Source organism: Pongo abelii, chromosome 3, assembly GCF_028885655.2.
Source record: "Pongo abelii isolate AG06213 chromosome 3, NHGRI_mPonAbe1-v2.0_pri, whole genome shotgun sequence".
In the NCBI taxonomy this organism is placed as follows: Eukaryota; Metazoa; Chordata; class Mammalia; order Primates; family Hominidae; genus Pongo; species Pongo abelii.
The window spans coordinates 8121845-8651253 of record NC_071988.2 but is presented as its reverse complement, the minus strand read 5'-3'; the positions used below and the strand labels follow the sequence as shown (position 1 = coordinate 8651253).

The following is a 529409-nucleotide window of genomic DNA, read 5'->3' as shown; positions in this document are numbered from 1 at the left end:
AATACCTACTTTGTCGGAGTTCAAAAGTCAGTCATCCCTCAGGTCTTTGCTCCATAGTCTCAAAGCTACGAAAGTGGTGGAGCTAGGATACTAACCCAAGCTTTCGGCTGCCAGGCTAAACTGCGTCTCATGACTCAAAGCACCTCAGGACATAAGCTATAGAAAGTCAGTGTCAGAAGCCAGGCGCGATGGCTCACACCTGTTATCACGGCACTTTGGGAGGCCGCGCTGGGCAGATCACCTGAGGTCAGGAGTTTGAGACCAGCCTGGCCAACATGGTGAAACCCCATCTCTACTAAAAATACAAAAATTAGCCAGGTGTGCTGGTGCGCACCTGTAGTCCCAGCTACTCTGGAGGCTGAGGCAGGAGAATCACTTGAACCCGGGAGGCAGAGGTTGCAGTGAGCCAAGATCGCACCACTGCACTCCAGCCTGGGCAAGAGAGCAAGACTCCACCTCAAAGAAAAGAAAGAAAGTCAGTGTCAGGTTCCAGCCCAAGCTGGGGTCCGAGGGGAGTAGGTGGACGGGTGGCGGGTAGCTGAAAGAACACTCGAGGGATCTTATGCAGGTGGGATATGGCTTTATTCTCTGTGTCAGCCTTTGTCTTGGCTGCCTGCTCAGCAGCCCCACTCAGTGCCAGCTCCACAGTCTGCAGCTGCACTCCCCAGTGTGCTCACCACTTCCTGGCTCCACCCACCAACCCACCCCTCCCCTGCAAGGCAGCCAGCTCCATTATGCATACCCTCTCGCAGTGTTCGTGATACGTTTATGCACCTCATAGACAATAGCGGCTCAGAGCCAGGGGATGAGCCCACTCATAACATGGTTACATAACTGAGTATATGATACACAGGATTGTGCGCCTGCACTCCAATCCCACTGTGTCCTGCTGCACTGGATATTTACCATGGCCGACTCTTGATGGCAGCGCAGCCATTGCCTTTTCCCTTCCCTGGGGTCATTCTTGCTGAATGCTGGCTCCATGGTGCTGACCGTCTTCATAGATGAGAAGCCAGGAGGGAAGATGTGGCAACCTGGGTGCCCCTTTCTGCCCAGACCCGTGGCAGATGTTGCTGATCAAATGCAGCATTTATTTCCCTTTGACAGCCAGGTGGAAGCCTCAAAATCCTGCAGAGCACTGGAAAATCACTGCCAATTGACTAGAGTTAGTCGTAGTGTCAGATAGAGTCTATTTGCCATCCCTTGCTTGAGGGCTTAGGACATGCCCAATAATAGTATAGAAATTCAATCAGGTATTCGCCAACTGAGGGTCACTTTTATGCCAGTAAGAATCTGCATGTCATCCCCTTGAGAGACTCAACACCTCCTCATCAAGAAGTAGTGAAAATCACATCCAGGTGTGATTTCTCACAAAAGAGAAAGGAATGAAAGAAATTTTTTTTTAAATGTAAAAAGGAAAATCATACCATTTGACCCAGCAATCCCATTACTGGATATATACTCACGAATATAAATCATTCTATTATAAAGATACATGCACACATATGTTCATTGCAGCACTATTCAAAATAGCAAAGAAATGGAACCAACCCAAATGCCCATCAATGATAGACTGGATAAAGACAATGTGGTACATATACACCATGGAATACTATGCAGCCATCAAAAGGAACAAGAGAATGTCATTTGCAGGGACATGGATGAAGCTGAAAGCCATTATCCTCAGCAAACTAATGCAGAAACAGAAAACCAAACACCACATGTTCTCACTTATAAGTGGGAGCTGAACAATGAGAACACAAGGACACAGAGAGGGGAACAGCACACACTGGGGCCTATTGGAGGGCGGTGGTGGGATGGGGGAGAACATTAGGGAAAGGAGCTAATGCATGCTGGGCTTCATACTTAGGTGATGGGATGATCTGTGCAGCAAACCACACGGCACATGTTTACCTATGTAACAAACCTGCACATCCTGCACATGTACCCCAGAACTTATAAAAATAATAATAAAAAAAAGAAAATCACAAACGTCAATGTGCAAACATATGTTTGAACAGAGCGTATGAGGAAATCCCTCTGCCAACCTTAGAAAAATCAAAGTGTTGCCCGGAGCAGTGGCTCACGCCTGTAATCCCAGCACTTTGGGAGGCCGAGGCAGGTGGATCACCTGAGGTCAGGAGTTCGAGACCAGCCTGACCAACATGGAGAAACACCATCTCTACTAAAAATACAAAATTAGCTGGGCATGGTGGTGCATGCCTGTAATCCCAGCTACTCAGGAGCCTGAGGTAGAAGAACTGCTTGAACCCGGGAGGCGGGGGTTGGGGCGAGCCGAGACTACGCCATTGCACTCCAGCTTGGGCAACAAGAGGGAAACTCTTTCTCAAAAAAAAAAAAAGAAAGAAAAGAAAAGACAAAGGAGAGAAGCTGTCAGCCTTTCAAGACTGGCAACAGTGAGCAGAATGCCCAGCTGTGAGGGAAAGGACAACCATGAATCCCAGCCTTGGTGCTGTGATGTGGCAAGAAGCAGACCTGACATTCAGGAACCGACACAGTACCTGGCACAAAGAGCCCCCAAGATACAGTAGCTAGGCCGGGCGTGGTGGCTCATGCCTGTAATCCCAGCAATTTGGGAGGCCGACGCGGGCAGATCACCTGAGGTCAGGAGTTCAAGACCAGCCTGGCCAACATGGCAAAACCCCGTCTCTACAAAACATACAAAAATTAGCCGGGCGTGGTGGTGTGCCCCTGTAGTCCCAGCTACTAGGGAGTCTGAGTCACAAGAATCACTTGAACCTGGGAGGCAGAGGTTGCAGTGAGCTGATATCGTGCCACTGTACTCCAGCCTGGGCAACAGTGAGACTCTGTCTCAAAAAAAAAAAAAAAAAAAAAGATACAGTAGCTGTGTAGCTGCCATCATTACAATTGTCTTGCAATTACTGCCTCTCCCTATAGACCCACAACTCTCAAACTCATTCACACAGTAGAGTGCCAGGCACACTTTTGTGGAACATCATGAAATCTGGATAAATTAAGCAAAAAATAGCCAAGTGCTATAAATGTTTATGCCAGCTCGCCTAGCATCTAAAGTAGAATCTCATGGCCACAAATGCCAAAAGGCTTAAGAGATGTTATGCAGGGACACTAAAACTGAGAAATTCTACGACCTTAACTTTTTTCTGAAACCTGCAAGAGAGACTGCCATTTCAAGTTCAGCTGTATAATACCTCCCTGTTCAGTATAAAATCAGTCTGAGCGGGGCTATCCTATGACAGCCTGATAGTATCCTGATTCAAACTTGATGCCAAATCCCCAAAGCCATGCTGTTAGCAACTGCTCAGTGGAACCGAATCTTTACCTACCTTTGATCTACAATGGACAGAAGTCGGCCGGAGGTCACTGGGAAGGGAGGAGGGCGGCAAAGGTGGTATTTCAGCAGCTCACAATACCCGCTCTGTGGCCAAACAAAGGCCTAACCTCCTGAGCGATGTCTGACCTTTAAACTCTGACAAACATATGTATTTACTCAGCAATTACAATTTAAACTACCCAAGGGGCAGTTTAATCACTTGTATCAAAGGGAATAAATTAAAGCTTCCCTAGATCCCATAACAGCAACAACAAGAAACGAAAGTAGCATTTGCACTCAAAAGAAAACAAAGAGACTTCTCTTTTCACCAGTACATACCATTTTTCTTTTTCTCAGAAATCGTCTGTGTTGTAATCGAGACAGACAGTGAGAAGCAGCGTCCAACCCCAAATTACAGAAGCTGTTAAATCTAATGATAAGTGAGCCAAGAGCGAGATCTCAAGTTTCTTAAATGTGAAAAGGACAGGGGAAGTCAGATGCTATTCTTTAAGCTGGAAGAAATTACTATTCCGTCTTATTTTTAACATCATCCAAGACTGAAATCTGCTGGGAAAATGGAGTCACCGTTTTCCACAGTTTTATAATCTAGTGGTAACCAGTGACTTTGATTGACAGCATCCAATAACAGAGCTATTTTGAAAAGATAAACACAGAGATAGAAATTAGAGTAATACTAAATTTTGGTGCGTTTTTGGGCAAAATAAATGCATATACCCTCAAATACTGAGGGTGGCAGTGTAAACTGCTAAAAAGCCCTCTCAAAACTGGCCGCATCTGTTAAAGCTGAAATATACCCTATGACTTAGTCCTGCCACCTGTGGGCATGCACTCAGCAGCAATGAGAAAGTGTATGTACACACCAGGAGATGAGGAGAAGATGTCATCGATTTTGTGAGAAACCTAGCCACCCTGAAACAGCTGAACATTTTATTGATTGATTGATGGATTGATTGAGACAGAGTCTTGCTCTGTTGCCCAGACTGGAGTACAGTGGCGCAATCTCTGCTCACTGCAACCTCTGCCTCCCTGATTCAAGCGATTCTCCAGCCTCAGCCTCCCAAGTAGCTGGGATTACAGGTGCGTGCCACCACATCCGGCTAATTTTTGTAATTTTAGTAGAGATAGGGTTTCATTATGTTGGCCAGGCTGGTCTTGAATTCCTGACCTCAAGTGATCCGCCCGCCTCGACCTTCCAAAGTGCTGGGATTACAGGCGTGAGCCACCGAGCCCTGCCTTTATTTTTATTTTTTGAGACAGGGTCTCACTCTCTCGTTTAGGCTGGAATGCAGTGACATGATTAATGCTCACTGCAACCTCCAACTCCTGGGCTGAAATAATCCTCCTGCCTCAGCCTCTGGAGTAGCTGGGACTACAGGTGCTTACAGGCATGTGCCACCACACCTGGCTAATTTTTTTATTTTTCATTTTTTGTAGAGATGGGGTCTCGCTATGTTGCCCAGATTGCTTTTGAACTCCTGGGCTCAAGTGATTCTCCCGCCTCTGCCTCCCATAGCACTGGGATTACAGGCATGGGCCACCACACCGGGCTGTACAATCAAACATTTCATCAAGAGATGAATCTCATGGAATGTTGGGTGAAAGAAGCAAGACACAAACAGATACATGCTGTGCGGTTTCATTTACATCAAGTTCAAAACCAGGCAAAACCAACCCATGCAGACAGAAGTAAGGTGGGCCAAATAGTCTATTTCTTGATTTAGGTGTGGGCACTCTGTGAAACTCACGGAGCAGTACATTTACATTTTACATGTCTCAATATGTATGTCATACTTCAATAGAAACCTGCATTAAAATATCAACTCATATAGGTTTGGCAGTTGTAGGATTGTGTCTTTGTTCAGAAAAATGGTTACACATTAACTGTAAACTAGAGTGTTACTTCAAAAATTGAAGTAGATTTCTTCATTTAAATGCTGTATGGTTTGGCCACACTGATTCTTCTTTGCTTCAGTCCAGTCACTTGGAGAGCTTTGTGCATGAAAAAGCAAGGCGTCAGAGCCTCTCTGTTGGGCCAGTGCCTCGGACAACCAATGGTAGACACTGCTCGGTCTGTGTACTTCCTGTACTTTAAGAGGAGATATTTTCAGACACCTACTATGTGCTACTTTGTGTACAGTATATCAATTTCACTCTATCTACCATAGAAAGTTGGTGTAAGAGAAAAACCCCTGAGGTTTAGAGATGCTAAGTAACCTGCCCACGCAGGAACCTTTGGTGAGTAAGATACAAAGCTCAGATTCAACCTCGAGTCTCATTCTGGCACATGGACCCTGTTTAGAACATGTCACCTCATACAGCCTGGGTGAAAATAGAGTGGCAGGAATATGGAAAAAGTGTCTTAAAACATCAAGCAGGTAATAGATAACCATTTACCTTCCAAAAATCAATCCAGGGGCCTTTAATAACCTGGTGTCCTCCGTCCCCACCCAGGCAAAATTAACCAGTCCTTCTCAGGCCCATGTTCTAACCAGCACACCTCATAACATTCCTTGTGTTGGCCTCAATATTGTCTCTTCCTTCCTGAAGACCTCAGTGCCCGAGCACCCAGCCTAGATCTCAGCCCGGGTGGGCAATGTGGAATGATTTTATTAGTCCTTGTGACTTAGAATGGGTTCAATGACACAAGGGCTTGGTGCAGAATTGCAGGCACCAAGGGTACTAGAGGACTGAGGTCTCAACATGTTTGTGAGGGAAGCAAAACTCAAGACACGTAAGACAAGTTCCCAACACAATTCTTTATTTTATTTATTTATTTTATTTTTTAGGACAGAGTCTCACTCTGCTGCCCAGGCTGGAGTGCAGTGGCATCATCTTGGGTCACTGCAGCCTCTGCCTCCCAGGCTCAAGTGATCCTCCCAAGTAGCTGGGAGGACTACAGGTGTGAGCCACCACACCAGGCAGATTTTTGTATTTTTTTGTAGAGTCGGGGTCTTGCTACATTGCCCAGGCTGGTCTTGAACTCCTGGGCTCAAGCGATCCACCCGCCTTAGCCTTCCAAAGTGTTGAGATTATAGTAATAGGTGTGAGCCACTGCCAGCCTACCATGTGAAATCCCACCACATGCTTATGACCAGTACTTCCTCTTACAAAGTTGAAAAGGCCAGGCGGGTGCAGTGGCTCATGCCTGTAATCCCAGCACTTTGGAAGGCCGAGGCAGGTGGATCACGAGGTCAGGAGATGGAGACCATCCTGGCTAACACAGTGAAACCCCGTCTCTACTAAAAATACAAAAAAATTAGCAGGGCATGGTGCTGAGCACCTGTAGTCTCAGCTACTCGGGAGGCTGAGGCAGGAGAATGGCATGAACCTGGGAGACGGACCTTGCAGTGAGCTGAGATAGCGCCACTGCACTCCAGCCTGGGCGACAGAGCGAGACTCCGTCTCAAAAACAAACAAACAAACAAAAAGAAAGAAAGAAATTGAAAAAGGCAAGCTTTCTCCTACCTTCCAACTCTTTTGCAAAAATCCAGTTTACTGGAATGAGAACAAGGATTAACTACACAAACAACCTCCTGCCCACATGTAATTCAGGAATCACTGTAAGGTAACACTTTCTGTACTTAGGTAAATGAGAAACATAATATGCTCCCTGAGTAGAAAAGAAATTTAGAAAGCCTATTTTAGCCATTTCTTGAAAGCTTAATTTGGAGAAGGGATAAAGGCTGAATATATTCTGAGATCAACCACAAAGAATGGGTAAATATATAGGATATGCCTTTCTCTTATCTTGGATGAGGATAATAATTGATCTCTAATTTTCTTCCACAAGGGAAGGAGTTACAATCTTGAGTGCTATGGTGTCCTGGTTCTAAATCCAGGCAAAAGTCAACAACACACAATTATCTGCTTTATGCTGGAGTCCTGGTTCATCATTGAGCCAAAAAAAGAATAACACCAGCTAGGAGGATCAGTTTTCAATGGTGGAATAAAGAACTATGATATACTCTCAATAGCTTTCACTAATGGAGGTGAATTGGATAAAACCACTTGATCTCTTAAAACTTTCTTTATTCGACTGCAAAAGTGCTATCTAAAAGACAGCAATCTATACCAAAGACTGCTTTTTTAAAAAACAATGTTTTATTCCTAGAAATCTCTTTTGGACAAGAGAGGCAATTCCAGGGTAGTGAGATTACCAAAGTATATTGTTTAAGAGAACCTGGTCAGCTCAAGTTTTTAACTTTCTTTCTTTCTTCCTTTTTTTTTTTTGAGACAGAATTTCACTCTGGTTGCCCAGGCTGGAGTGCAATGGTGCGATCTTGGCTCAGCACAACCTCTGCCTCCCGGGTTCAAGAGATACTTCTGCCTCAGCCTCCTGAGTAGCTGGGATTACAGGCATGCACCACCAAGCCCAGCTAATTTTGTATTTTTAGTAGAGATGGGGTTTCTCCATGTTGGTCAGGCTGGTCTCAAACTCCCAACCTCAGGTGATCCGCCCACCTCAGCCTCCCGAAGTGTTGGGATTACAGGCGTGAGCCACCACGCCCAGCCCAAGTTTTAACTTTCAAAGAAAATTTAGATGCTTAGAAGGATAATGTGAGAGCTTTTCACAGATATTCACAAAAACCTACAGACCTGTAAAAATGCTGTTGATTAATCTTGACTTTTATTTTTTCATTGTTCTCCTAACCACCCTGAGGTGGGTTTGAACAGAGAACTAGAAATGGGGTTCTGGAAAAGCCTGAGTTCCTCAGAGCAGAGGGGTCATCTTACTTCACCAAGGGAAAACTTGAGTGATTTTGCAATTTTTAAGCCTTCTCCATATAAATGCCTCTCTGCCATCAACCCTTTTTTTTTTTTTTTTTGACAGAGTCTCACTCACTCTGTCACCCAGGCTGAAGTGCAGTGGTGCGATCTCGCTCACTGCCACCTCCGCCTCCTGGGCTCAAGTGATTCTCTTGCCTCAGCCTCCCGAGTAGCTGGGATTACAGGCACGTACCACCATGGATGGCTAATGTTTGTATTTTTAATAGAGATGGAGTTTCACCATGTTGGCCAGGCTGGTCACAAACTCCTGACTTCTAGTGATCCAACCTCCTCAGTCTCCCAAAGTGCCGGGATTACAGGTGTGAGCCACCACACCCAGCCTCATTTGCATTCTTTTGACTTCTTCTGCATCAGTCTGGGTCTAGCTGCCTCGTCCAGGTGCAAAAAGAAGGGAAACCTTGGTTCACTTCCTGACTTCCCACTCGTTCTGAGCCTGTTTCCTTGCTGGAGTGCTAAGCACCTACTGTGTCCCACATTAAGAGCATGCAACAGTCCCACAGTTTAAGTTTTGGGAGGTTGACAGAGTCCGTCTTCTCCCAAATCCTGCTTGTTCAGCAGCATCACAGGAAATGGCTCGTACACACAGTTGACAAACACCAGGAATCTCCAGAAAATAGAACATCAAGGTAAGACAACCACAGTATGTCATAATGCACGCGTGGCAGGCTTGGAGATACCCAAGTGTCAGGCTCATCAGACCAGCCTGAGGACAGGCAGAACGTGGTACAATTCAACCATATACCCAACTTAGACAAAATGAAGCTGAAAAGCCTTACAGGAATATGATTAGATCACTTTCTAAAGTCCCTAGGAACTTCAATATCATGCGTGTTTTGAGTCCAAGTCAGGCAGGCAGCTGCCCAGACTGAAAAGGGTGGTCTCTGCAAGGACATTGGGAATGACCCCTGGACCATGCTTTGCAGCCATACCCCTGGGGCAACAGCACTTACAGCTAGTCCTTCCTGCCACTGACTGCAGACCCTTCCATGACACGGACCATCAGAGTCACCATCATTAGCTTTGCTTTTTTGTCCTTGTAGAGTTGAGGGAGCTAAAGCCACCTCCAGTCTCCGTGGGATGGATGCTCTGCTGGAATTCCTGAGCAGCACAGCCAGCCCCGGAAGTTCTAACTCTCGAGAACCTTGGGTAATGGATGGCAAGAACAGAAATGAAGACTCTGCTGCAGTGCTAAGGACACCTTTTAATTGCATCACATTTGCAAAACTTTGCCTTAAATGTATCATGGTAACTGACAGTTTTGATTGAAAAATAAACACTGATATGGTTTGGCTGTGTCCCCACCCAAATCTCATCTTGAATTGTAGCTCCCACAATTCCCACATGTTGTGGGAGGGACCCGGCGGGAGGTAATTGAATCATGGGTACAGGTCTTTCCTGCGCTGCTCTTGTGATAGTGAATAGGTCTCACAAGACCTGATGGTTTTATAAAGGGGAGTTTCTCTGCACAAATCCTGTCTCTTGTCTGCTGCCATGGAAGACATGACTTTTGCCTTCCGCCATGATTGTGAGGCCTCCCCAGCCACGTGGAACTGTGAGTCCATTAAACTTCTTTTTCTTTATAAATTACCCCATCTCAGGTATATCTTTATCAGCAGAGTGAAAACAAACTAATACAATCACAAACTGAAATACCATGGTGCTTGTAGAGCATCATGTGACTCTCGCAGGGTGGCCCTGCATCTCTCCTGTGCCCGGGTGATAACTGCAGAGCATACCTCCCTCTGCTCCCTGGAGCGCTGGCATAGGAAGACTTCGGGACTGGACTGGGGAGTCACAGCTCTGTTCTGCTTTTGTCCCTAATTAGGTATGTGGTCTGGGTTGTTTCACTTTCTCAGTTTTCTTTTGCTTTCCAGAATGTCTAAAGCTTCTCATGGCCCAAAAATAGTTACTGGTAACGCTAAGAGTGGTGACAGCACCCACTGAGAGGATCTATTGTGTTTAATAAAGAAACATGCTGTGTCCTTTACATGAATTAATTCATTCACTCACTACCTTTACTATCCCCATTGTTCAGCTGAGAAAAGTGAGGTTCAGATGTTAGCCAATAAGGGACAGAGTCAGGACCTGACTCTGGGCCCGATTCTGAAGCCTGCGTCCTACTCATTCTGACAGTGCCACTCAATGCCATCACTACACTTATATGTGGCACATCCCCTAATAAGCACTGAACTCAAGATGCTGCTTGGCTTGGCAGGCAAGTCCCAGAGTGAAGCTGCTCCATGGGCTTCTGGGCACTCAGAGGCTCAGACAGGGCCTCTGTCCTCCCTCTCACCCCTCCTCTCCCTCCTAACCCTTTAAACCACTTGTTCCATGTCCCAGACTTGCTTTTGTGGGGAACTGATGAGATATTAATGAAACTGGCTAAGGGGTGATCTGTACCAGAGGACCAGCTTTTAAGGGTCTTGTGGGCAAAACCTACTGAACCATCCAAGAGGTGGCAAAAAGGCTGTCCTACAGCACAATTAACCAGGACTTCAAACACTGTTTCTGAAAGCATTCAGTCCAATCAGAGCACTGGAGCAGCCACACAGCTGCACAACAGATTCAGTCTCCAATGAGCTATCTCCCTGTGCCTCTCACTTCCAGTCACAGGCCACGCTCCTGAATCCAGCCACTGACAAACTCATCTCTTTGGGTGAAGGTAGATGGGGCCAGTGTGGATGGGTGAACCTGTTACAGAGAAGCCTCCTCTACAGCACCATACTTCTGGCTACAGAAGGATTAACACATACAAGACTCTTGTCATGACCATTCCCGCAGCTCACATACACATTCTAACAACACAAAAAACAAATGCACAAAACATCTCTAATCAAAAATGTGTAGAAATAGCTGGGCACAGTGGCTCATGCCTGTAATCCCAGAACTTTGGGTGGCCGAGGCAGGCAGATCACTTGAGGTCAGTTTGGGACTAGCCTGGCCAACATGGTGAAACCCTGGCTCTACTAAAAGTATAAAAATTAGCCAGGTGTGGTGGCGGGTGCCTGTAATCCCAGCTACTCAGGAGGCTGAGGCAGGAGAATTGCTTGAACCTGGGAGGTGGAGGTTGCCGTGAGCTGAGATTGTGCCACTGCACTCCAGGCTGGGCGACAGAGACCCTTTCTCAAACAACAACAACAACAAAGTGTAGAAATGATGTGGTTAAAATGAATACTTTTTAGTCTGATCAAAAGAGGAATTACTTTTTTACTTGTTGCTGCACTACACTGAAAAAAATTTTTCACACAAAACTATTTTGTAAAGTTCAATAATTTTTGCCACAACAAATTTAGAAGTTTGGGCCAGAATATATTTTATTTTTCTCATAAAAGTTATACCAAAAATATATTTTTTCTTAACTTAAAAATACAGCTTCAAAAAGCAAAATTTGAGTTGTTAGAATTCATTACACATTTTATAAACAGCAGTGAAAGGAAGAAGTCAGCAAAATGGATTCAATTTTTAAATACACAAATGTTCATTTCACAAGCTTGACTTTGTCCTTTAATAACTTAAAGGTAGGGTTCTTGCTGATTTTCTTGTTAAAGATGACCAGGAGTTCCTCTTCGGATCTGTGATGCTCATCTGTCACTGTGTAGTACTGAGCTAAAACCTTCACAAAGAAAAACATCAAATGAGTGTATTTGACCTGGAAAATTATCTTAAAATGTTCTGTCTTTAACCCAGAAACAGAACAACAGTAAAAAGTAAAAGAAACCCAGGAGCAAGTGACACCGGCGTGCTCTGCTTGGAAAACCCAGGCAGCAGCCACGTGCGGGGGTTTGGCCATGTGTGAGTCATCCTGAGAAACAAAGTGAAATAAAGGAGAAGAAACCACCGCTCTGGGATAGGCAAAAGAGAGCAAACATCTAGAACAATAATTTCCAAACAATAACAATTAAATAAATGGAGCCTCTCTTCAAAGTCTTATAAACAAGCCCAAAATCTAGGCACCACCCTGGCTGAGGCTGTGTGGGGCTTTGGAGCAGCTTGAAAATCACTGAGACACACACACAGATTTTCAGTGTTTTAGGTGAAAAAAGAAAAAAACAAACAATTGTACATTTAGAAATCAGTTCTCCCCAGCCGTTAGACATGTGGGTTTGTTCATATGCCATACCTTTTTCCTTAGCTTTTTGATTGTTATTTCATTGTCTGGGGCCTGTTTCAGAATTGCTTTCATAGTTCCCTTCCAGTTGAATTTACCTACAATATAAATAATAATATTTAAGACATTTCGTTTTGTTGTACTACGAGAAGGGTAAAGAAACAACTTCTGCAACACCTATTTGCTTCCCAGGAAATGAGCTAACTCTCTAATGAACCGGACTCCATAGCACCAAGCATCTGTTCAATTCCAGTGTCCTAGAAGCACTCACTACCCTTCAAAGGACTGGCTCTCAGAGTGAGCAGGTGCCCATGTGCTATCGGCACGACAAACTCCTAGATAGAGTTGTATTTAATGAACTCAACACAGATTTCCTAAGCATCCACTAAGATCATGGGGCTGTCCACGCACAGTAGGGAGGACAAAGATGAGCAAAAGCAGCTTGACCTGAAATGAGAGAGAAGACAACCACAAACTGTTATAGAGGGACTTCTGCTTCTGGGAAGATGGAGCGGACACACTTTCCCCATTCCTCCTGCCCACTACAACTGAGAACCCTGCAACTATATACACAAGAAACATAAGAAGACTCTGAAAGGTAGAGACCAGCTGGGACCTCAGGGCCTGCAGAGCAACACGGGGGGAGCTTCTTGCTGCCTGTACCCCAGATCTGGAGCTGAAGAAGGCAGCAACCTGAACACCAACAGCACAGACAAAACAGTCCCAACAGAAGCCTGCTCTCTTGGCAAAGGACCGGGAAAGGGCAGCCTAGCAAGACAGAAAACTTTTGTATAACAACAACCCTACTGCAGCCACACAACACAGAAAAAACGGTGGCTCCACCCCCACCCGCACCAGCAAAAGCCGAGTGGGGAGCCTGAGCTGTCTACCCTCGCAAGGCTGTAATGAGGGACGGTGTCACAGAAGGCCAAGCAGGAATTCAGGGTTCTCATCCACACAGGCCGGTCATGAGGCTGCCCCTGCTGTGATGTCAGTGGAGCCTGCACCAGGAGCCCTGCCCGGCAGGAGCAAGAAGTGGCCATCCTCAGGTGTGGATGGAGGCTGAGGAGAGAGCCTGGACTTCCGCCCCCACCTGACAGCAACAAGGCCGTGCCCCTCTACAACCACCAAAGTCGTGTGAGAGAAAGCCAGTTAAAACAGAAAGCGTAAACAAGATCTCACACCTTACAAAAACAACTAACTCAAAATGGATCATGGACTTCAATAAAAAATGTAAGATTAGGAGGTATTTCACATAGACCTGAAATTTGCTGTAAGGATATATCTTAAGTGTTCTCAACACACACAAACACACACGTAAACTATGTGAGGTGATAAATGTGTTAATTAGCTGGATTGTAGTGACTATTTCACAATGTACACGTATAATAAAACATTAAGTTGAGCTGGGCATGGTGGCTCATGCTTGTAATCCAGGCACTTTGAGAGGCTGAGGCGGAAGGATTGCTTGAGCCCAGGAGTTCAAGACAGGCCTGGACAACACTGCAAGACCTCCGTCACAAAATTTTAAAACTTCGCTGGGTGTGGTGGTGTGTACCTGTAGTCCTAACTACTCAGGAAGATTGCTTGAGCTCAGGAAGTTGAGGCTGCAGTGAGTCATGATCACACCAATGCACTCCACCCTGGGCAACAGTGAGACCCTGTCTCGAAAAATAAAAATAAAATACAGTAACACATTAAATTGTACACCTGAACTACATAAAATGTTGATTTGTAAAAAAAAAAAAAAAAGTTATCCATTAAGATAATTTAGAAAACAAAAAAATCTTTAGGCTCTAGGGCTAGGTAGAGTTGTTAGCACAATCCATAAGATAAATTGATAAACTGAACTTTACCAAAATGAAAACCATTTGCCCTAAAAAGACCCTGTTATGATGAAAAAACAAGCAAAAGACTGAAAAAAAAAAAATCACAAACCATATGTCCCACAAAGGAGTACTATTTAGAATAAATTTAAAAACTAAAATCTCAACAGTTAAAAAAAAAAAAAACCCACAAAAACAACAATCAAAAACACCCCAAACAACTCAAATTAAAAAATAGGGAAAAAAAATTTTAAAAAAGAGAGCAGACATTTCAATAAAAACATATACAGATAGCAAATATGCACAGAAGAAGATGCTCAACATTAGCCATTAGGGCCACACAAATTCAAACCACAATGAGTGGTTACCACACATCTATCAGAATGGCGAAAATACAACACAGTGGCAACGCCTAATATTGACCATGATGTGGAGAAACTGGATCCCTTACACACTGCTACTGGGAATATAAAATGTGTACAGAGACTCCTGAAACAGCTGGCAGTTTTTTCCTTTTTAAATTTTTGTGGGTACATAGCAGGTGTATATGGGGTACGTGAGATATTTTGATACAGACATGCAATGTATAATACTTACATCAGAGTAAATGGGGTATCCATCACCTCAAGCATTTATCCTTTTGTGTTACAAACAATCCAATTATACTCTTTAGTTATTTTAAAACGTACAATTAAATTATTACTGACTACAGCCACCCTGTTGTGCTATCAAATACTAGGTCTTATTCATTCTTTCTATTTTCTTGATACCCATTAACCATCCCCACCTCTTCCACAGCCTCCTGGCACCCTTTCCAGTCTCTGGTAACCATCCTTTTACTCTCTATTTCCATGAGTTGGCAACTGTTTTGATTTTTAGATCCCCCAAATAAGTGAAAACATGCTATGCTTGTCTTCCTGTGCTTGGCTTATTTCACTTAGCGTAATGACTTCCAGTTCCATCCACGTTGCTGCAAACAACAGGATCTCATTCTTTTTATGGCTGAATAGTACTCCGCTGTGTACATGCACCACATTTTCTTTACCCATTCATCTGCTGCTGGACACATAGGTTGCTCCAATCTTGGTTATTGTAAATAGCGCTGCAACAAACGGGAGGGCAGGTATCTCTTCAACACAGGGATTTCCTTTCTTCTGAATATATACCCAAACAGTGGGGCTGCTGGATCATACAGGAGCTCTATTTTCAGGTTTCTGAGGAAACTCCAAGCAGTTCTCCATAGTGGTTGTACTAATTTACATTCCCACCAACAGTGCACCAGAGTTCCTTTTTCTCCACAGCCTTGCCAGCATTAGTTATTGAGCTGGCGGTTTCTTAAAAAGAATATGCAACTACTGTATGACACAGCATTGAACATTCACTTCAGAAAAACTGACTTACTTCACACAGAAACCTGCATATCAATGCTTACTGCAGCTTTCATTAATAACCAGAGATTAGAAACCACCCAGGTGTCCCTCAACAGGTGAATGATGAAAGAACTGTGATGCATGCATAGCATGGGATACTCCTCACCAATAAAATGAGTATTGATCAGTTCAGCAGCCTGGGTGAATCTCCAGAGAAAAATGCTGAGTGAAGAGTCAATCTCAAAAGGTTACATACTGTATGATTCCATTCATAGAACATTCTGAGATTACAGAAATGAAGAACAGATTAGTGATTGCCAGAGGCTAAGGAGGGGGTAGGGGTGAGAGGGAAGTGGCTGTGACTACAAGAGGGGCAGCAGGAGGCAGCCTTGCACGATGGCGATGGAAATGGAAGCGTATCAATGTCAACATCCCAGCTGAGCTGCTGTACCAGTTGTGTAAAGTGTTATCCTGGGTGGCAACAAGGCAAAGGGTACGCGGATACATAAGGACGCCTGAGTCTCCATTATTTCTTACAACTGCATGTGAGTCTACAAGGATCTCAAAACAAAAAATGTAACAACAACAACAAAAATAACCATTCCAGTTGTCCCCCTTGATCTGCAGAGGACAGTTCCCAGACCCCCAGTGGATGCCTGAAATCACGATGGTACTGAACCCCTATATATACTGTCTTTTCCTAAATATTCATGCCTATGACAATGCTCCATTTATAAATTAGGCACAGTAAAAGATTAACAATAACTAATAATAAAATAGAACAATTTTACAATACACTATAATAAAAGTTATGTGAATGTAGTCTCTCTCTGTCTCTCTAAATACCTTATTGTCCTATCCTCACCCTTCTTGTGGTGAAGAAGGCATAGAGCAGGACAGCAAGAGATCTCGCCATGCTGCTCAGAACACCACGCAATGGAAAACTTATCAATTGTTTATTTCTGGAATTTTCCACTCCACAGATATGGGGACACTACTGTTTACTAAGTTGAGAAGGGGGTTTTAAGCTTAGAGATCTAACCCAATGCTGGCAGTCACTGAACTCTGCTAATAAGGCTGCAGGCCCATTTGAGTCCTTGGACCTGTTCTGAACTGCAGGCTCCTGGGGGTTGGGGGAGGTGGCAGAGAGATGATGACTTGCCACCTCCCGACAGGTGTGAGTGCTTCAGGCCTGAAGAAGCAGGAGAGAAGTTTTGTGTAAGAGACAGCATTTCAGAGGGCCCGTGAAGGCCAGGGACTGGATTCTGAGGTTGAGGATACAAGCAAGGAGACCCCAGAAACAGGCCCAGAGATGGGCAGGGGCACAGTTCAGGGGACTTCTAAGAGAACAATGAAAGGCAGGGGCAAGAGAGCTGGGGAGGAGTGAAAGGGAACAGGGTCTCAGAAAGCTATATTGGGCTTATTTAAATTTCAAAGATAACATACATTTCCAAACCAGACTGCTTTACTTTTCTCCTTAAAGACAGTGGGTGAGAGGCACTGTAAGACTGACTCACACACCCTAGAGAACTGATTTTACTTTCAAATTCTTATACATGCCTCTGGAGGGTAAGACCCTACTAGAAGTGCCCGGGTTACACCTTCCTTCCCCAGAAGGGCGCATCTCTTGGCCCCTCTCCCAACCTACAAGGGACCGTGTATTTCTTTCTTTTCTTTTCTCTCTCTCTCTTTTTGAAAGTGGTACGCCCATGGCTCACTACAGCCTCAAACTCCTGGGCTCAAGTGACCCTCCTGCCCCTGCCTCTCAAGTAGCTGGGACTATCAACGAGAGCCGCTGTGCCCAGCTGTGCTCTTCAAATGACAGCAGTGATATACCTTTTGCAGGAGCCTCATCGTCTTCTGGTTCTCCACCCTCAGGATGCTCTGGGAGCTTCATCTTTTTCTTCTTAGAATCTGTTTCAACTAAGTATTTGGAAAGATTTTTTTTAAAGAAGATTTTGCATTTATGCTAGCAGCTACCATTTAACGAGATCTTATGCGAGCTAGGCAAACTCCATGTATCATCTCATTTCTTCTCCAAGCTGCCCAGCCCCGGGTTTATAAAACCCCAGGAGGGTTTTATCCTTCTCCATGCTGGAGATGGGATGAAGGGAGTTGAGAAGTGAGGTCATTTGCCTGGGCAGGGCCCAGCTCTGCCTGGCCACAAAGCTTATGCTCATTCCCTTACTTGGTTCAAAACACAAGGTCTAGCTGGGTACGGTAGTTCATGCCTGTAATCCCAGCACTTTGGGAGGCCAAGGAGGGTGGATCACCAGAGGTCAGGAGTCCGAGACCAGCCAGGCTAACATGGTGAAACCCCATCTCTACTAAAAATACAAAAATTAGCTGGGCCTAGTGACACACGCCTGTAATCTCAGCTACTCAGGAGGCTGAGACAGAAGAATCACTTGAACCTGGGAGGTGGAGGTTGCAGTGAGCTGAGATCGTGCCACTGCACTCCAGCCTGGGCAACAGAGCAAGACTCTGTCTCAAACACACACACACACAAAACACTAGGTCTAACAGGCTTAAATATCCCAAATTCACAGCTTTCCCAGTTTTTAGACGAATCCTAGAGCGTGAGCTAGCCACTTACCTTCCGAGTGCCTCCGCTTCCTCTTCCCTGCGCCCACGTGTGCCTCTTCCTCACTGGTGCTGTCCTTGCGCTGCTTCTTCTTCTTGCTCCTCTTCCCTGCAGAGCTGTTGGCCTCAGGGACTTCCTCCCCACCAGCCTCAAGGTCAGCCTCCTGTCCCTTTTTGCGCTTCTTAGGCTTCTGATTCCTTGAGTTTTCCTGGTGGTTTTCTAATTTCAGTTCTTTCTTTTCTCTTTTCCTTTTCTTCTGCCGTTCTTCCTTTCTTTCTCTTTTATTCTTCTTCACCTCCCCTTGCTGTTCCACGGCATCTTTCACTTTGGAGGCTGGAACCTTGGTGGAGATTTCTGCATGTGGATTTGCCACTGGGTGGAGTGGCTGTTGATCCTGTTCCTTATTGACTGGCTCCTTATCATTAAGCAAAAGCAAGAAACACATATTCATTTTAAATGTGTAAATAGAGTTGTCACATTATTGCCTGGGCCTACTACATAAACTGTTCAAGAAAAATGGTTGGTTTAATCCCTTACCATTTTATAACTGTGACCCCCACCAACAGCTAAAATGTAGCAGTAAATATACAAAATGGGAAACCACTTCCCCCAGTCCACACCCCTCTGTCTGCACAGAACAGACATTTTCATTTCACTGGAAAAGTGAAGAACCCTTATGTCGCTGAAGATAAGACCTTTCATTCCAGCTCACTATCCACCTTTTAGATGAGAAGAGTACTTAGGGGTGGGAGAGAACACTGGACGTTATGTGTCTGCAGACCTGGGTTCAAGTTCCAGTTCTGTTAATTCCTAGTCAGGTGACTAAGGGCAAGTTATTTATCTGTTCCAAACCTATTTCTTCATCTGTAAAATGAAAGGTAGTAATACCTACCTCACACACGGACGGATGAAACGAGGAAAGATCCGTCATGTGCTTATTAGCATAACACATGCCCCAATAAACCAGCTCATTGTGTGTGAAGAGTTTTGTGAATTATCAGCATTAGAAAATGGTACTGTTATTATCATCATTATTCAGACTGGAAAGTTACCATTAGAAGAATGGTCACCATTCTCACCATTCTTTTTTTTTTTTTAATGGAGACAGTGGTCTTGCTCTGTTCTGTTGCACAGGCTGAAATGTAGTGGCACAATCTCAGCTCACTGAAACCTCCAACTGCCAGACTCAAGCAATACTCCTGCCTCAGACTCCCAAGTAGCTGGGACCACAGGCGCAAGCTACCATAACCGGAAAATTTTTCTATTTTCTGTAGAGACGGGGTCACCATTCTTTACTTATGGAGGTATCTCTCTAATGGTTACCCCTGTTAAATGCATTAGCTTATTTATGTATTTCTTTTGAGACAGAGTCTCACTCTGTTGCCCAGGCTGGAGTACAGTGCTGCAAAATCAGCTCACTGCAACCTCCACCTCCCAGATTCAAGCGATTTTCCTATCTCAGCCTTCTGAGTAGCTGGGATTACAGGCATGCACCACCACACCTGGCTAATTTTTGTATTTTTAGTAGAGACAGGGTTTCACCATGTTGGCCAGGCTGGTCTTGAACTCCCAACCTCAGGTGATCCGCCCAACCTGGCCTCCCAAAGTGGTGGGATTACAGGTGTGTGCCACAGCGCCCGGCCTTGCATTACCTTATTAAAATCAGCACATAGAGCCTACTTTAAACAGTGACATCAGCAATTTTGGTCCCATTCCTTCCTGAACTCCCTCCCTGAGCCCCTTTCTCAAGAGATGACCTGGAGTAATTTATTGAACTGCTCCATGTTCCCTGATGCCTCCGGAGAGAAACAGAGTGGCCAGTGGCTGCTTCCAGGTGTGAGAAACCACTGAGCTGATGCACCTGCAGGCGAGGGTTCAAATTCCATCTCTGTTAGTCTAGCCAAAGGACAGGGTAAGTTACCTACAGTCTTCCTCCTTTGGGAGATTGTGGGTAGCAAGGACTATGCCCTCAAAACTGGACAAATAAAAAAGGACAAGCTTTCACTAGAGTGCAAGGACTCAGGACTCAGACCTTAAGGCTCGATCCTTGGCTACAAGAGCAGCATTAGAAAATGGATACTGGGGAGGCTGAGGCAGGAGAATCACTTGAACCCGGAAGGCGGAGGTTGCAGTGAGCCAAGATCACGTCATTGCACTCCAGCCTGGGTGACAAGAATGAAACTCTGTCTCAAAAAAAAAAAAAAAAGAAAACAGATACTGTAGGCCTGGCACGGTGGCTCACGCTTGTAATCCCAGCACTTTGGGAGGCCGAGGTAAGGAGATCACCTGAGGTCAGGAGTTTGAGACCAGCCTGGCCAACGCAGTGAAACCCAGCCTGGCCAATGCGGTGAAACCCTGTCTCTACTAAAAATACAACAATTAGCCGGGCGTGGTGGCGAGCGCCTGTAATCCTAGCTACTTGGGGGGCTGGGACAGGAGAATCGCTTGAACCCAGGAGGCAGAGGTTGCTGTGAGCCGAGATCGTGCCACTGTACTCCAGCCTGGGTGACAAAGTGAGACTCCATCTCAAAAGAAAAGAAAAGAAAAAAAGAAGATGGATACTGATCTAACCAACTGAAGTTTTCTCAGTAGCAGTGGTTTAGCAGCACCAAGTTGTCAAGGCTCATGAGGTAAAGGGCAGAGGATGATTTCAGAAATAGACTTAGGAAGAAGGGGACAAAGAAACTTCACATCTGTCTTACAATTCTGTCGATATCTTCTAGTAAAATATTATTATTATTATCATTATTATTTTTTGAGACTGAGTCTCGCTCTATCACCCAGGCTGGAGTGCAGTGGCACAATATCAGCTCACCGCAACCTCCGCCCCCCAGGTTCAAATGATTCTTGTGCCTCAGCCTCCCGAGTAGCTGGGATTCCAGGCGCCTGCCACCACACCCAGCTAATTTTTGTATTTTTAGTAAAGACAGGGTTTCACTATGTTGGTCAGGCTGGTCTCGAACTGCTGACCTCAACTGATCTGCCTGCCTCAGCCTCCCAAAGTGCTGAGATTATAGGCATGAGCCACCGTGCCCGCCATAAAATATTATTTTAACCATTGAGAGCCTGAGACCCTGGCTTCCCTTCTACACAATCCAGACCAGATTTTCAGCTAGTGCCTTGCCTCTTTGTCTAAACCAACTCCTCAGCCACCTGGAGAAAGGGAGGGAGGCTCACATTTACCCATCTGGCAGCTGCTCAATAAATAGGTGAACCAATTCTTCCCCATCTTCTTTTTACCTCATTACACACTCTCCTCAAATGTGGTCTCCTCTGTGATGCCCTGACTCTTTCCTAACCGAGCATCTGCTTCAGTCCTGGCCTCCCAATGCCTCTGGCTTCTTCCCAGTGCTGATCAGGACCTGACATTACATCATAGACCCGCATGTGGTGTCTATCTCCCCCACTAAAACATAGCTCCAAGCAGCCAGGACCTTGGCCTAATTACGGTTGCATCCACAGTGATCAGGTGAACTGTGATGGGGTAGAGGACAGAAAAGCATCCAACCCGACATCTGGCAGAGTTACAGGAGGATAAACAACCAAGGTACGGAGGACAAGGTCTCAGGACCCTCTGCTCTGCACTACAAACACGGGGTATGCTGGGAGGGCCCCAGTGCAAAGGCAGAGGTAAGGGATGACAAGCTGCGTTTTGTAGAGCTCAGGGTTTACCAGGGGCTGTTTACTCCTTATTTTATTTAATGTTTAACATGTTCATACTTCAGAAGGGAAACTGGAAAAAACTTTCTAAAACCCTGCATTTGAAGCAATTTCAAATCTTTGATTCTTAGTTAAAACAGAAATAACCTTAAAAAATAGGTGCCACATAAAGGCCAATCTAATGATCAGTTATACGGTTTCAAAGGGCCAATTTGTACATTCTGAAAGAGACAAACGCTAGGTGTACTACCGAGATAAATTTGCATTTTGATGCCCACTTGTTGCCGAAAGTATTGTCTCTACATAAGTGAATCAACTCCCGATAATTTGACAAGAATGAAAGACCAGTGGGGTTCCTACTCCACTGTTTTTTGAAATTGATATTTACACAAAAATAAACAATGTAATCAACAATGTGGCTAAAAGATACCAAACCAAGATTTTCTACATATATAGTCCACATTTAGGGTCTCTATTAAACCATTTTGACTAACAGGTGGCTGATTTAATTACTCGAAGGGAACTCTCCTTCTACCAGAAGGAAGGCGCTTCAAGCAGACTGCTCATCTACCTTAACTGTAACCTTCAGAGGCCGCTGTGACCCCTCACCCCTTATCCAGAGGAACACCTAGTCACTACGTCCTCACCCTGTTTTATTTTCCCTCATGCACCACCACCTGGGATGCTTTAGATTTTTTTGTTCAGGCACTCAGTTAAGTATTAAATAAATTAATGAATATTACTATCCACATTTTTTTTAGATAAGGAAACTGAGGCTCAGAGGCTAAATAATGTGCCTAAGATCAAACGTCAGGCAAACTGCACAGCAGGGATTTGAAGCAGGTCTGTCAAAAATCCAAAGCTGTTCTTTCCCATGTATCTATCTCCTGGCCTGATTACTAAGCAAATCATTACATGCTGGGCTGGCACCAGTATCAAACACTGGGATGAAACACCTTGCTCTTCACAACAAGGAAGTCTCAGCAGTGCATTCAGTTTCTTCCTTTCCATAAATGAAGGCACTAAGAGGTTCTCTAAAAAAGAAGGCTGGGCCAGGTGCGGTGGCTCATGCCTGTAATTCCAGCACTTTGGGAGGCCAAGGCAGGCAGGTCATCTGAGGTCAGGAGTTTGAGACCAGCCTGCTTAACACGGTGAAACTCTGTCTCTGCTAAAAAAAAAAAAATACAAAAAATTAGCTGGGCATGATGGCTCGTGCCTACGGTCCCAGCTACTTGGGAGGCTGAGACACGAGAATTGCTTGAACCCGGAGGCAGAGGTTGCAGTAAGCCAAAATTGCACCACTGCACTGCAGCTTGGGCAACAGAGTGAGACTCTGTCTCAAAAAAATAAAAATAAAAAAGAAGGCTGCCTTGACTTCCAAAAATAAGAAATTCCCATTTCATTATTACTAATTATTTTTGCCACACTGCAAATCTAAAATCAGATCTGACTTACACTGTTGGAAGCTTCAGAAAAGATATTCCACACCTGGTCCAGAATGGATTCATTATGAACTTTTAAACTGTTCTTCATCCAATTCTGTAAGAAACAGAAAGAAAAAGAACTATTGATCCCACTTGGACAGGTACACACAAGCTCAGTTACTGATGGGCCACACGGCCCCCTCCATTCAAGAAAGTCAATTCGTACCTGCAGTTTCGCCTTTTTCCTGGGAACGTTGTCAAAAGCACTAATTTGCTCTAAAAGTTCTCTCACTTTGGGGCTGACGTTGGGTCTCTTTATTAATTCAGTAATTTTCTACAAAAAGGGAAGAAAAAAGAAAAACTATTAATAAACAACCAACATGCGTTTCATGAAAGCCAGTTGAAAAGTCCTTGCCATGACTAAAGGGTTCACGTTTTAAACCCAGATTCTGTACTTATGTCTATGCTTAAAAACATATAGATTAACTTCTATTAACATAGTACTGGAGTCCTAGCCAGAGCAGTTAGGCAAGAAAACAAAATAAAAGGCATCCTAATTGCAAAGGATGAAGTAAAATTATCTCTGTTCACAGATGATGTGGTCTTATATGTCAAAAGTCCTAAAGAGTCCACACAAAAATTGTTAGAATAAACAAATCCAGCAAAGTTTCAGGATACAAAATCCACATCCAAAAATCAAGTTGCATTTTATGTAACAACAAGAAACAATCAGAAAGAGAAATTAAGAAAACAATTCCATTTGCAACAGCATCAAAAAGAATAATCAGGAATAAACTTAACGGAAGAGGCAAAAGACTTGTTTACTGAAAACCAAAAAACACTGCTGAAAGAAATTAAAGCAGACACAAATAAATGAAAAACATTCCGTACTCATGGACTGGAAGACTTAAAGTTGTTAAGATGTTAATGCTACCCAAGCAATCTACAGATTCAATACAATTCCTATCAAAATCCAATGTGTGTGTATATATACGTTTTTGCAGAAACAGAAAAATCCATCCTAAAACTCACAGGGAATCTCAAAAGATACCAAATAGCCAAAACAATCTTGAAAAGAAGAACAAAAATGCAGATCTCATATTTTCTGATTTCAAAACTTATTACAAAGCTGTAATAAGTTTCTGTAGTTTGCTGACCCCTGCTTCAGAGGATTTCATTGAGTGTGACAACAGCAGAGACAGAACTCACAGGCCCATGCACCTCAACCTTAGGGTCTAGGAATGTCATCTGGTTTTTAGAGAATTACAGAGAGTGCCCAAATTGTGGCTGCTGGTCACCAGTGCAAACAGGATTTCATCAGCTTCACAATCTGTTCTTGTAAGTCCTTTGTGAACAGAAATACCCTCCTAGTAGTATGCTCATTCAGTAAACTAGTTAATGTCTGAAAAATTCACGTTTCAACTCTATTATCAAATGGAGCGATTACTTTTTATTGGTTTTTAGAAAAACAGAATTTTCAATAGATGACATCTGTCTTTTCATTATCCCACCTTCCTTTCTGAATCCTTCCTCCTGCTACCTGTTCTGTAAATGATCAGTAGCATTCTGAGAGTTATACTTCTCAGTGAATTAGGGAGTCAGTGCTTCTGCCATTTCTATTGTGCATGTTTTCATGCTATTTCAGTTAAGTAGAAAATTCTCTACATTGATGAAAGTATCTTTATTTTGCCTAATTCTAATGACTGGCAGATGTGACAGATTAACATGGCTTGAGTTATAAAAGCTGCATTATCACTAGAAGCAGGGAGAGATTAGAAGCTTCCATTTAGTTTTACAGCCAAGGGAAAGCTAATGAGAATCCTAAAATTTTTTTTTCAAGAAATCAACAAAACACATGGATTAAAGGTATAATGCACCGCAACTGTTTTAACAGCTAGAAGAATAAAGAACTTTTTTTCTTTCTTTTCTTTTTTTTTTTGAGACGGAGTCTCATTCTGTCGCCCAGTGCAATCTCGGCTCACTGCAACCTCCACCTCCTGGGTTCAAGCGATTCTCCTGCCTCAGCCTCCTAAGTAGCTGGGATTACAGGCACCCGCCACTATGCCCGGCTAATTTTTTGTATTTTTAGTAGAGATGGGGTTTCACTACGTTGGCTAGGCTGGTCTTGAACTCCTGACCTCGTGACTTGCCTGCCTTGGCCTCCCAAAGTGCTGGGATTACAGGCGTGAGCCACCACGCCCAGCCAAAGAATTCTTTTTCAAGAGGTTTTAGTTCAACCTGTCTATCCTAGGACATGAGGTTTCCAGGGCTTGTCTGCAGGGATGACACATTTACTCTTAGTCTGTTGGGCTTCCAAAGAAAGAGGAAGCTGTCAGAGGAAGCTACTCAATGAGTTAGAAAGATGTTACCTGAATCCACGCCTGCTGTTTAATGTCGCCTTTGTGGGTTTTACCTTCATAGCCTTTGCCACCATACTTCTGATCTTCACTTATGCATTTCACGTGATTTTTATAGTCATCGCCCCTTTAAAGTGATCAAAAATTCCGCCATTAGACTGATACCCAAGTTGGAGGCGCTAATACCAGCATGCCGCCACTACCTTCTGTGGTCTACACTGTCTATTTTCACATGTGTCCACCACACAAGCACCCCATCTATTTCACTTATTATGTTTACAACCTCCTGGTCAGAACCACCTCCCCCTTCCTCCAAAGTCTTCAATATAAAACCCACCACCCAACTTTTCCCCATTTTTATAAACACCTTAAGCTAAATTGATAGGCAGTATTTTTTTTTAAGTCATAAGTGTATATATACTGAATAAACAAGAAAATAGTTCTATGCAATAGGGTAGTTTTCTTAAATTACAAAAATCTCAATGTCTAATAGACAGTCAATAATTAGTTGTAGAATAAATCAAAAACAGATATAAAATGGTAGCATGAGGTTACCAACAGTTCTGGATCCCTTAGGGTCCTGGGAAAAAAGAAAACTAAATTCTCTCTCATATAATCTTTGTAAAGCTCTATGGGGTTCTCCAGGGAAATGTTGGGGACAAGGTCCAGGGCAAAGTCCCCTAATTAAAACTCAATTTTAACCTACTTTATATATCAAGCTTCCTCCTAGGATTACGTCTGAACAGAGGTTAGCAGTTTCCAAAAAATCACTGCTCTAGAATGAATTAAAAGAGTATTAGCCAGTACCATCTGAATGCCTCAGAGGACACTGGGGCAGATGCAGCCAGAAGCCAGCTTCTTGCCTGGACCTTCTGAGGCCGAAGGGGAATCAACATGAAATTCAAGAGGGGAGCCCTCTGCAAACGACCCACCTGAAGAAACGGTGTCTAACGCAGGATCTGTCCTGTCCCTCCCCGCTAACTCCTCACATTCACAGAGGCCTCCTCAGTGGAAGCGTCTCCTGACACACCCGTGGGGCCAGGAAGAGCCTCACTTCCACCAGCACCTCTGATTTTCTAGGGAGGACATAGTTTCCTCTGCTACCAGTCATCTCCCCCACTGTGAGCTCATAAATTCACTTTCTGGTTCATAAGTCCATCTCCCCACTGTGATGGGCACGTGATACCCATGGTCTAACAAAACTGGCTCTAAACCCCTGGAGCCGTCTTCCATGCAGTTAGTTCCCTGGGTCTGATAACAGTGGCAATGCAATAGCAACCAGTGTAACCAACTGACTGAACGCTCTAATCATCATAATTCCCCTTCCCCTAGTCTTCTCTTTAACATATCCTCAAAAAGCAAATTGTTTCGTAAAGCACATTTTCCCCCCGAGACAGGGTTACTTGCTCTGTTGCCCAGGCTGGAGTGCAGTGATGAAATCTCGGCTCACCGCAACCTCTGCCTCCCGAGTTCAAGCGATTCTCCTGCCTCAGCCTCCCGAGTAGCTGGGATTACAGGCACCCAACACCACGCCTAGCTAATTTTTGTATTTTTAGTAGAGACGGGGTTTCACCATGTTGGCCAGGCTGGTCTTGAACTCCTGACCTCATGATCCACCCACCTTGGCCTCCCAAAGCGCTGGGATTACAGGCCTGAGCCACTGTGCCCAGCCTAGTAAAGCACATTTTAAAGAATCACACCAGTTTTAATCAATGGACCATACCAGTTTTTAGTCTTAATTTCGTTCTTCAAATTTGCCACTATTTTTCCAAGCTTTGTGGGGCCGAGGCTTCCAAAACTGATGTGGATTTACTATGGATCTACATGAATTCTGTGAAGCTTACCAGAAATCTTTACCGCAGTCAATGCAAGAAAGGCATTCACAGTTTCTGCAAACAGACACATGCTTTTCCACTTGTATTTTCTTCACTGATTCACCACATGCATTGCATGTAAAAAATACCATTTTTAGGTAAATGGCTAAATATTCTCTATCCAAGACAGGTTTTAAGTCTTGTCCTAAGGAAAAAAAGACAATTATCATTATAAACTGAAACTTCTCATTTCAATAAATGGCTCATGCAGCTAACTTTTCAACCATAATTTCACATGAAAATAACAGAGTCAAAGTTGATTAGCAATCCACATAAAATTCCACCATTCATATAAGTAAAACTAACGTTAACAATGAGAATGGCTAACATTTATTGTGTCCTTACCATGTGCCAGGCACTATTCTAGAGGCTTTACATGTATTCACTTATTCAATCCCCACAGTAACCCTATGAGGGAAGGACTATTATTGTTCAGAATTTATATGAGGTAACTGAGACACAGAGATTACATAACTTGCCCAAGGATGCACGGTTAACAGAACCAGGATTTAAACCTGGCAGATTGGCTCTCAAGATGAAGAGCTTTGAGGGTGTTAAATCTTACTTTCCGTAATACCTTAAACTCTCTCTCTGTATATGAAACTTATAGAAGGCATTGCAATTTAGGTGTACACTACAAACTATTTCAGGTCCTCAAATATACTAAGAACACAGCAAGAGGAAAACTGAGTGAAGTTTAGAAAGTGAAGAAGAGGCAATTCTATGTGCACAATTTCTATGGCATTAAAAGCATTCATATCAATATTACTATATATCTACAAAGGTTAAAATGAGGACATGCGCCTCAGCTGTAATGAACAGGGGCCTCCTTCATGTGGCAGCTTGTCAGACAAGTCAGAAAGAAATGGAACCATGTCCAGGTGTCCCAACTGCTGGGTGCTGAATTACTGGAGTTCACAAACCCAGGTGTCCCGAGCACTGCCCCAACAAGAAGTATGTCTGCACACGCACATAAACATCATTGTAAAATTTCACAGAAATGCTACTGTGCTCAGGAAAACACAAATTCGTCTAGAAGTGTTAGAGAAATCACAGTAATTTTCCATACTTACATAATGTTTAATCACTAGATTTTCAAACAGCATTGTTGTTTTACATTATAAGTTTTACAGCAAAAATACTGAGAACTGTTTAACCCAGTGCTTTCTTTCTCATTATGTAAATAAAGGTGAGGGTCAAGTAAACCGATGCAATTTACTTCAGGGTAGGACTTCATCCAACAAGCTTTCAGTACAAATGATCTACCCTTGGTTTGCAGAGAATTCCCATGCATGAAATCACCGTTGCTTCTCCACCAGCATGTTTTGGATCACTGCCGGTGAGGCCACACCCAAGCAACGACCAGGGTTATTCATGTCCATTCAGCCTTGAATGGAAATGTACATCCCGGCTGCATCTCCAGGGTTCACAAAGACCCAGCTGGTCTCTTGTGGAGGCCTCTTGCCCTGTGGGACACTATCAGACACCAGCTCAGCTTCTACGCTACATACAAATCACAGACCCCTGACTCCGCGGTCCCAGGCCCCACTCCTCTGCTCACTATCAGTGTATGTTAGTAAGCGGACAGCGTGGTCAGCTACAACCTAGCACCAAATCCTCAGGAAGGAAAACATGACTACCCTCGATGTGCTGCAGCAACCGTCATCTTCTCATCTGGTTACTATAAAGATGTCTGATACTGTCAAACTCCTGGGAGCTGGAATCACGTTTCCCACGACCCAGCTCCCTCAAAGCTTACCATTCTAAAAAAGGCAGAGGGATGATCAACATGTCAGGCAACAAGAGCAGCTATCCTGCCTGACAAGGGAGAACAAAGGCTGGAGCAAGAGCCAACATCACATTCTCAAAGAGCATGGAGGTGCACTTTGGTGTAAGAGCAGGAATAACTTATTAGTCACCAAGAAATAGACTGTCATCACAGGCACAAGGTGAAAGCAGCCATGATACGCCAAATTATCTGCTGAAAAACTTTAAAGCACTTTTCTAATAAGATACAACAACAAAAAACAGTCTCTGAAACTTAGATATGGCTTAGAGCTTGCCAACCTCTGTTGCTGAGGACAATTCTATTTCTTGATAGAGTGGGAGATGGGAGGAAGAAAGGTTTCGACAAGGCTTAAGAGTCAATTGAGAGATTCCTGTCCCAGCAGGTCAGGAATTAAAGGACTAGGAAGGAAGCTGGAAACAAAATATATCGACTGAAAGAAGCAGTGAAAGCAGTGATGTTGACAAAAAGATACTCAAGAGTAACTGTGCCAAACATTCTATCTGTCTGGAGATTGGCTACACACTACAGTGTAATTAAATATCAATTCAGAAGGTGATTAGAATCTGATTACATGTCCAGCTAAAAAATAACTCTCACATCATTTTCATTTGGTCTTTATTTGTTTAAGGCCGAATGGGTGGATTGCACAGGAAGTCAGAACTGTCTCTTCCTGCCTTCCTCCAGATTTTTACACTTGCCATGAAATGACAACAGCTCTGTGTCCACTTGCTTGGCTAATGAGCTCATGTCTGTAAGGAGCTTACCTCTCCCTTACTCAGAGCCTGGAGGACAGTCCAGCACCTTGATTACACCTCAAACCCAACCTAGCCCCAGGCGAAAATACCTGTAATTTATGCCATAAACACTTGCTTGGGCTTCAAAGAAAAGCTCAAAACCATCAGAAGCTTCAAAGTCAGCCTAACTGCACAGCAGACAGGGTGTCCCAGGTCTTAGCGGAGGCTTAATATTCATAAGTGTAAATGCTACAAACTTACAAAAAGCCGTCATGTGGAAATTCAGTCCCTCTAATGGAAGACAGCAAACACTGCCTAAAACAAAAATGTAAATGCTACAAACTTACAAAAAGCCGTCATGTGGAAATTCAGTCCCTCCAATGGAAGACAGCAAACATTGCCTAAAACAAAAAAGTAAAACGGTATTGTTCAAATTCCACAAGACTAGATAAGCATGAAGGAAATTTAATTAAACTTTTAAATGATGTTTTGGCAAGTCTGGAACATTCATGCTTCTGAAATCATGAAAGCTTAAAACTGCATTAAGATTTTGAGGACACCCAGTCTGCCGGGCTCAGATGTGACAGATTTCAACATTTAGCCCTAAGTGTAAAAAGATGGCAGTTTTTTTATGGGGCTGGATCTAATTAGAGTCCTCTTTTCCTTCCCTGGCTCCCCAACTCCCTCTGCCCAATGTCCAGTCCCCGGTGCAGCCAGAGAGATTCTACATGCTTTCCTTCTGGCCATAAGCGCATGTTAAAAGAGAAAGGCAGGCAGAAGGCAGTGTTCTTGGACTGGTTGAGAGCATACTTCAGTTCTTGCTCAGTCACTTTAACTCAATTCAGCAGACATTTCCTGAACGCTGACGCTATCCTATCCACCCAGATACACCAGGGGCCCTCACGCAGGTCCTCTGCGTGTGCTCCTCGCTGCGTCTTCGTCTGTCTGTATGGTCAGTTTACTGAGCTCTCATCACATGCCATACCCACGAAAAAGACGACTGGGTCTGCACCATAGAACACATGATCATTAGCTCTCTACAAAGCCGTGTCCCATTTATGAACACAACTGCACCCAACACAACTAAGACTGCTATGATCATACTACCTCCATCTGGAGAGAAAACCCAAGGCTCAGGAGGGTAAGTGAACTGCCCGAAGTCACAGTAAGTGGCAGAGGTGGCCTGAAAGACCAGGCAGCAAACCCAGGCTCCCACCCTGCCTCCATCTAGACCTGCCATGTCCTAAGCCGTTTGCTTGGTGGTTACTCAGCACTTGGGACCTTGAGGTCCTCATCCAAAGGGAAGAAAAATTAAAGTCTCTACAAGATGACTTTCCATGTATAAATATTAGAACCCTAAGTCTTAATTATAAAACCTCTGTGCAGTGGGCAAGGAGACCACCCATGTCACAGGAGAGGCTGTCGGGGCTGGACAGCAAAGCTAGCTGAGTGGCAGCAGCCAGTGGTCAGTAAGGGGCTGGGAACTTGTTAGTCTTCTCTTAACAAGATGGTTGCCAGCTTTTGTTGGACAGGGCCCTGACTCAGGGGTAGAGGATCTGAGCTGGAGCCTACATCTGCTAATGTCAAAAAAGTCATTAAAAACTAAATGACCTCAAGGCACCTTAACTTCCCAGAATCTGTTTATCTGTAAAATGGATCTAATACCTAACTCAAAGCATTGGGTGGAAAGTTAAATAAGACACCAGATATGAAAGCTTCATCCCTGCCCAATTGTAGAAAGGTTTCTCTGTGACCTACTAATTTGCACATCAATGCCATTACAACCAGCCCCCTCCTAAACCCATGCTCCTTTAAATATGACCATCAACCCACCCATTTATGTTCATAAATTCACTCCAACCTTCTCTGGCTCTTCACCCCATGGGTGCCTACTATCACGTTCCCTGATAACATGCCCTTAGGTTTGGTTCTCAGATTGGAATGATTTTTTTTAATCTTCCTCCCTCTATATTTTTGTATTACTTATTAATTGTTTTTTTTTCTTTTTTGAGATGGAGTCTCGCTCTGTCGCCCAGGCTGGAGTACAATGGCGCGATCTCAGCTCACTGCAACCTTTGCCTCCCAGGTTCAAGCGATTCTCCGGCCTCAGCCTCCCCAGTAGCTGGGATTACAGGCACACGCCACCACGCCCGGCTAATTTTTGTATTTTTAGTAGAGACGGAGTTTCACCATGTTGGCCAGGCTGGTTGTGAACTCTTGACCTCAGGGGATCCACCCTCCTCGGCCTCCAAAGTGCTGGGATGACAGGCATGGGCCACTGCGCTTGGCCTTGACTATTCTTAAAATATTCTTGCATGCACATACAGACACTGACCTACACATTACCACCGCTACCACTGAAACAGCCCACCTGAGGGGCCTGGCTGGCAACCCCAGGACATCCCCCACTGAACACTGTGAGCATGCCACTGCCTCTTTAAACTTCAAGTTCTCTCATCTGTGAAACAAGAAGTCAGGCCAACTTGACAAGACTCAAGCCCCTTCCACGGGTAGCATTCTGAGAAACCATGGGTATGGTGCAAGAGAAGAACAGACAAACATACTCCGTCCACCATCCTGCCTAAACCTTTGTGTGTGAGGCTGACAAGGGTTACAATGGGTGACATTCACAAGGAGAGAATCTCTCCCTTGTTCCTTGCAAAAGCCCTGGGAAGTAGGTGCACCTATCTCCACTAAACAGATGAGAAACTGAGGCACAGAAGCCATGTCTCTCTGCCTCCTACCCCACCCACGGCATCACCAGCACTGTTTTAAACACCATCCCTTCACTCGAGTAACTACCATGTGTCAGGCACTATGCTAGACCCTGGTAGCCTGGGGTACAGTGTGAATAAGTCCCAAGTGGGCCCTCTCTGCTAGAAATCAGGGTTGCAAATACAGACCCCACTTCATCCCCCTCCCTCTCTCCTCAGAGGTAGGTGCTGCAGAGAATCCTAACATTCATGGAGCACCCAAGCCCTCTCATAGGAGGTTAACACATTTCTATGCATGTAATCCTCATCACAGTCCTCCGAGTTAGCTTCTATATGTTATGACAGATGAGGAAACTGAGGCACAAAGAGGTTAAAAAACTTACACCAGGTCATCCCACATCCAGGTAGTGGCAACCCAGATTCACACGCAGTAGTTATTCTGGTCCTAAGTATGTGCTCTGGACCGCTATATCCTAAGGCCTCCTCTTTAGGGACTGATCTCCCAAGGCTCAGAGAAGAGCCCTGTCTTCAACATGCAGCAAGCCTGAAGCCCACTCGGGCGGTGACTAACCGTCCTGGTTTGGCCAGGCCCGAGGGAGTTCCCAGGACGCGGAACTTTAAGTTTTAAAACTAAAACGAGTTGGTCACCCTAAGTCCAGGACTTCTGCCTCTTCCCCAGAGCAGGAGTGAGATCTGAATGGAACTCCTTCCTCCATGCGTAACCCAGAGGGGCTGACGGTGGAAATCCCGTCACTCCCCTACTCACTCTCTGAGCCCCAGCCTCCTAGGTCGGACCTCTGGGCCACCACCCCTCACCTCTCAGCCAGCGTCCGCCAACGGTTTCAACCGGCCGCGGGGAGCACGTGGACTCGCCGCCACCAGCCCAGCGCCGCAGCTACCTGCCTCTCAGGCTTCGCGGTGCAGAATTCACTTCTGAACTACCCAGCGCGCCTGCGCACCGCGGCCACGCCCCCCCCCCCCCGTGGAAGTGACGCCAACGGAAGCGGGAGGGTGGTTCCGGCAAGCCAAGGGGGCGTTGTCGGAATGGTTCCGCGGCCAGCGGATCGCTGCGAGTGGCCTTGAAGGCAGCTGCTGCAGGTGAAGAGTAGGCGGCGGGGCAGAGAGCGGCCTCCGAGGGTAAGGTGGCCGGCCTTGCGAAGGCGTGCGGGGCTGGCGCTGGTGGGAATGGCCCGGAAGGGAAGGGGGGCCGGGCGCCCGAAGGTGGCCCAGAAGGACATGGACCCACCGCTCCTTCCCATCTGTGGGCACTCGAGGATACCCGGGGGGTTGGCGGCTCCTGCGAGAGTCAGCGAGCATCTGCCCTGTGCCGGGCATCACAGGGGACGCGGACTGAGACCCAGAAGGCCAGATTCCGGGCCTGGGAGCCGGGCCTTCTCCCTGGCGCAGCTCCCTCGGCCTGGAAGCCCCACCTGCGCCCTCTCATCTCCAGGCTTTGCCCGCTGGAAGCCAGCCCGGCCCGCCTCCGCTCCGCGCTGCCCATCTCTCGGCTTCTGTTTCCTTCCACGCTGTAGTTGAGAGTAGCGCTTAAGACGACAGAGCCCACAGCCTAGTTCAGTTTCATTACGGTGTGGCCTCTTTGTGCCTCAGCCCCGCATCTGTAAAGCGGCTGTCATAGCGGCACCTGCGTCGCTGGAACCTTGTCGTATTTCATGGGTTGGTGCATGTAAATCGCTTAGACTAGTGGCTGCCACTTAGTAAGTACGCAATAAACGTTAGCTGTTCTCAGCCCTTAAAACAGGGTCTGGCACACAGTGGTGGTCACTAGGTGTTTGTTGCTTAAATGAATGAATGAAAGTTGAATGGAGGATGCACAGAGTATTGTGAGAAACCTTCACTCCCAAGGTGTGTGTATGTGGGTGATGAGGTTTCACTCTGAAAGTGAGCAGTGTTGGGCCTGGAATAGAAGGTGCATTAGTTTGCTAGGATTGCAAACAAAATACTGGGTGGCTTAAACAACAGAAATTTATTATTTTCTCACAGTTCTGGAGGTTAAAAGTCCAAGATCAAGGTGTCTTCAGGTTTGGTTTCTTCTGAGACGTTTCTCCTTGGCTTGCACGTGGCTGCTTTCTTGCTGTGCCCTCCCATGGTCTTTCCTCTGTGTTTTCACATCTCTGGTGTCTCTCTTTGTATCCAAATTTCCTCTTTATAAGAACATCAGTCAGGTTGTATTAGGGCCCATCTTAATGGCATCATTTTAACTTAATTACCTTCTTGCCATTTTAACTTAATTACCTTCTTGCAAGCCTGATTTCCAAATACAATCACATTCTGGGGTGCTGGGGGAACAGTTTACCCATAACAAAAGGAATTCACAGAAATGGACAAGGAGGGAAATATTTTCCAACAGAAGTGACAGAATGGCCAAGAGGCTTAAAAGCAGGGTGCTCAAGATGTTTTTTGTGTTCAGGGCACATATGTGTACTTCAGTCTTGTTTGTGCTTTCCTACTGTTTTTGGGTTTTGTTGTTGTTGTTTGTTTGTTTGTTTTTTTGTCCTCCTGAAAACTCAAAGAAAGTGAGCCCTCTCATTTTTTTAGTCTGGAAAACTTAACTCACATTTCAGCATAGATGTGTCTTCCAGGAAGTTTTCCCTGACCCTCCCTCCCAAATTAATTTCTGCTTCCTCCATTTAATAACTCTGATACAGGACTGGGTGCGGTGGCTCACGCCTGTAATCCCAGCACTTTGGGAGGCCGAGGCAGGCAGATCCTGAGGTCAAGAGATAGAGACCAGCCTGGCCAACATGGTGAAATCCCGTAAACCCCATCTCTACTAAGAATACAAAAATTAGGCGGGTGTGGTGGTGCATTCCTGTAATCCCAGCACTTTGGGAGGCTGAGGCGGATGGATCATTTGAGGTCAGGAGTTTGCACCAGCCTGGCCAACATGGTGAGACCCCCGCCCCTCGTCCCTACTAAAAATGCAAAAATTAGCTGAGCGTGGTGGTGCCTGCCTGTAATCCCAGCTACTCGGGAGGCTGAGGCAGAAGAATCACTTGAACCCAGGAGGTGGAAGTTGCAGTGAGCCGAAAGCACACCATTCCACTCCAGCCTGGTCGACTGAGCAAGACTGTGTCTCGGGAAAAAAATAAAAAATAACTCTGGTACAGTGCGACGATACTTGTTTTTCCCACTAGACTGATGCTTCATGAAGACATGGATGACCATATCTGATGTGTTTGTCATCGTACCTTCAGTGCCTAGCGCATAATGGGCACTCTATAAAGTTAAGTGCATGATGGAAAACTGAGACACAGAGCCTGTGGAGGGCAGGGAACACATCTGTTCCGTTTGTCAGCATTCCATCCTTGTGACAATCTGTTGCACATGTTAGACACACAGTGTCTGTTTAACTGAGTTGGCCTTCCCAGTATGATAAGAGTCAGCATAAAGCTAAGACAAGATTCCAGGTTTGTTTGCTTCAAGCCAGTGCTTTTATGAGTAGGGTGGAGGTGAGGAGCTACGAGTAAGCCATTTGGAAAGTATGATGATGGGCAGACTCCTTAGGAGCCCTCTGAGGTAAGCTTGATATTAAAGTGTGTGAACTGTGGGCCCTTGGAGAAGTAATCTATTAATGGCTGTGCTGAAAAAACATCCACAAATTCTATCCAGTAGTATTTGACCTGGTGGTAGAATTGAGGGGCCTTTACTCTAGGAGTCCTCTCTGCAGGTTGAAATTCCATTCTGGTTGTTGTTTTCTTTAGAAGCATTTCTTCATTCACATTGATCTAAACTTTTTCTTGTTTCTTTTCCCCTCATATTTTCATTTTTTGACGCCATTCATACCATCTTTCCACCATCACATTCCTTGTATAGATTTGTAGCTTTTAGAACAAGAAAAAAACCTCTAAAAGAGATCATCTAGTCCAGTAGGGGACCTCTCCATTTTTATAGATGAAAAACTGAGGCCCAGAGTTACATCCATCCAGAAATATGTATTGAGTGCCTACTATGTCGAAGACACTCTGCTAGGCACCAGAGATACATTGTTCAATAAGACAGATGGAGTCCATGTCTTCACCACAGAAAATTTTTACTGCTTGTCACCAGGTGAGTTAGTCGCAAAGATGGAAGAGAACCTTGTGCTCCTTCTGTCGCACTACAACACCTTGTGTAGCACATGTTAGTCCTGAATTGTGCAGTTCCTTAATGCAAAGCTTGTCTGTGGGATTACCTGGACAATCAGGCATAGGCACTAGACTGAAGAGGCAGCTGATTCTGATCAAAGGAAACAGTGGTTATGAATGCGGCTTTGGTGTCAGATTCCCTGGCTCTGAATCCCACCTCTGTCCCTTATTGCTTACCTATTTTTAGCTGTGTGACCATCTTCTCTGTACATGGTCAGGTGTTCTGTTACTGTGTAACACACTACCCCCAAATTTAGTGACTTAAAAACTATTTTATCTCATAATTCTGCGGGTTAGGTATTCAGGCAGGTGTCAGCTGAGAAATTCTTCAATTCTATGTGGTGTCAACTGGGATCACTCATTGGCATTCAGTTGGAGAAGGGGCCAGCCTGGAGAGGTCAGGATGGCTTTTCTGGGAGCCAGCTGAACCCTTCTCTGTCTCCATGTGTTCTCTCTAGCTGGGCATCTTACAGGTGGCTCAGGCCTTCCATAGCCACTGTTCTGAAAGATGGAAAGTGGAAGCTGTTAGCTCTTAAGGCCTGGGCCTGGGAAATGAGCACAGCTTTGTAAGCACACAATCTGATTAAGGCAGAGCCTGCACAGGAGGGAAGGAGACCTAGACTCCACTACCCCATGGGAGAATCATCAGAGAATTTGTGGCCATCTTAAATCTGCCAAATTCCTCATTGTCCTCACCCGTAAAATGTGGATAATAGTAGCACCTATCTTACAGTAAATGAGTTAATCAGTGTAAAGGGCTTAGAATAGTGCCTGGCATCTAGGAAACATAAGTATTTGTCATAATCATTACTACTATTAGGTATAAGATACATATTTGTTTATAGTTACAATTTACAGAACACATAAGAAATGTAAGATACAATTTTTTTCTAGACCTCTTTATAACCTTATTGGGGAGGTACAGGATTGACATCATTAAGTAATTTAGAGAACTATACGAAATGATATGGAATAATAATAATTATTATTATTATTATTTTGAGACAGAGTCTCGTTCTGTTTCCCAGGCTGGAGTGCAGTGGTGCAATCTTGGCTCACTGGAATCTCGGCCTCCTGGGTTCGAGCGATTCTTCTGCCTCAGCCTCCAGAGTAGCTGGGATTATGGGCATGCGTCACCACGCCTGGCTAATTTTTGTATTTTTAGTGGAGATGGTTTCATCGTGTTGGCCAGACTGGTCTCGAACTCCTGGCCTTAAGTTATCCACCTGCCTCGGCCTCCCAAAGTGGTGGGATTACAAGCATGAGCCACCACACCCAGCCTATAATTCTTATAGTAAAAGTAAATTGTGTAACAGTTAATAACGGCATAGCATCATAACTCAGGGTCATTCCAAATAACTTTTTCCTTTATCACTTCTATAGAGCTAGAAAATGTCTAATTTTCTAATTAGACATCTACCTAATATACCTAGACATTTACATTTGTATAATTAGACAATTTTACCTAATTTTAACAGTTAGGTCCGTGTGTGTGTGTGTGTGTGTGTGTGTTTAATGTCTTTTTTCCCATGGGTGATAGCATAGCATAAAAGCATAGACTCCAGTGTTTGGGGGCCAGGATTCAAATCCTGCCTTTGGCACATAATAGTTGTATGATCTTGGATAAGTGACTTAAAGTCTCCGTATCTCAATTGTTTCTCTTGTAAATGGTGGTAATTGGGTTCTTAGAGACTGTTTCAGTTAATGAATGTTGTATTAATCCATTCTCACACTGCTGTAAAAATACTACCTGAGACTGAGTAATTTATAAAGGAAAGAGGTTTAATTGACTCACAGTTCCACATTGCTGAGGAGGCCTCAGGAAACTTAAAATCATGGCAGAAGGCGAAGGGGAAGCAAGGCACGTTTTACATGGCAGCAGGGGAGAGAGAACCGGGTTGGGGGAGCAGGGACTGCCAAACATTTTTAAACCATCAGATCTACTGAGAACTCAATCACTATCACAAGAACAGCATGGGGGAAACTGCTCCCATGATCCAGTCACCTCCCACCAGGTCCCTCCCCTGACATGTGGGGATTATAATTTGGATGAGAACACAGAGCCAAACCATATCAGATACGATATGCTTAGCACAGGTCTGTGGTAAGTAGTTAGTAAATGATAGCTAAAAAGAAAGATAAACTTAGAAGCCTTTTCAGGCAACCAGCTTGGCAGGGGTGGGTAACTGATTACTCACTTGGCTGTTACTACCCTTGAGGATTCAGCACTGGGAACAGTGTTCGCCACCTACCATCATGCCTTTCTTTCTATACTCTTGTTTGGGGCAGTACCTCAGTGTTGCTCTTTATTCCAGTTTTCTCTGAGTCTCACTCAGAGAACCAGGAGATCATGCCAATACCCCAAACTCTACACATTAGAAACAAAGCTTTCCATAAAGAGATGAGGGGAATCAGAATAAGGTCTAGATTTGATAGGTGAGGTGATGGGGGATGAAATTTAGAGATTCTACATTGAAGGGGCATGCCATTGAAGAAGTTTAGCAGAGAGTTGGAGATTGGAACTGGTAGCTGAAGCTAAAGTTTCAAATTTAGGAGTTGTGTTAGAACATGTGAAAGCCAAGAATGAAAGTGATTGTCAAGGGAAAGAGGAGAGGGCTATGGTGCTGTACCTTAAGGACCATCAACGTTTGCAAGGCTTGAGGGAGACAGGTACAGCATAGGGATGGGACAGATCAGGGACATAGGAAGAGAACCTGAAGAGTTCTGGGAAAGGAGGGGTTTCAGGATGGGAGTTGGCAGACCACATTGCCATGTGTGGCAGGAAAGCTGGAGAGGATAGTTGAGGACTGAGGAAAGGTCACTGTTGGGAAAGTCTGTTTCAGTGGAGTGAGTGGCAGCAAGGTTGCAAGGTGATATGGTTTGGCTGTGTCCCCACCCAAATCTCATTTTGAATTGTAACTCCCACAATCCCTATGTGTCGTGGGAGGAACCTGGTGGGAGGTGATTGAATTATGGAGGTGGGTCTTTCCCGCACTGTTCTCATGATAGTGAATGAGATCTGATGGTTTTAAAAACGGGAGTTTCCCTGCACAAGTGCTCTCTTTGCCTGCTGCCATCCATGTACGACATGACTTGCTCCTCCTTGCCTTTCACCTTCTGCCAAGATTGTGAGGCCTCTCCAGCCATGTGGAACAGTAAGTCTAATAAACCTCTTTCTTTTATAAATTGCCCAGTCTTGGGTATGTCCTTATCAGCAGATGAAAATGGACTAATACACAAGGTGAAAAAGGAGTCATGAGAAAGTAAAGTGGGGCATGTAGATAGCTATTTTGAAAAGTGTGAAAGAGAGGCCTGTGATGACTAGAGGAACCTAAGGGGAGGGCTTTGTTGTTATCCTGTTTTGCTTTGTTTTCGACATGGGGCAATGTTGGTGTGTTTGTTTGGAGGAGCCACCCAAGGACGGGGTGAAGCAATGAAAGCTTCACTGATGGAACCAGGTTCTAGGGGAGGCAGGAAGGCTCAAGGGGAGAGGGAAGGTTCATCTTGGGAAGGAGGAGGCACGTTTCATCCTGTGAAGCCTAAGGGAATGAGGGAGGGGTGAGTGGGAAATTTGGAACTGAGAAAAATTTAAGGCACTATGGTTATCAAGTTATACATCGGTTCAACCTTCTTTTATTTTATTTTATTTATTTTTATTTTTTGAGACAGAGTCTCGCTTTGTCACCTAGGCTAGAGTGCAATGGCACGATCTCAGCTCACTGCAACCTCCCCCGCCTGGGTTCAAGTGAATCGCCCGCCTCAGCCTCCCCAGTAGCTGGGATTATAGGCACTTGCCATCATGCCTGGCTAATTTTTGTATTTTTGTAGAAACAGGGTTTCACCATGTTGGCCAGGCTGGTCTCAAACTCCTGACCTCAGGTGATCCGCCCACCTCAGCCTCCTAAAATGCTGGGATTACAGGAGTGAGCCACTGTGCCAGACTGGGTTCAGCCTTCTTAGTGAAGTTAAAGTCACAGTCATTTTTATGAGTGAGGGAAAGAGATGTGATGGGAATGAAGACACTGGGAAGATCACAGAGGAGCAACCCCAAACCCAGAGCGGGTTAAGTATCGTGGGGCTGGGCACAGTGGCTCATGCCTTTAATCCCAGCACTTTGGGAGGCCGAGGTAGGCAGATTGCTTAAGCCCAGGAGTTCAGGGCCAGCCTGGGCAACATAGCAAAACCCCATCTCTGCAAAAAATTTTTTGAATTAGCCAGGTATGGTGGCACATGCCTGTAGTCACAGCTGCGGCAGGAGGATCGCCTGAGCCCAGGAGGTTAAGACTGCAGTGGGCTCTAATTGCACCACTGCACTGTAGCCTGGGTGGCAGAGCTAGATCCTGTCTCAAAAAAAAAAAAAAAAAAAAAAAGAATAGTGGGAAAGTAGGCGACAGCTCAGCTGAGCCCTGATCTGGAAGGTGGGAGGGTCAGGTGTGAGTAAAGTATTCCCAGGACAGAACCAAAGGCTTTCGGAGGAGAGCACAGGCAGAGATCTGCAGTCCGCCTGCTCAGAATCACTGGAATGCCTGTGATGCAGTTACCAGGTTCCACTGTAGACTGACAGAACAAAACCCTGGGATGTACCCAGGAATCTGCATTTTTAACAAGCTCCCCAGGTGATCCTTACAGATTATTACAGAATCTTTCCATATGCCAGATACTAGTCTAAATGTTTACACAGGTAACCGCAATAACCTGTGAGATAGGGTAAGGACAGTGGGTCACAGAGAAGTCATTTGCCCAGTCATATAGCCAGTGAGTGGTGGAACTAGGTCTCCAACCCACTGGCCAAGAACATAGCTGGTTTGGGGAGCTACCAGTTCATTTTGGCTGCCACATACTTGGAGTAATGGGAGATAAGTCTAAGTAAGAAGTAAGGGGTGTGTTGAAAAGCTTAGATTTGGGCTTAGTGATGTAGTGAGTTTTTCAGCAATGCTTAAGTACTGAGAATGAAGGCAAAGAAAGCAGATGATGCCTTTTTAGATTTTTAGTACCATACTGCCTTTTTTTTTTTTTTTTTTTTTTTTTGAGATGGGGGTCTCTCTCTGTCACCCAGGCTAGAGGGCAGTGGTGCAATCATGGCTTACTACAGCCTCAACCTCCTGGATCAAGCAGTCCTGCTACCTCTGCCTCTCAAGTAGCTGGGACTAGAGGCATGTGCCACCATGCCCAGCTAATTTTTGTTTTTATTTTTCATAGAGACAGAGTCTCACTATGTTGCCAGACTGATCTCAAACTCCTGGACTCAAGTGATCCTCCTGCCTCAACCTCCCAAAGTGTTAGGATTACAGGTGTGAACCACCACGCCTAGTGCAGACTGCCTAACCTTCATAGTCTTGTCCCAATCTGGTTCCATTTCTTCCAACTATTTCTCTTCCATAAATCATCCCCTACTAGACTGCGCCCCTAGACGTCCAAGACCATGGCTTACTGGCCTGTGTATTCCAGCGTCTAGCTCTTAACTGTTTTGTTTAGTCATGCGTCATGCACTTCGTGTGTGCGTTTCCCTCACTAGAATTTCAGCTGCATGAGAGTGGCGACCTGGCGTGTTTTGTTCATTGTTGTGACCCTACAGCCTGCCACACAGTAGTCAGTTGGTGAACAGAGGCTGAAGGATGAAACTTGCAGTGTCTACACAATGGCTTCCCATCTCATTTGGAATCGGAGTCAGGGTTCGTAACAGGTCCCGCAGGCCTGGGCATGACCTCACCCTCTGTCCCCTCTAGGATGTCATCTCCTGCCACTCACTCAGCCACACCTGAGCCCAGCAAGCTCCTGCCTTAGAGACTTGGTGCTTGCTGTTCTTTCTGGCCCAGGTTCCTGCACAGCTCTTTCCCTTCCTTCAGGCGTCTGCCCAAGTAGCCTCTTAGAGAGGCACAAAGGCACGAGTAAGGGGATCTGCTGCTTTGCGATGTCTCTTATATCATTGTCTGTCTGATGATGTTAGGTATTTTGACCTGTACCTTATCTCCCAAAATAGGCTCCTAATTTCCCCAACTTCTAATTCAGTGACCTGTGTACAGGTGTTCGATAAATATGGATTTGATCTTAGCCAGCTGGCTTTTCTTTCACCTTATACATCTTTATATATGTGTATATTATTTTATTTTTCATTTGACATATTCCTAAGTAAACACAGAGAAGTACATACAGTATTAACATGGTCATATTCTAGATTTGTACTGTTTAAATTCTGTGGCTTTTAAAATATAAATTACAATTTCAATCTCTCAGCCACATTTCAAGTGCTCAGTGACTATGTGTGGCCAGTGGCTACTGTATTGAGCAGTGCAGATAGCATTTCCATCATGACAGATAATTCTGTTGAACAGCAGCGGTCTAGATGCCTCAGAAACAGTTATGTCTGTGTGTGTGTGTGTGTGTGTGTGTGTGTGTGTGTGTGTGTGTGAGAAACTGTGATGGGAGAGTGAAGCACAGATCAGTCAGTAAGTTTCAATCCCATTTAGTTTCCAGTGAGGTCCTTAAGAATATCTGTCGTATCTGTGATTTTTTGCTGTAGGTCACTTGAATGGTTAAGCATGGACCCTGTTGCTACCCACAGCTGCCATCTCCTCCAGCAACTGCATGAGCAGCGAATCCAAGGCCTGCTTTGTGACTGTATGTTGGTGGTAAAAGGAGTCTGCTTTAAAGCGCATAAGAATGTCCTGGCAGCATTCAGCCAGTATTTTAGGTAGGTATTTTAGACTTCATTCTCCTAGCTGTGAATTAAGGGTAAAGCTCTTTTAGTATGGAAGTATTCATATTTTGTTCTCCTTGGATTTCACTATCTTTATCTTTATATAGCACATTGGATTTTGTAGGAGTTGTTTTAATTTTTAAGTTTGTTAATCATTTTTATTATTTTTGCTTTTGTGTTTAGAGTAACCTGAAAAGAAAAGAGTCTCTTAAGTAAAATGAATTTGGGATGATTGAAAGTATTTTGGTGGTTTGTCTTTCATTTTAATAATTCTGGTTAATGTCAGTCTTCTACATATATTTCTCATCCTTTCAAGATAAAATGATGCAGGAATTAAGTTCCCGGTCAGAATTTTTCTGTGATAAGAAATCAGGGGAAAAACACGTTTGGTGTTGGATTTTTCTTTTCTTTTTTTCTTAATTAAAGCATTTTAGTTTTTGTTTCTGATTTGAATATTCTAAGAAAACCTTATAATCATTTTGGCTTATATGAAATATTTATTTATTAATAATGAATAATACTAAGAAGTTGTGTTTCAGCTTATTTAAACATTATTCTGTATTCCCAGCTACTCAGGAGGCTGAGGTGGAAGGATCCCTTGAGCACAGGAGGTGGAGGCTGCAGTGAGCCGTGGTCATGCCACTGTACTCCAGCCTGAGCAACAGAGCGAGACTCTGTCTCTTAAAAAAAAAAAAAAAAAAATTGTTAGAGTTAAGTGATTCTGCATAAGTTCATTTTGTTGTTAGCAGGTTTCTGTCTCTTTAAATACAAAGTCTCTCTTTTTAAAGTACTTTTTGTTTCCAAAATGCATACCATTTTACTGCTCTAGTAGGCAACGTGGGACGTGATTTGCTCTTTCCTTGATAATCCTGAATCATCAAATTGAGTCTCAGTTATTGTATAGGCCACATTACACATTGTAATGAATCAGCTTCTTAAGGTAGGTAGCAGGTTTTGTTCCTATGAAAAATGGTCGCAAACTCTTGGGTTTGCTATCACCTGTTTTTTCTGTCTTCTCAGGACAATTAAATTTTGATATTGTGATACACAGGCTGTTTTGCGCTTAAAAACAGAACTGAAGGCTGTTTGGGGGAAATAGGTGACTGTATTTGACAAAATGTCTTCAACTTACTTACCTGAGCTTATTATTTCATACATAATACAAATCTGTTCACCTGTGACCTTGGCTTGTACCCAGAATAAAGTGCCTGGGCTTTAGAGTGCATTTTGGTCTTCATTAACTCTTAGGGTTTTTCTCACTGTTGGTTTTTGAACCACTGGGTGGCTGAAAAACCTAACAGCCAAATAAATTACTGGTTACAAAGGAATGTATGTGGAGGGTTTGGTTTATTCTAGCTATTTTTTTTTTTTAAGTTTTCTAGGCACTTAGATGTGGAAATATTTGTGTATATGGTTTATGGCCTAAAATATAATACTTGTCAGACTAAATATGAAATAGTGAAAAGTATATATTATTTAATTTTGTGTACTCCGTTAGTATGTATTTAATATATATGGATAATTGCCTTTTGAAAAAATATTTAGAGCAATCTTTTATTTCTTAGATCATATTGGGAATTAGAAATTTCTTGATTTGTGGTTTATCAGTCATATTACTGTATGTAATCTTTTAATGTGTAAATTTGAGTATATTTCAAAAATTTACTTTGAGGTACATTTTGAAGTCTGCATACCCAATCCACTAATTTAATTCATCTGAATTATTTAGTTGGATGGTTTGCCAGATTGTTTTAAAGGATTAAAATGTACTTATGTTAAAAGTTTTGACATTCACGGAAGGATAGTATTTTTTAATATTAATATATGAATGTTATTTATAAGAAAAAGACAGTGTGAATTTTTGACACTGTAAACAGATATTCTTTCTTTTACCAGGAGCCTCTTTCAGAATTCTTCAAGCCAGAAGAATGATGTTTTTCACTTGGATGTTAAAAATGTCAGTGGCATAGGGCAGATCCTGGACTTCATGTACACTTCTCATCTAGATCTTAACCAGGACAATATACAAGTAATGCTGGATACAGCACAGTGTTTGCAAGTTCAAAACGTTCTGAGTCTGTGTCACACATTTTTAAAATCAGCCACTATAGTACAGCCACCTGGCATGCCTTGTAATAGTACGTTGTCTCTACAAAGCACCCTGACCCCAGATGCCACTTGTGTTATCAGTGAAAACAGCTACCCCCCTCATTTCCTGCAGGAATGTTCGGCAGATGCACAGCAGGATAAAACGTTGGATGAATCGCATCCGCGTGCTTCACCATCAGTTAGTCGTCATCACTCCGCAGGTGAAATCTCAAAACAAGCCCCTGATACTTCAGACGGCAGCTGCACAGAACTGCCTTTCAAACAGCCAAATTACTATTACAAACTCAGAAACTTTTACAGTAAGCAGTACCATAAACACACAGCTGGTCCCAGTCAGGAGCGAGTCATTGAGCAGCCTTTTGCTTTCAGCACCTCTACAGACATTACCACGGTAGAGAGCCAGCCTTGTGCTGTCAGTCATTCCGAATGCATCCTGGAGTCTCCCGAGCACTTACCTTCCAACTTCCTGGCCCAGCCTGTGAATGAGTCTGCCCCACACCCTGAGTCAGAGGCCACATGCCAACAACCTGCCAAGCAGATGAGGCTCAAAAAAGCCATTCATCTGAAGAAGCTCAATTTCCTGAAGTCACAGAAATCCGCAGAGCAAGTATCTGAACCCAAGTCAGATGATGGTTTGACAAAGAGGATGGAATCTGCTAGTGAAAATACCCTAGAGAAAGCTAGCAGCGGAAGTGCTGAAGAAAAAGAAAGTGAAGAAGTCGTCAGTTGTGAGAATTTTAATTGCATTAGTGAGACGGAGAGGCCTGAAGACCCGGCTGCCCTGGAAGACCAGTCCCAGACACTTCAGTCCCAGAGACAATACGCGTGTGAATTATGCGGGAAACCTTTTAAACACCCAAGCAACCTGGAGCTTCACAAACGGTCTCATACAGGTAACTGATTGAGTACCCACAGGCAGAAGGGAAGGACGTAATGCGGATGCTCAGACACCACTGGCTCTTCTTGTTTTTGTAAGAAGTTTTGCTATTGTTTGATGTCATTATGATTTTAAACAAAATAAGGGGGATTAGCTACTTTTTGTTTTTGTTTTTTTGGTTGGTGATGCATCTGACTTAAAGTTTTGTAAATGGTTTTATAAAGCCACTTTAAAAAGGTGCATACTTTTAATTTGTATTTCAACTATATTTTTATATGACAAGCCATCCGTCTCTAAAGAAGTATAGTAATTTTGGTGCACTCAGAATTTCAAATTAATTATAAAATGGGTAAGCTGTATTTAGTTGTCTTTTTTAGAATTAGATTAAGCTTATTTTTTGAAAGCATCATATAGGTTAATTTAGACTAAGATAATTTACTTTGAATAATTCTACAAGTTCTCTTGGAAGGAATTTGAGTATCTAATTTTTAAAATTCTAATTTGGGAGTCAGGAAGTAAACTTTTTAATAAGAATCAGCTTTAACCATTTAATATTCTCAAAAGAAAATTCTTCCAATTTAAACATTGAATTTTCTAAGTTTTGTTATCTTAATTCATGCCTCTTTCTCTTTCCCAAAAGATTTTTTTAAGGTATTTTCTCTCTCTCTCTCTCTATATATATACATACACACACACACACATTGTGTTACACAATACATATATATTATTTTTCTTCCTATAACTAAACATGAGTTTAATAGCACATTACAGATGAACAACAATTACCTTATAAGGGCATGAGAAATAACATGCAACAGGACGCTTCCACAACAGCTGCTTCTAAGGTGTTTGTGTAATTGTGTTTGTTGATGTGACCTTCTGTTATCACTATGGATTCCCAGTTTGCATTTTACTACCTTGTATTATTGGGAGATTTCTTTGATAATTGTGAAAGCCCTTTATACATTTTAGTGCATTTGAATATAAAGTACTGTTATTATCACTAGTAGTTCAAAATTATTCCACGTGAAGGCAATATCACAGACTTAGTTTTGCCCTGAAAAAACTTTAGATCATTCTGTTTGCCTAAATTTCCTACAGCCTAATGATTACTGCAATTTTTTTTTTTTTTTTTTTTTTTTTTTGAGATGGAGTTTCGCTCTGTTGCCCAGGCTGGAGTGCAGTGGCACAATCTCGGCTCACTGCAACCTCTGCCTCCTGGGTTCAGGTGATTCTCCTGCCGAGTAGCTGGGACTACAGGCATGCGCCACCAATTTTTTTGTATTTTTAGTAGAGACAGGGTTTCACCATGTTGGTCAGGCTGCTCTCAAACTCCTAACCTCAAGTGATCTGCCCACCTCGGCCTCCCAAAGTGCTGGGATTACAGGCATGAGCTACAACGCTTGGCCCGATGGATGTAATTTTTTATTTGTGAAACTTACCTGCTTAGCTTTTAAAGGAATCAAAAATTGTTTATTCTGGGAGAACCTCTTTGAATGACAGATACAGTCATGGCAAAGATGCTTACTGGCACATAAATATTCTACCGAGAAGGGCAGCAATTCTCAAAGTATGGTCTGGGGAACCCTTTTTGGGGGTCTGTGAGGCCAATACTATTTTCAAAATCATCTAAGATGTTACTTGTTTTATCTTCCTCTCATGAGTGTACAGTTAGTCTGCCCAAAGCTACATGATGTGTGATGAAGTCCTCACCCTGGTGGCCTGTGAAGTGTGTGTTTACCTGTTCTAAAGATCACTCTGTTTTCATTTCTAATACGGTAGATATCAATAGCTATAGCCCATATTAACAAAAGTTCTTTAGGACCTCAATTTTAAGAGTGTGAAGGGGTCCTGAGGCCAAAAAGTCTGAGGCCTACTGGAGTAGGACTGTTAACCTTGGTCATTTATTAGTCTTAGTAACTGGTGACCTCTCTCTCTTTTCAAATGCTTATATTTCTTATGGGGGCTTTAACTTATTATCTGTCACCCCCAATAATTGCAGACATAAATGCAGTTTCATTTATTGCAATACAGAATTAATATAATTATTAATTAATAGAAATATAATTATTCAGGGTCAAGGAAGCCATTAGACATTTTCAGAATAAAATAAAATAAAAATATCCTAGAATGAGCCCAGAAAGCTAGCAAGCTGCTTTCTTCAAGGTAGCAAGCCCCAACAATATAGTAGGAAGGGAAAACATTTTTACTTTTTGAAGATCTTAATGAAACCATTTGATTTCAGGGAAATGGAGAAAATGAGAGGTTCTTAATGTTCAAAGTCTATTCGTTAGTGTTATATAGATTCAAGGCAGTACCATGGAGTGTGCTTTTAAATTCAGATCATGTTCTGTAGGCCACATTTCAGAACAGCTGTGTTGTTTTTTTTTTGTAGTAGAGTACCATTCTTACAATCTGTTCTGTCCCCAAGTGCAGTTACTTAGTTATTGAAATTAGAGGTGATAAAGAAGTCCGCAGAGGAGCACATCTCCCGAAATGAAACCTTACTTTTTCCTGTGACCAACCAAGGCAGGAAGACTGTGGCGAGGGGCTCTTTGCCTTTCACACTCATGCTTCAGGAGGTCCCACTGTGTTTGGGGCTCTCTGTGCTCATATCTTGTGTGGTGTGAACAAGTGACCCTGTGTCTGTTAGGATTGGTGGTTGGGTGGCATCAGGCTGAAGAATAGGTGAGTGGGATCATGCTGTTCAGCAGGAAAACTCAACCACAGGAAAAGACCACTTCCAGAACATGGGTCTGCTCTGGATGCAAATAAATACATTGATTTTAACATAGGTTTTGCTTGGAGAACAGTTTAATTTTTTAGAGGAAAATATTTTATCATCTCTGTGTAGAAATAAAGGCAAGAGAGAAGTATAAGGTAGTAGACACTCCTTATTTTCATACTGTTAGGATGCAGAATGTAATGCCATTTTGAAACTACATAGGAGGTCATTTAAACAAAAAATTATTGAACAAATACTAGTAATGATTTTACAAGTTGTTGTTTTGTTTTGTTTTAGGTGAGAAACCTTTTGAATGTAACATTTGTGGGAAACATTTCTCTCAGGTGGGAATACTCTTATTTATTGTTAATAATTGGAAACCTGCAACACAGTGTTTTTTTATTGGAAATAAGACATACTTTTGTACTTGTGAGAGAAGCCTCTAATGATAGCTGTAACTTAAAGACTTCAGAATAAATTAGGAGAAATCCTTTTCAAGAAAACAGATTTCTAGTTCTTTGAGAGAAAAATAGCATTTTCATGTGTGAATTCTTACAATACTTTTTTCCGCTTGCTAAGGATGAGTCCAAACTTAGCATATGTCTTCCGTTTCGTGAATGAAGTTCACAGTAAACCACCTTGAGCTTGGTGTACCTGGAGGCTGCACATTGTGCCGGGCTAGGCTGAAGACAAGTAGTGTCCTTATTCTTGTTGGGACTGCAGATTGCAGAATGTTGGAAAAAAGATGAAACAAGTTTTGTTCCTCGTTTTGACTGCTACCTTTAGCTGACCTCCATTAAGGTCATTTGGACACAAAGTCATTCAGTCCTTGAGGAAACATTTGTTTTACCCTCCCATGGGCCAGGTGCTGTGCTGGGCATGGGACACAAAGAAACCTAGAGACCTAATGTTTTCTAGAAAATGGCTTGTGGGAACCTACTGTCTCTGAAACAGAAGGTAACTATTCACCGCCATGTGCAGTGCCCTGGGCTTCCGGAGGTAGATCAGATGGAAGCTGCTCCAGGGCGTGAGGGTGCAGCTCTTCAGGGCACAGTCACTGGCACAACTGTCTCACACACAGCATGGTAGATCCTGTGGCAGCAGTGCGTGCCTCTGGAGCTGGGAGGCAGGCCCCACAGAGCTTGGAAATGGCAAGCACCGTGTTTGCTCGCATTCCCCCTAGAGCACACTCTTCCAGTTTCTCTTCATCCGTTGAGGGTGTCAGTTCCATTTGTTCACGTACCCAAACCTGCCATCTTAATGTTTCTTCACCCTCCCACTCTCTCACTCCCTGCCTGCTGGGATTCACCAAGTCCTCGCGGTCTCCCATCGCATACTCGGTTGGGTCATGTCCTCCTGGGCGCTTAGTTTCTCTGGGCCTGGGGCCATGTCTTCTCTCCCATCCAGGAGAACGCCCAGCAGCCAGCAGGTGTTCAGGAAGGATTTGATAAACTGAGCTGAGTGCTCATCCCTCCAGCTGCCATTCTTGATGAGCCCCCACTTTTTCCTGCCAGCCTGGCCTGGGGTTCAGAGCTGGGCCTCTGGGGCTGGACAGTCTGGAACTGAGCTCTGCCTCTGTCAGGGCGTCACTACCCTGTGACTTTGGGCAGTCTCACCTTTTGCCCCTTCAGTTTCCTTATCTGTGAAACACGGATAACAAGATTAGTTAACCCCATAGAGTATGAGAAGTAAATGAGGTAATAACGGAAAGTCCTTAGAGCAGGGCCTGGCACATAGTAAGCACTCAAGAAACGCCAGCATTCCCTACCTTGTTGCCATCCGCTTTCTCCTGTCCTGTCCATCCTGGTGACCCCCAGATGCCGGTCTTTCTGAGGCACCTCCCCGCCCCCACCATTTTCATCTCAGCAGCTGTGGTTTGATGGGAAAAGCATGAGACTCAGACTAATGACCATGAATAATTAGCAATTGCGACTTCTTTGGGCCTCATTTTTCTAATTCCTAAAATAGGGATAATACTACTTCATGGAACTAGTGGGAAAATGAAATGAAAAACTAGAGCTGAAAGCCCTTTATACATTTAAATTACGTTGAGAGTAGAAGTTCCATCCTTCTCATGCCTTCTCTGACTCTCCATAGCTCACCATATAAATTAAAACCAGACATTCAGTCAGGCTGCAGTCCACCTCCACTCCTGTCTCCTGGCACATATCCCTGGTGTCCATATCAGAGATTCTGATTCTGTGATTTGGAGTGGGGCTCAGGTATTGATGTTTTATTTATTTATTTATTTATTTTTTGGATGGAGTCTCACTCTGTCATCCAGGCTGGAGTACAGTGGCGCAATCTGGACTCACTGCAACCTCTGTCTCCCAGGTTCAAACGATTGTCTTGCCTCAGCCTCCCAAGTAGCTGGGACTACAGATGCGTGCCACCATGCCCGGCTCATTTTTTATATTTTTAGTAGAGATGGGGTTTCACCATGTTGGCCAGGATGGTCTCAAACTCCAGACCTCGTGATCCACCCGCCTCAGCCTCCCAAAGTGCTGGGATTACAGGCGTGAGCCACCGCCCCCAGCCAGGTATCAGTATTTTTAAAAATTCAGCAATTTTGGTGTGCAGCCAAGGTTGAGAACCACCGCTATGGCCCTTGACCTGCACTTGCTCTCTTAAATCCTACCAAGGGTAGCCATGCCCGATCCAGAAACCCTTCCCTTCTGTATTCGTTTGTGTACTTTTGTTAGGTTTCTATGATTGTAGAGTCGTATATAGTGATAGTTTTCAGATGTATATTGCTGCTTTATTTTCATAGTAAAGTATGAATTTCTGTGAACAAGGAACTGTTTTAATGTTTGTTGCAAGCCTACAGTGTCCATGTGCTGTCTGTGAGCTCTGCTGTGTGCTGGGAGGGGGGACAGAAATGGCCATGGCCTCCAGGAGCTTATTGTTTAGAGGAAGAAACAGACGTGTAAATGATTAAGTACAGTGAAATTTGGAATTGCTGATGGATATCTATGGGAACAGTGTGGGCAAAGAAAAGACAGTAGCCCTTTCTACCTGAAAGGTGTATTTGGGACAGCATGAGGCCATGAAATGCTTGAGAGACTGCTTAGGTGAGCCCTGCAGACAAGCAGGCACTGGGCAAGCCTGGCATCCCTGGCATGCTGGGGCAAGAAAGCAGTCAGATTGTCCGCATAGGAATGCGTGGTGAAGAATGCCCGCTGGCCCATCCTTCACCGTATGCCTAACATTATTTTCTTGTAATGAACTAGAATAAATGCTTGTGGTTACATGGAATTGGAATGCTGTTGTATAAAAACATTTGCAAAGAAGAACCTCTCATCCTGCTTACTGAGAATTTAGTATTTAGTGGGTTAGTCTTTTTAAAATAGTTAACCGCAGCCTTCATTATGAGGATGGTATGCCAGCATAAGGAAGTTAGCATCATCTTAGAGTGACCACAGAAGCTGCATCTGTCCGTGTGACTGGACACTGTATATGTCCAGATCTCTGCAAGGAGGAGTCATGTCATACTTTAGAGTATGACTGAGTCACTCAGAGGGAAGTGACTGCTCTTGGCATAGAACATGGACTGTTTGGAGGGCACTGGAGAGAACCAAAAGAGCGACAAGTTTTGAGTGCTTGTTTTGAGTGCTTGTCATGTGAGCAACGGGAAAGAAAATGCGGCGTAATTACCTGTCTTTGGGGAGAGGAGTAGGATTGCTTTTGTTCCTCCAAGTAGGCAGAAACAGAAACACTGGGCAGCTGGTACAGAGACATGGATTTTGAGAGGCAGTACTCTGCCAGCAGTGCTGTGTAGCCAGCTGTCTGCCCGAGTCCGGGGGTGCTAGTGCCTTCTGCAGGATTACCCTCTAGGAGGCGTTTCCAGGGTGCTGATGTGGACTCATGCCAGAGGTGACAGTGTCAGCCATCCATGGTGGAAACATGAAAATAAGGACACTTAATGAGCTTTGCCCAAGCTATTACATTTTCATCTCTGAGGTTATATTTACCACACCTTTACCGTGAAGTGTCCTTTTATCAAAATGGTAGTCATTGTTTAAGTGATATCTCTATGTTAAACCTTACATTTTTTTCTTTTTAATTTTATTGCTGTGTGAAATCCTAAAGTCTTGAAACTCCTGAGCTAGCTGACTTTTAAGATCTGGGATCTCTTTTATCTGTAAATGATTACGATTCCTGACTCTTTTTGATATAAACACTCAACTGCCATTAAGAGTGCTCATGATAGGGAATAGATGCTGGGTTTGTTCATGTTTAAATACTGAGGTTCAAGTACCTGTCAGAAGGAGTTTATTATAAAAATTGCTGGAGGCAGATGTTAATTCTTCTCTACAGCATAGTTTTTCTGTTAAAAATTCTAACTCCATCTGAAGTTAAAATGGTATTAGAAAGGATCAAAGTTCCTTTACTGCTAATATCTTTAACATAGGTTTAACAGTCCAAACTTTGGAGTCACTAGGCAAACCTGAATTAGTGAATTCAGTCCCCATTTTATGACCCAAGTCTGGTTACTTACCTCTCAGAGCCTCTGTTGACTTCTCTGTAAAACGTGGATAATACTGCTTTACAAGACATTATGATGACTAAGTTAAATACTCTTCGCAACAGTTTAGCAAAGAGCTTCATTCATAGTAAGTTCTTAATAAATGAGAGCTATTATTACCACTTGCTAGACTTTTTTTTTTTTTTTTTTTTTTGAGACGGAGTCTTGCCCCGTCGCCCAGGCTGGAGTGCAGTGGCATGATCTTGGCTCACTGCAAGCTCTGCCTCCTGGGTTCACGCCATTCTCCTGCCTCAGCCTCCTGAGTAGCTGGGACTACAGGCGCCCGCCACCACGCCCAGCTAATTCTTTTTTTTTTTTTTTGTATTTTTGGTAGAGATGGGGTTTCACCATGTTAGCCAGGATGGTCTCGATCTCCTGACCTCGTGATCCACCTGCCTCAGCCTCCCAAAGTGCTGGGATTACGGGCATGAGCCACTGCGCCCGGCCTACTTGCTAGAATTTTTATGGACACAACTATAGGTGATTTCTAAGACATGGTCTGTGCACCTAAGATATCCTTAGTACTCGAATATATCAAAAGTTTACCAAAAATAAAAATATTGACTAAAGCTCTAATAATCTGGGCCTGAGTTTGCTATGTAACCTGGAATAAATTATCTGAATGTACTATTGGATTTTTTGCATGGCCCATTCCATTAGTTTTATTTAATCTGCTTTTATATTATTTATCAGAAATATGCATTCCTGTATCAGGGAGAAAGATTATTTTCATTATCTGTTTCTAGTACAAAATAGGTAAAGAACATTTAAAGATTTTTCTACCACTTAAAATATTAAATGGAAGATCATTTGATTATATTTCTTTTGAAAACAAGTAATTGTTATGCCATTTTTAAAAAGGAAAAATGCAACATTGCTAAGAATTAACCCAGAATGCATTTCATTCAGAATACATAGTTTACAAAATAACTGAAAAAAGAGGGCTCTAATTTAACAGTTCAGCAGATGGTGCTATTCCGATTATTATGTAACTGATCAGCTTTTCTGAAATTTGCAAGTGACTAATTTAAAACACTGGTGTATTATTTTTAACTCTCCAGTATGTGTTTCCTGAGTGGCAAAGTTACTGTCATATTGAATATTCAAAACACACTATTTCATTCGTAGAAACTTGTGCATCCTCAAGGTTTCCCCACAAGTAGAGGAGTTTAGATTCACACCAACCAGTATTAATTTCTGGCCCCACCATGTAACTGAGACAACTACTTTATTTATCTGAATACGATGGTAATTGTACAGTTTATCTGAATACAGTGTTAGTTGTATTATTATCTCAAGAAAATAGATGGTAAAGGCTAATTTGAAGTTCAGCAAATGTATATTGCTGTTGATATTTGTTTTATTGTTATTAGTAGCCATTCTATTAAAAGCTGGACATTTTCCAAAGTTTCGTCAAACTCTTTCTCTTTGGTTGTTGAAAATAAACCTGAGTTTTTTCGAAGCCACATTTATCATATTCTTAAATGTAATGTCTAACTCTGTTTCCCAGAATTTGATAGACATGATGAATCTTTCACGTTATATAGTCCACAGATGGCATTTTTTAATACTTGTGAATTCTAGTTTTCATTCACAAGTCGGTATCAAACTCATCTTCAAATCTTAACCATGAATCTTAATCTTTGCATTTTATTTAAAATACAATTTGCAAATTAAAAAAAGCCCCGTGTGTTAGTTGGCTAGTATTCATTCTTGTTTTTTGCTTATCTTGTGCATGACACCTGCTCATTTTTACCGCTGGGTATGTTGCCTCATTTCAGTAGGTTTTCCTTTTTTTTCTTTTTCTTTTTTTTGCAACAGAACACTGTAGAAAATTAAAATGGGGAAAATAAAGGTTGAGACTATTAATTACAGCAATGGAAGACTTTCCAAACCTAATTTGAAGCATTAGCAATTAGCTTTTTAAATATCTGAGGCATTTGCAGTTTTAATTTCGCTGTACTTTAGGTAATTTAATATTGATTTCCTGTTGATTAGTACATAGAAATCCACCTGATGATCTCCATTTCAGTGTTATTCTTCACAAAGCCTTGCTAGTTTCAGAAATTAGGAACACAATGGCCCTGCACCTGAGAGGCTGCTGTGATTCTCCTGATTTGCCCTTTTGCACAAAGGTAAAATTGAGAAACCTGTCAGAAAGAAACAAATGTACTTGCCAGAGGAAGTACTTTTTGGAAATGTCTTCCCTTCTTTATGAACAGAAGTATGTTTTTTAGAAAGAAACAATACTGAAATAAGGATGTCTGGTGCTTTTGTTTGTTTGAAATGATGCTTTAAATACATGGCCCAAATAAAATACGTCAAGGCCTATTTAACGTCCAGGCTTGGCGACCACCAAAGCAGCCTCCACAGGGTGCTGTTTAAGAGGGAAGCACTGCATAGTGCGTGCCTGAGCTGGGACACAGCCAAGGGCTCACATGGAGGACTGGGTGGAGACACATCTCGTGTACAGCAGGTGGCCAGGCACTCTGGCTGCTCTTCATGCTCCTGCCCATGGTTTCTTTTGAGTTGTGTGTAGCTCATCTTCATCTGGAATTTGAATTGGAACCTGGCTAAATATGTCAGTTTTTCTTTTGAATTTATATAATTTAAAAAACCAAAAACTTTCATTATTGGTGTGTTTTTCTTTTCCTCTTTTTGCAGGCAGGTAACTTGCAGACTCACTTACGACGGCATTCTGGTGAAAAACCATACATCTGCGAGATCTGTGGAAAGAGGTCAGTGCTGGGCGTGTTCTTCCGTGTGGAAGGGAGCATGTCTAGTCTCAGTGTCTTTGGCAGTCAGTGTCCTCTGAAGTGGTGGCTCGCAGATGAGTCACATGTGGGTTCACCCTGCCACTGCAGAACACAGGTAAATTCAAACCTTCTGGCTTTGCACATGACACACGAGAGAATAATAAAAGAAAAGTTAATTCAAAGAAAGAAAATCTGGGACAGGAGTCCCAAAAAGGAAATAGGGTTTTAAATGCGACAAAATTATTTTATACTAATATTTTCATTCATTCTAAAAATGTCTCTGAAAATATAATAGATTAATGCCCCCAAGGAGGTGACTGTGTAGTAGGGGAAATGGGACTTGCCAGCTGAGTGACTAGATTTCAGGAGAGAAGGAGGTGGTGGAAGGTGCCACAAGCCGTGGGTCTGGAACAGCCTGTGAGAGCTCCGCCCCGGGGAGGAGGAAGCCAAGTCTTGATGTGTGGGTAGAATTTTGACCTGGCAAAAGAGAATCTGATGCTTGAGGTGGAATAAAGTGTGTGGCAGTTCGATTCCTCTGCAACGTGGTATAAATGAGGAGCTCTTCCCCTGCTGTGTGTGCAGGCTGGCACCCTCGACCCTCCTTCCTGTCCTTGGGCTGTACGTCAATCAGGCTATGTACTCCATCATCTGGTGGTTGTGCCAGAACAACAGGCATCAGCCAGGACTATACCAGTCATGAAGCTCTGTACGCACCTTGGTTACGTAGCTTTTATATTCATTTATTTAATCATTCATTGATTCAACATTTTTTAGACACCTGCTGTATGCCAAGTGCTATATGGGTCCATAAAAATAAACAGTACAGAGTCTCTGCCTGTCACAGATTCATACCGAAGCATCTTGAGGCAAGAGATAGTCATGGGGTCAATTAGAAGTCAATGTCCTCATATTCAGTCTCAGCACATGCTGGGGAAAGCCGAGGAGGAAGCGACTCTCCATTAAGTTTCAGGAAAACCATTTCTCTGCCAATGGTAGAAAACAAACGAAAGCTGCGGCGAGCGGCGCATCTCCCTTTCTGCTGTAGCTACCTGAACGCTGAAAGCCAAGTTCAGGGCCCAGTATCATCTGCCACTGCTTCCAGATGCCTGGGAGCATAGACCTCCTGCTGCCTCTGATGGCATCACTTCACTGTTGGCCCCTGCATGTCTTGTTTTGCATGGTGTTTGAAATCTGAACCTTCTGAATTCCATTTCAAAGTGAGGCATGTGTTTATTTTTTATTTATTTATTTTTTTGAGACAGAGTTTTTGCTCTTTTGCCCAGGCTGTAGTGAAGTGGCTCAATCTTGGCTCACTGCAACCTCCACTCCCTGGGTTCAAGCGATTCTCCTGCCTCTGCCTTCCAAGGAGCTGGGATTGTAGGCACGTGCCACCATACCTGGCTAAGTTTTGTATTTTTAATAGAGACAGGGTTTCGCCATGCTGGCCAGGCCCGTCTCGAACTCCTGACCTCAGGTGATCCACCCGCCTCTGCCTCCCAAAGTGCTAAGATTACAGATGTGAGCCACCGTGCCCTGCCAAGGCATGTGTTTGAAACCAGGCTATATGCAGCGTCTTCCTCAGAATATAACATACTCTGCTTTCAAGCGTAGTGGAAAGGAGAGAACATAGATTTCCACATCTGAGGGCCTGGGTTGGAATTACTGTCTAAGGCAGGTTGTAACCGCCTCAGAACTTGGTTTCCCCATCTGGAAAGTGGGGGTGAAAATGCCTGCCTGGCAGTGTTGTGGAACGACTAGATGGGATAATGGTTGTTAAACATGTAACCGATCACCTGCACACAGCATCTGCTCAGTGAATGCTGGTTCCCTTTCTTCCTTTAGTTCCCTTGTTTTCAATGTTAGGACTGATAGGTATAAGTCTCTGTTGTGACTCAGAAAGAGGAGAGCTTATTGTCTGGGGATATTCACAGTGGAGGGTGACAGCCATACCTCTTGGTCCCTGAGACTCTGAGCTCCTCTTTGCATTTTACTTTATAGCGAAAAGAGTGAGAGTCGCACCTGGCTAGACCAGGGCAGAACTCACTCGGCTTTCTCAAGGTCATCCTCCTTGGGTTGGCACCACCCAGCTAGGGTCTCTCCCATGAGACCCCAGGAACCTTGACAGGACTGCAAGGGTGGAAGAGGCATTTGGCTCTGAACTGGGGAGACTCCTTTTTCACTCTCTTCATAGCTCCTAAGGTAGTGATGCTAAACCGTAGAGTATCTGATCTTGTGCTCTTTTAAACTGAGGAAGAAAGTGTGATGAAATCAGGTAGAAAAAAATGCTTTAAAAACAAGACACTTGCATCATGTTCTGCTTTCCTTAAAAAAAATAGAAAAGGATTTTTTCCATGCACATTTCAGATGAAAGCAGTCCGGTTCACATTCCTTTCTGCAGCAGTGTCAGGAGCAGGTATCTCCTCCCTCAGAGAGTTGCAGTTATAAAGACCCACAGTAATGTGGAAAGGCTCTTAATTGAATTTTCAAATTACATTCTAGGTTTGCAGCCTCTGGCGACGTCCAGCGTCACATTATTATTCACTCAGGAGAAAAACCACACTTGTGTGACATCTGTGGTCGAGGTACTGCTGAGTGTTTTCCTATTCTTCTTGAAGATTTCTGATTAAAATGTTCTCTGTCCTTCAGCTTAACACCTGTTATGGTCTCTCTAGGGTTTAGTAACTTCAGTAATTTGAAGGAGCACAAAAAGACACACACGGCTGATAAAGTCTTCACCTGTGATGAGTGTGGAAAGTCTTTTAATATGCAAAGGAAGTTAGTAAAGCACAGAATTCGGCACACGGGGGAGCGGCCTTACAGCTGCTCTGCCTGCGGTGAGTTTGGGTTTCTGGCTGTCCCCTAGTTATCTGTGTGTGTGAAGGGCTTTGTCCCCCAGCCTTCATTAGCTGATTGCGTGTCTGGGATGAGCCCTTTGTTTTCTCCTGTTTTTTTTACTGCCTCACATGATCTCTTGTTCATTCCTGCATTTGTGTGTCAGGCATTTGCTGTTTGTCTTTGAGGTATTAGGAACTGTCCTAAACGCTCCCAATACAAAGATGACTAAGACAGAGTCCCAGGTGCTGAGGGCTCTTGGTCCAGATGGGAAGAGGGAGGGTGGCTGGGGAAGTAGGGGACAGCAGGATGTGTGGCCGCACATGAAGGAGAGCGGTGGACCCGCCAGAGCATTAGGAGCACATGCTGGGGTCGGAGGGTCGGCTTCTATAGATCACAAACTTACAGAGCAGATATTATTCTCGTGGGCACTTGATGCTTCGTTCTGAGCATCCGGGAAGGAGAGTGGAAAGCTGGCAGCCCTCGGTTTCAGGGCACCTGACTGCTCCGATGAGGACACGGAGGCTCAGGGTCAGGTAGCTCATGACCTGTGATCACAGCGTTGGAGCCAGTATTCCTATACACATGGCCTCTAAAGAGGGAGCGTGTGTACCCAGGACAAGTAATTGATGTGGTTATTGAATCAAGGGCAAAACTATGAGTGACAGCAACTTTTATGATGATCTATTTAGACCAAATAAGAAATGCGCAGAGTCCAGCTGTAGGGAGCCTGGATTCAGGGCACCATTCAGAGGGGTTCATTCTAAATGTAACTGGAATCTGAAACCGGCAGGACTTCTGCATATAACCAGAGGAAATTTGGTTTTTGTCCCTCCATTTAAATTGTACAGAGATCTTCCGGATACAGATTTAGGCAACTCCATGACCATTCTGATCACTCTTAGAAAGTGAAGTTTCATCACTTTAAATCACTAATGTAGGAGCCTACTGTGGTGGTGTGTGCCTGTAATCCTAGCTACTTGGGAGGTTGAAGCTGGAGGATCTCTTGAGCCCAGCAGGCTGAGGCTGCAGTGAGCCGAGATCGCACCACTGCCTGGGTGACAGCGAGAGCTTCATCTCGAAGCATCAGTAATGTAGTCTCAAATCACTAATTTAAAATGTCAGTTCCAAATAATTATCACAACTGTGAACTTGATTTAAAGGTAAATTTTGTCCTCATTCCCCCGCTAGGACTTGATGCTGCTCAGACCCTGCAGTGGAGGAATGGGGCCTTCCGTCCCCTCTGCCCTGCTTAGGGTTCTGCCCTTTCCCTGCCTCACTAACCCTGGTTTCCCACCCTGATGAGGTCAGCTTCTAGGGGATAGGGGAGAGCTGAAGAGAGCAGGAATGTTATGTGACAGGGTCAATTTTTTAACAGCTTTGAGACAATATTCCCATACCATAAAATTTACCAATTTAAAGTGAACAATTCAGTGGTTTTTGGTAGATTCACAAAGTTGTATAACTCTCAACACAATCTAATTTTAGAACATTTTCATCATCCCAGAAGGAAGCCTTATACCCATTAGCAACCCCCTTCCCAGCCCTGGCCCCTGGCTGTCACTCATCTAGGTTCTGTGTCTGTGGACTTGCCCGTTCTAGACATTTCCTACGCGTGGACTCATACAACACGGGGTATTTTGTAGTCGACTTCTTGCACTAAGCAAATCAGCTATGAACAAAGGCTTCTGTGGGGTGTGTTTCCATGTACAAAGGCTTCTGTGTACAAAGGCTTCTGTGGGGGTGTGTTTCCATTTTCTTGGATATGTAGACAGTTCTCTTAAGAGGGTTTCACATGCTGAGCTTCTCAGTGTTTCACACTGCTCACAGGCTCGTGTTCTCTCGCTGTCTCGTGTGTGCTGGGCTTCGTAGTTCTCAAGTCTGCCTTCCCTGTCTTCCCCCAGCATTTCACTGCGCTTTCCCAGATGCAGGCCTGCACTACACAGCCATGCATTTCTGTTCAGCTGGCATCTTTCCTGGCTCCCTGGGTTTAGTGGCGGCTTACTATAGGGAGGCTTCGTTGGGGTTTCACTGCTTTCCGGGCAGTGTCCCCTGCTGATTGAGAGCAGCTCCAGCATGCCTTTTGTCCAGTGGGTGGCAGCCCTCAAGCCTGTATTCAGGGGCCTGCAGGCCCACAGCAGTGTGGCGCCCACCCCCCTGTCCCCTACTAGACCTACTGTGCAGGAGGTGGGCGCCGTTCCCCTGTGCCCTCCTCGCAACAGGACACAGGTGGAGCCAAGCTCCTCTCGACTTGAAAGATGAAGGAGAGACACCCATACACCTCTTTCTTGGTGGAAACTCTGTCATGACTAAAAATTTTACATATTAAGGATGCTAAAAGTGGTTGTCCCATCTTGTTCAGTAATTCAACTATTGAGAATTTATCTTGAAGAAAAGATGTAAAGAAAGATAAAAACTTGGCCAGGTGTGGTGGCTCACGCCTGTAATCCCAACACTTTGGGAGGCCGAGGCAGGTGGATCACTTGACGTCAGGAGTTTGAGACCAGCCTGGCCAACATGGCGAAACCCTGTCTCTACTAAAAATACAAAAATTAGCTGGGCATGGTGGTGTGTTCCAGCTACTCAAGAGGCTGAGGCACAAGAATTAACTTGAACCCGGGAGACGGAGGTTGCAGTGAGCCAAGATCGTGCCACTGCATTCCACCCTGGGCGACAAAGTGAGACTCCATCTCAAAAACAAAACAAAACCAAAAAAAGATAAAAACTTTGTGCTAGAGCAGCAAACAGTTGGAAGCAGCCAGCATGTGCAGCAGTGAAGCTTCTAATTCACAAAATTCCGCATGTCTGAGTAAAGTGTGTGTTATAAGGAAAACGCAGAAACTAAATATGCTTTCACTGTAGTGTTCTGTGAAGGACCCGAGCCTTACATTGTGGGCAAAACACAGACGTGAAAGCACAAAGGCAAAGGTCACTGTGATGTGTTGTTGCAGTGTTTTGGTTTTTGGTTTTATAATCTTTTTTTTTTTTTTTTTTTTTTGAGACGGGTTCTTTGTTGCTCATGCTGGAGTGCAGTGGTGCGATCACTGCAGCCTTGACCTCCTGCGCACAGGCGATCCTCCCGCCTCAGTCTTCCCAGTACTGGGAGAACAGGCATGCACCACCACACCCAGCTAATTTTTATTTTAAATTTTGTAGAGACAGGGTCTCACTATGTTGCCTAGGCTGGTCTTGAACTCCTGAGCTCAAGCAGTCCTCCCTCCTCAGACTCCCAAAGTGCTGGAACTACAGGTGTGAGCCACCTCATCTGGCCTACAGTATTTTTTATATGGAAAATGTGCCCAAAGTTTAGGCATGTAAGCTCACATCCAGTTTAATTATTCAAAGGCTTTAAAAAAAAATATCCTAGCCATTGCTTGACTGGAGCTAGATAGTTGATAATTCAGATGTAACGTAAAAAGTTCTAAATGTTTGTCCGTGTGAGTTGTGCAGCTCATTCTTGGCTAGTCTGTGGCCTTTGTAAGGTTATGTGCTGAGTTCCTTCTCATCTTACCTATTCCAGTGGTGGAGCTAGATCCCTTACCTTTACCATACTCACAGAGAAAGGAAATAGAACCTGGACAGGAATGCATAAAATTTTGTTAAAAGCTGAATACAGGGCCAGGCACCATGGCTCATGCCTGTAACCCCAGCACTTTGGGAGGCTGAGATGAGCTGATCACTTAAGGCCAAGAGTTCAAGACCAGCCAGGCCAACATGGCAAAACCCCATCTCTACAAAAAATATAAAAATTAGCCTGGTGTGTTGGCACACGCTTGTAATCCCAGCTACTCGGGAGGCTGTGTCATGAGAATCGCTTGAACCCAGGAGGTGGAGGTTGCTGTGAGCCGAGATTGCACCTCACTCCAGCCTGGGCGCCTCACTCCCAGCACTTTGGGAGGCTGAGGTGGGCAGATCACTTGAGGTCAGGAGTTCAAGACCAGCCTGGCCAACACGGTGAAATGCCATTTCTAAAAATATTAATACAAAAATTAGCCGGGCGTGGTGTCAGGCGTCTGTAATCCCAGCTACTCAGGAGGCTGAGGCAGGAGAATCACTTGAACCTCGGAGGTAGAGGTTGCAGTGAGCCAAGACCATGCCGCTTCACTCCAGCCTGGGCAATTCTTTTCTTTTTTTCGAGACAAATACCTGTATACACAAACACCTTTAGAAAAGATGTGTCTAAATTATAAATGGGCTGTGTTAGATTTATGAACATGTAGTGGAACTGACAAGGAGAGCTGTGGTTTCTCAGCATGGGCTTGGCAGGTGCCCATGGCACCCATGTGCAGGGAGACTCAGTGAGAATCGAAGGACTGACGCTGAGATACTCAAAACCCAAAGGCCATCTGCTGGAGGGGTCCACAGCTGGAGAAGCACCTCCCACAGGAATAGAAAGCCTTCCAGAGTGAGCAGGAGCTGTGAGGTGACCCCTTCTCCTCAGATCAGGGTTGTTCAGTGTCTTGGGAGGGGAGGGGAGAATCCTTCCAGAATGGCCACTGTAAAAGCATCTTTTTCCAGCCTGGGCATCATAGCAAGACTCTGTCTTTACAAAACGTATGTGTTTATTAGCCAGGCGTGGTGTCATGCGCCTGTCGTCCCAGCTACTTGAGAGGCTGAGGAAGGAGGATTGTTTGAGGCTAGGAGTTCAAGACCAGCCAGGGCCACATAGTGAGACCCTGTTTAAGTAAATAAATAACTGTTTTTCTTTTTCCAGGGAAATGTTTTGGGGGATCAGGTGACCTCCGCAGGCATGTCCGCACTCACACTGGGGAGAAGCCGTACACGTGTGAGATCTGTAACAAGTGCTTTACCCGGTCCGCGGTGCTCCGGCGGCACAAGAAGATGCACTGCAAAGCTGGTGACGAGAGCCCAGATGTGCTGGAGGAGCTCAGCCAAGCCATCGAGACCTCCGACCTCGAGAAATCTCAGAGCTCAGACTCTTTCTCCCAAGACACGTCCGTGACACTGATGCCAGTGTCGGTTAAACTCCCTGTCCACCCAGTGGAAAATTCTGTGGCAGAATTTGATAGCCACTCTGGCGGCTCCTATTGTAAGTTACGGTCCATGATCCAACCTCATGGAGTTAGTGACCAGGAGAAGCTGAGTTTGGATCCTGGTAAACTTGCCAAGCCCCAGATGCAGCAGACACAGCCTCAGGCCTATGCTTACTCGGATGCGGACACCTCAGCCGGCGGCGAACCACTGCAGGCCGATGGCATGGCCATGATCCGCTCCTCTCTGGCTGCTTTGGACAACCACGGCGGTGACCCCCTGGGCAGTCGAGCATCTTCCACCACTTACAGGAACTCAGAGGGTCAGTTTTTCTCCAGCATGACTCTCTGGGGGCTAGCGATGAAGACGCTGCAGAATGAAAACGAGTTAGACCAGTGATGTACCGCGCTTCTCCACGGTGGAGGCTTGTTCTCAGTTTGGCAGGCTGGTGTTAAGGCTGTATAGGAGGACCCAGTTTCCCCATGACGGTTCCTCCTGATGATGGCTCATGATCTGAAGCATCTTGAGCCGGGGGTTTGAGGGGGAGGGCCTGCTGGCTCACCGTGAGGCAGCCGGGAGGGAGCGCTGACGTCACAGAAGCAAAGGCTTGATGCTGTCTCAGCAGCTTCAGCTGTTGGAGGGAAGCGCATGTGCATTATGTCAACTACTGTACATGTTGGTCATGTTAAAGGAATTATATATGTATAGTATTACAAGTATTTTTGTATTTTTGCAAGATGGAAATTTGTAGCATTTTGTATTATTTACACAGAATTTATTTGTATATGAAACTCATACCATAATTTAATTTGAATAAATGAACGTTTTCTATATATTATATGTTTCCTCTAGCATTTTTATTAATCTAAAGACTATAGAGGTATAAAAATAAATAGCAGCGAGGACTCACTCTGCAAGGATAAGAACCTCATTAGTCAGTCTCCCTCCTGGTACAGCGGGTTTCTCAGTGGTCAGAACTGCCTGACTCCTGGCTGCCACTTACTGGCAAGGTCATGGGTCAGCTGTTCACCCTCTCAGGATCTTCTCTGGGGTTTCTTTTTTGCAGTGTGAGAGGAACATCTTCCAGCATTTTTACAAGGCTTGACTGATCTGAGCACCCACTTGAAAATACCTGCACAGCGCCTGGCCCTTGACAGGGCTTTCTAAATATTTACTTCCCCTTCCCAGCGGGCTTGACAGCCTCTGCGGGAAGATGTGCCCGTGGCGCTGTCGCTGGAATATCAAGGTGAGACTGTGGTTGTGGCACGTCACAGGTGATCTGCTTATGGCACAGCCTGCACGGAGGACTGTGTGGAGAGCACCCTTGAATACCCATGAGCAGCTCTAACTCAGAAGTACAAGATACCCAACGAGAGACCAGAGAGGAGGAGAGGATTTTCATAGAAAAACAGCACAGTTGCAGAGTAGGGCACCAGCTCTGAAGTCCATTACAGGTGCAATTCCTGGTTTCTCAACCATCAGCTGCACTGCGCTCCTGCCAGGCTGGCTCAGCGAGCGTCTGTTGTCCCCATTGCACACATGGAGTGAACTTGGAACACAATGGCCACACGTGAATGCAGATCTTCCTCCTTCCTCCCTGTGTCCTCTCCTCTCATGGCCTCCTCTGGCTCTTCCCTCATCCCAACTCCTGTAGCTCTTCAGCCTCCCAGCACCTACAGCGCATCCATCCCCTTGGCTGTCCCTGTAGACCCTCCTCGGCCATGGTTCACCCACCAACCCCTTTATCCATTCCACCTGGTGAACCTCCAGCACTACACACAGGGAGCCCAGCCAGGCTGGTGACAAACAGCCATTCTCCAGTTTCTACAGCTCTCCTGAGCCCCCGCCCTATCCTACAATCCCTTCTCCTTGATCCAGGCCACGTGCTGCCCTAGGCACTTGTGTCACATCTTCTCAGACCTCTGCAGCTCACCTGTCCTCCTGCTTATGGCCTTGCTTCCTATTTCTCTCAGAACCTAGAAGCAAATAGGGGCCAGGTGTGGTGGCTCACACCTGTAATCCCAACACGTTGGGAGGCTGAGGCAGGCGGGTCACTTGAGGTCAGGTGTTCGAGACCAGCCTGGCCAACATGGTGAAACCTCATCTCTACTAAAAATACAAAAATCAGGCAAAAATTAGGTATAGTGCCACACGCCTGTAGTCCCAGCTACTCAGGAGGCTGAGGCACGAGAATCGCTTGAACCTGGGAAGCGGAGGTTGCAGTGAGATCACACCCCTGCACTCCAGCCTGGGCAACCGAGCAAGGCTGTCTCAAAAAAAAAAAAAAAAAAAAGGAAAAGAAAAACAAATAGAACATTCCTCAAGCTCCCATAACACCTCCCTACCTCCCCACATCTGTGCCTGTGGACTCTGCATTTTCCCATCTAAAACCGACCTGCCCCCAACCTCTTGATTTCCCACCTCTGCTTTTTCTCACTAAGTCTTATTATCACCATCTGATCTACTATATAATCTTCCCCCATTACGATGTAACCTCTTCTTTTTTTTTTTTTAAATAGAGACAGAGTCTCACTATGTTGCCCAGGCTGGTCTCAAACTCCTGAGCTCAAGTAATCCTCCCGCCTAGGCCTCCCAAAGTGCTAGGATTACGGGCATGAGCCACCGAGCCTGGCCAGGATGTAAACTCTTTGTGTCTCTTTTTTCACTGCTTTATCCTCAGTGCCCAGAACAGTGCCTGACCCTAAATGCTCAGTAACAAATAGTCAAATGAATGTCTTTGGAATACTTTTTAGTCAAAATACTGGACCTCCTAGATTGATTGATTTTTTTCTCCTGAACCTTGTTCATCAGACTCCACTGAAATACTTTTTGCCCAGGTGGCCCATGACCTCCCCATTGCTAAACCGAGTGAGAATTCTCAATCCCCATCCTAATGACTCTGAGGCAGTATATGACACTTCAGCAGCAAGTGCATTCCTTTTTTCTCCTTGAAACAACAACCAAGAGGACCACTCCTGCTAGGTTTCCCCTTCATGCACGGGTGGCTCTGTCTTGGACTCCTTCCCCTACCCCAACACACATCTTAAAGTTGGGGTGCCCCAACTTTAAGAGCACAGGCCCTGGACCTCCTCTCTGGCCTTGGCTCTGTCCCTAGGCCATCTCCTCAATGACAGAGCAGGAGCACCGTCATCTTGGACAAACAACTCCAAAAGTTCCTCTTGGACAAACAACTCCAAAAGTTCCAGCTCCCTTTCTAACCTCATACATTTCAAGGAAATCACTTCTAACAACAAGCAGCCAGGAAGAGCAGACAATGAAACACGGATAAGACAGCTTGAGCACAGAGGGAGGAGGGAAAGTCTCTTCGTAACCACCAAACTTCACCCTCGTACAATGGGCCCCAGTAAAACAGTGGGCCCTAATAAGCACACTCCTTTCCCTTTAGGCACACTGAGATAGGGAAGCTAAAAGCAAACTCGGGTGGTATGCCTGCAGCTGCAGGAAGATGTGTGGGAACAGACGCAAAAACTCTCCCTCCCAGATAAGCAAGACAAAGAGACACAGAAACATTCCGAGCCTGTGATAAGCTCTCCCACCCTGAACCCTTAAATACTCTTAGTTTGTAAGAGAGAGGGCCTCTGATCTAACTCAGCCAGAAGCCCCTCTCAGGTTTATTCTCCAAAATAACCTATCTTTGACTGTTGAGCGGCTTTTCATGTTTCTTTCCTCTTTATTTAACTCTTATACTCACATCTCTGACTTACACTCACTTACACTTTATTTAACTCTTACACTCACACTGTCTGCCTATGACTTCTCCCAAAACTCTGGATTCCTGTCCTGAGCTGCCTACCAGTGTCTTCACAGACACCCCAAACCAAGCTCCTTGTCTTCTCCTCAATTCATGGCCACCTTATTAAATGGCAATCCTGTTCCTCCAGGATTTTATTGAGTAAAAATCCTGAGGGTTTTACTCAGACTAAAAACCTTAAGAGTTATCTTACTTCATCAGTATAAGTATGGAGTTGCCTCCTGTATGCCAGGCGCTGGATTTGCCAAAGGCTCAGAAAACAAGACACCTAGGCCAAGTCACATTTTTTAATAAATCTGCTTGATGAGGACAATAATTTGCTCTTGCAGAATAAAACTTTAGGGAATAGCATTAAAACCAAAGCTCTCAGCTGGGCTCAGTGGCTCACGCCTGTAATTCCAGCACTTTGGGAGGCTGAGGTGGGTAGATGTCAAGAGTTCAAGACCAGCCTGGCCAACATGGTGAAACCCCATCTCTACTAAAAATACAAAAATCAGCCAGGTGTGGTGGCGGGCGCCTGTGATCCCAGCTACTCAGGAGGCTGAGACTGGAGAATCGCTTGAATCAGGAGGCAGAGGTTGCAGTGAGCTGAGATCGTGCCACTGCACCCCAGCCTGGGCAATAGAACGAGACTGTGTCTCCAAAAACAAACCAAAACCCCAAAGCTCTCTTCATTCACATTTCCTGTTTCTTCCTTTTCTGCCCCAAAGCCTTATCCTAAAGAAAGAAAATCTCAGAAGAGGTGAAAAGGCTTGCATATGTGTGAATGCAAACTTGGACAGCAAATTATCTGACAGTGGACCAGACCTTGACCTTGTGCTGTACACACAGCATGGGCCATCCACAGCAAGAATAACAGTGTGTGTGTGTGTGTGTGTGTGTGTGTTCCCGCATGTGTGCACTCACCTTTTATCCCAGTCAGGACACGAGGACTGTGTTCTTGGCTCCATCGCTAGCTGACTGTGTGACAAATGCCCTCTTCTCACTGGTCTTCAGTGTCCTGACATGCAATGGCTACAGAATTTCCATTTAGAGCTCTATGATTTTCTAAGAATGGCCTATGGCTAGGTTTCGGTAGAACCTTCCAGGGTCAAGACCTGGCTTCCATTACCAAGTTGGGAGTAGAGGCCAAGAGGCTGGGCAGTTCATCAGAAAACCCCCAGCATCTTAAAATGTCTGAGTGGAAAGGGACCTTAGCAATTGTATCCTATTCCATGGGCTTCAACCTTTTGTGACTCAGCTGGAAGACTTGTTGACAATGCAGATGTTTGGAAATGATTCTATAGGTTGGGGTAAGGTCTAGGAATCTGCATTTAACTGGTTTTCTAGATGATTCTGAGGCAGGGAGTGCAAGGACAGTACTTGAAGGCACGCTGATCTAGTGTGAATCCCACATTGTACAGACACCCTGAAATGTGAAGTGACTCGCTGGATAATAACAGTAGCAAGGACGTATTGTGTCTATCATGTGCCAGCTCAATGGTAAATGCTCTGCAAGTTGTCTCAAGCTTCATAAGAACCCTGTAAGGTGTATCTCATAATTGCCCCATGGACAGTTGGGGAAAGTGACTCCCTGAGAGGTCAAGGATCTTGCCCAATACCACCTAGCCAGGAAAGTTGGGTCCCAAAGTTCCAGGATGACCTGGTGGCAAAGCCCCAAGCCAGGATCAGATGCAGCCTGGAACGGAGCACAGGGCTCACCTGCCGGGTTGTGATGGATCTGGAGACACACCTACTACTATTGTAATCACGATACTCATCACCCATCCGGCTCCAGGAGGGTCTTGCATTCTTCCCCGTTATTTTAACTACTCTTTGAGACACGGTCTCACTTTGTTGCCCAGGCTGGAGTGCAGTGGTGATCACAGCTCATGGCAGCCTCAACCTCCCATGCTCATGTGATCTTCCCACCTCAGCCTCCCAAATAGTCTGGGACCACAGGCGAGTACCACCACGCCTGGCTAAATTTTTTTTTACTTTTTGTAGAGATGGAGTCTCACTATGTTGCCCAGGCTGGTCTGGAACTCCTGGCCTCAAGCAATCCTCCCACCTCAATCTCCCGAGTAGCTGGGACCACAGGCAGGCACCACCACACCCGGCTAATTAAAAAAATTTTTTTTGTAGAGATGAGGTCTCTCTGTGTTGCCCAGGCTGATCTCAAACTCCTCAACTCAAGAAATCCTCACACCTCGGCCTCCCAAAGTGCTGGGATTACAGGCATGAGCCACCGTGCCCAGCCACTTCTTTTTTCTTAGATTACTCAAGTAATAATACATGGACAACAGGAAAATATATCAGAAAATACAAAGAAGTAAAAAGGAAAAAAGGCCTTCATGCATCACATGCGTTCTCTCGTGAAATCCCTTGACAATCCGATATGGCGGCACACTGTTCACATCTCGGTTTATTTCCTGTCAGACATTTCCCTCTGCAATCAGACACAAAGAAATATAGACACTTGAAGGTTTTTTTTTTTTTTTCTTACTCTGTCGCCGAGGCTGGAGTGCAGTGGCGCCATCTCGGCTCACTGCAAACTCCGCCTCCCAGGTTCACCCCATTCTCCTGCCTCAGCCTCCGAAGTCGCTAGGACTACAGGCACCTGCCGCCACGCCTGGCTATTTTTCTTTTCTTTTTCTTTTTTTTCTTTTTTTTTTTTTTTGTATTTTTAGTAGAGACAGGGTTTCACTGTGTTAGCCAGGATGATCTCGATCTCCTGACCTCATGATCCGCCTGCCTCGGCCTCCAAAGTGCTGGGATTACAGGCGCGAGCCACCTCTCCCAGCGAACGCTTTTTAAAGTAGCTTATACCATATATCCTACTTTGTAATCTGCCTTTCATGTAGCAAATTGCCATAAACATCTTCCCTTGTCAGAAAACGTGTGTTTCGACACTGACTCTGAATCTCTGTGAAACTCCTGTCACTTCCCTTCAGCTCAGGACGTCTGTGAAGGCCCCGCATGGTTCTGAGCAGGCAGGAGGAGCTCGGTCCAAGCTCCCTCTTCCCTGAATTTCCAGGGCTACAGCGTTTCCTTCCAGCCACCAGATGGCAACATAGCCACTGGCAACAGGCAGAGACGTGGCCCGGCTGTTCGCTGTGTTAACGCCACCAGCAGAGGCAGCATTTCTGCAACCCTGGGCAGGTGACCAAGCACACTGGGAACCTTCCCCTTCGACCCCCAGGGGCCCGTTGGAGAGTGGCGCTCTCTTTTGCCCCAGTTTGGAGGCGCATGTCCTGAGAAGGGAAGTCGGTCAAGTATTTTTCACCCTGTTGAGCTGACTGTGGCCTGGACTTTAGCGTTCAGGCTGGGGCTGCCCTAGGAGCAACCCAGCCCGGGCCCCACCTCCCAGCTCCTAACAGGCGCCGCATCTGACAGCAGCGTGAACTTGGCCAAGCTCCCAGGGGGGCCTCGGTGACCACGCCCGGCCTATTATCCCATTTTTATGAAATGTCCAGAGCAGACAAATCCATAGAGACAGAAAGTAAGCTAGTGGTGACCAGGGTCTGGGGGAGAGGGAATGGGGAGTGACTGCTCACTGGGTTTCTGTGAGGGCTGATGAAAAAGTTCTGGAACTAGAGAGTGGTTGTTATGGACTGGACTGTTTCCCCCTCCCTAAAATTCACATGTTGAACCCCCTAATCCCGAAGGTGACTGTATTTGGAGCTGGGGCCGTTAAGGAAGTAATAAGGGTTAAATTAGGTCATAAGGATGGGGACCTGACTCCATAGGATTGGTGTCCTTATAAGAAAAGGAAGAGACACCAGATCCTCTGCCTCTCTCCGCACATGCGGAAAGACCATGTGGGAATACAGAGAGAAGGCTGGGCTGTCTGCAAGCCAGGAAGAGAGGCCTCACCAGAAATCAATTCTGCTGGCACCTTTTTTTCCTTTTTTTTTAAAAAAAAAAATAAAGAGACAAGGTCTTGCTCTGTCATCCAGGCTGGAGTACAGTGATGCACTCCTGGCTCACCATAGCCTCCCCCTAGGCTCAAGCAATCCTCCTGCCTCAGCCTCCTTGGTAAACTATAGGCACATGCCATCGTGTCTGGCTAATTTTTATTTTTTATAGAGATGGGGTCTCACTTTGTTGCCCTGGCTGATCTCAAACTCTTGTCCTCAAGCAATTCTCCCTTCTGGGCCTCCTAAAGTACTGGGGTTACCGGTGTGAGCCACTACAGCCAGCCTGCTGGCACCTTAAACCTTAGACTTCCAACCTCCAGAACTGTGAGAAAAAAAATGTATCCCCCCAGTGTGTGGTATCTTGTTATATCAGCCAGAGCAGACTAATACAGTGGGGGTGGTTGCACAACCTCGTACACACACTAAATGCCACTGACTTGTACACTTTAAAATGGTGAAAATAGTAAATTTCATGTTGTGTGTATTTTACCACAATGAATAATAGTAACAGCCAAGTAGCCCTATCCCACAGGACTGCTGTGAGGATGACATGAGTTTAGCTGGTGTCCAGGTGGCTGCTTCCAGAGTCCACACCCACCGGCTGAAGCTGAATCCAGCTGCCCGTGGAGCAGAGTTCAAAATGGAACTCACTCTCCTTCATGCCACTTCTTGCCGCAGAAGCGGGAGCAGCAACTACAGAGCCTGGTGTTCTGGGGCTGCTGCTTCAGTTCAGCTGCTGCTGCTTTTTTTTTTTTTTTTTTTTTGAGATGGAGTCTCACTCTGTCACCCAGGCTGGAGCGCAGTGGTGCAATCTCAGCTCACTGCAACCTCCACCTCCTGGGTTCAAGCAATTCTCTCGTCTCAGCCTCCCGAGTAGCTGGGATTACAGGCGCGTGCTCCCACGCCCAGCTAATGAGTTCAGCTGCTTCTTAAATATACTTATGCTGGGGGGCCTGATTTTTGTTTGGAAAATTCCGTCACCGTAAAATATCAACTTAAATCGAGGTCCAATATTGTTGACTGGCACCTGGAGGGATAAGAGAGGCAGCTCAGAGAAACTGGTCTGTGACCTTGGGCCTGCGACTCGGTTTTCCCCTCTGTGAAGTGGGAGAGTAATAACCATGCCCACCTTCTAGGGCTGCTGTGAGGAACAGAGGAAATGGCCCATTAAGGGCCAGATCACAGCCTGGGGTGGGGGTAAATCCACAATTCATGTGGGCCTTTGTGGTTGTTCTCTCTTGCAGTGCCAAGGGAACAGGATTCCCGTCCTTCTCATTCACTGCATCTCCTCCAATCACAGGCACTCAGCAATTATTTAATGAATGGATGGTGGAGGTGGAGTTTGTATTAGACAAAATAATTTCATTATGCTTGTGTCAAAATGACCACTAATAATTTTACCTAAAATCCAAGCAAGTTAGTTACTGTTATGGGTTGCATTGCACCTCCTCCCAAATTCACATCTTGGAGTCCAAACCTCCAGAACCTCAGAATGTGACCTTATTTAGAAATAGAGTCAGTGCAGATGTAATTAGTTCAGATAAGGTCCTGCTAGAGTGGGGAAGGCCCCTGATGTGACAGGTGTCCTTGTGAAAAGGAGAAATCGGGACATAGACATGCACTCGGGGGAGCACCCTGTGAACACGAAGGCAGAGGTCAGGGTGAGGCCCCCACAAGCCAGGGAGCACCAAAGATTTCATCAAAGCACCCGAACCCAGGAGAGGGCTTGGCGCAGATTCCCTCTCACAGCCTCAGAAGGAAGCAACCCTGCAGACACCTTGATCCTGGCCTTCCAGCCTCCAGAACTGTGAGAGCAGAAGTGTCCTTTTTTTTTTTTTTGAGACGGAGTCTCGCTCTGTCGCCCAAGTTGGAGTGAAGTGGCGTGATCTCGGCTCACTGCAAGCTCCGCCTCCTGGGTTCACACCATTCTACTGCCTCAGCCTCCTAAGTAGCTGGGACCACAGGCACCCACCACCATGCCTGGCTAATTTTTTGTATTTTTAGTAGAGACGGGGTTTCACCGTGTTAGCCAGAATGGTCTCGATCTCCTGACCTAGTGATCCGCCTGCCTTGGCCTCCCAAAGTGCTGGGATTACAGGCATGAGCCACCGCACCCAGCCAGAAACGTCTATTTTTAAGCCACTGAGCTCCTGATACTTTGCTACTGCAGCCGTAGCAAACTAATGAAGTTACTCAGGTTTGAAGGCTTTAAATGCAATATATCAAGATCATACAATTTAATTCACCCTATTCCTGGGTCTGCAGACAGAGCCAGACATAGGTGTGGCTGCAACTTGTTCTTCACTACCTCCTGCAGGCCTCAGAGCTGGCCATGCCCTCCACCACCCCCTGGCCTGTTGTAACCCTGCACACATACCCAACCTCTGTCGAACAGCGGACCCACCTGCCCAGGGGGCTCTCATCTCAGCACCCATGGGGCAGTGGCACTAGTGATCCCAATGCCTGGCACCAGTAGTGAGTGCTGAGTGGCCCAGTAAATGAAGCTGCCTGTAATTCTCAAATCCTAGAGTCCAGGGCAGTGAGGCCCATGACAGTCAGGTCCTATTGCTAATGAAAGCTGGTCATTTTATTTTTCATCTTCCAGATTCTCAAATTACAAGGTAGTTTTAGCAGGGCCCTTTGCTGTAGACAGCCTGACCACTGACTGTAAGAAAGAAGAGAAAGAGAGAGAGAGAGAGAGAGAGAGAACTCTCAGCCTTGAGGAGACACTTTTTCCTTCTGGCTGAGCTGGTGGTTCTGGCTGGGCTGCAGGCTTTTCAAACACGTATTCATGACATGTTACGTGGAAGCCCAGTCCACAGGACAGAAAAACTCAATGCTGTGGTTGATAGGAGGATGGGAACCCAGAGCCCTGTGTGCCTGGCCCCTCATCCTTTTATCTCCCTCCAGCCTTGAGCTCCAGGAGACCCCCAGAAACTTCGAAGGACAACAGTGAAACCACTGACCTCCGGGACAGAAGAGACTGCAGGAAATGACCAGTCAATCATGGGGGGTACTGTCCTTCCGGCTTCTATATATCAACTCCGGACAGTTCCACTATTTTGTGTTTATAAACATGTGCCTTGCTCCAAGAAGACTATGGAAATACCAAGGGAAAATAGAGGTGCAGGATGAGATGAAGCCAGGGGGTATGGTTCCTACATAGAAATGCATAACATGCTGTTATGAGCTGAATGCCTGTGTCCCCCAGAATTCATATGGTGAGGCTCTAGCTCCCAGTATGGCTGTATTTGGAGACAGGCCCTCTAAGGAAGTAATTAAAGTTAAATGAGGGCATAAGGGTGGGACCCTGATCCGGTAGGATTCATGCCTTTGTAGGAAGAGACACCAGAGACCTCACTCACTTGCCTTCCATGAGCACATACCAAGGAAAGGCCATATGAGGACATGGCGAGAAGGTGGCCATGTCCCACAAAAATTCATATGTTGAAGTCACAAACCCCAGGACCTCAGAATGTGACCCTGTTTGGAAATAGAGTCATCTATATATCATGAGTCACACTGGAATAGGATGACTCATGGAATAGGATGGAATAGGATGGAATAGGATGGAATAGGATGGAATACTCATGGAATAGGATGGAATAGGATGGAATAGGATGGAATAGGATGGAATACTCATGGAATAGGATGGAATAGGATGGAATAGGATGGAACACTCATGGAATAGGATGGAATAGGATGGAATACTCATGGAATAGGATGGAATAGGATGGAATAGGATGGAACACTCATGGAATAGGATGGAATAGGATGGAATACTCATGGAATAGGATGGAATAGGATGGAATACTCATGGAATAGGATGGAATAGGATGGAATAGGATGGAATAGGATGGAACACTCATGGAATAGGATGGAATAGGATGGAATACTCATGGAATAGGATGGAATAGGATGGAATAGGATGGAATACTCATGGAATAGGATGGAATAGGATGGAATAGGATGGAATACTCATGGAATAGGATGACTATATAAGATGAGGTCACACTGGAATAGGATGGACACCTAATCCAATATGGCTGGCATCCTTATTATTTTATTTATTTATTTATTGAGGCAGGATCTTGCTCTGTCATCCAGGTTGGAGTGCAGTGGTGCCATCATAGCTCACTGCAACTTTGGCTCAAGTGATCCTCCCGACTTGGCCTCTTAAGTAGCTACGACTACAGGCACATGCCACCACACCCTGCTAATTTTTAATTTTAGAAGAGATAGAGTCTCACTATCTTTCCCAGGCTGGTCTCAAACTCCTAGGCTCAAGTGATCCTCCTGCCTTGGCCTCCCTAAGCTCTGGGATTACAGGTATGAGACGCTGCTCCCAGCTTGGTGTCCTTATTAAATAAGGGGAAATTTGGGCACAGACGCACACAGAGAGAACACCACGTGAGGATTAGAACAGTGCTGCCACAAGCCGAGAAACTACCAGGAGCTAGAAGAGAGGTCCCTCCCAGCACCTTCAGAGGGAACCCTGTCAATATCTTAAGCTCATACTTCTGGCCTCTAGAACTGTAAGAATATCAATTTCTGTTGTTTAAGTTCCCCAGTTTGTGGTATGTTGTCGTGGCAACCCCATAAACTAATATACATACAGTCCTAACAATACCTGTGAGTTCCACCTTCGGCTATGAGATTCCCGGTGGGCAAGGCAAAGAAAGAAATCTGTTATTGGCATCTCAGCATTTCATGCAGGCTAAGCTGGCAACCTCATCAAAATGAACAGATCCAGGGTGATGAATGCAGTGTCTGGCACCCAGGTGGTACTTAAAAATAAATGTTACCTGGCATTTTTCTCATTTTAAAATTTTTATTATTTTTTAACCACTGACCCTTTTTCCCCATGAAATCAAGCACGTTAGAAAACAGTAGACTAGAGGCTGGACACAGTGGCTCACACCTGTAATTCCAGCACTTTGGGAGGCCGAGGCGAGTGGATTACCTGAAGTCAGGAGTTTGAGATCAGCCTGGCCAACATGGTGAAACCCCGTCTCTACTGAAAAGACAAAAATTAGCCAGGCATGATGGCGGACGCCTGTAGTCCCAGCTATTTGGGGGGCTAAGGTGGGAGAATCGCTTGAATCTAGGAGGCAGAGGTTGCACTGGGCCGAGATAGTGCCACTGCACTGCAGTCTTGGCAGGACTCCCTCTGGGGGAAAAAAAATGCAGTAGACTGGAAACTGTCTAAAGTTTCCCTTCAGCCGTGTGGTTTTAAGGTTTTACAATTAAAGCAGCTAGTGTTGGTTTTCATTCCAGAGAAGTAGCTGTTATGGGAATGCAGAGGATATGGGCTCCAGCCAAACCACAGGACTGGGGCCAGCCCTGTTTCCCAGACGTGTGCTACAGGGACTGTCCCTCGTGTTGGCAGATGTGGCTGGTAAGGGCAGCCACAAAGCAGGAAGAAGACACTTAGTGCTTCGTATTTATCTGCCCATTTGGCTGACAGAAGAGCCATAGGGCGATTTGTGTTCCACCCTTCCTGCTGTGCAAGCTTGGGGAAAGCACATGACCTCTCTGGGCCTTGCTTTTTTTTTTTTTCCTTTGTAAATACATTTCTGGCTTAGTGCAATGGCTCACACCTGTCATCCCAGCACTTTGGGAGGCTGAGGAGGGAAGATCACTTGAGCTCAGTAGTTCAAGACTAGCCTGGGCAACATGGCGAAACCCCATCTCTACAAAAATACAAAAATTAGCCAGGCATGGTGTTGTGCACCAGTAGTCCCAGCTACTTGGGACGCTGAGGTGGGAGGGTTGCATGAGCCCAGGAGGTCAAGGCTGCAGTGAGCCAAGATTGCCCCACTGCACTCCAGCCTAGGTGATGGGTGACAGAGGAGACCCCTTCTAAAAAACTAATAATAAATAAATAATAATGAAGACATTTCCTGCTCACCCACATCCCATGCCCCTGGCCTGCCTCGCTTGCTGATTGCAGCATTTTCTCACTGAGCTCAGGTTGACTCTAGAGTCCTCCTCAACACTGTGCTACCACAGATGTTTTCAGCCTGACCAACTACACCAACGAGGAAGGTCTCCAGCATTCCCAGACTCAATCATCTCAAAAGCCCCTTCAGGAGGGAGTGTTCTAGAATGCCTTTGTGCTGGGTCTTTGAGTTGGTCGCTGTGCCTCTGTGCCTCTCACTAGGTTGTGGTGCATGCGTGGTGGAAGTCCGAGCCTCTGACACCCGCACTCGCTCACTCACGCACCTGTTGCAGGGTTACGCCCACTGGGCCCCGGGGCTCTCAGGGCAGAGGCCCCAAGAAGGTGGCACCTTCCTGCCCTCACAGCAAAGCCCTGCGTAGCCTTCACCTTCTCATCCTGCCTGTCTGCACATCTGCTGTGGCTTTGCACTTAGTGCTCAGAAATACGTATTGATTTTGTCAAATAAAAAGGAAATATGACTTCACTCCTACTACAATGGCTACTATTAAAAAGATAAAAAGTAAAAATAGAAAATAACAAGTGTTGGTGAAAACGTGGAGAAATCGGGACCACTGTGCACCATTGGTGGGAATGGAAAGCGCTGCAGCCACTGCAGAAAATGGTTCGGAGGTTCCTCAAAATGTTTGACAAATTCTATAGGGTCCAGCCCTACGGGGTCTGTGGGTTTTTCTCCTCATGTGCAGAGATGAGAGAGCATAGAAATAAAGACACAAGACAAAGAGGCAGAAGAAAAGACAGCTGGGCCCAGGGGGCCACTACACCTAGACGTGGAGACCAGTAGTGGCCCCGAATGCCTGGCTGCACTGTTATTTATTGGATACAAGACAAGGGTGCAGGGTAAGGAGTGTGAGCTATCTCCAGTGATAGGTAAGGTCACGCGAGTCACATGTCCACTGGACGGGGGCCCTTCCCTGTTTGGCAGCCCAGGCGGAGAGAGAGAGAGGACAGCTTACTCCATTATTTCTTCTGTGCATTTCAAAGACTTTTAGTACTTTCACTAATTCTGCTACTGTTACCTAGAAGGCAGAGCCAGGTGTACAGGGTGGAACATGAAAGCGGACCAGGAGCGTGACCACTGAAGCACAGCATCACAGGGAGACGGTTAGGCCTCTGGATGGCTGCGGGTAGGCCTGACTGATGTCAGGCCTTTCACAAAAGGTGGTGGAGCAGAGTCTTCTCTAACTCACCCAGGGAAAGGGAGACTCCATTTCCTGGTCTGCTAAGTAATGGGTGCTTTCCCCAGGCACTGACGCTACCGCTAGACTGAGGTCTGCTAGGTAATGGTGACTTCCCAGGTGCTGGTGTTACCGCTAGAACAGGGAGCCCTCTAGTGGCCTTGTCCGGGCGTAACAGAGGGCTCACACTTGTCTTCTGGTCATTCCTCACCGTGTCCCTTCAACTCCTATCTCTGTATGGCCTGGTTTTTCCTAGGTTATAATTGTAGAAAAAAGATTATTATAGTATTGGAATAAAGAGTAATACTACAAACTAAAGATTAATGAGATTCATATATAATCATATCTATAATCTATTTCTAGTATAACTATTCTTATTCTATATATTTTCTTTATGCTGGAACACCTTGTGTCTCTCGGTCTCTTGCCTTGGCACCTGGGTGGCTTGCTGCCCACAAAATTTGGATTGAAAAACCATGTCAGGCCGGGTGCAGTGGCTCATGCCTGTAATTCCAGCACTTTGGGAGGCTGAGGTGGGTGGATCACCTGAGGTCAGGAGTTCAAGACCAGCCTGGCCAACATGGTGAAACCCCATCTCTACTAAAAATACAAAGATTAGCTGGGCATGGTGGCACATGCCTGTAGTCCCAGCTACTTGGGAGGCTGAGGCAGGAGAATCACTTGAACCCAGGAGGCAGAGGTTGCAGTGAGCCGAGATTGTGCCATTGCACTCTAGCCTGGGCAACAGAGTAAGAATCGGTCTCAAAAGAAAAAAAAAGGAAAGAGAAGAAAAAAAAACTATATTAAAAAATTGAAATGAAGGCCAGGTGCAGTGGCTCACTCCTGTAATCCCAGCACTTTGGGAGGCCGAGGTGGGAGGATCACTTGAGGTCAGGAGTTCGAGACCAGCCTGGCCAACATGATGAAACACCATCTCTACCAAAAATACAAAAATCAGCTGGGTGGTGGGTGCCTGTAATCTCAGCTACTTGGGAGGTTGAGGCAGGAAATCACTCCATCTCAAAAATAAATCAATAAACACTGAAATTAAAAATTAGAAACAGAACCAGCAATCCAAAAGAATTGACAGCAAGGTCTTTTTTTGTTTTTTTGAGATGGAGTCTTGCTCTGTTGTCCAGGCTAGAGTACAGTGTCTCGATCTTGGCTCACTGTAACCTCCACCTCCCAGGTTCAAGCAATTCTCCTGCCTCAGCCTCCCGAGTAGCTGGGATTACAGGCTCACACCACCATGTCCAGCTAATTTTTATATTTTTAGTAGAGACGGGGTTTTATCATGTTGGCCAGGCTGGTCTCAAACTCCTGACCTCGTGATCCACCCACCTTGGCCTCCCAAAGTGCTGGGATTACAGGCGTGTGTCACCGCGCCTGGCCAGACAGCAGGGTCTTGAAGAGAAGCTGCACTCCCGATTCACAGCAGTCTCATTCACAATAGCAAGGAGGTGGAAGCAACACGAGCGTCAATTTTCAGATGACTGAATCAGTGAACTCTGGTGCATACATGCAGGGGAATTTTATCCAGCCGAAAAAAAGAGGGAAATTTCAACACACGCTACAACAAGGAGGAACCTTGAAGATATCAGGTGAAGTGAAATATGTCGGTAGGAAGGGTCAAATACTGGGATTCCACTAGACAGAAAGTAGAATGGTGCGTGCCAGGGGCTGGGGCCCAGGGGCAGGGAGTGAGTGTTTACTGGGGACAGAGGAGAAAGCTCTGGAGATGGATGGTGGTGATGGCCACGCAACAAAGTGAATGTGCTTTCTTCAACTATACTTGAAAATGGTTCACATGGCTCATTCGATGTTATGTTTTTAACACAATTTTAGTAAAAAGAAAAACAAGCACATATATTAAAAACAACAACAACAAAACAGGCCAGGCGTGGTGGCTCATGCCTGTAATCCCAGCACTTTGGGAGGCTGAGGTGGCCGGATCACGAGGTCAGAAGTTCGAGATCAGCCTGACCAACATGGTGAAACCCTGTTTCTACTAAGAATACAAAAGTTAGACGGGCGTGGTGGTGAGCTCCTGTAATCCCAGCTACTCAGGAGGCTGAAGCAGGAGAATCGCTTGAACCCGGGAGTCAGAGGTTGCAGTGAGCTGAGATCACGCCATTGCACTCCAGCCTGGGCAACAAGAGCAAAACTCCATCTCAAGAAAAAAAAAATCAGGACTTGGGTAAGCAGAGACTTTATTAGAAAGAATTGTTGCAAGAGGAGGGAAGGGATGATTGAATAGGGAGAAGGTTATGCAATGCCACCTGCAAGCATCTTGAAGCCCAGGCACAGCTTTTCTTCTCCAGGGAGGGGCAGACAAGGCTTAGGCAGAACCAGGTGTGGGGAGTGGGATGCATGGGATTGGGGGAGTGATTAATCAGCAGATGAGAGAATGTCTTTCCTGTGGCCAGCCAAGGGTTTTGGGAGGTGCCACTAGGAGGGGGTATCCACTGGCCCAGGCAGAGGGTAGACGAAAGTTTGGGGACCTGGGGAGAAGAGAGAAGCTGAACTAAACTTGAGTCAATCAATCAGATGAATGAACAAGTCCAGATTGATGAGTGGGGACACACAGTTTAGCTAATCTTTGATGAGGCAAAGAATGAGAATTTGGAAGTTCTGTGCCTGGCCTTGTCTCAAACAAACAAGTGGTGGGTGGGCATCTGTGGGTCTTGCCCAAGTCCACTGCAAAAGGTTGGTTCTTTGCAGTAAGCTGCTTCCTGGAACACGAAAGGGGTGAGGGGATTTCCTAATCCTTGCTGTTTTCCGGGAGCACAGCATCAAGTCAAATTCAGCACTGTCCATTCAAATAGGATGGAACTGAGAGGTGTTATGGAGTATCTGATTTTTTTTTTTCTGGCACAAAGGGGGCCACTAATAAATATCCATTGAATAATGAATGAATGAATGAATGAGTTGGCAGAAGGGAGCAACCAGTAGGAGCCGGAGTGATCTGAGAAGGCTTCATGGAGGAAGGTGGTATTTGAGGTGGACCTTGAAGGAAGGGTACGTTCAATGAATAACACATTAAGGATCCCAATAAAACAGTTCCGAGGGTGGGAAGGAAGGAGAACGCTTATGTACTGGGTGCACATTACACAAAAGACGTTGACTGGGTCCTTCAGGAAAACAGAAACCACTCTAGTTTTTTCAAGCAGAAAGGGGTTAAGACAAAGAGAAATTCATTGCTGGCAGAGCTGTTGGAAGGTGGGGAGGAGCGAATGTCGGGTCCCGCTTTCATGTCTATTCTTCCGGAAACCTTTTCTCTCCTTTTCCCTCCTCTCTGTTTTTGCCACCCTTGGTCATGAACAGGTGAGCCTCTGAGACTCAACCTCCTCAAAAGCAAAGCCAGAGTCCTAGCCTCTGCCAGCCCGGGCCAAGATGCCCAGCAGGGGCCTTCTGTATTTGAGATGGATTGAAGCTCTCCAATCGCCATCTTGATGTATTCCCTGCCAATACCCCAGGGATGCAATTACGCAGCCGTACTTTTCCAACACACCTCCCAGCTGTGCAAGCAAAATCAAGGGGAGCAGGGCTCTGATCCAGCTCATCCTCACGGCCCCACTCCTCTCATCAGCCTGGCAACTTACAGGGCTCAGGAGGAGGAGGAGGTGACCTAGAGCTGGTCAGAAACACTAGGCCCTTCCTGGAGCCAGTGATAGGCCAGTGGGCAGGACAATGCCTCAGATTTCAGAACAATGCTCTGCTCTGAGCAGGTCAAGATGATGGGTGGGACATCAGAAGCAACTCAGGATGCCCACAGCTTGTTCCCAGGCTATCCCCAACGCCCAGGGTCAAGCAGCAGCAATGTGGCTGAACAGGAAGTAGAAGCTGGGTCCCTCAGACCCCACTACACCTGTGCTGAGCCCTGGACCCAGTTCCCAACACCCCTGCCTCCAGCCAGACAGAATCTGCAGATCCCACCATCCATGCATCTCCCATACCCCAACCACCATGTCTCTGCTCATGTCCCTCCTCCAGGGCATCCCTGCCTTCTTCCCATCCCCTCTACCTTTCTCGGCAGTTACTGTACAATAAGCCCTCCTCACCTCCACCCAGGGGACCGGGTCACATCTAGGCAGAACAGCATCATGGTCAACCTAAAAAAAGACACCAGAGAAAATGATCTCTAAATATGTGGAGCTTACTCGGGAGTAAGAAATAAGGATGGTAATCCGGAATGCATGCAAGCCATCAGTACATTCGGCGAGGGAAGGGTAAAGAGGCACTTTTACTGGGAAAAAGAGATTTACATAAGCTGCTTAGAAACAGAGTTCATTGGTTCCCGAGGCTCAAAGCCAGAGTTGTTGTCAGTGCTTTGGTGGAGATGCCAGTGCTGGGCGAATGTTCTTCCGAGAGCGCCTTATCTGCGTTGCTGCAGTCCTGCAGAATGTCGAGTGGTAAGTCTCATCAAAGCAGGAGCTGTGTGAAGGATGCGCAAGGGTTTCTGATGGGGTTTTAGAAAGTCCTTGGAAACAGTTCTTATCTCAGACATGGAAGTGTGAGCCTCTCCTTCACGCCTTCCCGGGCCTGTTTTGTCTAAGTCTGACAAAAGTGATTTTATCCTGGTATCTGCAACTTTCACAGTGTTTACGGGTGTGACTGACAGTTGCCCAGGTTCACATAGCCGCCCTCGCCATTGCCACGTGATGGGAGGTACGTTCCTCCCAGCCTCAGTTTTCTCCTCCGTGCACTGGGGGAGTCACACTCCTACCTCATAGGGTTAGTCTGGGGATGGGCGTGGGATGATCAAGCCCACGTTCCCCTGGGGCCTGGCTCAAGCATGTGCACTGGACTTGCCGGCATTGCCACCCCTCCCTGCACCCCTCCCTCCAGCAGGGACCTGACCTCCTTGGTTTCCTTGCTTGTCTCACCCACTGGACTGTGAGACCCCTCACTGCAGGGGCTGCATGTTGGACACCGTTATCCTCAGCCCCTTTAGCACCAAGCCTGGCATTGGGTCCCTGTTCATGCTTCCAGATACAAATGTACCAGGACAAAAGGCAGAAGAACAGCCACTCCGAGGGACACAGCCTCAGCCTCCCACAAATGGCCTGCATTCATGATAAGTGTGAACAGGATGGTGGGAGAAGCTGGAAAGATACCCGGCAGAGGCGCCCGGCCGCTGGCCAAGGTTCTGGTTTCAAAATACCTGAGAGAGGTTCCAGAAACTGACACAATGACCATGAGGCCCAGCTGTTGACAAACACGTTCACTCCTTCTTTGTATAAAAGCCTGGTTAGGCTGGACGCGGTGGCTCACACCTGTAATCCCAGCACTTTGGGAGGCTGAGGAGGGAGAATCACTTTAAGAAAAAGCTGAGGCCAGGCCCGGTGGCCCATGCCTATAATCCCAGCACTTTGAGAGGCTGAGGCAGGTGGATCACCTGAGGTCAGGAGTTTGAGACCAGCCTGGCCAACATGCTGAAACCCCATCTCTACTAAAAATACAAAAATCAGCTGGGTATGGTGGCGTGTGTCTGTAATCCCAGCTACTTGGGAGGCTGAGGCAGAAGAATTGCTTGAACTTGGGAGGCAGAGGTGGCAGTGAGCTGAGATTGCGCCACTGCACACTCCAGCCTGGATGACAGAGTGAAATTCGTCTCAAAAAAAAAAAAAAAAAAAAAAAATACTGGTTACGGTCAGGCTGGTGAGAATCCATGGCCATGTGGCTGCTGCTAACTAGGCCAGATTTCCCAGGCTCAGCTGGCACGTCATGCATGCCCAGGGAGAATCCTCTTGTAAAGGAAGGAATTGCTACTCTCCTACGGGGTGTGTGTAGTGGCGGGGGTGGGTGGTTGGTGTCATTATCAGCTTTTTTTTTTCTTTCTTTTTTTTTTTTTTTTGAGACGGAGTCTCACTCTGTCATCCAGGCTGGAGTGCCGTGGCACAATCTTGGCTCACTGCAACCTCCGCCTCCTGGATTTGAGTAATTCTCCTGCCTCAGCCTCCTGAGTAGCTGGGACTACAGGTGCCCGCCACCACACCCAGCTAATTTTTGTATTTTTAGTAGAGATGGGGTTTCAGCATGTTGGCCAGGCTGTTCTCAAACTCCTGGCCTCAGGTGATCCACCTGCCTCAGCCTCCCAAAGTGCTGGGATTATAGGCATGGGCCACCAGGCCTGGCCTCAGCTTTTTCTTAAAATGAGGACTACTCAAGCCCACCAGGAGAGAGGATGAGAGCAAAGTCAGTTTATTGAACAATGGCCACAGTGAAGGGTCATGGAAGCAAGTTCTTTCTCATCTCTGTCCCTTTCAACCCATCTCAGGATGAAATCCTGCAGATCCCTTAGCCTTTCCAGCCATGCTCCGGAGAGACAGTGTGAAATGTGCCATTATCTGGGGATTCAAAGTCAGGTCCAGTTGGCTCTCAAGCCTGAGAGCTCTCATCTGATTTAAAACTTCTCCCCTGCTCCAGGTCTTGGGCATGGAGGAGTGGGCTGGACTTTTCCTCTCTCCTGCTCACCCTGTGCAGGCCTCTTTCCTGCACTAGGCTCTTCCTGGCTCCCCCAGTGTGTTGGTGATTTAGAAGGGTGCTATGGTTTGAATATTTGTCCCCTCCAAAACTCATGTTGAAACTTAATCCTGTCCAAGTGTGGTGGTTCACACCTGTAATCCCAACACTTTGGGAAGCTGAGGCAGGAGGATGGCTTGAGGCCAGGAGTTTGAGGCCAGCCTGGGCAATATAGCAAGACCCCATCTCCAAGAAAATAAAAATAAAAAATAAAGAAAGGAAACATAATCCCTAATGTGGCAGTATTGAGAGGTAGGACTTTAAGAAGTGGGGTCATGAGGCTTCCGCCCTCATGAATGAATTACTGCATTCATGAGTTAATGGATGAATGGGTTGTCATGGGAGTGAGACTGGTGGTTTTACAAGAGGAAGAGAGACCTGAGCTAGCACTCTCAGCCCCCTCGCCGTGGGATGCCCTGTGCCACCTTGAGGCTCTGCAGAGTCCCCACCAGCAAGAAGTCCCTCACCAGATGCAGTGCCTTGACTGTGGAATTCTCAGCCTCCAGAACTGTAACAAATTAATTCTTTTCTTTATAGATTTCCCAGTTTCTGGCATTCTGTTATAAGGATCAGAAAATGGACGAAGACAGGGGTTGCTGTAAAGAAGGCAGAACAGTCTTCCATAGCTGGTGGTGCTGAAGTTCACTCCTAGCTGTACAATGGCCCTGGCCAGGCAGACACCTGGCCCTCCATCCTTCAGTGGGTTCCTTGCAGCCCGCTGCATCCCCACTGCCCGAGTCACCAGAGGCTCCCTTTTGCCGCTCCTTCGGCAGGCAATAGCTGCGGATAACACCCTTCAGGCTCTGGCTTCCAGCAGGCACCATGAAGGATGCCTTCTGTGAGGTCCTGTGTGGACATGCCTCTGGAGCTTTCCAGGACCTGATCCCTGGAACCCGTGAAGGGAACCTTGTATGGCAAGAGGGACTTTGTAGATGTGAAGGAGTAAGAGTCTTGAAATGGGGAGTTTATCCTGGATTATCTGGGTGGGTCCTAAATACAATCACAAAGGTCCTTATAAACGGGAGGCAGAGGAAGGTTTGACACAAAGAGGGCAGTGTGATGACGGATCAGAGAGATAGATGAAGATGCCAGAGCTACAGACCCAGCCGTGTCACCAGGACACTGATCTCACAGAGTTTAGGTTCTACTAGAGGAGACAAGGAGGCAAACAATGAATACGGTAATTTCAGAGAACAGCCTATGCTACAAAGGTAATAAACAGGGAGGCAGGAGGGTACCTCTTGTAGATGAGGATTATTTACCTCGGGGAGGGCTGGGTGGGGCTTAGGAGCTTGAATGCGATGACAGATGCCATGGTGTGTAGTTCAGAGCCTGGTGTGTGTTAGGTACTCACACGTCTATTAGCTAAATTTGGGCAGGAAATGCAGGCCCAGAGATGAAGCACAGGCTTTGGCTGTGCAGATACTCTTGCCCCAAGGGGCTAGGACACTCTTACAGGAATCCTGAGAGGTTTCCATCCTTTTCTAGGGTTCTGTTGCCATTTGATCATTGATTCATTCATTCATTCTTTACTCACTCGCTAATTCATTCATTCAGCGCATCTCTGGGGAACTCTTCCTCCCTCTGTGTGCTAGACATTTTGCCGCCGGATCTCTGTATCCCTCTCCCAGGCCACATGCCCTCCCAACTGGCCAGACGACCGTGATCAACAAAATGCCCACTGTGTGTGAGTGTGTGAGGCCAGCTGTACTGTATAATCCAGACAAAACAGGGAGTTTTTGCTTTTTTTTTTTTTTTTTTTTTTTTGAGACAGAGTCTCACTCTGTCACCCAGGCTGGAGTGCAGTGGCGTGATCTGGGCTCACTGCAACCTTTGCCTTCCAGGTTCCAGCAATTCTTGTGCCTCAGCCTCCCAAGTAGCTGGAATTACAGGTGTGCACCACCACACCCAGCTAATTTGTCATACGTTTTGTAGAGACGGGGTTTCACCAGGCTGACTCGAACGAGGCCTGGCACGAGGCCAGGCTGATCTCCAACTCCTGGCCTCAAGTGATGCACCTGCCTCAGCCTCCCAAAGTGCTGAGATTACAGGCATGAGCCACCGCACCAGGCCCTACTTTTGCTCTTGATTGGTTCACCTTCCTTCGTCCTTTCTTGAATTTCCCCTCCAGGACTTTCGCCCTCATCAGTGGCTCCTAGCTTCCTAGCTGTACTGTACTTTTTTTTTTTTTTTTGAGACAGAGTCCCGCTCTGTCATCCAGGCTGCAGCGCAGTGGCACGATTTCAGCTCACTGCAACCCCTGCTTTCTGGGTTCAAGCTATTCTCCTGTCTCAGCCTCCCTAGTAGCTGGGATTACAGGCGTGTGCCACCATGTCCAGCTAAATTTTTTTGTATTTTTAGTAGAGATGAGGTTCCACCATGTTGGCCAGGCTAGTTTCGAATTCCTGACCTCAGGCAATCCGCCCACCTCGGCCTCCCAAAGTGTTGGGATTACAGGCGTAAGCCACGGCACCCGGCCTTTTTATTTATTTATTTATTTTTTTGAGACAGGGTCTCACTCTGTTGTCCAGGCTAGAGTGCAGTGGTGCAATCGCAGCTCACTGCAGCCTTGATCTCCAGGGATCAACTGTCCTTATCTGGTCTCTTTAACCCTTCCCTAGGCCACATGCCCACCCAATTGGCCAGGCTACCACGATCAACAAAACTGGCCAGGCTATCCGGCCTCCCCCTGCTGGTCCATTGCTAGGTGTTTCCCAGGTGTCCAGGTGAGAAGAATCACCTCAGGAGCTTGTTGAGCATGCAGCTTCCCAGGCTCTGTCCCTAGTGAATCCACATTACCTCGTCCTAGGTGGAGGTCTGAGACTGTCATCAAAGCACATTTCATGGGTGAATCTGAGAGTGGTGAGAGGTTGGAAACACCGAATCACAGCTGAGCTTCCCACAACCTTCCTGTGCATACAGCTCACCTGGGGGTCTCATTACGGGCACACTCTGATTCATCTGCTCTAAGGTGGGCCAAGATTCTGTGTTTCTATCCAGGATCCAGGCAGTGCCCATGCCGTGGTTCATGGACCCTGTTTTGAAGGGCAAAGTGTTACAGGTCTATAGTCCTTCAACATATAGTAGTTTCAATGTGCTTAACCACTTTCTTTTTTTGTTTGTTTTTGGTTTTTTTGAGATGGAGTCTCGCTTTGTCACCCAGGCTGGAGTGAAGTGGCGTGATCTCGGCTCACTGCAACCTCAGCCTCTGGGGTTCAAGCGATTCTCCTGCCTCAGCTTCCTGAGTAGCTGGGGTTACAGGTGCGTGCCACCACGCCCAGCTAATTTTAGTAGCGACGGGGTTTCACCATGTTGATCAGGCTGGTCTCCAACTCCGGATCTCATGATCCGCCTGCCTTGGCCTCCCAAAGCAGGCGTGAGCCACCGCGCCCGGCCGCTTGCTTAACCACTTTCAAACGAGATCCGGCGCGTTCAGGGTGGTATGGCCATAGACTGCTTAACCACTTTCAGATGAGACCTTCCTATGAGCTGGGGAACAGGTGAAGGACTTTGTATGCAATGTCTCATTTGATCTCTTAACAGCGCACTTTTACAAATGAGGAAACTGAGGCTTTGAGAGGTTTGTGACTTGCCGAGTCATATAGCTGAGGTGGGCAGAGTTGGCCTTGAACCCAGGCTGTCTGAGGCTGGGGCCCAGGCAATGGAGAAGAAGAGGAATAACAATATCTTGGCAACTACTGTGTGTGAGGCCAGTGTTGCAGGCATTCATCATCTCCTCCCATTTTTTTTTCCTTCTTCTTTTTTATTATACTTTTTTATTATACTGGGGTACATGTGCAGAACATGCAGGTTTGTTACATAGGTTTACATGTGCCATGGTGGTTTGCTGCACCCATCAACTCATCTTCTACATTAGATATTTCTCCTAATGCTCTCCTTCCCCTAGACCCCCACCCCCAACAGGTCCCGGTGTGTGATGTTCCCCTCCCTGTGTCCACATGTTCTTGTTGTTCAACTCCCACTTATGAGTGAGAACATGCGGTGTTTGTTTTTCTGTTCCTGTGTTAGTTTGCTACATCATCTCCTTCAATTCTTATAGCAGCCTCATGGCGCACTTATTAGTATCCTCAACTTACAGAAAGGGAAACTGAGGCACAGAGAGGCTGCATAGCTGATCCAAAGCCAGTCAGGTCTGGGTGGCAGAGCTGGGGTTGAGTCCAGTCTCCCTGATGCCCACATGTACCCAGCTCTGCTGCATCTCAGTCACCTGGCCAACACTCTCCTGCCTGCCCTGCACAGCCATAAGCCCTCTGTCAGTGTCCTGGGGCTTCCAGAACAAATGACCCCAAGCTGGGTGGCCTTCAGCAACAGACATGTATTCTCTCCCGGTGCTGGAGGCCAGAAGTCCAAAGTCAAGGTGTTGGCAGGGCCATCCTCCCTCTGATGACTTTAAGGCAGGACCCTTCCTCTTCTCTTTCCACTTCTGGTGGTCCTGGCCCCCCTTGGCTTATAGCTGCATCACTCCAGTCTCTGCCTCCATTATCACGTGGCCTTCCTCCCTCTGTGTCTGTCTCTGCATCTCTTTTTTTTTCTTTTGAAAATTTTAATCTGTTTATTTATTTTGAGACCAGGTTATTAGACTGGCTAATTTTTGTATTTTGGTAGAGATGGGTTTTGCCATTTTGCCCAAACTGGTCTCGAACTCCTGGGCTCAAGCCATCCACCTGCCTCGGCCTCCCAAAGTGCTGAATTATAGGCATGAGCCACCGCACCCGGCCTCTGCATCTCTTTTCTTTCCTTTCTTTCTTTCTTTTTTTTTTTTTTTTTTTTTTTTTTTTGACAGAGTCTCACTCTGTTGCCCAGACTGGAGTGCAGTGGCACAATCTTTGCTCACTGCAACCTCTGCCTCCTGGGTTCAAGCGATTCTCGTGCCTCAGCCTCCCAAGCAGCTGGGATTACAGGCATGCACTACCATGCCCAGCTAATTTTTGTATTTTTAGTAGAGATGGGGTTTCACCATGTTGGCCAGGTTGGTCTCGAACTCCCGACCTCAGGTGATCCTCCTGCCTCAGCCTCCCAAAGTGCAGGGATTACAGGCATGAGCCACCACGCCAGGACTTTTGTTGTACTTTTAAGAAGTCAAAAGCTGGGGCAGGGATCAGGGGGAGGTTGGGAGGTGGGTGAGGGATAAAAGACAACATATTGGGTACAGTGTACACTGCTTGGGTGATGGGTGCAGTAAAATCTCAGAATTCACCACTGAAGAACTCACTGATATAACCAAAAACCACCTGTACTCCCCAAAACTATTGAAATAATAAAATAAAATAAATAAAAGGTCAGAAGCAAAGAAAATTAATAGGCAACCCACAGGAGAAAATGTTACTAGTTAACAAGCCTGCAAATGTTTTCACCGCCTGGTGATCAAATAAATACCAACTGATGTAAGATGCCATTTCTTGGCCTTCATTAGTGAAAGTTTGTGTAAATGGTAATTGTGAATGCCGGAAACTGTGTGTTGAACAGTCACTTTCCTACATTGCTGTGGCCTCTTTTTGGGAAACAATTGAATAGTGTTTCCCAGGGGCAGCCAAAAGATCCATTCCATTTGATTCCGTGATTCCACTTCTAAAACTCTCTCCCAAGGAAATAATCAGAGATGTGGTCACAATTTGTATACAAAGATGCTGTTACAACATCTGAAGAAAAAAAAAACAGTGGCAGAAACAAATTAAAACTAGCTTAAATGACTAACCATAGGCATTGATAAAATAAAACGGTTTTTGCTAACTTAGAAGAATGCTTATGCTAAGTGAGAAGGGATGCAAAATTGTATATCCAGTAGGACCACAAATGTGTACAAAATTGTGCAGAATAAAAGGACTTGAGATACTCATGACAAGAGTCATAAAGAGAAAAATTTCCAAGTATGACAAGGGCCTCTCTCTGGGACAGATATGGGGCCATGTCATATACTATTGTTGGAGCATAGAAAACAGTACCCCAAAATATGACACTTTCCATGCAGACCTGAAGAAGCAGCCTCAAGGTCTCTCCCATCCCTCTCCTCCTGCCTGTCAACCTTCTGTCTCTCTCAAAGCACAGGAGGAGGCTATTCTCTGAAGCTCCCCTATCTACCTAGACAACAGACCCCTAGTGAGGAACACAGTTGCCTCTGTTGACTTAAAAGGAAGAAGCTGAGGCAACATTCATTTAAGTACAAAGTTTATTTGGGCCAAGCTTGAGGATTGCAACCCAAGGAGCATAGATTCAAATTGCTCTGAATATACACTTCAATTAGCAGCAGTTAAAAGTAAATTTTTAAAGGAAAAGAAGAGGCAGTTCCTGAGTTGTTTATCAAGAACTTGTATTAAAATAACAAGTTTTGATTGGGTATAGGTTGTTCTTTTTATCACAAATTTCAGGAACATGAAGATAATGAGTGAGGCAGCTAGTCAGGAACAAAATAACTTTTTTTTTTCTTTTTTTTTTTTTTTTGAGACGGAGTCTTGTTCTGTGGCCCAGGCTGGAGTGCAATGGCGAAATCTCAGCTCGCCACAACCTCCACCTCCTGAGTTCAAGTGATTCTCCTGCCTCAGCCTCCTAAGTAGCTGGGATTACAGGCATGTGCCACCACGCCCGGCTAATTTTTGTATTTTTAGTAGAGATGGGGTTTCACCATGTTGGTCAGGCTGGTTTCGAACTCCCGACCTCATGATCTGCTGGTCTTGGCCTCCCAAAGTGCTGGTGTGTCCGGAATTGGTTCCTTCCGGTGAGTTCTTGGTCTCACTGACTTCAAGAATGAAGCCACGGACCCTCGGTGAGTGTTACAGTTCTCAAAGATGGTGTGTCCGGAGTTTGTTCCTTCAGATGTTCAGTTGTGCCCCGAGTTTCTTCTCCCGGTGGTTTCGTGGTCTTACTGACTTCAAGAGTGAAGCCACAGACCTTCGCAGTGAGTGTTATAACTCTTAAAGGTGGCGCCTCCAGAGTTGTTTGTTCCTCTCGAAGGGTTTGTGGTCTCTCTGACTTCAGGAGTGAAGCCACAGACCTTCACAGTGAGTGTTACAATAAAGCTAGTGGGGACCCAAAGGGTGAGCAGCAGCAAGATTTATTGTGAAGAGCAAAACTACCAAGCTCCCACACCCTGCAAGGGGACCCCAGCGGGTTGCAGCTGCTGGCTCGGATGGCCAGCTTTTATTCCCTTATTTGGCCCTGCCCACATCCTGCTGATTGGTCCATTTTATAGAGTGCTGATTGGTCCATTTTACAGAGTGCTAATTGGTCTGTTTTTACAGCGTGCTGACTGGTGCATTTACAAACCTTTAGCTAGACACAGAGCGCTGAGTGGTGCATTTTTACAGAGTGCTGACTGGTGCGTTTACAAACCTTTAGCCAGACACAGAGCACTGATTGGTGTGTTTTTACTGAGTGCTGATTGGTGCGTTTACAAACCTTTAGCTAGACACAGAGCGCTGATTGGTGTGTTTTCAATCTTTTAGATAGAAAAGTTCTCCAAGTCCCCACTCAACCCAGAAGCCCAGCCGGCTTCACCTCTCACTGGGATTACAGGCGTGAGCCACCATGCCCAACCAGTAGGAACAAAATAACTTTAAACAATTGTCTCCAGGTGTAGGCACCGGGTACAGGGGGCCAGGGAATGACTGGAGTTCCATACCCGTGTCTCTGTGGGTCTGCAGATCTCTCAGTGCTCAGCCTGCTCTGAGCTATTTTTCTTTTCTCATATCCCCCCTGTTGATCAAAACTATTCCCATGGCAGCACTGATGATCAGTCTCTGCGTAGGTGGCAGTGATAGATGTTCTTCATCCCTCAGTGCTGGGAAGGCTCATTCCTGGGTAGTCCTCAGTGAAGCCACTGATTTATATAAATGCTGTTGTTGCTTGTTGAATCATCTCCACTCTTCAGAATATCATTTTCTGGTTTTCTTGGAAGAAGCAAAACCATGAGAGATACATAGTAACAAAGCCTATTACATTGGGGATTCAGTTCAAATTGTAGAAAAATAATAAAAGAACTCAAAAACAATGGTCAGGGCTGGAATCTAATAACAGGTGTTCTATAGTTTTCTTCAGGAGCATAACTTTTTTCTCCATTTTTACCAAAGTTTAGTATTATACTTGGCCTGATTATTTGCATAAAGTGCAGCAAGAATAGTGATTGGCCATATAGACCCTTTTAAGTTGACTTTGCTGGAACGTTCAGAAGGAATTTCAGACTAGACTTTTAAAAGTCTCAAGGCTAGGAGATCAAACCAAGGATTCACCGCTAGACTGCACTTGTAATACTTGTACAAATTGGATGAATTTCTCTCTTCCCAAGGTCCCCAAAATATCTTTTGGTTCCTGGGCATATCAGAAAGAGACATTCTTTATTTACTGCAAGATTAGAAACCTTGAAAGGGAACCATGTAGACGAGATAGCAGGCCAGTTTTGCCAAGAAGCTTTTTATCGGCTCTATAAAGTCCATTTGAATTCCTCAAAGCAGTGTTATCATATCTAAAAATATGCCATTCCAGTCAGAATCTTGATTTCAAAAAAAAAGAAGTGTCTCAAATTGTATCCTGTGACAGAAAACAGATTCTTATTGAACTAATGCAAATAACTCAATTGCCGTAAAATAAGAATACTCATGAAGAGTTTCCAAGTTTTGGGGAAATCAGGTAGAGAAAAAGGCAAATGTTTCCATTTTGTTTACAAAGGTATATTTTATCCAGTTGCTATAAGCTACAAATAGCTCAAAAGAGAAAAGTTTTCTTGACTGTGGAAATCAAAATATAAAAAGAATCAGCAATGTTTCAGACAAAAAATCATAAAAGTCATTTCAGTCCTCTATCAGTTCAGTCCCATGTAATTAATTCTGGTCTTGCTTGATGTTGGGTTAGCAATCTTCATGAATGCATTAGTTTATTACAGTTCTGAATGTTTTTACTTGGTCCAATGATATGATCTTTGAAGTTATCAAAAACCTGTATTCAAGAGTACAGGGCCAGGGTCCTTTTCCATGAATCTTGTTGAAGAAAAAGCAAATTTGAACTGTAGCCAGTTGTAAATCACTTTTTGAGAAGAATCAAAATAAAGCAGTAATTGTCTATGAATGGCAAAAGACTTCGGGTAGCTATAGTTAAAGATGTAATTAACAAGGAAATTTGATTATTTCTGTGGCATACAACAATTTAACATAATAACTATAACTATGTGTGACAACATAGAAAGACGTATCAGAAGGTTAGGAATCTCATAACTTGAGAACACACATTCATAACGTATCTATACAAATATAACTCAAACAAATTTAAACACCATTTCTTATTTGACAAAGCTTTCTGTATGACTTTAACATACAAAGGTGGCTTAATATGTTTCTCTTGGGCCACAGGAGTTCCTTCTTAAAAAGGAAGATTTAGCACACTTAATTAAAATAGGATCACAGTTCACTGTAAAACAATAGTCATTTATTTTGCAAAAGTAATAATTTAAAGATTTCAAAAAGCACCACCCTTTACTCTTTGATAGAGAAGAGACTCATTTTTCCAATCAAAAGGCCTAATAAAGACAGCATGAAGAATGAGATGAACAGAATCTTTTTTTCTCTTTTTTTTTTTTTGCAGTTTACTCAAAAGGTAAACATGAGTCTTTTATTATCTCTTATTAATATTATATGAAACTCATGTTCAAAAGATAAAACCAAATTCTACCTTTGTATCAGCATATTATTAATGCTAAAGGTAATTTAATGAAACCTAATTATCAACAGATCCATCCAATCTCAATCAGCTTTGACCACATAAGATTGCCATAAACCTTTTATAAACTCATATAATTTTATATTAAAGAATAGGTGGATGCTTCAAGAAAACCCTGTTATTCCAACACTAGGGCCCAGACTCTGACCCTGCATCAATGTGCTTTTCATATTAATGCACAGTTTGCTCAGTTTTTGGAAAAACTAAATAATCCCTTTCTAATTGTAGCCAACTTGATCACACACAAAATTCCTTTCATGAGCTTAATCTTCCACAGATCTTTTTTTTTTTTTTCTGAAACAGAGTCTCGCTCTGTCACCCAGGCTGGAGTGCAGTGGCACAATCTCAGCTCACTGCAACCTCTGCCTCCCAGGTTCAAGCGATTCTCCTCCCTCAGCCTCCCCAGTAGCTGGGATTACAGGTGTGTGCCACCACACCCAGCTAATTTTTTGTATGTTTGGTAGAGATGGGGTTTCACCATATTGGCCAGGCTGGTCTCGAACTCCTGACCACAAGTGATCCACCAGCCTCAGCCTCCCAAAGTGCTGGGATTAAAGGCATGAGCCACCGTGACCGGCCTCCTCATTTATTTCTACCTTTTTGTGCTTCTCTCTTGGATCACCATGCCCGGCCGTATCTCCCACAAACCTTCTACAGTTCATTAACCTTCAGTTTTGGCCTATACTTCCTTTTTCCTATTGGCATTCCACCTTAGGACAAAAATTTATTTTCTCCTATATCATTTTGACCACACAAAATTCTCTCTCATGTAAAAGAAAACAAATTACTCTCTCTTTTCAGTTTTCTTTTATTTTCTGTATATAAAATTGTTTCTTTTGTAACTAGTAGTTTTAATTACATATATTAACTACCATTTTAATTTTCTTTTTTCTTTTTTTTTTTTTTTTGAGACAGAGTCTCCCACTGTTGCCCAGGCTGGAGTGCAGTGGCACGATCTTGGCTTACTGCAAACTCTGCCTCCCAGGTTCAAGCTATTCTCCTGCCTCAGCCTCCCAAGTAGCTGGGATTACAGGTGCCCGCCACCAAGCCCGGCTAATTTTTTATATTTTTAGTAGATGGGGTTTCCCTATGTTGGCTAGGCTGGTCTCAAACTCCTGACCTCAAGTGATCCATCCACCTCAGCCTCCCAAAGTGCTGGGATTACAGGCGTGAGCCACCGTGCCTGGCCTCTTTTTTTATTTTTTAAATTTAATTTTTCTTTTTTCATTTCCAGTGGGGTGAATTTTAACTCTTAGTAACCCCAATTTCCAGTGAAAAACTCAGGAAGTAAGTAATTTTGAATTTTTTTATACCAGTATTTGTAGGTGAAGCCATTTCAAAATTTCTAGAAAGATGGTTTTCCAATTTTCATTTATTAACACATCTAAATATATTTCGCTCTTTATACCGTATAAGTGACTTAAACATTTTATGATTATCTATTACATAATTTAGCATTAACTTGACTTTAAGTTACTGAGAATTATGTTTGAAACTATGAAAAGCTGGATTATAAACTTTTATCCCATTCACATTCATTTAATTTATTTGTTCTTAACAATTATGCTTGAATAGTTCACTAAACAGAGCTACCATTATCTCAAGGTATTTCTTTGTTAAGCATTTCTGCAGCCTGGGAAACCCTACAGTTATATACATGGGTATTTTGCTGGTTAGAAGCCACAGCTGCTTTCATTTAACCAACATACTAGTTTTATTTACAAGATTTACCCAAGGCATGTGAACTAAAATGCATTCAAGTTTCTATTTTCCTGATAAAATATTTAAGTGCGTACTTTTTCTTAGACCAACTAATTAGAGCTCTTTCGGCCAGCGTGGGGGCTCTTGCCTGTAATCCCAGCACTTTGGGAGGCTGAGGTGGGTGGATCATCTGAGGTCAGGAGTTCGAGACCATCCTGGCCACCATGGTGAAACCCCGTGTCTACTAAAAATACAAAAATTAACCAGGCATGGTGGTGCACGCCTGTAATTCCAGCTACTCAGGAGGCTGAAGCAGGAGAATCGCTTGAAGCCAGGAGGCGGAGATTGCAGTGAGCCAAGATCACGCCACTGCACTCCAGCCTGGGTGATAGAGCAAGTCTCGATCTCAAAAAAAAGAAAAAAGAAAAGAAAAAAATTTAAATCCACTAGAAGCTGGAAGCCTCCCTCACCCCGCCCCACTTCAAGTTGTCCGGCCTTTCTGAACCAGACCAATGTTTATCATCAATGTATTTTATTGATATCTCATGTCTCCCTAAAATGTATAAAACCAAGCTGTGACTCAACTGCCTCGGGCACATGTTCTCAGGGTCTCCTGAGGACTGTGTCACAGGCCATGGTCATTCATATTTGGCTCAAAATAAATCTCTTCAAATACTTTACAGAGTTTGACGATTTTTGTGGATAATAATTTGGCACCAAATGTAGGGACTGATTTCATCAGCAGCCATGATCATGCCACCGCACCCTAGCCTGGGCAGCAGAGCGAGACTCTTTCACAAACAAACAAACAAACAAACAAAGGAGGCTCCTCTCGATGTCTTCATGTGGTATCAAAAATGGCAAAAGGAAGGAGGAGCAGAAGTGAAAGGAAATTGAATAATTCTTAGAGGAGCCAATTTGGGGAGATGTTAAGCTTCCTAAAAGGCCAATAAAGTTTTACATTTTTCTCAGCAAAAATCACGCCAATGAAATGGAAAGCCAACAGAGGAATCAAACACATTTAAACAGGGATTTCAGTCAGCCAAAAAAATTTCCAGAAACAGGATCCAAAGGGAAAAAGCAGGAAAGCCTTTCTTTTCCAAATAAATACCACCTAAATATCAGCTTTTAATTAAGCTGACTTCTGACCATGGCACTCAGAAATAAACAACAATAACAACAACAACAACAAAAACCTTCAAATCTCTTCTGATCAGATTTCAGCCAGGACAAACATAAAGTAGGTTTCCCATTCAGTTTGTCTGGTTCTAAATTAGCCAGCTTTTTTTTTTTTTGACACAGGGTCTTGCTCTGTCACCCAGGCTGTAGTACAGAGGCACAATCTCTGCTCATTGCAGCCTCTGCCTCCCAGGTTCAAGCAATTCTCCTGCCTCAGCCTCCTGAGTAGCTGGGATTACAGGTGCACACCACCACACTCAACTAATTTTTGTATTTTTAGTAGAGACGGATTTCACCATGTTGGCCAGGCTGGTCTCGAACTCCTGATCTCAGGTGATCTGCCCGCCTTGGCCTCCCAAAGTGCTGGGATTACAGGCATGAGACACTAGCTTGGCCCTAAAGCCAGATTTTTTCTTCTCCAATTGTGCATGCAGATGAATTATTTTAGACATTTCAAAAGATTCCTATTTTGGCTATTGCTGCTTATGACTGTCCAGGTTAAGTGGGTTCACTTTCCTAGATATTTATAAGAAGTTGCCAGCTGAGCATGGTGGCTCACACCTATAATCCCAGCACCTTGGGAGGGCGAGGTGGGCGGATCATTTGAGGTCAGGGGTTCAAGACCAGCCTGACCAACATGGTGAAATGCCATCTCTACTAAAAATATAAAAATTAGCCAGGCATGGTGGCATATGCCTGTAATCCCAGCTACTTGAGAGTCTGAGGCAGGAGAATTGCTAGAACCTGGGAGGCAGAGGTTGCAGTGCGCCAAGATGGCACCACTGCACTCTAGCCTGGGTGACAGAAACTCCATCTCAAAAAAAAAAAAAAAGAAAGAAAATGTCCCATAAATGTTATACATAAATCCAGTTGGTGTTTCCAAAAAGCGCACTCAGATTTTGAAGCTTGATTTCTCATATTTTAGGAACTTTCCAAAAGTGACCAAGGCTAGGAGTGTGTTTAGGGTCGAAGTGTGATGCAGTTTGGACTGTTTCTAACCACCAGGTGGCAGCGGAGTGCTCAAGGTATGGGGGGAACCAGACACACCCACCTAGAAAAGCAAAAAATGGGCACACTTTTCAGTAAGAACAAACTGGAATTGGTCACAAATGAAAGGCTGAGTTCAATTTTCTATTGATAGAAAACAGCTACAGGGTTGGGTATGCCTGCTCCTGACTAATCCCAGTAGTTTGGGAGGCTGAGGCAGGAGGATTGCTTAAGCCTAGGAGTTTGAGACCAGCCCGGGCAATAAAGTGAGATCCTGTCTCTACAAAAGAAAAGAAGAAGAAGAAAGAAAACAGCTGCAATCTTTTTTTTCTTTTTTGAGACGGAGTTTCGCTCTTTGTTGCTCAGGCTGGAGTGCAGTGGTGCCATCTCGGCTCACTGCAACCTCCGCCTCCTGGGTTCAAGCGATTCTCCTGTTTCAGCCACCTGAGTAGCTGGGATTACTGGCGCCCACCACCACACCTGGCTAACTTTTGTATTTTTAGTAGAGACGGGGTTTCACCATGTTGGCCAGGCTGGTCTTGAACTCCTGACTTCAGGTGATCTGCCTGCCTCAGCCTCCCAAAGTGTTGGGATTACAGGTGTGAGCCACTGCACCCAGCCAACAGCTGCAATCTTAAAATCATACTAGACAAAATGAAGCCACTGGTGCCTAACTGCTAATCCTTTGACCCAAACCTCAGTCGTGAGACAGAGACACAGAAACCTTTAGATGAACCTCTGATCCTAAGACATAGGCAGAAGAAAGACAGTTCTCTGCAGAGCTCTCTACCTAAATCTCCTGTCCAAAGACAGAGACCAAAGCTCTCACTGTTAAAGGAAAGACAGGTGTCACGCACGTTTGTGTGAAGCGAGTCCACTAAACAGGCTTTGTGTGAGCAACCAGGCTGTTTATTTCACCTGGATGCAGGCGGGCTGAGTCCGAGAAATGAGTCAGCAAAGGGTGTGGGATTATCATTAGTTCTTATAGGTTTGGGATAGGCGGTGGCGTTAGGAGCAATTTTTTGCAGGCAGGGCATGGATCTTACAAAGTACATTCTCAAGGGTGGGGAGAATATTACAAAGTACCTTCTTAAGGGTGGGGGAGGATATTACAAAGTACCTTCTCAAGGGTCGAGGAGGGTGTATCATGCAAAGTACATTCACAAGGGCAGGTGAATATCACAAAGTACGTTATCGCGAGGGCGGGGAGGGTATATTGTCACAAAGTCAATTGATCAGTTAGGGTGAGGCAGGAATAAATCACAATGGTGGAATGTCATCAGTTAAGGCAGGAACTGGCTATTTTCACTTCTTTTGTGTATTTTCAGTTGCTTCAGGCCATCTGGTTGTATTTGTGCAGGTCACAGGGGATATGATGGCTTAGCGTGGGTTCAGAGGCCTGAAAACAGGGTTAAAGAAAAGCCCAAATAAAGTCTAGACCTTCCACCAAAGAGTGGGAGGTCCAAATTCAAGAGAACTCGCTTGAAATACCCAGTAAGACTTCTGAAAACAGAGTTCATGCTAGTACCAAGCATTGAAGCAAAGTTCATATAAGTGGAGAGTTCATTCGGGCCAAGCTGAAGGATTGCAACTGGGAGCATAGATTCAATTTGCCCTCAATGCACACTCTGCAGTTATCCACAGGTACAAGTGGAGTTTTAAAGGAAAAGAAGAGGGAGTTCCTGAGTCGTTTCCCAAGAATTTACATGAAAATAACACAAGCTATGGATTGGTATTGTTCTTTGCATCACAAATTTTAAGAACATGAAGATAATAGAAAAGGCAGCTCATCAGGAACAAAATGACTTTAAACAATTTCTTCCAGACATGGATGCAGGGGTGGGGAGGGGAGTGGCAGGGCATAGGAATCGACTGAAGTCTCACACTCATGTGTCTTTCTGGGCCTGCAGACCTCAAAGAGCTCAGATTGCTCTGAGCTATTTTTCTTTTCTCACCTTTGACCCCATCGCTAAAATTTCATTAACCAGAGAAGATTAAAACTCATATCACAGAGGAAGAGACAAAATTAAACACTGCACTGGAGCTCTGATGAATTTTGTCCCAAACCATTGTCTGTTCTTGTCCCATTCAATTTCCAAAGGGAATCATTCACAAAATAACGTTTGCCTCCTGGGTGCATTCATTCCCCCTAAAAACCATTTACTGTCCCTCCAAATTGCACACTTTCCTCATCTCCCTTTCCTCTGTGAAGAATGGTATCTATAAGCCTCTGGACTTCATTGGGTTATAGGGTAACCATTCTCCTGCAATTCCCCTGTTCTTATGCAGGTTAAATAAATGTGTAGATCTTTTTATCCTATTGATCTGCCTTTTGTCAGTTCATTTTCATGAACCTTCAGTGGGCCAAGGGGCAGCTTTCCCTTGGCCCCTACAATATGAAATATGTGTGTTTGGTTTTTGTTCCTGGTTTTTATCACAGAGCACCTAAACCCTTGCAATTTCCTTTTGTGTGTGTGTGTGTGTGTGTGTGTGTGTGATGGAGTTTCATTCTTGTTGCTGAGGCTGTAGTGCAATGGTGTGATCTTGGCTCACTGCAGCCTCTGCCTCCTGAGTTCAAGCGATCCTCCTGCCTCAGCCCTCCAAGAAGTTGGGATTACAGGCTCATGCTACCATGCCCGGCTAATTTTTAGCAGAGACAGTGTTTCATCATGTTGGCCAGGCTGGTCTCGAACTCCTGGCCTCAGGTGATCCACCTGCCTCAGCCTCCCAAAATGTTGGGATTATAGGCATAAGCCACAGCGCCCAGCCCTTTTTTTTTTTTTTTTTTTTTTTGAGATAGACTGTTGCCCAGGCTGGAGTGCAGTGGCACAATTGGCTCACTGCAACCTCTGTCTCCCGGGTACAAGCGATTCTCTTGCCTCAGCCTCCTGAGTAGCTGGGACTACAAGTGCCCACCACCACACCTGGCTAATTTTTGTATTTTTAGTCGAGAATGGGGCTTCACCATGTTGGCCAGGCTGGTCTTGAACTCCGACCTCAGGTGATTTGCCTGCCTCAGCCTCCGAAAGTGCTGGGATTACAGGCATGAGCCACATTTCCTGAGTGATAGCAGTGTCTTTTTATTCATAATGAGTGCCTTTCAACCTCACCCTTTAGTTTGTGCTAAAGGGGCAACTTAGGGTGGGGCCCCTAGATAACCTCAGTATGAGGATGGTCACCAAAAGACCAAGTGATTAGAGAGTGGCATCTTTCAGCCCTACCCACTGAGCTCTGGGAAGGGAGAGGTAGAGATTTGCTCTAGAAAACTCTTCAACCACAAATTCGATGAGCTTCCAGGGTGCTGAACTTGTGGAGGTGCTGGGAGGGTGGCAGGCCCTGAGAGGGCAATGGGAGTTCCTCGTCCCTCCAAACCTCCTCAGGCATCCAACTCTTCATCTGCCTGTTCATCTGTATCCTTTCTAATAAACCAGTAAAAATAAGTAAAGGGGTCCCTGAGTTCTGAACATTCTTAGTGTAAACTAAAAATAAAATTTTAAGACCCCACCAAATGAATGGACCCTCTCTTGACCAAGAGAATGGCCCCAATATCTTAAAAACTTAGTTTTCAGGCATGATGGGAAGGAAGGTTGGAAATGCCTCATTATATCCCCTCCCTTTTGCAGTTTAGACACAATTGACCAGCATCAATGGTAAACTATAGATCATAAAAGTGACAGAACAGATATTGTGGCAATAAGATACCCAATTATAAACAGGACCTAATGCCCTGCCAGGCAAGGATTAAGTCACAAACCCTTACACTTAAAGAAAAAACTGTATTCTTATTCAATGAAACATATTTACAGGATCTAGAAAATAGCCTCAAAAGGGCAAATCTAAGAGTTATTGGCCTTAAAGAGGAAGTAGAGAAAGAGATAGGGCTAGAAAATTTATTCAAAGGAATAATAACAAAGAACTTCCCAAACCTAGAATAAGGTGTCAATATTCAAGTACAGGAAGGTTATAAAACATCAAACAGATTTAACCCAAAGAAGACTACCTTAAGGCATTTAATAATCAGACTCCCAAACGTTGAGGATAAAGAAAGGATCCTAAAAGCAGCAAGAGAAAATAAAAACATAGCATACAATGAAGCTCTAATACATCTGGCAGCAGACTTTTCAGTGGAAACCTTACAGACCAGGAGAGAGTAGCATGACATATTTAAAGTGCTGAAGGAAAAACTTTTAGACTAGAATAATATATCTGGCAAAAATATCCTTCAAATGTAAAAAAGAAATAAAGACTTTACCAGACAAACAAAAGCTGAGGCATTTTATCAACACCAGATCTGTCCTACAAAAAATGCGACAGGAGTACTTAAATCAGAAAGAAAAGGATGTTAATGAGCAATAAGATCATCTGAAGGTACAAAACTCACTGGTAATAGTAAATACACAGAAAAACACAAAGCATTATAACACTGTAACTGTGGTGCGTAAACTACTCTACTTAGCTAGAAAGACTAAGAGACCCAATTAAAAATTATAACTACAACAACTTTTCAAGACATAGTACAATAAGATATAAATAGAAACAATGAATAGTTAAAGATTGTGGGGATGAAGTTCAGGCATAGTTTTTTTTAGTTTTCTTTTTGCTTGTTAATTTGTTGATGCAAACAGTTTTAAGTTGTTACCAGCTTAAAATAATGAGTTATAAGATAGTATTTGCAAGTCTTCCAGTAATCTAAAATAAAAATACATATAACAAATACATAAAAAATGAAACGCAAGAAATTATACCACCACAGAAAATTACCTTCACTAAAAGGAAGACAGGAAGGGAATAAAGAAGGAAGATAAGACTACAAAACAATGGGAAAACAAATAACACAATGACAGGAGGAAGTCCTTACTTATCAGTAATAACATTGAATGAAAATGGAATGAATTCTCCAGTAAAAAGACATAGAGTGGCTGAACGGGTGAAAACACAAGACCCAATGATCTGCTGCCTATAAGAAACACATATCACTTAACAAGACACGCATAGATTGAAAATAAAGGGATGGAAAAAGTAAAGATATTCCATCCCATCGGAAGCCAAAAATGAGCAGGAGTAACTATACTTATATCTGACAAAACACTTTTCAAGATAAAAACTATAAGAAGAAAAAAGGTCACTATATAATGATAAAGCTGTCAATTCAGCAACAGGACATAACAGTTGTAGATATATATTCACCCAACATGGAGCACCCACTTATATAAAACAAATATTAGAGCTAAAGTGAAAAACAGATCACAGTACAATAATAGCTGGAGACTTCAACACCTCACTTTCAGCACTGGACAGATCTTCCAGGTAGAAAATCAAGAAAGAAACATTGAATGTAATCTGCACTTTAGACCAAATGGATGTAATAGATATTTATAGAACATTTCATCCAATGGCTGCAGAATACACATTCTTTTCCTTAGCACACAAATCATTCTCAAAGATAGACCATATGTTAGGTTACAAAACAACTCTTAAAACATTTTAAAAATTGAAATAATATCAAGCATCTTTTCTGACCACAATGCAATAAAACTAGAAATCGGTAACAAAATAAATTTTAGAAACTATACAAACACATGAAAATTAAACCATATACTCCTGAATAACTAAGTGGGTCAATGAAGAGATTAAGAAGGAAATTGAAAATTTTTTTTGAAACAAATGATAATGGAAACACAACATACCAAAATCTATGAGACACAGCAAAAGTAGCACTAACAGGAAAGTTTATAGCAACAAATGTCTACATAAAAAAGTAGAGAATCTTCAAATAAATCACCTGACAATGAATCTTTAAGAACTAGTAAAGCAAGAACAAACCAAACTCAAAATTAGTAGAAGAAAAGAAATAATAAAGATCAGAGCAGAAATAAATAAAATTGAAATGAAAAACCCATACAGAAAATCGATGAAATAAAAAGTTGGTTTTTTGAAAAATTAAACAAAATTGACAAGCCTTTAGCCACACTAACTAAGAAACAAAGAGAGAAGACCCAAATCAATAAAATCAGAGATGAAAAAGAAGACATTATAACTGACACTGCAGAAATTCAAGGGATCATTAGTGGCTACTATGAGCAACTATACCCAATAAGTTGGAAAATATAGAAGAAATGGATAGATTCACAGGCACATACAACCTGTCAAGATTGAACCAGGAAGGAATCCGAAACCTGAACAGACCAATATCAAGTAATGAGATCAAAGCCGTAATATAAAGTTTCCCAGCAAAGAAAAGCCCAGGACCCAATGGCTTCACTGCTGAATTCTACCAAACATTTAAAGAATTAATACAAATTCTACTCAAACTATTCTGAAAAATAGAGGAGTAGGGAATACTTCCAAACTCATTTTATGAGGTCAGTATTACCTTGATACCAAAACCAGACACATTAAAAAAAAAGAAGAAATCTACAGGCCATGATCTGTGATAAATATTGATGTAAAAATCATCAACAAAATACTAACAAACAGGCCAGGCGCAGTGGCTCATGCCTGTAATCCCAACATTTTGGGAGGCCAAGGCAGGTGAATCACCTGAGGTCAGGAGTTCAAGACCAGCATGGCCAATGTGGTAAAACTCCATCTCTACTAAAAATACAAAAAAATTAGCCAGGCATGGTGGTGGGTGCCTGCAATCCCAGCTATTCAGAAGGCTGAGGCAGGAGAATCACTTGAACCCAGGAGGCAGAGGTTGCAATGAGCCAAGATCGCACCATTGCACTCCAGCCTGGGCAACAAAAGCGAAACTCCATCTCAAAACAAAAAACAAAAAACAAAAAACAAAACAAACAAAAAAAAACCTAGCAAACAAAATTCAACAATACATTAAAAAGATCATTCACCATAACCAAGAGGTATTTATCCCAGTGATAGAGGAAGGATGGTTTAACACGCAAAACTCAATCAATAAGATATATAAATAGACTGAAGGAAAAAAAACATATGATCATTACAATGGATGCTGAAATAATTTGATAAAATTCAGCATCGCTTCATGATAAAAACACTCAAAAAACTAGATATAGAAGGAACATACCTCAACATAATAAAAGTTATATATGACAGACCCACAGTTAGTATAGTGAATGGGAAAAACTGAAAGCCTTTCCTCTAAGAACTGGAACGTAACAAGAATGCCCACTTTCACTGCTGTTACTCAACATAGTACTGGAAGTCCTATATAAGGCAATCCTACAAGAGAAAGAAATAGGGGCATTTACACTGGAAAGGAAGAAGTCAAATTATTCTTGTTTGCAGCTGATATCTTACATTTGGAAAAACCTAAAGATGCCACCAAAAAACAATTAGAACAGATAAATTCAGCACAGTTGCAGGATACAAAATCAACATACACAAATCAGTAGCATTTCTATATACCAATAACAAAAAATCTTTGAAAGTAATCAAGAAAGCAATCCCATTTACAATTGCCACAAAAAAGTACCTAGGAATTAACCAAATAATTGAAAGAACTCTACAGTGAAAATTATAAAACAGTGGTGCGAGAAATTGAAGACAATACAAAAAATGAAAGGATATTCCATGTTCATGGATTGGAAGAATCACTATTGTTAAAATGTCCATACTACCCAAAGCAATCTATAGATTCAATGCAATCTGTATCAAAATACAATGACATTCTTCACAGAAATAGAAAAAACAATACTAAAATTTATATGGAGCCACAGAAGAACCAGAATACCCAAAGCTATCTAAGCAAAAAGAACAAAACTGGAGAAATCACATTACCTGACTTCAAATTGTACTATAGAGATATAGTAACCAAAATGGCATGATACTGGCATAAAAACAGACACATAGACCAGAAGTATAGAACAGAGAGCCCAGAAATAAATCCATACATCTACAGTGAACGGATTTTGACAAAGTTGCCAAGAACATACACTGGGGAAAAGACAGCCTCTTCAAAAAATGGTGCTGGGAAAACTGGATATCCATATGTAGAAGAATGAAACTAGACCTCTATCTCTCACCATATACAAACATCAAATCAAAATTGATTGAAGACTTAAATCTAAAACCTTAAACTATGAAATTACTAAAAGAAAACATTGGGGAAACGCTCCATGACATTGGAGCGGGTAAAGATTTCTCGAATAAAACCCCACAACTGGCCAGGTGCAGTGGTTCATGCCTGTAATTCCAGCACTTTGGGAGGCCCAGGCGGGTGGATCACGAGGTCAGGAGATCGAGACCATCCTGGCTAACATGGTGAAACCCCGTCTCTACTAAAAATACAAAAAAATTAGCTGGGCAAGGTGGCGGGCGCCTGTAGTCCCAGCTACTTGGGAAGCTAAGGCAGGAGAATGGCGTGAACCCAGGAGGCAGAGCTTGCAGTGAGCTGAGATCGCACCACTGCACTCCAGCCTGGGCGACAGAGCAAGACTCTGTCTAAAAAAAAAAAAAGAAACCCACAAGCACAGGCATCCAAAGCAAAAGTGGACAAATGAGATCGCTTAAGTTAGAAACTCCTGCACAGCAAGGGAATAATCAACAAAGTGAAGGGACAACCCACAGAGCGGGAGGAAACATTTGCAAACTACCTATGTCACAACGGATTAATAACCAGAATATATAAGGAGCTCAAACAACTCTATAGGAAAAATATCTAATAATCCCATTAAAAAATGGGCAAAAGATCTGAAAAGTCATTTCTCGAAAGAAGATATACAGATGGTAAATGGGTCTATGAAAAGGTGCTCAACATCACTGATCATCAGAGAAATGTAAATCAAAACTGCAATGAGATATTATCTCACCCCAGTTAAAATGGCTTTTATCCAAGAGAGATGGAATAACTCATGCTGGCAAGGATGTGGAAAAAAGGGAACCCTCGTACATTGCTGGTGAGAATGTAAATTAGTATAACCACTGTGGAGAACAGTTTAGAGGTTCCTCAAAAAACTAAAAATAAAGATACCATATGATCTAGCAATCCCGTTGCTGGGTATATACACAAAAGAAAGGCGATCAGTGTATCAAAGCGGTATCTGCACTCCGACGTCTGTTGTAGCACTATTCACAATAGCCAAGATTAGGAAGCAAGCTAAGTGTCCATTAACAGATGATGGGATGGGACTGGGCGCGGTGGTTCACGCCTGTAATCCCAGCACTTTAGGAGGCCGAGGTGGGTGGATCACCTGAGGTCGGAGTTCGAGACCAGCCTGGGAAACACGGGGAAACCCTGTCTCTACTAAAAGTACAAAAAAATTAGCCGGGCATGGTGGCAGGTTCCTGTAATCCAAGCTACTCAGGAGGCTGAGGCAGGAGAATTGCTTGAACCTGGGAGGTGGAGGTTGCAGTGAGCTGAGATCACGCCATTGCACTTCAGCCTAGGCAACAGGAGTGAAACTTCATCTCAAAAAAACAAAAACAAACAGATGAAAAGATAAAGAAAATGTGGTACATATACACAATGGTACAACATAGCCATAGAAAGAATGATGCTGCCATTTGCAACAACACAGATGGAACTGAAGGTCTTTATGTTAGGTGAAATAAGGCAGGCACAGAAAGGCAAACTTCATATGTTCTCACTCATTTGTAGGAGCTAAAAATAAAAACAGTTGAATTCATTGAGATAGAGAGTAGACAGATGGTTACTAGGGGCTGGGCTGGGTACCAGGGGTAGGGTGGAGGAAGTGGGGATGGTTAATGGGTACAAAAATGTTAGAAAGAATAAGACCTAGTATTAGTATTTGCTAGCAAATACTGGATGAGTAAAAAGTAATTTAACTGTGTATTTAAAAATAACAAAAATAGTGTAATTGGATTGTTTGTAACACAAAGGCTAAATGCTTGAGGTGAGGGATGCTCCATCACCCTGCTACAATTATTATGCTTTACATGCCTATATCAAAATATCACATGGACATCATCAATATATCCACTTACTCTGTACCCACAAAATTAAAAAAAAAAAATTGCCACCTTGCGTGAGATCAATAACAGCTACTGACCTGTTAATAAGGGCAACTGAAGAAATAGATGAGATCTCTCCTCTCTTTGTTTCACACTCAGTGAAAGTGCTCCTACATTCACACCACTCGCAACACTATCCAGTCAGTAAACTGGCTTCTTACGAAGTTCTTCCTTGCGCTCTCCATATTACAATTTCCTGATGTAATCATCTAAACTCCTGCTTCTGCCTTGAGATGAAATGCTGCATGATTGCACCATCTTAACTGATCAGCTTCTCTTGCCTGTAATGTACCTGCAAGAAACTTCCCTTATTTATGCTGATGTTAGCTGGTTTACAGATGGATCTTACTTGAAGGATGAATCTGGAATGTATCATGCAGGTTATGCTCCAGCATCTTTGACTAAAGAAACAGAAAGTGCTTATCTTCCAGGAGCCACCTCAGCTCAGCAAGCAGAGTTAACAGAATTAATTAGAGCCTGTCAGTTGGCAAAAGGAACAACTGCTAATATTTATACAGATAACAGAGATGCTTTTGGAGTAGCTCATGACTTTGGAATGCTATGAAAACAAAGAGAATTTTTAACCTTTTTTGGTCAGTCCATAAAAAGCAGGTGCTTTGTTTTAGAATTATTGGAAGCCATAGTATTACCAAAATAATTATCTATTATCCAGATTTTGGGCCGTTTGAAGTCAGACACTGCAGAAAGAAAGAGAACTCTATTAGCAGAGAGTATACCAAAAAAAGTCTGCCCTAAATGTATCTGAATGTGAAAATCAAATCATTTTAGCTTTTAAAGAAGTATTTGATTTTGATATAAAATTAGCTCAATCCAAAGCTCCAAAAGCAGAACTAGAAAATAAATGGGAAACAAATGGGAGACTGGATTCTCCTGAGCCTGGGCTCTGGCGTGGACCAAATAGTCTTGTTTGTTTGTTTTGGTTTTTTTTTTTTTTTTTTGAGACGGAGTCTTGCTCTGTCGCCAGGCTAGAATGCAGTGGCATGATCTCGGCTCACTGCAACCTCCACCTCCCTGGTTCAAGTGATTTTTCTGCCTCAGCCTCCCGAGTAACTGGGACCACAGGCGCATGCCACCACATCCAGCTAATTTTTGTATTTTCAGCAGAGACAGGGTTTCAGCATGTTGGCCAGGATGGTCTCGATCTCTTGACCTTGTGATCCACCCTCCTTGGCCTCCCAAAGTGCCAGGAGTACAGGCATGAGCCACTGGGCCCAGCCTTACAGTCATTTTTCTTAACTTATGCATGTGACTTAACTCACTGGAACCCCAATGAGATGATTGCTTGGGGAAAACAATATTATTGGGAACTTTCTCCAACTGTTACTCATAAGGTGTGAAATCACTGCCATACCTGCACATAAACCAAACCCATGGAAACCCTTACGTAGTTTTCAAGGTTATTCTTCTTTACTAGAAACCCCTTTTGAGCTATGGCAACTAGATTTGATTCAGCTGCCTCCATCCCAAGGACACAAACCCGTCCTAGTGACGGTGTGTGTTTCCTCATGGGGTAGAAGCATTTCCACACAGAAGAACAATGACCTTAGTACAATCCTTTCAGGGAAAATTATTCTGAGGCAAAAAAGAAAAAAAAAAAAAAGAAAAGAAAAAATTATTCTGACTTGGGGAGTCCCTCTAGAACTTCTCCAGGCAGTATGCAAAATCTGACCCATTCCTCAACATTCCCATTGTGCCCGTCTCCCCCAGTCGTCTGGGTTAGTGGAATGTACAAATGGAATAATCAAAACTCAATTGGCAAAATTAACTGAGGTTTTAAAATTTGGGCGGGGGCAGGCGTGTTGGCTCCCACCTGTAATCCCAGCACTTTGGAAGGAGGATAAAGAGCCAGTAGTTCGAGAGCAGCCTGGGCAAGACAGAGAGCGCTTGTCTCCACAAAAAATAAAATAATTAGCTAGGTATTGTGGCACATGTCTGTAGTCTCAGCTACTCAGGAAGCTGAGATGAGAGGATTGCTTGAATCTGGGAGGTCAAGGCTGCAGTAAGCCGTGATTGTAACACTGCACTACAGCCTGGGTGACAGAGCAAGACCCTATCTCAAATAAAAAATAAATAGATAAATAAAATTTAAAAGTAAATAAATAATAAATAAAATTTTGGGGGGACAAAAGCTTTTCCTTTGGTTTTCTTAAGATCAGATTCTCTTGGTAAACACCAACAGTCCTCATTTGAAATTATAACAGGCAGACCTATGAAATTGTCTCTAGGAAACTGTAAATCTAAGATATTAAAAGGGGATATGTTGTGTTATTGCAGCGGCCTTACAAGGCAGCTAACTAAAAACTAATTTAGCAAAAGACTTGTTCCAAAATGAGCTTTGAGAAGATAGAAAACTCAAGGACCATGGACTTCAACCAGGAGATTTTGTCTATTGGAAATGGCATTTTTATTTATTTATTTATTTTTTGAGATGGAATTTTGCTCTTGTTGCCCAGGCTTTTGAGTGCAATGGCACAATCTCGGCTCATTGCAACCTCCACGTCAAGAGTCCAAGCGATTCTCCTGCCTCAGCCTCCTGAATATCTGGGATTACAGGCGCCTGCCACCACACCCAGCTAATTTTTGTATTTTTAGTGGAGACAGGATCTTGCCATGTTGGCCAGGCTGATTTTGAACTCCTGACCTTGGGTGATCCCCTCGCCTCGGCCTCCCAAAGTGCTGGGATTACAGGCATGAGCCACTGCGCCTGGTCTAGGAAATGGCATCTTTTAAAGGACTCTCTCCAGCCAAGGTGGAAGGGACCTTATCAGGTGCTCATAACCAGACTTTGTGCCACTAAGCTAAAAGGAATCCATTTATGGACATGTTGGCCATTAAAAGAAAGCTGCTTCACCAAATTGGACTTCATCTCAAACTGGTGATCTAAGATTGCAATTCTCCAGAACCAATAAGAATGAGAAGATGACATCTGAAGCAGTCAACTTTCCCAAGATACCTCATCAGGCCTGCAACTAAAGGAATGCATAAGATTGAAACTCATTACATTAGGCCATTCTTGCATTGCTATAAAGGAATACCTGAGACTGGGTAATTTATAAAGAAGGACGGTTTAATTTGCTCATGGTTCTGCAGGCTATAGAAGCATGGCGCCAGCATCTGTTTGGCTTCTGGAGAGGCCTCAGGGAGCTTTCAGTCATGGCGGAAGGTGAAAGGCACGTCACATGGTGAAAGCAGGACTGAAAGACAGTGGGGGAGGTGCCACACCCTTTAAACAACCAGATCTCGTGTGAATTCAGAGTGAGAGCTCACTTGTCACCAAGGGGTGGACCGAACCATGAGGAATCTGCTCCCATGAGATCCAAACACCTCCTACCTGGCCCCACCTCCAATATTGGGGATTACATTTCAACATGAGATGTGGGTGGGGACAAATATCCAAACTATATCACTCAAGAATAGATGGGGATTGTCTTCCTTTGCAAGTTCTCAATAAATTTCTTATGCGTTGTCACTACTGTCACCAGCTGTTGCCTATGAAGCAAACCTCTTTTTGCAATGTGCTTAGGAGTATGCTGATAGATTACTAAGAACATTTGTTGGGTATGCGGCCTCATGCCTCTTTCTGGTGGTTCTGACCTACCGTGGTGGGCATCTGCTCTCCAAGGATAAGATTGGATACAATATCTGAAATATATCCTCTTATTTTATTTTATTTTTTATTTTTTTTAGATGGAGTCTCACTCTGTCAGCCAGGCTGGAGTGCAGTGGCGTGATCTCGACTCACTGCAACCTCTGCTTCCCGGGTTCAAGTGATTCTCCTGCCTCAGCCTCCCAGGTAGCTGGGATTGCAGGCACACACCACCACGCCCAGCTAATTTTTATATTTTAGTAGAGATGGGGTTTCACTATGTTGGCCAGGCTGGTCTCGAACTCCTGACCTCAGGTGATCTGCCCGCTTCGGCCTCCCAAAGTGCTGGGATTACAGGTTTGAGCCACTGCGCCTGGCTGATATCCATGTTTTTCAAAAACAGTCATCGGTGCTGAACACTAATGTAACTAAGGATGATGTTTATATTAATACTTTACAAAGCAAAGGGCATAGGAAGAGCTTTTTGGTAAAAGAACTCATTTGTTAGTTTTTTTGTTTGTTTGTTTGTTTTTCGTTTTTTTTGAGATGGAGTCTTGCTCTGTCGCCCGGGCTGGAGTGCAGTGCTGCAATCTCGGCTCACTGCAACCTCCGCCTCCTGGGTTCAAGCGATTCTCCTGCCTCAGCCTCCCGAGTAGCTGGGATTACAGGTGCCTGCCACCACACCCAGCTAATTTTTGTATTTTTAGTAGACAGGGTGTTTCACTGTGTTGGCCAGGCTGGTCTTGAACTTCTGACCTCGTGATCTACCCACCTTGGCCTCCCAAAATCCTGGGATTACAAGCGTGAGCCACCGGGCATGGCCCATTTGTTAGTTTTAACACTGGTGCTGCCCCGAAATGAGACAACTCAATTTTGAGATAGTATAACACAAATTTGGGTTGGTTTTATCTGGTGTACCCCCTCTTTTGGTCAGCTTAGCTTGCCCATTTATGTTGAGAACAAAAGAATCATACCAAAGATTCCTGCCCCAGTGGCACTAGAGATATGGGATGGATATCCAGATAAGAGTGTATCCACACCATTATATTACAGGCACTGACTGGCATCCCACTGAAAGGGCACAGTGACCAGGTATTTATTGGTGAGCTGCAAATGGAACATCTTTGCTGTGCAGCACCAACTATGGCCGTGGTTACCCATAGGATAGTTAAGACGGTATTTTTTGGGTTATGCCTGGGCACAAGGTTGAATAGTGTATACTCTTTCAAAGCCCACAAATCTTCCTCACTTATAATCATTGAGTTCATTGGGTTCATTCTGTATTCCATTGGTGTGATCATTTAGCTTCCATCTTTCTGCCACAACTAGGTATTAAGGATGTCATCTGGCATGCAGAGGCCCTAGCCATTTATACACAAAAGGCCCTAGATGATAGCCACATGGGCATCTCGTTATTAAACAACAAAGTTACTCTTATGAGAAAGGCTGTATCACAGAACTGTGTGTTGTGCCGAACCCCTATTAACCTCAATAGGGAAGGCACCAGATTCAAGAGGCTAAGAGACCCAAAGCCAGCAAACAAGACACGGGGTTTTATCAGGGTCTTACACACAGGGGAGAGAATTCAGTGGCTGTGGGCTAGACAAGAGAACCCCCTTATGTATAGAAACCATCTAGGCTGGGCGTGGTGGCTCACGCCTGTAATCCCAGCACTTTGGGAGGCCGAGGTGGGTGGATCACCTGAGGTCGGGAGTTCGAGACCAGCCTGACCAACATGGAGAAACCCCATCTCTACTAAAGATACAAAATTAGCCAGGCGTGGTGGTGGGCACCTATAATCCCAGCTACTCAGGAGGCTGAGACAGAAGAATCACTTGAATCCGGGAGGCAGAGGTTGTAGTGAGCCGAGATTATGCCATTGCACTCTAGCCTGGGCAACAAGAGCGAAACTCTGTCGGAAAAAAAAAAAGAAAAAAGAAACGGTCTAGTGGTGGCAGGCTGAGCAGGGCAACCATAAATGCTTGCAAACAGCATGCAGTTCATATAGCATTTTCACTTAATACTTTCTCCCCTTAACAACCTACACCTGGCAACCTTCATTTAACCCAAAACTCAGAACCTCAGTTCCCTGTATGGCCCATGTTCAATGGGATGGGATGGGAACTCAGATGTTTACCATAGATACGGAACGAATCTCCAGGTTGTCCACTCCCAGGTTCTCTAGCTGGGAACACACATTCAGGTGCATCTTCCACACAGGGTCAGTCTAAGGATATGCTTAAATGTTTGCTGTCAGGTGCATTTACCTGACACCATATGACTTTAGACATACTTACTGCAGCCCAAGGGGGAACCTATGCTATCATAAAAACTGGCTGCTGTATCTATATCCCAGGTAACATCACTAAATTGATGGCTGATATGAAAACCCAAATAATTGTTCTTTCAGATCCAATGCCCTCCCTAAACGATTGGCTAAGCAGCTGGTTGGGATCTTGGGAAACTTGGTGGCAAAAGCTATTACTTGTTCTAGAAATTATCATCATTGTTGGGTTTTGTCTTCTTCTTTTTTTTTTTTGAGATGGAGTCTCACTCTGTCACCCAGGCTGGAGTGTAATGGCACAATCTTGGCTCACTGCAATCTCCGCCTCCCAGGTTCAAGCGATTCTCCTGCCTCAGCCTCCCAAGTAGTTGGGATTACTGGTGCCCACCACCAAGCCTGGCTAATTTTTGTATTTTTAGTAAAGACAGGGTTTCACCATGTTGGCTAGGCTGGTCTCGAACTCCTGACCTCAAGTGATCCACCTGCCTCTGCCTCCCAAAGTGTTGGGATTACAGGCATGAGCCACCATGCCCAGCGGGTCTTGTCTTCTTTTTGTCTTCACTGCTGCTACAGAATGTATTTGCAATGGAGTCAACTCGCAACTGAAGAAACGAAATTAATGGTCACTTGAAGAACTGCATTAACTGAAGATTCAGCTGAGTAGCCTGACTCAGGTCACAAAGTCACTTCCCTCATATTGCTTTAAATTAGATTCCTACCTTATCAGGTTGATAGCCTGACATTCCCCCTACCGTGGACATGACACTCTAGGAATGAGCCTTCTAGCAATAAGGGACTAAGGTCCTGAACATAAAAGGAGCCAAAACCATTTGAGTTCATCTATGAAGCTTTCTTCCAAAGATCTTGATGAAAAGGGGGAAATGTGAAGTTAAATAATTCAAGCTTAAAGCTGTTGAAACCTCGAATTAACCTGAGCCTTGAGAGCAATGTGGCTATGCAATCTCGATCACATGGGTTGCAGCTGCAACTTCGGCCTTTATTTCTTCCTGTTAATAATTAACAAGACCCAAGCTGCAGCAGAGATAAGACCCCCTCAGATCATTGCCCCTCCTCATAGAGTAATAAAGTAATCTTCCTTGGTATGAAGCAATCTGTAACCAATCCAATTGCTGTGATGTATGCACCTGGCCTTGTAGGGTAGCTGATGTAATCTTGCTGGAACTTCTCTACCGATATCATTGAAACCTTAACTCCTCCACATTGGAAACTCTGAGCCCATTCCTTTGGAGTTGGTGCTTTCTCTGGTAGCCATCCTTAAGCTTTGCACTTGAATAAACTCTATACTCAATCACATTTTCCGAATCTCATTCTTTAAGGTTAACACTTCCTTCCAAAGGCTCTAGGTGACAACGCTTTGCCTCTTTTCAACCTCTGGCGGCTCTGGGCATTTCTTGGCTTGTAGCTGCCTCACTCCAATGTCTGCCTCCATTTCATGGGGGCTCCTCCTCTGTCTTTCTTCTATGTGTCTCTTACAAGGTCACTGTCATTAGATTTAGGGTTCAGGATCATCTGGGATGATCTCATCTTGAGATCCTCAATTTGGTTATATCTGCAAAGATCTTTATTCCAAATAAGGTGACATTCACAGTTTCCAAGGGTTAGGACATGGCCATCTCTTTTTGGAGGTCACCTTTCAACTCATTCAATACACCTGTAGTCAGTGTATTTATAATTCATTTCAATTCATTTCATTTCTGTTCAGTGTTTCATTTTAATCCAATTCACTTCAATCGATATTGATTTTACACCAGCCATGTAACAGGCCTGACAAGTTCCAGAGATAACTGACGTGGGTCCTCCCTTGGAAATGGTTCCCCCTCTAATGAGGCAATAGGAGAGACAGAGACAGACAGAGAAGTGAGGCGGCTAACTCTCCCTGCAGGCCTGGGGTGGTATTTCCAGAAAAGGTGACACAGGAGCACAGTGGTTGGATGAGGAGGAGGCTGTTCTTTAGGAAGCCAAGGGACCAGCCTGCTAACAGCACAGCACAGTAGATGGCTAGTCCTGCAGGGACCAACGAGCCTGCGGTGGAGGATGCTGGGAGAGAAGGGGAGACGTGGTCCAGGTCACGGCTCAGGGGGAGCAGGACCCCCAGGCCTGCTGGTGGACCAAGTATTCCCAGGGTCTCAGAACATCCACGGCCAAGCCCTCTCCACCCCCAGCACCCCTTGCCCACACGGGGCCATGGCTGTTGGATGCCGGGTCTGGGGCCTCTTTGGGACTATGAGGCTAGACCCTCTCTTTACAGTCAGGAAAAATGGCCACCTCGCCTGTAGCATCATATTCACCAGATTAAAGGCGGGCATTAAACGGCTACTCGCCAATGGCCTCCTTTATCCCGAGAGCTATTCCCCCTCCTCCCTCCTCCCTCCTCCCTGAGCATCTGTGATTCAGGAAAAGTCAATCTGAGGAGATAAGGCCAGACACATAAATATCTCTCCCTGCCTTTGTGGCAAAATCTTCTCCTGCTTGGAACACATTCCCTGAGTGTAAATTTGGGTTCTTCTCTGGAGAGTTCACCCCCACGGCCCCCACCATCACCCCCACACAGAGCTCTTGCGGTTCTGATGCACAGGCCACCCCTGCCCCTTTTTGCTCTGTCTGCTGTCTCCCCGCACAACCTCAGTCCTGGTTGTTCAGGGCTCTCCCCAGGCAGAGGCCTCTTTGTCCAGTTGGAGCTGCAGACATTTTCTGATGGAGACAAATGTGCTCTGCAGGGTGCTATTTGGCCTTGGGCGTGTTACCCCTTCCTGCCTCTCTGTGAGCACATCTGTAAAACGGAGACAATAACTGCTTTTACTCCACTGGGTTTTTTAAATCGAGGTAAATAATATATATAAAACATAAAATTTGACATTTTATGTTACCATTTTTTAATTTAATTTTATTTTGAGATAGAGTTTCGTTCTTTTTGCCCAGGCTGGAGTGCAATGGCACGATCTCGGCTCATTACAACCTCCGCCTCCCAGGTTCAACCAATTCTCCTGCCTCAGCCTCCCCAGTAGCTGTGATTACAGGCATGTGCCACCACACCTGGCTAATTTTGCATTTTTGTAGAGACGGGGTTTCTCCACGTTGGTCAGGCTGGTCTCGAATTCCTGACCTAAGGTGATTAGCCCACCTTGGCCTCCCAAAGTGCTGGGATTACTGGCGTGAGCCACCGCACCCGGCCTATGTTACCATTTTAAAATACCATTCATTGGTATTAATTTCATTCATAGTGTCGTATAACCATCATCACAATCTGTTTCCAAAACTTTTCCATCACCCCAAACAGACACTCTGTACCCATGAAGCAATAGCTCCCTATGGTCTCCCCGAGCCCCTGTAGCCTCTAATCTACTTTTTGCCTCTTTGAATTTGACTGCCAGTTACCTCACATGAGTGGAATCACACACTGTTTGTCCTTTTGTGACTGCTTTTTTTATTTGGACTAAGGGCTTCCAAATTCATCCCTGTTGGCACATGTGTCAGAATGTCCTTCCTTTTTAAGGCTGGACAATACTTTATTGTACAGATAGACCACATTTTATTTATCCATCCTTCCATGGATGGACACCTGGGTTGCTTCCACCTCATGGGTACTGTGAATAATGCTGCTATGCATGTGAGTGTTTGAGTCTCTGCTTTTAGCCCTTTCAGGAGCATACCTAGGAGTGGAGTGGCCGGATCACAGGGTAACTCTAAGCTTAATTTTTGTGCAGAACTGCCAGACTGCTGCCTACAATGGCTGCACCTTTTCACATTCAGTCATTTTAGCATCTAGAGGCTCTCATCACCCAGGGCGAAGCCAAGCTTCTAACCCCACATGAATTTGACCTTCTTTAGAGAAAGTCACAAAATGAAGAGGCCATTTAGCAATGGGGAAGAAGAGCCAGGATTCTGGAGCCAGGCCACCTGGATCACCCTGCTGCCACGCGCTGGCTACACGATCATGGGCAAAGGGCTTCTATGTGCCTGAGTTTCTTCTTAGTAAAATGGAGATGATAATGGTTCCTTCTCCCAGGGTGTCAGAGGATTAAATGAACTAATCTTTGTAAAGCACAGAACATGCCTGGCTTGAAGGTAGTCCTACCTAAATGTTGTTAAATAAATAAACTGTCAGGTCGCTGCCTCCTGAAATAACCCCACACCCCATGCTCTTTCTTCCCTGCTTTGGAATCATGCACCATCTCCCCAGCTGCCTGTGCCCCCTGCAAGGGGGAAGGACCTAATTTATTCATAACCAAGGACGCTTTGTTTCACAGCTCACAGAAGCGGGCTGAGCCCTTCGCACATGACTAGAGTCCAAATGCCAATTTTATGGTTTAAAGACCCTAATTTATTGTCTGTGAGGCAGTAATTCTGCAGGCTACTGCAGGGGACCTGCTTGTGAAACACAGGACTGGCAGCAGGGAAAAGCCCCCAGCCTCAGCCTAGCTGACCCACAGTGCAGAATCCACAACATCATCCTCCTGGGGTGTGGCTGCTCTGCAGCTTCAACATTTAACCTCTAAAGTGGGCTGCACCCCAGCCCACACCGCCCCCGCAGCAGCCTGAGCCTTCGAGCTCTGTACAGTTGTCACTTTCAGGACAGTCTTTCCAGATCTCAGTCTCCTCCCCTCTCAATCCCCCACCAAGTGTAGAGTTAAAGGGACAGGGGTTCGAAACCCACTTTCGCTGCTTGTGGCTGTATAACCTTGACCAAGTCACTTAGCCTTGAAGCCGTCCTCACAGGGTTAATAAGAATTCTGCACAGAAATCTAGTTATAATTAAGCATTCATCAGGCTACACTCTGGCCCAGTTCCCTGCTGTTAGAAGTCCCGTAGCACTAGACACTGACCATTTGCATGTAGCACTAGACACTACCTATCGTTCCTAGAGGTAGGATTTCTGACATTAGGGTCATAAGACTGTTTAAGAACTGGTTTGCATCCCCACTGTTCCTACAGAAATTCTATAGGATATAGTTTAGCTGTGTCACCACCCAAATCTCATCTTGAATTGTAGCTTCCATAATTCCCATGTGTTGTGGGAGGGACCCTGTGGGAGATAATTGAATAAGGGAGGCGGTTCCCCCAACCTGTTCTTGTGGCAGTGAATAAGTCTAATGTCAGCTGATGATTTTAATAAGGGGAAACCCCTTTCGCTTGGCTCTTATTCTCTCTTGCCTGCTGCCATGTAAGACATGCCTTTCACCTGTTTCCATGATTGTGAGGCCTCCCCAGCCTTGTGGAAATGTGAGTCCACTGAACCTCTTTTTTATTTTTTATTTTTATTTTTATTTTTTGAGACAGAGTTTCGCTCTCATTGCCAGGCTAGAGTGCAATGGTGCAATCTCAGCTCACTGCAACCTTCGCCTCCCAGGTTCAAGGGATTCTCCTGCTTCAGCCTCCAGAGTAGCTGAGATTACAGGTGCGCTCCACCATGCCCAGCTAATTTTTTGTATTTTAGTAGAGACGGGTTTTCACTATGTTGGCCAGGCTGGTCTCGAACTCCTGACCTCAGCGATCCACCCGCCTCAGCCTCCCAAAGTATTGGGATTACAGGCGCAAGCCACTGTGCCCAGCCCCATTTTTATTTTTATTTTGAGACGGAGTTTTGCTCTTGTTGCCCAGGCTGGAGTGCAATGGTGCAATCTCTGCTCACTGCAATCTCTGCCTCCTGGGTTCAAGCTATTATCCTGCCTCAGCCTCCTAAGTAGCTGGGATTACAGGTGCCGGCCACCATGCCCTGCTAATTTTTTGTGTTTTTAGTAGAGAAGGGGTTTCACCCTGTTGGCCAGGATGGTCTCGAACTCCTAACCTCAGGTGATCCACCCGCCTCAGCCTCCCAAAGTGCTGGGATTATGGGCGTGAGCCACTGTGCCTGACCTAAACCTCTTTTTATTCATAAATTACCCAGTCTTGGGTATGTCTTCATTAGCAGCATAAGAATAGACTAATATGCTACACTATCTCTGGCTTCCTAATAATCATTAGGCTTTTGTTTAAGAAACACTTAAGATGCTTTTCACACCTTGAATTCCAGCGAACAGTTTGAAGCCCCCTCCAGAAGAATGGGGAAGAATTGGGGGGCAGGCAGGAGAATGCAGCCAGTTCCTCTCCCTGGTCCAAGTTCCACGGCTTTACCCCGCACTCTTCGAGCAATCAACCGTCTCCACACGTCGGTGCACTCCAAAACCCTGAAAAACCTCAGCCCCAAACTCCCTGGGGAGATGAATTTGTCCTTCCATCTCCGCGTTTGGTGGCCCTACGATGGAACCTCTTCCTCTGCTGCAACCCCATGTCCTGGCGTGCTGGTTTGCCACATGCACCGGGCAACAAGCCTATTACAGTTACACTCTCTCTGAACCACTGCCTTCTTCCTTAAAGTGGGAATAATAATACTTTTGCGAAAGAGCACTGAGGGGGATTCAGTGAGGTCAGGAGGAAACAACGTCTTGGTTTCTGTCCTCGAAATGGTTTCCCCACTGAGCTCTCTCACTCTAGACAGCTGCTATGTGAAAGGGAAAGAAATCTTGGGGCTGCAAAATCACTAAGCTAAAGGGAAAGGTCAAGCTGGGAACTGCTTAGGGCAAACCTGCCTCCCATCCTATTCCAAGTCACCCCTCTGTTCACTGAGATAAATGCATATCTGACTGCCTCCTTTGGAGGGGCTAATCAGACACTCAAAACAATGCAACCAGGCCAGGTGCAGTGGCTCATGCCTGTAATCCCAGCACTTTAGGAGCCTGAGGCAGGTGGATCACCTGAGGTCAGGAGTTCAAGACCAGCCTGACCAATATGGAGAAATCCTGTCTCTACTAAAAATACAGTATTAGATGGGCATGGTGGTGCATGCCTGTAATCCCAGCTACTCGGGAGGCTGAGGCAGGAGAATCGTTTGTACCTGGGAGGCCGAGGTTTTGGTGAGCCGAGATTGTGCCATTGCACTCCAGCCTGGGCAGTAAGAGCAAAACTCCATCTCAAAGAAAAAACAAACAAAAAAAGAATGCAACTGCTTGTCTCTTATCTACCTAGGACCTGGAAACCCCCTCCCCGCTTCGAGTTGTCCCGTTTTTGCTTCCAGTTGTCCCACCTTTCCGGACCAAACCAATGTTCATCTTACATATGTTGATTGATGGCTCATGTCTCCCTAAAATGTATAAAACCAAACTGCTCTGACCAACTTGGGTACATGTCGTCAGGACCTCCTGAGGCTGTGTCACAGGCGTGTGTCCTCAACCTTGGCAAAATAAACTTTCTAAATTAACTGAAACCTGCCTCAGATTTTCAGGGTTCACAGCTAATTCTGTGTGGGCTGTGCACAGTGGCTCACGGGTAAGCTGCCCACGGCAAGATTCGGCCAGTGTCAGCTTTGTGTCCTGCACAGAACTCAGCACATGGAACTGCCCCATTTGACATCAGCCACCAGGATATTCATACCCTTGTCAACACAGGCCCTTCCTACACATGGTTTTCAGAATTTTTTTGACAAGAAGCAGTGAATGCTTATTTTTAGACTTGTTTTGTGCTGAGAAATTAAAGACATAAGAAAACCCTCCGAGTGTGTGTTGAACATGTGGGGAAACACTCGGGAGGGTAAGAAAGAGGCTTCCAGATGATTTAGGATCTGGAGCTTGGACATAACCAAAGCCAAGCCCATATGTGGGGGCTGGGCAGGTGTTACACAGACACAATGTCAGGTGGGGAAGTGGTGCAAAAGCAAGCCCTAACCACACACCAGCCTTGTGGCTGTAGACACCCTGGGCTCAGCTGATGATGCCACTTATGAGCTGTAGTGGGTTGAATGGTGGCCCCTAAACAGATGTGTCCATGCTCAAATCCCCAGAACCTGTGAGTGCCACTGTGTTAGTCTGTTCTCACGCTGCTGTGAAGGACTGCCTGAGACTGGGTAATTTATAAAGGAAAGAGGTTTAATGGACTCACAGTTCCGCATGGTGGGGGAGGCCTCGGGAAACTTATAATCATGGCAGAAGGGGAAACAAACACATCCTTCTTCACGTGGTGGCAGGAAGAAGAGTAAGAGCCTAGCAAAGGGGGAAGCCCTTTAAAAAACCATCAGATCTTAGGCCAGGTGCTGTGGCTCGTACCTGTAATCCCAGCACTTTGGGAGGCCAAGGCGGGCAGATCACCTGAGGTCAGGAGTTTGAGACCAGCCTGGTCAATATGGCGAAACCCCGTCTCTACTAAAACTATAAAAATTAGCCAGGTGTGTTGGCCCACGCCTGTAATCCCAGCTACTTGGGAGGCTGAGGCAGGAGAATTGCTTGAACCTGGGAGGCGGAGGTTGCAGTGAGCCAAGATTGTGCTACTGCACTCCAGCCTGGGCAACAGAGTGAGGCTCTGTCTCAAACAAACAAACAGAAAACAACCATCAGATCTCATGAGAACTCACTTGCTATCACGAGAACAGCATGAGAGAAACTGCCCCCATGATTCAATTATCCCCACCTGGTCCCACCCTTGATACACAGGGATTATTACAATTCAAGATGAGATTTGGGTGGGGACACAGAGCTTAACCATATTAGCTACCTTATTTGGCAATAGGGTTTTGCAGATGCAATTCAGTGAAGGATCTCCAGAGATCAGCCTGGATCATACAGGTGGATCCCAAATACATTGACAGGGTCCCTGCAAGAGAAAGGCGGAGGGAGATTTGACAGCCTGGATCATACAGGTGGATCCCAAATACAGTGACAGGGTCCCTGCAAGAGAAAGGCGGAGGGAGATTTGACAGCCTGGATCATACAGGTGGATCCCAAATACAGTGACAGGGTCCCTGCAAGAGAAAGGCGGAGGGAGATTTGAGACCAAAGAGAAGGCCTGGGAGAGGCCAGGATGGATTCTCTCCTAGAGTCGTTGGAGGCAGCAGCCCTGTTGCCACACTGATTTCAGACTTCTGGCCTTTAGAACTGTGGGAGAATAAATCTGCGTTGTTTTAACCCACCCAAGCCGTAGTATGTGTCATGGCAGCCACAGAAAATGAATGTGAGATTTGCGACTGAATTTCCAAATCATCTCGGTCTCAGTTTCCTCACTGGTATAAAGAGTCCCTAACTTACACAATTATTTTGAGGATTAACTGAAGGACTTAGGTCGAACCGTATTAAATTGCCACTTTTTGTAGGTCAAAAATGACTGGATGTTGGCAGTTGCATCAGAGCCAACCCAGTGATCGGTGAGAAGTGCCCAGCATGGCAGGGAGCACGTGGTGAATGCACGGGGAGCGCTGTGTATGCACAGCGGGTGCTGTCGGAGCTGATTTCTCCGGGAGAGAGTAGCATCCACACTGGCCCTGAGGGATGCGCAGGAGCTCATGTGGAAGGAAAGGGCTGCTGGGCGCTGGGGGGCACCCAATAGACAAGAGTGTGGGAAGAGCACAGACTTGGGCAGGGAGGGGAAAGGCAGCTCTGGGAGGGGCTGGGAGGGGACAGAGGGTGCAGGAGGGTTGATATATGCACCTACTGAATACACAGCCCTCTGTGCCTGCTCAGCCGCCAGGCGGGGTCTCTCCATCCTGCTACAATGGTGATTTTGCTGAGATATGCCTGAATGCATTACCCCTGGTGTCACCTGTGTTTCTAGCCTCTGTGAACTTGACACTTTGTTGACATCAATCCTCCATTCATGTACCAGAAAGGCCTTGTTCTGAACAACCTGACGATGTGTTTAAGTCACCCTGCCTGACCTCCTGCCTCCCTCATCACCTCCCCCACTCCTCAGAGGAGTCCTCTTCTGGGTAGAGGCATTTTTCAAATACAAACCAACCAACCCAGCCACCTGCTTTTTTAGGCTCTACTGCTCCAGCCACATCTACCTGTCCTCATCAGCCCAGGGCAGGTACCAGATTAGTAGGGACAGGCTTGCGCCCTAGAGCAGCTTCAATTATTCAAACTGGCCAATCCTAAGCCTGCCTACCTTTCTTGCCGGTTCTATCCCACAGCAACCACAGTCAAAGTCCCCACTCACGGCTCTCCCCTTTGCCTCCTCCTCCTGACTGCACCCATCTTCCTGTGTGGCCCCGGGCATGGCCTGCCACCTCCTCTTGGAAACTGTGAGTGACAAACTATCTTTTTATTGGCAGGCGTCTTCAGATCTGTGGGCCTTCAGGGACTTCAGATGTCTTATGAATACACTGTATTTTTAAACATCCCTGCTCAAAACTCTTCACTGGATTATGTATGCTTGGGAGAAAGTTAAAAATTCCCTAGTTTATTGGTCCATTTTCATGCTGCTGATAAAGACATACCCGAGACTGGGCAATTTACAGAAGGAAGAGGTTTATTGGACTTACAGTTCCACATGGCTGCGGAGGCCTCACAATCATGGCAGAAGGCAAAGAGGAGCAAGTCACATCTTACGTGGATGGCAGCGGGCAAAGAGAGAGAGAGAGCTTGTGCAGGGGAATGTCTCTATATAGAACTACGAGATCTTGTGAGACTCATGATCATGAGAACAGCACGGGAAAATCCCGCCCCCACGATTCAATTACCTCTCACCGGGTCCCTCCCAGAACATATGGGAATTCAAGACGAGATTTGGGTGGGGACACAGCCACACCATTTCACTTAACCTTGTGTATCAGTGTCCTGTGGCTATAATGTAACAGACTCATTAGCATGCATTCAGTGACTTAAAATGAGAGCAATGTATTCTCTTGCAGTTCTGGAGGGCAGAGACCTGAAATGAGTTTCATGGGGCTTAAGGCAAGGTGTTGGCAGGGCTGCACTCCTGAGGCCCTGGGAGAATCCATTTCCAGCTCCGGGAGCTGCTTTCTTCACATTCCTCGCATTCCTCAGGTGGCGACTCCTTCCTCCATCTTCAAAGGCAGCAGCGTCACATCTTGCTCCAGTTTTTCTTCTGCATCAAACCTCCCTCTTATAGGGACACCTGTGATTACATTCAGGGGTCATCTGATAACCTAGAATAAGCTTTACACCCAAAAACGTTTAGTTTGGTCTCAGCTGCAAAGTCCCTTTTGACGTATAAGGTAACAGCCATAGGTTCTGCAGATTTGGACGGGGATACCCTTGGGGGTCATGGTGCAGCCAAACATAGCCGCCATTAAAGGCTTCTGCTTCCCTTGCCAACATCAGCTCCTCAGCTTCCCACATGCCCCATCTAGCCCTGCTTAGATGTGCCAAGGGGCTGCTCCTTCTGGAATGTTCTCCCTGCCCTTCCTCAGGGCCGTTCTGTCTGGAGACCTCATGAATAACCTTCCTGTGGCGATTCTCAGGCACCCCCAGAGCATCGTGTCTACACACCTCACCTCTCATGTAGAATCTCAATCCTGGGCAAGTTCAAGACCCACACCAGAAGGGGCACATTGATGAACAAGCACATGTCTTACCTGGAGTGACCCTGAAGGTAAGAGGTTAGACAGGAAGGCACAGCTAGATAAGAACAGTTGGAGGTGCTGAGGATGCCTGGAGGAAAGAAATGCCAGGGGCACACTCTCTGATGGGTTAGCATGAGATTAAAACTCACAGCTGACACTGGGCTCTTACTATGTGCCAGCCACATGGATGATTCTAACTTCATCTTCCCAACATCCCTAAGTGAAACTAGTATTAGGTCCATTTGATAGGTGAGGAAACTGAGGCACAGAGTTTCAGTAACTTCCACAAGGTCACACAGCTGGCGACCCAGAGCAGAGCTGGGCTCTGATCAGGCAGCCTGGTTCCAGGGCTGGCACCATCCAGCATGATGCAACAGAGAATAAGGCATGGAGGTAAGCCTGGAGCCCAAGGGGCCAAAACTCAGTAGAGGGGAGTGCCCAGGGAGTGGCTATCAGAGTCACACATGAGGCTGTCACACAACTAGCTGTGTTGCCACTCTTGGTAAGTGGTATCAGTTATTGCCCTTGATGGGAAAATTGCCAGAAGTAGAAACAAATGACCTGATATAAGAACTCAGCTTCCAATGAGAGGCACATGGAGGCAGCCTGACCACCAGCCAGTCTTCCTAGAAGCATCCAGGAAGGAGCCTCTACCAGGGGTCACTGAAGGGCCCTCCCAACTCAAGGATCTCCAATTCCGTAGGACAGGAGTGAAGCCATCAAGTGCTGAGGCTCAGAGGAGAGTCATTGCTGGAGGAAGAGAAAGGAGGCTTGGAGCTGGAGCATCATTGCTAAGGGGGAGAGAGAGAAGCTTCTAGCAAGTCTGGCCAAGGAAAAAGAGAGAAGATATGTTACCAAGACCCAGAATGAAAGATGGGTAATCACTACAGGTCATACAGACATTAGTAGGATAAAATGAATATGTCTCCTATGGTATGGTTTCGCTGTGTCCCCACCCAAATCCAGAATTTTAGTTCCCATAATCCTCACGTGTTGTGGGAGGGACAAGGTGGTGATAACTGGATCTTGGGGCCGGTTTCCCCCTTCCTGTTCTGATGATAGTGAGTTAGTTCTTATGAGATTTGACGGTTTTATAAGGGGCTTCCCCCTTCACTGGGCACTCATTCTTCTCCTTCCTGCCACCATGTGAAGAAGGACGTGTTTGCTTCTCCTTCCACCATGATTGTAAGTTTCCTGAGGCCTCTCAGCACTGAGAAACTGTGAGTCAATTAAACCTCTTTCCTTTATAAATTACCCAGTCTTGGGTGTGTCCTTTTAGCAGCAGGAGAAGGAACTAATACACCAAAAATTTTACATGAACCAATTCCTTGAAATCTACAGACTACCAAAAGTCATGCATGAAGAACTAGACCATCTGAATAGTCTTATATTTATTCAAGAAATTAAGTTCAAAATTAAAGATATCTAATAATGACATTTCCAGGCCCAGATGGTTTTGTTGGCTAACTTTACCAAATATTTGAGGATGATAACTACTCTACAGAATCTCTTTGAGAAAATAGAAGAACACTTCCCAACTCATCTCATGAGGTTAGCATGACTCTGATACCAAAACTAGACGGAGACACAACAAGGAAACAAACCCCTACAAACCAACATTCTTCATGAACATAGGTGTGAAAATCAACAAAATATAGCCAACCAATTCCAGCGTGACCTGGGCAAGGCACCTAATCTCTCTGAAACAAAATTTTCTTTGGCTTAGATGAGGACTGAAGCCAGATGTGGTGGCACAGGCCCATAGTCCCAGCTACTTGAGAGACTGAGGCAAAAGGATTGCTTGAGCCCAGGAATTTGAGACTAGCCTGGGCAACATAGTGAAACTCTGTCTCAAAAAGGGAAAAAAAAGAAGGATGGTGACATCTTAGTGACATCATCATCAGATAATAATGCACCTTAGAATACTTAACACAGAATTGACGTAAGTGCCCAGGGAAGTTGTGTTGCCTTAGTCTGGCCCAGTCATCTTCCTCACACCACTCTGGTACTTGTCACATGTTGTGCTTGTGAACTTATTGGAACTAATTGTGAACTCATTGGGAGACAGAAGCTACTGCTACTGAAGTGGCTTTTGCTGTTGATGCAGGAGCCCTGTGGAGCTTCGGAGTATCCCTCTAGGTCACTTGGGGAGACCTGGGCTGGAGCCAGGTTCAGCACACTCCAGGAGTGGCACAGTTGTCAATTGTGTCATTGGGGCAGTCTCTGATCAGTGCTGTTTTATTAGCAAATACTGAATTCCACTCCAAAATATATGGCCTGAGCTCAGAATTTGTTATGGATAAAATCATTCTTCATGAGCAGTAAATATCTATCTCTGGGGGTGTTCAGCATCTTGAAGGGGCTGGCTTATGTCTCTCTGTGAATCGATTTGGGTCAGCCCTACTTCCTACCCCTCATTTCCGTGAGCCCACTATGCTCCTAGTTCCCAAAGCCCCCTGATAAATTATTGCACCTGCCTCTTTTCCCTGAGCCCACTACGCTCCTAGTTCCCAAAGCCCCCTGATAAATTATTGCACCTGCCCCTTTTCTTGATGGTTTGGGAATCAATAGCTTTGTTTTCGTTTCTTCCCCAATGGCTGAAACGGTTTGGCTGTGTCTCCATTCAAATCTCAACTTGAATTGTATCTCCCAGAATTCCCATGTGTTGTGGAAGGGACCCAGGGGGAAGTAATTGAATCATGGGGGCCGGTGTTTCCCGTGCTATTCTCATGATAGTGAATAAGTCTTAAGAGACCTGACGAGTCTATCAGGGGTTTCCACTTTTGCTTCTTTGTCATTTTTCACTTGCCACTGCCATGTAAGAAGTGCCTTTCACCTCCTGCCATGATTCTGAGGCCTCCCCAGCCATGTGGAACCGTAAGTCCAATTAAACCTCTTTTTCTTCCCAGTCTTGGGTATGTCTTTATCAGCAGCTTGAAAATGAACTAATACACTGGCTCAGAGTGCAACTGGGTGATGCCTCTTTTTAAAATCCCATAGCCTGAAAAACACTTCCTTAATGTAGGATCCAAACCCGCCTCCCCACTCCCAGGGCTGGGCTTTCGTTCACACATCCTGCTGCCCGCCTTTTCCCTCCAGCCTCTCTGGCCCAGAATCAAGCCATTTTCCACCACCGACCCCTGGGTTTGAAAAGGTCCATCCACCCTTACAGTCACTGAGGGCTGGCATGGAGCTGCAGGGGCCTCTCTGGACATGAGTGTTCTCAGCTATTAATTGGAGACACTAATACTCCTCACCTCCTAGGAGGAGCTGAGAGTCACGAGAGATCATCCAGACAATCACCAAGGACAGGGCCTGACCCATGATCGGTGCTCAAGGAAGGCTAAGACTTATTATTGTTATTGTTTGGGGAAAAAATAATGCGTCCTCTTGTGTCCATAGTGCTTGTGAGTTTGCAAAGTGCTGATTTGTTTTCTTTCCATTCCCGCTGGGAGGCAAGCCTGCAAGGGCGGGTCAAGGAGCGGGAAGGCCTCTGATCACAGATGAGGAAGCAGCGCTCCAGCCCCATGGTGGAATGGGACGTAGCCCAGCAGGGCTGCAGCTCGAATGCCTGACAGCTTCCCACATTTCTCTAGGGGAAGGACTGGCCAGCCCTTTAAAGAGGGAAACTGGGACTTCCGTGATGGGGCTTGGAGAACAGAGACTGCATCTATTCGGTGTGTTCCTGATGCCCCGTGCTGTGCCTGGTTTGTAAGGATAGACCCTCAGTAAAATATATTGGATAAATGAACGAGTGAGTAAATAAGGGCGAGGCAGGGTGGCTGAGTAAGGGATGGGAGATAGTGGCAATGGAGGGCATGTGCTTAGCAATACCCTAAGCCCACTGAGGGCTGGGCATCGAGCCACACTGAGCCAGCTTGCATGACATCATCACTGGGATCATCAGTCCCATTTTACAGATGACGAAACTGACACCTGCTTACCGGCAGGGAGTCAGTGAGTCCTACATCTGAGATTGAGTTCAGGCCTGTCTGATTCCCATCACACTTCCCAAATATCCCAGAGGTGTATGTGATGGCAGTTCATCAATGTTCGAATCAGGGCCCTGTTTTCTGTATAACTGCAATGATCCAGCTCATGGGAACATAAGCCTGAAGCCCCAGATCAAGGCCCGGCAGGGTCCATTTCTGGTGAGGGCTCCCTTCTTGGCTTGCAGATGGCCACCTTCTCACTTTGTCCTCCTGTGGCAGAGAGAGAGGGTGAGCTCTGCTGTCTCTTCCTCTTCTTACAAGGGCACAGCCATATTGGATCAGGGCCCAACCCTGACAACCTCATTTCACCTTTATCACTTCCTTACAGGCTCTATCTCAAAATATGTCACATTAGGGATTAGGGCTTCATCACAGGAATTTGGGGGAGACACAAATATGTAGTCCAGATTGTGAGGTAGGCTGAACAATATCCCCCAAAATCTGTCCACGTCTTAATCCCCAGATCCTACAAAAGGCTCCTTAAATGGGAAGAGGAGTTTTGCAGACGTGATTATGTGGAGGATCTTGGAACAGAGAGATGATCCTGGGCTATTGAGGGGGGTCTGATGTCATCCCAAGAGTCCTTATAAGAGGGAGTCAGGAGGAACCAAGCAGAGGGAAGGGCAATGTGAAAAGGGAAACAGAAATTGGAGTGATGTTGGCCGGGCATGATGACTCACGCCTGTGATCCCTGCACTTTAGGAGGCTGAGGTGGGCAGATGACTTGAGGTCAGGGGTTCGAGACCAGCCTGGCAAACATGGCGAAACCTCATCTCTACTAAAAATACAAAAATTAGCTGGGTGTGGTGTGGTGTGTGCCTGTAGTCCCAGCTACTCTGGAGGGAGGCTGAAGCAGGAGAATCGCTTGAACTCAGGAGGCAGAGAATTGCAGTGAGCCAAGATTGCGCCACTGCACTCCAGCCTGGGCAACAGAGTGAGACTCCATCTCAAAAAAAAGAAAAAAGAAAAAAGAAATTGGAGTGACGTATTTCAAAGACAGGGAAGAGCCACCAACTAAGGAATACCAGTGCACCCAGTAGACAGTGAGAAAGGCAGGGAAGTGACTGTATCCCAGCATCTCCAGAAGGAACCGACACCTTGTCTTCAGCCCAGTGAAGCTGAGTTTAGGCTTTGAGCGCTAAACAGTAAGAGAATTCGTCTGTACTGGGTTCAGCCTCTCCGTTTGTGGTAGGTTGTTACAGCAGCAACAGGGAACGAATACAGCCAGGATTAGGTTTGACAGTGAGCAACAGGAAATCCCAAGTATGAGTGGCTTCAACAAGAGAATTGGCTACAAAGTCTGTAGGTGGTCTGGGGCCATGGAGGGAGGGGCACTGCCCCCTGGGGTCCTCAGGCCCAGCTCCTCACAGGACCCTGCTTCACCATCTTGGGTGGGAACCTCATGGCCCAAGATGGCATCCACACAACAGGTGGCAGGAGGGAGAAGGAGACAGCAAGACAGGGAGAGGGCTGTGCACCAATGTCCCTTCTGGAAGGTCACTAGAGCTGCTGCACACTTCTCTCATCCGTCTTGCCAGAATGTCATTACAGGACCACACCTTGCCGAAAGGGAGACAGGACAAGGGGGTTCTTATTTTCTGCAAACACATGCCTGGAGGGAATTTTTATTGCAATGGAAGAAGGGGAGAATAGATGTTGGGGATAACTCACATCTCTGCTATATTTCACCTGTCTGAGCCGATGCCAGTTAGGAATGTGCCCAGCATCAACGAGCAGAAATCCTGCCCCAAAAGGGCCTAAGCAAGTAAGACTTCGTTATTCTCACTGAGTGAGAAGTGTCTAGGGGATGGTACAGTGCAGTTGGCCCAAAGATGACCACACTTTGAGAGTTGGTTTCCAATCTCAGATCTGTAGCCTCAGGGACGGAAGAAGGCTGCTGTGGCTCCAGGTGTCATTTCTTTTCTTTTCTTTTTTTTTTTTTTTTTGAGAAAGAGTCTTGATCTGTCACCCAGACTGGAGTGCAGTGGCACTACCTCGGCTCACTGCAACGTTTGCCTCCCAGGTTCAAGCGATTCTCATGCCCCACCCTCCCGAGTAGCTGGGATTACAGGTGTGCACAATGATGCCCAGATAATTTTTGTATTTTCAGTAGAGACGGGGTTTCACCATGTTGGCCAGAATTGTCTCCAACTCCAGACCTCAACTGATCCTCCTGCCTCGGCCTCCCAAAGTGCTGGGATTACCAGTGTGAGCCACTGCGCCCAGCCCAGGCGTCATTTTTACATGTAAGGCAGGAAGAAGGATGTAGGATACTGCCAGACTTGTATGTCCCTCTTCCACAGGAGAACAAAGGCTTTCCCACACACCCCCAAAGACTGCATAGAGTCCCACTGGCCAGGAGGGGATCTCCTGGAACCCCTCTCTGCAAGGGAGTCTGGAAAGCCAAGGATTTAGCTGTCTAGCCTCTCTATTAGATAATAGATGAAAATCCTTATACCCTTTGAACACTAATTCCATTTCTAGGAATTCCTATACCAAGAGTTTCTATCAAAGATGTGCACAGAGAATATGCCCAAAGCTGTTCACTACAGCGTTACTTATTGTGAAGAATCCTAAATATCCCAAATGCTCAACCTGTGCTGTTGGCTCCCAAATTGGGTTCCAGTCATTCAGTGTCTGGCTCCAGCACCTCAGTTACTTAATTTGGAAAATAGAAGAAAATGTGTTTTACCTGTTAGGACGATGGTGAGGACTAGAGATAAGAAATAGAGCTTGTGTGTAGCTGGACACGGTGGCTCATGCCTGTAATCCCAGCTCTTTGGGAGGCCGAGGCGGGCGGATCATGAGGTCAGGAGTTTGAGACCAGCCTGGTCAACATGGTGAAACCCTGTCTCTACTAAAGATACAAAAAATTAGCTGGGCATGGTAGCACACACCTGTAATCCCAGCTAATCGGGAGGCTGAGGCAGGAGAATCGCTTGAACCTGGGAGGTAGAGGTTGTGGTGAGCTGAGACTGCACCATTGCACTGCAGCCTGGGCAACAGAGCAAGACTCCGTCTCAAAAAAAAAAAAAAAAAAAAAACGAAAGAAACAGAGCTTGTGTGGTGCATGGTTGCTGCTCAATCAATGGTCTCCAACCCTTCCTCCAGCACCAACGCATCTTCACCAACCAAAAATATGGGGCCGATGTCAACATGTTCAAAGCACCTTATTCTCTAAGATCTCAGGAGAGTGGAACTCTGCCCTCCAACTCTCTAGACTCTGGAGTGAGAGTTATCTGTGTGACAGCGTGGGGACAACACCGGCTTTGGGGCAAGCTGTCTAGGCTCAAATTGGTGGTTAGGTGAATTCATGTTCTCTAATCCTGCAGAGGGGCCAATCAGCCGTCTCATCTGTATAATGGGGCAACAGTCCTGACCTCACAGGCAATTGTGAGGTTTCACAAAAAAAAAAAAGTGCCCCCAGACAGGGTCTGGAACCTAGTAAGCCCCAAAGAACCATTGGCCTTTTCACTCCTGACAGCCGGTATTGGAGGAAATGCCCATCTCCTCTGACACAGAGGCACCCACAGTAGCAGAGGGAATGCTGTAACACAAAGGGTTTCCATTCCAGCTGGAAGTTTCCTTGGCCTGAGGCATCCAAGGCTCCTGGCTAAAAGGTGACCTAATTATTAATGAAAGCTCCAGAGATGAAAGCTAGACATAATCCACCCCTGAATGGACTCAGAAGCAGCAGATAATGGGACAATAAAATTAATCTTGTAGAAAAACACAATTAGCTGTATCATTTATAAATCTCATCTCTTTCCACACGGGGGCAACGGAGGAGCAACACGGGCAGAGCGCTCTCGGCACAGCCTCCCATTTCGCACGCACAGATGCCCCTTTTCCTGGGACAACATTTTCCTTTCACATTCAGGGGTCATTGTTGGAGGTTTAAAAACAATCTTCAGAAACCAAGATGACCCAGAGAACGAAGTGAATGGCGCCATCCTGTATCCCCCCGTTTCTTGCCTGTTTCCAGTCTCTTCAATGCAATTGAAGGACCATTTAATGAGAACATGGTGGGGAACAGGCGCACTAGGCCAGGGCCTGGGGGAATGAAGGAGCTCCCTCTCTGCCCTCCCAGGGCTCACAGACCAGAGTGGGGAAAGGAGAGGGCACAGAAAGCTGGAGACAGACAGACCCAAGCCCAGCTCCTCCCTCCCAGCTGTGTGACCTTGAGCAAGTGCTTCACTTCCCTGGGCCTCAGTTTACTCACAGGTAACATGCGGCAAATGACGGTGCCTCCCTCACTCCCACAGCTGGGAGAGGAATAAAGGAGACAAAGTCTGCAGATCGCTCACTGGCACAGGACAGGCCCACGGCAGGCTCAGTCGCTGCAAATTCAGAGTCATCCTCATCCCTGCCATCCCTCGTCTTCCTCCTCATTTTACTCCGACCATCTCTTTTGAAAAATTAAGATACACCTGAGGTCAGGAGTTTGAGACCACCGTGGCCAATATGGTGAAACCCCGTCTCTACTAAAAATACAAAAATTAGCTGGGCGTGGTGGCATGTGCCTGTAGTCCCAGCTACTTGGGAGGCTGAGGCAGGAGAATTGCTTGAACTCGGGAGGTGGAGGTTGCAGTGAGCTGAGATCATGCCACTGCACTCCAACCTGGGCCACAGAGGGAGACTCTCTCTCAAAAAAATATAAAGTCCTTAAAATGACCTAAAATTATTAAAAATTTTCAAAAAAGAAAAAATTGAGATACAACAATTCACATACCATAAAAAGTCACCATTTCGAGGCACAGAATTTGCTGGGGCTTTTTAAGAGTATATTTTACGGTCATGCACCTATCACCACTATTTAACTCCAGGATAGTTTCATCATCCCCCCAAAACATCCCATACCCAACAGCAGTCACCTCCCACTCCCTCCACTTATCTGTTTTTTGTCTCTGTGGATTTGTCTCTTCTGCATGCTTCACATAAACAGAATCACACAGCATGAGGTCTTTTTTGTCTGACTTCTTTCACTTAGTCAAATGGTTTCAAGGTTTAATCATGTTGTAGCATGTGTCAGTGCTCCATTCCTTTTTTATGGCTGAGTAATATTCCATTGTACAGCTAGACCACATTTTGTTCATCCCTTAATCAGTGGATGGACATTTGGGTTCTTTCCACTTGTTGGCTATTATGATTAATGCTGTCATAAACATTCATGTACACTTTTTTGTGTGAACTTATGTTTCAGTCCTCTTAAGTGTATACCTAGCAGTGGTGTTGCTGGGTCATAGGATGACTCTCTGTCTAACTTTTTGAAGAACTTTGATACTGTTTTCCATAGTGGCTGCACCATTTTACATTCCCATCAACAACGTATGAGAGTTCCAATTTCCTTGCATCCTTGTCAACACTTATTATTGGCTGGTGTTTTTTGTGGCCATCCTCTGACCATCTCTTGTGTCTCTCCCTCCTGTCCATCTCCATGGCCTTACCCTCATTCCACCCTCACCTTCTCCAGCTTGGACTGTGGGCGCCACCAAGAGTTTCTCATTCCAGAACTGAGCTCCTGAGGATCTCAGGGTTCCCAGGTCCTCCCATGGGCTTCTTGTGCTTGCCTCCAGTAACTGCAAAGGCTTCTGAGCTGCCCAGTCACTCAGCAGTCGGTAGCATTGCATGGTTCCTGGAACATGCTCATTCCCTTTTGTGTGCCTCAGTTTCTCTACCTGTAAACTGAGGTATTGAACTGGATGAGGGGCTCACACTCAAGCACCCACAGGGCCAGGCAGGCTGGGCAGCCAAGGTGAGTGAGGCACAAGCCTCACATCTAAGGCAGGAAAGGGAATGGTGGGTGCAGGAGGTGGGCAGCCATTCTCCCCATGGAGCTGATTTTTGCCACGTGGGAATGTCTTTGTTGTGAGGTCTCTTAATTTTTCAGAAGAAGGCAGTAAATTTGCATGTTTCATGAAATCTGGTTTTTAAGTGTTTCCAATAAAGGCAATTTCCTTCCCTCCTTTCCTCCCTCCCTTCCTCCCTCCTTCCCTTCCCTTCCTTTCTTTCTTTCTTTCCTCCCTCCCTTCCTCCCTTTCCTTCCTTCTTTTTTTTTTTTTTTTTTTTTTTGAGACAAGGTCTCACTTTGTGGCCCAGTCTGGAGTACAGTGGTATGATCATAGCTCACTGTCACCTCAGTCTCCTGCGCTCAAGTGATACTCCCACGTCAGTCTTCCAAGTAGCTAGGACTACAAATGTGCTGCACCACTAAATTCACCCGATTGTTATTATTATTATTATTTTGTAGAGACAGGGTCTCATTATGTTGCCCAGACTGGTCTTAAACTCCTGGGCTCAGGCAATCCTCCCGCCTCGACCTCTCAAAGTGTTGAGATTATAGGCATGAGTCATCGCACCCAGCTGGCAATTTTCAAAATATACAAATGAGTATAGCTCACCCTGCAGAACTCCTGTTTACAAACCCAGAACCGATGATTCTGAAACTTAAATGTGCATCAGAATCTCCCTGGAGGGCTTGTTAAAAAGCAGTGTTCCTGATTCAGCAAGTCTGGGGTGGGGCCTGAGCATCTGCATCTCTAACACTCTCCTAGGAAAGGCTGATCTGCTGGTCCAGGGACTGCACTTTGAGAACCAGAGTCCTGGACTAATGCTTTCTGGGATCCACCCCAGCTCTCCAATGCAGGTTTATGATTCCAAAACCCAATGTAGAGGCACTGTGCTCAGAGAGAAGAAGCACCACATGCTGACTAGGCTCCAGACAAGTGCAGAAAGCCCCATCCCTGCCCTGTCCTGCAAAGGCCACCAGGGAGGGACAGCAGCATTGAGTGGGGACCATGCACCTTCCCTCTACTGAACTCTATATCAATCGGGAATTCGCACTTGTGAAATGCTTCAAAAACTCTAAACAATGCCTATGATGTCCAAACATGTAATATATTCAAACATAAAGGGAAAACACATTAAAAAGTAGAAAAGCTATCTGGGCTCGAGAACCTCCATATTCATTTCCTGGAGCTGTCATAACAAATTACCATAAACTGGGCAGCTTAAAACAACAGAAACCTATTGTCTCAGAGTTCTGGAGGCTGGAAGTTCAAAATCAAGGTGTCAGCAGGGCTCCGTGCCCTCTGAAGGCTCTGGGGAGGCTCCGTTCCTTGCCTCTTCCCCAGTTGCTGGAGGCTCCTGGGGATCCTCAGCATCCCTTAGCTGTGGCTGCATCCCTCCAGTCTCTGCCTCTCTTGTCCCACAGCCTTTTCCCTGTGTGTCTCCCTGTGTCCTTTCATTTTTTCTTTTTTTCTTTTTTGAGACAGAGTCTTGTTTTGTCACCCAGGCTGGAGTGCAGTGGTGCTTTCTCGGCTCACTGCAACCTCTGCCTCCCGAGTTCAAGCGATTCTCCTACCTCAGCCTCCCCAGTAGCTAAGACTACAGGCATGCACCACCATGCCCAGCTAATTTTTGTATTTTTAGTAGAGATGGGGTTTCACCATGTAGGCCAGGCTGGTCTCGAACCCTTAGCCTCAAGTGATCTGCCCACCTTGGCCTCCCAAAGTGTTCACATTACAGGTGTGAGCCACCACGCCCAGCCATGTCCCTTCTTCTTATAGGGATACTAGTTATTGGATTGAGGTCCACCCTACATCCAGGATGCTCTCATCTTAAGATCTTTACCTTTTCTATCTGATTGGACCTATTTCCATAAGGTCACAGTCTGTGGTCCCAGATGGACATGAATTTTGGGGGGACACCTTTCAACCCAATACAGCCTCTTTCAGATGTCATTCTGATATGTTCGGCAATTTGGACTCTCTGCCCATAGCAGATTAGAAACAGTGCACTGGAAAGAGTGAGGGGTGCACTGTGAGGGTCGTGTCTGCAACCACTGTGGGGACGGCGTCCACAGAGGCAGCAACAAGGGCAGGGGCAAGCCTAGCCAAGCCCCTAGCCTGTGGACAGCCAGTGTAGGGCGCGAGTCCCAGCCCATAGCACCCAATCCAGTTCGGCCTATGGTGTTCATGAAGCTGACCTGATTCTTCAACAAGAGGTTAAATTCTTTCCAACGTCCTCTGTTTTGGAAGGCAGGACGACGTGCTCTGCATTTTAGAATGACTCTGGTCCAAAATGAGGAAAATTAGACCTAGAGGGATAAAAATTCAATCTCTGGAAAATCTGATCATGAGGACCCCCAACCTTATTCCTGAGCTGGGCCTGAGAAACAAGGGGAGAACAGGTGACAAATGATGAATGTTAAAAAAAAAATAAAAAATATCATGTCATGGCCAGAAGTTGCAGGACAGCTCAGGGCCTGTGGATCAGGGCTGGCCTAGGGGTTATGTGCTAATTTCACTGTGCTGTGGCCACCGAACCCCAGCCCCAGCTGCACAGATGGAGGCATTCCAGACGGAAAAGCCCCATTAGGTCATCGCTGCGCCGCCTGCAATGCAGTTCAGCCTTTCGCTGTGTAATCTCCAGCACACTCCGGGGAGCCTGTGAATTTTAGACACTCTCCCAGGGACCCTGGCTCCACAAAGCATGAAATGAATTGCATTCATCCATCTGTGGGCTTTTAAAAAATTCAATAATTAATTCAAGCGTATGGTGGTATTACTGTTATTAGAATTTGGCCTTTCTGTAGTTCTTTACTTTGGCAAAGTGCTTTTATAATCATTTACTGGCTAAATAATTTAATACGAGTTATTGCTACAAGCTAGAAATCTGGTACTTAGCTGGTACTGAGGGACATTGGGCTGCTTATGAAAAAAGCAGGGGAAGGACGGAATGGAATTATGTGGCCTTCGTTATTTATCCCTCCGGTCACGCATGGTCACTTGCTTGACCTCAGTGTGTCCTTGATAACTTTGGTTCTGATTTATCCTGGGCCATTCTTGCCATTGTGACAGTGAACACGATGGGGGGGGGGGGCAATTCTCAGGGGGAGGAGAATTAAGTTATTCTAGTCCAAACCCCTCATTTTATGGAAGGGGAAACAGAGGTGGGGGCACGCTTTGCCCAAGGCCACACGGGGAGTATGAGGACTAGCATCACCTCAGGACTGGAGGAGAGTATTCCGCTTTAGGGGATCCTCCCTCCACACTTTATTAGAGTCAAGAAGGGAAAGAGAGGCGTAGCTAGGTCTCCTGTCAGCCAGCATGGGCCGAGAGCAGGCCTGGGCCTGGGGACAGTAGGCGGCTGCATTGTTGCTCGGGAGTCCACCCCTCTGACCGAGATTTTTTTTTTCCCTGAGATGGAGTCTTGCTCCTTCGCCCAGAGTGGAGTGCAGTGGTGTGATCTCGGCTCACTGCAACCTTCACCTCCTGGGTTCAAGTGATTCTCCTCCCTCAGCCTCCCGAGTAGCTGGGATTACAGGGGTGCACCACCATGCCCGGCTAATTTTTGTATTTTTAGCAGAGATGGGGTTTTGCCATGTTGGCCAGGCTGGTCTTGAACTCCTGACCTCAGTGCTGCTCCCAGCTTGGCCTCCCAAAGTGCTGGGATTACAGGCGTAAGCCACCACACCCGGACTCTGACTGAGTTCTTGAAGTGGCTAGTTTTCTCCCTCCTGCCAACGCATCTTCTCTTTTTTTAATGTTTTTATCTGCATTATTATTTTTCATTTAATTTAATTTTAAGTTCTGGGATATATGTGCAGGACATGCAGGTTTATTACATAGGTAAACGTGTTCCACGGTGGTGCGGTGCACCTATCAACCCATCACCTAGGTATCAAGCCCTGCATGCATTAGCTATTTATCCTGATGCTCTCCCTTCCCTCGCCCCCCCAGCAGGCCCCACTGTCTGTTCTTTCCGTCCCTGTGTCCATGCGTTCTCATTGTTCAGCTCCCACTTATAAGTGAGAACATCCAGCATCTTTTTAATAATCATCTGTCACCCAAGCCTCGGTGGCCTCATCTGAGAGATGGACTATGAATAGAAACAGCCCTAGAATGTGGGTTGAGGGCATTGGGAGAAATACCTAGAAAGTACTTTGGTGCTCCCTCCGTATTCCCTGACGACACATGCTATTAATATGGTCATTTACACCAATGATCATTGTTACCTTATCTGAAAAATGGGTGTAACAGTATCTGTCCTTTCTACTTCAGAATTTTTGTGAAGCTAAAAAAAACTAAGATAATGACAGGGAAGGTATTTCACGGTCATCATCATCATCTAATTCTTCGCCTGGAGGATGGTTAAAGAGGGGTTTCCTCCTTGAGGCTCTGGGGGGCTTCAGGGAGCAAGAAGTATTCTCCTCAGCATTTGTATCAGCCAAAATACCAAGAGGTTGCAGGGGCCATGCCAAATGGGGTCATTTGAGGAGATGTATTTCAAAGAATTGTCTGCAAAGGTGGCCAGGGCGTAGGGCTCAGAAGAAGCGTTCAGTGGCCCGCGCTTGCAAGGCAGCTATTACCATCCCTGGGCCAGCAGGAGGAGGGGAGGGGGTGTGACAGGGTTCTGGAAGGGCTGAGGCTGCCTTGGAGGAGGGGTGGCGTTTTTTGAGGAACAGGGTCAGCCTGAGGGAGCCAGGGGGCAAATGCCTGTTGGCCAGAGGGCAAGGGTGTCCACTGCAGCGGCCACAGTCCATCCAGCCCAGCTCCTGTCCTAGAGACAGGATCTGCCGGGCCAAGGGCAGAGGTCCGCACAGCACCATTGGTGGATCAGAACAGCGAGGATGCCTGGGGGTTGGGAGCTTCGCTGTGGTGGCAGGAGTCTGGCCTGGTCTGTGAGCTCCCCTGCCGTGGCTCACTGGGGGTAACTGAACAGGCAGAAGCCCAGGGACAGGCTACACCTGTCCTCTGAGCGGCCGGCAACAATGCATCCTACTCCCTGCTGGCCCAGGTATAAAATGAAGGTGTGAACTAGAGGATTAGTCAACCTCGGAAAAACCCTTGACCCTAACATAATTGTTCATTCAATCCACATTTCACCCCCTCCCCTCTGCAAGACTTTGTAGAGCTCTATTCTCTGAATTTGACCCTCTCCCAAGAAAAGGCACACTGGATGCACTCCTTAGAAGTTCACATGTGCGGCTGGGCGTGGTGGCTCACGCCTGTAATCCCAGCACTTTGGGAGGCTGAGGCAGGTGGATCACTTGAGGTCAGGAGTTCGAGACCAGCCTGGCCAACATGGCAAAATCCTGTTTCTACTAAAAATACAAAAAAAAAATTAGCCGGTTGTGGTGGCAGTCACCTGTAATCCCAGTGACTCAGGAGGCTGAGGCAGGAGAATCATTTGAACCTGGGAGGTGGAGGTTGCAGTGAGCCACGATTGTGCCACTGCACTCTAGCCTGGGTGAGAGAGCAAGACTCTGTTTCAAAAACAAGAAAAAGAAAAAGAAAAAGAAGTCCTCACGTGCCTCCCTCCCCTGCCTCTGCTGGGTTTGGGGGCTGGGCTGCTTCTCCGCCCTCCCCTCTACCCTCTCCATGACGGAAATCCTAGACAGGGAGAACATTTTCTACTCTAATGTCCTTAATTTTAGAGTTGGACAGGTTGGATTATTTGAAAATAGCCTGGGTTGTGAGAGGAAAACGAGCAGGCCAGAGGAATTTAGAGCTGCCAGCATCTTGGAGCTGAGCATCCAACCAAAGAACACTCAGCTTCTGCTGCCTTTATGCCCATCGATCACCCCACGTTGCAAGGCTCTCAGCACAAATCCAAAAATAGGACTCCAATGGGGAGCATTTGTAAATCATCTTTTCTTAGATACCAAATCCTGGAGCTGAAAGAAGAAAACATGTGTGACCATTCCTGTCAATTTACAGACGAGGAAACGCAGGCGCAGAGGGCTTTTCACCAAAGCCTTTGGCTGTCTTTTTCTTGCTCCCACCCCCGCAAGGTCAAGTGCCTCACAGCCAAAGCAAAATGGATCTTAGAAATAATTTGGGAAAATCAGGAATTGCTGAGTGGTTCATTAAGACTATACAAAACAGCAACAACAAGCAAACAAAATCCCCAAACCCCCAAACTAAACACTCAGACACAATTCTGCTTAAATACATCATCGGTCATCAAATGATTCTGAGCCCCATAATCGTATTTACCCAGTGAAAGCAAAGAAGTAGAGTGAGTCCATTCATTTCTTAGCCATTTACTGAGCGTCTCATGTGGCCAAGCACTGGGAAACACAAAGGTAAATAAAACCCTGGAGAGCACTAGAAACTATATTTATGATTTCATTTATATATTATGTATTTTAAATAATAACATTTGGGGTTTTCCAGAAATGGGCATTTTGCAGTAAGGTCAACTCTAAGAAGAGAGCATCACAACGATGTCATGGGCAAACCTGCCTTCGGTTTTAATCAGACCATGAATTTTCTTTTTTTTTTTTTTTTGTACTTGAGACAGGGTCTTGCTCTGTTGCTGAGGCTGGAGAGCAGCGTGCAGTCACAGCTCACTGCAGCCTTAAACTCTTGGGCTCAAGTGATCCTCCCCCCTCAGCCTCCTGAGTAGCTGGGATCCCAGGTGTGTGCTACCGCACCTGGCTAATTCTCTCTTTCCCTCCCTCCCTCCCTCCCTTCCTTCCTTCTTTTCTTTCTTTCTTTTTTTTTGATGGGGTCCACTTTGTTGTGCAGGTGGTTCTCAAAATCCTGGGCTCAAGTGTTCTTTCCACTTCAGTCTCCCAAAGTGTTGTGATTAAAGGGATGAGCCACTGGACATGGCCTGACTTTCTTACTATGCACTTGAACTCGACTTTACACCCCTGATGTTCACATGTCTTACTTTACTGTGAATGTAAACTAAGTGGATGCCTATTCAATTAAGCAAACATTTCCTGATTACCAGGCCATGCTCTAGACAGGGGGGATATAGAAATGAAAGATTAAGTGATTCTGCCTGATTTGCTCATGATCTATATAGAAATGTAAATACCCAGACTCCGGGATAGAGAAGCATAAAGACAGGCCAGGCTTCAAAGAGGAGGCAACATGGGATCTGGGCTTTGGAGGATGAGGAGCAGTTTGCAAAATGGATGAGGAGTGGGGAAGGCAATCTAGGCAAGAGAAACAGCATTTGCAAAGGCCTGGAGGCAGGCACTTGGGGGAATGGAGAATTTGGCTAGAGGACAGGGTTTAAGGAGAAACAGGGATGACTCTACCCAGGTGGGCTGATTCTTCACATTGCAAATAGATTGTCCCATTTGCAGAAAGATCCAGAGCCTAATATCTCTCCCGATTCTGTGTCAGTGTGCCGGCTGATCCCAGTGTGCCAGCTGATCCCAGTGTGCCGGCTGACCCCAGTGTGCCAGCTGATCCCAGTGTGCCGGCTGATCTCAGTGTGCTGGCTGATCCCGTGGATTGAGAAGTGGACCCAAGAAACGTAAAACCATCAGAGATGAGGATGTGTGTGGGGAGTGACTGTTGTGGAATACACGTTTCTTTACAGGGTGATGAAAATGTTCTGAAATTAGTGGTGATGATTGTACAACCTTGTGCATATATTAAAACCAGTTAAGCATATACTTTAAACTGGTAATATCTGTGGCATGTGAATTACATCTCAATCTAAAAATAAGACATTTGGATGAAGCATCGCTGGATCGACATGGCTAGGCTGCAGAAAAACAGAGCAGAACCTCTGCTGATCACCTGCCACTGAACCTCCATAGGCTGACAGCACTGGGTGGCCACCCCCGCAGCAGGACCTCATCCATCCTGGAGATCCAGCTGGTTGTGGGAGGCCTGACTAGAGCCTGCAACCCATCCCAGCTCTGCAGAGAAGCCTGTGGCCCGGGACTCATCATTTGACTTCTCTGACCTGCAAAGAGGCTCATGAGGCCTCTAGGGGAAGAGTCACCTTAGTCACTCTGAACACTTGTCACATAACCAGGAAAAGTGTCTGTCACCTCACCCTGGCTCCAGCACCGGCTGCTAAGAATAGAGACCACAGGAGTACAGAATTAGAGGTCAAAGCAATTGTAATACCTAAAACAGGCACTTAAAAAAATAAAAATAGCTCATTTGATTCTCACAACACTGCTATGATGGAGGTATCACTGTCTCCGGTTATAGATGGGAAACTGAAGCATAGAAAGGTTAAGCAGCTTGCCTGAAGTCACACTGCTAGGAAGAGAGAGACAGGATTCAAAATCGGGCCACGGCTTAGCCAGTGTGTCACATTGTCTCTTGCTGTGACAGTCTGGACTTCAACCAGTGGGACAAGGGAAGTTGCTAAAAGGCTTGGACCTGGAAGTACCAGGGTCATTAGAGAGCAGCGCCTGGCTGCCCTGAGAAGAGAGAGCAGGGTAGGAGTTACAATCGTTCAGGCAGTGATGGGTCTGTGCCTGAGATCAGTAACCCTGGAAGCATTCCTAAAAGAGTCATTTAGGGCCAGGTGCAGTGGCTCACGCCTGTAATCCCAACACTTTGGGAGGCTGAAGCAGGTGGATCACGAGGTCAGGAGATCAGGACCATCCTTACCAATATGGTGAAACTCCGTCTCTACTAGAAATACAAAAATTAGCTGGGAGTGGTGGCACATGCCTGTAATCCCAGCTACTCAGGAAGCCGAGGCAGGAGAATTGCTTGCACCAGGGAGTCGGAGGTTGCAGTGAACTGAGATCGTGCCACTGCACTCCAGCCTGGCGATGGAGCAAGACTCCGTCTCAAAAAAAAAAAAAAAAAGAAAGAAAAAGTCATTTAGAAAAACTGAGTATGTATCAACAATCTTCTGTGGCACTTGGATTTTAAATTGTTGGTGCTGAGATGAAACCGGTCCGGGGAGAGATCACATCCCATTGATTTTCCCTTTTTGTATGTTGTGAAAATACCTGACATCTGTTCGACCTGCAACCACCACTGCAGCCTCAGCCATCCCCATTTTGGTGGTTGTAGCTTCTTCAACCTAATTTCTGCCACCCTCTGTGAATGACTTGGGTTCTCCAAATCACCACACCCTTGCAAGCTTAATGCCTGTAGTGAGCTGAATGGCGACCCTTAAAAGATATGTCCACATGCTAATCCCAGGAACCTGTGATTTACCTTACATAGTAAAAGAGTGAACATTATTTTATACGGCAAAGATAGGATTAAGTTAAGGACTTTGAGAGGGAGACCTTATACTGGATTATCCAGCAGGCCCTAAATCCTATGATGAGTGTCCTTATAAGAGACACAGAAGAAGAGGAGGCAATGTGACTGGAGTGACATGAAGGCAGAGATTGGAGTGATGCAGCCACAAGTCAAAGAATGCCTGGAGCCACTGGAAGCTGGAGGGGGCAAGAACAGGTTCTTCTCTGTGGCTTGTAGAGGGAGTGAGGCCCTGCTGGGACCTAGACTTTAGACTTCTGGCCTCCAAATCCAGGAGAGAACATGTTTCTATTGTTTTAAGCCCAATTTTTCCAACAGTGGCAGGAAGCTCATATACTGTCTTAACATATTCTATTCCCCTACTTGGAATGCCTTCCCCTCTGCACGCACCTCTCTCAGGCCCACCTGTAGGATGCTTTACCCAGTCTTTACCCACAGTCTCTGGATGTCCTCCCTCCTGGCAAGAGGCAGAGGCCACTCTCCCATAGGGCCACTGCTCCCAGCAAAGACTTGCCCTTGTCCACAGCTCCCTGCGGGTAGCGCTGTGTCTCATGCATTTTGCATTGTCCATGCTCTTCACAGGGCCCAGATACAATCAGCAGAGGAAGAAAACTACAGGATGAAACAGTCCCAACGACCAGCACCAGTCAAGCCCCAAGACAGCACAAAAGGCCAGCTAGCAGAGAAACATGATTGTCCACCGTCCATCTCTGGGACAACCTAGGGACCTAGGTCGCCTCTCTGTCCTCCTCAGTTAACAGAGTCTTTGAGGGAGGGGCAGGGCCTCCACTTTGTTCCTCCCGGTGTGGAATTCTGACTGAGTGTGTGTGTGTGTGTGTGTGTGTGTGTGTGTGCGCGCGCGCGCGCGTGTGTGCTGGGTTCTGTTAAACGCTTGAGCCTGAGACGGGAGGTGGAGGAAGCCATTCCCTTGCTTAAGCCCAAAGGGTTTCTCCTGACCAGTGAGTCACCCTCATGGCAGATTTCTAAAGTGGAGCGAGAGAATCTTCTCTTCTTCACCTGCTTCAGGGAGGCATCAAAGTGCCAGAAAGGTGGCTTCTGTGGGTCCCTGAGGCCCGTGGCAGGGGCCAGAGTCTGACACCCGCTTTCCCTGGGTTGGGGGCGGGGTGCCTCTGCCAGGAGCCTGGGTTCAGACCAGGCTGGCCTGTGGTCAAAGGCACACTTAGACCTTGGCTGGAGAGTTGGGAAGAGTTACGAGAAACCCACTAGGTCACCTGTCAAAGACGGCTAGCCCTCCTGGGGGTTTTGAAATCAGGGCACCCGCGGCAAGTTCCCAGACTGTGCCTGGGGCTCAAGGCGGTGGCTGCTCCTGTGCTCTTGGCTTATTCCCAGGATTCTCAGATGGCTGATGGAAAACGCCCCGGACCCTCCGTAGTGCCACGGGGAAGTCCCCGGAAAGGGTGTGAAAAAGTATCGAATTTGGGGGATGCCTCCTCCTCGTCCAGCACCTGACAGGGCCCAGCTCCTGGCCCTGGTGCCCAGGAGGCACCGATCCCCGCAGCCAGCCTCCTCCCGCGGGCTCCACTCCCATTTCGGCCTTGCCCCCACACCTCATAGTCTTTCATCCGTGAGTCCTGCGGGCAGGACGGGTTGGAGGTCTGCAAACAGGACCCTCTCTGGGAAGCTGCGACAGCGGCTGCGCTCGGGGTTTGGGGGCGCAGGTCAGGCTAGAACCACCCCCCTTCCCTCTGCGTCCCGGCACCGTCCCAGCGGCCCCTCCCCTGTGCCCAGGATGCTCGGGCCGCGGCTGCAGTGGGACCTCCGCCTTCTCTGCCAACCAGAGCGGAGGAACCTTTCCGCCTCCCTCCGCGCGGCGCACTGAGCGCTCTTTGCCTAGAACGACTTCCCTCCCGCTGCCCGGGGCAGCCTCACCCTGGGCGCTCGCACCCCAGCCCTTGGAGAGCGCTACTCCGCCTTCCGCACCACCGAAAACCTCCTCCTCCTTTTCGGGCCGCGCCCCCTTTATACGCGGACGCGCCCTCTTTTGGTCGCCCCCTCCCTAACCCAGCGCTAAGGAGCGCCCTGCTCTGGTCTCCGCCACCACCCAGCGCCTCCTGGACCCATCCCCCCAAACCCTTGAACGTCCTCAGGACCCCAGGTGAGCGCGGCGCCCTGCGGGCGGGGACCCTCTTTGCACCTCCCCGCACCCCCTGGGGATTGCTCTGGGTCGCCGCCTCCCCTTTCTCCTTTCTAAGCGCCTCGCGTCCAGACCGCCGCCCGGGGTGGCGCAGCCCGCAGCCCTCCCGCTCCGGGCACCCTCCGCCGCTCCGAGACCCCCTGGGGGCGCGTCCTCTCCCGCTCCCCTGTTCCCTCCCCCGGCACAGGGCGGGCGCGTGGTCCCAGGGGAGGCTCCCGCCCAGCCCCGCACTCCTTTGTGCGGCCGGGCGGGCGCTGCGTCAAGGCGGAGGCGCGGCCACACGCGCGCGGCCACAAGCGCGCACCCACCCGCGCGCACCCAGCCCCCGGGAGCGGCAGGGAGGCGGCGGCGCGAGGAGGAGGGAGCGGCCGTGGAGCCCAATCGCTCGCTCCCCTTCCCGGGTCCGCGCGCGGCGCCGCCTCCGCCATTGCTGCGAGCAGGAGCAGGAGACGCGGAGCTCGGAGGGCTGAGCTGACCTGCCGGAGCCGGGCGTGGGTGAGTGCGGCCGGCCGCGCCTGGGCTTGCCGAGGCCAGACCTTGCCCGCCCAGGAGCAGGGCCCGGGGATGCCCATCTCCCCGAGTGCGCGGGACGGGGCTGTGAACAGCGGGTCGCCCGGGTGCGGCGGCCCCAGGACCGGGGACCGGGTCTGGAGGGGCTGGGCAGGGGCGGCGCCCCCTTCCCTGGCCGCGGTGCGCCCTTGCGCCCGGCGCTTGGGTCCCGCGAGATGAGGGTCTAGAAATACACAGCACCACCCGACCCCCGCATCGGGCCGTGACCACCGCGTCCCCACGACCCCTCCCCAAGACGAAGCGGGGCCGGCGAGGTCGCGGACGCCGGGACGCCAGTGGGTGTGGGTGCCCACTTCCCCCCCGCCCCGCCCCGCCCCGGGTCTTGCTTGCGGTGACTCCCCCCGGCCCTCCCGCCGCAGGCTGCAGCCTCGGAGCTCCCGGAACGATGGTGAAGTTGGGGAACAATTTCGCAGAGAAGGGCACCAAGCAACCGCTGCTGGAGGATGGCTTCGACACCATTCCCCTGATGACGCCCCTCGATGTCAATCAGCTGCAGTTCCCGCCCCCGGATAAGGTAAGCCCCCCCCCACGCCCCTCCACGTTGCCGGGTGCGCCCCCCCAGATCTCGCACGGCGGCCGCAACAAAAGAAACGCGCCGCGTGCGCTGGGTACACGAAGTGGGGGCGGGCTCGGGAGGCCGGAGGGAGCGCGGCGAGGACAGTGTACCCGCGCGGGATTCTGGATCGGGGGATGCTGAGGGGGAGGGGAGCCCTGCCTTAGATGATATATCCTCGTCCTGATAGTGGAACGCGGTGGGGCAAGATTCCTTCGCGTTTTTCCTGGGCGCCTCATCCGAGAGGGCCCTGGCCCCGCAGCTGCCCTGCTCCTCCCTTGCCCCGTGGCCGCAGGGGCTCTGGATCGGGGGTGAGCCTAGGGGCGGGCGAGGCTGCCCCTGTACCTTCCCGGGTGTGGCAGTTTCAGCCCGACTTGCCCCACCGAGGCGGGGGAGCGTTCTCCTTGGTGAGATGGCCCCTCCCCAGGGCTGAATTGTTCTCGCCCTTTCTGCCTGCCCCTGCCAGGCTGGCACTAGGTGCAGGAGGGTGTGCGCGCTCACACAGGGTCTCCTTCCTCTTTGTTCCTTTTGTGAAATCTCCAAATAAGTGCCCGGGCTCGCTCAGTATTGGTGTCACTGGGAACAACCATTCATCAACCTTTCCGCAAAGTGTTTTTTGCTGAATTTAAAGAATCTCCTCTTCTTGAATATAGCATCCAATTAAGTAATTTCTGTTTGCTAAGAATAATATTTCCGAGAGTTAACACTTAAAAATGTAAATAGATCTTTGCACGTCTAGGCGATTGTACTGTAAAACTCACATCTAAGACCATAGACACAGCATCTATTCTCAGCATCTTGCTGCCGCTTACAAACCACCACAGCCACGAATAATTCCCGGAAGTGCTTTTCTATTTATTTTCTCATTTAGTCCCTGGTGAAGGGGCTCTGAGCCAGGGCTCTGTCTTCGTTCCAGCAAGTTGGTGATTGCTGACGGGGCGGGTGTTGTGGGGTGGGGGTGTCCCGGTGGGGGCCCTGACCCCTGTGAAGGTGTCCTCCTAGCTTTATTGTGTGTGTTGTCTGGGGAGGGAGGCAGGAGCCGGGAAGAGGCTGGCAGCGGGGGTTTCAGTTCAAGAAAGGGGGATCAGCTGGCCACACCTGTGCCCCCCAGGCCACGGTGGTGCCACTCTGGGCCACTGATGGTCCAGGCTAGGCTTTGCAGGAGGGGCAGGGCTGCCTGAGGCCTCAGCTTCCATTCCACCCCTCCCTGTCTAGGCATCAGACTTGTCCAGTTAGCAGGGCCTGGCCCCGAGGCCCCCACACCCCCTCCTGCCTCGGCCCCCAGCTACTCGGCTGAGGAGCAGTGGTGCCTGTGCCAGGAACTCCGTGTCCTGAGGCAGCACCTCTATCAGGTGATTCCCCTCACTTGGCCTGAGCCTCCTCTCTTGTCCTCAGTCTCTTCCATTCCAGAACCATTTGGCACAGTTGGTTTATACAGGGAGGAGGGTTTCAGGCAGGTATGAAATCCTCACCAACTAATTAGGTCGACCAGGACTAGCCTAGGCAGCTCGGAAAGGTGATGAGTCTGCTCTCTCTGCAAGTGTCCAAAGCGGGACAGCCAGCAGGGATGCTCTTCTCGGGTCCAGCCAGGCCTTCCAGCCAGGACTTCCAGCTGGGACTGAGTGTGGGTACAAGGGTTATGGCTCTTGGGATTATTTTCCAGAAAGTTTCTAAGGTCACAATGAGGAAACTGAGCCTCAGAGCATTCATGGGACACGCCCAAGGTCACTGGGTTAAAGGTTACAGTCCTCCAGGATGCAAACGTTTCTGGCAGTGCCTCCTACTCCACCGTGCTTGGAGCCAGACGTCTTTCACGTAAGACCTCTCTTAACTTGAATAACAGCAACGTGTTGCTAACAGTCAGAGTTCAGGGAGGCGATGTCACCTGTTCCAGGTGACATGGCTTCTGAGGGGTGGTGACACAGTTTGGTTATAAATGAGAATCTGTTCTGAGAACGTGTATGGAGTGCTGAGGTGCTGGGGGTACAGCGGTGACAGCAGTCACAGTGCTGGCAGCAGTCAGGGCTGGTCTCCCCTGACACTTGCCAGACACTTATTCTGCACCAGGAACTATTCTGCCAGTTTTACAGGTTTAAATTCTTTTAATGTGTTGACAAGGCCATGAGGTCACTACCAATGTTACCCCCATTTTGCAGATGTGGAAATGCAGGCACAGAGAGTTTGAGAATTGCCCAAGGTCACCTAGCCTGTTAGTGGCAGGTGCGGATAGAATCCAGGTCGACAGAATATTGATGGGGCCCCCACATACGGTGGAGGTTTCCGTGGGTTTCCTCATCCTCAGCAGTAACCTTATTTCCCATTCATTGGCCAGTCTAGGCCTGCGTGCTCAAGGTCACATGGCTAGTTGGGTCCAGTTGGGGTTTGAGGATGGCAGGGTGACACCCAACCACTGCCTCAAGAAATGAGTGCCTCACAGGGGTGGGTGCCCAGGCTAACCCATGCCAGGCACCCCCTCCCTCTCCACCGCAGGAGCACTGGGTGGAAAAGGAGTTGGGGTCGGAGGCCAAGAGTGTGGTTACAAGGTTTATGGCTCTTGGGATCATTTTTCAGTGACCCCTGGAATGGGCTCCGCTGTTCTTTCTCCCCAAGGCTGGCTTTGGGGGTCACAGTGCAGGATGAGAGACCCTCTGGCTGCCCACCCGGGGCCGACCATCCCCAGTTGCTGGGGTCTCTTTGTTCTGCCCTGGGCCCCACCATTGTGGAGAGCAGATGACGGACTGCCCAATGAAGGGGCCTTGTCCCTCGGGGGAGAAAGAGCTTGGAGGTGGCTGGTTGTCTCTAGTGCAACAGCCTCTCCTGGAACCTGGCTTGGGGAGTGGGGTTTGGGGATTAGAGACCTATAACACCTTGACACTGCTCTTGAACACCTCCCAGTCCAGTGGGACAGAGAAGTAAACAGTCCCTGGCAACGGGTGTGGTGAGTGATGAAGGCAGCGCCGCTGAGGCCAGGGCTGTGAGTGTCCTGGGCGGGGAGGCTTCCTGGGTCCATCTGAAGCTGCTGGGGTGTAGGGCAGATGCAAGGGCTGGTTTCCAGGTTGGACAAACATCCTTCTGCTTCACAGTAGGGGGTGGAGGGGAATGAGAGCAGGGAGACCCTTTGGGGGCTGTGGCAGGGGCAAGAGGAGAGGAGGATGTGGGGGTGGAGACAAAGAGGTTGATCCTGGATCTGTTTCCTGACAGGCTGGTGGCCAGCTTCTCCAGCCGGTCCTGGAGGGCTGTGGACGGTACCCTCAGACCTCCTCTTCTTGTGCCCATGGTAGCACAGCAAGGCCAGTGAAAAGGCAGGTGCAGCCTCCCAGCTTCCTGGGCCAAGCCAGGCTTTGGCTCTGGTGGGTGGAAGGAGCACTGGGTTAGGAGTCAGGTGCCAGGCTGCATTCCTGCCCTGCCGCCTATGAGCCGCGTGACCTTGGCCAATGAGCTTAACTTCTGTGCCCCTCGGTTATAATATTTCCCTCCTGGGACTGCTGTCAGGATTATGAATGGGTCATTTCTCTGAAAGTCCTGCCACAGAGGAGATTTCCAAAAAGTAGTGGCTGTTCTCGTTCTTCTTGTGAATTTCTTCCTGGCAAATGGTGACTTTGAACGTGGGAGTTCCCAGACCCACCATCTTTGGGCAGATATGTCTGAATGCATCTGACTTTTGTTTCTCTGTTTCCTGGATAAGGTGGTCGTGAAAACTAAGACCGAGTATGAACCTGACCGCAAGAAAGGGAAAGCACGTCCTCCCCAAATTGCTGAGTTCACCGTCAGCATCACGGAGGGTGTCACTGAGAGGTTTAAGGTGAGTGGTCCTGTGGTGGGTGAGATGCTGCTTTTGCCCCCAGAAGGGGTCTGCTGAGCTGCAGACATGCCTGCAGAGAGGGCCAGGGTTTGACGCTGTTTGTCTGGGCTGATCCCAGCTGTGCACACCCAGTAGCTTCTGGCTGCCTGCCAAGATGTTGTCCTTGTGCTTTTTGTACATTTCTTTTTTCTTTTCTTCTTCCAAAATGATCACATATTACTTATTTTTATAACAGGGAAAACCCACCCACGAACTATCTTTTAGACAAAGGTTATAAACATATGAAAAATCACTTACCAAACATTAAAATATTTACTTAACAGTTCCAGGAAGGAAGCAGACAACAACAAAAAGATAACGCACAGCACTGATCACGTGCCAGACTGCGGTCCCAGCCCTTCACCTAGTGAGCTCATCTGAGCAACCCTTCTGGCACACCAGTACTATCGGTATAACCCATTTTACAGATGGAGAGGTTGAGGCACAGAGTGGTCACAGCTCTACACAGCAGAGCCAGGATCCGATCTGCAGGGGGTCTGGCTTTGGGCCTGTGTGTATCCTCTGTCCTTCCCCCCATCCCGATGGGATGCTGCTGAGAGTGGGAGGGTTCCAGCTTGTCTGGGTGGGAGGAGCCTTCTTGCCAGCCTGGCTGCCTTTAGAGGCCGCCTTGGTTGAAGAACAAGTTGGGATACTGATCAGGAAACTCATTCTTTGGGAAACATGGGAGACAGGGGAAAGTGGTAGCCTCATCCAGATTCAAGAAGGTGAATTGAGAGACATCAGTGGGCCCCAGGTCTTGGAGAGTGGCCCTGTCTGGCTCTCTGGTCACCCTCCACTTGGCAGTGTGAGCAGTTTGCTTGTGCTGGGGGCACAGGGACTCCCACCCCCATCCCCACCCCCTGCAGTTTCCAGAGCACCTGTGGGTATGGCATCATATTTGATCTCTGTGACAACCTTGTGGATCACAGAAGGCGGGACTGGGGGCCATCCCTGGTTAACAGATGAAGCTGCAGCCGCAGAGTGACTGGGGAAACCAGGGTGTAATCTGACTTTCAGTCCCTCCTCCTTCCCGTCGCCACACACTGCCTGTCAGGGCCTGCCTGGTCCAGCAGGTCCCATGAGTGTTGCTGTGGGGGCATTACTTGTGTCAGCTCAGTGAATCCTCCCAGCAGCCCTCTGCCTGCTCCCTACTAATAGTAGGCACTATTTGTACTACGGGTGTTACAGATGGGGAAGTCGAGGCACACAGCAGTCTGTGTCTGTCCCTGCTGATATGTAAGGATGTCATGTGTGCTGAGAGGCTCTTTTGGTGGCTCCTGGCTCAGCCGATCATGCATGTTTGAGGTTCATGGCCAGGACCAAGACATATTGGTCCGAGGTCAACACCTGTCTTCTGCGCTGGCCAGTGGGATTAGCATGTGCCTTATCTGCTGCCACTCACCTGTCCTGCCCCATCTGCACCCTGGGTTTGGCTGCTGCCCCTGGTTGAGGCAGGAGTGGCCTTGATTTCAAGGTCACGGTGTCCTCTGTCTTGATGGCTAAATGCTGTCTGATGTCTGAGTGTGTCTGGGTTTCTCAGGCCCCACTTGCCTGTTGCTTTCCCAGCCCCAGCGTTTTAGGTCCCCACAGAGCGGGGCGCAGTGCGGCACTTGAACAGCTATTCCTTCATCTTTCGAGTGTCTATGATGTGCCAGCCTCTGTCCCCGACCTCTGGTGTTCTTCATTTGTACTTTGACAAATGAAGCAGGCCCCCACATGACAACCTGAAGCAGGTCCCCAGGTCTCTTGCCTAAGGAATGGGTGACGCATATTTGCCACCAGGGCCCTTGGCAGCCTTGGCTGGGACTCTGGTTACCTGGACCCTGTTGCCCAGAACCTGAAGGCTCAGAAGACCATGGGTGATTGTGCTCGTCCCAGTAGACTGGCTGCTGGCAGCAGAGGCCCTGCCTCGTCTCCCTGTCTCTACCTCCTGTGGCTGTCTGAGAAGGCGATATATGCAGTAGGTGCTCAGTACATGACTGTACTGGACTAAGTCTGCTGGGTGTGTTCCTCTGCTTAGTTTTCCTTTCCTCCTTTATGATTCACAACCGCCCTGAAGAGGATGGCATTGGCCCCTTTACACACAAGGCTGTTGAGTCCCAGGTGGCCCCAGGGTGGCTGGGGTGCTCCCTCTGTGACTCTCTAGCTTCAAAGCCAAGGCCTTCCCACCATACCTTGCGCCATATCCCTCCCCACTCCCATGGGATGCCCGCTGCTTCCCAGACCCCATCCCTTCCATCTCCTCCCAGGGCAGGTGCAGATCACACCTCTGCCAGGAAGCCTCCTGGGTCCCTCTCATTTGCAGCAAACCTCACTGTCCTGTTTCCAGTGCCCTTTGCAGCCAGGCTGCAATAGCATCTAACAGTGACGGAGTGCTCCATGAGCTAGACTCTGCTTCACACTCCTATGCTCATATTATCTCATTTAATCTTCATAAACACCTCAGGAGGTAGGCGCCCTCATAGCTCCATTTTACATAGAGGGGAAACTGAGGCAGAGAGCCTTGGCAGCCTGCTCTTGGCTGTGGCACGAGAGATCCTTGGTTTCTTGGAGAAGTGGGTTTGTGTGGGAGCACTCACCCCAGGCGCCACCGCTGTTGAGCCATTCCGCTTCTTCAAATCCTTTTCCTTTGTTGATTAAAAACCCTTGCTCTGCTGCGTTGAGCCACACAGAATGTGCGGCGCCCTCCTTCCCCATCCCCAAGGACTTCAGAGACATGGCAGGCTCAGGTACCCTGGAAGCCTCCCCAGTGTACAGCTTCTTTTTCTCTTGTTTCTTCCTGAGTCCTGGTTTCCAGGCTCCCTTCCCCCAGGTGCTCTCTTTTGAGGGTCTGGGTTGGGCTGTCTTCTCTTTGGGTGTGAAACCTGTGACCGAGTGTCCTGGCAAGGTCCATTGGTGTGGCCCTTCCAAGCATAGGCGCCTCGGCCTGAACTGGTGACCCGAGGAGGGGAACAAGGCCATGGAGACCCCCTGAGCCAAGAATGTCAGCCAGAAATGAAGGCTTAGGGACTCTTTGTGCAGACAGAACTTACTCATCAGCCACTCCGTGCCAGCCACGGTAAGAGCTCCTTGATACCATCTCCCTGCGCTTCTTGCACACACAGTAACAGCTTGATAAGTAAATGGATGACTAATTGTGCTGCTGGCCTCCCATGAATGGGGGACTTGGCGAGATTCCCTGGGTCTGCCCGTGGGTCCTTGCTTGTTGAGTAAGTTGAGTGGCAGCTCATCAGATTGAAGCCTCTCTCGGGGCCGTGCTTGCGCATAAGCCTCTAACAGGTGATGCCTGTCAGCTCTCACCAAGTCAGACAGGTGACCCGCTCAAGACCACACAGTCAGTGAGTGGCAGAGGCAGAGTAGGAGCTGGGCAGCCGACTCTAGAAGCCTGTTGCTGTGGCATACTTCAGCCCACTAGCTTGCCCAGGAAGCCTGCAGGCTGGACTTTCGCAGCTGAACGACTTGCATTCTAAGGGCGTCTCTTCTCTGGGCCTGCTCCGAGCCCCTTCTCAACTGGGAAGGAGATTTACCTAGCTCCCTGCCCAGTTGCTGTGGGGTGGATGTGAGAGGCAACCTCCAAAGTGCTGCTTCCCCAGGTGTATCTGGAGCCACCTGAGTCAGCATCACCTGAAGTTTGATTTTAACTCAGGGACCCTGAACCGCAGGGAGATGCGTTTTGACAAATGCTTTCCAGGTGATCCTAATGTGTCCTGAGTTTTCGAGCCTTTCCAATGGGGATGCATTCTAGCGCAGAAGCTGGGAAGGATGAGGAGGGCTGGTGCCTTTTGGGAATGCTAAGGGTGCCCACCTTTCTGGAATGTTCTCCCAGCTTTTTATTGCCCAGTTAGATTTCTGGCATCCCTGAACGTGTGCACACAATGAGGCGTGTGTGAAGCTGCAGCTGGTTGATGGCTGGGGGTCTCTCTTTCTGAAACGGGAGCATATGGGGAGCAGGCTATGCTGGAAACACGGGCATGATGGAGGGTGCAGAATAGAGATCCACCCTCCCTGGCTTGTGTGCCCCCCTGCCAGGGCCCAGTTGAAGCTGTGGTTGGGACAGAGCGTCTTCCTCGTCCCACTAGTGCCTGGACAGCTTCTGTGCAGCTCCCTGGCCCAGCCATCATCTTAGCTCTCTCATCTCCATGTGTGAATCACAGGAATGGAATCTCGCCTTTCCGATGGTGAAGTGACAGGTAAATCGTTTGTCCCCTCCTGTCTCCAATTTGTGTAGCTCAGAAGCACCTCATCTTTATAGGCGTTTGGATGGCATCCTTGAAACGGAGTGTCTTTTTGGATGCAGCTTTCTGATTGTCACTTGGGGATTAATCTCTTGGCTGTGAGGTTGCTAGGCTGGTTGCTAGGTAACTGCTGACTGGGAGAAGGTTCTGAGAGACTCCGCCACACGGGATGGCAGGAGGACTCCCCCAGCGGCGGCCAGCGGCTTGGGCTTCCAAAGAGGTTCTTGTCAAGGAAAGCAGTCGCTTAATTAACTGGAGGCATATTTACGCTGAGAATAAACACTGGCTGAGATGTTTCTCAAATTAACCAAACCTAAACATTTTTGAAATTGCACTTCCCCACTGATGCCTGCAGAGCGGCGGGTCGGGGCTGCTGGGGCCGCTGCTTGCAGTTCTCCTTCCGGTCTGGAGACTGTCATTAGGGGCCGTCTTTAGGCAGGTGACAGGAAGGCTCCCTCAGGGCCCGCTCCAGCCCTTCGTGCTTCGTGGTTCCGGTGATGACTGGCTGCTGACACCGGAGAGGTCTCCACACCCTGTTTGCCTGTGATGTGAGGTCAGGTTTGGGTGGTCCAGCCTTGACCCTCATCGGGTACCATGTCACCCTGGGGCCTTGAGAGATTTCAAGGTCGGCTTTGCACAGGAACACCTTTCACCGCCAGCACGGGGCTGGGGAGCGTCTTGGCAGGAGAGTCCTCGTTAGTCTGTGTGGTTCTTGTGGTTGGCAGTCCAGACTCTGGTGGGGATGTCCTTCTGCATCCTGTCGCAGAGGACTCTGTGGGTGGTTTGTGTCTTTCCTTCACATCCCTAATGACCTTGAGCTTCCTGCGTGCCCATCTGTTTCCACACTCTCCAGTAAGCCCCTGGTGTGTTTCAAGATGCATTTCTTAAATATTTATGAACAGTGATGCCATTTCCTTGGCATTCAGCAGTGGGGGTGGGGGTTCTTCCCGTGGGGGTGGTATTGGAGACCCTGAAAGTGTGTGTGGACACCCCCTCAACCTTTAGCTATGCGAGCATCTTGTAGGATCCTGGGGCTGTGGTTGCAGAGCCCACCTTCCCCAGGCCGGCTGTAGTGTGGGGGCTTCGGCCAGATCGGATACCAAGTGGGTTCACTCATCTCTGTGTGTGTGTGTGTGTGTGTGTGTGTATGTATGTGTTCACTTTTGTGTGGGTTACCTAAAATATTTAGTGCTGTAAACGCTTGAAGATGTCGGGATTCATCTTCTTTTTCCAAGTTTTTTCCTTTTTTTTTTTTTTTTTAAACTGCATTACTCAGCAGAAATGCTCATTTCCTTCTCCCTCCCTCTGAGGGTAGGAGGATGGGGAGAGTAACAGCAGCCACCCAGTGCCGTCGACCTGGCGCCATCGACCCGGTGCATGCCTGGGCTTGGGGCGCCATGAGCACTGTCTCGTTCACTGTTAGTAACAGTCTCTGATGGTTGACCCTGCTGTCCTGATTTTGTAGGTAGGGAAATAAGGCCAGAAAGGTTAAGAAACAGGCCCAAGGTCACCCAGCTAATGAGGGTGACACACCAAATCCCACTGTGCTCCGTCCTCCACGCCAGTGGGGCGTGTAGGGCAACTCCCCTGCGGACCCTGAGCTGGGCAGTGGCCCCAGACCTGAGAGGGCAGACGGGAGCATAGCCAGTGCTGAGGCCGCTCACGCTTCCCTGTCCAGATGGTGAGCATTCCGAGAACAAGGCCACAGGCCATGGCCTTTCACGTGAGTGACCATGTAACTCCTGGCCCAGGTGGGGCCCTTCTGTGAGTGACAGCAGACACAGTGAGTGGCCAGGATGCTGGGTGGTGGCCATCACCCAGGACCCCCGAGCCTCGAGGACACGTATTCCCTCCTTATCAACTCGTCATAAACGCACGCCGAGGCCCAGCTCCTGTTTGTATTTCTCTGTTCCCGGCTGTTCTTTCCAGAAAACACTCCTCAGGTCTCCCTTGCCTTCCACTAGGGCTCATGGCCTCTTGTCAGCACCTCCGCAATAGTTTGCGACACCTTCAGCCTCCCGCCTCTCTCCTCTGGCCCACTCTTTATTTTTTTCTTTTTCTTTTTCTTTTTTGAGATGGAATCTTGCTCTGTCACCCAGGCTGGAGTGCAGTGGCATGATCTCAGCTCACTGTAACCTCCACTCCCCGGGTTCAAGTGATTCTCCTGCCTCAGCCTCCTAAGTAGCTGGGATTACAGGCACCTGCCACCATGCCTGGCTAATTTTTGTATTTTTAGTAGAGACGGGGTTTCACTATCTTGGCCAGGCTGGTCTTGAATTCCTGACCTCGTGATCCACCTGCCTCGGCCTCCCCAAGTGCTGGGATTACAGGTGTGAGCCATCACGCCCGGCTTGGCCCATTCTTTAAATAATTGTGGTAAAATATACAAAATATAAAACTTACCACTTTAAGGTAAGTGCCATATTAAATTCAGTGCCATTTAGTACATTCACCATGTTGTCCAACCATCATCACTAAGCTAGTTCCAGCACATTTTTATCACCCCAAAAGGAGACCCCATTCCCATTAAGCAGTCACTCCCATGCCCCTCCCCCAAGCCCCTGGTAGCCACAAATCTGTTTTGTGTCCCTGTGATTTACCTATTCTAGACATGTCATACAAATAGAATCTTATAAGATGTGATCTGACCATCTGGCCTCTTTCACTTAGCATGCTATTTCAAAGCTCAGCTACGTTGTAGTATTTACAAGTGCTTCATTCCTTTTCATGGCTGAGTAATATTCCATTGTACCAACAGACCACATTTTGTTTATCGAGTGATTGGTTGATAGACATTTGGGTTGTTTCCGCATTTGGGCTGTTGTGGGTAGTGCTGCTGTGAACATTCATTTTGTTTGAATACCTGTTGAATTTTTGGGGGTATACGCCCAGGAGTAGAATCGCTGGGCTGTGTGGTAATTTGATATTTAACGTATTGTGGAGTTACCAAACTTCTCCACAGAGCTGTACCGTTTTACATTCCCATTAGCAATGCACAATGGTTTCAATTTCTCCACATCCTCACCAGCACTTGTTTGTTTTTATTTTATTTTATTATAACCATCCTAGTGGATATGAAGTAGTATCTCATTGTGGTTTTGATTTGTATTTTCCTAATGGCTAATGATGTTCTGCATCTTTTCATGTACTTGTTGGCCATTTATATCTCTTCTTCAGAGAGCTGTCTACTCAAGTCCTTCCTCATTTTTTAATCAGTTTGTTTGTGTTTTTATTGTTGTTGTTGTTGTTTTGAGACAGGGTCTCACTTTGTCACCCAGGCTGGAGTTCAGTGGTGGGATCTCAGCTCACTGCAGCCTCGACCTCCTAGGCGCAAGTGATCCTCCCACCTCAGCCCCTGGAGTAGCTGGAACTACAGGCATTCACCACCACACCCAGCTAATTTTCGTATTTTTTGTAGAGACGGGGTTTCACTATGTTGCCCAGGCTGGTCTCAACTCCTGGACTCAAGCAATCCTCCTGTCTTGGGCTCCCAAAGTGCTGGGATTATAGGTGTGAGCCACCTCACCCAGCCGTGTTTTTGTTGTTGAGTTGTAAGAGTTCCTTATATATTTTGGATAGTAAGCCCTTGTAAGATATGTGATTTGTAAATATTTTCTACCATTCTATAGGTTCTTTTTTCACTTGCTTGCTAGTTTCTTTGATGCACAAAATTTTACATTTTTGGTGAAGTATCATTTATTTTTTCTTCTATTGCTTGTATTTTTGGTGTCATATCTATCTAAGATAGTGGTCCCCAACCTTTTTGGCACCAGGGACTGGTTTTGTGGAAGACAGTTTTTCTACTGACCAGGGAGCAGGGGATGGTTTTGGGATGAAACTAGATCATCAGGCATTAGATTCTCATAAGGAGAACACAACCTAGGCCCCTTGCATGCACAGTTCACAATAGGGTTCATGCTCCTATGAGAATCTAATGCTGCCACTGATCTGACAGGAGACAGAGCTAAGGCAATAATGCTTGCTCACCTGCCACTCATCTCCTGCTGTACCAACCAGTTCCTAACAGGCCATGGACTGGTACTGGTCTGCAGCCCGGGGGTTCGGGACCCCTGATCTAAGACACCATTGCCAAATCACATGAAGATTTTTCCCTTGTGTTTTCTTCTAAGAGTTTTATGGCTTAGCTTTTATATTTAGATATTTGACCCAATTGAGTTAGCTTTTATATTCAGATATTTGACCCAATTGAGTTAGTTTTTATATATGGTGTGAGGTAAGGGTCACATTCTTTTGCATGTGGTCCTAACAGCATTGTTGAAGAGACTGTTCTTTCCTTATTGAATGAACGGTCTTGGCCCCCTTATTGAAAATCAGTTGACCCATGGACTCATAGTTTTGTTTCTGGACTCCCAATTATATTACATGGATTTATATATCTCGTCTTATGCTAGTACCACTCTGTTTTGATTATCATAGCTTTGTAGTAAGTTTTAAAATTGAGAACTCCTCCAGTTTGTTCTTTGTTTTCAAGACTGGTTTTGAAAACAGTTTTGGCTCTTTAGGGTCCCTTGTAATTTCCATTTTCTGCAAACAAACAAACAAAAAGACCTTTGGGTTGTTGACAGAGATGGTTTTGAATCTGTACATCAATTTGGAAAGTGTTTGCATCCTAACAATGTTAAGTTTTTCAATCTATGAACACAGGGTATCTTTCCTTTTATTTATGTCCTCTTTAATTTGCTTCAAAATTTTTTTATAGTTTTCAGTGTACAAATTCCTTCACTTTTTAATGTAGGCAGTAAACTACAGAGGTATTAGTAGTACTTGTGACTTTGTCACCAATGCATATCACAGGTGTTTTTATATCACATTGTAGCTGTGGGACAATGTGATCTTGGGACAGTGTTTATTGCTCATGGTTCCTTTGAAGCCACAGTATCAGATCTTGTTCAGTGTGTTAATAAATGCATATATATCACAAATTTATAATTTTGTAATATTTCGATACCAGTATTTCAATATAATCAATTTTCTTTGCAAGTGTATGTATTGTGTTTTATGCATTTAAAACATCATTCTAAGGATTTGTGGTTTCACACAGCTGCCAAAGAGGTCAATGACACAAACCTGGTGGAGCCCTGCACCCGCTGCTCCAGTGCACTATCCCTTAACACCCACAGCAGTGGGGGCTGGGCCACCTTGGGCCACCTCAGGGCAACTGTGGGATGCACAACAATGAGTACAAATCCCTGCCCAGCAGCTATAATCCCATTGCCCCTGCTTTAGAGCTTTTACTGCCAGCTGCACAGAAGTGATATAAATTTCAGGATAATGTAGACCCTGCTGTAATACACACATGCGTGCACATCAGTGGTAGGCATCTGTCCTTCAGATGACTGCTTGTGCTGTGAGAAATGCTAGTTTGTCACAAAGTGGCAGTTGCTTCCTGGGGTCCTGAAACACCCGGGACCTGTCTGCTTCCAGCGTCTTGGTGTGGCAGACAGGCACCTTTGTCGCCGGGCTCGTGTTCCCTCTCCTGCAGGATGTGTGATGCTGCAGCCACGCTGGTCATAGACACTGGGTTTTTTGATGCTTCAGGCCCGTGGCACAAACCCTTTCTCCCTGCTGGACTCCCATTTCCCTCCTCCCTGGTAAGCTCCTCCTCCTTTGGGACATGGACACCTCCTCCCAGAAGCCTTCCCTAGCAAAGTTAGCGGGGCTGGCTCTTTAGCAGTTCTCGGCCTGTGTTGGGAAGAGTTAACACCAGGGTGACGCTGTGGGACCCTACAGCCCTGCAGGGCTGCTCAACCACGTCAAAGCACCTGAGAATGTCCCCTGGCTGCCTGGGGATTCCAGTAAGAAGGAAGAAGGCGGGGCCTTTTGGGACTGAGGTGCTTTGGCCATCATAGACCCCTTCCTTCATTAAAAAAAGAGAAAATTTTGACTGCTTTGATCTAAAGATGAATATAGTCCAGGCTGGGCTCCTCAATATAGATTCACCAGTGTCAGTATGATGATGATGATTTTTTGAGACAGGGCCTCGCTTTGTCACCCAGGCTGGTGTGTAGTGGCATCATCTCGGCTCACTTCAGCCTCAAACTCCCAGGCTGAAGCGATCCTCCCAAATCAGCCTCCTGAGCAGCTGGGACCACAGGTGCGTACCCCCATGCCTGGCTAATTTTTTGTTTTTTGTTTTTGGTAGAAATGAGTTATCCCTATGTTGCCCAGGCTGGTCTCGAACTCCTGGGCTCTAGTGATCCTCTCGCTTCGGCCTCCCAAAGTGCTGGGATTACAGCATGAGCCACAGCACCCAGCCTGCTATTCTTATTTTTTCCTTTGATTTTTTTTTTTTTCTTTGAGGTGGGGTTTTGCTCTGTAGCCCGGGTTGGAGTGCAGTCCATGATCTTGGCTCACTATAATTTCTATCTTCCGGGTTTGAACGATTCTTCTGCCTCAGCCCTCCGAGTAGCTGGGATTATAGACACGCACCACCACGCCTGGTTAATTTTTGTAATTTTAGTAGAGATGGGGTTTCACCATGTTGGCCAGGCTGGTCTCGAACTCCTGACCTCAGGTGATCTGCCTGCGTCAGCCTCCCAAAAGGCTGGAATGACAGGCGTGAGCCATGGCGCCCGGCCTTTCTCCTTTGATTTTGAAACAAAAACTTGAACATGTTTATGGGTTCCTGCAGGCACTGTGGGCCCGGGTGTGGGCCCTGCGCTTCCTGTGCCTGGCGGAGATGTGCGCCCTGGAAGAAAGGGCCGGCTTCTAAGGAAATGCGCTTCTCCCAACCCAGAGACTGCTTGGCCCACCTGGAGAAGCCAGGCATGGGAGTCAGACACTGTCTACCAACCCACAGGGGCGTGGACGGAAGAGCTGCCCTGGATCTGCTTCCTTCCTGGGCAAGATCATTTGCTTAATAAAACCAAGACAGCCAGCACCTCCTGCAAACTAAATCCACGTTCTGTTCGATGTGTAGACGTTATTCTGGGTCAGCTCCAGGTGCCCAAGAGTTGCTCAGTGTGTGTTCATTAGGAGATGGAGTATCTGCTAGTTGTATTCACTCACTCACTCACTCACTCACTGAACGTGCAGGAGGCATCTTCTCTGTGCCAGATGTGTGAATCACAGCCCTGCCCTCAGGGGCTCCATCTGTGGGAAGATGAACCGAAAGGAGAGGTGAGTGTAACAAATTACCACCCATGCCATGGCTGAAGACGGTGCACGGGCATTCTCCCCAGGCCTGAAAGTCAGAAGTCCTAAGTCAGTTTCATTGCACCAAAATCAAGGGGTGTGCAGGGCCCTGCTCTGTCCAGAGGCTGTCAGGGAGACACTGTTTCCCTGCTGCTTCTGTCTTCTGGAACTGCATGGGGCTCATGGTCCCATCCTCCGCCTTCACATCCTGTAGCGCAGTGTCTTCAAGTTTCTCTCTGCTCTTTTCTCTGTCTTCAAGACAGAGAAAAGGTGATTACCTTTAGAGCCCACCTGATCATCCAGGATAATCTCCTCTTCTCAAGGTCCTTGACTTGGTTGAATCAGCAAAGTCCCTTACCATATACATTTCCGGGAGTTGGACCTGGGTGTCTTTAGGGCCATTACTCAGCCAACGACAGCCACTTTGCCTGGGCCCAGTCATGTACATCTGAGCCTCAGTTTCCCCATTTGTAAAACACAGTCAGTAATACTGCCTTGCAGGTGTTGTGTAAGGAATATGCAGACTTTAAATGCTGACCAGAGTGCAGAAGGCGGCAGACGTCTCCAGAGCTCCTCCTAATGGTAGTGTTTTGTTGTGAGAGTATAAAGTCTGGTGGGGGGTGTAGCTTGAGGGCCCCCAGGAATTCTGCCCAGATGTGGAATCCTTTGTTTATTCCCTTGCTTCCAGCTTAGGCTACATGCAGGAGGCATCTGGAGAGTTTTAAACTTGCTATGCCACTATCATTACTTGGAGTGGGGTCCAGATGTTGGGGACATTAGAGCCTCCCGTGATTCTCATTGGCAGCCACAGTTGAGTCCATTTTGTACCCAGGCTGGAGTCACTGCGAATGGCTGCCACCTCTCTTTTTGCATAGCCAACACCGGCCTCTTAGGATCACCTGGGTCCTGTTGGCAGACTTGAAGGTGCTGCCTTTTCAATGACAAGGCCTTTGTTATGTGTCAAGAAAGGCATTGAATTGGACGGTCTCCAGCTTCTGCCCAGCATGGAGACTGCAACATTGTGTGGGAGTGGGGCTCCCATAGGGTAACAACGGCTCACCCGGCTCACCGTGCCCACTGTTTGCCAGCCATGGGGTCTCCTGCACGCCCCACCATAGATGCAGGTGCTGGGCTGGCATCCCCCTTTCACAGGAAACCAGGTGTTGGGGCGGATGCCCTTTGCAGGGTCACTGTGTGTGGCCGAGCAGGCCAGGAACCCGGGGTTATCTCACTCTTAGTCCCTGGCAGTGAATGGCTAGTTCGTCCGTCTTTTCAAGTATTTTCAAATTGGTTGAAAGATGGAGTTGCTGGTGGTCGTGGTTCTCCAAGATGCTTACGATCATGGCATGTTGTTGTAGAGAAAGCTTAAAAGATACTGCAAGGTCCTGGAGGAAACGCCAACGTCCGGCTCAGTAACATCATCCATTGTTCCAGAATTCTTCTAAGTATCTCATGGGGAGGGAGCAGGGACTTAGGAAAGTCTCCAAACTGTGACACACTTTTATTTCACTTTAATTAGGAAAAAAGAGATGCTGGGCTCCTTGGTGCCTGCATGCACGATTGGTGTCCCGATAGAGTCTGGGATGTTCCAGAGCCTTCCTGGGGCAGGGGGCCTGGCCAGGGCTTTGAAGGGCAAGGAGGAGAGAGGGCAGGGCAGCCTGGCATGGTGCAGAAGGAACAGGGTAATGGCAGAGAGAACAAGCGCAGGGGAGGGGAGCCGGTCCTGACTCCTCTGAAGTCACTCTGCTATTAGGGGCCCCGTAACAAAGTACCACAAACCTGGGGGGACTCAGAGCAACAGAAATTTACTCACCCACTACTGGAGGCCAGAAGTCTGAAATGAAGGCGTCGGCAGGGCTGTGGTCCCTTGGAAACCTGCAGGGGAGACTCTGTCCTTGCCCCTCCTAGTTCCTGGAGGTTGCCACCATCCTTGGCTTTGCTCTGTAGACACAGTGCTCTAATCTTCCGTCCTCACGCAGCCCTCTCCCTATGTGCGTGTCTGTCTACATCCAAATTTCCCCTCTTTATAAGGACACACCAGTTTGGTTGGATTAGGGCCCACCCTGATGGCCTCATTTGCAAAGATCCTATTTTCAAATCAGGTCCCCTTCACAGATCCTGGGGGCTGGACTTCAGCATCTCTTTTTGAGGGGCCCAGCGTGCTCTCAACTCGTGGTCTCTTGTCCTTCTCCTGAGATGCATCAGGGCGTGAGGCATGGTTTCCCCACTTCGGCGATGAGATGTGGGGCCCAGAGAGGCCGGGTGACCTGTTCAAGATCACACAGTCAGCAGCTTACAGGATTCAATTCCGAGCCAGCTTCTGGAGAGGCCCGTGGCCCTCTCTCTCCTTAGGCCATGGACCCCACGCTGTGCCCTGCAGTGGCTGAGGAGACCCTAGCCCCAGAGTCTGCATAGGGCAGGGGGAAGAGAGAGCTCAGCCTGTAGGGGAGCGCTTTGCCACACCACGGGCCGCCCGCTGACTCTCCCTGGATGTATTTCTTTGCCCTTCTCCCCTTGACTGTTCCAGGGACTCTTGCATTCTCGTTGCACGGTTCAGCAGGCTCCTCAGCCATCGGGCCCAGGATCCTGGAGGAAAGGCTTGGCCAGGTTTTGGAGGACAGCCCTGAGGAGGCGGTTCCCCTACAGCCCTGCAGGAGGGAATGGGGGTTCTTTTTAAACCTAGACAGATGGGGTGCCAGGAGCCAAACTGATGTGGTTTCCCAACTGGAGAAACAGGTTTAATGACGCCCCATCTCTTCAAGAACTTGAAACCCTCTTCTTTTTTTGAGACGGAGTCTCACTCCGTCGCCCAGGCTGGAGTGCAATGGCGCGATCTTGGCTCACTGCAACCTCCACCTCCCGGGTTCAAGTGATTCTCCTGCCTCAGCCTCCTGAGTAGCTGGGATTACAGGCACTCACCACCACGCCCGGCTAATTTTTTATATTTTTAGTAGAGACGGACTTTACCATGTTGGCCAGGCTGGTCTCGAACTCCTGACCTCATGATCCACCCGCCTCTGCCTCCCAGAGTGTTGGGATTACAGGCGTGAGCCACCACGCCTGGCCCCTGAAACCCTCTTCTAACAGGACATCTTCACCTGTGGTGGCTTGGGTCTCTTCTCAGAATAGTGTTTTCAGATGCACAGAATAAAATATAAAAGGTTACGAAGGAGGCCAGTTAAATGGAACCAAGTCCTTCTGGACCACCCTGAGTGAGGCAGCCCTGCAGTGTAGACTTGGAGAAAGGCAGGTAGCTGGAGCCTGGGCAGGGTGGCCCCCGGTGAGCATGCGACAGGGCAGCTGGTTAGAGGGTTGAGAGCCCGCTCTGCTGTCTGCCAGGCGCCACCCCGGGGCCAGTGAGGAGATGAGAGTGAGGATAACAGCAGCGACAGCAGACGGCTCCGCCATGCTCCCCCCACCCAGGTGCTGTCTTCAGCATCCCGTGACTGTCCCTGGGAAGCGCTCCTTTCACCGCCATTCACAGGCTGGAGCCAGGTGCTAGACTTCCGGCCAGTGAGCTAGAGCCGCAGGGTCGGTGCTCCGGCCCCTGTCCAGAGCCTATTCCCACCCCAAGCACCATCAGGGCTTGCGGCTGTCATCCCCAGGCGGCCCTCCCTGGCTGAGCTCCTGCCACTGCCTCTGGCTGCCACGTGCCTTGGACGGCTGTGCCTTCTTTCTCCGGCCAGCTCTGCCTGCTTCATCACAGCTCCGCGTTCTGCTGCCCTGGCCCAGGTGATGTGCGCTGGCCTGTGGACTGCAGCTGTGATCTGGACTAAACGGCGCCTTTCTCTGTGGGCGCTGCGGCCCTCGGGGGCAGCCTGGCTCCATTGTGTCTGTGTCCCTCGTCAGGCATAGGCTCCATATGCACTGTAGGCCGTCCCAGTAGACTGGAGTTTCTCTGGCCCTTAGAGAGGGTGATGGCACTGAGAAGGCAACCTACGGTCGGGGTTGGGGGAGTGGAGGCGGGAGACGTGACTGAGGAACTGGCAGGACCTGGGGACCAGGAGGATGGGCCTCCTCAGAGGGGATGTGAATCTGCCTGCCAGGGGCCTGAGGGGTCCCTCCCTGGGTGAAGGGACACAGAGGGGACAGGTCTCATTGGAGTTGTAGTGGGTGTGAGCTGGGGAGATGGGAGGGCGGGCGGTGGGGTGTAGCAGGTAGCCAGATGGAACGCGAGAGCAGCCTGGGCTGGGGTCTCAGGGTCTTGGTGCTGCCCTTGTCCTGCTCCGGGCACTGTGCTGAGAGCACCTGGGACCGAAGAATCTGGCAGCACAATGGGCAGGAATCTGACAGCAGAGAGGCCACGTCCCTCAGCTCTGAGCCACCTCATTCAGCTGGTCCTGCGGCCAGGGCTGTCTGCAGTCAAGATGCAGGCTCAGGGACAATTGTGAGGCCTGGAGATGAAGACCCCCGGGAAGTGGAGGCAGGGGATGAGCTGCAGTTGTCTAATGTGTCTCTCCAGGCATCTGCAGCCTTGCAGAGACGGGGAGGTGGTGGAGGTGTCGTCCCATGTCATTGGCAAGGAGTCTGTGGCTCAGAGAGGTTAAGAGACTTCCAAGGTGGTGAGGCTGGTAAGCTGCAAAGGTGCAGAGCTGCAGGCAGAACTTGTACCCTGGGCCCTGGTGCTGGGGCCTGAGCAGCTTGCAGGGGGTGCATAGGGGCTCCCAAAGAGAAGGAGGGTTAGCCTCAGCATTCACGGCAGAGTGGTCGCCCGTCTTCCAGGTGACCATGCTGCGCGGCTGATAGGACACTTTCTCACGCACATCTCCTGCTTCCCCAGGACCAGTGCCTGGGATGCCCTTGGTCTCCTTTCACAGACGGGAACCGGGGGCCCCGTGGTGTCAGGGGACTTCAAGTCTAGAGTTCCTGAGGCGGGCAGGGCTCAGGAGGGGGCACTCTGCTGGAGGGTCTGCCCAACTGAGCTTCGGGACTGCAGCTTTAGCAAGTAGCAGAGCTCCCCAGTTCTTTAACCTTGTTGGCTGTAGGGTCTGTATGTGGCCAGGGGAGAGTCCCAGCCCCTTGCAGCCCCCAGGCTGCTGGGAGGGGCGGTGGGGAGCGAGCAGCTCTGTGCATGTTCAGACTAAGATTATGGAGGCCCTGCCATGTGCTGGCACCTGGCATCTTCCCACCCGGCCAGGGAGCCCCATCGCGCTCTCTGCCTCTCTGGGCGGGCGGAGGGCCATCTGCACACTGTTTTAGCTTTTTATTGATTGATTTATTTTGAGGTGGAGTCTTGCTCTGTCACCCAGGCTGGAGTTCAGTGGCACGATCTCAGCTCAATGCAGCCTCTGCCTCCTGGGTTCAAGCGATTCTCCTGCCTCAGCTTCCCAAGTAGCTGGGATTACAGGTGCGCACCAACATGCCCGGCTAATTTTTATTTTTAGTAGAGATGGGGTTTCGCCATGTTGGCCAGGCTGATGTCGAATTTCTGACCTCAGGTGATCCACCCACCTCGGCATCCCAAAGTGCTGGGATTACAGGTGTGAGTCGCCGCGCCCAGCCCGTTTTGGCTTTGAGACATACTCTCGTCCCTGCCAGGCTCCCTGGCAGCCGGGTGAGTGCCTTCACGGTCCAGGTCCGGTGTCATCTAGTGCCCCATGCCCTCTGGCCGGGGCAGGCTGTCCCCCTCCAAGCCAGCTGTCTTGCAGCTGTCGTGAGTTCATCTGTAAACACCAGCTGGGGCTGTCCAGTGCTCAGCACACCATGGTGAAGAAAACCGAATCTCTGTCCCTGAGGACACTTAACTAACCACATAGGAAACCGCCGAGGGCGAAGGCCGATGGGGCTGCAGAGGCTCTGTCTTTCCTGGTCCCATGCAAAAGCAGGCTGGTGTCCATGCGACACTGTGTCCCCGCAGCGAGCCCAGGGCTCAGGACACGTTTGCTGAGCGGATGCTTGGCTGGTAGCTGATTTCACCACGGCCCTGATGGGGCAGTGGGCAGCCCAACCCCGCTTCTCAGACATGTGTTTTAGTGGCCTGAGAGCTGCCTGGGCAACAGTGGGGCTTCTTCTTATCTGTACCCTGAGCTTTCTATGCAGGACCTTGGGTACTAAAAATAACTAATTTAAAATGAAGGTCACTTATGAATATGGTAAAAAATTAAAATGTTACCAAAAAATTGCCCAGTGAACAGTGATGCTCCTAACCTCTGGTGCCCAGCTGCCCTTCCCAGGTTCTTCCAGAGACAGTCTCTGCACATGCTGTGTGTGGGGGGACCTGCGTGTATGGGTGTGTGTGTGTCTGTCCTGCTGCCTTCCGGCCACCCCTGACGGTCCCGCCTCTGCCTGCAGGTCTCCGTGCTGGTCCTCTTCGCCCTGGCCTTCCTCACCTGCGTCGTCTTCCTGGTCGTCTACAAGGTGTACAAGTATGACCGCGCCTGCCCCGATGGGTTCGTCCTCAAGGTAAAGCTCCGTTTTCCCCCAGAGGCCCTGGGACGCCTTTGCACCGCGTGTTCTCTCCCTTGAACTCAAGGCCGCTCCTGCCGTCTCCCCCGGCTGGCCCAGGGACAGGCCTTAGAGCAGCAGGGGGCCAGTGTCAGGAGTGTGCCTGCGGAAGGGCCACCTGGAGAGCAGGGCAGGTAGGCAGGGGGCACGTGAGACCCACAGGAAGGAACTCCTGGACTTGGCCCCTGGGAGCTGACCTCAGCAGTCTGGGGAAGGGCCCTCCTCAAAAGTGGGCCCAGCCAGGGGCTGCCGTGGGAAATGCCCAGGATGATACCTACTGGGTCCCAGCGGATTGCTCTGGGGGAGGAGGGAGAGAGAGGGGACAATGTCCGCCACATGAAAGAGGAGAGGACGTACTGGGGGAAGCCAAGTGCCACAGAGAGGAAAGCCTTGCCCAAGGCCACTCTGGGAAAGGGGAGCAGGGCTGGGGGGTACACCCACCCTCCTGTCCCACCGTGGGAGCCACACTGGTCCTGGGCTCTCTACAGGCATGGAAATGCTCGCTTTGCATATATAATGCTCATTCCCAAAAGCCCGCAAGTGGCACGCAAGGCAACGGGATTAAAGAAAGGGAGGGGAGATAAGGGTGGAAAGAGAAGATGGAGCCAGGGGAGGCCTGGCCATGCATCACTTAGTGACGGGAATACGTCCTGAGAAACGCATTGTTAGGCGATTCCATCATGGTGCCGACCTCACAGAGTGTAATGTACACACCCACGCGGCCCAGCCTGCTACACACCAGGGCTGTAGGGTATGGCCGACTGCTCCTAGGCCACAAACCTGGACAGCATGTTGCTGTACTGAACGATGTAGGCAGTTGTCACACGATGGTAAGTATTTGTGTATCTAAACATAGAAGAGGTCCAGTAAAAACACAGTATAAAAGATAATGCATGGTTCACCTGAATAGGGCAGTTCCATCATGAATGCAGCTTGCAGGACTGGAAGCTGGTCTGGGTGGGTGAGTGAGGGAGAGGGTGGTGAGTGAAGGTGAAGGCCCAGCATGACTGTGCACTCCTGTAGACGGAGTGAGCGCTGGACACGTGGGCTACACTCCATTCATAACATACTCTTTCTTCAGTAATAAATTAACTTGAGCTCACTGTAACCTTTTTACTTCATAAACTTTTTTGTGTGTGTGACGGAGTCTCGCTCTGTTGCTCAGGCTGGAGCGCAATGGCGCAGTCTTGACTCACTGCAACATCTGCCTTCCGGGTTCAAGCGATTCTCCTGCCTCAGCCTCCCGAGTAGCTGGGATTACAAGCATCCACCACCACGCCTGGCTAATTTTTGTATTTTTAGTAGAGATGGGGTTTCACCATGTTGGCCAGGCTGGTCTTGAACTCCTGACCTCAAGTGATCCACCCACCTCGGCCTCCCAAAGTGCTGAGCTTACAAGCATGAGCCACCGCACCCGGCCCATAAACTTTTAAAATTTAAGTTTTTGACTCTTTTGTAATAACACTTAGCTTAAAGCTCAAACACACTGCACAACTGTATATTTTTCTTCATGTGTTTTTTCTATTAAAAAAATTGTTAATTTTTTTTTTACTTTCAACACATTTTTGTTAAAAGCTAAGGACACAGACATACACATCAGCTAGGCCTGCACAGGGTCAGGATCAACAGTGTCACCAACTTCTGCCTCCACACCTTGTCCCACTGGAAGGTCTTCAGGAGCAGTGACAGACACAGGGCTGTCATCTCCTAGGATAACAATGCCAGGCCAGGTGCGGTGGCTCATGCCTGTAATCCCAGCACTTTGGGAGTCCTAGATGGGCAGATCATCTGAGGTCAGGAGTTCAAGACCAGCCTGGCCAACATGGTGAAACACCCATCTCTACTAAGAATACAAAAATTAGCCAGGCATGGTGGTGGGTGCCTGTAATCCCAGCTACTCAGGAGGCTGAGGCAGGAGAATTGCTTGGACCCAGGCGGCAGAGATTGCAGTGAGCAGAGATCGCACCACTGCACTCCAGCCTGGGCAACAGAGGGAGACTCCGTCTAAAAACAAAACAAAACAAAACAAAACATTGCCTTCTTCCAGAATCCCTCTTGGAGGAGCTCCCTGAAGCTCTTTTAGAGTTAACATTTTTTTTTTTAATAACTAGGCATACACTGTAAAATACTGATTAAAAAGTATAATATGGTAACATAAACGAGTAACATAGGCGCTTATTGTCACTGTCAAGTATTATGTTCTGTATGTAATTGTACGTGCAAGACGTTTATGCAGCTGACAGTGTAGGGGGTGTGTGTACACCAGCGCCTCTGCAAAGTGAGGAGTGTGTTGTGTTCCGTCCATACAGTGGCTGCGAGGTCACTAGGCGACAGGAGTTTTCAGCTCCGTGACAGTCTTATGGGGCCACTGTGGCATGTGGTCCATCGTTGACCCGAATGCTGTTATGCCGTGCGTGGCTGTAAAACGCGCTTGCTGTGGGCTCCCGTTATCCATACACTCCGTAGCTGGCTCTGAACTTCCCAGAGTCAGTGTGAGATGCTCATTTCCAGGGCTTGGCACTGCTGAGATTAAAATAAAGCAGGAGAAGCCAACTGTTTCTAGCACTGAGCACGTGCACAGGGAAGCCTGGCTTGGCAGCTGTCACTGGGTTGCTTGGGTTTGGTTTTCGTTTAGGTTTTGTTTTTTGCTGATACGAGGATGCAGAGAGTCCTTACGCGATTAGCAGGAAAGGCTGGAATTCACGTTGTCCAGCCCAAGTCCCTTTTTCTCCTTCCACGTCATGCTGTCCTTCAGGCTCCCGACATTCAGCTCTTCCTTCCTTGGGCAGGCATGTACGTGGCACCCACCCCGTGCCAGAAGCTCTTGCTATTGTTCTAGCTGCTGGAACACAGCTGAGAGCCAGTCAGGTACAGCCCCCTGCCTTCACAAGGCTCTTACATTCTCAAATGAATGGTGAGGAAGTCAGTTGTACACTGAATGTGAAGGCTATAGACAGACAGGAAAGAGGGCCCAGGGCATGGGCATGGGCATGTGGGTGGCAGTTTCTAGAAGGACGGTCCACATTGGAGGAGCAGGTCTCCAGGAGGTGAGCCAGGGAGCTTGCGGGTCTTGGGGGAGTGTGCCCAGCCGAGGAAAGCCTCCACCCTTTCACTCATGTTTCATTCAGCAAGCCCCGTCCATGCCCTAGGCTGGGGCTGGGAGAGTTTGAGTCTGTTTTGGAGGCTGAGAGGACACCAGGGCTTTACAACAAACAGAAGCAGAGGGTGCAGGGTTCAGGGAAGGAGGGCAGTGCTGGCCCTGACCCAGTGGGAGGGGGTGTGTGATGTTAGAGGAGCACAGAGGGAGCAGTGGGTGGTGGGGGCGTGCTGGTGGGGCTGTGCTGGTGGGAGGCCAGCCGCAGACACAGGGAGGCAGCGGAGGATGAACCAGCTTACAGCCAGACCGGGTGCACCCTGAGTGCCAGGCACAGGCCCCTGGAGGAGGGGGAAGTGATAGGGTGATCTCTCGGGTCACCTGGCGAGGCTGGAGGTTGGAAGGGAGAGACGGGGCAGTGAGATGACCAAGGAGACTGCTGCAGTGGCTGAGGGAAGAGAAGACCGGGGCACTGGGGATGGAGGGGAGACTGCAGACTGGAGGACTGATTTAATCTGAGAGGCAGAGGGGTAAAAGGGGAGGGCCTGGTGCAGAGCTAGTTACTGAGGGAGGCCGATGTCATGGAGAGGGAGCACGGGCAGGCCCAGGAGCTGGCCCTGAGCAGGACAGAGGACAGCAGAGGACAGCTTCCTGGAGGCCGGAAGTTCCCACCGAAACCGGCTACTTACAAATAACTGAGGCCAGTGGCTTCACCAGCTGCCCTGGAGCTTCCATCCTGGCTTATCCTCTCTGGGCCTGGAGCAGGTTCCCCACAGGGAGGAGGGGGTGGCTAAAACTGCCTTCCCCATCCTGCAAGCCCACGTCCCGCTGGATACCTGGCCTGAGTGGGAGATGACCCAGGAGATGAAGCCCCGGTCCTGTGCGCAGCTGCAGATGAGACTGGTGGCCACAATGGAAGGGGCCTGGCACCTTTTGTTTAAAAGGTGCTCCAGGTGGTTCCCATCCACAGCCAGCCTTGGGAATTGCGAGTCCCCTGATAAGTTGTTCTGGAGTGATGTCCTGTGGGACTTTGGCATTTTCCAGTAGCATCTAATGAGGGGGTGTCCTTTCCGGAGAAGGCACCTAGGAGGGCCAGGGAGCTGCTGGTCTGTATCCAGCTGCCCTTGGCCGAAGCTGGAGAAAGGAGAGGCATGAGCTCATGAAGTCCCCCCACCCTCTGTCCTCCAAATTTGTGCGTGTGCTTGTCACACACCGACGCTGGGCAGCTCGTGTGGGGCTTTTACACGTTACTCATGGAATGCACCCAGAAGCCCTGTGAGGTGGATGCTGTTATATCCCCATTTTACCCGTGGTTAGAGGGTGTACAGAGGCTCTTCGTGGAGCCCCAGCTCACCCCCCTCAGTTCACTTGGTACAGTCAGCATGTGCGGTATTTACTAAGTGCCTCCAACTGTGTGCACGCTGGACTTGACACCTTGAGGGCAGGGACCTCAGAGCCCCAGGCAGTGGGGAGGGGACAGGCTGTTTCTGGGCAGCCACTCCCAGTGGCCCCAAGCTAAGGCATATCATGAGGAGGGTCAAAAAGGCAGACGTGGCCTGAGAGGACACTAGGTTTCTACCTCTGCCTTTTTTTAAAAAAAACCATGAAATTACTACATGAGTTTTATAAAACAGTTTTAAACATAATGGGGAAAGTGCCCCAAATCCCACATTTTTATACTGGCTCTTCCCTTTATATTGGCCATTTTTTTTTTTTTTTTCATGTAGACAGGTTACACATTCTTGCTATGTTGCCCAGGCTGGTCTCGAACTTATGGGTTCACTCAAGTGATCCAACCTCAGCCTCCCAAAGTGCTGGGATTATAGGCATGAGCCATCACACCCGGCCCTTAGTGGCTATTCTTTTCCAGTGCTGAGTGCTGGGTGCTGGGAACACACTTACTTAGCTACCTCAGTCCTCCCATGCCCCACAAGACAGGTCTGTCATCACCTTCACTTCACAGGTGAGGGAATGAGGCCCAGAGAAGTTGGGGAACCTCCCCAAGCTCCTCCACGTGCAGGCCCAGCTGAGTCACGCTCCCCTCGAGGCACAAGCCCCACAGGTGAGGGCAGCTCTGTATGAGATGGGTATGGGGGGCGGCGGGAGCATCTCAGAAAGCCTTCCCCGGCCCATCTGCGCTCACGGCAAGGCCTCTGTGTTCTGCTTCTGCTGGGAAACCCCCTGGGGTGCTCGCCACCACGGGCACCAAGATGCCTCCCTAGCCTTGCCTTCGGGCAGCCATGTTGTGTGGGAGGCATCTGGGGACTCCATCTGTCCTTCTCCCTGGGCGGGGCACATGGAGGGCAGGGCCGTTTCTGAGCCATCTGGTATGCCAGCCCTGAGCGGGGCTGCCACTCCACAGGTGTTGGCCGCATCAGGTCTTGCAGGGCTCTGCTGGGTGCCGAGGTGGGAGGGAAGAGGGGAACCCGTGGTCCGTTTCCCTGAGGGATGATGAGCGGCAGATGGAGAGGACAGCGTGAAGCGGTGTGGCGGTGAGGTTGGAGGGGAGTTTGGCCTACAGAGCCTTCCTGATGCACGTGCTGCCGGTCTGAATGGGCTGTTTGTTCTGTAGCGTGTCAGGTGCTTCCCGACGTCCTGGTGGGGCTGAGATCAAGACGCTGGTGATAAAAGGGCTGTACTTCAGTGGTGTCTTTTGGCTTTATCTTTTCTGTCCACCCTGTGACCTGTGCACATCCTGGCTTCTTAACTTGAGCCACTGTGCATTGACTTGAGTCCTCAGCAACACGGTGGTGTGACTCATTAGCCGCATTTTATAGGTGAGGGACCTGAGATTCACAGGGAAGACACTCCTCACGTGAACTCAGCTGGTACGGTGGGCCTGACTCCAAAGCTTCCCTTCTCCTGTAGCGCTGCCCTCCTGCCAGTGGCAGCCCCTGAACACTGGACAAGGGGCAGTGTTGGTGAGAAGCACATTCCATTTGTCATTTCTCTTCTGAAAATAGCTCTTTGCTCACAAGGGCCTTGCAGGTATAAAGTATTCTCATCTTTAGACTTCAGGGTTCAATGAGCTGGTAACGAAGAGAATGGATTCCTCATGGGGGCTGGGTGGCATCAGGAGCTGATCCCTGTACACCTGCCTTAAGCCTGTGGAGGTGAGTCACTCACCTCCGAGGACAGGCTGCAGCCACAGCTGCGAAAAGAGGGAAAACACCCCCGGCCCTGCCTGAACCACAGGGCCTGGCCTGCTGGGAATGGGGGTGTGGATTTGCTGCCAGAATCCACTTCCTGATGAACTTCTGTAAGACCCAAGTGCTGTCTAGCGCACTCCCAACCCACGGCCCCTCCCCACCCCCTCGCCATCTGCCCAGCTCCTAGTCATGACCACCTAGTGGCTCTGTGTGCCAGCACTGGGGCACAGAGCATCACATCTGATCTGTCAGCCACCACCTAAGGTAGGTACCACCCTCCCTCTGCAGAGGACGACACAGGCCTGCCACTTCCTGACGCTACAGCAGCATGAGCTCGGATTTTCTAAGCGAAGACCACAGGCAGGGCAAGGGGACCAGCAGGGCTGATTTCAGCAGTGCTGGGGCCTGGGCTGTATCGTGCTCCTTTTGGTGGTCCTGGTGCCTAGCGCAGAACCGGCATGAGCTAAACCTGATGGGCAGCCCACCTGCTAATCTTACTCTGACATTCCTTTTCCTAAACATACAGCAGGCATCCAGCGTAAGAATTATCCAGATGGAGACAGGAGCTCACTCCCTTAGAGAAAGAACAAGACACGCCAGGTCACACTCAGGCCTCCAAATCTGCTCATGCGAGAGCTTTTCTATGTCTGAGATCTCCTTTTTCCTCTCTCAGTGAAAACGTGTTTAGCCCTGTGTCTGCTCCTGACACTACATAGCAGCCAGGCAATGTCACATGAACCAGCACATTGGAGGGGCCTCTGGATTCAGAGCACTGGCCCAAAGTGGCCCCACGTTGGGTAGAAGTTGTGTAGACTGCGGCCTTAGCCTTGGTTCCATTTGCAGGCCTGACTTACAGGGCAGGTGTAGGCTTCCCTGAACTCAGGTCCTCCTCTATAAAATGAGCTCTGTAATTGCTGCCTTTGAGGGCACCAAAGGGTGAAACCTCTGTGAAAGCTCCAGTGAGTGAGGTGGTCAAGGCAAGCTGGGATCCATCTGTCTGGCCAGTGTGCCCCACGGCAGGGACTGGATGAATGTTGGCCGGATTTAAAAGACTGTTCTGACCAGCGCCCCCTGGATAGAGCTTATTGTAAGGCCTTCCTTTTCTCACTCTTCTGTCTTTGGGTTGGGTGGGAAGTCTTGGATCGGTACCTTGGGTGACACAGTATGGGATCATGGAATTGAGGTTGTAGTCACCTGTCTGGGTCTCACTTCCCCCATCTGTAGAGTGGGACTAGTGGAACTAGTGGAACTCACCTCACAGAAAGAATGCCTGAAAAGCATCCCACACACGGTCAGTATGAGAATGTCAGGAGGGAAATGCGAACCTGAGCAGTTCCCTTTTCCTGCTTGCCAGGGATGGGGGAGATGGGCCTAGACACAGCAGGACAGCCTCAGGAGCCGGCCCCTCAGTTGGGGAGCCCGGTTAACTTGGCTTTAGCTTCAGAGGTAGAAAGACCTGCGCTCGGGCGAGGAGGTTCCCCAAGGCGATTCCCTGGTGTGTCGTGGGCAAGCCAGGCGCAGATGTCTCCTGCCTGTCCTCACTCACTGGTGCTGCAGCCACCACTGGGAATCCTAGTGTTGGCCTGAGGTACCTGAGATGTTGAGTCATCAAAGAGATTCCGGATGTTCACCACCCTGTATTTACCTGGGGTGGGGAAAGGAATCCAGCACTTTGGGTGGCAGAGGTGGAAACTGCAAGGTTTTCTTGTTAAGTACCAGGAGTCGGTGAGTGCTGTGGACTTTGCCATGTACCAGCAAAGTGGCCTTGACCACTTTGGACGGTGGACTCAGTAGGGCTGAACCTTAGGCTTATTGGGGAGATGTTTAAAAATACTGATTACAGCAGCACAAGTTTGCCAAGTCACACTTTTGTGGGGAGGGCCTGAGAATCTGGAGTTTTTAAACCCTTCCCAGGTGACGGTGGTGGTGGTCTTAAGGCTGGAGACCCCGACTCAGCTGCAGTCTCACTTTTCCTATCTGATAAAGTGGCCCTTCTTGGCTGTTAGCGTAATGCTTTGGTTGCTTAGACACACAAATAGTGTGGCTTTGACAAGGTGGAAGGTTTATTACTCTCTCACACTAAACTCCAAGCTTGAAGGCAGTGTGGGACCCATGAAGTCATCCCGGAGCTCCGATTCCCTGTCTCTTGCTGCCCTGCTAGCCCCCAGGGCTTTGTCCTCTGCATGGTCAGAGCTGGCCCAGAAGGGGGCAGAAGGGTGGAGGGCAGGTAGCTTCCCTTTAAGGACCCGGTGCAGAACCGGGTTGGTTACATCCACTCGAATCCCATTGGTCAGAAATCAGTCAATGGCTTCATCTAGCTACAAGGCAGGTTGGGAAATGTAGTCTTTAGGTGGGTGCCACATGCCCTGGTCAACTCCCTGGGGAGAATGGGTAGAAGAAGACAATTAGCAACCTCTGCACGCCTTCCTTGTGGGGACGGTGTGGGGTCCCCGAGCTGTGTGAGCACACTGACCGCCATGCCCACTTAGTGCCCCACCAACACCAGCTCTAACTGTGGGGCAGTGGATTAGGTGTGCTCCTGTACTGCCAGGCCACCAGCCTTGGCTGCAGAACCTTAGCCTTTTTTGGGCCCTGGACTCCCAACAAGCTGATGACAGCGACGAACTGGTCTCTCTCCAGAATGCCCATACAACAGAATTCCACATACAATCCTAGGAGTCCTTGGCCTCTGCAGGGTTTGTAGCCTATAGGGGACAGCTTCTGGCACCCCCACCCCTCCTGAGCTCCTCAGCAGCCTCCAGCTGCTCCTTGGGTCACCAGGTCCCCCTCCCAGCTCTTTCAGTACCGCTCTTCTGACTCCTGCCCCAAGGCCTCTCTCCGCTCTGGTTTCCTTTGCCTTGAGTGCTGCCCCTCCCTCATCTTACCTAGCTAAGGTCTGCTGAGAACCTAGCTCAAGGGAAGCCCTTCTCACTTCCCTTCCATCCTCATTTGAATTGGTTGTTTCTGGACATTTCAGAAGTGTCGTTGTTTTCCAATTGATTAAAAATGACAACTAGTGCAAGATCTTCAGTGAAGTAAGGCCTGCTGTCCCATTACACTGGCGCCCTTGGAGCCCAAGTGCCCATCTGCCATGGCACTCACCAGCCAGTCTATTAAGAATAATCAAGGCCAGGCTTCCCCTGTGCTGTGCTCTCTGAGGGCAAGATCCATGCCTGTTTTTGCTCATCACTGTATCTATTCCTCCAAGCTCAGGGAAGGTGCTCAGTAACTGTTGGCTGCCATCTGGAGACACACTGGCACCCCCTCCTGCACCGATGCGTGCTCTCAATGGCCTCTTGTCTTTCAGAACACCCAGTGCATCCCAGAAGGCTTAGAGAGCTATTACGCGGAGCAAGACTCCAGTGCCCGGGAGAAATTTTACACAGTCATAAACCACTACAACCTGGCCAAGCAGAGCATCACGCGCTCCGTATCGCCCTGGATGTCAGTTCTGTCGGAAGAGAAGCTGTCTGAGCAGGAGACTGAAGCGGCTGAGAAGTCAGCTTAGCGGGATGGGCAGGTTCCTTACAATGTGTCACTTGCAAATAACAAAGGGACTTTGAGGGACATTTCATTAAATATAATTACTGATACTTTAGAGGTTACTCATTTAAGGTGCAATTGCTTCTGTTTGCTAATGCTGCTTTGCAAATAAAACTTGCTGCCGACCACCCACAGGCATAAAATCAAGTGCATTTCAGCATTGCCTAAAGAGCTCTGACACCACTTTTCATGTTAAGATCTTCATTTAGCTCCTTTACTGGGATTTATTGGATGCTGTCAAAAAATAAATTTACACTGGATATGCCAAGGGTTTGGATCTCAGATAAATGCATTTTGTGGAATCGATTTTCTGAACCCACCCTACTGTCTGCAAACCTTCCTCCATAGCCATATCTAGAGTGATCTCTCGCTGTGCTAAGAGCAAGGCTACTTCGCATTTCTTCCTCGGCCATCAGCGGGTAACAGTGCTGACTGCTGCCAGGGTGCACTGTAGTGAGTGGCATAGAGAACGAGGAAAAAGACCCACCCGCCCCTCCCCGTGCTGACTCCTGAGTCAGGGTGGGACGGCCCTGCAATGTGGCAGGCTCGGTGTGGATTGACTACTCCCTCTCCTCTGACTCTGGCATCTTGATGAGGGAGGAGCACCATCCATCTGGGTGGAGACAGCTGGGGTTCGCTCCAGTAGGTGTAGACTGGCAGAGCATGTGAGGGAGGGGGCTGGGAAGAGATGGCCCTGGGCCCGTGAGGTGCAGAACTCTCCCTTCAGGTAGTCTGTCTGCTCTGTGATGTGCTGATAGGAAAGAGCCCCCACTGGCCCTCTGATTCACTTCTATTATGAATAAATTTGCACCAATAGCCCCGTTAGTTTTTAAAGAAATGAGCTGGGTGGGAAAAGTGGAAATGTAATTTCTGGTAAGCTAGAGCTACTTTAATTTTTATTCTATGAAACTGATATCCCTTGATGTGGGAAACAGGCAGGAAAGGCTGTGGGGTGGGGGTGGGGGGCTGGTGTGGCACCGTGCAAACAAAATGACAAATTTCAACTCATGATCTTTGTAAGAAAATTGTTCCAGTTTGAATCTTGATATTAAAGTTTATGTTTACAAAATTGCCAGTTAGATGAACTAAGTGTGTAAAACAATTAAATAGAAAAAAGACATTTGCAGACGTTTCTTCTATGTTATTGAATGTGTTGTTTCTGGTGTACATGTCAAAAGTTTCAGTTTTTTAGTAGATCAGAAATAAACGACAGTGTGAGATGTGTTGTGAATAGGCATGGTGACCATGGTCAGTGCCACTCTTGTTTCCTGAAATGTGCTTCTAAGACAGAAAATATATTTTCTCATCAAGGGTGTCTGGAGACACAGACCGTGACCTTGGCACAGCGGTGTGCATCACAGAGGCATGTGCTGAGAAGGGCGTTGTTAAGCTGTGAAAAATGACTCGAGCAATAAATCATCAGTGCCAAAGCTTCCCTGCACATCTGAATAGAGACAAGTGAAGCCCATGTGCGCACAGTGCAGAGTCCGAGCCTGTATTTCCCGGTAGACGTGGACTTTATTGACTGTGAATTCATTTACATGTAACTTCTGACATTTCACTCTGTGCAAATAAAGAACACGAGGACACGTGTGCTGCCCAGTGGACTGTCTGTACACACACGCATTTCACCAGGCGCAGTGCAGACTGTCTCATGCCCATGTGGGCGCTGGGATCCTTTCTATACAGCTGTCTCACGCCTTCAATTACACATAGGTGTTCCTGTTTACACTTCCCGGAGGTCAGAAGCACAGGCACAAGAGAAGCAGGCCAGTTCTTCCATGGCCCACTTCTTCCTTTGAACAAAGGCTCCTTGGACCCAGTGGTGGGAAACTGGCCCTCCCACACCCCCTGCCTGCTCTGGGGGCAGCATTCTTTGGAGGAGTCACGCCAGGCAGCCCCTCACTGAGGGCCCCAGTCTCCCCTGCATTTCTTCCCTGATAGGCGATGGCTGGGCTGCCACTGAATTTCTCAACTTCGACTCATTGACAACACATTAAGGGGCTGTAATTATATTTATTAGATTAACAAGGCAGATGTGAATTTTCTCTTCTATAATCCAGTAAGTCTGTGTATTGGTTGACTCAGACAGACAAGAAGCCACAAGGAAACAAAGAAGTAATCATTTGTTGAGAGACATTATTAAGTATGTTCTTCCCTGAAGCTACCGGGATGGGAAAGGTCAGTCTTCCTTTGAACTCTGAGACAATTAGGGGCTCTCGAGGCCTGCTGTGCCCCTGCTACTGGAGCAGCCCCCCTACCAAGGCAGCCTCAAGTTTAGGAGCAGCTAATCGCCAGCTCCCGCATTCAGTCCGTCTTGCCTGATGAGGGCTACACAGGCTGCCTCCCACTGGTGTGCACTGTTTTCTTTTTCAGCTGCTAAATGGGCTGAACACCATCGGCCTGGGGTATCCCTTTTTGGGGAATACGTCTGTCTGTCTGAACCCCTTTCCCTTCAAATGGCACTGTGATAAAAGCTGGTCATACCATGCTCCAGCACCGGAGGTACATGAAAGCACGCAGTCTGTGGCCGCCCATGAGGACTCTCGTGCTGGGCCCCCGTGGCCCAGGCTAGCTGTCGTACCAGTCGAGGAAGAGCAAGGAGAAGGAGCACATCACGAGGAAGAAGAGGATCCACACACGGAAGCCAGCGTTGTTTTTAATGGCCTGGGCAGGGACGGGAGCACAGGTGTTTTTATCACACAGGATTTTGGTTTGAGCAGCCCTGAAATTCCCCACTCTTCCCATGTGCTCTCCTGATCCTGGCTGTAACTATGGGTGTCGTTCCATCTGTGCTTACCTTGAATAGATGGTTTAATTACTAAGCAAAACCAAAAGTTGGGTTTGAGATCCACCAGAAGACAAATGGGTTATATTTCCCTCTGTTTGGCCATCATTTGGGTCCTGCACAATTCTCCCTCAACACAACCCTCGGAATCACTCCCTTCTGTCCCAGGGTTAAAGGCCCCGAGCAGAGTGTGACCGCAAGCTTTGTGTTTCCCAGTAACGATGTCTGTGGTGACCCAACCCTGAGGACTGAGCTCGGGAAATAGTCCCCCCAACAGGATGGCTGTAGTGTCCTCTGTAAGCAAGTGCCAGGCTCTGACCCCTCGGTGGGGGCCAATAAGCTCGTCTACCCATGTGCATCCCTGGACATGGGGAGCTGGCCTGACCCTGCCAGGAGTACCCCCACCCACCCTGGATTGCTCCTTTGGAGACTGGTGAGCCACTGCCTCTAGAAAGCAGCCGGAGGTGGGCGACGGGTGGTGGGTCTCATGAACACACGCAGCTCCGCTGGAACGGACCATGGCCTCACGGTCACACAATTTTGTGATCAGCCCTGTGAGCTCTGCCCAGCAAGGCTCCTGGGCAGCTGTGCCGGCGAGACTAACACCCGCTGCTGGGACTCAGTGCTGTGCCACGTTGCACCTGGGGAACCAAAACAGTGCCTACCTCTCTTATGTCTTCGTTGCCTTCCTTGATATTTTCAGTTGCCCCCACAACTAACTGGTGAATGCTATCAATCTCAGCTTCCTGTGGAAGAAAAGATAAATACAAGTTGAGTATCCTTTATCCAAAAACCTGAAATCCAAAATGCTCCAACGAACATTTCCTTTGAGTATCATGTTGGCACTCAGAAAGTTTCAGATTTTGGAGCACTTAGGACTTCACCTTTTGAAGTTTAGGGATGCTTGACTTACACAGCCACTTCCTCCTCCCTGAAGCGTATATCATGACAAGAACAGTAGCTGTCACCAAGGGCAAACGGCTTTACTTGCATAGCCACAAATCCTCACAGCACCAAGAAGTATTACCTCTATTTTATGAAAGGGAAACTCACGGCTCAGAGAAGTTTACTAACTTGCCCAAAGTCACATCACACAGCAACCAAGTGGCAGGACTGAGATGAGACTTTTTTTTTTTTTGAGACAGGGCTTAAATGATCCTCCCACTTCAGCCTCCCAAGTAGCTGTGCCACCATGCCTGGCTAAATTTTAAAATTTTTTTGTAGAGATGGGGGTCTCCCTATGTTGCCCAGGCTGGTCTCGAACTCTTGAGCTCACACCATGCTTCCGCCTCGGCCTCCCAGAGTGCTGGGATTACAGGCGTAAGCCACTGCGCAGGGCTGAGACCCCATCTTGTTGCAGTGCTCCTTCCGCCGCACCTACCATCCCTCCTGCGCCACTCGCCGGTGACAGGGACAAAAACCGAAGAGCTATTGTTTGTGGAGCAGCCACCATATGCCAGGGGCTTCCCTTCTAGTCTCTGGTTTCTTTCTCAAGTCCGCAGAAGTAAGCTTTAAAATGTATGTGCTTCAAAATACATATGCTAGCTTCAAAAATAGTGCTTTGTGTTTTACTATCATATCTCTTAAAAAACAGGCTAAAATTTAAAAATCAAAATAGGATGCAGGACGCTTACAGAAAACGTTTACTCCAAACAAAGCCTTGAAAAGCTTGAGAAGCGTGGGATAACACAGGGGGCGTCTGGCCCCGCAGGAGCAGAGATGGTGCTAGACGTCCTTACAAGCAGGAGTGCCTGCTTCTCTCCTCCTTTCGGTGGTGGTGAAGCTGCTTCCTAACAGGGTTGGGGCAGAATGAATGCTAGTGTGGGTTTTGAGAGAAACCTGACTGACACATTGTAGGGAGGAAGGCAGCATGTGGCCTCTGATTCCCAGCAGTGAATATTACCGGGATGGCTTTGCCTTATCATCACCCCTTTTTAGAGAATCTCGAAGTGTGAGCTAAGTGACCACTGCCAAGGTTCCAATGAGAGAATCAGTATGAACTACAATGCAACACTGATGAAAAAAACAAGAAAGACACATTGTTCCTCAGGACTTAGAAACTCCCGGTGGGCCGGGCACAGTGGCTCACGTCTGTAATCTCAGCAGTTTGGGAGGCCAAGGCAGGTGGATCACCTGAAGTCAGGAGTTTGGGACCAGCCTGGCCAAGATGGTGAAACCCCGTCTCTACTAAAAATACCAAAATTAGCCAGTGTGGTGGCATGCCTGTAATCCCAGTTACTCAGGAGGCTGACTGAGGCAGGAGAATCGCTTGAACCCAGGAGGAGGAGGTTGCAGTGAGCCAAGATAGCAACATTGCACTCACTCCAGCCTGGGCGACACAGCGAGACTCCATCTCCAAAAAAAAAAAAAAAAAAGAAAAACTCCCGGTGAGCCAAGGCAAGGCTCTGCCTATGCTCTGCACACCCCTCCCGGGCCCCCTGGAGCTGCTGGGAGGTTTGAAGCGGGGTAGTGTTATTAAAAAGGGCAACTCCTATGAACCCGAACTTCCAAACCGCTGTTAGACTTAATGTACCTCATTTACAATGATTTCACTCTGGCTGTGTGGTTTATGGAAAGTCATTCTGTGAGTGAAGTATCTTAAGTCAAGTAGCCCAGTTTAACATACGGGAGAAAATTTTGTCTTTCAAACGTTCCCATAGTCTTTGGGTGCTAAAAATAAAAGGGCAAATTTATCAGGTCTCAAAAAGTTTTGCCAGTTATTGGCTGGAAGAATTTCAGAAAATTCACTTGAAAAGAACAATCCTATTTCCCATGCAGACACCATCCCTGAGGTGGCATGGACCTCGCGTTGTGAGAAGCCTGGGTCTGAGCTCCTGTAACCCTACCGACTGAAAAGCAACTGCCCGTCAGCATCATGCTGGGTGCTTCTGTAGTTACCTCTCAAACAGAGAACAACCCTGCAGGAGTGACTCCATTCTATAGATGGGAAACTGTAGCCTGTGGGGGCTACCTAGCTTACCCAGCACCTCCAGAACCCTGACTGCCAGGCCTGGACTCTCCTCCCACGTGCCACTGCATGGGAGGAGGGTCAGTGGGTCCCCTGTGAGGAGCTCCTCCTCCATCACACATGTGCAGAGGCAGCTCTGGGTAGTGAGAGCTTTTCCCTGAGGAGCTCTGCACACGCACACCTGCTAGCAACACATGGCTCTGCTCCTGGCTGCGTAGAGCAGCAGCCTTCGGGAAAAATGTCTTGCACTCTCAAGTACATTCCCCTTTAAGTTAAAACGTACAGCCACTTTGTTTTTGTTTTTTTACCTGTTGCAAAACCTTTTCCGTGAATATCTCTTGGAGTCTGGAAATCTCAACCACTCTCCCTTCGATTTGCCTTCATAAAAAGAATAGATTACATATTAACTATTAGCACTTGGTAATCTAACAGGACTGTTACACATTTCTGAAGAAATCCTATCTTCTATGTGAAGGTGGGAGAGACAGAGCGGGCACACTGTGTCGGCTGGGGGAAGAGGAGATGGGAGAGGAAGGCGAACTCTCCTTACCGGGTCACCTTGCCTGTCTCCTGGCGTAGCCTAGCACGCTGGTCTTTTTGGAAGTCCACTCTACCATGCTAACTGACCCTCAGTCCCAAGAGGTGGGTGTGTGCAGTGCCCTTTGCATTCTGTGTCACTGCTCGGGGACTGGAGAGGGCCTGGTTATGCCCCAGTTACAGAAAGCAGTCTCCAGTAAGTTCTCTGCCTAGCCTCATCACCATGGAACACATGGTGGGGATTCAGAAGGTCAGAATATGCTGATGATCCAGCTTTGTTACTGCTCAGCAGGTTAAAGAAAAAAGTGTATTTACCTTCAAACCAACTCCCTGTTCCAAGAAAAAAGCTCCTCTGATTCATTTAAAAAATGCCATATCTTGGTTTGGCAACGGAGTGTTTTGTCGGATCTGAAACACTTGGGCTAGCCATCTTTCCGGTGTCAGGGGCAGCATGGGCTACCCTGTGGGGAGGGTGGGGGGCCCATCTATTTAGAAACGGAAGCTGGCCCAGGCTGAAGTCAACTGCTGTTCCAGCACAAAGCAGCGACAGGAAGTGGCAGGAGGCAAAAAGTGGTGGGAGCTGAGCTCCTGGCCAGGTGGAAGCAGAGATGAATCCCAACAGTATCACAGTGGCAGGGGGCAGGGGAGGAGATGTGGGAAGAAAAGCCAGTGAGTATCTGGGCATGGGGGAGTAGTGGGGCGGGGGCGGTAGCGGGGCGCAGAGTGAAAGCTAGGCTGTCAGAGGAGGACTAGGAGGGCCCTCTCTGAGGGCAGGTGAAGAGCCCCTTGGAGGCTGACACCTACACTGAGAAAGTCCTCAGGCTGTGTGAGTGCAGCATCAGGATTGATTTTATTTGGGGGACATGTCCACAATACAACAGGCTCTGCAAAGTCCTGGGCCTTACTTTCAGCATGCTCCAAGACTTCCCACAGAAACTAGAGGCCAATGGGTGCACGTGTGGGTGACCAAGGCCTTGCCTTCTGCATTCCTGACTCCCTGGTGGGTACAGGAGCAGGCGGACCCCAGTGGAGCCATTCGCAGAAGAGGGCTTCCCTTGGTTAGCTGCCCTTCACGACGGCCCCATTTCATTTCAGAGTCGCTGCGTGGAAACAGCCCGAATGGTGGTGGAAATTACACGCAGGTAATCTGTAGTCACTCCTGCATCTCTCGGGATGGGAAGCACCTGGCCCCCCGCAGCAGTGGCAGGAGGTAACCCACAGGCCCACAAGCTGAGGGAGCTGTGGATTCAGGCCACATGCCCACCCCAGCCCTGTCAAAATGGCTGAGGGGGGCTGCACCAGCCCAGGGGCCCCATGTGGATGCCTGGGCACCAAGGTAAATAAAGTTCCTAGTTCCTGGAAAAGTTGTAAAGCAGGCTATCAGCTCACAGAGGAGCTACAAACTTAACAAACATACCTCACTTCATCAAACAAGCTGTTCATTTCACCAATTAGTCGCTGATTTTCCTGTTCAAACTGTGAGGAAACAAACACACTCAGGATGACGTCATAGTGAACTTAGGCAAGAGTCTAGCAAGAAAGAGGACCTATGCTCCAGGAATCACTGCCGAAGCCCCCATTTCCAGCTGCAGCAACGTGGCAGCCGGTGCTGGATGACCGTGAGCATTAGTGTGAACAACGTCCCTGCTTTCAGGAGAAAGTTTTAAAAAACAGCTGTGCTGCCTGGTAATTGACTTCTCCATCTCAACGACTGCACTCCAGGGGTACAAGCTGACTGCTATGGCTGTAGCTGTATCTACCTACCTGCTCTCCCCTGGGCTCCCGCGGCCTATGTCCTGACTCTAGTACCATTATTAAGAAAATTCTTTTGTTGTTTTCTCCCATGAACTATACTGAAGGACTATATCTATTTTTTAATATGGAGAAGGATCTGGTGTGGGGAGGGTCTGGAGAGGAAGGAGAGGTAGGCAGCTTGGCCAAGCTGCCTCTGGGCCCCTCTGACTTCAGAGCCATGCCCCTGGCCGCTCCACTGCTCAACAGGGACAGAGGCCCAGAGCCAGAGGAGCGTGTTTCCCAGTGCTCAGGCTGGGTGAGGACGGGTGCCCTGACACCAGGGATACATGGGAGCTTCTTGGAGCTGAGTGAGCTTGGCACAGACAGTTGCTCTCCCAGCCATTCTTGCGTTTGATATGGGCCAAAGAAAAGGATGGAAGCTCCTGAAACTCAGCACAGAGAATGGACAGGAACAGCTCCTTGCCCTCACCGCAGGCCCCCACAGCCCTGTCCTCGTGTGTCCACTCAACTCCCGGAATGTGCAGGGAGTCGGGGCGTCCTGCATTTCCTCCCCGATGCATCCCGCAGGCCCCACTTCTCCAGGACACCTACCCTGGCCCCTAAGCTCAAACTTATTTCTCATATTCCTATCCTTGGCCTACCATTTTCTGAAAATATCTTAGGATAGTAGCGCCCAGCCGTCCCTTTCTGCCTTGTAATAAACTGTGCCCATCCCAAACTTCCTGTGTCACTCTGAGCTTCCTGAGGGTGGGAACTGTGTGGAATGTAACTTTGCAAAGGCATTCCAGTTATTCTTTCTTTCGTATTGATTAAAGCTGCCATCAAATCCACAAATATTTTCTGAGGCATTCTGTAAGCAGGAGTGGGAGGGATAAATACAAGCAAGCCTCTGGAGGCTCCGAATCGACTGAAGATCTGGCTTATCACTTGCTTAGTAAACCAAAAACACAAGGGAAACAATGGTTATGGGAGGCAGCTGACCACCATGGGCTCTGCTGGCACTTCATGCAACAGCCCGACCTTGTTGCCACTGTCCTAGGGCGGAAATGAGTTGCAGGGTCTCCCCAGCAGCCTCCTTCCCACCCAGGACCCCTCCCCTCCAAGTACCCCAGCTGTGCTCTATGCAGGCGCTCTTCACACACGCGCCCCTTCCTAAGTCCACCAGTTTCGCCCCCGCACATGCGCTTGCTGTATTCAGCCCTTCCCCTACTGTCCACATTCTACCCTCGCCATTTCTCACTTGCCTCCAACCTGTTATCCAGTCCTTGGTCAAAGTGATCTCAAGTGCTGGTCATGCCAGAATGCCTCATGCTGGCCTTGCCCGCTGGCCCTACAGATCAGGTCTAGGGCACACTGTTATCCATGCCCTGGCCACATGACATCTCCCACCTCAGCTCTGCTCTGACAGGCTAGCTTCCTGCCTGGCTGCAGAATTCCACGTGGTCCCTCAAAACCCCAGGCATCTTCCTAGCAATCTGATACCTCAGGGCAGACTGAATCACCTTCTCTTACTTCCTCACTCCTGTTACCAAGTTCCCCAGTACTTGGCTCTTCAAGGACATTTCTCACACTTGTTCAGGGGGCCTGTCTTCTCTCTGTGGAGGGCAGCTGTCCTCCTTTGGACCCGGAGCCCAGCCCAGGGCCTCACACATGACATAACACCAGTTCTCGGCCCCGGCTACTCCTCAAAACACAAGGAGGCACCTGCTGCACTCCAGACCTACCGGGCCAGAAAACAGGGGGAGGGGGCAAAGCTCTGGGAAGGGCGGAAGTGCCAGGAAAAGCTCCCTGCAGGACCACCTCATCCACAGCAGGGGGCCGTGCTGGCTGCTGACACAGAATCGCTTATGGTCCCTTTAATTAGGCAAGACAAAGGCTATTTAAGAGAATAAAACTTTCACTTTTGAGTCTGAAAGTATCCGCTCTGTTAACTTCAACAGTTACTTAAGAGGACAGTATTTAAGGAAAACATGTAATTACTAAAACATGCAGGCGCCAATTCACTTTGGCTAATTCAGGTACTACTCAGCTTTTCTTGGGTGGTGGCATTTTCTTGAATTTTTCTAATGACAAAATATGGCCCTGGCCCTGACCTTTTAAATCCACGGTCCCTTTTATGCTTTGAAACTGTTCCTAAACAAAATTAACTAGTGGTTTGGGGTGATTCATTCCTGGACTGTTCCTTGGGAACAAAGCTTTTCTTGTTTCCTCCCCAACTTGAGGGCCTGTGGTATAAGGCACTTAGGTGGGGCACCTCCTCTTAGGCCTCTTTGTAATTGTTACTTCTGATAGCTCCATGTCCGCCCTCCACTGCAGTCAGGAGTGGGATCAGATGCTGGCTCTAATTTCCTTCCACTCCACCTGAAAAATACCTAGTCCCTAGAGGAAGAGAAGCAGGTGCCTCAAGGATGAAAGGTGCAAAGGGCTGAGGAGAGAGGTTTGCTAACAGCCAGGAGTTTTAATGGAGAGCCGCCTCTGTGTTTAAAAAACAAAAGGCCTATTTCCCAGACAACTACAAGGTCACTATTACTTAAGGAGGCTGGCAGGGCCCAGGACAATTAGGTCATGTCAAGGCTGCTGACAACACTGACTTGTACCAGGTTTCAGGATGGCGTCCAATGCTGTCTAAACTGCAAACCTGTGTGCCTCCCTTCGTCTGTTGCCACGTGGCAGGCATAGTGGTGGATGTACCAGGTGGATATGGGAGCCAGTTCGGGGGACTTATAGGAACCCTGGGGCAACGCTGGGCCAGTCACTGGCTTCTGGTGGGCCTGTCAGTTTCTTTGGGGACAGATGTGGTGATTCTTATCCTTTTCTGCCTGACCCTGAGGATGCAAAGCCACGGCTGGACTTCCAGCCCCTCACCTTCTAAGCAGTAAGCTGTTTTGGAGGTAACAATCTCTGGGCGTCTCTATCTTTGTCACTAAAACGGGGATAGTGACAGTACTTAGGTAGTGGGGTTGTTAGAAGGAATACATGAGTGAATACATGTGAGTTGTCTACCAAAGTGCATGGCATATAGTAAGCTCTCGGTGAATGCTGTCTATCATGATTTAATCTCTTGGGTGTCAGTTTCTGGATGTGCAAAATGAGTGGTCAGATGCTGTGGGACCCGTTCTACCCTCTAGTCTCAAAATCCTAGAGGCCTGCTGTGGCTCTCAGTCATTTCACTCTCCCAGGCACTGGGAAATGCACCCATAGCATCTTCTTCCAGAGCTCGCTGAGCCTCAGTAGCTAGTATCTGTCTCTTTGTGGCCACACTTTGCAAGGTGTGGTGCTGAATGAAAGACCTGGTCTCCAAGGTCAGCACGACAGACAGGGGTATCTAGATGCTTTGTGAAGACAAACCTGAACACAATCAAGGAAATTCTCATTTTCCTATGGAATTGCAAAGGAAGGTGAGAGGCCTAGATGGTGGGTACGGTGGGCAGGTTAGGCCCTCCATGCATAGTGGTTGCCAGCCGCTGCTCTGGGCTCCCTGCATTGGCCCATCTGCTCTACGCTGTTAAGGTCTCCTACCAAAACACAATGCTTTCCTTCAGCTAGACCAGCACTCTCCCCCACCCTCCAACCATGGCAGCACAGCATCATGTTGAACAGCCTAGGACTTGGGACCTGTGTGACCTAGGGCTGGTGACTTAAGCTCTCTGTAAAACGGGGCCAGCAATACTCTCTCCATATGGGTTGCATAAATGAACATATGCTGAAGGGCTCAGAGCAGTACTTGGCACATGGTATATGTCACATGCGCATTAGACAATATCATTATTTAACTGCTTTATCCCATTTAGAAGTCAGTTAGACTTTCCAATCAAGCCCTGCTAAAAGGTTTCTAATCTGGTTTAAAGGATACAAATTCACATTGTGAATATGTTGTTATTGAAATCCTTTTCTAATCTAATCCTCTTTACTATAATTTTCAAAAGAAAATCACTCCTACAAAGGCCTTTGAGTATAAAATGAGGCCAAGAGAAGTATTTGTGTCACAAAGAGCCAAGAAAAGCTAACTGAGGAGCACAGGGGGACCATCCCAGAAAGCCCTCTGGCCCTCATAGCTCAGGAGTCCCCTGCCCAGCCCTTTCTGGACTCTGCCAGACGTGCTTTCTCTGTACCAAACCCCTTCACACTTCTGGCTGTGTGACCCTCACCTCGATCCCCTATGATCCCCATAATGTGACAGTAGACGGACTCTGCCATATCCTTCTGGTGGAAGCCAGCATTTGCTGTGCCCCTGTAAACCTGGAACCTCCCCAGGGTCTGTCCAGCTCTCACTATGTGGTATTCAGATTCCACCAACTCCTTGTTCTAGATGCATGAGCTGAAAACTGGCAAGCCCTGCCAGCCAGCCACTGGGGGTTTCTACGGGCCTACCTCAGGGGACAGGGCCTTAGAAGATGCCTTTCATGTGGATTTAAGAAACAGAAGCCACATTCATGTTTTAAAAAATTATCCCAAGGAGTACATCAATAAACGCAGGTGGTTTTACCTGAGGCAAGTAAAGTGAATGTGTGTTTAGAAAGGGAGGAATTTTCTTGATGTAACTTTGGAAAACAATTTGGTTCCACTCAGCCTGACCACAAACACCTGCGAACTCAAAGGCATTAATATACCTGTATCATGAGTTATATAGGGAAATTTATTGCGCAAATCATATAATACCCTGCAACCATTTTGAAATATGTAATAACTGTTCCTTTGGGTGAAACAATGAATTATATTGCTACTATTGGGCTTAATTCATTATTTTACCCTGAGGAAAAATTCCGAAACAGTGATTATGAATTATGACCATGATTTGCTACAACATTTTCCAATTTAAAACCAACAGTGTTGTATTTCTTTCTCTTTATTTTCAAAGTTAAGCCTTTTAAATAAGATTTGAGTTAGTCAGACTATAAGATATGGTACTTAGCTATTATTAAGAAAGAAGTTAACTGGACATTAAATAGCCTGTCATAAAAGTACTGAACATTACAGCCTTCTGCCCGATCCTCTTGCAGTAACACAATAAAAATTAGGAAGTCCTGCTGATTCTGATTGCTTTAGTCATTGATACGACCATGCTAGAGTTACCAGCGTTACTGGGAGTGGCCGCTGGTGTCTTTAGACAATGACTCGGGACAGTGGAATGAAACAGAAGCATGCTGCATCAACCTCAATGTGGGAAGAGGAGCCGTACTCTGACATATCAGTTGCTAAAACACGTGCAGGGCATGCCACAATGCACAGACATGGCAGTATCTTTCTGGTGGGAGGGAGTCACCATTTGCTCTGCCCTGCCCTCTGCTGGGTGCTCTTACAGGTGCTACTGCATCCAGCGCTTGAGACAATTCTGTGGGGTATTGATTCTGAAGAGATCACTGATGGCAGTGATTTGTTGCCTCAGCTTACAAAGATAGTAAGTGGTATAAATTCATAGCCAACTCTGTCTAGTCCCAAAGCCCATGTTCTTTCATCATCCCTCCACGGGATGGGAGCATCAGGTGATTACGGAGATCCTCACTGCCAGCCTTCCTGTGGTCCAACTCTCACACCTACAGGCTGCCTAAGTCTCGCAGCTGTAAAGGTTAACATACTTAGCTCACCACTGCCTGCCAGAGAAAGGCAAAAATCCTCAGACAAACAACCCACACTACTGTTATTCTAGGTATTTCCTTTATGAAGAGTGGTGGAGTGCATTAAAAAGAAAGAAAGAAAAAAAAAAAGCCCAACACAGAAGGTAAACTCTTCTTAAATACAAATGTATTCTTTCTTAATGAAGAGACAGAGCTGTACACATTTTTTCTCTAGCAAAGAAATGGGGCAATGGTATAATATTTGGGGAAATGACTCATTTCCACTAATAAAAGGATTTCATATAAACCGGTGAAAACCTAAGAGATTTTTAAGAAACTTCTGCCATTATTTGGCTGTAGGTCGGGAATATGATCCAATCCCTCTTTACGTTCCTTTGTCGGCTTCTCCGCCCCAGCCTCCCTCCAGTGGAGTGTACCCCAGGGTGGTGTCCACGACCCCTTCTCCTTTCTCGCTGTTCATCATGTTTCTAGAGAGCCTCACCCAAGCCCATGCTTCAAACATCAGCTGTAAGATGTCTGCCACATGCGTTTCTCTAGCCCGAGCCCTGGAGCCCATAGACACCTCTCATGAATGTCCCACAGGCGCCTCAAACTCACACCTGTCTACATGAAATTCATCATCTCCTGCTCAGCCCCAGCCTGCCCACCTTCTGTGCACCCTCCCTCCTCCTGATGACCCACGTTAGAAAGCTCAAGGTTCCTTCCTCATCTCACACTTCAGTGCAGGCCATTTCCTGCACCACAGCTCTCAACACTACCTTCACTGCCACTCCTGGCTCAAGGCCCTCCTCATCTCTCAACCTGACTGACAGCAATGACTGCTTGGAATCCCTGCGGCTGTCTTCCTCTAACCACCCTCTATACAGTGTGCACCTCGATGGCCTAGGTCCCACATTTGCTGGATTTGGTGAGCACTTAATTCAAGTCATAAGGTGAATTCTGGAACATGAAAGAAGCTGGAAAGGAAGGCAAGGACCTTGCAGGGCACTTTAAGGTGTTTGAGTCATTTCCTTAGTTCAGAATTATTTTTGTCTGTAAAGGACAAAGACAGCTCTGCTTAGTATTTCAAAGAAATTATCACAGGCTCTGAAAGAGAACCCCCAAAGCGAGTCTCAGGAAAGTCAGGGCTAATGGTACCATCACCGGAATCAGTTTCAAGCTTCCAGGGCGATGATTTTAAAGGGGAAACCACCCATCTGGGTGGATAAATCTGTGTGAAACTGAATTGTAGATGAAAGGCATATGAAAATGGTCTGAGCTCCAGCTGCCATCCTGCATGCCCTGCCCTGCCATGACGGCATGCACGCCACAGTCCTTCCCTGCTCATGGCACATGGGCAACTATGCCCAATCTCTTCCATCCTGTGCAGGGAGAGGCTCTTCTGCCTCTTTGTACAACCTGCCACTCTGAAGGGTAAAGGAAGGGGAAACAGACTTTTTCAAACACCCCATGTGTCTGGCTCTTTGTTGCACGCACCTCATGGGCCAGCTCACTCAAACTTTAGCCCCACCTGTGAGGTGACCATTATTTGCCCATCTCACAGATGAGGGAACAGAGGTCCAGAGCAGTGAGACGGCCCAGGGCTGCAATGATGAGGCTGCGTGTAGACTCCAGTCAGACAATACACTGTTCCCACTAGGCTGTGCTACCTTTTGGCTTTTTTGTCTTCACTTGTCCATGCCATTTTTAGGAAAGAGATTGGGTTTCCATCTTTTATTTCAGGCACAGAGAAGAAACAGGAAGTCCAAAGAGCAAGAGGATGCTGAGCCAGTCCTCTGCCCTTGGCGGCCAATGCTCACGAGAGCAGACCTGTGGACCTGGCCATCCCTGGAGGTCCCCAGCCTGCACAACTATGCTTACAATGACACTTTGGTGGGCCGGCGTGGCTGTTCTGACTTCTCTGCCTGGCTGGCCTATGTCAGTGTGCCACGCTGTTGCTGTGCAGCAACACTCACCTAGACCACCAGAACCAACTGGAAAAAAAGCACAGGGTTGGAGCCAAAGGTTGGCTCTGCTGCTCTACTGGTTCTGTGACGTTGGGTAGGGCTTTAGTTTTTGTGCGTAATTTTCTTCAACTGTGTAATAGTGGTAATTCCTACTTGACTAGATTGTCATGAAGATTCAACAGGACAACATATGTAAAAGGCTTGGGATAGAGAAGACATTCATAAGTATCCATAATACTAGTAATAACTGAACACTAGAACATTCTAATAGTTATTACTGATGATCCCGTTTTACCATTGAAAACAACCTATAGCTTTTATGTTATACTCATTAAAGTCACTCATGCATTCAACAAAGAATTCCCAAACACTGCTGTGTTTGCTCTAGGAATGTGGTGAGGAAAACAAGACAAGATTCTGCTCTCACAGAGCTTGTGCTCTATGCGGAAAATCAAGTAGGGTCATGGGACACAGTATCTGGGAGCTGCTGTAGGTAGGGCTGCCGGGTCTCTCTGAGGAAAAAAACACCTGAGACCTATAAGACTGCCAGGAGTGGACAGAGAGAGCTTGAAATTTCAGGTGGCATAAGCAGCAACACAAACGCCTCAGTCTGAGAGGCTCAAGGCTGGGGAAAGACTGGATCCCATTCTTCCTCAACAGAGCCGTCTTCATGCTCCACTTCTTATCTTCTTGAGGGCTGGAAATCCAGCTCTTCCCTGATTAACTAGGGGACTCTGGGCAAGACCCTTTGCTGCCTTTTGCCAGTGTTAAAATGAGATGCTAATGTTCCACCACCTCTTTGTGCAATTATTAAGAGTATCATGGATAAAATGAGAATCAAAAAGTTTTGTCTATTGCAAACTGCTGCACACTTAAAATGCTATCACTTGCCAGGCAGAGTCACTGGAGGCATGCTGTGTGGTAGCCACATTCCCCACATCTTAGGCAGAGGACAGTGTCACATCCTAGCAGCTCTAGGTGACATCTGTTTCCACACACAGATAGCATATTCCATCTGGCTTCTGTCACACCAGTGTCCAGATCAGCTGCACACAGACACTGCTGGACATGAGCTGGCAGGGGCTTGGCAGACCTATCAGCTTCCTTTTGAAACCCACCCATAGACGGTAAGCTATAGCAGCTGGAAACCAGAGGGCAGGTAACTAAAAGGAGGTGCGATCAGTAGTTAAGGTGTTATTCTTTTCACTTTTCAGTCATTATCTTACTTTTTTCACATTACCATGGCACTAGCAATTCAAACAATTAAAAACCATCATAGTGGCATTTATAAAAGACCCATTTAGTCTAGAAGACTATTTTGCTGTTGTTGAAAAGACATCTATTATTAGTAAAATTCTTCCAAGGCAAAATTCTTCTTTAATTATGCTATTGCAAATTTAAAGCATATGAAAAGCACCGTAAGAATTAGGAAATCAAATGGGAAAGTGTATATAAAATACACATTTATAATTTTTAAAACTCAGTATAAAAGTAAGGGCAAGGGCATTGAGGATGAGTTTCTCCTCAATGAAGTCCTATGAAAACCAGTTAAAAATAACTAATTAGGCAGAGAATAGCATTACCATTTGTATTTCTTCTGGGGATAACTCATCTTCGCCTTTGCCATCTCCCCACGTTCCCAATTCAGGTTGTGTTTCAGCCAAAATCTTTTCTGTTAAAAAAAAAAATTGAAAATAGAAGACCAAATATTTGTTTTAGAATAGGCTGGCTTAGGATGTAGTCATAACACAAACATGAGATGGAACAGAATCTTACAGCTTTGTCTATATATTTCATGATCTTTGGGCTAATATTCAGGCACTGCAGACATGATTCTTTCACAACATTTAGGCTTTAAATTGTCTTTGTGCAGGCACGTGCACGTGTGTGTGTGATGGGGAGGGGGACCTATGCATGGTTTCGGTATCACACTGATGTCAGCAATGGCTGCAAACTAAATGGACATTATTCAGAATGTCTTCAGAATTCTTCAGAATGAGTCTTAAAGTATGTTTTACTTCGAGGCACATACACCCCTGTCTACTTTTAAAGACTGTAAGACACAGATATTTTTATTGTAAAAAATACATATGCATATATACATACATACATATATATATACAGGAAGTGATATACCGCTCTCCAATCCTATTCCTCTCCCAGAAGTTACTGCTTTGATGTAGCTTCATAGATTTTATCTAAACATATTCACATACAAAGATATATGAGTCCCTGCCTACCCATGATATTCAAGTAATACACAGTTTTGTGTGTATGGCTGCTTGCTTTTCACACAGGTATCAATAGTAACATGCTGTTCTAAAACTTGCTTTGTATGATTTATTGATACATCTTGGAGATGGTCCAAGTAGATCTACCTTGTTCTTTTAAATTGCTGCATGATATTCCATCGTGAGGATACACTAGTCTTTAGCAATAACTACGCTGACAGACCTCAGTGGTTTCAGACTGTTCACTGGTGTAATGGTACTGTGTCCTGGGCTGTGTTTTGTGCACACGCTGGAGTGACTCTCTAGGACAGATACCTGGGCATGGAACTGCTGAATGGGAGCATAGGAACATTTTAATCTGGAGAACTTTTTCATTATGATCAAGGAAAGGTGATGCATCCTCCATTGAAGCATGTCAATACCACAGGCCCCTAGAAAGGACTGCTGCCGCCCAGGATGACAGTAAGAGGTCTGTGCAGTTCATCAACAGGGTGGGGTTGGGAGCAGAGGGGAGAGGGATGGCAGGGATGGATCCTTGGGGGAGACTGTAATGAAGTCACTTTGTGTCTGTGTCTCAGTGGTGTCTCAGGGCTTATCAGTGAGCTTCCAAGTACTCAAAGGCAAATACTGCTTCTTTTTCCTTTTTTCCTCAATCTCAGTATATTTCCTGTAGTCAATCTCAGCCCTATGAGATGGCAACAAGTCCAGATCTTTGAACAGGAGAAGAGAACATAATGATAGCAACAATGTAGAGAAAGCTGACTAGGCAGGCCATGCCTGAAAGTTATGGTTATTTATTAGAAATATATCTTTACAAAAAAAAATCTCCATGTCATCCACAACTTAGTGCATGCAGGCTTTTAGAAAAATGGCTGTTTTTACCAGCAGTGTCATTATAGAAAAACATGTGTTTGTAAAAGTTTGGCTAAAAGTATCTTTAGAAATGATCTGGTATTTTCCTGAGATGACATTCTTTGGGTAGGAACATTTGTACTTTCATCTACCCCCCACCCCCACCTTATGAGCTATCTCCTACTTGTCCTCATTACGGTATCCATTTCAAGCTTTTACTGTGTTGATTTCTTTTTTAAGGAAAAAAACGTCAAAATTAGAAACAGAAACCTTGTTCATATCTGAACCAAACTTAAATTAACTCTGAGCTAGAATGGGAAAGTTCTCTTAGCAGAACTCACACGCTACAACATGCTCATTTGTGGCCATCAGAAGCCTTCTTGACAGGCTGCCCTAAGGATCAGCCTGAAGCACAGCACCCACCATGCCAGTCCTCTGCCCAGGCCACCCGTGCACCCTGGTGCCCCAGAGGCAAGTCCAGACTCCCTAGTCTGGCATTCAAGGCCCCACTCACCCTTCCAAGCTTACTCCCACCTCTCCTCCCACTGATGGGCTTCACTGATCCCCTGGGGTCTTCTTTACTGACTATATTCCACCCAATCTCCAGGCTTTCTGGCCTCTGAGCATTTGTTAATGCTGCTGTCTCTTTCTAGAACTTTCTAAGCTTTCATTTTTTATTTTGTCAGGTCCAGACTCACTTCTTTTTTTTTTTTTTTTTTTTTTTTTGTTTGAGACGGAATTTCGCTGGCATGCAATGGCACGATCTTGGCTCACCACAACTTCCGCCTCCCAGGTTCAAGTGATTCTCCTGCCTCAGCCTCCCGAGTAGCTGGGATTACAGGCATGCGCCACCACACCCGGCTAATTTTCTATTTTTAGTAGAGATGGGGTTTCTCCATGTTAGGCTGGTCTTGAACTCCCGACCTCTGGTGATCCAACTCACCTTGGCCTCCCAAAGTGCTGGGATTACAGGTGTGAACCACTGCGCCCGGCCCAGACTCACTTCTTAGTGCCAGCTCCTCTTGAAGTCTCCCTGGCCCTCTGCTCTCTCTTGAGGTACTACTTACTTTCTCCCAGGGGCTAGAGTCTTATCTTTCCCATCAACTGTGAGCTCCCTGAGGGCAGGAATCACATCCCTGAAACTTATTGAGCTCCAATGTGACACCCAGAAGAAATACTCATTGGAGCTTTCCAGATTTTAGTTTTCAGATTAGAGGTGCTCAACTGGTAAGTACAATGCAAATATGCAAAAATTTGAAAAAACCCTAAATCCAAAACACGTCTGGTCCCAAGCATTTCAGATAAGAGATACTCAACCTGTAATTTCTGTCACATGTCCAGGACCGTGCCTAGCATCTGGAAGACAAGAGTTAATAAGAACTGCCATGAGACTATGGAGAAGGATGCTAAAGGGGACTGCCAAGTCTCTCCTGGCTCCAGCACACCATCACCCTGTGATTCACAGAAAGAACCCTGCTCCACTCTGCCTTTGAGATACAGCAAACTATGCAGGCATCCCTACACGGGGGTACCAGCCAGACACACAGATTGCAGACATCCATGACCACACTGTATATGTCCTCCCACATTTTCGGACTTCATGGAGACCCTGTATTTCTTCTGTATCTCCTGTGCATCAGGAACTATTCTAAGCCATGGGCCCTCTAGTATCTGTGGTGACAGGCAGCACATCAATTCAGATTTGCATTTTGTCCTGTTGCATTGACTGGCTATGAAAGGCCGCTGAGGTTGTACACTCTACCCGGACGCGGCCTGGCAGCTCAGAGCTGACATGCAGGGCATGGCTGCCAAGGAAGCAATGCTGCCTCTCCTGAGGCTGGCACACAGGGCTCCTGAGGCAGATAGCTCCCAGCCTCACCCCTCCAGCAGGCCCTTTCTCCCAGACCCCGCCAGCTCCCGGGTGACTGGGTGAATGTACCCCCTGCCTCCATGGCACTCATGAAGATCAACTGTGACAGACACAAAGGTTGCCGCCTCCTGCTTCCTTTGTTTTATGCAAATACAAACACCAAAACATGTCTGAGGCTGTGCTACTTCGTTCCTGTGCTGTACTCTTGCCAACATGCCACGAGGAAGAAATGCAAGGTGAGATTTTCATCTCAGTTCGTACCTGGACGTTCTTCAGTGGCAGGGTTTTCTTCAGAATCTTTTGAAGGACTCTGTGAAACTTTCTCAGAAGATGTGGATTCTCTTGTCTTTGTATTTGGTTCTGGTTCCAGCTTAGATCTAAAAATAAATAATTAGCAGTCAGGTATTTTATTTCCATAACAGGATTCCTTTTTGACAACAGAAGGAGTCACATGTGACCCTGAACTTTTGCTCTGTGTCCCTGTACTGGGGAGCAGTCACTGCCTCTGGGCCCAGTGGCCATCCGGACACACCTCCACTGGGGCACTTAACACTGGCATTGTTGCCTGCCGGGTTGAGATTGTGCACGCCCTCTGCATTTGCAGCCACGGCACCGTGACCAGCATGCAGGTGGAGGCTGCGGTCGATATGTGCTGAATATACTCCATTAACTGACACACCGCACGCAACAAACCCAGGAAGCTGGATTGATGCTTACCCAGTAGTTGACACTAATGCAAAAAGATTGCTGAGTATGTTATTAATTATAATATATAATACATATTATACATATATTCGTATGTATATATACCCCCACACATATACCCCCAACACATGTATACCCATACATATACACACACCACACACACACATATACCACATATATATACCCATGCACACATATATACATACCCTCCCACATATATACCCACACACGTACATACCACCACACATATACCTCCCCACACATACCCACACATGTATACACACAATATATATACCACATATATATACCCCCCACACACATATATACCCCCTACATACACACATACCCCATATATACATACATGCATGTATATCCCCCACATATACACACACACCACATATATATACATATTCATACTCACCCACATAAACACACACATATACCCACACATATACATACCATATATATGCACCCACATACATATACTACATATATATACCCCCCACTCACATATATACCCCCTACATAGACACACACACCATATATGTACACATATGCATATATACCCCCCACATATACCCTTCTACACACACATATGTCTACATACACATATATACATACACACACACTATATACCCCCACATATACACACATATACTCCCACATACACACACACATACAAACACACACATATATAACCCCTACCCATATATATATACACACACACACACCCCCCAACATATATACTCATACACACATATATATATACCTATACCCACACACGTACATGTTCTAAGTCACATCTTAATATAAGTTAGCTCTGAAAGCACAAGTCCTTAAATACCCACTTGAAGGCACAGACTCGTTTCAGGACTGAGTCCTCTGCACTTGGCATTCCCCTGCTTCTTCCCCACGAGCTCTTCCCAGGGCATCGTCTTCCTGCCCACCTACAGGGCTCAGCTCAATTTCACCTACTCAGAGAGGCCACCTCTGACTCTTCTGTCAAGGAAAGGCTGCCTCCCACTCCTCCGCATCTGTTTTCTCCATAGCAGTTATCACAGTCTATAATCCCCCTGTTTATTTATCTGTTGGTTGTCAGCCTTGCTCCTAGATCCCAGATTCTGGATTAGTGCCTGGTATTCTGTTGCATAAATATATGTTGAATGAATGAGTGCATTATAAATACAAGTAACTGGTTAATAAGAAAACATTTTGGTTATGCAACAACAGGCTTTGTAATAGCTTTACTAGAATCTACATAAACGCTATAAAATTATAGGCAGAGTGCTATCTAGGATAAATTCCATATTGTTAGGCAGAGAGACTGTAATTAAAGGAACAATGTAAATGCATATTAGGGTGATATTACTAATGCCAGCTAACATTTGTTAATGGCTCATATAGTGGACATTTTTTCTAAGCAATTTATATGGATAAATTTATTTAATTTCGAATATCCCCATCAGGTAGGTACTAGTATTAACAACCTTTTAACAAAGGAGGAAACTGAGGTGTAGAGAAGTTAGGAAGCTTGCCCAGGTCACAGTCAGCAAATGGCTGGGATGGGACATGACCTCAAGGAACCTAGCTCTGAAGCCCATGCTCATAACAACTGCTCCATGTGGGGTATATTCTACCCATCCTGGGCTGTGGGAAAGGACTTCTGTGGTCGAATCAGTCTGAGAAAGTTGAGTCAAAGCTAGATAGGTGTTTCACTATATAAGTTTTCAGAGCCTTTAATATGCTCAAATACATTTTGAATTTCCAAAAAGGATGGTATTTGCAAATAATCTGATTGCAGAGACTCTCTTCACGGAGTTTTTTGAGAGTAGTTTTCTCAAAAAGACTATTTAGGAAATGGTCCTCTACAAAATTTAACAAAAAATTTTTTCAAAAGTCACTGTGTTATCAATCTTTTTAATTGTTCTGGTTACTATAGCTGAGTCATAAAACTTGGTGCCTTGAAACAGTGAGATTTATTACTGATCACTGTTTCTGGGGTCAGGAATTTGGGAACACCTTGGCTGGGTGGTTCTGGCTCTGCGTGTCTCAGGAGGGTGCAGTTAGAAGGCAACTAGGGCTGCAGTCATCTGAAGGGCTGACCAGGGCTGGAGGGTTCACTTCCAAGGAGGCCACACACATGGCTAGCAAGTTGGTGCTTGCTGGGAGCCTCATTTCTTCTTCATGGAGCTGCATGAGTGTGTTACTGGTGCATGGCAGCTGGCTGCCTGCAGGGCTGGCAGTCTTAAAGACTTTGGTGGAAGCTTCAATGCTTTTCATAACCTAGCCTTAGAAGTCAGAAATCATAATTCTGGCCATATTCTACTGCCCAACACATTCACGATGGTCCACTGGAGTTCAAGGGGAAGAAACACAGACCCCAATTTGCTTTCTCAATGGAGCAGTAACATCACTTTTTAAGAAGAGCATGTGGTATGGGATATATTTGGGGGCAGCTTTCTTTGGAAAATATAATCTGCTATTCTAAGTATCACAAATATGCACAAAGATAAAGTTATAAGGACATTCACCACAGGACTGCTTATAACAACAATAACAAAATGACTTAAATGTTCATCATAATGTACCTCATTTACAGTTGGAAGATATAATGAAAGAGAAGATTCTACTTGCAATAGCCAAAACAAAACAAAAGATAAAAAACTAACAATATCAACAAAAACTTTAGAATAAACTTAAGCCCAAAGCCCATATGTAAAAAACAAAAAAAGATTCCTGAAAGACACAAAGGAAAGAAAGGACACATCATTCTTGGATGGAAAAAGAAATATAAAGATGTTAGTTCTCCCTAAGTTAATTTATAAATGTAGTGTGATCCCAATAAAAAAAAATCACCAGGTCCCATCCTGAAGCCGGACAAATCAACTATGAAATTCATCTGGAAATAACCAAGAATGGTCAGAAAAACTGTAAACAAATATTGAACTCTAGTTAATGATATGCATACTAAAGTATGGAAGGGGAAGGACACTGTTTGCAGTTTACTCTGAAATCTATTTTAAAAAGAGACTAAATGCATATAGAATGATAGGCAGGTAAAAGAAGCAAGTATGGTAAAATGTAAATGCTCGAATCTAGAGTATGGGTATATGGGTGTTCACATAAAATTCAGTTCTGCCATATGTTTGAAAAGGTTTATAGTGAAAATATCATGGAGATTAGGAAGGGGAGGGAATAAAAGCCAAGAAAACCCTAAAAAACCAAGTGTGGTATTAGAGCATGAAAAGATTGACAGACCAATGAATAGGATATAAAATTCAAAACCAGACTCAATTGCATGTATGTATTTAATATATGATATGGTTTAATAAGTTGCACTGGGATAATCGGTAGTTACATGAAAGAATAAATGTTTTCCCTCTCCCTACACTGTACACCAAGGTAAATTCCAAATGCATCAGAGATATACACATAAAAAAATGAACCACATATACAAAAAAAAAACATGGGTGAACCGGGTGTGGCGGCTCACCCCTGTAATCCCAGCACTTTGGGAGGCCAAGGAGGGCGAAATCACTTGAGGTCTAAGCCCAGCCTGGCCAACATGGTGAAAGCCTGTCTCTACTAAAAATACAAAAATTAGCTAGGCGTGGTGGCACGCACCTGTAGTCCCAGCTACTCAGGAGGCTGAGGTGGGAGAATTGCTTACACCTGGGAGGTGGAGGTTTGCAGTGAGCCGAGATTACCCACTGCACTCCAGCCTGGGCGAAAGAGCGCGAGTCCGTCTCAAAACAAAACAAAACAAAACAAAACAAAGCACCATGAGTGGTGGGGGATGTTGATGGCTATTGGTGGTGATGGCTATTGGTGGTGAAGGCTATTGGTGCATTGGCGGGTGGGGAGACAGTGAAAGGGGTATATGGGAACTCTTGGTACCTTCTGCTCAATTTTGCTATGAACCTAAAACTGCTCTTAAAATAACAAGTTTATTTAAAAAAAAAAAAAAAGCCCCACCATAGGTAAAGTAAAAAGAGAAAAAGACCAACAGCCCTACAGTAAACTAGGCAAGAAAGTTCACACAAATGCAAATGGCTTTTAAACACATGAAAAATGCTCAATCTTCCTCATGAGAAGATGATGCATATTAACAACTACACTGCATCATTATTTCTTGCCTACTGGGACTGGTGAAAACACCCAAATGTGAAGACATACTGGGTGGGTCAGGCTGTGAAGTAGGCACTTCCGTATATTGATGGTGAGAGTGCCAAACAGTGTGACTCCTATGGAGGGGACCTTGGTAATATCCTGCAAATTAACATGTATTTAATCTCTAATCCAGCAATCCCACTTATGGGACTCTATCCCAAAGATATAACAATAATATGAAAAAGTTATTGATTATAGCAATTTTTTAATTCAATTTTAATATGGCAAAGGCCTAGGAAAAAATCCACATGTCCGTCAACATGGAACTGGTGGAAGACACTCTGCAGTACTATTGAGCTGTAAAATAGAATGTATACCTTTATACACTGCTCTAGAGCAATCAAACAAGATGGGGAAAAGCATGTATAGAAGGGATCTTCCTTAATCTGACAAACACGTACAAAAGCTACAGTTAGCATCATACTTTATGATGAAAGCCTAAGTGTTTTCCCTAGGATGAGGAACAAGGTAAGGACCCAGCAGATCTGAACAACAGAGGAAGAGAAAACAATTACAAAATCATTTTATGAGGCCAGTATTACCCAGATTCAGAAACCTCTGAAGATATTACAAGAAGAGAAAATTAGACACATATCTTCATGAACATAAAAGCATCCTTAATACAAACAAACTGATTTTAGCAATATATAAAGACAATAATGTATCATGACCAAATGGGGTTTAACCCAGGAATACAAAGTTGGTTTAACATTTGAAAATCGATCAATGTAATACACCCCCTTAACAAAAAAAGAAAAAAGCCTACATGATCATTGCATTAGATGTAGAAAAAGCATTTGAAAAAGTCAAGATCCTCTGATGATAAAAACTTTCAGCAAACTAGGAAAATAAGGTATGCAGTAAAGGGATGACATAGCAGGTTTGTGGTGTTCAAATTCTGCACATTCCAAGGAAAAAACTGGCCCTTGCTTGGCTCCTGGGAGATAACCTCTAAGCTCCTAGTATATCTTGTCTGATGAGAGTATCTTTGTATACCTGGGGGCATTCCAGATAGTTTATGCTAACAGAGTGATTTATGATTGGGGGCCTTGGGCCACTGTTATCGGTGCATGGCAGACACACTTGATGGCAATTTAAGTAATGAGAGCTGCCATGTGGAGGTTGCTTGGCGGGAGGGTGGCTAAGTGAAGGTGTATATAAACTATATTCTTTTTACAAGCAGTAGTGGTTCTCCTGTCCAGCCCACTGCCACTGGACTGCTCTATAAATAAGTTCCCCCAAATAAACTCTGTTTTGTTTGTTGGCTCGGGGTCTCTTCTTCAGCCTCTTTGAACCAAGTGCCATCCCTACTGAAGTTAAGAGGGGTCTGGCATGACAATCAGTTTGACCTCTGGAGGGGCTGGAGACTGAGTTAACTATGGCCTGCTATGCTAGCACTTCACATCTACATCACTGACCCCCAATGAAAACCCTGAACACCAAGGCTCAGGTGAGCTTCCCTGATTGACAATACATGGTGACACAGGTATTGGGAGTCACATATTGGGAGAATTAAGTGCTGTCTACACTATTCCACTGGGAGAGGACAGCTAGAAGCTTGTACCTGGTCTCTCCTGGAGTTTGCCCTATGTGCCTTTTAGCTTTGGTGATTTTAATCTGTATTCTTTCACTATAATATACTGCAACTATGAGTATAATAGTGTTTCTGAGTTCCGTGAGTTCTTCTAGCAAATCCCTCAATAAGAAAGGAAATTTCCTTAACCTGATAAAGAACAGCTACATAATACCTACTTCTGTGATATACACATAAAAAAATGAACCACAAATATGAAAACAAACAAACAAACATGGGTGCGCGCTGGGTGCAGTGGCTCATGCCTGTAATCCCAACACTTCATACTTAATGGTGAAGTATTAAATCCTTGTCCCTTAATCAAGAGCAAGGAAAAGATGTCCATCCTAACAACTTCTATTCAACATGATACCAGAGGTCCAGGCCCTAGCCAGTGCAATAAAACAAGAAAGGAACAAGAAATAAAAGGCATAAAGATTAAAAAGCAAAACTACTGTTATTCACATATGGTATGATTATGTATGTAGAAAATTGATAGAATTTACAATAAAAAGGTCGGGTGCAGTGGCTCATGCCTGTAATCCCAGCACTTTAGGAGGCCGAGGCAGGTGGATCACCTGAGGTGAGGTCAGGAGTTCAAGAACAGCCTGGCCAACGAGGTGAAACCTTATCTCTACTAAAATACAAAAATTAGCCGGGCATGGTGGTGGGTGCCTGTAATCCCAGCTACTCAGGAGGCTGAGGCAGGAGAATTGCTTGAACCCGGGAGGCGGAGGTTGCAGTGAGCCAAGATCGAGCCACTGCACTCCAGCCTGGGCAACAAGAACGAAACTACGTCTCAACAACAACAACAAAAACAAAAACAAAAAAAAAAGAAAAGAATTTACAAAAAAAGCTACTAGAACTACATGTGAATTAATCAAAGTTGTAGACAGGTCAATATACAAAAATTAATTGTATTTCTATATACTAGCAATGAGAAACTGGAAAATAACATTAACAAAATGGTATCATTTACAATAGAATAAAAAAAAAATCCAGGAATAAATCTAACAAAAGATGAGCAAGATGTCTACACTGAAAATAACAAAATACTGCTGAGAAAAAAAAATTTAAAAATAAAGTGGAAGACAGAAATAAATGCAAAGATATACTATGTTTGCAGACAGATGTTAAGATGTCCATTCTCCCCAAATTGATCTATAAATTCAACATAATCCCTATAAACATTCCAGCAGATTTTCTGAAGAAACTGAAAAGCTGATTCTAAAACTGATATGGAAATATACAAAAAATCTAAAATAGCAAAAACAATACTGAAAAATTAGAAATTTGAAGGATTTACAACTAGCTGATTCCAAGACTTATGAAAAAACCACAGTAATCAAGACAGTGTGGCAGTAGAATAAGGACAATCAGACCAATGATACTGAATAGAGTCCAGAAACAGACATATACGTGTTTGGGTCAACTGACTTTTGATGATGATGCCAGGTCAATTCAATGAGAAAAAGAAAGTGTTTTAAACAACCATTACTATAATAAATAGATATTTATATACAATAAAATAAACCTCAACCCGTTATTTATATAGAATAAAATAAACCTCAACCCCATTTCATCCTATCAAAAAGTTGGTCTGAGACAGATGATAGACCTAAACATACCACCCAGAGTCATAAAGCTTCTAGAAGAAAACATAAAAGAGTATCTTAGTGACCTTGGGGTAGACAAAGTAAAAATTAATAAAATTCAACTTCCTCAAAATTAAACATTTCTGCTCACCAAGAGACACCATTAAGAAAATAAATAAACCACAGAATAGGAAAAAATATTTGCAGCATGTATCTAAGGATGTGTATGCAGAATATACAAAGAACTCCTATACAAATCAACAGCCAAACAATCCTCCAATACAGAAATGAGTAAAAGACTTGAACAGATACTTCACAGGAAGAAAATGAACAGTCAATCAACACATGAAAAGGTGATTAACAATATTAGTCAGTGAGGAAATGCAAACTAAACCCACAGTGAAATACCACTCCACATCCAGTAGAATGGCTAGAAAAAATGGCCAATGCCAAATCCTGCCATGTGGAGGAACTGTAAGTTTCATACATTGCTGGACAGTGTGTTAAATGGTGCTATCACTTTGGAAAACTTAAGACAGTTTCTTACTAAGTCTAAGAAACATCTCTACTATGACAACCCACTTTTAGTTGTTTACCCAAAAGAAATGAAAAGATAGATCCACACAAAGGCCTATAAAAGAATGTTTACAGCAGCCTTATCCATCATAGCCAAAAAAATGGGAACACCTAAATGTCCACCAACAGGATGGATAAGCCAGTGGAGTTACTTTCATGCAATGCAATACCATTCAGCAATGAAGAAGAACATAGCAAGGGTAAGTCTCAAGAATAAATGTGTTAAGCAAAGGAAAAACCAGTTAAAAACATAAAAGAGAAACCTATTTAAAGATAAACTGAGGATTTGCTCCATGTTTGACACAAGGTATATACATATGATTATTAAATTTAGCATCTATGACTTAATATTTTACCTCAAATATTAGTTTTGGGATGTAGGAATTGAGCAACCTGACACATTAGCAAATTTTCAAACTAGCTTGACAAGATACTCATCTGCCAGAATTTTCAGATTTTTTTTTTCCAGTTACTAAACGACAAATAGCAGAATTTCTTAGCCTGTTTTCCCACCTATAAAATGGGGCTCTGACTATCTTTCTTGTTAGAGTTACTGCTTCATATGTAAGTGCTTACTCAGCACAGTCTACATCACATAGTAAGAGCTCAAAAAACTAGCTATAACTACAATGATTACACTACTGCTGCTGCTGCTATTACTGTGAAATAACAAAAGGCAGAATGGTTTAATGAGACAATTTTTTTTGTGAAGTCTTAAAGCAATATACATTTTTTTTCCTCTGACAAGATGCAGACCGATGGAGGAACAGAAGAAAACTGCTGAAACAACCCATAAATAATGCAAATAATTCAGAGAAAGGAGTACACTTGTACAATCTATACAAGGGACTTAGCAGGGTCTTCAGTGCTGGCCCAACTAGCTGCTGATCTTCTGGCTGTCACTGTGAAGGGGGAAGGACTGAAGGAGCCTTGACAAGAGTAACAGGGCAGTGGCCTAGGGTGGTGGCCAAAGGCTACTTGAGTGGTGGGGGGCTTTCTCCTTAGCCACACTGCACAGTAGACTGACCTGATGCCCTCCCTCCCAGGCTGTCTTGGCTGTCAGGTTACTCCAGCAATTCTATAAATCCCATGGCAGTCAGGAGATGAGAGTCCTTAAAACCACTGGTTTACTGACTGCCTTGAAAAAGACACATTTACAATGGGATTTGGAGACAATAAAGGGCTTAAATTCTAGAATGCCACTTATTTTTAGTGTGGCCTTGGATGGGTTTTATTTTATGCTTTTTTTTTTTTTGACAGTCTCACTCCATCACCCAGGCTGGAGTGCAGTGGCACGATCTCGACTCACCACAGCCTCTACCTTCGAGGCTCAAACGAATTCTTGTGCCTCAGCCTCCCAGGTAGCTGGAATTATAGGCGTGCACCACTATACCCAGCTAATTTTTGTATTTTTAGTGGAGATGGGGTTTTGCCATGTTGACCAGGCTGGTCTCAAACTCCTGATCTCAAGTGATCCACCTGTCTCGGCCTCCCAAAGTGCTGGGATTACAGGCATGAGCCACGGCGCCCAGCCAATTTTATCCTCTTTGTCTAAGTTTTCTTCATCTGCAAAATGGAGAAAAGACTATCTTTCTCAAAGAGTTCTTTCAAAGATTAAATGAGATCACCCATGAGAAAGTGCCTGGCATGAAGCCTGGCACACAGTAGGTGCTCCCCTGGTTTACCACCTAACCTCTAGGCCTTGGTTTTCTTAACTGTAAAATGGTTTTCAGTATCTTTCATTCCAACCCAACACCACAGGGTTCATTCTGGCTTTATCCCTTTCATTTTTCTGAGTGAGAAACCTGGCTTCCAATATCCTTCCAACAATATCTACTACTAGAGTTGCTGCAAACACTAAAAAAGTAGTAGACCAAAAAAAAGTACCTTATGACAAATACTATTACATTACTTCCATTTCTGCCTTGGACCCCATTCTTTTTTTTTTTTTCCGAGATAAGGTCTCACTCTGTTGTCCAGGCTAGAGTGTAGTGTTGTGATCATAGCTCACTGCAGCCTTGACCTCTTGGGCTTAAGCAATCCTCCCACCTCTGCCTCCTGAGAAGCTGGGACTATAGGTACATGTCACCACACCCAGCTAATTTTTAAATTTTGTGTAGAGATGGGATCTCACTATGTTGCCCGGGTTGGTCTTAAACTCCTGGTCTCAAGCAATCCTCCCACCTCGGCCTCCCAAAGTGCTGGGATTATAGGTGTGAGCCACTGTGCACACCCCCCTCCCCCCGCCACTCTATTTTGACCAGTTATCTCAATAATATCCTTTATAACAACAGCATCACACACTGCTCCTAACTAGTACTTCTCTTTAGTCTCCTTTGCTTGGAACAGCTCTTCTGTCTCTCCTTGAGTTTCATGGCCTCAACACACAATAATGTGTCACTTATTCTGTAAGAGATCTCTGAATTTGAGTTTGATGTTTCCTCACGGTTGGATTCAAGTCATGCTTCTTTGGCAGAAATCACAAAAGTGATGCTTTCTTCTCGCTGCATCCTATTAGGTTGTGTGTGATTTCCCTTTGCCCACTTGATGAAAGTGGTGACTGCTAGGCTTCCCCACTGTCAAGTTATTCTCTTCCCCTTTGTAATTAGTAAGTACCAGGGGGAGGAGTGCTTTGACACTGTGTAAGTATCAATTTCAGTCTTTCAATTTATTCATTTATTTATTCCTATTTAGATGGATTCATAATGTCCTATATCTCATTGAATGTGTTATAATGTGCTACTGCCATTTATTTTTATGCTTAAGTTATCTCTAATTTGGCCAGTAGACGCCGCTTCAAATTGATGGCTGTGTCCTTTAGACACATCCTAACATTCTGAGCCCTTCCTTGTTCCAGGTTTATTTTACATGTTCCCTGCTCCAGTTTAAGAATCAGCCATTTCCCTAAGAGGCCTGGCTCCCTGAAGGTGAAATTGCTATTTAGAAGACAAGATCTGAGTGCTAACTACGCTTATTGCTATTACAGTGTCACTGTTTCCAGGCCTTCTCAGTGGCCAGAGCAAGAAAATATATGCATGCATTTTCATACACGCGTATAAATGTGTACATATGTACACATTTACAACGATAGTTACTTCTGTATTGATCTTTGGAAACTGAAAACTGTGAATTCATGCCAATCTTTCATTTCCACCCAAGACCACAGACAGGGCTTTTCCCCTTTCACTTCTTCTATAGTGAGAACCCTAGCTTTCAATATCCTCCTTTATTTACTTAGAGACAGGGTCTCGCTCTGTTACTCAGGCTGGAGTGCAGGGGCTCAATATCAGCTCACTGCAACCTGCACCTCCCGAGTCAAGCGATTCTGGTGCCTCAGCCTCCCACATGGCTAGGACTATAGGTCGTGCTAATTTTTGTTTTAGTAGAGATGGGGTTTTGCCATATTGCCCAGACTGGTCCCGAACTCCTGGCCTCAAGCAATCCACCCGCCTTGGCCTCCCAAAGTGCTGGGATTACATGCGTGAGCCACTACATCCAGCCTTCTTCTGTATTTATTTTTGATCTATTCTCCTAAATGTAACCACCCACCTCTACCACCCCTCTCCATTCCTCTCCAGCATGGATCAGTCCCTCTCCTGGCTTAGGCTATGACTGCCCATGCTAAGCCACCCTCTCCTCCCTGCCCTGGAAAACTGCTGCTCCCCACCACTGCAGACACCCACCTTACCCCTGCCTCACTGCATGGCTTCAGGACTGACTTCTTCAGGAAGTCAAAGGGCTTCACTGACTTTTAAAATAAAGGACTCCTTTAATGTCTGTCATCCTTTGTGTCCAGAGGATGCTAATGTACGAGTTTCCAATTTAAAATGAATCAAAGACTACAGTGCAGCAGACTTAGACAAAGTTGAGTGCCTTTCTTTAAGTGATAAAAACAGATTCTAATTATATACAGAATGTCTACTAAAGTCCCCAGGGAAATTACAAATTAACTAGTTGAAGCCAATTTGGGGGAAAGAAAGCAATTTTTCAAAAGCCATCAGAAAGATCAGTTTATGCCCCATGATTTATTTAAACTGATTTCTCTAACTGAAGGCTGAACATTTCAGAACTGCAGTCAACACAGTTTCTACCTGGCCAGCATCTGTTTCCAGATCCCTTACTTGAAAACCCTCAGGATTTTATTTAAAATTTAAAGAGAACACAAAGAGATAGAAGAGAGACAGATTTTTTCAGTTTTGAAACAAGAAAATATGTGGGAGGTTTTTGCAAACCTTAAATACAGCCTGCTATAATTATTAGACAAAAGTAATTGTTTCAGATTTCAGTGTGGCTCTTATACAGCCGTACCTTGTTTCAGTATGCCTTGCTTTATTGCACTCTGCAGATATTGCATTTTTTGTTTTTACAAATGGACGGTTTGTGGCAACACTGCATGGAGTAAATCTATTGATGCCATGTTTCCAACAGCATGTTCTCACTTTGTGTCTCTGTGTCACATTTTGGTAATTCTCAAAATACTTCAAACTTTTTCATTATTATTATATTTCTATGATCTGTGATCAGTAATCTCTGATGTGACTTTTGTAACTGTTTTGGAGTGCCACAAAGCACGTTCACATAAGACGGCATACTTCATAAGTGTTGTGTGTGCTCTGACTGCTCCCCGGCCCAGTTGTTCCCATTTTCTCCTCTCTCTCCCTCTCCTCGGGCCTTCCTATTCCTAGAAACATAACACAGGCCAATGAATAACCCAGCAATGGCCTCTAAGTGTTCAAGTGAAAGAAGAGTTGCACATCACTCACTTGAAGTCAAAAGCTAGAAATTATGAAACTTACTTAGAAGGCAGGTCAAAAGCTGAGATAGGCTAAAAGTTAGACCTCTTGTGCCAAGAGTTAGCCAAGTTGTGAATGCAAAGGAAAAGTTACTAAAGGAAATTAAAGTGCTACTCCAGTGAATATCCAAATGATAAGAAAGCAAAACAGCCTTATTGCTGATGGGAGAAAGTGTGAGTGGTCTGGAGAGATCAAATCAGTCACAACATTCCCTTAAGCCAAAGCCTAATTCAGCGCAAGGCCCTAACTCTCTTCGATTTTGTGAAGGCTAAGAAAGGTGAGGAAGCTGCACAAGAAAAGTTGGAAGGTAGGAGAGGTTGGTTCATGACATTTAAAAAAAGAAGTCAATTCCATAATGTAAAAGTACAAGGTGAAGTAGCAAGTGCTGACACAGAAGCTGCAATAAGTTATCCAGAAGATCTAACTAAGATAACTGATCAAAGTGGCTATACTAAACAACAGATTTTCAATTTACATAAAACAGCCTTCTATTGGAGGTAGATGCCATTTAGGACTTCCATAGCTACAGAGGAGAAGTCAATGGCTGGCTTCAACGCTTCAAAGGACAGGGTGACTTTCTTGTTAAGGGCTAATGCAGCAGATGATTTTAAGCTGAAGCCGATGCTCATTTACCATTCCAAAAATCTTGGGCATGGTGGCACATGCCTGTAGTCCCAGCTACTTGAGAGGCTAAGGTGGGAGGACTGCTTGAGCCCAGGAGTTCAAGGCTGCAGTAAGCCATGACTGCCACTGCACTCCAGCCTGGGTGGCAGAGTGAGACCCCAACTCAAAACAAACCAAAACACCTCACATTTCATAGGGCTATAGCTGCTATACATGGTGATTCCTCTGACAGATCTGGGTAAAGTAAATTGAAAACCTTCTGAAAAGGTTTCACCATCTTAGATGCCATTAAGAACATTCGTGATTCATGGGAGGAGGTTAAAATATCAACTTTAACAGGAGTTTGGAAGAAGTGGATTCCAACCCTCATGAATAACTTTGAGGGGTTCAAGACTTCCATGGAGGAAGTCACTGCAGATGTGGTGGAAACAGCCAGAGAACTAAGATTGGAAGTGGAGACTGAAGATGGGGCTGAGCGACTACAATCTCACGATCACACTTGAATGGATGAGAAGCTGCTTATTATGGATGAACCAAGAAAATGGTTTCTTGAGATGGAATCTGCTCTTGGTGAAGAGACTGTGAACATTGTTGAATAACAAGGAAGGGCTTAGAATATTGCATAAACTTGGTTGACAAAGCAGCAACAGGGTTTGAGAGGACTGACTCAAATTTTGAAAGAAGTTCTGCTATGGGTAAAATGCTATCAACAGCACTGCACACAATAGAGAAATCTTTTGTGAAAGGAAGACTCAGTTGATGCAGCAAACTTCATTGTTGTCTTATTTTAAAAACTGCTACAACCACCCCAACCTTCAGCAACCCCCACCCTAAATCAGTCAGTAGCCATCAACACTGAGGCAAGGCCCTCTACCAGCAAAAAGATTACAACTCACCTAAGGCTCAGACAAACATTAGCACTTTTAGCAATAAAGTATGCTCTGATTAAGGTATGCACATGATTTTTTTAGACATAATGTTATTGCACACTTTATAGTATAAACATAGCTTTTATATGCACTGGGAAACCAAAATGTTTTTGTGACTTGCTTTATTGTGATATTCACTTTGTTGCTGTCTGGAACCACACCTGTGATATCTCCGAGGTACACCTGTCCTTCTTTTATGCCTCCAGCAAAGGCTCTGGGTAGAAAGAAGATATTTTTGATATATAATATCATAGTACTATAATTTTAAAACTAGCTTTCAGACAAACGTATCCACTCAGGCACAGGTACTGTGGACCCCCAAAGCAGGAGATGCTTCACACTACCTCAATGAAGCCACCTTCACCACTACTCAGTCACCCACTCAACAGATATTTACCGGGCATACACTACATACTAGGTGACTTTCTAACCCAGTGCTACTCCAAGTGTGGTCCATGGAACAGAACCAGACCATGGACTGTTTGTTACTGGTCTGCTACAAGATAAGTACAAAAACGAAGAGTAAGCATCTAGAAACATTTATAGCATAAATGACACTGCCATTTAATCAGTGGTCTCATTTTGCTGGACAGAGTATAGACAAGCTCAGGAGTTGTCAGACTACTGTGGTGAGTTACTGTGGCTGTGGTCCAGGCACATGCCATGCTGTTTAGCCTTTGTAAGACATGGAAGCAAGGGAGTGATAAAATCACACGTACATTTTAGGCAGATGCCTTCTGCCTAAAGATGAGGAAAGGACAAGAAGGAGGGCGCTCAACTACATCGTGAAGGGTCACATCATTATTTCCCTCAAGGTCTTTTTTGCAAAGTAATTGGCACAGGGCAGCTAACTATGTGGCAGGAGACAAGGCTATACTTTACTGTCTAAATGAGAACAATTCCCATCTGACTGATATTAATTGGTATTTTAGTCAAGGCCTCTGCTGAGAAACAAGAACTAAGGTAGCAGCAAAAATCTCTTCTTACTTTACTTGGGTACCTGTGAAGTCCACTTGGGATAGTGAAGGAGAAATCTGCATTCCTCTCCCTGGTGAGTGTGAGACCCAGTGGCCACCACACCATCTTGATGACAAATCACACATCATCAGAGGCCTACCTCCTTCTCCATAACTGGAGAAGTCTTGGAGCTAACTGGTCTCACTGTGCCCCAGATCTTCAGCTCAAACTCTTCCCCAAGTCTGGACTGCTTTCTATCTCTCTAATTCACACACCCAGATATTTTTCTTTTGACAGCCAACACAAATCCCATTGCTTGAGAAATCCGCTCCAATTACCCTGAGATTCAAATCTTGATACAGCTGTGATGCTGGACAGCTAACCCCAATTTGCTGAGCCCCAATATCCTAATTTAGAAAATGAAACACTAATATTTATAGATATGGTTGCTTTTTGAGGATTAATGAAATAAAATAATATATTGCCTGGCACATGGTAAATGCTTAGTGGTAGATAATACTAATAGTACAAATTAACATTTATTAACTCACTGTAAGTGTTTTATCTGTATCTTCATTTTGTTCTCACAACAGCACTACAAGTTAGGTACTATGGGTTTTCTCATTTTATAGGTAAGGAAGCAAAAGCCCAGAAAAGTTAAGCAACCTGCTCAAAGTCACACAGTTTGAAAGTGGCAGAGCCAGGATTCAAACACAGGCTGTCTGGTTGCAGAGTCTGGCTCTTAGGCACTATACTATGCCACTTGATCGTACCATTTCCCCCCCTGAGCTTACTACCGATTTCACTAATTATGACATATCCTGATTAAGCTGACTAATTTTTCATGTTTAATAGCAACCCAGCCTGCTTCCAAGCTTTCTAAGTACAAAGACTTAATCTATGGCTTCTCTCAAGCTACCCTCTCAGTGCATTATATCATAGTAGCTGTTGCTGACAGATAACTTGACTGATCTGCTTACTATCTTCCACAAATGCTTCTATTTGTTGGCATTAACAATTTCACATCTGTTTCACAAATATGCAGAAAAGGGTTCATGTAGTAGGCCTGAGGCTGCTATCTTTAGAAAGGCCTGCTTGCAAGGTTAACCCTTGCCTGGCGTCTGAGAAGTTGGACTTTGGCAGAGTTCATGCCATCCTAATTGATATAAACAGCTTGCCATGCCTGAACTGTTTTGCAAAAAATGCGGTTTGAATGCAGTTCAGTGCTGAGCACCTGCTTTCCTCCTGGGAGTCTAGAGTTTCGGTACATGCCAGGTGTGAGGTGCCTATGTGACCAGCCCCTAACAGAATCCTTGGGCAATGAGTCACTAATGAGCTTCCCTGGTAGACAGCACTTCACATGTTGCCATAGGTCACATGCTGTGTGACTCCACTGGGAGAGGACTCTTAGAAGCTCATGCCTGGTTTCCTCTGGACTTTTGTCCCACATGCCTTTTCCTTTGCTGTTTTGCTTCGCATCCTTTCAAAAGTGTGACAAATCATAGTCAGAAGCAGGACTGTATGTTGAGTCCCATGAGACCTCTTAGTGAATCCTAGAACCAGAGAGTAGTGCTGGGGACCCTGACACAGTAAGAATTTAAAAAATGTGGGCCAGGCATGGTGGCTCACGCCTATAATCCAGCACTTTGGGAGGCAGGGGGATTGCTTGAGCCCAGGAGTTTGACAGCAGCCTGGGCAACATAGTGACATCCCACCCCTATAAAATAAAATTAAAAAATAGGCAGACGTGGTAGCACATGCCTGTAATCCCAGCTACTCGGAAGGCTAAGGTGGGAGGATTGTTTGAGCCCAGGAGGTCGTGCCACTGCACTCCATCCTGGGAGATAGGGTGAGACGCTGTCTCAACAAAAAGAACAAAAAAGAAAATGTGTCCCCAAACAGTTATGTGATGTTATCTTCTGAAAGAACATCCTAAAACATTTCTAAAGCTAGTCTAGAAATGGTCCAGGTTTGGATACTCGTTCACTGAGTATTCCATCTCCAAGACTGGCTGAGTTGCAGTGGGAACGACTGTGAGAACACAGCTCTTGCATTCCAGATGCTCATGTGAGCCCAGAGAGGAAGACAGGCAGGCGCCATGGGAAATACAGGAGCCTGGCCCTCCTGCTTCCTGTGGCCTTGGATGAGTCATTTACCCTGCTGGAGCGTCAGTGTCCTTACCTGCTGATGGGGCTCCTAATAGTGCCTGCATGGGACAGGTAGTGGGGTTGGAGGGAGGTGTGCACTCAGAGCATGTGGCATCGAGCAAGTCTGTCACAGGTGACCTGAGGACAGACTTGTAGTGGCCTGCTTGTTGTGCCCTCGCTCTTCTCTCAGGAATACACTTTCAGGGACGACAAGAAGGGGTATGGGGGTCAAAGAGATTGAGGTAAAATGGCTCAAGGTGTGCCAGCCTCATTGGGTTAAGAGACAAAATGGGCAAGAGCACAGATTTTGGACCAACAGCCTGGGCTCAAACCCCAGCTATGCTGCCTGTGGGACTGTGGGATCTAGGGTGAGTGGCCAAGCCTCCTGAGCCTCAACTTCCTCATTTGTAAAATGAGGGAGGAAACAATACCTGCCTCATGGGGGTTTGTTGTGGGCCAATAAAGTGGCTGGCATGGTGCCTGACACACAGTGAGTGCCCGGTAGCGCCAGCTATGGCATTTTGTGAAGAAGTTCAAACACGGTACGTTGCATAGGGTAAGTGCTCTACAAACTTTAACTGCTATTATTAGTAGTACTATTATTAATTAAGAAACACCAATGAAAGCAATACTTACAGTCTTTTCTTATCCACCACTCTTTTAACTCGGATGGCTCTCTGTTCTGAGTAAAGTTTACATACTCCTGTTGCAGGGGAAAATACCAGAAGAGAGACTGCTTAAAACAGCTTCTCAGGCAAAGGCATCATTAAATATAATGAGATACTACAGTCTTCAGCTAGCAAAGCTAAATTCTGCATCACATCTATTGTGAAATGCCACATTTGACCTTTAAAAGAAAATGAAATACTTTTTAAGTAATCTTCAATGAAATCCAATACAGCAGTCCTGTGCTCCTTCACTTGCTGGGAATGTATCTCCTTGTGAGCTGTAACAGAAAAGGACAATGTTCAGGCCTTCGCATTCAATTATCCTAAAGAGCAATTCATCAGCTTCCTCACAACACTTTCTTTATTGAGAGTATTTTTTAAAACACAGCTATAAAACAAGTCTTGTGCCAAGTGACACTACATTTTTAAAAGAGTAAGATGTATTAGGCTTTGCAAGAGTGAAAGATTAAACCTGTAGAAAATCTATAGTCAAATAATTTATGGTTTATCAGTAAGGATAGTATTTGATGCAGCCACTTCTTGAGTGCTGACCCCATCTGTGTTAACAGCATCCAATGCTCAAGCTGACCTTCAGGGAACATGTTTAAACAATTGAAATCACACACTCCTCCCTGCTTGAACCTGTGCTGCTTTTCAGACTGTAGTGCCCCATCCTCTCCCCTTGGCCACTCACATTCTGAGGGTCCCTTAGACAATGAGTCAAACTTTCCGTCTCCAGGAAACCTATGACTACTATCCACAAAGATGCCTCTCTCCTGGGAACTACCACACAGAAGTGTGCGAAAAGGCCTTACCAGACTTAAAGTCTGTGCCACTGGTTTTGGTAAGACAGTGACCACTGACTGACAGATTGAGTGCCTACTGTGTGCAGGTACTCTGCTAGCACTTTACATATGTACTGCTAGTAATTACAATAGCAATTCCGAGTTTCCTGATTTTTACACATGAAGAAACTAAGGTTCAGAGGCAATAAATAGCCCAAGGTTAGATGGTTTCATATGTAAATGTAGGTTTTGTTAAATATTCCTGTGTATTTTTTAGGTCTCTCAATGAATGTATATGCCCTTAAGGGTAGAGGGCATGATTTCTGTCTTTACTATAGGGCTGCTTAACCCAAGATTTGTGTGGGGGACTCAGGAGCTCTGTGAAATTGCATATAGAATTTTGGGTATGTACATTTTTCTGGCAAGAATGCCTATTGCTTCCATCAGAGTCTCCAAGTGGTCCATCAGCATTCTAATAAAAACCTCCCAAACAAAAGTCTGTGTTGTGAGCACAACGGCATCTGGCAGCTTTGAACTCTACTTACTATTTAATGTACTCTGTATCTGCCTAAGCAAATTAGAAAAGAATCAAGAAAGAGGCGTGACTTGGGAAGCCATCTCATTGTCTCAGTGAGAATTAAACATCAACGAAAGTGAGATAATAAGCATTCTTGTGCCAGACACAGTTCTAAGCATGCTGTAGGAATTTAACTTAATTCTCATAACAACCCTAGAGATACATTCCCTAATTGTCTGCATTTCATAGACAAAAAACAAGGCCCAGGGAGATTAAGTGACTTGCAGAGTGCTATATGGCTCGGACGGGTGGAGTTGGGGTGCAACCTAAGCAGCCCTGGCTCCAGAGCCTTCCTCCTAACCTTGAAGGTTTGATAGGAAAGTTTACTTGAATATTGCAAGTAGAGCTTAAGTACCCCAGGCTGCTGTCAACTCCCATCCCACTAAATGCCACACAGAACAGAGGCACACATGTGCATACACACATACACACCCACACACATACAATTTGCCACACAGAACACACACACACACACACAAATTTGTCTTCACTGTCCCTGGCCCCTAGATACATTTTTGGTTCTGTTTGGAGAGGTCCTTTCCATCTCCCTCCTCCCATTGGTTTAACTTGAATGATACAGCCTTTTCAGTACTTTTAACAGCTTTGGTTAAAACACTGATCAAGAAAGAAAAGATTTTAACGTTTTAAAACCTAAATCGAAATAAGAAGAGGGAATTTTAACTGGCCGCACCATATGCATCTTGTTTAACTACTTGCTTTATTCATGGTTGCCCGTTTGCATCTTTCGGAGCACTATACCTTCTGTTCGTAGTTGTTGAATTGCTTCTGAACAGGTCCTCATAAATATCTGGGCATCCTGGTCTATCTGGTCTCGTTCTGTGTCTGTCATCCTCCCATATTCAGACATGGTATGGCTAAAAAAAAGACAGCGAAGGAAAGGGCAGCAGCAAATGATAACATAATTATAGGCTGAGTGGGATGGGAAGAGAAGAAAAGGCCTCCCTGATCAAGTGACATTCAAGCTGAGACTTGAAGAGTGAGGAGGAACAGGCCAGGTGAAAAGGTGAGAGAACCATCTAGATAGATAGTAGAACACATATGAAGGGTGTGTGGTAGAAAATCCTCCAGAATAGACCCAACTGACATAAGCCAGATGGCGAGAGGGAGAGGGAGAAGGAGCGTGGAGTCAGGGCTAGAGCATAAGCCAGGCTTATGAAGAATGCAGGCTCTGCTTTTGAGAACAATGGAGCAGCTACTGAAGGGTCTCACACCACAAAATGACTGAATCAGAGGGTGGAGGGTGTTCCCTAAACATTCCAGGCACACTCTCACCTCAGGACCTTTACATATGTTGGTTGCCTCCTCCTTCTGGAATGTTCTTTCCCCAGATAGCTGCATCAATGCATCCCTTACTTCTTTTAGTTGTTTACTCCATGTTGCCCTCTTAATGAGGCCTTCCCTAATCCTTCTTTATAAACTGTCCCCTTCCTGACATTTTCTATCCCACTTCCCTTCTTCCTTCCCCATAAAGATACTTACCCCACTCTAACATTCCATATATTTTGTGTAATTATTTCTTTTCTTGCCTGTCTCTCCCCCCTAAAAACGTAAGTTCCACAAAGGCAAGGACTTCTGTTTGTTCACTGCTGTATGCCCATCATCATGAGCAATGCCTAGCATTTTTAATAGGCTGATCAATTAATAAATCAGTAATAAATACTTTTGAATGAATTGAACCAATGAATGAGCCTGAGTTGGAGAATGTGCTTGATACACAGCTACGACTGTGCTCCCTAGTAAGTTCCTCCTGAACCGATTTTTTCCCCCACCCCAAGACAGGTAGGCATCCGCCTCCCAAAGCCTTCTCTAGGAAACTTAAGGCACATCCATCCTGAGGACAGGCCCTTCTGAAAAAGAAAGGGGTGAGATGAGCACGAAGTCCTTCTCACTCCCAATCACCAGATAAGCATCCTCTCCTCCCTTGGAGTCACCCCTACCCCACGGCCCCTACCCCACTTCCACATTTTCTAAGGAAGAGTTGGAAAAAGAAATCCCACAGCCTCCAGCCTCCTAGGGAATAGATGATCCTCTCTCAGTGGAACTTGAAGAGTGACATGGAATTAGTTCCTTATTCCAACGCTCCTTAGGATCTTGTCCTATTAGTTACTTAGGCTTGGGATGGCAACCATGAGAGAATGGACTCTGTCCGAGGGAAGACCCAACAGTGAGACAAAGGCGCTAAGTCAGCAAGCTCAATCCCCTCTCCCCAACCCCGGCCCACCTCCAACACCAGATGAATGGCTCCCCTCTGGGGAGGAGCCAGAGTAGCAAGCAGAGGGGCCAAAGCCTTAGGATCATCCCTACTAGGAACCTTCTCATCAGAAATAGAGGCTAACGGGGTCAGGGACAAATGAGTCAGAAAGGTACCAACTTAGTGAATATGTACCCTGCAGACAGAACAGACCTAGAAATGACTAGTTCCAAGAACATTAGATTAACATCCTCCTACTCTATATTTTGATTTAATGGAAACTCAGCTCAGTGAAATTGAAAAGGTCTAAAGGTTAATTTGATAAAACTGATTATTTAATTAAAAGGTAATGTTCCTTTAGGAAACATTATATATATACATTAACCTTCTAAATTGAAAATTGACAGTATGGTTATTCTATTAGTAAGAACAACAGAAACCAAGAAAGTTTCTTCTCCCAGATTGTTTTGTTGCCAGGATATTGTGGAAAAGGTCCATCTACCAGAAGTGGAGACATTATTTTTAATTAAAATCATTCAGAGATCTAGCCAGAGGCTATCTAGGTTACATGCTGTTCTGCTCTAGTAAAATGTCATTATTAAAAAAAATTAAATGGGTCAATAAAGTCTGAGCTCTACATTCTGGAAAAAATTACAGCTTCCTAATTACGTCAAACTAACAAAGCCTCATAGGTCTGAAGGCAATATTTCTACACATATTCTTTCAATTCCATGATCATACTCCATATAAAATGTTTCTAGGAGCAGGCCAAGGCTAGCACATTGCATTGGGAGGGCAGAAAAGTAAAAAAGAAAGGCTTTAAGCAGTCTACCACCTTTGGGAGGGAGAACTTGATGAGAGACAATAAGGGTGGCCTTTCTCCATCTGGACAGAACCTGGGCTACCGGGGGGAATGCTTATTCCCTAATCCTCATGTTTCTGTGGGAACCAACTTCCCCAAATGACACCTTGCCTCCTCCCAGAGCCTCCTCCCTCTGGCCCCCTGGCAGAAATCACGGGGTGCATATAGTCACCACACCTTTCTCTCCTCTCTTTTGCCTACTTAGAGACTGCAGAGGTTCTGCTCTGTTCCTCTCTCTCCTATGTTGCAAAGGGGCCTGTCCCTGCTGTCTGTGCTCCAGGGCCTGTGGCTGCTCAGTGGCACTAATGCCTGAGTGTGTTTAATTCAAGAGCAGAGTATCAACAAGGCCACCCGCCTGCAAAACAAAGCTTTGTTTGCTGACCTACATTTTACCAATGATAAAGCTGATATGACACATGGGTCTCCACTGTGTTGATCTGACTCCTGCCTCCATTTCTTTCTTTCTTTCTCCCTCCTCCCAACTCTCTGGCAGGAAACAGAGGTGGGTTTTGTCTTGTTCAATAACCAATACCCTCCAACCCCCTGCAACTGCATCATAGGTCAAATGGGGTTCCAATTCAATTATCATTCACCAGGAGACTTCTATGTGTCAGGAACTCTCATACCCACCTAATTTAATCCTCACAAGAACATCATCCACATTTTATAAAAAAGAAAACTAGCACAAAGGTGAGTTATATTCATTCACATGATAAATACATGGCAGGATTGGGACTGGAACTTAGGTGTGACTGACCCCAAAGCCCATGCTCTTTCACAGGGACCAAAACGGGGGTGGAGTAGAATTCAGTGTGCATGAGTTGGCAATGAACAACTGGCCTCAGGAAAATGAGTAAAAGACTGAGTTTCTAGCTGGGTACCATGTCATATGCCTATAGTCCCAACTACTCAGGAGGCTGAGGCAGGAGGATCACTTGAGCCTAGGATTTTGAAGCTAACCTGGGCAACATAGCAAAACCACCTTAAAAAAAAAAAGACTGAGTTTCTAGAATGAGGCGATGGACCTAACAAGACGAAGAATGCCTCGGGGACAACAGTTCTATCTTCTGAAGTTATCTGCCCATAAGTGGCAGAGCTGGCACTGGCCCTAGGGAACCCGATCCTCAGTCCTAGCATTTGCTGCCCTTGGAGCTGGGAAAGGGGAAGGCTTAGGCCCTCTTTACTGTACTAAGATGAGAATCCATGCTGCAGTAGTCTGGGAACACCGAAAAACAGCGTGCAGGAGCCTCCTTTTGCTGTTTGAGTATAATAACTGCCTTAACATCACTATTACATCGAAAGCTTAAAACAACTGCAAAGTTCCAGAAGAACACCGGATGCCACTGTGTTGTTCTTCTCACATTGCATTTCAATCATACTGTCTGCTTTGAACCTCTCAACTGCTTTCTGAGTTATTATCCCTCCCACTGTTGGCTCTGCAAACTTTTTCTGAAAAGGGCCAGAGAGTAAACATGTTAGACTTTGTGGGCCTTGTAGCCCATCACAGCTACTCAACTCTGCTGTTGTAGCATAAAAACAGCCCTAGACAATATGTAAACAAATAAGCGTGGCTGTGTGCCAATAAAACTTTATTATGGACACTGAAATTTGAATTTCATATAATGTTCACATGTGATAAAATATCCTTATTATTTTTTCCCCAACATTAAAATATGTACCTACATTTAAAAGTATATTTAAAATGTAGATTTGGCCTGTGGCTGTTATTTGCTGACCTCTGGCATTAGAGGAAGACACTGAGTTTCACAGATTCACATGGTTCGTAAGGAGTGGTGTGAATCAAACCAGCACTCAAAGCATTTACTTTGCTGGATTTCTTTTCAAGGAAAAGGGAAGTTAATAAGCGATTTCTATGAAAGATATTTACAACCATTTCGTCAACCTAAGTTGTCAGATACTAAAGAAAGAAGCTACAAATTGAGAGCTTTATACAAGTTTTGTAAAGTTTTACAAAATCGCTGTAGCTTCCATTTTTTACAGCCTATCAAATCAGTATTTGATACACATACACACCTTTAGAAATAAAATTGACACTGCGATCTAGTGTTAACCAACTATTTTAACTGAGAGCTTAAAAATAAGGTTTTCTTGGTACTATGCATCAGAATAATTATTTTAGTATATTCCAAAATAATGCAAATGAAGTGCATTTAAAAGCATAAAATTGCCTATGTATGTTAAGTACAAGTAGACAAAGCATCAAGGATTATTTAAAATTCAACTAGGGTATAATTATTTTTCTCTGTTGGAGAATTTATAAGAAGTATTTCCATTTTTGCATATATTGACAAAGTTAAAAAAGCAGGATTTATTTTATATTCTCTATCTTTGTGACAGGAATGCTTCTGAAATGCAACCAACCCTTGTTTTATAAAGATGAAATCCTAAAAAGATGCTCCTAATGATGTTATCTTACCTGTCAAATCCAACTTTTTCATTAATTTACATAATACATTTGAAGATGAGTCCTACGGTAAAATGCCATCCTAAAGCCAGTGCAAATGGAGCTAGGGGAAGAGACGAGACAAGACACCTGTACTCCCACTGTCTGTGGAGAGCTGGAGTCTATTCCAGAAACCGTTTTAGAAGTGTTGCTTAGAATGTTTTTTTCTCTTTTTCTTTCCAAATGGCATTTTCGATGACTTGCATCATTCCTTCATCTGCTCGATAAATATTTAGTGTATGAGAAACTATCTTTTTCATCTCTGCATGTTTCACAATAGGACAGACGCTGTCCGCAGGGTGTATGCACATGCCAACCCCTTGCATTTGGATTCTCTTCCTTCCTTCTTGCTTTACACCTAGGTAACTCGTACTCCTTCAGAGCTCAGCTCAAATGTCACTTCTTTAAGGACACTTTCTCTGACAAGGCTAAATTCCTCAAAAGCTACCTGTTTGCAGTAGTTTCAAAGAACTTCTTGATTTCTGCCTTAATTTCATTATTTACCCAAGAGTCATTCAGGAACAGGTTGTTTGATTTCCATGCAGTTGTATACCTGTGGGGTCAGTGGTGACATCCCTCTTAACATTTCTGACTGTGTTTATTTAAATCTTCTCTCTTTTCTTCTTTATTAGTCTAGCTAACAGTCTATCTCATTAATTTTTTCCAAAAATCTGGATTTTTCCAAAAAAGTGGCTCCTGGATTCATTGATTTTTTCGAAGGGTTTTTTTTTGTGTCTCTATCTCCTTTAGTTCAGCTCTGATCTTGGTTATTTCTTGTCTTCTGCTAGCTTTGGGGTTTGTTTGCTCTTGGCTCTCGTTCTTTTAGTTTTGATGTTAGGTTGTTAACTCGAGATCTTTTTAGCTTTTTGATGTGGGCATTTAGTGCTATAAATTTCCCTTTTAACACTGTGTTAGCTGCATCCCAGAGATTCTGGTATGTTGTATCTTTGTTCTGTTGGTGGGAGCATAAATTAGTTCAACCACTGTGGAAGACAGTGTGGCGATTCCTCAAAGACCTAGAGGCAAAAATACCATTTGACCCAGCAATCCCATTACTGGGTATCTACCCAAAGGGATATAAATCATCCTATTATAAAGATACATGGACAAGTACTTATATGTTCATCACTGAATTATTCACAATAGCAAAGACATGGAATCAACCTAAATGCCCATCAATGAATGATAGACTGGATTAAGAAAATGTGGAACACATACATCACAGAACACTATGCAGCCATAAAAAGGAATGAGATGATGTCCTTTGCAGGGACATGGATGGAGCTGGAATCCATTATCCTCAGCAAACTAACGTAAGAACAGAAAACCAAATACCACATGTTCTCACTTATAAATGGGAGCTGAATTATGAGAACGCATAGACGTGAGGTGGTGGGGAACAATACAAACTGGGGCCTGTTGGAGGGTCGGGGGTGGGAGAAGGGAGAGCATCAGGAAGAATAGCTAATTGATGCTGGGTTTAATACCTGGGTGATGGGATGATCTGTGCAGCAAACCACCATGGCACACGTTTACCTATGTAACAAACCTGCACATCCTACACATGTACCCCTGAACTTAAAAGTTGGAAAAATAAAAAGCTATCTGTACTCTGTTTTTGCAGTACCTATCATATCTGCAATGTTACCTGTTGACATGAATACTTTAGCAGCTCCATGAAGGCAGGGACAGCCATGTTTGTGTTTGTTCACTATTTTATACTCCATGCCTGGCATAGTCTATGGCACATGGTAGGCACTCAATAAATAACTGCAGAATGAGTAAACTGATTAATGAATCAAATTGATCAAATCATGGCACTATAAACATGCAGAGATGAGTAGGACACAGTTTTTCACCTCAAGAAATGTGGTAGAAGTGACTATGAACAAATAACTCTTCTACCAGGCACATGTGAGAAGTACCATAAGAAAAGCACAGAGAAAGAGCTGTCAGTACTCAGAGGCAGGAGAGATGGCTTTCAGATAGGAAGGCAGGGCCCGAGCAGGCTCTACCGAGAAGGTGGTGGTGATAAATGGGTCTCTCAGGATGGAAGCATGTGAACATGTGACATGTGTGGATTTGAGTAAAGAGCAACAGGCCAACCTGATAGCGTGAGTGGAGGCCTGGAGGCAGAACAAATGTTAATTCTGAATGCAGCTATAGGGCACATGAAGGAAAGGGGTAGGATGGAAAAGTGGGTGAGGGTAATGAAAAGTCTTGCTTATCTAAGAAGTATGGATGGGCCACATCCTGCAGGCAGAGAAGGGATTTGAAGAGGGAAGCATGTGATTCTATCTACGATGATAAGGACTACATGTGTGCCTTCTAGACAGACCAGGAGAGGAAGGGACAAAGAGCAGGGAGTTGAGAACCAAGAAATCAGGCAAGTGACAAAGGCTGCACTGAAGCACTCTAGAGCGGATGGGAGGAGCGGGCAGCATGCATGGGAACGGTGCTGCTCACAGGTGCTGGGCGAGCAGGACAGTGGCAATGGGGACTGGGAAAAGCCTGTGCTCATGACATGCATATAGGAACAACTGTAATCGTCCAACAGGTTCATCTTGCCCACTGCCCAGATAGAGCTCATTTACCAAGACAGGGGAACTACAATAGAGAAAGAGTTAAATATACACAGAGCTGTCTAAAAGGGAGACTGGGGTTTTATTATTACTCAAATCAGCCTCCCTGAAGATTTGGAGGCTGGGTTTTTAAAAGACAGTTTGGTGGGCAGAGGGCTAGGGAATGGGGAATGCTGATTGGTTGGATTAAGGATGAAATCCTAGGGAGTCGAAGCTGTCCTCTTGCACAGAGTCAGTTTCTGGGTGGGGGCCATAAGACCAGATGAGCCAGTGTCCTGGTCTGCATGGTGCCAGCTGATCCATCAAAATTTGGGGTCTGAAAATACCTCTAACATCAATCTTAGGTTTTATAGCAGTAATGTTATCTATAGGAGCAAATGCGGAGGTTAGCGGTCTTCTGGCCTCTGGCTACATAACTCCTGAGCCGTAATTTCTAATCTCGTGGCTAATTTGTTGGTTTTACAAAGGTGGCCTTGTCCCCAAGCAAGAAGGGGGTTTGTTTCCAAGAGGGGCTGTTGTCACTTTTGTTTCAAAGTTAAACTATAAATTAACTTCCTCCCAAAGTTAGTTTGGCCTATGGCTAGTAATGATCAAGGGCATCTGGGAGGTTAAAGGCAAGGCGGAGTTGATTAGGTCAGATCTCGTTCGCTGTCATAATTTTCCCACTGTTAAAACCTTTGCAAAGGTGGTTTCACTACTGGCATACTGGTGAGAGAGGAAGCCACAGTAGGTCGTAAGAATGTGTGGTGGGGAAGGGCAAGGATTCCATGGCCAGCCCTGGCTCAGAGGCTCACCAGCTGTGATCTTCAGGTTATGCCATCGCTACGCTTTCATTGCCTGCCTGCCACACAGGCTTAACAGCAGTGCCTTCCTCATAGGGTTGATGTGAGGACCAAATGAGATAAGATATGAATAACTGGTGCTTATCAGAGTACCTAACACAGAATAAACACTCAGGATGGAAAGATAAGGTGGGCATGGGGGGTGGGTGGGAGGGTAGCTAGGTAGGTAGATAGAACTTTTTTTCTAAGCAAACTAGAGACATATAAAAGAAAAGGGCCTGAAACAGAGCCCCGGAGTTCTTATGGGATAGATGAAGGACAAAGAGGCAAAAATGAGTGGTGAGAGGAGCCAAAAAATACTGTAATGGAAGTCAAGGGAATAGGAAAATTCAAGAAACTGATGATGGTCAACAGGATCAAAGGCTGTGGCAAAGTAGAAGAGCTGAGAAAAAACCATCAAGGCGCTTAACACCATTCTCATTAGAGAAGGACACACTTCAAGTACAGTGACTTGCCATTTCACATTTGTCACTGGAATCAGGCTAGCCTGAAAGTACACTTTAAAACTTTTTATTCCTTTTTCTCTTTTCTCCCTAGTCTCAAGATGTAATCCTAAGGCTTACTGCAGAAACCCTTTTTTTCCTCCTTAGTCTTAGAATACAGCCTTGAAACGTACTTTCTCTGAAACACCACGTCCCCTCCCTTTCTCACCATACATTCCCTTACACCATGCACATTTACCTAACTGTATGTATCTAATTATGTGCTTACCTGGAAGTTGCAGGGGCTAACTTGAGATAGACTGAGGATGGAGACCTAACTGCAAAATTCCAGAGATTACCTCAAGGCGGGTAGTCTACAACCCGGCCATTGCTGACATGTCGCCAGCCTGCGATGATAGCTACCAGAAAGAGACACACAGACCTAGTACTCAGCATCGCTCCTGCCTTCCCACTGCTTGCTCTGGAAATAAAGTCACCTTCCTTTCGTCCTTGTTATTGGCTTTGCAAGCGGTGAGCAGCCGAGCCTGTGCTCGGTTACATTATCATGGTTAAAATTGAAAAGCCTATTTACGCCAAATGTTGGCAAGGATAGGGAGCAATTATAACTCTCATGCATTGCTACAAGGAGTGAAAAACCACTTTGAAAAATTGCTTGGTAGTTTATTTTAAGGCTAAGCATGCACCTACCATTTGTATGACCCACTAATTTCACCCCTAGGTATTTATTCAAAGGAAATAAATGAGTATGCCCAAAAAGAGACTTGTAGAAGATGCTACTCACAAAGGCTTTATTCCTAATAGTCTCAAAGTGGAAATAGCCCAGTATTCTCTATTAGATAAATGGATAAGCAAACTGTGGTAACGTCACACAATGGAATATTACAAATAATAAAGCAACAGAAAGGAACAAACTACTGGTATACACAACATGCAAGAACCTCAAAAACATGTGGAGTAAAAGAAGGTAGACACACCAGAGTGTGTACCATACGAGTCTATTTATATTCCCCTTGAGGAAAAGCCACTGGATTTGGTGATTAGGAAGTCACAGATGAGCATGAGGAGAAAAATTTCAGAAAAGTGAGGGAAACAGAGCCATATGGTTGGCGCGGAGTAAAAGGTGAGGAAGCAGAGGTCACGTCAACTGCAGTCTGTAGGCCAAGTCTAGCCTGTAGGCATGACTCCCTATGGTCTGAGAACTAAGAATGGTTAAAGGTTTTTAAAGGTTGTGAAAAAACAAAACAAAAAATATGCGACAGAAACCATATGTGGCCCACAGAACCTAAACTATACTATCTGGCTCTTATAGAAAGTTGGCTGATCCCTGATTAGACTTTCTCCCCATGTTTGGCACTGACGTGAAATGAAGCGACAGTGCCTGTGGCTTAAGGAGTAAGCAAAGTCAAATGTATAAACTAAAAGGAAGAAAAGAACCAGATGACCAAAAATAGCTGGGAATCATGAATACCGCAGTACCTGAGAAGCGGTGTGAGTGATGAGATAAAGGATGTGCTTGTACCGCTTAATGTATAAACTAAAGGGAAGAAAAGAGCCAGATGATGAAAACTGGCTGGGAATCATGAACACAGCGGTACCTGAGAGGCGGTGTGAGTGATGACATAAAGGATGCACTCGCACCACTTCTCAGGTACTGCTGCGTTCATGACTCCCAGCTATTTTTGGTCATCTGGCTCTTTTCTTCCCTTTAGTTTATACACAAGTAGGACAGTATCCTTAAAAACAAAGAGAGGGGTTTCTCTATGACAGGTGGAAAGAAAGTGATGAGGTGAGGAGGGAACTGAGAGATCCTATTAGAGGTTCCAAACTTTACAGAGGAGTAGGCTCTGATGCCACCTCAATGGGGCCTTCCTGACTACTCTGTGTAAGAATCACGAGCTTTCCCAGCACTCCCGATCCCTGTTACCTTGGTTCTACTCTTCCCTTTCTTTCCATAGGACCTATGACCTAATGTACTATACACGTAGTGCTTGTCTTTGCCAGCCCACAAGAATGCAAACGCCATGAGGGCAGGAATATTTGTATTTTATTCCCAGACGTGCCCTAAGCATCTAGAATTCAATAAACCTGTGACGAACCAGGAAGTTTAATCTGGAGTGAGGGGTCAGGCTGGAGCAGGAGATCTCAATGTCAGCACCTCCTCAGTTTTGGGCCGCGTAAGTCCCTGTTTGGAGAGTTGTCCTGAGTTTTGCCCATTCTTGGCCTCTACCCACTAAATGCTAGCAGTACTCCTCTTCCGAGTTGGGAAAAACAAAAATGTCTCCAGACATTGCCAAATGTCCCCTGGGGTGCAAAATCACCACAGTTGAGTACTGCTGGGCTAGTCATGGACTTTAGGACTAGGAGGAAATCATTCATTCAACAAGTATTTACTGAGTGCCAAATATGGGTGAGGAACTACGGAAACATGATGGAAACCTAACAAGGTCCTTGACCTCGTGACATGTACAGCCTGGTGACAAAGACAGATAATAAACTGCAATTATTAAATAATTACAAATTGTGTTTAGTTACTGAAGAAAATATACAGGGTGGAGAAACTAACTAACAGAAGAGATCTATTTTATAAAGGGTAGTGAGAGAAGGCCTCTCGGAAGAGGGACTATTAAATTGAGCCTTTAAGTTTGAAAAGGAAACCACCGTGGGAAAAGGAGGAACAGCATAGGCCTGGGGCCTGCACCAGGAAAGGGCATGGCACCTTTAAGGAAGGCTGGCATGGCTGGAGCACCGTCGTGGGAAGGCGGTGTTAGAAATGAGGCCAGGGGCTAGATCAGGAGTGGGGAGACCGCAGTGTAGAGGCTGGTATTAATGCTAATTCCAATGCGGTATTCATGGTGGGTTTACTCAGGTGGTGACATAATCCAATTAAAGTTTAAAAAACACTCTGACTACTGAGTAGAAACTGGACCTAGCCACCAAAAGGAATGTCAACATGAGTAACATGAGGGGATGAACAGAAGGATTCATCAAGAGTGCCCTAAGAAATGAAGGCTATGCCAAAGTGGGTGTGTAGCTGCCTCTAGCAGGTGTCAAAAGCCTGGGAAAAGGACAAAAGAAGAAAATGGCCATCAGGACCGAGGACTGGGAATTGGTGAGGGAGGCATGATCCAGCGACATGAGGGTAAGGACTGAAATGTGCTCATGAGAATGTCACCAAAACAGCAAAACTGGTGTCACAGACTGGGACTGCAAGAGATGGGCAAAAATAGCTTAGCAGAGGCTTGAAAACTTTGTTCTTCCACAGGTTCAGGGCATACAAATACATGTGTCCCCAGCTTCAAATACAGCTCTGTAAGTATTCATGGAGTGAGTTTCATCTGAAAGGAGATAATGGTACATATAGAGATACAAATAGACTGGAAGATATTGCTGTTGTGATTTCATGACTTTTGAGGACATGGAGTACAGCAGAGCCTTTTGCTTTGAGGAGATTTTTCCACTGCCAAATTGGTCTTCCTCATTACAACTCTGAGTTATTAAGAAAAAGGTGGGGGCAAAAAGCGCAAAAGAAATACAGGTGTAGGAAAGAACACAGTCACCAAAGTCCTGGTAAAAAAATATGTACTTACCTACAAGCATTAATATAATCTTTCCTGTGTTCCAGAAGAAAATCTCTCAGTTTGCCAATGTGAGAAATCTAAAATTAAAAAAGAAAGCCAACAGTTTATATAGATAGATATGTTACACCCATGTAATGAATTTTAAATTAATAGAGAATAAAATGCAAATTGCAGAAAGATTCTGAAGCTACAAACTGAGCACCGTCGGTTTTGGACTCTCGTACAGTCACAAATTAGTTACCATTCCTAGGCCTCAGTCTCTCATCGATGGTTCCTTCTACCTCTAATCATTAGGACCTATGACACTATGAATAGGTGATTTCTAGGTAAGTTAAAGATGAAATGAGATAATGCATGTCTAGTAATTACATAGCATGCGTTCAATAAGGTTAATTCCTTTTCTTTTCTTTAGCTAAAATTGTACAGCAAGTATTCCTTCTTCCAAGTGTTCTAAGGGACAGTTCTAAAGCTGAAGCTGTTGGGTTTGTAAATAGGGCCCATGCAGAGCAGCAGAGTTAAAGCAAAGATTCAGGGGTAACCATTTATCCCCACATAGCAAATCTCTGTCTTTCCTATGGGCTATTTCCATGGATGAAGAAAACTCAAAGGTACAGGTACAAAGCACTGTGTTTGTGATGGCTGTTTCTAGTATAATAAAAACCTATTCTAAAGCACCTACCACATGCCAGGTACTGTGCATGGAACTAGCAATTCACAAATAAATAAAAAGTGGTGGAAAGAATGCTCAGACTACAGTCAATAGGAACAAATGTGTTTCCAGAGGGAGAATGATTACTAGCCAGTGGCCTGCTGGTCCTCTGACGACGTCTTACTCCAGCTTCCGACTCACACACTTTGCACTCGTTCCAAACACACATGGCCCCAGCCTTACAAGGTCTGCTGAACTTTCATCTCTTCCATGGAAGTTTTTCTGTCAAGGCCAATCCAGGCTAATTTTCACTTTGCTCTGATCTTAAAAGGACTTCTGCACACCACCCTCTTGGCACTCAATTATTCATGGCCATGTACTCTGACCTAACTTTTATATACACACTTCTTTGTCAGTGGCAGAACTATGCAAGGAGGGGCTGCCCAGCTTTCCCTACAGTTGTAAGCACAACAAGAAGCACAGAGGTGATCAATAAACACTGTGGAATGAGTATATGCCTAAATACAAAATAGCACTGATCACAAAAGAAACATCCATGGTTTGTCTGGAGATGTCAGTTTGGGTTCAGCTAAATTTCCCACATAGTCTAGACTCTTATTATGAATGTGATTCAGAAAAATACCCTAAGGCATTGTAAGCAAACAAATCAAAGAAAAAGAATTAAGTATGGTCACAATATTCATTTATTTCACAGATAGCAAATCAGGACTGAGAGACTGTCCACCATCCCTGACACTGCTCAACACTTTCACGTACATGGACTATTTCTCTTCCCAACAACCCTGCTGTGCTATGATTCTTATTGTTCTCATTAACCAGTTTGGGAAAAGCTAAGTGACTTGTCCAAGGTTACATATTTAGTATGTGAGCTTGGTTTCAAAAGCTCAGGACTGAGTCCAAATTCAGCGTGTGTCCCAGTGCACCACCACTGCCTGCCTGCCTTACAATCCTGTTCCTGCTTTCCACTTAGGCTGCATCAGGAAATCTGACTTTTTTTTTTGAGATGGAGTCTTGCTCTGTCACCAGGGCTGGAGTGCAGTGGCGCCATCTCAGCTCACTGCAAGCTCCACCTCCCAGGTTCACGCCATTCTCCTGCCTCAGCCTCCCGAGTAGCTGGGACTACAGGCACCCACCACCACGCCCGGCTAACTTTTTTGTATTTTTAATAGAGACGGGGTTTCACCGTGTTAGCCAGGATGGTCCCGATCTCCTGACCTCGTGATCTGCCCGCCTCGGCCTCCCAAAGTGCTGGCATTATAGGCGTGAGCCACCGCGCCCGGTTGGAAATCTGACTTTTAAGTCTGTTGGGAAAAAAATTAAGAGATACGCAAGCAAGGGGTTCATTCCATCACATACAAGATTTGACCAAGCTACTCTTCTGTTTTAAAACCTTCAATGGTTTCCATCTCCTTACCTCCTCCCCTGTCTACCAGGGGTCAAACACTCAACTCCTTCCAGGGGTCATGTGAACAGCATAAATGAGCAAAGCAAGGGAAATGCGTGGGTAGAATACATTTGACAGTGGTGAATTCTGGTTTCAAAATACACTGCAGTTAAAGGAAGCAGCTCTGCATGCTGATTTGCCAAAGGGAAGCCAATGAGTCATCTCAGTGTCTAAACAACGGGAAAAAGTCCAAACTCCCAAATGCAGCACTTAAGGCCCTTCACAACTCAGCCCTGAAAGTCCCTGCCGCACACCCCGCACCATTCCAGCCTCCATCCCGCACCACTCCAGCCTCCAAGTCCCAGGCCTTCCCCTCACTTGCATACTCATATGGTTCTCCCTTTCCCTGGAACGCCCCACCCATCATTCTCTCCCAGGAAAATTCTTCCTCCTCGTTTAAGATTCTCTTTTCCTCCTCCTCATACTCACCCTACACTCCCAGCTGCAGTCAGATCCCATTCCCGCACAAAACGCTACATGTGCATCTATTTCAGCACCGGTTCCTTCATGATAACAATGATTAGTTCATAAACTGATTTCCCTTCACCAGACTGCAAGCTCTGAGAGGGCAGAGAGTCCTCTCTCTTTCCCCAGAGCTTGTCAGGCACAGTTCCTGGCACAAAGCAGACCCTCAAAAACTTTTACTAAATATTGAATAAATAGTGGGTACTGAATAATCCCAGAAGGATTATCCCTGCTACAGTAGGCAGAATAATGGTTTTACAGCTTCCCCAGTCCCATCTCCCTGTAAGATGTCCAACTCCTAATCGCCAGAACCTGTGACTATATGGTGTTACATGACAACAGGGCATTAATGCAGCACATGAGTTAAGGTTGCTGATCAGCTGACCTTAAAGTAGAGAGATTATCCTGAATTATCTGAGTAGGCTCAATCACAAGGGTCGGTAAATGTGGAAGTGGGAGGCAGAAGGGAGAGTGAGAGTAATGCAATGTGAGAAAGACTCATTCCAATGTTGCTGGTTTTGAAGATGAGGAAAAGAAGCCAAAGGATGTCGGCAGCCTCTAGAAGCTGGAAAGGGCAGGGCAATGGGCCTTCCTTAGAGCCTCCAGAAAAGAACACAGTCCTGCCAACACCTTGGTTTTAGCTCAGGGAGTCCCATTTTGGACACCTGACTTATAGAACTATAAGATAATAAATCTGTGTTGTTGTAAGCCACAAGTTTGACGTAATTGGTTACAGCAGCAATGAGAAACTAATACACCTACTAAGAGCCTTACTATCCACAACAGGTTTTTTTTTTTAGAAGCCACAAAGTTTTCCATACAAAGTTTTGAAAAGTCCAGAGGAATCTAATATACAGGTTAGATCCAGCTGCCCACCCCTACTTTTAGTTAGTTCTATTCTACAAGGGAGGGATGGTGCCTGGGGATGAATGCCAGGAGCAAGCAAGCTCCACAGAGGCCCACAAGCACATAATTATTATACAAGAGGTTGCAGTTGTCTAACAAATGTGATCCCAACTTCATATGCTCTGTAATGGGAAATTTCTATGAAATGAGTATTAAAACAGAGTGCAGCTTGTTCAGGATTAAACAGAATTCTTGATAAGAGGCGTGTAAAGTAATTGCTGACTAAATAACATCAGTATAATAACTCAATACTTAACAGGAACACAATGTATGATATTTTAAATGCTGAGAATGAAAAAATAAAGGAACATTAAGATTTCTTTAGAAATTTGAGAGCTCTGAATTTTCTATTAATTTCTATTAATTTCTTTAAAAAAAAATCATGACAAATCAACAACAAAGAAAAAAGTTCAACAGATCTTTTGATTTATCTACATAGGCATACCTAAGTCCCCAAATAGCATAATACAATTATCTCTGCAGAGAATGATTTGACTGTTTAATCACATGACTACCATTAACTTTATAAAGACTCTTGGCCAAGCTTAATCTATTTACTGTTAGGCTCAGTCCTATTTTTCAGAATAAACTGGCAAAGACAGCATATTATAGCACATACAATTCTGATGTGCTCGTTACATTTTCACATTTTTAGAGAGGTTAAGTAGTTGTATACTTTGGATTTTTCCTTTTTCTTTTTTGTAGATATGGGGTCTTGCTATGTTGCCCAGGCTGGTCTCAAATTCCTGGGCTCAAGTGATCCTCCCCCCTTGGCCTCCCAAAGTGCTGGGATTACAGGCATAAGCCACCATATCCGGCCTATGTTTTGGACTTTAAATGTTTCCACATGTGGTGCTAATTTTGGAAGACTCACTTAATATGATAAAGTAGGAATATGTATATACATAAAGAGAATGGCTCTTACTTCTAAAAAGAGGCCATTCTGGTGCAAAGTTTGATAAGGAAATCAGAGTAAAATAAAAGTGCATTTTAAGGATCTAAAACTAGTGTCAATTTCTAACAGTTTTGATCTCACTGAATAATGTGGGGAAAGGGCATAGGGAAAAAAGGGATCATTGGTGAAATCTCTGTGGGACCAAGTAGGTAACAAGATGCAAGGGCTAAAAACCGGGAGCGCTCTGGATGCTGAACCCATGTTTCGAGGCAGCTCACAGGTCTGGACGGCAGGAGGAACACACCATTTTCACTGCTCTGTGTCTTTGTGACTGCTCTTCCTCTGCCTGGAAAGCCTTCCTTTATCCCAACCCCATTCCACCTTTCAGGCTCTGCTTAAATGACACCTCCTCTATGCAGCCTTCCCTAACACCTCCCTCTATATTTCGTAGATAACTGTTTGCATTTTCCACATTACATCAGAAGTATTTATCTGTGATACTCGCTAGACTTCAAGTAAGTTCCTTGAGGTTGGCATTTCTGTCTTGTTCATTTTCGTATACCCACTATGGCCTAAATGTTGGAAAGGGGTAAAGGGGGAAAAGGGAGGAGGAGAAAAAAAAAGGAGATCCAGCAGAAAAGCCTTCAAGATCTGATACATCCTGATGTACTAGTTGTATCAAAAAGGTATCAAATATATCACACAGACTGCACCTAGATAACTGAGTGCATTTTAAAAATGAAGAGAGACAAGCTAGAGGTTTGTGCAAATAAACAGTTCTCCTAGAAAAGTCAGTGAGGTGTGTTCAGAAGGTGCAGCATCACCATGTAAAATCTACTAAGATTGGGCAACCTAACAGCTTCACAAGATCATCTGTCCTCACAAGTGAACAGTCTTCCATCAGACTGACGGTCTACCATGGAAAAAAGTTTTCATCAGTGAGCTACGGTTTGATTACACCACCATATTAAATATGTCTCCATCAGAGAGGAAGGGTATGGACAAAGAATAGAGAATTCTGTATTTCTAACATAAACTGTAGTTTAAAACAAGAATTGAACTGTAGGTAAAAGAAAAAGGAAAGGAATGTAATATTTATTTAATGTCTCCTCTATACTAGTTATTGTAAATGAGTTATTTCACTTAACTCTGATAACCTGTGGAAATAGATACTCTTAGTGGAAAGAAACCAAAGCTCAAGACTGACTGAGCTGGAACTAGAACCCTTAACCATTACGGGGAACTAGCATGGACTCCCTCAGTACTGTTAAATTAATAAATATGTTGGTGTTTTTTAGTTTCATTTGATGTTAAAGTCGTTTTAATGTCCATTGTATATTGTTATTTCACTAAAGAATCTCCTACTTAATATTTAGTGATATTAAGGAATAATAAATTTCATTTAGGTGTAATAATGATATTATGTATTAGGATTATGTTTTCATTTATCTTTCTGTTTTTAGAATCTTTATATTTTAGAGGTATACACGGAACACCTTACAAGTAAAATTATACAATGCCCAGGATTTGCTTCACAATAAGACAGGGGGAGGTAACAGATGCAACAGAATGAGTCCTGAGTTGCTCAAGGCTGAAGGTGAGTACATGCTTATATGGGGGGTTCCTTGTGCTATTCTACTTTAGTATATATTTGAAATTTTCCATAATAACATGTTATTTTAAAAAATCTCGGGGCTTGGGCAGTGGCTTAAGCCTGTAATCCCAGCACTTTGGGAGGCTGAGGCGGGCGGGTTACCTGAGGTCAGGAGTTTGAGACCAGACTGGCCAACATGGCGAAACCCCGTCTCTATTAAAAATACAATAAAAAAACAAAACAAAACAAAACAACAAAACAAAACAAAACAAAAAAACTAGCCAGTGACGCACATGCCTGTAATCCCAGCTACTCGGGAGGCTGAGGCAGGAGAAGCGCTTGAACCCTGGAGGTGGAGGTTGTAGTGAGCCGTGATTGCGCCACTGCACTCCAGCCTGGTGACAGAGCGAGACTCGGTCTCAAAACAAAACAAAATAAAACAAAACAAACTCATGTAGTACTTTCTTCTTTTAGCATTTTTAGTCATTTTGAGGTAGAGATTTTCTGCTACCAAACTAGGAACAACCCTTACTTAGTAACAACTAAATCCCAACAATCTCTGGCTACTTTATTTCTAAGTACTTGGCATCTTTGCTTAAATTCCATTTAACAGGATCAATGCCACTTAAAAAACAACAACAAAACTTTCACTGAGAGCTCACTCCCAGTCAGGCAGAAGTCCAAAAGAGCTCTGTGTGCGCTACTCACCCACTTCTCCCAGCAATGCCCAGGAGGCAGTGACAGCATCATGGCTGCCCCATGGACGAGAAAACTGAGTCAGAGGGAGGATAAGGAATTTCCTCAGGGACATGTGGGTTGAAGCCTGGATCCAATCCAGCCAGTCTAAGTACCAGTCTTGAGTTCTTAACTGCCAAATTTACACAGAATCCTGGCAAGTCACAACTACAGTTTTCCAGTACTATATTTGCAAGGAAGCACCGGGGAACTGAGAAAAAGCCTCCATGTGGGCAATATCAACATCAACCTGTTCTTTTCTTTTTGTACTACATCTCTATTCAACATGCAGTACACGCTTGATTTTACCCAATCGTGATCGCTACTTACAGAGCACCCGCCACATGCGTGCCAGGTAGTGCATAAACTGCTTGACGTGTGCTCTGTGGTTTCCACCCCTCCATAACGATCGTATGAATTAGACATTACCTCCTCCTGCCCCACCTAGTAAACATGGAAACAAACCTATGCAAGGTCACAAGGCTAATAAATGGAAGAATTGGCATTGATCACAGATCTGTATGACTCACAGCGTTCAAGTTATGTTTAGCTTAGTTAGGTCTGAATTTTTCTTCATAGAAAGAAACTGAGCTTCATCAGAGTATTTGTGAGAGTATTTGTATATGTTGATTTTTTAACAAATTAACTACACTGGATACAGAAAGATCGGAAAAAAAAAAAAAGTGTTTTCACTGACTGACATTTGTCTCCTCTGAAGTTGGCTACTACTGTTCCTTGTGTTTTGCGACATGGGGGGCTTTGGATTGGCAAGCCCATAGGGGTATTGAGAAGAAGGTTCACAAATACAGCAAGGAAAAAGAATGGTCAGAAAGACTGGCAGTACAACGGTGACCAGTGCATTCTGAGTATCAATCATCAAGCCACCTGAAAACATGGTTTAAACAAGTAATGAAAGCAACGTCCAGGATTGTTCATTCTCCCATTTGAGTTAATCTATATCCAGTTTTTAGCTAAGAATAGGGTAGAGGGCAGAAGAGAAATTCTGGGCAAAAGACTCTGTGGGGGGCCTGGATGAATCAGGGTGGACAAAAGAAAGATAGGCATGAAATCCAGGGAGTTGGCCAAGGTGCCTGGGTTCTACTCCCTGCTTTGCCACTTACTGTGAAGGGATTCCTTATTCCCCACTGCCATGCATCGTGTGGAGGGACTTCAGCTGGACCAATCTTCCTGGCCTTTTTTCCAACCTTTACTCACTCTTCTTAGAGAGAAGAGGAGACAGCTGGGTTCAGATTTCGAGAAGGGAGAGCATGCTGCCCCGTCCTCTCCTCTTTTCAGATAAACCACAGCACAGAGGGTATATTCTGGCCCATGCTCCACTCGTATTGGGCCACAACTCTAAAGTCAGGTTCTCCACTTGGCTTTTTCTTGCTGACTCCTGTATTTTTCTTTCAGGTAGTTCCACTGGACTGGGAAGAAAGGCATATATTTTACAAGCTCCACTAAACTTTTAACCTTTGCCAGCTGAAATTTTGAGCAAGTTGCTTAATCTCCATGGGCTTCACTACAAAAGGGAACTGGATAAAAACTATTTTTAAAAAATAGTAGTGGCATAAGTTAATAGTCAATTTTTATTGAGTACTACATACTATACGGCAGGCACCAATCTAAATGCTATGCATCCGATTTGCTTCTCCTAACAATCCTTTAGGGTAGGTATCATTATTACCCCATTTTGCAGATGAGAAGACAGTAAACTAACACATTCTGTATAAATGGTTTGAAATAAATACAAAAATAAATTTTTATTTGGTATGTCTCAAACCGATTGCCTGTGTGCTTTCAGCTTCTGCAAGTCTACCCACAAAGATGACCCTGCTGTCCCATCTGAGTACAATTAAGTCACTGAAGGTCACATTTACCGGACCTGTAGAAGGGACGTAGTGAGATCTAACTTGTTCAGGTGAAAGGCACTGTCTATAGCTATGGGCCAGCACAGAACTAACAGCCACAATCCAGGATCAGCCAGGCTCTGGCTCCTTCATTAGGCTAATACTTAACCAAACAAGTTATTTAAACTCCATTCTAAAACTACAGGCATTCATCTGACTCATCCCATTCTTTCTCCAAAGATAAATCAAGTTTACTTTTTAACTAGCTATATTTTAATGAGGCTAATTTCCTAGATCATCAAGACATTGAAATTCTACATAAAACCCATCTACCATAAAAGCAAATTCATTATAAAACAGCAGTATGGTCCCTACATGAGATGCATTTGACAGGGGGAAGAAAAGACTCTCTTACATTATCTGTTCTTATACACATAAAGGTTTTACTAGGAAAGACCAAACAAAACAACACAGCATCCCAGTAGGCAAACAGGTCTCCTGTGAGAGCTGGTCCTATCAGTGGATCTACACAGTTGACATGGACTCAACACCAGGAACTACTAACATGGATGAAAGTCCCATAAGCATATTACCTAGTGGGGAAAAGCTGAGACAAAACAGAGGTTGCCCAAAGCATGTATGGTGTGACCCATATGCGTAAAACATAGGAAATGCATACCTAGAGCTGTATACATACATAGAGGGGAATCTAAAAGACTGCTCATCAAGGTTATCAATGATTGTAGGTGGTAAGATTTGGAGACTGCTTTCTTCTTCATACTTTTTGCACTTTAAAATTTTTCTACAATTACTATGTATAATCCTTATAATCAGATAAAACATGTTAGTCAACAATCAAAAAGGGTGAATCTTCCCACATACTTCCTTGACTAAAACTACATTACCTTCCCCTTTAACCCAGGATAAGCCCACGTCCTCACGCCCAAGGCCCGCCAGTGCCCTACGCTCTGCTGCCGTCTCCAGATGCAAAGCCCTTCCCGCTTCCCAATCCTGTCTTCTGACTCACTCCTACGCGTGAGGCTCTGCTCAGGTGTTACACCTCCTAAAGCCTTCCCTGCTATCTCCAGGCCAGGTTAAGGATCCATCTTGCAAATATACCCCTTGCAGAGATGTCACCATCTTGTGAGTTTTTGAATTGTTTTCATGTCTCCCTGACATAAGCTGCTGAGGCATCTGCCTAGCCCAAAGTGGCTCCTCAATAATTATTTAATGCTCCACATGGGATTTTCTTTTTTTAAAGAACTTTCTGAATTGATTTTTTATCCCCTTCAAGAATCAGTAATAGGGTACAATAAACTCCAAACATACTAAGGCAGCCACATACTTCCCATTATCCACTAGATGGCAACACAAGTATTAGAGCAGCAGTAATAACAGGACCTCTCTCAAAAACAGCACAATTTTTTCCCAAGGACTTTAAAAATTTCTCTGATTCTTTCTTTTGATCTGGAATCAAAGGATTAATAAAGGTTCACCATTCTGTGCAGGATGAAGCTGAAATGAGATTGTTTTTAAGCATACATATGCACCCCGGATGAGCTGAGTCCAGGAATATTCTGCAACACTGCACTCTAGGCAGATTCCACACAAAGGGAGCTCTGGGAGCATGGCTGCCAGCTGCCATCCCAGGCGGCAGGCCCAGCTTTGTTTTTGTGTGTCACCCACAGAACAGCCTTGCTAGCTGTTCCTTCGTGGGTGTTTTATGAATTACCCAAAGCACGATATACTGTAAAACAAAAACCCTGGTACCAAATGATGGGATTCTTCTCAAAGAACGACTGCATTCTGACTGTGGGGAGAGTTCAAAGCAGTCGGCAAGTGTCCTTTGCTGATCACAGCAGTGGTTTGACTTGCAACCCCCATCACCCTTCCCAGGATGATAGAAATTCTGTTCTGCTGGCACTCACAACACTTCCAACAAAGACCTGATTGATTATGGAACACTAAGTACTGATTTGCATAATTTGCCTCTGCAAGAAACAAGCATTGTTCAAGATTAAAGAGACTCCAGTAGGTCCCTCTGGCATATTGTAAAAAGTTCCCTGTAACACAAAATCATTATTTTTTTTTCATTCAATCAGTGGACACAGCTTGCTGTTCAGTTAGTATGCAGCCAAAGGCACAGCCAGAAAAACCACTGCTGTATAATGTTTGCCAACTACTGATAAGTTAAAGTGATTTTTCACAGGGATCATGTTCCCAAGTTTAATTTGGAGCCCACTGACTAAATTCTGAGTCTAACTCCTTTCAGTCTTAATTGAAAAATACATCAATAGCAATTACTAAGTCAGAGCTAAAAGTTCAGAACTAACACACCTCTGGAGTATGTTGACCTGCTGATGTCACAGTGGGGACTGTCTGAGTCCTATCCCTGTGCAAAAGAAGCTCCCCAGTGACCAATCACCCACAAAAGAGGCTAGCACAGCCACAGACATTCCACTGTGCTCAAGACCAGAGCAGCGAGTTTGTTGAGGGAATACATAAAGGAACTGTTCCTTTCTCGCTTTCTTCTTTTCTTTCAGCAGTTGTTGAGTAAGCAGCTCCTGTGGGCTTGTCCTATCTCCTGTCACTTTCCCCCTAATTCCTATTGAGGGGGACACTCTTCACCAGGCCTCACCAAACTCGGATGGCTCTTCTCCCTGCTCCTGCCTCCTCCTTCCTTGTCCCCTCCTGAAGCACTAGCCTCCCTCGGGTTCCAGAACACCACTGTCTCTAGGTTCTTTTCTAAAACCTATAACTCCTTTTCTTCACCTTCATTCATTCCCTCTCTGCCTTTGTTAATCTCTGAAACTTCTTGTAAGTTCAGCCCTTGGCTCTTTCTTTACATGTTCTTGCTAAGCTCACTCATTCCAATCCATAGCTTTATTTACTGTCTACATGAATTGTCCACCCAGCCGCTGCCTCCCTCCTGTGTTCAAGCTGAGTGTATCCAAATGCTTTTTAGACACTGCCACTGTGTGTCCCACTGACGCCTCAAAAGCAATATGTCCCAACGGTATCCTCATGCAGCCACTCACACCCTCTGGCTTACTCCTAGTCCCTCCTGTTCTGACAGCCCCAAAGAGAAAGCCTTCATCCTCTCTAGATTCCAAGTTAGAACATCTTGGCCATTTTAGACTCTTCTCTCTTTTTCACCCTACAAATGAAATTGGTCAGTCAGTCCCATCCACTCACCTTGTTAAACATTGGCTAAAGGAGCCAGCCCCATCCACCACCTTCTGTTCCTGCACTTCCTGCAACCACCTGTGTGCCAGACCACAGAGCCTTTCCTTAAGCAAGCCTCCTCTTCTCTGCCCTGCACTCTGGCACCTGCTTCTCTCTGCCCAGAATGTCTTCATTCCCATCCGTCAACTTCTACTCAAAATTGCGGGCCCAAGGAGGCTTTAAAATATGGTATTCTGGGTTCACTTTCCACCTTCCTTGAGGCAAGCTGTAAGTGATAAATGTTAGCTGAATATATCAAGTTCTTTATTCCATCAGTCTGGAAATCTTATCAGAAAAAATAAATAAGGCTATCTTAACCTAGGAAAAGTATAATCAATAGCTAAATAACCTATTGCTAAGAACCAATACTAATCTTATGGGACTGCGGCTTCCAGAATTCAGCATATGTTTTTAAAGAGACAGAAGGAGAGAAAACATGTGCACAAAAGAGGAGACTGACTTTTCTAGTTCCAACCTTCTTACTGCAGAGAGTCTCAAGTAACAGACAATGAGGCTGGTTAACAAGGGGGTATGGGTGGTTAACACTAGGTAGGTGGATTTAGCAGTCTAATTTCTCATATTCGCAACTAACTTTCTAACAACCTGGAACGTATTGCTTCCTTTCTAATATTAAGCCCCTATCATCTTTAAAGGAATCCAGAAATTAAAAAAACAAAAACCTAGGATCTTAGCATTGATGACACAATCAAAGAACTCATGATTTAATTTCAAAAGTTGAGTGGCACCTTATAGTGCTTAAGATTCCCATTAAACTCAATGCAACTTCCATTTTAAAAGAGTTCTAGGACTCTTACACCCAAAGAAAAAAACAAATGTTTATTATGTACTCAACTCTTCCTCCTCACTCCTTCCAGCCCCAACTTACTAACTTCAATCTAATTAAACGTCTTCATTCCCATTCTTCTAGTTCCCCAAACTACAATTATTTGGCATTACTGAACACATTCCCACTATTTCTGAAGCTCTGTCCACTCCCGGTTTATCTGACCTTACTATTTGCCTAGAACAGGCTAGATGACACACAGAGCAGTGACTACCTCCCTGCTTGGATTCTTAAGACTGGCAAGGATCTAGAAGACACCTGCTTTGCCAAAAAAGCAGCATGATAAGGCACCCACTGCCTCTCCCTGGCCATCCATTTCACCTCAGACAGTATAAAGTTCTTTCGTACTCTGAATCGAGGTCAGCTACTGTGATCTACTCCACCTGAGTCTTCTCTCTTCTCCAAGCTAATCATTCCCAATCCTCTCAGGAATTTTTTTTTTTTTTCCTTTTTGAGACAGAGTCTCGCTCCTGTTGCCCAGGCTGGAGTGCAGTGGCGTGATATCAGCTCACTGCAACCTCCACCTCCCAGGTTCAAGTGATTCTCCTGCCTCAGCCTCCTGAGTAGCTGGGACTACAGGTGCATGCCACCATGCCCAGCTAATTTTTTTGTATTTTTAGTAGAGACAGGGTTTCACCATGTTAGCCAGGATGGTCTTGATCTCCTGACCTCGTGATCCGCCCGCCTTGGCCTCCCAAAGTGCTGGGATTACAGGTGTGAGCCACAGTGCCCGGCCCCTTCCTCTCAGGAATTTTTTATATGAAATATATCTGCGGCTTCTGGCCATACTTACTACCTCTGAATATAGTTCATGGGCCTCCCAAATAAAATGCAGTTTCCAGAACAGAATCAATACTCTCTGTGTCAGCAGGAAGTGCAGAGGAAAACAGAACCATTGCTTCCCTTGTCCCAGACTCTGGGATTCTAGTAATGCCACTTAAGGACGTGCTCACTTTCATGTCACTGAGTCGAGCTGAATTTACATCGACTAAAATGACTTTTTCCATGAGTGCTGCTGATAAACTAGGTCTTCATTATATGCACATTTTTCCTGGCCTCCTGTCATTTGCAATTCTGATCATTATGCCATTAAAGACATCTATAACGAAAGATCATCATTCAAAAAAAGAGATGAAAATGGGATATAAAAAGTAGCAAAGAACCATAGACCCCTCCCTGTAGACAGCCAGCTCAACTAGTCACAAATGCCCTAAGGGTCTATTTTAAAAACATTTCCTCCACAAAAACATCACGGAGAGGCTTTGCTAACTACTGCCGTCTAAAAACAAATATTCTCCTCCCCTACCTGCCTAACAACCCAATCCAAAACTACACAATAGGCTGGGAAGACATGGCTCAGGCTTCTGAATCCCTGCCGGTTAATAATGACTACTTTCTTTTCTGTGTGCTTGGAAAACTTTCTTTCATTTGTTCACTTGACAAATATGTAAGACCCAGCATGGGCCAGGCACATTAAGGAAGGAGGTAATAAAGAAGAGAGGAAGGGAGGAGGGAGAACAGAACAAGAAGTTCCAACCCAAGGATCCGACCCAACCTCGCACTGCTTTGCGTTTCAATCCAAACCCCATCTGGTCTGGAGGCTGTGTGTGGAGAGTGTGCATGCATGCTGCATTCTTCTGAGTCTCCATACTGCAAAGGATGAAACCAGGTAAAACAGACCTGGGTTCAGATCCCAGCTCTGCCACTTACTAGTGACATGGCTTTGTGTCACTTAACCTCTTCCAGCCTTCATCTCTGAGGTATAAACTTGAGACAATAATAATGCTGAAGGTGACTACAAGTCACTGATGAAAATAATGTCTGTGAAGAGTCTGACACTGTGTCTGGCACACAGTAGGTGCTCAACTACTCTAAGTTTTCTTCATTTCATCACTATTTCAGTCTCAACCCATAGGGCAAGGTGAACTTTAGTGCATAAGGTGAAAAGCATACACAATTCAAATGACAATTTTAAAAGGCCACAAGGCCACTCTGGACTTCAACACATTCTTGCAATAGGTTCAAACCAGCCAGTGCCCCCAGCCCAGTGTTGGAAAAGACTGCCATTTCTTCAGTTGTGAATCAGAGGAAGTGGCTGGTTTGAGTTTAGGAGACATGATGGCAGTGAAAATGCTAGACTCGCAGGCAGTAAGCAAGATACTCTTAGTAGAAGAGGCCCTAGGGAACAAAACCAATGATGGGAACGGCAGATTCGCAAGCCCCGTCTCACCCTCACCCCAGAGCTCACACACGCTGGGTGGACAGCAGGCACTGCTGAAACAGGCATTTCTTTTCTGCCAAGCACACGTAGATAACCTCCTACCATTAGGTTTCTGTGGGATGCACCTACAGCATGCAGCCTGTCCCTGCCCTGCCCCCTATGCTCTCTCCTCCGTATCTTTTCTCCTGCTCCCAAAGCTTTCCTTTTTCTCGATGCTACTGGTACTTTCCTGCACGGAACAGTCTTTGACTCACCACACACTTTTTCTGGGATCACTGCTTATACTAGAATTCCATGAGCAGCCTATATCCTTTGCTCTCTTAGAAGTACGAGTGGTGGATGGTCAGCACACAGGCAGAGGGCGGGGACAGTGCCTCCAGGCACATGGTAACTCCTAGCTGGTTCTCTGACTTCAGAGTCACCGGGTGATGTGCAATTCCTCACTTGTGTGCTTCGAAGGTTGGACGGAAAGAACCCCCAAATGCTTTCCAGCTCAGAAATTCCAAGATAATTTTTGGGTGTTCAATCAATTTGAAAGCTCCTACCACCAACCCCATCAGTTTCTTTCTACTTTTATGCTTTCCAAAGCTTCCAAAATCATTCTAAGGCTCCAGGTACATTTGGGATTCTAGTTACTGAGGTTATCGGACTTAGGGCAATTCAGCTGCAGAAATTTGGAAAGTCTGCTCATAAGAAATTAGAAATGTCATTCACATGTCAATAAGATGGAGGTAAAATAGACAAGAAAAGAATTACCTTGACAATTCATAACAGATAACTAATGTGGATACATCATAAATGTTTTTGAGTGAATATGCAACAAAAATGATCACAGCAAACACTATTATAGTACTTACTATATGCCAAGAAGAATTGTAAGGGCTTTTTACAGATTATTGCATTTAATCCTCATTATAAACTTAGGAGGCAGGTACCCCTAGCATTCCTCTTTTACAGAGAAGAGATGCCTGAGGACTCATTAGGAAGTATCAGAACTGTATTTGAAATTAGGTCTACTCCATAGCCTGTATTCTTAACTTTTCCTTGCTCTTAAAATTCTTCAGAACCTTGACAAGAGGGGCGAGAGGAAAAAACATTTTACTCATATTTGAGTTCCTCAAAATATCAACTCTATCTTTAAAATTATTTACATATCTTCAAAAACAAATAGTGCAAAATTCATATTTGAGTTCTACTTTCTAAGAGGGGACTGTATTTTAAATTTCTCCAGTGGCCTTACACAGAGTCACGAACATCTAAAGTATAGTTCTTGACCTTTTGAGGGGCACAGATGCCTTTGAGATGCTGACAAAAGCTATGAATCTGATCTCTTCTATAAAAGAAATAAACATATACACAGAAACAAAAAACTTTCTGCCTGTCATTTTGAGCTTCAGAGGCTTTTGGTTCATGGAGCCCAGGTTAAGTGCTTCTGATTGTAAACACTGTTCAACACACACACACACACACACACACACACACACGAGACACACGAGGGTACACTCTTTCTGTAAACATCATCTGCATAAGGAAGAACTTTGAACTTTCTAGCTCAGCACCCGCAGACACCTGCTGGCCATCAGTGGGGCTTTGTCTACATGGCCACACTAAGCAGGGATCTGGGGCCTGCAGGTGGTGGGGAGACTGAGTGCACTGATTTGGATGATGATCATCCAAATCATCATCATAATAAACCTCCAAATCATCATCATAATAAATCATATTGAACATTTAGTGTTTCCTATGTGTCGGACACCGTGTTAAACCCATTGTATAGATTATCTCATTGAATCCTCACAACAAATGAGAAAACAGATGAGTACACTTGCCCAAAGGCATACACCTGGCAAGTTGAAAAGCCAGGGTCCATACTCTGGAATAGACTCTAAGCCTGTGCTCTTAAATTCTTCACTCTATGCCTCCAAACTTGGGCTCTCCAAGGATAAAACTCAGTGAAGAACGAAACCAAAGAGGTGTTACCTGCAGCCTTCTGTTGCCTCCCCCCTGCCAAACCCATGAAAACAAACCCATCAATTTTATTTAGCAGTTTCTTCAAAAGCATTTGCTAAATGTCAGAAAATATTAAGCAAAAAAATGCATTTATACCCCATCATAATACATTCCACATCCCAGGAATATGTTCACTCCTTTTTGTGTTGAAGAATTTTAAAACTTTAAAAAATTCTAAGTCCAAAAAGAACTATGTCTTCTTCACTTTGGATTCCCAAAGGCTGGCATAGTTCCTAGCTCAACAAATGTCTAGGAACATTCAACAAATGAAGAGGTGATACATTTTATCAAGAATTTGAGATTGGGAGTAGTTGTGAGATACGTTGGTTTTCTTTGCAGTTTTCGCGCTTCTATAGGTGTATGTACTGGTGCTTGACATCTCCACATTTTCTCCTTATAAGCTGATATTATAATTCAAACAAAACTTTTTTCTTTTTTTTTAATGTCAGTAGGGTAGTATTTAGTCTTTGGGAATTTTGTGTTTTTGAGTGCTTATTTTCAACCTCGGTAGTAAGAGATGGCTTTGGATAGAACCTGTTTGTTGCCACAAACTTTATACTATGCTGCTAATCTGTTCACCTCACGAGAGGAGGAGTTGCTGCTGATTATAAACTGTAGGTCATAAATTGCAAGGAATGGCTGTACCTAAAATTTGTGGTCATGATGTGTTAAAAGTTGTTTTTTTTAAAATGTGGAATTGTTTCATCTAATTTTTGCAAATATTTTAGTACACTCAAAAGGCATATAGTCTCTATAACAAGCAGGTAACAATTTATGACCTACAGTTTATAATCAGCAGCAACTCCTCCTCTCGTGAGGTGAACAGATTAGCAGCATAGTATAAAGTTTGTGGCAACAAACAGGTTCTATCCAAAGCCGTCTCTTACTACCGAGGTTGAAAATAAGCACTCAGAAACACAAAATTCCCAAAGACTAAATACTACCCTACTGACATTTAAAAAAAAAAAAAAACAACTTTTGTTTGAATTATAATATCAGCTTAAAAGGAGAAAATGTGGAGATGTCAAGCACCAGTACATACACCTATAGAAGCGTGAAAACTACAAAGAAAACCGACATATCTCACAACTACTCCCAATATCATTCTCCTGGGGTCCTAGCCCTAGTTAAAAATATGTGCTAGGAAGATTAAAAATCACTTATTTGCAAGACAAGGGCAAGAGTTACATCAACGTAGATGAAATCCCCTACCCAGCCCATCAAGTATGGGTCCCATCCACTAGGTGGTGCTCTCCACCACACTGTTCCTCAGTGAGCAGTACAGTACATCAAAATGACAACAGCCTAGTTTTAAGATGATTTGTCTCTTGAGGATATACATTTGGTTTAAGTTTCTACTGCAAAGTTAAAGTTCTTAAGATAGGTCATGCAGATCAATTGCTCCTGTAATCTGAAACTCAAAAGAGCAACTAATATCTAAACAAGGGGAGGGGGTGGCCCTGAGCTTATAAGGGTCTCTAAGAGCCAGGAGACAGTCAGCCTGGCTACCTCTAATCTCACCATCAAAACTGTTACCTGTTCAGTTTCTGCTTCACATCAGCAAAGAGAATAGCAAAAGCAACCTCAAGCGGCCCATAGCAAGAACATACATTCAACATCCATTCTGCTTGATAGATGTCAATAATTTAATCTCAACTGCTTTCTTATCGTTCAAACCCCTAAAGTAGAAATGTTTTTGCTTTACTCAAACTGATTTTTTTTTCTCTTTTAGCAAAAACAAAAGCAAAGGAATGAATGTTCATTTTATCTTGAAGTTCTGAGAAAGAGGGTTTGGTAACAAGATATATGGCCTTGCCTCCAAAGTCATCTTTCAACTAAGTGAATGGGAATAAAATGCAGAGTATGCTGGCCTTGACCAATAATACAAATGTCCAAATTCCAAGCAAAGTCCAGAGTCTTGCTTCATCATTCCCTGTCCTCAAAAATATACAGATCCCTTTTTCCTCTTTCCCATAATGAGGAAGTCATTATGATCGTCTTTGGAGTGAACAAGGCAAGAAACTCAAAGCACTTCAATACACATGCAAAATAATTTTTTTTTTTTTTTTTTGGTAGAGATGAGATCTTGCCATGTTGCCCAGGCTGGTCTCAGACTCCTGGGCTCAAGCAATCTGCCTGCCTCAGCCTCCCAAAGTGCTGGGATTATAGCATGAGCCACCACATCCGGCCAGAAAATATTATTTCAAGAGATAAGTTTCAGAATGTTCTAACATCTTCTTTGTTTGGAAAAAAATGAAAAGGTAAAACTTAGTGGTTTCTAGAATTTAAAGAAACTAGCAAGTTGCCAACAGCTTAGTTTTACAAAATGAGGGCTCAACTGCTAAAAATGGATTGCTACTTAAGTGTACAAAATAACACAAAATAATCACTCTGTAACATAACATTTGCTGGAAAAAAAAAGTGTGAAAACTACTAGAAAAATAATAGTTAGGTCCTAAGGAGTATATTAAAGATCTTGATTTTAAGACTCAAATTAGATCTTTTCATTCTACATGAGTTCTTACTTTCTTTGGACAAAAAATTTAAGGTCGAAAGCTTTAAATGTAAAACTAGTATATGCAATTTAAATCCCCTTTAACAGTTTTTCAGACAATTAATTAGGTAAAGCATTTGAAACACCATACATACAAAAAATTTTCATTCATATTGCAATGAATTTCACTCAAAATCACACATCAAATTGTAATAAATTTATAATAAAAATGTAACACTAACTGCCCCCCACAAATACATATACACTTTTAAGAGATACACATAGTCATGTACCTAAGAAAGGAAAGTAAAACTTCACAATGTTCAAGAAATCTTTCGAAAGCTCTACAGCATTAGTTAGCATTATCTGATCAAATATTAGCATGACCACAATTTTTAAAAGGGCCCATATGTAACAATAGCCAAAGGGGCATCTTCCTACACTTACACTATTACTCTAGTAGAACAGACAAATTTCCTTAAGAATTGGAGTTGTACTGAACACAAAATGCCGATTTGCAATTATGAGGTCAATCTTATAACAATGAGATTTAAAACAAATTTCAGATTAAGGTTTTAAATTTCTATTCATTCTCTATACGGTGGTATATTTCAATAATTACATAAACTAAAACATTTTCCCTCCTATTTTTTCTCCAAAAGATTCTCTACAGATGCTTACTTCGTAAAATGCAGCTTAAAATTTATTGGAAACTAAGAATTTTTTTACATGGAATCTATAAATACATGCATAATTTCTGTGCCCATAATTGGAAAAGGGCACAGAGGCTCCTGTAACAATCACTAAAGAAGCTCTTAAAAACAAAAAACTTCATCCATGTTCAGGCTGAAGAATTCATGTTTAACCTTTATTTTAAATTATAGCCAAAGTCTTTGTTTCAAATCCACATAAATCACTGTTCTTCTCTCTGCAAATACATTTTTAGAGAAAACATTATTAAATGTTACATCTGACTTTAATAGAGTTTCCCATTTGCTTTTGCATGTTTATTATCAAACTCTAATCATGACATTTCCAAACTTATTTATACTTTCACACAAACTTCCAAAGTTTTCCCAACTTAAATAAAAACCCACAAAAACTGTGGGAAATGTTTTGCTTGAAAGATAAAAGCAACGTGGTCCAAATGTACATTTGTAATAATCAGTGTTTACTTTTGTTGTTCAAACATTCAGCTTATAGCACTTTCAATATACGCATTCAACTTAATTTTCTTGTCTCTTAAAAAAAAAAAGGAAGGAAAGTGTTTTCTTTCCCTGTTTTGCTCTCAAAATATAAACTCATTTAATGCAAAGCATTCCCGGATCAGGCATGTTTTAAACTACAAGCACGTCTAGCCTCAACAGCATTCATCCATATTATATACAAAATGCCATTTCTTTCAAAACTTCAGTCTGGACATTCTATAAATCTAATTTCACTTTTCCTAAAAACATGAGGATATTTTACTATATAAGGCTCAATTAAAGTTTTAGTAAATAAAAATAACAAAAGAAATGATACCATAATACTAACGTAGGAAAAAGGATATATATTAATTTCATTTACTGAAAACGTTGAGGGTTTTTTCCTTGAAGTGTCTCTACTATAGATTTTACACGACATTTATTAAAATATGACAAACCTTTAACCTGGGGACAATTTACCAGTTAACATCATCTACCGAAAGAGGAAGTATACTTTGGGTAAGACACTGGAAACGATTTATGCTGCCTTTTTTCAAAGCTGCTTAGAAAACGGCTATGTACTTTTAAAAAATAATCATTAAAAACAGTCTAACGGTTGTCTTGTGATACAGTTGATCACAAGCCTAGTGATGCCATCTAATTCTAAAGACTGAAATGTGCCTCTCAACGGGATCTAGCGCATCCACAGTGTAATATACGTTAAAGGTAATGAAACTAAAAAGTAAGATTTCCTAATAGAATGAACATATTTTAAAGGTTTTATGATTGACAAAAGACTTCTTTTTTTAGCTATTAAAAAACTAAAAGTATCCTGACAAGAGATTCTGGTTTTGAAGTATGTCACACCCCGGTTACCTAGCCATGAATCTCAGTTCATTTTTTAAAATGAGGTCTATTTCCTGTAATTCTAGATATTTTAGAGTACAATTATTTTACATTTTTATGATGCCTTTGGGGTATCATTACAAATATTTTTATGTGTTTAAACTTAGGAAAGAAAAATTAAGTAATAGCTTCTCTTATAGGGAGCTGTCAACTCTCTCCTGAATAAAAATCTTTGTTTTAAAGCAATCTAGAGATTTATATCCCTAGTAACCGTAGAAATTAATCTTAAGCTTTAGAAAAAAATTGCATAAAATGCTCTTTATTTAATTAAAATCAGAGCTCGTTCTTAGAAATAAGAACCTTCTTTTGAACAGAAAGAATTTTCCACAGAGTATAGGTGGTACTCTTTGTGATAAATGAATCACACACATTTAATTGACTTTTGAATTTTGTGCATAGAAAGTTAAGTACTTTGTAGGAAAGGATTCGCTCAGGGACTATATTCACTGAAAACTTTTCATAAGAAAAGAAAGTGAAACACAGGATTCAAACAGTGTTTGTAGATTATCTGAGTGTGAGCAAGAAAAAAAGCATAAAGAAAAGCATTTAAAAATAACAATTAGGAGAATCACTCATAGGGGAGGTCACTTTGTTTTTATTAGGAAACTGAAAATATTTTTCAGCGTGCCTTACTATGACGATCCATCAACACAGCATAAATCAAATTTCATTTTGTGATGACTATCACTTTCTATTTCACAGGCATTAAAAAAGAGGCATGTTCTGAATTCTGCTTATCACCATATGACTAAGAAGTTTATTTCAGATTTAGAAACCAGTCGAGGATGTCTGGGGTAGTGAACAATGCTCTGCTTAGCCACTCTCTTCCCTAGTAGTCTGAAAAAAATGTGTGCATTTAAGAGATGGTAATGACAAACTCCTCAAATATTTTTAAAATGTCAAAGTTTTTAAGGCTTATGAAATTCAGATTCTGGGCAAATCTGCGTACTTCCAAATTTAACTTACATGAGATTTAAAATTCATGGCTTCAGATTTTTCTCTGCATAATAAATAATTTTAAAAGTTAGCCACATTCTGATTCCATTATATTTTTAAAAACCCACTTATTTGGAAAAAAAGATATTCCTGATCATGTCATACAATATTAAATATGCATAAAGTGCTCAGAAAGTGTACTGTAAACACCAAGTAAAGTCAAACTGCAAATATTTCTGCTTTCAGACAATCAAAGTCTTTGGAGAGGCCTGAAATAGGTGTTTCTCTACACACATTTAGGCACCACTAAAAATGCTAAACATTATCATTTTCTCTAAGCAATCCCAATTTTTTGGAAAAGGCACAGGCATTTCCCCCCCACACTGCCCACGGCTAATTTCATAGTCCTACAAAGAGAAAATTTACTAGGCACTTAAGGGAATCAAGACATCGTGGTACATGTAATGAGTTGCAGAAAGAGACAGAAAGTGATTAGGAATTGTAAATAGTAAGAATAGGTAGTTTCCACTGTATTTAATTGACACCACAACATATTCACCTGGTAGTACTAGAAACGATTCCTCTATGATTAAAAAAAAATTGTTTTTGTTTAGGTGGGAGAAATATTGATTCAAATGATGCATCTTATTATCTTCATTGTAGGCTGCACACTTCCACAGCAATTGGTCCTCCAAGTAAACAGTACCTATCATGAATTTTCACTTTTAATTCAAATTATAATAATCAATGATACTAGAAATCTAAATCTATACTAAAGCATCAATAGAAAATATTGTTAATAACGGTTTAAAAATAACCGAAAAGCAAAATGCTGTTTTGAAGTTTTTACAATATGGTTAGACAAACAAAATGTAAGTGTTCTACTAGAAATGTAGCTGGAATATCTTCATTCCTCTCTGTTTTTAACCTTATACATGCAAGAAATTATGAAGATACAACAGCCTCATTTTCATGGGAAAACAAAACTGGAAAGAGGTTCGTGGGCTTTCAATCACACATGGTTTGAATGTCTTTAACTCTTCCCTCTCATGCAAGAAAAGTCAACAAGGTAAATATATGTTATTTTTCAGTACCTCCATAAGCCCATATCCCATGGTGGTATCCGTTAGGATTTTATCTCAAAGTCTTACACTGGGATCAGGTAAGCTAGGCCTACAAAATTGTTTTGAGGGTTACATAACATATACATGAGCACACTGAGGTGACAGAGAAGACAAATGCTACGAAGTAAAAACCGATAATGATCACAGCACCAAGAAAGTATTTACTAACTATTTGTACACTACATATTGTACAGTATATTTTTTGGGCTCACAGTGTTCCCTTGGTCAAGTTCCTTCTCCAGGCTTCAATCCTTGCTAATAAAATGAAGAGACTGCATTCCCTGATCCCTAAGGTCTACTCCAGCTCCCCAAATTCCCTGGCTTCTTGCATTTGACTGAAGACTGAACAGTATACTTTCAAATGATTTTTCATATCCAAGTCTTCTTGGTGCCGTGCTTCACTTACAAGGCAATGGATTTAGCATTCATTTCTGATGACTACATTACAGAGCATATTCCATATTTCATTGAATCTTCACAAAAGTCCTCTAATATTATCACTTCTCCCATTTTATAGGTAAGAACAGTGTGGCTCAGATATGTTAGAGTTGCTATTTAATCCTAGATCTCTCTTATTAACTATCCTTGTTCTTCCCTGATGCAAAAATAACAATATATTGAATCACATGCTGAGGAATTTACAATCAAGCTCCAGGTTATGTGTAAAATGCTATGCGCAGGTTACATAGAGGTGGGAAGCACCTCCCTATCTCCATGGTGCCCGTCTTACAGAGCTAAACCAAAAAGCTGTGTGTCCTTAATTGCAAAAGGTCATTAGGAGCCCCACATGTGCCAAGAAATCAAGGAAAGAAGAGATTACAAAGGTCTAGAAAACAGAGAGAGAGTGACTTTTAACCTGAAAGCAGGAGAAGAGGGAAGATCTGATTGGTCTCATGTAGGGCCCTGTAAAAGTTATTTATCCCTTCCCCACCCTGCTCCATAAGGCCCCCGGATGATTCTAATGTACAATCAGGGTTGAGAACCACTGAGGTAGGACCAGTGGAAAGAGGCTGAGCATGGACTTTGGAATCAGACTGCCTGGATCTAATGCAGGCTGACATTCATGAATTATACAGCATTCCAAACTTACTTAACTTGTCTTGGCCTCAGTTTCCTTACTTGTAGTACATGCCTCAGAGTGTGTGTGAGGATGAAATGCAAAGGGCCTAGAAAAGTGCCTGGCATATATAAGTACTAGGCTAATATTGGAAGACCTCAAATGTCTAGTGAAGGAATTCTGTAATCCAACAATGTTAAAAATGTTCTCTTACAAATGATGGAGACACAAGATGGCAGCTTTTCTTCTTTCTTTTCTGTCTTTCTTCTCTCTCTCTTTCTCTCTTTCTTTCTGAGACAAGGTCTTGCTCCATCACCCATGCTGGTGTGCTGTGACATGATCATACCTCAATGCAGCCTCAAACTTCTAGGCTCAAGCAACCCATCAGCCTCAGCCTTCCAAGTAACTGGGACTACAGGCACACGTATCTGGCTAATTTTCTTTTCTTTTCTTTTCTTTTTTTTTTTTTTTTTGAGAGACAAGGTCTTGCTATGTTGCCCATGCTGGTCTCAAACTCCTGGCCTCTAGAGATCCTCCTGCCTTGGCTTGCTTTCTTTTATATTTAAATTGTACAATTAAATGCAAAAACAAAGATAATCTTGCATTAGTCCACCTCCAGCACCTCCCCCAGACCAAATTTTTAAACAGGAAAATGATCTAATAAAATTCATTTTTAGGCAAATGAATTTTGTTGAGTAAACTCAAACAAGTTTTTAATCCTAGTGCAAAGAAATGGAACAAGTTAAAATGCAAAATAGAATAGCAGAGCAGTGGTACTATCTGTCCATATTCACATTACAGGCTCTAAAAATTATTCATGTTTGAAATACTGGGAAGGTGAATAAGAACATCTATGATTATCAGATAATGCAATTTTTTAATCCTATAGTTGAACTATATTTCCTCAAATAATGTACCTTCATTAAGACACATTTACACTTTCGAAAATGAGATTTCTCTTTTTATAAATTCTTTACATTTCCAAGAGAAAGGTAAAGCAAACAATCTAAGATCCTCCATTTAAAAATGAAGAAACTGAGTGTCAGAGGGACTTGCCAAGGCTGCCAATAAGCGAGATGAACACTGATTTCTTAAATAGCAACGCCAGTGGTAAGGTAACAGAGAGGCCTAGGCAGCAGGATGAACTGGCACCCAAAAGTCGCTGAGGCTCTCACCCTGATAACCCCCCATCTCCAAACACAGTCCAGTGAGATCCTGTGTCTTGGTTATGAGAACAACCTCACAGTTGATCACTGTCTCTGCTGAACCACTGCAGCCAACCCGCCATCAAGTCCTCCAGCTTCTACATCTTTAAGGGCTCCTAAATTCACCCGCTTTCGCTCACCACATCAGCCTCCCTCTTGGATTCCTCACTTGTGGCCCTGCCTTTGCAGTCTCTACCCTTTCTAATGCAACATCCACTCTCCCACACCACCCACTGAGCTTACCCAAGCCTTTGTACTAAGGAGGAAAAGCTGAGGCCTAACATATTTGTGCTATTTTATAATCAGGAGCTTCTGCATGTCATTCTTCAGCCTTGGATGGTGCTGCCCAATCCAACTGTGGGTAGAAAGGCTGACATCTTCTCTCTAATCCTTTCTATGCTAAACAGCTGTCTCACCATGAGTTTGGAGAAAAAACTACCACCAGTCATGTTACACTATGGTGTCATGCAGGAGACTAAAATTTGGTAAGCCTTAAGCACTTAAGATGCAAAAAAGAACAGATGCCTGAAATAACTACATGATATGCATGGGAAGCAGCAACTTACATACCCTTTCAAGGAGGTGGGGAGAGCCCCTTCATAAGGCCAGGACAAACTAGCCTGCATCTAAAGAAGACTTAAGTAGAGTGCCTAGACAATGTCAGGGTGGGCTTCCTCATGTTTTACGCGAAACAAACCCCACAAAGTCAGCGTTTCAACCAGAGCAGTTTGTGAGGATGATGACTCCGAATCTAGGCCCTGGATTGCCTGTACTGGCCCACGGTGGACACTGTCCAGGCTCCCCCTCCGGCTCCAGGGCCAGGCGAGGGGAAGACAAGATGACTCCCACACTCCCCAGTACAAGAAGGTCTCCTTGGTATGGGGTCAGGATAGCTCGACCTCCAATTTGCTCTCAGAGGCACAGGCTGAATTCCCAGGATTACTGGACAATATGCCAAGGAGGAGCACAGACTTCTGTTTTCTAAAATGCTTATAATGCACCATCAGGGCAGAAAAACCAGGGGGAGAAATGTTGTACTTAATCATCACTGACTGATCAGGCCCTGGAACTAGAACATGTTACTTTATTACAACATGTGATTAAAACCTAAAACAGCAATGAATTAACTAAACGTCTACTCACTCATTCAGTATCACTTATGTAACACTATGCACCAGAGTTTTATACTGTCCTACAAACATTAACTCATTTAATTCTCATTAATGACCTAATAAGATTGTCATTATTTTATACATGAGAAAACTGATTATCCCGATTTTACACAGGAGAAAACTGAGGCCCATAAAGGTTAAGTACTGTGCTCAATGTCCCTCAGCTAGTACATAGCAGAACTGGATTAAAACCCAGTTAATCGGTCTCCAGAATCTTTACACCTAATTACTGTCCATACTGCCTACCATGTTATCACTGCCTTAAATACAAATAAGATCTGCCAATAAAAAAAAGTGTTCACTGATCCTCAGGATCACCTTGTCCTATTTTCCTGAGATATATCAACTGTATTTAGAATAAAATTTGTCTTGTTCCTGCACAGGTAAACTAACATCAACTTTACCTTCCAAGACACAAGAATGTAAGGAGGTAATATGCCTCTGTCCAGAGAGAATGTATTCACAGATGCCTCCGTCTAAGGTCTACGGTCTGTCAAAGAAAGGGATGATTACCAATTCATGTAAGTGGACGATGTTGTGTTTTCCTACGTACTAAAAACAGTCACATAAGACTTTAATAACAATATTAATTAGGAAATCCAAACTTAGTCATCCTTTTCTAGATAAGGGGAATTCCTGTTCCACAGAAACTCAGTGCATACTGTTTCTCATAAAGAAAAACTTACAACTCATGTATGTATGTCTTCCCTAAAGTTGAAGGCTTTTTTTCTTTTTAGATTTTTTTTTCCCTGAAGGGAGGCACTCCCAGCAAAAAGAAGCAAGCAGATTTGCAGTGACTTTTCTTCGCAAAATAGTACTGGATAATAAGATCAATGATGATAATATATCCCCCAAAATAATATTACTGCCAATATATCAGAAAGGTGTCCCTATTAGACTTGCTACATCTTAAAACACTAAATTAGAACACAGTAGCACTGGTGGTTTTTGTTTGTTTTGTATCTTCAATCCTCAGCCCAATGACTGGCACATAATAGGTACTCCATTAATATTTACTGAATAAGTAAATAAAAGTAAGCACCTGTGTTTGGACTATCTATATCATTGGTCCAATCCAAAATCAAAGACTTCATAATCTCTCCAAGGAGAACAGTTTTGTGATACTAATTCACTGGTGTACAAACACTATTGTCAGAGCAAAACCATCAGCTAATACAAAATAGGCAGTCAGGACATTTAAGGAGCATAATAAAAAATAGATTACATTCATGTAAGCATAAATCAAATAGCAAAGCAGTTTAAGTTTTAAGAAAAAGATCTAGTTTTTTTATTTCTCTCTTTTTACGAGAGAGAAAGATGTGGACAACAAAAGAAACTAAACACTAAGAAGAATACAGAATTCCTTTCTCGGAAGGTCTTTATAATAAGTAAGACCTCACCTATTTCATAGAATTTAGGGTTATTTTTGCAAGAAGACAAAGTTCACCTAGATAGCATATACTAGCTCTAGAATTCCTTGGTTATGGCATATGAAACAAAATACGCAACTAAGCCAAACCAGAAAATGAAGAAGCTGAAAGTGCCACTTCTTAGGAGAGGAATAACAATTTGAGGCTATCATGAATTTACATAAGACAAACATTTCAAAAATTTATCCTAGTGCCTAACAAACTTTCCTTAAAAGATCTTTTCTTTCAAATTAAAAACAGTAGCTTTATTAATGCACAACCCATTTCAAATGTGAAACACAACTCTACACCATACCTTGTGGAATGGAAAGCCATAATTGTAATGTGGAATGAGACCAACTGAAATCAATACAAGAAATTTGAAGTAAGTGAATACTTTTTTTCCTGGGGGTAGTATAAAACGTATGAAATTACAGTAGTAGAAGTTATTAATTTGAAACTATAAAGTGGAATGGAGGACTTCAAAATATTCAAAGATTTTTCAAAGAATTCTGAAAGCAAAGAAAACCATACTGTGCTCTGGAAAAACTTACCTTTTAGAAAAACAGCATTTCATTTGCACAGCTGCTTGCCCACGTTGTACTGCAAAGAAACAGCAAAATGGATCCCACCAGCCTAGCACTGATTAAAGCTGCATTTTCGGATTCATAGGTATTCACTGACTGGCTTCTACACAAACATTCATTATTCAATAGCTAATCCAACTTAATCATTAAACCTGAACCAGGTGAGAACAGAACTGTCAAGTTACTTATACAACAGAACATTCTATCAAGGAGATTTATGAAAATTTCAACAATCACTGGGCAAAAAATCACTAGTAGCAGAATGTTATCTTCAAGTCACAGGAACTAACTAGTAGGCACTCCAAACTGCTTGCTAAATAAAAGAATAAAAGAATGTGCGTTCAGTTGGGGGAAAGGCTTTTCAAATCGACTTTTTTTTTTTTTTTTTCAAATAAAATGACTGCTGTTTAAAACAGTTATTTGTGGATTTGACCCAACTGCTCATGTTCCAAATGGGTCACTGTCCCTGACCACTGGGATCCTCACCATGGCGGCAGAGGTGAGGCAGCTGTGTGTGACTATCCCAGCACAGGCATCAGGGACTATGTGTCTATGATCCTATCTTCAATGGGATTTTTAGAGTTTTCTATCACTTGGTGTTACAAAAAAAATTAAGCTCTTCAATTCTTATTTTCTCCAACCTTATTTTCTGCTTATAGTGGAGAGTTTATGAGATATGCAAAATATAAGGAGGAAAATAAAATCAGTCCATAATAACACCACCTAGAAAGAAACTCTTTTATCACTGTAATATATTCTTTTCCATTTTATGCACATAACTTGACCCTGTGTATCCATGGGTTCCACACCCACATCCGTGGATTCAACCAACCATGGATGGAAAATATTTTTTTAAAAAGGATGTTGCACCTGTACTGAACATGTGCAGATTTTTTTCTTGTTACTATTCTCTAACCAAAACAGTATAACAACTATTTACGTAGTACATACATTGTATTGGGTTTTATAAGTAATCCAGAGAAATAAACAGGAGGATGTCTGTAGGTTATACACAAATACTGCACCTTTTTACCAGCGACCTGAGCATCCACAGAGTTTGGTATCCAGAGGGAGTCCTGAAACCAATCCCCTGAGGATACCAAGGGATGACCGTATAGCCCTCATATAAGTTAAACCATATTATATGTAATTTCTGTATTCTACTAACTTTACTCAACACCATGAGTACATGTAATTACAAATTCTTCTAAAAAATTACCTTTAATGGCTACATAACATTTCATTGTTTAAATTTACCATAATTTGGCCAGGCACGGTGGCTCACACCTGTAATCCCAGCACTTTGGGAAGCCGAGGTGGGTGGATCACCTGAGGTCAGCAGTTCAAGACCAGGCTGACCAACATGGTGAAACCCTGTCTCTACTAAAAAATACAAAAATTAGCCGGGCGTGGTGGTGGGCGCCTGTACCCTCAGCTACTCGGGAGGCTGAAGCAGGAGAATTGCTAGAACCCAGGAGACGGAGGTAGCAATGAGCCGAGATGGTGCCATTGCACTCCAGCTGGGGCCAACAACAGCAAGACTCCGGCTCAAAAAAAATAAAGTAAAATAAAAAATTTACCATAATTTAACAATTTCTCTGTTGTTGGACACCTAGTTTGTTTCTTCTAATTTTTCACAAGGACAAATTATGCTGTAATGAACATCTTTTTGCTAAACTATACCAGAGTATTTTTGTTCACTGAACCTGTGTCTGATTTTGTCATTCCTTAACAAAATGGCTTTAAAAAGGAGTTACAAAGTTAAAAGTTAGGAGCATTTCTAAAATATAGCCACATTTTTGCTACATGGTTTCTCATTCTGTTTGCCTCACAGCACCCCTCCCAGCCTCCTAGGCAGGCAGGCCACACTCAGGGACCATTGCTGCCACTTCTCTCTCACTGTCGGTCAGAATGACTGCATTTTAAAACAGTAAACAACATGATTATTCTAATGCAATTAAACCCAATTCTTTCACTCATTAGTGATTATTAGTATCGTCTGTATACGAGGGAAAACAAGACCTCAGTTCCCTCATCCGGAAAATGAGGGGAGTCACACTACATGACCTCTCAGGCTGTTTTGCGTTCTAACATTTTATGATTCTTATCTTTTGCTGTGGAGACACCAAGTGTTCAGGTTCACAGGACACTAACAGAAGAATAAAATGTAACCTATTTACTTAAAGCTGTTCAGCTGTTATTTAATCTTGCTTCTCTGGAAGCAGATCATGAACAATAACTCTGCAAATTGGAAATTCTTAAATATGAATGCCATACTGTTTTATAAAAAGAAAGATAACATTTACTTCTGGTATTTAAATACATAACCCAGTTTTTGATTCTCAATTCAGGCTCCATAAAACTAGATGCCACAGCTGGAAATTCTGATTCAAACTTGTAACTACACAGAAAACCAGATGCTATATTAAAGATAAGGTTTCCTGGAGAAGTATAGCATTTTAAAAGGCAACTGAAAATCTGTATTAGATTTTCTCAGAAAAACAGAAACCTCCAGGATACTCCTAAGCATTAAGAACCTGCACATTAACGGAAAGATGAAGCTGCCAATCTGCAGTTAATATGTCTAAACAGCATAGAACATACTCATTTGATATACACACAAAGACCTCTATTAGGTGTAATATACCTAAAAGTATCTGCCAGATACCTCGAAAGCACTATAGGCAAAAGGGAAACAAATGACAGCACTATTTTTTTAATGTGGTGAAAATTACATTAGTATAAAATGTACCAAAACCACCCAAACATTGTTTTAGTAAAGAATTTGAGTGGAACCTTATTACTTGAAAAACAGTAAAAATTAACTAAAACAATGTAATTGGGAAAACAGAGAAAAAGAATTTAGGGAAATGGGCAGTGTTACTAAGTCAGCAAGAAGGTAGGAGTCAATAAAAACTGTCCTTGTAAAAGAATATTTCTGTTCTTGAAAATTAACTTCATGGCATAAAAGACTACTGAAGGATAAAACTTTCCCTTTTATATCTTTTCAAATGAAACTGAAAAGGTTCACAGGTTTGGAGTCAAATTTTACATAAAAAGTTTTTCCCTGTATTCAATATCAGTGAAAAAAAAAATTTATTGAGTTCTTACTGGATGGCTTGAGTTGAGGAAACTGTGTTGAAGAAAAAAAAAAAAAATACACAGCTCTTTGCCCTGTTGTAGCTCTCAGCAGCAGTCCACACAACGGAGGGATGGGTATCCCTGGAAGTAGAGGCTGAATTGCTAAGGTGTGTGTGTGGCACATGTAATTTCAAGGGAACTGATGTCTAGGTCCCTAACCTTCATCTGTCTTCTTCCTACGCAGATCTGCATGAGAATCTGCCATGACACACACTTCATCGGCTCTACTTTCCCACATGCCCGATGCAATCTCCTTCTCCTACTTCAGAAAACAAACACAGAGTTCTCACCAAACCCACCCCCACTATGCTGCGCTGTCCGGGATATAAAAACCTCAAACAAAACAACGCTGAGAAATCCTGGGGAAGCTGAGAACGTGAGTGACTCTAATGACTGGACAACAGAGCCTCTCACAAGTCAAGGGCTCCCAATTTTTTTCCATCCAACAAAATTAATAGAGAATCTAACTGAATTGTCATCTGGCAGGTCACTAAAAAAAGTTAATGACAGTTTCGGCATGTAATTCAGAGGAAGTTCCAAGAACTGAGTGGGGTGGCAGTGCCCTAACAAAAGCTCCCTTCTTATCTCCTTGTTTATGTAAATGAGGGTTCTCAGCACTTAACGTCACTAAGAAATGAAAGTTAAGAATGAAATTGATATTAAACCTTGTCAGATTCTTTAAAAAAGTAATATTCATCTACTTGCACACAACATCAGTAGAAAAAACTAAACCTATGCATCACCTTGAGAGGCTCTTCTGATAAAATAGTGTATTTTTATTGTTGTTGTTTAATCCACGTACACCAGTAATAATTACAAAGGTAACTCAACACAGAACAACTCAACATACAACACTTAGAGACTTTCGGTCATCATTGGAAATTTTTTTAAAAATTAAATTTCAACTTGCATATCTATTTCTATTGCACAGAACTATGATAAAATGATCAATAAAAGATTTCTGGGTGACAGGGGCGACAAAATCTCAGAAATCACCACTAAAGAACTTATCCATGTAACCAAAAACAACCTGTTCCCCAAAAATTACTGAAATAAAAATTTAAAAAATATTTCCAAGCATAAACCGGGATAGGATATTATGTGGGGAAAGTGAAATGGAAATGTGAGTTCAAGGAGAAAAAGGTTGTAAAATTGATGACTGTAAAGTTTTTTTAAGAATGTTTTTTTCAACAAATGATGGTGGATATCAAATATGGTATTCAGATTCCATGAGATATATTTAAAAGAGTGATAAAAACTTCCACTTTAAAATGTCAAGTTTTATAGCACACTGAAAACTATATCCTTTGCAATTATTTAAATTTACGATAAAGAATTATAGATGTCAGATTAATAGACACATATGAGAGATTACTCAGTTTTTTTCAAAATTCTTTTAGGGGATACATGAATAAAAATGTGTAAAGGTCACTGACTTACACATCTGGTAGGGAGAAAAACACTAAACACGTATTTACAAATAAAATTCTATGAAGCAAAAACATAAGCATACCATGAGAGCTGTCCGAAACAGAGGAACAGCATATGTAAAGGCTGTGAGGTGGAGGAGAACATAAAATGTTCAAGGAATCAAGCTGGATCATGCCATGCTTTCTAATCTAGAGATTACTTTTTTTTTTTTCTAAAGAGATACCTGGAAGGGAGTGTTTTAATCAGGAAAATGATCTATTCAGATTTACTTCTTATGTATTTATTATCTCTCAGAAAAAAATCTGTAGCTTATCAGTAAAAACAGGGAATTCATTCATTCATTCATCCATCAAATATTAACTGAATATCTGTTTTGTGCCAGACTTTATTAGGCACTCAGGATGCAGGAGTACACAGACAATAAAGCTCTGATACCACTCAAAACTTAGCAAGAAGTGTTTACTTTCAGAGAAGGAAAAGTGAAGTTAAATGGGAGACTAAGAGAAAATATTTGCAAATTATACACATGACAAAGGACTTGTACAGAATGTATAAAGTACTCTCAAAGTCAAAACTAAGAAAAAAAAACTAAATTAAAAATGGGCAAAAGACTTGAACAGACACTTCACTAAAGAAGGCAAGGGGGCACATGAAAGATGCTTGGCCTCATTAGCTATTAGAGAAATGCTAATTAACAATGATGTATCACTACACACCTATTAAAATAGCTGAAATAAAAAATACTAACAATACCAAGTGTTGGTGAGAATGTGGAATAACTAGAATTCTCATACATTGTTGGTGGGAGCACAAAATTGTACAGCCACTTTAGAAAATAAGTAGCTGTTTAAAAAAAAAAAGTAGCCTTATTGAGCCCTAATTCACATAGCAAACAATTCATCCATTTAAATTGTGCAATTCCATGGTTTTTAGTATATTTGAAAGTTGTGCAATCATATTTCCCCAATCCGTTTTAGAACATTTTCATCACCCCCCAAATCCCATACCCATTAGTGGTCACTCCCCATTTCCCCCAACACCCCCAACGCTGGGCAACCGATTTACTTTCTGACTCTACGGATTTGCCTCTTCTGGACATTTCATATACAGTGGTTCCTCCACTTACAGTGGGGTTATGTCCCAATAAATCCATCATAAATTGAAAATATGGGAAGTCAAAAATGCATTTAATATACTTAACCTACTAAACATCGTAGCTTAGCCTTGCCTACCTTAAGTGTGCTCAGTACACTTATAGAAGTATTTACCTACAGTTGGACAAGATCATATCCAAAGAATGCTGGCAACACAGTACACTGCAAAGTATGGGTTGTTTACCCTCATAATTGCATGGCTGACTGAGAGCTGCTGTCGAGCATCAAGAGGGAGTGTCGTACCGCACATTGCTAGCCTGAGAAAAGATCAAAATCCAAAACTCAAAGTATGGGGATGGGCGCGGTGGTTCACGCCTGCAAACCCAGCACTCTGGGAGGCTGAGGCAGGCGGATCACTGGAGGCCAGGTGTTCGAGACCAGCCTGGCCAACATGGCGAAACCTCATCTCTGCTAAAAATAAAAAAATTTTAAAAAATCAGCCAGGCGTGGTGGTGCACATCTGTAATCCCAGCTACTCAGGAGGCTGAGGCATGACAATCGCTTGAACCTGGGAGGTGGAGGTTGCAGTGATCTGACATCAAGCACTGCACTCCAGCCTGGGTGACAGAGACTCTGTCTCAAAAAACAAAAACAAAAACAAAAAATCGAAGTATGGTTTCTACTGAATGCTTATCATTTTTGCAGCACTGTGAAAGTTGAAAAATCATGTCCTGAACCTTAGTAAGTCGGAGACCATGTGTAAATGGAATTATGCAATAAGTGGCCCTTTGTGCCTGTTTTTTTTTTAACTTAGCATATTTTCAAGGTTTATCCATATTGTAGCAGGTACCAGTACTTCATTTTTTATTGCCAAATAATATTCCATTGTATGGACATACATTTTATTTATCCATTCATCAGTTGATGAATACTCAGATTGTTTTCACTATTTGATTATTATGAATGATGCTGCTATGAACATTTGTGCACAGGCGGTTTCTTATACCATTAAACATACACTCACCAGATAACCTAGGAATCTTACCCCTGGGTATTTGCCCTAGAGAAATGAAAATGTATGCTCATGCAAAAATCTGTATACAAACATTTGTAGCAATTCTATTCATAATTGCCAAAAACTAGATACAACACAAATGTCCTTCAACAGGTGACAGATAATTGTAGTAACTTCATGTAATGGATACTACTTAGTAATAAAGAAGGAACTATTGATACACACACATCTAGAATCAACCTTAAAGGCATTATGCCGACTAAAAGAAGTCAGTTTCAAAGGGTATATGTGATCTCATTTATATGATGTTATTGAAAAGACAAAATTATAGCAATGGAGAACAGTTTGTGGGTTCAAGGGAGTGGGCGTGACTACAAAAGGACAGCATGGGAGTTTCTGAAGGGAGATGGAACTGTTCTGCATCCTAATTGTGAAATGGTTATACGAAACACACACACACACAGGGAGAGTGTACAAGACCCCCAGTGGATGCCTGAAACCAAGGATAGCATTGAACTCTATAGATACTATGTTTTTTCTACACATACATACCTATGATAAAGTTTAATTTACAAATTAGGTAGAGTTAGAGAATAAACACAATAATAATAAAATAGAAGAATTCTCACAAGTTATGTGAATGTGGTCTCTTTCTCTCCAAGTATCTTATTGTACTGCACTCACCTTTCTTTTTGTGATGAAGTGAGAGGATAAAATTCGAACGACAGTTGACCATGAATAACTGAAACTGTGAAAAATTAAACTGTGGATAAGGTGGGGGATGGGACTATTGTACATAAATGCTAAAATTCAGAGAACTGTATTAGCAAAAAGGTCAAGCTTACTGTATGTTAATCTACAAATAACACTTAAATTTTTAAAAAGCAGCTCTTCCTAAGCCGGTGCTCAGCAAGGAGAAGGCCATGTTCAGTTGGAGCGCCAAGATCATGAAGCCCAATGGCGAGAAGCCAGATGAGTTCCAAAGAATGCTAGCAACACAGTACAAGATGGTATGACACTCCCTCTTGATGCTCGGCAGCAGCTCTCAGTCAGCCATGCAATTATGAGGGTAAACAACCCATACTTTACAGTGTACTGTAAAGAGTCCGGCATCTCCCAGGCTCTTCTGGAGCTGGAAATGAACTTGGACCTCAAGGCTCAGCTCACGGAGCTGAATATTATAGCAGCTAAGGAAACTGAAGTTGGTGGTGGTCAGAAAGCTATCATAATCTTTGTTCCCGTTCCTCCACTGAAATCTTTCCAGAAAATCCAAGTCCGGCTAGTATGCGAACTGGAGAAAAAGTTCAGTGGAAAGCATATTGTCTTTATCGCTCAGAGGAGAATTCTGCCTAAGCCAATTCGAAAAAGCCGCACAAAAAATAAGCAAAAGCGTCCCAGGAGTGCACTCTGACAGCCGTGCACGACGCAAGCCTTGAGGACTTGATCTTCCCAAGCGAAATTGTGGGCAAGAGAATTCACGTGAAACTGGATGGCAGCTGGCTCATAAAGGTTCGTTTGGACAAAGCCCAGCAGAACAACATGGAACACAGGCTGAAACTTTTTCTGGTGTCTCTAAGAAGCTCACGGGCAATGATGTTAATTTTGAATTCCCAGAATTTCAATTGTAAACAAAAATGACTAAATAAAATATATTCACAGTAAAAAAAAAAAAAAAAAAAAAGTTAAAAAGCGGCAGCTAGCTAGAAAAATATACGCGTCTCCTAGTCCCTTATGTTCTAGCCTAGAAAGGAAGCATTCCGTATTTACTGCATGCTTACCACTGATCGGTCACCATGCCACAGAGGCGACCTCAGAACAAATGACCTTGCCTATCCTAACACAAAAGTGAAAGGTATTCTGAGTCCAATTATAGGATGTTTTTAACTTCAACACCAGCTGGCCTTCCATCACTGCTCAGGAGAATTATTAATCACTATTAAATAAAATGGATCATGGCTGACACTCCCCCTAGTGCACAGGACACTGAAGTGCCCATGTGAAAAGCACTTGCTTTTAGGACTTCAACTTAGGGCTCATATCTGAAACCACTGTTATTTTGTTTTTGTTTTTTGTCTGTTCATGGTGTCTTAAGTACGTCATATGTGGACCTCACCATATCCCCCGTTTTTGCTTCTCTAGAATACAACAACCTATCTCTTTGAACTGTCCCTTCTTGCCTCCCATTTATGGCACATATCCTATATCTCACTTGAGAGGATCCCAAAAATCTGGTGAAAATCTTGTTTTTTTGTGTGTTGCACAAAGATTATATATAAAATATACATAAGAAGTTTGTTACTTGGAGACCAGGAGTGCCAGATTCTAAAATGTCAGGATTATTTTGAAGTTAACAAGAAGGAGCTGCTGTGTAACAATAAACAATTTTTTTCTTCAACATTTATTTTAAGTTCTGGGGTACATGTGCAGGATGTGCAGGTTTGTTACATAGGTAAACGTGTGCCATGGTGGTTTGCTGCAGAGATCATCCCATCACCTAGGTGTTAAGCCCAGCATCCATTAACTATTCTTCCTGATGCTCTGCCTCCCTCCAGTCCCCACTTCGACAGTCCCCAGTGAGTGTTGCTCCCCCACCATGTGTCCATGTGTTCTCATCATTCAGCTCCCACTTATAAGTGAGAACAGGCAGTGTTATAATGTTTTCTGTTCTTGTGTCAGTTTGCTGAGAATAATGGCTTCCAACTCCATCCATGTCCATGCAAAGGACATGATCGTGTTCCTTTTTATGGCTGCACAGTATTCCATGGTGTATATGTACCGCATTTTCTCTATCCAGTCTATCACTAATGGGCGTTTAGGTGATTCCATGTCTTTGCTATTGTGAATAGTGCTGCAATGAATGTATGCATGCATGTATCTTTATAACAGAATGATTTATATTTCTTTGGTTAGATACTCACTAATGGGATTGCTAGGTCAAATGGTATTTCTGCCTCTAGTTATTTGAGGAATTGCCACTGTCTTCCACAATGGTTGAACTAATTTACACTCCCATCAACAGTGTAAAAGCATTCCTTTTTCTCTGCAACCTCACCAACATCTGTTGTTTTTTGGCTTTTTAGTAATCGCCATTCTAACTGGCATGAGATGGTATCTCATTGTGGTTTTGATTTGCATTTCTCTAATGATCAGTGATGCTGAGCTTTTTTTCATATGTTTGCTGGCTGCATGTATATCTTCTTTTGAGAAGTGTCTGTTCATGTCCTTTGCCCACTTTTTTAAGGGTTTTTTTTTTTCTTGTAAATTTGTTTAAGTTCCTTGTGGACTCTGGATATTAGACCCTTGTCAGGTGGATAGATTACGAAAATTTTCACCCATTCTGTAGGCTGTCTTGTAACAAAAATTTAACTTGGAGTCGAAAGACCCTAATTTAAATGATCATGGGTTTTGGTTACAATCCAGCCATATTTTAGACAAATAATAAACAATAAGTATAATCAATATGTTAAAATCAATAATAAGTGTGTTAACAAAGTATGGTAAGTGGTGAAAGTGTTAACGGGACAAAAAGCAAAAGTAATGCAAGGTAAGGGAAATCTAGGAAGAGTGTAGGGAACAAAGTGAATTCTAATTTTCAACAGGGTAGTCAGGATGAACTTACTGAAAAGATGACATATAAGAAAATGTTTGAAGGAGAAGTAAAAGTTATGCAGGCAGGTATCTCCAGGCAAATACTTGGGGAAAATCATTCCAAGTAGAGGAAACAATAAGTACAAAGGCCCTAAGACAGGTGTGTATCAAGCTTGTGTGATGAACAGCAAGGAGACTGAGTGTCTATTAGATACTCAGGTAACAGAAATAATGTCAAGTAGGTAGACATCTATAGATGTTTCTAAGTGTAGGGTTTCAAAGAGGTCTGACCTGGAAATATAAATCTGGGAGTTTCTGGACTACAGAGAATATTTAGAGCTAGGGGGCTGCAGGAAATCACCACGCATCGTTTTATGAGCACTTTATAATGGGTGCCTACTATGTGTCAACTGTGTGCCAAGGAGAGAGACACAAAGAGAAACTCAGCTTCACAAAATACTCTGCTAGTTTAATTTTAGTTTAAGCAAAGCAATGGAGGAAGGCAGAGGAAGAGAAACACAGATCATCCCCAGTCATCGTTTTTAAAAAAAAAATAGTCAAAGAAAGTTAAGAAAAAAAGATTGTGTGTAAAATACAAGTAATCTTAAATCTGGGTCTTAATCTAGGTGATTAACTGCAGGTACCTGCTACATGTCTCAGATCCTCCTTGTCAAGTTATTCACTAACATTCTTTTCATCAATCTGTCCATCAAGAAATCCATGACATGCGATTATTAAAAAGTCAGGGAACAGCAGATGCTGGAGAGGCTGTGGAGAAATAGGAACGTTTTTACACTGTTGGTGGGAGTGTAAATTCGTTCGACCATTGTGGAATACAGTGTGGAGATTCCTCAAGGATCTAGAACCAGAAATACCATTCGACCCAGCAATCCCATTACTGGGTGTATACCCAAAGGATTATAAATCATTCTACTATAAAGACACATGCACACATATGTTTTTTGCAGCACTATTTACAATGGCAAAGACATGGAACAAACCCAAAGGCCCATCAATGATAGACTGGATAAAGCAAATGTGGCACATATACACCGTGGAATACTATGCAGCCATAAAAAAGAATGAGATCATGTCCTTTGCAGGGACATAGATGAAGCTGGAAGCCATCATTCTCAGCAAACTAACACAGGAACAGAAAACCAAACACCACATGTTCTTACTCATAAGTGGGAGTTGAACGAGGAGAACACATGGACACAGGGGAGGGGAACAACACACACTGGAGCCTGTTGTGGGGTGGAAGACAAGGGGGAGGGAGAGCATTAGGACAAATGCCTAATGCATGCAGGGCTTAAAACCCGTATGATGGGTTGACAGGTGCAGCAAACCACCATGGCACATGTATACCTACGTAACAAACCTGCACATTCTGCACATGTATCCTAGAACTTAAAGTAAAATTTAAAACATTTAAAAAAAGAAATCCATGCCATGGCTTGAATGTAGGTTGGAAGACGAATCAAAGGTACAATGCATTCTGACAGTTTCAAAGAGGAATGTAGCTTGTCCAGCCTATGCTGATGCGGACTCTCACAGTTCCTCGTGCCAGCAATGCTTTATCAAGGACTTCATATGACAGCTATGTTGTGTTCTATGAAACTGAACACTTGATTTTTATCATAATCATTCCTAAAAATAGTGATTTCATTTCTAATACATGAGTTGAATATTAATCCTAAAATAAATCTTAGGGAGGACAGCATAATTTTGATGCAATCCTAGTAGCAATTTCTTTGCTTCAATAGTTTGGAATATGTATTGTTTAGGTACCCAAGGCAGCCTAGAAGTAGCTATTTGAATCTATATGGTAGGGGAATCAATAGTCCTTCTAAACCTGGGTGATGGGGTATTTGTATACTAGGGCAGCTACAAACTGAAAAATCTTAAATATGGGACTGAAAATATGTACAATAACCAAACAACACTCATGATTAGAGTGTGTGTGTGTGTTTGTGTGTGTGTGTATGCCCCTAGGTTAAGGTCCTCTTAAGCATAAACTAATTCTAGCTAGCTTTCCAAAACGGAAGGAGAGATTTGAAAAATACTAAGGTAATATATGAAGGATGGGTTAAAGTTCAGGTTTTATCAACCTAAGCCCTATTGACATTTTGGGCTGGATAATACTTTGTCTGGGGGCGGAGGTGGGGGTGTTTGTGGGAGAGCTGTACATTGTAGAATGTTTAGCAGCATCCCTGGCCTCTTTCTGCTAGATGCCAGTAGTAGCCCCCTAGCTGTAATAACCAAAAATGTCTCCAGATATTGGCAAATATCCCCTAGAAGCAAAATTGCAAGAGCCACTGGTTTAAATGATCAAAAGATGGGAAGGGCAAGGATACAGCTAGCCTCTGAAACAACTAAACCAGATATTTAAAACTCCTCTAGAACTCTCTTAACTCCTACTTGTTTTGTCTGCATTTTAACCTTAATTTTCTCACTGCAGCTCAGCAATGAAAACTGGCCACCAACAGCTCCTGAGCTTTGTTTGCTGAAATCCAGGCCTCTGGACTAAGAATAATTCTTTTTCCTAATTCCAATTAAAAAAAAAAATCTTAGGAAAGGATTGATTCGCCTGATTTGAGTCTGGTTGCTACCCCTGGTCCATGACCTAGAGAGTAGAAGATACTATGGAAACACAGCAGCTTGTACTGAAACCACTTGATTGAAGCCAGAGTGGGGATCAGTTCCCAGGAAGAAGGAAGGCACTATTGTTGACAGAAGGGTGGTTTCAGGACCAAGAATAGGTATGTGCCACAATCATCTACTGCTGATTAACAAGCACACCATAGAGCAAACAGCCAGGACATTACCAGTCCTGTATAATACTGAACTAGATTTGCTTTTCTGCATTTGAGGCACGTTTGTGAGTTAGGTACTCTGGGAAGCGTGAGTTGGTAAGTAGGTAAGCAGAATACACAATATCTAAGCTTGAAGGCTTTTTCACCAACGTATCTTACAGTGACTTCCTGGATGACACATTTAAGTAATCCACAGATGAAAACTGGGAATGTTGTTACTAAATATTGCTCAAAGTTAGACATGGCAAAAAGCTGGCAGTTGGTATGCTTTGTGGGCTATTAATAAAATATACTTTTAACATGTGACTCTGCCTCAGTCAACAGGAGACCATAATTGACCAACCATTGCTCAGTTTGTGGGCTGACAGAAAACCAAATGTTTGCCTTGAAACTCCAACTGGGTTCAAGAATAAAATCCAAGAATATAATAATAATATACATATCAAACGGACACAAGGGCATTCAATTTAGAATTTAAAGAAGGAGGCAGTCTAAGCTGAAAAATTTTAAGACTTCCCAGAGAATGAGAGGAGACAGACACAGGAAATCCTTCCCTGGTTGTCTCTTTAGGAAACCTCAGAAATTCGGTTCTATGTTAAGTAAAGAAGTACCTGTACTTTGAGAGTGGAGATTCTGATGGGGGGGGGGGGGGGCGGGAACTCTCATCTGGCCTGGATCTCAAATCTCAGCTTTGCCTCAGGCAAGCCAGAGCTCATGGGGTTTCCCATTTATCTGGGATCTTCCAGTAGAAGTACACTCAAGTGCCTGATTACAGCTTTATCCCAGAAGCAGCACCACTTTATCCAGCCAGGAGCCAATCATAATCAAAGGATAGAGAAAAAGGTTTGAAGGAAAGGAAAGTGTAGGGGATTTCAACCAACAGAGTCACAGACTGCTTCGTGTAAGTCATCTAATGGTCATGGCCCTCACTGCTGTTCTTGGATCTTATGGTTGCTTTTAGAGGCCACATTCCCCAGTGAGCAACATACTCAAATAGACACTACTATTTTCAAAAGTAGATTATTTAAATGTGATACACTGAAAATCTCTAAGATCAAGTTAGTAAAAATCACACTGCTACATCTTAAACAGATACCCGACAAAACAGCATGGCCAGTGAAATCTTTAATGCTGTGTAAAAAGTACCCCAGCACTCAATCTTGACAGCAAAGCCAGAGGTCTGGGATATCTCCTTGCTACTGCAGTAATGAATGGCCAGTTGACTGTGATTAGACAATCATAAACTTCTATTTTTTTCTTATAAAGACTGCTAAATGATGTGATTTCTTCCCCTTTTAAGCTGAGGGCAGGGGTGTGATAGAGACACTGAAGTCCTTAGTGGGGGTAAGGACATGCAATTACGTTAAGAGTCAATACTGGAGAAAGAACTGTTGAGAGGGCACCTTCCATTGCAGGAGAGAATCCAGCCTAAAGGAGACATGACATCAACCACACACTTCAAAATCCACATGGCCAGGACTTGTATATCATGGCTTCACTGTATCAAGCGGCACCTTGAAAGTAGTAAGTATTCAATACTATTTACTGACTATTTCTGCAAGGCTTCTCCATGAATCATGAAGAAAAAGATATATGTAGATATATGAATCAGAAAAATGTTTCTCAGTCTTCTCACTGCAGATGGAGAAAGCAGTTCCATAAAAATTGCCGTAAGTAAAGCTATCAACTTGTTAAGCACAGCAACAGACAGTGCAGCTTCAATGGAAAATGGAGACTTCATGAATAAAATTCATTCTATCATTGGTCTCATTAAAAACATTTAAAATGAGAAATTTTAAAAAGTTCTATTTTTCAGTTATTTGGTTATGGCAAAAAAGAGAGTTATATGTTATTTAGATGTGATTTCTACTAACTTTTAAAAATTCTTCACTCCTACCTTTCAATACTAAGATTCCGAATAGATGATCCACTCTGTCCTCATTTGGTCAACAACGAGCAAGTGCCTGTCACAAGCCAGGCACTGTGTTTTAAGCAGTAATACAACGGGATAGGATAACATCCATCTAGTCTTTGATCCAAAGAAGCTTACAATCCAGTGGAAGTGGCATAAACAGGTTAATCAGTGAATATAAAATCCAAACCACCAAAGGAGGTACCCATACATTAGGTAATGAAAGTAGGAACTAGGAGGGGACTCTGGTCTGTGGGAAAAAAAAAAAAAAAAGACTAGAGAACGTTTTCTTTGGATCAGATAAAGGGATATATGAGAGAGGATCCAAAGGGTCTCTCAAGTTCCTAGTTAGGAAGACTAATCTTTTGCCTTCTCTATGAAGATCCTAAGAAGCATACAATGGAGGCTAATTATAACAATAGTTCCATAAACTATGGGGACAGGAAGGAGGGAAGGAAATCATATTATCCAAGTTTCACAAGTAAATGTCTCATGAAAACATTCAACATAAGGTACTTGTAATCCTCTTTAAGTTTCACTTTCTCCATATAATTCTCAGAAAGTACATTCATGCAACCAAATAAAACTGCTTCTCTCCCCAATGACAAAGTCCTTAAAAGTTCCAAAGGATAGTGAGACCTAAATGAATAAAACTTTCAAAAATAATAATATAATATAGTAGGAATGGTTGCAAAATTTCTAGAAAAATTCATGGTCTAATATGCAATGATTACGTCTAATAAATACCTCAAAACATTTGTTTCCAGTGCTAATTGTAATGTGAATAACTGTGAATACTAAATAATGGAAAAAAAGAGCTTTGACTACCACGTAAGCAGTTCTAAAAATTGTGGTCATCTTTTGTTTGCTTTGTGTTTTAAGAAAAACTTGAATAGCCAAGGTTCCTGGATAAAATTTAAATACTTTGAACTGACTGTGGTGGTTCATGGTAATTAATTCTCACTTAAAGATTCGTCAGATCATAAATTGGCTTTATTAAGAGACATGATTTGAAATGGACTTTGAATACTATACACTGTATCTTATACTGGATACCAGTCTGATTAGTAAATGCAATAAAAATGTGTACCTAGAAAAAACTATAAGACATTTGACAAAAGAGAGACAGACGTGAGCAGTCTACACATATTTTTGGAGACATTAAGTGTACAACCCAACTGGAAATTACCTATAGTTTTCTAAATTTAAGAGGAAAATAAATTATTTTTTCCTAGCACATAAAAAAGAGTTATAGTCAGCAGTAACATTTTAAAGGCTACTTAAAAAAATACTACTCACTGGTAAAATCCCCTCCCCCACCCTATGCAGTCTTTTCTGCAGTGCAAATTATTGATTTGCAGACAAGAGTAAGTATTCCGAAAACAGCATCTGATTACAGCATAAGCTATAGCTGATACAAAAGCTTTTGTGATGAGAAAAGGCAGTATCTCAAATCTAAGAAGGTAAAACACCAAGTAGCAAAAATGAATCCTTTAAGAACTATCAAACCAAGCAAAAAATAAAATTAGATATAAATTCAAGTTTTAGACTGTGGTCAATTGAGGTCTAGACAAAACCCTATGTTTGTTCACTGCCTAGTCTCCAGTCTGCTCCAAGTTTGAAAAGGTAATTGAACACAGTCTATAATTACTGGATTAGACACAGATGGGCTCTGTACATTTCAGGGGGAAAAAAGCACTGTTTTGATTCATTTTATGATTGCCTGTAAGGTCAGACTTTTCAAAATGTACTTTCATCTGTTAAATGGTTTCTCAAATTCCCTGGGGTATATCTTCAATAACTGTGATGTTTTAAGCAATTTGGGCCTATCAGATCCAGTCTTTGAATATAACTAGCTGCCCATTTTCTAGTATTATAAATGTGCATGTAGGTTAATTGCTACATCTCGTACATATTTTCTGAAGTTGCAGTTTTGGAGGAAAAAATTGAAAAATTATGCCTCTTTTCTGACAGGAATTGGCCATATTGATGATTTTCACATAAGAAAAAAATCTTTAGCGTATATACAAAGTCCATGAAAAATATTTTCTAACTGACTCAAGTGAAAAACAGAAACAAAGAAACACCAACATTCTGCATTAAGTTGTAAGCAAAGTAATCTTAGATACTTGCAACTTAATAATTTATAGAACAATACATTCTTGACTAATGTGCTATGCATTTTTATTTAATAACTATAAATAAATAGGAAATATTTTGTCTGTGCTAACATTAAAACTATTTTCCAATCTAAGAAAAAGAGAAAAACTCTAAACATAACATTTTGTATCACTTGCAGTAACAATGATGTTGTTATATAGCAACAAATTATAAATTGTTATATAGTGAAAAATAGTATCTAACTTGGAGAATTCAGTATTTGGTCCCTTCAGTGTAGTACCTACCTTATTTCCAAACATCCCATATTAAAACAATTTATGCGATAGTGCTATACACAAAATTTGTATGAACATTTGTGGCATACTCAGTAGCATCGGTTACAATGCCACAGAGTCTTCTTTGCTTAGTATACTTTATCACAGAAAGCTGGTTCTCAGGCTTTAGATTTGGTCACAGGAGCTCCCGACTGTATCAAACAATCCTTTGGAAAACAGCTATAGAATTCCCAGGGCTGTTCTGAACCAGCGGTATTGGGGCTCGTCAGTACATTCTTCCCCTTATTCCCACCCACATCATGACATTAGGTGCTTCTGTTTTTTCAAAATCTCCTTTCCAATTATAGCTTCATTTTCTATTCCCAAAATTTACTTCAGTTAGCTACTGTGATACTAAATAGAAACACCCCAACATCAGAAAAATAAAAATAGGAAGACAGTGTAGAATAAAGAATAATCCCAAAAAGTTTGTATATTTTAGGAAGTTGGTTTCTTGTTGGTGTTGTGTTTTCACACATAAGGAAAAGGGGAATTTATAGTCACATAATTAAAACCTAAGTTGACATTCTTCATAAAGTCACACATGTATGTAGAAAGCTTTATAATTAAAACAAAAAGATTTACAACCATGTTCAAGAAAATCTAGCAATTTTACTAACACTCTTTACAAAATGCATAAACGTAATTTACTTATAACCTCTTCTTGTCATAAAACCAAGGAGTTTCTAAACCACACAGATAATCTTGTGTTTTTAAAAACCACTAATTTCAAAAGAAGATAATATTTTACAGAGACAAATGTTCATATCACTACCTGCATGAATACAGCAATCATCATTCCCTTTGTAAGTGGTTTTTTTTCTTTTTTTTGAGATGGAGTCTCGTTCTGTTGTCCAGGCTGGAGTGCAGGCATGGTCTTGGCTCACTGCAACCTCCACCTCCCGGGTTCAAGCGATTCTCCTGCCTCAGCCTCCTGAGGAGCTGGGATTACAGGCGCCTGCCACCACGCCTGGCTAATTTTCGTATTTTTAGTAGACACGAGGTTTCACCATGTTGGCCAGGCTGGTCTCGAACTCATGACCTTGTGATCCACCTGCCCTGGCCTCCCAAAGTGCTAGGATTACAGGCGTGAGCCACCACACCCGGCCTATACGTGTTCTTATAAAATGTTGCAAATATAATGACCTCGCATGTGCTAAGGAAGTGCCTTTAAAACTTAAATCTATTATAAATGTGTTATATCTTTATGCAAAATGAACAACTGCCCCAATTTATATTTCATATATATATGGATTTTCTTATAACGGTTTGTTAAATGTAAGATATACCTGTATTAAGTGACTAAAAGCACAGAGAACCATGTAAATGCTGTAGAAAATTATTAACAATTTTCGTCCTTACTCTCCTGAGATCTCATGCACAAAGCCAAGATAATATCAGAATAAGGCATTTGTATAGAAAACTATGACAGAACTTTGGCCTTGTTATTGTGCTGTTTAATTCTTTCTTCTAAAGGGTGTATACAAACTGAGTGCAACAAGCCAATCTAAATGGTAAAACTCCCAAGGGAGGAAAGTTTCTCTAAGTAAATCTATTCGTGAATTTAAATGTGAGTTTCACAGGACTGGTTACCAAAAATTGTGCCTTAATGTAGATTATAAACACATCACTACTTAAGAAAACATAAGGGTTTAAAAAAAAGATATACAAGCTATAAATTAATTCCTTCCTTCCTCTCTCTTTTCCTTTCTTCCTTAATTTCTTTAATTTCATTTCCAAAGTCACAGAAAACATATCTTAAAAGATTATAAAATAATGAATTTGATATTATCTGCATCAATACCCAGTTCTAGCCCAGCTCTAGCTCACAACGGTTTACTTATACACACGTGCACTTTATTTTATGACATTAGCGCTCTAAATAAATTGGGAGCTTAAAATCATAAAACTGACTATAGGAAACAAAAGAAAGCCTGGAAAGATTTCTTCTTAGCCTTTCTCAAAAAAGGTCTTTCCCTTTTTAAACAATTTACATGATGTTTTATGGTCCTTTTAGAAGAGAATTATAGTAAATGGCACTCCAAGTGGGTTGTGTGAACCCACAAACCACTCCTCATAAAAACTGCTATAATTTTCTAGGACAGAGACAATAAAATATCATACATAAGCCAATGCAAAATCACGGTGTGACCACAGTAACAAACACATTATTTTCTTGAAAATTAAGCATGATAAAGCTGACAAAAAGATGACAAAGAGAAAAATCTTGACAGTTTACTCAATATACTTAACACACAAGCATTTACAGAATTTTCCACCATTCCCTAAGTGACTTGAAATACAGGTGCTAATCTAGGACTGAAGTTTTTACATGTAGTTCATCTATTTTTAATAAGAGATTAAGAAAATTATTAACTTCATCTGTAGCTCAAGGAACACTTTAAATAACCTAAACAATCTATCTAAAGCTACTAACATTTTTGTTTCTAGTCAAATGTTAAGCTTTATGGAAAGTCCTAATGAAATTTTCAGGAGATGCATTTCCCATTTCAGACCACTAGGGAACAATAGGTGCCTTCCATTCCCGAGTCAGTTACTGAACAGTTAATAGAATTAACATGCTGCAAAAATAAGCATGTATTACCTTCTCCCTAATAGAACCAAATCATTAGCTGTAAAATAGCTGAGAAGAACTGAACACTATACAGGCAAAAAAGGGAAGGCTCAAATGAGATTTTAAAAGGATGACTAGTTCAAATGGCGTAGCTGTTGAATCATCATCTACTCTGGAAAACTTTCTACTTTCCCTTTCCCCATGGTAGAATTATTGAACAAGAAAATTGAAATACTAAAACCATGCTTTTCTAACTTAAAAGTGGATGAAACTGCAACACCACACTGATACAGAAAAATAAAGCCTGCCTAATACAATTCCCTGTAGCTGATCGCAGCAGCTTATTGCTAAGTCAGGCATGATACTGAAATTAGGATTGGTGAGCCAAGCCAAAATATCTATAAAAGAATATCATTTATCTTATGATGCAGTAATAACAGTAAAACAAAACAGCATTTTCTACTTAAACCTGTTCATAATTACAAATTCCAGTTACAACGAATGATTTGAAATATTTGCAACATTCCTTCACAGTAAAACATTGGAAGAGAATTGAAGTGAAATAAACATGAAGCCCAGAAACAAGCTAACTAGTACAAACCTTAACAGATACATTTTATTGCTTTTCAGACTCTTACATTAAAATGGTTGCTTGTAACAAATTATGCTGAAATTAAATAGTATTTTTGCATATAGCTCAAAGATCCCAACTCTTTCCCAATAGAGCGCTGTTAAGGAGTATCTCAAATTCCAGGAGAATATGGCAGTGATTCGATTAAATCTGTTAAGACATTGTACACAGAAATTTGGTCTCCTTCCTTCCACACACACAAAATATAGTAAATGCAATTCTAAAACAGTGAGCTAGAGAACAAAAGTTGAAGACATGAAATGTGAACTCATGAAATCCTTTCACATAAAAATGCACTTTAAATATTTTTGCTTCTATATCAGACTTAAAGGAATAAGATACCTAAAAAGCTATACTATTAGATGTAAAGAACAAATAGCCACTTTTAAGTAATGTGCTATTAAAAATGAATTCATTATTCTTGAAGTTAAAGTTTTGTATTATAAAATACGTCATCGTATTTGTTCAGACAGTCTAGCAGGCCTTTGTTTGTGTTTACTGAAAATGCCTTCCATATACTTAAGGCCCCAAACCAAAGCTTCCCAAATGGAATCTGCAGAGAAAAAAAAAAACACTGATTCCAAAAAGAAGACTGTGCAAACAATACATAGTTCCAAGATAAATAAATGTACTCAAAGCAAAAAAACTTCCTCCAGGTTAATCAAAGACTCCTGCCTAGTGAAATATATCTTTCAGAAAACATAAGATGTCCACATGTTGAAGACTTACAATCAAAATGATCTTTAGTATCTAAAAAAAATTCATCATCCCAAAAACAACAATGTACAATTTATCTAGTCTTCCAAAAAGACTTGAACAATCTTTGAAGATGCAAAACATTTTCACCACATCCTACAAAATCCCACCTGACTTCGTTTACCAAAGACTACTCACCCACCTAACCCACCCCTCCAACCCATTCTACAGCTCTCACTAGACTCTGTTATTTGTCCAATAAAATGCAAAAGTCTGGCAAAATCCTCATAGGCAAAAAGAAAAAGTTACTGAATCTCTTTTGACTCCAAGGCCTGGTTTCCTTTAGGTCCCCTCACTGACATTTCTTTGGCCCCACAGCATGGGGTACAGGCCGATCTGCATGGCTGGCTATACAGACGTATTATGAAGCCTTTACAATTGACCACACAAACACAATACCACAATGTAGGTCAGCTTCTGCACTCAAATGCCAAAGTGAAGCTTATATGGAAGTAAACTACAGACATAAATCTGCAAGGGTAGAATTCCACCCAATGATCCTAAAATTATTTCAAGGAATCAATCTCCAAGTATGCATCATGAAATCAGAAGAGCCCAGTTAAGCTTTTAGAGGGGGGGAGGATAAAGAAGAAAGAAAGAAAATGAAAGACTTAAGAAGAGGCAGCAAAGGTTTCACCAATCATTATATCATTGAGAGGGCTCAAACTACAGATGAAGTTAGAATACAGAAGATTGTAGAAAGGGTATTTAAAATTATTAACTGATCAAAAATTTGTAGTTGTCATTAAAAAAAATACAACTTAGCAATTCAGTTCAGAAAGAAGAATATCCCCAGGAACATACACATCTGTTTAATATTACAAGCCAACTGTCAACATCCTAAGTGAAGTTTTAATTTAATATTTTTTCTTTCTTGATGTTTTACCTTTAATCAATGCCTCATGAGAGTATCAACTTTCTATAAGAAACTGTTAAATATAAAGAAATGTTATTGTAGCATGTTTATAAAATCATAGTTCGAGAACTTTTTATTTTTCCAAAGCCTGACCACAACTTAATTATCTGCAGGACATTCCAGGCTCACAATTGCAAGCTCCAGTTCCCAAGCAATTTTAAACAATATCTACTGTACAGGACAGAGGGTACACAAAAGACCGCAACATGGTTATATTTCCAAAAGTCAGCATTAGGCCCTTTAGACATGGTTTTTATTTTCATTAAACAATATTTGTTTCCTCACTAATCATTAAATGGTTTTCATCACTATTGCCTGCTTTTCTTTCACATGTCAGTTGTTAGCATCAGTGTTTGTGTTCATAATAAATATAAAAGTGATCCACCCCATCATTTAAAAATGAACACACATGATGTCTGGTTCAATGAGTGTTAAGAGACTTAACAATATACTCACACCCTGAATACTGATCTATTTTAATCTAGACACTTAAAAAAACGTAATGGAGTAATAGACTATACAGCCCTCTCCTTTAAATCAGATTTAAGCTTCGTGCCTGCTTATGTTATTGTGGGCACACAGATCTAATCAGTGGTTCAAGACATTTACTTGGGAAAATGAAAGAAGAAGACAGTAAGTTCATATCCCTGACCATAATGGGGAGGAGTTGAGAATATTGCCAATTCCTTTAGATGCATGAGAAAACTAGCCTGATTAAAAGTAACACACTAGAAACTGACCGAAATGTGGAGGAGTAACTCACAGAGCACTCCAGAAATTTAGGAATAATTCTGAGAAAGTAAATTTTAAAAATAAATAAAAGCTGTATGCTATAAAGTATTAGGAACAATAAAAAATATGTGAAGTGTGGAAGAAACAAAGAAAAGTATAACAAAGTCAGAGGTAAAATTAATCATCAGTAGAAAAACTAATCCAGTAAATAATCTGGAAAACCTTCAAGAAGTCAAGATACTTGCATTGTTGCATTGGAACTAGCAGAGTTTCCAGAAAATCAAATTATTTAAGTACAAATAAACTAATTTTGGATTTCAGATTAACTGGCCAGCAGCTATGTGACTGCAGAGAGACAGAAATGTACAAACACATGTGTTTACTGGCGTATGTGTTTATCATTCTATAGCACTTCTTATGTGCTAAGCACTTTCAAGGTGCTTTACTCAAATTAATTCTCCAAAATTAGGTACTACTTTATTCCCATTATACAGATGAGGAAATGAGGTTAAATATTTTACCCACAGATCAGTTGCAGGAGGTGGTAGAGCCCAGAGTCCATGCTCTTAACCATCATGGCACAAATCATTCCAGGTGACATTACCTCTAATCCAAGTAAAAACAAGTCTATTACTTGGAGGGATCCACAGGCCTAAGTTCTCCATAGCTGCCTCCTTGGACTTCTTATTCTCTGCTGGCTTCTCAAATGTAGTCTTTTCCCAGGGACTACTCTGAGGCCCTCTTTTCTTCTGCCTTGAAATTCCCCTTGGGTGATCCCACTCTTTCCTCAAGGCTTCAATCTCCATTTACATTCTGATGTCTTCTCCAGTCTAAATTCCTGGCTTAGAAATCTTTCCTCCAGTACATTTCTATAGTTACAACTGCCTGGGAAACGTGTCCCTTGGGTGTTCAGCAGGCACCTCAAATAACTACAAAATTGAACTCATCTTAACTACCTACCTATAACAATGAAAACCTCAAAGTCATCTATAACCATTGATTTACATCTCCTACATTGAACAAGTCCCAGCTCTTCTCAAATATATCTTGAGTCTACTCCCTAGCTCTATAGTAATGAGCTGAGTTCAGGTCCTTGCTGTATCTTGACTAGACTTGACTACTGCAACAGCTCAACTGGTCCTTCTCCTTGCTGCCAGTCCTTCTCACCTCTGCCGAATCCACCAACTGCCAGCAGAATGATCTTTCTCAAATACATACCGAACCACATTAGTCCCCTACTGAAAACTTTTTCTAGTGCACCATGGCCTTCGAGATAATGCCACTCCTCTCCCATTCTAGGGGAATCCCTTTTTACCCTTCAAGGCTTAACTCAAAACTCCACCTCTCCTGTTATGCCCTCTCCCTTTAACCCCTCCCACTGAGTTCTTCACTTCCACCTGTGTCCATAGACACTTCGACAGCAGCACTTATTAGAATATGCTTTAGTTATGTGCCTCTAAGTCTATTTTTTCCCTAGATTATGTGTTTCTCAAAGTCAGACACTGTCTCACTCATGTTTGTACACCCAATACCTAACCTAGTTGTATGCCTGGCATATAGTTGGTGCTTAACAGTAAGTGACTATGAGTAGGTGAATGCATAATTCATTCTCAGAGATACCTTCAGTTCAAAGCAATATTTATAATGCCTAAAGCAGAGTGAATGGGCACAATTTTGAATGCAATGTACATCTCTTGTTGGCCACCCCCATGCATTGCTCCCCTCCTTCTGGGGACAGCTCCCCAAATTTCCTTTGGAAACAATTCGTCCCTGATTCTCAGCCAAATGTATTGGGTGGAAGTAACATACTGTGTCAGATGCAGAGCTGGGTCCTAAATGGACCACGCTAAGCAGTATATCCTTTTACTGGCAACAGGAGTGGATTGAGGATAAGAATATCACTCAATTTGAGCCAGTAAGAGAAAGTGAATCCCAGTCAAGGAAAGAGCCTCTCTCTTCCTCCAGAGGGGGCATTATGAGAAAGTGAGGCCTGCAAGTGCTGCAGCTCAGTGGCTGCCACAAAGCAAGGGCGTCAGAGGCGCCTTAAAGGCGCCAACACTGTGTGTGCAAGGCAGAACAGAGGGAGTAAGAAAAACCAGGCCTGTGGTGACACTGTTTGGTTCACCGAGTCCAGCCACGCCAGAGGTTAAGTCATACCACTAGACTTTTCAGTGATATAAATCAATAAATTCCTTTGATCACTTAAGCTAATTTGCATTGGGTTCTCTGTAACTTATAACCTTAGTAAGACTTCTGATAAAGCAAGTTAGTGTTTATGGGAAGAAAATCAAGCTACACATTTGAAGAAATGTACAGAAAAAGAAGACAAACAGGGAGAGGGTGAGAGTGGACCGCAAATTACATTTGATAGGATACAAAGAAAAGAAAAGAAAAGAAAAGAGCTAACAAGGTACTCTACAACACAAATAGGAGAATGAGATTCCAGACGTGGAAAGAAAGCTTTCCATTCCAGACAGCATCAGTCAAGCCCATATAGGGGTATCCTGTGGTACATTTATGAAAAGAATAAAGTTTTATAAAGAGCTAGAAAAAGAAATTTAAAAAATAACCAATCTTTCTTTTTGAAAAGGCCTTTATGAGAAAAAAGAAAAGACTTTGGGATAATTTAATCTGGAGAAAGCAAATCCTAGAGGCAATTTAACTTGTTGAAGGGTTATTTATAAGGAGGTGACTAAACAGCTGTTCTCCAATTTCACAGGGAAAAGAATGAGAGGAAATTGATTTAAATTTCAGTATGAAGCTCAAGGCAGGCAAAGGAGAAGTGCTTGAGGGAGAACTGTTAATGATGAAAAAAACTAAATGGAAAACTAGATTTTTATGGCTTTTAAAAGATGGAAAATTACCTATGTTGATTCATTTAGTTTGGGGGTAAAACTACTAAACAAATATTTGAGGTGTGCCTTCTGTTCATTTATTCAATGCCATGTATGAATCCCTACTATGGGCCAGATGCTCTGCAAGGCACTAGGAATACAAAGACCAAGAAGATATGGTGTCTGTTTTGTCTAAAGGCTGTATTACTGGGTACAAGAGCCACTGTGCTAAATACAAAGAAGCATGAAAATAGAGTCCTGCTCTCTCCTTTTCCATCTCCTGTGCTCAATATAAGCCCCAAAATAAACAATATCATTTGAGAGATAACACAACAGCAGCTAAAAGGTTAAGTGACAATGTTATTATTAAATAAAAACACAAAATAATAAGGCAAGGGATGTCACAAGCCATACATATTTCCATAGTAAGAATACAGGCAGCAAATGCTTTCAATTCAAGAGGAGACTAGTATAGGCTAGAATGTGCCTTTCAAGATCAATGGAATTTGAGAAAGTGAAGGAGAGCAAGCAGTCCAGGCAAGAGAAATAGCAGGAGCCAAGGAAGGAGGCAAGAAGCTGAGGGGACTGCTAACAGAGCAGCATGGTGAAAACTGGTGGGATGATGGAGGAAGTGTGGGGTTTAACACTGGAAAGGTGGGTAGGCTAGCTTTATAAAGACCAAATATCTGAGAAACTTGGCATGGAGAATGAGCGGTACTGAGCGCTTCTGAGCCAAAGTAACGATGAAAGTAGCATTTTCCGTGCAGTGGCTTAGCTTGGAGAGGGACTGAGGGCTCACCGTTAGTGTGTCAGCTCAGGCACAAGATGGTAGGAGTCTGAATTCCTATGGTAGCAGCAGAATGGATGAGACGGAGAGAAAGTGCAGGTGCTTATTCACTTAATTGATTTCCAAATACTATGTACTGAACTGTGCTCTGTGCTGTGAAGGGAGTGGAACACAGTGTCTATCTTCTTGGGCTTGGTAATTAACTGGATAGAGGAGGACAAGAAAAGGAAGAATAACAGATGTAACTGCAAAAATGGCAGTCAGGGTGGAGGAACTCTCTGGTGAGATCGAATTCCAAAATTTTTATTTACACAAGCTGGAACAACAACAAAATGTCAAAATGTAAACAGGAAAACCAATCCTCCCAATATACCACTTCATGTGCACCATGGAAGACGCTGATTTTACCACAGTTGAGTCAATGGAAAAGTATAGAAGCAAATATGCTTGTACTGGTTGAACTGTACCAAGTAATGAATATTTTAAAAGACTTCTGAAGCCAGGCATGGTGGTGTACATGCATAATCCCAGCTACTCAGCAGGCTGAGGCAGGAGGATGCTTGAGCCCAAGAGTTTGAGGTCAGCCTGGGCAACATAGTGAGACTCTATCTCCAAAAAAAAATTGAAAAAACAAAAAAAGGCTTCAAAGATAAGAAGTAAGGTATTTTTTTAGGACTGAAATGTTTCCAGATTTCATCTTTTGACATAAGTGAGATATATTCACAGATTTTCAATCATTTACCCACAGATAGGTATTTAGAAGCTTTCAGGAAATTCATCACCTCTCCTTGATAGCTCTTCTTTTTCTTCCTTGTCTTAATTTAATTTTGATTTAACTTCCTCTTGTCATTGCTTGCTTACAAATCACTGCCTCTGTGTCTGGAGCCAATTAGGGCTGTAAAAGTACCCCACGACGCCTTCATCTGGGGACCTATTTATATATATTTTCTTATTTCAAGAGGTAGAGCTGGTCTGTAACTCCAAAAGTTTCCAATCAACCATCACATTTTATTCTTTGGAAAAATATGCTTCTCTCCACAGTTAAGAAGACATCAAACTACATATTTTGCAAGAATATTTCCTTTCTACCTGTATAAAGATGAATTGTGCTTTGGGAATTCACTCGCAAAAAAGGGTTGAGTGTGGGTAATAAATGCTTAATAGCAATAACATTTTTAAAATCTTTCTACCAGTTACAATTAAATGTAATTTCCTTATTACTTTAATGGAAACCTTTGGAGTTGAAGTATTTAACTAGTCTCTTTTACATCAAGTGTTCATTATATAATTCCCTTTTAATATTAGGTATGTAAACTGTCCATTGACAGAATAAAAACACACATTTCCATTGAAACAAAAACTGGAGAAGGACAGGGCAGCTTGATTCAGGATCTGATAATGGGTTACAGATTCCATTTCAGTTCAGATTTACAGGCAACATGCCACAGAGTCATTTACCAGGTCATATTTGGAGGGAAAGTATGAACTGCCAAGTCACTAAGAGAAAAATCTGTGTGAGCCTAAAATACTTGACTTTTCCCACTGTAATGCTGAGCCTAAGGAAGAGAGGTAGAGAAAAAAATTATATATATATAAAATTATATATATATGTTTTTTTATATACATATACACACACACATATATATATTAAAAACTACCTTAAATTAAAAGGCAGTGATGATTTGGCCCAAGTTCTGGGCATGGGGAAGACTTCCCTTTGCCACTGTCTTTCAGGGTCACCCTGAGTGAGGCTGCAATGCTACCTTGTCCATTGCTGGCTGGTACTAGCCTACTGGCTAAATCATCCTAACCCCCAGGATGCTAGACTTACACAGCAGAAAAATTCTAGAGCTGGTGGGCAGGCACCTAACCTGAGTCATGGGCTGTGGATGCAAAGCTTCTACCCAGTTCCTAAGCCAACTCCTCTTTTCCAGCCTTCCCATCTCCTGCTGGAGCCTCCCATTAGTTGACCCCTATCAGAAGCCAGGGGGCAAGGAAACCCCACTATGCAGCCCATACAGATCAGCCTCTTGATGTGATCCCCAATATTGGATGTGGGGCCTGCCGACAGGTGTTGGATCATGGGGGTTGATCCCTCATGAATGGCTTAGCGCTGTCCCCTTGGTGATAAGTGAATTCTTGCTCAGTTCACACAAGATCTGCTTGTTTAAGAGTCTGGGACCTCCTCCTTTTCTCTTCTCGTTCTCTCTCACCATGTGACACTCCTGCTCCCCTTTCACCTCCTGCCATGATTGTGAGTTTCCTGAGGCTTCACAGAAGCAGATGCCAATGCCATGCTTCTCATACAGTCTGCAGAATCATGAGCCAAAATTAACCTCTTTTCGTTATAAATTACCCAGCTCCAGGTATTCCTTTATGGCAATGCAAAAAATGAACTAATACAGGTTGTGTGGCTAAACTGCACCTTTCGGATTGAGGCCCCCAGGTACTAGGAGAACTGCCCGCTGCTGGCTCACAGCCGAGTGTGTCTCAAGCAGCAGGAAGGTGCCTCACCCAACACTAGGGCCCTTCCCTGGGAGAAGCCCACAGACAATGGCTGGCCAGTGCAGTGGTTAAAAAGCCCTGGCCCTTTGCCTCAATGGGCAATTCTAAAAAGCCATCTCAGCTCCAGAGATCTCCATGGAACTGACTGCTTAAGGAACAAATAAATTCAAAAACTGGTATCCCAACAACAGAAAAGGGAATTACAATTTTTCAAATGTCTATAATCCATAAATTGGGTCTCCTTCCCTCTCAATGATTTTACTAACTAAAACCACAAATCCTTTTCTCTTTTCCCCAAAAGCAAACCACTACACTTATCTTTAAGAAACGCATGGTCGGCCAGGCGTGGTGGCTCACACCTGTAATCCCAGCACTTTGGGAGGCCGAGACGGGTGGATCACGAGGTCAAGAGATCGAGACTATCCTGGCTAACATGGTGAAACCCTGTCTCTACTAAAAATACACAAATTAGCCGGGCATGGTGGTGGGTGCCTGTAGTCCCAGCTGCTCGGGAGGCTGAGGCAGGAGAATGGAGTGAACCCGGGAGGTGGAGCTTGCAGTGAGTCAAGATCGCGCCACTGCACTCCAGCCTGGGCGAGACTCTGTCTCAAAAAAAAAAGAAAGAAAAGAAATGCATGGTCACAAGGTAATTGTTGATTAAAAGAAAAAGGTTGGTTTGGAAGCAGCCGTATTTCCCCAAAAGCTAGTCAAGCGCTTTCAAATATATAATAGTATGCACCAAAATATGCTCCTAAAGACAGCAGATGATGTGATAACATACTAAAGAGCAAATCCCCAGGGGCTTGGTCTGTGGAGTGCCAAGTGGAGCACAGTTCCCAGCCTGGGACACACTTGCCACAGGACACCTGTGCATGCCCAAGAGCTGGGGAGGCAGCAGGCAACCCGAGAAGCACAGCACACACGTGCCATGACTACTCATCTCACAGCACCAGGGACGTCATCTTGGGAGATAGCTTAACCTTCTGAACCCCGGTTTCTTCATGAATAAAGGAGCCTAACTTGAAAGGATAGTCAAATAAATTATAAAGCTTTTACCACAGGGCCAGGTAGAGTAGGTGCTCAACAAGTGGTAGCCATTATTATCATTTATCACCCTTTAGAATAACAACCAGAAACTAAGACATCAATGCAACATTTGTGGATGATTTTCTCATATAGATTAAGAAAGTCTGGATTGGAAATCCAGCTGAGTTACAGGAAAATTACTCCCTTTACAAAATATTTTACCACAGACTTCCTTTAAATAGCCCCCACCCCTCCACTGCACATTTAATATAGAATTAGATATTGCTTACTCATAACATTTTTCTAATCAAAAGCTATTAATTCTCCATTTCCTACCACAGCAAATAAAAACTCATCTGCCAGGAGTTTTACTTGTTCTGTTTTGCTTTTCATTTCAAAAGTAAATGTGCTCGTTAAAGAAATTCTGGATGATAGAAGCAGAAAAATAAATCACCCAAGTCCCATCACTCAGAAAAAGCCATGGTTAACATTTTTGTGAGTTCCCTTCCAGTCATTTCCATGCCTAGAGTTTTTTGGGTTTGCATACATAGTTTTAATTGTAATTGGTTTGGGTAGTTATTTTTTAAGCTAACTTAATAACATAAGCATATATTAATTATATATAATAATATATAATTCTCATGTCATGACATACTCTTCAGTATGTCACATTTACCTAACAATTTCTCTATACTTGGGAATAATGCTGTAGTGTCTCTATGTAAGGTACTTGTGACAGCTGCCATCACCATCATCATCAAAATCATTATTATTGTATTATTAAGGCTGCTGCTGTTCTGTGAACATTTCTAAGGCTTTGTGAAAAAAAGAAAAGAAAAGAAACACCGCTGCTGCAAACTTTGTTTTGTTTTGCTTTGTTTTGTTTTTCCTAGCTGGAGTGCAATAGCACAATCTTGGATCACTGCAACCTCTGCTTCCCGGGTTCAAGCAATCCTCCCACCTCAGCCTCCCGGGTAGCTGAGATTACAGGTGTGTGCCAAAGCGGCAGGCTAATTTTTGTATTTTTTTATAGCGATGAGATTTTGCCATGTTGCCCAGGCTGGTCTTGAATTCCTAAGCTCAAGCGATCCACCCACCTCAGCCTCCCAAAGTACTGGGATTACAGGCATGAGCCACCATACCCGGCCAAACTTTTAAAACTCAGAGACTTCCCACTTCTACAAAGTATGTCAACATTCATCTTCATTTCTTCAGTTTTGTTTTTACAGTTAAATCTTTAGTCCATCTAGAAATTTATTTTAATGTATGTATGAAACAAGGAACTAAAAATTTATTTTTTTCCCGAAGTGCTAACCAATTATCTCCAATCACTGAATAAATCTTCCTTTTCTTACTGATTTACAACACGTCTTTTAGCATGGATAAAATTTACACACACACACACACACACACACACACCCTGGACTAATAGGTTTCACGAAAAAATTCATATATGCATATATTATTTTTTGGTGTTAAAATGTTTTAGTATATGTGCTGCCAAAGCGAGCATTAAAGTAATAACTGATGTGTTGACAACACTTTTTCTTCACTTCCAGGTATACAATACGTGTTTCTATTTATCCAAATCTTCTGTATCTGTCTACAAAATTTTGCAGTTTGCTTCAACTAGGTCATTTACATTTCTTTTTAAGGTTATTACTAGAAACTCTTTTTGTTGCTACTATAAATGTTTCATTATATTCTAAATAGTTATTAATTAGATATAGGATCGCCATTGACGTTTGCCCACTAATGTTATACAATGGCTCTCGAGGCCTCTGTAATCAGGCCATAGCACCTCCCCGTTTCACATTGCTGAGTAAGAAGCCCCCATTGGCCTTGTTACGCTGGTTTCCTTACTGTCACTGAGCACACCAGGCTCATGTTCACCATCCATCCACTTGACTTGCTCTTCAAGGATCTGCTCCCAGGTCAAAGCTTTCCTAAGTAGTCTGCCTCTAATTACATGCCTTTTTCTATACTCATCCAGAACTGATAATAAGTTCTAAAACATTTAATACTTTCAAATAATATAGCAATAATTTTCCTTTTATCAATACTAGGACATTCAATTTTTTACATTTGAGAAAAGATTAAACAAAAAACAAACTATATTTTTTGTCTTTTTAAGAGGCTATGATAAATTTGAAACAAACTTGGTAAAAATATACTGTTTGCTTAAAATACTAATAAACTAGAAGCAGCCTAAATAGCTTTCAACAGGGGTTCAGATAAATCAATTATTTATTACTATTTTTAATAGCTATGCAGCCAAATAAACTGGTGGTAAGAGCAATATATACTGATATTTAAAAATTTCCAAAATACATTGTTTTCTACAATACTGTTATGTAACCCCTCTCTACTCCCCCAAGGAAGAGGGGAGGGCATATGGAGAGGGATTACATAACTGTATTGTAGAAAAATCCTGATTTTATTTAACAGAAAAAATGTCTGGAAAGTTAAACACCAGAATTTTAACTATGGCTATTTCCTGACACTGGTACTAAATGTGAACTATTTTCTTCTTTATTCTGTTTAATGAGCACTTACTAATTTTATAATCAGATTTTAAAATAGTCAACTTCAAAAATGTGCCCTGCTAATAAAAGTCCATTATAAAATTATATAACCACTTTTAAATCAAATACATTTGTGAAAACACACCAAAAATGCTAACTTTGAAAAAAACAAAACAAAACAAAAAAAAAACCTCACTCTTTCAGAGACTCAGGGAAAATATCACAAGGTAATGGGCAGTTATCACTGCAAAAAGTATTTAAAAATACATCCTGGGACTTTCAGAAAAAGAGTACTGAGTCATGCAACCATCTCATTGAAAAGGTCCTTATGGATTATCTAGTCAAAACCTCTCATTAAAAAAATCTGAAGAGTGACACCCAGAGAGGTTAGGTGAGTTCTCCAAGATCACACAGTAAGTTATTGGCAAAGGCCAAAAGTATTTACAATTCAAAACGCACACTTTTTAATTCCTTTTTCAATTCCTCTGAGTTAAGATATGCTGTAGCCTGTTACTTCTGCTACGACTATAGAATTCACTGCTGGAGAAAATGTCCAAGAAAAGGCAAGTGTTCATTTCACCAGTTTTCTTATCATTTGACTATAAATTAGATAGAAATGTTACAATATTGTGAAATGGAAAGTGTCTCTCTCTTGGTTAAATACAGCTTACAAATTCCATGATAAGAACATTTTGACACACAGACATATGTTAGATGGTGATAAGTAGAAGCTGGCAAACTTTAGTATTCCTAGACTTTGAGGATCTGAAAGTCTGTAAGAAAGAAAAAAGTATTACCGGGTTTAAAATTTCAACTGTGCCGCAAGCTTTCCATATCTGAGTTACTGGGTTCATTCAATATATCATACTTTTATTCCTCTGGTTTATTCACTTTCTTTTAGAGGAGTTTTGAAGGTGCCTCTTTTTCAGTCAATATTAAATGTAACACGCTTTAAACATAAAATGGTTTTCATACCATAAGCCGTAATTAACATGTGTAGACTTCACTGATACTTTACCCACCAGAGGGAGTCCATGTGGATTTCCACGTAGTAAGAGACCTCAAACATCAAGTTCACATGAATTCAACAACCACATTATTCATAATACAATCAATATTATAAAATCACTCAATAATATATTTCTATCCCCTGAAAAAGAGAAAAATTAAATGAGATTGGGCACATAAAGTCCTTAACCGAGTTCCTGACCTATAGCAGAAGCTCAAAAATGATTGAGTTTCCAAAATCCGTATCCTTCTGCACATTAGTTACAGTGCTTACAACAAATTAACTGGTATTCTGACTTACACACAAGTTGACGTGAGCTTGGCTGATATTTGCCCTGACAGATGGTTCTAGCCTCAATATGTAGAAAAATCTGGTTCTTGGGCCTCCAAAATGAAGCCAGCCCCTGATGGGAAGAATTCACTAAAAATGTCACACTGAGAAGACGTGTTTCTGCAGCCCTACCCTAGTAGGTGAGACACATAATAATTGGTCAACTGCCAACTCAAAAGTGAGGAAAGAGGGAACTCTTTGACATACTCCAGATTCTTCATGGAATGAAGGAGAAAATGAATCAACTATCCCTGAGAATCATGCTTCTACAACATGTGATATAATCATTACCCCCAAGATGAGTTTCATTCAGGAATAAAGAAAGCAGCTGAGAATAACAGGAGAGAACCTGACATCCACACGGGCCATCCTAAGTTTCTACCTCCTTGTACTTCTCGCCACCATAAGGCCCAGCCTAGTGATGGCCGTATTGCTGAGACAGGTGTCAATCTCCATGCAACTGGCTGGGCATAGGTACATATGCATTGGGTATCTATTTTGTACTCAAATGTCTCCAAGGTCTAAATGTGGCAAAGCTGAAGGACCCCATTGAGTTCCAGCTATGTTCTCCAATCCAGGTTTATCAGTAAGTATTGCTGCTGGGGAGTTATCCACCACATGCTGTCTTAATGAAACTCCAGTGTCCACTGGGCTCCTTGGATCTATTCTCTACTATTTAGAATTAAGAAGAAGGCATGAATAACTGGCACCCAACTCTAACCCTGAAAATGCTGTTATTGTAATCTTCTACCATTTAACTTTTCAACCAGAAAGCTGGGAATTATTCTACCTCCTCCTCTTTCTATTTCCACTAATTAGTTACTAAGTTTTACTAAGTTTGTTGAGTCTACCTACTAAATACTAAATACCTACTTCATCTATTTTTCTCCCATCTAACCCTACTGTCACCGGCTCCTCAGTTTCACCTGAATTACTGCAACAGCATCCTACTTAGCTCTCCATGTCAGTCTTGTTACATTCCAAACCCATCATGAACACTGCAGATTAGTTTAAAATTCAAACATGATCCTTTCATGCCTCTGCCGCATAGCCCAGAGCATAAAGTACAAACTCCTCAGCATTGCTAACAACGCTCTCATCTAAGAGTTGGCAAACTTTTTCTCTAAAGGGTCAGACAGTAAATATTTTAAGTTTTGCAGGCCTTTGCAGGCTATCGCTCTGCTGCTACAGCATGAAAGCATCCTTGGCCTATATTTCAACAAATGAAAATGACATATTCCAATAAAACTTTATTTACAAAAATAGGCAGCGGGCCGGATTTGGCCTGTGGGCCAGTTTATGGACCCCTGCTCTAACCCACTTCAGTACAACCTCATCCCCTGACACTCTGACCCTCACCCGGGCCTCCTCCAGAAAAGGGCTCTAGTTACACCAGTCTTGCCTCTGGCCCAAAACTGCCCTACTGTTGTGCGCCACTGCCTTTGCTCACACCCATCCCTTCTACCTACGTCTGGTGGAATGGTTTTTCTCCATAAATGCCAAGTTTGATGATCACTTTGAGGTTTCCACTGATTCTCCCCTAAAGAGATTTAGGTATCCTTTATCTACATTTTCAAAGAACAGGTTCATATGCCTCATAGTTTTTTTATGGCCCCACAATGCCTGACACACCAGATGTTCAGTGTTTATTGGATGATGGTATAAATCAATTATTGAATAAATACATTTCAAAACTTACAGTCCTCCTAAGTCTTGGGCAAAATTCAGAAGTGTAATCCACACAAAGGACTCACAATCTCATGAAAACTGCAGTGCTGAGCTCTCCTTACAGTACACACTCGGTTACTGCAATGCATAAAAACATAGCATCATGAAGCTAAAAGAGGCCCTGGAGAGCATTAAAGCAGTGGTTTTTAAACTGTGTGTCTCTGGGCCCTCTGGTTGGTTCCTAGGGGTTCCTCAAGGAGAGGGGGAAAGTAACAGAAGGGTAGTAGGCTGGCGAATGAACCTCTCTCCCCAAACCTCTCACTCCAGCTTTTACCAAAGCTGCTCCTTATTTCATTAGCTAAAAGGTTCCTGCCATATTTAAAAAGAAATCTATATGATTCACCACACTCATGCTCTGTTCGCAGCTTGCGTTCTAAACCTCCATTGTTTCCCGATCCTACTTCTGTATGGTTTGGCCCTATCTCCTGTCCTTCCTGCCTCTCATGGACTCACTGTACCTGTTGCATGATACTGCTTCTTTGAATCATGCTTCCTCAACTGAAATCTCCTAACTATGATTATACTCAACCCTTGGGTAAAATTTATAATCCAGGTGGTCCCAGCTCAACCTTTGGGTCCCAACACTGGCACAGAAAGTCAACACTGCCTCAGAAAAGGAAATCAAGGAGGACATGGGGAATCAATGCTAAAAAAATTACAGTTGTTACTCATACCTGAGTTGTTGTGCTACCTGTGTCTGCTTTTCCACTAGAGTGTAAACGTGTTGAGGGAGGAACTGAATCTTAGTAATAAAATAAAAGCTACTATTTACTGAATGTTTACTCTTAATACTGGACTAAGTAGAAATGTGCATCATGTAATATTCAAGAATCATGTGAGGATCACAGAGCTTTAGAACTGCAATGAGCCTTGGACAGAGATCACCTAGCCCAAAAACTGAGAGAGACATAGCAGATTAACAGTTATTCATTAATACAAGAAGTATGTATTAAGCACCTGCATCCCTACACTGTTCTAGAAGCTACAGATTCAGTGCTAACAACACAAAGTTCTTCATTTTCAGAAAACATATATTCTAGTAGACAAACAACAAATAAATGGATATATGATATGCTAGGGGAAGGGACAGAAAAAGGATGCCACTTTACGCAGGGCATTCAAGGAAGGCCTCGCGGAGGCAACATTTAACCAGAGACCTGAGGAACTGAGAGATCAAGCCATATGGAATCCAGGAGAAAAGTGTTCCACGTAGAGGGATGCAAAGGTTCTAAGGGGGAAATGTGCCTGATGCATGTGAGAAAATGAAAGAGGCCAGAATAGCTGGAGTAGAGTGAGCAAAAGGAGGGGGAGAGGAGGTGAGGCCAGAGAGGTAGCAGGACCAGATCATCTGGCTTTGGGCCACTCCAAGAACTCTGAATTTCAGCCAAAGATTCAAGATAATCAATTCCTAAAAATAAGTAAAGAAAAAATGAAGTTTAGCTTCCACAAAAGAATGTATTATCAAGAACAAAATCTCATCTGCATGCCTAATCTGAAAATAGAGTTCCCAGCAATTCAGGATCATTATTACCTTATTTAGAATCAAAATGTCCTTATTCTACAAGAAATCTCTGCAGTTATCTAATTGAAGCTTTCAGTTGTACTAATGTGGAAACTGAGGCCCAGAGAAATCACATAAGCAGCCCACTTACTGGCAGACCTGCAGCTAGAACATGGGTTCCTGCTTTCCTGTGTGGTGCTCTTCAGTAGCCCCTGCTGCCTCTGCACAGCAGTTCGGTGCTTACCGGTTTCTTGGTTACCTGTGTGGTAGCCCCCCCTGGCTCCTGTAACCTTTATAAGTCAGTAAGAGAACAGAAGAGCTGCCACTATGAGGTGTCTCTAGGCCTATCCTCACCCCAGAACCTGTCATTATAAACTCCTGCATTTTCTAGTTTCTCATTCCCCACAGAGTTGAAGACAGCCAGGCAGGCAAGGTGAAGGCACATCAGGCACTGTCCCAGGCACTGTGAGGGATGTTTTTGTTGCTTTTGCTTGTCCAACATTCCTTACTCCCTATTCCCAGACAGGGCACTGCCTTTTCCATGATTCTGGTGGGGGCTACATAGTATCCAAGCCACCTATTAACCACAGATTGAGGTGGACATAGACCTGACCAATTAAAGAAACATTCCTCTGGCCATAATGACTACTATAAGAGAGAGGAAAGGATCAAGCAGAACCAACTAGATTTCCTTCCTGGGCTTTATGGATAAGAGCTAGAGAAAGCAGCTCTATCCCTGGATTTTCCAGTTATATGAGCTAAGGCATTCCCACTTTGTTCAGGTTAATTTACATTAGGTTACTATTACGTGCAACGAAAAGAACTCGGACTCATGTAGGCACCTGCATACCTTTTCTTATTTCATCTAACAACTTTATAAGGTTGCCATTACTCACTCTATTTTAGCCATAAGGTAACTGAAATTAAGTGGCTTCCCCAAGTTCATATAACAGATAAGACACATCCAAATCCAAGTCTTTCTGCCCCAAGTCTTTCCATTCAGTATTCAGTATTCAGAATTAACTCAAGAAGAAGAAATTCACTGCCATTCAGAAACCAAAGAAATTCTGGTTTAAAAATTATAGGAGGATGTAGTGGGCAGGGGGAAAGCAGCATTAAACCAGGTCAAAGGACCTGGCTTCTACTTATGGCTCTGTCCTATGACCTCAACTGCTATGATTTTGGGCAAGTAATTTCATTTATTTGGGTGTTAGTTTTCTTATCTATTAACAAAATGAACACAAGGTCCTTTTGAGTGAAAGAAAAAAAACCACAAACAAACAAACAAACATGGGTCTGCTTTAAGCATACAGATTCTACTGTTACTATATGTCAAGTAGATTTCAACTTGAATGTCAACCCTAATAACAGGTAATGGCTCCTGGGGTACAATGTTGCAAAGGATTCTGAGCTATAGGGATCCACTAAGAAATTAGCATTGGCTTCCATGATCACAAGGAAGAAAAGAAAGTAACAGCTGCATATCTGTCACACATCTGCCATCACTGAAAGAGTTTCACCTTGGCAAAGAAATGTTACCGTCTTTTACAAATGCAGACAGTACTTCCGCACCACCGCTGATTCATCAGTACCTGCTCAGGATTTTCACTCATTCCTCAAGCACTTAACTAAAGCAAGGAATGAAACTTCAAGAAAACTAAGTGGTTTGGAAAATATAGCTTGGTGCCACTAAAGAAAATATGTCTAAATGGCCTACATGAGGAGAGGGGAGGTAGTTTAGGGGAACAATAATAATCAGTCTGGTTTCTTAAAATACATACATATAGACTATGTAAGTAGGGTAACTCAGAAGCTACCCTACTTAGCTTGTGAGTTAAGTAGGGTATTATCATGTCCACTTTATAGAAATGGAAAATGAGAGTCAGAGTTGCCCAAGTTCACCCATTTCTAAGTAGCAGAAGCGAGATTTGAACCCAAGGCCCAGGTCTCTTTCCAATCCCACCATCCTCACTAGTCCCACACTTCAAATGAGTTAACTAATCAAATTCCCATTGCAGAGTGACATATTCATTATTATTTGGAGTTGTTTGAATAATATAAGTTCCTCCCCCAAATAATCTGAAAAGTCGTTACTCTCCATTTGTAATTTAATGGGTAGACATGCATTTGAGTATATATAAATTTAGTAAAATTGAGCATAAAAGTTAAATGTTTAAAAGAATGATGCAGAAGCAATCAGCCTATTGTTGGAAGGTAGGGGAGGAAGATTTAGTGTCAATGCAATTTTATTCAACTTAATATAACCTCTACAACAATTCAGTGAGAAGGAAATCTGGCATCAGGCATATATTTGAGGAATGGAATGGAAGAATAGAAATTGAACCAGATAAAACGCATCCTAGAAGCAACAGCAAATGCTTCAAGAAGGCACTTACCAAAAGGCATACTATAACTTATTACATTTCATTAAGTCTGACAATCAGGGCTAAACCTGAATTAGAATATGTGCTTCTGGTATTTACCAGACTTTTCTGTATAAGGAATCCAGGCCAAACAAAATAACAGCTAAATTTTTGACACATCTAATTGTAGTAAAAGCACAGGACATCCATCACTAGCTCTTCTAGTTAAACTTCCCATAAGAGAAGATGGGGAGTGGGGAACGGTTGCAAGAACAGGAGATAATACACAAAGCAATGACAACACAAAATCAAAATTGCTTAAAAGAATGTATGTTTCCTCTACGTCAGGGGGACAGTGTCCCTGAACAACACAGCCCATGTACTCACTTAAGGTGATGTGACACCTACTCACATCGATACATAGCAGAATTGGAAGTTTCATCGTCATGCGGTCCAACCCTGTGACATATGCACAAAGCTTTTCTCAAACATCTCTGAAAAGCAGTCATCACTCTGTTCAATTACTTCCAGTGACAGGGAACTCAGCATCCTACGGGACTGTTACTGTCCCTGCGGCCCATTAACTCAAAAGTCTAAAACACATTTTCACCACTCAGGGAGAGGTGGAAGTGATCACAGGGCTCTCCCTTTAAAGGGCTTGCCAACCCAACTGTGCCTCTTGTCTCTACCATTCCCAAATCCCCCCTTTCCCTGAGCAGGACTCAAAATTAGCACAGTGTTAATAAATCAGTGGTTTCAGAGTTAGAAGGGACCCTTAAAAAGCCAATACTGTGATATTCATACCACAGTTCTACAAAAGGAACCTCAGGAAGTGCTTGGGCCAAACTGGGAGGGAGAGTGTCCTGTTTCTCTTCCTCTTATTTCAACCTAGGAAGCTCCCACTTTAATTTGTTATATATAGAGGACCAAGGTAGTTTTTTAAAAGGAGGAGGAGAAAAAAAGGACCATTTACAGGTAAATAAACTGAGGTCTTAAAACTGGCTTAATGAAATCATATAGCTAATAGTTTCAGGGTTCAGACAACAACCTGGTCTCTTGGCTCCTTCTCTGGTGCTTTCTCTACCATATAACATCTGACCGTCTACAGGACAAAATTCAAACTCTGCAATGATATACAAAGCCCTTTAAGATCTCCCCGTCCAATTTTTATGAGAGTCCCACATTCCAGTCTCACTCAAATGTTTATTGAACCAACTTATGTCAGACTGTTACCTACCTCCACAGCTTAGCGCATACTATTCTCTTAGCCTGAGATGTCCTTCTGCACTGGAACCAACTAATCCTCTTTCAAGATTTGTTTTAGGCATCATCGCCTCTATAAAGCCTTTTCTGATCCTCAGGTAGAACTGACCACATTCTCTTTGTGCCCTACACAACACTTGCAAGGCTTTATGGCACTTGTTTTATGTCTATGTCCGTCTACTCCACCACTGCTTTTACATCATATTACTCTAACACGAGGCTGGTCAGAAAGTAGGTGCTTCATAGAGGGTCATCAATAGGGTGAGTGTATTCATCTGGTCCAATCCCCTTTCTAATGTTTAAGTATCCTCTGCTAACTGTCATTAATGCATGCATGCATGCATACATTCATTCAAAAATATCTGAGTGTCTATACGGTGCCAAGTGTATGCCAAGCAGAGTAGGACTTACTGTGAAATTAATGAGGCTTAGGCTTTAGGGTCCCTCTCTTCAATCTTCCAAAGCTCTGAATCTTTCTTGGTGATTTTTATTTCTTGAAGAGGGCAGACAGAACTATATAAGCTTTAGGCCCCACAAAACCTAGATACTTCCTTGGTGTCACGAACACAAAAGGAAACAAGACAAATAGCTCTCCCCTTATGGAGTTTTCTGTTTAATGGGAAAGACAGCCATTTGTTCATTCACTCATTCAACAAACATTTACTAAGCAATACTATGAGTCATGCATTCTGAGATGAAAACAACACTGTCCCTGCCCTTAAGGAAAAGGTTCCTGTTCCCAGGGAGATGAAGGGACACCTGCTCTGATCAGGGAACAGAAAGTAGCTGAGGTGACTGTAACACTGTTTGCGAAAGATTACGCTAAACCCGTCTCAAGAGGAACTGAGTCCTACTTATTGCAGAGACAAAGGGAAGAAAGAGTTCGGCTGAATACGGTTTTTAATCTCAACCGGGGGTGGGAGGCAGACAAGTAAATAGAACAGGCAAATATGGTGTGGTCAGTGCTGCAACAGGAAGCGAAGTACTGTCAGGAGGTTTCCCCTGAGTGCAAGTCTGTGGTGACGGCGAACCCATGACCTCACAAAGCCGCCCATGCACTTTCCAGATAGAGATTTCTGAGGATCTCCTTTCTGGTTCCCCAACCCCCGCCGCCGCAGGAGAAATTTGTTCCCCAATATGCATCTCCCTTCCTCAAAATAAGGCTGTTCCTTCCCCAAAAAGCTGTAGGGTCTCTGAGGCCAACTCTCCCGTCCCCCTTAGGGCCACCCCCTTCACACAATGCTTACGGGACGGGGTCTGGTTTGGGGCCCGGGGTCCCTGTCGCAGGACTGCCCCCTCCTCAACCCGCCGTTTCCATAGCAACCAGCTCACCACTTCGCGTGCCCGGCTGGAGAAGTCGCCCTTGGGCCGGGGGCTCCGGCGGAACAGCTCATCCCGGCTGCCATCGACCCCGCCACCCACCGCCACTCCCAGCGCCTTGTTCCGCGTCTTCACGGTCTTGACGCTGGCCCGGAATAGCAGCGTGATGTCCACCGCCATAGCGACCCGCACCCGCAGCCGCACACTGGGCCCGCCCACGTAAGCAGCCGGCGACCGCGGCGCGAACCCGGCCGCTGGAGGACTGGTCCTGCCTCGCACGCCTCCCCCAGGCAACGGCGACGCGAGAAGAAAGGTTCCGGCCTGGGCCCTGCTACCGCGGTGGGAGGAAAAAGGTTCCGGCCTCAGCCGGCGCACCTGGCGGAAGAGGAACCTCGCGAAGCGCTGTCGGGCACCGGTTTCTCCCAGCAAAGCTTGGAGGGTTTAGCTGCGGAGAGAGCTCAGCGAGCTCTCCTGTGCCTGTTTGGGGCGTGTGGGCTCCGGGAGCGTGAGGACCGGGAAGCTGGGAGGCTCCTTCCCTTCTGGTGGCTCCCTCACTGAGACCGGGCGGTTTGGTTGCGGGGGACGTGGAGGCGAGCCACCCTTGACCTTTGCAAGGACTCACCTTGAGCAGGATAGAGGCACGTGAACGGTGACCCTCGGGGTGCAATAAATGCTGAGACAGAGCAGGTGTGCAAGGCACAGAGCTAGAGGCCAGAGGCTTTTCTTCTCCAACCTTCAGTCACCTCTTTGTAAAGTGAAGCCAGCATCCTCCTCGGAGTTTACTGTGAAAATTAAGTGAGCTGACGCGTGCTGTGTTTTGATGTTGCTTGGCTCCTAGTAAGTGGCCAATAAACGGTAGTAATCGTTAATAATGTTATTATTATAATCACTCTTATTTGTGGTAAAGGAAGAGGCTCTAGAGAAAAGGCGTCACCTGTGCAGAGATTTGAAAGATGACTAGGAACTTTAGATGGAGACAAAGGTGAAAGAGTGGCCCTAATGCCGCTGGATTCTGTTCATCCTTCATACATAGTTTTTAATTGTACCGTCTTGAGCCATAGCTATTAAAATTGACAACTCAATCAATGAGTTTCTTCTGCATTTTAGGTTCATGTTCTGTTTTGTGTTGTTTTTTGAGACGGGGGTCTACTATGTTGCCCAGGCTGGATTGCAGTGGCTATTCAGAGGCGCCATCCTAGCTCACTACAGACTGGAACGCCAGGGCTCAAACGATCCTCCCGGGCTCAGCCTCCTGAGTAGCTGGGACTATAGGCACGTGCAACCGTGCCTGGCCTATGGTTCAGTTTTAATTCAAAATCTCATTGATTTCTTCGAGATTTCTTTTTTCATAAAGAGGATGCACAAGTAGAATATATATTAAAACAGGGTTTTAATGGTCATCAAGATAAAATTTTCACAATACTAAGATGTTATTTGCCTTTTCACTCTGATTTTCTCATGAGTTGCATACAGTTGAGTTTGCTAGAGACTATGATATTGTAACGGAATAAATGCAGAACAGCTGTTTTCTATTAAGCCAGACTCCAAAAACAGACTTTCAAAAACATCAAAAGTTTTTGTTTTGATTTCTCATATAGTAAATGTCGATAATGTCAATATAAACAAAAATTGTTTAGCGCCCTTAATAACTTTTAAGTGTGCAAAAGAGTTGGGACCAAAAGTTTGAGAACCACTGTGTTAAAGAAATAAAGTTTATCAGAAATAGATGTCAAGAAAGTATATATTTACCAGAAAGGAGGAAGGAAAAGATTTTTTTTTTCTTTGAGGCGGAGTCTTGCTCTGTCTCCCAGGCTGGAGTGCAGTGGCGCGATCTCGGCTCACTGCAAGCTCCGCCTACCAGGTTCACGCCATTCTCCTGCCTCAGCCTCCCGAGTAGCTGGGACTACAGGCGCCCACCGCCACGCCTGGCTAATTCTTTTGTATTTTTAGTAGAGATGGGGTTTCACCGTGTTAGCCAGGATGGTCTCGATCTCCTGACCTCGTGATCCGCCCACCTCAGCCTCCCAAAGTGCTGGGATTACAGGCGTGAGCCACCGCGCCCGGCCAGGAAAAGATTATTTAAACCCAAAGTGTAGCCACTTCTTGCAGTTTAAGGAAAATAAGTTTCCATACAGCTTTCTTCCACCTACTGAGGAAAAGAGAAAGAAATTACAAAATCTCTGCCAATGATTCTATCTTGCATAAATGGCCTTTTGTTTAATCCAGACATTAATCAGTTTTTGGCCATGCAAAGTTAAGCCTGGGGCAGAGTAGAAGGAAAGAGAGATTGCCCTGCATAATACAGTGAGGGGGATTTAATTGCGGGGAAGAAAAGAGAAGCCAGAACCCAGGGAAGGGGCTGGGAAAGTACAAAGTAGGTAACTGGGAAGGATCTTTAAGTGGGAGGGAGGCTGAACTATACCAAGCCTTCAGTGAGTGGTGCCTTGTGTAAACGGTGTGTTTGGTGCAGTTGAATATTTTGGGTAGAAGGGTAGGGACAAAGATCTAAGTTTTCTGTCTGGATTTGCAAGAGCAGAGAAGATTGTGGTGGATATAAGACCCAAGTGAGCTCAAAACATCAGGCTGTAAATCCACAAGTGACCACAAGTACATAAAATTCCTAAATAAGTCACAAAGATCTTGAGGAGGCTGCTGAACTTTCCACAGACCATGGGATATGGGGTTGTGCTTTTTACATTTTGTGTTTACTCTTTAATTTCAAAGAGCAAAGTGACTTCAGTTGACAGTTGACTAATATTAAGCCCCATAAAGCTGAGAGGGGATGTGGGTTAAAAGGATGAGCAGAAATGTTGTGAGAGTATACTACTGCAGCTCCAGGGCTCAAACGATCCTCCCGGCTCAGCCTCCTGACTATCTGGGACTATAGGTGTGTGCCACCATGCCTGGCCTGTTGGATGTAGTAGACAGCTGCCGAGTTGGATGTAGTACACAAATTTTGTTTTCTTTATGCATTCAGCAAACATTCAGTGGGCCAGACACTGTTCTGAAAAATACACAGTCGACTCTTGAACAACACAGGCTTGAACTGCATGCGGCCACTAATACTCAGACTTTCTTCTGCCTTTGCCACCCCTAAGACAGCAAGACCAACCCCTCCTGCTCCTCAGCCTACTCGATGTGATGATGGTGAGTATGAAGACCTTTACTTTATGATGATCCACTTCCATTGAATGGATAGTAAATATATTTTCTCTTCCTATGATTTTCTTAATACCATTTTCTTTTCTCTAGCTTACTTTATTGAAAGGATACAGTATCTAATACATATGACATACAAAATATGTGTTAATGTGTTTATGTTATTGATAAGGATTCTGGTCAACAGTAGGCTATTATTAGTTAAGATGTTAGGGAGTCAGAAGTTATACACAAATTTCCAACTGTGAGGGGTGGAGGAGTCATCAAGGATCAACTGTATTGGCACCCCTAAATATAGCTCACTACAGCAGCAACACCTATGCAAGGAGACTAGATGTAGGCTGCCAGTGAAAACCAACGTGTCATTTCTGGGCAGCAAATTTAAGAGCTAATGTATGATTCACCGTGCTCTTTTCCCTCTGCTGTGACAACCCTTAATGTTCCAATGTTCCATCAGCCTGAGTCCTTAAGTAAAGATGACACGGAGCATAGCCAACCAAGGACATTGTATTAGTCAGAGTTCTCTAGAGGGACAGAACTAATAGGATAGATGTATATATAAAGGGGAGCTTATTAAGGAGTATTGACTCACATGATCACAAGGTGAGGTCCCACAATAGGCCATCTGCAAGCTGAGGAGCAAGGAGAGACAGTCCAAGTTCCAAAGCTGAAGAACTTGGAGTCTGATGTTCAGGGCAGGAAGCATCCAGCACAGGAGAAAGATGTAGGCCAGAAGACTAAGCCAGTCTAGTCTTTCCATGTTCTTCTGCCTGCTTTTCTTCTGGCCATGCTGGCAGCTGATTAGATTGTACCCACCTAGATTGAGAGTGGGTCTGCCTTTCCCAGTTCACTGACTCAAACGTTAATCTCCTTTGGCAACACCCTCACAGACACACCCAGGAACAATACTTTGCATCCTTCAATCAAGTTGACACTCAATATTAACCATCGCAGACATGTACTAAGATTGAGAATTGTCCACAGATTTGTGGGTGTTTGTTAACTGCAGCATAATTAGCCTGTCCTGACTGATGACAACCCATATCTAGGTATCTACCAAAACAAGAATATTAGATGTATTCTCCACTGACCGTCATAACAGTATTATTCCTCAGTGAATGAAGCATGGAGAGGAAAGAACAGTTGTGCCCAAACCTAAGCAATGGGAAAGACCAGGCTGGCAGGGTCAGAGTGGCAGAAACCTTGGAAGACTGTGACCATGGCAGGATAGAATTTATAACGCAAGAGGAAAGGCCTTCAAAAACATATACCTTCACATTAGGAAGTAAACTGAATGAAATTCATTGAAAACCATTTTTCCCCCCTCAGGGATTCTGGAAAGGACCCTGACTCTAGGGGTGAGAAGCTCAAAGAAGAAACTTTTGTTCCCAAGAGGAAACCTAGATAAAGAATTCAGGGTGGATTTCTTTTGGTGTTTTTTTTTTTCTTTTTCCTTTCTTTCTTTCTTTTTTTTTTATTTTTTTATTTTTGAGATGGAGTTTTGCTCTTGTTGCCCAGGCTAGAGTACAATGGCGTGATCTCAGCTCACTGCAACCTCCACCTCCTGGGTTCAAGCAATTCTCCTTTTTCAGCCTCCCAAGTAGCTAGGATCACAGACGTCCTCCACCATGCCCAGCTAATTTTTTGGGGGGTGTGTATTTTTAGTAGAGATGGGGTTTCACCATGTTGGCCAGGCTGGCCTTGAACTCCTGACCTCAGGTGCTCCACCCACCTCGGCCTCCCAAAGTGCTGGAATTACAGGCATGAGCCACTGAACTCGGCCCAAGGTGGGTTTCTTCCGGAAGCTCCCCCAGAAGTTTAGCTTTGAAACAGATGTGCAAAAAAAAAGGGAGGGAAAGACAGGAAGCCAACAGGAGGCTGTCGTGGTCCAGCCCTTTGAGGTGTGGCCTTTGTCCCCCCACCGCCCGTTGAAGTAATGTGGTTTGGCTGTGACTCCACCCAAATCTCATCTCAAATTGTGATCAGAATTGTATCCCCATGTGTCAGGAGAGGGACCTGGTGGGAGGTGATTGGATCATGGGGGCAGTTTCCTCCATGCTGTTCTCATGATAGTGAGTGAGTTCTCATGAAATCTGATGGTTTCATAAGGGGCTCTTCCCCCTTCACTCTCTCTTTCCTGCTGCCGTGTGAAGAAGGTGCCTGCTTCCCCTTTGCCTTCTGCCATGATTATAAGTTTATTGAGGCCTCCCCAGCCATGCAGAAGTGTGAGTCAATTAAGCCTCTTTCCTTTATAAATTACCCAGTCTCAGGTAGTATTTTTATAGCAGTGTGAAAATGGACTCATACACAGAGAGTACCTAAAGGAGGGGCTGCCACCACCTCATTCCTACCTGATTCTTGTTCTGGATCCTGAGCCCATTGCCCTGGCCTACTGGCTTGTTTCATCCTACTTTCTGTCTCCTCCCATCCTGTAATGAGCTAAATGTTGGCCCCCCAAAAGATATGTCCACATCCTGATCCCTAGAACCCATGAATCTGACCTTACTAGGAAAAGAAGTCTTTCTAGATGTAGTTAAATTAAAGACCTTGAAATGAAGAAATGATTTTGGATTATCCTGGTGACCCCTAAATCCAATAGCAAATATCTTTAAAAGAGACACACAGAGTGGAAGGCCATGTGAAGACAGAGGCAGATACTGGAGAGATACAGCCACAGGCCCATGAATGCTGATGGCCACCAGAAACCAGAGGAAGCAAGGAAGAATTCTCCTCTAGAGTCTCTGAAGGGAGCGTGGCCCTGCCAACATCTTGATTTTGGACTTTTGTCCTCCAGGACTATAAGAAACAGATTTCTGTTAAATCACAAAGCTTGTGGTCATTTGTTACTGCAACCATAGGAAATTAACGTGTGCCCTAACTCTTTTCCCTGCCCATCCGTCCTCCATTACCTATTCTCTACTTCCTGGGTGTGGCCCTCAGCCCCTGTTTGGGTTCTCAGCCCTGCAGGTAAGCCACCTTCAGTTTCACTGGGTCTGTACCTTTCTTGTGGTTGATAAGTCCTGCAGCTGCCTAGCCTGGTGCTCTTCTTTCCTTCCCCATCTCTTCTTTGATCTCCGCTTGGAGAGTCACAACTGACCAGGCGCCCTGTCCCACAAGGAAAACTAGAGGCCAGAATGACCTGGATCTAGCCAAAAAGCACACCAAAATGGGCTCTTTTCATCAAATGTGCAGCAGAAAGCGTGTCCATGCAACAAATATTTCACTCTCCCTGTGTGACTCAGAGAAGGTAGACATACCCAACTCTTGTTTCCAACTTCTCTATTTAGGAGCTATTTGAATGCAAAAGATAGGGGAGAGCTTGTGTGACAGTTCTGGCAGTGGCTGTGGCATCTGGAGTGTCTGCACCCAAAGAGTTGCCCTTCTCAGTCTAGAAAGACCATTCAGCCAGGCGCAGTGGCTCACGCCTGTAATCCCAGCACTTTGGGAGGCCAAGGCGGGTGGATCACCAGAGGTCAGGCATTCAAGACCAGTCTGGCCAACATCGTGAGACCCCGTCTCTACTAAAAATACAAAAATTAGCAGGTGGGCATGGTGATGCACGCCTGTAGTCCCAGCTACTTAGGAGGCTGAGGCATGTCACTTGAACCTGGGAAGCAGAGGTTGCAGTTGAGCCGAGATCATGCTACTGCACTCCACCCTGGGTGACAAGCAAGACTCTGTCTCAAAAATGAATAAAAGAAGCCCATTCTATTATGAGCAGCTCAAGTAAGTGCAGAGAGAGGAAGGGGACAGTTGCCCACATAGCCAAGTCAGTCCCAGGGATAGTGAACAAGTTGCCTCCAGAACTTCAAGATTAGGAGCCACTGGATAATGAGAGTCAGCACAGGGACAAAACAGGTGCCAAGATGTCAAGGATTCTTCTTTTATCATCCTGAGTCCATGTGACTAAATTTCAAGAGGTCAGGTTAGAAAGAGCAAAGTTGATGGGGCATTACCTGTGGTTTGAACTTCTGCCTGTCATATTTCAGGCAATCACCATGAGGAGCTTGACTTAGGAAATTAAGGAAGACATGTCCTTTTGTTGATTTTCACATGGGAAGACAAAGGTGTGTGTGTGTGTGTGTGTGTGTGGTGAGACACAAGGGTTAAAAACTAACTGGTTCTCAGTTTGTGGTGTTGCCTGCCATCAGCAATGGCCTTGGGGATGACCCCCACTCCTCCCTTCTAGCCCCCAAGAAGACTACAGTTGTCTCTTGCTCCAAGTTAGTCTTCAGGAATACAAAGCCCAGCAAGTGCAGGGGGGCTCAGTGTGACGTGCACACAGTGTGGCACAGCCCAAGAGTCTGGCTTTGGAGGCAGCGATCTCTCAGAATTAAGACCGCCCTGAATTAAGACCACCCTGTCAGCATCCCTTTACTCTGACCATGCAGGATGGTCTTTGGGCTCCACAAATATCCTTGAAGCCAAGAGTCACAATTTGGGTGGGAATCGCAAGCCCAGCCAACAGGCAAAGATGGAGGCCAGAGGGCAGCTGAGCATCCATTGTCACTGGTGTCCACTCCCAGAGCTACTCAGAGGTGGGCACTAGCGAACAAAAGCCGTTAGAAGAGAGAAGGGGACATCACTGCCCTGGTAACCCCCATCCTGTCTTTGGCCTGTAGGCCTCTGCACACTGTAAGCCTAGACCAGCCTCAACTATGTCACACATTGACTTTTTTCCTCTCTGGACAATGGTAGCCTGGAGTATTGTAATACCCATGGAATTTTTATAGGATACCTAAGGTATATTTATCAGATCTCTGAGTTCTTTCCAGTTAAAACAGAAGTCCAGGAAGCAGTTAACAGAGGATGACCAATAGGAAACAAAAACACAACACCACTACAACCTGAGATTCAGAAATGGAAAGACTTGGGTTTGAATTCAACTGCCCTACTCACTAGCTGTGTGACTCTGGGCAAGTTACTTCACCTCTCTGAGCCTCTGTCTAAAAAATGCAGACAAACCCTATTAACCGCTCCTGATTTCTGTGAGTAGGGATTTCCTTTTCACACCTCTCCATGGAAGCAGCCTTAGTCATCTGGTTTTGGGGCAACATTGGCCAGTCTGCATTTTTCAGTTGGTTGAAGCAGTCTACCAGCTGGGGACGTTTGCTGTTTTGCCTTCATCCTTTAACCTGAGCCAGTGGGAGGCAGTGACCTGGCTGAGGACTGTCTTCTGCAGACTCATACATTACCTCAGAGGGAAGCTAAAAACCAGAACACTGCCAGAACTCTCTCTTTCTGCCTCTCTCTTCCTCATCGTCATTATCATCTCCTCAAGTCAGTTTTCTCTGCTTCTCTGTTCCTACGGCTGAACACGAGCCCCACTCAACTCCTACATTTATTAATATATGAGATACCCGTTGATATGGTTTGGCTGTGTCCTCATTCAGATCTCAACTTGAATTGTGTCTCCCAGAATTCCCACATGTTATGGGAGGGACCTAGGAGGAGGTAATTGAATCATGGGGGCTGGTCTTTCCCGTGCTATTCTCATGATAGTGAATAAGTCTCATGAGATCTGATGGGTTTATTAGGGGTTTCCACTTTTGCTTCTTCCTCATTTTCTCTTGCTGCTGCCATGTAAGAAGTCCTTTTCACCTCCCGCCATGATTCTGAGGCCTCCCCAGCCATGTGGAACTGTAAGTCCAATTAAACCTCTTTTTCTTCCCAGTCTTGGGTATGTCTTTATCAGCAGCGTGAAGACAGACTAATACAGTAAATTGGGATCAATAGAGTGGGGCATTACTGAAAAGATACCTGAAAATTTGGAAGCAACTTTGGAACTGGGTAACAGGCAGAGACTGGAACAGTTTAAAGGTCTCAGAAGAAGACAGGAAAGTGTGGGAAAGTTTGGAACTCCCTAGAGATTTGTTGAATGGCTTTGCCCAAAATGCTGATAGTGATATGGACAATAAAATCCAGGCTGAGGTGGTCTCAGATGGAGATGAGAAACTCACTGGGAATTTAAGCAAAGTTGATTCTTGCTATGTCTTAGCAAAGAGACTGGTGGCATTTTGCCACTGCCCTGGAGATTTGTGGAACTTTGGACTTGAGAGAGATGATTTAGGGTATCTGGTGGAAGAAATTTCTAAGCAGCAAAGCATTCAAGATGTGACTTAGGTGCTGTTAAAGGCATTCAGTTTTATAAGAAAAGCAGAGCATAAAACTTTAGAAAATTTGCAGCCTGACTATGTGATAGAAAAGAAAACCCATTTTCTGGGGAGAAATTCAAGCTGGCTGCAGAAATTTGCATAAGTAGTGAGAAGCCCAATGTTAATCCCCAAGATCATGTGGAAAATGTCTCCAGGCCATGTCAGAGACCTTCATGGCAGCCCCTCCCATCACAGGCCTGGAGGCCAAGAAGAAAAAGTGGTTTTGTGGGCTGGGCCCAGGATCCCCATGCTTTGTGCAGCTTAAGGGCTTGGTAGCCTGCACCCCAGCCTCTGAGCCATGGCTGAAAGGGACCAACATATAGCTCAGGCTGTGGCTTCAGAGGGTCGAAGCCTCAAGCCTTGGCAGCTTCCACGTGGTGTTGAGCCTGTGGGTGCACAGAAGTCAAGAAGTGAGGTTTGGGAACCTCCACCTAGATTTCAGAAGATGTATGGAAATGCCTGAATGCCCAGGCAAAAGTTTTCTGTAGGATGGCAGCCCTCATGGAGAACCTCTGCTATGGCAGTGCAGAAGGGAAATGTGGGGTTGGAGTCCCCACACAGAGTCCCTATTGGGGCACTGCCTCGTGGAGCTGTGAGAATAGGGCCACCATTCTCCAGCCCCCAGAATGATTGATCCACCGACAGCTTGCACCAGGCACCTGGAAAAGCCACAGACACTCAATGCCAGCCCGTGAAAGCAGCTGCAAAGCCACAGGGGCAGAGCTGCCTAAGACTGTGGGAACCCACCTCTTGCATTGGTGTGACTTCGATATGAGACCTGGAGTCAAAGGACATCATTTTAGAGCTTTAAAATTTGACTGTCCGCTGGATTTCGGACTTGCATGGGCCCTGTAACCCCTTTGTTTTGGCCAATTTCTCCCATTTGGAATGGCTGTATTTACCCAATACTTGTATCCCCATTGTATTCAGGACGTAAGTAGCTTGTTTTTGATTTTACAGGCTCATAGGTGGAAGGGACTTGCCTTGTCTTAGATGAGACTTTGGACTGTGGACTTTTGTGTTAATGCTGAAATGTGTTAAGGCTTTGAGAAACTGTTGGGAAGGCATGATTGGTTTTGAAATTTGAGAACATGAGATTTGGAGGGGCCAGGGGCAGAATGATATGGTTTGGCTATGTCCCCATTCAAATCTCAACTTGTATCTCCCAAAATTCCCACATGTTGTGTGAGGGACCTAAGAGGAGGTGATTGAATCATGGGGGCTGGTCTTTCCTACACTATTCTCATGATAGTGAATAAGTCTCACGAGATCTGATGGGTTTATCAGGGGTTTCCACTTTTGCTTCTTCCTCGTTTTCTCTTGCTGCCACCATGTAAGAAGTGCCTTTCGCCTCCCGCCATGATTCTGAGGCCTCCCCAACCATGTGGAACTGTAAGTCCAATTAAACCTCTTTCTCTTCCTAGTCTCGGGTATTTCTTTATCAGCAGTGTGAAAATGCACTAAATACACCCCCAGTCACAGAAAGGGTCTAACTTGATGTATCAATCCCAAGTCTCAAGCTGGCCCAGTTTGAGACAGACCTTTCCCTGATCCAGTCAGCTAGGCTTTAGCATCTGAGTAATATGGGTCCAACGTGACTGTCAGGATACACTCTCTGGCTGGGGATTTGTGGGGAGGGGATATGTTAATATTCTATTGCTGCTATAACAAATGATCACATTGTGGCTTAACCAATGCGAATTTGTTATCCTACAGTTATAGAAGTCAGAAGTCTAATGTGGGTTTCACTGGGCTAAAATCAAGGAGCTGGCAGGGCTGTGTTCCATTCTGGAGACTCTGGGGGAGAATCCATTTATTTGCCTTCTCCAACTCCTAGATGCTGCCCACGTTCTTTGGTTCATGGCCCCACCCTCCTTCTCCGAAGCCAGGTATGATGGGTGGAGATCTTCTCAGATCGCATCACTCTGACATTGACTGTCCTGCCTCCCTCTTCCACATTTAAGGACCCCTGTCATGACATTGGGCCCACCCAGATAGTCCAAGATAAGCCCCCTATCTGAAGGCTAGCTGGTCAACATCACAAATTCCATCTGCAACCTCAGTGCCCCTTGCCAAGTGACATACATACACACATACAGGGATTAGGACTTGGACATTTTTGGGGGGCTGTTATTCAGTCTACCACAAGGAGGTAGCTCCAATAAAAAGATGGGGTGATTATGAGCTGGGCAGACACCCCTTTTGTGTCTTCCTGGAAGACAGAGAGATCCACCTACTCTTTTCCATTCCTCAAACAATGTTTGTAGGCCTGCTCTGGTAATACTCCAAGGGTCTACAGAAATTAAGAAAACAGAACCTTTTGCCTTTGAGGATTTAACCCAGTAGGAGACACACCAATATCCAAACACAAGGCAATGTTCTTCTGAAATCTTCTAGTCCTTTCTACCTCTTTTAAGGTACTTATCCCACTCTGCTCACCCCGTTTTAGAGGCGTCAACTCACGACAATGTGATCAACAGTCACCAAAGTTCAAGTCCTCTCTCTCCCCTCCTTCTCCTGGCCCCCAGGTTGGGAAGGGTGCAACTTCTTCCCAGGGCTGACTTCCTCCACCCCAGGAGTTTCATAAAGCACCTCATAAAAACCCATTTACTGGTTTCGCCAACATAATGGCAGAAATAAACCACTTGATACACACTTGGAAATCCCAGAGAACATGTGCATTGTTTTGTTGGCATGGCATCTTGATTTCTAACTTGAATTTCCACCACCTTTGCTTTTTTGACAGTGTCTTCCATGACTAAGATGGCCGAATCCTCCACTTTTTATTGAGTTGGACAGCAAATCACAGAATAAATGCTTTCCCTTGCACTTTAAAAGGATTTAATAGGAAAATATTTTTCCTACATCCTGTTTCAAGGGGAAAATGTGATTTTAAGGGGCATTTTATAGTTCACAACAGGATATTGAAGGGCATTTGGTTTTGCTTAGTTTATTATGACTGTTTCTCCAGCATGAAGTAGTGTTTTTTGTGATTATTTAGATAAGTGTGATTATGGTAGGTAGGCAGCTATCGAATTATGGAAATTTAGGACTGGAAAAGGCCTTAAATATCATCCAGGCCAAACTTCCTCACTTTTCAGATGAGAAAACAAATGACTTGTCCAAGATCACATGTTGAGTTGCAGGGGAAAATGAGATTAGAATCTTTATCTTCCAACTATTTAATGTCCCCCAAACAGTTTTGTGATAAGAGTAGGAGTAAGGAGAGTAGCATTTATTCAAAGAGATCCCTATGTATCTGTAAGCACTTCTGAATATGAGAATTGGAGTAACTAATATGTGTGGATTTGTGTGTATTTCATTCATTCATTCATCCGTTAAGCTAGTCAGTCAGTGAGTCATATTCTAAACATATTCCCAGTGTCTACTCAGTAGGTGGCACGTGCTAGGTGCTGAAAATATAAAAACAAAGCTGAAGTCCCCGCCTTGGAGCAAGTCAAGGAGTAATGGACAGACAAGTGTGTACAGACATAATTATAATTAAACATAAATGTGAATGGAGTTTGTTGTTTTTTCATGGCAGCTTCAAACCATGAAATTAAAAAGCTACTCTGCAGGGACAGGAGATGATCAGCACTCCAGAAATAGAGTTGGAGAGATGCTTTCCTTGTGGTCCATTTCTGGCCATTTCATTATCTCTGTCTTGATGGGACTCTGTGGAGCAGGAACCACCTCTTAGCCTGGCATTGTGGCAAGAGCCTCAGTTCTGTGTGAGACAAACTTGGATTGAAATCCCAGTCACTTATTAGTAATGAGTTCTTTAAAGGTTATTTCCTCATCTACGAATAAAAGATTAAAACGCATCCATCAGGGTTGTTGTACATGTATATTAGTCTGTTCTCCTGCTGCTGATAAAGATATACCCAAGGCTGTGTAATTTATAAAGGAAAAAAAAGACCTTTAATGGACTCACAGTTCCACGTGGCTGGGAAGGCCTCACAATCATGGCAGGAGGCGAAAGGCACATCTTACATGGTGACAGACAAGGAGAGAATGAGAGCTAAGCGAAAGGGGTTTCCACTTATAAAACCATCCGATCTCATGAGACTAATTCACTACCATGAGAACAGTATGGGGGAAACCGCCCCCATGATTCAACTATCTCCACCGGTCCCTCCTACAACTCGTGGGAATTATGGGAGCTGCAATTCAAGATGAGATTTGGGTGGGGACGCATCCAAACCGTATCAATGTGTTAAATGAGATGATCCATATAAAGTGTGTAGCACAGCATCTGGTGTAGTTAGTCATAAAAAATCCAGCCATCATGGCAGTGGGGATGTTAAGGATGAAACTAGACAGAAGAAACTTCAGACTGGCAATGCCAAGGTAGCTGGAGGTGGTGAGAAGTCTTCTTTAGATTTTGGAAGGAAGCTTGGTTCCTTTCAGTCTCCATATCACCCAATGAATGTGTGTTGTTCAAGAGCAAAGGCTGAGACGGTACCTTGGACAAGTGTTTGGAATTAAAGGAAGCACTTAGAAAGTAATCGGCCACATGGTTTGGGTAAATCTCAGAGAATGTTTCTGGGATTTGGAATATTTATTCTGGAGAAGAGAAGATTTAGGGATTGGGTGAAATGAAAGTCCTCAAGCACATGAACCAGTGGTGGAGAGCAGCTGTTCCCTATTTCTGTTTTGGACTGAAGGAGAGGAAATGAGCTTACATTGAAGCATGAGGGATTTAGGCTAAACATGAAGAAGAATTTCCTGGATGTGGGTGTTGTTGGACTTTGGAATGAGTTACCAAGGTGTCTACAATAAGGACAGTATCTCTCTGGCTGCAGATCTTGAAGTGTGGAAGCATTGGCTCCATGCACGAATGTCTACACTCACCCACTCTTTCCAAGTGGGAGAGTCTGTGACATTAATGGGATCATCTAACGTGAGGATATGAGTCTCAGTCAACCCCAAACCACTGTCCAAAACCTTGATCTAGCATAAGAAATGGTTGTGGTAGGAGCTGGATGATTATCTCTGGCAATCTGCAGTTTGACATTCCACAAATACCACGATTGCTTATGTAGGCTACTCCAGCGACCAAACACCTCCCCTCTTTGAAATTTATTAAGAAATTCTCTGCAGGGCTTCTTTCACCAAAAGTGCCTTTAATAGAGCTTGGAATTTCCTCACAATGCATTTATTTTTGTTGATATATTTTTAGGTCTCCATTATTACTTGTCTGCACCTTCCTTTGCTTTGTGGGCATAAGCTATCAATAACCGGGCATTGACCACACTGTGGGGGTTCTCCCCTACCCTCCCATGGAAGCTAAGTCTTTAACTGTTAATTTCAGAAGGTTTTAAGCCAACCACTAGTTTTCATAATTGTACATCAAAAAGGCAGGCAAATTGCAGCAGCTGTAAGTTCAAAGTCAGGACACAAAGGTCTCACTGTGAGCATCACAGCAAATAGTTTTGGGTTCCCCTCACCCCAAAAGTAGCCCATGGTGGGTTAGGTTTTTATTTTTAAATAGATTTAGAGTTGAATAACTAGCCCTTGTAAGGGACTTCAACAAAGAGGCTGTATATTGGCAAATATTAAATATGCCCCTATACACCCCAAATTGTTTTGTCCAAAATGTCTCGTTTACTATAATTTCATTGATAAAGCCCCTGATTGTAGCCCAGGGACTTTCACATATTGGCTGCCTCCTGTTGGACCCACAGGCCTCTATTGGTGACTCCAAATCAGCCCTACGTGGCCCTCGATCCCCTCCTGTAGAGGGATTGGGTGATGGTATCTATAAACCAACAGAATAGCTCTTTTCCAGTAAATCCCCCACAGAGTCCAGAAAAATATGCAAGCAGTCCTTTTACTTCAAGTTTCTACCCACACAGGGTCAACAGAGGGAGGAGAGGCAGAGGCAGCTGCCCTAGAAGCAGCCATCATCCCAGTCCCATAGCCAGCAGGAAATCTTAGCCCTCTTTTCCTTACACACAGCCATGGCTGCTCTTCTAGTTAGCACTGAAATCTCTTCCCTGAAGAGCTTCTTTCTCTTCCTCCCTTCTTCCTTCCTCCGCTTCTTGGTCCACTGAAGTCCCTGGAGATCCCCTGGGTCCTGTCCTCTTTGAGTTGTCATTGTCTTTGCTTCTGTTGCTCATGCCAGGGCTAAAGGAAATTTGCTGCGCCCCCCTAGGTACTGTTGTCAGGGTGGACTCTGGGTCAGAGTCAGACCTTTCATTGGTGTGCTTCAAGTCTAAGCTTTGCAAGCTCCTTCTCTATGTTACATCTGCCTCCTTCCTCTTTAGTTTGTCTTTTATTTGTCCTAGCCTTGAGGAGTGAAGGCTCCAGGAAATTGAGGATGGGAATATAGTGGAAAATCCATCCCCCACAGGAAAATATTCTGAAATTTCGGGCTTGGGTGACAGGCTGTCATTGATAGAGATAGATAATGATGAAAGTGATGATAATGATAGCCAATCCTATGTAGCACTCATTAAGTACCAAGCACTATTAAGTGCTTGAGGGAGAATAAATCATACAATCCTATGTGGCTCATATTCTTGTCATATGCATTTTGTTGATATATAAAAAAAAATCAAGGCACAGAATGGTTAAGACACATACCTGAGGTCATACAGCTAGTAAGTTGCAGAGCAAGAATGGAACCTAAGGCCAGGAGCAGTGTCTCACGCCTGTAATCCCAGCACTTTGGGAGGCTGAGGCACCTGGAGCACAAGGTCAGAAGTTCGAAACCAGCCTGGCCAACATAGTGAAACCTCATCTCTACTAAAAACACAAAAAGTAAAATTAGCCGGGCATGGTGGCACACGCCTGTAGTCCCAGCTACTCAGGAGCCTGAGGCAGGAGAATCACTTGAACGTGGGAGGCGGACGTTGCAGTGAGCCGAGATCGCGCCACTGCACTCCAGCTTAGGCATCAGAGCAAGACTTTGTCTCAAAAAAGAAAAAAAATGGAACCCAAAAGGCTGGGCATGGTGGCTCACACCTGTAATCTCAGCACTTTGGGAGGCTGAGGCAGGTGGATTGCTTTAGGTCAGGAGTTCAAGACCAGCCTGACCAACATAGGGAAACCCCGTCTCTACTAATAATACAAAAATTAGCTGGGCATGATGGCAGGCACCTGTAATCTCAGCTACTTGGGAGGCTGAGGCCGGTGAATTGCTTGAACCTGAGAGGTGGAGGTTGCAAATTACTTGAACCCGGGAGGGGGAGGTTGCAGTGAGCTGAGATCGCGCCATTGAACTCCAGCCTGGGTGACAGAGCAAGACTGTCTCAAAACAAAACAACAACAACAACAAAGAATGGAACCCAGGCAACTCAGCCCCAAAGTCTCAGGAAGAGTCATCAGGCCACAAGTGTGTGTGGACCAGCCAGGTGGAAAAGTAGAGCGGCAGGGGCAGGGACTCTGGCTTTGAGGCCAAGTGTGACCTGGAGAAGGAGCTTAGGGAGTCGTCTCACCCTCTGGGCTCCTGGCCCCACTGGGCTGCTCCTGCAGCTCTGCCTTGCTGGCTGAATCAACATCTTTTCTCCATTTCAGTTTCATTCCCTCTTGCCCACACATCTTACTTATTAAAGCCACTCAATCCCACCCCAGGCATCTCCAGGCTTAGTTTATACTTCCTGCCCTCAAAGTTACTCCTGGTGCCAGGATCTCCGCCTCACCATTCTTCTCCTGCCCGCCCATCCTCAAGGTTCACATTGACACGCAGCATCCCTAGGAGGAATTTGGCCGAGACTGGAAAAGCAGGGGCAATGCCGCCTCCTAGGGAAGGAGCATTTTTCACAAGGCGGTTTTTTCCCTCCATCCTGCTCTGCCCCATCTCTGCTCCAGCTCCTAGAGCAGGAAAATGCAACAGCCTCATTTAGAGAATTTACATAAAATAGTTTCCAAATTTATTAAGGAAGCAGACAGCGAAAGGAAACCCACAATTAAAGAGGCTTTGCACGCATTTGCTATCTTTCCACTGGCTGAAGTATATCATCTTCCTGAATTAATGAGGTCTGGGCAAAAACTGTAGCACAAAAGTATGCTTTGCTTTCAAGGCTTCAGGGCCTTTATCATCCTGGGTGGGGCAGGCAGCAGGGGTGGAATTGGCAGGGAAGAGTTAGAGGCCAATCTGTCTTTTTAAGGATGTGTTGCCAGACTGAAATGGACAGGCTGGTACTGTAGGTACAGCCTTTTCTCTGTAAAAAGGGGAAGCGCTTTATATTTGGGGACACCCCAGTTTGTTCATTCAGCAAATCTTTTTAAAGAAATTTTTTTAGAGACAGGGTCTCACTCTGTCACCCAGGCTGGAGTGCAGTGGTATGATCGTAGCTCACTGTAACCTTGAACTCCTGGGCTCAAGTGATCCCCTTACCTCTGCCTCCCAAAACACCAGGATTACAGGCAGGGGAAGGAGCATGTGTTTGTATGTAACTAAGTATCCATCTATTGATTTTACTGTCATGTCTTTATCATTTGCCGTTAACCCTTTATCCAGCCATCCACTTAACACATACTTTTTTGTTCTCAAAGTCATTCGAAGCAGGTTGCCAGAGATCTGGACCCAAGAGCAGCTGGGAAGGGAAGGGGTTGGGCAGGTTACCGGAGATGCCCAAGATGAGCTTCACTGAAGCCACATGCCACTGTCCCCTTAGTAGCTTGTGATGCAGAGAGAGCCTGGCTTTGGAGTCAGACAGCACTGGGTTTGAATTCTGACTCATTTTGTTACCACCATCGGCTAATTCCTTTATCTTATTTCTTGTTTATCTTAAGAACGGAATCACACTTAACCACAAGGGTGTTGGTGGATTAACTAGTAATGTTAGTAATGTGCGTATGATATAATATCTCTCATCGAGGTAGACAGCACATATTTTATTCATTCTCTAAGTATTTATTGAGCACCTACTATGTGTCAGGCATCGCCCTACCTGCAGGAACTGTAATAGAAACTAGGATAGCCCTGTCCTCATTGAAATTTTTTCAAGTAATTTCAAATTTTTTTCCAGTACTTTTGCTAGTTAAAACCCTACACAAAGTACAAGATCAATGTACAATTTGTATAAACTTTGAAGAGCAAAGCAAATAAAAGAGAGATTATCAAGAGCCAGAATTTCAGGGACAGATGCTCATATGATTTCATTATAAAAAGAAAATAACATGGAAAGGAGGCACGCAGAAAGTAACAAGAGGTTTTGTTGTCTGTTTTTTGTTTTTTAGAAAACCTATAAGCTGTTTGTAGAAAAGAAAAAGTAAATATGACCTGAGGTTTCAGCTTCAGGCATAATAGCCCAGACATTTTTGAAACCCACAAGGGTAGTTTTTACTTCTTCAGAATGTCTTTTTTTTTTTTTTCTCCCGACAGCCTGGCTTCCTTTTCCCTTCAATGGAATAACATATACAAACTCTACCTAAGAGTGCTGTGTGAAGTACATGCCAGTCTACAAGACATGTCTCTAACCAAGTCGAAAGAGTGCAGTATTCATTCATTCATTCATTCATTCATTCATTCAACAAATGTTTATTAACAGGTATTGTTTACCAAGCACTGTGTGTTAAGGACAAGATGGTATGAAACAAGCAGACCCAGGCCTCAGGGAAGAGAGGCTGATACATTCAGAGACAATTACCATATACTACAATGAATGCTTTGATGAAGGGACGCAAAAAAAGAAAAACAAAACAAACAAAACAACAGCAACAAAAACCCCACAACGGTGTGGATCCCTCCCTGTGGGGGTGAGGAGAAAGGAAAACAGCTTCAGGGATCTCCAAGCTCTTGTGCCGGCCACTCTTCTTTCCTCTCTCCTCTCTTCCTCCTCTTTCCTTTCATCCTTCCTCCTCCCTTCTCTTTGGACATCACTAATAAAAGAGAAATAGATGTCGGAGACATAGACATGGGGAGGGCTTTAATATCTAGCCTTATGGAACAAAATCCTTGGGACCCAATAGAACTTAGTGATGCAGAGCTTTCTCCTGAGTTCAGCTAAAACCAGGCTCTTGTCACACGACCAGGGAAGATTAGGCTCTTGGACACATAGAAAGGTGAGGAAAACAGAATTTATTGGGCGAAAAGGAAAAAGAAAGAAAAACTCTCAGCAAAGTGAGAGGGGGTCTTGCTAACAACCTGTCTCCTCACAAATTGAATCCCAGGTTACCACAGAGGCCAGGTTCCTCTCCCCTGCAAACTTCGTGAACTTCCCCTGGCTCTACCCCTTTCACCCAGCAAGAAGGTGGGCTTCATTTAGAGAAAATCATTTGGGAAAGGGCAGGCTTCATCCAGGACCAGCAATCCAGTTTCTCAGCCTTTAGGCTGTTTTAGCCTTGGAGGTGGGGTTTCACCTGGGTCACTTGGCTGCCTCCTGTCTCTAACATTCACATCTATTGCTATCCCTATCTTCATTGGACACCTGACTCTCTCTTAGAGCAACCCAGCAAACATCTGTTTATTGTGTACTTAAATACCCCCACAGATTGAGAACTCTCTCCTTTATGGGAAAGCTCTTTATATTTGGGACACCCCAGTTTGTTCATTCAGCACATTTTCTTTTCAACTTTTTTAGAGACAAGGTCTCACTCTGTCACCCAGACTGGAATGCAGTGGCGTGATCATAGCTCACTGTAACCTCGAACTCCTGGGCTCAAGTGATCCTCCTGCCTCAGCCTCCCAGGAGCTAAGGGCTACAGGCGTGTGCCACCACTCCCAGCTAGTTTTTTAATTTTTAAAAATTTTTTGTAGAGATGGTGTCTCGCTATGTTGACCAAGTTTGTCACAAATTCCTGGCTTCAAGCCATCCTCCCACCTCTGCCTCCCAAAACACTGGGATTTCAGCCGTGAGCCACCAACGCACCTGGCCTCATTCTCCAAATCTTTACAAAGCTTCAAAGACATCCCAGATGCTGGGAATACAGAGACAAATCAGATACAAACCCTGCCCTCCAGCTGTTCCTAGCATTCTCGCTCCTTTGCGGCCACCTCTTCTGCCCTGCTTTTCCACCTTGTCCCTTCTTCTGTCAAGTGGCTTTTGGCTTGGTCACCACTTTGCCAGTGTTTCTTTACAGAAGTGAGTCCCAGACTTCAGGTGTGGTCTGACTCACGTCCTATCGGGTCTCTCCCTCTGAAAACCGTGCTTGTATTAAAGCAGCTTGGGAGCTCATTAATGTTCTTGGCAGCCAGGTCCTACCCCTGACGTGCGGGAGCTGCCTGTCCACTTAGGGGACCCCTGTCTTTTTCACACATGAGTCTGTTAAGCCTCACCTCCCTCATCGCCTCCATGTGTGGGGCAGTTTTCAACAAATGTTCAGAGTCCGACACCTGCCCTTGTTAAACGTAATCTTGTTACACTACTCCCCTTGTTTTAACTTCTCAAACATTTTGAGTCTTGCTTCTGTTACCCAAGAAGACCTAGAAAGCTCCACATCTCCTCTTAAAATGTGTGTGTGTGTGTGTGTGTGTGTGCGTGTATTTGTACGCACACCCCTGGGTACAGCTCTGAGAAGGCCACCCATAGGTTTCTGAACAATCTTCCATGAATACAGCTCATTCATACACACATTTATTTATTCTGCAACATTTATTCAACATCCCCTAACAAAACTTTCGTTTTTGAGCACTTTTTGCCCAAGCATTACAAAGATAATAGAAGCAAATGAATCCATACTAAGGAGTGAATTATTGATAGTGCTCACCTGCATTTTTTTAAGCAGAAAGTAGTATTTATTTTGGCCTAATTTCCACCTGTCAGAAAATTAAAACAGTGATGAATTGCATATTACTATACTACATTTTATTATCAGCATCAAAATTCAAGTGTGCTCTGCTTAAAATTCAGAAGACAAACTTTCTCATTTAGAAAAGTTCATTCTGTTAGTGCCTGATCAGAATGGAATAAAAATTTCGTGATGCATACATATTGATTGAATTTTTTTCTTTTTTTTAAAAAAATGTATTTTATTATGGATTCAATATGTGCATGTGCATATATGCTACACAGGTATAATTATGTACTGGTGGGATTGGGCATCTAGTGTGTCCATTACCCAAATAGTGAACATCGTACCCAATAGGTATTCTTCAACTCTATTGCCCACTCTAATGATCCCCGCTTTGGGAGTCCCCAATGTCTATTGTTTCCATCTTTATGTGCCCATTGTTTAGCTTCCACTTAAAAGTGAGAACATGTGGTATTCAGTTTTCTGTTTCTGTGTTAGTTTGTTTAGGATAATGACCTCCAGCTCCATCCATGTAGTTACAAAGGACATGATTTTGTTCTTCTTTTTTTTTTTAATGACTGCTTCACCTTCTTCTTAACTATCCCAAGGTGTTTGGTTCTTAAACTGATTGGTGAAGTCAAGCAGTAATAGCAGAAGCAAGTGGAGACAAGACTTGTTTAAATAGTATCACTAAGCTGACTCTGACAGAGGCCTTTCCATACACACCCAACCCTCTCCCCTATCAGAGCTTCTAGAGAGGGAGGCTGGCTAACCCTGGGATCCAGAAATATTTGGAGAATCCTCGGGCCAGGCGTGGTGGCTCACGCCTGTAATCCCAGCACTTTGGGAGGCCGAGGCGGGCAGATCGCGAGGTCAGGAGATCGGGACCATCCTAGCTAACACGGTGAAACCCTGTCTCTACTAAAAATACAAAAAATTAGCCGGGCGTGGTGGTGGGTGCCTATAGTCCCAGCTACTCAGGAGGCTGAGGCAGGAGAATGGCGTGAACTCCGGAGGCGAAGCTTGCAGTGAGCCAAGATTGCACCACTGCACTCCAGCCTGGGAGACAGAGCGAGACTCTGTCTCACAGAAAAAAAAAAAAAAAAAAAAAAAAAAAAAAAATTTGGAGAATCCTCAACATTCTTTCTACTCATCCCAGTGACCCACTTCACAGCATGGAGCTCAGAAATGTGGGGACCCCAGAACCCCAAGATCTTCAGCCCCAACTCACAACTTTCTCCCTTGCCATTGGAAGGGATTGAGGACCTTGGCTCAAATCTCTGTTTCTCAAAGTGATTTCTGGCTCAGCCTATATCCAGGTAGAGTAAAGCTTTTACTTATTGTTTTGGAGTAGGTACAGCCAGACTAGGGTTTGCACCCCAGGAGTTAGGTAGAATTGGAGTAGCAGAGCCTTTAGCAGATCTGACCTCTGGGAAAAGTTCTAATGTGGCAATAATACCACTTTTCCATGGGATTATTACTTAGGTTAAATGGCATAATAGTGATAACATGCTTAACACAGTGCCAGGCTTGTGGTAAGTGTTTGTAAATGTTAGCTATTATTTTAGTTAGGAAAGCGACCTAATGCAGAACATGATACCTAACACAAAATCCTCATGCTTAAACAGAGGAGTTATTTTTCGCATACAATAAGATGTCTAGAAGTAGGTAGTTGCAGGTTTCAGTTCAGGAGCTCAAAAATGATGGGGCCAATGTCTCTGAAATTCTGGACATTTCTTCATAGATGCAAGAGGGCTGTTAGAACTCAGGCAATTGCATCCTTGTTTAAGCCTGGAGAGAGGGGGAAGACTGCCTTAACCACATCTGACATCTTTCATCAGGAAAGAAAAGCCTTTCCCAGAAATCCATGAGAAAATTTTTGTTTAGGTCTCAAGGGCCAGAACTGGGTCACTAGCTACTCCCTAGCTGCAAAAAGGCTGGGAAAGTTAGGAACAGGATAATCATGATTGGCACACCAGGAATGAGCCATTGCCAGGAAGGAGTAAGCAGTTTAGATACTAACAGTGATTACCATAGTGATTGTTACCAGCTCTACTCTGCCTTCCATCCATCTACTTCTCATTTGTAGCGAATTATCAAGTGGCCTCGTGCCAGTTATAAATATTATTCATTGTACTCACAGCTCCCTGCACTAAGCCAGCTTTTCTCTTAACCTTTCCCTGTCCATCTGGATAACATTTCTTATTGTTCCTCCTTCCCCAGGAGGATTTCTGTACTAGTCACTGTTGCTGATTATGCTGTGTAACAAATAACCCCCAAACATTAATAAACATTTTTTCCCACTCGCAGGTCTGCAGGTCAGCTGAGGGGGCTCTGGCCCAGGATGTGGGTTCAGGTCTGCTTTTGTGTCTCTCATTCCAGAACCCTAACCTAGGGAGCACCATGTACCTAGGGGATGCTCTCCTCATGGTGAATTAGGAGAGCAAAAAAGGACAAAACCACATGAGCACATTGAAAGCTTCTGCTTGCATCATGACCACTAATGTTCCATTGGCCATAGCAAGTCCCACAGCTGGGTCTGATGAGGAAGATTATTCTTCCCAGGAGAGGGAAGGAGAAAGCAAGTATTTGCTGAACAGGAATCGAATCCATTGCACCTTCTCAAGCCAAAACTAGGTTAGGAGTCCTCTTTGGGCACCCATGGTCCTTAATGCGTCCTTCTGTTACAGCTTTGGATTCTCCATTGCCCTTACCTATTCCGTTGTCTGTCTTCCCCAGTGGATTGCAAAAAGATTGCTATGGCTGAGATGTGTAAGTCTTTTATGAGATCTAGGTGACAGCTGATAAGTGTAGTTATCATGGTCATGATGGTCAATTCTTTAACAGTTTATTAACAAAATAACAAAAGTTACAAAATGAAAATATAAAGGATAAGTTATTCGAAGACTCTGGTTGGACTCTAGTTCTGAACATTATTTAAACTTGATGTTAACATGCTGTAGATAATAACATATCCACAGAACAGAAGCTAGGTCTTCCATTGGCCATAACATATGCCTCTAAATGCCCTCCCCACTACCAAAGTAGCATCCAGAGGTATGTGCTATTACTTGAGAGATCATTCTGCAATTTAAAATTTGAACTTGACAAATAATTAATACCATAAACATTTCAGTGCCAAACACTGAAGATGCAATGATAACACCTGGCCATCGTGCTCAGGTAGCTCACAATCTGAAGGGTAGATGGTGGTGGGAGCAGAGCAGTTAACAGATAAAATAAAAAGTAGTAAGTGGAGCTCTTATTTGTTGCTGCTCAGAATGCAAAATGGTACAGCCACTTCAGAAGACAGTTTGGAAGTTTCTGGCAAAACTAAGTATACCCTTACCATAAGATCCAGCAAGCATGCTCCTTGGTATTTATCCAAAGGAGCTGAAAACTTATATCCACACAAAAACCTCCACTCAGAGGTTTACAGTAGCTTTGTTCATAACTGCCAAAACATGAAAGCAACCAGGATGTCTTTCAATAGGTGAATGGATAAACAAACTGTGATACATACATACAGTGGAATATTATTCAGCACTAAAAGCAAATGAGCTATAGAAAAGATGTGGGGGAATCTTAAATGCATATTGCTGGTAAAAGAAGCCAGTCAGAAAGGCTACATACTGCAAGATTTCAACTATAGGACATTCTGGAAAAGGCACAACTATGGAGACAGTAAAAAGATCAGTGGTTGCCAGGGGCTCAGGGGAGGGAGAGAGGGATAAATAGGTCAAACACAGTATTTTTAGGGCAATAAAACTATTCTGTATGATACTGTAATGGTTGATACATGTCATTATATCTTCGTCAAACCCATAGAACGTACAATACAAATAGTAAACCCTAATGTAATCTGTAGATTTTGGTTGATAATAATGTATCCATATTTAGTCATCAGTTGTAACAAATGTACCACACTAATGCAAGATGTTAATATAGGGGAAAGTCCGAGAGAAGAGGTGTTGAGGAAGGTATATGGTAACTCTATACTTTCTGCTCAATTTTTCTGTAAACGTACAACTGCCCCCCAGAATAGTCTATTAATGTACAGAACAAGGTAATAAAGTGCAATAAAAGGGATATGTACAGTGTTACGACAACACAGAGAAAGCACACAGGGAAACCCTTCCAGGGGAGATGGGTCTTGAAGGATAATAGAAATTCACCAGGCAGAGCAAGGAGAAAGGTGAACCTGGCAGAAAGCGCCACCTGTGCCAAGGTGTCAATGACAGGATCATCACCTGTTGTGTCCACTGACCAAGTATCTAGAGAGGGCGCTCAATAAATATTTGTTGAGTGAACGGATGGTAACTTGACAGGACATAACATGGTGGAGCTTTATTTCCTAGCTAGACACAAAGACTATCAAAAAGTGCAATAGGTACTTTTTTTTTTTTTTTTTTAAGATGGAGTTTCACTCTTGTTGCCCAGGCTGGAGTGCAATGGTGTGATCTCAGCTCACTGCAACCTCTGCCTCCTGGGTTCAAGCAATTCTCCTTCCTCAGCCTCCTGAGTAGCTGGGATTACAGACACGTGCCACCACGCGCATCTAATTTTGTATTTTTAGTAGAGACAGGGTCTCTCCATATTGGTCAGGCTGGTCTCAAACTCCCGACCTCAGGTGATCTGCCCCACTCAGCCTCCCAAAATGCTGGAATTACAGGCGTGAGCCACCGTGCCAGGCCAATAGGGACATATTTTATAACCTCCCCTTCCTATCCATCCTTAATGGCGAAAAGGGTATCAAATGTTTCCAATTGCTCTTTGGCTGGGGAAAAAACATCTTCTTGATGTTGATATTCATGCTCTAAAGGTAATTAGATGCCAGAGAAGAGACCGGATTGTAGGCGATGGCAGCTTGCTTACAGTATACATTTATAAACAAGCAAAATCAAAACTGTAAAGTCGCATTTCAAGATGGTTTTGTGTTTCTCCACATTGAGCCAACAGCCTGTGGACGATATCATATACTCCACTGGAATTGGCCGCCTGGGCCAAACGAGAAAGCTATCTCCATAGAGGCTTTGAAGCAGAAGGGTTGGGCACTGAGCAGGGAGGGAGAAGCACCACCCCTGTGGGGCTTGGCTCAGTCCACAGGGTCTGGGGGCAAATCTCATGCAAAACATGAGTGGGACTGGTACCAATGTCAAAGAAGAGACACTTTGGAATCCAGCTTCTGTCACCAGGAGCTTCCCCTCCAGGCCTCCGGCAGAGACGGTGTGGTCCTTCCTCCCTGATCTTTCATCCCTTGGAATCTCTAGTTGCTAGGCTCGGGTGAACAGTGTCAAAACCCAGCCCATGATGGATTTATCATCCCCCTTACTGAGAACTGCCTGTGGCCACATACTGTGCTTGGCATGTACACCTTTTGGTTTATATAAACCTTCCAACAAGGTGCCAGGTGGGTAACGTGATTGAGATTAAGAAACTCAGGCTGAGGAAAGTTGAGTCACGTACTCAGTGTCACCTGGGGATAAGTGGCAGGGCTGGGGTTGGAACTCCCATCTGTCTGGCTTCAAGCTTATGTGCTTTCCAGTATGCGCAGCCACCCTGCCAACTACTCAGCAGGGGTCTGGGCATGGCCTTCTGATGGACACTGTGAGAGGACAAGATACAAAAGAAATAGACAATGGGCTTCTCCTTTGCCCCTGAGACTTCCTTTGAAAAATAATTTGCAAAATCCCCCTCCCTGTGCCTTGCTCTAGAGTTTGAAGGCTTGGGTCTGTGAACAGTGAGCTCTCAGGAGGCACAGATCGCTCCCTCAGGTGCCATGCTTGAGACTTGACCACACTTCAGGCTGGCTCCACCTGCTCTAGGCTGTGTCTCTAAAGGTGACCCCACCCCTGCCTTGCACTAAGTCTTTACTCAAGAAAATGCAATGCCACCAAACCACAAAATGTGCATTGTCCCAACCCAGCTTGCACCAAACCGTTTTCAGGAATTCTCTAGTGACCTCTTCTGAAATTTCCATTTCCACATAGACCCCAGGCCCTTTTTGTTCCCCCTTCTTCACTTCCCCAGCATCCCTTTTGGTTCTCTCTCTGTTCTCCCTTCAGAAGCCTCAGTCCCCTTTAACTGGGGCTGAGTTCTGTCTGGCCTGGAGTCTCCCCCAAAGCAGGAGTCTGAATAAAACCTGTCTTGCCACCTTTCACAAGTGTCTTGCACTGTGGTTTTTTTTTTTTTTCATTGATAGTTCAAATCCTATTTCCTCTGGGTATTGTCTATGTGTCCTTGGGTGAATCACTTCACTTCTCTGAGTCTCAACTTCCTCATCTTCAAAATGAGAACACAGGTAGGCCCACCTTGCTGCAAGGTGATGAGGGAAGGCCCTCGCCAGGGGCCTGACATTCCTCAGGAATAATTGCTGACCCATCCCCACAGTGCTGGAACTCTTCTAGGCATTGGGAGTAGAGAGAAGCAACACAGAGCTCCTTCCCACAGAGAGTTGACTTTCTAGTGAAGAAACAAACAACACACAGGGAAACCCATCTGTATTAGTCTGTTTTCATGCTGCTGATAAAGGCATACCTGAGACTGGGTAATTTACAAAAGGAAGAAATGTTTAATGGACTTACAGGTTCACATGGCTGGAGAGGCCTCACAATCGTGGTGGAAGGCAAGGAGGAGCAAGTCACGTCTTACATGGATGGCAGCAGGCAAAGAGAGAGCTTGTGCAGGGAAACTCCTGTTTTTAAAACCATCAGATCTCACGAGACTTATTCACTATCACGAGACCAGCACAGGAAAGACTTGCCCCCATGATTCAGTTACCTCCTACTGGGTCCCTCCCACAACATGTGGGAATTCAAGATGAGATTTGGATGGGGACACAGCCAAACCATATTACCATCTTAAAATATCACGTAGTGAAAACATGATGAAGAAAGTTAACACAGGTAGAGTGATGCAGGTGACTGACCAGGAGGAGGAGGAGCTATTTTCCAAGACCTCTCTGATGGGGGACATTTGCACAGGGAGCACCATGTGGAAATCTGGGGGGTTCACACTCCAAGCAAAGGGAAGAACAAGTGCAAAGGGCCAGAGGCAGGAGAGCACTGGACCTGTTCCAGAAACCTCCAGCAGGCCAATGTAGCTGAAACACAGCCAGGCACAGGGGTTGGGACAGGAGGTGGGCCAGGCCATGTAGGGCTCAGGGACCATGGTCAGGACTCTATATTTATCCCAAAGGTGATAGGGAAGCACTAAGGTTACAATGTAACCGTATCCATGTCTCAATCACCTGCCTAACTCTACTAGAAGGAGGGACTGTGTCAGTGCTGGTTGAATTGTGACTTTCTCATGGGGAAGGGGTGGGTTATAGGAACATGAGATATAAAGCATGCCAGAAAAGGTATCCAACCTCTAGGTGTCCCCATCCTTGGACACCTTCTTCAGGTTCCATGGTGATAGGATTTGGCTCTGTGTCCCCACCCAAATCTCATCTCAAATTGTAATCTGAGCAGTGGAGTAATATGACCTAAGTTTTATGCATTATATATATTTAGCACCATCTCAAATTTACAAAAAAGTTACAAGTATGGTACAAATAATTTTTGTCCCTGAGTCATCTGAAAGTAAGTTGCCAGCATGACGCCTGTCACCCCTGGACACTTTACTGTGTATTTCCAACAAACAGAGAGAATGACCATCAAAATCATGACGTTCACAACGGGCATTTTTACCATTTGAACCTCAGACTACATTGAGGTTTCATCCTTTGTCCTAGTAATGTTCTTTATAACAAAAGGAGCCAGGGTGGAATCACACATTGCCTTTGGATATCAAGCTCCTTTAGTCTCCTTCAGTCTGAAATGTTTCCTCAGTCTTTCTGTGATTTTCACGACCTTGACTCTTTTGAAGATGGCTGGCCAATCATTTGAGAGAATGTCCTTCAATCTGCATTTGTCTGACCTTTCACCCTGATTAGAATTAGGATATGCACATCTTTGGCAGAAATATCACACAAATGGCACCATGTTCTCTAGGTTGCATCCTATCAGATGCATAAGAACTCAATGTGTCCCATGACTGATGATGTTCACCTACATCATCTGGTTAAAGTGGCATCTGCCCACCTTCTCCATTGTGAAGCTACTATTTTTACTGTTTTTCCCTCTGCAGTTGATAATTATTTTTATATAAATATCCTGTTCCTCATGAAACCTTCAATGTATTCAGTTATTAATAACACTATGGACTCCTGTTTTCCTGTTTTATTCTGTAGATCATAATTCTTAACTCTCATTACTTATTTGTATTTAGATTACTCCAGAAATGTCCAGCGATGGCTTCTGTGTTCTTCTGGCATGTTTCCATCATTGTTTGGGTGCTTACTTTCTGGGTAACAAGATGTTCCAGGCTCCTTTCTGCCTCAGTCCCAGAATCACCCATTTCTTCTAGGGTGCATCTTCCTTTTAGTTGAGATGAAATTTAGAATCCAAAACCTGGGTACAATGTAGGCTCACTGCTTTTGGAGTGTCAGTGCCCTCAGGTTCTCTCAATAGACAAAACTAAGGAATATATGTGTTTATATACACATCCAGTTGCAAGTATACATACATGCACACATATTTATCATCTATATTTCTATGTCTATTTAGATATTGAATGTCATGAGTTCTTATCAATACCTCCAATCACAATCCCCTCCACAAGGGTCTTTCCAGATTCTCTCTTTCCATATTTGTAACTCGATTCTCCAACAGTGAGAAATCTTTCTCCTTTGCTTTTAATATATTTGCCTACCTGATCAATCCCCATGGGTATAAATAATCCTCCATCTCCATTGCCATTCTCTCCCTTAGAAGGATGTTATTCTTGGTCCACTGGGGCCCTGACAGCTGATGCTAGGCCTTCTCCATGCATGGATGCCCTGCTTATCCTGCCTGGCCTCTGACATCTCTATAGGGTCACCTTCCTCACCTTGGATCTAACACCCTACACTGAGCTGCCCCTTTTGGTGCTTTCTTCATTTAGCCAGAGCTCCAACACTCATGCCTGGCAGCCTTCCTCCTTGGATGCGTTCTTCAGGTCCCATGGTGATATGGTTTAGTTCTGTGTCATCACCCAAATCTCATATCAAATTGTAATCCCCATGTGTTGGAGGAGGGGCCTGGTGGGAGATGATTGGATCATGGGGGTGGATTTCTCCCTTGCTGTTCTCATGATAGTGAGTGAGTTCTCATGAGATCTGATGGTTTTAAAGTGTGACACTCCCCTCTTTCCACCCCTCCTGCCATCATGCCTTCCACCATGATTGTAAGTTTCCTGAGGCCTCCCCAATCATGGGAACTCTGAGTTAATTAAACCTCTTTTCTTTATAAATTACCCAGTCTCAGGTAGTTCTTCATATCGTGTGAAAATGAACTAATACACATAGCCTGATATTCTGCTCCAGGCCACCCTTTGATAGAGGCTCTCCTTACTCTACCTGTCCCACCTGACCAGCTGAAAGGAGGCACATGCATCACACCTGTTCAGTGGCAGCTTAGGCCCTCTCCCCTTGGAAGAGTGTATCAATTTTCAGTTTGTGGCTCTGCCGTTTTCAAAGGCTACAGTGAAATCTGAGCAGAAAATGAAAATCACCCATTTCTGCAGTACTCCCTGAAATCATTACATCATCACTAACTTTCCCCGAGTTCCCATGTGATGTTGGAGCTGGAAGGCCCCTATTTCCCAGAACCAGATAGCTTCTTTCATGCCTGTTTGGTTTTGCACAGGCTGTCTCTCTGCTTGGAATGCTTTTCCCAGGCACGATAAACCTGACCATTTCAAATATTTTGACTCTGTGAAACTTTCTTTGATCCCTAAATTTGACCCCAAGTTAATCATTTTTCTCCCTCTGCTACTGTTTTCACATTTAGCTTTTAAAAAATATTTAATATATTGTGCACCTCTTGTACTAGGCTGTGAATTCCAACTCCCTGAGACAAGTTGTTCATTCATTCGTCAAATATTTATTGAGCTCCTACCATTGTAAAAGGCTCTGTGCTAAGTACTAAGGATGAAAATGGAGAACAAGATACAGCACTTTCCCTCAAAGAGCTTGCACTCTAGTGGGGGGTTTCATTAGGTAACCAAGCCATCCTAATCCATATTGCTAGCTTAGAGTCTGACACATGGAAGATGGTGAATGAATGCTTATGGGAATTTCTAAGACTGGTGGCAAGAGCATGGAACACAGTACTCATTCCCTGCTAAAGACTTTTCTCACTGTCTCTGTCCTCAAGGAGCTGGTTGTTTACTGGGAGAGACAGGCACCAACTGTATATAAAAAGAGCACTAGAGTGTTTTCCAGGCCATGATGTGGCACACTCACTGTGAGCTGCTGCAGCAGACACTGTTGCGTCTGTCCAGGGCCCTCAGATATCCTGCATGCCCTTTTCTGGCTCTGCATGCCCATCCTCCACGCTTCTGTGAGCTCCACTCTTAAGACTCACCCTGTAGCCTTCTTGGAGGGACTTCCCTGGGCCACTGCAGCCACTTCTGCAATGGCAGTGAGCGTCAACATTTCGAAAACAGACAGGCAGGAGGGTAGGACAGCCCGTGTTCCTTGCCTCCAAGCAGCTGTAATCTACTCTGGGGAGCTCGGGATCAGGCTGGGACTGGGACTTCTGATGTGATGTCCTTGTGTAGCCTCTTCTCCTTTCCTCTCCCTCTTCCTCCACTCCCCTCTTGCTTTCTTGTGAGAGCACTTCCTTCATAAATACTTTGCCCAGTCATTCTCCAAGGGTTAGCATGTGGGAAACCTGGTCCAGACACTGCATTCGCAATACTTGGCCCTGCTAATGTGTAGCTCACAGGGCAGGTGTGTGCTCCAGCCGGGAATCCAGCCAGCTAAGTATCTGATATAGTTTGGCTGTGTCCCCACCCAAATCTCATCCTGAATTGTAGTTCCCATAATCCCCAGTGTCGTGGGAGGGACCCAGTGAGAGGTAATTTAGTCATGGGGTCTGTTACCCTCATGCTGTTCTTGTGATAGTGAATGAGTTCTCATTTGACAGTTTTATAAGGGGCTTTTCCCCTCTCTGCTCAGCACTCCTCCTTCCTGCTGCCATGTAAAGAAGAATGTGTTTGCTTTCCCTTCTGCCATGATTGTAAGTTTCCTGAGGCCTCCCCAACCATGCTAAACTGTGAGTCAATTAAACCTCTTTCCTTTATAAATTGCCCAGTCTCAGGTATGTTTTTATTAGAAGTGTGGGAATGGACTAATACAGTATCCAACCAATCAAGTGCAGCTTCAGAGACCTTGGGCTTTAAGGAAGGGGCTGAAGGCCAGAGAAGACTTCTCAGTGAAGGTGAGTTGAGCAGGGCCTTAGAGGAGGGTAGGTCATTAGGTAGAAAGTGGGACATTGCAAGGTGAGAAAACAGTGTATGAGCTGCTGTGAAAGACATGGGAAAGGGAGAAGCTCAGGCTCTTTCTCCTCCACCAGAGAATGCCCTCCTCCTTCCTCCGCCTTCCTCCCAACATACACACAACACACACACACACACACACACCCCCCGCAGTTTTCTCCCTGAAACTGAGCTAATCCAGCCATGCCCCGACAAACATTTGCAGTGATTTTACACACACACACACACACACACACACCAGTTTTCTCCCTGAAACTGAGCTAATCCAGCCACGCCCCGACAAACATTTGCAGTGATTTTACACACACACACACACACACACACCAGTTTTCTCCCTGAAATTGAACTAATTCAGCCAGGCCCCTACAAACGTTTGTAGTGATTTTACTCCCAGCGTGGACTCTCCTGCCCGGTCAGCTTCAAGGATTCCTTTGGTCCCAGAAATAGCCAAGGTGGCGGTGAAGGGAGGAGCTGTTTCATTTCCGAAATGAAAAAGTTTCAGATAATTACACAGACGGCTTGAGCCTGCAATGGACAAAAAGAGTTTCATTATTGGACCCCTTTGGGGAAGCCGCCTCCCATCCCCAAAGGAGAGGGTTAACCGCTCGGCTGGCGCGGCCCCGCCCGGGTCGCTGTCTGAGAGGGACGGTCGCGCCCCCTTTGAAGTGCGGCCGCGCCTAATGAGGGACTCGCTGGGCCTCGGGATCAAGTGTCAGCGCCGCCCCAGACGCCTCAGGGCAGACAAAGGGCGCGGGCCGCCTGGCGGCGCTGGGAGGAGCGTGCGGCCCGCGGCGCTGAGCGGGACAAAGGCGGAGACAGGCGCGCGGCGGGGTCCCACGGGCAGAAGAGCCTGGCCCCCAGCGCCCGGCGCCCGGTTCGCTGCCCCCGGAGCCCCCAAGAGCCTCTCTGAGGGCGGGAGCTGCAGCGCAGGCCACTCCGAAGGCGACCAGAACACGCCTGCGCCAAGCCCCGGCCCCAGCGTAACCTCGTGGGTGACAGTGTGACCTGGGTTTTCTCCGATACGCGCGATGTGCCCGCTGAGAGCAATATAGCACCCGCCTCGCACCTCACCCTTAGGCGTGCCAGGCACTCTTCTAAATCCGAGCTTCTATTAACCCATTTCCTGTCCTGGATCACTTTGCGAGATGGGTGGGGTGAGTAGCCCCATTGTCCAGCTCACCCCATTCTACAGATCAACCCATTGTCCAGCTCACCCCATTGTATAGCTCACCCCACTGTCCAGCTCACCCCATTGTACACATCACCTCATTGTACACATCAGCCATTGTACAGACCACCCCATTGTACAGATCACTTTGTTGTACAGATCACCCCATTGTACAGATCACCTCATTGCACAGATCACCCCATTGTACAGATCACCTCATTGTACAGATCGTCCCGTTGCACAGATTGTCCCATTGTACACATCACCCCGTTGTACAGATCACCCCATTGTACAGATCACCTCATTGCACAGATCACCCCATTGTACAGATCACCTCATTGTACAGATCGTCCCGTTGCACAGATTGTCCCATTGTACACATCACCCCATTGCACAGATCACCCCATTGAACACATCACCTCATTGTACAGATCACCCCATTGCACAGATTGCCCCATTGTACACATCACCGCATTGTACAGATCACCCCATTGTATATACCACCCAATTGTGCAGATCCCATTGTACAGATCACCCCATTGTACAGATCACCCCATTGTACAGATCTGTGAAGTGAGGAGCAGAAGGAGTCTCAGATCACAGAGGCCCCAGATCACAGAGCTAGAAGGGATGCTGCTGGGCAGGGTGGCCTCAGAGTCCCAGACGGATATTTAAATATTTGGCATTTTTGTCATCTTGTGTGTGTACATGTGTTTTTAAAAACCCTTCATTTATTTATTTAAGTTTAAAAATATATTTACTTCGATTAAAAATTTATTACATTAAAGTATTCTTTATCTTGGTTATTGAGATTTTGGGCGCCCTTTTAAATTTTGGGTCCCAGGCAAGTGAGGCCCTGTCTGGCTTTTATGCCTCTTTACTGCCTGGGTCAAAGCTTTGGATCCTCACAACAAGCTCTCGCAGCCAGGGTTACTGACCCCTTGGATATTTCAGAAGGGGAAAAACTGAAGCTCAAAGATGTGAAGTGACCTGCCCAGGGATGCCCAGCAGGGAGTGTGACACCAGCTAGTTAAGGTACCAAGTCAGTACCTTGCAGGCCCTTAGCTACCTTTGTTTTGTGGAGCCTGGCTGTCATCATAGCAAACTTCAAAACACATTACATAGGGCCTTTTTATTCCATAATTTCTGAAACTGTATTTTAAAAATAATTTTGATTTTGCTTTTAGTTGGCTACAAGGCACTAATTTACAGTGGCTGTGATTTCACAGAAATGATTGGGTGTACTGGGAAATTCTTGCAAAGTGAGAAAATTAAATCCTTTTCACATGTAATGAAATTTTTAGGAATAATTAATTTAGCATTTTAATGATGTTGACACGGTGCTACCTTCTGTAGACATTTAATTAAACATTTATTAGTTTTGACTTTGTAGTTTGCTTTCCTCCTGGTGGAGCCAAAAATTACTTTTCCAGGTCTCCAGCATTTTTGTTGGAAAGCCCTTTCAGCAGCATGGGGGTCCCAGGCACCTTTCTTAGGGTACCCAACCCCTAGGATGGTCCTGCCCACTTCAGTCCCCCACCTCCTCCCCATGCTAGGAGTGGGGCACCTTCCATCTTTCTAGTGTCCTGGCTTTTATGTGAGCAGGACCTTCTCAGGTCAGGCCCTGCTAAGCTGTAGCTTCCCTGGAGTCCAGTGTGATTGTAACCATGTCTCAATCACCAGCCTAACTCTAACAGAAGGAGGGTACTTGTCAGTGCTGGTTGAATTGTGAGTTTCTCATGAGGGGCTGGGGTAGAAGGACGTGAGATATAAAGTGTACCAGAAAAAGGATGGGTAGTTCTGGTGTGTTTCAGTCAGCTCTGGCTGCTATAACAAAATACCACAGCCATAGGGTGGCTCAGATAACATTGACTTCTCATAGGTCTGGAGGCTGAAAGTCCAAGAAGTAGGGGCCAGCTGATTCTTGTCTGGTAAGGGCTCCTGGTCCTGGCTTGCGGACGGCTGCCTTCTTGCTGTGTTCTCACATAGTGGAGAGAGAGAGAGGGAACAAGCTCTCCAGTCTCTTCCTATAGAGGCACTAATCCAGTCATGAAGATCCCACCCTCATGACCTCATCTCAACTAAACTATCTCCAAAGGCCCCACCTCCAAATACCAACCTTGGGAGTTAAGTCTTCAACATATGAATCTGGAGGGAACACAAACATTCTGTCCATAACATGGTGCTACTACTCATGCTGTGTGTCCCCAGGGAAGTTTCTGCACCTCTCTATTCCTCAGTTTCCCCTTCTGGAAAATGAAGGTGGATCAGAAAATTTCCTATCTGAAGCTCCTTTCAGTGCCATCATTCTCTCATATGGGTTCGTGGAAGAAGCAGTTTGGTTTCATGCAACTGAGCATTAGGGAAAGGTAAAGTTCTAACAGCCTACTTTCACAAATGGGGTCAAATAGATATTTTCTCTAGTGGTAGCCTGTGATTCTCTGTGATTTTTTTTTTTCTGGGTGCACTCTCCTCACTTTTCCTTGAATCCTTAGCAGACACTGCCATGGTCTTTCTGTGTGTCTCATGCCATTGTGACTTGTGTGACCACCAGGCATTGGGCTTGGCATGTGGCAGGTGCTCATTGCATAGGGTCAGGAGGGAACATCTTTTCCAGATGAGGAAACTGAGGCACAGAGAGGTCTGGGTCAATGCAAAAGCAATCTAACTGCTATGATGTTTCTGCACAGCCTTCTCTGGAAGAGGAGAGATTTTACATATCTGCAAATTGCATGGACTTTCTTCTTACCTGTACCCAAACCACAGCTGAATGAGGTCAGTGAGGGCCACTGTGTTCCCACTAGAACAGCTTTCAGGGCAGAAGACAGCTTTCCTCCTAACATAGGAATCTCACATCCACTCCTCCACAACCTATTTTACCCAAAGGCTTCTGACAAAAGACAGCTGTCTGGGGGCCCAGGAGCCAGGGTGACAGTTCTAGCCCTGGCGCAAACATTCTTTGTGACTTGGAGCAGGTCCCTTACCCTCTTGGAGCCTTTGTTTCCTCCACAGGGAACCAGAAGTCTGGACTAGAGCAGAGCTTCTCAAATCATCCGAGGATCCTGTTAAAATGCGGAGCCTGATTCAGGAAACCTGCTGGGGGCAGACATCCTGCACTTCTAACAGGCTCCCAGAGGATGCCCATCTGTGGATTGCCCATCTGTGGATTGACTGAGGAGCAAGGACCGAGAGGACTTCTAAGGTCACGTCTTGCTCTGAAGGGACAGACCTTGAGCCCTGGCAGTGGGCACAAAGAGAGTGACAAAAACAAAAAACAAACAAGAAAACAAACAAACAAAAAACCCAGTTGCCCAGATTTGGGTCAGCCAGGAAAGCACGGAATGTGAAATGATTCCAGAGGGATCCTTCCAACCACAGACACAAAAATCAACATCGTCATCGTCACCATTAACAAACATTTGTACAGTGCTTTCCCCTGTCCTGAGCAGCTGTCACATCCTTGAACCCAGTTGACCCCTACAGGCACCCTGGTGGGAGAGGAGGACGCGGCTGAGGAATCCATTCAGTCCCGGTGGAGGAGCTGGGCAAGAGCACAATAGCCCCTGAAAGGATTGTTTCCATGCAGCCCTTTGATTTTCTTAGCATTTTTTTTTTTTTTTTTTTTGGTGCCTGCTCTCTGACCCCTTCTTCCTTTGTCTCCTAAAGCACCCCCACCCCGCTCCTAATTCTTCCCTCCCCCAACACACACACACACACACACACACCCACACACACACACATACACACACACACACACAAATGTTAGGAGGAGAAAATCAGTGTATCCACCCACAGATTTCTCACTTTGATCCTTTCCTGTCTCACCACCTGGAACCCAGCTTCAGGGACCAGGATTCTGGCTCATTTTGGGGTGACCCAGTCACTTCCGCTCTTCTCACTCGTAACTGTGCAATTTTCCTTAAGGTGACATTTGTGAAAGATTTGTTTTCTGGGCACTATGCTCAGTGACTTCATTCTCACCTTCACCCTAGGGAGCGGGAACTCTTAACTATCTCCACTTCATTGGTGAGAAAACTGAGCCTTTAGGATGTTTACCTGCCCAAGGTCACCTAGTTAGTAAATGATGGAGTCAGGACATTACCTGACCTTGGCTGACTGACATCAAACATCATTGTAGATGAACGCACAGTTGTAAGAGATAATACAGAGAGATTTGTGTAACTCTTATCCAGTTTTCTCCAAAGGGAGCATCTTGCAAAACCGTACTACAATATCATAACAAAGATATTGACACTGATAAAATCCATCAGCCTTATTCAGATTTCCTCAGTTTTACTTGTCCTCATGTGAGTGTATTTAGTTCTTTGCAACTTTAACATGTATGTAGGTCCATGTATGCAGCGCCACTGTCAAGATACACAACAGCTCTGTCAGCACAGGCTTGTGCAGCCTTTAATAATCACATCTACTTCTCCATGTCACCCTGCATCCCTCATTCTTGTAACACTAAACCTGTTCTCTATCTCTATAATTTCATTATTTCGAGAATGTTCTATAAGTGGAATATATGCTTCTGGGATTGGCTTTTTGACTCAGTATAATTCTCTTGAAAGTCACTGAGTTATGGCATACATCGGTAGTGTTTTTTGTTTTTTTTTTAACTGAGTGGTGTTCCATGGCGTGGAACTACCACAGTTTCTTTAACCATTCACCCACTGAAGAATATCTGTGTCCAGTTTCTGGCCATTATGAGAAATGCTGCTGTGAACATTCACGTACAGGTGTTTGTGCAAACATAAGTTTTCACTTTTCTGGGAAAAATGTCCAAGGGTATAAAGTCCTTGCTTTTAATCCCAACGTTGTGTGGCCCTCTAGGTTGGTTGCAAAGATCTTTTTTAAAAAGAGCAATGTAAGTTGAGATCTTACTATATATTTGATACTATGGTAAATACTTTGCATGGATCAACTCATAAGTCCACAAAACAACCTTAGGCTTAGGTACTGGTGTTATCCCCATTTTGCATATGAGGAAACTGAGGCGTACAGAAGCTACATAGTCTAAGGACGCACAGATTGTAAACAGATGAGCCAGGATTTGAGCTCAGGCTGCCTGACTCCAGATCTGGCTCTTTAACCAGCCTATGAATGAAGTTTCTTGTTTTGGCAAGGGGCAAACTTCTTCTGAAAGTAAAACTTGTATCCAGCAATTTGCATAACTCAAGTGCCCAGCACTAAGAACTTTTACAAAATGATGAATAGCCCCTTGGAACCACCACTTGGATCAAGATATGAAGCCTGATAGATGCCCTGAAGTCCCCCTCCTATGTGCCTCCTGTCATTATCCCCTAAGAAAGGGAACCGCTATTTGTACTGCAGTTGCTGTAAGTTAGTTTTGCTCATTTTTGGATTTTATATAAATGAAACCATAGAGTAGGCTGTCTTTTATATCTGGCTTCCTTCATTCAACAATGTGCGTGTGAGACTCCTCCCTGTAGCCATGTATAGTAGTCATGTGCTCTTTCTTCTTGCTGCCCTGTATTCCATCGTATGGATATGCCACAGCTTATTTCTTCTCCAGTTGAATGGCATGTGGTTTGCTTCCGGTTTTGGCTATCACGATTTATGCTGCTATACATACATAAATATAAATATTTAGAGTTTTCCTAGTTATGTTATTATTGATTTCCAGCTTAATTTCACTATGATCAGAGAGTATAACTGTATGATGATAATCCTTTCAAATTCATTGAGATTGGCTGGGCATGGTGGCTCACGCCTGTAATCCCAGCACTTTGAGAGGCCCAGGCAGGAGGATCACTTGAGCCCAGGAATTTGAGACCAGTTTGAGCAACATAGTGAGACTCCATTTCTACAAAAAATTAAAAAAAAATAGCTGGGCGTGGTGATGCACATCTATGGTCCTGAGGTGGTGGGGATTGCTTGAGCCTCAGAGATTGAGGCTGCTGTGAGCCATGGTTGTGCCACTGCACTCTAGCCTGGGCAACAGAATGAGACCCTGTCTCAAAAAAAAAAAAAGAGAGAATACGTAAACTGCAGCTGTTGATTGCATTGCTTTTTTTCTTTCTTTTTTTTTTTTTTTTTTTTTTTGAGACAGGGTCTCATTCTGTTGCCCAGGCTAGAGTGCAACGACATGATCTCGGCTCACTGCAACCTCTGTCTCCCAGGTTCAAGTGATTCTCCTGCCTCAGCCTCCCCAGTAGCTGGGATTACAGGCACGTGCCACCATGCCTGGCTAATTTTTATATTATTAGTAGAGACAGAGTTTCACCATGTTGGCCAGGCTCGTCTCAAACTCCTGACCTCAGGTGATCCACCTGCCTTGGCCTCCCAAAGAGCTGGGATTATAGGCGTGAGTCACCGTGCTCGGCCAGCTCTATTTATTTTTATTGGCTCCAGTTCATTAATCATGTTATTAAAATCTTTTATATCTTTACTGAATTTCTGTCTGCTTTTTCTTTCAATAACTGAGAGATGTATTTTAAAGTCTCCACTAGGATAATGGATTTGACTGTTTCTCCTTTTGTCCCACTTTTTTTAAGGCCATGTTTTTTGCTGCATGCAAATTTTAAATTCTTATTAAACGACTTTTTGATATTATAAAATATCTCTAGTAACAAATCTTGCCTTAAAGAATGTATTGTCTTTATATGTTATTGTAACTACATATGTATGTGTTATAATTATGTAGTGTTGTTATTAAGTATATGTTAATGTAGTTATGTATCAGCTTTTCCTGTCCTTTTAATTTCAGTTTTTCAGACTCCTTATCTTTAAGGTAAATGTTTCATATAAATCACAATGTAATTGGGTTTTGCTATTTTAGATATCTGACAATTTTTGGATTGCTAAAAAAATTTTGAAAATTATTCAATTTTCCCCACCCTGCTAACTTATTCGTTATGCATTCTGTATTATTCCTGTACCTGTTCCCGTAGAGCAGCGGTCCCCAATCTTTTCTGCACTAGGGACCAGTTTAATGGAAGACAATTTTTTTCATGGATCGGGGGCAGGGGGATGGTTTTGGGATGAAACTGTTCCAGCTCAGGTCATCAGGCATTGTTAGATTCTCATAAAGAGCCTGCAACCTAGATCCCTGGAATGTGCAGCTCACAATAGGGTTCGCGCTCCTATGAGAATCTAATGCGGCTGCTGATCTGACAGGAGGCGGAGCTCAGGCGGCAATGCTCACTCACCCCTCACTCACCTCCTGCTGTGCGGCCTGGTTCCTAACAGGCCACAGAGTGCTACCTGTCCATGGCCCAGCGGTTGGGGACCCCTGCCCTAGAGAGTAGAATACTCATTGTTGGCTTGTTACATTCTGTTTAGTTTTGGATGTTACCATGGCAAGTGTTGTTAGTACAACACCATCAGTCCATTTCTCTCCTTCTGCTTTTTGTGCTATGTTATCGTGTATTTAATTATACATATATTTTAATTTCCTGAGGACATTGTTACTTTTGGTTAGTGGTCAGAATTTACTTATATTTACCCATATACCAATATATTTACCATTCCCAGCACTCCTCATTTATTTCTACCTTTTTGTGTTTCTATCTTGAATCATTTCCTTTAATACTACTTTTAGTGTTGGTCTACTGGCAATGCATTTTCAAAGTTTTTTCTTGCCTAAAGTATCTTCATTTTACCTTTATTTTATTTTTAATTGGTGTGATGGTTAATATTAGGTGTCAACTTGATTGGATTGAGGGATGCCTAGATAGCTGGTAAAGTATTGTTTGTGGGTGTGTCTGTGAGGGCGTTGCCAGAGGAGATTGACATTTGAATCAGTGGGCTGGGAGAGGCAGACCCACCCTCAATCTGGGTGGGCACCATCCCATCAGCTACCCAGACGGGGTTTTACTATGTTGGCCAGGCTGGTTTCGAACTCCTGACCTCAGGTGATCCGCTCGCCTCGGCCTCCCAAAGTGCTAAGATTATAGGCATGAGCCACCGCACCCAGCCCAGACTATGTATTTTTATGTTTCATGCTAACAGCTTTCAGGTCCTACCCTCCTTTCTTCCCCTTTTACTCCACATCTGGGCTTTACCTTTGTGATCTAATCACCTCCCGAAGGCTTCACTTCCTGATACTATCACCTTGGGGCTTAGATTTCAACACATGAATTTTGTGGGAGGACACAGACATTCAGAAACCACCACCAAACAATGAATCACCACAATCTAGTCAAGTTGACACGTGCAATTCGCCACCAACTGCTCCATTTTTTCTCTCCTCCATTCTTGCGCCTCCAATTACATGTTGTTAAATATTTTCTACTTGGTCCCATATATGTCTAATTTTCTGTATTTTTGTCCTTTTTCTCTCTGCTTTAGTTTGAATATTTTTATATCCCTATTTTCTGGTTCACTAGTTCTCTCTTCTGATAGGTATACTGAGCTAACAATTAAAATTTTACTTTCTATTGTATATTTTTCAATTTTAGGATTTCCAATTGGCTATTTTTAAATAGATGCCAGTTTCTGGGGATTTTCTCTACCACTCTTCCTGTCTTTTGGCATTGTAATCATGGTTATTTTAAAGTTTATATCTGGAAAGTTCAATACCTGGTTCTTCTGCAGTCTGTTTTTACTCTCCATTTTTCTCTTGATTTTCAGCATTTAATCATGTTGCCTGTCCTGCCTGGTAATTTTTTATTGCATGCTGAAAATTGCATATGAAAAGTTATAGAGCTTATGGTTGGTGTTATATTCTTTCAGAAAGGGTTTAATTTTCTTCTTATTGGCACATAGAGTATGGCCAAATCATCTTTATCTTGTCACAGCTGGCCTGTTTCACATTTCCTCTTATTCTTACCCTTTTTAGGGTTTCAGTGGAAAGCTTGAGGTGTTTGTTGGGAACCCTAATCCTTAACTTGCTCTGAACTCTAGTTTTTATTTCCCCAACCCCATGAGACTGCCATGTTCTCTGCTCATCTTTTAGCTTTAGAAGTTGCTTTATAGTGGGTTTCTCTGGGCCCCTTTCTGTGATTACACGGTTTAGGATTTAGTGCATTTCTTGGGGAGAAATCATATACAGACTGTAGGACTCACTTCCCTGTGGTTCCCCGTTATCTGGTATCTAGTCCCTTATGTCATGGCCACTTTTTACCCGAAACTCTAATTTTTCCAGTCTGCAGCACAAAAGAGGGTCCTCATCAGAACCAGACCATGCTGGCAACCTGATCTCAGCTTTCCATCTTCCAGAATTGTGAGAAATGAATTTCTGTTATCTATAAGCCAGCCAGTCTGTGATATTTTGTTATAGCAGCCTAAACTGATGAAGACCAAAACTGGTACCAAAAAGTGGGGGTGCTCCTATAACAAATACCTAAAAATGTGGAAGCAGTTTTGAGTAATGGGTAGAGGCTGGAAGAGTTTTGAAGTGCACGCTAGGAGAGGTCAAAATTGTTAACAGTTTTGAAGTGCATGCTAGGAGAGGTCAAAATTGTCACTGAAAAACAAAAAACAAAAAACAAAAAAAACTCATAAAAACAGGATCTTGCTTTATCACTCAGGCTGGAGAGCAGTGGTGCAATCATGGCTCACTGCAGCCTTGAATTCCTGGGCTCAAGTGATCCTACTGCCTCAGCCTCCCCAGTGGCTAGGGCTACTGATGTGTGCCATCGCACCTGACTAATTTTTTTGATTTTTAGTAGATAGATGGTCTTGCTATGTTGCCCAGGCTGGTCTTCAACTCCTGAGCTCAACTATTCTCCTGCCTTGGCCTCTCAAAGTGCTGGAATTACAGGCCACTGTGCCTGGCCAAAAGTACTTTTAAAGGTGATTCAGAAAGGAAAGATGAGAGGTATTGAGAAAGCTTCTGTCTTCTTAGAGAATACATAAATAATCGTGTACAGAATGTTGGTGGAAATATGGCTAATAAAGGCCATTCTGGTGAGGTGTCTGACAGGAATGAGGGACAAATTGTTAGACAATGGAAAAAAGGCAATCCTTGTTATAAAGTGGCAAAAAACCTTGGCTGAATTGTCTTTGCATTCTAGTATTTTTGTGGGAGATAAAACTTGTGAGCAATGAAAGTGGATATTTAGCAGAGGAGATTTCTAAGCCAAGTGTTGAAGAAGTCACTTGCTTCCTCCTGACCACTTAAGGCAAAACATAAGAAGATGGAAATGGCTTGAAGGTGGAATTATTGAACAAAAGGAACTAGAACTTAAAGATTTGGAAAATTCTCAGCCTACTCATGTTGCAAAAATGGAGAAAGTGTGTTTGGAAAATAACACTAAGGGTGTGGCTAGGTGACCATTTGATATGGAGGTCAGTATGGGTGTGAACCATGGACTTAATCAACCAGCAGTTTCCCAGCAGGACAACTGTCAGTTTGAACTAAATAGGAAGGGGATGGTAAAGAATGAAGGAAAGTTGTTGGACTTTTTGGATTTTACAAGACAGGACTATAGAGCTATTCAGTTGTGAATGTGTGCTCTTAAGACAAGGGGAAGAATGAACCCAAGGGCAATGCAGAGGTCAGTAGGGTTGCCTTCTTAGTTTCAAAAGGAGGGACCATTGCCTTGCTTTCAACAGAAATGAGCTCCACCCAAAGCTGTTGGGGATACCACCTCCTGGCAGAGCCCTGGAGCTGCAGCTCCTGTCCAGCAGAGCTTTGTGGAGAAGACCACCTCCCAAGTGGGTCTGCAAGACTGTACCTCTGCCCCAGTGTGTCCAGTGGCCCTAGAGGCGAGAGCATCAAGCCAAAGAGGATTATCTTCAGCCCGAAGACCTGGTGAAAGTTGTCTTGTGAGGTTTTGGACTTGCTTGGGATCTGTTAATCCTTCTTTCTTTTCTATTTCTCCATGTTAGAACGGGAATGTCTACCTATGTCTGTCTCACCACTGTATTTTGAAAACGTGTTTGGTTTCACATGTTTGCAGCTGTGAATTTTGCCTCAGAATGAATTGTACTCTGAGTCTCACCTTATCTGATTTAGATGATACTTAGATAAGAGTTTGGAGTTGATGGTGCTAGAATGAGTTAAAACTTTGAGGGCTTTGGGGATGGAATGAATATATTTTACATGTGAGAAGGACATGATCTTTGGGGGGTTTGGAGCAGAATGCAATGGGCTAATGTTTGTGTTCCCTCCAAAATTTCTATATTGAAATCTTAATCCCAATATGATAGTATTTGGAAATTAGGCCTTTGGGAGGTGATTAGGTCATGAGGGTAGAGCCCTGCTAAATGAGATTGGTGCTTTTATAAGAAGAGGCCATTTCATATGGAACCAAAATAGATCCTATATAGCCAAGACAATCTTAAGCAAAAAGAACAAAGCTGGAGGCATCACGCTATCTGACTTCAAACTATACTACAAAGCTACAGTATCCAAAGCAGCACAGTATTTGTACCAAAACAGACATATAGGCCAATGGAACAGAACAGAGACCTTAGAAAGAACACCACACATCTACAACCATCTGTTCTTTGACAAACCTGACAAAAACAAGCAATGGAGAAAGGATCTCCTATTTAATACATGGTACTGGGAATACTGGCTAGCCATATGCAGAAAATTGAAACTGGACCCATTCCTTTAAATCTTATACAAAAATTAACCCAAGATGGATTAACAATTTAAATGTAAAACCCAAAACCATAAAAACCCTAGAAGAAAACCTAGGCAATCATAGGGATGGGCAAAGACTTCGTGATGAAAACGCCAAAAGCAATTGCAACAAAAGCCAGAATTGACAAATGGGATCTAATTAATCTAAAGAGCTTCTGCACAACAAAAGAAACTAGCATCAGAGTGAACAGGCAACCTACAGAATGAGAGAAAATGTTTGCAATCTACCCATCTGACAAAGTTCTAATATCCAGAATTTACAAGAAACTTAAACAAATTTACAAGAAAAAAACAAACAACCCTATCAAAAAGTGGGCAAAGGATATGAACAGACACTTCTCAAAAGAAGACATTTATGCACCAGCAAACATGAAAAAAAACTCAACATCACTGATCATTAGAGAACTGCAAACTAAAACCACAGTGAGATACCATCTCACACCAGTAAGAATGGCAATTATTAAAAAGTCAAGAAACAATAGATGCTGGTGAGGCTGTGGAGAAATAGGAACACTTTTACACTGTTGGTGGCAATGTAAATTAGTTCAACCATTGTGGAAGACAGTGTGGCAATTCCTCAAGGATGTAGAACCAGAAATACCATTTGACCTAGCAATCCCATTACTGGGTATATATGCCCAAAGGAATATAAATCATTCTACTATAAAGACACATGCACATGTATGTTTATTGCAGCACTATTTACAATAGCGGACATAGAACCAACCCAAATGCCCGTCAACTGATAGACCGGATAAAGAAAATGTTGTACATATACACCATGGAATACTATGCAGCCATAAAAAGGAATGAGATCACATCCTTTGCAGGGACATGGACGGAGCTGGAAGCCTTTATCCTCAGCAAACTAACACAGGAACAGAAAACCAAACACCACATGTTCTCACTTATAAGTAGGAGTTAAACAATAAGAACACATGGACACAGGGAGGGGAACAACATACACTGGGGCCAGTCGGAGGGTAGGAGGGCATTAGGACAAATAGCTAATGTATGTGGGGCTTAAAACCCAGATGATGAGTTGATAGATGCAGCAAAACACCATGGCACACATATACCTATGTAACAAAACTACACATTCTGCACTTGTATCCTGGAACTTAAAGTAAAATTAAAAAAAAAAAAAAAAAAAAAAAGAGCACAGTGATCCAGCTAGCTTTCTTTCCACTATGTGAGGCTACTAGTAGAAGTTACTATGCAACCCAGAAGAAGGCCCTTACCATAACCTGACCATGCTGGCACCCTGATCTCAGACTTTTAGCCTCCAGAACTATAAAAGAGAAATGTTTGTTGTTTATAAGCCAGCCTTTGTTATAACAGCCAGAATGGACTAAGATAATTCTTATCCCAGTAAGATGCTGCCTCATGCTCTAGCTCACTGCTTTCAATTAGGTCTCTGTGACTCCACATTGTGAAACATACTGCAAGGCATGAAACCCGCAGGGGATGCAGCACTCACTTTAATGTTTTTCTCTGGGGTCTTGATCCCTCAAGTCTGGCCTGCCTGGGATATTTTTTGATGCCTTCAAACAGACCTTTTAAAAAATTTTCAGCTTTTACAGTGGTTCTTGGTGACAAGTTAGGTCTGATAACAGCAACTTATCTTCAGGCAGATGCAAAAGTTTGAATTAAGTTTTGTATAGTACTTGGCACGTAAGAAGTTTTTTATTCAGTGTAGGTTCTCTTCCCCGATGAAAAAAGGTTAACGGTTTGTCTGGACATGAGAGGAAGAACGCCCTAGCATTCTTTGATTTTTTTCAAGACATGCAGTTGTTCTCATTGCCTTGAAAGGAAGCTCACATTTGAGAATAATTGGTGTGGAGTCTTTTGTTGCATGCATCATGCGTAAGACCAGGGTGGGGAAACATTAAGACTAGTAGGCACTACAGAGACCAGAGGGGGTTCAAGGACCCTCTCATGATGTTCTTTAGTGTGTGCCTCTGAAATTTCAAGCAAAGAACATGTGTTTTTATCAGATTCTCAAAGGATCCTTGAGACAATGCTAAGATCCAGCGATCTAATCTGAGGAACCGAGGCAGCATGAGAGAAGGTGTATTCAACTGCCTTGCTGTGACAACACACGGCCTTTCCCATGTGCACATGGAGAGGGGGAGTTCTTTGGTGTCTCTTCCTCTTCTTCTTTTCTTTTTTTTTCTTGGTGATGGAGTTTTGCTCTTGTCACCCAGGCTGGAGTGCAATGGTGCAATCCTTGGCTCACTGCAACCTCTGCCTCCTGGGTTCAAGCAATTCTCCTGCCTCAGCCTCCCGAGTAGCTGGGATTACAGGCACCCGCCCCTATGCCTGGCTAATTTTTGTATTATTAGTAGAGACAGGGTTTCACCCTGTTGGCCAGGCTGGTCTTGAACTCCTGACCTCAGGTGATCCACCCACCTCGGCCTCCCAAAGTGAAGGGATTACAGGCATGAGCCACTGTGCCCAGCCTCTTCCTCTTCTTCTTCTTTTTTTTTTTTTTTGTTTGAGACAGTGTTTTACTCTTGTTGCCCAGGCTGGAGTGCAATGGCGCGATCTCAGCTCACTGCAACCTCCACCCCTAAGGTTCAAGCGATTCTCCTGCCTCAGCCTCCCAAGTAGCTGGGATTACAGGCTCCCACCACCATACCTGGCTAATTTTTGTATTTTTAGTGGAGATGGGATTTTGTCATGTTGGCCAGGCTCGAACTCCTGACCTCAGGTGATCTGCCGGCCTTGGCCTCCCGAAGTGCTGGGATTACAGGCGTGAGACTCCATGCCCGGCTTTCTTCCTCTTCTTATAAGGACACCAGTCCCTATTGGATTAGGGCCCCACCCTTATAACCTCATTTAACCTTAATCACCTTCTTAAAGGCCCTATCTCCAAATAAAGTCACCTATTCAGGTTCTGAAGGCTGGGGCTTCAACACATGAAATTTGGGGTAGACAATTTGACCCATAACAGAAGGACTAGCCAAGATTATGGTTAGTGACAGCACTGAGGCTGAAGACGGAGAGCCCCTAGTGCCTCCTTGACCCCCAAGAACGAGGCCCTCAGTGGAAGGATGTGTTTTCTCATGTCCAAGGCTTCTGTGCCTACATAGTAGGTGCTCAATAAATATCTTATGGATCCCAGGGGTTCTAACTGTGATCTCCTCTCAATGCAATATATACATTTTCCCTTCCCTAACTGTAATGACTGGGGCCCAGAGTCAGCAAATGATTCACCTGCGATTACACAGTGACTTGGTGTCAGAGGGAGGGCTAGAACCCAGGTCTCCTGCCTCCAGACTCAGGGCTCTCTCCACCGCCCCCAGGTGGGCCTCCTGCCCTCATTGCTAAAATCATAGAAGAGGGAGCAAATCTGTGAGTCTGGGAGTCAGCACCAACTCATTTCCGCTTACAGGATATTTGTATTTAAATCTGTGTGCCAGGCCAACGAAGAGAAATCGAAGCCATGTGTGTGCAGTGGGCTCCCAGCAGCCTGGAGGGCTGGGGAGGTCATGGACCTGAGGCCGTGAGACAGGGTCACACTGGGGAGGCCTGATTCATTTGGCCTCCTGACTTTCCTATCCTCCCGCCCGACTTCATTTTGTGATGCTGCAATTGTGTGTGTGTGTGTGTGTGTGTGTGTGTGTGTGTGTGTGCATGCATGCACACAAGCACACACATGCAGAAAACTTGAAAGAATTGGATGAGGTTTCTGCAACTAACACTAAACTAAACTAACTAGTGTCTGCAAACTAACATGTGAGTTTTCCAGCCTCAAATCCCAAATGAAAGAAACGCCAAGTGAGCTCGTGTCTTCATATCTGAGTTAGAATTTGGAATAAAAATGAAAGTGAAATATTCTTAAGATGTTGAGAAAAGAGTCTTTCCATTCTGTTTCCAGAATAGAGTTTAAAACAATGCAGCCACAGAGGCGGACAGCTTTCCATGGAAAAGAGTAAATCTTTCACGGATGGTTGAAGTTGACAGGCAGGCTTCCCGCCTTTCAGGGCTGGGGCTGGGAATGGTGTTTCTGACTTCACCACTGATGGGCTAGCTGGTGCTTGGCATGTGACTGTCATCTGGAGCTGTGATTTTCTCATCAGCTTTGGTTTGCTCATATGGAGGGATTAGCATGTATTGGGAGTCCCATCCCTGCCAACTGTTTTATACACGTTGCAGCATTTCATCCTCACACCCACCCTGTCATGTGTGTATTACCATCCCATCTTATAGGAGGGAAAGTAGGTACATGAAGGCACTCAGCTTTGAAGGATGAAGCTGGAAGACACCACCAACTCTTCTGTCTCTATGGTGATCTTTGCAGTTTTTTGAGCAAAGATATCTGCAGATCTTCGGCAAGACCTTTAACATCTTTGTACTTTGATGTCCGTGTCTGTAAAGGAGACTGTTGGAGACCAGAATATGCCACCCCAAAATATGAAGGACTGTTGAGCCAAAGGCAATTAAGAAGTGGATGCAGGAAGGCTCTCTGCCCTCCCTCTATTTGCCTAAAAGCAGGGCATAGATTTACAAAGAAAAGAGGTATTCCAACTCCACTCTGCAGGGAGAACAAAGGGTAACCATGGAAGACAACATTAGAGCCCTATTGTCTGGAGATGGCACTGGGTCCAGCTTCATTAATCCACCTCGATCTGCCTGTTATTGCCTTCCTACAAGTGGCTACCCATAAAGACTCAAAGTCCTTTTTCCCTTTGTCTTGTCACTCTCTAAAAATGTGCTGTTTTTTGTTGTTGTTGTTGTTGTTGTTGAAGATGCTATATAAGCTATAAGCAGGAATCCAAAGCCACCTCCTTGAGAACTATTCGTTCCCTGGTTGTCTGCCATATATATGTGAAATATACATGATAATAAACTTCGGTTTGTTTTTCTCTTCTTGTTAGTCTGTCTTTTGTTACAGGGGTCTGCTCCAACTAAGAACCTATGAGGATTGAAGAATAAATTATTTTTCTTCTACAGGATCATGATAGTATCCACTTTAGTGGGTTGCTATGGGGATTAAATAAATAAAGCCCTGGCACTTTATTAAATCAAAAAGGTGGCATCTGGCACATGGTAAGCACTGAATTCAGTATTAACTGCCACCACTAGTCCTATCATCCTTCAAATCTGCACTGTGAAGGGTGGAGGCAAGTCTCTTTGGCTATAAGCAACAAACACCAACTCCGGCTAACAGAAGCAAAAAGGCAAGCTCTAGGGAGACTGTGGTAGCTCTTAGATTCAGGGAAAGGCTGACAAACCAGGCTTCAGAAGGACAGGACCTGCATGCCTGGGAGGATATGGGGAAGATGAGCAACCCAAAGCCCATGCTGGTGTCAATCAGCTCCAGCTTTCCATTCTGCGTCACACCTCTCTGTTCACAACTGAAGTCCAGGAGAGGGAGAAAGTGGCTGTATAAGTTTCCCATTGCTGCTGTAACAAAATGACCACACATCAGGGACTTCAAACAACACAATGCTTTCTCTCTTATAGTTCTGGAGGTCAGAAGTCTGAAATGAGTTTCCCTGGACCAAAATCAAAGTGTCAGCAGGACTGTGTTCCTTCTGGAGGCTCAAGGGGAGAATCTGTTCCTTGCCTTTTCCAGCTTCTAGTCTCTGACTTGGCTCTTGGCTCATTTCTCCATTTCCAAAGTGAGCAGTGTAGCAGCTTCTCTCCTATCTGACTTCTGCTTCCATCCTTACATCTTCCTGTTAAGAGACTTGTGATTACATTTGGTCTTTGTAGTTAAGCCAGAACAATCTCTTCATCTCAAGATCCTTAGTATAATCACATCTGCAAAATCCCCCTTGCCATGGAATTTCATGTATTTGCAGGTTCCTGGGACTAGGACAGGGACATGTTTGGGAGTCACCATTCTGCTGACTGCAGTGGCCACCCAAGTCCTTTAATTTACATACCTACTGCTGGCAATGGCCTGTGTCAGAACCACTGGGAGGGCTTGTTGAAATGCGGATTGCTGGGCCCCATTCCCAGATTTTCTAATTCAGTGGGTTTAGGGAAGGACCTGAGAATTTGCATTTCTTATGGATTTCAAGGTAATACTGATGCTGCTGTTCCTGGAATCACATTTTGAGACCCCCCGGGCTAAGAGAAGGTAGAATTCCTTGACTTGGTTTCCCACAGAGCCTACATATTTATGGGGAGAGCAATCTCCTAAAAGATCCATGGGAAGCAGAAGCCAGGAGAGAGGGAATGGTTGCATGTGGCAGGGACGCCCAGGTTCAGGTCGTTAGGGGCTCCTGCTCTGGAAAAATGTGTGATGCACCGAGGAAGGTCTAAGAGGAAGGTGCTCAGAGTGATAGAGGAGGGGGTAGAGAGAGGCTGACTGGGATCTTGGTGGTCACTGAGACCCACGGGGTGGTGGGTCCCGAGTCCTGGCTAGGTGCTCCATGGCCTGGCCACCAGTGCTCTGCTTGGAATTCTGGCTCAGTGGGACCCTGTACCGTGTGGTCCCAGAGATGCTGTTATTGGGATAATTTTACCTGGATCTTGGAGCCAGAAAACAAGCCAGAGGGAGAATCTGCTTTTAATTCTCAGAAACGAGGAGGTTGGATCGAATGAACTTTGGGACCAGCTGACCTGCCTAGCCTGCGATCCTACATGCTCAAGTCCCAAAGCTAATGATGTCATAGCCCTGGGCTGTGTCCGATCTGTGTAGTTAGGTTGATGGGATTAATCAGCTCATGTTAACAAGCTGATGATCATGAAATAAAGACGACCATTTCAATAGAATACTTGGGGCTGAGGGACTGAAGTGAAATCATTTGGACTTCTACAGAGGTCACGGTTGAATTATCACAAAACTTCCTTTACTCAAAGCAGATGCTTATTAAGATTAATTTAGTGTGAAAAGTGAACCAGACTGAGTATAAAGGACATTGTCTCCTCAATTATGTAATAAGACACCTCCTCATTGTCCTGTATTCACTGAAGATGATTGTACATTTCCTCAGGGACATTTCGGCACGGTGAGCTGAGCCACTGCGCAATCCCTCTTTTGGGGATGTTCAATGAAATCTCAGTGTTCACACAAAGACAAAGTGGGCAGAGACAAAAGGGAACATCAACTGGGAAGGGGAAAAGGGGGCTGAAGACAGAACCCATCTTTCTGCTAAAACCACACATTCAGCAATTCTAGAGATGTCCCTTGTCTGAGGATGAAAAAAAGAACTGGGGAATGACTTTGCCTTCTTATAACGATGGTTTGTGCCAGTGACAGCTCATGGCAGTGGTCCCAGTATCTTGGGTCCAGAGAGGCTGAACAGGACCACTGGCTAGGACCACAGCTATTGGACCTACGTAGGCTCTAATCGTCTTTCTGGGCCTCTGTGGGGTTGGTCACCTTCTCACTTTTTTGTTTAATGTCAGTAAGTTCTATTCCTCTTGTTTGTCTGTCTGTTACAAAAAACTCCATTTAAAACTCTTTTCCCTTTGCTCCCTAGACTTCCCCTACCCAGGCTCTCCTCCCACTTTTTGGCTTCCTCTCCTAGTCCCTTCCCTGGCTTCTCTTCCAATGTCAATTGCATGGCTATTGCTGTTCCCAGGGCTCCAGCCAGTCTCAGCTCTCTATTTCTAGTCATGGAAACACTCTCTTCCTCAAGTTAGTTTATCCACCCACACGGCTTCTTCTGTCATTTTAAGCCTAGAGATACCTGGGAGGCAGTGCAGTACCTCCCAGTAGTGGTATTTTTATTTAATGAAATAAAACCAAGAATCTCCCAGGTCAGTACTGAGAGGAGAGCTTCTTGGTGAAATGGGGCAGCTGGCCACATGGCCCTTGTCTGAGTTTTATTTTCTTTGGAATTCTTGCTTTCTGACTCCCGACTCCTCTGGGGCATGTCAGGAACAACCTGCTTTCTTGCAAATGTCTGACTTACTAAGTAGAAGCAAACTCCTTTCCCTTAGTTTTCCTAAAGCATGGTTGAGATGGAAAGAAGCTTTCCTCATATGTTCTAAGCACAAAGGGAAACACAAAGAGGAAAACACAATGAGACCAGGAAAGGTAAACAACTTGGCTTACAAGGTATAAACTAGCAGAGCTTGTATGAATTTTCTGTTGCTGTGTAATATAATTTATAACATAAAGTTTAATGTATAACATAATCACATATTATACTAATCATTTCCATGGGTCAGGAATTCAGGAAGGCCTTGGATAGGTGCTTCTCACTTGAGATTTTGCATGCAGTTGCACTCATATGCCAGTTGGGGCTGCAGTTTCATCTGAAGGCTTGACTGTGGCTGAAGGCTACATTTCCAAGGTGGCTCACTCACATGGCCAGCAAGTTCTTGCTGGCTGTTGGCTGGAGGCCTCATCTCCTCTGCCCATGGGACTCTCCACAGGACTGCTTGAGAGTCCTCATAGCATGATGACTGACTTTCCCTGGAGTGAGCCATCATTGCAGGAGCAGCAATGCTTTTCATCTAACCTCAGAAGTCACACATTTCCATTTTCTTAATATCTGATTGGTCACAAAGGGGCAGCCTTGATTCAATACGGCAGATGACTACAGGGCGTGAATATTGGGAGGCAGAGATCACTGGGCACCATCTTAGAAGTTGGCTATGACATGAGCCAACTTGTTCTTCAGGATTTGCAGGACTGTCCCACTCCATGCGGATCCCTGGGAAGAGAAGCTTTTTAGACCATTACTTTTTGATTTCACCCATAGCCACAAGTTAAGCACTAACTTGCCAAGAGCATTTAGGGCCACCCCTTCTCCAGCTTTATCTTTGGACATCAGAGTGGATGATTAATCAGTCTTACTTCTCAACTTATGGTATACTTTCATCCTTTGTCTATATGAGGCTCCTTTTTTGCTTTATTCATTTATTCTTTTTTTTTTTTAATCTCCAGTCTATACTTGTACTCTCTCTCTTGCACCCCCTCTCTGAGAACTGCCACAGGCAATTGCTTTGAAATGTTTGATGGCTGTCCTTGCATTTTTATGCATGCTTATAAGTATGTAGCACTGTTTTGTCTGTTCATGGATTTGTCTGTTCATGGAGTTTTCATGAATATTGAACTAAAAGATTTATTCTGTATCTCATTTTGTTCATTATCTGTGCACTCCAGGAAGGATGTATGTTACATTTCTGTCATCCACCTTCCTAGTGATGGGTGGATACCCAGATTACCTCCAAACCCTCTGTTATAAGTGATACTTCAAAGAATCCCTTGTCCCTTCAGGTCCTGAGTGAGTATTTGTCTGGAGTTTCCATCCAGGTGAGGGTCCCTGGGAAGGCATACTCATACTCCATGTGACTACAAAACAGCAGGCAGCTCTCCAGGGCACTCTCTTCTCCCAGACTCCAGTCCAAAGAAAAAGGATGTCTGCTTATCTCCCTTCCAGCCTTCCTGCTCACGTCCAGGGTTTTGATTGAGAAATGCACCTCCTCCAGGAAGCCAGATGAATTGTGGCCCACACAGGGATGACAGTTCACCCTGACAGGTGCATTTGCAGGATATACCCTCACATGGCACCCAACATCTCCAGAAAAGGACTGCCATTGCCGTGCTCTGAGAAGGCATTTCCTCCTGCTCCCAACTGCATGTTTCAATCCCTTACCTCTCTGCTGGAGGTCTGACCTGTTTATCCCATTCCCTGCAACACATCCCCCCTTTGAATGTTCCAAAGGCCCGTCAACTGCAACTTGTTCATACGACGACTCTTTGCCTTCATGGCAATTAGTTGACCCAATGATTGCACTATTAGGTATACACTGAAAAGAAATGAAAACAGATGTCTACACAAAAACTTGTACATGAATATTCATGGTGACATTATTCTTTTTTATTTTTATTTTTTAAAAATGGAGGCTTGCTCTGTCACCCAGGCTGGAGTGCAATGATATGATCTCGGCTCACGGCAACCTCAGCCTCCCAGGTTCAAGCCATTCTCCTGCCTCAGCCTCCTGAGTAGCCAGAATTACAGGCATCCACCTGGCTAATTTTTGTATCTTTAGTAGAGATGGAGTTTCACCATGTTGGCCAGATTGGTCTCAAACTCCTGACCTGAAGTGATCCACTTGTCTCAGCCTCCCAAAGTGCTGGGATCACTGGAGTAAGACACAATGCCTAGCCTCATAGTGGCATTATTCTTAATGACAAAAAAAAAAAAAAATGCTGGAAACAACCTTCATGTCCATCAACTGATGAATGGATCATCAAAATGTGGTCTATCCACAAAATGGAATATTATTCAGCCGTAAAGAAGAATGTCTTACTGATACATGTTACAGCATGGACAGACTATGAAAGCATCATGCTAAGTGAAAGAAGTCAATCACAAACGATTCCATTTTCATTTCATTTATATGAAATGTCCAGAACAGGCAAATCTATAGAGGCAGAAAGTAGATTAGTGGTTGCCTGGGGCAGAGGGGATGGGAGATCATGGGTAATAGCTAAAAAATACAAGGTTTCTTTTTAGGCATGATAAAATGTCCTAAAATTGATTGTGGTGATGGTTGCACAACTCCATGAATATACTAAAAACCCTTGACTTGTAGACTTTAAATAGGTGAGTTGTATGGTATATTTAGTATATTTTACAATATACTACTGTTGCCAGAAATATGGTGTAGTTGGCTGGGCACAGTGGCTCATGCCTGTAATCCCAGCACTTTGGGAGGCAGGTGGATCACCTGAAGTCAGGAGTTGGAGACCAGCCTGGCCAACACGGTGAAACCCGTTCTCTAATAAAAATACACAAATTAGCCTGGCATGGTGGTGTGCACCTATAATTCCAGCTACTCATGAGGCTGAGGCAGGAGAATCGCTTGAACCAGAGAGGCAGAGGTTGCAGTGAGCTGAGATCATGCCACTGCACTCTACCCTGGGCGACAAGAGTGAAACTCTTCCTCAAAAAAAAAAAAAGATAGAGAAATATGATGTAGTTGTGATTCAAGCACTGGTTTGGATAATTTAACACAGTGATTCCACTATTAGATATATACTGAAAAGAAATGAAAACAGATGTTCACACAAAAACTTGTACATGAATGTCCATAATAGCATTGTTCTTTTTTTTTTTTTTTCTCACTTCGTGGGACACCAGTCTGTTCTGTTCACCCATTGGGGTGCTGCTCAAGTTGAAACCAACTTTCAAAACTGCCTTCCACATGTATAAAACCCTGGCATAAATCCTTGTGCCATAAGGAACTTTAGCGAGCACGTTGTCTATTGCCTACTCATTTTGCAGATGAAGAAATAAAAACTCAGAAATGTCAGGGGACCTGCTGATCCCATGCAGCAGGTTTGCAACAGAGCTGGGACTAGACCCACTCTATGCCTGACAACTTCTGCTTAAACATTTAAGCAGAAGGGTCTGGTCCTCATCCTTCCCTCCTTGCAAAGTGAGACCTGAACTGTAGCCCTGGAGGCCTGGAGGAATGAGGTAGGGGTAAAACTGTGCACTGGCCAAGAAACTTGTTTGTTACAATGGAGAAGCAAACTCCATGTCTATCGCCTTCTCCCGAGCAGGCCCCTCTGGGCCCCTGACCCCGTTTGAAACCACAGCCTGAAACACACTTCGTCTATGCCAGGACAGACAAAAACTCACATTAAAGAAGCAGTGGGCTCCTGCCCATGCTAAGGTGAGGAGTGGGCAGGAGGCTGGCATATGCCTCCACTCCCGAGGGGCAGGGGCTGGCCAAGGCCGAGGGCAGGTGCAGATGGTGAGTGGGGAGATGAGCCGAGGGTCACTCCAAGGAAAGTGGGGACTTTTGTCCCTTTTTGTCAGTGGGAGGCTGGGCTGGGGGAGGAGGCAAGGAACAGCACACTGTAGAAATGGAGAGTGAGTAACGGGAGAGGCCCAGGGCTTAGTATGCAAGCTATGTACAGCGGAGGTTGCCGGACTGTCTCTGATGGGCTGCTGATGGGGTGGTGCTGGGGAAGGTTGGCTCGCTAAAAGAAAGGCTGCTGCAGTCACATGTTATAGGGTACATCTGTGAGAATTAGGGAAAGGAAATTGCTCTGTGTCAATGCAGTCTTACCCAGGGCACATGGCTTGGGGATGATGTGTGAAGTGGACTTTAGTTCCCTGGGTTTAGTTCCCTTGTTGTGCAGTGCACGGCTTGGACAACCACACATGGGTGGCCTTGACTAAAAGGCTTTGGTTCAACCAGGTGCTTTTCTCATCGCAGCTTAACTCCTGGCTTCCTAACACTCCCCATGCAAGGCAGCCCCAATTCACCTCTAACCCCAGGAGGTGCCAGGAAACAGAGTTGGAGCTGCATCTACTGCTTGACTTCTCAATGCAAACTTAGCTATTTTAAAGTGTTCAGTTCAGTGGCATTCAATAAATTCACAGTGTCGTGCAGCCACCACCTCTGTCTAGTTCCAATACGTTTTGTTATTGCCTCAAAGGAAACCCTGTACCCACGAGGCAGTCACTCCCCATTCCTCCTCCTCCAGCACCTGGAAACTACTGTTTTCTTTTCCTATAAGTTTGCCTATTCCGATCATTTTGTATAAACAGAATCAGGCCAGATGTGACCTGTTGCATCTTGCTTCTCCCGCTTAGCATAGTGGTGGAAGATTCACCCATGGTGTAGCATGCATCAGTACTTGACTCCTTTTTATGGCCTTAGGATAGGCCAGGGCATATGTATCCCACATTTTACCACATTTTGTTTATCCATTTTTCTGTTGATGGACCCCTGTGCTGTTCCCATCGTTTGGCTGTTGTGAATAGTGCTGCTATAAATATGCATTTACAAGTTTTTGTTTGAACACCTATTTTCAGTCCTTTGGGGATATAGAGCCAGGAGTGGAACTGCTGAGTTACACAGTAATTCAACATTTAACTTTTTGGAAAACTGCCAAACTGTTTTCCACAACATCTGCACCATTTTACATTCCTTCAACAATGTGCAAAGGTTTCCATTTCTCCACCTGTGTCAACACTTGTTATTTTCCATTTTAAAACATTATAGCCACCCTCGTTAGAGTGAAGTGGAATCTCATTGTGGTTTTTGATTTGCATTTCCCTGATGACAAATGACATTATACATATTTTCATGTGCTCATTGGCTACTTGTGTGTCTTCTTCAAAGAAATGTCTACTCAAGTCCTTTGCCCATTTTTAAATAGGTTGTTTGTCTTTTTGTGTTAAGTTGTAAGAGCTCTTTATATATTCTGGAGGCTGACTGACTTTTATTCTTCTAAGTCAAAGGTGCTTTAGCCCAAGTCCTGTCACTCAAAAAGAAGGCTGGGTGCAGTGGCTCTTGCCTGTAATCCCAGCACTTTGATAGGCGGAATCAGGAGGATGACTTGAGCCCAGGAGTTTGAGACCATCCTGGGCAACAGGGTGACACCTTATCTCTATAAAAAATGTTTAAAAAATTAGCCAGCTATGGCGGCATACTCCTGTAGTCCTGGCTACTCCAGAGATTGAGGCATGAGGATTGCTTGAGCTTGGAAGGTCGAAGCTGCGGTGAGCTGTTGATTCCACCACTGCACTCTAGCCTGGGTGACACCACCGCACTGTAGCCTGTCTCAAAGAAAGAAAGAAAGAAAAGAAAGAAAGAAAGAGAGAGAGAGACAGAAAGAAAGAAAGAGAGAGAGAGAAATTCTAAACATAAATACTATCCCTCCCTTGTTTACTCTCGAAAACGTCAACAAGCTGCTGGGCAATTCTGTGCCTCAGTTTCCTCATCTGTGCAATGAGGTTAATAATAGTACCTGTTTCCTAGGGCTGCTTTAAGGATCAAATGGGATCATGTGTGTAAGGTACTTAGAATGGTGCCAGCTGTACGATGCAAGGTCACCATAAAAGTTAGTTACTCTTATTGTTATCATTATGATAAACAAGCACAATCATGATCATGGACAGCTTCACTTTAGGTCCTAAGGCTGGGCAGAGGTGAGGGAAATTACCCCATTTGTGAGGTCCTATTATACTCTAATCACTTCCCTTATATTTTTTAGATTTCTCCTCCCCACATCCCTTTGAGGTAGATAAAATGGTGTTCGTTTAAGGAAACTAGGCTCATAGAGGTTGGGTGACCTGCCCAAGATCCACAGCTCATTTGTAAGAACAGGATGGACATGGATCAGCTGCCCAGATCTCTCCCCAGCCCCTTCCCAGGGTGGCCTGCATCTGGCAGATCATGGTGGTGGTATCCAGGCTCTGCCAGCATGGCCCAAAGCAGGACAACGCTGAAGAGCTGTCCCAGCTCCAGAAGCAGCCCCGGGATCATCCAAGGCCATGGCTGGGCCTACACTGCAGTTCAGCTTCTCTCTCTGTCCAATCCTGATTCCATCTTCTGTCTCCGAAATAAGCATCCTGCTCATGCATACATAGGTGTGGGTTGGACTGACAGCTTTCTCAGGACCGAGAATTTTCAGCACCAAAACTGGGAATGTCCTGGGTCTACTGGGAAGAGTTGGTTCCCTATGCATGCTGAACTCCACCAGAGTCTGCCTCCTGGGGACCCCTTCTGTGACTGCAGCTCACAGCGAGCTCAGTCTGGTGCTAAAGGTCAGGCTGTGTCCGCCACACACCCCAGAGGAGTTGTAGAAGGAAAAGAGCAGCTCAGGGCTGCTGCTGCTGTCCACTTTGCTACCTTATGCTGTCCAGCTTGGGGCAAGACTCAGTTCTTTCCCAGATTGAGGTGAAAGTCATCAAGGCACTAGAAGGTGAACGCCTGAGGTCCAGGTCTGGGCTGCTGCTGCAGTGTTCTTAGCTCCTGGCACGTGGTAGGGGCTGCAAATTTGCTCAAGAGGAGGGCTGCTCCCCTGGCCCTGACGGAAGGTCGGGGAGCAGGAGGCCCGGGCAGTACAGCCTGTCACCTGTGCTTCATAGCCAAACCCTCAGGCTTTTCTGGAGACTTGAAAAGCAGCTGAAATGGTTTTCTGAATATCCCTCGTCTGTCCACTTAGGCTGCAATTGCCCAGGCCAACTTCTCTGTTAGAAGCCAGCTGATTAGTTTGCTACAAAGCTGTATAAACAAGATAAACAAAGCTCACTGTTCCCAGATTGTCTGTAAGGTTCCCCTCATCTCTTTTCTCTCTTTTAGACCCTGGGTTTTTTTCTCTTTGTTGTTTGGGGTTTTGTGGGAGTTTTGGGGTATTTTCTGCCTTTGTTTCCTGACAATAGTGTATGGCTATCTCCCTTATGTGTGAGTGTATTGTCAGGATTCTTCAATAGGATATATACGACATATAACATAAGACGTATAACATGTCGTATATATCCTAGTATATGTTATATATCCCATAAACCTATTATATATTATATATATTCTATATATATAATATATAACATTATACACACACACACACAAAAAAATAAGAAATTGGCTAATTTGATGATTATGGAGGCTGAAAAGTCGTGACCCAGGAAACCCAATGTAGAGTTCCAATCTGAGTCTGCAGGCCTGAGAACCAGGAGAGTCAATGGTGTAAGTTCCAGTCCAAGTCTGAGTCTGAAGGTCAGAGAAGACTGGCGTCCCAGCTCAAAGGCAGTTAGACAGAGACAAATAATTATTTCTGAGTCAGTCTTCTGTTCTGTTCAGGCCCTGAAGTGGCTGCATGAGGCCATCCACACTGGGGTGGGCAATGTTCTTTCCTCAGCCTACTGACTCAAATGCAAACCTCACCTGAAATGCCCTCACAGGCACACCCAGAAATAATAGTTAACCAAACATCTGGGCATCCCCTGGCCCAGTCAAGCTGACACATAAAGTAAACCATCAGAGCGAGTGGATGGGCATGCAGCGGTCTAATCTGAATGCGTCTGGGTTGTTCTTTGGCCATGCTCAATACACAGTTATTGACTATTGACCCAATGACAAGTTACTCAAAGGGGCAATTGTATCAGATACCTGATACTGTTAGGATGTGGGATTTGGGATGGACAATCTCAGGGCAAGTTGAGAGTTGTTATAGTCCCAGAAACTTGGATCTGTTTCTGGGTTGGACCATGTACCCTAAAAAATTCATGTCCACCCTGAACCTCAGAATATGGCCTTATTTGGAAGTAAAGTCTTGGCAGATGTAATTAAGATGAGGTCATCCTGGATTAGTGATGATGTCCTTATCAGAAGGGGACACAGATACACACACAGAGAAGACAATGGCATGAAGGCAGAGGCCGAGTGGAGTGATGCAGCCACAGCCAGGGAATGCCAGGAACCTCTGGGAGCTGGAAGAAGCCAGGAAGGATCCTCCCCTGGAGCCTCTGGAGGGAGTGTGGCCCCACTGACACCCTGACCTCAGCCTTCTGGCCTCCTGAACTGTGAGAGAATAAATGTCTTGTTTTAAGTCCCCTAGTTGGTTGTTGTATTATTCCGTTTTCATGCTGCTGATAAAGACATACCAGAGACTGGGTAATTTATACAGAAGAAAGGGTTTAATGGACTTACAGTTCCACGTGGCTGCAGAGGCCTCATAATCATGGCAGAAGGCAAGGAGGAGCAAGTCGTGTCTTACATGGATGGCAGCAGGCAAAAAGAGAGCTTGTGCAGGGAAACTCCCCCTTATAGAGCCGTCAGATCTCCTGAGACTTACTATCACGAGAACAGTACAGGAAAGACCTGCCCTCATATTCAATCACCTCCTACCGGGTCCCTCCCACAACACGTGGGGATTCAGGATGAGATATCAGTTGTCATTCCTTGCAGCAGCCCTAGAAAATTAGCACAGCCTCCTTCTTGCATAAGCATCCACTGGGCCTTTTTGCCCCTCAAGGGTGATTGCCTGATGCCATTTCTCTTTCTGGAACACTCCCGCAGTTTGGCAAGATTCCCCTGTCAGGGGCATTTTCCCCCTTACCTGTAGATGCTGGATCCCTAGTGTCTGGCTTGGCTGGATTTTAGTAGACCTTTTTTTATTTTTTTATTTCACAGTTGCTTATCAGGGCAGGAGGTTCAGATTAACTTTGAGGAATCATTTGTATTTGAGATAGGAAAGCCCTGCTAACTTTGAATGACTGTAGGAGGCGAGAGGTGAGCTGAAATCAGAACCCATTTGGGTTCTTGAGGGTCATAAGAGAAGTTTTCTTGCAGGGGGGCACTGCTGAGCAAAACCCCATGACCTGGGGAGGTTTATGGTGCCCATCTTGCAGAAGGAGAAGTCACACACAAATGCACTGGGATCTGCAGGCCTCCAGTCCCTCCCAGAATGTAAAGGGCTTTGCTATTTTTTTCTTATTACAAAATAAATACATATTCACTGGGAGCAATGCAGATGAGAACTAAACTCTTTTTTTTTTTTAATCTTGCCCAAATTCCTATCTAAGGGGTCTGGGGAGTCATGCCCTACAAATCATAAATTCTCATCAGATGGGTTTTATTTAACCCTATATATGGTGACTTACTTTCCAACCTGACTGGTATATTATTACAAGACAAGGAATCAAAATATTTTACTCCAAAACATGTTTCTTTGCCATATTTTGAAATGGCCCTGCAAAGCTGTTCTTTATGGGGGAAAATTTGCCTCTGTAAAGAATCTCTGTTAACACAGCTAGATCTTTTTCTTCCAGACCCTCCCAATCCTGAAGAGATTAACTAAGATCTGAATAGGAAACATTTGTCATCTATTGTCTCCAAGGGCAGCCACTATAAGACTTCAAAGAACTTTGGTCTCCATAATGTTTATCTTAACCTGAACATTCCCTTCCTATCAATCTCAGGTCTTTAGACAAACTCAACCAATTGTCAACCAGAAAATGTTTAAATTCACCAATAGCCTGGAAGCCCCTGCTTTGAGTTGTTCTGCCTTTCTGGACCAAACCAATGTATTTCTTCAATGTATTTGATTGATGTCTCATGCCTCTCTAAAATGGATAAAAACAAGCTGTACCCTGGCCACCTTGGGCACATGCTCTCAGGACCTCCTGAAAGCTGTGTCGTGGGCCATGGTCACTCATATTTGGCTCAAAATAAACCTTTTCAAATATTTTAGAGAGTTTGACTGTTTTGGTTGACACAGACCATAAGCATAAAGGGGTAAAAATGCTCCTTACTGTCTTCCTACCTAACACGAACTTCCTAGCATGAACACTGCATCGGCTGTTTTCCAATTCCTCCTGTATGCTCATCCATACCCATAGATGCCTTCTTTGCTTGTTTTGATGTTAAGAACCACGTGCACTACACATACCATCTTGTGAGCTGCCTTTTCACATTATGACATATTGTGCGCATCATTCCATGTCCATAATTATGAACTGACATCATTTTATTTATTTATTTATTTTTGAGAGAGAGTCTCGCTTTGTCACCCAGGCTGCAGTGCAGGGTGCAGTCAAGACTCACTGCGGTCTCAAACTCCTGGGCTCAAGCAATCCTCCCGCCTTAGCCTCCCAAGTAGCTGGGACCACAGGTGAGCGCCACCATGCTCAATGAATTTTTTTACTTTTTGTAGAGACAAGGTCTTACTATGTTGCCCAGGCTGGTCTTGAACTCCTGGACTCAGGCAATCCTCCCACCTCAGCCTCCTAAAGTGCTACCACGTCCAGCAATATCAACATTTTAAGTTTCCACCACAGCCTACCAAAGTGCTGCCATGCCCGGCAATATCAACATTTCAAATTGCTGCGTAGGAGTTCATTGTTGCCGGTGCCTCCTTCCTTTCACACTCCCCTGCTGTTGGGATTTTAGTTAGGGTGTGCAGGTGGGGAGGATAGACACCTATCTGGCTGAGTAGTTTCAGCCTGAAACCAGTCAGTGTTAAATTGCTTTTCCTTGTGACTTTGTTTTCCTAGATATGAAATGGAAGCATCTGTGTTTTTGCTGTGATCAGAGTGACAATATGCTATAGAAATGAATGAGAGATGGCGATTAGCTGGTTAGAAAGTCCTGGATTATGAGTTCAAAGTTCTCAAGTGGGATGTGTGTGTGTGTGTGTTGTTTGGTGATCTTTCCTTCATCAAGGACAATCAAAGAGGAAGCCGTTTGGAAGCATGTTGTTTCCTGTTGGGTAGGCTCCAGCATTTGCTTGTGTTCTATCTCCAATGGGCAAGTGGGGAGAAGGGAGTCTCTGGACCCTGGAGCACTGCTGTGTTTAAAGTTCAACCACAACGACTAGCTGAATAAATGGGGGTGACAGGGGGCTTATCTGACCTTGGTTTGCCTCCGTTTCCCCATTGAATTAGTTTCCTGTGGTTGCTGCAACAAATGACAACAATTTGGGGGTCTTAAAACAATGGCGATTTATCCTCTCACAGTTCCAAAGACAGAAACCCAGAATCAGGGTGTCAGCAGGGCCGTGCTCCCCCTGAAACCTCCAGGGACAAATCTTCCCCAGCCTCTTCCAGCTCCCGTGGGTTGCTGGCATCCGTGGCACCCTTTGGCTTGTAGCTGAGTCACTCTGATTTCTGTCTGTGGTGTCACATGGCCTTCTTCCTTCTGTGCTTCTCAGTGTCCAAATCACATTTTTTTTTTTTTTGTGATGAAGTCTTGCTCTGTCACCCAGGCTGGAGTACAGTGGCTCGATCTTGGCTCACTGCAACCTCTGCCTCCCGGGTTCAAGCTGTTCTCCCACCTTAGCCTCCCGAGTAGCTGGGGTTACAGGCGTGGGCCAACACATCCAGCTTACTTTTTGTATTTTTAGTAGAAACGGGGTTTAGTCATGTTGGTCAGGCTGGTCTCAAACTCCTGGCCTCAGGTGATCCACCTGCTTTGGCCTCCCAAAGTGCTAGTATTGCAGGTGTGAGCCACCGCGCCTGGCTTTTTTTTTTTTATTATTATTATTTTTCTGATAAAGGCATTAGTCATTGGCTTTAGGGCCTACCCTAATCTAGTGTGACTTCATTTTACCTCGAATACATCTACTAAGATGTTGTTTCCAAATAAGGCCACATTCTGAGGTCTGAGTGGACGTAGATTTTGAAGGGACCTTGCTTAACCCCCTAGTAACATTGTTTAGGAGGAGATATAATTTGGGGAATTAGTTAATACATAGAAAACACTTAAAACAGCAACTGGCCCAATGAAATCCTCAAAAATGTTGGTCGATGCATGGTTGAGACCTTTGAAAGGGCTCAGGAGAAAAGCTGATGTGGAACTCCCTGGGGAAAGTCACCTCCTGGTCAGGCATCCCCCCAGTCCCCACCCCCACCGCACCTTTTGAGTCTTTATGTCTCATACGCCAGAATATTAGGTTTTCCTCTTGCAACCCTTCCATCAGAGAATGGTTTTCTGGCGAGTTGTTTATGCATGGAAAATACATAAAAATTTATAAAATAAACCCATTTACTTCCAGGCAAAAGTTAGCATTTTGCCCGGAGTGAATTTTTGTGGCTGAGCTATAAAATTCCGAAAATAAGTGTTTCTAATGAAACTGCACTACCCTTTAATGAATATCACTGCCCTCGCTATAACAAAGAATGTACAATATTTGGCATGATGCACTCTGGAAAAATCGCTTAATATGTAATGTGAGTGATGGCTGTCTTTGTGAGCCAAGCTCTGTTTTCATTTTGTGGGAGTAATTCAGCTCAACAAATATTTATCGAGTGCCTACTAAGTCCCAATCACCGTGCTAGGCAGTGGGTATATAAAGTTACCCCCAACCCCAAAATGAGTGGGGGGTCCTGTTTTGTAAACACTAATGAGCTCTCCAGTGGGCACATGCTGGGCACCGTGCTGGTGTTTTATGCACATTAACCCATATCATCCTAACAGGGTCCTGGCAAGGGAGGCCCACTGTCTGTATCCCCATTTCCAGCTGGGGTACAGAGGTCAAAGAAATTTGCCCACTATCATTCAGCCAGCAAGTAGTCAGGGTTCAAATCCAAGCCGTTGGTTGCAGAGTTTCTGTTCTTAACTGCTGTCCCATACAGCAGCATCAGAGTCACAGCACAGGGAGGTGAGTTCAGTGCCACCTGGGGTCAGCCCAGGGACTGCGGAGGCACAGAGGAGGGGCACCTCTCCCACATAGTCTAGGGGGTGCAGAGAAGTCTTCTTGGAGGGATGGGTGTCCTTATGGGGAATTGGAGCCAGGGCTGGGAAGAGGAGAGGGGACAAGCGACACAGGCCCTGAGCTTAACAACAGCATGGCGTGTGTGTGCATGCGTGTGTGCTTGCGTGTGGTAGGTGTGGCAGGCTCCTGCATCGAGGGTGGGAGATAATCAAGAGTTGAATCCAGAGAAGTGGGCAGACGTCAGCCCGAGGCACAGCGTGGGCGCTACCCACTGGAACTCAGGAGGAGGGCAGGAAGGAAGGCCTGAGTCAGGGTTTTTAGGAGGAGCAGCAATTCAAACATTTCAGGATATGCCGCCTGGAGGTTCTTTGCAGGGATGAGGGAAAAAAAAAGAAATATAGACGAGAAAAAATACAGATTACTATTTCAAAATTCCACCCAGCCGGCTTTTTTTTCCCTCTCTCATTAGATCTATTTGTGCCGTCTACTCAAGGGTGGAGGGTGGGAGGAGGGAGAGGAGCAGAAAATATTACTATTGGGTACTGTGCTGAATTCCTGGGTGACGAAATAATCTGTACAACAAACCTGTGTGACATGAGTTTACCTATGTAACAAACCTGCACATGTGCCCCCGAACCTAAAATAAAAGTTAAAAAATAAAAATAAATAAAAATAAAAAGGCTACAGAGCATTGGAAAAAAAAAAAGATCTATTTATGCCCATTTCATCATTTAGCCCCCAAAGTCTGAGGTTTTTATGTTTTTTGTTGAGTGCGGGATGTTCCTGCCGATATAATAATAATAACAATAATAATAATAATATCAGCCAGGTGCGGTAGCTCTCACCTGTAATTCCAGCACTTTGGGAGGCCGAGGTGAGAGGATCACTTGAGGCCAGGAGTTCAAGACAAGCCTGGGCAACCTAGCAAGACCCCATCTCTACAAAAAATACAAAAACTAGTCCCAGCTACTCAGGAGGCCAAGGAGGGAGGATCACTTGAGCCCAGGAGTTTGAGGCTGCAGTGAGATATGATGGCATCACTGCACTCCAGCCTGGGTGACAGAGTGAGACCCTGTCTCTAAATAAATAAATAAGTAAGTAAACCAGCACTTGCAAATGCTTCTTATGGGCTGAACATTGTTGCAAATATCTTACATGTTTCAACTCATTTAATCTTTGCCAGGACTCTGCGAGGTGGGCACTACTGGTATCCTCATTTTTAGATGGGAAAATCTGAGGCACAGAGAGTTCCCCCAGCATCATGAGGTAGGAGGGGTTGAGTTAGGATTTGAGTCCTGCCAATAGCTCCTTCGTTCAGCTCCATCATTTCTCCTAATGGAGTCTTCCCATAGGCAAGCCATACCATGCTTGGGCGTCACTGGCAGGATTCAGGTGAGCTGTGGACTGAATTGCGTTCTCCACAAATTCCTATTCTGAAGCCTCAGCCCCCAATATGATGGTATCAGGAAGTGGGGCCTTTGGAAGGTGATCTGGTTTTAGATGAGGTCATGAGGCTGGGGTCTCAGAATGGGATTAGGGAGCTTGCTCTCTCACCACCATGGGAGGACACAGCAAGAAGACGGCCACCTGCAAGCCAGGAAGGGGCCCTTGCCGGGACCTGACTGTGCTGGTGCCCTGACCTTAGATTTCCACCTGCAGAATGGTAAGAAAATCAATTTCTATTGTTTAAGTCACTTGATCTGTGGTGTTTTGTTATGGCAGACAGAGCAGACTAAGACAAGGTGTTCCAAGACACTGAATCTAGTAGCCCTTAGAGTGGCTACTCTGATGCAAGCTTGCCAGCTGCTTATGGCTGGAGCAGCCTCCGTTGTGGACCCAGTGAGCCACCAGATAAAATCTATGTGTGTGTGTGAGCCATAGCCAGATCAAGGCAGTGCTTCACTGTGTCCTGCTTTAGAATAAAGGGTATTGTTAAACTCATGACAAATGGTACTTCCTGTTGGAGGTGTGACCTTGGGACAGATACTCAGGGGCAAAATCCAGCTCTGCCACTCCCAGGGCTCTGCGTAAACTTGGGCCTATTTAACCTCTCTGAACCTCAGTCCTCTCTCCTATAAAATGGGGGTACTGATATCTCTCAGCATTGATGTGACAATTACATGAGGTACTCTAGGTAAAGTGCCCAGCACCTAGTGAATGCCTAATAGGTGGTGGGGATTTACATTCATATGATACAATTTTCCCTTCAATACCCAGCTCAGGTGTCTCCTCACCCAGAAACCCTCCCTGGCTCTCTCTGCTCAGTCCCTTCTGTGGCTCACACACGGTGATGGCCACATTCCACATTTGGTTCTGCGTGACCTGCTGACATGTCCACCTGTCTGCCCAGTTGCACAGACAGATTCTTTAATATAAACAGGGATGGGAGAAGGGCTGTAGCCATGTGCCAGGCAGAGGAAGGAAGGAAAGAAGGGTGTTTCAGAACGAGGTAGAGAGTTGTGCCAGGTGGGAGTGACTGGGAGGAGAGGGGAAGCTGGCTAGCAGGGACACTGGCTGGGTGGCATAAACAAGGAGGTTTTAGGATGAGCAGGGCATGGGGAGCTGGGGCTTTGTCCTGAGGACATGCACACATACCCCTGTGGGGATTCAAGCAGAAAATGACTTGTTTGGATTTGCTAATATGTAGACAGGAGCCGTGACTGCAGCGTGGAGATGTCCCACATGGGTGAGTGTGGAGCCAGTGAGGACAGGCAGGCTGTTGGGGTGATTATGGAGAGAAGCCTGATCCCATGGGGGCTGGCCATGACCAACATGCCCCAGGGGTTGGGAGCACGACTGTCTGGCTGACACAGAAAGTTCAGGTAGAGGATTAGGGTCGATAACTGCCCTCACTGGCAGGCAACAGGGGTCTCCAGACCCCTCTCCATAGGACTCGACTCTTCTCTCCCCATCCCCAGAGGTGTGATGGGGAAGCAAGGGCTGGAATTTGGAGGTTTTCTTCCATTTTTTTTTTTTTTTTTGTCCCGTGATCATTAAGGTTGCTGATAAGTGGGTATTATTAATTAAAGGGATAAAGCGTGTGCTTCCAAGGGTGATTACCATTACTGTAAATCAGACTTAATGGCTGCAGAAATTCATTAGGGATTCATTTCCTAATGATAACGAATTGGTTTGAGCAGATGTCAGACGCAGCCGTGACCGTAATTCTAATGCCAGGTGCAAGGAGGGAAAAGTGTTATCCCTGCCCTAGCCTGGGGCTGGGACTGAGAAATCAGGTGGCTTCTTGGAACTGTGGGCCTCAGCCATGGGTTTGGTGCCACAGCAGCCACTGGAACTTGGGCTTCTCTGGAAAAAAATCCCAGCCTTCACGCTTGCTGTGTTTTCTTCCAGGAGCAACGTTCCTGCTACCACTTCCCTTGAACCTCACTTTTCTTGGAAGACTTCCCTGACTGCTCCCAGGTTGGGTCAGGGGCCCACCTGAGCTCCCGAAGCACCGGGCACATTGTGATGTCACTGTCTTCACCACCCGGACTCCCTTGGAGCCAGGCACTGGCTTAATTCTATCTCCGTTTCCCCCGTGCCCAGCACATAGTTTGTACTCCAGATGATGGGAGACTCAATGGAGAGACACGTGAGTGGATGGATGTTTTGCTGAAGGCATCCAACGTGACAGAACCTGCAGCAGCAAACTGATTCTGTCTGGAATTTGGAAGCCAGGGAGGAACAGCCTAGAATGGACAGGGTAGGCCCCCAGGTTGTCTGGAACACTGCGCCCCACTTCAATCTGGCCTCCCCAAGTGGACCTTTGTGAGCCCAGGTTCTTCTCCCAGGCACACAGATGCCAGGACAAGGCAGGTCCTGGGGCTCATGAAATTCACAGGAAATTAACCCAGGCAGCAGGAGCTAAAGGACACCAAACCAGCTGCCAAGCCTAGGTTTCCTCACCTGTGAAGTGGGATCTCAGTGGTCATTGTAAGGTCTAGATGAATTAATACACATTAAGAGCTAGCACAGTGCCTGGCACAGGGGAAACAGTGAACAAATATTAGCCATTATTATGATTATTATTATTTTGCTGAACTGATGGGACAGAATTGCCAACTTTGTGAGCAGGAGGAAGGTAGATAAGAACCCACGCTCAGGATGACAGACCAGGCTTTTGAAGGGTACGGTGCATATGGGTAGGAAGGGAAAAGGAGAAGAGAACAGCAAGTATATCCCAAGAGGTTCCTTGTGGTCAGGCCTCCTGGAAAGGGTAGGGTGTGCCGAGTCAATGCAGAAGGAAGGACAGACAGGCTGCCCAAGCCCTGCCCGGCTCATGCAGTGCCAAGTGGCCTGGAGTGGCGTAAACTTACGGCCTCCGCAGCCCTCCAGAGCAGCTGGATCAGGAAGACTAGTGTCGGTGGGGTCTTTACTTAAGCAGACAGAATAGTTATCCCCAACACGTGACATGTGTCTAGCCCCCACTGTGTCTGCTCACTCCAGCCAAGTGCTTGCAAAGTAATTTTATTCCAGGTTTGGGTCCTTTTATGAATGAGTAACCGAGCTTGGCAAGGTTGAATGACCTGCCCATGGGCACTTAGCCAAGACGCAAGCCCTATCTGCTTGCTTCCACACCGTCTGGAAACCTCACTGGCTGGGTTCAAAAAGGGAGGGGCCAGGCACAGTGGCTCACACCTGTAATCCCAGCACTTTGGGAGGCCGAGGCAGGCAGATCACCTGAGGTCAGGATTTTGAAACCAGTCTGGCCAACATGGTGAAATGCTATCTCTACCAAAAATACAAGAATTAGGTGGGCGTGTTGGCATGCACCTGTAATCCCAGCTACTCAGGAGGCTGAGGCAGAAGAATCACTTGAGCCTGGGAGGAGGAGGTTGCAGTGAGCCGAGATTGCACCACTGTGCACTTGGGTGACAGAGCAAGACTCCGTCTCAAGAAAAAAAAAAAAAAAAAAGAGGGAGGGCTCCTCTCCAGACATCAGGCTAGTTTTGTGCATCCCAAAGGGAGGAAAGTGCTTTCTGATACTGTACTTCCTTCGCAAGACCTGGACTTAATGTTTGGGTCCTTGGGGATTGCCAAAACCTCTTGAAAATGTAATCTGTAAGTATCTATTAACATTGAGAAATACACATTCCCTTTGATCCAGCAATCCCACTTCTGGGAATCTCTCCCACAGAAATGAAAACCCCAGAATGTAAGGACATAGGAGCAGGATGTTTATTGCCAGACTGTTAGTGGTGGCAAAAACCTGGAAGCAATCGGAAAGTCCACCGGAACTGGAAAGGTTGAATACGTTATGATACATGGCTTTTTGGAATATCAGTCTTTCCAAAATTAGATTTCTATATAATTATCTGGAGGGCTCTTCCTGACATGTTATTAAGTAAAACAAACAAACAAATAACCAGATAACCACCCCCCGAAGTTGGCCAGTAATATGAATTATACAATGCCACTTAAAGAAAAGACAAGTTTTGAAATGTTATCCTATTTTTATTTATGCATAGAAAAGAAGTGAAAGATATTTACAAACGCTCACAGTTGCTTGATTGAGGAGGGATGAAATAGTGTGGTTAAAGCCGACATGCACACCACCGGTAGAGTGCTGAATGCTAAGACCCCACCACTGTTTCCTTCCACTACTTAACCACTGTGGGAGTTGGTAAATATCCTACCCCCACAGAACTTCGGCTTCAGCATCAGTCCAATGGAGCGAATCATCTGCCTGCCTCATAAAGCCTCCCAATATCCATGTTTTAGTGGGAAGACTTATCACTGCATCATCCGTTCATCCATTCATTTGTTCTATAAGCCCTGGCAAAGCAGCCACCATGGCCTGGCCCTGGGAATGGGCAGGGTGGTTTAGAGATGGTGAAGATTTAGCCTGTGCCCCCTAGAAATTTGCAGATATGCCTCCACTGACTACAGAGGAGAGAGAGGGAGGGATGCTGTTGACTTTGAAATCAGAGAGGGCTTCCTGGAGGAGGTGATGTTTAAGCTGGCACTTAAAGGAGGAGGGAGACTTCACTGGGTGGAGTGTGATACAGATATATATTCTGAACCAAGGGAATAGTTGAGGGTGAGTATGGGGACTTGAGACACAAAAGTATTTTTTGAAATCTGGGAGTAGCTTGCTGTTGCTAGATTTTGGGTGGCTGTACATGGCTGGAAATTATTAAGAATGGAGGCAGGAAGGAGACTGGAGCCAGGTTGTGTAGTGCCTGACACTAGAAAATATGACTAGGAGAGAGAATACACAGGTAGCTGTCAGGAGCCAGCCACATCTTAATTCAGTGAGTTCTCACAACAGTTTTTGTTGTTGTTGTTGTTTTGTTTTGTTTTGTTTTTTGAGACAGAGTCTCACTCTGTCACCTAGGCTGGAGTGCAGTGGCATGATCTCAGCTCACTGCAACCTCCGCTCCCTGGGCTCAAGCAATTCTCGTGCCTCAGCCTCCCCAGTAGCTGGGATTACAGGTGTGCACCATCACACCCAGCTAATTTTTGTATTTTTAGTAGAGACAGGGTTTCACCATGTTGGCCAGGCTGGTTTTGAACTCCTGACCTCAAGTGATCCACCTGCCTCAGCCTCCCAAAGTTCTGGGATTACAGGTGTGAGCCACCGTGTCCGGCCACAACATTTTGATGAATGGGGATTTGTCCCATTGTTCAGATGAGGAAATTCAGGCACAGAAAGGTTAACACACTTGCCAAAGGGCAATTGGCCAGCTGGTTGTAGAATGAGAATTCCAACCCAGGCAGGCGTGCTCTGGAGGATCTTTGGCCATCATGTCCAACTGTCTCTGTGCTGGGCAGGCTGCGCTATTCTCACAGATGGTCTTGACCAGAGATTTTGAGCCCCATGATAACAGCAGCTCTGTCAGTGTTTTTGGTGGCAAATCCAGCATCTACAGTTGAGCCAGATCCCTGGCAGAGACCTGCCCATTCTTCAGACTTGGAAAAAATGAATGAACTTTGTGAGACAGGGAGTACTATGCCCATTTGACAGATAAGGAAACTGAGGCCTTGGATAATTAACCATCTGCCCAAAGTCTCCCAGGAGACGGCATGCCCAGGATTTCTCTACTTTCCCCGTGCTGCTTCACAGGGCTCACAGCAACTCTGTAACATCAAAGGCGTTGAACCTTTCCAGATGGGGAAACTGGGGTCTGAGAAGTTAGGAGCCTGCCTGAGTTCTCATGGTTAAGTGGAAGGAGAGAATGGTCTCATTTGGTGATGTTGGATCTGGCCTAATTCCTCAGGCACATTGTTCTCGAGACACATCTGGATCTGGTTGGGGAAGGCCACTCATGTGGAAGGCTTTCTTTCCGAGTGCCTTTTTATAGACTTGGAATGAAATTCTCCTGTGCCTTGCAGATCCCAGCTTGCTGCTTCAAAGATCATTTCTTCTCCAAACGGAAGACAGAGGCTTTTTGTTTATTTTCACAACAGCAGTAGAGACTGGTGTACCTCTCATAGACATCTCCACTGCTGTTTGAAAATGAGTCTTTACATGGTTGGGGCAGGAAATAACAGTTGCAATGGGAGAAACATCGTGAGATGTGCTTTAGCTGTGATCTCATTTAATGCTCCTGACATCTCTGCTGGGTAGGTATTATGTCCCCATTTGATAGAAGAGGAGACTGAAGTTCAGAGACAGTATGGTTCTTGCCCAAGAACAGACGATGGAGGCAGGCAGGCCGTGATGTTGGAATACGTCTTGCACCTGGTACATCCCTTAGCTCTTTTCTATGTGGCTGCTCTCTGGGTCCAGGATGCTTTCTACCTCCCTTCTGGTCCATTTCACATTCTAGTCTCTGTGCCTCAGATCTTGCCCTCTCCCCAAAGCCTTCCCCTTGCTGCCTCCAGATTTTCCCAAACTATACATCTCTTTAGCCATTCTCCTGCTTAAAACACCAATGAGTCTCCAAAAGCCTAGGGAGGAAATTCAGTTCATCAGCTCCACTTCTTCTCTTTGCCATTGGAGCTTCTTAAAAATAAGTTTTCGGCCGGGTGCGGTGGCTGACACCTATAATCTCAGCACTTTGGGAGGCTGAGGGCGGATCACGAGGTCAGGAGGTCGAGACCATCTTGGCTAACACGGTGAAACCCCGTTTCTACTAAAAATATAAAAAATTAGCCGGGCACAGTGGTGGGCGCCTGTAATCCCAGCTACTCAGGAGGCTGAGGCAGGAGAATGGCGTGAACCCGGGAGGCGGAGCTTGCAGTGAGCCAAGATAGCGCCACTGCAGTCTGGCCTGGGCGAAAGAGCGAGACTCCATCTCAAAATAAATAAATAAATAAATAAGTTTTCATAGGAGTCTCCTTTTAGAGAGGATTTCATGACAGAACAGATCATTAGACAGAACAATAAAAATTGGCCAGATGTGGTGGCTCACACCTGTAATCCCAGCACTTTGGAAGGCCGAGGCGGGTGGATCACCTGAGGTCAGGAATTTGAGACCAGCCTGGCCAACATGGTGAAACCCCGGCTCTACTACAAACACAAAAAATTAGCCGAGCGTGGTGGCAGGCGCCTGTAATCCCAGCTACTCGGAAGGCTGAGGCAGGAGAATTGCTTGAACCTGGGAGGTGGAGGTTGCGGTGAGCCGAGATCGTGCCATTGCACTCCAGCCTGGGCAACAAGAGTGAAACTCCATCTCAAAAACAACAACAACAACAACAAAACCCAAAAATTAGTCAGGCATGGTGGCATGGTGGCATGCATGTGTAGTCCCAGCTACTCGGGAGGCTGAGTCAGGGGAATCGCTTGAACTAGGGAGTCGGAGGTTGCAGTGAGCTGAGATCGCACCACTGTACTCCAGCCTGGGTGCCACAGTGAGACTCTGTCCAAAAAAAAAGAAAAACACAAGACAGTAAGATAAAACAATACTAATAACAAGCAGAATGGTATCACAGATTTATACCCCACTCCTCAAACAGGTGAAGAAAATGAAGCTTCTATATTTCCTGTAAATGGCCTAACCTATGCTGCTGGGTAGCTGTGGAAAGGGAGGATGTACATTTGATAGTCATGATAGTTCAGTCCCTCCCACAATACATTGTCTGCCTAGTCTTCGTCAGCTGCGTGCTCAGATGTGCAGAGTTCTCCTCCTCTCTAAGATGGCGGCCACAAGGATTGGGGGAAGACATGGAGCAGTATCTGGGCATGCAGGTCGTTGGGCTGTCCCTGGATCTTCTTAGCTCTTCTCTGGCATATCCAGTTTGGTATGATTTGGCTCCTGGGCCCCTGTGTGGAGTCCCGTGAGAGGCAGCTGAGTCCAACTGGCCTTTTGGGGTATCATCAGGGTACTCATTGCAAATAGTCTTGGCCATTTGCTCCTGCCTTCAAAGTCCCTGAATTCCATGTCTCTGTCCTTCTGACTTGGACTCTGCTGGTCCCCTGGTCCTCCCTCACCTCACCAAGGCACGTGGGAACCTGTATCCTCACTCATCATGGAGAATGAGCAGCACCTCCTCAGGGCCAGCGTCTAGACATTCTCTTTGCTGATGCCGCACTATTGCTTTCGGCCATATATTGGAAGTTGCACCAAATGCAATGTGCAGCTTCTCCTAGAGGCTTGGAGTCTCCCCTGGCTTTGTAGGAGCAAGCAGCTTATAAGCGTAATGCTCTCTAGTTTTCTCAAAATTATTTACATACTTTTACCTCAAGGTCATGGGCACGTCCTTTCCTACCTCCTTCTTCCTCCTCTTAGAGAGCCAGGTGGGTTTTATCTTACTCCCCTTCCTGTCTAGCAAGAACTTCTAGGTCAAGCCCTCTTCTTCTCCTATTCCCTGAGGCTCTAAAGCAGAATGGCTCAGAGGCAGCAACATTTGCAATAAGGTAGAGAGGATAAAAAACACATTTCTACGATACATCCAAATATTGTTCATGTTATAGTAAATGAGATGAAGCCTTGAGCTTCTCAGTAGCCATGTAAGGCTTAAATATGAGGGAACCGGGGCTCTTAGAAGTGAAGTGACTTCTCAAAGATGCACAGAGAATTAGGAAAGAGTCTGAATTCAACCCTAGAACCCTGACTTTCAGGTCAGTACCTGTCCCACTAGACAATGAGAAAGCCATGGGGAGTGGCATGGGAAGCATGAGCTTTGGAGTCAGACAGGCCTGGGTGTGAATCCTGGTCACCCCAGTTCTGGTAAAGACCTCAGAAAAGTTACTTAGCTTCATTAAGCCTGTTTCTTCAGCCAAAAATTAATGGTGTTAATACTTACCTCTCAGGATTGGGGTCACAAATAAATAGAACGACATAAAGTACATAATACATCAATCAGTTAGGATGAATTTGGCTACAGGTAAAAGAACAGCCCTCCTGAACTGGCTTAACCAACAATTAATCTATTATCTTACGTAAAAGGGAGTCTAGAAGTAGGGATGTTCCAGGTTTGGCTAATCCAGCAGCTCGACCATGTCAACACAGACTGGGTTTTCTCCGTCTTGTCTTTTTGCCATTCTCAGTGCTTTCACGGGTTCCCTTTATGCTTGCAAGATGGCAGCTGCAGCTCCAGACATCAGCTTCTCACATACCTATGTCCAGAAGCAGAAGAAGGACATTTCTCCCTTGTGCATTTCTACTGAAGACTATATATTTCCCGCTTGGCCCCTATCAGTCTTCTCCTCAAGTTTTATTTGCTAGAACAGGTAACATGTTCTGGGTATCTGTAGATGGGTCATTAAAAAATCATCCCAAACTTTAGTGGCTTATAACCACAAAGATAATTTATTTTGCTTACAAATTTGCATTTTGGGCAGGAGTCAGCAAGGACAACTTGATTTTGCTCCATTTCTAAGCTGGGGTGGTTCAGCTGGAAACTAGAGGAGGGTCTGATTTCAATGGCTCATTTGCATCCCTGGCAAGCTGGTGCTGGCTCTTGGCTGGGACTTCAGTTGGGGCTGTGGGCCAAGGTCTTGGTTCCTCTCCATGTGTACCTCTCCACAGGCTGCCTGGGCTTCCTCACAGTATGGTGGCTGTGTTCCAAGAACAAGTATCCCGAGAGAACCAGGTGGAGCCTGTATTATCTTTATGATGTAACTTCAGAAGTCACATTGAATTCTTACTCCATAGACACAAGCCTACCCAAATTCAAAGGGAGACAACCTAGACTCATCCTCTCAATGGGAGGTGTGTCAAAGTCACATAGTTGAAGAGCACGCAGGATGGATATCTACTGGTATGATCATTTTTGGAAAAAACAGTCTGCCACGTATGCTTACCTCTTAACAAATTAATAACAAGGAGGATGAACTCACCATGTGTAGCTCAGACCTATCTGCCTATCTGGATTTACCAGAGTAATGGTGGCTAGGGCCTTGGAAGAAATGGAAAATGGCTGTTAGGCAACCCAAAGTATTTGCCTGTAAAGCTGCTCAGCAAATGATAACATATTATTGTCACTGGTCATCTAGCTCTAAGACCAGGCGAATATGTATTGAGAATCCTGTGTGCAGCTAGTTAGAGCAGAAATGTCCTCCAGAAAGAGTTTCTTTTGATTTTTTATTTTTATTTTTTTTGAAATGGAGTCTCACTTTGTTGCTCAGGTTGGAGTGCAGTGGCACGATCTCAGCTCACTGCAACCTCCGCCTCCAGGGTTCAAGTGATTCTTACACCTCAGCCTCCCTATTAGCTGGGACTACAGGCGTGTGCCACCACACCCAGCTAATTTTTGTATTTTTAGTAGAGACAGGGTTTCACCATGTTGCCCAGGCTGGGCTCAAACTCTTGACCTCAAGTGATCCACCCGCCTCAGCCTCCCAAAGTGCTAGGATTACAGGCGTGAGCCACTGTGCCTGGCCCCAAAAAGAGTTTCTTGAGAGCAGCTGTACACGCTAAGTTTACTCTTCTCCTGCAGTTCCCTGCCCCATTATGAGCTATCTTCACGGCTTTACTTTCTCTCATACCTGAGGGCCAATGTTTTATTGGTATGGGACATTCTAGCTTGACAAGTTAGTGACCAGTAGAGGCTGTTCTGAGGCGACTGCTGCCATTGTTGTTTCGTGGCTATTTTTCTTGTAGCTGTCTTCTGGTGTTAGAAAATTGGATTAAGCTTCAATCGCATTTCCTCCTAAACACAAAAGTCCAAAATTAGTAGCACATTTCTAACGGACCTCACTTAAAGCCACATCAAATTAAATAGGGCCTTTTAAGAAGGGCCCTCCTGTATGTGTGTGTGTATATATGTGTGTGTGTGTGTGTGTATGTATATATGTGCATATATGTATGATGCAGCATGGATTGGAAAAGTTTAGGAAGTGAGGTATGTTTGTAAATACTGGAAAGCTCAAAATTATTTGACCTTGTGATATTTGAACCATATTCTTGCAAATTGTATTCAACTTGGAATTGCCATCTTATGGATTTGCAGCCCTTAACCCCTGCATATTGCTTTGGAATTTCATTACAAGCTCTTTTGATGATGTTCTGTTTTTATAAACCTTGATGTTCTCTAAGTTTGCATAGGGTCAAAAGGTATTGAGGGCAGAAGCCTCCTTTGAGAGCTCCTATTTAGCCCCCAGAACCCTCTCAACTTAGACATGGACAAACTGAGGCTCAAGGAGGTGAAATTAATTTATCTAAGCCACACAGGGTGGTGGTGTTTGGGTTGGATGTTGAATTCAAGGCTCCTGATAGCAGAATGGGGAACTAGAGTGCAAGCATGCTTTGAAGGTACACAGGCAGGTCTGAATTCCACGCTGACCTACCTTCCTTACTAGCTGTGTGACCTTGGCTGGGTTCCTAATCTCTTTGCACCTCAGTTCCCTCTGCCCCTGCAAAGTGGGGACAAATGTCCTTATCTCAGGGTGGTTGCAAGAGTGAAATGAGATAAATGTGAGGCACAGAGCCCAGAGCCAGGCTCCTAGAAGGTGCCTGTCTTAGTCCATGTGGGCTGCTATAATAAAAATACTGTAGAGTGGATGGCTTATAAACAATAGAAATTTATTTCACACAGTTCTGGAGGCTGGGAAGTCCAAGATCAAGGTGCTGGAAGATTTGGTGTCTGGCGAGGGCTCACTTCCTGGTTTATAGATGGCACCTTCTCACTGTGTTCTCACATGGCAGAAGGGGCAAGGGAGCTCTCTGGAGTGTCCTTTTTATAAGGGCACTGATCCTCCTCATGAAGGCACCACCCTCATGAGCTAATAGTTCACCAAAGGCCCACTTCCTTATACCATCACCTTGAGGGTTAGGATTTCAACATATGAATTTTAGGGCAACACAAACATTCAGGCCATAGCAGTGTCTAATTCCTGCTCTTTCCATTCTCCTAATGACTCCTTCTGCAGTATGTATTCCAATAAAATAGGCTTGGGAGTGAGGAGAAGAGGTGGGGGTGGACCCAGCAGCAGTAGGGGGTGGGATTTTTTTTTTTTTTTTCCTGAGATAGAGTCTTGCTCTGTTGTCCAGGCTGGAGTGCAGTGGCGCAGTCTCGGCTCGCTGCAACCTCCACCTTCTGGGTTCAAGCGATTCTCCTGCCTCCGCCTCCTGGGTAGCTGGGATTACAGGCACCTACCACCACGCCCAGCTAATATTTTGTATTTTTAGTAGAGACAGGGTTTCATCTTGTTGACCTGGCTGGTCTCGAACCCCTGACCTCAGGTGATCAGCCCGCCTCGGCCTCCCAAAGTGCTGGGATTACAGGCATGACCCACCGCGCCCGGCCTGGGGGTTAGAATGTTGAATGGGAGAAGGTGATGATTTATTTAGATGGCCAAAGACCAGATTCTTAGTTTCAGGTGAACAAGAAAAAGTAAGAGGTTCTGGAAGGTGGGTGTCACACGATGATTGCACATTCAGGTATCGAAGCCCTGGCAGGCAGGGAGAAAAAGAGGGTGCCCCTCTGTGCCTTTGCCCATGGGAAATCTTTGACTCTATTCATTTGTCAAGATCAACTCAAAGATCACGTTCCTAAGAAGTCCTTTTATCCTTTCTCCTTTGTGCATCTTGGGCATTGTGCACTGAATTAGGGACTATGGTTGACTGCATGCAACAGAAATATTACTGACGGACCTTAACTAAATTTTTGTTTCTTCATATAACAAGAAGTCTAGAAATGGGAAGACCTGGCTGCCATAGCAGCTCAGTGGTGCTCCCAGAGGCTCAGGCTCCCTCTGTCTTTCTGTTCCATCATGTGTAGTACATGGCACCTATTAACATGGTTGCTTCCTCCTTATAAGATACATGTTTCACCCTAAGTTTTCCATTTGAGTTCTAGGAAAAGGAAGAAGAAAGCAATAGTAAAAACAATGTAAAAGCTTTTCTAAAAATCCCTAGGAAGCTCCACTTACATGTAATCTTAGACTTAAGATAATCACCACCCTCACTGAGAGGGAAGGCCTACGTCCTCTCCCTTTGAATGTGGGTAGGGTCTTTGACTGCCCTACCAATAGAATATAGCAGAAGTATGCTATGCTAGTTTCTAGGTCCAGGCTTTGAGAAAATGGCAGCTTCCAGTTCTTCGCATCCTTGCTCTTGAAACCTAGCCACCATACTGTCAGGCAGTCCAAGTTACCCAGTGGAGAACCCCATATGGAGAGGTACTGAAACCCCCAACTACAGTTTCTACGCTGCAGTCAGCCACGGGAGTGAACCACCTTGGAAATGGATCTTCTAGATGAGCTGCCCCAATTGATGCCATTGTAGGGCTAAGTGAGCCATCCAAGCTGAGCCGTGCCCACATTCAGATTTGTAAATTACAAACTGCTTTAGGTGATTTGCTGTTTAAAATGAATAGGTTTTGGATTGTTTTGTTGCATTGTAACAGATAATCAGGACTTATGCCATTGGCCATAAGTGTGTCACATGGTGACTTCTAACTGCAAAAAGATGCTGGGGAATATAGAACTTTAGCAAACACATTGACATCCAAAAAGAAAAATCAGAGCTCTCTTAGTAAAGAAAAGAAACAGACAGAAAGTAGGCAGCCAGCCTTGCTCAACTGGTACCTGTAAATTTTTTATCTGCTTCATTATTGATGTGTCTTTCATCCTCTTTGATGCTGTCTCCATTGAAAAAAAAAGTTGTTTTCCACATAAAAAATTTAGCATGCACTCCATCTATTCGTTTGTCTAGGAATTATTTATTTATACCTACAAATATATTATGAATGTTAAAAACCTTACACAAAAATAGAAATTTCAAAGCTAGGCACGGTGATATGTGTCTGTAGTTTAATCAGGAGGCTGAGGCAGGAGGATTGCTTGAACCCAGGAATTTGAGGCTGCAGTGCATTGTGACTGAGTCTGAGAATAGCCACTGGACTCCAGCCTGGGCAACACAATGAGATACTGATATGGTTTGGCTGTGTTCCCACCCAAATCTCGCCTTGAATTGCAATAATCTCCACGAGTCAAGGGCAGGGCCAGGTGGAGATAATTGAATCATGGGAGCAGTTTCCCCCATGCTGTTCTCGTGGTAGTGAATAAGTCTCATGAGATCTGGTGGTTTCATAAAGGGAAGCTCCCCTGCACATGGCCCTTGCTTGCCACCATGCCTTTGCCCTTCCTTTGCCTTCTGCCATGATTGTGAGGCCTCCGCAGCCATGTGGAACTGTGAGTCCGTTAAACCTCTTTTTGTAAATAAATTACCCAGTCTCGGGTGTGTCTTTATTAGCAGTGTAAAAATGGACGAATACAGACACCATCTCTAAACAATTTGATTAATTTAAAAATAATAATAATAGCCAGGCGTGGTGACTCACGCCTGTAATCCCAGCACGTTGGGATGCCAAGGCAAGTAGATCGCTTGAGCCCAGGAGCTCGAGACCAGCCTGGCAACATGGTGAAACCCCGTCTCTACAAAAACTACCAAAAAATGAGCTGGGCTTGGTAGTGTGTGCCCGTAGTCCTAGCTACTCAGGAGGCTGAGGTGGGAGAATCAACTGAGCCCTGGACATCGAGGCTGCAGAGAGCCGAAACTGTGCCATTGCATGCCAGCCTCGGTGACAGAGCGAGACCTTATCTCAAAAAAAAAAAAAAAAAAAGCGATAATAATAATAATGATAAATAAAAATTTCAAAAAGAATTTTAAAAGATACTCAAAAAGAATTTTAAAAAGATTTAAAATATTCTTTCATTGTATTCATTCACAGTACTAAAACAAAAATTGTTAATAATGTTTTGGGTATTTTCACATAATCTTGAATATCTCCAGACACAATATATAATCCTTTATGGAGAGAATTATTGCTAATGTTAGTGGTGTTGCTAATGTTGCTAATGTTAGAGGTGAATTATATTCAGCTCTTTTCTCAATGAGTTCGCTCGCTCTCTCTCTCTCTCTCTCTCTCTCTCTCTGGTTGACTCCCATTGCCTCTGATTAGATTCTCAGGGGTTGTACCTAAGGGATGACAAAGAACTCTCTATTTGAAGGACAAATGCCAAATCTGCTGTTTTCTTGTTCTCTCAGGCTTCCATGTTTACAATTGTCTTCAATCCATGGCTCCCTTGCAGGAACTCTGTTCATCTGTGGCTCCACAATGAGAGTTCGTGGGACTAACTAGACAGTATAAAGTTGCAAATCCTCTTCACAGAGCACTGTGGCTATCCGCTTGCTAGTGGATGCAAGGCGCCCTCACCCCCTGGGTCTCCCAGCCTGTGTGAGGAGCTCTCACTCTTCCTGTCTGTATTAGTTTGTTTTCACGCTGCTAGTAAGGACAGACCCGAGACTGGGTAATTTACAAAAGAAAGAGGTTTAATGAACTCATAGCTCCACGTGGCTGTGAAGGCAGAAGGTGAAAGGCACATCTTACGTGGAGACAGACCAGAGAGAGAATGAGAGCCAAGCAAAAGGGGAAAACCCCTTATAAAACCGTCAGATCTCATGACACTTATTCACTATCATGAGAACACTGTGGGGGAAACCGCCCCCATGATTTGATTATCTGCCACCAGCTCCCTCCCACAACATGTGGGAACGATGGGAGCTACAATTTAAGATGAGATTTGGGTGGGGACACAGGCAAACCATATCACTGTCAGATGCTCTCAAATGCCCACCAGACATAGTGTGCTCCTGGGCACCAGGGTTGACCCTCATAATAAATACAGCATGACTCAATTTCCTAACTCCTGCTACTTATCTGATACAAATGAATATAAGCAGAGACTTGAGGGCTTCCCCACACCCCAGAGCATCATCTTGCCTGTCCCTAGCATGCATTTTCCCCCACTTTGGAGGCCACTGGCCTCTTAGATTATGAGCTACTTGTGGGCAAAATACATGTTGTGCTCATCTCTGGGTCCCTTCTGGGACTGTTCTGGCACCCAGAAGGGGCTCGCTTAGTGTTTGCTGGACACATGAATGAAAGAATAGATGACCAGGATCAGTCCATGAGCAGTCCTAGAGCGGGACCAAAGCTCTAGGGTGGGGCTCGGGGTGACATTCTGGAACTGGGAGGACGAGCTGAGGGTGGGGACCAGAGAGCTCGTTACAGCCAAGGGCACAGAGGACCCACTGAATCTCTTCCCACTTAGCTGCTTCATCTGTAACTGAGAATCATCATGGTAATACGTACCACACCTCTTGTCCAGAGAGTCCAGGAAACAATGTACAAGAGAGTGAATGAGGAGCCTTCTGGGCCCTGACACTGTATGTGCTCAATAAACATTTGCTCCTTCCCCTGGGAAAATGAAATAAAATATAGTGGCAAGGCCAGTGCCTGGAGGCAGCTACAGTGTGTGTCTTAGTGTCCTTGGCTGCCGTAACAGATGACCACAGACACATTGGAGGTCAGAAGTCTCATGTGGCTCTCATTAGGCTAAAGTCAAGCTGTCGGCAGGGCTGATTCCTTCTGGCTCTTGCCTGTTCCAGCTTCTAGAGGCTGCCTACATTCCTTGCCTTCTGGCTCCTTCATCTTCAAAGCCAGCAATTGTGTCATTCCAACCACTGTTTCTATTTTCATATCTCCTTCTTCTGACTTTAACCCTTTGTTTCCCTCTGATAAGGATCCTTGTAACTACTTTGGGCTCATCCAGATAATCCACGATAGTCTTCCCATCTCAAGATTCTTAAGTGAATCACATCTGTAAAGTTCCTTTTGCCAATCATAGGTTCCAGGGATAAGGACGTGGACATCTTTGCAGTGGTGGTGGTGGTATGCTATTGTTAAGCTGATCACAGTGAACAACCAACCCGATTTGCCTGGGACTGCCAGACTGATTAACTGATTTAATTTATAGATCATCTATAAATTTTCACTCTGTCACCCAGGCTGAAGTGCAGTGGTGCCATCATTGCTCACTGCAGCCTCGACCTCCTGGGCTCAAACCCTCCTCCCACTTTAGCCTCCTGAGTAGCTGGGCCTACAGGTGCGAGCCGCCACACCCAGCTAATTTTTTTATTTTTTTGAGATGGAGTCTTGCTCTATTGCCCAGGCTGGAGTGCAGTGGCACAATCTCAGCTCACTGCAACCTCCACTCTTGGGTCCAAGCGATTCTCCTGCCTCAGCCTCCTGAGTAGCTGACATTACAGGCATGTGTCACTACACCTGGCTAATTTTTGTATTTTTAGTAGAGATGGGGTTTCAACCTGTTGGCCAGGCTGTTCTCGAACTCCTGACCTCAGGTAATCCACCTGCCTCAGCCTCCCAAATTGCTGGGATTACAGGCATGAGTCACCGTGCCTGGCCCACCCAGCTAATTTTTAAACTTTTTGTAGAGATGGGATCTCACTGTGTTGCCCAGGCTGGTGGGCTCAGGGAACCCTCCCATCTCGCCTCCCAAAGTGTTAGGATTACAAGCATGAGCCACCATGCCCAGCCCGGGACTGCCATTTGAACACTGAAAGTCCTGTGTGCTGGAAAACCCCTCAGTCCCATGCATACTGGGCCTGTGGGTCATGCTAGCAGGCAGCATAACATTAGTGGCTAACAGAATGGGCTGTGGAATTAGAGAACTGGGGTAGAATCTCCCTCCAGCCTCTAACTGGGTGTGATACCTGGTGCAAGTTGCTTTAGCCTCAGTTTCTTCCTCTGAAAAGTGGGAATGATAACAGCACCAATAGGTTGATGGGAGCTTGAAATATGAAAATGTATGTAATGGTGACACATACAAGAGTGGCAGCTATTACTGTCTTTATATGGAGAGCTCTACATGGAGTGCTATGGAGCCCAGAGAAGCCGCTCCCAGCCCAGTCCCTAACTCCTCAGGCCTGAGTCTCCTTTCTCCTCCACCCCCAGCCCAGCCAAGCATGGCCCTGGCTCCCCTGTTACCTCTTTCCCCATGGCGCATGCCAGGGCCTGTGCTCAGTGAAGGCTGGACACTCTGTGAGCATGGCCAGGTTTTGGTGGCCCCAGAAGACTTCTGGCAGAGGAGAAGGGCTGCACCAGGTGAATCGGCTCCACTGTGCTGAGCTCAGTCCTGCTCCTGGGCTGCTCGTAGGGGCGGGCAGGTGGGTGGGGTCTTCCTGAGTTGTGAGCCCACCAGGCCCCTCAGCCAGCCATTGTGGGTGTGGCCAGCGGCCTTTGCAAAGCTTCTAGCAGGAAGGAACCTTCCTGGACATCCTCCCCGCTTCCCTTCAAAAGGAAACAACACAAGGAAAGAGCTCCCCACATCCACGTGTCCAAACACAACAGCTTATTTAAGTTTATTGTGAAGTCATTGTATTTCACTTTGTGCTGTTTTGCTGATTGGTATTTGTTTAGCTGACAGATGTGCTCTGCATGAACAAGTCAAGGGTGTTTCCATCCCTGATTGGCTCATCAGGAGGGGGATGTAGAATCTGGGGGCAGTGGGATCTTGACCTTGGGGGAGCAGGATCTTGAATGAGATAATTCTGCAGGTGCCTTGTGCGTGTATCTTATCTGAATTTTACTTCCTGCCTTGACATTTGGAAGTGCTGAGCAGTCCAGAGATGGCTCCCTGCATTAGAGTCCCTGTGCCTTGTCAGGCCTTAGAAATGAGGGTTTACCTTGCTGGAACAGACAGCTTTCTTGATGCACTGTCTGATGTATTCAGACCTGTAATGTAGGGTGCCCAGGGCTGTAGGGTATAATGGGGGAGCCTGGGAGAGCATAGGCTCCTGAGGCTCCCTCTTGGCCTGCACTGAGTTAGCTGCTGGGCCAGGATGGTGAACAGACAGACCCAGCAGCCACCCTCCTAGAGCTGACAGTCTAGCAGGCAGACCCCCTGATTGCAGAGTTACACAAATAATTGAATAAAAATCACAAGTGTGGAAAAGCGCAGAGCAAGAGAATAGGCCTGGGGCTGGATAATGTATCTCTGGTCTCAGCAGGGTGACAGTCCCCTGCCCACCTTCACTTCTGGTGCTCCTGGCATACCCACTCTCCCCCCGCCAGGCTGAGCAGCTTCTCATTCTCTGAACGGATCAGCCATGTCTTTGCCTGGGCTGTTCTCATTGCCTGATAAACTCCTACTCATCCTGCAAAATTCAACCCAGGTCTCACTCCCTCCAGGAAGCCTTCCCTGCCCTTCTGCTGGCCCTACACTTTAGTTATTCCCTCCCCTGAGTGACCTGCCATTGCCCTAATCATACTTTATTTTAATTTAGCACATTTGTTTTTAGAGTAAATTTTATTGCAATGTCATTCACACAACATAGAATTTATCATTTTAAAATATACAAGTCAGTAGTTCGAAGTATATTCACCATGTTGTATAATAACCATTCCCACCAATTCAGAACATTTTCATTACCTCCAAAAGAACTCCCATGCCTATCAGCAGTCCCTCCTGATTTCCTCCTCCTCCAGCCCCTGACAACCACGAATCTGCTTTTGTATCTCTAGATTTGCCTATTTTGGACATTTCATATAAATGGAATCATACAATGTGGGATATTTTGTGTCTGGCCTCTTTCACTTAACATAACGTTTCCAAGGTTCACCCTCACTGTAGCGTGGGTCAATGCTTCATTCCTTTCTATGGCTGAATCATATTCCATTGTGTGGATGTATTGCATGTTATTTACCCATTTGTCCATTGATGGATGTTAGATTGTTTCCACTTATTGGCTATTATAAATAATATTACTATGAATATTCACACTGAAGTTTTTGCATAGATATATGTGACATGGTTTGGATGTTTATCCCCTCCAAACTTCACGTTGAAATGTAATTTCTAATGTTGTAAGTGGGGCCTGGTGAGAGGTATTGAATCATGGGGCAGATCCCTCATGAATGGCTTAGCACCATCCCCTTGGTGAAAAGTTCTCATTTAGTTAGTTCACACGAGATCTGGTTGTTTAAAAGAGCATGGTGCCTCCCACCTCCTCTTTCTTGCTCCCACTTTCACCATGAGATGCTAGCTCTCCCTTTGCCTTCTGCCATGATCGTAAGCTTCCTGAGGCTTCACCAAAAGCCAAGTACATGCTGGTGCCTTGCCTGTACAGCCTGCAGAACTGTGAGCCAATGAAATTTCTTTTCTTTACAAATTACCCAGCCTCAGGTATTTCTTTACAGCAACACAAGAACGAACTAATACCATATGCTTTCAATTTCCTTGGGTACATACCTATGAGTGGAATTGCTAGGTCACATGGTTACTCTTATATTTAACTTTTTGAAGAACTGCCAAGTATTTTCCAAAGCAGCTGCACCATTTTGAATTCCTAGCAGGAGTCTATCAGGGGTTCATTTTCTCCAAATTGTCCTCAACACTTGTTATTATCTGTCTTTGTGATAAAAGTCATCATCTTACTGGAGGTGTAGTGTTATCTCATTGTGGTTTTGATTTGCATTTTTCTGATGAGTAGTGACATTGAGCATATTTCTTATGCTTATTTGCACACTCCATTTGCATATATTCTTTAAAAAACTATCTGTTCAAATCTGTTGCCCATTTTATTTTATTTGAGACGGTGTTTCACCCTTCTTGCCCAGGCTGGAGTGCAGTGGCGCAATCTCGGCTCACTGCAACCTCTGCCTCCCGGGTTCAAGTGATTCTCCTGCCTGAGCCTCCCAAGTTAACTGGGATTACAGGCGCCTGCCACCATGCCCAGCTAATTTTATATTTTAAGTAGAGACAGGGTTTCTCCATGTTGGTCAGGTTGGTCTGGAACTCCCAACCTCAGGTGATCTGCCTGCCTCGGCCTCCCAAAGTGCTGGGATTTCAGGCATGAGCCATGGTGCCCGGCCTCTATTGCCCATTTTAAAAATTATTTTTTATTGTTCAGTTGTAAAAGCTCTTTATGTATACTGGATACTAGACCCTCATTAGATATATGACTTGCAAATATTTTTTCTCTCATTCTGTGGGTTGTCTTTTCACTTTCTTGTTGGTGTCTTTTGATACAGAAAAGTTTTAAATATTGTTGAAGTACAATTTATATATATTTTTCTTTGATTGTTTGTACTTTAGGTGTCATATCTAAGAAAACATTGTCTAATCCAAGGTAATGAAGATTTATACCTGTTTTCGTCTAAGAATTTTATAGTTTCACCTCTTACATTTAGGTCTTTGATATTTTTCAGTTAGTTTTTGTTGATGGTGTGAGGTGAGGGTCCAAATTCATTCTTTTGCATGTGGATGTACAGTTGTCTCAGCACCATTTGTTGAAAACACCATTCTTACCATTTGACCCAGCAGTCCCATTACTGGGTATATACCCACAGGAATATAAATCATTCTATTATAAAGATACATGTCTGCATATGTTTATTGCAGCACTATTCAAAATAGCAAAGACATGGAATCAACCTAAATGCCCATCAACGATAGACTAGATAAAGAAAATGTGGTATATATACACCATGGAATTACTATGCAACCATAAAAAAGGAAGAGATCATGTCCCTTGTAGGGACATGGATGGAGTTGGAGGTCATTATCCTTAGCAAACTAACACAGGAACAGAAAACCAAATACTGCATGTTCTCACTTATAAGTGGAAGCTAAATGATGAGAACACACGGACACATAGAGGGGAACAACACACACTGGGGCCTATTGGAGGGTGGAGGGTGGGAGGAGGGAGAGGACCAGGAAAAATAACTCATGGGTACTAGGCTTAATACCTGGGTGATGAAATCATCTGTACAACAGCCTCCTGTGATACAAGTTTACTCACATAACAAACCTGTACTTGTACCCCTGAACTTGAAATAAAGGTTTTTAAAAAAGAAACAAAAGATCATTCTTTTCCCAGCAAATGGTTTTGGCACCTTTTTTGAAGATAAATTGACCATAAATGCAAGGGTTCATTTCTGGACTCACTCTTACTCTGTTGATCTATATGTCTATCCTTATGTTAGTGTCTCACAGTCATGATTACTATGTATTTTTTTTCATTTTTTGGATTATTTATTTATTTAAATTGTGGTGAAGTATACATAACAAAATTTTTCCTCTTCATAATTTTTTAGTGAACAGTTCAATAACATTAAGTACATTCACACTGTTAGGTAACCATCACCACCACCCATCTTGCAAAACTGAAACTCTGTACTTTTAAAATAATAACTCCCTGTTCTCCATCCTCCACCCCTGGCAACCACCATTCTACTTTCAGTTTCTATGAATTTGACTACTCTAGATATCACATATTTATTATTATAGTTTCATAGTAAGTTTTGAAATTAGGAAGTCTAAGTTCTCTGACTTTGTGTTTTTAAAGTTTGTTTTGGCTTTTCTGGGTCTCTTACATTTTCATATAAATTTTAATAGCTTGTTTGTTTCTGCAAAAAGGGCAGTTGGAATTTTGATAGGCATCATATCAGATGTAGATTAATTGAAGAATATTGCCATCTTAATAATATTAATTCTTCTAATCCATGAACATAGGATGTCTTTTTAATTATTTAGGTTTTCATTAATTTCTTTCAACTATGTTTTCTAGTTTCAGTATGCAAGCGTTGCACTTCTTTGGCTAAATTTATTTTTAACATTTTGTCCTTTTAGATGGTATCAAAACTGGAATTGTTTTCTTAATTTTTGGGTGAGGTTATGAGCCACTGGAGGGCAGAGTCAGTTGTCATAGGCAGCCAGCTGTGCATCAAACCTAGTTTCCCTTTCCCCAGGCAGCTACATGGGGCCCTGTGTCTGTGCCACTGGAATGTGAATGGAAATGATGTGGCCACTTCCAGGCCCGGCCTGCCAACCTCCTGGTATAATCCTACACATGATCTTCTCCCACCTCCTAGCCAGAGGTCAATTCCCAGGATGACTGTGGAAGCCACTGTGCGACATGGCAGAATTTCCATCACCCTGAGCTCCTGAATGACCCTGAGGAAGAAAGCAGACAGGTGTATCTGTGAGGGAGTGAGAAATATTTCGTAAAGTCACTGAAATGTGGGAGTTTACTTGTTATAGGAGGTAATATGATTAAAATGGATACAATCATCCTTATTTCTGAATCTCTAGCACCAATATGTATCATACCTAACAGGTGCTTGATGAATTTTTTGGAATGAGTGCACTTTAAGTTTTCCTGGCTTGGCAGTTCAAAGATGTCTTTGATTTCCCCTTTTCCCTCTTCTCCTACAGTTAAGCAAATGTCCGTTGAGTGAATTCATCCCAATGTTGCCTGCAGTACAACAAAATAATATTTTGGGAAAAGCATCAAAAAGTGGAAATCTGTAGATGGTAACAAGCATCCTTTTATTTGAAAAAACCTCTTACGTAGAGTTTAAAAATTGTTTTTACTATGTTTTATCTTCTGATACCATAGTATTCTTATGAAGTAAGTGCGATGGTTGATATTGAGAGTCAACTTGATTGGATTGAAAGATGCAAAGTATTGTTCCTGGGTGTGTCTGTGAGGGTGTTACCAAAGGAGATTAATATTTGAATCAGTGGACTGGGGAGAGGCAGACCCACCCTCAATCTGGGTGGGCACCATCTGATCAGCTGCCAGTGCGGCTAAGATAAAAGCAGGCAGAGTAACATGGAAGCACTGACTTGCTGAGTCTTCCGGCCTCCATCTTTCTCCCATGCTGCATGCTTCCTGCCCTAGAACATCGGACTTCAAGTTCTTCAGCTTTTGAACTCTTGGACCTACACCAGTGGTTTGCCAGGGGCTCTCAGGCCTTCCATCACAGGCTGGAGGCTGCACTGTCAGCTTCCCTACCTTTGAGGTTTTGAGACTTGGACTGGTTTCCTTGCTCCTCAGTTTGCAGACAGCCTATTGTGAGACTTCACCTTGTGATCGTGTGAGTCAATATCCCTTAATAAACTCCCTTTTTTATATACATCTATCCTATTCATCCTGTTCCTCTACAGAACCCTGACTAATACAGTAGGTATACCAGCTACCCCATTCAACTGATGAGGACACTGAGGTCCAGGAATATGAAGTCACTGGCCCAAGGTGGACCTAGGTATATGGGCCCAGGAACACGTCTCATTCCACCACCTCCCTCTGAGCATCAGGGGTCACACTAGAAGGGGGTGGCCATGGTAAGTGTCTTCCCTCCCTGTCATTGCATGTACTATTTCCTCAGCCCAGAGCATCTTCCTTCCCTTGCTGATTCCTACTCCATCCACACAATTCGTCTTAGGACTCCCACCTCCAGGAAGCCTTCCTGGATGCCCCTTCCCCACTGAGCTTGGGGTAGCTGCCTTCTCAGAGGCCATGCAGTGCTTCCTTTGTCAGAACCATCACTAGAGTAAGTGAGAGTGTGGACTCTAGAATGGACTTCCAGAATTTAAACAGTGACTTCTAGTGACTTTACTGTCCTCAGATGCCAGATGGGGATGGTCCTAATAGGACATAGCTTGTCAATTTGTCATGAGGACTAAATGAATGACACATGTGCAGCACTTGGAATGGTGCCTCCACATGCAAGTGCTCAGCAAATGGTGGCTTTTCTCTATCGTACCACAACCTCATTGTCTGTTTATGTATCTGTTGACTGTGGCTCCTTGAGGCAGGGACCTGATACGTGGTAGGTGCTAAGTAAATAGCAGTAAAATTGGATGAATAATTGCAAAATGGCCCAGGTGCAGTGGCTCATGCCTGTAATCCCAGCACTTTGGGAGCCCAAAGAGGGAGGATCACTTGAGTCCAGGATTTTGAAACCAGCCTGGGCAACATGGCAAAACCTTGTCTGTACAAAAAAAATACAAAAAATTAGCTGGCATGGTGGTATACACCTGTAGTCCCAGCTACTCAGGAGGCTGAGGTGGGAGGATCACCTGAGCCCAAAAAATCGAGGGTACAGTGAGCTGTGATCGTGCCACTGCACTCCACCTTGGGAAACAGAGTGAGAGTGTGTCTCAAAAGATAAAAATAAAAAATTGCAAAATGAGCAGAGCTCTCACCTCTCTGGCTTACCTCTCTCAGCATGTGGGTTAAATGCAGGAATGGAAAAGAGCTCTGTGCCATTGTTCAAGTCCTGTAAAAATGTAGGAGATTGCGATTACCAGAAGAATTTTGTATCAATATGCCATTGTTAACAGAGACTTGTCCCTTGGGTTTGTTGAAGCATTAACTTCCTACTTGATAGCGTTCCTGAACATGATCTTCTCAAAGACAGAAATAGAAGTGGAGAACCAACCCTTTGATTCAACTTCGGTTAAAGTGAAAAGGAACGGGCCGGGCGTGGTGGCTTACGCCGTAATCCCGGCACTTTGGGAGGCCGAGGCGGGCAGATCACAAGGTGAGGAGATCGAGACCATCTTGGCTAACGCGGTGAAACCCCGTCTCTACTAAAAATACAAAAAAATTAGGCGGGCGTGGTGGCAGGCGCCTGTAGTCCCAGCTACTCGGGAGGCTGAGGCAGGAGAATGGCGTGAACCCGGGAGGCGGAGCTTGCAGTGAGCCGAGATTGCACCACTGATCCAGCCTGGGCTACAGAGCGAGACTCTGTCTCAAAAAAAAAAAAAAAAAGAAAGAAAAAAAGAAAAGAAAAAAGTGAAAAGGAACGATGTCACAACTTAATTGGATAAACCTGGGACAGAAGAATTTGATTATAATGAGCACTTGACAGTTTCAAAGTATCTTGCTGGTGAGGTGAGGCTATTTACATTCCACAGCTGCAGGAGCCCAGAAAACAGAGAGATTTTCCTGAGGAGGGGAAAAGGTCGGTTTACATTTAATTTTATAGAAAGCCTTTTGTCCATGTTTTCTGAGATGGAGCAAAAACTTCTTGGAGAAACAATAACTCTCAGTTCTTTTTGGATTCTCATTCATTGATAAATGGTGAATTCTTGCTAAATCACTCCAGAATGTCACCATCAGTCTCAAAGCATGTGTATATCATTGCACATTAAGCTACCAAATATTTTATTTGCACTTTAAGCTACTATTTTTTTCTTTCTTTTCTTTTTCTCTTTCTTTTTTTCTCTTTCTTTTTCCTTTCTCTTTCTTTCTTTTCTTCCTTTTTCTTTTCTTTCTTTCTTTATTATTATTATTTTTTGACAGAGTCTTGCTGTTGTTGCCCAGGCTGGAGTGCAGTGGTGTGATCTCAGCTCACTGCAACCTCTGCGTCCTGGGTTGGTTGAAGCGATTCTCCTGCCTCAGCCTCCTGAGTAGCTGAGATTACGGGCACACACCACCATACCCGCCTAATTTTTGTATTTTTAGTAGAGACGAGGCTTCACCATATTGGCCAGGCTGGTCTTGAACTCCTGACTTCAGGAGATCCACCTGCCTCGGCCTCCCAAAGTGCTGAGATTACAGGCGTGAGCCACCACACCTGGCCTAGATATTTTCATAGCAGATGTAGCTTCTTCATTTATATTGTAACCAGACTCACCAGCCTTGAATCAATTGCTATATGCATGGTTTAAGCTCCTCTCAGAAAATCTTGGATCCCTGAATCTAGTTTTTCTCCTTTCAAGCTGCAGATAATGTAAAATAATGCTTCTAGTGTGCTTAAGTCCAAACAAAATGCCCATCTAGTTTCTTCAACATGGGAGACTTCTTGGCACTTTGGGGAATTAATTTTATGCAATAAGAGATGAGAATTAAGCAGCTTAGTTGGAGTAAGCCATCAGATGTAGCCAGGACCCACCAGCCAGAGGCAATGGGGTGGAGTCTGCCAGGAGGCCCAGTGCATTCACGACACAGAGAGAAGATGAGTTGCTGGTTTTCTTTTTTTTTTCTTTTGAGATGGAGTCTTGCTCTGTTGCCCAGGCTGGAGTGCAGTGGCGCCATCTTGGCTCACTGCAAGCTCCGCCTCCTGGGTTCATGCCATTCTCCTGCCTCAGCCTCCCGAGTAGCTGGGACTACAGGCATCCGCCACCACGCCCAGCTAATTTTTTGTGTTTTTAGCAGAGACGGGGTTTCACCGTGTTAGCCAGGATGGTCTCAATCTCCTGACCTCGTGATCCGCCCACCTCGGCCTCCCAAGCTGGTTTTCTTTCAAACAGAGGCCAGCTAGAGCCAGGGATGGCAACTCGGAACGTGTCTAATGATGAGAGCCTTTCTCAGTTGGTTCACTCATTCTTTATTTCATCTATTCATTCACTCAGAAAATGTTTACTGCATATCTGCCACATGACAGGCACTGTTTTAGATATTAGGGAAACAGTGTATCTAAGACCACGATTCTCTACTCCATTATTTGAAATGGCAGGAAAGGGAAGCAGAAAGTAAACCAAACCCACAATGACTCCCATGTAAAAGACGGTCGTAAGTGCTGCGAAGAGAAACAAAGCAGGTGAGGGCCAGAGAACAAGGGATGCTCTTCTAGACAGGGAAGTCCCCTCTCTGGAAGGTGACATTTGTGCAGAGCTGGGAATGAAGTGAGAGGGTGAGCCCAGAGGTTATCTGGTGGAAGAACATTCCAGGGGGGACTCAGCAAGTGCAAAGACCCTGAGGTGGGCGTGTACCTGGAATATTGGAGGAAGAGCAGGGAGGCAGATGTGCTGGAGTGCAGGGAGTGAGATGAAGCCAAAGGGACCTGGGACCGGCATTTCCAAGAGCTTTCTCTGATCTGGACCTAGGGGGACATGTGGGGAGCACAGAGATCCCATCGCGCCCATCAGCACCTCCAATTTGGGCTTCAGACACTCCTACCTGGAAGACGGGCAACTGGCAGAAACGCCTTGAGCTGGAAGCAGGAGCATCAGGTTTGAATCTCTGCTCCTTCCTTTATCAACTGTTACCCCACTGAGTGGCCCTTTCTGAGCCAGAGTTCCTTTACGTATAAAATGGAGATCACCACATCTACTTTTGAAAAACTGATGGAGACTGGGCACAGTGGCTCACGCCTGTAATCCTTGAACTTTGGGAGGCCAAGGCAGGTGGATCACCTACAGTCAGGAGTTTGAGACCAGCCTGGCCAACATGGTGAAACCCTCTCCCTACTAAAAATACAAAAATTAGCTGGGCGTGGTGGCAGGCGCCTGTAATCCCAGCTACTCGGGAGGCTGCGGCAGGAGAATTGCTTAAACCCAGGAGGAGGAAGTTGCAGTGAGCTGAGATCGTGCCATTGCACTCCAGCCTGGGTGACAGAGTGAGACTCTGTCTCAAAAAAAAAAAAAAAAAAAAAGGAAGAAAGAAAAGAAAAAGAAAATAAAAAGAAAGAAAAAGAAAAGAAACCGATGGAGCACAGTTTGTTCTCTTCATTCCTGAGGGAAAACCCATCTCTTGCTCCTTAACACTTGGCCTGGTTCCTGCACTCTAAGCTGGGAGATAGTTGAGACATAAAATTAAGAAGGTGGCATGCAGAACTATAGAACTTACAGAGCTTTATACATCTCCTTCAGCTCTTCCGGCAAACAGAGAGTGAGGGATGTATGTATTACTGGTAATTATTGTTTTCCTGTTTTACAGACGAGGAAACTGAGGCCTGGGACCTGATGTGAGTTGTTCAGGTGGCCAATGGAGGAACTGAACTCAGATTTGTGTGACTCCAAAACCCAAGTATTTGGGCTGTTTTTTTCTCCTTTTGGTTTTTCACTTATAACTTGCCTGTCCCACATGTGGCCATGACTCTGACTTTCAGTTCACCTGTGTCCCTGTGCCCAAAGCTTTGCTTTGTCAGCCTCCCCCATTAGACTATGAGGTGCTTGAGGACAGGGGAAGGTGTCACCTGTCTCCACATTCCATTGAACAAACTGGATAACACTGAAAGAGGTTGCGTGCTGCAAAGAGCACTGGGCTGGGAGTCTGAACCCTGCGGGCAGGTGAGGCTCCTTCTTAGCAGGCGTGACTCATTTGTGGAGTAGTTGCATTAGTCAGGGGAGGCTAGGCCATGCCAAGGTGACAAATTAACAGACATCTCAGGGACTTGACACACCGAAAGTATATTCCTCATTTGTGTCACATGTCAGTGCTTTCCTGCAAGTGGTGACTTGGGGGTCCAGGCTTCTTCCATCTTGGGACATCATTGTCATCATTGTCCTAAACACATGGCTGCCAAGGTCACTTTGGAAGGTGCAGGGAAAGCGAGGATCAGCCAGGATGCTTTTTAAAGACCACCACGGATGAGTGGCTTTCACCCCTCTGCCATATTCCTTTGGCCATAACTCAGTGCTATGGTCTCCAGTCTAACTGCACAGGAGGCTGGGAAACGCTGGCCAGGATGTGCCCAGGAAGAAGAAATGAGTGGTCGACCTCAAGGCTTGTCTGTGCCACAGCCACCCAATTTTTCAAATCTCACGTCTGGACAAGAGTCCAGCAAAGCTAGCCATCTTATGGAGACAGTAGGGCAGGAGTTTTGCAGTTGGTATTTCAGGACTTACTATTGCCAGAGTCTCGGGGCAATTCCTTTTCCACTGTTGAGACTTAATTTTCCCCTTGATAAATATGTGGTTGTTCCCCATCTGCGGCCTGTGGATCCCAGAAGGGGTGAGGGGACTGCATAATTATTCTGAGTCTTAGCATTCCCCTATAAACCAGCACTGTGGTAAATGGAGGCAGTGTAGATGCTATAGGTACCAAATAGAAGCAGACTTATTTTAAAACCTCGCTGTTTTTGTCATACACGTTCTCAATTAATATAAACATGGAAATAATTTATATCAGGTGAATAATTGTGAAATACTTTAGGTTAAAGGTCTTCATAATGAAAAATATCTAGGCTGGGAGCGGTGGCTGACGCCTGTAAGCCCAGCACTTTGGGAGGCCAAGGCAGGGGATCATTTGAGGTCAGGAGTTCATGACCAGCCTGGCCAACATGGTGAAACCCTGTCTCTACTAAAAATACAAAAATGAGCTGAGTGTGATGGCAGATGCCTGTAGTCTCAGCTACTCAGGCTGAGGCAGGAGAATTGCTAGACTGGGCAACATAGTGAAAACCCTGTCTCTATCAAAAAAAAAAAAAAAAAAAGTGGGGGGTAGTGGGGCAAAGGACTTGAATAGACATTTCTCCAAAGAAGATATACAAATGGCAAAGTACATGAAAAGATGTTCAACGTCACTGCTCATCAGGAAAATGCTAGTTAAAATTAGAATGAGATATTACGTTACACCCATTAGGATGGATATTATTAAAAAACAAAAAAACAGAAAGCAAGTGTTGGTGAGGATGTGGAGAAACTGGAACCCTGGTGCATTGCTGTGGGAATGTAAAATTGTGCAGTCACTGTGGAAAACAGAATGGCAGGTCCTTAAAAAATTAAACATAGAATTACCATATGTATTAGGTCATTTTCATGCTGCTGATAAAGACATACCCGAGACTGCGCAATTTACAAAAGAAAGAGGTATAATGGACTCACAGTTCCACATGGCTAGGGAGGCCTCACAATCATGGCAGAGGGCAAAAGGTATGTCTCACATGGCGGCAGACAGAAGAGAATGACAGCCAAGTAAAAGGGGTTTCCCCTTATAAAACCATCAGATCTCAGAAGGCTTATTCACTACCATGAGAACAGTATGGGGGAAACCACTCACATGATTCAATTCTCCCCCACTGGGTCCCTCCCACAACACGGGGGAATTATGGGAGGTACAATTCAAGATGAGATTTGGGTGGAGACACAGCCAAACTATATCACCATAGGATCAGCAATTCCACTTCTGGGTGTAACCCCAAAAGAATTGAAAACAGGGACTCAAACAGATATTTGTACACCCCTGTTCATAGCAGCATTCTTCACACTAACATTAATTTCCACCAAAAGGTGGATGCAACCCAGTGTCCGTGACAGCTGAGTGGATAAGCAAATGTGGTTTATACCTACGATAGAAGAGTATTCAGCCTTTAAAAGGAATGAAGTTCTAACACATCCTACAACCTGGTTAAACCTTGAGGACATTATGGTAAGTAAAATAAGCCAGGACGAATACTGTATGAGGCACTTAAAGCAGTCCATTCACAGCAACAGGAAGGAGAATAGTGGGTGCCAGGGGCTTGTGGGGTGAAGATGGGAATGTTAGTGTTTAATGGGAACAGAGTTTCAGTCTGGGAAGATGAAAAAGCCCTGGAGATGGATGGTGGTGACGGTTCCAAGACCATGTGAATGTGCTTAATGCTGCTGAGTGGCACATTGGAAAATGGGTAAAATCGGCCAAGCTTGGTGGCTCATGCCTGTGATCTCAGCACTTTGGGAGGCTAAGCTGGGAGGATCATTTGAGCCTAAGAGTTCGAGACCAGCCTGGGCAAGATGGTACCCCATCTCTACAAATAAAAATAAAAATGGGCCGGGCGCAGTGGCTCACGCCTGTAATCCCAGCACTTTGGGAGGCCGAGGCAGGCGGATCACAAGGTCAGGAGATCGATACCATCCTGGCTAACACGGTGAAACCCCATCTCTACTAAAAATACACAAAATAAGGCGGGCGTGGTGGCGGGCGCCTGTAGTCCCAGCTACTCGGGAGGCTGAGGCAGGAGAATGGCGTGAACCCGGGAGGCGGAGCTTGCAGTGAGCCGCGATCGCGCCACTGCACTCCAGCCTGGGCGACAGAGCGAGACTCCGTCTCAAAAAAAAAAAAAATAATAATAATAATAATAATAAAAGGGTAAAATGGTAAGTTTTGTGTTGTGTATATATTATAAAGTGTGGGGAAAGAAGAATGATTACGGGCTCCTGGGAAGGCCAAGTGCCTCCCTTGAAGCAGGGAGCCTGTGTGGCTCGGAGGATGGAGTCAGGCAAGGGGGGCACAGCAGCGGGGGCCTCAGCAGCGGGGGCCTCGGGGCTTTGAGGGCGCTGGGACTGACCTTTCTCCCATTTGCTCCTGCTGAGGGGCCCAGAGGCCAGCTCGGCCTGGCCCGAGGTCTCAAAGGCATTTCTGAAATGCCTCACTCCAGAGGGCACCGCTTCCTGCCACAGTGACATGGGGGATGGTCCAGGGAACTCATCCCAGCTAAGTGACCTCTCTGGCTGGCTGGCCTCTGTCCGATGCCAGGCATCATCTGGAACCTCTAAAAAGTTCATTTAGCACGAGGGCAGAGGCATGGCATTCAGGGTCTGCCCCTTAATGGGAAACCAACTGTCCTTTAGAAAAAGGAATTAATTCAAAATCAGTCCGTGGGATCATAGAAACCAACTGTCCTTTAGAAAAAGGAATTAATTCAAAATCAGTCCGTGGGATCATAAATCAACAGACATGTTCCAAAAATGTTCGAATCATTGCAACTTCAGGGGGATCTGAAAAGCTCTCCATTGTAAACAGACAAATTGTTTGGGATAAAAGGAGAGAAGAAACTCTGGTGATCCCAACTTCACAAGTCAACTGGCTCTTTTTTAAGCCAGAAGGGGTGTCTATTGTAGGAATTTTTGTTTCCTTTTCCCTTCTGTATCTTTGGGCTTCAAAGGGGATGGCGAGAGGTTAAAACACAGCGAGAGAGGCTGCCCTTGTGATTTTTCAGCCTGCTGGAAACAGAAAGATACCAGGAATCTACTGAGGTGATGTAGACATGGGGTCTTGGCTGGGATTCCTCGCGGAATCTGGGAATCATATCGGTGTGTGGGGCCATGGGGCCTGCGGCGCTTTACAGGTTTCCCGAGAGGAAAGCAAGTCCCAGGAAGCTTAAGCACCTTATCCAGGGCCACCTGGCTACTAAGGGCCAGTCCATAGTGGTGACTGATTTGCCTCCAAATGAATTTTCTGATGTCCGCATTTCGCTGCAAGAAAGACACGAGTTAGAACGTGCTGAATTTCAATCCCGGAGCCTCCCAGGAGGAGGCGTTCATTTGCTCCCCAAACTTTCACCGTGGTGGCCAGAGTTCTCAGCCCAGGACACTTCCTGTTGAGGACCTGGGAGCTGTCTGGGATGTTTGCCTGTTTCTCACTCCTCCACACCACCCCTCCCCTCCAGAGTACCCAGTTCACCTTTAACCGGTTTCTTTCAGGTGTGCAGATGGTATTTCAACTTCAGAGGGAGCGACAGAGTTGGGGGACCTTTATGGATCTGTGACCCCCGGCTCTTTGAGTTGCACAAACTAGCTCTCCCCCACCCCGGTCCAGCGGCTGCCAGCCCCAGCCCCCTTCAAAGGCCGGCTGGGTGCCACGCAGCAATTTCCGCTGCCGAATCTGACAGTGACAGTTCACTGGGACCTTCTCTCGCTCTCTCTCTGTTCTCCATGCTGGGGCCTTCTCAACTTTAAGTCTGATAGGGTCTTGTCACAGAGTCTGGCTGGAATGGGCTGAAGGGAGACAGAAACTGATAAATTTTCTTTTGATCTTGGATCTGCAAAGCCGCTCAGAAAAAATAAATCGCAACAGTGGGCCCACGGTGGTTGGTCAGAGCCAGAGAAGACAGAAAAGTTTCCTTCTCCAGCTCAGGGTTCCCTGATTCCCCCTGGTACATTACATATCAAAAGGAGGCGGGTGCGCTGGGGAGGGATCCCTGGCCCAGAACAAGGCAAGGAACTTAATTAGGTGAAAATCATTTAAATGGTTTTCACAGCATCGCTTGATTTAAAACATTTATCACCACCTAACGGATAATTAACAGCAGGACAAGTGATTGAACAAAGGCTGTCTTCTACTCAGAGGGATTATGTTAATTTTCATTAATCTTATATATTACCATCTCTTTCCAAATGAATGTTATCTTAAAGGCCCAAATGCCTTCTTTGATCTTGGGGAAAAGAAAAAGAGAGAGAGAAGAAAAGATTGTAACCTATGTTTGTTTGGAAATGACATTTTAACAACAGGCTCCAAGTACAGGATCAGAAGTTTTTGGTATTCAAGAGTTAATCTAGCCACAAAAAGAAGGAAATTCTGTGTGGAGGAATGAGGCACTGCGCTTGCCTGGAAACACAGGATTGGGCCAGATGGGTTGTCTGAGGTCTCCTTTAGTTTGTTTATTGTGGTTCTAAGGGAATATACTCAGATTCTGCCATAACATTCTCATGTTGTTGGATGTGTCTGCCCCTTGCCATCCTAGCCCGGAGGGTCCCTTACAATAATTTTAATTAAAAAAAAATCAGTGAAGACAAGTAGTTACAGAAACTGGCTTGATATGAATAATAACCACACACTGTGCTCTTCATCTGATAATTAATTACTTGACCTGTATTATGTCATCAAATCCATACCACAGTCTGATTGTCATCCCCACATTGCAAATGAGGCAACTGAGCCATGGGGAAACTGAGGTAGCTTGTCTCAGTTAATATTCGGGATACTCACCCAGGCAGGTGGCCTCCAGAGCCTGTTCTCTTGGCTGCTGGGCTGCACGGCCCACCTGCGTGGTTGGTCAGGAATCTTGCTGTAACCCATCTGTCTGGGCTCCCATCTCAGCTGTGCCCCCAGCTTTGTGTGCAAACTTGGGCAAGCGTCTGTGCCTCTGGGGCCTCAGTTTCTTCATTACCAACTTCCGGAATATTGGTCTCCACGCTGGGCTATCAGCTTGCATTTATGGAATGCTTTGTTGAATGTTGGTGCTGTTGTTTCCCCGTTTTACAGTTGAGGAAACCGAGATCTTAGAGGCTCTGCCAGGTTCACACGCTGTGAGTTGTGGAGCTGGGATTTGAACCCAGATCAGCAGATGCTGAGCCTTTTCTTAATCTTTATGATCTGTTGACTCACAAAGTCCAACTAGGGGCATTTCTAGCTTTAAATTTTTTTTTTTTGAGACAGAGTCTTGCTGTTAGAAATGCTTGTTACTCGGTGCCATAAAGAAATAGCACTTGAACATAAGTTTAATTTCCTCAGCAAGGCCATTTTTTTACTTTCTGTAGAAAGGGTATACTCATCAGCAGTTTTGCCACGAGAGTACACTGAACAAAGGAGACAGGGTCATTTATAACCTGACGTGTCCACCTTACTGCTGTGTCCGGTTTCCATTGGCTGGAACCGGGCTTCACATTCTGTATTTGTCCTGATTGTTTTGTGCAATGCTGAGAAAGGTAAAAACACCTTCAAATAAGGAAGAGGAACAGGCTATGACCTAATGCTTGCTTGGACCAGTATAAGCATGCCAGGGCAAATATTTAGGCTAAATTGTGGGAGCCAAGAACATAAAGTACATTGATTTCTTTGTTACGGCTAGCAGATATTTAAGAATGTTAGCACGGATCTTTGAATAAATTTTGCTTCTGAGAGAAGTTACTATTTATTCTTAATTAGATGGGGAGGAAAGCCTTTGAAGAGGAAACTACTTTTTGCATTGCTCTGTCACCCAGGCTTGAGTGCAGTGGCGCAATCTCAGCCCACTGCAACCTCTGTCTCCCGGGTTCAAGTGATTCTCCTGCCTCAGTCTCCAGAGTAGCTGGGACTACAGGCATGCATCACCACGCCTGGCTAATTTTTGTATTTTCAGTAGAGATGGGGTTTCACCATGTTGGCCAGGCTGGTCTCGGACTCCTGACCTCAGGTGATCTGCCTGCCTCAGCCTCTCAAAGTGCTGGGATTACAGGCATGAGTCACCACGCCTGGTCTCTAGCTTTAAATAAATAGGATTTCTATGGGGGGATGGGTGTTATTGTGTTAGATCTATTCAGTATCTTGACTGTGGTAGTAAATACAAAAATCTATCCTGATGAAATTGTATAGAATTTAATACACAGACACTAATACAAGTAAAATTGGGAAAGTCTGAATAAGATTGGTAGATTAAAGCAATGCCAATATGCTGATTGTGATATTATGCTATGGTTTTGAAAAATGTTACATGGGTGAGCAAAGTGCATAAGGAATCTTTCTGTATTGTTTCTTACAACTTCACATGAATCCACAATAATCTCAATCAAAACATCAATTTAAAAAGTAGAAATGGACTGGGCACAGTGGCTCATGCCTATAATCCCAATACTTTGGGAGGCCAAGGCAGGCAGATTGCTTGAGCCCAGGAGTTTGAGACCAGCCTGGACAACATGGAAAAATGCTGCCTCTACAAAAAATACAAAAAAATTAGCCAGGCATAGTGGTGTATGCCTGTGGTCTCAGCTACTTGGGAGGCTGAGGTAGGAGGATCACTTGAGCCCAGGATGCGGAGGTTGCAGTGAGCTGAGATTATGCCACTTCACTCCAGTCTGGGTGACAGAGCCAGACCCTGTCTCAAAAATAAATAAATAAATAAATAAATAAATAAACAAACAAAAAAATACAGGATTCTATCTATAAACACACTGAGTAACTTTATTGTGTATATGTGAAATGTTTGGAATAAACATAAGACCTGGTTCTTGCCCTAGAGGAATGTACTGAATTAATAATAATCATAATAGTAATAATTTTTAAATGACTACCATTTATTGAGTGACCATGTGTCAGACACAGTCCTGAAGTGCTGTATTAATTTCCGCAGCACTCTTTTTTTTTTTTTTTTTTTTGAGACAGGGTCTTGCTCTGTTGCCCACGCTGGAGTGCAATGCAGCAATCAAGGCTCACTGCAGCCTCAACCTCCTGGGCTCAAGCAATCCTCCCACCTCAGCCTCTCAAGTAGCTGGGACTACAGGCACGCACCACCATGTTCAGCTAATTTTTGTAATTTTTTTTTTTTTTTGGTGGAGACAGGGTCTCGCCATGTTGCTCAGGCTGGTCTTGAACTCTTGGGCTCAAGGAATCCACCTCTTTCCACTTCCCCCAGTGCTGGGATTAAAGGTGTGAGCCACCAACGCCCAGCCCATTATCACTTCTTTACAAGTGGAAGAAACTGAGCTTCAAAGAGGTTAAAACTTGCCCACGATCACCCAGCACATAAGTAGTAATGTTGGTGGGCATGGGTCCAAGCCTGACTCTGGATCCCACTCCTCAGCTGAGCCAGGGTTCCCTGAGCACCTTCTATGCCAGCACATTCCAGTAAAATAGTATCATTATGCCCTGGCACAGTTTGGTGAGGCAGGCAATATCATCCCCATTTTGCAGATGAGAAGACTGGGGCTCAGAGTTGGAGAAGACTTGAATCCAGCTGCCTCTTTTTCCTCCTACAAGGAGGAGACAGAGCTGAACACAGGTCTCACAGCACTATGAGGTCATTCTGGGGCTCAGGGTATGCCTCAAAGAAGAAGGTGTCTGGGCAGGCCTGGGGTATGTGTGCGGGTGCTGGGGAGTAGGCAGGACCTAGATAAGTGAGTTTCAGGAGCTAAGAGCAGGGTGTGAGCTGAGCCTGGAGCTGTTTATTCAGCTTTAGGGGGAAAGATTTCATCCAAGGCCCTGGTTGGTGATAAAGCAGCTCTGTTTTCAAACCAAACATGGCCTTTCCTTCGAGGACTGGGAAATTTGGGAAGAAAGATATTGCATGGCTCTCCTGTGGATCTTTCCGGCCCTATCACCAACCAAATATCTCACTGGACTCTTAGGGGAAAGTTGAAATGCACTCCCAAAGAGATTCAGGCCACTGTGGGTAACTTCAAAGGACGGTCCTCCAGAAAGCTGAAATTTAAAAAGCCCATGACAGCCCTTTAAAGATGGCCTGGACACACATTGTTGGTCTGGCGGCCATTGTCCCTGACCCTGACCAAAAGCCTCACAGAGCTGCAAAAATGTCTGTGGGCAGGACTGGCTCTAATTCGGGCCTGGGAGGCAGGACTGAGAGGAAAACCCATGTAATGAGCCTGCACCAGGTCCTAGGAACTTTCTACACTTTCTCTCTCTTTAAGACTCATAATAGTTCTGGAAGAGAAGAAGTCTCACTCCCATGTTCTAAATTTACAACCTAGGGGAAGAGACAAGAAGGGTCTCATTCACGACCACATGGCTGGGAAGTAAGAGATCTGAGATTTGTCTGACTCCAAAGAACTGAGTCGTAGTGGCCTGGGGGATCACAGATCATGACAATGATGATGACAACTACTATCACTTATTATTATACAGATAATATTTTCTAAAGATGGCTGTGACAATATCTCCCATTCCACATGTTCTTCTTATAACGTGACTTTGACACTCCTCCTACTGAGTGGTGGGGGTGCCTGTATTCCCTCCCTTTGAACCTGGGCAGGCTTGTGACTATGGCAGAAGTGACACTATGGAACTTCCAAGAAAAGCTTATTAGATTATAAAATGCCATGCATACCTACCTTACTCTCTTGAGTCTCTCTTGGAACCCAGCCACCATGCTGTCAGGAAGCCCAATGTAGCCCACATGGAGAGAGCAGGTGTTCTAACCGAGAGCCCAGCTGAGGTCCCAGCTGAAAGGCAGCATCAATTGCCAGCATGGGCATGAAGACACCTCAGAATGGCTCCCACCCCTGAGTCACCCCCAACAAATTGAGTCTCCCGTGTGCCAGATGTTGGGGAACAAAGACAAACTGTCTCTGCCCAAATTCCTGACCCAGAGAATCATGAATGTAATAAAATGACTGTGCAATGCCACTACATTTTAGGGTTCATTTGTTACTTAGCAACAGTATATAGAGCAAATACAACAACTGTTGAATAAGGGCTAACATTGACCAAGTACTTGCTGTGTGCTTAGCACTGTGTTAAGAGCTTATACAGTCAGAGGAAGGAGGAGCTTTGAAACTCAGCTTCTTCCACTTGTAAAGAAGTGATAATGAGGCTGGGCACAGGTGGCTCACGCCTGTAATCCTAACACTTTGGGAGGCTGTGTAATCCTAACACTTTGAGGCGGGCGGATCACTTGAGGTCAGGAATTCAAGATCAACCTGGCCAATGTAGTGAAACCTTATCTCTACCAAAAATACAAAAATTAGCCGGGTGTGGTGGTGTGTGCCTGTAATCCTAGCTACTCGGGAAGCTGAGGCAGGAGAATCTCTTGAACCCAAGAGGCAGAGATTGCAGTGAGCCGAGATCGTGCCACTGCACTGGAGCCTGGGCAACACGGCGAGACTGTCTCAAAAAAAAAAAAAAAAAAAAAAAGTGATAATGGGCTGGGCTTAGTGGCTTATGCCTGTAATCCTAGCACCCAAAACAGGTGGATAACTTGAGCTCAAGTGTTCAAGACCGGCCTGAGCAATGTGGCAAACCCTGTCTCTTCAAAAAAAAAATTAGCTGGACATGGTGGTGCATTCCTGTAGTTCCAGCTATTTGAGAGGCTGAAGTAGGAGGATTGCTTGAGCCCAGGAGGTTGAGGCTACAGTGATATACAGAAGTTTTTGTTTGTTTGTTTGTTTGTTTGGTAGGCTGGAATGCAATGGCACGATCTCGGCTCACTGTAACCTCCACCTCCCGGGTTCAAGTGATTCTCATGCCTCAGCCTCCCGAGTAGCTGAGACTACAGGCATGCTCCAACATGCCTGGCTAATTTTGTATTTTTAGTAAAGACAGGGTTTCACCATGTTGGCGAGGCTAGTCTCGAACTCCCAACCCCAAGTGATCCCCCTGCCTTGGCCTCCCAAAGTGCTGGGATTATAGGCATGAGCCACTGTGCCCGACCTACACTGAAATGTTGTGTAGTACTCCTGGGAAGCCTTCTGAAAGAGAGATTTACAGTACCGGAGAGATGAAAAATGTAGGTTTCCAGGCCCCATCCCAAACCCACTGAGACCACATCATGCACAGCATCCCAATGGAGAAGGCAGGGTCAAACCAAGCCCAGGAGAAGGGTCAGGACAATGTGGTTCTATTTAATGCAGCAAATATTACTGACAGCCCTGACTACATGCCAGGTGCCTGGACTTCCCTCAGCTACTCAGGAGGCTAAGGCTTGAGGATCACTTGAGCCCAGAAGTTTGAGGCTGCACTGAACCATGATCACACCACTGCAATTCAGCCTGGGTGACAGAGCAAGATCTTGTCTTTAAAATAAAATAAAATAAAAAGATTATTATAATGAAAGAATTTAAATAACACAGTGTTGTAGAATATAGAATACAGGGATATAGATGACACAATGCTGATGGGGATGACAACTCATGACCATCAGGCTTGTACTGGGCACCCTCCTGGGTTCTGTTTACACAGAATCTAGTCGATTACCTTCTCACAACTGCTCCCCCCACCCCGCCCTTTCTATTTTTTAGATGCAGAGATTCAGAGAGTCTAAGCAACTTTTCTAAATCATCTAGCTGGAATTTCGGTAACTGAGCCAGGATCTACCCCAGATCTGTCTGACTCCAAAGCCTGTGTCTTCCAGCACACACTGCTGCTGCCTGGGGTAAGAGCTCAACATTATGCTTGGAAAAAGGAGCTTTCCTATCTCATTGTGGAGGGCTGGGGTGTCTCCCGTGTCCACGCTCCCTTCTTTGTTAGTAATGGGCACGTTACTGCGTTCCCCAGCCTCTTTTGCAGCAAGGTGACCACGTGAACACTTTCTAGCTAATGAGATGTACATAGAAGTCTTGTGTAGTACTTCTGGGAAGCTTTCTGAAAGAGAGCAAATATACTCTTCTCCCATTTTCCTCAAAAACCTTCTAGCAGGAATGTGGATATGATGTCTGGAGCTCTAGCAACCATATCAGATCACAAGGATGAATGTACACCCCAGGAATGGAAGAGAGAAAAGCCAGAAAAAGACTCAGTCCCTGATGGCTGAAGAGCTACCATACCTGCCCCTAGATCGTCTATTTCTGGTCATCTTCTATGCAAGAGTGAATGAACTTTTATTGTGTTAACGTCACTGTGATACTGGGTCTTCTTTCTTGCCAGTTGAATGTGATCCTAGGTGATACAATGGGTCAACTGAGAGGAAGAGAATGAACTTGGGTTGGGTTTTGAAAGACAGGAATGGGGGAAGAAGTTCCTTATAGGTGCTGGGAACAGCAAGAGTGAGAAGTGTCCTTGAGGTGGCATGTGGAGTATAACAAGGAAGATGTAGGAGCTAAGCAGGCTTAGAGCAATGTTTTGTAAAGAGCTTTGGCTGCCAGGCAGTCAAGATACAATTTCAACTGTTAAGCACTGGGGAGCCATAGAAGGTGTTTGAGTGGATAAGTGATGTGTTTGGTACTGGATTTTGCCTTGATGAAGATCTGTAGTCAGAACTGGACAGGAGGAAGCCTGGGCCAGAATTGGGGCCCTGGGGGGTGGGAATTGCTTGGAAAGGAGGTTTGGAGACCAGCTTTGGCTACGGTCCATGGAATCACTATTGCATTAAACAGTGGTGTGCTAATACTGTGGATGATTTGGAAGCCACTGAAACAATGATGCACAAGATAGCGTGATAACATGTCAAGTTGCTCACGGTATATTGTTATATGACAAAAATAGGTCTCCAAACAGTTTGCACAATATGATGAGCTCCTGAAAATTCACTTCATGCATTTTATTTAAAAGCCAAGAAGGTCATTCTCCAATTGTTAATAATAGTTACTGCTAGGGGGGAGTTTTTGATTTTTCTTTCTTCTTTTGCTCGCTGTTTTCCAAGCTGTTAGTAGTAGTAATAATAATAATGATAATAATAATAATAATAATAGCTAAGCACTACTGAGGGTCCACAGAGCTTGGTGCCAGCCTCATTCTCAGTGTGAATTCATGTATTTAAATCCTCATAGTCCTCCATGAGGGAGGGACTTTAATTTTCTTCTTTTCATATTTGAGGAAACTGAGATTCAGAAAGCAGGAGCCTATGTCTAGGGGAGAGCACCAGTGGAAAGAGAGGTGACAATGAGGATCTGAGAGAGGGGACGTCCTAGCTGGATGGAGGAGTTAGGGAGTGAGGAGGGAAAGGCCTTCTCAGAAATCCCAGGGGATGCACTCATCGGCCTTTACAGTTTATAAAGCACACCCTGTACGTCCGCTCTTAAAATGCGCTTGTTCAGAATTACGATTGCTATTTTATGGGAAAGGAAACAGGCTCAGAGAGGTTAAGCAGCTTGCTCAAGATAACAAGGGGGAGAGCTGGGATTTGAACACAGTGCTCTGTGCCTGACTCAGGTTCTATCTCTGCCACACCCAGTCAAAAAAGGGGGCTAGTTTCAGTGTGTATTGGAAATCTGTCTGACCCCTTGGCTCCCTTAAGCCAACAGACTTTGTGTTAGCAGCTAAACCACTTAAAAAGAGCAACATAGCAAGACCTGGAAAATTTTTAAAAAATTAGCCAGGTGTGGTGGTGCATGCCTGTAGTCCCAGCTACTCGGGAGGCTGAGGCGGGAGGATTGCTTGAGCCCAGGAGTCTGAGGCTGCAGTGAGCCATGATCACACCACTACACTCCAGCCTGTACCACAGAGTGAGACCCAGTCTCCAAAAAAAAAAATTTTTAATAAAGACATAAAAAGAGGTTATTGACCCCTACCTTTTGGCCGACTCTTAGTCTTGAACGGCTTGCCTGAACTGTCCGGAATTTCGTGGCCCAACCTGACCCTGATTTCAACCAATTCTGTTCATTCCTTATGCCCCACCGTCCATCCTGCTTCCTTAGCTGCCTTCTTGACTGAGTCTGAGCTGCCTTTGACCTCCTGGGGTAATGCTTCTGAGACAGCAGAATAAGGTCTGGAGGCAGGAAACCTAAGGTAGTTTCAGGCCGACTTCCTAGAACTAAATTGAAAGAAAAACCCGGGCCAGGCGCGGTGGCTCACGCCTGTAATCCCAGCACTTTGGGAGGTCGAAGAAGGTGGATCACCTGAGGTCAGGAGTTCCAGACAAGCCTGGCCAACATGGCGAAACCTCGTCTCTACTAAAAATACAAAAATTAGCTGGGCATGGTGGTGGGTGCCTGTAATCCCAGCTACTTGGGAGGCTGAGGCATGAGAATAGCCTGAACCCAGGAGTTGGAGGTTGCAGTGAGCCTAGGTCCTGCCATTGCACTCCAGCCTGGGTGACAAGAGCAAAACTCCGTCTCGAAAAAAAAAAAAAAAAAAAAAGAAAGGAAAACCCTAACTTTCCACGCCTAAGTAACGAAAGGACCGGAGGCCACTCCTTTTGCAAATCCCTTTTCCGCCAGGCAGATGGGAAATTGGCTGTCCGCAACCAATCAGACGGATTGAGGGCGGAGTCTTCCTTTGCATAGAAGTGGAACTTTGTAACTTCACCTTAGCCTTTGATTGGTTGCTTTTTGCAGCCAATCAGGTGTTTGCAGAGGAGTGTGACTTTTGTAACTTCACTCCAGCCTCTGATTGGTTGTTTTCTGCAGCCAATCACATGGATTGCGGGCTACCACTTCATTTACATGAGGGGGCCAATGGGAAACCTGTAGGGGGCATTTGGACCCGAGAAGATTCTGTATCCGGGCTCTTGAGCCGCTGCTTAGGCCCCTTCCACACTGTGGAGGGTACTTTTGTTTTCAATAAATCCCTGCTTTGGTTCTTTCGTTGCTTCATTCTTTCTTTGCTTGGCTGGGCTTTTGTCCAATCCTTTGTTCAAAACGCCAAGAACCTGAGCAACTTACAGTCAAGACCCTCACTGGCAACACTTCTACCCCGCCTGGCCTGGGCCCTGAGCTCCCTCCCACAGCCCAAGCCCTGGCAGGTGGCTTCCCACCGCCTCTTCCCTGTCCAGGCCCAGCCAGCTGGGGATCTGGTTTTCCCATCCTCCACTCTCCCTGCCTTTCCCAGCCACATTCCACGCCCACCAAGGCCCCTCCAGGAAAAGGCCCCAGAGAGCTCTCTGTCCTCATGTCAGACGTTTCCCTAATTCCCAGTGGCTTGATCTTTCGCTGTTTCAGTTTATCACAAATGATTTTCCAAGCCAGTGGATTTAATTATATTATATACTTAGGGAAATTGGTGTCATTTCTTAATTACTTTTATAGTTGAAAAGCAATTACTTAGCAATCACATGAAGGGCTTCTCGTGTTTCCTGGAGTTCTGTAGAGAACCAGACCTGGCTTTGAAGAAGTTGGGTTTGCCCCGGGGGTAACCCAAGGAACTGGGGCAATTGGGTTTGGGGAGACAGGTAAGCTTTGTGGTATAGAATTGGATAAATAAAGATTTTAAAAAAAATCATAATCCACCCAGTTGCTTAAGCCAATGTCTGACAGACACAGACACCCTTAACATCTCCATCTTCCTCAATTCTGTGTACGTCGACACTGCTGAAGTGCTTGGATTCCACCTCCTGGTACCTCTCAAACCTGCCCATGACTCTGCTTCCTCCTGTCCAGTACAGGCCACCATTGTCATGCACCTCTGAAGTGATCCTCCCCTGTCCACCCTGGCCCCCTCAGGGGGGTGGAATGGTGGTCTCCAAAAAATCCATTTACCCCGAACCTAGGAATGTAACCTTATGTGGAAAAAGGGCCTTTGCAGATGTAATTGAGTTAAGGATCTTGAGACAAGAACTTCCTGGATGACCTAGGTGGGCCCTCAATCCAATGAGAAGTGTCCTTCACAGAGGACACGAGGAGAAGACCCACAGAGGGGAAGCCATGAGAAGATGGATGCTGACGTGAATGATGTGCATACAGGCCAAGGAGCACCAGGAATGGCTGGGAACCACCAGAAGCCAGGAGAGACGATGGGCAAATCCTCCCTCAGAGCCCCCGGGAGGAGTGAGCCTGCCGATCACTTTTATTTTATTTTATTTATTTAATTAATTAATTTATTTATTTTGAGATGGAGTCTTGTTCTGTCACCCAGGCTGGAGTGCAGGGGTGTGATCTCGGCTCAATGCAACCTCTGCCTTCCAGGTTCAAGCGATACTTGTGCCTCAGCCTCCTGAGTATTTGGAATTACAGGTGCTCGCCACCATGCCCAGCTAATTTTTGTATTTTTTGGTAGAGATGGGATTTCATCGTGTTGGCCAGGCTGGTCTTGAACTCTTGACCTCAAGTGATCTGCCTGCCTCAGCCTCCCAAAGTGCTGGGATTACAGGCCTGAGCCACTGTGCCCAGCCAATCACCTTGATTTTAAACTGCTGGACTCTGGAACAGTGAGGGAGTAAATTTCAGTTCTTTGAAGCCACACAGATTGTGGTTATTTGTTATAGCAGCTCCGGGAAACTCACACAGCCCCATTTAGTCCATTTTTCAACACGTCTGTCCCGTGCTAAAGCCCAGTGGCTCTCATCTCCCTTAGAACAAAGAATTGCATTTTCCTGATGACTAATATAGGGTACCTTCATATGCCTATTGCTATTTGAATATTCCCTTTTTATTTTTTTGTATCAACTCAAGTCTTTTGCTCATTTAAAAAATTGGATTGTTTCTTTTTCTTATTGGTTTATAGGCATTCTTTATACATTCTGGATACTACTCTTTTGTCAGGTGTATATATTGTGAATATATTCTCCTGTTCTGTGGGCTGCTGCTACACTCTTTTAATGGTGTTTCTGGATAAAGTACTTAATTTTAATATATCCCACTTTATTAGTTTTTAATCTTGTAGTTAGCCCCTTTTTTGTCCTATTTAAGAAATCTCAGGCCGGGCACAGTGGCTCGCGCCTGTAATCCCAGCACTTTGGGAGGTGGAGGCGGGTGGATCACGAGGTCAGGAGATGGAGACCATCCTGGCTAACACGGTGAAACCACCATCTCTACTAAAAATACAAAAAAATTAGCTGGGCATGATGGCACATGCCTGTAGTCCCAGCTACTCAGGAGACTGAGGCAGGAGAATCGCTTGAGCCCGGAACGCGGAGGTTGCAGATTGTGCCACTGCACTCCAGCCTGGGCGACAGAGTGAGACTCCGTCTCAAAAAAAAAAGAAATCTCAGCTTACTCTGAGATCATGAAGATGTTATTCTATGTTTCCTCTAAAACATTATTGTTTACCTTTCATTTTAATTAAATAATTAATTAATTTTTGAGACAGTTTCCCTCTTGTTGCCCAGGCTGCAGTGCAATGGCGCTCGGCTCACCGCAACCTCCACCTCCCAGGTTTAAGAGATTCTCCTGCCTCAGCCTCCCGAGTAGCTGAGATTACAGGCATGCACCATCATGCCTGGCTAATTTTGTATTTTTAGTAGAGACGGGGTTTCTCCATATTGTTCAGGCTGGTCTCGAACTCCCGACCTCAGGTGATCTGCCCACCTCGGCCTCCCGAAGTGCTGGGATTATAGGCGTGAGCCACCACGCCCAGCCTACCTTTCATTTCATATTTGGATCTGTAAGCTATCTGGAATTGATTTTTGTGTATGGTGTGAGATGGAATTCAGCTTTGTTTTTTCTCCCCATAGACAATTCAATTGACTGATCACTGCAATGCTATCTTTGACATAAGCAGATGACCATGTATGTTTGGGTATGGTAACTGGTTTTTAAGTTTATCCTGCCCCTGGAATCTCAGCTCCAAGGCAACAGTAAGCTTTTATTGACAGGAGGAGGCCAATCCATAGCCTTGGGCTGCAGGACTGATGAGGAGGAGGCAAGAAGGGTGGGGCTCTGGGTCCCTGGTTCTTGTCAAGCAGATCAACTCACAAGGTGTCTGGGTTCCTCTTTGGCTTAACTCTTGAGCCTGCTTGGGGAGGTGGTTTGTCCCAGGTTTGCAATGGCCTGTCACTTCTATAATCAGAAAAGCAGTTCTCAACCTATGGATAATTAGGAGTTGATAGTAACCACATTTTGATCTATAAGTGCTTACATTTTAGGCCCTTTCCAGGCCCTCTAAGGTGGTGGTAGGAGCAATAATTCCTTTATCAGGAGTAGAAGGGAACATGAAGGAAAGCTATGAACAGGGGCGCCATTTGACCTGGGCATTGAAGGATGAATAGGAGTTTTAATATTAAAAAAAAAAAAAAAAAAGAAAGAAAGAACCAACAGGAAGGGCACTGCAGGCAGCACAGGGAATAAGCGTGGGCAAAGGCAGGAGACATGCATGAGCTTAGTAGGGGAGCAGGGTAGGCTGGCCGCGGTGGCTCACACCTGTAATCCCAGCACTTTGGGTGGCCAAGGTGGGTGGATCACCTGAGGTTGGGAGTTCGAGACCAGCCTGACCAACATGTAGAAAACTCGTCTCTACTGAAAATACAAAATTAGCCGGGCATGGTGGCACATGCCTATAATCCTAGCTACTCGGGAGGCTGAGGCAGGAGAATAGCTCGAACCAGGGAGGTGGAGGTTGTGGTGAGCCAAGATTGCACCATTGCACTGCAGCCTGGGCAAGAAGAGCAAAACTCCATCTCAAAAAAATAAAAGGGGGAGTAGGCTGAACCTTTCAGGGTAGATATAATAGCAGAGGATGTAGGGAAGGGAAGGAAAAATGCAAAGCAATGTGAGTTTTAACAAAAACCACATGGTCATCTGACCTTAGAAGACGCTGTGGTCTGAATGCGTCCCCCAGATTCATATGTTGAAACTTAATGGCCAATGTAATGGTATTAAGAGGTGGGGCCTTTAGGAGATGATTAGGTCTTGAGGGTTCCACTCTCATGCTTGGGACTAATGCCTTATGTTTTAGTCCGTTCTCCCACTGCTATAAGGAAATACCTGAGACTGGATAATTTACAAAAAAGGTTGAACTGGCTCATGGTTCCACAGGCTGTAGAGGAAGCATGATGGCTTCCAGGGAGGCCTCAGGAAAGTTTCAAACATGGTGGAAGGTGAAGGGGAAGCAGAGACATTACATGGCTGGAGCAGGAGTAGGAGAGAGACAGGGAAGCTGCCACACACTGTTAAACAACCAGATCTGAGAACTCTATCATGAGACAGCTCTAGGGGGATGGTGTTAAACTATTAGAAACTGCCCACATGATCCAATCACTTCCCAGCAGGCCCCACCTTCAGCATTGAGGGTTACAATTCGGCATTAGATTTGGGTGGGGACACAGATGCAAACCATATCACCTTATGAAAGAGGCTTCATTGCATACGTCCCTTTGCCCTTCTCTTCCTCCCACCATGTGAGGACACAGCGTTTATGCCCTCCGGAGGATGCAGCAAGAAGGCACCCTCTTTGAAACAGATCAGCCCTCACCAGAACTGAACCTGCTAGTGCCTTGATTTTGGGTTCCCAGCCTCCAGAGCTTTGAAAAATACAATTTTGCTCTTTATAAATTCCCCAGTCTCAGGTATTTTGTGATAGCATCAGAACTGACTAATGCAGAAGGCTTAGAATAGATGCAACCCTCCCACCTGCCATTCCTCCTATCCATGGAAGCCGTGTGCTGTCAATAACAACAATAGCTACAATCTGCACCTTGACAGGGGGCCAGGCCTATCATTTCATGCATTTGTGTTTTTAAATCTCCATTTCGCAGAATTGTTCAATGACTATTAAGCTTGGGTGTTTGGCAAACTTGGGTCTCACTTCTATTCATGGGCTGTGTGGGGCAGTTACTGAGCCTCAGTTTCTCCATCTGTGAAGTGAGGTCACAGTGTTACCTACTTACAGAGCCTCAGTTTCTCCATCTGTGAAGTGGGGTCACAGTGTTACCTACTTCACGGATATTGTGAAGATTACTCTGAGCGGGATCCTCATACGCAGGAGACCCTGATCCTAACTTATCCAAGAACTTTACAAGGAAACTGCCGAGAGCCCAACCACTTTAGGGCCCTTGGTTGGCCTCTCTAAGATTCTTCTGACCTTTCCCACACAGTCACAAGGTGTCAGCCTGGCTCTGAGCATCATCTCCTCACCCAACAATAGCACAGCAGGAAGGGAGTGACAGGGAACGCTCCTCTCTCCTTCCTCAGTGAGGAAAAACTGTCCCAGAAGCTTCCCTGCCCTGAAAGACATCACTGATGCCTCACTTAGCAGACCTAGGACAAAGGGCCACTCCCAGTTGTCAGGGAGGCTGGGAATACGAGCATCTAGCTGGCAGTCTCGGCTTCTCCTGTGGGGCTGGTCTCCAATGAGAAAGCAAGGAGGGGATGGGCTGTGGGTGTATTTCAGTGTTGGCTGTTCTGAGGTAGGAACTGAGCAGGTGAGAAAGGTCTGTGCGTGTGTCTCAGAGGTGGAGATGACAGTGGGGGTGGGAGAGACAGAGCAGAGAACTGCTGCTGTCAGGCGGATATGGGGGCTTAGACACAACGTTACCTCTCCAGTCATTTTATAGAGGAGGACCCTGGGGCCCAGAAGAGGAAAGGATGCCCGCTCAGCACACAGCAGCCAGGGGAGTCAGGGGACAGGCCTGCCTAGAGTGGAGCTTGCAGGATGGGAACCAGTGGGAGATGAAGTTAGGGTGCTAGAACAGCCTCAGAGGAGATGCACAGAGCTGGGGCAGAGACTGCTACCCACTCTACATCTCTTTTCTTTTCCTTAGTAACAAAACCTAATGAATTCAGGGCTATAATATGCCCAACTAAAAGACTCTACTTCCTGGTTCTCTTGAAGGCCGGTGTGGTCATATGGCTAAGTTCTGGCCAATGAATGAAAGCAGAAGTGTCAGAGGGACTTCTAGGAAGATTCCTTAAGGGAGCTGACTCATTCCTATCGACCATTCCTTCCTTCCTCCTTCCAGGTGTCTGGAATGCAGATGTGATGTCTGGAACTCTAGCAGCTCTCTTGTATCCTGAGAGGACTTTGGGTCTGGAAGCCACATGCTAAGCTGGTGGGACAGCATGATGGAAGGAGTCTGGGTCCTGAACTTTCACATGTGTCTCCATGTGGTCTTCATGAGATTCCTGGTAGTGGGTATCATTGCCCGCATTTTACAGACGAAGAAACTGAAGGAGAGAGAGCCAAGATTCCTACCCCCAGAAAGGCCGAGACTCAAACCCATTCTGTCTTACGTCAGAACTCCTGCTTGTATCAGCTGGAATTCTGTTTGGAAAAGTGGGTTTATTTTTCTCATGCAACAGGAAACCCAAAGGCAGGTGATTGCTGGTGTTGATTTAGCAGTTCAAGGGAGTAGGACTGACATGCCTGTTTTTCTCTTCACTGTTTTCTCTTGGTTGCAAGATGGCTACTGCTGCTCTGACCATGACATTCCTGTTCAAGGAAGAAAGAAAGGGGAACAGGGGCAGTACCAGCAACATGTGAACCTTTCACTGAAAAAGTCAGAGCTTTCCAGAATCTGCTAAAGGCTTCTTCTTAGCCCAGCATGGCAGATTGAATTTTCCAAAGATGGTCCCAGCGATATTTCCCATTACACATGCTTTTCTGCAAGGTGCCCTTGCCACTCCCCCATCGAGAGGAGGCTGGGCTCATGCCTGTAATCCCAGCACTTTGGGAGGCTGAGGCAGGTGGATCACCTGAGGTCAGGAGTTCGAAACCAGCCTGGCCAACATGGTGAAAACCTGTCTCTACTAAAAATACAAAAATTAGCTGGGTGTGATGGTAGGCGCTTGTAATCTCAGTTACTTAGGAGGCTGAGGCAGGAGAATCGCTTGAGCCCAGGAGGCAGAGGCTGCAAAGAGCAGAGATCACGTCACTACACTTCAGCCTGGGCGACAGAGTGAAACTCCATCTCAAAAAAACAAAAAACAAAAAACAAAAAAACAGGTAGGGGCTGTTTCTCCACTGTCTTGAACGTGGGAAGATCCTATGACTACTTAGAACACAACGGAATTGTCTGTGCACAGCTCCAAGTGTGGCCTGTAACTGGCTGGGAGCTTCCACCTTCTACCTCCACTCTGCAAGAAGTCAGATAACTCAGAGGCTGCCATGTTAGGAGAAACTCTGGAGGAGGAAAAGCCACCTGGAGAGATGGGGGAGCTCAGGGGTTCTGAGGCTCCAGACATGGGGTGAGGAGGCCATCCTGGAGGTGGGTCCTTCAGCCCCAGCCACCTTAACTGGGCCCATGTAGAGCAGAGACAGCCACCCAGCTGGCTCTTCCCGACTGCCTGACCCACAAAACCATCAGCAAAATACAGAGGTTGTCCTAGGCTCCTAAGTTAAGAGGTGTTTGGTTGGACAGCGATAGGTAACTGGAACCTCCACACTGGCCGAAAGATAACTGGCAGCGGTAGATCACTGGAACCTCCACTTGGCCATGCCTGACCTAAAAGGAGGTTAAGAAAGCAAGTGTTTAGTTTTTCCAGCCCCAAGATAAATGGAGGTAAAGGAGAGGCTCCTCCCACCAGGCACCCCTGCTTCTCTTTACTTTTGTGAATGAACCAAATAAAATAACCCACCACCCATTGGGCCCTATGTGCCAGGCACACACAGCTTCTTTCACAAGGCAGGCAGTATTTATGGCTCCCATTTTGCGTATGGTAATTACCCAGATTGTCCAGCTAGGAAGAGTTTGAGCCTGGCTTTGGACCCATGAAGGTCGACGCCTTACCCACCTGCTTTGTGGCTACAGCTATATTGGGGAGTGAGTAGGTTAACAGCTTGGGGAACAGCGTTTTTGGTAGAAGGAACAGCCAGAGCAAGGATACACAGAATGATGACACAGCGAGGCTAGGGAGGGAACAGGGGTTGTGCAGGATGTGAGTCAGAGACTAGCTGTTTTGCGGCCTCAAAATCTTGGATTTGACCCTGGAGGCAGCAGGGAGCTACTTCAGGGTCCGTTTCTTTAATTAAAACATTTGAATCAACAATACAGTCACATGGCTCACAAACCAACAAATACACAAGGGAAATGGAAAAGTTTCCTTTTGACATCCCCACTCCCATTTTCATTAGTCTCCCAGGTTAGTTTTCTATGTCGCCTTTCAGAGTTTAAGTGAAACAATGGTGAATGAAGATTCTTATTTCTCCTGTTTGCAGAAAGTATTATGGTATCATTCTGCACCTGGATTTTTTTGCTTAGTGATGAAAAATTTAACCTTTAAAGTGTATAGTTCAGTGGTTTTTCAGTATGTTTACAGAGTTGTGTAACTGTGACCACTATCTCATTCTAAAATACTCTCACCACCCCAGAAAGAATCCTGACTTTCTATTTCCTTCTTCTTCTTTTTTTTGAGATAGAGTCTCACTCTGTTGCCCAGGCTGGAGTGCAGTGGCGCAATCTTGGCTCACTGCAACCTCTGCCTCCCGGGTTCAAGCGATTCTCCTGACTCAGCCTCCCCAGTAGCCGGGATTATAGGTGCCCACCACTACTCCCAACTAATTTTTGTTTTTTTGTTTTTTTGTTTTTGAGAGAGTCTTGCTCTGTTGCCCAGGCTGGAGTGCAGAGGCGCGATCTCGGCTCACTGCAACCTCCACCTCCCAAGTTCAAGCAATTCTCTGCCTCATCCTCCCGAGTAGCTGGGATTACAGGTGACTGCCACCACGTCTGGCTAATTTTTGTATTTTTAGTAGAGACCATGTTTCACCATCTTGGCCAGGCTTGTCTTGAGCTCCTGACCTCATGATCCACCCTCTTTGGCCTCCCAAAGTGCTGGGATTATAGGCGTGAACCATCGCACTCAGCCCATTTTTTGTATTTTTAGTAGAGACAGGGTTTCACCATGTTGGCTAGGCTGGTCTAGAACTCCTGATCACAAGTGATCTGCCGCCCCAGCCTCCCAAAGTGCTGGGATTACAGGTATGAGTCATCATGCCCAGCTCTTTCTATTTCCTTTATTGCCCTGGCAACCATGAATCTCTTTTCTAATAGTTTATCTTGAAGATCTTTGCATATCAGAACACAGAACACTATTTTTTTTTTTTTTTTTTGAGACGGGGTCTTGCTCTCTCACCCAGACTGGAGTGCAGTGGCACAATCACAGCTCCCCGCACTCTCCTTGACCTTCCTAGCTCAAGTGATCCTCCTGCTTCAGCCTTCCAAGAAGCTGAAACTACAGGTGCATGCCACCATGCCTGGCTAAGTTTTAAATTTTTGGTAGAAACAGGGATCTCCTTATGTTGCTCAGGCTGGTCTTCAACTCCTAGGCTTAAGGGATTCTCTCACCTTGGCCTCCCAAAGTGCTGGAATTACAGGAGTGAGATACCACACCTACCTAGCTTTTCCTTTTTTTTTTTTTTTTTTTTTTTTTTGAGTAATAGGTAGGGTCTCAGTGCACAGGTATACCGTGATTTATTCACAATCCCATAAGCATAGCTATTGGGTTGTTTCTAGTTGTTCTCTGTTATACACAGCCTTGCACTGAATAGCACTGGACCACAATGGATAGCAGCATTGTGCCTGCACATAAGCAGCATAGTAGGACACATTGCTGGATATACAATTGCTGGGTCAAAGGCTCCATGGGAATTTGCAATTTTGATATATATTTCCAAATTGCCCACCACAGGGTTGTACCACATGGACTCTCAGATATGGAGGATAGATTGGGGCCAGTGTGGCTGTGGTGGGGTGGCAGGGCTGGTGGGGGAGGGGACTACTGTGGCATTCCAGCTGAGGGATGAGAACCCTTGGAAGGTTAAACCCAAGGGACAAGGACGTGGTGACTGGTTAGAGACTGTCTGTGAGGAGAGGATGGTGAGAGTTACTCACGATGATCCCTGGAGGTGGCAGTCCCCCACTGTCCCCCACTGTCCATTCTCTCCTGCTTCTACAGTAATTGAGTTCTCAGCTGGCGTGTGGCTGCCTAGCTGATGCCTACTTTCCCAGACCCCCTTGCAGCCAGGTGTGGCCAGGGGATCAGGTTCCAGCCAATGAGCTGTGAACAGAAGTGATGTGTGCAACTTGCAGGGCATGTCCTTCCTCTGCCCCTTTTCTTCTCACCGGCTGGAGTGCAGATGTGAGGGCAGGTGAGGGCAGGAGCCAGAGGAACCATATTGGGCCATGAGTGGGAGTTTCCTGTTAGGCAGAGCAAGAAGACAGAGGAAGCTTTGGTCCCTGGTGAGAGAGAAACGAACCTCTCTCTTGTTAAGCCACGATTATTCTGGGTCTCTCTTAGAGTCACTATACATGAATGACAGTTTCTGTCCTCCTGCCAGTGTGTGCCTTTCACTAAGCCAGAGGCTGCAAAGAGACGGCCAAGCTGTTTTTACTTTCTGGATATTGAGATCTCACTCTGTGCCAGGTGTGGTCCTGGGTGCTGGAGTGTGGTGTGGCCAGGGCAGATGCAGTCACCTCACCTGGAGACCATCACACAAGGGCCTGCAGGAGGGGCTGAGCTGGAATGGGGCTCAAAGGTCTCCTGAGGAGGTAACATTTAAGCTGAGACCTGCAGGAGGAGTTGGTGGCAGGGCCAATGCAGGAAGGGAATGTAGTGTCACGCAGAGGAAACAAGAGAATGGCAAATTTGTGGCTTGGCAAGAAGTTGTGGATGGAAGTGGAGAGTGCAGTGACACGATCACGGCTGCTGTGTCGCCAGCCACTTTGTCCAGGACAAAGTTTAGGATAAAAACTCTCACACCAAGAGAACACAGCCTGCCCTAACTTCCCCTTCTGGGTGCGTTGTGGTCATTGGGAAATATTTAGTGATTGGCCGTTTAACTTTTAGAAAGATTCTTCCTAGCTTCGGGACCCCGTGAGAAATTAAACACCAACCTGCATCCAGAACTTTTCTTCTCAGCATCAATGTTACGAAGTTATCCAGTGGGTCCCTCTTGGTCATCCTAAACTAACCACCCTCAGGGAATTAATCATATCGCTGTTCCTGCCAGCAACAATATTCATTCAGGAGAAAGCAAACAGTCAAAATTGCACACTGATAAGATGGGTTTGGAAGCTCATAAAGAAGAGAATTCTCACAGCTAGACAACTTATAATTTTCTCACTGGGCATGGTGGCTCACGTCTGTAATCCCAGCACTTTGGGAGGCCGAGGCGGGCAGGTCACCTGAGGTCAGGAGTTCGAGACCAGCCTGACCAACATGGAGAAACCCTGTCTCTACTGAAAATACAAAATTAGCTGAGGCAGGAGAATCGCTTGAACCGGGGAATTGGGGAGGCGGAGATTGCGGTGAGCCAAGATTGCACCATTGTACTCCAGCCTGGGCAACAAGAGCGAAACTCCGTCTCAAAAAAAAGGAAAAAAATATATAATTTTCTTACATGCACACACCAAAAAGCAAGGGCTCATGAGGCATGTTTCATGTCCAGCTTAAAGGGAGCCCAACATAGAGAATTTACAGGGATTTTCCCCTTTATTTATCTTTGCTCTTTTAGGGGACAGAAGGCCTTGCTGGTTTCCTTCTTTTCTCCTATTTCTGTTCCTATGTGGGGATATGACCTTTGAGGTGAGGTTGGGATTCATATGGATGCACATTTGGGGAGACTGTTGATATTTACTCAGTTATTTATGGAGCATTTATTCATTTTAGGCATTTATTCACTCAACACGCATCCTGTGCGTCATTGGCTGGCAGAGGGCTGGGGGCCCAGGGGTGGGTGGTGCATGACCCCTGCCCTCAGGTGGTTCTGAAGGAGTCCTGTGAATGGACAATGACAGTACTGTGTGACAGGTGCTATGCGAGGGGCTGTGGGGACACAGAGGAAGGCCCTGAGCCAGGCTGGATGGGGCTTGGGGAAGCTGTGTTGGAGCCTTGAAGCAGGGTCCTTTGAGTTGGGTCTTGCCAGTTGAGTGAGAGCTGGCCAGGTGTAGAAGCAGGATGGATTAGACAGGGAGGGAGAACAGACTAGTGGAGGGCTGGGGGCTGGCAGGGCGTCCCAGTCCCAGTCCAGGAATGTGCAAAGACCCAGGGTAGCTGAGGCTAAGTGGATGGGGCCTAGGGGCTGGTGATGAAATGCAAGAGGCAGTCGGACACTCTTGGGCAGGGCTTATATGTCCAGCTGAGCAAGTGCAGGCTTCACTGCTCATACTGAAGCCTTACTATGCGCCAGTAAAGAGAACAGGCAAAGCTGTGGACAACCTGGTCCCCACTCCCCCTGTTGCTGACAGTGTGCAGGACATGCCACCCCAAGACATAGCACCTCAGAAATGGAGAAAACAGCAGAAGCAGGAAGGCCACTGTCTGCCTTTCCCAGGCCTTGCTGTATGACCCCTGGTATGAAAGGATTCTCTGACCCACTCCCCTGAAAGTAGAGACCCTCATGTGACAGGTATCCTGACCTGTACCCGGGGGAAAGGAATGAAGACACAGAAATGCCAAGAAGCATCTGAGCAAACAGGGCCTTGCTGAGCGCCTCCAGTTTTTGACCCTGAGATCACACCCCCCCTCTCCAATCACACGACTGTCCACTCTCCAGCAAACCTAGGCAGAAAAATGCATCGTTTTCCTGTGTCTTTGAGTCTTGATTTCTGAAGGTTCACATGTCACATAAAACTTAGATGGAATCAATGCATCGCACTTTTCTCTTGTTAATATGTCTTTTGTTATAGGGGTGTCTGCTATGAAGCTTGCCATGGGGGAGGAAAGGGTATAGTTTTCTCCCCCTGCAATGCTCAGAGTCCACTTGGGAAACCATAAGCAGGTGATTATCATTGAGGCTTTAGGAGGTGCGTTAGTTTCCTGTGGCTGCTGTACAAAGTGCCACAAACTGGGTGGCTTAAAACAACAGAAATGATTCCTCCCTAGTTCTGGAAGCTGGAAGTGAAATCCACATGTCCTGAGTCCATGTTCTCTCTGAAGCTCTTGGGGGTGGGGGGATCCTTTCTCTCCTCTTCCAGCCTCCATGATTGCTTGTAATCCTTGGCCTTCCTTGGCTTATGGCTGCCATCTCTGCCTCTTTCTTCACGTGCCTCCTTCTCTGTCTGTTTCTGTGCCCAAATCTTCCTCTTCTTATCAGGAGACCAGTCATGGGATTAGGACCCATCCTAATTGATGTGAACTCATTTTACCTTGACTGCATCTGCAAAGGGCCTATTTCCAAGTAAGGTGAAATTCACAGGCACTACAGGCTAGGATTTGAACATATCTTTTGTGGAGACACAATTCAACCTGCAGTAAGATGCTAACCAAGCACACCCCTCTCCTCTGAATCTGCCTGAGCTGTAAATCCACTGAAGTCAGGTGGACAGCACCAAAGTATCCACTGTGCTCTGTCTAGAAGCTGGTGACTGTGTCGGATAAGTGCTGCACCAGTGTACCTCCTCTAGCCACCCCAGAATCAGGCAGGTTCACCCACGCAGTCCAAGCCACCCTGCAAGGCAGGAGGGACGAGGACCACCATGAATGTCCCTCTCATGGAACCTGGAGCATGCAGCCAGAACAGGAGGTTGCCCTATCCTGAAAATTCCAGATGATGAGCATGGGCTGTGCAGTGCACAATGGGAACAGAGGACAGACACGGACATTCCCAGACATGGTGCTTGAGTCTGTAGAGGGGTCCAGGAAAAGAGACGATTGTAAATGGGACAGATAGGAAGGAGTCAGAAAGAGTGGAAGGTCGCAGGAGTCTTGGCAGAAACCCTGCAGTGAGAACTCCACTGGATGGGGGAACAGCACTCCCCCTACCCCCCACAACACATTCCCCTCACATCCTCACTTCTGGGACGTGTTCCTTTCAAATTGTCAAAATGTCAAAAGAAGGCAAGCATGCATGGTCAGTTACCCGTCCAAAATGATATCGAACAACCCAAGGTCCTCCTGAGAACCAGCTAGGCGCATTTGAATCATTTCTGATCTGGGTTTCCGGCTCGGGCTCTGCAGGCCCTAGCGCCCAAGGAGGCCGACTCACTGAAGTAGCCTACGCTTCAATGTTTGGCTGTTTGCATTTCTTGACAAAGGAAATTTGTTGGGCTTAAGTTGCCAAGGGTTTGCATCTGGATCCTATGATGTTTGGCTTCGGGAGGGCTGTGCGCAGAACCGGCTCCGGGGCCTCCACCGGCCTCCATGTAATTAACTTAAGTGCTTCGAAGATGAAAGCTTATTTGCCTGATCCTGGATTATGGCATGTGACGCGAAGGTAGGCAGAGCAGACCTCGCCAGTTATCTCTTGCTATTGAAGTTTCCAAAGAAACCAGTGGTGGACAGTGGAAGTCAGGAAGTTTGGGCATGTTGGAATTTATTAAATTTGCAGTTAAAAAAAAAAAAGTTCTGGTTGCCAGCACAAAGAGGTTAAGTGGAAACAACTTTACATAATGAAGTGGTTAATCATATTTTGCTTTAGAAACACTAATATCATAAATTGGCCTCATACTTTTGTGCTTCCAGTTTCAACAATAGAGCAAAGACATTAATTTCCTGGTTTGGTATAACTTCTGGGATTTTCCTTCTGGGCCTTCTCCTCCTCCTCCTCCTCCCTTCTCTCCTCCCTCAGCTGGAGTGAGGAAGATAGCTTTGATCCTAGATGCTCTGGAGGCCTGGGGGAGGTGAAAGGGGGGATGGTGAGGATTCCTACAGGTGATTTTTAGGCCTGAATTCCATTGTGACAGCAATGATTTATTTTAACTACTAACCCAGGAAAGCAGGCGCCACCAGGATGAATACCTCCATCAGCTTCTAGCAGACTAATTTTACTGTTTATGAATCACTAATATGTTTAAGAAAAAAAAAAAAAGGGAGTACTATTTTAGATAACTAAAAGTAAGACTTCGAGAAAAGACCTCATGGTGCTCAAACAGTTCCACATGGGAAAGATGACTTTGGATTACAAGATAGAGAACACATGGGGTTCAGAGAGCTGCCCCCAACCTCCGCAGCGGGCAGAGGCTACTGGCAGATGAAACACTTTCATCTCTCCCAGGGAGATAAACACGCCGGTCTGGATGGGCCTCTTTATTTACAAAAGAAAATTAAATCCGTTTTAACACTTGCACCATTCATAGGAAACACATGTTGGCTTGTAATTGTTTTGAACTCATTTTGAGCTGGGCTGCACCACGTTGGTCTGCCCTTGCGTTTTCGCACTGGCTTGAGATGGCCGTGGAATTTGCAAGGAATTTTCTTCCCAATTCCAGAGGCTCCATGAGGGGGACGTTCCTTGGCCGAGCTGGCAGAAGAGCACTGTTTGGCTTCCTGCCTCCTGGAGGGAAGCACTTTCCCCTTATTGGGAGAGGGCTGCCCCCAGCGCCCCTTGGCCCCGCATTCTTATCGGGAGATTGGAAAGAATCAAAGGGTCTCACGGCCCTAATTGAGCCTGACGGGCTTCCCTCCCACCTGGGAGTTTTCTCAGGAGAAGAAATAAAAGGTTGGGTGATTTTCCCAAGAGTTTCTGTTGGAGTTTTACAGCTGCAAGGAGGCGTCATTCCGAATTTGGGTGTCACCCAGCTTTTCGAATGTTAATATGCATACGATTTCCTGGGGATCTCGTGAAATGCAGATTCTGATTCAGTGGGTCCGGGGCGGGGCCTGAGATTCTAACATTCTCGCTGATTGGGCTGATCAGAGTCCCATATATGACGTTCTCAGACCTTCCCTTCCAGCGCATCAGAATCGGGGCTCGTTAAAATGCAGATCGCGGGGCCCCTCCTGCAGAGGCTCTCATTCCACAAGTCTCGGGGGGAACCTGAGGATTTGTGTCTCTAGTAAGCTCCCAGGTCATGCTGATGTTGCTGGTTTGGGGAGAACACTTTCAAAACCACTGTCCAAAACCAATGCCCTGAGAAGAAGTGAGCGCATTTTTCCATGGGGTTCCCTACTGTCCGGGCACCAGGAATGGCTCTGCTTGAGGGCAGAAGACCGGGTTTGACTGAGAAGGTCTAGGCTGCTGTTCTCCATTGGACGTATTTTCTGGAGCTGTTCGCTTACCCTGGAAGGCCCCTTTTCTTCCTCTCTCTCCAAATTGCCTCCTACTCATTTCCAAAGCTCAGCGCTGGCATCACTTCCTCCAGGGAGCCTTCTTTTCCTCCAGGCCTGAGTTTGTTTCTGCAGTACATTTTGTATGTCTGTGTCATCACTTTATTTCACCACAGTGACCTATTTGCAGGTAATAGATGGTGCGAGAGGTCCTCTCTGAAACCTCAGAGAACAGGACAGAGAAAGTAGCAAGCAGATATTTCTTAAATGAATGAACAAATATCTTCCCAGTGGCATCTTTGCCTGCTGTGTGTCCTTGGACAGGTTATTTAACCTCTCTGATGCTTGGGTTTCCCATCTATAAAGTGAAAATGGTAATGTCTACCCCACAGGGTTGCTGTGACTAGTTCTAATGTATGTAAATGGGCCAGGCACAGACAAGTCGTAGATGAAGCTTTTGTTGTTTTTGATATTTTTAGTGTGAATTTTTATTATTGTCCTCAAGGTCAATATTTTTATCCTTAAAGTCACTCATTTGACTAAGGTTTTGCCCCAGTTGACATAAAACATATTTTGAGGATGTTAAGCCATTGGGGGGAGATACGAATATGACTCATATGTCTTCAGCACTTTACAGTTTGCCTGACAATTTTGCCACAAGTTGAGTCATTTAATCCTCACAAAAGTCCAGCCTAGGAAGTACTATCAAGTTGAGGCTCAGAGAGGTGCCGGCGCTAACCCACGTTCACACGCGGCCCTTTTTTAGCCTCGTTGCCTCAAAGGTGGGGAGCTGTGCTCATTGAGGACATGGTCTGCTTTCCCCAGGCCCACAGCTCGAGGACGTGAGACTTCACTGTCTTTTCTAGCTTAGAAAACAGCTCCTGCCGAAAATCGCAGAAAACCCTCCTTTCTGAGGTTCCAATGTGTTTCCTGAGGAGTGTTTATCCTGAATGCGTGTTCCCTCTCCCAAAATTCTGGGGTCGGCTAGGCTTAGGAGCTTAGTATCCTCCGCCTCATTCCCGAGGCCCTAGACACCCCTCAGTGAGGAAGCCGGCCTTCATTTCGGGAGGGCTCAGCATTTTCTGGACTTCACAGCTGTGGCATTCCCGTTCCTCGACGCCAGTGGGCGCTCTGCTCGCCCTTCTCCTTTCCTCCGAAGCAGCCTTGGCTCCATTTTCAATATGTTCTTCCCACCGCCTTTGGGATTTTGGAAGTCCGTTCTCCCTTCCCCACTATTTCTAGTTTCCCCTAAGTCTCTGAGCAGAAAGGCCTTTCCTGACCAGCTTATGGGCAACGGTGACCCCGCCCCTTACCTATCACCCTCCCCCATTTTACTTTCCTTCATGGAACTCATGACCAGCCAGCTGACATGGTTCCTGTTTTATTTTCGTGGTCTGGCTCTCCCCAGTAGGATACAAGCTTCATGAGGGCTGCAACAATTGTACTTTTTCTCCACTGTTTTCCCGGTGCCTACAACAGCGCCTGGCTCATTGCAGGCACTCAATGAACATTTGTTGATGAATGAATGAATGAGGCTGGATTTGGTCAGAGGTGTTGGAACCAGAGCAACTCCATCTTGAATAGGGGCTAGGTAAAATAAGGCTGAGACCTGCTGGGCCGCATTCCCAGGAGGTTAGGCATTTTTTTTTTATTTTTATTTTTTATTTATTTTTATTTTTGAAACAGAGTCTCACTGTGTCACCCAGGCTGGAGTGCGGTGGCGCAATCTCGGCTCACTGCAAGCTCCGCCTCCCAGGTTCACGCCATTCTCCTGCCTCAGCCTCCCGAGTAGCTGGGATTACAGGCATGTGCCACCACGCCTGGCTAATTTTTTGTATTTTTAGTAGAGACAGGGTTTCACCGTGTTAGGCAGGATGGTCTCGATCTCCTGACCTTGTGATCCGCCCGCCTCGGCCTCCCAAAGTGCTGGGATTACAGGCGTGAGCCACCACACCTGGGTGACGAGGTTAGGCATTCTAAGTCACGGGATAAGATAGGAAGTCAGCACAAGAAACCGATCATAAAGACCTTGCTGATAAAACAAGTGGCAGTAAAGAAGCCGGCCAAATCCCTCCAAAACCAAGATGGTGATGAAAGTGACCTTTAATCATCCTTATGGCTCATTATATGCTAGTTATAATGCATTAGCATGCTAAAAGACACCCCCCCCCCCCCCCAGCACCAGGACAGTTTACAAATGCCTTGGCAACGTCAGGAAGTTACCCTATATGGTCTAAAAAGGGAAGGAATCCTCAGCTCTGGGAACTGCCCACCCCTTGGAAAACTCATGAATAATCCACTCCTTGTTTAGCATATAATCAGGAAATGACCATAAAAGTGGACAGCCAGCAGCCCTCAGGGCTGCTGTGCCTGTGGAGTACCCATTCTTTATTCCTTTGCTTTCTTAATAAACTTGCTTTGACTTTATGGATTCAACTCAAATTCTTTCTCGAGTGAGACCCAAGAACCCTCTCTTGGGTTCTGGATCAGGACCTGTTTCCAGTAACAGACTGGCTGCATGAGTGTCACTCAGCATTTTCCCAGTTGGCTCTGGCCATGGGCATCTGGCACCCAGGTCCTAGTGCTGGCTCCTTCCAGGCCCAGGCCTGAGCCCTGCCACAGAGGCAGCTCTGGGAGGCAGAATTGCACCTCAATGTGATCAGTTGTGTTCAAGAGGCAGGCAGCATAGAACAATGAAAAACCAAGGGCTTAACAGTCAGGCAGATCTGAGTTCAAATCCTGGTTCTTCCTCTGCTTAGCATTGTGGTCTTGGTCAACTCACTTTGGTGTCCTGAGCCTCAGGCTGCCATTGTTAAATAATGATTCCCACCAGGCACAGTGGCTCATGCCTGTAATCCCAACACTTTGGGAGGCCAAGGCCGATGGATTGCTTGAGCCCAGGAGTTCAATAACAGCCTGAGCAACATGGGGAAACCCTTTCTCTACAAAAGAGGAAATGTGTTCTGTATCCTCCTGCTGGCTCCCAAACCTACCTCTAGCTCACAAAACCCAAGCACTTTGCGCTACCCTGGATATGGCTAAAGCTAATTCTTGAAGCAGAAGTTGGCGGAATATAAAAAAGCCTTTGCTAAGGAGTTGACCAGGGGAAAACTCCAAGCTTGGAGGCCTCCTAACTGCTGCATTCTCAGAGCAGTCTCCTGCCCAGGGTGAGAGCTCCTGCCATTCAGGAGGGACCTTTCTCTCTGGTGAGCTTTGAGGATGGGCCTGTGACCTTTTCCCAGCACCTTGGCTCCAGAAAAAATGTGCAGAAGCCTTTTTTCCTAGAAGCCTTGTGATTACTCTGAAACCAGTGCTCATGGGAGTGGCTGCAGGAATAAATCTTGAAGATGTTTATCCTGAAAATTCCAGGTCTAATTTATGTCCTTCTCCAAACAGCATCTTGGCTTGCCAGCCATTAGGGTCATCATACACGGAACAGCATCTCTGGGTCTCAGAGCATAAATACCTACTGTCAACTGGGCTGGGAGAGGGCAGGCTCTTTATGGGTGGGGGATTGGGAGTGAGGGATCTGCTGGGCTTCCAGTTAGCTTCCAGCCCCCTCCAGAGGAGGTGATACTGCTTTTATCAACTCCCTGTAAGATGAGATTTAAACCTAGTCAGTCCCTAGGATTCTATTGACAGCAATTTGTAGGGCTGGGTGGAACACCCACAAACAAACCCAATTAGAAGAAACCTCTGACACGTTAGATAAAGATGACAAAGGGCCCGTCTCAGGCACCACAGTTAGTCACCGTTGCTGCAAACATGTCTGGATTCCTGGGAAGTTCTTCAGGGTTTAGTCACTTGGGGCAAAGAGAAAACTTAGCAGCTGAGTTTATTTCACAGAGACACCCAGGGAAGGGAGTGGAAGGAGCAGATAGACCTGGATATAAACCCTGGCTCCCTGAGTATGGGTGTGGGCCAGTGTGCAGGGCACAAAGCCTTTCTGTGTCAATGTGTGCTCAGCCTTGCACAAGCATGCATGTGTGTTTGTGTATGTGGGTGTCTGTCTGTCTTACGTGGACAGGGAGTGCCTGATACACAGTAGGTCCTCATGCTGGCAAACCCCTTTTTGCTGGTACACTTTTCTTTCTAGAACCCTCATTTTTCTGCCCTTCAAGTGAACGATGTGATTGATTGAGTCACTGATTGACACATTCATTCGTTTACTGTTCAGTACATTCAGTACAAGTTTACTGTGTGCTTGCCATGTGTTGGACACTGAATTCAGCAATGGGCAATATTCCAAGTATTAGGGTCTTTCTCCATTATTCAAGTGCTGTTGACTCCAGTGAGGACACTGTGGGCAGGCGTGGAGATGTGATGTACCCTGAGCAGACAGACACTCGAGTTTCCATTCCCAGCACCAGGGTGGCACCAAGTACACAGTGACGTGCCACTCCCTTTGGACACGTTTATTACATTTACTGTCCTTTGTTCCCCCTGGAATGCAAGCTCCACGAAGGTGGGGATCTTCATTTGTTTTGTTCACTGATATCCCCATAGCCTGGTGCCCTGCTGATATAGTAGGCACTTGATATGTATTTGTTGGATGAACGGGTAATATAGTCGCTCACAGGCAGCTTTCAGGACGAGAATGTTTGTCTGATCCTCTCATTTATAAAAATCCTCACAACAACTACTCTCAACCCCGTCCCCAGTGTTGAAAGAATCTATAGAGTAGAAATAATCAGCCCATTGGCTATTTCAATAATATACTTAGTTCTGAAAAGCTCTTAATTGACTCTGACTCCTCTTTGAGTCCTTTCCTTAGACCTCCCTTAAAACTCTAGCCTGGTTTGTTCACGGCAGGACAAAGGAGTTTGTGAGACTCTGGCTCTGAAGGCTGCCTAGGAGCTTGGCAAAAGCGTCTGTCCCGAGTCCTGCAATAACCACGCCCCTCACCCCTTTACGACCACACCCACTTATTCCCGACCACGCCCACGCATCCCTCCTTTAGTCCCAGCCCCTGTCCTCTTCAGGACCACGCCTACCCCCTCCCTGACCACTCCCATCCCTTTAGGACTAGCCTCTCTTCCCCTCAGGACCAGCCCCTCTCCCATTCCAGGCCACGCCCACCCCTATTCAGGACCACCCCCACCTCCTCTTCGGACCACGCCCATTCTCCTCACGCCCACGCCCAGCTCATCTTCCCTTCAGGTCTTCCACTCCGAGTGGACTTTTGGAAGCGTCTTTTCTGGTTGCAGCATTAGTAGTATTTCTCTGCACACATTATCCTGACGCCGATTCAGACCACGTTCCCTTACCCCTTGACTTTGCTCAAAGAGACAGATCTCCATACTTCTTCCTTCCATTTGCTATCTTAATTCCACCCACCATCATCACACGCATATTGTAGGAAATTTAGAACATAAAGGTGTAAAAAGCTGAAAAACTTCTATCCATTTATTCTACTACTCTGAGGATTGGAGATAATCTTTTGGCCCGTTTCTAATAGTCTATTTCTTTTTCTTTATGAGTTTATTAGTAGGTTATGGAGACAATTTTGTGTTCTGTTTTTATCATTTAAAACGATCTCACATATTACCCATTTCTTTAAAATAGTTTGTAAATCTCTCTCTCTCTCTTTTTTTTTCTTTTGAGACGGAGTTTTGCTCTTGTTGCCCAGGCTGGAGTGCAATGGCGCGATCTCGGCTCACCGCAACCTCTGCCTCCCGGGTTCAAGCAATTCTCCTGTCTCAGCCTCCGGAGTAGCTGGAATTACATGCGCTCGCCACCATGCCCGGCTGATTTTTTGTATTTTTAGTAGAGACGGGGTTTCTCCACTTTGATCAGGCTTGTCTGGAACTCCTGACCTCAGGTGGATCCACCCGCCTTGGCCTCTCAAAGTGCTGGGATTACAGGAGATAGCCTCCGCGTCCGGCCAAATCTCATTTTTAAATGGCTGCTTAATAATTCATGGTGTGAATGAGGCATCATTTCTTAATCAGTCCCTAAGTTTTTGGACATTTATATTAATTCCAGTTAACAATTAGGTGACGCATGTAATTGTGCACAATTCTTTGTCTGCATTTTGACATATTTCCTAAGGATTGATTGCTCTAAGTAGCTTTACAAGGGGTCAGAGAGCACTGATCTTTTTCTTTTTCTTTTTTTTTTCTATTGTGGTAAAATATATGTAACATAAAAGTGACCTTTTAATTGTTTTTAAATGTATTGTTCAGTGGCACTAAGTACGTTCATATTATTATACCACAATTACCCCCAACCATCTGCAGAACTTTTTCCATCTTGCAAAACTGAAACTCTGTCTCCATTAAATATGAACCCTACCCCTGCTCCTCCAGGCCCTGGCAGTCATCATTCCGCTTCTGTCTCTATGATTTTGACTACTCTAGTGACTTCAGACAAGTACAGTATTTGTCTTTTTGTGACTGATTATTTCATTTGTCATAATGTCCTCGAGCTCCATCCATGTTGTGGCATGTATCAGTATTCCCTTCCTTTTTGAGGCTGAATAATATTCCATTGCATGTGTATGTATTACTTTTTTTAATTTTTTTGAGACCAAGTCTCGCTCTGTCACCCAGGCTGGAGTGCAGTGGCGCGATCTCATATGTATTACGTTTTATTTATCCATTCATCTGTCATGGACATTTGGGCTGTTCCCACCTTTTGGCTATCGTGAATAATGCAGTTATGAACATGTGGGTGCAGCAGCCTTTTAAAGATTCTTAATAAGCTTTATCATCTGGAAAAGTTGTACCAATTTCCATGTCCACTAGCAGTGGGTGTGTGAGTGCCTATTTTACTATACTCAGCACTTGACAGCAATTTTCAAAATGGAAGACCTGTGAATATTGAGGGCGACATGCTGTAATGAAATTACATGTAAGAATAGGAAAAGGCTTATTCTCTTTACCCACCCACGTACCCTTCTTCCAAACACCTACCCATCCACCTATCCATCCATCTGCTCACTTACCCACCCTTTCTTCCATCCACCTATCCATCTACCTATCCATTACCCACCCACTTGCTCACCCATCTACCCACCCACTCACCTGTACAGCTATCCACTCACCTGTCTACTGGTCTTATACATTTAATCCGCCTACCCATCCATCAGTCCATCCATCCATCCATCCATCCATCCATCCATCCATCCATCATCTATCCACCCATCCACCCACCTATCCAGCCATCCATCCACGCACCTATCCATCTACCCATCCATCCATTCACTCATCCAGTTATCCACCCATCCATCTATCCACCCATCCATTCATCCACCCATCCACCCATCTTTTCTGTCATTTCCAGCTCCATCTTCTTGAAGCTACTCTCTTGTTTGTTTACAACACAATAGAATAAGAAGATGAGAATATCTAAGAATCGTTCTCTCTCTGTCCTTTATTCCCACAGGGGCATCTGAAAGGTCACACTTTATTACCTTTCTAAGTCATTCCCCTGCTCCCCACCTTGGGCCCGCAGTCTCTGAAATTCCTTCATTGAATCTTTGAATCTTCTTAATAAAGATCAAATTTCTCTGCCTCCTCCCACCTCCTAGTTTGCACCATGTTATGAAGATACTTTCAATTGTTACTGTGGAGTTACAGTTTCACCAAGGAGCCTCCCCTGCTTTTGTTCTTTCCTAAGCAGTTGCGTTGGTGAGGTGGCTGCCTGTGATTCTAGTGGCTTTTATGGGGGCCTTTGGCAGAGGAGGAGTTTCTGAGCTCTGAAATATCTCTTTTTGCAGATAGCATCTTGGGGCTGGAGCTAAGAGAATTAAGAGGTATTTACAATGATTTACAGCAAATGTTATTCTATGTTACAGTCTCACTTGTCCTGAAATTTGTAAGGCAAGATCTGGTGTGTGTGTGTGTGTGTGTGTGTGTGTGTGTTTTAATGCAAGCATAATGATAGGCATATTATATGGGGGCATTTCTATAAAAAGTAGAAAAGAACTATAATATTTATATCTCTATTAATTCCCTAGAAGTCACTCTAGGATGGATTTAAGAAGAGAGGCTATCTCAAATAAATGGAATAAATAATAAGCAAAAAAACATTTTAGAATGAGGCCGAATTGGCATCCAAAATAAAGTGAGGGATAAGAAGAAGATCCTAAATTTGGCTTAACAAATGCTTTTATCTTTTACAGATGAGTTTCTCAGCTAAAAAGAAAATAGAGAGAAAGGTGTACTGTCATAGAGTTCACATGTTACAAAGCAGGTCATTTCAGACTCTGCTGGAGGGTGTGCTGCTCCCCCAGCTGGAGTCTGCACTGACTTCAGACAGAAGTTCTAACGGAGGGCACGTGACTCATGCATACTTCGTGTTTCTCTGTCATCTTTTATAGCAGCACCCCCACTTCCCCAGTTGTTTACTTTGAGGGCAATTTCCATATCAGTCCAATAGGTACTTGAGAGAGAGAAGCCCTTTTATAAAATTTAGCTTAGGATTAAGCCAAAAATACCACCATGTGGGGGAAGATTCCGGTTCCAAACACTACCTGTGTGTGTATCCATGCACAAGGCTCTCGGCTTCCAACTGCCATGGGGAGTTCACGGCAAATACCGTCCATTCCCAATAAGCCAGCATTGATCACCGTCGAGCATTGAGGAGATTGGAAACAGGGCGCAGTTGTTATTTTAGAAGCAAACTACTCCCTTTCCTACTGCCTTTCCTAAGGAGTCTTTTGTAGTTGGGCTTTCCTGGGGCTATTTCAGTTCTTTTGGGCCCTCTGACCAAAAAAAAGTTCATTTAAATTTTCTTTTTTCAAATTTTCAAATGACATTTGGAGAAAAGAGGAGGGGAGCTGAGGTAGGACAGTGTTTGCCTCAAAGTGAACAACTGAGAGAGTGGGGGTGCCACTATAAAAGATGATGGAGAAACACACCCAAGTGTGCACGAATGAGAATCCACATCTTCCCCCAAATCCATATGGAAGAGTTGGCTTCAGGAGGACATATCCAGAACTTTCCAGAAAGGTCTTCACTTACCCCTTCAGAGAATTTTCACAGCCATTTCTTCTCCAGGGGAGCAAACTTATTTCCCACGGCTTCCCATAAGTACCAGTGTCATAGCCATCCTCATGTAAGTGGCACTCTGCATGGCGGCCTCATGCAGAAGAAAGGCTACTCTTTGACTAACTTGTGTATTGTCATAGTTTTTACATCCTTCCCCCTCCTCCTTACCTTCTCAATTTCACTCTTCTATGTCCTATTCTTTAGTAATGTTTTTTTTTTTTTTTTTTAAATTCCCTCTTTTCTTGTCTGTCTTTTCCTGTTCTTAAATATGTAGTGTTACTGGCAATTACGGATTCTTTACGACTAGGATCATATCTGTTGTGAGTCTTTCCAAGTGTCTTGCCTTCCTCCCCACCAAAAAAAAAAAAAGGCTCTGACTTGATAAGAATTCTTTGACATTTTCAGCTGGTAAACCTCATTCAGCGGGATATTGCCGGCAGGAGGTCTCCCGCCCAGCTTAGGGTGCAAGCAGGGCTGGAGTGTGGGCGTTTTCCTGGGAGCTCCTGATTTACATCGACCTCAAGTATGAAGCCAGTAAAAGTGCCAGCGATGCTGTGTCTTTGAGGTTAGAAAATCTCTTGTGTTGATAAGGCTAATTCTGGGCCACAAGTAGTAAAGTCTGCAGAAATGTATTTTCAGACTCAGGAAATCTCCAGGCTAAATTTAAATGCTCTACCTGAGTGCGCTTCTCAGTGACGCTTTTGAAAACCGAGATGTGAAATGAATCGCAGATCACTTTAAAATAGGTTTATTCATCTTGGAAAAAGTCTCTCCGCTGAATTCTTTAGCTTCTCGGAGCCAAAATGTCTGTGCTGCATTAACACTCCCCGCCCCCACCTTTAGCTCCAGCCGCTTTCCAAGTGTGTCTTCTCTTTTCCTTAAAAACAAAACATTCTTCCCTTTTTCCCATTATGCAATTCAAGCTGGCAGTTAGCAAAGGCTGTAATTACCGAAAATATCTGAATAGCTTCATTACCGTGGACAAGCTTTTGTCAGTACCTTGTATCAGTTTACAGCCATCTTTTCTCACTTTTCCCGCACCGCTAACAATCCAGCAGTTAATATACATCTTTTAGCCATCCGATGTTGTGTTTGAGATACTTGTGGTTGACAACAAAGAAGAAGTATTAGGAAACATACTTTGCAAAACATGTATTCCCCTTTGCAAGATGTAAAGGATGCGTTTGAGCAGCGATGACCCCAGTGGGCTTGTAGTTCTCCGGTTCTACACAAGAGGGCACTTTGGCATACCCTTGCACAAGACCCTGAGAATGACAGGGTGCTGTGTGGTGGTAACTTTCGTAAAAGTATTTCATATCCACGGCCTGCTTACTTTTGGCAAAATTACTTCCAGCCACAATTAAGAAAAGGGAAAGTTATATTTCTACAGAGTCCTTGTTTTACTTGTGTGCTCAACTTGCATAGATGACTTAGTTTCTTAATGACAGCGCCTTCTAAGGAAGGGACATGGATTATCCAACTGAGGTTGTGTCACTTTTGCAGTCAGAGTCCACTGTGGGCAAAACCAGGGAATGTTCAAAGGTTGTCCTTCAAAAGTCATCTCATCTCAAACTGTTACTCAGGTGGTAAAGGTTCTAAATGAGCACTATCCCCTTCCTGTTTTTCATCCTTATCTCATTAATTAAACCCGTGATCCATACCAGCACCTGCACCCCAGATTTAGCTTCTCAGGTAGAGCTAAGCCAGATTTTGAGAAAAAAAAAAACTGTATGGCTGAATTATTAATAATTCCCACTGAGACATGAACTAATCCTTTCATTCCTATCTAAACTCTTCAGAATTAAAAACAAACAAACAAAAAACAAAACAGTTGAGGGCCAGGCACAGTGGCTCATGCCTGAAATCCCAGTGCTTTGGGAGGCCGAGGCAGGAGGATCGCTTGAAGCCAGGATTTCCATTCTGGACAACATATTGAGACCCTGTCTCTATAAAAAACTAAAAAATTAGCTCAGTGTGGTGCCATGTGCCTGTAGGTACTCTGGAGGCTGAGGCTGGAGGATCACTTGAGCCCAAGAGTTTGAGGCTACAGTGAGCTATAATTGCACCTCTGCACTCCAGCCTGGAAAACAGAGTGATAGCCTATCTCTAAACACACACACACACACACACACACACACTTAACAGTTCAAAAGAGGTTACCACATTTAATCATTGTTAATAGAATTCAGACTAATGAAGTAAACACTGGTATAGCAATATGGATAAAAGTTTTTATATTATATAGATATGGGTTGAAGTTCAGATCTTCCCACAAGGTGACTTTGGAATAGTCACTTTTCAATAATGTACTCAACAAATTTTATTGAGCACCTACTGTGGGCAAAGCACAAGGGATGCAAAGATGAGCTAAACCAGATGGGCCCTATTCCTAGGAGCCATAGTCTAGCAGAGGGGTAGATATTCATCAGAGTCACACAAATATGTGGACATTCAAAACTGTCATGGCAGTTACCAGGGATGTCCCCTCATTTCCTTTATTTTTTTTTCTAGGTGGAGTCTCACTCTGTTGCCCAGGCTGGAGTGCAGTGGCACAATCTTGGCTCACTGTAATCTCCACCTCCCAGGATTAAGTGATTCTCTTGTCTCAGCCTCCTGAGTAGCTGGAAGTACAGGTGTGCACCACCATGCCTGGCTAATTTTTTTTTTTTTTTTTTTTGCATTTTTAGTAGAGACGGGTTTTTTAAATTTTTGTTTGTATTTTTAGTAGAGACAGGGTTTCACCTTGTTGGCCAGGCTGTCTCAAACTCCTGACCTCAAGTGATCTACCTGCCTCAGCCTCCCAAAGTGCTGAGATTACAGGCATGAGCCACTGCGCCCAGCTTGTCCCCTCATTTCTTGTTGGACACATGGTATGATTGTACTTTCCCACCCCATTTGAGGTTAGGCATGTCCATGACTTGTTTGGCCCATGAAATGCAAGCATAACGGCCATGTGTCCCAGTGATGGGTAGAAGCTTTACAAGCCAGTGCACCGTTTGCCACATTCCCTTTCCACTGTGGCAGTGAGTGTGGAAGTGGGTGTTAAATTAAGCCTCTTCTAGGCTTGGGTCCCAGAGTGGCTCTGATGAATTACACTTCCACTCCCTGGCATCCCACAATGAACACATAGCATGAGAAATACACCTTTGTTAAACCACTGAGATTCAGAGCTTGTTTGTTACTGCAGCAGAGCCTGGCCTATCCTGAGTGATGCAGCTGCAAGACAGGCAGGCACCTGGTGTTGTGAACGGCTATCAGAGGGCGGATGGGCTGCTGGCAGGGTGGAAAAATATCTCTGAAGATGTGAAAACAAAGCTGAGGTCTCAAGAAGATAGGTAGGGGCCCCAAAGGAAGAGCATTTCAGAGTTTGGACTAGGGGTAGAAATGAAGGTGGAGAGATTTGTATGGATCAGCCTTGCTGAGCTCATTGGTACATGGGGCTCATAGATTTGTTGAGAAGTTGAGCAATAACAAGGCAGGGTGCCCAGCCTGGGGCCTAGAATGAAGTAGGTGCTCAATGCATAGCAGTAACTAGCAATATGTGCCAGATACTGTGTTAAATGATGCACATATAGGAATTCATTCAATTCCCACACAGTCCTATTCTTTAGGAACGATTATTATCCAGCTTATTAACTGAAAGACAGGGAGGTTAAGTAACTTGGCCAAGGTCACTTAGTTACTGAGTGATGACACTTGGTTTTGGACTCCGAGTCTATGCCACCTGACTTTCACTGTTGGTTTTGTCATTACTAGGATTTTAGTCATAAAGGCAAAGGGCCTATCTTCCTCTCTCAAGCTATAACAGGAGCAACTGATTACCATTTTAAAGCTGTGTGTGATGATGTACAACTACTTTTAAGTCCCATTGATAGCCTGTATTAGTCAACTATTGCCTGGTAATGCGGTGTAACAAACAACCACAATATTCGGAAGCATTCAACAACCAATATTTACTTCTTATGGGGGTAGAAGTCATCTGGGGCAGTGCATTTGGGCTGGCTTCAGCTGGGCGGTTCTCCTTCAAGCTGGGAGTCTGGTGGCTGAGCTTGGCTGGGATGGCTTTGCTGTCTGTATACTCATTTTTTGTTATCTCTGAAGGAACATCAACTGCTTGGGGACTCTCTTCTCAGGGTGATGGCAGAAATGCATAGAGAGGAAGTGCAAACCCATGATACATCTTCAGGCCTTGCCTGGAACTTGCAAGGGACTTGCTCAAAGAGGCAGAGCTAGGAACTGCCAGGGCCAGATTCATACCCACGTCTGTTGGACTCCAACACTGTAGAAAACTCCACATCATGCTGCCTTGCTTAGGTGGAGTATGATCCTTAGACGGCATCCGGGACAGAGGTGGTCACATTACATACATTTATATATTATTACATTAATAAATATATAAATAAGTATATATAATTTATATATATGCTTATTACATACATATACTTATGAATGTCCATGTTTCCATAAAATTGCTGGATGTGGAAGTATCCAGGATTATCTGAGCAGGGGGCGGCCATGGGAGGTACTGTGGACGGAGCATGGTCTTTGGCATCTAAAGCTCTTTGCACTTATGTTTCATCTAGGAGACTGTATGGCTGTGCCTGGCTGAGAAATTTGACTTTTACACCATGGCTGCAAAAAGTCCTGCAGACTTGAGCATCCTATGTTAATTTTCATCTAAGTGATGTGTTAGCTGATGGGGTTACTCTAACAGTAGAACAAAGTACCGTGCCTATTTCTTTAAAGTTTTGCATTTTTTATTTCCTTTTCATTCTCTTTCTTTGTCTTTTGTATTGTTTTTGTTTTTTCTCTTTGTGAAGAACAGGATCTCGCTATGTTGCCCAGGCTGGTCTTGAACCCCTGGGCTCAAGCTATCCTTCTGCTTCTGCCTCCCTAAATGCTAGGATCATATGTATGAGCCCCTGTGTCCAGCCTTTCCTTCGATTTCTGTTGATTGTCTCTCTTAATAGTTTCATTGGCTAAGTTAACTCAAGAATGATTTCACTCAGTTGGCTTACTCATAGAATGGGAATAGCATATCTACCCCAAGGGCTTCTTGTGAAGATAAAATAAGGCAATGTATGCCCAGGGCAGGATGGGGATAGTAGTCTGCTGGGGCTGCCATGACAAAGTACTATAGACTTGGGGGCTTAAGCAATGGAAATGTATTTTCTTACAATTCTGGAAGCTAAAAGTCTGAGATCAAGGTGTGGACAGGGTTGGTTTCTTTTGAGGCCTGTCTCCTTGACTTGCAGACAACCCCCTTCTCCCTGTGTCCTCACATGGTCTTCTCTCTGTGTGTCTGTGTCCTAAAATCCTCTCCTTATAAGGACACCAATCAGATTAGATTAGGGCCCCCCCTAATGACCTGATTTAACTTTAATTACCTCTGTAAAGGCTCTATTTCCAAATACACCCACATTCTGAAGCCCTGGGGGTTAGGACTTCGACATATAGATTTTTTGGGGAACAAAAGTCATCCCTTCACAGCAGGTGATGTGAAGTCATGAGCTCCACCCTGGCCCTTTAGTAGCCACATCCTTTGATCAAGTCTCTTCTGCTACTGCGTCTCAGTTTCCTCATCAGGGAGGTGGGATTGATCCTACGGGCCTTCAGTGGAGGAGGCTCAAGGAAGGCCTGTAGCTTCAAGCAGAACAAGGATGTCCTTCAAGCAGCTCATCGTGAGCAGAGGGGCAGCTGTCCTTTTTCTGCCATGTTTCAGTTGGGGCTGTCTCTTCTGTATGCTCTGGCTGGAAGGGACCTCTGAGGTCAGGTCAGGTGGTCTAGGTGACAAGTGAGGGTGGTGATCAGTTGACCTCTGTGACAGCTGCCACTCTTCTTCCCAGCCAGACTCTCCCAGCTGTGCCTGTTTCAGGAGCGGGAATGGAGTGCAATGGATGGGAAGGCAGGAGAGCTAGGGACCGAGGACCCAGCTGCAGACTTAACTCCCAGCCATTCATTTCCAGAGACAGGGCAAAGACCTTTATATTTTTTATTTCCTTCTTTTAACTTAAATGTCATTATTATTATTATTTTTTGTTTTGCTAAGAGATGAGTTTTCACTATGTTTGCCTAGGCTGGTCTCAAACTCCTGGCCTCAAGCTATCCTCCCACCTCAGCCTCCCAAGTAGCTGGGATTAAAGGTGTGAGTTACTGAGCCTGGCTTAACTTAAACATTTTTGTGAAAATAGCTAATATAGTCACATAAAGCAAAACCAAAAAAGTCTAAGCAAATATACAGTGAAAACTTTCTCTGTGACTCTCTCCCCAGCCTCCTCATTCCTTTCCCAGAAGGCTTCCAATGTTCCAAGTTTCTCATGTATCCTTTGAGAGATGGGTTCTGTGCACACAAGCCAATATATGGCTGTAGTCTTTTCTTCCTTTTCTCCCCTTCTGCTGTGCACTTTGATTTTCCTGCCTAACTCTCCATCCTGGAGGTGGTGGGAGGCCAGCTCATGAACTTCCTTATTCTGGTTGTCACTGCACCCTTATCAGATGCCAGTGTGGGCTATACTGCAATTTAGTATCAATGCCTTATTGACAGACATGGCTGTTTCTAATACTTGGGGCATTACTTTAAAACTCTCCTACCTCAATTTCCTCATCTATAAAGAATGCAGAACAGAGCCTGGCACAAGACATTCAATAAATATTGAAGAGTAATATATAAAGAGTAGCTCTTTTGGTCATTATTCTCCCTCTTTTTTCCATTTTATTAATTCATTCACGCATACTCTGAGCCTACGTGCATGCTGTTCCCTCTTTCCTTCCATGCTGTTCTCCTTTCCCCTCCCTTCTATACCCTCTTCCTTGGGTGGCCCAGCCATGTGGTGTTTTAGTGCCTTGTCCTTCCCCTAATCAAAAGCACAAGAAGCAAAAGCACACTGAGCAGATAGCAATGAACTAATTGACAAAAATAAATAAATAGGCCAACCAGACATTCATGTTATCATGTTATTAATTCATTCATTCAAAATATATTTTTGGGCATCTGCTGTGTGCCAGGCCCTGTGGTAGGCACTGGGGGTGAAATGTGACCCCGTGGTCACATGTCCTAGCTGAGGTGCCAAGACAGAGTTTATTAGACAGTGATAGAATTTGCAAGATAGGCCAGGCATGGTGGCTCATGCCTGTGATCCCAGCACTTTGGGAGGCCAAGGTGGGTGGATTACCTGAGGTCAGGAGTTCGAGACCAGCCTGGACAACATGGTGAGACCCCATCTCTACTAAAACTACAAAAATTAGCCGGGTGTGGTGGCAGGCGCCTGTAATCCCAGCTACTTGGGAGGCTGAGGTAGGAGAATTGCTTGAACCTAGGAGGCGGAGGTTGCAATGAGCCAAGATCAAGCTACTGCACTCCAGCCTGAGTGACAGAGCAAGACTCCATCTCAAAAAAAAAAAAAAAAAAAAAAAAAATTGCAAGATAGCCCACCACAATGCACATCTTGACAGGAAATATCCAAGAATGGCTACTGGACCCTTAGTCTAAGGCAAGGACATTAAACAGATCTAGAGAGTGGAAATGGGAAGATATTTTTGGAGAAAGTTGTTGGTGTATAGTTCTGGGGATTGGGGAATGCTCCGTACAAATCCCAACCCTGGTAAAAAAGGCACCCAAAGGATCATCGGAGGGCTTGCTGTGTGCCCTGTGGCTGGGCACGGGGCACTGGTGCCTGCCTCTTGCTGAAGGCAGCTGAAGGGGCCTGTGGCAGCAGCATACGGGGGGTCACCCATAAATATCCATCAGGTGCAGAGAGCAAGAAGCCATCTGACAGCAGCACCCATCACAGGAATAGTTTTCTGGTTTTCTTCCCTCTCCTCCCTCTTTTTTTTGAGATGGAGTCTCGCTCTGTTGCCCAGGCTGGAGTACAGTGGCTCAATCTTGGCTCACTGCAACCTCTACCTCCTGGGTTCAAGTGATTCTCCTGCTTCAGCCTCCTGAGTAGCTGGGATTACAGGCACGCACCACCATGCCCAGCTAATTTTTGTATTTTTAGTAGAGATGAGATTTCGCCATGTTGGTCAGCCTGGTTTCGAACTCCTGACCTCAAGTGATCTACCCGCCTTGGCCTCCCAAAGTGCTGGGATTACAAGCATGAACCACTGTGTCTGGCCCCTCCCCCTACTTTGACCCTGGTGAGGTCAGGAAGAACAGCCAGCATGGGAGAAAAGGAGAGGGCAAAGGAGGATGGATTCCCCTTCCTGGGCAGGTGCGCCGTCTGGAGCCAGCCTGGGCTAGGGAGAAGAAAATTCCAAGTTTAAATTGAGCTCTGAGTTTTGGTTATTACCAAATTGGGATTGGCTATTTCATGCTGAATTGAAACCAGGATTATGGCTTAGAGTGATGGCAGAACTTTCTATTGCCTAAGAAGGAGCAGGAGAGTTGTGGAACTACGGCGTTTTCACCGGGACAGGGGATCAAGGACAGGCAGGCAGGGACTTCGAGAAACAAAACTGCAGCTGCTTTTCTGATTACACCACAGGAATCCTCTGTGTTCAAAACTCTGGTTACATAATTTACATGAACGTGCACAGGTCTTTCATTAAAATGCGTGTCCTTCTTCAGGCTCCCTGCTCCGTGGGGGCAGGGGTTAAGTCTGCATCGCTCCCCATTTCATCCCCAGGGCCTGGAGCATAGCAGATGCTCGGCAGCGTTTACCGAGTGAATGGATGAAACCATGTCCGGCCACGGAAGAGTTCATTTCTCATTGTAAATTAACACTTGGTATCTCAACCACATGCTTCGGTCCCTTGGGACTGTAGGGAATGTGCAGGCTGCTGGGAGGCCGGTCAGTTGTGGGGTCTACTGACTGGCTTATGGGTCTGCATTCCTCTAAGGTGGAGGCCTGGGTGGGTAGCAGGTGCCTTCTGGCAGGACCTGCCTCAGTGCTCAGGTGTGCTGCTTCCCTTGGGCAAAAATGAACCAAAACTTTCTTCCATGAGGAAGAAAGCGGAGCCTCGAGAGGAAAGTCCAGACAGATCTCAGCTCCACCACTGACCCTCTGTCTGACTCAGCTTCTATAGTTGTAAAACACAAGGGTTTTATGACATCCACCTAAGGGGAGCAATGGGAAGCAGAGGTTGTCCCAGGTTCAGGTCTGAGCTTCTGTTCCATGCACTGGCTAGAGTGTGAGACCCTGGGCAGGTCACTAAAATAGTAAATAACCCTTATTTATTACTACCTACTGTGTGCCAGGGGTGTTTAGTGCTTTTTATATAGAGATATTAACTCATATACTCTTTACAACAGCACTATGAAGTCGGCCACTTCATTTTACAGTTGAGGAAATGGAGGCACAGAGAGGTTAAGCAATTTGTTCAAGGTCACACAGCTAATAGTGATAAAGCTGATATAGGAACCTGCATCAATCTACTTGGGCTGCCATAACAAAATGTCACAGACTGGGTGGCTTAAACATCAGAAATTTATTTTCTTACAGTTCTGGAGGCTGTAAAGTCCAAGTTCAAGGTGTCGGCATAGTTGATGTCTCCTGAGGTCTCTTTCCTTGGCTTGCAGATGGCCGCCTTCTTGCTGCATTCTCGCATGGTCCTTCTCCTGTGCACCACATTCCTGGCATCTTCCTATTCTCACAAGGACACCGATTCTATCGCATCAGGGCTCGCCCTTATGGCTTCATTTGCTTCCCTCCAGGCACCCAAGTTTCAATTTTATCATGTATAAAAAGATAATTGTGATGATATCTACAACAGAGAGCTGTCAGAGGATAAAATGAGACAACATACAAAGGCCTTTTAAAACAATAGGACACTATTGTTACATGAAGATATTAAACAAATAAACCTCATAACCCCCAGAGTTTGAAGACATGAGTGTTGACGCTGGGGACCACATATTGGCTGGCTCAGTCGGAAAGACACTCATTTTAATTGTCTCCTGACAGAATTCACAAGTTAACTCTCCTTGAGATGTCTATCTCCCCTTGTCCATCCCTCCCCATCATCCTTGCTGTATTAGGCAATCTCCCACTGCTTGTTTGAGGCTCAGTTCAAGAGTTGCCTCCTACAGGAAGGCTTCCTGGGTTTTCCTGGACTGAGTGGTCACCTTTGTTTTCGCACAGCCTCCTGTTAGCCTTAGCACACACCACAGGTACTAGACAGCCTGCTACTTTTCAGCCTCTCCCAGACTGAAGCTCCTGGGTGGGCATGATGTTATCTTATTCTGCTTGTGCCGCACTGGGCACGCAGCGTGTGGTCAAGTAAAATGTTTGGGGAAATGGACTGAATTTCTTGTTTTCTAAAATACTTTTTCCTTTCACTTTTCCAGCTTTCATCTCTTATCTCCCCCTCCCCCACCATTTTTTCTTTCTGCATTTCTAAACATTTTTCTGATTTCAAAGCATAGCATGCCCTTCCTTAAAAAATTGGGAAATTTGAAAAAAAAATCACGTGTAAAATAAAAATCTGTGATTCCACTACCTGGATGTTTTCCTTTACACAAAGTTCCATCCAGTCATTTTCCCCCTGTATGTATGTGTGTTTATATAGCTATATCTACATCTGTATAATACATATATGTATGTGTGTACATATGTGCATGCATGTAAGTGTATATATTTGTGATAATAATCACACAACTACATACGCAATTTTGCCTCTTTTTCCTTTTCTTCACTTCTTATCAAACATATTCTCATGTCATTAAAATACCTTTGTAAACACCAACTTCCACGACAGCTGCACATTCTGTTGTTTGTGATATCGTTGATTTTCCCCTCTCTGTTTCTGAGGGCTCCCTTCAGAAACCACCTGTGGGTTCCCATCGTGTTCCTGCGTTCCCTCCTTCCTGACTCCACACTCCTTCAACATCTCTCCCTTCAAGCCAATGAGTCACTTCTTCCATAGCTTAGAAATTGGTCTGGGCACTTTGTTCTTGGAGAATCACAGAATTTCACGTCCACAGATTCTTTCATCTTGAGGACCTCAAAGGCCTTTTTAAAGATGGAGACAGCTCCCTGGAGACTTACCTTGCCTGGGAACCTCATCTTCATTCATCCCTAGTGCTTCCATCAAGTGAGTAGGTGTATAACATAGGCAGCCCCATTTATGGATGGAAACACCGAGGCCCAGAGCAACTGTTTGCTTTTCCCGAGGAATGGACTGTTGCTTTCCAGTTGGCTGATGCCCGGGTCTGCTAGGCTTTCATTAAGGATCACACCACCATCTTTGCTTTTCCTTTCAGTCTAAACAAAGCCTAAAATAAAGTGCCTCCGAACACTGCATTCTTTCTAATGATTTCAAGAGGGCAGCCCAGACAACCTCTAGAGAGGCAGCTCCCTGGTTCGTTGCAATGAGAGCTCTCCCACTGCCTCCGATGTCTGCTTCCCTGTCTCCCCATTTCTCATCCCCACTCCTGCTGTTGTCCAGCTGTCTCCTTTTCCTGGAGTCCTTTCTCCTTTTTCCCTGACTAAATTCTTAATCTCTGAGACTCCTCTCCCGGGTCGCTTCCTCTGGAGGCCTTTTATCCTCTCCGAGTTGGAGTTCAGGGCCTCTCCCTTGGTTGGCTCTGCCTGTACTCAATCCTCCTGTCTGTGCTCACATCTCCACCAGGGTCGGCAAAGACCGTGAAAACAGGAGAAATGTCCTACTCGTGTCTGTACTCCCATTGCCTAGCACAGTGCCTGGGGAATGCTAAGCACACGAGTGTGTCTGAATGAAGCCCCTCAGTCACAGCTGTCTACCATGTGGATTTTTGTGACATAAAATGAAAAAAGAGACAAGGGGAGATAGGAACTTTAGGAGAAGAGAAGGCAAGATTAAATCATATTGCGACAATGATCCATACACAAGACGTCGGGCTGACTCCACCTTCTGGACCCCGTGCCAGTTACCTTTCTCATTGTAAAATGGTACTTGGGGCCAGACGTGGTGGCTCACACCTGCAGTCCCAGGACTTTGGAAGGCCGAGGAGGGCGGATCACTTGAGCCCAGGAGTTCAAGACAAGTCTGGGCAACATAGCAAGACCTCATCTCCACAAAAAATAAAAATAAGATAATTAGCCAAGCATGGCGGTGTGCACCTGTAGTCTCAACTACTTGTGAGGCTGAGGTGGGAGGATCACTTGAGCCTTGGAGTTTGAGGCTGCAGTGAGCCGAGATCACACCACTGCACTCCAGCCTGGGCAAGAGAGTGAGACCCTGTCTCAAAACAAACAAACAAAACAGAAGAGAATTTGACATGCAGTTTATCCATCCATGTCATATGCATTGGTCCCAGTGAAGCAGTCCTCCTCCATTCTCCAGCCTGGCCACCTCTGGGCACCCTTTTCCAGGTGGTGCCATTGGGACAACACCATGACCATGTGAAGCTGTGCGCAGACAGCCAGAGGCCTCCCCCTGGAGCACCAGACTCCATTGCCTCTTGCTCTCGGTCTTTCCTCACTCAGGTGTTCACCAAGTACTGCAGAGAGCTTCCAAAGATGACCCCAATGATTTCCTCCTCCTGGTACTCACACCCTTGTGTAAGCCCCTGCCCCTGACTGTGGGCTGGACCTAGTGAATCATTTCTAACCATAGAATATGGCAAAAATGATGGGATGTCACTTCTGTGGTTAGGTTCTAAAAAGACCATGATTTCTGTCTTGCTAGCAGATTCTTTCTATTGACTTCTTGGCTTGCAACCTTTGATGAAACCGGCAGGAGGCCCATGTGGCAAGAAACTGAAGGTGAATTTCAGTCAAAAATCAATGAGGAACCGGGGCCCCCAGTCAGCAGCCACATGGAACTGAATGCTGCCAACAGCCACTGAGTGAGTTGACCCTTCCCCCTTGGAGTCTTCCCATGACATCAGAGCCCCTGGACTGACACACCTTGATGGCATCAGCCAGAGACCATGAAGCAGAGCACCCAGATAAGCTGTGCCTGGATTTCTGACCCACGGAAACCATGAGATAATAACTGTTGTTTCAAGCCCCTAAGTTTTGGGGTAATCTCCTACACCATGATCAATAACTCATACAGCACCCACTCTGTGCCATTGTTCTAAATGTCTTCTTTGGACAATTTGCATCTATTTGTACCCCTTCCTATGAACTTCCCAACCCTGCTATTTCATGAGGGATGAAATGTATTTCCTATGTTCCTTTGCTGCTAGGGTTCTGGACAAAATTTAGGCTCTTCCAGCCGGGCGCGGTGGCTCACACCTGTAATCCCAGCACTTTGGGAGGCCAAGGTGGGTGGATCACGAGATCAGGAGATTGGGACCATCCTGGTCAACATGGTGAAACCTTGTATCTACTAAAAACGCAAAAATTAGCTGGGCATGGTGGTGCACACCTGTAGTCCCAGCTACTCGGGAGGCTGAGGCAGGAGAATTGCTTGAACCCAGGAGGTGGAGGTTGCAGTGAGCCGAGATCACGCCACTACACTCCAGCCTGGGTGACAGAGTGAGACATTGTCTCAAAAAAAAAAAAAAAAAAAAAAAAAAAAAAAATTGGGCTCTGCCAATGAGAAGCACATGTGAAACGTTTGGAAAGCAGAATTTGCTCTGGCAGTGGCAGCTGGTGGGCAGGCTCTGGCAGGAGTGAGATTTGCAGTGGTCATACTCTCTATCAGTTTATGGGTGAGGGACTAGTGGGGCATCAGCTGGGATTGCCTACAGTATCCTGAGTTCAGAATCAAAGCAAAGTGACCTTGAAGCCTAAAGCCCAGTAACAGCCTTATCACTTTCACTCCTCCAGCTCATCCAACAGTTTTTTTAAAATTTTTTTTATTTTTTTATTTTTATTTTTTATTATTATTATACTTTAGGTTTTATGGTACATGTGCGCAATGTGCAGGTTAGTTACATATGTATACATGCGCCATGCTGGTGCGCTGCACCCACTAAGTCGTCATCTAGCATTAGGTATATCATCCAACAGTTCTCTAGCACCTATTTATTTCCTCATACTGAATACCTCACTGCCAAAAATACCTAGACACATTTCTGTTTCCTTGACTGAACTCTGCTGATAGAGCCATTCACTCTGCAAAGCCCTGGGGCTACAGGTGAACCTGACATAATTAATTCCATAACACAACACTCACAATCTAGTGATGGAGACAGAAAGTTAGAAAGTAATGTCACTACAATGTACCTGTCTGTTAGACCCCACTCAGAGGTGAGTATACAGTGAAGCATGAAGCTTAAGCTTCAGTGTCCCTCACTTGCATGGGTCTCTACCCAGGTCTGAGAAAGGCCTTGCGATTTTGTTTTCACAATTTTCTGGGTTTTGTTTCTCTTTCTTTTTCTTTTCTTTCCTTTTTTTTTTTTTTTTTTTTTTTTTGAGAGAGTCTCTATCTGTCACCCAGGCTGAAGTACAGAGACTCAATCTAGGCTCACTGCAACCTCCGCCTCCCGGGTTCAAGCGATTCTCCTGCCTCAGCCTCCTGAGTAGCTGGGATTACAGGCACCTGCCACCAAGCCTGGCTAATTTTGTTGTATTTTTAGTAGAGATAGGGTTTTACCATGTTGGCCAGGTTGGTCTTGAAAACTCCTGACCTCAGGTGATCTGCCCACCTTGGCCTCCCAAAGTGCTGGGATTACAGGTGTGAGCCACCACACCTGGCCTTGTTTCTTAATAAGCACTTCGCCATTCCCCAAATTGTATAAACTCTGGGCCCCTCAAAATCTGACTCAGGTTTGGCCTCTGGGGACCCTCACCCACTCTGATGGCTTTCCCCACCAGCTGTTTGGGCAAAAACCTCTCAGATCCATTCAGTCAGCTAAGCCTGAGCTTTATAGCTCAAGCCACCCTGAGGCATTTCTCCCAGCAGTCCCTCGGGACCTCCTGCTCAACACTTTTTCCTTCCCTAAACCAGCTCTTCACCCTGGGTGTCTCCTTTGTTAAATGATATCACTGTCCACCCAGTGGCCCAAAGCAGACACATGCTGCTCTGTGGAATGAAATGTCCCGAGTGTTGAAGAAAATAAGTGAGAATGAGGCACATTTGGCAATCCTATCGCTAGAAGGCTGGCCCAGGGGAAGGCGTGGCTGGGCTCAGGGTCTGAGAGATAGCACCTACCTGAGTGACTCCAGGCAGAAAACGTGATGTAGGGACCTTGGAACTGGCCCCAAAGTCTAATCTCTATGGCAAGGTGTATTAGTCAGGGCTCTTCAGAGAAACAGAATTCATAGGATGCGCACACACACACAGACACACACACAGACACACACACAAAATTTATTATGAGGAATTGGCTCACATGATGATGGAGGTTGAGAAATCCCCACACTGGAGACCCAAGAAAGCTGGCAGTGGAGTTCAGTGCAGTCCAGAGGCCCAAGAACCAGGAGGGCTGATGGTGCAAGTCTCAGCCTGAAGACAGGAAAAACCCAAGTCCCAGCTCAATCCGTCAGGCAAAGAAAAGGGACACATTCTCCCTTCTTCCACCTTTTGTTCTATTTGAGCCAGCAACAGATTGGAAGAGGCCCACCCGCACTGAGGAGGCCTGCCTGCCTTTCTCAGTTCACCCATTTAAATGCTCATCTCATCCAGAAACACCCTGGCAGGCACACAAAAAATAATGTTTAGCAGAATATCTGGACACCTCTTGATCTAGTTAAGCTGACACATAAAATTAACCATCACGGCCAGGCGCAGTGGCTCACATCCGTAATCCCAGCACTTTGGGAGGCCAAGGCGGGTGGATTATTTGAGGTCAGGAGTTCAAGACCAGCCTGGCCAACATAGCGAAAGAAACCTTGTCTCTACAAAAAATACAAAAATTAGCCGGTGACACGCGCCTGTAATCCCAGCTACTCGAGAGGCTGAGAAGCATGAGAATCAATTGAATCCAGGAGGTGGAGGTTGCAGTGAGCCGAGATTGTACTACTGCACTCCAGCTTGGTTGACAGATTGAGACTTGGTCTTAAAAAAAAAAAAAAAATTAAGCATCACACAAAGTGGGAAGGAAAGTGGAAACATGTCACCAGGTGAGTACCCAGATAATTGAAAGAGGTGCAGGCCAGTCACAGTGGCTCATGCCTGTAATCTCAGCATTTTAGAAGGTCGAGGCAGGTGGACCACTTGAGGTCAGGAGTTCAAGACCAGTCTGACCAACATGGGGAAATCCTATCTCTACTGAAAATACAAAATTAGCCTGGCATGGTGGCACACGCCTATAATCCCAGCTACTTGGGAGGCTGAGGCAGGAGACTTGCTTGAATCCAGGAAGCAGAGGTTGCAGTGAGCTGAGATTGCGCCATTGAACTCCAACCTGGGCAACAAGAGCAAAACTCTGTCTCAAAAAAAAAAAAAGTGCAATCCAGTGGCAGGAAGAAGTTGAGAATGAGTCAGAGGTGAGCTTTGAGTGAAAATGTGGCCTGGAGCTCCCCCTGCCTCTTTCTTTTGGGGGTTCCCCTTTTGCATGGCACCTGTTACTCACAGGATGGTATCTAAATTTAAATTCCCCCTAAACAGATCCTGAGACAAGGATTGGTTCAAGCAATTTATTTGGTGAAGATCCAGGAAGCACAGGAAAGGAAAGGAAAGTGAGGCAGGAAGGGAGGGAAAGTCAATCAAGCGGGGAGATGGTCAGGTCTTCAGTCTTCGCTGAGGGCAACCAGGGCTTAGCCCCCTAGGAGCCTCTGCAGGAGGATGTGGAGGTGCAGCTCAGAGCTGTCCCATGCAGAGTGAGGAGTATGGCATGTTTATCCCCCAACTCTTGTCCCTCATTGGTTGAGGGTCACTCCTAGGATGTTCACTTCCTGGCACTTCTGACTTGCTCTGTGTGCCAAGCCAAACAAGCCCCTGCAGCCAGAGAGAGGGGAGCTCATGGGCTTGTTTGAGAGTGATCTGCAGTGAGCTCTGGGCTGTGGGATGCTGTGGGCCAGGCATTGATTACTCCTAAAGGCAGGCCGCCTTCCCTTTGGTGCAACCAGTCTGTGGGAACGCCTACCTACTCAACCTGGATGATGGGAAGTGATGGAGGCACACTTCTTCTCCTCGGGTCACTAAATGGCTTCTGGGGTCCTGCCATGGCCAGGAGCAGGAATAGTGCAGGCTGAGAAGAGGACTCACTAGCTTTGAGTTGACAGACCTAGATTTAAATTCTGGAATCACCTCTGGAAAGCCTGTTGCGATTTCCTTATTTTTGGAGCCTCGGTTTTCTCCTGCATGAGGTGGGGCTAGGCCGAGCACCTGCTCTGCAGGCCTGTTGTGAGAATGACAATGAATCCCCATCAGCCCCTGTCCCCTAGTGGTGGTTGATGAATAGCCACAGGGATTGGAGGATTCTGCTGACTCAGTGGCTTCCCCCTGCCAGCCCTGACCTTGGCCTGAGGGCTTCCCCCAATTCCCAGCTCCTGCTGCCACTCAGCTCTAACTCTCCTTCCTTCGCATCTGTTTAAAGTGGGCCTTCTAGGGTAAAAAGTCCATTCTGTGCAGGCTGCAGGAATCACTGCGTCTGCTGGACAAGGACATCAGTGTCTTTAAAGTGCCCCGGCTGGCAGAATTCCCTGCCATTTTGCAGCAGCATGGTTCTCTCTTCTCAGCTCATGGAATGACAAGCTTGCAGGAGGCCTCAGTGGCCTTGGCAGCTGGCCAGTGTTTAGACAGTTTCTTGTACTGTTTTAATAAGAGGCAGGGTGGAACTGGGCCTTTGCCTCATTACCTCTCCTGTGACTGGGCAGCCTGGCAGCCTGGAAGCCCGTCATCTGGAGCTGTGTGCAAAGCTCCCCTCAGCTCCTGAAGAAGCTTTATAGGTGAGGAACCTTCCAGAAGGCACCAGGGCTCTCTGTGCCCTCCCTTTTTTTGTAGGCAGTTTTCTTTTGAATTGCCTTTTTGGGCTTCTGAGCCCCCAGGATGGCTTTGGAAAACATTTGCCCTGGAATGTTCTCTCACCAACATCCATAAACCATAAACCATAAAACAGACAGAATGGCCCTCACATGTTATTTTGGAGGCTTAGAGAGATTAAGTGACTTTTGCCCAGTTGCACAACCAGTTAGTGACAGAATCAGAGCTAGACCCCAAGTTTACTGACTTCAAGTCTTCCAGTATCTGGGTTGTGTTAGAGTCCAGGTGAGGGCGAGACTCACCTGAACCCACCTTCCTATCTTTTGAGGATTCATGAGATGAAGACTGACTGAGGCAGCACCACATGTAGCTCAAGCCAGAAACAAAGGTGTTCCCTCCCTTCCCTACCCCAGAACCCCAAGCACAGGGCAGGGACTATGGGTGGTATAATCTAGTTTCTGTGCTACAAGTTTAGGAAGCAATAAATGACATCAGGGAACTTAAAAAGAGGGAGGAGCATAGTGAAACGGGCCAGAATCTCGCAGTCTTGGGCCTAATTAACTGTGTGATCTTGAACAAGTCACTTCCCCACTTCAGGCTTCTGGTCACTTGAAGAGGAATGGGTGGATTGAGCTGGCCATCTTCTTGTAGTTCTGGAATTCTGTTCATCCATTCCCTCATCCATCCATCCATCCATCCATCCATCCATCCATCCATCCATCCATCCATCCATCCATTCACCCTTCCATGTATGTATCCAGGCATCCATCCACCCATCCATCCATTTACCCACTCAACCATCTTTCCATCCATGCATATTTCCATCCATCTACCCATCCATCCATCCATCCATCCACCCACCCATCCATGCATGTATACATGCATCCATCCATCTGCTCATCCATCTCTCCATCCACTCATCTGTCCTTCCATCCATCTATCTTTCTATCCATTCACCTACCCATCCATTAACCCACCTACCCATCCCCTGTGCCATCCCCCGGTGTTTGCATCAGAAAACAGATTAAGAAGCCTATAGCTAGGTCTCCATAGTTGAGGAGCTTACAGTTTTGTCCAAGGTCAGTGGGCCAGGATTCCATCCCAAAGCTGCCTGAACCCTGAAGCCACTAGGCTTCAAGGTACCTTGACCTTTGGACCCTTCCTGCTTCCATGAGTTGTCAGACCATAAACCATTCTTCTGCCCTACTCTGTGTCCCATGCAGGGATCCCACTCCACATGCATTTCCACTTCGCATGCTCATGCCAATCTTGTGACGTGGGGCTTTCTCTACTCACTTAAAAGAGGAGAAGACTGAAGCTCTGAGAGACAGAGAGCTTAGTCCAGGGCCTCATTTGTGACGTCTGTCCTGTGCTCCCACTGTAATTCTGATGCCTAGTTCAGATCTTGGCTCTGCATCTTGGGAAAGTTACTTCCTTCCCTAAGTCTCTGTTTCTTCAACTGTGAAATGGGATAACAGTCCCCATCTCATCAGATTGTTGTGGGCATTATGTGGTATAAGGCGTGTGAATGGCACATTGTAAACACCCAAATGTTGGTCATCACGATCATTATACGTAGTATATGCTTCCTGTCAAGGTAAGAGAGGTAGTGGGTAAATTTCAAAGGGAGGACTGACTGCTTCATAATATTTGATGGATGGAGGGTGGAAGGAAGGAGGAAGACTTTCTCTCAAGGCTACAGTTAAGGCCAGTGTGTTAGGAGCAGGTCCACAAATGTGCAGCCAGAGGCTCCATCTTCTGCTGTGGGAGGCAGGCACGGGAGCCACAGTTAATTTCTTTTACCACCAAGCAGCAGGCATCAAGCCTCATTACCCTGATGAGTCCATGAGCCGGGGGATTTGTGTAATCTTGTTTTCCCTCCAGCCGGCCTCCCGGAACGCCATTGTGCTGGCACTGAAGCCTCAGTGACCCCACCGAATTGCCCGTGCCCGACGGAAGCCTTGCCTCACTAAGCCCTGTCTGCTTTCATGAGAGCCCCACAGATCACCCCTCTGTGCTCAGTCTGGTCAGGCATTTGCAACCCCTCTCAGCCTCCTCCATCCTCCACTCCTGGGTCAGGTAAAGTGGGATGAAGCCTTTCCACACCCTGAAATTGCCAAGATATATATTCAAGCAAATTGTGAAACTCTCAAAGTTGCACAGGACCGAGAAGAAAAGGGAGACTTGTGTTCCATGAGTGTTTCCTTATGCCAGTGACTTGACACCCACTTAATATCCAGAATGTGGAGGCCCCTATCAGAGAGACTTCACAGACTACAGGGGATCACTTGGAATCCCAGAGGATGGAACTGCAAGTGTCATGGAGAGGTTTTGTGTCATGCTGGAGTTGACTCCTGACTCCCTCTCTTCTTGGCTGGTAGACCTTAGACTATTTTCTTGTCTCTGTGAATCTGTTTTCTCATCTGAAAGCTCTACCTCCCTGAAGGTAAGGAGGAAGAAATGAGACCATAGCTTGTAGGAGGAACTCAAAAAATATTGGTTCTCTTCCTTCTCATTTGTTCATATGACAACTTGGAACTTACTAAATGCCAGGCCCGGTGACAGCAGTAAACTGGACAGTCATGGACGGCTCTTCCCTTCCCTGTTATCTCATGGGAGTGGTGGACACCAAACAGTGAATTATACAAATCATTTACGAGCCACCAGTGTGAAAAGTGCTACGAGGCAGCATCCACAGGCGGATAAGAGAGCCAACCCAGAGGGCACCAATCTGATGGGGCCTGTCCTCTGGGAGGTCAGATCTATCTATCTATCTATCTATCTATCTATCTATCTATCTATCTATCAATCTATCTATCTATCTATCTATCTATCTATCTATCTATCTATCTATCTCTCTATCTATCTATCTATCATCTATCTAATCTATCATCTACCTGTCTATCTTATCTACCTATGTATCTATCTATGTATCTATCTGTCTATCTATATACCTACCTATCTATCATCTATTGACTCACTCTGTTGCCCAGGCAGGAGTGCAATGGCAGGACTGCAGCTCATGACCTCCTCAGCTCAAGTGATCCTCCCACCTCAGCCTCCTGAGTAGCAGGGACTACAGGCATGTGCCATCACACTCAGCTAATTAAAAAAAATTTTGTAGAGGCAGGGTCTTGCTATGTTGCCTAGGCTGGTCTTGGACTCCTTGCCTTAAGTTACCATCCCAACTCAGCCTCTCAAAGTGCTAGGATTACAGGCATGATCCGCTGTACCCAGCCAGAGGTCAGTTTTAAACAGAGACTGATCTACTGATTTTGGAGAATTTGCCCCAGTGGGGTAGGGGAGCAGTCCACCAAAGAGAATGACCTGTGTGGTGCTGGAAGTGACAGAGTGTAGGTGTGAAGCAGAGCAGTGGGGCAGAGGAGCAAAGGGTGTGAGAAAGAGCTGGGGAAGTGGGCAGGGATTATGCAGCCCTTTCCCCACATGGCCTGCCTCCAAGCCTCAGGAAGCATTCTCGTGATAAAGCTCTGCTAACAAATCACATCTTCCCAATAAAATCCATCACTGTTTATTTTTGATGGATTATGTGGCTGGCAATATCCCCTTAGGCCTTTGGATGTTGATGTTTGCAAATTGTCCTTTCATTTCTCTGCAAGTCTGTGTTGTTAAAGCCAGATATTTCATGCCAAAAGCACAAATGTAATGTGTTCCTGGTGGACTCTGGCTCAGAGCAGGGGGATGAACTGATGAAGGTCTTCCCATCACAACACTGTGAGTCCTGAAATCATGTTCCCTCCCAAGCCAAGGGTCTGATGATGCTCAATGATGGAAAGCAATTTCTTCTAATGGGTGGGTCCCCAGTACCTTATGGAACTAATTCCATTGAGTTCCCCTCCACACAGGTGGAGCTGGGATGATCTCACCTTTCCAGATGAGGGAAGGTTAACTCACTCACTGAGGGACGTCTAGCTTGAGAGCTGGAGTAAGGATTCAAGCCCAGGTCTCCAACCCTGAGCTTTAAGCATGGTGCTCTGGACCGGGTCAGTCAAACAATGTGAGTGGTTAAGAGTTATGAGGGTCACTGAAGAGGCTGAGAAGTGTGTTTGGGTTTATTTCACACACAGGGAAATGGTCAATGAAGTGTTTAATATAGAAAGTGAAGCAGCACTTGGGTCTCCCAAGCTCAGCCATCAACTCCTTAAGCACAGCCTTTAGGGCTGGGAAAGACATGATATTACTTTAGTTTGAGCTTCTGTCTATTTGTCGATGAGGAAACAGACCCAGGGTGGTCAGGGAAACTGCCAGCTGCTATACAGCTAGTTGAGGGTGGAGCTGGGCTGGAGGGTAGGATTTCTATGTCCCTTTGGGTGAGCTTCCCACCTCACCTCAACCACATCAAAATTGACCTTCCGGAGGCAGCCACTTCCCACCTCCCACCCTTCCTTGGTGAAATATCTGCACAGATAATCCTGCCATGAGACACCTCATTAAATGACATTTCATCCCTGGGATTGGTGTTTAAGTAACATTTGATTTGAGTTTTGGAGCTCTAAATCCTTCATATGTCAAGAGGTATTTCACATTGAAACTTGAAACTAGGGGAAGGGTGGTAACTACAAAAGTAAGAGTCAGAATGAGGAATCTTAAAGTATAGGTCCAATTCAGACCCACCAGTTGTATGAAGTTGGGTGAGCCATTAAATCACGGAAGCATTTTGTACTCATCTACAAAGTAGGGATAAAAATAGTTTCCTTCCCCTTGACCTCACATGGTAGCCATGGCAATTAAATCCATAGATGTATACAGTAGGTGAGCAATAATTGCAGTCCTAATGTGAAGAGCGATTTTTCTAAAGCATTAATATGAGCAAGTTCTATCTTTTATTCAAATTCTGCAGTGATTTTCTTTTGTCTTCATTCATTCATTCACTTATTCAACATTTACTGAGCATCTAGTATGTGCCAGGCACTGTTTTAGATACCAGGGACAAAGGAACAAAACAAAGTATCTGTTTTGAACTTACAATATAACAGAGAAAACAGACAACAAGCAAGATAAATAAACAAAATGGAATAAGTGAAACAAATAGTAGAGTCCTGAAGTGATTGGGGAACACAGGATGCCCTTGAGTCTAGAGTGAGAGAAAGAGTGGGACTATAAAAAATGAGGACTGAAAGATAGTGAGGGATTGGGGGATGCAAAGTCTCATGGCTTGTACTCTGCGTCAGATGGAAGAGTCTTTGGAAGATTTTGAGCAGAGGAGAGACATGATCAGATTATGTTTTAACAGAATCACTCTGATTGCCAAAGTGAACACACTGCAGTGACAACAAGGGCAAAAGCAGTCATCCCAGGTAGAGGAGATGGTGGCTGGGACCAAGCGTTGTCAGGAAAGTGGCGAGAAACAGTAGGATATGATAGTTCTGTTATTTGCACTTGGTTGCGTCTGTCAGCTTGCTGCCACTGTTTTGTGATTGTGGTGTGTGAGCTTATCTTCAGCGGACATACCTTGCAGCTAAGGTTGAGGGATACATCTCCAAGGAAATTTTGCATATGCTTCTTCTGGGCATCTCAGACACTCATCCTCATCAACACTGGGCTACTACCTTAATTTCAAAAACAATCAACAAACATTGATTCATGAGACGAGCCTGGCCTTTTAGGTAAATTTCTCTGCTTCAAGGTTCTTCAGCTACATGGGGAGTATCAATGCTAATAGTAAATATGAATGCAGAAAAGCTATGGGTGTGAAATCTTTTTTCTAAATTTTTTTTTTTATTTTCATAGGTTATTGGAGAACAAGTGGCATTTGGTTACATGAGTAAGTTCTTTAGTGGTGATTTGTGGGATTTTGTTGCACCCATCACCTGAGCAGTATACGCTGCACCCAATTTGTAGTCTTTTATCCCTCACCCCATTTCCCCCTGAGTTCTCAAAGTCCATTATGTCATGCTTATGCCTTTGCATTCTCATAGCCTACCTCCCACTTACGAGTGAGAACATATGATGTTTGGTTTTCCATTCCTGAGTTACTTCACTTAGAATAACAGTCACCAATCTCATCCAGGTTGCTGCAAATGCCGTTAATTCATTTCTTTTTATGACTGAGTAGTACTCTGTCATATATATGTATATATGACATTTTCTTTGTCCACTTGTTGGTCGATGGGCACTTAGGTTGGTTCCATATTTTTGCAATTGCAAATTGTGCTGCTATAAACATGCATCCACACCGTTTTCCATAGTGGTTGTGCTAGTTTACATTCAGTGAGTGTGAATTCTTTTTTTTTTTTTTTTTTTTTTGAGACTTGCTCAAATGCTGGAGTGCAGTGGCATGATCTCAGCTCACTACAAGCTCTGCCTCCCAGGTTCACATCATTCTCCTGCCTCAGCCTCCCGAGTAGCTGGGACTACAGGTGCCTGCCACCACGCCTGGCTAATTTCTTTTATTTTTAGTGGAGACAGGGTTTCACCATGTTAGCCAGGATGGTCTTGATCTCCTGACCTTGTGATCTGCCCGCCTCAGCCTCCCAAAGTGTTGGGATTACAGGCATGAGCTGCAGGGCCCAGTGAATTCTTAAAGGATGACACTGTTGAGAGAGACCAGCTTGTTGGGCAGCTGCTGGGGCCAGTGGGAGGGTTTTTCTAACCCACTCTTCTCCAGGGTTATAATCTGTTGAGGGTCCCTGCTTTACGGTGATGTCCTCAATTCTATCTCCCCATCATGCATGGGCCTCAGGTCTTGTTTCCTGACCTCAGCTGGCCCATGAACACCCCAGCCTCTAAGTTACCAAAGCCTACCCTTTAATCCCTGCCCCAGGGCAGCCACAGGTAAGCTCAGGTGGATTGCTCTGGTTGTCAGTTCCTGCCAGTCCTTTGTGCCCTGCAAGTTTCCTTTATTTGACTTGATGAACTTAACTCTGCATTTAATTAAGTTTTGCATGTTTTTCTTAAGCAAGTAGCAGGAGGGTTTTCAGGTTGTCTGGTCCATCCACTATGCTGCTGGAAACCCACCTGATTCCCTGTGTCATCATCAATGTCTCTTGACAGGATTAATTTAAGATCTATCAGCATCAGACTCACCTTGGGAATGTGTAGTTAATAAAATGCATGTTCTCTGGTTTCACCCCAGGACCCTCAAATCACACTTTTGGGAATCTGGAACTTGCATTTTAACAAATGCCCACGGTGATTCTGATACACACATAAGTGTGTGAGCCACTGTGCGTCTGGAGATTCAAGCTCCTGAATTAACCCAACACACATTTATGAAACACCTTCTGTGCCCCCAGCACCACTCAGGCTTCATGGGATGCAGACATGAATAAGATTATTTGTTTCTTTGAAGGGCTTTATAGCATAGGTCAGGGGCCGGCAAAGTTTTTCTGTAAAGGGACAGATAGCAAATACTGGAGGCTTTGCAGGTCACGTAGCTTCCTTCACAAAAGCTGCCACAGACACTATGTAAACAAATAGGTGTGGCTGTGTCTCCAAGATTTTATTTAAGAAACAGATGGTGGGCCAGGCATGGTGGCTCACACCTGTAATCCCAGCACTTTGGGAGGCCAAAGTGGGCAGATAACTTGAGGTCAGGAGTTTGAGACCAGGCTGGCCAACGTGGTGAAACCCCGTCTGTACTAAAAATACAAAAATTAGCCAGGTGTGGTGTCAAGCACCTGTAGTCCCAGCTACTAGGGAGGCCGAGGCAGGAGAATCACTTGAACCTGGGAGGCAGAGGTTGCAGTGAGTCAAGATTGTACCATTGCACTCCAGCCTGGGTGACAGAGACAGACCCTGTCTCGAAAGAAAGAAAGAAAGGAAGAAAGAAAGAAAGAAAGAGAAAGAGAGAGACAGAAAGGAAGGAAGGAAGGAAGGAGAGAGAAAGAAGGAAGGAAGGAGAGAGAAAGAAGGAAAGAAAGAAGGAAAGAAAGAAGAAAGAAAGAAAGAAAGAGGAAGGAAGGAAGGAGAGAGAAAGAAGGAAAGAAGGAAAGAAAGAAAGAAAGAAAGAAAGAAAGAAAGAAAGAAAGAAAGAAAGAAAGAAAGAAAGAAAGAAAGAAAGAAAGAAGAAAGAAAGAAAGAAAGAAAGAGGTGATGGCCTGGCTCACCTGTGGTTTGCCCACCCCTGGTGAAGCTAAAAGAAACATGTCAGAGAAAGGATCCTAACACAAGCAGTTGCTAGGGCGGAGGTGTGCGAGAGATTCGGGAACCAGAGAAGAAGGAGCCTGAACCTGCTGGGGCTGTCAGCAAGCCTTCCCACGTGAGCTCCCACTGAAGATGAGCCCCAAGGGGCCATCCATCACTGGAAGTTTAGGTGTTTCCATTCCTTGCTGTTATAAACAGAACAAACCACCTTCCACTTTGTAGGCTGGTCTGACTCTTACCTTAGCCTGAAGGCACTGTTAAGGCTTTGGTAGCCCATTTGCAGGGTGCCTTCTAGGAAGTTCATACCACTTTCACACCCTCCAGGAGCATACACTGTGGCCCTCCACCCTCATCAACACTAGGTTACTAACTAATTTAATTTCTAAAACCAATAACAAATATCAATTCATGGAAAGAGTCGGTGATATGGTTTGGCCATGTCCCTACGCAAATCTCATCTTGAATTGTAACTCCCACATTTCCCACATGTGGTGGGAAGGACCTGGTGGGAGGTAATTGACTCATGGGGGCTAGTCTTTCCCATGCTATTCTCATGATAGTGAATAAGTCTCATGAGATCCGATGGTTTTATAAAGGGGAATTCCCCTGCACAAGCTCTCTTCTCTCATCTGCCACCATGTGAGACGTGACTTTCACCTTCTGCCATGATTGTGAGGCCTCCTCGGCCATGTGGAACTGTGAGTTTATTAAACCTCTTTCTTTTGTAAATTGCCCAATCTCAGGTATGTCTTTATCAACAGGGTGAAAACAACTAATACAATTAGTCTGATCTTTAATCACAAAACTAAGAACATAGACTGGACAACTTTGCTTGCCTTATTTCCCTGAGATATTCCAGTTTTTATTTCTTCATTTTGGGCAATGAAGACTGTATATTTTTGGTAGCTTGAAGGGTTTTCCTGGGTTTGGGTGTGACTCCTTGGAGCGTGACCTAGCAGGAAGGTCGACGTCCAATCTCTCCTTTGCTGTGTGAGCAATGCAGTCCGCCAAGGCCACTCCACTCAGCAATCAGCCTTTTCCACCGTGGCTAAACGCACATCCACATCAGTAGAGAGGAGGCCCTGAGGAGCATGTTTGATCTTAGTGGAAAGCTGGCCCAGGCTGGCATTTTGACATTTGGAAACAGTGAATACAATTACCCATCTGCAGACCAAAAGGGATTTTTTTTCCCCTTGAAGGGAATTGAAGGTATTTTGCCCTGTGGTAGTTTCTCTCTTAAGAGGCCCCTTCTGACTTGAGTAGTGTGGAGAATCTTCTTCCAGATTTAATTCAGAAGAGTGTGCTCCAGGAAGAGAGGACAGGCTAGTGCCCGAAGCTCCGTCTTCCTTTGGAGTTGACCTTTTAATGAGAGAAGAGTGGAAGGCAGACCAGCGAGAGCCACACACCCTTTACTGCTGGCTGTCTGCTGTTGCAGACATCATTTCCTCTGTCTCTAACCTCAGCCCTTGAAGAACGTGTGGTTATTTCATCATCAGCAAATGGGGCGAATGAGGTCAGACTTCATGTGATTGTCCAAGGTTCCACAGGCAGCCATTCAGGGCTTAGACAGGAAGTCGAGGTTCTTGCCTTCAAATTCAGTTCTTTTCCCAATTGTAGTGTTTCTCAAAAGTTTATATGCTATAGTCCTAACATCCAGTACCTCAGAATGTGACCTTATTTGGAAATAGGTTCATAGCAGATGTAATTATTAATAATTAAGATCAGGTCATACCAGAGTAGTGTGGGCTCTAAATCCAATGACTGTTATTCTTCTTCTTATTATTTTTTAGAGATAGAGTCTTGCTTTGTTGCCCAGGCTGGAGTGCAGTGGCATAATTACAGTTCACTGCAGCCTCAAACTTCTGGGCTTGAGTAATACTCCTGCTTCAGCCTCCTGAGATTGGTGTCCTTATTTTTTCAAAAAGCCAAGCTGGGCACAATGATGGGTACCTGTGGTCTCAGCTACTTAGGAGGCTGAGGTGGGAGGATCACTTCACTGAAACCCAGGAGTTTGAGACCAGTTTGGGTAACACAGCAAGACTCTACCTAATAAAAGCCACATGGAGAGACAGAGACACATACAGAAAGAAGACAAGGTAAAGACACAGGGAGAAGATGGATGGTCATTTACAAGCCAAGGAACTCCTGCAGCTACCAGGAGCTGAAGAGAGGCATGGAGTGGATCCTCCCTCACAGCCTCCAGAGGGAACCAACCCTCCCAACACCTTGCTTTTCAACTCTTAGCCTCCAGAGCTATGAGACAATAAATTGCCACTGTTTAAGCCACCTGGTGTATGGTTCTTTGTTACAGCAGCCCAAGAAATGAATCTACCACTCATCATGGTAAACACATTGTAGTTCTTAAGACAATACAATTTATTGAGTGTGTGGCAATAGAATTTATGGAGACTTGTGTTGTCTCTCTGTCCCAAACATTCTAGAGCAGAGATGGCTAACTGCTCTCCAGTACACATTCTCCGTCCTTTTATTAAGAGAAACAGCCTCCCTGATTTTAATAGCCAGAGACTATGTTTCCTGGCTTGCCTTGCAGTAAGATACGGCCATGAGACTATGTTCTCACCAGCAGAATATGAGTGGAAATGACATGTGCCAATTTCAGCAACATTTTCCTAAATGAAAATTGTTTGCCTTTCAATTTCTCTCTCTTTCCCCTGGTTGCAGCCTGGAATGTAATCATGGATAGCCATGGATGATCAGCTTTCATCATGTGGGCATGGAACAAGATGGAAGGAAGCTGGGGCCCTTAGTGACCTGTGGAGCAGAGGCCTTTGCCCACCCTGGGCTGGTTGATTTCCCTTGGACTATCATGAGACAGAAGAAAAAGCTTCTATCTTATTTGAACCACTGTGTTTTGGGAACCTTGGACTAGAGCAGACTAGCCTTCATACACTAACAAGGTTTATGTGTCTGCTCTTTGTTGCTTTTGTAGATGGTTGTGTTATAAGCCTGAATGAAGAAGTTGTCCCCCAGACTACTGGATTGGCTGCCTTTTAAAAGAGGTTTATTGAACTATAATTGACATACAATGAACTGCATATAGGTAAAGTGTAAAATTTGATAAGTTTTGACATATATATATACCTGTGGTATCATCACCACAATCAAAATAATGAACATATTCATCACCTTGAAAAGTTTTGACTCAGTGTTTTTTTTTTCTCGGTTTTTTTTTTTTTTTTTTTTTTCCGGAAGCTTGAACTCTGATGGGAAGGTGAGAGAAAGAAGTGCTTTTGGAAGCATTTGGAGGGAAGAGAGAGACCTTGAAGCTGGCAATGGGGCAGAGGTAGTGAATTATAAAAGATTGGGAATCTATACCTCCTTCCTTGATGACACCCAAGAGAGTGATGTTTTTGTGGACTATAATTTATATCTACTAAGTATGTTAACTCATGTCACCCTCATAGTATCTCTTGAACTTAGAGGACTGGCAAAAGCTGGAAGGGGTATGATTTTCATTATACCTAGTCCACTGAGAGCACTGGAGAGACAGGTATCTCTCTATTCTTAGGCCTTGATTAAAGGAAGGGGTGGAGAGATTACAGTTTATGCCTTTTAGCCTTTTACCAGCATTATGAGTTCACCTATGTAAAGAACTATATAGGGTCTGAGATTTCTCCCTACTTGCAAGCTAACAAGTGAGCCCATCACAGTTTCCTGGATGCTTGCAGAAGACACGAGACTCTTGGATCAGAGACAAAGGACAGTATACTACTGATGAGATAGAAGCAGGCGAAATATCCTCATCTTCTTGTGCAATTCCCCAAGCCCTGATTTCCATAAGGTGACATGCGGAGGGGCAGGTGATGCCTACACAGGTTGCATTTTAGGTGAGGAGCCCTGAGCTTAGGCAACTGAAATCTTTAATAATCTGCAGTAAACTTTCATCCTGTTTGTTTTGGAAAGCAACACTATCTTTATCTTCCAAGACTGTGAGCAAATCCACCCTTTGTTCTGGAAGAAGACACTCTATAGTCTCAGGCTGTTTCTTTACCAACATCAACAAGCTAGTCTTAAACAGAGGAACCTCAGTGCCTCACTTTCAAGACAATCAAGAAGATTATTTATTTCCCGACATTCTACTAGTAGAGGGTCAGAAACATAGTTAAAAGTTCTCAGACTAGTGGTAGAACTGAAACCCCAGCTGAGAAGGATCAAGGTGCCCTCCTTCCCCAAAGCTACATATTCTTGTGTCAGGATCTTACCAGGAAACGGAAGGCACATTTACACAGGGCAGCCCAAGGGACTGTTTCAAAGGAAACCAGCAAGATGTGACAAAGCACCCCAAGACTAGCGACACTGGGAGACCTTCTCACTTGACTTAAAGGGCTGGGGCAGGAGAGTTACAGGACCCAGTATTAGCTGTAGCCAAAGCTCTGGGCAGGGCCACCTAACATGAGCTGCACCCTTCTGTAGAGCAGCACAGACCTTGTGCATCTGAGGCCCAGCAGAATGGGGCCTTGCTCATCCTTCCCCGGCAGATCTTGCTAATGCTTCCTGTTGCCTGAACCCAGCTGGAGGCCAGAGGGCAAGGGAAATCAACTGACACAGATAATGGAGGTAATCCCCTGGGCACAGGGCAGCATGGCAGAGGTAAGGAGTCTGTCTAGAGCCACAAAGGAAGAGGACTGAGTCCAGAGGGGAAAGCAGTCACATATCCCCAAAGACACCTGCCACACATTTGGGCTTTGATTTATCAATGAGAAGGCTTGAGGGACAGTGGGAAAAATGATGAGGCGTCATTAGTTCCTTGTGGAAATGGTGCCCTTGAAGGATGAGCCTGTAATCACTAGGTACGTGTGGGTGGATGAATGCTGGTGAAACAGGTGGAGGGAATGAAAGGACAGAGAGAGCACGAGAACACTGTAAGCAGAGCAGAAGTCCATGCAAAAGCCAGAGATGTGAGACAGCACGGGTACATATAGGGACCCACAGGCGGTCTGGAGTGGCTTTGCTGTGGGTTGTGATGAGATACCCACTGTGTTGGAGCTCTTGAACAAAAAGGAGATCATCTAAGCTGCTTGCTTCTGTTTTTTTCTTTTCTTTTTTTCCGGATGCATTTCAATTAGGTGAGGGGTACCAGGCAGAAACCCCTCCTGAATACAAAACCTCTGTCTTATTCTACCAGTTAAAGATGAACAATGGCTCACTTCCTATTGGGTACTATGATCATTATTTGGGTGACAGGATCAATAGAAGCCCAAACTTCAGCATCATGCAATATACCCATGTGACAAACCTGTATCCCCTAAATCTAAAATAATAATAAAAAAAAAGATGTACCATAGCTCTTAATTGCTCTTCAAATCACCCACACCATTAGAGAAAGCTATTTCCACCCCAATCTGAATTAAAGAATTCTACAATCTCCTACAGTCAGAAAGAGAGACTTCAGCTAAAGAGAAAGCTGGTGCTCCTCTTGCTAGCTGAGTGAATTCTGATCCTCTTTTTCATTTTTATTTTCTTGCTTGAACTCTGCTTTGTCAAACACCAGCCCAAGACTGAGCCCATGGATCACCATATTGGCAGCCTTATCCTAGAATCTCAGGGCTGGAAAGAACTCTGAGTACAGCATTCTCCAGTGTTGGGTGTCGACAGGAGCAGAGTTGGTCTCTTTCGAGAGCTTCCTGGAGAGTCTATAAAAGCCTGGCTTTGGAACTCTTATATTTGAAGGGTGAGATTCAGAAGGCCTGGGGTGGGGCTTGGGAATATAAATTCTTTAAAAAATTTTTTTTCTTTTCCTTAGATAAATCTTAGAAACCAAAAGGAATTGAATTCTTAAGAAGACTTGAAAATGATTCTAATATAGTCGGGTTAGGGGAAATCTGGTCTTGAGCTTTTTCTTGGGAGATGTGGTGAGTCCAAGGCAAGCCAGGTTTCAATTCTGAATCTACGCTCTTTCCACACATCTATATGGCCTCTGTGCAGAGTCTGAGTTTTATGTTTTACAAAGAAAACTAGGAGAAAAACTGTTATTCTTCTGATTAACAGGAAAGTTGTCCAACTGGCTACACTTGAATTATATCCCCGATTATTAAACTCAGGCTTCTTTAGTTTTCATTTATTTTATTGCATTGCACGGAGATGTTTTAAAAGAGGAAGGCAAGGGGTGTGGGGGAAGGATTCTGGGATAGTGACCATTCTCACCACATGCAGAAGGCCAATACTGCTTCCAGAAGGAGACACAAGGAATCCTTCGCGGAGTGAAAGTGTTTTTTCTTCCAGAGAATATCAGTATTCCCACTTTATAACAAGCCAGGAGCTTTTTCAGCTTCCTGATTTGAAAATTGATTCCTGACTGCATAGTTCTCACACAATAGCTTCCTTCCCACAGGGGCAGTGTGATTCTCTGGAATATGAATTCTTAGTGGGCCAACCAGGAATCACGAGCAGTTATTATGTTCTCTGATGCTCTTAACATGTTGTGATTCTCAATAAATAACCCAGAGCCAAAGCATGGTGTTTTGTTTTGCTTTGTCTCAGTGAGTTTTCCAAACTGTATTTACTATCTCAAAGTGAGAGCATCGCAGTTTTCTGAGCCAACTGCAGCAATTTTCCAGGTCTGGAGAGTATTTTTGAAGATTATTTCTTTGAAGATTTTCTCTCTTATTTGGTTTGTTTCCTCTTTGATAATTTTTATTATTCATATCTTGAATTTCTTGAACAGAGCTTTAATTTTCTTATCTTTTCTCCTCCTTTTTCCCATTTTTTTCTTTGCCACTTTTCTCCACCTTCTGGGATATTTTCTCAAATTATTTCTTCTAAATTTTTACTTTTATCTTTTCTGTGATTATAATTTTAAATTCCAAAATACCTTTTTTTTGGAGGGGGGAGTGGAGGGAAGTGTTCTCTGACTGTTCCTTTTATATAGTAGCCTGTTCTTATTTCGTGGATGTAATATCTTTCCTCTTTCTTTTATAGTCTGTTTTCCCCAAGTTACTTTTTTCCCTTGTTTGTTTGTGTCTCTGTATTTCATCTCGGAGCATTCCTTAGGTGTTTGGTGATTTCCTCCTTCTCCCTCTCTCTGCTCCCTGCATTGTTATAATTATCTCTGAGCTGACCTCCCAACTTAGGTCTTTCTCATTTTCTAGTAAACTTGGCATAATCCTGTGAAACCCATCTTTTTTAAACCCCAATTTAACATGTGATTCTGTTGGTGAAAAGCCTTCAGTGGCTCCATATTTCCCACTTCATCAGAACTTAACTTTGCCATTTTTGACATTTTCAATCTCTGACCCCACTCAGGCTAGGCACCATACCTCTTGCCTCAGAATGTAGATACTCTTGTGTGTTCAAAGGTTGGAGATTAGGAAATAATACTATTAAAAGTAATAGTAATCAATGATGATAAAGCCTTCATATGCTTTATTCACAGACATTACTGACTTCTCCTATTAGCTCTGTCACGCTTACATCATGATGCCCATTTTTCAGGTAAAGAAATAGTGGCTCAAACAAGGTAAGTGGCCAAAGATAACATAGCTCATATATAGCAAAGCAGGGACTTTGATCTGGGTCTCAGTACTTTGTCCACCACGGTGTCCACTGGTTGACTCAGGTGATTCACCTGGATAACAAGGCTTCCTGAAGGCCACCTGCTGGTAAATGTCATTGCCAGTTCATTGACCGGGAACCCCCATGTGTTTCTACCAAGACCCCGCTCATCTCTTCACATACAGTAATCTGTTGTATACGCTTTGTACCTCATCCACAAGCATGTGAAAAGCCTTAGCTGTTCTGGTGCCAGGACTAATGGGAGCTGCTTACAGTCTATGAGGACAATCAGACTTGGCCTTCTGCCTTCTTTCTATATAATTTTTAATAAGCCAGTAATATCTCTCCAAGCACTACAGACCTCTGGCTTGGACCAAGAAACCTGGAACTGTTTAAGAGAACATTAATTTCCTTTGAGCTAGGATTACAGGCCATCTAAAACTTCTTAATGAATGGCCACACTGCCTTTTTGAAGCATTTGTGTATTTGCCAACACAGACTCGAAGGTTACATTAGATATTGGTGGGGGATTTGTCTTTTCTGGAAGTTAGGGTCTTCTAGAAGCTGATGGGCGATGGAGGCCTGATGCTCTGCCATTTCTTTGGTGAGACCTCTGGACTGCTTCGTTCATAGTCCTCTCTCCCACATATGCTCCCCTGATGTCTTACTCTTTTATGGGTTTTTGGTAACTGAAACATTTTAAGACTCAATTCCACCACTTTGTTGAAGATAAAATCAAGTTCAAACCCTGCTTAATTTTATTGTTCATTTTTTTTTTTTTTTGGACTGAACTAGTGAGGAAACTGTGTGTGCAAACCCCAGAAAACCCACTTGAGACCTGATGCTAATTGGCTGGATGATGTTCAATAGGACACGGCTCCACTGAGCCTCAATTTCCTGATGAGGGTTAAACTGATGATTCTTAACTGGCTCTGACATTCTGTAAATTAAGCATACTTGCTTCCAATTTCACAGTTTCCATGGGATCAGAGGATTGAAATGTCAAGGAACCTCCCTTGATGTTCCCCTAAGACTCTAAATTGAACTGTGATGAGGACCCTTTTGGGAATCTTTCAGTGACCCCCTTCTCTAGGGAGGAAGGGTGAAGTATGCTTTGTAAGAGAGACTGTCTATTTGACTTTTATCTCCTGATTTCAAACACAGTGGTTCTGCTAGGCTGCATCTTTTTTGTTCTTTTTGCTGTGAAAAGAATTTTGTCAGAAAATGTAACCAGTGCAATTATACTGAAATTTCATATGAAATGTTAATAAAATGGATGTGTGACCAATAAAATACTTGATGCCAAATTAAATGAACCAAAAGGGAATTCTGCTTTGGAGCAAACTTCAAGGGAAACAGGATAAAAAAGAAAATAATATCTTTGAGCTACTATATGAATTTCCCCAGAAATAAAAATATTGTTTATAATAAGTTGCTAATCTTTGGCTTGCTCAGAGGGAATAAAACATAGTGGCCAAAGATGTGGATTCTAAGGGCAGATTTCTTAGGTTCAAATCCCAACATTGCTAGTTCTTATCTGCTAGCCCTGGGCAAGTTACTTACCCTGTTTGTGCTTCAGATCGCAGTCTGTAAATTGGGGCTAATAACAGTATTTTCTCCAAAGTGTTGTTGTGAGGATTGCGTTTATACATATAAGGCAGTTGGTAAAGCCTGGCACATAGGAAGTGTTCAGTTTGCATTAGTGATTATTATTAGAAAGTCACAAACTTGAAATGAAAATGGTTCTCGAGTGTGAATATGAATATGTATGTATATTCATGAATTCATATGTATTCATATTTCTTCTCTAGGGCATAAGGTTTGCTTCCATATTTTACCAAGAGGGCATCTGGGACCTTAACCTATTGAAAGATTTTCACAAGGCCACATGGCTGATCTGCAATGGGAAGAAAGAAATATTAGCGTTTAGCCTGAATGACCTACAGATACCATAATTAGCACTCCTTTGTGGAGCAACAAATTGACAATTACCCAGAATGCTTAGGAAAAAAACATTCCGGTTAATTTAATCTTCTGGCTAGCCAGTGAAATTTTTCTAGCATATCTGGGTGAGTAAATTACAATAATGGCTGCAAAAGCCTCTGAAAGCAAGATAACTAGAAAGTTCACAAATTTTAGGAAGTTCAGCAATTATACTTTAGAATGTCAAATTAATAAAATTTAGAAAATCCAAATAAAAATGCCAATGAATATAAAAAACTGTGGGATGCAGCTCAGGGTATACTTCAAGGGAGATTCTTAGCCTTAAATATTAGAAAGAAAGAAAGGTTGGAAATTGAAACATCTGTAACAGACACTGCATTGCCCAGGTTCTCCCATTTAGGACTGAAGCCCTCATTGCCTCAGTTGTTGGGAATGCCTGCAGCCAACAGCTTTCAGTTGAGTCTTCTTTGGGAAACTGCCCTTGACTAATGAAAGCCACCTTGCCCAGGCCACATTCTCTTCTCAAGGATGGTCTACATCCAATAGCTAGTTTATGAGAGAATAAAGGTCTGGTTGCCTGCCTCAGTCATACCTGTGGAGTTTTAATTTATGGAGGTGACTGGGGGCCAGCACAGAGAGGCCAATGCTCTGAAAGATTTTTGTTTTCTCTATATTTCTTTATTGTTTCATTAGCAGCAGAAGAACGTGTTGTTATATTTTTAAGATTTTAAGTTTTGTTTTCAATTCAAATGCAATACATAATTACTGTTAAAAATTAAGTACTACAAAAGAAAATTTAAAAATTTTGAATATCACCCCTTCATTTCATTTCCTAGAGGAAATGATTATGAACAGTTTGGTATATGGTCCCCTTGACAGATTTTCATTGCTTATGTTTCCCAAGAGGAGGGGGCATGCCATGTCACACAGGGCCATGTGGGGAAGCATCTGGATTGGTCAGGACAAACAGCAGGAGTGAGGACCAAGTCTAGGCGAGATTGTATTAGAATTTCTGCAGGAAAGGGAAGGCAGAGGCAATGGCTTAGGATTGTCTAGCTTGAATAATTCTGGCAGTCCTTGGGCCACAGGGGCTGTCCTAGTTGTCTGATACCTGGCCCTGGGTTGATTTAGGGCAGGGAAATATTGACTGGTGTGTGAGTTAGATAGGGAAGTGATTCAGAATGAGCTCTGAATCTCAGGGCAGCAGGAAACAACTCGGCCACAAGTTTGGTCTGTGACTAACGGATGCCACATGGACAAATAAAGAATATCAGAAGACACAGAACATCCCTTGAATCAGATGGCATATCCCAGTACCAGTGCTTGACCCTTTGGGCTTGGCAGAGGCCCTTGCTGGGTCTGCATTGCAATTTAACTTCTCCCTCTGCCCCATCCTGGTTGTTTCCCTCCCTTACAGGGACTGATCCTACAGGCACGTCCTGTACCCAGATCTTAGAGGGAGCCTATTGTGCAATAGTATTTGCCTAAGTAAGTTAGTGCCTTCATCCATCTGGGCTGCTATCACAATATACCATAGACTGGATGGCTTATAAACAACAGGAACTTATTTCTCATAGTTCTGGAGGCTGGGAAGTCCAAGGTCAAGGTGTTGGCAGATTCAGTGCCTGGTGAAGGCCAGCTTCCTGGTTTGTAGACATGCTTCTTGTGTTTGTATAACAGAAGCAACCGATGAGCTCTTTGGGGCTTCTTTTATGAGGGCATTAATCCCATTCATGAGGGGTTCTACTCTCATGACCTAATCACCTTCCAAAGGCCCCACCTCCAAATACCATTGCTTTGGGAGTTAGGATTTCAACACATGAGCTTTGGGGAGGACACAAATATCAGACCACAGCAGTTACACAACGGACAAAATAAACACAAATAATGCAAAAGGGAGGGAATAATAGTGGTGGGAGTCGTAATTACTGCAATAGAAAAGAAACTTGCAATAGAATCAATAAAGCCAAGGGTTTGAGATTTGAATAGGCCGATAAAATTGATAACGCTCTTATAAGACTGATTAAGAAAAAGAGGATTACAGTGTAATACCAGTGCTTTGAAAGTCTGAGATGGGAGGATTGCTTGAGGCCAAGAGTTCTGAGACCAGCCTGGGCAATGTTGCCAGACTCTAACACTAAAAAAACAAGAGAGAGAGACAGAGAAAGACAAGGCACAAATTATCACTCAGAAATATCTAGAAATCCTATAAACAAAAAAAACACAACACAGGAACATTATGAAAAATCTGCAGCAAATATACCAGAGTATTAATATTTGTTAAATTTAGGTAGTGCGAACATAGGTGGTTATTACATTAACCTGTATATCTGATTATATATTTGAAGAGTCTAGTGTTATAAAGTAAATAAACACTTTTTTTTAGAAAAACAAACTCAGTTTTCCAGTACTTATCCAGATTTTCTTCTACTATTAATAATACAATAATTTTCCTTCTTTTTATAATTATTATAGATGAATAATTCTATTCTAATTCTATTAGAAGTATTTTCTTCTACTAATAATAAAGCCATTTCCTTCCTTTATAATTATAGTATAATTATTGGTGAAAAGAGCAAAGTTGTTTTTTTTTTTTTTGAGATGGAGTCTATTTTTGTCGTCCAGGCTGGAGTACAGTGGCATAATCTCGGCTCACTGTAACCTCCGCCTCCCAGGTTCAAGTGACTCTCGTGCCTCAGCCTCCCGAGTAGCTGGAATTACAAGCATGTGCCAACGCACCCAGCTAATTTTTGTATTTTTCATAAAGATGGGGTTTCGCCATGTTGGCCAGGCTGGTCTTGAACTCCTGGCCTCCAGTAATCTGCCCACCTCAGCCTCCCAAAATTTATAGGCGTAAGTCACAACACCTGGCTGGAGCAAAGAGATTTGGAGCTTCTATTAAGCAGTGGGCCACTTCTTTAGGAACTTTCCCTGAACTTCACTGAAGCCTCATGACAATGCTATGAGGTCATAACTATCCCCTTGGAAACAGAGGAGTCAGCGGAGACTAGTCAGAAACTAGTGGGCCATGGTTACCAAGCTATAGTGAGTGTAGGAGCTGAGATCTGAATCCATGAGTTTGACACCTGAACCCCAAGTGATTAGTGATAAAGGTGTATAATGCAATTCAACAAGTACTCACCACACTCTGGGGATATGGGATGCACAAGGCTGATGTAGTCCTTGTGCCATGGACAGATGATTAAGTGGTTCCGATGGGAGAAGCATGCTGAACCCTCAAATCTGAGAAGAGCAGAATCCTCTGTTCTGCTTAGTGGGGATAAAGTGGGTTCAAATTTTCATTTGTTGGGGTCAGTGTCAATTTTCTGTGGCTGCCTTAACAAATTATCACAAACTGGTAGTTTGAAAACAGCAGAAATTTGTTCTCTTGGTTCTAGAGTCTAGAAGTTCAGATCAACGGGTTGGCAGGGCTGCACTCTCATGAAAGCTACAGGGAGAGCTGGTTCCTTGTCTCTCCCAGTTTCTGATGGCGGCTGGCAGTCCTGGGGTCCCTTGTTTTGTACCTCAGTCACTCTAATCTCTCCCTTCATCTTCACAAGTCCTTCTCCATTGTTTGTGTGTGTGTGTGTTGTGTGTGCATTGTGTGTGCATGTGTTGTGTGTGTATTTTATCTATAGCAACCTGTTGAAGTGTTCAAATTCAGAGATGGTTGAGTATGTATAATTTTCCCCCAATACAATACAATTATTACAAAATGAAGGGCAGTTCCAATTTTCTAAATGGAGTCACATACTTTTTTCATATACTTTAATATAAAAAACATACACAGTGTCAAGTCCTTTCGTTCCCATGATATAAGGGATGAGAGTGTATGGACTTTGAGTCAGACCTGAAACAACCCTGGCTTCACTCCTTTCACTTGTGTGGCCTTAGGCAAGTCTCCTGGCATTTCTGAGTCTTAAGTTTTCTCATCTGCAAAATAGTCCACTTGCCTGACAGGGCTATGATAAGTCCTCCGGCCTAATGCCTGGCCACAGGAAGACTTCACTCATGCTAGGCTCTTCCCCTGGCTTCTTAGGCACTCATGGACCAACACAGAAAGAAACCATCCTGATGCTCACGAAGCGGAAGGAGGATGCAAGCTGATGTTTGACAACTGCCAATGCCCCTGCAAGGGTAGAAATACAGACAGAGATTTAAACCAGTTTCTTCTGATTGCAAGTAACAGAGATCCGCAGGCTCCCTCAAGTATCAAAGGGGGATTTATTGGGATGATGGGGAAAGGAAAGATATCTCATGCAAACAACAGGCCGAAGCACCTGCTCTCAGAATAGGATGAGCAAGGGTTTTCAGCCTAGGAGCTACAGATGCTCAAGGGTTGTATCTGGAATTCAGCGGAGCTCTTACACTTCAATGAAAAGAATTGCATCTTTAGTTTTATTAATCTTGAATTGAAATTTAGCATTTCCTCCACTTAAGAATATAGACGACAAACCAGAGCAATATTAGCAATACCTGTGAATTCGTCACAAATAGAAATCACAGATATTTCACATCACATGGTTATGACCATTTTTGCCCATCACTGCCTCAAAATGAGCACCTTAGCTCTGATGCCGGATGGTGTCTTCCAGTGTGGCGAAGAAAGCAGCACATATATTACTATTTCACAAATGTATTTTTTAATATTTTAATAATCGTATCTTAGTATCATTGCTTTCCTTGATAATTATCTTTATTTTATTTTAATTAATTAATTTTTTTTGAGGCAGAATCTCACTCTGTGGCCCAGGCTGGAGTGCAGTGGCGCGATCTCGGCTCACTGCAACCTCCACCTCCCTGGTTCAAGCCATTCTTCCACTTCAGCCTCCTGAGTAACTGGGATTACAGGTGCCCTCCACCACGCCCAGCTAATTTTTTGTATTTTTAGTAGAGACAGGGTTTCACCATGTTGGCCAGACTGGTCTCAAACTCCTGACCTCAGGTGATCTGCCCGCCTTGGCATCCCAAAGTGTTGGGATTACAGGCGTGAGCCACCATGCTCAGTCCATTTTATTTTATATGTTACCTTTTTTTCCCTCCTGAGAAGAATCCCTAGCCTTACACAGGCTGCTAAAAAACTCATGACATCCAGGAAATTAAGAACCCCTGGGTCATACTCTCTGTCCATGGCTCCACTTGGTAGGTTGAATTCATAGTCTGTTTCTCCTTTTCTCTCTCTGGACTGGCTTATTTTGCTTGTCAGTTTGCACAGTAACCATAATCTCTTGAGAGCTGTGCTAAGCATTTTCTCACATGCCATTCCAGCATCACCGCTGTGAGGTTCTACTCTAAGTAGGTTCCACTCTATTCCTTGGAGGTACCCCATCAGGACCAAGCCCAGGTGCCACAGTGGTGACCTTGTATTAGCACACCCTCTGTTGGCTTCTCCATCATCCTTATTTCAGATGCGGAACAGTGACCCGGAATAATACATCCACCCCGGGGGGGTTGGTGGGCAGCCTATGGGATTTGCTCCACAGTTGAGGCCAGATTGCATGCATGAACCGTTTAGGCATTTGATGAGTATTCTCTGTCCACAGCCTGAAAAAGGTACTGGCCTCTTGCGTTTCTCTTCTAGATAAATCTCCAGGATTCTATCCAAGAGTGGAGAATCCACCATGCACAGAGGAGTTTTTACTGTGTACCTGGCCTTGGATTCAGTGCTAGGACATAGCTGTGCACCAGCCTGGGCTCTTGCCACATGGAACTCCTGACTAGGAAACAGAAACACATATTCACATGTGTAACTCATGCAGCACAGCAGACAGAGTGTGGCCAGATCATTTGACTTTTGGGTCTGCACACCTTTGCTCCAGCTGTTTCCTCCACAGAAAACAGCTGAGGGAGGAGAACATGAGATAGGGAAGGAGAAGCCAACAGGGGGTACGCTAATGCTGGGTCACCACTGTGGCCCCTGGTCTCCACCTGCTCCCCCTCCAAAGGCAACAGCAGGTGCATCCTTTCTCCAGCTTCTCCTCTTGGTGAACTTCCACTCCTCCTTCAGGATCCAGCTGGACTCCTTTCTTTTTGGAAATCTTCCCTAACTCTTCGTCCCTGTCCCCATGTCCCCATGTCCCCATGCAACATTAGTGGCAGGGACTTCTCCTCTGTTCTGCTGGCGTCCGGGCTCCTCTGCCATAACGTTTCGCCCACAGCATTATCTCTTAATTTATCTCTCTCACCTGGAAGAAAGAACCTGTTTATGTTTCTCTGTTCAGAACCAGGCCTGCCACAGATAAGGCATTCAGGAAGTATCAATTGGTTGAATCAAATGACTAATTAATATTTTGGCCCTGTGGCATGGGTTCCCAGTGTGTGCACAGCCACCGGAATGCAGCAGGTCTAGCTGACGGAATGTGCTGACTGCACAGTTCTTCCTCCATGCCCCGGCATCTCCTCCACCCCAGCTGTGTACCAGGCAGGGATGACTTGCACATGAAGGATAACTCAAGGGATGGCTCTCCTTTTGTCCTCACTCAGCCCATGTTCCACAAACCCAAGGCAGGCAATCATTGATGCCCGGGTGTCATCCCTGGGCTCCTCTGAAGTCTCCTATGGCCATGGTGGACAATTCCAGAAGACTCCACTTCTCTGCCTGGGGCCTTTTGGGGTGCCCTGAGACCTGGCCTGTTTATTTGCAGGACAGTCAGGAGGTCCAGGGATTTAACATTCCTCAGTGAAAGACAGGAGTTGGTGGATGACTACCCCAACTTCCTCATGGCTTGTTGGAACAGCTCTAGGTGGGTTCCTCTCTGTTCCTTGGCAGGTCCCCAGCAGGACTGAGCCCAGGTGCCACAGTGGTGGCCCAGCACTAGCGTACCCTCTGTTGGGCTTCTCCTTCCCTATCTCGTGCTCTCCTCCCTCAGCCAGCTTCCCTGGACCACCTCCCAAACACAGCATCTGCTGGTCCTATCTCACTACCTGCTTCCAGGGGAACCCAACCAAGCCACCCTCCTGAACTGTTCTGTGTCAATGAATGAGTGTCTCTCAATGAGTGTAAGCTGGAGGGAAACAGGACTCTCTGGCCCCTGCACACAGGCCGTCCCATCCACAGGCTGCCCCTTGATTGCTTTTGCACATCTTAAAAGGTGGGTTTTTTTTTCTCTCCCATCATGTACTCCTCAGCAGAGTGGAGTATGGTGTGGTCTTGTCTCCTTCTGAAATGCCTAGAAGTCCAGCAGGTCTGAAAGCCTCTCACAGGTCCATGAGGACAAGAGGCAAGAGCCTGGGTGGAGGTTCCAATTTGGGGCGAGTCTCTTCTCCTCCCTGGGTCTTAGTGCCCCATTTGTGAATGAACAAACAGACCAGAGGATCTCTCTCTCTCCCCCTCAGATCCCTCAGGGTGTACCACAGAGTGTATCTGTTACTTAATTGACTGGTTTGAACCCCAGTTTCCTAATCAATAAAATAGGAATAATAACAGTTGCTTTGCAGTGAGATTATGCAGAAAACACCTGGCTCTGGCTTCCTCCACTTGTGCCCTCCCCTCAGTCACTCTGCTCTGGGCTCTGCGCTTCTGCAAGCACGGTCACCTGTGGCTGCACACGCAGGGCCTCTGTGCTGCTGGTTCCCTCTGCTGAGAGCACCTTCCCTGATAGCCATGGGGCTCACCTCCTGATGGGGGCTGCATTGTGTCCCTTCGCAAATGATACATTGACGTCCTAATCCCTGGTGTCTATGAATGCAACCTCATCTGGAAATAGGGTCTTTGCAGACATAACCAAGTTAAGAGGAGGTCATACTGGAGTAGGGTGGTGTCTTAGTCCATGTTGCGTTGGCATAAAGGAATACCTGAGGCTAGGTAATTTATTAAGAGGTTTATTTGACTGAGGATTCTGCAGACTGTACAAGAAGGATGGCATTGGCACTTGCTTCTGGTGAGGACCTCAGGAAGCATCCAATCTTGGCCGAAGGTGAAGTGGGAGTGGGCGTGCCACATGGCAAGAGACGGGGCAAGAGAGAGATGCTGGGTTCCTTTAAATAACCAGCTCTCGCATGAGCGAATAGAACGCGAATTCACTCATCACCAAGGGAATGACACTGAGCCATTGGTGAGGGATCCACCCCCATGAGCCAGTCACCTCCCACCAGGCCCCACCTCCAACAATGGGGATCACATTTCAGCATAAGCCTTGGAGGGGACACACATCCAAGCCATATCGGGTGGTGTCCTTATAAGAAGGCTGTGTGGAGACTCAGGGACACAGAAACACACCATGGGAAGGAGGAGGCTGAGATTGACAGCAACCACCAGAACTGAGGGAGAGCCTGGAGCAGGTTCCCCTGCAGTCTGCAGAAGGAATCCACTCTGCTGCCACCCGGCCTCCAGAATGGGGAGGAAGAGAATCTGTGATGTCTGAAGGTGTCTGGTGTGGCCCTGTGATGCAGCAGCCCCGGGAACCGACCACAGCCTCCCATTGCTTCCTGAAGCAGGCCCGCTGGACCATCTCTTCCCACTGCAGGCCGCCCCCACTCTTCTCCCAGGCCTCCCAATCCCCCTACGCCACTGTCATTTCTCTCCCCTCCTGGAGCCAGGATAGATTCCATAATTGGCAGGGCCCCAGGCAAAATAAAAATACAGAGTCCCCTGTTCAAACATGATTTAGAATTTCAAGATAGAGACAGCAGAGCATTAAGCCAACCTGGGGTCCCTTCTGTGCACAGGGCCTGGTGCAACTGCTCAGGTTACATGCCAGGAACACTAGATACATCATATGCAGCTTCTTATTTTTTGATGTTGTGTGTTGGGTCTTGTCTGTTTCATTCCACAGGAATATAAACTCCTCACAGACCGACACACCCCAATCCTTCAGAACAGCTCCAGGTATAGGGTAGGTGCTCAACAAAAGTGGGTTGATGGTTGGCACATTGGGAGGCAGGTTACAGATGGGCATTGCTGTCATCCCTGGCCAGGGTCCAGATTAGAGCCCAGGTCTGCCTGTCTCCAAGCCTGAGCCCTCTCCCTTCTATCAGCACAGTGCAGAGCTTCAAGCAGGCACATCACGAACACTTGCTGCCCGTGTTTAAAGCATAGCACAACTTAGCATCTCCAGCTTCAGCATCCTCATCTGGAAAAATGGGGTAATCATGACACACACTTCTTGAAATTGTTTGATAATTAAACAACACAATACATGGAAGCACTCAGAACAGTACCTGGAGACCAGCTGCCTCTTCTCACTGGCATCTGGACAGATCTGTGCCTGTGAGTGTCCCTGGGGACAGAACAGGGTAGGGAAGGGTAGTGGTTGTGGGAGGGGCATGGTAATGAATCTCTTCCCAGAGTTTGGAGGGTGATTAAAAGAGGAAAAAAAGGGAGAGGACAGCATGTCACACAAGTGAAGACAATGTCTAGGCGTGTGTTCCCGGGCAGATGCGCCAGCCGTGAGCCTGTGAGTCATGTCTGATGACAACCAAGAGGTGGCTCCACTCCCTGGCCCTGCAGGAGCCTTTGTTATGACTTAGAGGACATATTTTGAAGACTCCACCAAAAAGCCGAATAATTGATTTTGAAATATTTGAATTCTGGAACATGAAACCTATGAAGCTTTCATGTACCTTCCTCTCCTCCATAACCACATGGAGCTTATTTCAAACTCCAGAAATAAAAAAAGAACCAGGGGGACCACCCCCTTAGAATAACTCCCCATGGGTGATGAAAGGAAGGCATATCAAATTCACTTTAGGATAGAAGGGATTCTGAGAAATGGATTTTCACGATGTCCAAATGGAGTTGGCCTATAGATTTTCATCCGGATTATACTGGCCTGCTTTGCCTTCAGATGAGCACAGATGGTCACATTCATGAACTGGGGTTGCTGAAAACACATTTTAAGGGGGCTTGACATGTTTTAAAACAACAGGAAGTTCTTGAACAAAATTACTTGTCAGTCAAACTGGGTTTTTTTGTTTTTTGTTTTTTAAAGTAACAGGCTATATGTTTTAGAGCAGTTTTAGGTTTTTAGGAAAATTGAATGGAAAGTACAGAGCTCCTGTGGTCCCTCCCCTCCATTCCCAAAAGTTCTTATTATCAGTGTCCTGCATTCACTTGATGCATTTGTTACAACTGACAAGAGCCAATATGGCTACTTCATTATAACTTAAAGTCCATAGTTTACATTTGGGTTTATTCCTTGTGTTGTGCATTCTATAGGTGTGGACAGATGTATAATGATACAGATCCCCTGTGAGAGTGTCATACAGAATCATTTCACTGTCTTAAGACTCTCCAGAGCACCATCTGCTCATCCCTCCCTCTCCTCATCCCCAACTCCTGGGAACCACTGATCTTTCTACTGCTTCCATAGTTTTGCTTGAAGTTTTGCCCTGCGTGGCTTACTGTACCTTGGGATATAAGCCAATAATAGTAGGACATGTATTGAATTTATAAAGAAAATAATCAATATATATTAATGGTGCAAATTTGTTTTACTAAATGAGGACCAGATCCAAAAAAACATGGAGACTACTGTCCTAGAGATGAACTGATAACTAAACTACTTTCTATAAGGGTCTACAAGCTATTTTACACTTTGAAATAAAAAATAGATATTTTAAAGATATTATATTTTAAATAAGAAGTTAGAATATTTTACCACTGAAGGATGAATTTTTGAATTTGCAAGGTGTCTTTGCCTCCGTTTTCTCATTTTACTTCTTTGTGGAATGAGAAAGCAAGGTGTTTTTTACCTCTTTAGTGGCAATATTTAAGTGACTTTCTTGGCTTGTCTCCCTTGCTTCCTCTCCCTCTTTCTCTTTCTCTTGTAGTGATATGCGCAATAACAGAAGTTTTTTTTCCATTGACCTCAGCTTGTCTTATGACTCTCCCAGTTTTTTCACTGGGGATAAGTGTGTTTTTGCCAATTCCAGATAACTCAGTCACTCCTGGTATAAAACATAGCCTCTGTGGGGCCCAGTGCACGTGGCCCAAATTCTGGATTCTCATCTTCCTACCAAATCCTTTTCCCACCGCTTGGGGGTGATATAAGCTCCAAGGCTGCTATATCATCCATATGAGTATTGCATTGTCAATAAATCTTCCATGTCCAGAACCGTATCTTGTGCTCAGTAAACACTGAACGATGAACATTGTTCAATGAACCATGAACTCAGTAAACACTGAACACCTTTCTCTTAGGAACTGGCGTGGATGGTTAGACTTTAAAAGTCCCAAACTGAACTCAGGTCTTCCTCCCATGATCCCTGGGCCAGTGCTCCTTCTCCAGGTCTCCGCATCTGAGATGTGACACCATCTACCCAGTTGTTCAAGCCAGAAACTGGGTTATACTGGAGTTAGCCCCTGGGTCCCTGCTATATCTTGGCTTTCATTGCCTATGTGCAAAATCTATGGGCTATACAATAACAACTCTCACTGATAATCAGTCCATAGAACAATAGGGACAGCCATTTGTGCAGACTAATGTTTTTCATTTTTGCAAATCTGCCTTTGTAAACATCCATGTTTAGTATAGACTTCCTTGTGGGCCACCGAAGCCCTACTGGCTAGTGCTTACCTTGGCCATGCCTGAGGAGACAGGGAGGAAAGAAGAGGAAACTTTAGATGAGTGTCCCAACTCTTTTCCCCAATTTTAAAGATGACTATCCTATCCTTCAAACAAATTGTGTCTTCTAGGGCAGTGATCCCCAGCTTTTTTGGCATCAGGGACTGATTTCATGAGAGAGAATTTTTCTACAGACCAAGGAAGACTGGTTTCGGGATAAAACTGTTCCACCTCAGATCATCAGGCATTAGATTCTCAAAAGGAGCTTGGACCCTAGGTCCCTCACATGCGCAGTTCACAATAGGGTTTGTGCACCTATGAGAATCTAATGCTGCTGCTGATCTGACAGGGGGCATAGCTCAGGCAGTAATGCTCACTGGCCCGCCGATCACTGCCTGCTCTGCAGCCCAGCTCCTGACAGGCCAGGGACTGGCATCAGTCTGCAGTTCAGGGGATGGAGACCCCTACTCTAGGGCTCAGAGAAGAACCTGCTGCAGAGGTGGGAGCACATGTGCTGGTTTTCTTGCTTCTCTGCTACAGGGACTGTTGTTTGGAAGACCGGGGCTATGCTGTCCTGGACACAGCTGCCCTGGAACTACTGGCCATAAGGCTCTCCCTTTCCACTCTATTTCCCTCTCTCTGGGAGCTTGTAAGATGTGTGGGGCATGCCATTTTGAAGATATACATTTATATGGAAAATGGATCTTAGAAATCTTCCAGTTTTAGTCCTTCCTGAGTCTGTGAGAAAAGAACTCCCCAAGCTCCTAGAAAATAAACATTCTGGGTTTCAAGAAATGTGCATCAGACACAGGTGAGGGGAGCCGTGGTAGCCAAGGTAGAGGCTCAAGACCTTGCACAACTGTCCCTCTGTGACTCTCCCCTTCTCAGGCTAATCCCACGAACCCCCTTTTGGATCTGGGATGCAGAAACTGGTGCAGCTCCTCAGGGGGCTGAAGACCCTTGACAGAGGAGTCACACTCAGCAGCCTGGAGTCAGTGTGTGTTGCGAGGGCAGTGTTTGCATAGAAACCCTGCAATGGTTGGGGACTTGGTGGCCAGGCAACCTTGTTTCCAAGTGCTTCTTTTGGTGAAGCGTTCTGCCTTGTAGCTTTATGGCCCTTTAAAAGAATCTGTTTCATATTTTTTAATGGTAGGCTTTGGGCCAGCATTATCATCTCTACCTTACCAATGTGGAAAATGCAGATAAGGAAATGCCAAGATGTTAAATGAGTTGTCCAAGATTTTGTAGCCAATGGCGGTAGAGCCAGGATCAGCATCTGGGCCTTGTAAACGCTCTGATTGTGAAGGTGTTACCCATATTGGACTGTGTCAGGGCCTCCATCTCTCCAGGGCAGGTGTTTGCCCCTGGCTGAACCCCGAGGAGGTATCTGCAGAACCAGAGGCAGATGGACCATCGGACTTGGAAGGGACTTTAGAGCAGCCTCTTGTTTTTAATGAGACTTAGAAAGATGAGTGACCTTCCTCATGTCCTATATCTAGTTCATGGCAGACTGATCCCAAAGATTTGGAACACAGTCAGAACTTTCTGCTTTCCCATAAGAACCAGATGGAGTCAACTCGGAGTTCCTCATAAACTTCATTCAAATACAAAAAAGGCAGAACAGAGAAAATTATTACTTTTCCCATCTGGAAGAAGCATGGCAATTAGGATTCTGGGCCTCCATCCATTTATCATAAAGAGATGATGAAGGAACAATATGATAAATAATAGATATTATCAAACTTTCATTTTAGTATCATGGTTGACTTCTGCTGGAAGTTAATAGCTTGGCATTGCTAAGCACACTCCCTAGAAGCCGTTTTGTTCTTGGCTGATCAATCCAAAAATGGTTTTAAAAGTTTGGAGTGTAGTCTGGTCCTAAGTTAGCTAAGATGGGTGGAGGATTAAGGCACAAATCCAACTTTACTTTTCTATTAAGAAATAACACTTTTATTAAAACATTATTACGGATTATAAGGGGCATATTAACTTTGCCACTAACCGGCTATGTGAACTTGGAGAAGTGACTCACCTTGGTGTTCTCATTGTTCATGTAAAACACCCACCTCCCAGGGTGAGCAGAGAATTCAATCAGGTGAGAAAATTTATGCAAAGGGCTTTTAGCAGGCCCAAAGCTGATCTGTCTGTGATTGCTTCTGGTTACTAGAAGCTAATCTGGGATTCTTGGCTCCTAGGAGGTTGGCAATTCATCTCAGAGCAGATCATCTTTGTCCAGGAAAGAATCCTTTGGGAGTCTCTCTTGGTTTTTAATGCAGTATAAAGCAAATGGACCTTCATTTTTAGACAATGGAGTGGAAGTTACCATCTTGCATACAAAGCCCAGGGACCCAGTCTACTGTCAGGAAAGATGGAGGTCACCTGATTATGATCTGCATGCAGAGAAAGCATCAGAGGCTGAAGGAGAACTCGTGCGATAGTTGGGAGAGTCAGATTGAAGTCCCAATATAGGGATAGAGGGTTCTTCAGAGACACAGCACCAATAGGATGTGTGTGTGTGTGTGTGTCCGTGTGTGTGTGTGTGCATGCAGAGAGAGAGAGATTTATTTTGAAGAACTAACTCACACAATCACAATTATGGAGGCTGGCAAATGCAAAATCTGCTGGGTGGGCCTGCAGGCTGGAGACCCAGGGAAGAGCCAGTGTTGCAGTTTGAATCTGAAGACCATCTGCTGTCACAATTCCCTCTTGCTTGGTGGGGAGGTTAATTTTGTGTTCTATTCAGGCCTTCAACTGATTGGATGAGGCCCACTCACATTATATATGGCAACATGTTTTACTCAAAGTCCACCAACTTAGATGTCAACATCATCCCCAAACACCCTCACAGAAACATCCAGAAAAATGTTTGACCAAATATCTGGGTACTATGGCCCAGCCAAGCTGTTGTGTAAAATGAACCATCACAGAGTGTTCACAGGGAAGGAGCTGGTTTGGGCAGAAGTTGAGATCTATTCAGAAAATTATTTTGGACCCAGCCACCCTTGCAAATGGTGTGTTTGAGGGAAAAATAGCTAAGCAAAAGATATGGGAATGTGAACTGCAAGATTTGTATTGTTGGTGCCTAGAGTGAGGCAGCATGATAGCCTTCATAAGTAGGTGCAGCCCAGCAGCAGGAGCAAGTGTGTTAGGCAAGCTGCACAGAGCTTATCTTCAACAGCGACACCTGTGGCCATGCAAGGCAATGACAGCAGTAAATAGATCAGACTCTGCTTCTCCAAGTGAACCTCAGAGGCAGGAATGACCCCTTCTAGACTGAGCAAGCCTCTATTTCAAACGATTATGATACAGATGCAGGGTGGGTTCAGGTGTGTAGAAAGGTGACATCAGAGGGAAAAGAGCTGCTAGTTGGACACAAAAGCCTTTGGTGATTGACTGGCAAAGTTCAGGGGTGTCCACTGTGCCCTGAGTTGGTAAAACAAAGAATACAGGTTGCTACATAAAAATTAATAAGGGATGACTTTCTCCCCTCACTTTCCAGCATGCACAAAAATAGCAGAAACTTTAGCAGAGTCCCCCATGCTGTAGGTGACAGAGCTTGAGCAGTGGCTTCTTCTTGTTTCCCTTCTGGCTTTTCCCAGGAGGCAGCTTAGGTTTGAAGCAGCATTTCACTTTCCAACTCTAAACAAGCACCATATGTTTACAACTTTGGGAGTTCTCACTCCTCTTTCTGGAGTCAAGGGTGTTCCCTGGGTGATGAGGGAGAGGGTGTGTGCTTTGGAAGGTCGGGAAGGTGACATTTATCAAGTGTCTGCCATGTGTCAGGACAAAGCTGGCTGCATGTTTAACCTGTATTATATCTTGATATGGTTTTGATGTGCACCCCACCCAAATCTCATGTCAAATTGTAATTTCTACTGTTGAAGGTGGGCCCTGGTGGGAGGTGACTGGGTCATGGGGGTAGATTCTTCGTGAATGCCTTAGCACCATCCCCTTGGTGCTGTTCTCATGATAGTGAGTGAGTTATCACAAGATCTGGTTGTTTAAAAGCATATAGCACATCTTCCCTCTCTCTTCCTCCTGTTCCAGCCACATGAAGACACCTGCTCCTGGTTTGCCTTCCACCATGAGTACAAGGTCCCTGAGGCCTCCCCAGAAGCAGAATCACCATGCTTCCTGTGCAGCCTGCAGAACCATGAGACGGTTAAACCTCTTTTCTTTATAAATTATCCAGTCTCAGGTATTTTTTATAGCAATATGAGAACAGACTAATACATATCTACATATCCTAAAACCACCCAAGGAAGTGGGTCCTAATGCCCTATTATATATGGGGAAACTGAGGCACAGAGAACTTCGGTAACACATTCATGGTCACCAACCCCACAAGCATCCATCAGAACCTGGAAAGGAGATGATTTTCTGAATCGAAGCTAACCTGGAAATATATGAATTCTGTGGATAATTTCTTAGGAAGCATGGCAATGCTCTCATCCCCCAGAAAGAACCCCTTGGCATGCAGACAAGAGACTTTCCACCACAACAATTTGCTTTCAGGATTTCTTCTCTGAGGCCAGTGGAGGAACATGGGTAGGATTATTTTTCATGGCTCAGTTATCCAGCAATCTGCAATTGCAAGATGGTGGGAAGGACTCCTCTTACTTTGTGGTAACCTAGAGCAAATCCTGGGCATCTCTCTGAGGACTGGGCTTAGTGACAGGTAATGGGCTTTTCCCATTTCCCCTTCCTGTGCTGTGGACCTTGCAAGTGTACCCTATAACAGGTTTCATCACAGAGAATCATATAAAAATAGCAAAACCACTTATGAGACTGTTTTGGAAAGGAAATAACTTACAGTTTGGGAAAGGTTCCTTATATTAAAATCACCAAACTGCTTCCTACACATAATTTTTTTAAATTTAAATAATTTTATCTCCAAATAAGAAAATCTTGCAGGCATGAGGTAATACTTGCCTAGGATTTGAGGTTAGATGTTCTTGATTAAAAGTGTGATGTACTCTGTACAAGACTGGGTAAGTCAGTCAATTTCTCTCAGCCTCAGTTTCCTCATCTCTGAAAGGGACTGTAACGTCTGTGCCTGGTTGCTGTGAGAGCCAATTGCATTTGGTGAGGTGAAAAGTCCATAAATTGTCAAGAGCTGAACTCATATGAAGTATTATTTTTACTCATAGTAACAATATATAGATCTTAGGATATCATAAGGGAAGTTTTGCCCTTCTGGGGACTGGCTGATTAGATCACAAAATACATGGCAAGAGGCCATACGAATTCCTCAATAAAGGGTTCGGAATCAGCACTGGAGGGCACTGGCCAGAACTGAGCTCCTTTTCCCCATGTGGCTCTGAGCTGGCGTGGGTGGGGGCTAGGGTGGCTGAGGCTCCTGCCCCCAATCACCCGGGGCAGCTTTGCAAATTGGGTGGGATGTCATGGCTTGCCACAGAAGTGGGGGTGCTGAGGTTAGGCACAGGGTCTCTGGAGTCCACCTCCCTGGATTCAAAGCCTGACCCTGCTATTTTCTAGCGTTGAGGCTTTGGGCAGTTGATTTTTACCTCCTGGCTCCTCATCAGCAAAATGAGGATGCAATGGTAATAATAGAATATTCCTCACAGGGTCACCATGAGGATGAAGAGCTTCAATAAGCACAGTGGGCAGTGCCCATTGTGGCACAGGGGCAGTGTGGAGAGTGCTGGATTTCACGCAGCCCTTTCTCTAAGTGTCCATATCCAGCATGGCTCCTGGCTGCTGCCAGTCACTCTGTAGCTCCTGTCCACTCCCTACCCTCAGCACCAGGCCCTTTCCTCTATGACAATCTGGGAAGCAGCAGGGCAGAGTCCACCCTTCCCTGATCCCCCTGCCTGGGAAGCGTCCCCCAGTGTACACAGGCTTGTGTAGAGCTCTTACTTGGGTCAGGGCAATCCCTTGGGGTCACAGAGGTTTACATCCCATTAAGGGTGACACTCAAGACCAGGTTCCACTTGGATTTTCCCTTGCGTTGCTCAGGGCTTGAGCCTTCTGCGAGGGGACTCCCACCCCACCCTTGTCTCATTGCCCTGTCTAAGCCCCATCCAGTTCCCTCTCCAAGCCTCTCAGTGTGAAACTTTACCCCTTTTTCTGGGAATGGATTCACGGTGCAGCAAGGGAGTCATCCATGGGTATCCTGAGCTCGGCATTTGGGAGATGTGCAGCAGCCCTACCCTGGGTGGGCGCTGGTGCTCTTTTCCACTCATGAATCATCTGACCTCAACATTGGCTAACATGCCCCACTGGAACCTGGGCTCCCACCTCAATCCCCACCCCACCCCCAGCACCAGCGGCAGGCCGGCAGCCCCTCTTCCTGTGATCCGTCTTTCAGAGATGTGTGCTGCTTGGCTTTGGTGACCCCATGGTCTATTTCCATGTCGAGAAAAGATGATTTTCCCTGTCGGTAAGGCTAGGACCCTGCCCTTGGAAACAATGGGGCCTATTATGCCCATGAGGAGCAACTGAGTTAGCAATTGAGTTAGAGACTGCTCTGAGCATGTTACAAAGACCAGAATCTCCCTCTGCTGGTGCTGGCTTATGGGGAGGTACAGGCAAATCACAAAATCTGACTCCCATCTTCATGCTCCTGCCTTCTCCTAGGGGCTTACCTTGGAGAATGGCACCACCGTCTGATCAGTTACTCAAGCCGTGAACCCGCTACCATATTTGAGTCTTTCCCCTCCCTTGGAGCCCACATCCAACTGCTCAGTGGTGTCTCGTGTCGTCCTTATTTTGTCACTCGACAAGCATTGGCTGAGTCCCTGCTGTGTGCCCTGCGCTGCACTGGGCATTCAGAGTACAACACAGTCCCTGTACTCAGGCTCTTGCAATCCTGAGGGATCAAGACACAAAGATCATTGAGTCCATCAGCCCTACACCCTGCATCTCCTGCTATGGGAGCAGAGTGGGAAGGACACCAAGGCTCACAGAGGCTGTGCGCAATCACATGGCGTCAGCAGCAGAGCCCCGTGCCCAGGCACCTGGAAATTGCATCCATCCCTGGACTGTGGTGGGTCCATGGGGCTCAGGGCGGGGATGGGGCTCCTTCCTGGGCTTCACAGGGGTGGGCTCAGCCACCCCCGTGGGCTGTTTCAGCTCCAGCATTCTCTGGGCCAAGATTAAACGTTAATTTGTAAAGGTTGCTGAAGGTATCTTTGGTTGCAGCCGCGAGGCAGATTACTCTGGAATCTCAGTGGAATGAATCAGAGGCCTGCTTTTGGCAGTAAGCATCTGAAGCTTAACCAGGGAAAGATGACAATTTATGCTGCGTCGAAGAGGACGATAGCTTTCTTGTTTTACTGCCAGAAGAACACCATGGGGTAGGGGTCTGAAGATGGAAAACCAAAGCTGTGTCGTCTGGAAAACTTTTGTTTTTATTTATGAGACTGATTTGTATATGTTAAGGCCAATTGGTAGAAATTGGTCCATTTGCAAATTGGCAGACAGAAAAATCTTGATTTAGGACTAAAAGCAACGAAGCTAAGACAATAAAAAGAGAATCATTTTCATTAAGTTAAAAAAACAGACTCCTATTCAAACTTTTTTTCCATTAAATCCTTAACTTCTCTCATTGCAAATGAGTTTGAGGTAGTTTACAGGGACGCAATATAATAGGATAAAAATAAATAGATTAAGAAATCAGGATGAAGGGAAAATAAAGAAAGGATAATAGAATAAAGCCAGAGAAAAGATAATCAACAGAACTATATATGATACTCTTGGGAGCATTAAAAATAATGTTTAAAAACTTTTAAATTGAGGTGTAATGTGCATATATTAAGTACGAAAGTCTTAAATGTTTAGCTAGCTCAATGAATCTTGTGGACCCAAAATTACCTAAGACAGGTCTCAACCAACTTAGAAAGTTTATTTTGCCAAGGTTAACAGCCTCAGAGGGTCCTGACGACATGTCTCCATGATGGTCCGGGTACGGCTTGCTTTTATACATTTTAGGGAGACATAATACATCAATCAATACATGTAAGATTTACATTGGTTTGATCTGGAACGAGGGTACAATTTCAACTGGGATGGGGGGGCACTTCCTGGTCATAGATAGATTTAAAATGTTTCTATTTGGCAATTGGTTGAAAGAGTTACTATCAGCAGAAAGGAATGTGTGGGTTATACTAAGGGGTTGTGAAGGCCAAGGCTTTATCATGCAGCTGAAGCCTCCAAGTAGCAGGCTTCAGAGAGAAAAGTTTGCAAATGTTTCTTATCAGACTTAAGGTCTGTGTTGATGATAATGCTGGAAGGTAGATGAGACGTGTCCAATCCTGTCTTCCATCATGTCCGGAACTCGTTTTTCAGGTTGACTCTGGAATGCCCTTGGCCAAGAGGAGGGGTCCATTCAGATGGTTGGGGGGAGGCCTTAGAATTTTATTTTTGGTTTGCAGGTTTTACATGTGTGGCCACCAGGTGAGCACCACCAATAAAGATATAGAACCCTTGTAGATTCTGTTAGGCATCCCCTTCTCATCTGCACCTCTGAAGAGATGGCCACTATTCAAAATTTCTCACCATATATTAGTTCTGCCTGTTCTTAAGCCTTCATGTAAATCGGATTACACGGTAAATACTCCTTTGTACCTGTCTCCCTTCACTATTACATCTGTGAGATTCACTCACACTGTTGTAGGCAGCTGTACTCTCCTCTCCCTCACTGCTGCATAGTACTCTTTATATTTCATGTGAAGGACTTATCCATTCTACTGGTGAGGGAAATTTGGGCCATTTCTACTTTTTGGCTTTATACATGAAGATGCTGTGAACATTCTTAGGCATGTAATATGGTTTGGATCTATGTCCTCGCCCAAATCTCATGTTCAGTTGTAATGCCCGGTGTTGGAGATGGGGTCTGGTGGGAGGTGATTAGATCATGGCGGCAGAGTTCTCATGAATGGTTTAGCATCATCCCCCACCTGGTACTGTATAGTGAGTAAGTTCTCATTGGGATCTGGTTGTAAAAGTGTGTGGCACCTCCCCCTACTTAATCCCCCGCTTTTCTCCTGCTCTGGTAATGTAAAGTGCTGGCTTCCCCTTCACCTTCCACCATGATTGTAAGTTTCCTGAGGTCTTCCCAGAAGCAGATGCTGCCATGTTGCCTGTACAGACTGCAGAACTATAAGCCAATTATATCTCTTTTATTTGTAAATTACCCAGTTTCAGATATTTCTTTATAGCAATGTGAGAACAGGCTAATACAGTATGACTCTTGGGCGGACATAAACACTCATTTCTGCTGGATATATATACCCAGGAGTTGGGTTGCTGGGTCATATTTTATGTGTATGGTTAGCTTTAGTAGAAAATGCCAAGCATCTTTCCTACTCACAGTACAGGCATACCTCACTTTATTGTGCTTTGTGATACAGTAGTTGTACCATTTCAGACTTCTATCAGCAGCACACAAGAGTTCCTGTTGTTTCATATTCTTGTCAACAATTGATGTTGTCAGTCTTTAATTTCAGCCATTCTCATGGGGGCATGGTGGTTCTAGAAGACTTTTTCCCCCTTTTCAGCAATCATTTCCCCTTCTTTGGATGAAAGCATTGATTTCCAATAGAATCCATCATTCGCTAGCCCTGAGGAGGATCACATGACCCAGGTCTAAGACAGGGCATCACTTTGCCCTGACATAGTAATTGGTGTGGTTTGAGCCACTTAGGTAGATGCCTGAGCTGGTCCAGTAAGAGTGGTGAATCTCCAGCCTTTTGCCAGAATTTAGGTAGCTATTCTGTAGCTCTGAGGGGAGAATTGGTCTAAGAACAGACATGAGAGAGTGAACCAAGAAGACAGAAGCAAAGGCAGCTCGCCAATACTGTTTGACCTCTGACTGTGGTTGTGTCCAGAACTACATCTACCCCTGAAGGCTATATTTTCTCTTTTATGCTTCAGCCAGGTTGAATCCGGTTTTCAATTATTTGTCATCCAAAGAGTCCTATTCAATGTCCATCAAGTCCTAAAAGTCCACTTCAGCATTATTCTGAATACAAGAGGCTTCCTCACTTGTGAATCTTTCCTTCACTTTCAGAGCCTCCACAGGGGCTATGCCCTCCCCAGAGAATGCTCTTGCTCTTGCAAGCCTGGATCCTTCCCATTCTTTAGGGAAGAAATGTCCCCTCCTCCAATATTCTCTAGCAGATTTCCCTCCTCTTATTTCTGCAAGGCACTTGTGCTGTTCTTTCACAATTTCTCATTTGTTTATTGGTTATTGATGGAATTTTGCCATCTGTCTGTGATTTTCATGAGGTCAGACACAATCTCCATTTTGTTCTCACTGGAAACTTGTGCCTAGCAGAGTGCCTGGCCCATCAAGGCATACAATAAAGGTTTTTGAATGAATGAATAATGAATGAATATAACTGTGTCTTAACCCTGGTCTGGGCTCACATTGACCTGGCCTGGAATGACCCAGCTCTCAGGTTAGTTCCCCTGGGCCCATCCTGCACATCTGAGTTTGGATTCTCCCAGAAGCAGAACCTGAGACAGACTTGAGAGGAGCGGGGAAGTGAGATAGGGAAGGGACGCCAGGCAACCAAGAATGTGTTAGAAAGCAGGTGTGGCTCATGCCTGCAGGGAGCTCTGAGAACAAGTGTAGTCAGGCAACCCAGACTTATTTCACCCAAGGGAGAGGGAGCTGTGGTATTTATGCCCCAACTACTCCATGTCAGTGACAGGGCTATTTACTGGGAGGTATGGATTCCTGACACTTCTAGCTTTGCCTGTGGTGGCCAGAGAAAGCCATCAGGCAGGAAAATACAGGGGCAGGAGCTGGGAAATGGGGCAGCACGCTTTGCAAGGTGAAGGTGAGGGGATAAACATGTGACCTCCGTAGCATCTGAACCACAGCCTTATTGAGGTTCTTGCCATTACCTGCTGTCCTGGGGAAGCTACTCTGAAGGGCAGAGCACCTGCTCTGTATCTAGTCTGAACCTACCACCTCCTTTGTTGTTGTGTGGCTTTACCCAATTCACTTTACCAGGATGGGCTTCAATTCCCTCACCTATGAAATGCAGATAGCAGGCCACACCTGCAGTGTTACTGGCAGGACTTCAGGCATGGATAGCTGCTCAGCACCTGGCATAGGTTCTGGACATAGCAATTGTTCGCAGCTCAGTTTCCTACCTCTCTGCCCAAGGGCTGTTCCTTCTAGAAGGCTTGCACTGTACTTCTTCTCAAGGACAAGGTGCAAAACAGAAGCTCAGTGTGACAAGTCTGAAGTGAGGGTTGTTTAAAATGCTGGTGGCTCCTGAACATCCCATCTCTAGGCTCTTGTAGTTGTGCTTACTGGAGGACATACCTTTGCCACTGATGTGCACTACGGGGCCAACAGCTGGGGATGGCCACTAGCCAAGAGAGGATTAGAACATTTCTAAAAAGTCTTAAGCAAACAAATAAATAACTATCCCCACCACTCCCCTGCCATGCTGGTGGAGAATGCCTTCTCAGTTTAATTTCAAACAGCTCCTCTTTGTGGGCCAAGCAGTCGCAGGCCACATTTTTTGAGGCACAGGACCCTGAATAGACTTCCCTTTGGATCCCAGCAGAAGTCTTTGCCTGGGGGACTTTTCCCATTGCCAGGAAGGATAAAGTTGCCATGACTCGACCCAGAGCTCAAGCCCTTGACAGTTCTCAAAACCCTTTCTTGTCCAGCTTCTCTTTTGATTTTTGAAATCAGCCCTACTGTGAGCAGGCCAGAGTGGCCTCATTATATCAACTTTGACAAAGATCAAGGGAAGCCCAGAGAGGGAGAGCTACCCATCTAGCATCACACAGCAAGAGCCAGAGTAGGGACCTTGCCTGCTGGCTCCTGCTGGGGACACTTTCCCCAGCATGGCCCTCTGCACCCCAATATCAAACCCCCCAAGTTCTGGAAGGGAAGCGATGCCAGGCCCTTCCTGCCTTTTAAAGAGACTTCTTCTCTCCACCCCCTTCTTCTTTAGTAAGTAGAACCATTAGTTTTTATTGACGGGACTAATGCTTTTCATTTAGGGCCAATTACAATAGGAAGGGAGACGCTTAAGGGTAACTGGGTGATGAAAGGCCCCCATTAGGGAACAAGCTCAGGAGCTGCTGTTTCCCATTTGTAATGCTGGTTCCACATGCGAGTCATATTTAAGCCATAAATGGTGGCGCCCGGGGAGCACTCGTGGATTGCCTTGAGAAACCCAATACTTTTATCCAATCTCCAGATGGCCATGTATTTGAGAAACCATTTATTTAATTTATTTTTTCCCCTTAGAGATGCTTAGATTCTCAGAAGCTGGCTCCACCTAACCCCATGGACCTTCCAGTAGCATCTATGCTCCTGCTTGAAATAATTGTCCTCTAGGTTTTACTGGCACCCCAGTGGCTGCTTGTAAACTCTTGCTCATTTTTTTTTTCCTTTGCTTTTTGCAATTTTGCTCCGTAGGGGAGAAAATAAAGATGTGCTCAGTGCTTTCCTGGTGTTGGGTGCTGGGTTCCACCCTTCACTTACCTTGGACCATTTGGTCCGTGTAGGACCCCACCAGTTGCACCCATTTCACAGATGAGAAAACAGAGGCTCCCAGTAGCCCCTTTGCTTGCCTAAACCAGGAAGGGCAGAGGGACTCCAGCCTAGGGTTGTCTGCCTCCTTTCAGGGCTGCAAATAATTTGCAACCTACACTGAAAATTTCTAATAGCCTGATATATTGTCTATTTACAAAGTATTTTTCCCCCCTTTAAACCAGAGACTTGGCAGGGCCCCGTGATTACGTAGTGGTTCCCCAGATGATTATGATGCGGTGTCTGGACTTCGTGGAAAGTTTTGGCATTAGTGGCTGCCTTTTGTTTTTTCTTTTCTTAAGGTTTGTGAAAGTAAACTGGTGCTTGCCCTGAGGGGCCTGGGCAAGTGGGGGCTGGAGCTGCTGTGGGAGGGTTAGGCAGGCTGCAGGCCCAGGAAGGGAGGGTGAACATAAACAGAGAAATGAGAGCGTAAACAGCAAATCAGCCTGGGACAGACACTCAAGGGATGGGTAGGAAAGGAATTCTGTTTGGGGTTGGTGGAAAATGAAGAAGGAAGTTGGAATCTGCTTTGAATCCTTTGAATCCTGCAGTTCAGGAGGGTGGGAAAGTCCAGATGTTCCTGCTTGAGATGTCATTCCCAGGGTTGGAGAGTACCCATGTCCAGCCCAGGAACTACAAGGACAAATGCCCTTCTCCTCTGAAGAACTCGAACTAGGGGCAAGGTGCAGATGAACAATGGAATCAGTGCATTCAGTATGTTCTGCAGCAGATAACCCAGCCCCACAATTGTGTTCCCATTTCATTTTACACTGCAAGGCTTTACAGTACCAGTACTGGTCTCATTTTAGGGACAAGAAAGTTGAGTTCCAGGAGGCTGTCTTTGGCTAAAATCTCCTAAAGTGTAATTGGGAGGCTGGGATTCGAACCCCTTTTCAGATTCCAAAATTGGAGAGTTTCAGCTCTCATCATTGCACAGAGCCACCTCTCTGGTAGAAGGCAGAGAATGGAGGAAAAGGCACCAAGGAAGGAGGGGACCACCCTGCTTGAGGTCAGGGAAGGCTTCCAGGAAGAGATGCTGCTGGAACCGAGCATTGGCAGGTGGAAGGGGCAAGTATTCTAGGCAGACAAAATGGACTGGGCAAAGGTCTGGAGGCTTCACCCTACCCAGAGTGCATGGGGAGCTGACCAGAGTTTGGAGAGGTTGAGGCAATGGAGGCTTTGGTGGTGGAGTGAGGAAGGTTGGAACCCCAAGCAGCCCTGCCTGTCACCAAGCCCGGGTGACATGAGCTCCCGATTTTACCTTTGACATGTGTTTTGTAAGCAAAGTCTGATGAGACAGTGGAGCATGCACATGGGCAGAGGAGCTCCATGCTATGTGTGTGCCCAGTGTTCCTGTGATCCTTTTTGCACAAAGCATCTGTGAGGCCCCAGAGGCACGGGATGCATAGGAATTCAGTAGGACTCAAATCAAGTCCAAGGAAAACAGGTTACATGTGTGGCTGTGGAGGTCGGGGGGTGGGGGGCAGTAAGAAGAAGCTACACTTTCTGTTCCAACCAGGACGTGCTTCAAGTGCAGAAAGAAGACAATGACATTCTAAGCAATGGGAATGACCCATTCTATCCTTGCCTTTTCCTGCTACTTGCTTGGTATAAGACAACCACCTATGCTGACAATGATGACAAAGAAAGAAAAAGAAGGATAGGGAAATCACAGGCTTTTTTTCCACTCAGTACTTCCTTAGTCCTCCATAAGCTGAACGTAGAAAGTAGTGGCAGAATGCGTGCATATCAAGACGTGAACTAAAAACAGCTGAATTGGCTTTGTGCAGTGTTTCCAGTTTTGGAAAGAAGAACATGCACAATACGCCACATGAATGTGTGATGTCTGCGATTTCACGTACAAGTTAAATACTCTTATATGTGCATTAAAACTGGCATCACATGCTATGAAGTTGAACCCTGAAATTCATGCTAATAATATGAAACTTTAATTTTAAAAACTTACAATGTCATTAAATAACCAATTAAAATACACCACAGCAAGTCCAGAGAGAGTGCAGAAGAATTGAAAACACTTTACATTTCTGTACATTTATTTTTTTTGTTCTGTTTTTACAACAAGGGGCCCTGAGCTCAGCTCCTGGGGGGCTGTTTGCTTTTAGGCCATGGCTTTGTCTGTTGGGAAAGGAATCTTCACAAGTCCTGACGCCACTCCAGGCCTCAGTCTCCCCACTGTTAAAATCTAAGGAGCAGGAAAATAGATCAGAATTGTGGACAGAGACTAGACTTGGTCAGACAGAATGGGGGTTGGGACCCTGGCTCTACCAGCTCATAGCTGTGGGTTTGGACATGTTGTTTAATCCCTCAGAACCTTGATTTCTTCATCTGAAAAGTAAGGCCACCCATGCTCACTTTGCAGTGTGACTGTGAGCATTGACTGGGCGTGTGCTGACTCTGGAGGCAATCTTGAGCAAGTTGCCTGACCTCAGCTTTAATGTCTTCATCCAGAAAATAAGGAAAATCATACTCCATAGAGTTGTCATCAGACATTTAGCACCATAGATGGCAAAATACTAAATATTAAGTAAATGATTGGGTGCTATTATTTTAAATCAATTAAAATTATTTGAGACAGAGTCTCACTCCCTCACCCAGGCTGGAGTGCTGTGATGCCATACAGCTCACTGCAGCCTCGACTCCCTGGGCTCAAGCAATCTGCAGGCTTCAGCCTCCTGAGTAGCTGGGACTACAGGCCTGTGCCACTACACTGGGTTTTTTGTTTTGTTTTGTTTTGTTTGTTTGTTTGTTTGTTTGTTTGTTTTAAAGTAGAGAGAGGGTTTTCTCATGTTGCCCAGGCTGGTCTCAAACTCCTGGGCTCAAGCAGTTTGTCCAGCTGGGCCTTCCAAACTGCTGGGATTACAGGTGTGAGCCACCACACTGGGCTTTAAATTAATTTTTAAGATACATAGTAGATGTACACCCATGGTGACCACCTTCAGTTTTATGTGCCGGATCCCTGCCCACACAACTTCTTGGTGCAGCACCTATCTGCTTCTAGAATGTTCCCGTCCTCCCATTATGTGGTTTCCAGAGGCGGCCATGTTCCCAGGTGATTCCTCCCCTCTGGCCACTGTTGATTAGTCTGTGGGTGTCCCGTGACCAACCTCCAGAAATGTGAAAAATAAATGTCTGTTGTTTAAGCCACCCAGCCTATGGTATTTTGTTACAGCAGCCCAAATTGAGACACCTACCCCTACTACCCACGTATGGTCAACTGATTTTCAACAAACGTGTAAAGATAATTCAGTTTCATCAAATGGTGCTGGAAAAACTGGACCTCTAGATGCAAAAATATGAGCCTTAATCTATACCTTGTATCATATAGAAAATGCAAAATGGATTATAGACATAAATGTAAAACTGAAAATGCTAAAGCTTCTAGAAGAAAACATCATGGAAAATGTTTGTGGCTTTGCTTTATGCAAAGATTTCTTAGATACAACACCAAAGCACAGTGCATAAAGAACAAATTGATGAATTGTACTTTATTAAAATTAACAACTGTTCTTCAAAAGACACTGTTAAGAGATTGAAAAGGCAGAGATTAAGAGAAAATATTTGTAATCACATATTAGTAAAGGTTTTGTTTTCAGAATATGTTTAAAAACTCTTTAAAATGAGAAATAAACATTGGGGAAAATATTTGAACAGACACCACACCAAGGAAAATATGTGTATTAAAAGATGCTTCCCGCTATTAATCATTAAAGAAATGCAAATTAAAACTACAACAAGATACCACTGCATACCAACTGGAATGGCTAAAATTAAAAAGACAGACCATCCCAAATGTGGGTGAGGATGGAAAGCAACTGGTGGGTTCTCATACACTGGTGGTAGGAATGTGAAAGGGTACAACAACTATGGAAAACAGTTGTTTAAAAAGTTAAACATACACCTACCATATCACCGACTCATTCTATTCCTGTGTATCCCCAAGAGGAAAAATGGCATCTGTGCACACAAAGGCTTGTACAGGAATGTCCATAGCAGCTTTTGAAATAATAATGAGAAACCAGAAACAATCTAAATATCCACCAATGGGAGAATGCATAAACAAATTGTGGTACGTCTATACAATGGAATACTTAACAACTAAAAACAATGAACAACTGATGCATACAACAACATGCATAACACTCAAAAGCATTATTGCTAAGGTTTGAATATTTGTCCCCTCCAAAACTCATGTTGAAACTTAATCCCCACTGCTGCAGCATTGAGAGGTAGGGTCTTTAGGAAGTGATTGGGTTCATTCATGGACCCAGTGGGATTAGTCCATTTATGAATTAATGGATTAATGCATTAATGGATTAATGGGTTATCATGGGACTGGGACCAGTGGCTTCATAAGAAGAGGAAGAGAGACCTGAGCCAGCACACTCAGCCCCCTTATCATGAAGTGCCCTGCACTGCCTTGGGACTCTGCAGAGAGTCCCTGCCAGCAAGAAGGCCCTCACCAGATGAGGCTCCTGGACTTTGGACTTCTCAGCCACTATAACTGTAAGAAATAAATTCCTCTTCTTTATAAATTACCCAGTTTCAGGTATTCTGTTATAAGCAACAGAAAACAGACTAAGACACTTATGCTGAATGAAATAAACCAGATTAAAGAGTACACATGTATGATTTCATTGATGCAAAATTCTGGAAAATGCATATTAATCTACAGTGACAAAAAGTAAATCAATATTTCCCTGAGTAGGGGGTAGGGAGGACAGGAAGAAAACATTACAGATAGGCAGACGGAAACTTGGGGATCATGGATTTGTTTACTCTCTTGATTGTGATAGTTCACAGGTATAGAAATATGTCAATTGTATACAATTGTACACTTAAAATATGTGCAGTTTATTATATGTCAATTATACCTCAGTAAAGATATAAAAACAAAATTGAAGCAATGCTAAGCACAGTAAATGTCAATGATTACTAATATTTTTCCTGATAGGATAACTGAAGACCAGAGAGAGATGTGACTTCATCTCACATTTATTCTATTCATTCACTTATTCATCCTTTTACGCGCTTTTTTGCCCCTACAGATATTTCTTGTGCACATACTATGTCCTCAGCCCTGGTTTAGGAGCCTGAGATGCAAAGACGAATGGAAAGGCATCCCTTTCCCCTCTGGACCTCACAGTGGTCACAAGTTAATGATCCTAAATGAGAGGCAGCCCTTCAGCATTTCTGGGCCTCAGTGGCCTTGCATGGGACACACACAGATTACATTAGTTTCTGAGACTCCTAGAGACCTATTGGTCCTCAGATCCAGATCTCATACTTCCCCTGATTTGCTCGGTATCTACAGAGGTTGACTCCCACAGGCTGCAACTCCCAGGCTCCATGTCAGCTTAATGGAAGGTTCAACTAATGGAAGGTTCTGGAAGGACACTCAAGGGAAGATTCAGGGAGGAGGAATGGTGCAGGATCTCTCCCCTTCTTCTTTGCCTCACTGTGTCTCCAGAAGCAACCACACCTCCTGCATGGCTCAGCTGCCATCCTGGGATACAGCACAGCCCACTAGTCCTGGCTCCACTAGCACCATCTCCCTTTGCCTCTGCAACGTAGGGGCACACAATTCCTATACCTCTGCACACATTTCTTACCTTGTCAAGTCTGAAAGTGGCTTCTACTTTCCTGGTTAAACCCTGACTAGCGAAAATCTCTTCTAAGGTTTCTTCTGGATTAAAAAAAAATTCAAGAATTTCATACTAGAATTTCAAGCATGGTGTCAGGCAGGGAGGGAGATAGTTGGGGGTTGGGAGGGCCTCCTAGAGGCCTCTGCAGGCTCATCACACAGGCAGCTGCATTCCTTCATGGCAGGACCCCTGAGAAAGCGTGCCTGGGGCCTGAATCCAGCCCCATATCTGTAGTTCAGGGAAGCATTCGGCAGGAAGCTTAGATGTGTTTCCATCCAGAGTTCAACGCAGATCAAAGTGGTATGGCAACGCCATGCCCTGCCACTTCAATTAAAGTGATCCCAAGGTGCATTGGAGGGACATATTATGTCCAACCAGACTCTGCCATCCAGCATCAGCTGGGAATTTCAAGTGGAACAGCTGCTGTGTCCCTGTACATGTGTGTCTCTGTACACTCACGTGTGCGTCCTCAAGTCTAGGAATCCTATTGATCCTGTGTAACTCTTCTGATACATAGATGCCCAGAACTGAATGTACGCAAAATGTTTTGCTTCTTTTCTTTCAAAGAAAGCTGTTACTAAATCCATGATGCTTCTGATAATTGATGGTGCCTTAGAATTGAGGAAACAGAGGCTCCCCTCCCCAAGAATACCACTTTGGTTAATGTGCTCCCAGGAGGAATCTCCTTGGTTTTTAATATCCAAATTTTATAGACTATCTATATCTCATAGTACTTCATTTTGAGGGACCAGTGTTTACATTTAAAAGTTATATTTATGTCTAAATAACTCAACACAACATTTTCCCTAAATAAAATGATGAGTAAGAAAAGTCTCCAATTACATCCCAAATAAAATCCGCAGACTCTCAGAATCATATACACACAAGTCAACCAAAGGAGTGTGTATTTCAGATGATGCTGGCACTGAAGGAGGCCTTCCATATTCTGCCCAGTGTGAGCCATCTGTGCTGTCGTGTGCTTGTCCACAGTGATGTCAAAGTGCACCCTTGCTTTTGCCTGGCGTTAAACCATATGTCCCCTCAAGAGTTGAATATTATGGCAAGGAAAGTGGTTATGGTGGAAAGAAAGACGCTATCCAACAAGAAGTATATCAGCCAGCTATTGAGTAACAAATCACCCCCAAAGCTCAGTGATTTAAAATACCAATCATGCATCTTCAGGGTGGAGGTTGGCTGAGCTAGGTTGGGGGCAGCTGGATGTTCTAGGATAAAATTGGCATTTACTGGGAGGGGAAGACCCTAGAAATGACAGGTTTCAGGATACAGGGAGCCTCAGTGGTAGGGTCAAGGGCATGTTCAGTTTGAGAGAGTGAGTAGACATCCAGATAAAGGTGTTAAGCAGGAAGTTGGAGAATTGAGCCTGGGCCTCAGAGGAGAGAACAGGCCTTGAGATTCAAGTTTGGGGAGCATCTGCTGATATTTAAAGCCATCAGATAGGGTCAAGTCAGCAAGGGCATGAATATGGACAAGAAGAGAAGATACCCAAGTGTATCCAGGACAAGGAGGATCAGGTGCAGTGTGGATTTGGGAATTCACAGAGCATCACTCCACTCCTAAGAGACTGAGGGCAATGAGAAGCAGAAATCACTGCTGCCTCGACTGGCCTCCGAGTGGTGGCCCAAGGGCTGTAAAGTAGCCCAGCCCAGACATGTGTTTTCTCAAACTTCATAGTGTTTTTTCAAAGAATTTGAATTAGCAACTGGCATTCAAAAACGGAACAATTTCCCCAAAAGCTCTAGATGTTCAGATTCTGTTGACAGATTAGAAGCTCTGGGCATCATGGGCCTGTATTCCTAACTGGCAACACTCAGCCAGAGCTGAGAAGTAGTTGCCATGGAGGCAGGCCAGAGCAGAGACGTGGTAGCCATGGCGACAGGCCTAGGCGCCTCAGTTCCCCCAGCCCCACCACTCCCTATTGCCTTACACCCACTGCACTTGGCTCATTTGTGTTTCCTGCCTAACCCCTGTGGGCTCTTAAGTGTGTAAGTCCCTGGCTTAGTCTATGGAAGTTCTCTGCATATCTGCACATCATGTCCCCAGGATTCCTGACCTCAGAGAAGATTTGGGGCTTCTTGAATCTGCCCCACCCATAGCCATGGAGCCCATGGGGTGGCCAATGCCTCCTGGATACCTCATAACATATCTTTGGAGCACTGGAGCATGAGTTTGCCATTGAGGACCTAGACTGCAAGGCTGTGTAAAACATTTTATGTGAGAAGTGAGGAGCTTTCCTTCTCGGCTATAGTTGGGCTACGTCATGTTATGGTCCATAACATGTTTAGTTCATGTTATGGACTAAACTCACCCAGAGGCCTTTAGGAAATGAAGGAGCAAAGTGAGAAGGAAGGAGATGGGCATTTCTCTGCATTGCCCAGGCCCCTCGCAGGCCCTGCCAGCCTTCCCCTGGGACACTTACCTTTTCTGGTACGTCAGGGTCTTGAATGACTACAGCGTGGAAACGGCAAAGCAGACATTTTTCCCAAGCTCCGTCCTCAAGGCCCAGAGGAATTTTAAATGGCTCTGAGTTGGGGTACTTGGCATAATTTGCAGCACTAAATCCAAAACAGATTTGAGCAGCCACAGCCACAGAGCCACAGTGCTGGGTCCCAGGTCTGGAATGTCGGTGGGAGCAGAAGTTGCCCAGCTTGTGCTGGAAGAATGAGGAGCACTGGTGGTAGAATGGAGTGGAGGCGACATAGCCTTCTGGGCGCTAGACGCAAGGTGGCCGAGTCGCAGCACTGCAGTCATGGGCAAATCACTTGGCTTTTCTGGACCTCACTTTTCTCATCTCTGAAATGGGAGAGGGGTTGCAGTTGATGATGCCAACGAATTTCAATGGCTCAAGGAAGTGGTGTCGAGAGGATTCCTACCTTGGCCTTCAGCAGCCCTATGGGACACTGGGGAGTAGTGTTTAGGGGACTTGGTACCAGACTGGATGAGACTGAGTCCTGCCTCTACCACTTACAGGCTGTGTGGCTTTGGGAAAGTAACTTTACCTCTCTGTGCCTCAATTTCTTCCTCTGCAGAATGGGGATGATCGTAACCCCCACCGTATAGGTTGGCAGTGAAGATCGATAATAATGCTAAGATCATGGATGCTTGCCATGGTCCAGGCTCTGTTCTAAGTGCTCTGCAGTTTGTGGAGTTAAAACCTTTTGGGGGCTCAGCACAGCCATGACATGCCACCTCTGTTGGATGCAAGCTGGCCATTGTACTGGGTTGACCAGTGTCCCCCCAGAATTCATGTTCACTTGGAGCCTCAGAACGGGATCTTATTTGGAAGTAGGGTCTTTGCAGATGTAACTAGTTAAGATAAAGTCATACTGGATTAGAGTAGACCCTAAATCCAATGACTACTATGCCTAGAAGAAGCCATAGGAAGACAGAGGCGGAGATTGGCGGGATGCTGCCACAAGCTAAGGAATGCTAGGAAACCCCAGGAGCTGGAAGTGGCAAGGAAGGGTCCTCCCCTGGAACCTTCAGAGACAGCATGGCCCTGCTGACACCTTGATGCCAGCTGCTGGCCTCTACAATTGCCAGAGAATAAGTTTTGATGGTTTAAAGCCACCTGGTTAGTGGTGTTTTGTTACCATAGCCCTAGGAGCCATGTTTATTACTTTATGGATAAAGATAGGGATAATCAGAGATGGGATGGAGGTGGGGTAAGGTGAACACGAATGCAGAACTTAGCAATTTGCCAGGTATTTGAGAGCATAAAAAAAATGTAGAAGGGAAAGAGGACGGAAAGTGCTACTTTTTGAGTATTTCTGAAGGATTAGGCAAGAGGTGATTTTATTCCTATTATCTATAAGAAAATCAGGGCTCAGGAAGATGGAGCAACTCACTCCTGGTCACAAATCTAAGGGAAGGAGGCTGAGTTTCAAACCCTGACTTGGTGACTCCATTGCCATTGTACTGTCTACTGCCCCTCACTCCCTTCTGCTCTGCTAGAATGCAGGCTTCACAGGGACCAAGCCAGGTTTGAATTCCCCATGACTGGCAGAGTGCGCCAGCTATAAGTATTGGCTGATGAATGAATGAATGTCCAGAGTTCCCTAATAGTACTGGAATTCTAGGTTTCTAATTTTTCCTGTTTCTTAGTTCCGAATTTTATTCCAACTTCAGTCTTATGATTGTGACTCCTGGAAACAGGAAGGGAATTTTCTCCCCAAATATAATTGTGCCCCCAAAGTTGTGGTCACACTGGCTGCAGCCCCTCAGATCTCCCTGTGTAGAGAATCAGCCATGAGGAGTGAAGTTGGGTGCAGCCCCTGACTGCTGCACCTTTGGGATCTGCTGCAGTGTCCAAGCCATGGCCACACTCCCCCAAGTGGCTCCTGGACAGTGACCTCTCAGAATGGGGCTAGGAGAGCTAGTCATTTCTACCCAATGCCTGCCTCCCTGCTCTTGCTTGCAAATTTTCTTTTTTCTGTTTAGATGTAGAACGCTTTAAAAAATTTCAAATAGATTCTTATATAGGGTTCTGGTAAAATAAAAACTATATGAATGGCATTTTATTAGTCTACAATAACATTTACTTATAAAACTGTACGATGAGGAAAATGGAGTGGTTATGAACACAAACATTTAAAATAAGGAGTTATGTCTGAGATGGTCTCTCTTAGCCTCCAAAGCTAATTTATTTCTGATTTCTGAAGTTTGTTTGGATTCACTGTATTGCAAGTACAAATGCTCATTCACAAAAATAAATATATGCAAATGGTGACATCCTTCAAACATCTTGTCTCACTGTCTCAGGCAATGCATTAATTAAATACAGATGAAAGGAGGGGCTTTTTGAGGTGTTTCTTTTTCTTAAGTCTGAATGAAACCTAGTTAACCTGGCAGTCCAAGTTATAATAGATTTGTGGTGGCCCCCAGTGTGTTAAAATCTGTCTCCATCCATTGGATTGTATGCTATTTTTTATTCCATTTTTAGAAGGGTTAACAATTCTATTAAAACATTGAAATATGAAACAAACATCTGAGAAATTCTTAAAGAGCAATTTAAAATCACTGGCTGAGATTTTATGCGGATCCTTCCAAGCTCAGACATGCTGTGGTAAGGGGGCTCTGTTATTTATTACCACAATAATGCTGCATAATAACACAACCCTCAGTGGCTTAAAAGAAGAAAGCATTTCTTTCTCTCATAAGTGGCTATTGATTTAGGCTGGGCTCAGCTGGGCAGTTCTTCTGGTCTTGGCTGGGGTCACTTTCATTTTTGGTGAGTGGTGGTAGGCTAGCTAATCTAGAAGAACCCTTGCTGGGGCAGCTGGGGAGATGGTCTGCTCCATGTGTCTCCCCATCCAGCAGACCAGTCCAGGTATGCTTTTGCAGCCAAGGCTGAGAACAAGAGCAGATGGGAAACACATCAGCACTCTTTCAAGTTTGTACTTGTGTCATATTCACTCCTATCTCTTTGGCCAAAGCAAGGCACTAAGATGAACTCAGACCTAGGGGTAGGGAGACGGGCTCAATTTCTTCAGTGAGAGGAACTTCAAAGTCATGTGGCAAAGGATGTGGGAAGAGGTAGATCATCAGGGTCATCAATGCAGCCCTATACCATACTACCCTCCCCAAGTTCTTGCCTTGACTCACTGGAACAAGGAAGTTCAACGAATCCCTGTTGGGTATATTAGGCATATTAGTTTGGGGATAGTGGGTATAATAGTTTGCAGGGGTTTCCAAAACAAAATATCACAGACTGGATGGCTTAAACAACAGAAATTAATTTTCTCATAATTCTGGAGGCTAGAAATCCAAGATCAAGGTGTCAGCAGCTTAGGTTTCTTCTGTGGCCTCCCTAGGTGGCTTGTAGACAGTGTCTTTTCCCTGTGTCCTCACATGGTAATCCCTCTGTGTGTGTTTGTGTATCAGTCTTCTCTTCTTATAAGGACCCCAGTCATATTGGATTAGGGCCCACCTAATGACCTTATTTTCACTTAATCACCTCTTCAAAGGCTCTATCTCCAAATATGGCAATATTCTGAGGTAGTGGGAGTTAGGACTGCAACATATGAATTTTGGATTGGACACAAGTCAGCCCATAACAGTTGGAAGAGACTTTTTCTCTTCTCACCACCCCTTATAGGCAAGATTGGACTAGGGGCTGGGGTTTTTACACCATGCAAAAAGCAGGCTCTGCTGCCTCTCTCTGTGTCTCCTGTTCTCTGAGAATGCCTGTCCTTGGCCAGAGTGAATTCATTCTGCACTTCTTGTCTCCAGAAAGGGGTCCTCCCATAGAACCTTCCCAGCCAGTAGAAGAGGAAGTTTTCTCCAGCTTCATAGCCCATACTTGCTGGATAAGACCCAAGTGCAAGGAAGAGTGAGCTCCATTAGACCTTTGAGGCAAAACTATTGTCCTCCAACCCAACTTACCAGGGATAACGCACTTTGGGTCACAAAGTTCATGCCACAAGCAGGAATTAGTCCAATTCTTTGTGTATCTTCTACCTGGGAGGTGGGAAGCATGGCTGATAGCCTACTCTAATCTGTAACATCTCCAAGACCGTCACAATGAAGCCCCTGGGCACGTCCCAGGCACCACCAAGTCAATGAGGCTAACATGCACTTTTCTGAGCCCTGGTTCCTCTCTCCTGTGAAGACAACTATGTGATCAGGAGCCCTGGCTGAACACCACACCATACTCCCTCCAGTTCTTGCCACTGCCAGAGCCAGGGAAGGGCAATGTTGGCAGAAACCATGGGAAATACTGGGATGGAGCCATTTTTGGTAATAGATGTGATCTTCTTCTCTTAATACAGCTGTAACATAATGGAATGGCAGGAGGAAAACTAGATGGTGACTGGAATTCTTCCAGAGCTCTTAAGGCTAAGGTGAAAAGTGGAGAAATCCATGAGATGACCACAAGGGCTCTGGATGGCCATGGCCATCCAATGTGGCTCTTTGCACTCTTTGTCTCCCTGAATGCCTGGCTTAATACTGACTGTGTAAAAACCTAATATATCACTTTAGCAAATTTGTTGGAGCAACTTTTATGAATGGGATGGATGGGGGGTGGGAAGCAGAATGTTGGAACAGGAAGGTTTAATTGGCTTATTTACATTCTTTTATTTTTAAACTTCTACCTCACATCAAAAAGGATTTGAAGCCAGGCATGATGGCTCATGCCTCTAATCCCAGCACTTTGGGAGGCTGAGGGAGGAGGATTGCCTGAGGCTAAGAGTTCAAGACCAGCCTGGCAACATATTAAGACCCCCATCTCTAAAAAAATAAAAACATAAGATTAGCCAGGCATGGTGGCATCCACCTGTAGTTCCAGCTACTTGGGAGGCTGAGGCAGGAGGATTGCTTAAGCCTAGGAACTCAAGGCTTCAGTAAACTGTGATTGCACCACCGCATTCCAGCCTGGGTGATGGAGCAAGACCTCAACTCTTAAAAATAAGATTTGAAACATCATGTTAAGATGTATTTAATACCATAAGAATGGAAACAAAATCAAGGGCATTTAGTACAATAGGAAAACAGAGGTAAGAAAATAAGAGTGAGCCAAAGCTAAGTTCGGTCTTCGGAAGGAAGCATACCACAGGTAGTGTGTATTTGCCACAGCCATGCTGAGAGGTCGGTCTCTGTGGTTCCTTGTGGCCAAAGCAGAAGGTAAAAATGGTCAGATACAAGATTCACGAGACTCTAAGACAAAAACATTTGCTCAAACATTTGAAAACATTTGCTCAAAGGAGGCTCAACTGCTCCCGGTACAGAGACCTGTGAAGAAATTTTTCTTGTAAGTCCTCAGAAAGCAAGCCTCTCCAGCTGAGCTCCACAGGGCTGGGAATTCAGGCCTGTCCTGCACATTGCATGAAGCCAACTGAAGCATGAGGAATGCATGGAGCAGAGAAGCAGAGAGAGGCAAAGGAAGGGGCTGTCTCTGCATCATCAATCACACAGATGCAGGTCTACCCTGTCCTGGGGGTCACCGTGGCTTAAGCATGGCTTCCAGACCATTTTTTTTCAAGGTTAGGCAAATGTTTGAGTCAAAGGCGGAGGTGGGTGGCCAAGCCTACCTTGGCCCCGCTGGGGAGAAAGGGGCAGATTAGGGGCATCTCTGGGTCTCTGGAGCCTTCTAGGTGGGGAATTCCCATGAACCCCCTGACACCAGGCAGGCAGAAGCAGTGGGGTCTGTGAGTTTGGGGTTTTGTTTCTTGGGGGAAGAAGTGAGTTTGTTCTAAGTTTGGGGTGAGATGTTTACTGAATATTCAGTGTCCAAAAAGGCAGGCTGTGGAGTCACTTCCTCCCCTTGGTGAGCACAGTACAGGAGTCTCTCCCCGCTTGTCTCGGGGGGATATATCAGATGACCCCAGTGGATGCCTGAAACTGCAGGTAGTACAGAACCCTATGTATACTATACACAAATTTCTTTTTTTTTCTTCCTAATTTCACAGATAGAAGATTCATTCTTTAAAAGATCTTGGCAACCTTGGCACATATTTTTTCTCTTTCCTTATAAAGTCCGGAACTTCACCTTTTTGCTTGGAGGAAACACTTCATGTGCTCTTTGGCACATCTAAATGGCCAGCATCACCACTCCGTGCTTCGGAGCCATTGTGAATAAAGCGGCTGTAGATCTGATAACTGAGGCAGCTACTAGGTGACTAACAGCATAGTGTAGACAGCATAGATACCTGAAGGTTGCAAATTTCATCAAACGAACAATTTAAAACTTATGAATTGAATTATTTGTTTCTGGAATTTTTCATTTAATATTTTCAAACCCCTGTTGACCATGGGTAACTGAAACCATAGCAAGGGAAAGGCAGTTAAGAGAGGACTAATGTACTCGAAGCCCACACTTTCCAGTCCTCCCCTCTCCTGCGGCTGACCCCCGTGCTCCCCCACCTTGTCCCGTGGAGTCACATTACTGGTTCTGGCCAATGGATTAGGAGTGGAAGGAAGCCACTCCCCTTCCCAAGCCACACCCCTCCTGGTCAGGTGTGACCCACCTACTGTGCTCTTTTTTGGACCAGGTGGCCCAGTAACCTGAATGCCTGGAGGTGACCAGACACACACTGGCTATCTAACTCTCCACATCACCTTTTGAAAGGGCTGCTTGGAGAGCCACCAGGCCAACCAACTTTGTGTCTTTAAGATTGAACACTTAGTTTATTACTGCCACAGATACGGTGGGGGCCAAGGCAGACAGGATAGTAAATCTTAGCACACTTCAATGCTGTGGGGACTAAATGAAAGGGCTCCAACATGCTCTGGAGCCTGTCGGCTTGGGTTTGAATCTCAGCTTTGCCCCCTACTAGCGCTGTTACTTTGGGCAAGGAATGGCACCTCAGTTGCTCCACCCGTAAATGGGGATAATCATAGCCCCTGCCAAGAGGGCTGCTGAGAGGGTCTCACAAGACAGGAGACGTCGGCACCCAGCGCCTGCCGAGCACTTCAGTTCACATGTGTATGTAAGGTGCTGAGCACAGTGTGGCACAGCTGCTAGCTCCCCGCCTCCAGTCCAACATCCCCACTTCTCCAGCCTTCCCCACCTTGTTATCTCATCCTGCATGGAGCGGAAGAGCCAAAGATGAACAATAAACAAAGCTAGCCCAAGGGGGTGTTCAGTCCTAAGTCCCTGCAGTGGCTGCACTGATGTGCTGTGTGACCTTGAGTAAGTCACACAACATCTCTGTGTGGCGGTCTTCTCAGCTGTGGAAAGAAGGCTGTGCTGGAGTGTGTGTTGTGAACTTGGCTCCCTTCTGCGGGACGGGAACTGCATTTCCCAGAACTGCCTCCCCTATATTGTCCTGTAGAGTTGCCCAGTAGGGAAGCTCTGAGCGGGATGTGGGAGGTGGAAGGGAAGCTGAGGCCATTGATCCCGGACGATCATGTTGGTCACACTTGGTGGCAGACTCGGAGGTGTGTGGTGGGCTTCCGCGTGTCCTTACTGTCCTGCTCTCTGCATCTAGCTCATCTTCCCAAGTGACAGTCCTGCTGGCAAACATCAGCCCAAGCCTCCCACTAGGAGCTTGGTTGCAGGCAGCTTGGAAGGTGGCAGCTCCCAGAGGAGCCAGGTTCTCCAGGCCTCTGCCCCTCAGGTGCCCTTCTCCAGATGCATGCCACTTCTTGGATTTTCCTGCAAGCCTTGGCCTGTCCAGCCCTCTAGTGCCGGATCTGTGTGGCAAGGCGCTGAGTGATGTCTCTCTCAGGTCCTCAGGCTGCTCCTCCAGACCTCCCCTTCCGGGTGGCCCTCATCTGCGTGCAGGCTAATTCCTGTAAGAAATTCCCACTTCCCCTAAGACTCCTGCAGCTCTGCTGAACCCTCAGTGCAAGGGTGACCCCCAGCCCCAGGGCGTCATGGAGACAGCCAGGGAGGGTTGACTCCCTCCTTGCCAACCTTGCCGTTGTTCCTGCTACAGGGCCGGGGGTGGGGGTGCCCCTTTGGCATGGTGGCATGCCTTTCTCATGTCATCACAAATTCTTTTTTTTTTTTTTTAATTTTATTAGTATTATACTTTAAGTTTTAGGGTACATGTGTACAACGTGCAGGTTTGTTACATATGTATACATGTGCCATGTTGGTGTGCTGCACCCATTAACTCGTCATTTAGCATTCTTTACAAAGATAAATATTGAATGGCTGCTTAGCGGTCCATTGACTAGATGACCCTTAGTTTATTTAACTATTCCCCCATGGTTGGATGTTTCTGTTATTTCCAATCCTCTAATATAATTAACACCATGGTGGAAGCTTTTGTTCCTGATCTTTATTCAAATATCTGGTTCTTTCCATATGATAGGTTTCTAGAAGTGGAATTCCCAAATCAAAATTGTTTGAGATTCGTATGGACAGTCAAATTGCCGCTAGAAACGCGCCTTTATGACAGGGCTGCAGACACGGGGCCCAGGGAGGGGCGAGCTGCCTGGACTCACAAAACAAGTCTGGGCAGTGTAGGCAGGAAGGCAGCTGGCGCCTGCCAGCAAGAGAACCCAGGAGTTTGCTGGGGGACTTGGGTGATGACAGAGCCTGCAGTGGCGTGGGATGCAGCCAGGGGAGATTGCTGGGAGCTGACAGGGCCTTATGCTGTGGGGACTAAAGACTCTCAGGCATCGTCTGAGCCAGTCATTTTCAACATTCGCTTTGGCTCCAGAACCAGGTGTGTGTGTGGATGTGTGCAGATCAGTTCATTTCCTCAAAAGATGGGTAGACAAGCAGACTTGTGCAAAGACTCATCTCAGTGTTCATCTCAGTGTTCATCTCAGTGTTATCCATACCAGAGAAGGCTTGGAAATCACCACTACCATAGCTCTGGTGACTGAGGTGGGACCTGAAGCCCCTCCTACTCCCCTGCCCTGGCCACGAGGTCCCCGTGGCCCCACCTGGAATGGTCATGGGGCATCCTTGCCTCTGCTCCCCTGAGCTGGCTCAGAACCCATTCCTGGCTGGGCCCTCCCCAGTGCAAGGCTTGAAAGGCCTGGAGAGAGGGGACAGACACCCACAGACATCCCGACCAGCTCAGCACATCCTGGTTCAGGCTGACTTCCTCCTCTCCGTTAAAACAGCCCCAGCCCAAAGACAAACAAGCATCCTGAATTTGTGGTCCTGTTAGCACCACAGCAGCACAGCCAGGTGTTCCTTCTGGGCCACGCTCTGCAGAGGGCTCCCTGTAGCTCTCCCCTCCTATTGGAGAAATGTCCCACCCAGGCCTGCTCCCCCTGCCCCCAGTTAACTCTGGGGGTCTCAGGCCACTCCCAAGGGCTTGTTCTGTGTGCACCAACTGAACAGCAGCCTCTCATTCAGTGTGCGGGTTAGGGAGAGGAGAAAAACAACCAAAGCCACTTGGGCAGAAAAAACCAGGACACGACTGATTCCCAAAGGCCGTATTTTATTTGCACTGTTTCCTTCAAGTCTGTGGCCCAGGCAGGCAAGAAGTAATATATTAGCTCCATTGGTTTAACTGGACAGCAGCATGAGCTTGTAATAAGGATGTGGTAATACACCACGAGAATCTGTAGGCTCATAAAACTTGACCTTATAAATCTCCAAGTGTATCAATTCCATACAGCAGCCACTCCCTGCAGTGGAAGCCACAGACTTACAAAGTGGCCGTTGATAACAGAACAGTTTACCCCCAACCCACCTCTCTTCTTTAAAACTCCCCAAGACAGACTAATCAGGGCACATTCATAATTCCTCCTGAAACAGGAATGCCACATCAAAACACACAAGACCCAAACTGGTCTCTAGGATCAGGGAGTAGGGGCCCAAGAGGTTAAGCAAGCTTATTAACAATTGGGATAAAATGTTCCCTAGGCAACTTCCTCTCTCTTCCGCCTGCCTGTCTTCAGCCTCTTTGGGTGTGAGGGCAGTGGTGCTACTGCTATATGCTCCCCAGATCAGGATTTGTGAAACGTTTTCTGTAAAGGGACAGACACTAGATATTTTAGGCTTCTTGGGCCATTTGGTTTCTGGTGTCTGTCATAATTACCAACTCTGCTGTTGTCGGGTGAGAACAGGCATAGACAATGTGTAAACTAGCGGGTGTGGTTCTGTGCCAATAAAACTTTATTTACAAAAATAAGCAGGCAGGATTTGACCCTCGGGTTGGCATTTGCTAACCTCTGCTCTAAATGGTGCATCCTCATCCTTAACATCCTCGTCGCTGGCAACTCGCCCTCCGAGTGATAAGGGGGCCAGCCTGCAGAATTCAAGTCAGCCCCTGGGATTCCCAGCAAGGGCTCCTGACACCCAGAGGTGTGTCAGACTGTTTTCCACACCTCATCTCATTTGAACTTGGAGAGGGAGGTGTCATTGCCTCTTCCTATTCCACAGATAAGAAAACTGAGATCCAGAGAGGTTAAGTGGTTTTCCCAAAGTCATAGAACTAGCATGGGTCATGACACAATTCGAGCCGGCAGCTCCGGTCTCACATGCTCAGGAGAAGGGCAGGGAGGTAGCAGTGACCATATGTGAGGCACTACGGTGACATCACTTCATTAGCCTCAGAATAACGTGCTTGGCATATTGTGTCTGGTTTTCTCAAATCCCTGCAAGCTCTCGGGTCTCCCACCGTCAGCCTTCCTTCTGGCTGTCACGGCATCCCCACGCTTATGTTTTATGCATCTGTCATAACTGCTCTTTTAGAGTTGATGGGTCCTCGCTCCTAGCTGTGTAGACTTGAGCAGTTACTAAACCTCTCTGACCCTCATCTGCAAAGGACGTAGAAGAGCCGTACTGCGAGATCGTCACAAGGATTAAACAAAACATGTGGGGAAGTTCCTGGGAAACTAAAATGCTAAGTAAATGTTAGTTTATCTAATTTTCTTAAAGAGTCTGGGCAGATGACTTGACAGACCTCTTTCCTGAATTAAAAGGCTCTATGTTGGCATCTCCTTTCTGCAGTCCCCCATCTTGGCATGATGCCTCTGCAGGTGGAGCTGAATGTGAATCTGATTATAGTCCCCAGCTCTAAGCTAAAAGTGGACGTGAGCTTTGCTCACCCCGCTGGCCCCAAAGGGAAGGACTTTGAACCCATTTCGAACAGACAGGCCGGTGCAGGGGGCAGCTCCCTGCCGGCCCTTTAGAGGAGGCTCCCAGCAGCATGGGGTTCTATTTAGGGAAGCTGTTTCCCTGTCTGGGCAGATGGCCTGCAGGAACGGGGGCTTGGCTGATCTGGTTTCAACTAATTCTATTAAATGAAAAGTTCTGTAGAGCAGATTCCTTCGCAAGCCTCTGTCCACATGGTAATTTAATCGAGTAAAATTAAAACATTGCTGCTTTCTGTCCAAATTGCTGCTTTCTGCAGTGGCCTTGTAGAGAACTTGGTGGGGGAGGAGGGGAAGTCTGGATCTGGGGTGGGGGTTGGCCGGAGGTGGGGGTGCTGGATGCTCCTGGAGACAGAGGCAGGGGTGAGACGGTGGAAAGCGGGTGGCAGGGAGAGGATCCTGGCGAATTTAGGATTAGGATGGCAGAGCTCACGGGATGCTTCAGACCATCCAGTTCACCCCTGGTGGTGCAGATGGGGAAACTGAGGCCCAAAGGGGAAGTGATGTGATCAAGATCACCCAGGGACCTGAGAATGTGCAGCAATTTGAGCAAATCAGACACAAGGAGCATTTCTGCTCCTGGAGCCATTGCTGTCTTGGGAGCCGGAGGAGGTCCATGTGGCATCGTCACATCCTGGGGAAACAGGATTTGTTTCATCTTTATTATTCTTCAAGGAGCTTGGATTCTTCCCCTGCTAACTCCTGTTCAGCAGCTCTGCCTAGGGCTGTTTAGGGGATTTGTGTCCCCCACTAAGTCCACCAGAGGCACTGTGCATTGTTGAGCTTTGGCTTTTAAATTTCTCCATCAAGAACTAGAACTCTCTTGCACTGAAACCTCACAATTTACCAGGCCAAAAAGAGCAGAGTTGAGTTGGTGGACCCTAAGCTCTGCCCTCCTTGACCTTCCTTTTTGCCTTCCCCTAGAGGTGACCCTTAAGGGATGTCCCCAGGCTCCTCCGGCTCTTCGGGGCACTGCAGGAAACTCACTGAATTTGGAAAAAATCGGACTTGGGATTTGCTCACTCATTGCTATCATATCAGGGGAGCCATGTAAAGATATGTTGCCTTAAATTCTCTCATTCCACAGTGTTCCTATGAAATCGGGATGCGTTTGATGGAAATGCCCTTAAATTCTCTAATTCCACAGTATTCCTATGAAATCGGGATGCGTTTGATGGACATGCCCTTAAATTCTCTAATTCCACAGTATTGCTATGAAATCAGGATGTCTTTGATGGACATGCCCTTAAATTCTCTAATTCCACAGTATTCCTATGAAATCAGGATGTCTTTGATGGACATGCACTTCACAGTTTGCACTTCGCTTTCACTCGTCATCTAACTTCCTGCCTCCCGCATTCCTGTGAGACACTCAGGCCAGCTTTAGGGTCGTTCTCATTTCGTGGATGAGGAAGCTGAGGCTCGGAAGGGTGACCTGAGGGCCCGCAAGCTCAGATTCCCACCTGGTTGTGCTATCATCTGTGCAGCTATCCATAGCTGGGGACAGAGTGGCTTGTGATGGCCCCCAGCAGGGGATGAATAAGGGGGTGTGGGGTCAGTAGAGGGTCAGTCCTGGACAAAGCTGCAAAGAGAGAAGATTCGGGTTTCTGTGTCCCTCCCCTACTCACTGCCATGCCCCTCATCTAAGCCCCATTTTTACCACGTTGTCCCCAGGGTTAGTTGATCTCTAGGCTGCTGGCAATTAGGAAGGGCTTAGCAAGACTCCAGGCAGGACTCACTGCCAGCAGAAGGGCAGCGACTCCCACCTGCCGTGAGGAAGCAGCTTTGCCTGTGAGGGCAGAGGCCAGCCTGGGGTCACCTCCTGGCCCCTTTCATTCTGCTGGTTGCCATGAGAATGTGGAAGAGGGCAGGCAGCCCCAACCCTCTGCAGGTGCCTGCACTTCCAAGAGACATTCTGTAAGCGCTGACTGTGCTTCCTTCTGCCAGGGCTGTCATGAGAACTTGCCGAGTCAAATGATCCAGTGGATCCACTTCCACTATCAGTGTTTTGACCTTACTCATTGTCATCAGAGGGTGGCCTGGATGGATGTCAATCTTTTCATCCCACCCTAGATTTCACTCTAGCATCCAGCAACCTTCTATTCTTTATAGGAGTCAGGGTCTCTTTCTATTGCTGTGTTTAACAGAAGCCAGGGCTGTGGTGCACATGGAGAGGGGATCTCAGCTTGGGCCGAGGTGGTGTCCACTGCTCATGGGCAAAGATTTCTGGGCACAACTGGCTGCTTGCAGAGGAACATACCCAGGTTGAATCTGGGCAGCTGAGGGTCTGCTGAGGAGGAACACAATCTTAGCAAACAGGGGCTGGGATGCACTATTTGCTTCTGCATGTATGGCCGTTGGAGAAAACCACCTAGTGACTAAGCCCAGTCACTAGAGGACAATAACCCAGGGTTCAGGTAAAAACTCACTCAAATCCACCCCCTGGACAGACTCACATGTGGCTCTAGAAGGAAGACAGCCTCTAGAAAGAAAAATGGCAGCACTTCCGCCTGTGCCCACTGGGACCTGAGCAGCACAGCCAGGGACCCTATAGCAGTGTAACCCAAGGAGGGGCAAGGACACTATTCCCCAGCTCTTACAATGGGGCACAGTCTGCCTTGGCATGCTGAGAACTTGGTGAATGAGCTGGCGCCACCGTGGACACAGAGAAGCCAAGCAAACGTGGGGAAGTGAATTTCAGCAGCACCTGGAAGGAAAGGACTTAACCTGAGATCTCTCCTGCAGGCTCTTGACAGTGCTGGAGGCTCCCTTTGGAGGCCGAGGGCGAGGGTGGGAATCTTAGAGGATGTCCTGAACTGGGCAGGGGTGAGGAGCTAGTGACATGCTAGGGTAAGTAAGGGTGTGAGTCCCTCACCCCTTAGGATCAAGACTTGGGGAAATCATGTCTCTAGATCATTGAGACTTGGGGGAAATCAGGTTTGCATTGGGGCATGATTGCTAATCCATGCAGCAACCCTATAAAATCACAGATGAGGATCCTGAGCTTCTCCATTTGGGGCAGGACTCACTGGGAAATCTTGATACCTCGAAGTGTTAGCGCGACGTGCCCCATGCAGGCACTGAGAAGCAGCGCAAGGCAGCAGCACAGGTGTTTGCAGGATTGAATCTCGGCAGCCACTTGTTACTCTGAGGCCTTGAGTGAGTTCCTTGACCTCTCTGAGCATCAGTAGCCTCCTCCAAACACAGGATGTTGATATCTAATGTCTCAAACACAGCACAGAGATAAACAAATGCAAAGTGTCAAATGGAACCTTAGAAGAGTAGAGTGCAGCCTGGGAGGCCAGGCTTTTTCTCGCACTCGTAAGGACAGGACTGGACTTGGCCTGTCAGAGAGAATAGTGGGAATTTCTGTTCTTTTCTTGCATAACCTTCAGGCCCTGGCTAATGAATCTGGACAAAATGTCACTTAAAAGGTACACTGGTCCTTTGTTGCCAGAAGGGTTCAATTCAAATCTCTCTGCTGGGCCAAAGCAAGCCATATTTATGCTTTTGGTTCAGACATGGAAGAAACAGAAAATCGATTATGTTCCTGTTGGTTTCATCAAACCCATCATATTCCTGGTATCCTCTGACAGTCTGCAATAAAGCAGTGAGATCTCAACCCTTCCCAGGTCATGGGGATGACGGAATCTGGGAAGCTGGCATCTTCAACAGCTGCTCCCAAATTGGCTGGGCTGTGAGATGAATCCCATCTCCACAAGAAGACACACAAGGATGCTTCTGTCTTCCAGACTCCCTTCCTGCATCTGGGCTAGTGAGTCCATTTCTAGGGAACCGAGTCACACAATGTTAGTTCTCTCAGCTCGTCACTTCTTCCATATTCATTGAATGCTCAGGAAGCGTAAATGGAGTCAAGATTTCGTTCTGCAAATGCCTTAAATATGCAATTGCTCATTTCAGAACCGCTCACCTCGCACACGCCCATGATCTGAAACAGGTTTCTCAGTCACCTGCTCCTGAAACAGCCCTACAGGTGCCCTGGCTGATCTCTGCAACCTCAGAAGGCTTAGATGCTTTCCAAGGCCTCCCTGAGCTGCCGTTGTGGTGTGAAGAAGCTGGAGGAGGTTGGTTTTAGAAGAAAACAACCCAGTGGTCCAGCTCTGCCACTTTTAAGTTCTGCTTCATGCTGGAAAACCTTTTTCTTCTGTCAAATTTCAAGCACTAAATTTCCTCAACATACTTTCGAAGGCTCGTGTTTTATCCGTTTTTAATTAACTCATTTTGAAGCTTTCATACTTGCCCCCAAAATATTTTCTTGGCATTTCATGGTCATTGTTTTCCTTGGGAAGGCCGCCGGTGCTGCGGAGGAGGGTCACCGAGCAACATGGCTTGGCATTTGGACACGCTTTTGTTCCCTTCTCCCCGCCAGGCCTCTCTGGGGCTCTTGCATTTACTGTTAAAATATTACAGAGGCCCACACCCAAACGTCCATAATCCCCGGTGCTAGACTGTCTCTAATTGATTTAATTATTCATAATTGCTCAGCTGGGCGTATGCATACTTGTGCGTGATTATGGTGAACAGACGGGTCTGTGGCGGATGATGTGTCCCTTCCTGATTAGAGGGTGGATCTGGAGTTTCTGGGGGCCTGTCATGGCCTTGCGGACACTTGGACGGCACCCTTAGAAAGTTGGGATGAAACCCCTTAGCTTGCTGGCTTTAGTATGGTGCCACCCTCGAATGTTTGCTTAAAATGGTTTAGGAAATTAGAATTCTTGGTGCCAATAGAATTTAAAAACAAAAGACACAGAAACATTGGCAAAGGGTGGGGAAGAGCAGGGGGAGTTGGGTTCAAAGGAAGGGAAAGTAGGAAAGCAAGACATGGAGCCAATGCAAACAGACACCTGTCAACTAGATAGACCCTCAGCTCATCCCTCACGGGGCTGTCTGTCTGTCCACATGCCTGTAGAACCACAAATCCAGCCCTAACATATACCTGAGATACTTTGGGAAAAAACGAACCTGCTGATATCTGGGGGCATGCAGGGAGGCAAATGGGATGCAGAAGCAAATTCCATCCCAACAAGATGAGATATCATCAGCCTGAGGGTCCTCTAATTGTCCCCATACGAGTCTTCTTAATTAATTCAAGACAAGTAAATGATACGAGGCCTCACAGGCTTCGCGGGGCAGCTTCCTGGTGACTAATATTTGAAGCAATAAAAGGAGCCAGAGCATTCCTGCTTCTTAATGGTCTCCAGTCATCCCCACCCTCAACCCAGCCCCACACAGCCCCAGCCTCCTCCGGCTTGGGTCAGAAAATAGCATGGACCAACTTTGGGATGCTTCTTGCTTTCTGGTCATTTACAAAGTGCATTGGCATCTTTTCCCTTGTCTGAGCCTGTGTCAAGTCAGGTAAAAAACAGGAGATTTGGCAGGGCAGGGATGATACAGGGAAGGGAACTGAGGTTCTGAGAGAAAAGTGAGTTGGTGGAGCCACACTGCGGGAAGAGAAGTGAGGACTGGATTCTAGGCCTGGGGAGGGGCTTTCCTTTCATCTGTTCCCTCCCTCCAAGTAGACGCTTGTGAAGAGCTCACCAGAATATCTCATTCTGGGTTCTGTGTTCCTAGGGAATGATGGTGGTCAAAGAAACCAGGTAACCCACAGATCCCAGAATCCACAGATCCCGGAAACAGCCCCTCCAAACCACGGAGTGGAGTGAAGGAGGCAGTGTCCAGATCGCAGAGTGCTTTCATGCTCACTTTCTCCTAACGGCCTTTTAAATGACACTGCAAGGCACACATTCACCCAGGTCAGAGCTCAATAAATACTTGTGGTGTGAGTAAATGAGCCCCAGGTTATAACTGGGGAAATTGAGGCCAGGAGAAACCAGGTAAAGTCATAAGGAAGAGCCAGAACCCCACGACCAGTCATCTGATGCTCCCTCCACCCCATCACCCCTCAAGGGCCTCTGCAGGCAGCAGTTTAATCTGAAGCAAATCCTAAAATAGTACTCAAGAAGATGAGCGCATCCCAGCTCTAATTCGCCCTCCAGGTGCCTCAAAAGATCTTTTCTAACAAAAACACAGAAATGATTTTTACAATCCAACCAACCATCAGCTCCATGAACCTTGAGAGAGACGGGAAGGCAGCCGCAACCTCTGCGAACTGAAATGTATTATCAGAAGGATGTAATTACAAGTATTTATGTACACTGATTCTGAACCAGAGAATCCTGGGATGGCTCTGGGGCCAAAAAAAAAAAAAGAGAGAGAGAGAGAAAAAAAGGCTTAAAAACTCCTGACAATGAGCAATTCTTCATGGAACAAAACTATTACAATAGCCAGCCTTTGATCTTGCCGTCTCCTGTTGCCAATTGTATTTTGTCACCATTGGACTGTCACCCGCGAGGGAGCACTTTTGAATTAAGCAGTCTACAGCAATTTAGTCTGCACCGGCTTTGAAGTGCCAACATCAGTCAGGCCAGGACTAACTTTTTTCATTAAAAATTTTTCAACTTCTCTAAGGGAGCTTTTTGCCTTTTTTTTTTTTTTTTTTTTAAGCCTACCAGGGCATTTAGATAAGTTGAGCCTCCAACCCGTGGCCCCAAGACATCAAAAGGCGCGGGGTCCAGTAATGCTGGAGGCAGCCATCACTAAGCCCTAATGGAGTGCTTCATTAAGATCGCTTCAAAGGCCCCCGTTTACAGACTCGGAGATTGACTAATTTACACATTGTGGGAAAATTGCTACCAGCTCTGCCCACACCCCAGCAGGGGGAGAGACGCCCTCTTTCTTTGAAAGGCAAGAACTGCAAAAGGCCCCTCTAATTGCAGACTGGCCTTTTCAAGGGAAAAACCCAGGCCCTGCCCTAAATTTTGCATTCGGCTGCCTTAGCACTCCGCGTCCTCGCACCGACCCTGGGGTCCTGTTTGTCCGGAGACAGCGTGGCACCAACCCAGCTGTGTGTGCTTTGGAGCTGGATACTCCTAAACACGTTTGGGTTTGAACTCCAGCTCTGATCCTGCCAGCAAGGAGCCTTAGAGCAAGTGACTTAACCTTCTGGGCCTCAGTTTCCCTCATCTGAAAATGGGTGTGATCAAGTCACTTCCCAGGGATGTTTTCGAGGATGAGAGGTAAGGACGGCAGGAGAAGCTCAATGTGCTGGCTATTTTTACTTTAGCGTAAACATATAAGAAAGCGAAAAAGCATCCCTGAAACTGAAGCCATGTTTTCACAAGCTGTCTTTACAGCTTATTGATTATTTGAGATGTTTGCACACAGATTGGGGCATGAGATCCATAGATAGGTGCGGGTCAGGCCAGTGGCTGTTTTGAGAACTGTGTTACGTGGCCTCAATGGCAGCACGTAACAGCATCAATTCATGTATTAATAGTTTTCCTTTGTCATAAAAGCAAATTGGGAAGGGCGTGATGAGGCGAGCTCTCTGGGATGCTGTCATGTGGATTCACCCACAGGTCTGAAGTCAGGGCTGGCTATGGAAGGTTGGTCACCAGAGGCCCTGTGGGAAAAGCACCAAGCTCAGGGTGCAGTCACCCTTCTAGCCTGGCTCTGTCTCCAACGTCCTGAGCAACACCAACCATGTCACCTGTCCTCTCTGGTCAGCAGGGTTCTCCTGGGACTGAAAGGGCAAGGCCTAGGTATGCCCAAAGCCTCCTCTCCCGCCTGATGCCTCGGGGTCTTCACCCCGCTTGTGGCCTCGGCGTCTCTGGGACCTTGTGAGAGATGCATGCTCACAGGCTGCCTGGCCCTCCTGAATGGGAATCTGCATTTGGAATGATCCCTGGTGATTCAGGCACACAGTAAAGTGGAGGAGCTCTGCCCCAACGCTTCTTTGGCCCAGGAAAACACAGTGATGGTTGTTTCCTCAGGGGATCCAGCCTGGTGACTTTGGCCTGGGAAGTCATGATTTTTGGGACTAACAGCCTGGCAGGCCCCTTGCCTACCACCCAACTGGGACTCATTGTGTTTACATCAGTGTCACGCAGCTTTACTCTCTAGGGTCATGTGGGGTCCTAAGTGAGGTAAAGGAAACCACTGCATCATTCATTGAGCACCTACTGTGTTCAGGCATCCTGCTGGGTGCAGCACACCTGGTAAGTAACTGAGATTGTGAGTCATTTGGTCTTTTGGTTGAGTCATTGAGCAAGAGATTGAGTGACTTGCCCAGGGTCACACAGTCGGTGAGTGGCCTCCTTCCAAGCACTCCCTGCACCACCCTCCTGCAGCAGGCTGCACGGAGGAATCCCAGGGTGCCCATTTCTGGAGGTGCCCCCCTGAGAGGCTGGTTAGATGGGGACCCAAGGGGAGGCCTGAACTGCCACGTCCTCCGGTATTGTCCCCTCCCCCTCTACTTTCTATTTGCCCATCTTCCTAATTAGAGAAAAAAAATCTACACTCACTTCCTCTATTCAACCTTTCACTTAAAAAAAAATGCAACTCCCACCCCCCTGGTTCCCAGCCTCGAAGGGAAGCCGCCCTGGCCAGGGGCAAGCATCGCAGCAAACCACTTAGCAAACCGCAAATTTCAGAGGCCTCGTCACATCTGCATTTTATCAGCTTTTTCCGGATAGTATTACCCCGAGCAATTGTCTGCAGATCGGCCGACAGCTGAGACGTTCAAGCTCTGAATTAGGGAGAAAGGGCCGGAGATAAAGCCGAGCACATGTATCCCATCAAAGTAATGAAAGCCGCCTGCCGCCAGGCCGCCCTGCTGCCTCCTTCCTAGCCGCCCTGCCGCCCCGCAGGAAGGCTGATTAACCCTTGCGAGGCAGGGGAAGAAGAGCAAGGGTCATCCAATACTCAGGCTAATCAGGGTCCCAAGAATGGGAGGGGGGCGGAGGGGGCAGGCCGGAAAGAACAGCCATCGCAGAGGGCCACTCTGACCTCAGGATTAGACCTGCTGCATTTCCTGTCACAGGACTTTGGTGGGACGGCAAAAAGGTAAATGAATAAAGGACTTGGTGTCCACAAGGTCCCAGAGACACTGCCTGGGTATTAAGCATTCCTAGAGGAGTGAGGGCAAGCGGTTTCCTATGAGCAAGCCTTGCCTTGCTGTGAACGGATGCCATGTTTGCAAGAGTTGGTAATAATGTTTGCTGAGCACTTAATGTGGACTGGGCACCTTTGTTCCCCTTGCTTCCTGTCCCACCCCATGGTGTGCTATGCCTGGAGCTCACTGCATTGAACTCCAGTGTTTCCTAGTGAGGGGTGGACGCCAGGATGTCCCCAGTCCTCTGCTCCCATGACCAGTGCTACTTGGGTATCTGTGTTCTGCCCTTCTAGGGGCCTATGTGACAACTTCCCTGGCATCCATACCTCCACAGCCCAGAGTGGGGTCTCCGGGATGTGAGCTGTACCCAGGCCTAACTTATGTCTGGACTGACCAGCACGCCTTCAGAAAGACTCTCAGGTTTACAGTACACGAGAGTGCACAGCTCTCCAAGACATTCCAAGCAATGTTACTTCATCCACTTATGGAAATTTGCCTTTTTCATAGCAAGTCTAAAGCAACGCCGCTGCTTTAAAAACTACCAGTCCTTTTTGCTGAGGAGTTTGAACATCTCATTATCCTTGTCAACCATTTAGACCTCTCTTCTGCCTTTCACCACCTGTGGCTATTTTTCTACCAGATCTTTGATGTCTTTCTTATTGTTTGGTAAGAGTTCCGTGTATATTCCAAGTAGTCACCACTCATCAGTTTGACTCTTTGCAGCATCATCCCGTGCGTCCTCTGTCTGCTGCCGTGGCCGGCGGTGCCCTGGGTGGTGGACAGGAATCCTTAGTTTTCACGCAGTCCAATTCTTCATATTTGTCTCCTTCTGTCTTGTGCTCTTAGGGTCTTTTGGAGTAGAATCATTCATTTTTAGGCACAAAGATATCTCCTTATGCTTTTTTGATTGGCTTTATTATTTTAACATTCACATTTGGGCCTTTAATCCATCTGGAGCCCACCTTTTGAAAGGCTTAAGGAAGAGATTATCCATTTTTATTGAAGTAAGACAGCTCTGTCTGATGCAGCGTGCTGTTGGCTGAACTGGACCTTTGATTTCCCAGCAGGGACCTCAGCTTGCTCTGGGGCCTTGTCCTGCACCCCAGGTTCCCCATCAATGTCTTGGGGCGGGGAGCATCACTTAAAGTCTCATTTCCCAGCCACCTTCTCCACTTCCATAAGCTGCTGCATAGGTTTGGACATCTCTCTGTTTTGTATTCAACCACAATACACACAAACTAAAGGAGGCCGAGATGATAGAAGATGGGTCCTGCAGTTAGGACCCCTCCCACCCACCTTCACCCCAGCATTGCAGCCTCGTGTGCATCCTTGCCAGGGATCTTTGCCATTGCAGATCCCTCGGCTGTGAGGGCTTTTCTTTCTTCAGTCCTTCCCATCTGATTGGCCATCTCTCCCCTCAAGAGTCAGCTCATTTGTTCACCAATCTGTGTGATCTGTGCACTAAAGAATAATGGATATGCTGTATCTGCCAGAGTTTTCTGGGGAAAAGCAACACAGATGGACGCCAGCAAACCTCATGCAACAAAAGGCGCTATTTCCAAGATTTGGAGTAGCTCACAAAAGTCAAGAGAAGTTGAACCATCAGGCCGCAGGAAAACAGGAATTGGGTAGCTCTGGGTTTCTACAGAGCAGGAAGTAAGGGGAGGTCAGAAAAACTTGGTGTCAACTCTTATCCCGCCTGGTGTCGCTCTCTCATGCCTGAAGTTCTCAGCAGGGAGCACAGAATTCGTTCAGCTTGGGTCACGTGCTCAAAAAGGGTCAGAC

At 45.1% G+C, this 529409-nt stretch overlaps 4 protein-coding genes, 3 long non-coding RNA genes and 1 pseudogene across 19 annotated transcripts; 4 read left to right on the top strand and 4 right to left on the bottom strand.

Moving 5' to 3' along the window:
- Positions 1-11410: 11410 nt before the first annotated feature.
- Positions 11411-33552, bottom strand: LYAR (Ly1 antibody reactive). 4 transcript variants are annotated; one of them, XM_024246304.3, is made up of 10 exons: positions 33379-33552; positions 30196-30249; positions 27296-27470; positions 25464-25578; positions 23321-23428; positions 23126-23209; positions 18023-18425; positions 17263-17349; positions 12243-12328; positions 11411-11735 (listed from the first exon to the last, which is right to left on the bottom strand). In XM_024246304.3, exons 3-10 carry the CDS (start codon positions 27415-27417, stop codon positions 11601-11603), a joined length of 1140 nt encoding a protein of 379 aa, XP_024102072.2. In that variant the 5' UTR covers positions 27418-27470; positions 30196-30249; positions 33379-33552; the 3' UTR covers positions 11411-11600. The 4 variants fall into 4 exon arrangements, with proteins under 4 accessions (XP_024102072.2, XP_054409682.2, XP_024102074.2 ...); XM_054553707.2 differs by having other exon boundaries at positions 32946-33495; XM_024246306.3 differs by lacking the exon at positions 30196-30249 and having other exon boundaries at positions 33379-33510.
- A 13-nt stretch (positions 33553-33565) lies between these two features.
- On the top strand, positions 33566-65053 carry ZBTB49 (zinc finger and BTB domain containing 49). Of its 3 annotated transcripts, none has more exons than XM_002814579.5 (8): positions 33566-33699; positions 43228-43398; positions 45301-46406; positions 49413-49459; positions 56305-56378; positions 58896-58978; positions 59069-59230; positions 63943-65053. In XM_002814579.5, the coding sequence occupies exons 2-8, from the start codon at positions 43247-43249 to the stop codon at positions 64617-64619; spliced, it is 2301 nt and encodes a 766-aa protein (XP_002814625.2). In that variant the 5' UTR covers positions 33566-33699; positions 43228-43246; the 3' UTR covers positions 64620-65053. The 3 variants fall into 3 exon arrangements, with proteins under 3 accessions (XP_002814625.2, XP_063579385.1, XP_054409681.2); XM_054553706.2 differs by having other exon boundaries at positions 33574-33660; XM_063723315.1 differs by lacking the exons at positions 49413-49459; positions 56305-56378; positions 58896-58978; positions 59069-59230 and having other exon boundaries at positions 33569-33699.
- Positions 65054-147916: 82863 nt separating this feature from the next.
- On the top strand, positions 147917-181170 carry NSG1 (neuronal vesicle trafficking associated 1; the record flags this gene model as incomplete). Its single annotated transcript, NM_001131246.1, is given in 5 exon segments — positions 147917-147961; positions 148396-148550; positions 152275-152391; positions 170112-170222; positions 179815-181170. Coding segments are annotated over 4 exon segments (558 nt in total). The 3' UTR covers positions 180016-181170.
- An 876-nt stretch (positions 181171-182046) lies between these two features.
- On the bottom strand, positions 182047-305102 carry STX18 (syntaxin 18). 3 transcript variants are annotated; one of them, XM_024245682.3, is made up of 12 exons: positions 304837-305004; positions 233665-233732; positions 221432-221547; positions 219511-219588; positions 219279-219345; positions 200835-200950; positions 200021-200059; positions 197204-197292; positions 187761-187819; positions 186115-186184; positions 183504-183584; positions 182047-182717 (listed from the first exon to the last, which is right to left on the bottom strand). In XM_024245682.3, the coding sequence occupies exons 1-12, from the start codon at positions 305002-305004 to the stop codon at positions 182622-182624; spliced, it is 1047 nt and encodes a 348-aa protein (XP_024101450.2). In that variant the 3' UTR covers positions 182047-182621.
- On the top strand, positions 270196-270905 carry LOC100937615 (small ribosomal subunit protein eS7-like; annotated as a pseudogene).
- A 353-nt stretch (positions 305103-305455) lies between the features above and the next one.
- On the top strand, positions 305456-412526 carry LOC129058905 (uncharacterized). Of its 5 annotated transcripts, XR_010139599.1 has the most exons (4): positions 305456-305661; positions 307802-307971; positions 411931-412064; positions 412325-412526. It is a non-coding gene; the product is annotated as an uncharacterized LOC129058905 (long non-coding RNA). The 5 variants fall into 5 exon arrangements; XR_010139596.1 differs by lacking the exons at positions 411931-412064; positions 412325-412526 and adding an exon at positions 316885-323427; XR_010139598.1 differs by lacking the exons at positions 411931-412064; positions 412325-412526 and adding an exon at positions 312759-316878.
- Positions 323613-345644, bottom strand: LOC129058904 (uncharacterized). 2 transcript variants are annotated; one of them, XR_008524341.2, is made up of 7 exons: positions 345539-345621; positions 341337-341414; positions 337552-337709; positions 332132-332282; positions 331287-331425; positions 325797-325845; positions 323613-323969 (listed from the first exon to the last, which is right to left on the bottom strand). It is a non-coding gene; the product is annotated as an uncharacterized LOC129058904 (long non-coding RNA). The 2 variants fall into 2 exon arrangements; XR_008524339.1 differs by lacking the exon at positions 331287-331425 and having other exon boundaries at positions 345539-345644.
- A 59318-nt stretch (positions 412527-471844) lies between the features above and the next one.
- On the bottom strand, positions 471845-478342 carry LOC129058906 (uncharacterized). Its single transcript, XR_008524345.2, has 4 exons — positions 478170-478342; positions 477483-477567; positions 475050-475383; positions 471845-474686 (listed from the first exon to the last, which is right to left on the bottom strand). It is a non-coding gene; the product is annotated as an uncharacterized LOC129058906 (long non-coding RNA).
- Between the last annotated feature and the right edge of the window lie 51067 nt (positions 478343-529409).

Bases quoted from the DNA above. Each gene is read 5' to 3' on its own strand.
- LYAR (XM_024246304.3), bottom strand. From the start codon at position 27,417: ATGGTATTTTTTACATGCAATGCATGTGGTGAATCAGTGAAGAAAATA. The intron at 25,579-27,295 runs GTAAGCTTCACA...ATCACTTTAAAG, and splicing joins GACTGCGGTAAAGATTTCTG to GGGCGATGACTATAAAAATC. The intron at 12,329-17,262 runs GTATATCACTGC...TTTATATTGTAG, and splicing joins CGATGAGGCTCCTGCAAAAG to GTAAATTCAACTGGAAGGGA.
- ZBTB49 (XM_002814579.5), top strand. From the start codon at position 43,247: ATGGACCCTGTTGCTACCCACAGCTGCCATCTCCTCCAGCAACTGCAT. The intron at 46,407-49,412 runs GTAACTGATTGA...GTTTTGTTTTAG, and splicing joins TCACAAACGGTCTCATACAG to GTGAGAAACCTTTTGAATGT. The intron at 59,231-63,942 runs GTGAGTTTGGGT...TTCTTTTTCCAG, and splicing joins TTACAGCTGCTCTGCCTGCG to GGAAATGTTTTGGGGGATCA.
- STX18 (XM_024245682.3), bottom strand. From the start codon at position 305,004: ATGGCGGTGGACATCACGCTGCTATTCCGGGCCAGCGTCAAGACCGTG. The intron at 233,733-304,836 runs GTGAGCTGGTTG...TTTTAATTTTAG, and splicing joins CCAGCCGGGCACGCGAAGTG to ATTTCTCACATTGGCAAACT. The intron at 219,346-219,510 runs GTATTTCATTTT...CCCCTGCAACAG, and splicing joins CATTGAAGATTACTTAAAAA to GAGTATGTAAACTTTACTCA.